General features: G+C 40.0%; 12 protein-coding genes and 1 long non-coding RNA gene across 25 annotated transcripts; 7 read left to right on the top strand and 6 right to left on the bottom strand.

Moving 5' to 3' along the window:
• The first annotated feature begins 3,416 nt into the window (after positions 1 to 3,416).
• On the top strand, positions 3,417 to 31,841 carry MRPL3 (mitochondrial ribosomal protein L3). The gene is made up of 10 exons (XM_085226462.1): positions 3,417 to 3,565; positions 3,930 to 4,108; positions 4,952 to 5,043; positions 6,064 to 6,162; positions 9,947 to 10,046; positions 11,372 to 11,432; positions 19,106 to 19,214; positions 20,738 to 20,815; positions 21,677 to 21,754; positions 31,218 to 31,841. Exons 1-10 carry the CDS (start codon positions 3,468 to 3,470, stop codon positions 31,365 to 31,367), a joined length of 1,044 nt encoding a protein of 347 aa, XP_085082588.1. The 5' UTR covers positions 3,417 to 3,467; the 3' UTR covers positions 31,368 to 31,841.
• A 24,401-nt stretch (positions 31,842 to 56,242) lies between these two features.
• NEK11 (NIMA related kinase 11) lies at positions 56,243 to 169,150 on the bottom strand. Of its 6 annotated transcripts, XM_085226454.1 has the most exons (17): positions 168,970 to 169,107; positions 167,786 to 168,041; positions 150,956 to 151,121; positions 145,784 to 145,902; positions 139,987 to 140,051; positions 138,303 to 138,429; positions 131,671 to 131,820; positions 131,510 to 131,588; positions 130,925 to 131,010; positions 126,970 to 127,089; positions 124,275 to 124,368; positions 123,315 to 123,438; positions 109,585 to 109,703; positions 104,966 to 105,023; positions 98,407 to 98,503; positions 56,651 to 56,823; positions 56,243 to 56,302 (listed from the first exon to the last, which is right to left on the bottom strand). In XM_085226454.1, the coding sequence occupies exons 2-17, from the start codon at positions 167,953 to 167,955 to the stop codon at positions 56,280 to 56,282; spliced, it is 1,770 nt and encodes a 589-aa protein (XP_085082580.1). In that variant the 5' UTR covers positions 167,956 to 168,041; positions 168,970 to 169,107; the 3' UTR covers positions 56,243 to 56,279. The 6 variants fall into 6 exon arrangements, with proteins under 6 accessions (XP_085082580.1, XP_003207276.2, XP_010711226.2 ...); XM_003207228.5 differs by lacking the exons at positions 56,243 to 56,302; positions 56,651 to 56,823 and adding an exon at positions 81,525 to 84,531 and having other exon boundaries at positions 169,012 to 169,150; XM_010712924.4 differs by lacking the exons at positions 56,243 to 56,302; positions 56,651 to 56,823 and adding an exon at positions 81,525 to 84,531.
• ASTE1 (asteroid structure-specific endonuclease 1) lies at positions 169,036 to 174,767 on the top strand. Of its 2 annotated transcripts, none has more exons than XM_085226451.1 (4): positions 169,036 to 170,388; positions 172,347 to 172,470; positions 172,966 to 173,161; positions 173,466 to 174,767. In XM_085226451.1, exons 1-4 carry the CDS (start codon positions 169,060 to 169,062, stop codon positions 173,755 to 173,757), a joined length of 1,941 nt encoding a protein of 646 aa, XP_085082577.1. In that variant the 5' UTR covers positions 169,036 to 169,059; the 3' UTR covers positions 173,758 to 174,767. The 2 variants fall into 2 exon arrangements, with proteins under 2 accessions (XP_085082577.1, XP_085082576.1); XM_085226450.1 differs by having other exon boundaries at positions 172,260 to 172,470.
• A 2,842-nt stretch (positions 174,768 to 177,609) lies between these two features.
• ATP2C1 (ATPase secretory pathway Ca2+ transporting 1) lies at positions 177,610 to 241,264 on the bottom strand. 4 transcript variants are annotated; one of them, XM_085226447.1, is made up of 28 exons: positions 222,916 to 223,048; positions 222,295 to 222,445; positions 207,444 to 207,554; positions 206,392 to 206,508; positions 204,917 to 205,006; positions 203,594 to 203,629; positions 202,685 to 202,746; positions 202,208 to 202,316; positions 198,574 to 198,729; positions 197,830 to 197,898; positions 195,965 to 196,040; positions 195,455 to 195,521; positions 194,270 to 194,394; positions 192,979 to 193,076; positions 191,390 to 191,485; positions 191,192 to 191,281; positions 189,811 to 189,915; positions 188,107 to 188,263; positions 186,672 to 186,842; positions 185,608 to 185,705; positions 184,025 to 184,075; positions 183,139 to 183,305; positions 182,505 to 182,573; positions 181,642 to 181,758; positions 180,834 to 180,981; positions 180,122 to 180,217; positions 179,196 to 179,337; positions 177,610 to 178,428 (listed from the first exon to the last, which is right to left on the bottom strand). In XM_085226447.1, the coding sequence occupies exons 2-28, from the start codon at positions 222,298 to 222,300 to the stop codon at positions 178,292 to 178,294; spliced, it is 2,766 nt and encodes a 921-aa protein (XP_085082573.1). In that variant the 5' UTR covers positions 222,301 to 222,445; positions 222,916 to 223,048; the 3' UTR covers positions 177,610 to 178,291. The 4 variants fall into 4 exon arrangements, with proteins under 4 accessions (XP_085082573.1, XP_085082574.1, XP_031409820.1 ...); XM_085226448.1 differs by lacking the exon at positions 222,916 to 223,048 and adding an exon at positions 222,844 to 222,858; XM_031553960.2 differs by lacking the exons at positions 222,295 to 222,445; positions 222,916 to 223,048 and adding an exon at positions 241,050 to 241,264.
• Positions 241,265 to 249,082: 7,818 nt separating this feature from the next.
• LOC109368421 (E3 ubiquitin-protein ligase Topors-like) lies at positions 249,083 to 250,264 on the top strand. The gene has a single exon (XM_019616797.2). It carries the CDS (start codon positions 249,083 to 249,085, stop codon positions 250,262 to 250,264), a length of 1,182 nt encoding a protein of 393 aa, XP_019472342.1.
• A 6,665-nt stretch (positions 250,265 to 256,929) lies between these two features.
• LOC109368288 (uncharacterized) lies at positions 256,930 to 277,889 on the bottom strand. The gene is made up of 3 exons (XR_014883975.1): positions 277,291 to 277,889; positions 265,696 to 265,801; positions 256,930 to 260,234 (listed from the first exon to the last, which is right to left on the bottom strand). It is a non-coding gene; the product is annotated as an uncharacterized LOC109368288 (long non-coding RNA).
• Position 277,890: 1 nt separating this feature from the next.
• On the top strand, positions 277,891 to 300,316 carry PIK3R4 (phosphoinositide-3-kinase regulatory subunit 4). The gene is given in 22 exon segments (XM_085226446.1): positions 277,891 to 278,023; positions 278,220 to 278,987; positions 280,241 to 280,374; positions 280,573 to 281,155; positions 282,628 to 282,762; positions 284,556 to 284,777; positions 286,506 to 286,679; positions 287,428 to 287,573; positions 289,499 to 289,702; positions 290,477 to 290,483; positions 290,486 to 290,677; positions 291,650 to 291,849; positions 292,187 to 292,397; positions 293,159 to 293,324; positions 294,078 to 294,242; positions 295,351 to 295,562; positions 295,824 to 295,955; positions 297,368 to 297,468; positions 298,453 to 298,465; positions 298,468 to 298,540; positions 298,988 to 299,096; positions 299,695 to 300,316. Coding segments are annotated over 21 exon segments (4,080 nt in total). The 5' UTR covers positions 277,891 to 278,023; positions 278,220 to 278,257; the 3' UTR covers positions 299,866 to 300,316.
• Positions 300,317 to 304,248: 3,932 nt separating this feature from the next.
• Positions 304,249 to 350,336, bottom strand: COL6A6 (collagen type VI alpha 6 chain). The gene is made up of 38 exons (XM_085226444.1): positions 350,216 to 350,336; positions 347,701 to 348,288; positions 345,625 to 346,221; positions 344,602 to 345,225; positions 343,002 to 343,553; positions 341,686 to 342,234; positions 340,721 to 341,305; positions 338,798 to 339,373; positions 336,045 to 336,394; positions 334,813 to 334,891; positions 333,290 to 333,435; positions 333,098 to 333,190; positions 331,690 to 331,743; positions 329,081 to 329,152; positions 328,620 to 328,646; positions 325,516 to 325,560; positions 325,222 to 325,275; positions 324,905 to 324,967; positions 323,805 to 323,870; positions 323,102 to 323,155; positions 322,173 to 322,208; positions 320,003 to 320,065; positions 319,193 to 319,255; positions 317,590 to 317,652; positions 316,557 to 316,619; positions 316,061 to 316,111; positions 314,631 to 314,666; positions 314,469 to 314,531; positions 314,096 to 314,158; positions 312,512 to 312,547; positions 311,631 to 311,667; positions 310,942 to 310,953; positions 310,346 to 310,854; positions 309,521 to 309,611; positions 308,216 to 308,887; positions 307,260 to 307,353; positions 306,764 to 307,032; positions 304,249 to 305,368 (listed from the first exon to the last, which is right to left on the bottom strand). Exons 1-38 carry the CDS (start codon positions 350,334 to 350,336, stop codon positions 305,196 to 305,198), a joined length of 7,689 nt encoding a protein of 2,562 aa, XP_085082570.1. The 3' UTR covers positions 304,249 to 305,195.
• A 31,621-nt stretch (positions 350,337 to 381,957) lies between these two features.
• CAPN7 (calpain 7) lies at positions 381,958 to 410,894 on the top strand. Of its 3 annotated transcripts, XR_014883974.1 has the most exons (22): positions 381,958 to 382,161; positions 385,831 to 385,939; positions 386,426 to 386,583; positions 388,746 to 388,813; positions 390,062 to 390,262; positions 391,088 to 391,174; positions 392,025 to 392,151; positions 392,640 to 392,725; positions 393,667 to 393,760; positions 394,184 to 394,330; positions 395,852 to 395,958; positions 397,444 to 397,564; positions 397,780 to 397,924; positions 398,952 to 399,051; positions 400,332 to 400,467; positions 400,866 to 400,941; positions 402,599 to 402,744; positions 403,211 to 403,273; positions 405,289 to 405,419; positions 406,741 to 406,833; positions 406,918 to 407,125; positions 407,741 to 410,894. XR_014883974.1 is itself a non-coding variant. In XM_010712919.4 (21 exons), the coding sequence occupies exons 1-21, from the start codon at positions 382,060 to 382,062 to the stop codon at positions 407,060 to 407,062; spliced, it is 2,442 nt and encodes an 813-aa protein (XP_010711221.1). In that variant the 5' UTR covers positions 381,958 to 382,059; the 3' UTR covers positions 407,063 to 410,894. The 3 variants fall into 3 exon arrangements, 2 of the variants coding, with proteins under 2 accessions (XP_010711221.1, XP_010711222.1); XM_010712919.4 differs by having other exon boundaries at positions 406,918 to 410,894; XM_010712920.4 differs by lacking the exons at positions 381,958 to 382,161; positions 385,831 to 385,939 and having other exon boundaries at positions 386,433 to 386,624; positions 406,918 to 410,894.
• A 1,023-nt stretch (positions 410,895 to 411,917) lies between these two features.
• On the bottom strand, positions 411,918 to 454,948 carry SH3BP5 (SH3 domain binding protein 5). 2 transcript variants are annotated; one of them, XM_085226442.1, is made up of 9 exons: positions 454,922 to 454,948; positions 452,408 to 452,470; positions 443,725 to 443,853; positions 427,790 to 427,954; positions 419,497 to 419,627; positions 417,043 to 417,085; positions 415,980 to 416,199; positions 413,946 to 414,206; positions 411,918 to 413,333 (listed from the first exon to the last, which is right to left on the bottom strand). In XM_085226442.1, exons 1-9 carry the CDS (start codon positions 454,931 to 454,933, stop codon positions 413,152 to 413,154), a joined length of 1,206 nt encoding a protein of 401 aa, XP_085082568.1. In that variant the 5' UTR covers positions 454,934 to 454,948; the 3' UTR covers positions 411,918 to 413,151. The 2 variants fall into 2 exon arrangements, with proteins under 2 accessions (XP_085082568.1, XP_085082567.1); XM_085226441.1 differs by lacking the exon at positions 454,922 to 454,948 and adding an exon at positions 453,451 to 453,634.
• A 24,413-nt stretch (positions 454,949 to 479,361) lies between these two features.
• METTL6 (methyltransferase 6, tRNA N3-cytidine) lies at positions 479,362 to 487,038 on the bottom strand. Its single transcript, XM_085226443.1, has 6 exons — positions 486,899 to 487,038; positions 485,182 to 485,570; positions 484,412 to 484,546; positions 483,918 to 484,088; positions 482,418 to 482,559; positions 479,362 to 479,827 (listed from the first exon to the last, which is right to left on the bottom strand). Exons 2-6 carry the CDS (start codon positions 485,461 to 485,463, stop codon positions 479,679 to 479,681), a joined length of 879 nt encoding a protein of 292 aa, XP_085082569.1. The 5' UTR covers positions 485,464 to 485,570; positions 486,899 to 487,038; the 3' UTR covers positions 479,362 to 479,678.
• EAF1 (ELL associated factor 1) lies at positions 486,995 to 509,205 on the top strand. Its single transcript, XM_003207216.5, has 6 exons — positions 486,995 to 487,130; positions 490,386 to 490,480; positions 493,020 to 493,156; positions 495,990 to 496,156; positions 503,971 to 504,201; positions 505,845 to 509,205. The coding sequence occupies exons 1-6, from the start codon at positions 487,028 to 487,030 to the stop codon at positions 505,889 to 505,891; spliced, it is 780 nt and encodes a 259-aa protein (XP_003207264.1). The 5' UTR covers positions 486,995 to 487,027; the 3' UTR covers positions 505,892 to 509,205.
• A 7,676-nt stretch (positions 509,206 to 516,881) lies between these two features.
• Positions 516,882 to 529,340, top strand: MTURN (maturin, neural progenitor differentiation regulator homolog). Its single transcript, XM_010712913.4, has 3 exons — positions 516,882 to 517,374; positions 521,697 to 521,819; positions 526,756 to 529,340. Exons 1-3 carry the CDS (start codon positions 517,213 to 517,215, stop codon positions 526,864 to 526,866), a joined length of 396 nt encoding a protein of 131 aa, XP_010711215.2. The 5' UTR covers positions 516,882 to 517,212; the 3' UTR covers positions 526,867 to 529,340.
• Positions 529,341 to 532,648: the final 3,308 nt, after the last annotated feature.

Here is a 532,648-nt window from a genome sequence, read left to right as displayed (position 1 = left end):
GAAATTAGATCAGTGTTATTCTTAGTGTTTGAATTTTGGCTTCTTCATTTGCTAGAAGACAAAAGAGAAATACGTAACTTGCTCAAAGTTAAGGATAATGTTTGGCCAAAAATAATTTTGAGTGGGATTGTCCAAAGGGCATAGCTTTGGATGAGTAGTACTCCCATTGAAGTGAATACATTTGTGTTGTGAGTTCCAGAAGAAGCCATTTGGGGCCAGTGTTGAATATTCTGGAAAATCTCACCTGTAAGCAGGCTTCTTTGGTTTAAACACACATATTTTCAATGAGTTTGCAGATAATGTAGAACTGTAATTCCTTTGTTCTCATTTAGAAGTAAAGTTCCATGAGATCGGCTTTTGACTGATGATTTTGTACCATAAAATGAAGGCCATAGGATAGCCAAGACGCATGAGGCTGTCTTCTCAGCACATTCAGTTCTGCGCCATCTGTAGCCCGCAGAGCAATCTTTCATGCTTCCTAGTAAAGTTTTCTTCAGGTGATCAGGTATTGAACAGCAGCCAGTTTTACTTGGTAAAATGTATAAACTGTGTCAAGATGACCCAACTGATAGATCTCAAATCAGAGCTGCTCCGACAAGTTATCTAAGACACCTGTAGCTTCAGATTCCTATTTCCCCCTTTTTCCTTTTCTTCCCAATTCTCAGAAGGAGTATTTCTCTATTGCTAAAGCACACGGCTGAAAAATCAATGGATCAATGTTCTTTGCTCCTCCATGATATTATTTTGTAATCTTGGGAACATTGTTTAACTTTTCTGTGCCTCAGATTCCTCATCTGCAAAATGAAGATCAGTGCTGTGAATTCACAAACATCTCATAATGGTACTGGGGGATTTTTGTATTTGAAATGTGTTTTGAGATCCTCAGAGCCATGATGATGCTCTTGTAACATAAAGAATATTACTCTATCTGGCCATGGACTCAGAAATGCAAAGGGCAGCTGAAGAGGGGCCAGCCCTTTTCTTTATTGTTTGCCAGACTGAAGGAAAGGGAAACAAAAGTATTCTGCAAGAAAATACAGAAATCAGATAAACAATTCTGGTACATACAATCCCTCACTAAATAATTTGTGGAGTGTTCACAGTTGCATGGAATCGAGGATTTACAGCTTGTCCTTAGCAAAGGTGTTACAACGAGCATCTATAATGCAGCATCACATGTGGTTTAGGTGGTTACTTTATGCTGAGCTATGTAACTCACCAGTCATCTTCATGTATGTAGATAGTCTACATAAGTGTCTGAAGACAATCATAGCTGCTACAGATCTTTCTGTTTACTTCACATGATCCAGATCAGAATGCTGTCTAGTTAAAACCAAACATCACCAGTGGGGACAGATCTGCAGTTGTGCACGAGCCCCCAAGGTATTTGAAAGAACACCTCCATGATATTGAAAGCTCAATTGGAAATCTCCCTCAATCTACTCGAATTCCAGCAAACAAGCATGCATAATAATGATAGAATCACAGAATGGTTTGGGTTAGAAGGGACCTTAAAGCTCACTCAGATCCAGCCCCCTGTTGTGGGCAGGGCTGCCACCCACTGGATCAGGCTGCCCAGGGCCCCATCCAACCTGGCCTTCAGAATCTCCAGGGATTTCTTGAAAAAGAAATGAAGAAATGAAAGAATTTTCAGTGTCCCAGCTGATGCAGTGCAATACGATGGTATTGGCTTTGTGCAGAGTAGTACCATGTTTGCTGACAAGACAAAACAGAGCTGCCTCCTTCAGCACAGCTCCCCAGCCACACAAAGCAGGACATGGTGTACACCGGAAGGAACCTGACTGGTTGTTCTGAGTGAACTTTCTCACCTGACATTATGAGACTTGCAGTCACACCTGCAAGATCCCCAAAACATACAAGTGAAAGCAAGCTGCCTTCTCCCTTGTGAAGATTGCAGGTTCAAAAGTACTGCCTTCATTCATAGAATCACTGAATCAATAAGGCTGGAAAAGATGTATAAGATCACCTAGTCCAACAGCCAGTCTACCCTCACCATGCCCACTGACCACGTCTCTCAGTGCCACATCCACATGGTTCTTGAACACCTCCAGGGACGGTGACTGCACCACCTCCCTGGGCAGCCTGTGCCACTGCCTCACTGCTCTTTTGGAAATTCTTCCTAATACCCAACCTGAACCTCTCCTGGCACAGCTTGAGGCCATTCTCTTTCATCTTATCACTGTTACCTGGGAGCAGAGGCTGACCCCCACCTCACCACAGGCTCCTTTCAGTCAGCTGTAGAGAGCGATCAGGTCTCCCCTGAGCCTCCTCTTCTCCAGACTGAACAATCCCAGCTCCCTCAGCTGCTCCCCATAAGACTTGTGCTCCAGACCCCTCACAGCCTTGTTGCCCTTGTTTTGTCACACTCCAGGGCCTCGATGTTCTTCTTGTGGTGAGGGACCTGAAATTGAACACAGAAGTGCGGCCTCACCAGTGCCGAATACAGGGGGATGATCACTTCCCGGCTCCTGCTGGCTGCACTTCTGATCCAAGCCAGGATGTCACTGGCATTCTTGTCTGCCTGTGCACATTGCTGGCTCATGTGCAGCTGGCTGTCCAACAACATCCCCAGATCCTCTTCCTCCATGCAGCTTTCCAGCCACTCTGTCCCAAGCCTGTAGCACTACATGGGATTGCTGTGCCCACAGTTCAGGACCCAGCACTTGGTCATGTTAAACCCTGATCATGCAGTTCTGTGAACTGCTCAAGGCAGCAGGCAGCAGGCAGTTATTTTGCAATAGGCCTTGTTTCTTTCCCTTCCTTCTCCAAAAAACTGCTAACCATTAATACAGCCATGCAAATACGTGAAACAGGCAGTTCTTGTCCCATGGATTCCTGGGTATACAGTTTGCAATCTGACCACTGCAGCCCCCCACCGAAGCACCAAGCTGCAGTAGCAAGGCTGGCTGGTGCCCAGAGAGCCCTCTTCTCTGGCTGTAGGCAGCCTCCATGATGGACACATCACTTCATCCTGCTGGGTGCCTTGGCTCCACATCTGTGAAATGGGGATAAATGGCATCGCACTGCTTCCTGCACGGTGACAGAGTTCAGAAGTTGGGAAGTACCATTGGTTGGGGTCCGTGCTTCCCCATGCACAGCAGGGACTCCGGGACACATTACCTCACAGAAGCGCGGGAGGTGAACGTGAGGCCGAGGCACGCGTGTAGAAGCTGCGTGCAGCTTTGTGAATCGCACCGACACACACCCATCTCACGGAGCGGCAAAGATAAATGGAGGAAAACAAAATGCAGGAGCAGAGAGTGACTTCGGCCGCCCGCATTGCTTTACTGCACCTTCCCGCTGCTCGCAGCCTCACACCGGCCCCGCGGGACCCCGCGGCGCCGCACGGATCGCCCCGCTAATCCCGGCGGAACGTTCTTCCCGCGCCGCACGGAACGGTTCCGCGTCGGACCGGGCGGTGCTGCGCTTCCGCCGGCGGTGGCGGCATGGCGGGCTGGGGGCTGCTTGCCCGGCTCGGGGCGCGGCTGCGGGCGGCGGCGGCGGCGCCGGGGAGGCCGCTGCGGGCGGCGGCGTCCGGCCATAGGTAGCGAGGGACAGGCTGCGGGGTCGCCGGGGGGGGAGGGCTGCGTTCCACCTCATCCCCAGCGCTGCCGCTCCGGCCCTGGAGGTGTTGAAGAACCGTGTGATTGTGGCACTGAGGGACGTGGGCAGTGGGCATGGTAGGGGCGGGATGGCCGTTGGACTAGATGATCTTAGATGTTTTTTCTGGCCTTAATGAGTCTATGATTCTAAGGGTCAGCTGTTTGATTGTGGTTGAGTAGCTTGCTGGCATAATGCCTTTGTTACTGCATGCTGTATTACGCAGCGATATAGTCTTGCATGTAGCGCATCACAGACGTACGTGTCAGGGGTCATTGACACCCAAACTGTTTCCTACTCCTGGAAAGCTGGCAGCTGGGCTTTGCAGCCAGGCCTGTGCATGATGTAACGTGGTGGCACGAGCATCTGTCTGAAGAAAACGAGCAGTTCCTCAGGAATGCGACAGCGGAGGAGTACAGAGCGCTGACAGCCAGCAAGCTGTGCCCACTGAAGGACGAGCCGTGGCCGCTGAATGAGTGGAAGCCAGGTGAGAAAACCTTCTGAAACACTGAAATGGAAGTGAAATTATCCCTGTTGCATTCAGTAATACCAAAGTTCTGCAGCCTTTTTGTCTGTGACCTGTTTTCGCTCTCTGCAAGGCAAAAAAAGCACTTTGTTCCAAATTCTGTTGTCATCCACGTGGGTCTTCTCACGGCTTCACAGACTGTGTTAAGCTGTTGTCTGATGTCAAATGATGTGGCCTTTCTGAAGGGTCAAGAACTTCATGTTGTGCTCTAGCCAGTGAGACACTAGAATCAGTGCAGAGAAGTGGGATGTATTATATTACAGTTCTTCTCATTGCAGCGGTATTTACAAGAACACTTTGAACTTTGCATGTTTTACATTCTGGGGGTTCTTTTTAGATTAATTCTTAGCTTATTATCTGAACATTGAGTGGCACTGGAACCAACCAGGTGCTGATTTGAACTGAAAGCTTCCCACAAGGATGTTAACACCTTGTGGTGTTTTAAATGGTTTTTAGAGAACTGATGCATTGCATTTACTTACAAAGAAATATATTGGATTTTTCAAGTGTCTATTCTCCATCAGAAGTGTTCTGTTTTTCAAGCTGAGGACTGTGGGAAGGCACACACTTGACAGGGTGCCTTCACCGTACAGTTACATTGTCAGAAACATGCAAAGAGTGGGGAGGGAATAAACTACTACAGGAGACTTGTTAATAGTTGGCTTGGTGCTAGGATTCTGCACAGGTGTTGTAATTTCACAGAAGAACAAATCTGAGACCTCACTGGCAGTTCTGTCAGTTCTGATATGACTTCTTTCAAATGTTAAGCATGGAGTTGCATCTGTGTTCTCTTCTGATCTGCAGATTCTGTCAGAGTTGGTGTTGTTGCGGTGAAACTGGGAATGATGCCAATATGGACCAAGTCAGGAAAGAAGCACGCTGTCACACTGCTTAAGGTGAAACAAGTCATGCTGAATTTCATCCCCTTTACTGTATTTGGATTAACCAGAAGTCTCAAAAGTGAAGTGTATCACTTTGCAGAGAAAGAAATTCCTTTAAAAAAAAATATTGTGGCTCTGCATAGCACACTGTGGCTATTCTCTACGTGGGAGAGCAATGCAAAGTTGGATTACCCTTCCTGTTTGCTTTTTTTTGCCACCTTTCTGCACTTTCAGATTAGTTTTACGTTGGTTGCTGAATCTTTGTAGCCATGAGGCTGCTTCTTGGTATTTTCTGGCAGAGACTGCTGTTTTGCATACCTGCTGCAAACCAGTGACAAATGGGGGCTGTGAAGGGCACAAGGGTTACAGGGTGAAGGAGCAGGAGGCCAAAACACAGGCTCTTATTGCATGCTTTGCAGCTGCTTCCAGTAGAGATTTCCATAGAATCGTTTGAATTGGAAGGGACCCTTAAAGGCCATCCAGGCCAACTGCCCTGCAATGAACAGGGACACCTACAGCTACATCTGGTGTTCAGAGCCCCATCCAGCCTGACCTTGAATGTCTCCAGGGATCGGGCATCCACCACTATTCTGGGTAACCTGTGCCAGTGCCTCACCACTCTCACTGTAAAAGATTTCTTCCTTATATCCAATCTAAGCCTCCCTTCTTTTAGTTTGAAACCATTTCCCCTTTTCCTGTCACAGAAAGAGCCTGTCCAGTTCTTTCTCATAGTCCCCCTTTAGATTATGCACATCTTGCTCACAGAAGATGGCAATGGGAGTTCACTAGAGCATTCACAAAAATGTAGGTATCATTTTACAAGTATCTCCTCTAAGATAAGCTTTTAATTAATTAGAAAAAGAATGTTTATGGTAAAAGGGCAACACATGGCCTTGTCTGTACGCTCTATCTCCTGTTACACAAATATGAATGTAGAAGAGATGTACTTTGACATGCCTTCATAACCTCTTACTCAAGTATCGAAGCGTGAACATCTGCTTATGCTTAAGTAATCACTATTTCTCTTTTGTTAAGGTGCAAGACTGCCATGTTTTGAAGTACATTTCAAAGGAAGATTCAGGTGGAAAAAGAGCGAAGCTGCTTGTTGGAGGGAAAAACGTATCACCTTTTTTTGTAAGTGAACGGCTTTGGGTGTTTTTGTTGGAGTTGTTTCTCTTCTGATGACAGTGCAACAATAACACAAACAATTTTTCTTAAAGATGAATTGACCAACTCGATGTGTTTGGAATCTGATCTTTGTCATGCTCATGCTTCCTTATTTCCCTACTGCTAATCTCAGTTCTTGGTTAAGAGGTGTTTAGTGGTAATGCCTGCATAGGTCTGTTGAGATTGGTATTTGGCAGCCAGTTTTACTGATGAAGAAGTGTGAGATGAATTTTCAGGAAAATGGCTTCATGAACAGCAGTGATACCAAAACCACGCACTTGTTTGGAAGCCCCGCGCACCTGGTGCGGAGTTCCCAGCCTCCTTCAGTGCTTCTGGCCGCCTCTCAGAGCTGTCATCATTGCTGATGAGGAAAATTGAATTATAGATCAAGGCAGGAACAGAGCTTTCCCTCAAAAGGTCTTTGTTTCTGTGATCCATTATTTCTACCAAGTATCACTTTTCACTTCTTGCAGTGTCCCAAGACTCATTTATTTGATTTAGGCAGGAAGGAACACAGAGCCTGTGATTACTAAGCAGATTGTCTCCCTTTGAGATTCTGGCTTTTTTTTTTTTTTTTTTTCATTTGGTATATCTCTTGGCTTTTTTCTTCCTTAAGCGTTCAGTGGGTTCATGCTGTATTTTATCATCATTGCTTCTACTTTTTGTGTGTTGCTTTGGTCCACTTCCACTTTCCAGCTGTGACATTTTTCCTGGAGAAATTGCAGCAGTGCTTTTTGTTTCCTATAACCTTGGTTTAAGACATTCGATAATTGTGAGAGTCAAACAGCTTTCAGTTTGTATTCTGCACGTTAGACTCCATACAATTGATCTCTTTGTGAAGGTAATGTTGGCTGTGATTTAGCATTGTCGGAGTCAAAATATGCAAGGGACAAAGAGGAACAGAGAAACACATATAGCAGAGCGACATAAAAAGCCAATTCAAGCTTTTCCAATGATTTGCATTACGTAAATGATTCTCTTGGAGATTACTTTTTTCTATTGGTTTGGTTAAGCTTATCCAGGCTGGATGTGGCTCTGGGCAGCCTGGTCTGGTGGTTGGCGACCCTGCACCTAGGAGGGGGGTTGAAACTAGATAATCATTGTGGTCCTTTTCAACCCAGGCCATTCTACGATTCTATAATTTTAACGAAGATATTGACTGAGTATCCTTGGACAGATAAATCTGTGGTGAGGACCTGGCCTAGATCTGAGCATGTGTAGTTACCATCATCGTCGTCATCCTTGTATGGACTCCAGAGATTCTAAGAGAATTTGGCCCGTGGTTTCTGACCAATTATACTGCTTAGGAACCCAAAAGTGATCTGTTTTTCTGGTTTAACTCAGATTTGAGTCATTGCCTCCTATGTTTATCTTTCAGCGTGGTTTTTTTTTTTCTCTCTGAAGTGTTTGAATGCAGGAATTAAAAGAAAGTGAAATGATTCTGTGTTGTGTGAGCATAAGCACTTTATTTTCTGTAAATTCCTCACAGGAACACCTGTCTTCCTTGGGTTCCTCACAACTGCTGATTTTTATTTTTTTTTAATTAATTTAACCCAGTGATTCCCTCAGTAATTTCATTGGCAAAGAGACTCATGTATTTCTTTTGAGTGTCAAATTCCTTAAAAAATAAGAAGTGTTTGTGTTTTGCATCAAGCTAGAAAGAAATTCTGGCTGGTGTGGCCCATTACAGCTTTTCCTCGTAGGGGAGATGCTCCAGACCCTTTGTTATTGCTTTGGCTCTCCGTTGGATTCCTTCTAGGAGTCCTTTTTGAACTGAGGAGCCCAGAACTGGACACAGTGTTCTGAATGTGGCCTCAGCAGGGCAGAGTAGAGGGGAAGAATCACCTCCCTCGACCTGCAGGCCGCACTCTTAATGCAACCCTGGGATATCATTGGACTTCTTGGCCACCAGGGCACACTGCTGGCTCATGGCTTGCTGACCATCAAGATACCCAGGTCCTTCTCCGCAGAGCTCATCTCTAGCAGGTCAGCCCCTAACCTGCACTGATGCATGCACTTATTCCGTCCCAGGTGCAGAACTTTATATTTACTCTTGTTAAATCTCGTCAGGTTCTTCCCTGCCCAGCTCTCCAATCTCAGTATAGTAACAGTTCTTCCAAAATATTTTTATGTTTCCCTGAAGTGAGGGCAGGTTCATTTTTTTCCTCTAACATCAGAAGACATTGTTGGTCTTTTTCAAGGAAGAACATTTGAGAATTCACTCAGTCTTCTCTTCTTGCCAGTGCTGCCTTTCAGAGGGCTTTGTAAAGGCCGAGGTGGCATGGCTGCTTGGAGACACCGTGCTAAGATAGAATAGAAAACAGAAAGGCTGGAGTGGGTTGTGATGGGAAAGCCATTTTCTCCCTTTGACTTTCAGGTACTTTTGTTCAACTGCAGTAGCTCCTTGCAGGACCTGTGCTGAGCACGTTGCTTCCCTCAATGCTCTCTGGGGAGGCGGTTGCACACAGCAGTGGAAAAGAAGGGTTGACACGCAGACATCTAGTGCAGGAGGGATTTGCTTTGTGCTTTTATCCTCCAGTGTGGTACTACACTTCCATACAGTTGTCGTCCATTAATGCTTTAGATGTTCGTGGTCTTTTGGGAGATTTTTTGATTTAATTGATGGCCTTTTTTAAAAAGATAGTATTATCTGAAGCATTTTGTACTGTGAAGTCCAGTTTAGAAATCACTTAGAAGTAATTAAAAGAAACATCAGCCTTCAAAGGCTGTAACCATGTTTCCTCCTCAGGTGAGGACAGATTCGTAAAGGTAGAGGTTGGGGTTTATGGCTCAGTCAGAGCTGCTCCATCCTCCTGCTCCTTCATTTTTCATTCTCTTCTCGTAACACCTCACAACTTTTTAAAAGCAAAAGGAAACACAGCGTGCAGATTTTAAAGGTAAACAAAATTGGTTCTAAAGTTTGGTCTGAAAAAAAAAAAGCTTTATTTTGCTTGAGAGATAATTGCACCAAGCTCTTGAGAAGAGAAAGTCAGTGCTGTGACTGCCCAAGTGTGGCAGCACTGTCAGATGCTTCAGTTCCTTTCTGGAATTCATTTCAAGCCGAATCAACTGCATCGCTTTTTCCTGCAGCCTCAGTTAAGCGTTTCTGGAAGTTCTTGCAATGCCTGACTCTGTTGGTCTGATTTTATTTGTTAATGGGATAAATGTAATTTGTGGTGACGTGGAACTGAATGATTAGCAGCACTGAAAAGGAGCAAATGGTTTTCATAAAATTATAAAATCACAGAATGGTTTGGGTTGGAAAGGGCCTTAAAGCTCACCCAGTTCCAACCCCCTGGCATGGCCAGGGCTGCCATCTACTGGATCATGCTACCCAAAGCCCCATGCAACCTGGCCTTGAGTGCTCCAGGGATGGAGCAAATTTGAATTATTATTTACAATTTAAATTATTATTTAAATTTTCAGAACATTTTGAAAGGAGTTGAAGTCGTGAAAAAGCACTGATACATTTGAATGCGTGTGTTGTAAATGATTGGTTTCCTCCTCATGATCTTACAAATCTTCATTTACCTCTTGTTCATGCAATGCAGCTCTGAGCTAACTACTCAGACAATGAAGTGCAGACACAGGAATTATAATTGTATTTTATAGAGGGTTAAAATATTACCCTCAAGATAAAAATGGAGTATGATGTCTGTCTGGGTGGTGTTGTCCGCCTCTAATCACTTTCTGTGCTCTGAGTATTTTAAGATTTTTTTTTTTCTTTTTTAATGGCTGCTGTTTGTTACAGAAATCAGAGGCTGAAATGGAAATTTTTAGAGAAGCTGGAGTACCAAGGAAGCAGAAAGTTACATCATTTGATGTGACAGATGATGCCATAATTAAACCAGGTAATCTTTTTGATCAGCTGACTTCGATGCAGTCATTTACTATCTGCCTTTTCTTGTAGATCTAATCCAAATCAAAAAGTGTGTTACATTTTTGTTTTCTATGGAATTTTGCCAACTACTGCAGAACTCTTATCTCTCTGTCACTGAGCACAAACAAAGTTGTTTTGTATCTTTATTTGCTTCTAAGGATGTTTTTTAGCAAGGGCTATTTGATACAGTGTTGTAACTGATAAAAATCAAGTCTGCCATGAAGAGAAAGTCTGGAGTAATTAATGGAAGCAAGTGCTTGATATATAACAGTATTTCAGGTTTTCAATGCACTGATTTTTATTGAAGTCAATAGGAGAGTGTATTTTTAATCTGTAACATCCTTCATGTACCTCATCTTACATCAGTTGCTTGCTAATGACAGACATGTTAGCCCAGGCTTGTATGGGTCATAAAATAACATTTTTTAATGCGAGGATTTTTGTTCTTGAGCTATAGGGAAAGTTAACATCATTAATACAGATTTGAAAACCACATGGCATTAGTTGTGGACATGATATGATTAAAATTTCATTTCTTTAATTGACTACAACAGAGTGCAAGCTCTGCTAAAACTGTAGCTCTGTGATTCAGATCTCAGATCTTCAGATTAAAATTCATTTGTAATAAACGAGGTTATCAATTGTGTTTATCTTTTAAATGGTGCTTATAAAAGAATATTGCATTTGGACAAAAAAAAATGCTGAAGGCAAATCTTTAATTAAAATTTTAACTTTGATCAAGTGAGAAATTAGACTTGATTGAGTGATGTCATTGACCTACAGTAGCACTGGTCCTACTAAAAGATCGTGCATAGGTAATTCCCAAGTGGATGTTCTTCTGTTGCAGTCTTTGGCTTAGAAACACCAAGTCCAGAAAAGAGGAGAAACTGCAAAGCTTTTTTTTCTTTTTTTTTTTTTTTTTTTTGACCCCCAACCCCCTCCACACTTTGTGAGGTGCTAATTGTTACAAGGGGAGCATATTCTGTTTTCTTGCCAAGTTTGTTTATTATAAGTGTCTTACTTAATTCTGTATTTGGGGCTTTTTTAATTTTTAAGTACAGCCCCAACCTCTCTTTCCTACTCATCTGAAATGGGGCTAGCAACTGAGAAAGGGGCTTAAGTTGCAATTAGAAAGCACCTATTTCAGTCACTGAGATTTATAAAGAACAAATAATACATGGATAAAAAAACAGAACTCTCTTTCCTGTGACTGTAGTCAAATGTGGATGGCAACGACCGATGCTGATTTGAGTGTTTTGGCACTTGGCTCAAAATGATCTTTCCTCTTCTTTGAAGGTACTCCTCTGTATGCTGCTCACTTCCGCCCAGGGCAGATTGTGGATGTTACAGCAAAAACGTACGTTCCCAGTGTTCTCATGTATGCTTTATCCTTCTGATGGCCTGGTTGAATTCTGCTGCTTTGGCTTGAATTTACAGCTCAGCAAAAGTTGAAATACAATTGCAGTGGAAATCAATTCTATCATTGGGTCAGAAATATCAGACTATTTTTCTCCTCTGAGGCTTTTGAATTTTGACATGGTTTGTAAACAGAAAAATCCTCAACCATTAGGGTTATGGTTCTGCATGTGCTATCTGTCACAAACATGGTGAGTGCTGAAGGGCTTGACACAGCCCAAGGAAGAGCTGCTCATGCTCAATACGGGCCTGGAGGTCAGCAGTGCAGCCTGTGTGATATGTGCAAGTGGGAGGGAGGAAGTGCCAAGAGGCCTCAACTCTCAGCAAAGCTGCCCAGTTTTGATTTGGTGAAGAGATGCAAAAAGATTAATGATGTTGACAGAAAGAAAAGCAAAATGATAGTGACTGCATTTAGCTGGACAACAGAACTGTCAAATTGCTGGATTGTTTTCTCTCATATTCCAGCTCATCTCTTCTGCCAGCAGCCACTAATGATCTTTTTGCTTTAACGTGGGAGGAATGATTTCCTCTCAGACCACAGTGAATGCCAAATTAGGATTGAAGTGGTAGGGGGTGTCAGAAGAGTATCTGGCATCTTGCCACAGGAACTAGTCATGCTTCATCTGTTACATACACGATTGCCATTGCTCAAGAAAAATGAGAACTATATCCATACATTAGCGAAGTGTTTTTGTTGCATTGTGCTACCAAGATAATATTTTCCATTTGATGTTTAATTTTTTGTGCAATGGAGATAACACCAAACTGGCTTTGTTTGAAGTGGCGTCCATTGTAATTGTCTCACACACATATTAGAAATGTCTAATACTACTCACAGGGCTTTGCATATATTGGGGGAAATGGACTGTTTCAACACGGCAGAATAGTCAGCTCTCATATGGCTCAACTGAATATACCTATAAGGGCACCTTATCAAGGAGTTCTCTGGAATTAGCATTTTTCTATGTCAGATTTGCTTATGCAAACTTGCACCTGGTGCATTATTAATTCAGCTTCTAAACTGTGTTCAGTGAGCAGCAGGTGGGAGGCAACGGCTTGTTTGTAAAGCAAAATACTTGCATAATCAGGAATACGAGCATTCCATGCATGCAGAGTGCATGTCACACTTGGTTAATGCAGAAGAGCTTTGTTTTTGTAGAGGTTATTTCCAAGTGCTTAGGAAGGCTTCTTGGCACCTTAAGAGATACTGGTAAGCATCCTCAGAATTCTGATTTCTATCTCACTGTGCAACATTTGAACCTACGAGCACATTTGAACCGTCGAGAACAGACAATGTTCCTGCCTGTGTTCAGTGAATCCATCTCCTCTTGTTAGACAGTATTTTCATCTATTTGTGTGATCCAGTTTTGGAAATTAACTATTTGTACCACTGATACTCGCAGCATGTCATCCTGATGTAGAGATGCCCGGTGTAAAGGGAGAAGAAAAAATTCTTAATCTGAAAGGAGAAATCAGGATTTTCTTTATCATGGTTTTTCTGTTGGTATGATTCCCTAATCGTTCCAGTCTTTGTATGTCTCATATTTTTTTTAAGCCTCCTTCTGTGCCATTCTCTCATTCTGACTGTTACTTTAATTAAATAATAGCCACTCTTCTGGAGCTCTGCATTATATTACCTTGATTGTTGGGACATAATTAAATTATTTGAGTACACTTCAGTTTTTCTTTAGGTATTTACCTATTATTATATTATTCCATATAATATCATCCAGTGTTTGTTAGTCCCATTCTTGGATGGGTTTTGTTTTTATTTTTCAGAATACTGTATTCATCATTCTTAGTTACTGTACATATAAGGAATACAGATTTCACAAAAATATCCAAGAAATGCTTTGATGAAGAATGAACAATTTATCTTGGGAATGATGACAGCATTGGTCTGTAGCATTAGGGCTGCACTTCTGGATAGAAATGAGAATATGTTTGTTGTTAGACTTGTGTCGGGACCACACTGAAGAGGATACATCTTCTCCTTTCTGTAGGAGGAGGGAATCTGTGAAGGTTTGGTCTGTAGGCTGAAATTAGCCTTTACTCTCTAGGGTTTCATTTGTAGAGATGATGTAGGCACTTGGAGGTCAGAAGCCATATTGGCATTTTGAGAAGTTATGTAAGAATATTGTGCTGAGTCACAGCAGGAGGCAACTTCTATTTCCCTGATTCAAACAGTTACGGATTTAAAAGCCAATAATTGCTACCACTGCTAGTATAGTTTTTAGAAATACTTATTACATTAACACGTACTTCACATTTTTGAGATTGTCAGGATTTCTTTTTTATTTGTGAAAAACAATGAAGTGTGCAATGCTGGAAGTCACATGGGTGATCATAGCAATGCTACTTTTCATAACATTATTAATTGCATTAAAAAAAAAAAAGAAAAAGAAAGAAAGTGTGCCACCCCTGTAAGGAGGGAGTATAGTGGGATATATGAATGATATTTAAATGTTTACCAACTGTTAATGATCCAGATGAGCACAGTATTCCTTTGTATGCTTCCTTCTGCCAAGGGGAAAATCAGAAATGTGATCCTTAAACACGATAAGTTTTTTTTTGTTGTTTGTTTGTTTGTTTGTTTTTGGTTTTTTTTTTGTTTTTTTTTTTAGTTCTCTATTGTATGTTAAACAAACTACTAGTATTATGTTTCAGAAAAGACTTGGTTGGTATCTTGGTTAGATTTGATTACCAAAATGTAGGGTAGGTTTTTTGTTTGTTTTCTTGGGGATATCTGCTTATAAACTTTCCTTGGAAATATCATCTTTTGAAATGTTTTGATTCATTTATATCTCTGAAGAAGAGCACTCACAGCAACAAGAAGACTCAGCTAGGGATAGAGAGAGTTTGTTTTTATATGAAGTCCCTTAATTTGCTCAGCACAGTGTGCGTAGCTTCTAAAACTCTGACAGTAGGCGGTGTGTCTGGGAGCTGTCAGTCTTGTTAGTGCTGAATTTTTTTCTTAGTACTAGTCAGCAATTTAAAATCCAGTCCTTAAATTTCATAGTAGTTTTTAAAGTAGGCTTGTCCTCTGTTTCAGAGGTATGTATCAAAAATGCATACTGTTGAGAACTGTGTTTGGCACAGGAGTAAACCTCACAATTCCTGTGGCCTGCTAGTCATTTTTAGCCCTAATATTCTTTAAAATATATAGCACAATCCAGAAATGATTCTGTTAAGGACTGTGCTTATTTGATGTGTTTGAGCTGGCATAGCTCGCCAAATAGGTGGTGGTGTTTCCTTCTACACAGCTCTTCTAGCTTGCTGCCACCATGAGGTACATGAAGGAGAAGTACTCTGTGTTGTATCTGTTCTTCACTGGTCAGGCTTTCAACTGGACCAGTCGCATGCCCCAGCTTGCTCCTCAGTGTGGTACAAAGATGTCCAAAACATGAGGTGGGAGGAGGTGGGACTGGGCCTTGAACTGGTAGCCTGAGTGCTGGATGGAGCATGAATTGGAATAGATTTTTTTTTCTGCCGCTTCTTTGCCTTTCACGTGAACATTTTTTCAAACTCATGAAACGTCAGAAATTTTGTCACTCCAAATAGCCGAACGTAATTATTTTTGAAATGTGCAAATGGTGACTTCTTGTGTGGTTAGTGGCTTTATTTGAGCTTCATGGCTAACAGCATCATCTGAATCCAAACGTATTCTCTGTAGTCATCTGAAATCATTTGACTGAATAGGTGGAGTCCTTTTCCTCTACAGTATCTAAATAATTTTTCTTTAAATCGTCTAAGTTCAGTAGTGTGCCTTAAAGTATGCCTTAATTACAGTGCTTTATTTTGGTACCTTTCAAATGAATGTTGGGTCATTAGTTACTGGCATTTTGCTTCTATCAGACCTAGAAATTGAGGTTTTGTAAGAACTGTGTGGTTGAATTGAATGGCTGCTTTACAGCAGGTGAGGTTAGAACAACTGTGTCTAATTAAACTCTATTTCTAGCTCTACAGAATGATTATTTTCATTTCATTTAACGTTCATGTTAGTTTTGCATATTGTTGCCTGTGGTTCCTTTATGGGATCCCAGCAGTCATGCTTCAGTGGAGCTAAGTAAAGTAAGTGACTAAATTTAGTGTATTACAAAAGAGTACATATTTGATATACTGTCAAGCCTAATGAAGATAGGTCTGATGCATACTTGTTCAGGTATTGTTTTAGTCCTTGATTCAAGCCAAGACAACAGGTAGTAAGTGTCTTATCAAGAAATCTTAACAATGCAAGTAGGATGAGAAATGTTGTATTTTAATGTAAGTTTTTGATAACCATCTCTCAGATACCACACATGCAACTTGATTCTTTCAGAGTAGAATCTAGATGTTAATTCTGTTTGAAATATGGGTCTAGATTAAGGTCCCACTATGCAAAATCACAGTGTTTTTGAAAATATTTTAAGTTAGCAGAACTATACTTAGTAAAAAATTTTGGAGGTGCACCTTTTCTTATACATGTTTGAGTTTGTTTGAAATTAGAATTGTATGTTTACATTTAAGGATTTCATAGAAAAAAAATCTGAGGCATTCCTAGATGAGGTGGTGATGTAGATCATCAAAAGAAAAGTAACTCTGGGAAAGATAACATGTTTCATTGGTATCTTTTACGGGTAGTCCTATTGTATTTCATATATGGTAACTATATGCTATGATCTTTTGATTTTGGACTAGCTCACACTAAGAAATACTTGGTGGAAATGAACTCACAAGACTTATTAACATAATGAGGATGTAGCATTCTCATACTGGAATTTTCTGTTTTGTTCACTTTTGGAAAATATCACTTTTGGTTTGATAATATTTTTTTGCACGTGACTGGTGATACTTGCTGTATTAATTCACACTTAGTAACTTTTAAAATGAGTGAAGAGAGCAGCAAAGCAATCTGCAATTAATTGGTGATAAGAGCTGACAGCTAGCATCTGTTCAGAAGCTGACAACAATGTATTACAAATAATTGTTCTTTTTAGGCAGAATTCAGAAAGTTAAATACAACTTTATACTGGTATAAATCTGATTTTTCAGCATTGTTTCTTGAACAGCATGCATCTTAAATTCTTTTCCTTGCTTATATAAGTTACTAGTTTCAAAACCACTTTGCATTTCATACAATTGAAAGAATGTAAGATCTTTGCACTCGAAGTAAATTTTAAGTGATGAAAAAATTATTCATAATATTTATTCTTTGCATATAATAGAGAAATTGCTACTTGAGAACAGATCACAGACTCATCAACATGGACTCAAGTAGCAAGTATGATATTCTTCTAGAGTGACCAAGGAAGTTTGGCTGAGCTAGTAAATGCCTGATTGAACAGTCCTCCTTTTTACTTGGGTTTAAATAGGTCCTAGCAGTTCCGTAGTGAATTTTAGACTTTGTTTGATTTACATAATCCTGTGGCTTTTATTCTGGCTCCAGCTTCATTTCAGAAAAAAAGACTGGAAAGACCTACATACTGTCTATATAATCGCTTTTCATCTTGACGTGTTTAAAGAATGTTATATACAGCTCCAGAGTGAAACAAAACTAGAGTTCCTTCTTACTAAATTATTTATTAAAAACTATTTTATTTCGTTTATGTAATTTATAAAATTTTGTTTTGAATCATAATGATGATTGAGGGTCATGTTGAGTGGAAAACTAAAGTTCAGAAAATGATAAGATCAAGTTCATTTGTAGGTAATTCAATGACCTTCAGCCAATTCTTAACATGGGAGAAATGAAACTATTCTAAAGAATGATTGAATAAATATGATGAAAGAGCGTTGGTAGTTAGTAAAGCTTTAAACATTAGGAAAAATTCTAATTTCACAATTGAGATCTCTTTCTTGACCTTTATCAGAATATTTCAGATATTGATGACTGTTTTCATATTCCAGATCAACAGATACCTGAGAAATGTAATGTTTACCAGTATACTCTTTTTTCCAGTCTGTACAAACTTTCTATATGTTTTCTTAAGGTTTTGATGTTATAAACTGAACGTGTGTTTAGCTGAAGAGAAGACTAATAGTAGATAAGCATGGTCTATTGCATCATTATATAAATCATTAAACTCTAAGAACTCTTGTGATATCTTCCTCCACTTGATGAAATATTTTCTCAAAAGTCACCTCTTGGATATATAAAAATGCAATCCTGCTAGAAATACTTAATATTTTACTGGAAGGTACAGTATACAGGGTTCAAAATTGTTGATTTCTTAGAAGTGATCTGAATGAAATGAAACATTGAAGTGGTTCATGACTTCAGGTATTTTGCTTCTTGGTTGAAGTTGACAGTAGCGTTTTCTTTTGAAATAGTGATTTAGATGGCTCTATGGTTTTCTATGAATTGCAAGAATATTTCTGCAGCTAAAGAATTAATCATGGCCCCTGGTGTGCTCTCTCTGCTAAGTGCACAGCTGTTGTGTGACGCACTTGCTCTTGGCTTTGGAGAGTTCGCTAATTCCATCTTCCAGTGGAGATGCCAGAAGCAGTCTACTTGGAAAACATGGCTGTAAGAGATAGTTTTAAAGGAAACAATTGCTGTAGGCAAGTAGACCACCAATCAGAGAAGTATTCAAGTGGAAGAGAAGAGAATCTCCTTTTGAAAATGTCGGTGTTTTCAGCAGCATTTGTCTATTTTTCTCTTCACTTTTGTGATCAGGAAAGATGACAAAGTGTTGTCCATAGGTACAACATGGAAGTATGCATGATTATTGCCAGTTTTATTTTCCTGTGTTGCGGTGGAAGGTTCTGATGCTGCAACTACCAGGACTGTGGCATTGGGAAGTGCATTAGCGGAGAAAGGTTCTCTGTAAATTGGATCATCTTGTTACAATAATTAAATGATCAGGGCAGCCACAAGCCCTCTGGACAGATTTTTCCTTTTGGAAACTGACTGTGGATTTAAGCACACACTGTAATCTGCTTTTCTTTCGTGTAACAGTGAGCCAGATTTTCCTGTTGAGTCTCTCCTTGCAGTAAACAGAACTCCAGAGCCAGTAGTTATATTTGCCTCAAATATTGAGGCATTGAAGATGCATTTATTTGATACTTTGTTTTAGAGCTTGTTTGTCAGATGAGTCCAGATCAAATGTGTTAAATGCTTTTACTACAGACTGTGTAGTGAAAACAAGCTGTGTTCAAGAGATGAACCTATTGTAGCTGGGAGAAGAAATGTTCCTTGGTTTATCTTGATGACAGTCCAAGCAGCCATACTCTCCCTTTCTTGACACTGCCTTTCATTAAGTTGTGGTATATTTTGTTATACAGCTGCTTTTGGTTTGGGGTTTTTGTTTTTATGTTGACATTGGTTAAAATTTTTTCATAATATCACATAAGTAACAGCAAGGAACATTGTATATCATTGCAGCATGACTCCTTCATCACACTTCTTACTCTCTAAAGCAACACTGAAGTATTGTACCAGAATATGTTCATTGTATAGATTATTTAAATTGTATAGATATATTTAAAATATTTTCTTGTATCTGATGAACTTTGCTAAAAGTAAAAAGTAAACATTTATAAAATGTTTATGAGTCTGACTTAAAGTATTGTTTATTGCTGGAAACTTTACTGTAAGTCTAACCCAGACTTATTTCTTTATTGTCTTCTTTACAGAATTGGTAAAGGCTTTCAAGGTGTTGTGAAAAGGTGGGGATTTAAAGGTCAGCCTGCCAGCCACGGCCAAACTAAAACTCACAGACGTCCTGGAGCAATATCTACCAATGTAAGGATTCTTATGCCTTCCCACTTTCTGTTGCAAACATTCTCCTGTGTATTTAGAACTACTAACTAGAAATGAATTATCTGCTCTGTGGTAGCAGAGAACCCCAGCTGTTCCAAATGAGATTCAGAAACCTGTATAATGAACAGTGCAGATAACTGTATGAGTATACTGTATTGCTGGTAAGTAGCTGAGCAAATTGTGGTATCTTGTACTGCAGCTGAGAGAAATAGTCTTAAAACTTCACAGAGAATTCTAAAAATCATTTCTGCATTAGAGAAGATTTACTTGTTGTTTTATGCTGCAGGTATTGTGCTGTTCTCTGCAGAAGTAGATGGCTGTACTGTGGAACCCCCAATTGCTTTTGTCACTTACACTGGTTTGCGGAGCTGCTTAATGAGTTCTTTCATCCCAGAAGTAGTTCCTTGGCTTCATAGGCTTTTTAAGCAGACTATGAAATATTTTCATGTTTTAAACTATAAGCAATATTACTTTAAAAAATTTTTGGAACAGATACATTTTAAATTCTGTCTCTGTAATGTTTGCACAACATTTAGGCTGAACTAAGAGGACTTTCTGCTATCTAGCTTTGCTGCAGAATTAAAACCAACAGAGTCACAGTACTGAGCCTGAATTGTCTGTAATTTTCCAGTCTAGTGCTGACCACCTCAGGTGTTTTTGTAATCCTGCCCTGTGCAGGACAGAATTGTGAGCTTTACTGCAGTTGATTTTCTGAAATAAAGGCTTTCCAAGAAGCTGAATAAATAAAGACAATTAATTATTAATACGATGCTATAGGAGACTGAGGCAAAACCCTGGAAAATACTATAGAACTGAAAATTATTTAACTTATTCAATTATTCTTGCCTTTTTTTTTTTTTTTGCTGCTTTTTATTCTCCAGGCTATTCCCAGCCAAGCAAAAATGTGATACAAAAATTAAGCAATAGCAAGAAGTGTCATTTTGGATTCTGAAGAAAATACATGCTTTAAAAAATCCATTGTACCTAAGTATAATGTATAAAACTCATGGGTTGGGTGAAGGGAGAAGTTAAAGTTTGTCTTAACTATGGCAATCTTCTAAGGCAGGACTGCTCTGGAGCTCTATTGGCACCCACAAGTATTTTAGGCATGTTTGCCAGTTGCTATTGGCTGCCATTTAGATGAGAGTGGTGTGATGACAGCGGTTTCAAAGAACTGCACCTTATCTTCTTTTTCACTAAATGAATATATGGGATGAGTGAATATTTTGTCTGAATCTATAACAATTACATATTAAGCAAAGCTAGAATCCCTTAGTGGTTACAGCAATGTTATTTATAGTGGCTTTATGGTTGAGGTCAATTATTTCAGAAAACACACAAAGTAATACTTAGCATCCAGCAAAGTAAGGATTAGCATTTTAAATGCTTATCAATATTACATGTTTTTAACATTGTAAATACCAGCATATTTTCCTTGCTGCTACTCTCAAGTTTTTAGGAATACCTTTTGCAAATATATAATTTTGAGGTCTGTTTTTATCTAGAAAGTTTCCAGAGTTTTCCCTGGAAAGAAAATGCCTGGTAAAATGGGTAACATCTATAGGACGTCTTTTGCATTAAAGGTAAGTCTGACTGTACTACAGTGTGAATAAGGTGGTTGCATCACCAAGCAGGTGGACTTAGCTGTATGTCATGGTGTACTGTCTGCTGTTTTTGCCAGCAGTAAGCTTATTTGAAAGACAGTAGCAGCAAACGTGTGTTCCTGTCTTTTTGTGTCTTACAAAGAAGATGTCTGAAGTTTGTTTACATGTACGTAGTCCAAGGGGACTGTGATTTCAGATGACTCTTCCACAGCTCTTGTTTTGCACTCTGTCCCTAGACCTCTGCCTCTGCAATAGAAAAAGCATGAGGCTTCTGGTGTCCTTCAGTGAATATTTTCATGCCATTCCGCCTGTTCAAAGCCTATTACATCTACTGTTCTGTCTCTGCCATCAACCTCTGCAGTTTGCACAAAAAGCATATTAGCCTCTAGGCTGCGACAAAGCGTGCTGCTGCCTTCTAACTAAAACTAATGATTCATAACTAGAAAACATGCTTGTTCAGTTGAGCACTTCATGGAACTTAGAAACTGACAAATGGTTGCAATAATGTTTGCATGAACATATTTGTCTTAATTTGTCACATAGGAGTTTTACAATGGCTCTTAGTTGTTAGGGGGGAAAAGAGACTTGGGAGTTTCAATTGGGCTGCCTTAACCTGCCTGACTTAAGCCCCTTAAAAGTGTTTAACAGACTCCTGAATTAGAAGGCTGTGCACTCCAAATAGCGTATGGCTGAATGTTGTGGCACATTAAGGTCTCTGCAGAACATTCTTCTTCCTCAGAATACCAGCTCCAGTTAATCAGTTTGTGCTTTGCTCAGCTGCCATTTGTAAAGCTGGAATAAAAATGAGCTCAGTAATGTTATGGTTTCTTTGTCTTCTAGGTGTGGAGGATCAACACAAAACATGATATTATTTATGTACATGGCTCTGTTCCAGGTCACACGAATTGTCTGGTGAAGGTATGTGGGCTAGTTTCAAGTTTCTAGTGTTAGTGGCTGCTAAGCTCTATTCTGTTCTGTTATTAAAACAGGGAAGAAAAAAAAAAAAAGAAACATGGTTGAATGCAATCATCATTTCTTTAGAGTTCAATCTTGTACTACTGAATTAAAAAGCAAGTAGGATCAGCTCTTTGAAACAGTGGTTAATAGGAGCAGTGGATCACTGCTTAAAAAGTTCATTCTTAGGTTTGCAGTAGGGTTGTGCATTTGTGTAGCATGTGATAAGCCAGCAATTACTGGAATTCAGGGTAAGTGTCTCAGGGCTAGGTGCATCCTCTTCTAATTTGAGTCAGTAGTATGTTGGTGAAATCTCCAGAATGTTATTTAAGGGCTGTTTTCATGAACAGAATACACAAACACAGCAAGCACTGCCTTAAAAGTTATTCCAGGCACTCACATACATGGCAGCACTTAGCTTTCTAAGAAGTAATTGAGACAGCTTGAGATCACAATAATGAGTTCCCTTTGCAATCAGTATAAATGTATCTATGACATTTGACAGAATTAATTGTTAATTGCTAATTTTATGGAGAGCATTTTAAGATTATTTAAGAGAAACTGAAACAGTGAGAAGTCTGTGTTTTTACAATGTAAATAATTTACATCAAAGCAAGGCAAATACTTTCGAAGATTTTTTTTTCCAGAATAGATTTTTCTTCCTATTAAGTATATTCTACACATTTGCAAATCAATTCCTTGTAAGTTGTTCCTTTTCTGACTTAACATGTTGATATAAAATATCTCTAGTAATGTTGATTATAAAGATCACCAGATATACAGGCATGTTTATAACAAATATAGTTTAAAATCCTCAAAAGTACTGTAAGGATTTAAATGATCTTCCTTTAAGTGATCTCTTGAGAAGCTACAGAGTTTAGGAAGTTCTGATGTTTTGAACAAGTCTATTATGTTCTTGGACTATTTTTACCATGAACGTTTCTGATATGTATTGTCTGGTTGTGGAGGAGAAGTCCACAGTGGCTGGGCATTAGGTAAAGTAGAGCTAGCTTCAGAATAGGTGTTTTACAGCAAAATGTTTCTTTTTGTGTTTCTCTCATTGGAAAGCAGGCCCTTTTTCTGAGCAAGACATGTATGAATTGCTTTGATTGTCATGTCTGCTCCAGGCCTGGATAATGACTTTACACACTTCTCTCCCAAGATTTTGAAGATCAAATGGGTAAACATGTTCAGGAGAAAAACTTTTCCAGGGGAGCTTTTCTGCAAAATCCCTGTGCACTACATAGGTGACATAAAATTAAGGCTATAGTTTTATTGGTTTTTCATTGGTCTATCAAAATGAATGACCTAGTCTTCAGCTTTGTTCTAAGTATCTTTGTTCAGCCTGAGACTTGAAACTGATGGATAGCTTTACATTAATTTGAGGTTTAATTAAGTGTGAATTTGTTGTCAATCGTATTTTTAAATCACGTATGTATACGAGCACTGTAATGTAGCTGAAAAAATGATTAACATTTGATGCCCTGTCCTTATTGTTTGATCTTAATAGTACTCTTAAGCAAGAACTAATTGTTGCAAAAGGTTGTGCATCTTTGTAATGCTGTTAAAATCCGTCCACACTTAAATGGTCCAGTGGCAAATGAATGTACCCATCTCAGATCTCCTTCCTGCAAAGATGTGTTTTATGAAACCGTTGAGACTTTGAATACAGTTCTTATTTGTACTAACTAAAGACTTTTATTCTAACTAGACTCAGTAGGTTCTTCGTTTTTCAGGTTTCTAAGTAAGTTAAGAGAAGAAACACTTATTGAACATCTATAATATAACCTGTTTTTATACATATTTATGTATGCCATGAATCAGTGCTACCTTGTTGATCAGACACTATACATTTCTGTTTGGAGAAGAACTTACTGGAAATGTGCTTTCTTTTATGATTAATCTCTTCCACCTTTTTATTTCAATTTCACCTTTTCTTTGCTAAGAAATTACTCTTGCTTTGTCTGGAACATATCCCCTTTGCCAGCTTGGCTTTTCTGTTTTTGTTCTGAAAGCAGTCCTGCTGTTAGCTTAAAAAAAAAATGCTTGAGGCAGCAGTACTGCCATTTTCAACAAACTTGTTGACAGGAGACTGCTGGGCCAAGCCATCTGAGCACATCCAGTAAACAACTGTGTTGACATCTGTAATGTGAAGAGGATAATGGACTTTGATTGTCGGGGCAGTCTACTGCATTAATAGCTAAGAGCTTGCCATTTCTAGTGGCCATTTCTGTTCAGTTCACTCACCACAGATAATGATTGGAACTTTATCCTAATATCAAAAGTAAAGATGGCTTCATAGCTTTTTTTCAAGTGATTTCCGCATTATTATTACTATAAAAGATGAGGAAGAGGCTGAGGTACTCAATGCCTAATTTGATCTGTCTTTAATGGTCAGAGCAGTTATTCTCAGGGTACTCAGCTCCCTGAGGGGATGGGGAATAGAATAATCCTGCCTGTAATTCAGGAGGAAACAGCAATCTCCTGCTCCAACGAGACTATCACAGAGCTATGGAGCTGGATGAGACCCACCCAAGGGTACTGAGGGAACTGTCAGAGGTGCTCACCAAGCTACTTTCTATCATTTATCAGCAATCCTGATCAACCAGGGAGGTTCCAAACAACTGGAGACTGGCCAGTGTGATGCCTATGTACAAGAAGGGTCAGAAGGTGGATCCAGGGAACTTCAGGCCTGTCAGCCTCAGTATTGAAAATCTTATAGAGCAGATCATCTTGAGTGCCATTACACAGCATCTACAGAACAGCCAGAGAATCTGGCCTAGACAGCACGTGTTGGTTCTTGGAAGGCAGGTTCTGCCTGACCAACCTCATCTCTTTCTATGACTGGGTGACCTACCTAGTGGCAGAGGGAAGGGCCGTTGATGTAATCTACCTAGAATTTAGTAAAGCCTCTGTCTTGCACTTCATCTGGAGAAGCTGACAGCGTGGAGAGGTGTACTCTTCACTGCATGAAAAACTGGATGCCAAGAAGGCCAGTGCCGTCCTGACTTGTATCAGAAGCAGTGTAGCTGGCAGAACTAGGGAAGTGATTGTTCCTCTGTACTTGACACTGATGAGGCCACACCTCAAGTACTGTGTTCAGTTTTGGGTCCCTTACTGCAAGAAGGACATCGAGGCCCTGGAGAGATCCAGAGATGGGCAATGAAGCTGTGAGGGGTCTGGAGCACAAGTCTTGTGGGGAGCAGCTGAGGGAGCTGGGATTGTTCAGTCTGGAGAAGAGGAGGCTCAGGGGAGACCAGATTGTTCTCTACAACTGCCTGAAAGGAGCCTGTGCTGAGGTAGGGGTCAGCCTCTGCTCCCAGGTAACAGTGATAAGATGAAAGGGAATGGCTTCAAGCTGTGCCAGGGGAGGTTCAAGTTGGGCATTAGGAAGAATTTCCAAAAGAGCAGTGAGGCAGTGGCACAGGATGCCCAGGGAGGTGGTGCAGTCACCGTCCCTGGAGGTGTTCAAGAACCGTGTGGATGTGGCACTGAGGGACGTGGTCAGTGGGCATGGTGGGGATGGGATGATCCTAGTGTACTTTTCCAGCCTTAATGATTCTGTGATTCAGAGTGACACAAAGCACTTTTCTGACTGCTTTGCTGTCTTTTAGTTTGATGATCAGAGTCTGTGTTAATTGTACTTGTAATATACCTATCTTTTTTCAAATATTTCAAGTCATAGTTATCTGAAATTTAAAAGTCCAGTGTCTTCAGATATGGTTTTTGGCATACATATTTCAGAGTTGCAGCTATTTGCATTATTAGAAATGAAGGTTGAGGTAGAATTAGGTATTTCATCCCTTAGGGCTGTCTGACTAACATAGTAGAATATGTGAAGGAGCTTGGCCAAATTGCTGCAAACTCAGACTTTCATGGATTTTTTATTTTAAAATCTGTTTTGAGATGAAGGTACAGTACTCATTTGTGGTGGTTTTTAGTTTGTTTTGAGTATTCCTTCCATGTTTGTTGTTTTGTTTTGTTTACATACAGACTTTGGCTTTCTTTACATTGATGTATAGCTATTTGTAGCTGAGGAGAGAAATCATAGGATATTAGCTTTCATTATAACTGTTAGTTGCACTAATACCTGTCTGTAAATAGGTAGGAGTAGTGTCTGGGGGATGTGAAACCATCTGTCTTTGAGCTCAAGAAGTGAAATATCACATAATACTCTTCTCTGTCTGCCTCTCAGAGGAAAGCATTTTTTGTTCAGTACCCACTCTTTGTTGCTTGGTAACCATTAAAATCACAGTGCACCTTAAAGCATATATTTATTTCATGTTACATATTTTTGGAAACTTAGTGCATCAGCAGATGGAGATGAAGCACTTAGATTTTTTTCAAGTTTCATTATCAGCACAAAAGGTGCAGAATATGGGGATCAGTGGATTCCTGGTTTAATTAGAACACAGTTTTCATTTGATATTGCATGCTGAACCATAAAGTTAAATAACTGACACAAGTAACGTTTCTAACCAACTGGAAAACCAATCAACAAAGCTTACTTTAGCATGGATTTCTTTCTCAATGACAAGGTCTAACAAAGTTAAGACAAACTATCAGCACTGTAGAATGTGTGGAATTTTTTGTTCGTAGTGTGGTGTTGCAGAATGAACATCAGTACATTACTGTGTTGTGCCTACTGATAACCTCCCTCAGGTAATACCTGTTACTCTTGCTGTATCTTTTTAGATTATAGAACCTAGAGTTAACTACTGTGGTACTGATTCTCTGGGGGAAATAAAGCTAATAGGTTTAGTTGGTTGGGTTTTTTGTTGGTTTTTCTTTTTTTTTTTTTTGGTTGGTTCATTGGTTGGGTTTGGTTGCTTGGTTTTGTTTTTCTGGAAGCTTATGGTGCTTGCTTTTTTTTATTTTTATTTTTTTCCCTCCCATATACATTATCAGAAAGTTGTCTATTCACTCATTCAAGAGAAAAGCATAAGACTAATCTCTTTTTTAAGTATCTCCTTTCTAACAGAGGGGATGTTGTAATATTGTATATTACACTACTGGATGCTATGGTTTAGGTTTTATAATGTTTTATACATTACCTATTTTTAAGACACTTAGTTTTCTTTGTATATTCAGTGCCAATCACTATGTTGATTTTTGCAAGGTAGAATTAAACTTGAAGCATATCATTGCTTTAGTGTAGTACTGTGTTTGAGCTAAGAAACAACTTCTCAGCCTCTTACTGCTTCTTACATTTTTCTCTTTACTAGAAGTTTGTAGAAGTTTGCATCCTACTTATTTTGTATCTCACTTGCCAATATTGCTGACACCTGAGTTGGGTGTGCTGTGCTCAAATTGAGGAATTGTCGGAACAGTGTCATTCCTTGATCTCTTTCACCTTCCCTGTCCTGGACCATGACAGATTGGTGCGGGGATTTTCTTTAAGGCCAAATAAGGCAGGTCAGAAGTGGTTGTAGTTCTTGAAATCTCTTTTTTCTCTAATTGCAAATAGCATAGAGCCTGAGCAAGGTAACATATGACACCTGAGAAGATTACTTCTAACATTCAGTATATTGAAATACATTTTCCTGTCTGGCAAACAGTTTGCATTCTTGGCTGTGGTGGCTAACACAGCCTGTTTAAACTGCCAGTGTGAGTTGTGACTTCAGCATCAAGTTTTAATGCCTGCTTAAGACCGTAATACTTCATGCTGATAGACTGCTGAATTTGTGTTTGTTTATACTACCCATATACTACCCATTTTGCTGACTCTATATGGGACATGCATATCTGCAGTTTATTAAGTGTCTGCAAGCTCCATGACTGTTTTAAAGATACAGTGACAAAATCATGACAAAGTCCAATTTCAACTTTCTCTAGAGCTTTTCTCAATAAAAAAAATAACTGGGAATATACTTGTATATTATGTATATATATATTACTATATATATTACCTACCTGTAGAATAGAATATACAGTAATATACAATAGAATATACAGTAATATTAGCAGTGTTTAAGCAAACCAAGTGGTTATGTTATTTTGAGTTATAGAGTGAATGCTGATATGGATTATAATAGCCAGTTGGGCACTGAGCACAGCTCCATCTGTGAGTAAAAGCTAGATCCACTCGATTTTAATAACAGGGCATTAACACTTACCCAGATATCATGGGATTCCCTGTTTTCCCCATTTTTTTCCCCTTATTTTTTCTTTCTCAGAGGAGGAGAACAGAAAGGGCTCAGTGCTATCAGTTGTGAATGCATTGGTTTTATATTGCCTGAAAGCCTGAGAAGAGTGTTTCTTAAAGGTTTAATGATGACACACCTAAGAATCGTAGATGTTATTTTGTAGGGCCTGCAGGCAGTTATGAGAGAGGTTTGTATGTTGATTATTTGTAAATAATTGCAAATCTATTAGAGCCTACTGCCTTTCTGTAAGAGATTACCAGAGCAATTGCTTATGTAGCAGTTTCAACACAGAATGTAAAAAATATTTTACGGTCTCTGGGAAGGAAGAAAGTGAAATATTACTTGATACAGTTTTGGAGTCTTTGCTGTAAAGCATTGTTTTGCAGTGGGATTGTGACTCTGAGGAATAAGGTGAAAGACATATCATTTTTCCCTTTATTAGGGCTGTTCTCAGAAGATTACTTGGATAACTGAAAGAGCTGTGCTGTGTCACATAAAAGACAGTATTTACAGAAACAGACATAACTGCTGATGCATTCTGTTTAGCTTCTTTATATTATTGTGAAATTATTGTGCAGAAATTTGAGCTATTACATATAGAAAATTTGGCATGCTGCATTATTCATAAACACAAAGCAAGGAATTCTGTAGAGAAAATAGTTAAAAATTGTACCATGTTTTAAGATGCTAATTGGAATTTTCACATGTAAAGTGAATTTGTATTACTCTTTTGACAGGATTAATAATACCTTCCTAAGAACTTTTGGAAGTTAGAAGAGAGAAAGAGGGAAATTCATTCAGTCTGATATTGATGCTTTAATATGATGCTTCAGGATGTTTCGCCTGACTCTCTACTTGCACTTGAAAGCAGAGAACATAGGAAAAGATGAAAAAAGAGCAGTATTTTTTGCCAGTCTAAAAACATGCTGTATCAATTACAGCAATCAAAATACAGAGTGTATAAGAAGAAAAGAATTTTATCACCAGCCATGGTTCATACTTCTGGGATCTGTCAAGAGTCTGATGAGTTTAGAAGGGGTAAAATGAAATGTTACTGTATGATGGTCTGTTGAAAATATCCCATAAGAATCTTAATACTTGAAGTATTCCCCTTATCACAAAAAAGCTACTATCTACCACCTGATGTTAATACGTAAAATACCACGTTGAGGTTGAACAGAAATCTTAGGTTCATTTAGATAAACTAAAGTAGGACAAAGATTTGAACATTGAGTTTGCCTTCAGTTAAGAACAGACATCTTACTCTAAGTCTTCAGATTTGCTTTAAGAAAAAAGAAAAAGAGTAGAAAACAAACATTTAAATTCCTTTTTAGGAATTTAAAACAGCCTCTAATGACCTCACCTGTGTCTAACACCATATGTCTATAATGAGAATAATCCAAAGTAGCAAAAAAATAGACATGAAAAGTACTCTATGCAAAAGAAATAAATAAGGTATCAGAAATAATTTATTTTTGTCTTCCTAATATACTGTAATCGTTGTAGAGATCGTGTATACTTTTGCTGTCTTCCAGGAGAGAGTTAGCAAAGAAGTCTTGTGATGTGCTGTGGGATTAGGGAGGAGGAGAGAAGAGGATAAGGGAATAATAGTAACTAGTGAAGTTATTAAAACATGTTTATCTAGTAAAAGAAATGATAGCAGCATACTGAATGGGAAAGATGACTTCTTGGCCACAGCAGTTTGGGTGTGTGTCTGGTTGTGTTGTGAACTCTCTGCAGTTGGAACTGCTGCAGCAAAGGTCTTTGGGCTTTGACCTCCACCTGGATTATTATGTGTGGATGTGAACTCCTGTCTGCCTCAGGTACTGGTACTTCAGTAGTCATGTGTGGCAGTTGACAACTAAATAGATGGTGTCTGGTAGAAGAGGAACAATCTAAGCCTTTCTCCCCCTTATTCTCAGCAAAATATTTTCTTCTGTTTATCAAACCTGCACTTATAAAACTGTTAGAACTTCTTTGGGCAAAAAAAATAAATAGCAGTTTTCCAGAAGCTGAAGTTTAAGTCAAACCTTTTGTGTACTTCGTCTGCAGGAATCCTCCTGGACTTTGGCTAAGGCTCAAGTAATAGCTGATATGAATCTGGTAAATACGGGGCTGTCAGAACAGAGCTGTCAGCAGGCATAAAATTGTTTTATTTAATTTCTGCTGTAAATCACAGTTCTCTTATTTGAGGCTTTTTCCAACCAAGTAAGAACAAGCTTCCTGCTCTCAAGTCCAACAAAAAAAAAAGAGATGGGGGTGAGCAGGAGAAAGAGAGCTTATCTTCACTATACTAAAATTTAATCTTGTTGTACCTTTCTTTAATCCAATTGAATTTAGTGCCTGAAAAGAGATTATTGCAGCTCCAGGAGGAAGAGCATATGTAATGATACAGAAGTGAAGCATTTTATTATAAATGAAATTTCATTATTTGAAAATTTGTAGCTCTTTTTTCTTTGGAGATACCGCTCCTCTATCTTCTGCCGCAGACAAACTGCCTTTTGCTGATAATTCTAGCTCCTAATTTTCTTCAGAGATGGGAGTTTGGGGGGTTAGGTTTTAAACCTTTTCGCCCTGTAGAGAGGTCAGTAAAGGAAAGTTATTTCTCTCTGGCACTGCAGTTCGTGAAAATTAACTTTCTTAAGGGCTCATGTTCCACAAACGTGGGCACTGATTCCTATGGGAAGAAGTCTACATAGTTAATCTGCAGTCATGGAGCAGCTCTGCAGTAGCCAGAGGGAGTACTTACAGCACATGTGTGTATCTTTACAAAATCAGTTGCCAGAACTGCATTGTAAATACAAAAGCATGTCTTGGCTGTTGAAGAGGACGATTACACTGCATAATATAACTTGGTATGTCATGCAGGAAAGCAGTGTGGGATATAACACAGTTAAACGAGTCCTGCTTACCTTCACTTAACATTAATAACATTTTAAAATACTGAGTAATGCATTCATAAGAGTAGGAATTGATTCTGTCAGTTTGGTACAAGTGATAATAAATTCTCCTTTGGTTCTTTTGGTTTTATTTGCTTCGGTGGTGAGTGGGGTGAGGCTGTGTTTTCTGTTTGTGCTTTTTTAACTCATCAGTGACTAGGTTACAAGCTGATATTAAAATAACTGATGATTGTATACAGAATCCTTCAGATAAGCAAGTATAATGTGAATGCTGTCGTTTTTGCTTACTCATGCTAGATGACTTCGTTAATTTCTTGTGCACTGCTGTCTGAAAGTCTTCTGTAAGATTTATTAACCTTCCATTTCCTGCCTTGCTTTTAGGTCAGAGATACAAAACTGCGTGTTTACAAAGACTGCAATAACAACCCTCCTTTCCCCACGTTTTTTGCTGATGGAGATGAAAAACTACCAGAAGACTTGTACGACCAGGACATGTTCCAGTTCACAGATCCATCGGTCACATACACATAATGTTATTGACATCTTTGAAAACGTGGAATTTTGTTATTTTTATGAACTTTGCAATGCTGTATAGAAGTAAACCATTGAATTGCAATCTAACCAACTGACCTGGACATTTCATATATTGCTGTTTTGGTCAGGTACAAATTTAAGATTATTGATAAATCAGCAGGTTAGTCTGAGGGACAGGTTGCAAAGCTTATCTCCAGTTTGTCTTCAGTGATCTTTTGTCCTGTGCCACAGATTGTAAAAACTTAGAGACTTCTGGAAACTATTGAAGATGGCTTTAATTTAGTTTGATCTTCTGAATATTACCAAACTCTGTTTGTCCTGTGTGGAAACTAATCTGGCCAATTCTGATCGGTCAAAAAAAACTTTCAGATATGCTTTTGCATCTGAGGGGGTGAATAAATCAGATACAAATCCAACTTAATAAAGAATAGCTCAGAATAAAAAGGAAAAATACACTGATTTGTAGCAACATGGGCTTGTTTCATTTCTTTTCAGCAGAGCTCTTTCCTTTCGCATTAATGTTGTTTGAGTTGAATTAGCAGATACCCAACAAACTTCCTATAAGAGGAATCATGTCAACCACTGTCTGTCTCTTCAGAGAGACTGTGTATGGCAAGGAGGAGTTCAGGTGGGAAATGCTCAGTAACAAAGAATCACCAAGACTGCAGTGGCCACCTGTTTGCCACCTTCACTGATACCTTCTTCACAGAGGCTCCCTTGCATGTTCTCGGGAGTCACATCACTGCATCTATGATTGTCTCTGCCTTGGATTCTTGTGGTGTTACAGGAGAGCTTTCATGAAACAGGCCAAATGCAAAGAATTTCTCTATGCTAATGATTAGCTTTCTCCTACTCTACCTTTTAATAGCGGGCTTCTCTACGCTCTTTATTCTTCATGTGATTTCCTGTTTATAAGTCTGGTCTTCTGGAAACTGTAAATCCTCTTGCACACAGAAGCAAATATCTGTGTAACTGTCAGGATGCCATCTGAACATTTATTTACAAGCCCTACAATAGTTAAAGAATTTACATCTCTTGAGCTACTATTGATATTTTATTAGTGCTGTCTGTTCATCTTTGCAGCTTCATTGCAAGTTGTCACATACCTTAAAAAAAACATCCTTACTGATACCAGTTTAAAAGTGATGTTCTTGTCTTTATGAAATCTCTGTCAGTCCCTGAGGTTATTTTGAATTTTTTGTAATAGCTTGAAGAAATCCCATACTATCTTAAAAGAGGCTATGTGATCAGGTAAATATCTACATTGTGGCATACTCTTAGTTGGATTCAGCCAACTGATTAAATCGATAACAGCACTCCCTTCTGCTTCCCCTTCTCTTCAGTAACATTGGCTCTGCAAGTGCAGGCATCTCACAGCACATGTGATTCAATAACCCATACACTGTAGCAAACAAGCAGTGGTATGCAGTGTTTTGGCTGCAGTACTAGCAGTGAGTGCAATCTGTCACACATACAGGATAGTTGCTGTTTCCCAAGATGTTTGATCTTCCATCTCCTGTTAATACAGCAGAGTTTAGAAATTGCAGCATTTCGATACTTGCTGTCAAACACATGTAGATCAGGAGATTTCCAACTGCCTAGTTTGTGTCCTGCTCTGGTTTATGAGATAATTCTGGTGGACACAAACTTTGCATGAGGAGATCAGTTCATGTGTGTATGGAAAAGCATAACAAGTACAGGAGAATTGTGAGTATTGTGCAGGAGCTGTTGAGCTGGACTTGTACTGCTGCTGCTAGGGGGAGGAGGGAGGTGGTGGGGAGCTGCTTGCCTGGAGCAGGAGGCAAAGCCCTGGAGCTGCTCCTGGGAGCTGCTTAGTAAGTCTCCAGGGTGTCATTGAGTTGGCTAGTAATTATTTTTTGTTTGCTTTTATTATAATGGCCCTGGACTATCAGTGAGGAGATCATGGCACAGAGATATGCATTCTCCTACTTAGTTTGTCAGCCAGAAGTTCCAGGACTGTGAGATTCTCTCCAGTACTTCGTTATACTTTGAATTATCTCTAGACTACTAAAGAAGGAGCAGAACATGTTACCAGGAAAAAATCCATGAGTTTTTAAGACCATGATTGTGAGTAGATCTACTGACTCCTATATTTTCTTGCCATCTTAGCAGGAAGCCTACTGTGCAGCAATTCTCAGATATTCTGGCAAAACAGTCCTATACCAGTATGCTCCTTAGGGATTCAGTTGTGCCCAGGCATGGGGACAAAGGCAGATTGCAAGCATTTCTTTCATTCTTAGCCTGTTTTCTGTATCCATTCGTGACTGAAAGGACTGTTGGTTTAGCACTGAGCCTCATGTCCAGGAGCACATTACTGCTGCTTTTTGGGGGGATGAAGGGAAGGGTGCTTTTAGCATCACTGACACTGCTTTGGAGGAGTCTGTAGGGTTAAGCATCAGCTGTATCCATGACTGCGTGGCGTGACTGCTTTGAAAAATAAATACTCTTGATTAATAACCCCTCTCAGTGGTTCTGTAACAGTACATGAATAAACAGTGGCAAGCATGCAGTATAAGTTGAAGGTAAAAAGACAGCAGGAAGAGGAAATCAAAACACTCATCTATCACTTGACAACATAATTGCAGCCATTGGTGATAAACAAGAAACATTTATTTCACTCAAATCCATACTTCTAAATACCATTGCTCTGTCATTATGTGAGACTGATAAACATTTTCCTTTGTTACCTTCACTTGATGTGGAAAACTGTGGTTTATTCTGCTAGCATTTAACAAATATTATGCTAGTAAGCTGAAGTGCTGACAGGAGTTTGTTTGCAGAATTTCACCTTTCTCCACCCTCCATGTGGATTTCACAGTCTGGGAAGGTCAGAGCTTTTCTTAAAATTACTGTTTCTTTACCAGCTTCCTACAATCTAGCTCACAAGCTGCGTTTGCTAATGTAGCATTTTAATAACTAGCTGCAGCTCTGAAATGTGAAGTGTGGTACAGTGAGATTAGATGTCAATGCAGTATGGTCATAGAATGAGAAGTGACGAAACCCCAGGAGGACTTGTGGCTGTGTAAAGCCTACCAGCGCAGAAAGGCAGTTGTGCTGGTAATACCCCGGGCAAATCTGACAACTGTGATCTTCCGAATTACACCTCCAGAGAAGACTGGAAGAAGATTCATTGCCATATAAACCACAGGTGAGCTGGCCTGTGTCCTCCAGCTGTCTCCACAACAGCCAGCAGTGGTGAGCCAAGGTGCTTCCTGGTCTGATAACCACACCTGAGGGGACTGGTGGTCTCATTCATTCCATCAGTGCCATGTTTGTAAGTACACTGCTTGGCTGGAATCAATCTCCTAGTTTACTCCATACCCACATTTCTTGAAATTTCACCTAGAAGCTTCTACACCCTGTGTCTTCTAATAATCAGCTCCTATGCCCTTCAGTGTGCAGCCATTGCTTATTAATTGCATTTTAACGAGCACCTCTCACCTGCAGGGAGATGCTCTGCACTATAGTATATAACGTAGCATGGTATTGTTTATTGTGTTTATACATCACACTTGGTGGCTCTTAGCACCTGTAAATATATACAAAAATGCTGGCCTTGGTCTTGAGTATTTATTTATTTATTCTGGAGAAAATGTGCAGTTTCTGGTGGAGGAATTTAAGTCAATTATATGTAACCTTTACATTATAAATCATAGAATCATAGAATGGTTTAGGTTGGAAGGGACCTTTAAGATCACCTAGTTCTAACTCTCCTGCTATAGGCAGGGACACATCCCTCTAGACCAGGCAGCTCAAAGCCCCGTCCAGCCTGGCCTTGAACGCTTCCTGGGAGGGGGCATCACAGCCTCTCTGGGCAACCTGTTCCAGTGTCTCACCACTCTCACAGTAAAGAATTTCTTCATGATATCTAGTCTAAATCTACCCTCTTCCAGTTTAAAGCCATTTCTCCTCATCCTTTGCTACCTGACCTTATAAAAAGTCCCTTCCTAGCTTTCCTGTAGGGGTCCCTGTAATAAATCACACCAGCAAGAGAATGCATTTCCATTTGTGCAGCTCTGCTGTGCTTGAAGCATGGCAACAAAACAAATCTGTATAAAGCTGGCAGTTGTTTCTGGGGGCTGTAGTGGCATATATGAAGACTGATGTTCTCTGAATTAATGCAGCCTTTTGACCTACTTCATGAAGCACCCAAGCAGGAACTGGAGAGGATAGCTGTGTAAATAACAAGGAACTGCCCCTCTGTGTAGCACCAGTTCAGTAACTAGCCCTTCTGTCATTAGGCTACTTGCGTCTCTCCCCTCAGTTTAGCTGTGTGTACGCATGATATGAGTATGTCGTGGGGATGAGCATCAGAAAAAGTTTTCCAGCAGCATTGATGCCCATGGTGAGATGAGGGCTACTTATGCCCAAATTCTCTCCCTTATTTGTTCTGCTTTCCTCATTCCTATACAATGCCATGTGTAGGTTCCCACCTATGTGGATTGCTGTTGACATTCCAGAGCAGAATCATTCTTGAGTCTCAATACTGAGGATTCAATATTCAGTGCTATGAGTGTGCTATGTTTGTGCTTAGTGATCTCAGTGGCCAATCAGTCATTAATGGAATTAGAGCACCCATGTATCTACTGCCTATGATGTATTGAAATTCACTGCTTGTGAATAATTTGATTTTTTGAAAAAATTAATCTCTACTTTCATGGCAGTAAATTTGGACATTAGAACAGAACCCAGAACATGGAATCAGCTAAGAAAGCAAATGTAGTTTCCAGTGTGAATGCAGACAATGGCTTAAGTTATTTTCTGTGATGTGAGTGTCTGCTGGAGATGGAACCTTCTGTGCTCTGGTGCATCTCAAATTCCAGGGTGTAAAACCTTCTGGCAAAAGCTGTACATATTGAAGTCAAACCATGGATACAGCCAGCTTTGGGGGATTTGGGAAGAATGGGCTTGAAAGGCAGATTTTTAGCAAAAAAAAAAAAAAAAAAAAATCTGTTTAAACCAATTTCATATTGTTTGGTTTGTGTTATATAATTTGCTTCACATTTCCCTGGGTGACAGAAGCTTGCAGTCAGCTAAGTTGAGTTTTCATCTGTCTATTTTCATCTCCTTTCTCATTTCCTTTCTAAGTAGTAGAAAGCCTTAAAAAAATGTGTTTTTTGCAGGTGCTCAAAACAATAACCTTGAAGAGGGTCCCCTGACAACCTGCAGCTCTACTGAAAAGCACTATGATTCATCTTTCACAGGCAAGACACAGTAATTTTGTAAACCTTTCTTTTTTTTTATTTCTAGAAGATCAAGATGGAAGACCAATGTTGCTGGAGCAGAGGCTTTTGTGCAAGTCGCCTCTTCAAAAGCAATTTTACACAGATTCTCACCAAATCCTGCAGTAATGTATTATTGCTCCATGCAGCAACAATGTGTTGTTGCTCACTCACAGTGTGAAGTGCAGATTTGGTGCCTCAGTTTTGTAAAGAATTTGAATGCATCTGCTTGGCATTGTACCAAAGATGCATGAGAGCATTTGGCAACAGGTGATAAGAGAATTAACTCATGCTGTGCAGCTCAAAAACACTCCGCCTTTCTCTTCCTTTATTTCATAGGCCTGAAAGTTTATCACTGCATATGGAGCAAGAGTTAGATAGACAAGAAGCAGATTTGATTTATCTTCCCTCATCTTTCATTTCTCTTGATCACAGGTCAACAGAAAACTTCTTTTCCTGGATGCTGCTTAAAGAGAAAAATCAGTCATTTTCTCTGAAATTGACAGTTGATATCTAAACTGCTATTTCACCCACCCCGCTGAGAAAGTGCTGAAAATGTCCTACAGCTCTTTCTCACCCAACCATGGCCACTGTGCCTGTGGGCTGACTGCATGGCTGCCAGGCCTGTGGGCCGATGGCACGACTGCTGGGCCTACCTGGTCTTGACTGCACCCAACCCTGTTGTGCATGCAGTCTGGAAGGAGTTTTGGGCAGGCTTTGTGCTTCTGTGCCATTGGAAAGCACCTGGTGCAGCAGCTCTTATAGCTGTGTATGTGTTTGTGTGCTGGTGTGGTGCTCAGTGAAGGCTTATTTATTTCACCAGCTCTGAGCCGGTAGCTCCATTGCTGTTTGCTTGCTTCTGATGAGGAGGCTCAGTGACAGGTTTTCAAGCATTGTCTGTTTACAGTTCAGTGAAACTGCTCCAGTTGGGAAAGCAGTCTGCTCCCATCATTCTTTGAAGAGAGAAAAAAAAGTCAACAGACTCCTGAAACTTCAGTGGAAACATGGCAGGAAAGCACTGGCCCTCTCCCCTACTGTGCAGCCCTCTCTGGCAGATGTTTACCAATGTACTTTGATGCAAACATAGCACTTGCTCTTGTCTGAAATACATCTATATCAGAAAAGTAATCAGGCACTGTCATCTGGCCTCATTGCAGGCAGTGTTCTGACTGGTCACCTTCTCCTAATCGCTTAATGAGCTTCATTGCAAATTATTAAAAGTAATTGCTGATTTGCAAGCATAGGGAGATGGCGACAAAACCATTTCATAGTTATCAAACATCAGTGTTAAAATAATTGCTGTTATATAAGTATGTAAGGACTTCGTCTATTAAGTCACATTTAGGAAACCTAATGAATTATTAGTACCCAGCTCTTTGTTTCTGAAGTATTTTTACAACCACAGCCTATGCTGTTATACACATCTAAGTTTAAGCTGGTAAGCAGAGGCTGCAAGAGAGTACAAGTACATCAACTCTTGGCAAACTGCAAGCCTGTGGGATCTGAGTGACACACCACAGAGGACAAGCACTTGGTGAGGTGCTGGACACAGAGACTGCTCAGAGAGGGGGTTTGGAGGAGAGCTGAGGGCTGGCAGATGAAGGGAGGGCAAGGCTGGAGGGAGATCTGGGAATGAAGGTGTCCCACCTCATGGTGAATGTGCTTTAACCCAGCTAATAAGATAAGCACCCCTTGAAAGGAGAAGTTCAGGCACACAATCTTTAGTAGAAGCATCTGAGTACTGAGTTATTTCCTGAGGAGCGTGCCTGCTGGCCACCTGCAGATAGATTCTGATTCCTGGTTAAGGGCAGGAATTGAAGTCAGGCCCTGTCTTCAGTGACTGCTCTCAGCTGTCCTGAGCCATCCGCTGCCTGCTGTAGCGGTGCTGTGCACCTGTGGGACTGGGATTACTTTGATCAGGGACCAGCAGGACACAAGGACCTGTCATTCTGAAGCCCAGGGCCTGTGCTGAGGTATCTGGCAGCCTCTATCCCACTACCCTCATCTCATTTGTCTCCATTTGCCTCCCTGTGGCAGTGGCTGTCACTCATTTAATGGCAAACTAAATTACCACCAGTGACCTGCCAGCTCTGTCAGGACCTCACCGCAGCAGACACAAAGACATGGAGAAAGAAGATGCCATGCACGGGGGAAGGGGAGGTGCACAGAAGAAGTTTGGAAGAGGAGAGACTTTGTTCTGCATCTCATGCATAGCCAAAGTTAGCTACAGTGGAATTGTTGATCAGGCCTGGATGATAATGATGTAATGATACCTCTGCTGCTTGGTGTCTGTGGTGCGACAGGACTGTAAAAGTCCCACTCCTGATCCTCTGACAGTTTGCTTGGAATTCAACATGTGTCTGACAGTGCCTGTGACTGATGACATCTGCGGCTCGCTGGCAGTTCGTACTCAGCACAGGGGACATTAACATCTTGAGAAAATCCTAAAGGGTGATAATATCCTAGTAACAACTAAGCTTTCTTCTTCTCTCCTCTTTTTCTTTTTTTTTTTTTCCATACCTTACTGTAACAGCCAGCCAGGGCTGGAGACCCAGACTATCTCAGCTTGTGGAAGTTTGCCAGTTCTGCAAAGAACAGATGTTTGGCTCCTTCATTGCAGAGACCTGGAGAATAGATTTAATTACATTTAGATTTAACCTGCTTTCCTCTCTGCTTCATTCCGTTTTCCTTTCCATTTAAATAGGGAATGACAGGGCAGGATCTGATCATTTTTGCCTTTTGTGGGTTAGGGTGGGAGTATTCAAAGGAAGATTTAAATCCCATGAGGTTATTTAGTTTACGGATTGGATCCTGTAATATCTAGCTCCAAATTTTACAGGTTCACGTATCAAGTAACCAAATTGTCTGAGTTAACTAAAATCTATCAGGTAGATATAATCCTAATCTCATGCCTTCTCACTGTGAAGTCATGCTTTTAAAAAAATTCCTAGGAATAGAAATGTACATTTTTGTATTTTCTGCTGCAAAGCCCAACCCAAGGGAAGTCCTGTGGGCTGAGAGTATCTGAGTGTGCTGACTTCAACAGTGACTACAGCTTAGAGGGAAGGGGAGGGCAAGATTTACTAAGAGGGCTCAAAGCTACATGTGGCTGTAGGGCATGGCATGTGCCAGACTGCGGGACCACGTGTGCTTCCCATTTGGGAACTCAACTAAGTTGATGCTGAGTGCCTTGGTGAAGTCTCTGCCCTAAATGATATTAATTATGTCCCAAGAAGTGCACGTGCAACAGGGAATTGGAGTTAGGCTGGAAAATAAGCAACTCTGAAAAAGTTTTGTTTGTACCCAGGAAAATTACCTAACTCTAATGTTAATTAATTCAGTGCTTTCCGACCTTCCTTCAGTAATTCCTGTCATGAGGTTGCATGCAGTAGCTGCAAAGTGCTGTAGGCTACGATATTAAATTGAGCTCAGGGCTCAGGTGCTAGGGTTTTCAGTGAGTTAATCCATCTGTAAACCAGCCAGCCCTTTATGAGAAAGAAAGAGAAAAAAAACAAAACTATCTTGCTGATCAGTTATCCCTAACAAAAGCACGGAGACCCTGTGTGCGTCCTTTGCATGGACAAATGCGGTTCGGCTCTCCTTTGTGTGCTGAGCAGCTGTAGCACAGGTTTCAGATGAGTTGCAATGGCACAGACTGCAAAGCAACAAAGCCAGGCAAGTCCTTGGGGACCTGCAATCAGCATTCAGAAAGGTAGAGCCAAGCTATTCTTCAGTGTGAAAAATTTCAGGTCATCTGATTACAGCGTGTGCACCACTAGCAGTGGTGGGAGGAAACTAAATGCTCGTTGGAAATTTTTCCTCACCTTCATCTTCCCCTTCAGGATTGGCTGTGTCTTGCCCAGTGCTAAAGCTTACGATGATGCAGGTGGGAAGTGAAGGAGTTGCTGTTGCCTGCGCTGTGCCTGCAGTGAAGCTGCTGCTGGGTATTGACTTCATGAGGAGCTCAGAACTATTTCCCACTCCAGACAGCCCGTGGAGGGCTTCCACTGCCCCACAGCTTGTCTCGAGGGCCACCAACAGGTTGCTAGAAGCCAATCACATTTACTGTATTCATTGAACAGGCAGAAGGCAACCAAGCCACTTCAGCTGGTCCAGGAGCAGCAGCTCCTGGTCTAACATGGAGGCCTAAGGCTCCCTGTGAGCAGGGAAAGACTCAATCTGCACTGCTGTGCTAAGGGTTTCATCAGTGGTCTGTGTTCATGCCTTGGACTGCACATTCCTTCAGCACAGCAGGCAGCAATACTGCCTCTTACAGAAAGAAGACCTAGTAGGTTTTTTCTGATACCTTAGCAAAACCACATCACTGGAGCTGTTAGAAACTCATAAGAAGAGATTTGAGCCTTGAAATGAACCAGAAAACCAAAAAATGTAAGTTAATTATTTTATGTTATTATAAAAGGAAACCGTTTGCTGCTTTTTGATGTCTTTCACTATAATTATTCTCATGTTCACACAGACCTTGTGAAATCCAGGCAGCAAAAGGAGGATCTTGTTAAACGCAAGCTGCATCCAACCCTAGTTCCCCATTCCCATAAGTGTTCATGCCAGGGAAATGAGAGAGGAGGAGACAAACTCCATTTACAGATTTTATTATCACAGTAAATTCACTCCTTTTCATTTTGGGTTGACCACAGTTTTTTCCTACAATGCTACAAGTGTCACTGTCTAATTAAGATGCACAGAGCAAGTTGGAGAAGGTGGGCCCATGCTTTCAAACATTTGCTTTACATATGGTTTTACAGGAGCTTCCCTTGCAGAAGAGATGATGCCTTCTGGAAGAGAATACTCTGAGGGATTTGAGCCATGCAGATGATGGGAAGGCAAGTTCTGTGCCTTGGCAGCTTGGTACTCAGCTTGCATTTGTGGGACTCAGTGGACACCGCCCTGAGTTGTCTATATTTCAAGTATATGCCAACAAGTTGATCTTCTTGGCTAGGAAATGACCAAAAAGAAATTGATAAAAGACTGTTCTGCTCTTTGTTCAGGAAGGATAAGGCCTTTTTTTTAATGAAACATGATATGCCTTGCTGTGCATTTCATACAGCCAGAACAGCTATCTCACACCTCCTGACTAAAAACTAAGCTATAGTTTAATCATGAGATGTGTTTCATGCTGGAGCAAGCCATGCAGCTATAATCATGTTTTCATACAAAAACTCCATCTGAGCTGTCTTTGCTTTTGCCAGAAATCCTTAGCTATGCTAGCGGACCTGATCATTTCAGTGGGCTCTCCTTGCAGTTTTTCACTGGCCCTCCCTGAGCCCAGCTCTGGTGGGCTGCGTGCCACCCATCAAGTGCCATCCTGTTGCACTGCACATGTGGGGCTGGACAACAAAGTCTGGGATCCAAGAATTGTCTTAGGACGTTGCAAATTGAATCCAGCCTTAGTCAATAAGCATTGTCCTAGCTCTAGTCACACCTCCAAGTGAAGATGCTCCATGCAACCATGAGTTTCTAGCCCCAGGCATTCTCTGAATCTCCAGTGAAGGGTAAGCTGGTTGTGTCACACCAGTCCCCTGCAACACCAGAAATATGATTTCACCCTCTCCTAATAGATGACTTTGATTTCAACATATGAAGGCTAGAGATTCAGCCCCTCTGATTTCCACCTGTGGTGGATAAAACTGGCTGTGAATTATTTATAGCATCAATCTGAGCCCTTTTTTTTTTCCTTTTAAATTCGTGAATTAAGCGGAGTTCAAATGAGTGTCTGAGAGAGAGGAGGTGGGAGGCTTTAAAGAGGTGAAAATAACAGGAAGACAGCTGCTGCGTGTTGGCTCGATCAGTGTGGTTCAGCACCCTGTGTAGATCTGGGGACGGACTGCCTCACATTAATCAGAATCTGGTTAATATTAAAAAAGCAGAGGAACTCTTCTGACTGGTGCTGGGTTTGCATTAATTCTGCCATTTAGCTTTCTCCTCAGGCTCGTCAAAAATAGAAAGAGCCATTGTTACGATGATTGCTGGGTTTCTTTTCAGAGCAGCGGAAGAGGGGAAACGAGACACAATTTAGGCTTTACAATTTGGAGATGGAGGGAGAGAAGTCCGAACAGTTGCTTTGCCTGCTATTACAGCGAACGCTTTCAACCTCTCTGCAGAAGCCCATCCTGCCAAGCGGGGGGGCCCTGGCAAGTGCTGAGCTCCCCTCCCCACAGCTCCTCTGCAGAATGAACACAGCCCCAGTGTGGGGCTGCAGCATCGCAGCAGGGCTCTGGATGAAAGGTCCCATGGCTAAACCAAGGACCATCACCCATCTGTCCCCCTGCAGCACACCAGATGGCTTTGGCCAGGGGGCACTTGTTCCTCCAGAAAACCTTTGCTGTACTCTGCAGACTGCAGGTTTCTTCCTGTCTGAGCTATAAACACTTAGAGGTAGATATGGTTTTATCCTAAGAAGCTTGTAAGAACCCTCTGTGATTTGGTTGCTCTGTGAGTAGCAGTAGCAGTTGGCTCACACTGAGAAGCTTGCATAGTACAAGGTCATGCAGGAAGATATGCCCCCTGCTGAGTGCAGGGGAAGGGTGTGGAGGGGGATCCTGGCTCTCAGACAAAGTTCTGGGGGACTGGGGAATTGCTCTGTGAGTGGGACCTATGAAGGACCATTTCAGGTGGCCTGCCACAGGCCCTTGATCACAGGAGCCTTTTCTATTACCACGCTTAATTTCTTTAACCAGAAGAAGCAAACACACTCTACATTTTCCCCTCTGATTTGGTTAGGTGAGTGATGTGTACACTTTCTCTTTTTTCTCATTATTCACTGAAGAACCTCACATCCTTTCTTTTTTTTTTTAAATGTAATAAGCAGTTAACAGGTAACTTCAGGTGTTCTGAGGACATAGCTGTGTCACACTGCAACAAAGCAGCTGTCTTGTACAATCTTGGTAAATGAACAGAAGCAAAGCTTTCAGCCTCTAAGCGCTTATGGAGAGATCCAGAATACATTCAGGTATTCAGATGATTAAGCTGGCAGTTTTTGTCTGCTCTACATTTTCAAACAACAGAAAAGCTGCTAATACTTTCAAGAAAGATAACTATTTAACTAACATCTAATATAATACCATAGCAGGTAATAAGTCTTATGTGCCCTTCTGATGCTGGGGACACAGGGATTTGGCGTGGGATTGGCCACAGTGCTGCACAGATCCCATCTGTGGTGAGGTCTGACAGCTCTGCATCCACTTGCACTCTTACAGAGCCTTGCTTGCCATGCAGATTTGTTGGTCAGGTTTGAGATGGAGAATCTGGAGGTTCCCTTGGGGAATATGTAATAATATTCTTCACATATTAATAAACCTATACTTCCTAGGAAGAGCATTCAAATACCTACTAGGACTAAGCAGCAGTTGCACAGTATTTATGATACAGAGGCATACACTTGGACTGGCTGTAGTGTGGATTTGTAGATAAGGTAGATTGCATGCAAACATCAATTCAACTTGCAGCATATTACAGCAGCTGCTTGTTTGGGACGAATGGTCTTCCCTGTAACTGTGGTGCATTTCAGCATTTTGGTCATGGACAACCAGCAGCTCCTGCCCAGACTCTGTAGAGGTGCTAGGCGAAGTGCTGGGCCCAGAGACCTGCAGCAAGCAGGAAACTTGTTTGCTCTGACCACATTGGCCTACAGTGCTGAGTCACTGTCCCTGGAGGTGTTCAAGAAAAGTGTAGGTGTGGCACTGAGGGACATGGAACATGAGGAACATTCCTTCCACTCTGAGGATGAACAAGAGGCTCATCAACACATAAGCCAAAAAAACAAATAATTTGTGCTTCTTCACCACGCTGGCATGGTGAATGAATGTTTTCCCTATGTACTATGTAACCCTACACTGAAAAACTGGTAATAAACTGGCTGTGTTCAACACGTAATACTGAAAACATTTTTACTGCATTAAACAGTAATTGCACTGCAGAGAACTTTCTTAGCAGGCTTTTTTTTTGTTTTGTTTTCTCAGTTACTTTTGTCATTGACAGTAAATGCTCTGCTTAATTATAGTTATTCCTTGTGCTTTCAAAGATTTTGTCCTTTCCCCTGCTTCCATCTCCTGTGGAGAAACATTTCAAGACAATTCCATCTCAGAACAGTGCCAAACACTCTGCGGGATCCTTGCAAGATTTTTGCCAGGCTCCTTCGGGCAAGAATAGGGTTTCAGAATCTATCTCAAAATAAGCAACTACCAGCCCCATGTACTACATATACCTTAAAACCATACATGACTTCAGTAGAGGATTCTGGGCACAGCTATGTCACGGGACGGAACATAGAGATTTCTCTGCTGTACTACAAAGTCTCTGCTCTATGTGGTGTTCCCTCGAGTTTCAGCTGTGCTGAACTGTTTGGTGTGGGAATTGATTCGACCACATCCTTCAATGGCAGCTCAAGCTAACTTGTGATCAAAGCTGAAATTAGAGGCATATTGTGACATTTGGAAAGGACATAGTGAAAACTCTAAATGTTATTGGGTCATGGAGAAAGGATGGGGTTGGTGTTGATGCAGACACAGCACATAAAGAGCTTGGGTGCTTCTAAATACACTTGTGCCCTCTTTTTTCTCTTTTCATGAACAGCGTTCAACCCCAGTATTGTATAGCCAGCTGGGGAAGTGTGGAGGAAGAAGAGCTATAAAGAGCCCTTTCCAACAGCCCTGTTCCAGGAATCCTCCCACTCAGGTCACAAGCTGAGAGAAACTTACTTTTCTGAAGAGGGTCAACTGAGGGGCACAAACCCATCCCAGCATGAAGGGCTGTCCTTAAGTAGCCTTGTTGCGTAGGGCTGTGCCTAAAGAGCCGTATTAACCCATAAGAATTTTCTGAAGATAACAGTATTAGTATTTTCATGCGTTTCTTAACCAAGTAATAGATTTTCATAGAGAGGATGTTCTTTTGCAGACTATTAAGCTTTCCCTCCCATGTACTTAAAAGACACTGTTTTTTCATTAAATGTGATTTATTTATTTTTTTCCCAAGGGCTTGAAATCAATATTTGTTTCTGGAAGTTTTTAACTCCACCTGGTTAGTTTTCCTCCACATCTTTTTTCATTATGACTGCCTTTAAAAACTCTGATCATTATATGTCTCTTTTATGCTCTTGGCTTTTATTAGTGTGACCAATAATGGAATTGGATCCAACCACAGTGACTCTGCTTTCACAGTCAGCCATATCAGTCAGTGGATGCCTTCCCCTCCCACAGAGAAAAGCTAATTATTGGTCTAAATTTACTGCAACAAATAAAAAAAAATTTATCTTACAGCCATTGATGCCTTTCTCTCAGTAAAGTCAGTAAAAACTCTTTCTCATGCCTTGGGCCTCTGGTTTGGACCATAAAAAAGAAAGGAGATTGTTAGAAAAAAATAAGTATTTTTGTGTTCTTATACTAACAGACTTGCTGGATATGATCTTTGGTGGTTACAAAACTAGTTCCAAGAATATCAGTTGAAAATGAATGCCAGTCCCCAAATTCACAGGACTGTGGTTGTTTGTCTCTATTTTATTTTTATTTTTTCTACGTTGCATTATACTGTGTTTATCAAGACAAGGCTTTTTTCACCTTAGAGTGCAATCACACTCCCACTTTAACTCTGCCAGGATCAGCAGCACTTCTTGTGGAAGTGACCCAGCTGCACAGACAGCCCCATAAAGATAGAAAGAGGCTGCAGGAAGAAAAAGTGACAGAGAAGGATGTTGTCCCCACCTGGTTGTTGTCCCCAGACAGCAGGGCAGCCAGCTGGTTGCACTCAGCCATATAATGTGGAAGAGTGATTTTGACCAGCTGATGATAACTATGGAGAAACAAAGCCCTCTTATTCCCCATATCTTTGTGCCTGTATTTGGTCTAGGATATCTGCATAATGATACAAGTCTGGTTGGTTTCATCATGCTCAAGGTTCAGTTGTATTCTGGCTTAATAAAGAAGCTCAATTCTCATCAAAAGGGGTAAAGCTATTCCAGCAGCATGTCCCAAAGACCCCAAACCATATGGAATAAATGAAGGCAAATTGGGGCAGAAATCTGCTGTGACTGCTAGGGCTGTAAGCCTGGGCAGCACTATTGGCAGCTCTGCTGTAGCCAGGCTTGGCCCAGGCAAGGCCAGGGAGATGCGTCTAGCATGAGCCCTTGTACTTATCAGGCAGGTGAGAGCATGGAGCCTGTACAAAATAACAGCGGGTTGGCATCACTCCCCAGCCTGGGACAGGGTGTTAACAAAAACAGAGACATTACAGGAAGAGCTCAAAAGTTTCCTGGGGAGTGCTGAGATTTAACCAATCCTTTCTAGGCAATCCTTTTCAGGAAACCCAGCTGGGAAGCTCACCTGCCTTATCTGGGCCATTGTGATAAGACAATGAACCACATTAGAGTGCCTCCCACCGTGGGCTGTGCTCAGTGGGGTCCTCTGTGAGCCCATTGATGTGCTGGGGAATCAAAGGGTGAGACACAAAGAATAAGCACAAGTCATGCATATGAATGTGCACAAGCATAGACAGTAACCTTTCCTCTTCTGATTGCCGGAGCAATAAGTGCTTGTGATATCAATACTTGATGAGAAAGAACCATGCACAATTTCCAAATCCTGCTTCAGAATTGCAGGTGGAGGAAGAGTTAATTACTTTAGCTGACATTAGTTTAAGTAAGTACAAAGCTCATAAACTCAAGTTTTAGGAAGTTACAGAAGCTGCAGTGAGCAAACAGCAGGATAAGCAATTACATCCGCAAAGTAGTTTCCAGGTATAAAACATACAATACATGAATTAGTTGCTTGGCCACTCTTCGTGCATATTCTGCTTCATTTAAAATAGCATAGAGATGAATATGTGTGTGTTTATATGTATACCTATGCATAAACATACATTTATGTCTACTTGTTTTATACACTTTACATACATGTGTATATAAGGACTGTTCCAAAAGTAATGCCCTCAATTTTATGATGTTGGCCTATGACATTAGAGGCAGATGTTGGTGGTATGGCAGTAGAGTTGAACCGTTTTTCCAGTATCCCATTACATTTTCTTGCCATGTGTATGGGAACTGCTAAATCATGGCCTGAACTTCTGATTGACCACCTGAGGTGTGCAATGAGTCAGCCCTGTGAGCACAGGTGAAGACAATTTTCCTGTGCTATCGGAAGGGGTGGAGCCTAGCTCCACCTCTCCTACACCCCATTTAAGAGCTGACTAGCAGTGGAGCAGGATTTCTTTTGGAGATTGCTCCTCTTGGAGTCTTCTTAGCGACCCAGGATAAGGGTAAGCATTCTATCCATTCTTCTTTAGAGTGATAATCTGTTTAGCCTAACTTCACTGTATATTTCTTAACTGTAACATCTGTACATTCGTTGATTATACACCATGTGGCAGATGGCAGCAGAGGGACAGTCTGACAAAAATGGTTTCTGACATGGGAGAGCATCTGAAGCAAAGCAAAGGTGTGTCATTGAATTCCTCTATGTGGAAAACAGCGTCCCCATTGACATTCAACAATGCTTGCTGAAGGTTTATGGAGACCAACAGGTAGATGTATGTGAGCATAGTGAGGCAGTGGGTGGTACAGCAGCAATGATGATGACAGTGGTTGGCCCCAACCGGTGCAGATTTTGGCGAGTGCAACATGCAGGTTCTTGTTCATTGCTGGCATAAATGCATAGCTAATGGTGGTGACTGTGTTGAAAAATAGGGTTTTGTAGCTGAAAACTTGCTCTATCAACTAGTTTTATTGTGCTCTCTGTATTTGTTGTAGTTTCCGTGGAAATAAATAGGCATCACTTTCGGAGTGACCTACAATAACGTTTATACACATATATCTAGATACTTTCACATATGCAAAAGTGATAGGCTGCTTTAACATTGAAAGCTGTTTTTAGCTGAGTAAATAAGAAGAGGAAATATTTCTAGAGTCTGAGCTTCTGCTAGCTGTTAATATCTAGCCAAAAATAAGAGGGGTTTGTGTGTGAGTTTTGAGACTAGATTAATTAACGTCATATTTCAACTTCCAAATGATGCCTGATTTAGGTTAATTTTTGCATTCCTCTATGTTCCAGGTGATACAGCAAGGTAAAGCTTTCAGGTGTTTTCAGCAGAGAGAGCAAAGCCTGGAGCACTTTGTGCAGCTCTGATTGCCATGTTAAAGATGCAGTTCAGAGGATGCAGATGCAAACAGGCCAAGAGGACAGGCAGAGGGATAGGGGGTGTGCCACTGAGGAGAAGAAAGGCTCTTTTACTAAGGAGGCTTGTTTTTGATGCCAGAAGGTGGGAAAATAAACACCATGAGATAAAAACGGTTTTAAGAGGGACAGAGATAAAGGTTACCCTGAAGCAGGTTTGAGCAATAAAGACTGAAGTAATTATTGAATTTCACACAGAATTTTGTCAGCCTATAAAGCTGGCCCAGATATGTGTCATGACTACCAGGCCTGTGCAGTCTCCTCACAGCCTGCTGTCCCAGCTACTCTCCTCTATTTGTGCTATATTCTGATGGGGATTTAGCATTTGAACACATTTAAAAAGCTGAGAGGGAGATGGCAGCATACAGAGAAGAAATCAAACTGCAGAGCCTGGCACTCATGAGGCTCTCCTGGGAATGAAAGCATCCTGAGATCATGTCAGCTCCGACTGACTGCATGGATGTGCATTATTTATCCAACCAAAGAGGATGTTTCCTTCTACAGCAGTGAGCTACATCTGCAGCCTCTGCATGGGAAGATCATGCTTGTTTAAAATGAGGCAATTGATTTGTTTAAATATGTCTGGACAAGGATCAAAAGTGCACATTGTGGGGAGGCCTCCCAGCTCTGACCTCCCAGAGAGGCCAAGGAGCTGAAAACACACGGGCAGTACTGCTCCTCGGGGTAGCACACCCAGCCACTGCCCCATGTCAGCCCCCGTTCAAACTGAGGAGCAGTGCCAGGATCTGCCCTGGTGGTTATCACAGCTGGAAACTGCTACCAGGCGCACACACAGGTGCTGAGTTTATATTAGAAATCATATTCTGCAATTAGCAGATCCTCTGGGATCCTTTTAGAAAGAATTTCAAAAATAAAATAAACACCTACCAATGAGGTGTTTTCCAATAAAATATTCAGCTAACAGCATTGTTCTTGAGTCATGTGCTGTGAAGAAGCAGATACAGAGCGAATACTTAGAGCAGCAAAGATGCAAGGCTCACTGTATTGTGCTATTGTATAGTTAAAGGATCTTAATGCTTGGGGAGGAAAGAGAGTGAGAACTTGAAGCAACAGTGATAAAACATTAAAGCTTTGAGAGACAGTGTTGTAGGCAGCAGTTTTTATAGTCATTGCTATCAGAAGATTGACTGCCAGCTCAGAAATAAAGGCCTGGTTGGCTGTGATGAAATGCTTGGTAACTCTCTGTCAGTTTTAGCTGAGGAAATTAGCAAATGACTCATGGGCTGCAAGCTGCAGGGAGCCTCATCCATCATCTTCAGAGCAGCCACCACTTTATGCACTCTGCTGTTGCTTAACTGAAGGACAATGTGAAATAAAATGCAAAAGGTCATAAATAAAATGTTTCAGGAACATGGAAGCTTAACTCAAACAGACACAACTAAGGGTGAGGTGTTTGGCTGTTGTTGTTGTTCTTGTGTTGTGTTCTTTTGTTTTGATTTTATGGTGGATGCTCAGAGGGGATTTCCTGAAAGCCTGGTCCCTGCCCTGAGCAGGAGTCAGGCAGGTGACATCAAACAGGACAGACCTCCAGGGAGCTCAAGGTTTGTCTCTCCTTTCAGATCAGTAAGAATTTGGTATGTGGCTAATTTAAATGGCTCTGTAGAAACAGTGGGAATTTTCTCCAATCTTTAGTGGAAAATATGAAGCCTGAACAACCCAACCAAGGCCTTCTTAATCGTGGAGTTCCATCAATGACCTGGTGCATTTCAGAAGAAAAGTGACCTATTGCTTTTGTTAAGATGCCAATCTCTATGCTTACTCAGAATAATATGGGGGTTGTCCTGGAGTGGAGGAAGACAAGGGGGGGATAAATAAGACACTAAAATAAAGAATTTTATTGGAAGGAAAAAAAAATGCATATAACTAGACTATAACAAGCAGTATTCCAGTGCCTCATGATGATTCAAGGCTAGGATGGCAGGGGCCATGGGCAGCCCGATGTAGTGGGCAAAAGCCCTACCCACGATAAGGGTACCAGCACTGTTGTAACTCCATTGACAAAACAGGGTGTAGGTGGACTGGTGATTCAAACCTTGAGTTTATTTATAAAAACAAATGAATGATAAAATGTTTTCCCTGGCAAAGTAACTACTGCAAATTCAATCTCTGAAATTGGACTCTGTGTACAGGAAACATATCAGCCACACGGAGCAAAGGCCCTTTTGAACCCTCATCCCCTATAAATCCAGAACAAGCCGCTGAGTTGAGCCTTATTCACTTTCTTAAAAAATAAGATTGGTATGAAATTGAAGGTATTTTCTACTAAAGAATTTTCCAAGAAATGGAAGCATGCAAGAAGTCAAGTAAATGTAATCTCGAGCAGCGTGGCAGAAAATCAGGCACTCCCACGTTGAATGGCAGAGTAGTCCAGCAATATTAAAAAGTGCAGTTGAAAAGAACTTTTCAATTAAATTCCCTCAAGGGAAAGAGCCAAAATGTGCTTTAAATTATCACCTTTCTTTACAAACCACCAATAATTATTCTGTTTCACACAGAGACTGATACACCTGGAGATGGGATAAAAAAAAAACCACTAAACAGCAATCAGAAAATGTGCTGAAGATAACTCCTTTGAAAGCAGACTACTTGACTATTTTTTCTGCTGTAAAGGATGGAAATGTTGTGTTGTCTTTTAAAGTGACTGCTAAATTACCAAGAAAATGGCTGCATGTCTGTGCTTTAGCTTTATAAGTGACCTAGATCTATATATTTTTTAATATTCTCTTTTATGTATTTCTTGTGTATATTCTTAAGTTAAAGTCATACTTCTCAATAAGAAGTTCATAGATCTCTGGTGGGGAAGGGAAAATGATTTTTTTTTTATTATAGTTATATATGATTATGGGAAAAACTGTTTCCTCTTGTTTGTCACAGATAATACCCTTCCTACCCTTTCCAGAGAGCACTGTTCTTACAGCAAATCCCCCAAACCAGAGGTAAAGATGAAAGTGTATTAGTAGTGGAGGTGACGCTCAAATGTTGCATGAACCCTATTGATCCAGGATATCTTTAATGTGCTCTTTCAATTCTCCACCCAGAACACAATCCAGAATTATTTGACAAAGCCTCAATGATTTTCCTCTGTTCTCAGAGGCAGGGAGAAAATCAGCTATGGAGTGGATGGTAGGAGGTCAAGGTTGCCTCGTTGCAGAGAGCATTGGGTGCTCCTACACTGATGCCTTGCCTGGTTCTCAGCACATGGGAGGAAAGGAGAGGCCCAGAGAAGTGGGGTTCAGCCCCCAGGGGAGCAAGTGGGGATTTGCTTAACATGGAGAACAGTCTGAGACTGGTTAATGGTACAAGATTGGCAAGACAATGTCAGGAGAAACAGTCCTCCCAGTGAGGTCAGACTCTCTTTTGGAGATTCCTAAGGTACCACCCTGAGGTGAGCAAAGAGGGGAAAAGCCACAGGCATAGGTAGGGCAAAAAGGTGACGGGGAGAGAGTAGCAGCACAGCCCTATTCAGAAGGACTGGAAGCACCTTCAGTGGAGGTATTTCCAGCAGCATAACACAAGGAATCTGGGCAATATTGCATCCCAAGGCCAAACTGGCTCTTGGATAGCTGCAAGCACATTTTGCTTAGCCAAGATTATGTCTCATTCCTGGCCAGATGCTTTCTTGGATATTTCAATGCCTTGCTCAAGCAGTAGGCAGGGTATAAGGGTGGGAATATAGGAACATGGGTAGGTGAGGTGCAGCCTATGGCACAGCTGTGGGCACTTGGCTGGGCTGTGCTCCCCTGTGACAGGCACCATTTCTTGTGAGCAGCAGGGTTGTTGCCTCATGGTTTTTCAGAGGCAGAATACAAGTCTTTGATTGTAAGAGTGGGCAGAGCAGCTGCCAACTTTAAAAAGGTGTTTGGAAATGGCTATAAGTAAGTGCAGAGTGGTGAATGAGAACAAAGTATGCTCTGGAGACTTTTGCAAGGAGTGAAGAATCTGCAGCCCACAGGGGTGGGAAATGAACAGTTTCTGAGTGGTGGGGCATAGAGCAGCCCCGGCAGAGGTACAAGCCTCCTTAACCTCTCTGTACTGCCCCTGGTTCCTCCTGCTGCTCAGAGACTTGTCCTTAAAGGCACTACTGCTGGGTATCACCTCGTTCTGAGTGAGACAAGTCACTCTGCAGTTGTGACAGAGCTTCTATGACTGCCAGAAATTCAGAGCAGGTACCCTAAGTCCACAAAATGCTAATTCCCAAAAGATTAATTAAACCAAGCAGAATGGCTGGATGAAATGTAACAGATGACTGCTGCAATTTACTCTGGCATCACAGTTAGCATTAGATTGCTCTCTGGTGCAGGGAAGCTCCTCAGATGACTTATTTTGGTATTTACTCTCTTGGGAGCTCCTGTATATATCAGTCATCTTGTTCATGCTAGCCTTTGTGTGATGAAAGTCAGTGCAACCCAATTCAATCACGTGGGGGAAAAATGCCATGCTGCTCTACAGCCCATCTGAACAGACACTCATGAACACTGACTGTTAAAGTACAAGTCTGAAGTCAGTTTTCTAATCATAGAATCATGGAATGGTTTGGGTTGGAAGGGATGCTTAAGATCATCTGATTCCAACCCCTCTGCTATAGGCAGAGATACATCCCTCTAGATCAGGTTGCTCAAAGCCCCATCCAGCCTGGCCTTGAAATCTGAATCTAATCTAAATGTAATATGTAAATAGTAGGTGTTACTTCACTCCTAAGTAAATCTGGAGGGAGAAGATTGAACTACAGTACTGTGGGCTTGGAAAAGAGTGGGTTTTGCAGTTGGTGGCAGGACACGCAAAGGAAGATCATGTATGGCTAGTTATTCCCAATGTGAATCTCTCAGGAAGCACGGATGGAGAGCCCCACATCTTCTTCACCCTCCTGGGGTCCCAGGAAAGTTTGGGTCCCAGGGTTCTATGAAAGAAGAACTGAGTGAAGCTAGCTGCAGGCTTTTGCTGGTGAGACCCTTGCTCCTGGTCCTGGCAAGAGGGACATTGTGTGCACATGCATGCTGCTTCCCAAGCTGACTCACCCAGCCTGTGGGACAGATGGAGCTGGCAAAGCTCATCTACCCACGCTCTGCTGTTGTCTGCACAGCAAGGAGATGGAGAACATAACTTCCCAGGTCCATGGCGTCTCCCACGGGTAGCCCTGAGCTCCCTATGGGAACTGTTGCCTCCAGATGAATAGCTATTGTTGTTGTCCCCAGGAGGCACCTGCTGCATAATAGCATTCAAGAAACTCTTCCAATTACTGCCTTTTATAGAAATATGAGGAATAATTACATAACAGCTGCATGCAATTATTACATCAGATGATATGACCTTTTCAAAACTGAGAAGGAATATAATGTTATAGGTAGAACAAGAAAAAAAGTTTTTTCTTTGAATGTGAAAAATAAAATCTTGGAGTTCAAAACAAAACCTTTTTTTTTTTTTTTTTGAAGGATTTCTTTTTAAAACAACGGTAATGGTGGTTTTTTCAACTGCATCGCATGCTACGGTCTCTGGACATCTGGAAAAAATTGAATGAAAGCAAATCACACAATAAGTAATTCTATGCATCACAAAAAACAGTGCAGGCTTCATAAGAGGTAAAGCCCTCTTTTCTCTAAGGCTGAGTTTAGCTTTCAGCCTGGAACATCCACTGGTGTTTTTTTGTACCTACCCACCGTTTGCTTGAAATAACTGGAAGAAACTTCCTCTCTCAAACTTCAGCCTGTCAAATACAATTAAAATTGAGTTATTTGTGGGCACCCAGACAGCACTTTTGCATTCAGACTGGGTGCTTAGGCCAACACACAGTGTAGTTTCCCAAGTAAAATTGTTAAAAAATGCTCTACCACTGGGTAATTGTGTAAATAAATAATATATAATGCATGTATTGAAAATAAGAGCTGTAGAGAATATATGTTTTTTCTCTTCCTCCTTAGTCACAAAAAAAACTTTTATATGTTTTATGGGCTTCCTTCTTCATCAACGATTTTTCCCTTTGCAGAAGATGATCTCTGTAATTTTGATGCATCCTTTCTCCTTCTCTGCCCTTCATCTCCATACAACTGGTTCGTCCTGAGTTGGCCCAGGTGTGCAGAGCAGGGATGATTGTCATCAGGTCAGGGAAATGAATGGCTGGAGCATGGGAGAAGGGTAAGAGCAGAGCTTTACTCAGTACCCATGGAAGACTAGGCTTGGGCTCCTACTCTGAATTTGCCCTGGACCAAAGGAAAGCCTTTTCCAGGATTATGCAGCCTAACAGCCCAGAAAGGGCAGCACAGGTTCTGAAGTCCTCAACTCCTGTTGCCTTTGATATCACCTCCATGTATGTGGATGAAATGACTTTTAACAGAGAGTAGTTCTTGCTTTGCTATTAATGCAAAAATTATGAAAATATTCAAGACCCATGCTTTGCTTCTGAACCTGGCCTATATCCTTCAGAGCAATGCAGAGACAGACCAGACCTCTCCAGGAACCCATGAAGCTCTTTCCTTGGACTGCAAAAGACATCTGACCACAGCACGAGACACCATGACAGCACGCCAGCCCATCTTGCTAATCTCCCTCCATTCAGCATAGCTAGACAGAGACATGAATATAAATGCAGGCTGCATGGGAATGTGGTCTGAGAGAGCAGGTCCAAGCTGTCAAAACTGTAAACTCTTTATATCCTGGTACATTCACTGGTTTGTTCTGCTCACCATAAAGGGCCCAATAAATAGCCTTCATGCTATGTTCTTAACAGCATATTTTCTTGCTTTAATCTGCTCTGTGATATCATATCCTTTGGATTACAAGCAAATCTTGTTCTGAAATAAAACTGGAATTACGCAACCTTATGTAGGGAGGAGCATGGACAGGGGCAGATATGGAATAGCATATAGACTTCACAAAATATTAAAAAATGGAACTATTCCGTGTATTTTTCCTAGAAGAAAAAGGTAACGTTAGGTTCCTAAATGGCCTCATAAAGACCAAATGCACACCTCATCCAATTCATATGAATATATCTTCCAATGGATGTGATCTGAGGTAGCTTATTAGCCAAGTGAATTCAGCTCCTATTTTCTGAAAGCTCTAATAAGTTAATAAATAATGCATTCTTTATTTTTAGATCTATCCGTTAACGCTCTACAGAGCTCAAATGGCATATGGATGCCCAGGACTACAAAACATTCAGAAGTCATTTTCCTCTGCTTTTTTATAATCCCTTTTCCTCCTGCTGAGAACATTTCCATCCTTGTGATTGCTTTTATTTGGTCCCATCCTCTTGCATGAAAGCAGATACCACAAATAATATCTGAGGAGGCTGAAGGACCAGCGATGTGAAAATTGTTTCAGTACTAATTCTGCTTTCTAATTATAGGCACATTTTTTCTTGAATACAAGGACAAGAACACACAAGGTGAATGGTGCTGATGCTTCTGTCCTTTGCAACAGCTTCTGCAGTGCATACCTGGGACTGTTGGGAGGACGCTTCATTTACAGGTATTTTACCTACAAGCCATTCCACCTGCTGAGGAAAGAAATAGACATTTGTATCTGTTTATGTGTGCTTACATGCATTTAAAGAAGAGAAAGAGAGATACACAGATATGCATTACAAAATGAGCTCTTTTTAATTGGGTCGAATTGACATCTGTCTATTCAGAAGAGAAGTTTGTTGTGTGCAAGGGGCACGATGTTTATTCTCATTGTTCTGTCACATGTTCATCATGTTCCAGCCCCCAGTGGAGTCTTTCTGAACTTGTTCTTAGAGTCAGGTCTCATCATTGGCTGGGCTTGTATTTCAGTACGTACAGGAATGATGTCAGTGATGTCATTTGCTACTGTTCTTTGATTTATTGGTTTATTGATACTATACCTGCTGATATGAGATCTTTCAGGCATCTGTTCCTGTCTGCTGAATGCTTCTTCTGATTCTCAGTTTTCCTTGCTGGGATACAAGATACATGTTGATAACATCTCCTTTGTATGCCATGGATCTGATTAATGGAGCAGTCTCTGCATTTTGATGTGGACAAGAAATAAATCCACCTAGGGAAAAAAAGGAACACAAATGAGAGCTCATAATGCAACACTGCTGACAAAATGCCAGCACTATTCCCTAGCATGCGTGCGTATGAATCATAAGTAGAATCAAAGGGTTGTCTTGTCACTTTCCATAGGCTTGTAGCAATCATTTTTGAAACCTGAACATCATTTTAAAGGAAACTTGTCTTACCATTTTCCGTCAAGAAACTTTGCAAAATCTATTTTGTCCGTAACACACACACAGAAGATTATAACTCAGTAAAAGCAGAGAGGGAGGTTGTCTTGGTAGCCGTGTAGCATTTGAATGGGTATCTCTCTGACAACTGGATCCCGATTTCCTGTGACTTTCAAGTGATTTCCTATAGCTCTCCTTTAACTTTCTCCACTTTAATGTTTAAAATAGAGATACTGATCTAGGATCTGAAGAAAACACTGTGGGCCACAAGATGTGCATCTTTTCCCACTAATCCAGTTGATTTCATAAAAAGACAGTACTTCTCTACTCATTTTCATTATTGTTTTCTGTCAGTATTCACTCACTTGTGAAAATTAATGCTGAGACTTCTTAACAGCTATCAAATCTGTTTGAAACTGAGACACACACAACCAAGTCATCCAGGGGGACAGACTAAACACAACTACAGCAAGATACCACAAGTCCTTCTTTAGAAGCCAAATTACACAGCATTTAAATCTGAGACAGAAGCTCTCAGAGCTTTCTGACCAAACAGATTTAGCATTAGAGAAAAAGAGTGGTTCCAGCTACAATACTTCAAAAATGTTTATGCAATGAGCTGGCTCTCAGTGTATGTAATCTTGGCTCCCTCAAGTGGCTGGTCCCAGAGACCGGACAGCTTTCCTTGTGTTTCAGATCTCTTAGAAGTGTTAAAGGTCTCTGTTTCAGGGATCACAGCTCCAAACTACTAAGATGTAATGTGCTTTTCTGTGCAGCCATAGTCTGTCAGAAACTGGTACACAGTAAATAAGATCCGTGCAGCTCTAAGGTCTCAGGTAAGGTAAGTGAGAGAGGAGTGAAAGAACTGGGACTGCCTTTATTTTTCACATCCTTTTTTCTTTTTCTTGCTGTTCTCTGGAGGATTTCCTTGCCATTAGTACTTTCCTCTAAATTCAGTGACAGATCCTAATGGATTTGCTGCGGTAGTCTTCATTAGCTTTTCTAGCTGAGGTCTGCTCTAAAAACAGCTGGCTTGGAACCCATGGGACCCCTGCAGCTTCCTGGAGTTCAGCAAAGATGAATGCAAAATCTTGTACTTGGGACAGCCCTGGGACTGGGGCTGACTGCGGTGGAGAAGCAGCTGAATGTGGGACATTGCTGCAGCCTTACAATATTTAGAGCAATGGGCACAGGCTGCAACTGGGACAATTTTTGATAGAATAGATTAGGAAAAAAAATCAGCATTGGAAAGTTCAAGTCCTGGAGTCTCCATTCCTTGAGATTCTCCAAAATTGGCTGGATGAGGCTTTGAGCAACCAGCTCTGGTTGGGGATTATTCCCACTGTGGGATTGGATGATCCCAAGCTCCTCTCTGACCTCTGTTATTGAATGAATCATAAAATCATGGAATCGTAGAATGGATTGGGTTGGAAGGGACCTTTAAGATCACCTAGTTCTAACCCCCCTGCTATAGGCAGGGACACCTCCCTCTAGACCAGGCAGCTCAAAGCCCTATCCAGCCTGGCCTTGAACACTTCCTGGGAGGGGGCATCACAGCCTCTCTGGGCAACCTGTTCCAGTGTCTCACCACCTCACAGTAAAGAATTTCTTCATGATATCTAGTCTAAATCTACCCTCTTCCAGTTTAAAGCCATTTCTCCTCATCCTTTGCTACCTGCCCTTATAAAAAGTCCCTCCCCAGCTTTCTTGTAGATCCCCTTCTGATACTACAAGGCCACTATAATGTCTCCAATTCTATGGGCCAAGAAAAAAAGGGTCTAGATTTATCTCTTGTCTACTGCAGGAATGCTCCAAAAATTCATGCAGACCCTGATGCAAACCCTGAAACCCAGCCATCCCGCAGCTATCTCAGCTTTGCTCTTGCCATCCCTTCTCCTCTCTGCCATGCAGTATGTCAAGGTTTACCGAGTGCTTTTGCCAGATTCTGACCAAAATACACCAAATACTGAGGCCACAAATCTGTACCACAGGTGGCTCATTTTTACATTCAGCTTCTGTTAACCCTGTGGAGCTTGGTGTGCACTGACCCCCTCAGCACTAATCCAGCTTTGCTGTGCTGCCCACATTGCACAAAAGACTCCTCCAGCACCTGGCAGCATCAACTCTGCAGGAGCTGCTACAGCCTCCCTTTGTTGCAAGAGATTGCAGTGCGAGAAGATGGAGACACACCAACAGGCAGGTTCTTTGAGTTTCCAGTACCTACACCTCTTGCAAGGCAAATCTTTGAGTTTATCTCCTTCAAAAGGAAAGCTTTTGCAAGTCACCTTTAATTTATTAGGTCTTTCTTCACAGAGAAGCCTCATTCTACAGCCTATTGTCAGACACAATTTATCTTCTCTGCTTTAACACTTTTTTATGTCCTTACAGGCAGACGATTTCCAGATTTCTTGAAGGACATCTAACGATTGGTATTTAATGTTCACCAGTACAGTATGTGCTGCTTCAGTCTCATGAAGCAGGGATATAACTTCACCTGTTCAGACTGGAGATCAGCTGGAGAGCAACAAGAATGGGAATTTAAAACCAAGGGGGAAATTTTATTATAAATGCAGAACCTAAAACCTAAATTGCAATTTTCATTTAGTAAAGTAAGACCTCCAGAGTATTTGCTGATTGGTCATTCAAAGCTGACTGACAAGTGTATGACTCCCCAGTACCTCTTGAAGTGAAGGCTTCCCACTTCATTTATGCATCAAAAAGCACAGTTGATGCTGCAACAGGTGCTGAACAAACTTGTGAATTTTCTCTTCCCTCTTTTTTTTAGTTTTCCTTTCTGGATGTGAGAACTGGGTGTGGAAGTATGTGTTCTTCTTGAATCGATGTGGGTTTTTTCCTTCATTGGTTCAAATCTTTGTTCAAATGAGGAGAGAGCTTTTAAAGCAAATCTCCTCTTCATTTCACTTCTCACACACGTTGCTTTGCAACACATCATGACTACCAAGTGCACAAACCAGATTTTCTTCCAATTAAACTAAACTGGGAGATGTGAGACATCCATACCTCATTGTTCCAATCTCTACTGGCCACTGACAGGTCTGGACTGGAATCTCTTAAAGGGAAGTATCTTAATTCGTGAATATCATGGAATGTGGATGCATGGATAGTCTGGGTTTGGACCTACATTTGCTCTACAGATCTATCCCTACTGGACTGCATAACCAGATCATGTAGACACAGCTTTTTCTGCACAAATGTTCTGCCTTTGTCTCCTTGTGCACAGGAACAGTTTGGATCTTACTCAGACAGTAAACATGAAAGATCACACATAATTATTTATCTCTCAACTCTCAGGATACACATATGCTGACAGCCCAGTAAGCTTAGAAATGAAGATATATAGAGGTCACGCACTTGGAAAAATAATAGAAGTCAGAACTCATAAATGATATTTTCAGATATAAATTTAAGCTCTTTTAATGCTAATAATATTGGCATGAGGTTAGCCAGTCTGCTCCTCATTCTAGCCATCACTTCAGTAACCTTTGTTAAGTTAAAAAACATACTTCTGCTCCTCCAGGTGTGAGACAATTTCTCCAGATGAGCACTTCTGTCTCTATGGAAAGACCACAGACAGACCTTAATGTTCCCAGCAACTTTGACCTAAATAAGAATTTAACATACATTGTAGAGAGGAAACTACCATGGATATTCTCTGCAAACTCTTTCCTGGATGAGGCACCTTCCCTGAAAGGCATCCTGAGAGTATAGTGCTGAACATTGTCACGCAGGACCTGCAATAAAGCTGAACTACAGTTATAACACAGCATAATATTACTTTTGTATTTGTCATGAGGTTAGATTCTTTTCAAGACATTTCTTGCCCCCATATATATCACTGTGGGGAGAACAAAGCAAAGATAAAAGATGGGTCCCAATGATGGGCAAGGGACAGCACCAGTTGCCTCTCTCAAATAATTCTTACAAGTCTTTGTGTGATAATATACCTCTGTATGTGTCTGTTTTAAATGCCATCTCAGTCATTTATTTCTTCTTTTTTATTACAAGCTCCCTATTTCAACATGAAAGGGTAGTTTACTTCTCCTGCTCATTCCTTCTTCCTATTGCTGAGACAGAAGGACTGCTGGTTATTAAATATTCTTCCTAATGCAGCTGGGCAGCCCATGTGTGCTCTGTATTGGTGGGCCGAGAGGAATTTTTATTGTCTAATAAGTAGTCAATAAAGATGCTAAGAAAAGTTACTCCAGAAATTATTCCAATACATAAAACCAACATGAATGTCAGTGATGCCATCCAGTCCAAACAAAGCAAGTGAACAGCAGTGGCTTTGGACAGTGGATGCAGAGCATACATTGAGCAAGTCGTAACACGTATGAGAGCAATGCCTCCATTTTTCACCCTGGAGACTCAGTCGAAGCTGATTTCTGAAATCATTTATCTGCCTTTAGCTTGAATGGACTCCTCAATACACATCTATAGGACTTAGGGCAGTTGCTGACAGCAGAAAAGGAGAGCTGCGATCATGAAAATGTGCACATCATAGGGAAGGAGAGAGAAGGGCTGGCAGCACTGGAGGTAATGCTGGAGGGGAGGTCAGACCTCCTTCAGGTGAAAGTTGCACCCTCCAGCAAATTTGGGTCCCCACTCTCTCCTGTCCCTTTCAAGAGACAGGGCAAAGGAAAAGGAGTGAGCTCAGAAGTCAGAAGCCCTCGTAGGAATGGGATGGAGAGAAGATGCCCCAAGGTCATCCCATAATGCTGAACAACTAAGAAATACCCTGTGGTCTGAGTTATTCCCACTGCCTTTCATTGTAACAAGAACATCAATATTTTGAATGAAAAGCAGAAGGAAAAATATAGTGGATCTTTGCATAGTACCAAGACAAATTTTTCTTCCATCATCTAAAGGTGTGTTTTTCTTTCCTGTGGAATTTCAGGGGACAGCATAGCCTGACCTGGGCCTGACAGATGTTATGAGGTACATCTCATTAAAATGCACACTGAGTACCATTAAACAACATCAAAGTTAATTAATATCAATGCAGCACCTGGGATTTTAGGCAAACTGTAGCTCCAGCTGAGGAGCGTGCCCCGAAGTCTCTGTGCACATCCATCAACTGGTGTTGGAAGAAAGAAACGTTGCTCTGCTGAAAAAGAAACACTGTTTACCATTCCTGTGCCCTACAGCATTGGTAGACGAAGGCAGAGGGATCACAAATACCCTCCTTCAACTATTACCAATTCTCAACAAAAGATGAACCAAGGAAAAATGAACAGTTTTTAGTGTATCAACACAAGTGTCCAGTGAGGCTACCCTCAAGGACTGAGAAAGGAAGAAATGTTCTTCAACAAAAATTAATCAGTGCATTTTTAGGAAAAGGGGGTCAAGGTTGACATGCACGTAAGGAGCCATGTGAAGGCAGAACTAGCCAAGCTTTTAGGTGGAGAAGAAGAGATAAATGTACTTTATTAAGTTGCTGCTAAAACTGGAGCAGATGAGATAAGCCTTGAAGAAGATACTCATTTAAGATTGATGTGGAGTAAGTGTGGAGAAAGAGCTCTCCCAGTTGTCATTCATAGACACTCCCCAGTGTTTTCTAATAAAAATAATCTGTTAAAATCAGACTCTGTAGACAGCTTGTCTTTGGCTGCTAGTGCCATTTCTCATCATTGTTTCATATAGCAAATGCTTTTGGAATAAGAGAGCTACTAAAGAAGAGAAAATTTTGATATGGATCCTTAAGTTACTCTTATTTATACTGGCAAAGCACTTTATACAGTTTTAAAAAATCATGTTTAAAAACAATACAAAAGATCAGGGAAGGTCCCCTTGTTTTAAAAAATTACAAGTACTAGGCTAGAACTAAAGTTCTAGAACTTAAGCTGATGACAGATTTTCCTTCTTTGTCCAGGTTTGCAGTGTCATACAGTTGCAGAGTGCCACAGCCCTATGCTAGGTGGTACTACAGAAGTGCTGGTGATAAGGAAATGCTGTAAGACCTCAGGATAAACCAATAACCAAGAACTGCAAAACACCATGGAACACTCATACTGCCATGCATCTAAAATGCTCTCCTACACAACTGCTACATGGTTGGTTATCAAAAGCAGGAGATTGCTTGGAGGGAAAAAAAAACCTCTTTCCCCATTTCATCATCTCGAAATTTTTTCACTATATTTCTTCAGCAAGCAAAAGCTCAGTGACACTGGATTCTCAAACTAGAGCTGAAGTGAGTCTGCAAAACCTTCAAGAATCCATTGTGTCCATTGCTTGTGAGTGCCATAAACTGGTTCTTGTTATTTGTCCATTAAGTTTGGGAAATGGATGGCAGAGTGTCTGTTCAGTAGTGATAACACTGTGCCAGGACAAGCCCCAGCTTCTCCATTGTGGCCAGGCCTGGAGGAGCAGTTAATGCTTATTGTTCTGAGATGACATTTGAAATTTCAAGCTGGCTTCATGATTAAGCCATGAAAGTCATCTTTAACTCTTCTGCATTAGTCATGATTTTGAAACTTTTAACATGCAAAGAACATCCCCCTGCCTCACATAGCCTTGATGTGCTTATCCACAGAGTTCCTCTGCAAAAAGATTTTCAACCATAGAGCTGTGTGACTCCACCACCTCCCCTGGCATCCTATGCCAATGCCTCATGACTCGGAAGAAATTCTTCCTCTGGTGCAGCATGAGGCCATTCCCTCTCATTCTACTGCTGTCACTTTGGAGCACAGGCCAACCCCCACCTCGCCACAGCCTCCTTTCAGGCAGTTGTAGAGAGCAATCAGGCCTCTCCTGAACCTTCCTCTTCTCCAGAATGAACAATCCCAAACTTAACAAATCCTTTGGGCTTCCTGTTGGAGAGAGAGAGAGCCTGTGTGAGTTAGCCAGCCAAAATCCATTTCTACAGTTTTCTAAGTGACTAGCAGTCTTATATCCAAGTGACCAGACCATGGACATTTGGGTATCTGCATTGAAATACGCACATCCCCAGTTTGCAGCTCAGTCTCTTCAGGACTCACTTCATCTCAGCTTGTCGTGAACACAACTTTCAAACAGCCCATGAGATGTTTGTAAGGTGCCTCACCACGGTGTGCGGATGAAAAGGAGCTATATAAATGCAAATTGAATGTATTCATTTATTCTATACTGAAGGTTGTACTGAAGGCCAGGTAAATTACACCCACGGCATCTGCCTGTCTGCTCTTAATGTCACCCACTTCAGCAACTGTAAGTTTCCATATAATTTGTTAAGCACAATTTTCTTTTGTTTGCCACTGCAGACCATTATTAATCAAATTAAACTTCTCAACGCAGTTTCCCCCGGCTGGGTCCACTAGCTACTGAAGGCTAGAGCCTGGTTCATTGCCACTGGTGTCACTGCCTGAGCTTGCCATGAGACAGCAGTGGGTGAGAGATATCTGTCCGTCCAGCATAGTCTCACTTTGCCTGGCTCAGTGCTGAGATACTTAAAGTATCTAAATGTAAGAAAGTAAGGGACAGATTATTTAGCAGGGTCAGTTGTGATAGGACAGGGGAAGTAGTGATCTCAAGCCAAAAGAGGGGAGATGCAGACTGAATGCAAGGAAGAAGTTTCTTATGATAAGGATAGTGATGCACTGGCAGAGGCTGCCCAGAGAGGTGGTGGATGCGCCATCCTTGGAGACATTCGAGGATAGGCTGGATAGGGCTCTGAGCACCTGATGGAGCTGTAGATGTCCCTGATCAATGCAGAAGAGTTGGATTGGACGGCCTTTGAAGGTCTCTTCCAATTCAAACGATTCTTTGATTTTTTGAGATCCTCACGACCCCGGGCTGAGTTCTGGCCCTGAGACATTCACCAGCAGCAAGAGAAAGCCCTTCACTACTCGCTGTGACACTACCTGGAGCCCACTCACTATTTCTTTTTCACCCCCACAAGTGTCTGCCTGTCACTGGCATTGCTCTCATTATTGCTCTCTGAGGGCTGGAAGAAAAGTATATTTATATTTCCTGAAACGCTCCATATTCCTGTCATTGCCATTTCCCTGTGACCGCCTTTGACCTCTGCAGTCACTTTTTGTACCAACTCTATTGCAAACACTTTTTCTTCTTTACTGCTGTTTCCTGTTCAATTTTGCCTTCATTTTTCCATCTCTATTTTTTACATTGCTTTCCTGCTTTGCTCTTTTGTGCCCTCCCACACATATCCCCGTCTGCAGCGATGACCCAGGGACCCTTTCAGGTATCGTTTCCTGCCCTCTCTGACATCCCTGCCATAAGTCTTGTTGCAAGCTGCAATGCTGCTAGATCCTGAACACAGGAAGATGAAAGTCAGTCACAAGTGAGACTCAGTGCTTGAAAGGAAGCTTTGCTTGTGTAACTTCAGAGAGCTCAGCTATTCTGCTACTGGTTTATGGGCAGCTGGCCTCCTGCAGAGACAGCGTGCCTAGAGAAAAACAAAGCTTGTAGCTCCTAGCATGGCTGCATTGGTGTTTTGGTACTCCAAGTTCATGAGATGGGAAAAAGCAGTTTCATTGAGGCACTCATGAGATTGGTTTTCCCAGCTCAAATTATGCAGGGAAACCTGAAGTCCTAGAGAAACAAAGGCTGGTTTCTATCACCCTAATGTGTGTGCGCTGGCTCCAGGCTTAGCCCTGAAATCTGTGGGATAGTTTGTGCTCGTGTAGACCTCTGATATTCTTTTAGGACACGTGTGTAGGTAGCTTCCGACTCATGAAACATATTGAACAACTTCTTGAATTTGCCTGTAGAGTCAGTAAAAGCCAGAACTTAAGCTGCCAGAAAGCAGAAGAAACTCAGTGAAGGCAGTGGGCTTGCACTGATTGGCTTTGGCAAAGCTTACAATCCACAAGAAGAACCCAGTTGATTTGATTCCAGAGACAGAAAGAAATAATATCTGGAAAGGAGACAGAAATGCTACTGTTGCTAACTAGGATGTCCTTATCAGCGTGATCCTTGAGTCATCAATCCTTGTTTACTGCAGTAAGATTGATGTGGTTCAAAACGGCACTTTGTTTTCATCATCTTATTTTCCTTTTAAAATCTTCCTTTCTTTTCCCTAGCAGGTGTTGTTTAACTGGCAGTGTGCTGGAAGAGACTGGAATGAGGTTTTGTTCTATCAGCTGATGAGTTCCTGGCAGATAAAAAAGGATGAATGCTGCTCCCGCAAAGGTCTATTCAAACCCTTACAAGAGGCACCCAATGGTCAACCTGCCCTTCTAGGAGGGCTTTGGTGAAGCAGCCTAAGAAAGGTAGATCCAGAGTAAACTGAACAGTAAAACTTTAGCAAAGGCTGTAACTTAGCCAGAGCTCAAAGCTGATGTGGTGTGAGGAGGATGGTGAGACAAGCTATTTCTGTCCCCTGAAAACAAACTAACTGCTTTAGGTTTCAGTTTGGTTTTGTAGTCAGTTCACGTCTGATTGATGTTATGGGAAATAGCTGGGGAGGAGGGGAAAGTAGCTGAGGAACACAAGGAATTTGTCAAATAGTTCTTTGGAAAATGGTAAACGGCTGCAACAAGCCAAATGGAGTTAATAGATCCACCTCTCTCTGGTTTAGGAGGGGATTCTCATGCTCCCAGCCATGTGCACAGGTCAGACACATAACACAGACATGGCTAGGTCAGATACCTTCAGCTTTCCCCACCAGCTCCAGCATTGCCTGGTGTCCCATCCTGGCAAAACCAGCAGTGATGACAAACCTCCTTTTCCAAAACTCATTTGGAAGAAACATGGAGAAGGGCCCTGCCGATATCTACTTCAGTAGAGAGCAAGGGTGAGGTGGACTAGCAGATAGGTTCAGACACATTCACTTTGCAGGTATCAGGGTGCTCATGGACAGGCCATGTAGAGCACGTAGCGAGGCAAGAAGCAGCTAAAACAACCAAATTGCATAGCTCAGTTGCATGTCTGGCAACTCAACAGAATTGATCTTAATTTCTTCATTTATGTTAGTGCAAGAAAACGGAGCACGCAATCATCTGCACTCATATATGGGAACTGCTGAGTCACGGCCTGAAACACTGATTGATCACCTGAGGCAAGCACTGAGTCAGACCTGGGAGCACAGGTGAAGGCGATTCAGCTGTGTGACCAGAAGGGGTGGAGCCTGGCTGCCCCTCTCCTAGACCCCATTTAAGGGCTGACTGCCACAGGGGAAGGGTTTCTTTCTGGAGATCTCTCTTTCTCTTTGGAGTTTTTTTCTGCAGACCCAGGTGAGCATTTCAATTATTTTTGATTATCTCTTTCTACTATGATAATCTTCTAGTTATATGACCTGTAAAATACCAGCCTAACCACACCACTCTGCTAATTGTATATTTGTTGATTATACAACTCACCAGAAGCAAACTGAGTAAAAACTGTTTAGTTATAGATACACTCCAGAAATTAGTTGTGATAGTAATCACTCCCCTATTCTATTAGAGATTTCTTGTCCCTTTTAACAAAAACAATTCTTCTGCTGTCGTTTCTCTGCAACTAGGGAAAACTAACTCAACAAGAACAACATTTTGGACAACTATTTTTTCTCTCAGGTTCACATTACTAAGCTTGAATGCAGCCTTTGCTGTTGCCAGTTGAGTTCTGGCAGATGGCTTTCTCTTGGAAATAGACTTCCAGGACTAAGCAGCTGCTGAGGAGAGAGCATGAATACTGAGACTGGGAATCAAGCACTGAATCTTTTGGAAGAAGTCACCCCTAAAGGCTGACTTGTTCTTTCTTGGAACAGAGAAAGAAAACTTCATACTGGGGACCAGACACAGAGCAAGTTCCTTACAAAGCCAGCCCAGTCCATGCTGCAGGTCATCCAGGCTTGCTAATGCTTCAATAGGGTTATCAGTCTGTGCAGCTGTTATCAGCTGCCCTTTCCAGTTACCCATTATGCAACTAGAAGTAGTTGTGGAGAGCCCAGCTGCTCAGCTACTGGATGCAGACTTTGTACAGCAGCACTTTAAACTACATCCTATAAAAAGAGCATGAGAACCAGAGTCATCTGTGAGAACCCTTCTTTGTTTTCTGGCTCAAAGCATGCTTCCTGAGGTATTTCTTGTGATAAGACTCTAACTCATTTATTGAGGAGGCAAGTAATGGGTGCTAACGTGTGACAATCAACATCACTTTGTGGACATCTGAAAGCACCTCCTCCAGAGCTGTTTGCTTCTAGAAGAGAGTGCTCAGGAATGTTTACTGGTGGAAGATCTGGCCTGTGACTAAATAGCTCCAGCTTAGTATGGGAAAACTGGGGAATGATACTATCTTGTCCTGTGAAAAACAGGATGCATGTGGGCATCCCTGCTCCCTCTTATCTGCTGGCAAGGCCCAGAAGATGGGAACAAAGGAGTTTCTGCTGAGATTCCCAGAGCCAGGAGCTGCCACTCCAAGAAGAGCTGACTCAACCACTTTGGACTTATTTATAAGTTGGTACTAACATTGAAAAGTTGTCATCATCAATGGAACAACAACGCCTGATGACCCACCACTACTGCAGATCAGTGACTGAACTACAAACCACGCTGGATACATGGTGATTTCCCTCTTGCTTCCTACAAAGGCTCCTTGCTTCTATTTCCTATCTTTTTCATCACCCTTCTCCCCTTCCCCGTCTTCCTGATTAAGATTTGTAATAAGCTGGTTGGACCACCATTCGAACCATTGCTTCTTAATCTCACATGAGGTATACATATATCAAAGAACCTCTTCTCCCTCCTATAAATTGGACAAGACATCATGTCAAGGCAGACTACTGAAAGAGCACTGGGGATCTGAAAACAATTATAGATTTTCACATTCTGGGTAGTCTAGGTTTTGGAAGACATTGCACAGTGAGACCTCTAAACCACAGAGCACATCAGCAGTAAAATCTGGCAAGGTATAGTGTTTTTTCCAGCACACCTGTGGCAAACACCTGCTGCATCTGTGCCTGTCCACATTAAACCTTGACAAATCCTTCAGTGCCTGTGCTGCAGTGCTCCCAGCCCTCCCTTCCCATAGGTGGGATCTGGAGCTGTAACCACATTTCTTTCCAGCAGTGGCTTATACTTTCCATGAAAATGAACATGAGAGGGATCAGCACTTCCCAACTCTGAAATGGGGGGAGAGTAGATAGTACAGTGGATGAGGCACTCACCTCCTTACACTGTTTTGTTTCATTCAGAGGACACTTTAAACATACTAACTCAAACCCCAAATATTGTGTGTTTAATACCACATAGAGCCTCTTTGTTTGGGTAGTCAGAGAAGGACAACTGTCACCTTTCTTCATGTTAGAGCTGTGGGGCTGAGAAGGAACCAAAATGCCACAATTTGGGGATGGACAGGCAGTGGGTAAACAGCTGGCTCTGGACTGCCATCAGCAGCCTGATGCACACATAGAGTACAGATAGCAAATCAGAATCATAGAATAGTTTGAGTTGGAAGTGATGTTAAAAATCATTGAGCTCAAATTCTTTGTAGTGGGAAGGGCTGCTGCTCACAGATCAGACTGCCTGGGGCCCATCCAACCTGGCTTTGAATGCCTCCAGGAACGGGGCACCACAGCTTCTCTGATCATATGTTTGATAAAGCTTATTTCTTGTGCTTAAGGTGTAATTTGCAGTTGCTGCTCACCTCTCACACATCTACTCTGTCCCTCTGAGCCAGTGCTCCTTACCCCCTGACTGTGGGAGATGCTCAACAACAGCTTCAGTTTCCAGAATCTAGGCAAGTCTCTGTCTCAAGGAATACACTGTGGTTTTAATCCATTTTTCTTTCTGCCCATGAGCAGTGGGCATATTCTGGCAGTCTAGAACTAAAAACTAGAAATAACAGCTTTGGACTTCACAGAACAAAGCCAGGGACAGTTATAGGTAGCAGCTGGTCTAAATCATTGGAACTAAGGTATCAGAAGAAGTGCTACCTTCATCTGAATAGGCTCAATCAAATCAATTAATGAAAATTAATTTAGGGAGATAATTATAACAAGTAGCAGGAAAGCAATGGGAACAACATACCAGGTCCAATCAGGGACTCTGAAATACTTCCCAGGCAAATCTATCTGTGGTGAGGTGCTCTGTGTGCTAAAGTGAAAAAGAATTTCTTGGACCACTTTTGTTTCAACTTTGAAAAGTTGTTCTGAGTCTTAGTCTCTGGGGAATTAAGCCAATTATGCTGCAATCTGTCACGCCTGTTAAGCATCTCCTCCTTTCAACAAAAGCCCTTTTCTGAGTGGCATCAGCTGAGTGAGGGAAGACTAACCAGGCAGAAGCAACAGCAAATCGTTCCTAACTGAATAATTGCTGCCCTCCATGTTCTGCTGCACTTCCAATGGGAGGTGACGATCTTTTCAGAAGCAAATGCAGCTAAAACTAGAGAAGACTGATTAAGGCTTTTGCAATCAGGTATAGCAACACTTCTGAAGATTTTTTTTCTTGATTAAATAAAAGATGCTGTAGTATAAGTGTGAAATTCACTGCATTATTTTTCTTGGAAAAGAAAACCAGCCATGGCTGACACTCCTAGTGTGATGTTCCTTAAGAAGAGAACACTTCTCCAATCAGCTAACATTCTCTCTAGCACTTTCAAACACAAAAAGGTCCTGCTGATGAAAATAACTGCTGCTTGCTTGCATCAATACATAAAAAGCATACCTGCAGAGCTGCCCAGGAAGGCAGAAAGGCCATCGCTCCCTGAATACCCCAGTCCTTTTGTTTCACCTACTGTCACCCACAGAACTCCACAGCGAGCTGAGGCCTGAACCTTGTAACTGTGCTGTTCAGACCTGCACAGGGTCTTCAGGTAGTGATTTGCAGGTCACTTGAGGCTGATGTTCTGCCTTTCCACCAGTCCTCACCAGTAAATGTGCCAACCTGAGCTCGGCTGGATTCCTTGCTCAGCTGCAGGCTTTGGGACGTATTTTGTCTTGAAGTACAAGCAAGCTTTATGTACTTGTTATTTTTCCCAACATGAAGAATCGATGAGTCATCTTCTAATCTTCTATCTTTGTTAAAATAAACTGCCTACATGACTCAGCAGAAGTGCTCAAACACTGTTGTGGGTGTTTTCTGCCCCTCTCCATTGTCTTCATATATGTTTTCAGACCAACAGAATGCCAGGTGATGCACAAAGGACTGTCTGTCATTATCTCCCACCCCCCTATTTATACTTCCCAGTCCTTCTTTTCTACACGTTAGTAATGTCCATCAGCAAAGATTTTGTCTTACAAATGCTCACTCAGGTGCTGGTTCTGCATAGGCCCAAGGAGCTCTCCAGGGGTGAGGTAATTCTCTGCTCTGCATCTGCTGACCATAGCCCAGGAACTGGCCTCTCTTGCATGCATTTTGCTTCCCACCACAACCAGATTACCCTGCATGGCTGCCCTGCCTTCTCTGTCATTTCCCCATTACAAATTGTTGTGCCATCACATTCTGTCAGCAAAGAAATTACGCTCCATTTCAGACCACTGATAGGAGCACAGAATGCTTTTGGCTCCATTCCAATACTTTCAAACTCCCCTGGGGAAAAAAACAAACAAAAAAAAAAAACACACAGTTGGATAACAGTTCCCCACTGACAGGTAGTTTTTGAGCTGTCAGTAAGGAATTCTGTGAGCCACTTAACGGGTGTCTCAGTGATACTGCAAACAGCTCATTTCTTTGTGCGGCTCATTGCTATCCCCTGTGATTTCTATAGGATCTCAGGAAATCAATAAAGTAGGGTCATCTCAGCAGGAGCAGAAATTAGAGTTGAGGTTTTGAGATAGGTGGTGAAAGGAGTGGGGCAGGGACTGTAAACCAGTTTCTAGCTTAGCATGGAGACATCTGCTTGTCCCCAGCCACTGCTTTGTCTGATTCGCCAGCCAGTACCTTTGAGTTTCTCTACTGCAAACATCTCTGACTCCCATCCCATCTTCATCCCTGTGCACAAAATGCTCTCATGTGAGCAAGTTGGTGCTTCTCTGGAGCTGTGTAGTGCACATGGGCTTACCTGTGCTGATGTGTCCCAATGGTTTGCTCTTTTGCCATTTCCCTTCTAATTCATTTGCCCCAGCTTGTTTTTTCACTTCTACATCCTCTGGAGCTGCCCTGCTTGCTGAGCAGGTATGCTGCTGGTGATCCAGCCTGGCTGCTGGATCCATAACACAAAGCTTATACAACAAGAATGACATTTCAGAGCACACTGTTGTCCATTACACTTCCTTAATTTCCCTTAACGAAGGAGTTCATATTTCAACAGCGACCATTTGCTGAAAGATGGAAGCTTTACCATCATATTAATAAATCTTAAAACAAGGGCATAATTCAAACAACGTCCACTCAGCCTGCTGGCAGATCAAGGGCTTTGTTCTGAATTGAGTTCAAATTCCTCATGGTGCCAATGCAATGAAAAGCACTCAGTCAGTTTATTAACATGAAAAGAATCATTCCTACTTAAGTATATCTTATTATCCCAGAAAGGAAATTCAGACAGTCTGCTCTATTATGTTTGATGGCTGATATTAAACTCATCAGACCCAGATGTAAACTCAGACACATTTAGCAGTGCTCCAGTATTGCAGAAGGCCGCACATTGTGCGATCTCTTCTTCACATTTGATTTGCTAGGTAGGAGGAGGAGCATTGCCTCCTCTCCAGTGCTCCCCAGTGCCCTGTTCTGGATAAAGTTGCAGGACTGATGGGATGTACCCCAGCAATTCCAGTTGTGGGAAACCTCAGCCCAGTCGTGCCAGTCCTATCTGACTCTGCAAAGGCTGGCATGTTTACAGTGCTGTTAGTGCTCACAGACAACAGTGGTGAACTGAGGAGTAACCAAGCTCTGGACAGTCAGAAACAACAGCAGTGCTTATGCAAGGAAGGAAAAGCAGAAAGTCATTACTCCAAGCAAGAGAGCTCTTTCAGAGAATAAATGCCTAAAGCTCATGTCACCACCAAATGAGTTTCTGTCCTGCTTCCACAACAGATATCAAAGTTTGTGGTTTTTAATGGGTGATTAAAGGCCAATGGGCAATGGTGTTTGAGGGCATGTACTTCTTTCAGGCCTCTGTCATTCATCAGTTATAGCCCCCTCCCTACAGGGAGCATACATCTACTCTGCAGGACTGCTCTACTAGTTCCTGAAACAGAAGCCAGGATATTAGCAAATCTGCTGCCGACACACAGAGCATAGTTGGAAATCCTCAGCCTAGCTGCTTGCTCATTAATAAAAACAGATTCATAATGTACCTGGCTCCTTCTGCCTGCTCCTGGGCTATAATTAGCTATTTGTGCGTAGGTGGCAGTAAATTGCTTCCAGTCTTCAGTGACAGTAACTCATAGCTGTGAGAACGATGTGACAAAGGCATAAGGAATAGGGATAAATGGTTACAATGATACAGAAAGCAATAGCCCTTTGCACCTCAGCCCCAACTCTATCATTTGGATGAGGCTATGCCTTGTTGGAATTATGGACAGATCATAGAATCATTAAGGTTGGAAAAGACCTCTAAGATCATCTGGTCCAACCATTACCTACCACCAGTATTGTCCACAGACCACGTCCCTCAGCGCCATATCCACACAGCTCTTGATCACCTCCAGCGATGGCGACTTCACAACATTCCGCACAGCAGTTCAGCTGTGCAGACTCCTTCCATACACGTAGCAGCAGCACTGAAGTTTTACCTGCTGTGTATGGCATTGCCCATGTGATGTCTCACATTCCTGTCCCACAGATCCAGGAAGAAGCCCAGAGTGGGACAGGAGAAGCCCTGACCCATGGCTTGTGCCAGGCTGTGGGCCCTGGGCAAGGCCTCACCTCTCCCATGTTGTTCTGTCTCTGCTGACTTACAGCACAATGAGCAGTGTGAGAAGGCTCCCTGGAGGTCACCGTTATTGGATGGATTGCTTTCTGAGCTCCAAATATAGCACACTGAACTACATCTGGAAAAGAGCTGATGCTGAGGTGAAGCAGATTTATGGGGAAAGTGCCATTCCAAGGGTTCAACTGCTTACTTCATGCAGATCACGGCTAAGGATTAACGCTCCTTTCCCTGGAAAGGTCCATTAGTTTTAAGTTACCTTTACACACCTCTATTTCAGAGGTTGTTTCTGAGACGAAGGTAGATGGAGCACCCATGGATGGCTCAAATGCACACTGTTCCTGGAGTTCCCACAGCCAGAAACAGATTCCCATTTTGGCCTGAAATTCTGTTAGTCATCCTTACCAAGCTCTACTACCATACACCAGAGGCATGATCTATACAAGGAGGTCTGTGGCTCTCAGGGAATATTTTCTTCTTGCTCTTGCACTGCTTTAATTGCATTGGTGCTTTACCATGGAGAAATATAAATTTTTGTGGATTTGAGAACACCACCCATTATAATTAATGGGAATCATTAGAATCATAGAATCACCAATGTTGAAAAAGACCTCCAAGATTATCCAGACCAACAGTCCACCCAGCACCAATATTTCCCCTCTAAACCATGTCCCTCAGTACAACATCTAAATGCTTCCCTTGAATACCTCCAAGGATGGTGACTCAACTACTTCCCTGGGCAGCCCATTCCAGTGCCTGATCATTCTTTTGGAGAATAAATTTGCCCTAACATCCAACCTGAATCTCCCCTGGCACAACTTGAGGCCATTGTTATACCATCTCAGATTTCACAAATCCTCGAATTTATTGCCAGAAAAAAAAAAAGAAAGAAAGAAAAGTCAAATCTGTCCAGCCTTTTTGATTGCAACCGAATACACTGAAAGTGCAAAATGTGTGTTATTCTCTTTGGGAAATCAAAGCTTGTTTGATTGAAGCTCATTTTCACAAAACCAGTTTATATAATTCATACTTCAGGCATTTTCAAATTCCTTTTACTTTCCTACAAAAAAAGACATCAATCCCGAAGATAAGCATCTTTCTCCACATTCACTCATCCAGGACATGTTACACTTTCGGCTGCCAAACTTTTGATTAATTAAAAAAAACGTATTTTTCTTAGATGACAATAATAGCACAACTTTTCTACCATCTCTTCTGATTACAAATCTAGCAATAAAATAAGTATTTGATGGCAAGGAATTAGATTCAGGTGCTGATGACACTAGAATACTGTCAGTTTATTTTCTAAGATTAAGCCTAAATAGCGCTTCTTTTTATTACAGCCTCTTAGGTATTTCTTTAAATGGAAGAATTCTGGAAATCTGCTTCTTTTTTTGGTAGCTGAAAATTTAGTTCTTTACTGAGTTGACTCTCTGATGTTTGGCTTTGTGGAGTCTCTTCAGCCAGAACATCATTCTTGTCTTGCTGTGATGTTTTCCTTGATGCTTTGCTTTCATCCCCAGGAAGAATCCTTGTTTGTAATTACTTCAAACATTCAGAACTAATTTAAAGTGGAGGCAGTGCTTGGAAAGCATAAAGGAAAATATCAACTCTTCAGAAAGGAAAATCAGAAGAATGGATGTGACACCAACACAGCTCTGCTGTCACTTAAAAGGTAGTTGTTTATAAACAGAGATTGCAACAATTGATCCAAAGTTTCTGAAAAGCTGTACCTGTAAGTTTTACTTCTATCATTGGGAACATGGAGGGAGACTTTTCTGAAATGCTTCAAGGACTTGGAAACAGCTGCGATGCACAGTACCCCGAACTCACTCATGAGAGAATTACAGAATCATTAAGGTTGGAAAAGACCTCTAAGATCATCTAATCCAACCATTAGCCCACCCCCACATCCGTCAATGCCACATCCACACGTTCTTGAACACCCCCAGGGATGGTGACTGCACCACTTCCCAGGGCAGTCTGTGCCACTGCCTCACTGCTCTTTCTGAGAAGAAGTCTGTCTTAATATCCAACCTGAACCAATCTGGCACAACTTGAGGTTATTCCTTCTCATCCTAGAGGGCTTCTTAGATCCAAACAAACAGAGACAGAAGAAAAAAAGTTTGTTCTCTTTTGATTATTTAAATTTACATTTATTTAGTTCAATTGAACTAATATTGTTAAATAGGTGAAAGAGTAGTCCATACAAAAAGCATACACAGTATGTGTTTTGAAGATAATTGGAACACGTCCCCTGACTGTCCAGGCTCAGCGCCTGCCTCAGGCACTATGAGCACATGGTGCCTCGTGTAACAGCCCTCAGCATTAAGCCATTGCTCTGCTTATGCTGGTGGCTTGCAAGGTCAGGAGGTTTAAAATGCACCAAAGTAAAACCTACCCATACAGTATCTTGGAAAAATCAGCATTTGCTCTTTGGATATAGAGGGTGCACAGCAATGAAGCTCCAGGGAGCAGAAAACTGCCTAATGGCCCATTTTATTTTTCTGCCTGCAAACACTTTTTGTTAGTAAAAAAATGCACCTCTAGTTTGCAGGTTAGTGGGAGCATGCAGTCAGTCACTGAGAGCAGGGGTCATGCTGGTTCTGACAGGGCTACCAGCAAAGGCAAACTGCCATGTCCTCTGGGAACTCCCTGCTGGTGGTTGAAGCCTTCAGGGGATGCTTTCTATTGAATCTTTGGCTGTTTCCAGAATGCTACCATATAGATCGCAGGTAATTTCAGCAGCTTCGCTGCATGCCATTTTGGATATTCACTTTTGTACTGATGTGTCCCAGGAGCATTTGAGAAAGTGCCTGTGGACACTAGGAAGGCTGCTGAAGGAGGAAACACAAAACAAACTTAATTTGTGTTGTCTTGTCTCTTCTCCTGTCCCATCCAGATTTAGTGTCTTGGTTCCTGATCTGGGTCTCTACAGTCTCCTTAACATAACTGAACATTTTCTTTACTTTGCAACAAGAGATAGCTCTCTGGCTCCGTGACTAACTAGACTGTAAGGGAATAATTCAGCTGTTTTTTAGGCTAGGACCTTTTCTGGGAAGGAGTTCCATTGCCAGGGATGTTGAGGATGATGGTGAGGATGAAGTGACACACAGCAGCTCTTTCTTCAGTGGCTTCCCCCACATTGTCTCAGTCAACTCCTTCATGCATTCCTGGTGTTAAATAATGCCTCCCTAGAACAACAGTGTCTTCTACATTGCTTTTTTCAGCTTATTATTGTCAGATAACTGAACTACATTAGCCTGAATTCAGCTCAGGAGCTAATGGTGTCATTAACACTATCCAGGGTGGATGTTTTGGACAACCTGTGAAGGGCTGGCAATGTCAAGAACACCAGTGATGGTGCTCATTGACTCAAAGCTGGGACCTGTAGATCTCAAGACCTTGCTGTGGAGCAAAAAGTCCCTGTCCTGTGCTTCTCTCAGTAGTACCCACCTGTGTTCCTGGCAGCACAACTGCTCACCTAGCAGCAGTGGGGCTGGTGCACAAAGCTAACTACATGCTTAAATGCTTTATGGATACAGATATAGGGCTCCCTTTGTCTCTTTTCGTTAACACCTTCCTGCTATCTACTGCTCAGTTATGCTTGCACATCTAATATGATGGAAAATAATCCAAGCAGACATCAGTAACAACACAACACCAAAGAGCAATCTTTAAAAAGCCCATCTGCACTGACCTGGTAATGTGGATTGGATTTTTTGTACATTAACAATTAACCCATATTTCATTCAGTGTAACTTTAATTGCCTCACAGATGCACATAAATCTATTATTCTACCAAATGATGCTGAAAATAACTTAAATTTTTAACAATTGTAAAAACACACTTTTTATCTAAAGAGGTGGCAAGCACACAGTAGTGTTGCTTTCTCTCATTGCATTATTATTGTGGTCTTATCCACACATGCCTGGCTGTCTCTTAGGTATTACTTTTTAATCATCTGCCCTCATTACATGTAGTGTTTTCTCCTTTTTCATTTTAAAGCACAAAGACAGAGAGAAGGCAATTAAAATTCAATAACAGTGCAATGCTTAGACACTCATTAAGTAGTCATTAGGTAGTCTGGAGACTCATTGTCTTCATGAGAGTTCTTTTTCTCACTCTCTGCAAATCTCCTCAGCACGCTATTAGCTCAAAACAGCTCTTGCATCATGAATATGAATCCGGACATGTTCGTGGAGGGATGCAGCAAAACCTGGGCTCCTCCCTCAGCACCCTGGAGATGGTGAGGCCTGGAGTTAGATCTGCAGGTGATTCAGTGCCCACTTCCACATCCTCACCCCAGCTTGGCTGAGCAGCACCCCTCTCACAAACCAGCCCTGGTTACCAAGAGAGTCCTATAGCAGGACGTGCCTCTCAGCATCAGTAATTGGCAAAATCAGGCCGGCCGGGATTCCAGAGCAGTCCCCATCAGCATTAGGAGCCAAGTTCTTCCCAAAAGAACACTCAAGATGACCAGACTCCAAAGTTCACTGGCAGGGGTAGGATGGTGGCAATATACAACCAAGCGCCAGACGCCCAAAGGCATCAAGAGAATAATGCTCACCCTCAAACGTGAGACAGCCTCTCTCCATAATAAGGATTGTTCCTGAGCACTCCAAGTTTCTGTTGCTTTCTGTCCTTGTGGTGTGGGTGGAGGAGAGGGGGACAAGACAGCGCACATTAGGAAGGCCCCACAGCAGCTTTATGGAGTTCACTGGAGCTCACAGAGAGCAGATGGCACAAACCCTATTATTTAAGACTACCCTCACATTGCTGACTCTTGCTAGATGTGAATCAATATAGCAGCCTCTGCCAGAAAAAGGGGGCTGAAGTATGGGGAAAAAAAAATTGAAATAAAAACTATACTAGAGATGCTGAGGGAACACAGTACGGCCCAAGGGAATACCTGTGGGCCATGGAACAATAAGCAGTCCCTGAGGGATCAGCAGGGATAATGAAGTTATCAAGGACAGAATTTGTCTCTTATTCTGTGATGAGATACGTGGAAGAAGGGAGGAAGGTAGGTGTTATATATCCTGATGTTACTAAGGCTTTTATTCTTTGCCAGTATGGTATATTTGGAAGTTCCAATGATAAGGAATGGATGAACATACACTTAACTGAGTTGAAAACTGCCCATCTCAACAGTGGCAGCCAATGAAGTACCTCAGGGCTGACCCAGGGGCCTGGACTGCTCACCATCTTGTCAGCAACTATGATGGGCACAGATGAACTCCGCACATCCGGGGATGTTACCAACGTAGAGGAGGTGGATGAGAAGACGTGCAGCAGGGCCTCACTGGCCCTGGTGAAGATAGAGGGCTGAGCCACCAGAAGTGTCACAAAGTTCAGGAGAAAAGTACAGAGTCCTGCACCTGGGCAGCACTAACCCCATCAGACTTTATAAGAAGGACTTACAGCTTGCAGTAGCTTCTAGGGTGAATATAATCTAGAAATTCATTCTATCATTCTGAGATGATATAAATTAGGAGGAACATTAGGCCAGCAGACAGTGAATTTAGTAGTCATAACAGCTTAGATAAAGCTGCACTGGAATAGGGTCCAGTTTTAGACCCCTTAACCTCTTTCTCCTGAATAACATAGTATTCAGAGGAGTCTATAGGGTTTTCAGTTTATGACATGATGCAAGCACATGAACAAAGCATGAAATCAAGTTTACATGCTTATTGTTCCTGAATCTCCTGCTTTTTTCTCTTATTCAGCAAATTCTTTCACTCTAGTGCACCAAAAGGTCAATCTTAGCGGTAACTGTAAGCATCCTTTGCTGTCTCCTACCTTTTTCTTGCCTGTGCGTTTGCTCAATGCTCCACCATCCTGGTTTGTGTGGACTTTGAGAGCGAGCAGTGGTCAGGGGAGATCTTTGGCCACGTCAGGGGGTAGGTTCATGCTCTGGCCCTGAGCGTACCTCAGAGCAAGTCATCACTGGGCAGCACCCACAGATCCAAGTCTTCTGGGAAGCGTGATCCTTTCCTGCTCTGGAAAGGATTTTCAGACACTGGGAACCTCTGACAATTCATCTTATAGAAAGATGCCTTCTGGTGCCTTCTGAGGGATTATCTGGCAAGCCGGTAACCTTTAAGAAAGGACTTCTTGTTTTCTGTAACAAATATAATTGATCTGCCTTCTAATCCACCTGTGGACAAGACATTGACAGCTCTATTTCTTATCAAAGAACTCAAACGTCCTTCTCCTCTTTATAGACCAAGCACTCTTTTAGTAAGCTCAAGGCCCCAAACCATTAAATAATTACTTGCCTCACTTTCTTTGTTTGCAATATCTCTGCATCAAGTAATACAGCTTGTAGAGTCTTTAGGAGAGTCAATAAAAAAGCAGCAAGGTTGCCTGATGCTTGTGAAGCTTTTGGTACAAGTATGTAGGTCAAATGGGACCTTTTATGAAGGCCTATACACAGCAATCTTGTATCTTTACATTTATTTTCTTACATTTATGTCCAGCTAATCCTCTATTGCTTTATTACTGAAGATCCACGATACTAATAATGGGATTTTGCTGGATGTGAACTTACTTCAGTGTATGAAATGCATTTCATATATAAAAGACAGGGACTCAATCTTTTCTTCATTGTAAGCCCTTTTCCCCAGCACAATAAACTTGAAAATGAAAACGTTTTATATAAGATCTGATCTTCTAAGGAAAAAAAATCTTCTTTTATGGTGATTCATTGTGTTTGTCTAGGTCTCAGTGCAATGCGATGATTTTATTTCTCCCATCCATCAATAGTTTACCAGGTTAGAAAAGGACTCTGCACATACCTGTAGACTGAGCTGTTTGCAGAGCAGTGAGGCCGGCTGACAGCCTGATGGGGGCACAACCATCCCTTCATGGAAGTCATGATGCAGTGACCATTCTGCCGTTTTCCCAAGCACCTGTTTTCTTGAAGTTTTTTTGCATTTCTTAGAAGTGACTGATCTCTAAGGATATCATTCCCTACCTTTTTTTTTTTTTTTTTTGGTGAGTTCAGAGTTCACTCCTCTTCTTTCAAGTGTGATTACAGAAAAATGATCAATCTGATAACCATATACAAGAGATCGTCAGCATGGCATCTCAATCAACACAGTTCCATCTAATCCTCATAGTACTGTATCAAGTGCAGCCTCACTAAGCTCACCAGAGTCTATCGACACTGAGGCACCAACCTCACTGCCCCAGGATGTACAAAACTGTTCTTTGTCACATGTTTGGACTTACATACCCATTTCTGCAGTGATGGGGATAACACACCAGATGCCCACTGATAGTTACTAACTACACAGTCAAGAGAAGGCTCAAAGGCTTTTATGTGAAGACAGCCTAAAATCCAGGTATGGAACAGGATTAATGAGCTGCAAAACAGAGCTGAACTGATGCATATCCTTCCCCAAGAGTTCAAGAGACAGAAGAAAACAATTTCAGTGAGTTGTATAAAGTTATAGCAGGGCTGGACCTGTCTCTGAGAGCTGGCCGTAATCTAGATGATGTAAATTCAACAGTTTGCTGAGAACTTTGGAATGGACGTGACCTGGAAAGGGCAGGGGTTTATTGGGAAACAGTCATTTTGTTGATTTTTTTTTTTTCCCATTTCTTGATTACCTTATTTAGGTATTTGGATTCAGAACGTTGCTAGTACTTGTGGGAGATTAGCACACTGCAAATGTTAGCTATTGTTTAAGTCTTCAGGTCTGAAAACTTGTGTTTTCAAGAGTTTAAAAAAAAAAAAAGCCTACAAAAACAACAACTTCAAACTGACTCCAAGACTGTTTTCAAGTGTACATATAATTATTACACGTGTTACAGTTGGTGTTACAACTGGAAAGATTATCATGGTGAAAACAGGAAAAGAAACAAACAGGGAAGGAAGGCTCACCTGAATCTGAAGAGCTAGGTTTGCAGGAAAGACTCCACAGATGAGGAAGCTCCAGAAAGAGATCCTTCCTCATGGCAGTCACCCCTTAAATGGGGTCTAGGAGAGGTGCAGCCAGGCTCCACCCCTTCAGTCACACAGCTGAATTGCCTTCACCTGTGCTCCATGGCTGACTCAGTGCTTGCCTCAGGTGATCAATCAGTGCTTCCGGCCGTGACTCAACAGTTCCCATACAGACATGACATTTTGCACAAACAGATATTAATAATTCTATTACAATGCAACACATTAGCAAGCATGGCATTCAAAACACTCCATGTATTAAGCAGAGATTTTGAGTGCTTTGTGAGTAATAAAGTATGAAAATTAATACAAATAAAACATGCCTAAAAGCAATTGATGGCTACAGAGTTCGGTTTTGAAGCTTTCATGAAAAAGCAGTCTGAATCACAGCCAGAGGTGGGTGTAGTAGTCAAGGTTGTATCTCTCTGCCACTATTCTCATGGTATGCTAATTGCTTACTCTTTGAACTTTTTCATTCCATCAACATCCAAGCACTCCTCTTATTTTGATATTTAAGTGGCCTTAATTGAAGTTGTGTATAAAACATGTGGAATCAAGGACACAGATATAGCACTGAGAAGAACGGGGACTGAAGTCTCGTTGAGAATCTGTGCTTCAAACTGTCTCTCTGCCTATGAGACTTGAAAGACCACAGACAAAAACAGTTTTGCAACCTCAGTGCATATCACTTCACACTCACATACTCCCAGCAGAAGCTGAAGTCAGACATACCAGGATCTCCTACTTTGGGCTGGCAGTATAAGGCCACATCTTCCTTAGACGGGCAGGCACTTTTCTTCTGCAGTTTGTGTTACTGCTGGGATGGATAAGGATGATCAATTGCTGTTCCCTTTGAATCTCTTCAAGCATGTCACAAAGATGAATCAGTTCTTCTCCTTACTTTACTGTCAATCCCAGTATCCTTAGTTGTAGTCCAAGTCAAGTAGCAACATTTTTTTGAAGTTCACATTATGAATTTACTTTCATTCATTTAATTCAGCTCTTGAGTAGTTGAAGAGTTATGGCAAAAAACAGAATACACAGGCTTTTGATAATGGCTAGATGGCTAAAACTAGACCGGTCCACAATTCACTTGAGATTCTTCTATAGATTGTATTACTTGTTATCTGTTACTGTTCCGCAGATAGGCAAAGGAGCTCAGAATGCACAAGTATATTATCAGAGCATAATATGCACTTCCAATCAGCAAAAGAGTGATGCATATGACAAGGGAAACATAAATGCTATGAAAAAAAAAATACCATTATCTGTGTGCAAGCAAAAGAAAACTGATTTATTATTTTGTGTACAGTGATAAAAAACTTTGAGAATCTGTAATAAGAATTCCTAGCTTTCATAGTCATCTACAGCTCTGGCCTCATCTGTCTCTGTAAACTTAAAGATGTACAACAATGTGGCCAAATGTTTTCCGTCTCTATGCATATACATACCTATTTCTATGTATCTGAGTAAGCGTGGATGAATATACACATGCTTGACATGAGACAATAGTGTGCACTTGCAGCCCAGAAGGCCGACAGTATCCTCAACTGTATCCAAAGAGGAGTGGCCAGCAGGGAGTGGGGGGGGATTGTCCCCTTCTGCTTTGCCCAAGTATTGCATCCAGGTCCGGGTTCCTCAGCACAAGAAGGATGCAGAGTTGTTGGAGTGTATCCAAAGGAGGGCAATGAAGATGATCAGAGGGCTGGAGCACCTCTCTTATGAAGAAAGGCTGAGGGAACTGGGCTTGTTCAGTCTGGAGAAGAGAAGACTGAGAGTATAACTCACTATGGCCTTCCAGTACTAAAAAAGACCTTATAAACAGGAGAGAGTCCAACTCTGTATGGTCAGATAGTGATAGGACAAGGGGGAATGGTTTTAAACTGAAAGAGGGGAGACTAAAATTAGATATTAGAAAGAAAACTTTCACTCAGAGGGCAGTGAGGCCCATCACAGGCTGCCCAAAAAAGCTGTGGATGCCCCATACCTGGAAACATTCAAGAATGGGTATAATGGGGCCCTGGGCAGCTTGGTCTGGTGGGAAGTGACTGTGCCATGCCCATGGCAGGGGTTGGAGCTTATGACCTTTAAGGTTCTTTCCAACCCAAGCCATTCCCTGATTCTATGATCTATATTTTCACAGTTCCTTTGAAAGACACACGGATTAAATAACGTTTTTTAGACAATGAATGGTAACAAGACAATTTGTGGCTGAATAGCCATACACATTTGTATTCTGCCATAGTACAAAACAGATGTGCTTAAATGCCACAAGGGCCAGTCAGTGCAGGAATAAACAACAGCTGGAGCCTAATCCTGCACCACTGCCTTCAGAGGCAGCTTTGCCAGTGACACTGACTAGTGTTATGCCCTAAGCAGTGAAGGGAACACCGATAATTATGAACTCTCCCCTCTACTCTCTAAGTTTTCCTTCCTACCCTTGTAATCTGTACTGTACTTACCCACTGCTCACTGCACAGACTGGACTCTCCAAGAGCTTGCCTACCTGTTTATGTTCTGAGTTACCCTCAGCAGTTTCCTCTAGACTCCTCCAGGATTTGCTGGCTGGCCTGAACAGGCAGCTCAGCACTGTCAGTCTTGTTCATTATTTCCTGTACTGTTACCAGCACATTTCACAGCTGAAGATATGACTCTGAATCTTGCAGCTGCTCCTCAAAGTAGAGGAGCTGATCCACCTCAAAGCAATCACTTGCTCTAGGAACCAGTTTCTCCAGGTGTCTCGTTATCTCCTCCTCACTGGCTTTCTGCTGTCTCGCCTGCTTCAGATAGGTGTATACCTTCTCAAATACCTCTCCTCCCAGCTTCTGGATGGCAGATCTAAAGATAAATAAAGGTCAAGTCAAATTTAACTTATATTATATATTAATACAAGCAATTGCAAATCCTGATTTTTCTTTTTTTTTTTTAATGTTCTATCTACCTTTGATTAAAATGTGATAATAACACACCTTATTTATCTGACAGCAAAAGGAACCAAAATTTTCCATGGAATTTCTCTATGGTTGTGTTAAACAAAAAGCCCAGGAGTAAACACATGGCCATAATAAAGTCATAGAAGACATGGCCATTCCACTGCTGCAGACCACCTATTCCTTTCCACACCAAATCTGACACACTGTTTTATCTTCAGCAAGTCCAGTATGCACACATAGATTATTGCCCCTGTGTTTCATCAAAACCAAGAGAAGCATGCCCAGACAGCCACCTATCAGTGGCATTATATGAGAATAAGCATTTAACAGAATGTGTTGCTTCATTTTAGCTTCTATCAAATAACAAGGAAATTGTTGTACCAGATCAGCATAAGCCAATTGGCAATTCTGTCTTTTTCTACAGCACTACTCTTTACCAGCTGACAGATCTGTAATTCAGTGACAAAGAGTACAGTCACAAAAACTTAATGTTGATTTATAAAGATCCAACTGAAAACTACAATACAATGAGCAAGATTTATTTTTCCAAAGACAAACATCTTTAAATTCATGTGCCACATGTCACAAGCAGTAGCATTCCCAACAGTGGAGGTTTCATAATATTTTGATGAAAATGTTAGTTTTTCTTCAGCATATCAGAAACTCTATCTGCCTGCTCCTTGTAAGTCTGCTGCAGGTATTGCATTCTCCTCACTGTTTAAACAAATCTGCTTAAGCTCAAACACCCCAACTTCCTTGATGGACCTCAATGGTGCCCATCCATACAGCACCCATGGCAGGACTGGGACCTGAATGGCATCAAACAGGAGAGTTTGCTGGCAGTTTGTGAAGTCATCAGCAATTTATATTGAAAAACATCTTATTTTGGTTAAGTGAAGTTGCGGCTAGCAGCCTTTCCTCCCATCAACATTTTGCTAGGATTTCAAGAGTATTCAGGTGGGACAATCATTTCTTTTTCAGGAAATCTCTGGAAGTTCTCAAGTCCAGGTTGCATGAGGCCCTGGGCAGTCTACTCTAGTGAGTGGCAGCAGGGAGTTGGAACTGGATGGTCTTTAAGGTCCCTTCCAACCTAAATCATTCAACGATTCTATGATTCTACAATTCTATAAAATCCTTTGTGGAGCTCTTCAATGAAGTTTCTTAGTATAGCAAAACAAAGTTTCTCTGAAAAATGTCTCCTACCTACTAAGCTAAACTAATGGTATCTGAAATTCTAATTCTGTAACACATTTCTCAAGCATTACACATATTTCGTCCCTAGCACATAAAAATATTTGATGCCTTAACTCTTTGCATGGTGGAAATTCTTTTAGACAAAGAGTAGTTAAAAGAAAGTGAACTGTGTTATTTCAGCTTGAATATCTGTTTCTATGCTCCTCCTCTTCTGACCTTCTGACGCACATTATAAATTCAAACAACGGCAAACTGGTAAGATGGATCCCAGAGCTGTGTCAGGATGGGAACCACTTCATTCATCTCTTAGCAGTGAACTATTTGTTTCAGATAAGCAATCAACAAAGCTCCTGAAAAATCCTAACATTACAGCGGCAGGATCTGCAGCTAATAAAATCAGCCAGTGATCACCTCACATGTCTTCTTGCCTGAAGAAGAGTCTTATGGCTGCTCTGATCTCACAAGGAAGAGACACCTCCTTACATCACCGCTTATTCTGCAGCTCGGTCATGACTGGCTGTGGCTCACCCTTTGCTGTACGCTACTTCTACATCCTGCTGGCTCTGACAGCTGGGAACTGGCAGCACAGGCAGCTGAGACCCAGTATACAAAGACAGGGTTGGCTGGATTCCCTGCAAGTCCAATGTGACTCAGTCCTGCTTCCCATAACTGGAAAATAGTTTTTTCCTCCCAACAGTGATGCTCAGTGGAAAATGAAAACTGCTGGAAGTGATCAAATGTCGGACTCTGGCAACCAAGGGATGAGATTAGCACAGAAAGCTAAATAGGGATTTGTTAGGCAAGTAATGGAAATTCCTTCAAATCTCAGCAGAATTCCTTCAAGTCTCAGTAGAAATAATCTATTTCTCTCCAATGGTTAAAAATCAATCAATAAGAAGCTATTTAGAAATCATGACTGCTTCATCAATGCCTCTAGAGATCCCTTCTTCCTTCTCTTGTCAACAAATTGTTTTTTTTTTTTTGTCATTCCTTTCTATTTAAAGATGAAAAATTAAGCAAACACACACCTCAGGAGTATTGTTTCTGCTAATAAATGTTACCTGCAGACTGGAATATTTTCAGTGTAGCTTGGCAGAGCATGCAAATTAGCTCCTCTGTATAAAACCTGATACAATAGAATTAGGGGAAAAGCGCTCATAGTTTGAAAATTAAGGGGTAGGTGACAAAAATTATAACCTCCTTTTACAAAAGAACACATTAGGCTCTATTTGGGCTTGAAAGCTGCATTAATACGAGTCTGCTACCACATAGAACATTTTCTGCCATGGGGACAGAAATTTGGGATCTCAGACAGTACGTGTCAAACACAGTGCCGAATCTTTTATTATACCAACAGAGTGGGGGAAGCAATTTCCCAGAAAGCAAAGTTGGCTCATTACACCCCTGATCTGCATCAGTGGATATTTTTCCATCCATATGAAGAGACCTTCAGAGGCATAATGATGGATTTCACACCACATTTCCATTTATAGGTACTATTTCACATGAAGTGTGGCACACCTGCATTTACAGCTTCGAAACAGCTAAAAGCCTAACTTCTGAATGTGCTGTGAGAACCAGCACAGAGCTCCCATTTACACTCCCATGTATTCTGATTATCAGCCATTTACTCTTGTAGCTCACTCACCTCCAAACACTATTTTGCCCCAGAAACGAGCCATCATCCCTTTCTTAACCAAGATCCACAAGCACTGGGGATACCTGACATAGAATCATAGAATGGCTTAGGTTGGAAGAGACATTAAAGAACACTGAACTCCAACTCCCTGCTGTGGGCAGGGCTGCCAGCCACTGGATCAGGCTGCCCTGGGCCCCATCCAACCTGGCCTTGAGCACCTGCAGGGATGGGGCACCACAGCTTCTCTGGGCAACTTCTTGAAGAGCCTTAACACCCTCTGAGTAAATAACTTTTTTCTAACATCTAACTTTCTCCTCTTTTAGTTCAAAGCCATTCCTCCTTTTTCTATCACGATCAGACTGTGTAGAAAGTTATCTGTTCTATGTCTTAGTTCCTGTTTTTTCACTTTCCACCATTCCACCTGGACTGGGGAAAACATTTCTGCTGTGACATCCTCAGTAGAGCTGGAAGCTCAGGCTGTGACAGAAGACACACAGGAGTCTTCATATCATCGTGCACTGCCTGCCTTTGTTAAGTCATACCCATTCCTTGCTGGGAAGACATCCCATTGCCTGGACACAGGTCAGCTCAAATTAAACTTCTCCTAATGCAGCCTAGTTACATAAAGTACATTTTATCAAAACTAATTGATACAATTTAAGCTTCAGGCCTTAAGCCTTTAGGCAGCCCCACTGGGAGACATTCAGTAGGGGAATTCCACAGTTCCTGGATAAACTAGTTCAAGCAGTTCTCCAAAGGACTGAAATCCAGGTTATCATATGTAAGTGAATGCTCAGAGTGTGTGCTTTCCCACTGCAAACTGGAAGAAATTCAATAATCGCTCCAGCCTCCTTCACTCCTTGTAGCTGCAGAGGACCACCCCAGTGATCCAGGCTAAGGGGAGACAGGGCTGGGGCCCCCCAGAGCCCCCAGCATGCTCTGACTACCAGCCTACTGGCTGAGAGCAGCTACTGCCAGTCCCTACACGGTCATCCTTGGCAGCTGTGGTTTGGAATAAAATGCCTCATGCTGCCAGTTTCTGTGCAGCACAGAATAAATGCCTAGAGAAAATTAACTGGAACAAGCCCCAAAAGCCACGGAGGCAGACAGATATCTGATTTGTGGCTAATGATAGGGTTTTGGCATGAGACAGAGAGTTGGTTCTGTTAAGGATAAGGTGCTTCTAAGCATCTGAGAAGCAGTATCAATATCAGCTAAATCACAGGCACTTAGTGCTTTGACTCACTGCCAGTGTCGGAGGGGAGCTAAATAGGAGCCTTCAGAATGGCAATTTTATACTCAGGGTGTCCAACTGTGCCTAAAAATGTGCCAAGTCATTCCATGGAGCTGGGTCCAAATGAATGCATCAGGATATCTGGTGATTTCAAATTGATTTCCTACGCATCAGTGCAAAATTACTAAAATTTGACAATATAATAATGTGTTCTCGGCTGGCTGAGGAAGCTGTAAATCTTTCCCTGGGTGAACAAAGAATTTCCTATTATCCTGCGGGCCTTTATTTTGACTGTAGTGCTACTAGCTATGTGTTAATATTTCTTTTCTGGTCTGGAGATCAACTACAACACACCTATCTTTATGCGGCACTGACAAAAGCCACAAAACAAGATTAATGCTGAGTTTGTGCTCCTCCATGGGTGTCAGTAGACGGGTTAATATCTCTCAAAAGCTTTTCATCACCTGTCTTGAAGGATGACCATGACACAAATCAGCAGCTGAGGGGGTTTACAGCTTGTCATTTGCAGATGTCATTTTGCATGATGGTAGCTATCATTTAAAACTATTCTGCCCTCTCTCCTCTGTCCCCAGGGGGAATCAGCCTTTCCCACACAGCATTTCCACAGTGCTTCGGGGAATTGTAGCATGGGTTATTCCACAGCCACCACTCTGCACAAGTCACAGCTGAGCACACCAGGACAGTACTCTGCAAACCTCCCCGAACTGGAGAGCAGCAGTAACATCTCACCTCTGCCACAGCAGACAGCGAACACGCAGCTCCTACGTTAACCACTGAAAATTTAGGGATTTAAAAATGCTAATCTTAAACATAATTACCTCAATGTCAACTTTGAAGGTTTTCTGATCACAGAATATCCATCTGAGTGGATGGAGACAAGTGGATCATGATTAGGGTGACAGGGCATAAAAGATATGGCTCAGCAGAGTGAGGGAGGTGACTGTCCCCTCAACTCCACACTCGTGAGGCCCCATATGGAGTACTTGCTTGTCCCCAAACAAGCTATTTCTAATCATTCACTTATTAATCTAATAATTCACTTATTAATTAAGCAAGCACTACATAACAGAGTGCTTGCTACTTGCAGCTAAACATTAGCAACATGTATCTTGTTGAAAATAATAGTTAAATTTTTCTCCCAAAATGGCTTTTCGAAAAAGAATCAGGAAATCACATATCTTTGATCTCATACAAAAAAATAGTTTCCTAACAGTACCAGGGAAATCCTAGAATATCTGCTACAGCATCTCGCAGTTCAGTGTACAGAAACATTTGTATAACACAAAAGGTTCCTTTTCCCTCCAGTTATCTTCCTGTCATTCAGGATGGTGACATTACTGATTTTGAATAATTGAACCTTCTCTAAAGTTTCAAAGAAACTGCTCCGGGTTTAAAACTGCATTAGAATCAAAGCTTGATGGTTCCTTTGTAAAGAGTCCTGGAAATCTACTAGGAGAGTTGCGTTATAAACTTATTGATTAACTTTTTAGGAACTTACTTCTCAAGGTAGGGCACTACCTTTCTAGTTCTGATGTCTGTTGGGTCTTGGGAACGTGGTAAGTATGGCAAAGTCTAAGAAAAGGGCATATTAAAAAACGAAGAAAAAGCGGGATGAATTATGGTACAAAAGCTAGTAAAATGAAATCTGAATTCTTAAGACTACCCCCTACAATCACCTTCAAGCATCAGTGGACTTTGACTTTCATTGTAATATCACTGAATGAAAATCTCTTCACTTGAAGACAGTGATAATTTTTATAACTCATACTTAATTACTTCATAACTCTTGAATTAAAGCACCTTCATTTCATTGCAAACAAAACTCTGACACCCTACTTCAAGGATCTGCAAAATTTAAAGCATATTTAGGACATGTTTTCCCTTGAGATAATAAGAATCTTATTAATTAAAGCTGTAGACAGCTGAGAAAATATCAATAATATTCTCTATGCATTTCATTTTTTAAGATAAATCGATAAGTAAAAGCTAATATCAGCTCTTGGAAGAACTGTGAATTCAGAGCTGTTGAATTCTGTCTACAGAAATCAGAGCAGAGTTTGTGAGAATGGGGAATGGTGGAGGGCTTTTTGTGCTTTATGAAAAATACCTGGCCCCAGAACTCCAAGCAACCTGTCCAGGGAGTTAATTTGCACTGAGCGCTAAAGTCTTCATTGAATATGAATGATTCAGCAAGTGGAATACTATCATAAATCAATCACTCAGGGATAAAATCTGTCTTCTGGGAGAAACTGATAGAAATCACAGGCCAAATACTCATTACTCTAAAATAGTCTTCATGGTCTCTAATGGGAGACAGCAGGAGTTTCAGCAGAGTATTTCCCTCCTTCTGGAGCTATGTGCCTAACCAATTTCCCATAATGTACAGAAAAAAAAAAAAGAAAAAAGAAAAAAAGCTCTGATTTTTCAGTGAAATAAGCGGGGAAAAAAAATATGATGAACAAAGAAGTTCTCTTTGAGTCTATTTTTATTATAGCAGCCTGCATTGCTAACCTCTTTCCAGAAGGGTTTGCTGAGTGCCATTTGAGTATTCACTACCATTATTACTTCCACATGCCTCAATAAACCTCCCAAGGTCACTATGCCGCATCTAGCAAACACTGTCAAGATTTTTTAAGTGTACCTATATTGAAAACAGACTATATAATTAATGGCATGTGAGAGCATTCTCACATTTGGAAATGATTGACAAAATTAAGGCACTACAAAACTGAATAGCTCAGTCTATGTATGATGTATACACAGCAAGACAAACTAGGGAAATTATGTGTTATGTGCAAAACAAAAAGATGTATTAGTCTAATTGTAATGTTTTGAGTGTTCGGGGCTATTTGACATTTTAAAATGGATGATTCTACATTAATAATTATGTGTTTTGTAGCTGGAATACAGTTTTCAGACTGGATGAAAATTCTCTACTGCTAAAGCAATTGTGACATTAGTATCCATTTTAAAAAATCCTTAAAAATTCAGGATAACAGAATGCAACACAGATCTATGAAATGCAGCCCAGTAAAGAAGGTGAAAAAGTCTGATTTTTTTTTAACATATTCAAGTAAATTCATAAAATCTTACAGTTCATTTTAAATGCTGGACCTGAGGCTCAACAATGTGTAAAATGAGCACCAGGATGAGCATCCCAAGAAATCACATCAAAGCTTAATTGTGCCATTTTGTATATTGGGTAATAGACCCACTACCAAGTTTGCTCCCTGTACTTATTCCAAGTGCATCATAACCCTACCCACGCGAGGGGTTTGGAGCTCAATGATCTTTAAGGTCCATTCCAACCTAAGTCATCCTATGATCCTATGATAACAATTCTTGTGGACATTTTTATACTGAGATATAGCAAATAAAACAGTATTGATTTAATTTAGGCTATATGGTTGAGGGCTTTGTACCAGAGTCAACACATGTCTTATTCTACAGACTGGGTAAAAATCCAAGGATATTTGGATTAGTGACCTGGGACTTCAAATCAGAATCCCATTTTCCAAAATCATAAAGGTGGAACAATATATATATATATATACACTAACTTCAAAGGAAAACAAAAAATCTGTGATTCTGTGAGAAAAAAATGGGGAAAAGCACACTGTTCTTGCCAAATACTTTTCAACAGCAGCTGGTAAATTCTGACCTTGCTCATAGCTGGCAGGGTGTACTTTGAGATCTATATAATCAGTACATCCCCACCTAACAACTAAATTATGAATCACTTGCAAGATTTGCTGAGCTCAGATATATTGGAGAACCAGCACAATTTCTGCTATAGTCCTCTCTCCCCTCCTACAGTACACATTGGGGTGAAGGCCTGTTGAAAAGAATAACAGGAAAAACTGAGCAGCCACTAAAATTGAAGGCAAATAGCTATAATACTCTCGACGTGCATCTTAACAATTTTAAAGATGCCATCATTTGCAACTCAATAGTACAGAAATTCTGTTATGTTACAGCACAAAACACATTCAACCTGAAGATGTGAAACATGAGCCTCACTAATTCCTTTGCCATTGCTCCCTGTGTGACTCTGCATGTACTCGGCAGAAAAGGAGTTATAGTTCTTGTTATAGTTCTTGTAATGAACTATTTCTTGAGAAAATTGGATCTACTCAAGTATTGTGATTTATTTCCTGCATGGAAGCTAGGTAAGGCCTAAATGAATACAACAGATTTTCCAAGATTTACACACTTTCACATCCCTCCTTACCTACCACTCTAATCTTGAAGATGTAAATTGATGAATCTAGATACCAAGGATCACACTGTTCTAGATAGAAGGACAAAATTCTATGTACACTCAGTTTGAATGAGAGGGATAGTACCCCAGAAGTATCAGAGCAAGTAATCCTGGAGATTAGGACACCAACATGCCCTTAACACTAAGAGATGGAGACTGGCCTTCGAAAATAAAGTGCAATAAAAATTTGACAAGGAGGATGGACATGCAGCTAATATTTTGGCTTAGACCATGCAAAATAAAAATCTACATTTATACTGTAAGCTGTTGTGTGATCACAACACTGAAATTACTACCAGAAAACAGAGTATTAAACAGAATAACTGAAGTATGTATAAGAGGAAATCTCATGCTCAAAAACATTACAGCACCAATATCCTCAAGAATAATGTCCTCTACCTGGCTGCAAAAATCAGTCACAGCTCAGGCAGTGGCAATACCAAATAGGTCTCTTGTCTGCAAGAAAATACTGTAGTCCTCAGGTACATTTACATCATAATACTTTCAACATGACATTTATTAGTAACCAAAGGCCTCTGAAATTTTTTTTTAAGTCTAAAACTCCAGTTGGATTTTCTATATTTCTTCCATTTGGCTTCACCTAAAGATGTCCTCCATGATGTCAATAACAAACTCATTTTCAGTAGGCTCAGAGTTGGTTCCGAAGAAGGCCCATCCAGCATCTAATAAATCACTAAATCAAATAGCCAGTCTCTTTACAACAAGAGTTTAAAAATGTGCAGAAATAAATGTACACAGAATCTTCTGCACTTCAGACATTTTTAGGACTACTAATGTTACAGAATATTCAGTGCCCATTCAATCACTTCAGTATGACCTTTCTTTATGAATTTTTAAGACGAACGATATATTTGATGCCAAGGTCACAAGCAAAAGAAGTATATATGCATACTGTTCATGAGTCTTAACCAATAGTGTTATGAGCATTCACAGGAATAGAAGAAAAATATCGCTATATGCCTTTTCTCCATGACTTCTGAAAGACAGCTTCACTTACACTCAGCAGGTGATGATGAAGTCTTTTGCCTGATCATGGCAGACTGCTGTGTGTAAGACTTCAGGGACTGACTAAGAGGTGCTTACTGCTGTGCTAAAGGATTTTAATTTATTTAAAATTTGGGGCATAAAAGCCTTTTCCTTTTACTGACATATATTTTATTGAATTCTAAATTGCATATTAAAGTTCACTGCTATTAAAATGACTCATTGTATGTATTCATGGATACCTCCACAAAGGAGCACAAAGTACTCTGTACTAACAGTTTTTTCCTCATTTTTTTCATTTTTATTTCTTTTTATATTTTAAGTGCAGAGAGTACAAAATACAACTTATATTCCATAGATATTATGAAAAAAAACAAAACAAAACAAAAAAACCAGCCTTACTCTGTAAAACACAAATTCTCATTTTTCAAAAAATGAATTTTCACTAAAGTGTTGAGAAGGTTTCAAAGGCAAACTTCCCCTTACTGGACAACTGGGATGCAAGTACTACATAATAAAGGGAGGTGCAATTGTGAATACAAGCACCAGCACCAAAGCCCCAAATAAGGCTTTTTCTTTTTCATAAATTTCTGTAAACACTTGCCTTATTTCTCACCTTTAGATCATGAAGCCCTGTAGTAACTTCAGATCTCAAGCATATTGTAAGACTTCCCATACAGTTGTGAAGAACCATCTGAGATAGTCAGCTACTATGGAAAGAAGGGCCTCATAGTAGGACACACCAAGATGAAAAGGAATATCAGAGAATCACAGAGATTGGAAGGGATTTTGAAAGATCATCTAGTCCAATCCCCCTGCTGGAGCAGGAGCACCAAGATCAGGTCACACAGGAATGTGTCCAGGTGGGTTTTGAGTATCTCCAGAGAAGGAGACCCCACAACCTCTCTGAGAAGTCTGTTCCAGTGTTCTGTTGCCCTCACCATGAAGAAGTTTTTTCTTGTATTTATGTGGAACCTCCTAAGTTCCAGCTTGCACCCATTGCCCCTTGTCCTATCATTGGATGTCACTGAGAAGAGCCTGGCTTCATTCTCCTTTATGTACTTATAAACATGAATGAGATCACTCCTCAGTCTCCTCTTCTCCAAACTAAAGTGACCCAGCTCCCTCATCCTTTCCTCACAAGGGAGATGCTACACTTCCTATATAAAATCCTTTTTCCAGTTACATATCTAAACATGATGGGCCTATCTCTTTTAAAATAGATTTTGACCTCCATAGCTTCTTAAGGGCTACAACAGCTATCAGTGCTGCTGAAGAAAGCCATCAGTTCATCAGTTCTACCTACCAAGCTTTTCAGAAGCAGAAAACAAGCATTTGCTACAATGACTATTCTGAAGTTTTCCCTAGGGACAATGTCAATCTTTCAGGTAATGAGTACTGACAAAGCTTCAGATATCTTGTAAAGGAGGCTTTGACAAGCTTTATGGACATCAATGGGGGGAAAAGAAAAAAACAACCTATACAGCTGGTATAACAATTTGATCAGATGGAAAAAAGTGCTTTAGCTTCAGGGATTTTCTGAAGAACAATGTGGCTCTCTTCTGAGATGCGTAACTGCAAAATCTCTATAGGGTAGCATCAGTGAAACTGCCATTCGTTTTTCTTCATTTCTCTCTCTGGTGAAGACAATTTGTCTCTAGAGAACATGTGAGAGTACAGCTTCTTAGACTGCAGCAGGAAGTACCATCTGGGATAGCAACAACCATGAGAATGAGAGTGTGGCCAGGTTAGAAAATACTTCTGTTTCCTACATCTAACAAGGCTCCTAAGCCTAAAAACTGTATGAGTCACAGAACTCTGTATACTTGGCTTACTTCCTACAGTTAGAATGCAAAGTTGGGAAGAAGCATAATGAGAAAAAGCTCAGATAACCTTTGCAGGAGCTAGTTCAAGAAATTGAGATTTCTTATAAACACCTCAGAAGATCCTAATATTAAATGTGTTAGCATTGAAGTAGAAATCTTGCAGACATAATGAACTCCAGTTGAAAGATAAAGCTAAATCTATGCTGCTACAAACTTTATAATGAGTCCTGATATCAAGTATAATAAACTAGATTGTTGTCACTGGATTGGGGGACTTTATCATGGCTTTTACTGAGAGGATAACAACTCAAAATGCTGAAACAGGGAATGCAGTGGGATTGGTAAGATGATGTTGGAGGAAACATTCAGGGACTATATTGAAGGAAGCTGGTGACTAAACCATAACAGAATCAAGCTGTCTATAGGTGAAGCTTTTTTTTAAAAAAAAAAGTTAAAATAGGAGACAAAGGACACCTACCTACAGTACTCCAGAACATCAATATCTTCCTCCTTCTACACTCCTGTAAAGGCTTTTAGCTTCATAATGCCCCCTCACATGAATATAAAGCCCTGCACAAGATTACAGCAGATGCTTCTGAAAGAAGTACAACACACCATGTGAAGTTTGCTGATGGATGAACAGAGCAGATGAGGCTTCACACATCATTTTGAATGAGTATACTTCTTCCCACTGAAAACTCTCTCACTGTGCTCTATGTGCATTCTCTCATGTATGTGAGAATTTGCAGGGATCTCCTTTTGCATGTGTATGCTGGGTACTGTGCTCACTTACTTGCTCCTTAACACCCAGATATTGAAGCAATGAACATATCTTTACATACTTTGATATCTAGATATTCAGATATCACCTGGTCATAGTATATTCAGGGGAAAGCACAGTAACATGAGTACATATTTAGGCAGACTTCTTTAAACTAACTATTACAGTTCACAACAGGGAATCTATACCCTTATTTTCCAAAAAACCACAACAAGCAAAACCAAAGCAATACTCCCCTCCAGTTTTTCTCTTAACGATTCTTACTTTAAAATGGCTTATGGTATGGCTCACAGATACAGTCTGTTGGTTATTCTCAAGACTCCAGCTGAGTGGGCAGCTGACCATTCTCATTCAGGAATTAGATGACAAGGAAAGCATTCCAAAACAATGAGGCCTAATGCACTGAATGTAAACACTGAAATTAATCAGGCTTTTCATTAGCATTTGACTGTTTTATAAACTACACTGTGATGTGCCATTTCCAAAGGACAATACAACTTCCAATTTTTTCAGCATTTAACCACCATTACAGGCTGATCCTATCAGAACCAACAAACTGTGAAAATAGAGAGACAGCACTAAAAAGCAGACTTTTCAAGAAGTGATTTAATTATACCTCAGCTCTAGAGATAATGACCATGAAGCTCAAATAGTTAAGGTTTATCCTGTAACTGTAAGAACACAAGGTGAAGGCTGGAAGACCAGTGAGTATTTTGACTAAACAACCCTACCTTGCAACTAGTGGGTGCAACATGATGCATTTTGGGTGGTTTTTTTAAAAGTACTTTCTATGAAAAGAGAATGGAAAGGAATCAGATACTGTGAAACCTGCTGATTAGTTTCATAATAAGGACTAAGCCGTGAAGTGAAACCCAAGGAACAGCTGTTTATCGGAATATCATAAAACGGAGAATCTGGAGTAAATCAGATTATTTCTCTTGAATGTACAGCACGTTGTACAAATGATGTGTTATAAACAGTGATTGGCATCAATGCAGTTACAGTTGCATTAATTTTCTTTAATGAAATCATTTAAGGGGAGCATTAACTGTCTGGACTCTGATAACACATGCCACATCACTGATACCGTCCACTCATACAAGATAGAAATGCCCTTTTTTTAAGGAGCTTAAAATCTGAAATCATTTGAATGTTGCAATACTGTAAAGAAAAACTGAGTTCAGAAATAATAAATAGTATAATGATTATCAGTTCAGTACCTAGATTAGGGAGCAATAAAACTTGGAAAGTCACAGATTACTGACATTTTGCTGGAAGAAATTCAAGATATGCCAACCAGTACACTTTAGAGTGGAAGCACAGATCTTTTTTTATAAAGACATTAAAATCTTTATTAATAAAGTTTAGGTGATGGTTAATGATGGTGAAAGCAATTGAGTTTCAAAGGGAGTTGTGTATGCTATTTCCCTTATCTCATTTGAAAACCCAAGGCAACAGCAATGACATTTAGTTTTAATCATCGTATCACTATAGGAAACAAATTTTAACCTTTTTTTCCATGCTAGAATGAAGTGCAGGTGAGGGAGCAAACATGGTGGGAACATGAAGATCTGCAGCTCAAACAAACTAGATCTTGGAAAAGATGATAGTGATAGTACAGATTACAAGAAAACAATCAGAACTGACTGTCAAACTTCAACTTCTGTGCAGGGAAATAGATATCCAGTCTGTAAAACATACCTTAGCATGTTAGGGATTTTTTGGGGTGGGGAGGCAACATGGTTTTGTTTATCTTCTGCCATTTTTCAAATGCATCTTCTTTGCCTAGATATTGGCAACACGCAAATATGTTACTTACTCCCTCATGCGGTTCAACTTGGTCTCAGCCATAGTGTTGTTGAGGGTTCTGAATCCCTGGAGTACCCCTGGAGCCATGCTGGTGACAGTTGCCGAACCTACAAATCAATGCACAGACATACAACCTCATTCATCTTCATCCCCTGAACACTATTTCAGAGTCAAGGGTAGTCAGGAGGAGGAAGACTTCTCCTGTTCCTCACAAGGTAGTGCCATATTAGGTAAAGATGAATTAGATTATTAAATACACATTAAGGGCAACTCCTTTTGCAGTGATGTGTAGATTTATATCTCAAAAGCACCAGAATTGTAAATGAATTTTCCTGCTGTGAAGGAATTATTCTATTACAATAGAAAGGACAGTTACTAAAAGAAATGCTGGGAGAGACAAATATTCAACAAAATGAAATTTACTTGGACAATATTTATTTTCTTACATTGTTCTTGCACTTAGTTGTAAGAAAGAGCAGAAACTCTCTTCCTAATAGGCAAGTCTCTCCTTTGGCTCAATCATTCTGTAAACTCATAGTGTTTTACCAATCAGACAGTAAACTGACTTATGGCATCGCTTTCCTCTTCAGATGAAAGTACTCCATGTAAGTATATCTGTGACTATATATATGCATATATACATATGCAAATGCTCACACACACACACTTCCTGTTCACATAGTTCATGTGCTGTTATATTTAATGACCTAAGACCAGAGCTGCTCAATCACAGAAGACTGCCAGAGTTGTCAGTTCAAATATCCCACAATTTTATGTTGCCACTGCATCACACAAAGCCCCTGCCCAACCTCTGACAAGCCCTCAGGTTCAAGTTAGTGATTTATTTACTTATTGCCTCTACTGCTCCTACTGGAAGACAATTCCAGAGCCACACTGTGACTAGCTGGCTAAAATCCCCCTTGATTTCCAGACAGAATTTCTTTATTTGCCAGTTTGTTCTCATTATTCTCCTGTGTTAGTCCCTCTTTTTGGCTTACTCAGTTCTTCCCTTTACTTTTGCATACTCCTCACATTTATTTGTAGCTGGGGGAGAAAAAAAAATATTTTGCTTTCACCCAAGCAAAGCAGATTATTTTAGTTCTTTCCTGCAAAAAAATATTTGGCATTAGGATTCCAATTCCCCAGAGAGAATGTATATCATGGTGGAACTTCTCTGTAAATCCATGGGCTGTGGCACACAGCACCTAAGTTCTGAACAGCCACAACAGGGTTCTACATGGGACATGAATAAGCCAAAAGTCACACAAAGAAGTTAATGTCATGCCTTGGCTACATAAACACAATCTCCTCTCCAAGCAGGTATTTTTAACTTGGACTTAGCTGGGTTTTAGCTTGGATTACATTAGCATTGATCATGTACAGCCAGAAGGAGCATGCAGCTACCCTTCTGCTCTGAGCAGTATAGACACACCCAGACAGTACAGAATGCTTCTCCTGAATGCATAATCATGACTTTCCCAAGAGTTAGGCTCCTATGTCTTACATGATTATAGATCCTGATCATGCAAATTTGAATATTGCGAGTAAGTTTTCTACCATGGAGGACTCAGCTGAATTGTTCACAGTGAGCATCTGAGCATCTCCCAGATTCAGGGTTTTGCAAGTGAACATAGGAAGTAGTCATGGAGACAGATGAAAGAAGAAACAGATCACTGACTTCATTCTCTGGCTGTGGACAAACCATTTGACTGCTTAGAAAAGATTTCAAACTTCTCTTGCCATTTAATGGCCAACACTTATCTGGTGCCTACGTATTAAAATTGAGATACAGTTAACACAGTTTATAAGATGAAAATTTACAAGCTCATTTCTCACTAGCAACCAATAACTTCATACACTGAAAAAAAAATCCCGATAATTTACTTTAACATTACACATGCATATCCATCTATTTAATCCTGTGTGTCATGTGATCTCTAAGCATTCAATTACTTCAGCAGCACCAAAGAATTCAGGTATTCAGAGTAGACCTGAGGATGATCCAAGTGCTGTGAAGCAATGCTTATGACTTACTGGGTGGCTCACTCCTTTCTGAGTTGGCAGGGAATTAGGGTCCAGATGTGAGGACTTGGGCTTTGCTATCATTGTCAGACTTCAAAAACAATTACTTTTTTTTCTGCCTTGAGCACGAGTGGTCTACAGAAAATGTAAACCTTGCATTCTTTCAAGACTGAGTACATTTAACCACAGGTCCCAGCTAAATTCTGATATTTTTATTATTACAGGATATATCATCGTGGTAAGAGCACAGCAAACTCTTTCTACTTAGTGGGTTCAGTCTATTTATTGCTACAATACTTTATCTCCCTTTCTTCTGACATTTCATTATTAAAGGCATCCTTCTTGTTTTTTTTTTTCCTAGGATTCCAGTCTAAATAATTCTTACTTTGCCTACTTTCAACATTGGCAGTTGGCCAACAAATGCTTCCTCTTTAAACACAAACTAATATCTATCTTCATCTCCATTAAATATGATCTTCTGGGAACTGTGAAGCAGCTGCGAGGACTACAGATTGTAGGATGCGTTACAGGTACAGCTACTCATGAAAAAAAGAGCTCTCAGTGAAATCCACTAACAGCTTTTCACACTGTTACTATGAAAAGCCTCAAAACTTTTCCTAGAGTGATTCATAACCCACACCAAATTCTAACTCACAGGGATTTTCTTAGAGGCAGTTACTTGATTAGTAATGTATTTTGCACCCAGCTTCCCACCTTGCAACAGTCTGCCTACCTATATATCTACAGAACAAATAACTATGCTTCTTCAAAATCTGGCCAAGTAACTATTTGCATTGTTAAGCAATTTACCATTGTTGATTAGTTAAACTAAATCAAATGAAAAAACAAAAACAGTGACTTTTCAAAGCCAAGTACTTTCACTTCCCATATATATTTTAAAGATGAGCAGTCTTCCAGCCTCTAGCAGAAAACAAGAGGCAAAATTGTCCTCTTGGGTCATGAAGTATCAGTTTTGTTGCACTCACTGCATCCTTCTCACTCTGTCAAAGGGAAAAAGGATGAAAGAAATACTCTGCTCACATTTACTCAAAGATACAGTAAAAAAAGATGATTATCATTAGCTGATGAGACGTCTGAACATTATGTTTTAAAGGAATTCATACCTACATTTCTGCTAACACCCCAAGTACTGGTGTTAGACATCTACTGCATCTCTTGATAATACATTATGTGTTAAGAAACAACTATCTCCACTGAATCATAGACTACTGGTTTGGATCTGCTTTTTCAGCTTTCATTTCTACACATGAGATCCTCCAATGCCTTTTTCTCTAAGACTGAAAAGCTCCTCACAATCACAGGTATTTTCCTGAGTTTACAATGTTTTAAAAATACAAACTGACCAAATTGCCTCTAACTTTCCCTTTGCTTAAGCTAAGAAGACAGTAAACTTTGGAGGTAGTTTTTCAAACTTCCTTTCATTTTGTAGCTCCTTTCTTGTATGTACTCCATTTTTCATGCTTTATATGCATGATTTTTTATCTCAAATCAACTACGCAGAGCTGCAAAGCCAATTCCAAGTGAAGGTTGCATAGTACTAAAGCACAGATATTCACAGTGATTTACTGGAAAACTCAGTTAATTCAAAAAGTCTCAGGATTTTACCCTTTACCTCTGAGTTTTTATACAAAAGAAACTCCATAAATGGAAAAACAATGCAATTTTACTCCATCATTTTCATCGTGGCCCTTGCTGACATTAAAAAAAAAAAAGTTCTAACTTTACTCAGATGTTCTCTAAGATATGCTTGAAATTGTACATATATTTTTTTTACGATTCCTTGAACAATGAAAAATGTTATGAGAAATTTGGACCAGTCAAACTTCTGCAGCCACCCTATTACTGCCATGAAATTCCTACTGTTTTAAGGAGCAGTCGTTGCAATAATGTTGCAGGTCCGCAGCCTAGCAACATGTGCCCACAGGCACAGCCCACAGACTTGGGTCTGGGTTTGCAAGACTTCAGCACTGAGGACTGTCGGGTTTTGCCCGGCTGGAGCTTCATTTTAATAGCTAAAGTTGTAACTGCAGTTCTTCTAAGGACCTTGGGGCTATTGGTTTTATTTCCACTTATCTTTGTATTCTTAGAATCACAGAACCATAGAATGGTTTGGGATGGAAGGGGTCTTTAAGATCATGTAGTTCCAAACCCCAGGGACACCTCCTACAGCAGAGGGTTGCTCAAACAGGTTGCTCAAAGCCAGGCTGGATGGGGTTTTGAGCCTGGCCTTGAACACCTCTGGGGAGGGAACATCTACAACCTAGCTGGGCAAAACAGACTTTTCTTTTCTACAACCAGACTTTTTAGATGGATAGTAGAAACCATTAGTTACTTATGTGGAATCTGCCTGATACAGAAACTTTGAGAAGTAGAGACATAAGATGAGGCTATGGGCAAGGAACTGTAAAAGGTGAGGCATAAGCTGGCACTGGGGACCCCATGTCTACTACAGCTTTCTACTTGTTAAAGAAATGCAGACCTGGAAATGGGCGAAACTAGCTTTAGCACTTAGGGTTAACAAAGAAAACATCCAAGCTATGTAAAACGCACATCTTTTTGATATGACAGGAATTTGTAGGCCACTGAAGGAAAAACAACGTTGGCAAACACAAGAAAACTCCCCCAAGTGGATCCTCGAGTGAGGAAGAAGCATTCCTGGTGAAGGACTGCATGTACTGAGGGCTCACCACATCACCCCTGTCACGCTAGGCTGAAGTTACTAGCATTAATACAAGTGGGAAGGTGAGCACAATACCAGGCAAAGCAGGAGTTACAAGATGCATGGATAAAAAAAATTAACTACATTACTACAGTGAGCGCTTTTTTTTTAACAGCTGCAATCATTTATTCATTTTCTCTTTCTTTTCTGTAATTACTAGACCTGGAGTAACAATACTTATTTAATTCAATTGTTAAGAAAATGGTCACCGTGCATTTTTAAGAGTTCCCTGTAACAACACAACTGAAATATCTTTCCATATCATAAATTGATTTTTTTTAATGAAAAATGATTAAATTGCAGTAAGAATGTTGAAAAAAAAAAAACAAAAACCAATACACCAACCAAACAATATGATACAAGCATTTCTGGTTAATAAGCACAATGCTTCTAGGTTTTACATCCTGACATAAAAAATAATAAACCTGGATCATAGAGTTCTGGCTAAGATGCACATTAACAAGATGAGATATAGATTAAGATTATTTTAAAGATAGTTTGCACTCTGTCCAGCTTTGTAGCTTGACATTGAAAGAACATAAAAGAGTAAATATTCAAAGCTCTTCAGCAATACTGAGCATACAAAGATAAAAGGAACCCTAGTAAATTTCTGTCATATTATCATCACAGGTATTTGTTTGGAACAGATGATGGAAACCTAATTGCTAGCTCAGCTTTGAGAAAGGCTTTAAGTTTCAGCACAGAGTGGTCAGATGATTTTTAATTATTAAATCATAATTTAATTCTTTAATATCATAATTTTAAAAGGCATCTTCTTTTTCTTCATATTGAAAGAAAAAGAGGAAGCCAAGAAACTCTTTAAAACTAAGATTTATTTTTCAAAGAATGTCATTGTTTGGCTTTGGGCAGTACTCTGGATTATTCCCAGAAGCCATTAGGGCAATTCCTCTCTTACATTAAGAAAACATTACTGAAGCATACAGCAACATTTTGTTCCCATTTCCACTTCTGTAAACCTCCTGCAGACAACAGGGCTGCAAATTTATAAATAAGTGCAAAATTTGAAAACCAAGGGGTCTGTTAGTATGAAGGCAAAACACATGATAACAGGCTTTCATTCAGTCATAAAGATCACCTTGACATGAACTCCAAAGGTGATCAGAAGGTGACAGTGAGTGTGATGCCCATACCTTTGACTACTCCCTTTTATCCTTTTTCTTCTTAACTTTTCTCTGCTATCATTTCATGCTCACGAGTTGGGATGAAACAGAGCTCAACAATGGAGGAATCACTGCAAGGAGGATATCCCAAGCTTCTCCTATCTTTTGCTTTCAAAGTCACAAGTTTATCACGACTGAGTGTAAATGAGGCACCAAATCAAGGCTACCCACCTACAGACTGCTACTGGCACAGCTTAATTTGTAGTCTTCCATGGCCACACCAGCTCCAGTAGATAGCCATCCTTCATTTATAACTTCTTTTTAGTTTTTAAGTAGAGTATGAAAAATAGAGTTTGAAACTCTTTATAGAGAGAATTTGCAGGAGACTTTAGGATTAAATTGCAAACTGAAATTCTCAGTGATTTTCCTATGCCTGTACTGAAATAATGTAAAGTAGAATATACATTATCCAAATTTCAATCATCTTTTTTTTGTTTAAAAACAACAATAACAAACTTCTAAAAATTCATTTTATCTCATTAGTAGTAGATTAAGAACGCAGTTTTCAGGAAGATCACTTTTTTGAGTTTTTTTTTTTTTTTGCAAAATGGAAATAATGGGAATGTGATGAATAAGAGTATTTAATAACTGCTGATATTACATTTAAAGAAGAAATATCATCTTACCCAATGAGCTATTTAGGATGCTCTCCAAATGCTTGACCACTGCTTCAATATCACTGTCCTGAGGATAAACAAAATAACAAACAGCATTAGTGTGACCAAAATCCTAATAAAAAAATACTGTATTGCAGGTATGATCCTACAAACATAAAGAATATTACTTACAGCAGAGAGTGTCAGTGCTAGACTAAAACAAGATGAATACATTTCTCACAACTTATAAATATTTTCTTCCTCTAAAACAGTAGGTTTGGGAATGGTGTTATGTAAAAGCAATTATTTAAGTCAAATGTCTAGCAGAACACAAGCATGCAGGACCGTTATGCATGTAGCTTAAAGAATATGTTTATTGCTGAGGTTGGTGTGCAATATTTGAAAATATACCAGCATTTTATCATTGGTTATCCTTGAAATATCTATAACAGGATTAGAAAAGGAAAGTATAGATTTTGTAACCATTCTAAAATTTCTTAAGACTTCTATTTACCACTACAAAGTAATACTTACATTTCATGTAATTGCACCTACTCACATATCTGCTAACAATGAATAATTAAAACTTTAATTAGGAAAAGATTTTAGCACTTTTCTATTCTAAGTTTTCTGTTACAAGACGGATAATTAACAGTTTTGCCATGATATCTTTCATGTGAAATGTCATTCCTGTACATTGATGAAATTTAAGATCTGACCATTAAGAAAATATTGTGCTCTAGGAAGCACATCACATTTCATTTGAATGTAGCAGAAAAACCTGAGTTTTTAAAAGCTGTTATCACACCTCATGTGACAAAAGGGTGACAACCTGGCATCCCTTCACTATTTAAAAATGAACGTTAAAAGTCTGACCTCACTGAAAAATCCACCAAAGATATTGAGAAGCCTGTGGTTTTAAAAAGCCTACAGAATAGGAAAGGGAATTTGACGGAAGCACAGAAGAGAAGCACTCATACACTTAAGAGCCAACATGGATGAATGCTTGGACGTTTCAAACTCAGAATGAATGAAATCATTTTTAATAGCAATGGGCGATAATAAAGATGCCATGTCAGGCACTAGGAACCTAGTGGAACAGCTTTGGGGTAATAATGCACAGACTGATCCACTGGATCTTAATTCACTGGAGATGTGATGATAATTTATACTATATCACTGGAGCTACGATAATTTATGCCAGTTGATTATCTGGCTTGATGATCTCAGAAGCAACCTGGAAACTGAAAATAGTGAGCTAATGTACTGTATTACTAGACTTTGTAATAATGAAGAGGGCTAATTTGCTACTAATATTATCACTAAAAGAAAACACAAAGATCAAAGTGATAAACTGCAGTAAAAAGCATCTCAGCTAAATCAAAGCAAATGTGAAACCTCCATGGTTTGCTAACTTCTCAAAATGAAACTCCTTCTATGTTTCATATATTCTAATTTATTTTTAGAAATAGTTTCTTATTCTCTTTCACGTTGTTTCCCATGCAATTAGAAACGTTCTTAAAAAAAAACCCAAATAATTAAAAAATGGAAAAGAGCCACTGGCTCAAGAAGCTAGAAATCTGGAAACATAACTGATAAATTTTTGCTTGAAATCTGGCAATCTGCATATAAACTGCAAAAGAGAAGGAAAAAGGACACTGAACTCCAATGTTACAACCAACACAACCAAGATGACACGTTCACATGTGTGAGGGCTTAACACTGGTGAAAATTCCACATCTACAAGCAGACAATGCAGTTGAGATCACACAAGCTGTATGGAAAGTTACCAATAAATACAAAGTAAATGTCCCAGCTCCCATCCTCAAACTTTCAATTATACCGATTGAGTGCCTGACTCCACCTTCCTATATGAAAGGTATCATTTCATAAGGCCGTTACTATGACTATCATGACGTCTGTGGGAGTCTAACATAGCAGGAATTAAGAGCTTCAACACCTTTCAACATTATGCATCCCGATGTGTTATTCAATTAGATTACTTGTCTGACCCCCTACTACTGCTTGAACTACTGCACAAATATCAGAGGTTTTTCTTTTAGTTTTTGGTTGAAGTAAGTAATGGGGTCACCATTAAGCACTGCCAGACATAGCATTTCTGTATTCCATCTGCACAAAATTAATCAGTAAAGCAATCTTGACATTGGATAATTGAGAGGTTTGCAATGATTAAGAAGGTAAATACCTTACAGGTCCTTGTCCTGTATTATAGTGGATTGACTTTCAAAAGCTTAATTTGGAGAGGTATTTTTGAAGAAAGAATTGAAGAGTATGAATCCTATCACAGAAATAGGAGTGGGAGTTTTGGTATTAAGTAGATGACTGCTGAAGCAATGCCCTGCTATATACCAGCAAGATCAAGTCTATTCTGGTAGGATTTTAAGCTTATTATTAAAGTTGAGCATGATACCACCTACCTTTGAGTGGGATTCATCTCATGTAACTGTTGACATCCAGAAAGAAGATGCCCCATGCATGCTAATAACTGCGGATCTCTTTACAATCACCAGAGAGAAAGAGGTACCTCTCAGCATAATCTATCTGACCCACACATTAGGTGTTTTTGCCAAGATAAAATTATTCCCTAAAAATGCGTATTTTTCCTAACTGTACAGAGTTTATATCCAGTTAGGTCAGGCATGGGCTTACAGCTAAGTCCAACCTGCTTTGTCTTTACACTTCCCGCATAACTTTTTACTCAAGAAAGGGAAAAGTGAAAATTCTTCTCAACTCCTAAGAAAAAGAAAAGGTGATTGTGTCAATACCCACAAAGACAGTTTTGCCTTATTTAAGGTGCTGGTCAATAGGAAGGATAATAAAGTCAGGCTATTTGCTTCTTTGATAAAAAAATCATGAGAGACAAATGCTTTGAGAGGGTGTGCTTTCCAACTCAGCCTCGGGAAGCCAATTTGCAGAGGACCAATGCATGGCATGCACACAGACTGCCGATAAAGCAAAGCCACACAGCCTGTAGGAGCTGGATCCTGACAAGAGACATCAGTGGGACAGCTCTTCCAACCTGGCATCAATTACTGTCACCACTAAATTCTGAATCACTACAAAATGACTGAATGACATTGCTCAAATCTGGCTGCCAGCATCCAATTTATTCTGCATTATTGAGAAATCTATTTTTATCTTCTGCCCTTTGTTAATTCTAAGCAGCAGTCTGCCTGTTCAAAAACAGTATTGATTGACACTTAATGATATTGTCAATGAAAGTTGAATGAAAATTTTGAAAGGCTTTCTAAAAGAGAAAAATGGAAAAAAACAACACTTAAGGTCTGATAAAAGTGAGCAATAATTTATTTTTAAAATTCCATTGTGATAGATTTTTCAAGCAACAGAGTTTTTTGTATTTTTGAGTGTTGTGAGTAAACATAGACACAGCAAATTGCAACAACAAAGCACTGACTCACATATTCCACTGGTTTCCAACTAGCTATTTCTTTAGATCACTATTGAATTCACTGTTAAAAATTGCTATGTGTTTAGTTTGAAAGCTAAGAGGACATTTCTAGATTGAATGAGGTGTTTAGGAGTAAACTTCAAGTTTAATTGGTTGAGAGAATTTCAGGATTCCTCGCCACTGTGGCAAAAGTAGCATTTGATTTCTCACACTGGTATTTAATTTCTGCCTTAAAAACTACATCTTAAAGAACCTATTAATTCAAAAATTTCAAAGAATATTAAAAGTTATTCATAATTTAATGAAGAGTTTTAGCAAACTTTGCTGGTTTCCTTGAATGTAAATGGCGTCATACTCTACTCTGTAGATTTTGCACATTAACTCCACATAACATTTGTCATCCTAAGCAAAACCAAACAGTACTGTTCAGAAGCACTGCAGCAAAATGTTTTAAGTTGATGGCCCAGGGTGGAAAATAATTGATCCTGAATACCTTAGGAAGATCCATTTTCAGAACTGACTTGGCCATTTAAGTTCATCGATTTCACTGAGACTTGATCACTGAAGACAGGATTCATTGCAGTTCCTTCTGATCAGACCTAAATTAGGTGCCTTTTCCAATAATCCTCAACCTTCAAACTGAGAGTTTCTTGTGGCAACCTTACCTGATAAAGCTACTTTAAGTCCTTCAATAATACATTTTCTTTTTATTGACACTTTCTAAGATTCTTGGGAAATTTTATAGATGTGCTGATCGAGACTTGCTGTTGTTAATGCTCACAGTTATCATACTACACTAGAATATGATTAATACAGACAAGACATCTAGAGGTGCCAATCTTTCCCCAGGAATTAGACCTGGAATTCAGATCCTTGCTTGAAGTATTCTTTCAGCTTTAAATTAATTTAATTATAACTAATATTATGTGAGAGAACCCCACTCTGTGTTTATGGCTACAAGAAAATTTACTAATAGCAATCCACTTTAAGGCATTCATGGAAGTATGATTCCTAATCTTGAAGAAATGCAAGAGTCTTCCTCAGCAACGCATATGTGTAACTGAGACATACTCCTATAACTAATTCATGATGCTGATATAGACACATATTCCTAACAAAAGCAAATTTCAGTAAAATTGAAAGGACAAAATCTTGGAAAGGGTTTCATTTTCCCTAAGAAAACATCAAATGTGTATGTTTCCCCAAAGGTCACACACACCTGATTTGTCTTAGATACAGTCTGTGACACTTCCACATCCTCTGTTTCGCTGTCTTCTGAATAGGATTCAAACTCTTCATTATAATATTCTTCTGCAATTTGCGGGTCTTCAGGGATCTCTAGAGGAAATTAAGAGTTTATAGTATTACATAGACAGACAACATTCATGATCTTAGAAAGATGCAATGGATTTTACATCACTCATGTCACTAACAACGCATTCTGAAGTTGAAAACTGTTGGATAAGTTATCATATTAAAATGTTCATCTTTGATGGTGTCATAAGTAGTGCTAAAGCTGCCTCTGTCAAAAGGTTGTGCCCTCATCACATAGAAATTAATAACCTCAGAGGATCTATACTGAGTTTTGGATGAAATCACTGAAGCATAGAATAATTCAGGCTGGAAGATACCTCAGGGGATCATCTAGTTAAGTCTCACTCAGAGCATGGTCAGCCTTCAATTGAATCCAATTTTTGTGAGCTGAAATTATGTCCCAGTTTGGTTTTCTCTAACATACATTACTTCCCTAGTCCTGCTCACCACATCATGGCATCCTGGCTTGGATCAGGAATGGTGTGCTGAGCAGGACTAGGGAAGGAATCCTGCTCCTGTACTCAGCACTGGTGAGGCCCCACTCGAATGCTTTGTACAGTTTTGGGCACCTCAATTCAGAAAGGACATTGAGGTGCTGGAGCAGGTCCAAAGAAGGGCAACAAGGCTGGTGAAGGTCTTGGAGAATATGCCCTATGAGGAGAGAATGAAGGAACTGTGGCTGTTTAGCCTGGGGAAGAGGAGGCTGAGCGGAGACTTTATTGCTCTCTTCCAATATCTGAAAGATGCTTACAGCGAGAGCAGGGCTGGTCTCTTCTCACTGCTGACAGCTACTCGGACGAGAGGAAATGGACTCAAGTTGCACCAGAGGAGTTCAGGTTGAATATCAGGAAAAAGTGCTATACAGAAAGGGTGGTTAAGCACTGGAAGTGCTGGTTAAGCACTCCTCAGGGAGTGGCTGAGTCACCATCCCTGGATGTGACTAAAAACCATTTGGATGTGGTGCTCAGGGACATGAATGAGCCAAGGGTTGTTAGAGTTAGGGTAGTATGGTTAGATTGCAGTTGGACTTGATGATCTTTAAGGTCTTTTCCAACCTGGGTAATCCTATGATTCCATGACACATATCCTGTGATGAATTTAATGGCTAGATTAATTTGGAAATAAGATATATCAGACTCTATAAGCAGTGAGTTAGTAAAATGACTTGAGGCCAGATTGCGCCTTCTTCAGCGAGCTGTCCTTTCTCAGCAAAAGCCCTTAACCACTTGTTCAATTTTAAGCAGAGGCTAGACTGTAGTGACTATCAAAACAGCAGGATCCCTGTTTTCCTAAACAGAAAGCTTCAATGCAAAGGGCAGTTCATTGGAAGCACAGGTCAACGACAGAGATGAAACCAGAGCAGAAGAAGACCAGCTCAGCCGCTTTCCCATCGATAGCCTTCAGCATTTGTGCAGGGAGGTGATCCAGGAGAGCTAACACCTCTATTTTATTCCATGCAGTGCTTACTGAGTTATTGTCAAGACAATTTTTGTGCAAGCCCAGGTATATTTTTATACTATCAGTTTTCAAATACAAAACGTTGGCTAGGCTTCCTTGGCTGCTATTATTATAAGAAATGTTAGCTGAAGATAAAAACAATCCAATATCAAGCTATTGTAAATCACTAGTCTTAACATCAGATAATGCTGACTTTTCCCATTCTCCCAATTAAGTCTACTTCTTTAAATCATAGAATCATAGAATCATAGAACGACTTGGGTTGGAAGGGACCCCAAGGATCATCAAGTTCCAATCCCCCTGTCACAGGCAGGGCCATCAAGAAACATAAACTGACTAATCTTCAATACTACTGCCTTGAAAGAAATTCAAACAATACTTCATATAAAATTAAAAATGCATAATAGATGTTGAAAAGATTATTTCACGTGGATAAAAATACCCAAAAGATTTAAATAAGTGAATACAATTAAAAGATGCCCTTGGATTTTGGGCAAAAGGAATCATTCTAATTTTCAAGGCATAAGAAACTCAGTGAAAAAAAAAAGAGTAGAAGTATTTATCGGCTGCACTAGGAGGTTGAAGTTTTTCTGTTGAGATTTAATCTCTGCTATTATCTACTGTCTCCAGAACACTTTCCAAAATTCTTCTTACTTTGTACATTTACTTCCAAGATCCAAATGTGTCAGTATTTGCTCTCAGGTTTCTCTTTTTTAAGACATTTATGTGAACTACACCGCCTCAATTTGTAATAAAAAAAAAAAGTTACTTGTGCTTCCAGAAGAACCTCCAACCACATAAAAAGCTTATTCCACAAAAGAAAGAATTTATCATTGCACCTAATTATTTGAGTTCTCCAAAATGCCATTTGACAGAAAAGTCTTCATCTTAAAAAAAAAAAGCTAAATCTCAAACTCGCAAACATCTTTCGTTTTTAGCATAGGAAGAACATTGCTGAACATGATACGTTCATGATATGTGTTCACTTTCAGACACAGTGAACAATTTGTCTTTCTTTCTATCAGGGAGGCTGTCATTCCTGTTATTACTCTAATTTTATTAGGTTCATCTGCATGCTATTTGTATGTCTATAAGCATTCACATAGCTATGAATCAGCCTATTATAATGCAAACATTGCACTACACTAGTGTTTTCTGACCCTCTCATGTTCATTTGTTTACTGCTGTACTGAAAAACACAATCCTCCCCTTACCAATTGAACAAGGTACAAAAATCACAATTTACATGCCCTAGCTATGATAGAGCTCTACACCTTATCAGTAGCTCACAACCAGGTCTCAACTGAGCCTCATACATCTAAACTATCCAAAGAAGCTGGCACTAGCTGAATCCTACTTTCACACCAGCTTTTGCATCCTTCCCACAATTTCTCACTTTACCACTTGTGACATTGTTTTGACAGCTATACAAAGATGGTCATTTAATCCGAGTTCAGTAACACAATTTTAAATGCTAGTTCAGACATGAAAGATATTCCAGAATACACATGTTTACTGTCTCCAACTCAGAACCTGTTCCAAGTGACATTTCTCCACAGAAAACAGGATGTCCAGTGGATAGGAGCCTGGGAGTTAAATACAACGAGGCTTTAGAACTACTTTTTGTTATGACAAAGATCTTTAACAAGACACTTTCAAAACAACAACAAAATCATTTAGAATGCATGGTTCATTGTAAGTTTCTACTAAATACAACCAACTCCCTATTGCCCATTTGCTACAGATGCAGAGGCACAACTCTAATTTTCTGCCGAATTAATCTGGGTACGGAAGTGCTTATTTAGTTGAGATCTTGGATCCCTCTAATCTCAAGAACACACAAGCTGGCTGTAGCAAAGCAGCCATAAGTCAGCATGGTGAGCTATGCCCATGCTGGCTGCCTCAGAATTTGTTTGGATGTTACACCACAGTGCTGAAGAGCTGTACAGAGTGAGACACTGAATAAACAGCTGGAACTGATTCACCTCTGCTAGAGCTGGAGTGAACAAACCTGGAGAAGTCCAAGTCTGCCTTTTCATAACTGCTTGCTGGTCTCAATCTCTCAGTGCAGCGCAGGTTAACTCGAGTGAGCTGGGTTTTTGGCTCAGGAAAGACACTGCTAGGAGAGGCTGGGCCCAATACGCTGCCATTTTTACATTTGCAGGCCATTCTCTAGGATGTCTGCTACCTGAGTTTTCCTATAAGCCTTGATATTTCATCTCTCCCCATCTACCCAGTGGAAAAGGTCTCATTACAGTCTCCTGAATGTTCTCAGTGCAGTTCCACATCTCAGCAACGTAGCACAGAAGGAAAATTCTGGTTTGTGTGTTCATAAAACTAGCTTTAATAATGATGTTGTTCTTTGGGCTAAGTCTGTTTGAATCACATATGAACCCTTGCAGAGCTTATCATGGACTCCAAGACCAGGGCTTTGATTCTGTCCTTTGCTCTGACACAAAATAGAAACTAAGTCTATTTATGCCTGGAAAGTATTTGTGGGGAAAAAAATTAAGAGTTGCTAGTGAGGTGAACACTAGCAACTTTTATTATGTCATGTTAAAAGAGGAAACAACTGCTGCTGCAGAGGCTGGGATACCCTGCTTCTGTGTTTCAGCGCTTAGACTGGGAGAAAATCAGCACTGCATTGCATTTCTAACACCACCTGCAGCCCACACAATGCCCCTGCTCATGAAGCCCTCCTGATCTGCCCAGGAAGAGAGGGATCAAAGCCCCCCAGTCTTGCACGCAACAAAGCCGCCGTGTGCAGGGTGCCACACATGGCAGAGATCCTGCCTTCTTCAGTGAGCCTTGGGAAACAAACATCACATCCAGTATAAAGTTCTTCTTGACCAGACATAGCTAGGAAAAACCCAGTATAACTAGACTTTATTTTAGCAGGTGATTGGAGACTGCCAGAGGTTTCTTCCAACCTGAATTATTATATGATTCCATGGTTATGCAATGCTCTTCCAACAAAATGTTTTGAATTATGACAGATGTATTTGTGTGTGCGGACATATTTAACATATACACTTATAAGGTGATCAGAAATGTGTTCATTTCCATATCCTTTGTTTTCTCAGAAAATCACTGGCAAAAGGAGATGGTCAATAGCACTGGCCAACACTTCAGAATCACTTATCTCAAAGCATCACTTATTTCAGAGCTTACTTCAAGAGAGAAAATAGAAAGAGCGGAGGGGCATTGCCTCTAGGAGGAAGGTTTGAAACTCTCAGATAAATGCCCCGAGTTACACAGTCCTGAATGAGAAAAAGGCTCTGTGACACTACATGGTCCAGGTCAATATTCATTCAATTAGAAAAAATAAGATAATTCCATTATTATAACTTCAGATAACACAGATTGTTTGTTTGTTTATTTGCTTTCCATGCAGGACAACATTAACAAGTCCATCAGACAGAATTGCCACCCATTGGCCAGCTATAAAGAAGATATGCAACTGTGCCCATGGTAGGGGGTTGAAACTGGATGATGTTTAAAATCCTTTTCAACACAAACCATTCTGTGATTAAGATCTGAGCTTTATTGCTCAGAAAGTCAATGGAAGCTTTTGTCCAACTTCTAAACTAGGCTGAAAAAGAGTCTTGGAAAGGGCATTGTTTAGGAAATGAACCAAGGGATGTAACAAGACTTCTGTGTCCAAAAATGACTTGTATGATCCTTTAGCCTAAATACAAAAGGACTGTGTCGTCATCAAAAGATCTACGTTCTGAAAGAATCATCTAAAGCATAGATGTAAAGAAAAATGATTTCTTCTAAATGAAAGCCAGAAATACAGCCAAAGTTAAACATTAATATTTGGTAATTCGGTTTTTAGCATCGTAAGAAAGAAAAAAACTTTGATTTACCTGTGGACTTCACTGAGTTAAATGATGCCATGTTGCCTTTCAAGCAGAGCTTAGATTTCATCAAAACTAAAAGTTTTCAAAATAATCAGAAATCCTTTTAGCGCTGACAGGTGAATGAAGAGAAAGAATGATATAGCAATATAGTCAATAACAGGGAGTACTATGTGAGTCCTGAAAGCCATTTCCTTTATGCACAAAGAAGCACTATTACTGTAAAAGTTGCCTACTATTTGCACAATGTCCAGCAGGAAGAGAGCATGAGCTGTACATTAGAGGGAAAATGACCATCTTACAACATCTATTTAAAACTACCTTATACATTGCTTTTTCTTAAAACTTTTTGATCAGTCAAAGTGTACTTTCAAAGAAAAAAAATCAGTTTTCCTGTTGAATCTGCCTGACACTTTCCCTATCATTGTGATAACAGAGCTGGGAAAGAAAGAGTCCATACATCAATAAAAAAAGAGCTGATCCTTAAGAAAGCCACTTCCTTATACCTGAGATTCAGAGTTCAAGAATGCCATTTTCAAGAGATAAAATGAAGCTATTTTCCTGAGAGTAAAAAACATGGAACAGTTCAGATCCAAACCTGATGTAAGCAGTGTGCACATGAGATTCTGGACATAGTAAAGATACATGTAAACTGTAATTAATTTGAGTTTAAGCAGTAATGTAAGTTATGTCAGACATGCACAAAACCAATGACTGCAGCCAAGCAAATCTACAAGTAAAATATTGAGAATCCAACATTTAGATGTAATTAACTTGTGAAAATAAATGCATTTTCTAGACTGCAGGACGCCATTTGCAGATTAAATAGCAGAACGTGAACTAAGCACCTTCATTGCTGTCACCCTCTCTTTTCCTCCAGCTAGCTGTCTGACAGCACAAGCACTGAATGCTAAGCTGGTAAAAACTTCAAACTAATTCAGTATTTACAGCTACTTTTCAGAGCAAATTCTCATTCCGTTGGAATTGGTTCCAGATTCTTGTGTCACCAGGTAATTTGGCCCTGCTCCCCAGAAATTCTGCTTGGTTTGTTAGATGAGCCAGAAAGCTCATCTGGGGACACACTGGGATATGCAGTGTTTTTCAGTACCATTCTGCTCATAGATGTTTTGTTTGCTACTAAATGCTTGTAAATGCTAAATTCATCTACACCAGTTTAACCTGGAATTTAAAGTGCAGTGTAAAGATACATGGACTGTTAAGTAAAACTATTTGGAATAAAAACTAGTATCTTTCTAGCAAATATTTACAATACTGAAATTGTACAAATATTCACCATAAGTTCTAATATACACAAGTTTTGTACATATGCAAGCTTGGTACATTGGCCTCAAACTGTTCCCAAAATTCATACAGTGTATTCTAAATGCTTTTTAACAGAAGACTTTGGAATGAGCAAAGGGGCCTACAGAAGGGGCTTTAACAAGACTTGGCCAGAATCACTTTAACTCTAGTCATTGACCAACGTATATTTTGAGGTATGATCTACTTATCAAAGCCAAACTAAATCAATGGGAAAAATTAATTAAAAAAAAAAAGTAGGAACTATAGAGTAACATGATTTTATCCCCCAAACTTTGAACATTCACAGTTTTTCACGAAACTACTTTTTTTAAGAACTACATTGATATCATTCTGATATCTTCCCTCAGAGAAGCTGCAGAAGGAAGACTACTTGGAAAAAGAAAGTAAATTTTTGTGAAGCAAATAGATCGGCAAACCAAACCAAACCAAAAGCGCATGGCTTTGGCAAGGGCTTCCTGGGGGGTTTATGAGTAGAATTCAGTTCCCAAAGGTCTTCAAAGATGCTAAAGCATTTTATTAAAAACTTGAAGATAAAGGACAATGATCTACATAAAAAGGACAATGCAATTCTACACAGGGGCTTTTAATCTACCATAAATGCTAGGTATTCTAAAACTCCATAAAATTTCTAAGAATATCTCCAAGAATATTCTGTGGCTGCCCCCATGGAAAAAGGATGAGCATGTTCACCCAACGCTCATATTGCTCTTCCATGGAAATGGGAGAGCAATAACCAAAGCAAGAAATCAGCTCTCCAATGGCTTCCAGGTAACAATGACTTAGTAAGAGCAACACTTCAGTCAATTAAAAAAAAATAAAAAATAGAAAACAATTTTCGTAATTGACTACTTTTTCACTTTGTGGCTAAAACCTCTACATTTTGTTAAATCTTACTCTTGATAGAATAAATCAGATTTAATATTTCTTTAATTGAATCTGGGACAAAATGTGCTTTCCATATGAAACTAAGTGAAAACAAGAGACAGCTGCACATACTCCCAACGTTCCCATGCCCTCAAACTGTGTGAGAGTGGCAGGAATTCTGGCACTCCATGTGCAAAGGACAAGTGAAGGACTTGGTAGGTGCCAAAACTAAATAGTCAAGTTTCTCTCAGCAAGCATCTCATAGTAAGATTTCAGCAAGTAGCAAACTGGGAATACACCTTATGATTTTGGAAATATTCCAGCTCATAACACAGACCTGCACTTTTACAGCTACTATGGCACTACTCTAGTGTGCTTTCATACTCGCTAGCAGTTGCAGTCCTCACCTTCCTACAAAATTAACAGCAATGTAAATCAGTGCTCAAGAATATTCCTCAAGAATAAAGACACACTTTTCTGTGACTCCAATAAACATGTGATATGTTTCAGGTTACTTTCTCCGAATATTTTTATTCTTCTTCTCCAGTCCCTAATTTGCATAGTTTAAATTGGACACGCAAAATTTAGCTTTCTGACCCACCTACTTCAACTATGGTTCTGAGAAAATGTTATATAAGGACTTGTCATCTTTCTTGACAGAGGTGATCCATGTCAGAAACTCATTCAAACTTTATTGCTTAGCTCAAGAAAAGCTCTTTTTTCTTCAAATAAGGAGGACTTACTGGTGTGACTGCCTGAGTGATGATATTTCAGAATTATCAGCTACCTCATCAGTATGCTTACACACTGTTTTACAGGCACCACGATAAACGTGCATGTGCAGATATGCATAACAATGCATAGAAAAATATAACAATACTTTATTGTGAGTGAACATTTACTATTTGAGAGTCAACTGAATTTTACTCGCTTAATATTCAAAGGAATATGCTTGTAACTTACAATTAGCAATGGAAATAGAGAAATAATGTATTCAACTACTGTAATGTACTTAGCTATTCTGGAATTGTAATGAAATCAGAGGTTTGACAGATGTAATTTACTGCAACATACTAAGCCCAGGAATTGAACACGATGATAATCTCTGGAGTATAAGGAAATAAAAACGAAGAGAATACAAACCAGAAAGATCATGTAATATGTCCCTTTAACTTATGTCTTAAGCTTTTACATTCTTCTTCTGTACAGATAGTTTAAATACAGCAAGTAGTTAGCTTAAGCTATTTTGCTCCTTTAACTTGACCGCTTCCCACATGCAAACAAGCCTAGTACAAGCAGAGGAGTAGGTTATGTAAAGCTAGTACTCTTGCAGGGAGAGAATGAAATGTATCAGAATGCAGGTGAAGCCCCAACATACAATGTACTGGCAAACAAAAAATGCAAGATACACTGTTCTTTTAGTGGCTTTTAGGTCCAATGTTGTTTTGCTGCATGGTCTTTTTCATCCTAGCCACTTAAGTGCAACAAGGACAAGCCCTCAGAAATTGTTATACATTTTTATATATAATTTATTGAAAACTTAAAAATATGTATCTTTCACAGTCTTGTTTACCATGTCTTATTATCTGTGGAGCTGATATGAATATAAACTGGCACATTTTGCCACAAATGCCAGTGTGCAACTTCAAGTTTTCATGACCATTAGACTGTAGCTTGTTGAATTTAATATTCCTTATAGCACCTGTTAAAAGTAAGGGATTTTGGTGGCTTTCAATCCAGTATCTTTCAGCTGCAAAAACTGGTCCAAATCAGAATGATCTAAGATTATGGTACGGAAATGGTCATTTTTTTCAAAACTGTAAGTAGTACTGAGCAGTCTGGAAGCATTTTTATATACAGTTCAAGGTTTTGCCACCAATTTCAAGGTAACTTCTACTATAGAAACTGAATCAGAAACCTTGAACGTTTAGCTATTACAGTTGTATAACAGGATTACACCTTGATCTTCATGCATTATACTACTGCAAAGACTGAGCTTCTCTACCTACAGCACTTTCTGTGTAGCAAAGTAGGAAAATTTGAATATTCCACACTAATATCCCATGGATAAGTACCTACGTACATTTCTCTGGGTTCATATAAATAAATCCCCATGGCTAGCCTTTCCTATTTATTAAATATATTTGCAACTGTAGAGCTAGTCAGTAGGAATTCAGTTGTATAGAGAGTTGGAAGAAATGCTGTACAGTCTGGCTGCATTAGATAATAACGTAACCAACGCAAAAGAAATTGCACAGAAATAATTAATGTGATGTAGAAACAGAGCTGCAATTTTCCATCCTAGCCCAGCATATGGTAGCCCACAGAGAAAAGCTACAGTGATCTACCAGTACAGCAGTAATCCATGGAAAAGATGAACATCGGCATCACAACTCTGATGCCAGCCTTTTCACAAATAAAGGGAACAATACATTACTCCAGATTGTATGTGTAAAGACAAAGAACTTCAGAAGACGATTATAGTAACTTAAGAAAAAAGAAATGTAAAGCGCAAACTGTGAGATGACAGCTTGGAAGCATCCTAAGGAAGGAAGGTTCAGGTATGCTGGGAGCAGCCAGTGCTATAACAGATAAAAAATACATAAGTATTTTATAGAAGTATTACACAGAAGAATATTACTGTTGCCTATAAAAACACAAGATTAGGAAAAGAGAAGAAAATAACTACTTAAGTTGCAAGGCAATAAGAAATACATCTTGAAAACACTGGCTTGAAACAGCCAGAAGAAAAACTAAGGCAGAAATAAAAAAGTTTACAAGCACTGCAGTATTTTGGCCCAGGAACAACTTTCTATACAGAGAAGTGGGAAGAACTTTTCAGAGCATACAGAACAGGCCGAATTCTTGAGGAGAGGTGCACTACAGGTGATGGTATGCCACAGTCTGGACTCAGAGATCAAACTGAAGTTGGTACTCTTGCCATGAAACAGAAGCAAATCGTGGGGAAGTAGTGCCACTGAGAGCAGCAATTCCTCTGTAGCAGAGACAGGAAGCTGCCAAGGTAACAGCACTGAAAATACGTGTTCTTAATGCATAGCTTCCTCTCCTGGGTCACTGAAGCAAAAATAGCGTAACTTGCTATTCACATAATTTTTCACTGTTGCCCACTCCCAAGATAAAACTAGATCCCTTTCTTCCCGAGTTCAAGTAATGCACAGATTTCTTTCAGCAAAAGCTTGTGTTTCTTTGATCTCACCCATACAAGTTCTTCATCTCAGGCTGGAGTATTCTGCAGATAGTGCAGAACAGGTGCCCAGAACCCCAAAAGTAAGCAGGGGGACAAAAGGCAACATGGTAGTGTGCAGTCTCCGTGAAAAAAGACTAAGTCTGCAAAATACAACTGAGTGGAATAATAGGGAACATACTTTAAAAGAACAAATAGAATTTTGATGCTTAAAAATAGCATTTTATACTGCCCACTGTATTTCTCTGCAAGTACTTCATGAACCAAATTATTTCTTTATGTTTCTGAAGATGGTGTACAATCTATGAACAATCTGAATGGGCCAGTTCTTTAATAGACTGAGTTCTTATCAACATCAAAAGCACAGGGTCTGCTTAGATGTCTTTCATACCTCAAAAAAGAAAACCCGCTTGATGAGTAACAGATTGATCAACTATTTGTGATTTCGTACAACTCTTTTAAATGTCTGTCAAGTGCACAGAGGTGCTAATTGGAATGAAAAATGTTTTTAAAAAATCATTACATAAAACAAACACGGAGAGAAGCTTAAACTTCCAAGGGAACTCTTCAGCAGTTAAAATTTTTTTACTTTGCTGAAGCTCATCCACCATGAAATCCAAAACTCCAAACTATTATCTTGATTTTCATTTATCTAACCTTACTTAATCTGCCTTGGTTTTCCATGCTTTCAAAAACTGTGTTTACTACTACTATAACTGGATAAAGATGCCATGGTTTCTAAATCTCCTTACTAAAACTAAACACTGAGCTCTGTATCTGACACCTTCCTCAAACACATACCACTATTTTTCATAATGTTATAGATAATTTTCAGTGAAAGCACAGTGTACAGCATTTTATTATCTATAGTGTTTTCTAACCCTTCAGGAGCCTTGTCTTTCAATCTTCCAAGCCCTTCCTTTCTTCCTTCTTCCTTTCTTCCCTTCTCCCTTCCGCAAACCCTTTGCTTCTCTTCTCATTCCCTTCCCTTCCATTTTCCTTCTCTCTTTGCTTCATGTTGCAAATTTTTCAAGGGCTTTAAGATATGAGCCAAACATAGCTTGAACATTCCTCCCTACCTCTTGAGATTGGATATTCTCCTTAGCTGTTCCCCACCAGCTTTTCCTATTTCTGAGAGGATTTTTTGGAGTAGCTTAAAAGCGGCTGCTGCTGAAACTCCTCAGTATCCATGAGCAGACTCCTTCACCTGCCTTTTTGCCCCTTCCTCACCTGCTATTTGTTACTAGTTCTAACTAAGGAGACTGGCATTCTTCTAACTTCTTCTGCTAACCTGATATAGGTTACTAAATTTATTGCATGTCAGTCAACTTTACAAAAGGTTTTTATAGCCTTGCCTCCAGTTTTACTGTTTTTCTATTGTATGGTACATTGATTGAGAACCAAATTCTACTGAACATCAATAGCTGGAATTGTTTTTACATTTTCAGGTACAAAGACTCCATTAATAACTTAATTAATAGCATGTAGAACATACATGGCTGCACTGAAATGCTTAATGAAAAGAATGAATACTGATTAGAGTTAGTAACAGCTTTGACATCAGCTTCAGGAATAACAAGGTATTCACAAAGCAAAGAAGAGAAATTATTTGCTTTGCTTATCCGTAAGTCCTTTTTCTCATGAACCCACCACCACTTCAGAGAATCTGACAAAAGCAGGGTCATTAAACAGACATCTTTGCACAGCTTCAGACTGAGCAAACTCTTGCAGCATAAACGCATTTAATTTCCATCATTATAGTTGAAAAACTTAATGATCTCTTAAGACAGAAACATCAATTTCTTTCCTTTCTTGCATGTTGTCCTGTTTCTATTTAGGTCTCTTTGTATGCCTATCCTTGTACATCTCCCTCCCACTCACATTTACTGCTTTCTCTTAGTCTCCTACTTATGAGCTGCTCCACCCCCCACCCCAGGATGTATTTCTAGCAGCTGAGTTCTCTCCTACACAGATCACCCCTCCTTGCACTGTGAAGTAGCAAGCCAACTGTGTGGATGTAAATGAGGCTACGTTGTAAGAAAAAAAAGCCATTTGCTATTAAAAAAACCACCTCCACCACATACAAGCTGATTTTGATACCTTTGAGTTAACGACATATCCCTTCATAGATGCGTATAAAACAACACAAAAAGGCAGAGCTATGAAAGTAGTTGCTATATTTTAAAGTCTATTAATACATGCTAACAAAATTCTAATCTGATTAAAAATCTTCCATCATAATAGTTAAATGTTGAAGAGTATTGACACTATTTCAGTACATAATAGAAGCAAAACTTAAATATGGGCTGTGAAAAATATTTTCTCATAAGTACATTTCCACTTGAATAAGTCTAGCCCTTATTCAAAAGTTTGGCTATTTGTTCTTTTATCTACAGTTAAGTGCAACATAGTACCTAACAATCTCTAGACAGTAGCTAAATATCCAAGGACAGTACAGGTAAGCACTTTTTAAAGAGCTTGTCTGCCTCTCTCATTGCTATGGGTAATGAATATGGTATCAAAATGTTCCAGAAGTGCAAATGCTCTCTATTCTTGTACTCATTTTTGCACTGGAGAGGTAATTTAGAAAGTGTTGTTCTAATGCAAGTCATTTTATATATCCAAAGGTTAAAGCTATTTTCTTTGAAGTCTGCACCTTTTTTGGAGGAGGTCTGTTCACCTTTGCCATTCATGTCACCCCAACTCTGAGAACCCAAGCTTCCTGCCACATAACTTGCTGCACATCTAGTCCACACACATCCATCTATAATATTTTCCTTTTTTTTTTTGCATTTCTTTTGTCAACTTTACAAACCTAACTGTTTTTCATACTACTAGTTCTTCACCACAGATTTAAGTACAAGGGGCAAAATCAAATCTTCTTTATAGGAAGTTTCAATTCAACATCAGATTTTTAAATCTTACCACGGTCCATAAATTGACTCAATCTCTCATTTCCATTTGGTTCATCACATCCTATGGACATGGAGTCACACATCATGACCCGCTGAGAATCAGTTAGAGGTTCTGAAATCTGGTCGTTGGATTCCTTTGTCAAACAAAGCAGCATGGAGAAACAGGGACAGTTAGAGCTTTCAATAGCATCACAATATGATGGTTGCCCTGATTCACACAACTTCTGGGACTCATTAAGCAAATATTAAGAAAAAAATTCCTAACTCTTCTGTAATTGACCTGCAATGGGTCAACCACAATAGATTAGACTACGACAGATTTAACATGGTTTTTAATTTTCCAAAGACAATGAGAAATGCTGAATAAAAACAAAGTACTAAAGCAAATCTTGTTATATCTGTGATGCTTCCACTGTTTCCAAACTGTTCCCTGTATTATAAGACAAAGTGCTGGTACTGAATAGGACTATTTTCTGTTGTTGATATTTTAAAAGCAAAGGACAGTTTATGCTGGGAGTCACTTCAAGACTTTACTGTTACTAGAGGATTCAGTTAAAATGTTGATATTTGTAACTAGTCAAATGAAAATAAACTGTAGCTATCTTGAATTAGAGTGTTTAAAAGATTACAATTCTAAATTTATCTTGAAATCAAATGTATATTGAACTCTGGTATCAAATAGACTATTGGGAAGTACATCTCAGAGAGAAGATTTAGATCCAAAAGTGTCTTAGTAAAAGAAAAAACTGTGAGTGACTAGAGAGTTTGTTGAACTATGTCTAAACAACTGAATGTACTGCCACTCATCACAGGTCCATAGGATTCAGCCAAGGGGTCCAGACTTTGAAGCACATCCAAATAATTAATCTTGGAACAGGACAGTTTGTCTCTAATGCTAAAGAGTGTGGCAAACAGAAAAGAAGTATACACTGAAAGTCCACAAATAAGGTGTCCAACACACTCTACTTACATGTAGGACATTGACATTCAGCTTCTGAAAATTATAGGATCTGAATTCTTGCATTCTTCTGACATTCTCTTGATATTTTTCTTCTGCCAGTTGTCTGTAAATACAGAATACTTGTGATTGAGATGTGATATTGGGGATTGCATAAAGGGATCTCCTAGCAGTAGATGTGGAAAAGCAAATTCCATTATCAGAGTACTGTGGTACCAAACACTCATAGCATCTATGCAAGATGAGGTTAGTTTTACATGAAAAGATCTGTGGCCTTTTCTTTCCAAACAGTTATTGTATTTATCTTTCACAGCCCGCATAACGCAATTGAGAAATAGAAAATGGTTAGTCCCAGTAGCTTTTGTCTCTTCCAGAGATCTTAAGCATGTCAGCCTTCATGCCACCATGTATTCCACAGACCTTTCAGGTCAAGACAGGCACACAACACTTGTTTATCACATGTTTTCTGTACAGGACTGCCTATGCCAGCTGCTACATTAAGTAAATCCTCCAGCTTCCATCACTAAAACCCCTTCCCATTTACGAGCAGATCTGCACTACTGAATGAAGATCTCTTGTGTGAGAAGGTACTATGTTACTGAAGTCAGTAGGCAACAACAGAGCTGAATATAGATCCATTTTAAAGATTTATGACTAAGATTTGCAAATATGCTGCCTTTATATTATAAAATAAATATATTTACTTCTGCTGCTGGGGAAAAAAAAAAAAACAACATGAAACTCTAAATAGAGAATGCTAAAATACAAGAAAGCAGAGAAAACAAAAGACAAACGAGAAATATTTTCCAATTAGTATTAATTCCTTACTTCCAGTCATTTAAAAAAATGAAAGAGACAGACTTCCTACTTACAAATTTCATATAAGAATGGGCCTACCATACTGTTGAAAACACCAAACACAAGAGGTGTTATATTTTATGTAATTGGTTCATTTCAAGTAGCTTTTTTAAAATGAGAATAAATTTACATACCAGCTTGAGTCTCAAATTTAGTGTTTGGTGTCAGACAGACATAAATACTGATCAGATTATTCCAAAAGGAAAGGAAGGCCGTTAGTTTTTATCTGTCTCTTTTAGGTACAGATGCCATGGGTTTCACAAATAACACTAGGATACAATTTTACAGAGCATTTTCCTTCAACTACCATCACTATTCATTTGCAGGCATATGTAACAGCTGTGAAGTTACTGAGGCCATAAATAGAGGCTTCATGTAACCTTGCATTATTTCTTTGCAATTAGATATCAATGCCTCACTGAATTGCTAGCGTGCTTTGGCATGGCAAGGTTAAGATACTGATTCTCTTAAGGCTGGAGAATCCGATGAGGTTCAACAAGGCCAAGTGCAAGGTGCTGCACTTGTGCCAGGGCAATCCCAGGTATTTATACAAACTGGGAGAAGAACCCCTGAGAGCAGCCCTACGGAGGAGGACTAGGGAGTCCTGCTGGACATGAGCCAACAGTGTGCATTTGCAGCCCAGAAGGTCAGCTATGTTCTGGGCTGCATTAAAAGAGGAGTGGCCAGCAGGAGACCTCATTGTGGCCTTCCAGTATTTGAAAGGAGTGAAGAAATAGGAGGGGGTGCATCTGTTTACGAGGGTGGTTAGTGATAGGATGAGGGGGAATGGTTTTAAACTGAGACATGGGAGGTCTAGGTTAGATATTAGGAGGAGGTTTTTCACACAGAGGGTGGTGAAGCACTGGAACAGGTTGCCCAAGGAGGTTGTGGATGCCCCATCCCTGGAGGCATTCAAGGCCAGGCTGGATGTGGCTCTGGGCAGCCTGGTCTGGTGGTTGGTGACCCTGCACATAGCAGGGGGTTGGAACTAGATGAGCATTGTGGTCCTTTTCAACCCAAGCCTTGGGTTGGCTATGATTCTATGATTCTATCCCTCAACTGCTGTCTATAAATAACTGAATAAACATTTTTAAATTTACACTGCACTTTGCAACATGCTTATAAAGAAAACATTAAAAATGAATATGGAGCTTTTTTGATTTTCATTCACATCACATGAAACACTGAACATTTTTAACTGGGAAAAAACTCAAGTGTGTTATCAAAACAGTATCTTCTTTCTATTTAAAAATGAGATCCGTGCATACAAACATAGCCTTCAAGCTGTTTTTCACATGCCATTCAGAAATGACACTTCAAATCCCCACTTTTATTATGTCTTTCTTTCTTAATAAAAAGCTATAAATTTTAAAGCCCTTACAATGTGTTGATTTCCCTGCTTTTTGATCACTTAACAAGACTATTTCCTCTGAACTGTTAGCTTTTATTGGCATATCTCTTAGGAAAAAACAATTGACAAAAGCAGTATTGTTGCTGAATATCTGACTCTTCAAAATGCGCAATTCTCAAAATGACAAATCATTAACAAAATTCCCAAATGTAATGAATCTGAATATCTCTCATACAGATATTTAATTAGAAATACTGTGCTCAAAGTATCAATCCGGGCTGATGCTCTGAATTCTTTTCCACATAAACAATTACCTTAATTTAAATCATCCAAAATTCCCATTCACTATGAGTAGCTAAAGGCAATTTCTATTTTTTAAATTTTTTTAACTTTTTTGTTTTTTTATTCTTACCTTGACTGTTCTAACTCCCTACACAGACCACTGAAAGGGGGAAACTGTATGGTTAGGGCACAATGACAATGTTATGCAAAACTTACTTCAACTTCTTGGCTTTCTCATCTGCAGCATTTAACTTCCTCAGCCTCATCCGTTCCCGTGGTGTCATTTTCTGTACTTCAGACAGTTGCTGTAGAGTTCGCAAATGAACTTTCCTCAGCCTGAAATTAAATACATGCAAGCTTATTTTCATACAGAAATGTAAATATCAGCATTTGGATTTGATATTGAAACATACTGACATTTCAAATGAATAATTAAAAAGTCACAGGTACTATAACGGACTAAATAGACCTTAGTCTGGAAAGTAAATGCCTCTTTTAAATTGAAATATTTAAACTTGGATTCAGATCTGTGAAGAAGATAAACCATTTCAGGCATTTCAGGTGAAAACAGAAAAAGGTAAACTCAGCTCCTTAAAAGAATAAATGTTGAAGCACAGTGAAATATTTACCCTGCCAGGATTCATTATTGAGCATATTACAAATCCAATTGCAGTTCTTAAATGAGAACCATAGACAAAAAAATAAATTACCAGATATACATTTTGAACTGATTGATAAGAGTTGGCTGCAATGAAAGAAAATATTAATGTGTCTGTAATGAAAGTCATAATTATCATGTTGTCCTTTTGAATTCCTGGTCCTAATCGATAACAATTTGCTTGCAAAATGGTCTCCATGGACCATCTTTGAAAGCTGAGCATGAGTTATTGACATTTATATTTCTGCTGTATTTACCAACACAGAAGAGCAACAGTACTTGTATATTAGAAAAAATAATATTTATCTCAGATTTTACCTCACATTGTAGAGTAATTACAAAAATTGAACCATAGCTTGCAAAGCCATGGCACTCACCTTTCACTCACACCAAAATTTTGCATTCTTTGTATTCATGATATCAAGTATTCATTTCAAATGTGTATCTCTCCTCTTATGAGATAAATTTACTTATCATTTAAAAGTCCAGTTTTATAAGAACATAAATTGCAACACTACCATTTTGAAATCAGAGACTTAGAAACTCAGAAGCTTTCATTATGCTTTTCAATTCTTGACTATAGAGGGAAATAGTGTAAAGATATGAAAATTACTGTGAAATATGAAACACTAAGGACAAAAAGACTTCAATTATTAATGAAAATAACTCTTCAACTATGAATAATGGAGACATATTTCTTGTCTCCCTCCCTCCCCCCCCGCAAAAAAACCCTTCAATTTAAATTGTAAGAGTCTCTTGGAAAAGGAAAAAAAAATCATTTTTCATCCAAGTTGAAACTCAACCTATACAACTTTTCCTTACTTAAATATTTAAAATTTATGACTTGCACAGAACTGGAATAAACTAAGCCATTAGAGCCTTTACTGTAAGAAATGAAACTCAAATAGAAATGACAAAAAATAGTTCTGCTGAGGAAAAAAGAAACAGAAATATAAGGTAGTATTGACATTGGAGGACACCATAGCAAGCAGCTCCTTGTACACACACACACACAGACTGCAACAGCTGTGGGTAAATCACTATGCCATTCCTCTTCTTCCTTTTTTTTTCTTCTTCTTTTTGAATGTCACCATTTTTCAGGTATTTTTATTTCACTTTACCTGCCTCGTTGAATATGTGATTGAAAAAGATATGTGGCATTTTGTTTACCAGTGCCAACGCAAGCAGCTAACTTTCTCATAAATGCAATAAAATTCATAATAGAATTATGATTTTGTACACATTCTAAACATTTAACTAAGAGAATCAGACACATCTGAAGGTAATTTACCCATAAGTTTTTCCTAGGACTTTTGATTTCAAATTGATGCTCTGAACTTGAAAAGTTCAAGGTAAATTTCCATGCTCTAACAAAGATAGTTGTTATCCATAGCTGCACAGTTTTCAGGACTCTGGAGCAAGGCCCAGAAGAAGCTTTAAATTGCTTTTCACAGAAGTATAAGAAGATGATGTTCGTAGTTACAACTTGCTCTTCATCTTAAACACTTGAGAATTACTTTTGAACAAGAATAGTTACAGATTCCAGGATATTACATCTGTGTCCCCCCTGAGTGCTAGCTCAGTTAATATGTAATGTCCTTTTGGAAAGGGATGAGACTTAACGATGACAATGGATTTGGTATGGAACATAGTATTTGGTATAGATAATAGAAAATGGTTTTAACAGCCTCTTCTAGAAACAATGTGATAATTGAAGTTTAGGTATGTACTTTGCAGGTAAAAATCTGCATCCCAAAAGATATATAATATTTTTATGCATACAGATAATTTGAAATCATGTACAGATTATAAGTGAAAAAAAAAATAAACCCACAGAGGCATGGATTAAAAGTTTTTTGAAGATTCTCATAGTATATATTTGAATAGGTTTTTAACACTCAATGTAACATACACAGAATTGGCATAACATTTGGGCAAGGTTTCGGTTCCTCAAAACTAGTTAAGGTACATCTCTGAGGAATATCTCTGTAGCTAACTACATTTCATTTGAATAGACAGGAATGCACACAGAGTTAATTAAGTCAATGCAAATACAGCAGCAATAGACAAAAGATATGTCTAATATTTTCTACATCAGCAAGTGTGATTCTTGGTTTCCAGCATATTTACAAACGGCTATTTCTAGCAGAATCAATAATAGTGGCATAGTAAGAAGGCCAAAAATTAGATTATATGGCATTATTTGTTACTGCCTTTAACACTTATGCTTGCAAAGTTCAATCATGTGTTTATACTGAAGTGGAAACCAAAACAGAGAACTCTGGTCTGATAAAATGACAGAAACTCATCTGACAACAAGAGAGAGCAGAAATGGAAAGGACAAAGTGGAAACTCAAACCACAATTTCTAGTGATGAGTTTACAGATACACTCCAAGCTCTCACACTGGGTAACAAAAGTGTATAGAAGATTCTGCTGAATCCCAGTGTCTTTATTCCACATTCTTCTTATCACTAATAGTAAACAATTCCTTGGTTTGCAAAGCTTAGCTGATCACTCCTCCTGAAGGAATTCTTGCAAGTAGAGGTGGTGGCACCAGCAAAGCGACCACAGCTGAAAAACTGCAGGCCCACACTGAAAAATGAGTCACAAAAAGGACAGAGGAAGAAGGCAGATTCCCTCACAGGTGTTGTCAGTTCTGGATCACAAAATCCTGATTTTGAATGTACTAGGGCTGCCCTGAAATTAATGCCTCCTATTTTATTATATTGACCCACAATATCAAAGGCAGATGTGGGTGGTATGGCAATAGAGGTTGAACCTTCCCACCAATATTCCTTTATGTTTTGTTGTTGTGTGACAGCAGAAAGGCAGCCTGGGTGTCTGACTTGGAAGTGCATCTGAAACAAAGGAGAGGAATTGAATTCCTCCACGTGGAAAATAGTGCCCCTATTGACATTCATCGATACTTGCTGAAGGTTTATGCAAACCGAACAGTGGATGTGAGCAGTGAGGTGGTGGGTTGTGCATTTCAGGAATGGTAACAATCATATGAAAGAATGCCACATTCCAGACAGCCAGGTACAGCTGTCACACTGCAAAATGAAGAGCATCTTGAACAGCTCATCCGTGCAAATTGGTTAATGGTGGTGACTATGTTGAAAATGAGTATTTTGTAGCTGAGAATTTGCACTGTCAAATAGTGTTACTGTGCTCTTTTTATCTGTTGTAGTTTCCCTGGAAATTAATAGGAAATATTTTTAGGAGATTATTCCATAACAGAGCAATCATAGCTCCCCTCAAGTATTGGAAAGCTGTAAGGAGGTCTCCCCTCTCTTCTCCAAGCTAAACAAGACAAGCTCCCTCAATCTTACTTCATAGGAAAGGTGCTCCAGCCCTCTGATCATCTTTGTGTCCTGTATTTCTGAGGAATGGTAAAATCTCTTTAAAAGCAAAGTGTTATGAAATTAACACAAATGTTCAGAGCAGGATAGCATTTGGCAACACTGTAATTTTTTATAGAGCTGCCCACAAAATATTTAAAAATACTTACACAGCATCAGAAATGGGAGCACCTCCTTTCTGCCAGTTAAGCCCCTTGTCTTTTGCAGTCATACATGTGAAATTGTACTGTATATTCTGTAAAGAAATAAAATAGACGTGATATTAATGCCTGAGGCCAAAGTGATCCAGACTCCAGCCTATTATTCAAAACAGTCCTAATGCAAAAAATGATTAAGCGGTTTCCTTCCTTACCTCCTTAGAAAGTAATATATTGCATACATTGAAGCAGGGACCAAAAAAGCAAGATGCACTGTCTTTTATTAAAACTGTGACTAACCAGAACAGTTTAAAGCTTACATGTTCCCAGGCCCAAATGATCTGCACTTGTTATGCATAAGTGCCCATTCCCCTTATTGTTCATGAGATTTTAAAGGGGGGAAACATTTAGCATGTCAAGTGAGAAGAGCTTAATTTCCCACAGCCTCCCTGCCTCAGTCAGGTTGTAATTTAGCTCAGAAAGTCTCTTGATTAACGTTCCTACAGGCTGCTAACTCATTTTTTCTCTACACATTTTCTCCATCTGCATTCTATTTTTGTGAAATACATATGTCTACCACTTTATCTTCTTGTTTACCTTTAGCTGCTCATCAATATAAGGGATTTTTAGGATCTCTCCTGCTGCTGGTCTCAGTGAAGGATTCTTATTTAACATGCTGAAACATTAAAAAACAGTAGTGATAATTCAGTCATTTTCTGAATTAACTTAAGAAGAAGCTAAACAAGAGAACAACACACCTGCTCAGCACAGCATTCAGATTGCTTGGATATCTATCAGGAAGAGAAGGTGTATCACCTTCTACAATTTTTAGCACAACAGACAAAAAATTGTGTCCAGAAAATGCATGGTTCATGCAGCACATCTCATATAAAATGCATCCCAGAGACCTTGAATAATAAAAGAAATAGCACACGTTATTTTTACAAGTAGCATGCATAGTGACATTACAGTAAGAAATATCCTATTATCCTCACTATTATGTTATCTTTTTCATCTGAAAAGATTACTAGTCATCAGTCAGATCACAAATAGGTATTGTTGCAGATAGGAGAGATCCTCGTTCCATTTGCATAAACGCAGGAAAAAAACCTACAATCTGTTTATAAAGTCTTATACGCATATACATAGATATGTACACATATGCACATACATACATATGTATGTAAACACTAAATTGGCCAAAATTGATTTGAGCTCAGAGAATTACCAGATTTTAGATGACTGCATTATATTGAAATATCTCAAATAAAAGTTCCTCAAAATTTTACTTGGAGAAGAAGAAAATGGAATACTTGGAGAAGAAGAAAATGGAAAATGGCTGCAGACCTAGTGGAGAACCAGTGTCAGTTTTAGATCTTTAAAAACCATAAGGAATGATGACATCCAAAGAATGGATGGGCTTCTGGTCTGTCATCACCTTCATCTCCAGCAGCACAGCAACATTATTCTTTATGTAATATTTGACTGCGGTCATTTACAGAAGCAGTATGAAAAAAAGCATACTGATGATATGTGGAAGTACACATAGGTGAATAGCATTGGTGAAAAGTGTATAAACGTTATCTTCGAAGTAAATAATGAATACAATTAAAATCATTTGTTTTGGTTAAAGAAGAGGAATGAGATCAGCTCATCTGGCAACAAAAGAAGAAAAGTAATAGTAAAGCTGAAATCCAGGCTCCACATACAATAAAATAAGGACAAGGGGAGAGGAGGGCTCTCTCACTGGTGCTTTTCAAAGCTGTATCTGAAAACAATTAGAACATTTTTGCTAACAATTGCGTAACTGTAGAGATACCTAAATAACTGTATGGTGTTTTAAATATTTAGTTGTCAATCCGCTTTCAAATTTCCAAAATCAGTAAATGGTAACACAGAGAGAAGATCTATATTTATGATATATGTTTAAACTCTAAAACAAGATAATCACTACCTAAGAAAATACTTTATAACAGAATCAAGCACAAGGCATATGAAAGCAATGAACAAAAATGGAAACCCACCAGAAGGAAAAAAGAAGAAAGGAAAATCCCAGCCTGATAGATCATACCAAAACTGTTTTTTGCAGAATCAATCTGTTTGGATTAATTCTGTCAGCCAAAAAGTGCTTAATGAGATATTAGGAGAACAGGATTTGCCACATCAGGGAAGCCCATTTATTCAGCTAGATGAGCCCTCAGACTACACCTGAGGCTTTGGAGAAAGATGAAAAAGAACACCCAAGGCATACTGGTAAAGCCAGGGCAGCAAATAGGCTACCCAGGGAAAAGCCCATCTGGTCCATCAAAGAAAAAAAAAATAACGAGAAAAAAAAATGAAAATAAAAAGAAGGGAAAAAAGAAAAGGGTTTTAACTGCAAGATACAACTCTTTGAAATGTAATAAATACTTCCTAGGCTGAGAAATGCCTTGGATCCTGGAGAAAGGCAACTTTTTTTCCCAGGACAACTACTAAGTTGTAATTGCCCAGGGGAATTACCAAACTTTAGCTTCCAGACTGCATTTCTCAGAGCAGTTCTTTCAACAACCTCAGCCAAAGCATATTGTAATGAGCACATTCAGCAAGAGAAAATTGCTTCCCAATTTGCCAATGACCCAGACACATAATTTAATTACTTTTATAACCTTAGCTCATTTAACTGCCATTGTTATGAAATTCTAAAATGGTTATTAAACTATCCAGCCAGAGTGCTTGGTTTGATAGCATCCTATGTTCATGAATACATTCGAAAAATGTGCTAAACAACACTTCATTTGAGCAAAACTGATGTATGGCCATTTCACCTTCATGCCATTTATTCTCAGTTACAGCACAAGTAGGAGCATCTGGACAGGTTTCAGTATATTATCTACAACATTGACTGAGAGACACCTAATTTCTTCTTCATACTTTTAATACATTCCAATATTTTGTAGAAATTTCTGAAATACTTTATATTCCTTTAAAGGCTGTAAGATGTACATTGGCTTTTTAATGAAACACTAAAAAACAGACAAACTAAATGCACATGCCTTTGTGGCTTGCGTATCTCAGTCTGATTGTAACAGCAGGTCTGAAGAATTTGCTGACTCCAGGGTCTTTAAGGAGTACATACATGTACACATGTAAGTTGCTCCAAAAGTAATGCCTCTTGTTTATTTCCTCAGAAACTACAATAAATGCAAAGAGCACAATAGCAGTATCTGATTGAGCAAATTCTCAGCTCTAGAACGTTATTTTTGTACATGCATACCATAATTACCTATGCATTTTTGCCATCAATGAAGAAGAGCTTGCACGTCACATCTGTAAAAACACGCTCCAGTGGAGGTTACTCACTCACTGTGACCACTGCTGAAAAGCACCACTGTGCTCACATCCACTGTTTGGTCTCCATAAATGTTCAGCAAGTGTTAATGAATGTCAGTGGCTGCAATTTTTCTGCATGGAAGAATTTAATTACACACTGTTGCTTCAGATGCACTTCCATGCCAGACACCGTGTGGTTGGATTGCCCCTGTGCTGCCATCAGTCACATGGCAACAAAATGTAACAATATTAGTGAGAAGGTTCAGCCTTTACTGCTGTACCACCACCATCTGTCTCTCACACAGCATACAAACATGAAAAAATAGGAGGCATTAGTTTTGGAGCAGCTTTTGTATGTACCATCATGACATTTTCTTGTATTTCTTTTCAGGTCTTTATGGCACGGCTTCTCCCTCTCTATATGAGCAGCAGCTACCATTAATTTTCCTGACAATTTCTGGGGGTTATTTGTTGCTGTGTCTTTCTAATGGAGACAAGTAGATCTGGGTCACATGGCTCAGTCTTTTAAAACCAACTGGAAAGAATAGCAGCACACTAATCCTCAAGGTAATTAAATTCTGTGAAGTCTTTCTGTGAGAAAGGATCCAGCCAATAAATACAATTTTATATTAAATGCTATAAAATAGAGTTAGCAGCAAACCTGTTATAATATAAATACACTTCCTTCCAATGTAAAAATCCCAATCCAAAGAGTTTCTCACCTCATGATCAATTCAAATAACAACCTCAAATGACGTGGAAACTATTGTTATCTAGACTGCATATTTTAGAAATAAGTTGGGATATTGCCCCACCTTTAGATTTGGGTGAACAGCCCACAGGCATCAGAAAGATTTCCAGATTTGGGTCACTGTAAAAAAACATGATCATAATCTTTTCAGTGTAGGTAAGGTTCCTCCTCTTTTTATCTCCTCATTCGTGGGGTGGGAAGGGCTTGATGACTTCTGGTACATGTATACAGTAGCAATTACAAGGTTTTCAGTTGGCCCAGACATTTAACAGTCATAATAGTCACTTGATAGGAAAAAGATCATTTAGACATATCTATTAATTTAAATTGAAATTTTATTTGTGCTTTGCTTGAAGACACATAGTTCGGAAAATCTGAGACAAAATGGTAATACTGTGTCTATAAAGACACAAATCAGCATGAAATTTTCTCGCATTAAAGTCACATAAAGGTAATTTCTTTCTGTTTTAAGTTCCATAAAATAAAATGCAAAGCATGCTAAGGAAAAAAAAAATTGTACTGAAAGTGAAGCTTACATTTCAGAAATCACACAGCTTTTAAGATGCTTTTGTTGCGCATTTATCTCAGAATTAAAGGCAGAGATCACTTCAGTGAAGCTTACTGATTCATAACAGTGAGGATCTGGCCCAAATATGATGTCTGCTCCAGTCCTAGCTTTCATAGGAAAGCTCTAGGTTTCATACAAAATTACTTTTAAAAAAGATCCACCAGTAAAATATTACTCAAAAGACCAATGTATGTATGAATTCTACTGCTATTTTTGGAACTTGTCTACTTAAATTTGGCACTAAAAAAAATAATCAATTTTTAGATTGTTAAAGATAAATTGGGGCAGAAGTATAGGTAGCAAGCACCATTAAAATGAAAGTCCTAAAATCTGTGGCATAGGGAGCCCAATTCATACAAACTCCACAGAAAAACCATCTGTCAAAATCTGACAGTACTTGGCAGCTTAGTCCAATGAATTCAAATGTGACATTACTTTTTCTCTGGAAGACAAAAAAGAAGCTATTTATACCTCTCTTGTAAAGAATTTGCTATGTTTCTAAGTGACAAATACGTTTGTTTTTCAACTAAATTATTTCTGCTACCATTTCACCTGAGAACATTTATAATATGTAGCATGCACAAACCTTTTGCAAAGTTCATGGATGGAGTTTGCCATAATATACTCATAACACTAAAAAGAATACAGTCTGCATACACTTTATGCTATCTACTCAGAAGCAAAGTAAGATAGCCATGGCAATAGAATGCAGACAAAATTTGCACTGGAGGATCTATACACGTATACCCTTGTCAGACTACAAGCCAGAACAGATTACAGTCTCATTTAAGCAGCCTCAAATTCTTTGGACTGGAAAAACCTGTAAGTGCAATACAGTGCTAATAACTTGTGGCTTGTTAATTTTATTGGGCATTTGAACACATAGACAGTTTCAGGTGAGATGGAAGAATGATGCTCAGCCTGCAAAATGAAAAAAGCAGGACCTAGACTGGCTGCAAGCTGTTGTGCCAAGGGAATCTCCAGTTCTCTGGAATAAAAGAGATCTCAGGGAAAGCTACAACAACCCATTTTAGCTTTAGAGACATTTGTAGGAGCTATCACTGACCTTCTTGGAAAATCTGGGCTTTCTAGGTTGCATGAAGACACTGGAAAGTACGAAGCTCTCTCTGATGTTCAAAAAACCTTATATTCCAGAGATGAAAAGCTGGTGCCTGCCAGAGATCAAGATGGGTCTTAAGAGAGAACGTCACCTCAGCTACTCATAGAAGACTTGAGTAACTTCTTCACAAGTCTATGAACATCCTGCAAAGCAGCACAAGGATTTCATCTCCCCTTTAGTCAAGGCAGAATCTGGGCTGATTAGCCACACACATGCTCTCCAGGCAAGGATGTCCAGGTTCTCCCCAAGGCTCCCTTTACACAAGGCCAGTAGCTACAGAAGAATGTGGTGGCCATTCTTTCCAGTGTGACTGTGCTCATGGACTGAGATGGATCTTTGGGCTGGCAGCAATGAGTGCTGCACTTCTGCCTTCCCCAGCTTACCTCCTGCAGAATCATTAAATGGGAACAAACAGTGACTCTGCTCCTCCTGCTAGAGGGTTCAGACAGGTAAATGCAATTACTCATGACAAAGCCCTTTATCTTGTTCTGTAAGACCTCTAAAGCCCTAACACTGAATACTCCTGAATTCTATCTCAAAGCTGAGCTCTAAAGCCTAGATGCTAAGTCTTCCTTTAGGTTTATGAAGTTCATATATGGAGTTCACCTTTACTAGGGCTTCTTATGTGTCACTGCATTAAAACTGTGCAAAACGGGAACAGACTGTTCACCAGCTCACCTGATCTTTTAGTCCTTTCCTCTTCTCTTATGTATGGATGCCATACAATAGGCCACAGAATATAGTGTGGTTTGAAGGTCACAAGACTAGCCTCATCAAATATAAGGTCAGTTAAAAAAATAAATAACCAGACATAGAATAACTTCTTTTTAACATTCCTACATTTCCTCTGCTGAAGTCAGAATTGAAAAAAAATATTGTTCCTCAAGTTGCAGAAATACTGTCATTTTATCCATTTTATCCATCTCCTGTGCTTTACATTATATAAAAGGAATGAATATTTTGTGCCATTATAAATGCCTTATGTATAGATATTACTATTAAAAGCAATGATGATGATATAATTAGGCATGGTGTAATAAAACTGGGATCATATAGATTCAAAGGCAAAATTCCTAACAAGTTTAATAAGACTGAGACTTTCTAGTCTTTGTAAAGAAAGAAGCTAAGAATGCTACCTTCCTCCCTAAGGTAGAGACTTGCTATCATTTTTTTAAGGAAACCAATTTATTTAATGAGTTGAAGCTACTGACTGAAAGAAAATGAGCTGTCACATTAAAAAAAAGCCCCTAAAAACCAAAGAGCCCAAAACAATTGCAGAACTTGACTTCTCGTATGTCAAGCAATAAAAAATGAGCTTTCATGAGCTTTATCAAAAGTATTTGTATCTAACAACTGGAGAGGCTTCTCAGTAGGAACAGACGTTCAAATTTACCAGACACTGTACTAACTTGATAACAAAAAGCAGCAGAGCGACTCAGCTAACTTCAGTTAATGGGTCATGATACGATAAAAATTGTTGAGAGGAAAGCAAAGGGAGAGGTAAAGGACAGGAGTTCCTAAAGACAGTTAAATGCTGACCTTGGCAACAGATGACATTTTACCTTTACATTGGATCCTTGAAATCAAATGGAATGAAATGAAATGAAATGAAATGAAATGAAATAACATGCTGATTACTCACCAAATATCAGATTTCATGTTATATCCTTGGTGTTTCAGTGCCTCTGGACTCATGTAGTATGGCGTCCCAGTAAATGTTGTTGCTAGATCACAGGAACCCATCAAAAGACAAGAAACTCCAAAGTCTCCTAAAAGTAACGACAGAAAAATCCACCTCCAAACAATTAAGCACAAGATTGAAATTCATACAAACTTAGAATTTACCACAGCTTTCATACACATCTCTGTTCACTTCTCACTTTTTATATTAAGAGCCATATCCTCACCTTGTATAAACTGACAAAACTTCAGAAGTCACAATGCAAAAACAGAGTCTGATAGAGAACTAAGAATATTGATACTGAGATAGAGATCTACTTAAATTCCTGATTATCACTTCAAATTCAACAGTAATTTCTTATCTGAGTTGCCATCTCACTTAAAATTGGAAAGGCTTGACCTATTTGTACCTATGATCCATTTAAAAGAAAGAAACTATCCTGTACCAACCATTCTTATATTTTGCAGGAAATAGGCCAAAGGATGTTTAAAAATACAAGTTTTTGTCCACATTATCTGATAACTTCTACAGATAAAAGTTAACAACACCACTGGGATACTATGAAAGATTTTTCCCTGTCAATGCATGTAGTGAATAGCTCTAGGCATCAGAGTTTGATACTTTGGCACCATGGTGATGAATACTGAAAAAAAAAAATCAGAAATAAATAACTTAAAACAAAGTTGTTGCAATAAATGCTTGGAACTCTTTACAAAAGTGAAATTAATATGCTGAGTTGATCCTGTAATTACTGCTTTTAGTAAACAAAGAGAGTAAACTAAGATATGGATCAGGACATCTATATTAGATCAGAAGCACAAATAAAAACAAAAATATACTAATACAATATTAACATTTCAAGAGTGTATGAAAACATTTATCTATTTGCATAAACTCTTTATGTTTATTGTTAGACACAACAAAATGACTGGACATTAAAAAATGACAGAACTTTAAGTGTGGGGAAAAAAAATGAGAACACAGATCTACAGAATGATGTAGGTGCAAGAGGCCTCAGGAGGTCACCTGATTATAAAATCAAAGAATCATAGATTCATTAAGGTTGGAAAAGACCTCTAAGATCATCTAGTCCAACCACCAATTTACCTACCACCAATACTGCCTGCTAAATGATGTCCCAAAGTAGCACATCCACATGTTTCTTGAACACTGCCACAGACAGTGACTTCATCACCTCCCTGGACAGCCTGTTCCGATTCCTTGCCACACTTTCAGAGGAGCAGTTTTTCCAAATATCCAACATGAATCCCCCCTGGCAGAACTTGAGGCCATTTCCTCTCAACCTATCGCTAGTTACCAGGAGAGGAAGCCAACCCCCACCTCACCACAACCTTCTTTCAGGGAGTTGTAGAGAGCTATAAAGTTTTTAAACCCGGCTCAAACCAGGAGCAGTTTAAAGTTACATGATGGTGCTCAGGTCCAGGTCTAATTGTTCTCTGAACACCCTCAAGCCTGGACATCACCGACTGTTTGGACCCTGTTCTATTGTCTGATAGGGAAATGTTTGACCACTAAACAAACATTACATCTAATATCACTTTATTTAAATCTCCTTATTCGCAGAATGTCTGCTGGATTGTTTTATCATAATAAAATGTGTCTTTAAAAAGTAAGGAAATCTCACCAATTTTAAGAAGATTATTTTTCAAAAATATGTTCTTGGTTTTCAAATCTCTGTGAAGTATACGCCTGTAATACAAATAAAATAAAATAAAATAAAATAAAATCTAACTTGAAGAATTCACAATCAATTATCAGCTTTCTCAAGTATTTATCTTCTTTCCTTGACAGGAAGGACAGCTCACCATGTTACAGTCTAACTCTGTTTAACAATGTACAGACAATGGCATTAAGGAGTTTCAAATAATCAGAGATGCATTCACAGACACCCACATCCAAGCTAAGAGCCTAAGTAGACAGGATAATAAAAATGAGCGCAGGAATCCCAGTTAGAGAATACAGATACAGGTTTAAAATGAGCTCCCGAGGAAAGGAGAAAAGCAAGTCTTCCTGTCTCACTCTTCTTAAAAGTATTACATACTATTTACAGCCAGAAGAATAAGATGTATCACAATAGAATAAGGGATGAGAAAAACAGCAATAAGCTCAGGGAATCCTCCTTCAGAGGAAATGTATTACTCGAAAGACAAATACGTATTCAGACTAGGCTAGCTGTACAATTTTTTAAAGTAATGGTCTGGAAGATAAAAGAACTTCACAAAGACAGAGATCAAAAGGAAAAGAAAGAGAGCAACCAGCTCTTACAGACTTAAGCTTCTATCAAAGATTGAACCAACATCACATGCTACACACCACACTGGGACAAACTGCATCTCCTTGTTTTTTTCAAGATCTTAATGCATGACAGGAATTCTCCACCCTATTAGGGAAAAATATGTATCTCTGAAGTACACAAAGCACAGTCTCAATGAATTCATTAATAACAATTCCAAAAGGGTTTCCTACAACCTCAGCTAAACTTGAACTCAGCCACTCTGAAGTTCCTTATAGCTTGGGTAATACACAGCATTTGTTTGGAACAGCATTCAGCACAGACTGGCTACTGAAACTGGTGCTATAAATGCATTCCTTGTATAGCCATTTAGAATAGATAACAAAAGCTGCAAAATTCTTGAGATGTGGGCAGAAAAATCCCATGCATAAGTAGATTTCAGTTGCTCTTGAGTTGTTCTCAAGGATTATGTTAAATTGTATTGAATTATGAAAGTCTTATACACTGAGACACTTAAATGATTTCCAAAATAGTTTGCACATTAAGACTATAAAATGCTTACTCTACACCACAATTTAAATAAGCTGTTTAGTCCACATCTCATTTGAAAATAATTTTTTGCAAGAAAACAAACATATTGATTTTTATTTTTTATACTCCGTTCATAAACAGGAAGGAAAAAAAGAGTAAAATAGCTACTAGAAGATATTGTAATGCACACACAGTCAAACAAGAAAACATTTGTATTTTTATGGGACATTAAAAGAGTTCTTTATACTTTTTATGATTTTTTTTCCTAATTTTTGTCATGAAAATAATACTTGTAGTGAGAAAAATGAATGCTTTATTCAGCATGCTTCCACTGATGTTTATACATAATTTATTCTTTACTTTCTTGAGCAGTATACGTACATTCATCATGCATTACAACAGTAAGGTAATTAAACTAACAGTATATTCCTTATTGGTTTATAAGCCCACATATATGCATAGTCATGTATAAATCTTGCTCTGTTAATTCAATTTCATAAATTGTTTCCTTACCATGCATCACACAGAGCCTTTGAAAGAAGTTGATTTCACTGAGCTAGATTTTTCTTGAGTTAGATTTTTGTTTGTTTCTGTTTGGTAGAAATATAACCATAGACTCCTTGAACAGAAAAACTGGGTAACTGTGATCTGAATAACAAGCATTTGAATAACAAGCATTTTGGCCACATTAGTTTGAAACAGAATATAATGTTAATAAATGCTTGCGATATATTGATTCAAATTTGATGCAAATTATTGGCATTAACAATAATTATGAGATCCCTTTATGTATTTATATGATTTAAAAAAAAAAATGGTGTTCCTCGATACTAACCACTTTATTCTGCCTGGATATGTCAGACAATAAACAAGTTACAAGCTGAAACCCTAACTGAAACAACTACTTTAATTCTGGCAAGAAATAAATATATGTTGCCCATAAAGCAACATGATCTAACTAAACCCCAGCAAAACTTAATCTAACTTGACAGTCAGCGAAGTGGTTATTGATATTTTGGGTAGAAATTAACACTTCAGGATGGTTTTAAATTTGGCCTATGAATATGCCTGTGCCTATCTTCTATCTTCTAGAGTACCTGCTTGCTGTCTCATAGTAATGAAAAAGCAGTGTGGATCACCGAGCAGCAGGCAGCCTCCTTGAATAAAGATTCTCTGCAACCTACTGGCAAGGGAAGCTGATTGAATCTGAAGCAGTTCTTGCTGTGAAACACTCAGAAATGTAATTTTCTTTGCTCTTCCTGAAGAACTATTTTGAGATCTAAGTGGTTCTGTACAACTGTGGATCCTGTACTAGAAAAGACAACGTGAAATCCAGATAAAGGACTTGGCCAAAGTCTGCTACCCTGTAGACTGAAAGTAACAGATTTGTTTGCATAAACAGTAACCTTGTCAAAATCTCAATAATGGTATATTATTCAATGAGATTAGGAAAGTGATGGATAACATAATGGTCATCTTTATTCAGGCAGAGGTTAAATGAATTAACAGTCTCATTGCCTGATTGCTGAGGGATCCATTCTGTGCCCTGGTGTGTGTTGGGCTACAAGCATGCTGGACACCAGATGACGGTTTCACACTAACTCTCTCTGTGCAGATAAGATCACTGAAATTATGTTGCCGTCTTTTACTTCTCTTCTAGGTTACACAAATGACAAATGAGGATTCAATCTATTTAATTCCAGATAATTTAGCTTTCAAATTTAAATTCAAAAATTCTTCCAATTATGTAAAATAGACAATAGATGGCAAAGTCACCAGGAGATATTCATTACTCCTTTGGGATTTATGAAGCATAAGTAAGAGTCATGAATGTCTAAACTGCAGTCTTTCTTATTACAGGGGGAGAAATGCAAAGTAGAAGAACAGTTCTTTTTAGAGATAAATCTCCAGCATGAGAGCTTTCAAAAAGTGTAGAAGTTCAACTAAAGCTGTAAAAGAAGCACAATCATATAATACTCTATGTTAATATAATACTCTTAATGTCTAAAACTAGAAAGAATTATGTTTTGCTGTTCTGCAAATAAAACTCCCATCTATAGCAGCTGGATTTTCTGAGAATTGGCTTGAGAAAGTCCAGCCCATAGAAAATGATACTTGAAGCTTCTAATTCTATGGCTAAGTTTTCTTTCCATTAGAACACAATTCAAATAAGTATTATACTTTTTTTCCCATATCAGTATAGAAGAAATAATGTATGACTCCTTTATATATAAACAGTGGACTGCTATTATATGTTTACATTTTTGTAATCCAAATGCATTTCTGTAAGTAGTTTTAAAGCCAACCCTTTCCCATCTAAGCTATTGTTTGGCTGTACACTAATAAGATAGAGAATAGGCTTTCTAGTGAATACAGTTAAAAACATAATAAAGTACAGGAAATGCAAATACAAATAAAACCGTCAAGACATTTGTATGTGTCTGGAGAGGTGCTATTAAACAGTTTTAATTCAAAGACAGAAAATGAAATGCTGTTTGGAAAATCAAATTGTTATTTTCACTGGAGAACCCAGTAATTTAACATACGTATGTATATATATATATATATATATATATATATATAAAATCCACAGGAGTTCTAAAAAGATTTTTTTGAGAACAAGTAGAAGATTAGAAAAATAATGCAGAGAGTAAAAGCAGGCAAAGGACGTTTGGAAAAAAAAAGAAGGTAACAGAGGCATAAGGAAATAAGCTCATGCAATCTATTAGTTTGCATTAGTCTATACAATGCACCATCTAAATGCATACATTAAAGAAAGGATTTCATTGCAAATAGACTTTTCAGATTACCAACTTTTAAATGATAAATTATTAAAGTGGATTTCAAGAACAGGGTGGAAAAAAAGCACTAACAGTTCAGTTAGACAACATGGATTTTTATTCCCATTTCCCTATGTCATTTCTACCTTAGGTAGAAACTAAAAAACACAGCATCCTGAGTTCTCTCCCTGCTGTGCTCCCATCATTGCAGCCTGTGGGGCTGGCATGGCACATTCTGTACAAATCCCATGTGTATTACCACAGCAGGGGAGCGGAAAATAGATGATCTTTTAGATCCCTTCCAACCAAAGCCATTCTATGATTCATTCTGTGGCACTGACAATTAGGAACCAAAATGTTCTGAGTCCTAGACAGCAATTTACTCTGTCCTCTTCCCTCTACAGCTTGACATTGTAGGTGCAAAAACTCATTAGGCATCTCTCTCCTCAAAGGTCAAAGGTATCCTACATACTTCAGTTCTACTCAACTAAGAAATACTTGTTCTTGGAGACAAGTGACTGTCTCCATCTACTGCCCTCTTGCAGCTCAAGAGAATTTGGCCTGCTACGAGATAGATTTGAAACAGTCATATCAATTTGGTGCTGCTTTCAGCTCCAATATAGTATGCATAGAATCTATTTTATATTCAGACTGAAAAAAAAAAACCTGGGGAAAAAAAAAAAGAATTCTCATCTCTAGATTCTAGGTGTAACCTAACCTTCAAACATCAACTTTTCTCTCTCTCCACTAGCTGTACTAATGATTTATGTCACTGTTCTAGGCAAATAGGCTCATTTCCCCAAAACAGGCACCTAAAATTGAGTGTGGCAGTGTGTAGATTAGTTATTTACAAGTGGCAAAGTAGATGCCATACAAGGTGATTGCAGATAAACATCCTTAGTCTCTAAGATAGTCCTTGCAGCAAGGACATTTTTAATTCTGAATGTTCAAAAAGAAGAATAATGGTGCAAATGATCTTGGCAGGATGAAGCATCTTGGACTCTTGGGCTACAGTGGTCTCCAGAAAGGACTCTGTCTTGTTCATTAACATGGTCAGAGCTGTTAACATACAAAAGCAACAGGGAAGAGACAAAGGAGAGGAGAAGATGCTGAAAGCTAGGCTGACTTCACCTGTCTCACTGCTCCTGAAAGGGGCCCCTGTATTCCTATCTGAGCAGCTGTTCCTCCAGCTCTCTGCGTACCAGCCTTCTCCTGCTTTGAGACCTTATTTCTGACCTTGGTTACCTACAGCAAGGGCATTTTTAAACCAATACTCTATGACACTCCATCAGATAACCAACTTGATGTCTGTGGTGGCATGGGATCTTGCACTATTGGTTAAAAAATGCGGTAATTAATCATATACTACTGTCTGAATGACCTGAATGATTGGGTTAATCTTTGATGTGCTGTTAAAAGTAATGTTAGTGCTTGAAGAATATATGCGTTTAACTTCACTGATTACAATGGGACCACACCAAGCATATAATTTGATTCTTTATATTAAACATTTGCAATAGTTATTTGCTGAATCCCCTTTAAAATGCTGTCTTTATTTTAAACCTGAACTGCAATTTATTCTAACAATATTGAACAAATTCTATCATCTTAGATTTTTCACTTGGCTATTAGGAACATTAACACTGAAAGACATCTACTACTGCACCTCTAGAAGATATAATATACAATGTTCTTGCATAGTAGCTAATTAATTACCCTTTAAATTTACTACGCACGCTCTAACAGCTTGGTAAATAGGATTTTATACAAACAGAAAATAATCAATAGGGTTTAATTTCTATTTGAACATGTACAAGAAAGTAAAAGTTTACTCACTTCCCTCCCAGCCAAATGTTTCCCTATTAAAATGACTGTACCTTTCATGCATATAGTTGACTCCAAGTAACAACTGTATAAACCACTCTATTATTTGTCTTTGTGTGAATAATTTCCCAGATTCTTTGTACTCTTGAATTTTATAGTCTAGATCTCCACCCTGAAAAACATCACAACAAATTTGTACATTTAAAGTAAGTTTTTAAAATGTCTTCTCCTTCGTCAAAATACAGGACTCCATTTTCTTACAGTTTCAGCACATAGTCAGTAAAATTAATGCTTGCACATGAATTTTGAACTCTCATAGCACCAAAAGCATACAGAACTGAGGACTCAAATGAGATCAAACAGACTGGCTGCCTAGGGAAAGTAGGTCAGTTCTCACTTAGTGTCACAAAATTACCAAACTTCTCTGTTGTTCTCACTTCACATCACCCAGTTTTAAACATGTCCATCTGAGCTGGTCACCCCAAACTCCCTTTATAGTTAATAGAAAGGAACAGGCAGTGGTAGTGTGCAATTATCTCTGCCATCTAAGTGTTTGCCTTAGGAAGACAGAGATTATGTAGTACAAGTGCTGTTTCTTTACAAAGGCTTACAAAGACACTGAGTGGCCCAAATGTAAACATCTAAGTAGGCAAAATGATTCTACCCTGACCTGTCTAACTAGTGGCTTGTAAATCTGGGGAAAACATTGCCACTTAAGTTGAGCAATTCACAGTCAAGAGGGACTCATTTATTATGTTGAAATAAGCATAATCAAATAAACTATGCAGTTCTCTTAAAATACAGTTCTCTTAAAATAATTATGATCTTGTCCTTCTTCCATACTCTTTTGCCAGAAACAAAGCAGAATTCAAGCACCTAGAAACCGTAGCATGTGTTATTAGGAATATTTCATTAAAAACTACAATTGAATTTTGATGTAACACTTGAAATGAAGCAATATGATGCATAGCATGCAATGCTAAATAAACTGTAAAATATGTAAAGAAAAAGACTACTTGAAAACTATAAATGTATACATGTGAAAAAGTCATTTGAACAACAGCATGATGAAAGAGGCTCTTGAGGAGAGTTAAATGAAAACTGTTTATTTTGCTAAAAAAGAGAGAGATGCTTGCCTGCTGGTTATTTATCCAGTTTATAAAATAAATGGATTTTGTTTACAAGAATGCACAGCAGTAGCAAGATCTGTGTTGAGGTAACTAATCCCAGAGCAAAGGGTCTGTGAGTCACATTGTACTCTAGTGATTAATTACCTTACACCAAGACAACTTATTCTACATAAATCATTACTTCTGCATTACACATTCTGCATAAAATCAAAATGTACATTTGTGTGTGTTTTCCACACACAAGAAAGCAGTTTAACCCGTACCACTGTGATGCATATAGAAAATAAACCACCAGTTATGTTGATATATGTCATTTCCCATCATCAATCTTTCTCCATACTGTTGACTCTTAAAATGTTGAAGTCTGCTCAATGGTTCCCAAAACCACTGGCTTACACTAAAAAATTAGTAGGTTCTGTCATTGCACATCCATACATTTCTAAGCGGACATGAGTTTACAATAATTCTTGTGGTTCTTGAGTCTCTAAGAATTGCAACATTCAAAAGTGACTGTTTAAAAAAAAAAAAAAGAGAGAGAGACAATCTGTTTTGTCACATATAAAAAATGTGTTCCCTAACAATGTCCTGCCATTTCAAAATTGAAATGTCTGATTCAGCACATTTATGGCTGCAACTCTCCATCTGCCTCCCTACTGTAGACCAGAGAGAAGCTCTTTTGGGAGCTTGGAGCTCTGAGCAGCTGCTCTCTCTTTGCAACTCCAAATGTTCAACAGCTTCCCCATGGCTGCTCACAGCAGAGCAGAAGAAGAGAAGAAAAGGTATTGCTGGGTACCCTGACGGATGGCAGCCAGATGGGCTGTGTCTAAGCCTGCATGCACCTCAAAAGCACTGACTCACCTACTCCAGATGGCTGCCCCAGACAACAGAGAGCCAATAGTAGCAGTAGTCCAAGACTCAGGGACTGCTCCAACCCATGGCAGCTGGCTACTATCCCCAGGGGACTAAACAGGTAAACAGCTGAAGTGGAGCAGCCTCCGATCACCATATCTCACTCTCCCAATGTATTCTCTTCCACAATCATGCACTGATGTGAAAAAATCAAAGAAACATAGGACCTGAAAAGTCCTTCAGATGATCTAAGAAGAGCAAAAGCAGTCAAATAAAGTACTACATGTGCCCTCAAGTAATTGTGTAGCTTTTGACAGGATTGGTCTCAATGTCCTGCAGTTAATTTAAGCTTAATGCTATGTCTAAAAAAGGAAAACAAAAATGCATTATTACAAATTTGCTGAAATGCTGCAGCCATGAAACTCTAAAAAAGTTTATTAACCCATTTTTGCATTTTGGAAACCAATATAATGAAGTCCATGAGGATGTTAATGAAGTAGAAACAAAATAGAAAGCTTCCATGCTGCAGTTTCTATTTAAATGTCAAGAGCATCAAACACACCAGTAACTTAAAACAGCTCAGTACCAGGGACTGATGATGTGAAAAGGCATTAATTGCTTTAATTATTACTTTTCCTTAAATTTCCTTAGTATATGTATGTTCACATCATAGTGAGAATGCAGTGAAGAGACAGAAATAATTATCTGAGGAAAAGTGTAACTAGTCCTGATTTTTGATGTATTAAAATGATACAACATTTAAAGGCACTGCTTTGTTTGCATTTGTAAAAACTGTATTTGATTGAAGTCCAATTTATGCCAGAAAATGAAACCCAAGTTTCACAAAAGCAGAAGCTCGTTTTTGTTTCAAATTTGAATTACATAATAATGTTCATCTTGTTTATATACCTAAGACATTGAATCAGGACAGTTGCCAAAAAAGCTCAAGAAAAAGACTGAAACAGAATACACATACTTCTTTTCTATAATTTTGAGAGAATTCAGTTATAATAAAAGATGTCAAGGTGAGCAATGAAGAGCAGAGATCTCTTTTGTTCATAGGATAGGTATAAGGCAGGGCAGCTGCATTGGAGGCTCACTACACAATTCAAACAAGAACGAACAAAGTATGGCAGCTAATGAATGAGTTACAGTTATTTGGAGAAAACAGAATAAGGCTGAGAGGGTAGTTCTGTTTCCATGCCAACTTGATGTTTATTCTTTATTTTGAGTCTGCCCAAGAGTACAAATTACTGCCAAAGAGGTAATTATTCTGTGCATGAGAAACTGAATGCACTAGATTTCCAAACAAGGATAGATCAGATGCACTTTTCTTATTCTCAATTTAAACACGCATCTTCTTCATAAAAAGATTCAATTTCCACCACATTAAAAGACAGGCTATGGATATGTAAACACGAAAGTATACCTTGTAGAAATACTCAAGCTAAAATAGAATAGCAGTACGCAAATATAACGGTATGCAAAACTGTGCTTTGTACTTTCTTTATCTGAACAACTGATTTAATACATCCTAATTGCTTAATTGCAATAATACAACATGTCTGCCCTTCTGGAAAAATCAGAAGCAAATCCTTGTGGATCCAGTGTCATTCTGGCCTGACCTAGTAGACTCAAAAATGAAAAGATTCAGCTGCACAGTCAACACATCAATTTCCTCATGCTTTATTTGCCCTTTCTAATGCTTTTGTGTGTATTTGAGTACATGTCCACTGGATTCTAGGGCTACTCTGTACTAAAACATTTCAATTCAGGGCGGTTGACTTTATCTGAATAAAAAAAAGATATCAAGATGTACTGCAACAGGTTTGGATTATTATTGTGATTACTATCGCACCCTTTTTATTCACCAATAACTTCCTTTCAGACAGAAGAATAAAAGTACAAAACAGTGGACCAAAGACACTAGTCTATTCCCATAATGCTGCTGAAAGAGATTCCTTCATTTCTACAGGATCAACCGATCTGGTTTTGGGCTGCATTCTACAGCTGGCAGAGAGACAGTGAATCACAGTGCACAGGAATATCTGGATAGTTAGGATAATCCTTCAGTTCTCAGCACTGAATTTCCAGTAAGAGTTGACAATATAAAAATTCCATTAAGCCCCAGCTGTCAGACATTCAGAGCGTGAAGCAAAGAATTTCTGCATGAATATAAGAAGAGTACATTAATAAATGTTCAGATTGCATAACACAATCAAACATTTCAGATATAATAAAAAAAAATCCCAGCTATAATGTTCATTTAACTGTCATCAAAGAAGGCTTCTAAGGTAGGAATGACTCGCAGAAATTTTACTTCTTTAATTATTCACATCAAAGTTGGATGCTTGGAGAAACGTGATTAGCTAATACAAGCCCGATGGTGGACAGATAACCCAGTGGTCCAACGTCATTAGATTTCAAAGCATTTCAAATGTCTAGCAGAGCACAATTGAACAGTCTGCTTCACAGATTGATAAAAAGAGCGCTGCGTGTATAACAGATGTTTTAAGAACAGCACATCTATATTTAACGCAAAAGTAGACATTTGTTTCATATAAACTCTTAAAAAGTTGGCTTAAATATGTTTAAATACTTACTTTACAGCCTTTAGACAGATTTTATCAATATGTTTTTAAACCAAATGCTGCAGTCAAAAAAAAAAAGTCAAACTGGTAATTATACTTTAGAATTAGTTGTATCCCTTACACTCTGCTCTGACTCATAAACTATTCTCCACTTTATAAAGTAAATACTGCTACCAAACTCATCACCTACATGATCAGGCTTAAGCTCTTTGTAATCAGCTCCAATTCACAAGAGAGTTTTCCCTTACTCATTTGCATCAAATTTCACAGTGCACCTCCAAATTCCCAACCTCATCCTCTCTTACCTGTCAGTAGAACATTTGTGGTACAATCTTTCTAAGTTCATCCAGAAATCTCATAATCTATCTGCCTTACACCTTTTACTACCAATTACAGTAAACAAAATGAGCTAGTATTTAAATAACCTATTTTCTCTTCCCTGGTTTGTTTTTAAGCTGTAGGTCTATGAGCACACACAAGCAGGTAATATTGTTTGTTTGAAAAATGTCTAACAAGTAGCAGGTGGTACCAAATTTAACAAATAAGAATAAAACACAAAAGTGAAACATTAAAAAAGTGGTCTAGGTTTCTTTTAAGACCCTATTTTAAAGCACACATTCCGTCAAATTTCTTCAAAGTAATCTAAATCTCTCACCTCACAGTACTCAGTGATAATGCAGAAACTATCTCGCTCCACAAAGCTTGCATAAAATTTGACAATGGCTGGATGGTCTAATTTGGAGAGTAGTTGTGCTTCCAGATTTGCTTCAACTGTTTCATTAGGCTTCAGGTCTCCAATAGAGATTTCCTTCAGAACCTTTCTAGAGGAAAAAATAAATATTCACATTAGCAAAAACAGAAAAACACAGAAAATCCCATAATGCTCATAATCCCACCATAGCTTCTTAAAATGTAAAACAGTAACATTAGCCAAGTATTTGGCAATATGAAACAAGACAAATGCAGGTAAACAAAGAGCATGCATTTATATGCCATAAAACCTCTAGTCACCATAGTGATCAAGCAACATTTTTAAAATGCTATTTTGAAGGATTTTTCACACTAATTCCCTGCTGTACTGTGTTTGGTTTTTTTTGTTTTTTTTTTTTTTAATGACATGTTTTCAGTGCTAGGGATTACTGCATAATAATAAATATAAATTAAAAAAAAAATCTCAGTGATTTCAAGCCCACTCAGAGCGTATGTTCAAGATTCATACATGGAATAAGGAGTAGCAAGAAACAGTCTGGTTTTGCTGCTTCTGCCAGAGCCTCTCTATGGAAGCATGAGATAAAAATTGCACAGAGGCCAATATTTTTATGACTGTTTTTCTGATTAAAAATCAGGACACTGATTTTTTTTTTAAGATCAATTTGCTCTTCATTTGAACACCTAAGTGGAAAGAGCAAATCTAGATTTGAGGCTGAAACCTAATCCTACTGTTCCAAAGAACTCTGAATGTCAATAATTAGTTAGCAGCAGCAGATAGGCCCTAAACATCCTAAGGTGGAAAAAATTAAAGGGACATTTTTTTTATGTTCTTCAACTTAAGCACATAAAAGTGCCATGATAGAATCCCTGATTCAGACTCAACTCTACACTTTACTTGGGAGATGTGCAGTCTACTGTCAAACTGTCCTGAAAAGAAAACTTGTGGTACAGAACACTCAGAGGAAGCATATTCTGCTGGGATCTTCCTATTGAAATATCATCCAAAAAGCATATATCATAAAAAAGCATACCATTTCCATTTATCTTACCAGGCACTCAGACATGGATCACTGATCTATACCTGAAGGAGCACTTTGAGACTAGTAGAGAATATCATGGTATTTTATTGAAAGAAAGTGATACATTTTCAGTAACTTGAAAGGTAAGTTCCACACCAAAGGGATATCCTCACAGTGCTTTTAATGATTTCCCATTCAATACTGTATGTTTGTAAAGACACACGAGTTAAACATGACAGCGATAAAACTATGGCAATTCAGTTTATTTAAGGAAAAAAAAAGGTGTATTCCTTCATAAGAAAATGTTTTCCTAAATCTCAACCATCAGTTACTAGCATAACAATACATGAATTTTTGCCTAAACTTGCCTAGTCCTCATGCAGCAGTAGGCTGTGCTCCTTGATTTGTCAGCATCTCTAGAGACAAGGCTCACTGTACAAAGACATGTAATACCTACTACAATATTCTCATCATCCGTTGACACAGGAACATTATACTTTCCTTCATACAGATCACATCACAAAACTGACAAACAAAATGAACCCTTGTTAAACATCACTTAATGCAACATTATTGTATGCCCAAGACATCAATGGAAGCCTGATGTGTTGATGTCTGGGGATAGCTTGTCATCTTAGTCCCTCAGAGATTCTGATGCTGTCATCAGCTGTCACACTACAAGACAGGTGTTTTTCTTATTAAAATTCATTGCTGGCAATACAAATCAGGAAAATGTGCTTCTGTAAATAAGAGATTGAGTTTCTACTACATAATGCTAATTCATAGCGAGAATTGGAAAACATTTGCATCTACAAAGAAAACTTTTGTCATATAACCAAGATGGTAGGCACACCGTTTCATAGACTCATAGAATGGTTTGGGTTGGAAGGGACCTTTAAGATCACCTAGTTCCAACTCCCTTGCTATAGGCAAGGATGCATCCCTTTAGACCAGGTTTCTCAAAGCCCCATCCAGCCTGGCCTTGAATGCTTCCAAGGAGGGGGTATCCACAAACTCTCTGTTCTAGTGTCTCACCACCCTCACAGTAAAGAATTTCTAACTAATATCTAGTCTAAATGTACCCTCTTCCAGTTTAAAGCCATTTCCCCTTGTCCTGTCACTATATGCACTTATGAAAAGTTCCTCCTCAGCTTTCCTGTAGGCCCCCTTCCGGTTCTCGAAGGCCGCTATAAGGTCCCATGCAGCCTCCTCCAGTCTGAAGAGCCCCAGCTCTCCCAGTCTTGTCCTCATAGGAAAGGTGCACCAGCCCTCTGATCATCTTCATGGCCCTTTTCTGGATCCACTCCAATAGCTCCATGTCCTTCTTGCTGGGGGCCTCAGAACTGGAGACACTACTCCAGGCCATCATATTTTAAATATAAATAAAACCTATCCTTGCAATTTAATGGCGCGAAGACACTGAACTTGATCTTGAACTGACTGCAACTGAAGGAGCCTTGTAGTGAATACACTCATGAATACACTCACAACTAAAGAGTGAAAAGCACCTGTCACTGTTTGCATCCACCCTAGAGGATGTGGTACTGATAACAGCAGTGTTATTCCCTGAGGTGGGGAAAAAACAACAGAGATGAGCCCACTCCCTACAATGCAGAAAGCAGCTTTCCCATCTCCACTGTCTCCAGGATCACAGGACATCCCCAGGAAGATCACCGGGCTCTTCTCAGCAAAACTTCCTGGCTTGCATTGTCACATTTTGAAATGCAGCCAGGCCAGCACACCATGTCTCCAGTGCAGTAATGGGCAGCAAATGGGGAGAAATAGAGCAAGATTTAAAACAAGAGAAAATAAACACGAAGTTGGAATCCTTGAGGATACGGACACCCAGTGAAAAACCTTTTTTGAGCTTTACTAGTGACTGACAATATGCCACAACAGTGTTTATTTCAGTCTATTTGCACCGACCTAAAATTAAATGTTTTACAGTCCATCTGGTATTTGTTTACATTGATGGCATGCTTTATTATTATATAATTTGGCTTATTGGATCAGACGCAATTTTTAAAAACAACAGCCTATCTCAAAAGGCACTTCATTTATTGAGGGAACTGCAACATGAATTATTGACTAGGTACATTTGCTTGCTGATAACGAAGTATGAGAAATACAGCTCTTTTAATGTTGAGAGTAAGAATGTTTAATAAACTACCACGGAGCGAGTGCGCTCTAGGAATAAATGATCCAAATTTGAAGGTTTTAATTAAATAGAAATTTCATTTCATGAAGGCAGTTGTTCAATTAATTGCACCCAGAGATTAGCAAGACCTGCTAGCACATAATCAGTGTGCAAAGCTGGGAATTCATTATTCCATATAGTTAATATTTCTAGAATCACCCTAACTTCAATACGGAGAGTTGTGGAACAACTCATATTTGTACAAAGCATTTCCATCCACTTTGATTTTTGTAAAACTACCTCTTCATGCTGATAACTCGACTGTGCAAGTCTATAAGAAAGTACTACCTTGTACTGGATCTGTAATTGGATATGAAGTTGGCCACAGATGTTAAAATTAAGAGACAGTCTATGCAATTAACAATTTCTTAAATATTGTTTATTAAATGGCAAATTGAGAAGGCGTGGTATTATGGTGACCAAAGCAGACAACAGGGCACAACCCTGTCTCGAGTCATGTCTGCACAATAGCTTCCACCTTGTTTTGGAAATTCATAGAATCATAGATTCATTAAAAGTGGAAAATACCACTAAGATCATCTAGTCCAATCATCCACCTACCATCAGTACTGCCTACTGAACCATACATCTAAGTTCTACATCTACACATTTCTTGAACACCTTGGTGAATCTACCGCCTCTCTGGGCAGACTGTACCAGTGTCTGACTACTATTAGTTCAGTAATAAGGATACCATCTGCATACACATAAAATGAAATCACCCCTCATTACAGCTTCTCAGTCTGTTGCTTTTTTAGAATAGTGTACAGTCAATGAGATTTACCCACTACAGCCATTAGTATAGTTCTGAAATTGTAATTTTAGATTTCTATTGATAACTCCCTCATTGAAAATATTGTATCACTGGAATGTAACTTTTGATACAATGTCCTGTCTCCAGCTTAAGCTCTCTTTTCTGTATATTTTACATCCAGATATCACAAGTTCCCTTTGGTTTGACACTGTCCTTTGCATTTAAGGAGCTCCACATGTAAAGTTGCTTGTCCACTGTCAGGTGTTCCAGTTCCCACATCTCCTTTCAGACCTCTCATTTTTGCACTTTAATACACCAAAGTTTTGCCTGCAATTAATGATTACTAATTTTATATGACATCCTATTATCTGGAATCTACTTCTTCACTTAGGTTGGTCTTCTACATCCACTATACATCATCTTATCCTTACACAGAATACATACGGCAATCTTTTTACTAACAGTCTTAACAGATTTCTCGCATGCTCTCAGTGACTGCATTTCTTGCAGTTTACAGCTCACTTTCAAAAATCAAAACAATCAATCTTTACATTTTTTATTAGTCATATTTGGAGCACCAGTATCTCTACAGTCAGATAACATAAAGACAGTCATTCTTCCACTGAGGAAAAAAGAAGCTGGTGAAATTATAAAATGCAAAAAGTCATATACAAATCAGTTCTACTTGGAAAGAACATTTGATTTTATTTAGGGAAAGAAACTCTTATTGGATGTTAACAGTACTTGGCATCTGGGAAAATCAAGAAGGTGCACAGTCACTGAAAAACAAATGAGGTGTGCTATTTGCTATTTCTACTTACATGTATATATACATGTCTACACATTAGTCAAAACATTTCAAACTTAAGTATTACTACACAGCTTTTTAATCAAATGCCAGGCTCCTTTTATTGTTCCCATGGCCATTACTGATATATTAGTCAAGCCACAAACCAATTTCAAACCTAAGCATTGCAGCACAACTTCATAAATCAAATGCTGGGCTTCTTTTGTCATGTCCATAACTGAGTTTATTAGTAAAGCCGTAAACCCACCATTTCATCAACAATTGTTTTTTTACTAGTCTCCAAAATAGCTTATTCTTGTTGTTCATGAGCATTCAAAGCAAGCAGCATGAAGAACTAATCCCTAAGTTAACTACTAAGAATTCAAACACTGTATGAGCACCATAATATCCCTAGATGGATTAAACATTATTTTGGTTTCTGAATACACACAGAAAAGACAGAATATCCCAAGTTGGAATGGACCATGGAGTCCAACCCCTGGCTCCATATAGCACCACCCAAAACACAAACCCAATGTCTGAGAGCGCAATCCAAACACTCCCTGAGCTCTGGCACTCAGGGCCGTGCCCACGGCCCTGGGCAGGCTGTTCCATGTCCACCACTCTCTGGTGCAGACCCTGTCCCTGACCCCCAGTTGCCCCTCCCCTGACACAGCTCCATTCACTTGTGTCTCATCGATGTCACACAGAGCAGAGCTCAGCGCTGCCCCTCCGCTCCCTGTGAGGAGCTGCAGCCACCATGAGGCCTCCCCTCAGCTCCTCTGCTCTGGGCTGAGCAAACACAGGGACCTCAGTTGCTCCCCTGCGTCTTGTCCCCAAGTCTGTATGTATATCCAGGGTTAACCCACCTCAGGTGCAGAATTCAACATTTGCTCTCATTAAACTTCACGTTAACTTCATTAACTTCATGTAAACTTGGTGACTGCCTGACTTATTTGTCAGGATCTCAAGATTTTAAAGAATTTAACAATGCTTAAGTATCTTCAGAAGCTGATGAAAGAGCTGGAGCACCTCTCTCATGAAGAAAGGCTGAGGGTGCTGGATTTACTCAGCTTGGAGAAGACTACAGCCTTTCAGTACTTGGAGGGAGCTTGAAAACAGGAGGGGGATCAACTTTTCACACAGGCAGATAGTGATAGGATAAGGAGGAATGGTTTTAAGCTAAAGGAGGGGAAATTTAGGTATTAGTGGGAAATTCTTACTCACTGAGTAGTGAGGCCCTGGCACAGCTGCCCAGAGAAGCTGTAGTGCCGCATCCCCGGAGGCACTCCAGGGCCAGTTTGGATGGGGCCCCAGGTGGGTAGCAGCCCTACCCACAGGGGATTGTGGCTGGGTGGTCTTTAAGGTCCCTTCCAACCCAAACCATTCTGTGATTGTATGGTGATGACATTTCACAAGTGAAGTAGATGATTCATTTTCCATTTCCATCAACAAATCACAATTATAGCACCTACAAATATTTCTCAAGATGTTTAATTTTTGAAAGCCCTAACGTATGCACTGATGCTGAACAGTTCAGCTCATGATGTATACAGTTTCTGGTTATTTGAAAATGAACAGTTCTTAATTAGTACCCTCCAAAAACATAGAATGTATTTCCTGGGACAAACTCATGTCAGAGAACAAGGTTAAAACAAATTAGTTGCAAGCATTTTTCTTCTGCACTAAGTACAATCTCACATATACAAAGGGGCGTGCTTCAGACTATTCTTGGTCAACCATATGTGCCGATGTTGAAAAAAAAATCTGTAACTATAAAGCAAAGCAGAGTCCTTGTGCCATTCTCTGCAGTGCTGACCCAGACATATTACTACTTAATAATGTTAATAATACTTTCTGCATAAAAGCATATAATATAAAGCATAAATAATACATTATGCAGTAAATATTATTAACATTATTATGATATTAAAACCTATTTATTTTTAATAAATCTGAGATATTTTGAGTTGGGACATCTCAGCTCTGAATCAAATACTGACAGACATCAATTACATGGAAGAGATTTCTGTATTCTCGGGAAAATTATTAGAGACATTATGGGGTATAAACTAAATACCTTGTTTCTAGGGTTGGTTTTTGTTGTGTTTTGTTTTTTTTAATTATTAAATGATTATGTATGTGTGTTGCGTTATCACCATCTACTGTTCCTTTTTTCTACAGCCTAGTGTTTAAGAACATAGTTAAATGTCATGCTGTTACTAATCTAGATGGATTTTTTGATCCTAGATGGAACAAGACAAGAACTAAATACTCTAGTTATCCTTATATCTTTTGCAGATTTAATTCCACCAAACACCAAATCATCTAGAGTAGGCACTTTTCTTTACACACACTTGATATATTTGACTTTTAACTGAGCTCTGCTAATTAATATCTCCTTCCAGAAAAGGCAGCTATTATTACCAAAATAAAGTTTGGATGCAGCATTTTGTGTATTCAAACATTATAATGGGATTAAACATCTCTCAGTTAACAAGTTACACGTATATTTCTTCAACTTGAAGTCTTCAGCTATAGCATAAGCCATAAAGAATTCTGATTATGCTGAAACTAGTGTGAATTCACATATCACCACGTATCACCCACATATCACCTCATCTATATGCATCAGTTTACAGAAAATAGACAATTTGGAAGAGAGGGAAGTGGCAAAGGAAAACCAGACACAGTGATAATCACTGTAAGAATTTATTCCATAGAAATTCAAACTAAAACATTTTCTAGTGTAAAACATAATTGGTTCTTTACTGAGCATAAACATATTTGTAAGCAGAATTATTTTCCCTTCAATGTTGCAAGGATATTTGTCAGCAGTATTGTTTCTTCTGTGAAACTAATTCCCATAAGTAATTTAAATACTAATTGCTTTAACTTTAATGAGAAAACTCATTCCTCCTACATGTCTCTTTCCAGCAGGCATCTCCTTCAATGTTTATTTCTGACATGCATTGAATTATCTACAGTACCAAAAAAAAAAAAAAAAAAAGCAGAGGAGGTGGGGTGGGGGGGAGTGAGTAGGGAGAGATAAAAGGACAGCTTACAGCTTTATAAAAGCTTATTACTGAGAAGTCTACAAGCATAGACAAAGCAGATCAAGCAATACTAACTGAAGAAATCAACTGTATATACATTTATTGTAAGATAAAAATCTTTTAATGCTTCTCAGAGTATCATATAGTAGTCTTAGAAATCCATGAATTACGTGCAAAACAAAAAGTAAATAACCATCAACACTGAAAAGATATTTCAGAACGCATGAAGGACACACCAAGCAGGCAAAGGAAACATTGAAGTAGGAATTATATTTACTAATGTGTCACATAAGCAGAACAACAGTAACAAAAAACAGGAAAAAAAATGAAAGAAAAATACACTAATTGTCCAATAAATCCAGATTTCATTTCACTCACGGCAGTTATTTTCTCATTACAATGTTCTGAATGCAACAAAGAGCTAGTTCTGCATGGAAGAAACACAATATCCTTGATGCACACTTCAGAGAAAATATCTTGTTGACAAGGGCTGCTCCAAAAATAGTGCCTCCTGTTTTATCATGTTGGGTGGTATGGCAGTCGAGAATGAACCTGTCAATCAATATTCTGTTACATGTTGCAGACATGTAGAGGGGCAGTCTGGCAGAATGGTGTCTAGCACAGAAGTGCAGATGAAGCAAAGATGCAAACTGAATTCCTTCATGCAGAAAAAATGGCTCATTAACATTCACCGATGCTTGCTGAAGGCTTATGGAAACCAAACAGTGGATGTGAGCACAGTGAGGTGGTGGGTGATGCATTACAGCAGTGGTGACAGAGGGTTGGTCACCTCTGCTGAGGTAGATTCTGGTAAGCACAGCATGCAGCCTCTCTTGTTCATCACAGGTGAAACTGCGTAGCTAATGGTAGTGACCATGTTGAAAAATAGTGTTTCATAGCTGAGAATTTCCTCTATCCAACAGTGTTACTGTACTCTTTTATCTGTTGTAGTTTCCGTGGAAATAAATTGAATGCATTACTTTTGGAAAGACCTACGTACAGAGAGCTACAATAGGCAGCTATATACAAATACTGCAAAACCACACAGAATCTTTGAGGCAGGTGGTCACAATTTGGCCTAAAGTAACATACTGTAACTCTCCATTTTCTTACTAAAATTAGCTTACAACAGCATAAAAATTGAACATTGGTTTCAATAAAATGAATCAGACAGTGATGACCTCAAGGCATTTGCTTAATTACAAAATCATTACATTCTGTCTCTGCTGTGCACCTCAAAGCACCAATAATTCACCAGCAATGCCTTAAGCACAACTCTGTGCTCAGTGCTGAAAATACTGCTTGTAAACATTACAAAAAAGAATTAAGTCAACCACCAGCCCTGCTTGCTGCCTGCACACAAGATGACAACCTAGTGAGTTGTGATCCCCTGTGGGAGCTCAGCTTTGTGGGGGTGGTAAATAGAGTAAACTCAATGTCCATTTGTAGGTACACTCTTAAACTAAAACTCAAGAGCAGAAGCTAACATTAGGAGGTTTCTGTAAGGACCCAGACATTTATTCAGGTCTTGACTCCCCTAGCATTCCTCACATAATATGAAAATCAGGTTTAGCCACTTGAGTGGAAAGCGTGTGGAGGGCAACTTCTTCAGCTACCGTAGCTAAATCAGCAAGAAGTCCCTGTCCATGTCATGGCGTTACCTTCATCTGGGGCTGAGGACGGTTTTGCAACTAAGCAGTGACACGTGGTGTCCCAAGCCTTACATCCAGAAGCAGAGGCACACCTGGCTAAAATAAGCAAAAGCAGCTCATTGAGAAAAGCTTACATAAAAATAAGCGATAACTGGGAAGGTCCTCTATGAACTGCACCTTTGCTCAGTTTCCAAGGAGATCACAAATATCTCTTCAAACACCTAAAATGACCTGAAGGATTTTAACTTTCTTTTTTTACTAAGTAAGGGAGTCAAGAAAAGGCCAACAGCACGATTAGATGAACAAGCACACAGTGACTGTGAGGGAGTCATTTGTTATTGTTTTAATCAATTTGGTTTCAAACGGGCGTTCCCTTGGAATGCCTTCAGAGAAGCAAAGGGGCAACAAACGGATTTAGCGACAAAGCAGTCTGCTGGCTGTTACTTGGATATTCATGAGTTACAAAACTCTTCCGCCTTTAGATTTTATTTCATTTGTAATAAGAATCCATAAATAATTGAAAGCCATGTGATAAATTATTCAGTTAAGTTTCCAAGGAATCCTAGTGTGAGCCTGGATTAATGGCATTATGCAAGGCAGGCGCAGAAGCCAGCTGACACCCCACAACTACCACCTGCAGGAGCAGTCCGGGGAGCTTGGCACATCCCAATGTGCTTTCCACCAAGGGCACCTGTAAGAACCTGATGAATATGGATGAGTCAGAAGTCCCCATCCGCCTACTGCTACTTCATCTGCTTGCCTATGCAGGGCTGTGAGCAAGTGAAACTTAACCCAGAGCTCCAATTCACGCAGTTGATCAGGAGATTCGCTATCTGTATGGACAGCACTGTCCTTCGGGCTATTGTAAATCTCTGTTACAAAAAGGGATTGTGTTTAATCCTAATTACCTGTTGTGAGTAACTACTCAGGGGGACAAGGATAAAAGTGACTGCAGGGATATCATTACCATGTTGGCCAGAAACAAAAGCAAGCACCTCAAAAAATTGAGAAGCACTTTTGCAAAAATCACATGCCAGTGAAGAAGCCACAAGAGAAACAAAATTCCATGTCCTGCACTTTGAAGTCGATTTGTAAATTTTAAGTAATTTTTTCTGAATATTCAAGAAAATTCAAAACCATACTGACTCTTTGTTTAAAAAAAACCCATGCAAACTCTTTCTTAAAAACAATATTGAAAAGCTTTTCTAATCTCTCAAGCTAAAGACTGTATTTGAGCAAAACAATGACATGGTAGGATTTTATACAATAGTACTGCCTTGATAACTTCTGAGCTGATAAATTTCACTTGTAACGTTGCCAATAAAATTGGTGTTGTAGTTGGACATACAAGTGACTTGAGCTTCGTAGCAAATTAGATCAAATATGCTTCAAAACATTTATCTATTATATACGCTGTCAAAGAACTGAACACAGAAAACAAAGATCAAGTAAACTGGCAAGTTGGAGATGAATTCAAAGTATGTAGGTTGCTCCAAAACTTTGTACTTATTATCATGGCAATTACAATAGATACAAAGAGCACAATAACACTATTTGATAGAGCAAATTCTCAGCTACAAAACAGCATTTTTCAATGTAGTCAACACCACTAACTATGCATTTTTGCCGGCAATGAACAAGAACCTGCATGCCTGGCTCATCAAAATCTGCTCATCAAAATCATCCACCCAAAATCTGCATTCATGTCACTGTAGCCGCTGGTGAGACACACCACTCAGCTCACTGTGCTCACATCCACTGGTTGATCTCCACAAATACTCAGCAAGTGTCAGTGAACGTCCATACCGTTTTCCATATGGAGGAATTCAGTTCCACATCTTTGCTTCATCTGCACTTCCATGTCAGATGCCATTTTGTCAGGCTGCCCCTCTGCTGCCATCTGTCATGTGGCTATAAGATGTAATGGAATATTTTTAACATTCTGTACAAAGGAGAGAATTGACCAACTACCAATCACTACTCCACTTGCAGACTTACTGTGCAGTTTCAATCAAACCTGTCAGAAGAGCAGCAATTTCAAGGATGGTATTACATAGTGATCTAAGTAGGAAGTGCAAGAACTGATGGATGGTCAATTAGTGACCCTTGGATGTCAGAAGTTCTACACTGTTTGAGCTGCCAAATGGCACTGTGCATAGCACAATCTCCTCAGCTGTGCAAGTCTTCACAGACAACCACACCTCAACTGGCTACTTCCTTAGCATCTAATTAGGTCATACAGAAAGAAAATACAAATATTAGAGGAATACTAGAGGGAAGGAAGAAATCTGAGCTGTGTTTAGAGGAAGAAAACGGAGGACATTCAAGGAAATTGAATGTAGTCATAACTGTGCTGTGAAAGAGTGGGGCTTCTTGTGATAGGACAAGGGGACATAGGATGCAAGACTGTAGGGAACCAGGCTTACTTTTTGCCACACACAGATTCCATCCAAACTGTAGAGCTGGCCGTCATTGTATTGAGCTCTTGACAAGTGTTATGCATCTACAGTGCAGTTAATCTTGCTAAATAGTAGCAGGATCTTCAAAACACCGACAGATTACACAGCAAGTAGGGCCCAGTCATTTCCCAGGCCTATCACCATCTCCCTGCATGAATGCATGCAAACTATTTAACCTCTCTGTTTCTTGCCCATCTACAAACTGGGTAAAAATATTTCACAGCTCTGAGAAGTGCTCTGAGGTCCCAGGATGGAAAAGGTGCCACATATATGCCAAAAATCATTCCTAATAGACAGGTTTACATAGGTCTGGAAAAGTGACTGGTAGCACTGTTTGTCCCTTGCTACCTAAACAAAGACATAGGTCCAACTTAACTCCTAATGCAACTTCTAGAAAATAAAAAAAGGAAAGAAAAAAAAAAAACATATACAGAAGTAATTTTTACCCTTAGCAAAGCTACCATTTTTTCTTCCTAGAAGAGTCAACACCAGAGCCTGTAAAAAAAATAAACTCCACTAATAGGCAACCACTCATCTGCATTCCCATCTACCATGCCTAAATTCAGTTCAAACCTTGGAAAAAGATTAAAAAACAAAGCAAATATTTGCAGGAGGATGCAATCCTTATCTGAACTTCAGTTACATATTACCTAAATCAGTTTGCAATTTGAAATACAGATTTATCAAAGCTCATTTTAGAGAGTAGTAGAACGGAAAGGTAGTGTCGATATTATTATCCTCACTTTTAATGAATGTACAGAAACTGCCTCAAAATCAAAAGATTTGCAAATATCTAGCGTTGAAAATATCAAATAATACAGAAAACAAGCCATTCCGTTTAAACTGGAACTAAGAAGCTTATTTCCTATAAATATCTCTTGTGCCTACCTGAATTTGTGGTCTAAGACGATAAAAACTCTAATCATAGCTTCTTCCCAAAGGCAAGGAAATCTATGATATCTCCCAGACACAAGTTGTCTAGTACAGAAGAAACACTCTTTCACAAAGAAGTCTTCTCCTGGTTAAGGCCTTTGTCTTTATGAGGCCATTATTTTATTCTCTTGTCTGCTGTTTAGTTTCCTAAGTTGCAGGAATTTCTGTCTTTGAGATGTGTAACCCTCTACAATAACTGGTGAGAATCATTCAACAGAATCAAAAGCTCTTGTAGGAGATGGAGAGCAGATGACCTGACTGTCTACACAAGCAAGGAGGACAAAAATCACATTCCCTAGCCAAATATCTAAATGCGAGAACCTGTATTTTTATGAGATTATTACCAAACTCAAGAAGGTTATTTGTCCTGTATTTACACAAAGCAGTTTTGACAAGAGGTAAGTGTAATCTCTAAAGCCAATGGCTAGTCTGAAATAACTCCATGGGGCACCATCTCAACTCAGAGTACTAATCACTAGCCTGGTTTCCTCCTTCATCCTAGATAACACAACTTGGGAAAGGACAAAAAACAAGTTATATAGGCAGAGAAGTTAAGTAAAATGAGAGCAATCCTGTGGCAGTATTTTTAAGATTATATGACAACTAGAAACGATTTACTGTCTAAAGGAAAATGGAGCTCATCAACACTAGAAAATGTGTTGTATGAGTAGAAATTTTACCTAGCCGAGACATTCAGGTGCTTAGCTATGTATGCAACTGACAGCTGTTTACAGTAACATATAATTTTCTAGTTTAAACAGGGCACGGCAAAATGAAAATGAAAAAGGTTTTCAGAGTCATCTAGTAAGAAAGAAAGCACACTGCACCATAAACATAAAAGGCTATAAAAAATTACAAGTTACAAACTATACAAATTAGGAGATTAAAGAGGAAAGGAATGAGGCATAAAAGGGAATGCTTAAGAGCAATGTGTAGTACGAGACCTACATACACCACCATAACAGCAGTACTTCCTATCCATGTCATCTGTGTAGGACACAGCTCAGATGTATCACGCAAGAGCTCAGCAAGTCAGCAGTGTGTACGTAAACACTTTTCTTGGTACATTCTGAACCATCTCTGAAACAATAAAAACAGAAATCTAGTTCTGTTGAGGTCACTTGGGACTTAAGTACCTCAATTCCCCTTTTTCTGTCAAAGTGCTTTCAGATCTCTAAGATATATACATATTATACTTTTTTTTTTTTTGCAGGTAATAAACATAATTCGGATCACACTCTGAAATGTATTACTCTGAAAGAGTATGAAACATGATGAAAAAACCCACAATTTTTCATCTGAAAACATATGTATTTCCCAAAGGAAAATCTAACAAGCAGTAAGCAGTATATTTTAATCACCTTAAACAATGGACAGGAGAGAGAAGAAAGTACCTAAACTCTAAAGCTCGAGCTTTCACATCACTGGGGCCTCTATTTTTGTCATCTTTTAGCATAGAAATGACAGAAAGTTGGGGCAATCTGCTTTTCAACTTACATTCGTGGTTCAGAGGAACAGAGAAAAACGGTGATACACGAGTCCCCCCTAGTGATAAAATGGTGAACTGCATTATAATATCAGCACCAGATAGTTAAATACTCATGCAGTCATAAAAACAGACTCACAACAGCAACAAAGAAAGTTTTCAAAGAAAAAAATCTGAAGGAAAAAAAGAAATAGAGGTAATAACTACTTAAAGGCAAAATACATATTCCTGGAGTTTCGAGGTATGGCAGTTTGTTCTGTAGCAGGAAGGGGGGAAAGGGAAGGGGGAAAAGGGAGGAAGAAACTGAGGACCCACAGCTCAATATCCTGTTAATATTCTGAATTCAACCATACTCAAATTTTGAATGGTGACACAAGCCGAGGGAGTCATCCTATCTGAATGGTAAAGGATGCTAACGGGAAAATAAAATTCATAAATTGTTTCTACTAATATTTTCAAAGTTTTCATCTAAAAAAAAAAAATATCAAACCACAGATTGAGCCAAGAGAGATCTAAAACCCAGCCAGAAAAGTCAAAGAACTTAGCGGCCTTCAACCCCGATCCAAGGAGCTGAGAATCTGCAAATTGATGTTGAAGGACAACAAGTGAAAGAACTGTGTCATTGATACACACTTATTAAAGCAGCATTGCCAAGAATGCCTTGTCATTATCAGCACAACTGAAGCATGAGCAAATAAAAAAAAACGTTCTCTTTATCATGCTAGTGCTCATTGACACATCCATCAGAAAAGATCAACAGACCCCCAGATTTAAAGGAAGAATGTATTTCTGGCTGTCAACTACACTGACTGGATTTTTCACACTTTGAGCAAAAAGCTTCACAAATTTACTGGATTAAAACAGAGATATTCACATTCTAATTTCATTTGTTGGAAGTCTCAAACCAATAGACAAACATTTCTATACAATGAAGACCAATGACATCCAGGCACCCAGCTTCCTGAAGAAGTTTATCTGTCTTTTATGGCTTCAGAATCCTAAGGGGATTATCAGTCAAACTGATGAGACCTGCCTATTTTCAGGCAGGTACAAAAACCAAGATTTGCTGGCAATTAAAAGAAATAATGCTATCAGTAAGGCATACAGCAAATGCAAATGCTGTTTACTGGAATTTCTATAACTATTCCTTCCGAAGTTTCATTTACACAACTGAGTTATAAAGAAAAAGATCAGTACTGTAGCGTTTCTCAGTAACAGTGTCAGTCCTTACAGTGGCATAAAATAATTCCTGAATTCCAATTGGGTGTTACCAAGCATTTGCTGAAAGTAAATAGGAAATCATCAGAAATAAAGAGGGAAGTCTGTTAAAATACGTTCAGAAATTCTGACATTTTCTTGCTCATGTTTAAAACGTCAGCGCTTTAGTGGGCGCTGAATGAACCATTACAGAGCTAGACACTGTAGTAGCCAGACTTAGTAGAATAAGGATTCTCATCCTCCACATTTTTACAAACAGAAGTTTCATCTTGATGAAGAAGGATGAGCAGGGAATGAAAGGCACATGTCCAGCATTTTCATAAGCATTTTGATTAACTTGCAGAACAGAATTTACTTATTAAGTGCAGGGCTTCCACATATAAACCACACACCTGCATTATACTCACACCAATTATACATGTTTACATAATTACTCAATCACAGTTTATAAATTACAATGCTTTAAGCCTTTAAAGAAAAAAAAATTGCTATAAAGAATGCAAATTTGTGAAAACTGACATCCATCCATGCCCTGCTTCGTGTTACGACAGTGAAGAAATCTACCTCGGTTCTGGATAAATACCAGGTCCTTTGCAGTGTGCATTCTACATTAGCAACTTGTCCAAGGTATGACATTGGGAATAAGTTATTTTCTTGTTTAAATCTGTAGTTGCACAGCTTTAGAAGTAAACATTACTATGGAGAGGAGGGTCAGAGATTTTCCACTCACCTCCCCTCTGTTTTAAGTAATAAATAGAAGTTAGATACAAGCACAATGACACAGACTTATCACACAGAATGGCCTGGCTTGGAAGGGACCTCAAGGATCACGTATCTCCAAACCCTCTCACCACATGCAAGGCCACCAACCTCCACATTTAATACCAGACCAGGCTGCCCAGGGCTCCATCCAGTCTGGCCTTGAACACCTCCAGAGAGAGGCATCCACAACCTCTCTGGGCAGCCTGTTCCAGCACCTCACCACTCTCATAGTAAAGAACTTCCCCCTGACATCCTCCTTATCTCAAAAACTATTTTAAACAAAGAGTCAGCATAAAGCCTGCTCTTCTGTCCTCACTACAGTTGAACAGTAAACACTGCAACATAACACCAAACTTAAGAGTAGAAACAAATCAATGTAAAGAAACATCTACAATGCAAGAATTATGGTCCAAACCGTTTTTTTTTTAAAGTATGTAAAGAGATTACTTACAATTCATCTCCTTGTTTTGCTTTCTTATCAGAAACCAGATACACGCTTCCAAAGCTCCCGTTGCCAAGTTTCCTCTGAATAGTGTATCTCCTCACGATAGCAGCATCTGAGCAAGCAGAATTAGAACTGGAAACGCTGACATGCTTAGCAGTTTCTTGAAATTTCAGCATTGCTCCGTGTAACAGAAACTACCCAAATTTCTCTAGAATGCAGTTTTCAAATCCTTTTACTCTTCTACAGATGTTCAGAGGAAATACTTAAAACAGAAAGAAAAAGACTTGTTAACACAGTATTCTTAACTAGAAAGCTGTTTACTCTTTCATTTGCCCTTCAACTTCCACCATCTTTCTGCCATCTGTCAGCACTTAAACGAGTGACTGCTACCAGCTTCTGCAAACCAGAGCTTCCCGGCTAACTACAAACCTACAGGATTTTTAACAGCTCTCACTTCTTCCAAAAGTTCTTCCTTTCTCTTTTGCTAGAATAATTTGATCCCAATCCACCTTTCCAAGAGTTTAGCTTTGCTTTGCAGTTCTTTTCTGACTGAGGCCCTAATTCTGCAAACACAGAGAGCGCAGAAGCAAACTTTTGCTGTTACTTTGGCTTACTGTGACTGAAAATGCTTTTGGACTGACTTTGTTTTCTTTTCCTTCCTCATTCCAAACGATAACAAGCAGATACTGCTCCTTACATACTAAAACAATATTGGTATTGTTACTTTGCTTTTTTATTTGCATTGCTTGTTTCAAAGGATCCTCAAATGCAAAGAAGCAGATGTCCTAATATCCGTTCATCAGCACAGCTATTACTGCTGTCTCATCAGCAATGCATATGAAAATGCTTCGCTTCTTTTGGAAAAGAGAAGAAAAAAAGCTTTATTTTACAAACCGCTTAACTTCTGGTGCCAAGGGATTGCCTTCCTACAAACAGGGAGCCTAAATAAAGATTATGAGATTGTAATTTATTTTTTTTTTTAAACGGTAACCAAATGCGCACCAACCTATTTCAACACCCACCTGCTGAGCTGTCTGCACGCTGCCCCAAGGAGCGCGACTTTGTGGCGAAACGCAGCCAAACTGTCTGTACTACAGACCACCTTAATAACGACACAAACCTCTTTTAGCTTAAAGCCATTCCCCCCCCTCGTCCTCTCGGCACCCTCCCGCGTCAAGCTGGGCGGTTACCTGCCAGCAACCCCGATGCCGCCCTCCGACCCCAGCCCGCACCTCAGCCCGCGGGGCCCGAGCGGCGCCGTTGTCAAGGCGACGCTGCGCATGCGTGCCGAGCCCGGCCGGAGGGCCGCTTCCGCCGCCGCCGCCATGGGCGTCCCGGGGCTGACGGCCTTCGTGGAGGAGTGCGGTTCGTTCTTCGCGGAGCTGCGGGTGCGGGACACCAAGCTGGTGATCGACGGCAGCAGCCTCTACTACCACCTCTTCTTCACCTCCGCCGCCGATTTCCGCCGCGGCGGCGATTACGGCCCGTTCGCGGCGGCCGCGGACGAGTTTTTCGCCGTCCTGCGCTCCTGCGGCGTGGCCGCCTTCGTGGTGCTGGACGGCGGGCGCGGGGAGGCCGACAGGAAGCTGGGCACGCTGCGGGAGCGCGCCGCCGAGCGCCTGCGCGCGGCCCACGGGCTGTCCCGCGGGGAGGGTGGCCGCGCGCTGCCGCTGCTGGCGCGGCACGCCTTCGTGCAGGCGCTGCGCCGGGCGGCGGTGCCCTTCGTGCAGTGCTGGGCCGAGGCCGACCGCGAGGTCGCGGCTCTGGCCAACCGCTGGGGCTGCCCCGTGCTGTCCCTCGACAGCGACTTCTTCATCTTCCAGCTGGCGGGCGGGTACTGCCCGCTGAGTGCCTTCCGCTGGCGGGACGTCCGCGCCGAGCGTTCGGGCCGCTACATCCCCGCGCGGCGCTTCGAGGCGGAGAGCTTCTGCCGGCACTTCGGGCGGCTGAGGAGCAGCGCGCTGCCGCTGTTCGCCGTCGTGAGCGGCAACGACTACGTGGACGCGGCGGCGTTCGAGGGGTTCTTCGGCAAGGTGCGGCTGCCCGGGAAGCACGGCCGCGCGCGGGGGCTGCTCGGCTGGCTGGCGGGCTTCGCCGGGCCCGAGGAGGCGGCCGACGCCGTGCTGAAGCACGTGGGCGGGCGGCGGAGGGACGCGGTGAGGGAGCTGCTGCGCCAAGCCCTGCGGGACTACGCGCCGTCCGACGTGAACCTCGAGGAGTTCTTCGCGGAGGGCCGCTACCGCTGCGAGGAGGCCGAGGCCTCGGGGCTGCCGCCGTGGCTGCTGGGCGCCTTGGCCAGAGGCGAAGTGGCCCCGCTCGTCGGAAACGTCTTGACTCTGAGGAGCACCTTCCTCCACGTCCAGGTGGAGGACATGCGGCGGCCCAGCGCGCACGGCGCCGCGCTGCCCATCCGACGCGTTCTGTACGGCCTGCTGCTGCTGCACGCGGCTCCCGGCGCCGACGCGCGGCGTGAGGCGCGGAGCGGCGCGCTGCCGGCCGTGTGCGAGTTCGACCGAGTCCAAAAGTCGATTAAAAAGACGTTTGTCCAAGCGGCGAGCCTCCCCGCGCCTTTTGGCGATGATGGCTTCTCTTTGGACAGGTTAGTGGAGGTAAGCGCTCGTCACAGCAGGTTAGCAGCGTGGCACGCGCTTAGGAGGTGCCGTGTTTGCCAGCAGGGCACTAAAGGTGATTGGTGAACCCAGCGACTTCAGTGAGCAAGTGCTCAGCACGCAGCTACACGCAGTCCTGCTTCTGAGGGCTGAGGAGCTGAGCTCGCTTCATCACTCCCCCCCACCAAGTGCACCAAGCCAAATTACATGACTGGCTGGCAGCGTGCGTATATAGTATTGCTAAATCATCCCGTGTAAGCCCTTCTCCCATCCTTTCTATAATATTTGCTTTTGTCGTTTTAGGAAAGGACTCGCAGTTCTGTGAAATGTAGAAAGGTGCAGTTCAATACTACTAAATTTAACTCGCATTTGATTAAGTTACGGATATTTTGGAGCAAAGTTAAATGCTTTTTTGCTAAAAATCAGCATTATTATTTCATCTGTAAACCTTGCAGCTATCCAGCAGTTCCTCCTGCTCAAAATACGCATCCTGCTATGCGTGCTTCCCTGCTCCTTGCCAAGCAGAACAGCACCTGAAAAATACAACTTGTAATCAAAGGAAGTTTGTACTAAGTTGGTTCTAGTCAGCATTAGCAATGTGGTATATCAGTTCTCATGGTTTCTTATGGTCGAGACTATTCCTTGGAATGGGAAACACCCAGGGTTCATACCTGTTTCTGAAACTTTTGGAAATACAATCAGTGCCTTTCCACACTACACATAGAATCATAGAATTGCTCAGGTTGCAGAAAAGACTTAAAGATCATCAAGTCCAACCACAACCTAACCATGCTACCCTAACTCTAACAACCCTCCTCTCAATCATGTCCCTGAGCACCACATCCTAATGGTTTTTAAACACACCCAAGGATGGTGACTCAACCACCTACCTGGGGAACCTATTCCACGTGCTTTGCCCACTGGCATCAGATCCACAGTGGCACATCTGTGTTGTCATCTGGTGGCTGTGAACCTTATCTGTCCCTGCTGTGGTTCAGGTTTATTGTTATTTTGAACGAGTAGCATGCAGACATCTGTGAAGTCTGTGGTTTGGGACTTTCAGAAAAGTTAATGACACCTAAATGTGGTCTTGCATTGTATGCCCACTGAATTTGAGTTTTGGTTATTATAACAACTCTCCTCGCTAAATGTATATGAATTACCAATTCAGCAAGTTACAAGAAGATGTGTTCCTCTGTATTCAGACCACTCTTGGCAAAATTGACTTCAGTTTACCTTCTACTTATGGGATTGCTGCTTTGCAGTAAGCACAACCATCCCAATCCAGATCTACAAAGCGCTCATGTTGCAGTTGAGCACCTTGCTCCAGTTCTGCAGTGAGCACTGCATCTAGACAATTTGTAGCGCTGTGTTTTAAATAGCACAGCAAAGAAGGAATGTGCTATAAGTTCATATCTTGCAAATGAGAAAGGTAAACTGTATGCTGAATGTTTCACTGTGATAACAGGTGTGTTCTTGCCATACCAAGAACAAGCATCACCATTACAGCTCACAAAAAAAGGGTCACTTTTTGAAGATATGAAGTTACACAGACATTTGCCATACCAAGGTAACTTTAATATGTTACACCTGCTGAATTTTCAAAGTTAACTTTTGCACAGGAATGTAATGTAAATCACCTAATTTGTAGGAGACTCTGGAGCCTATTAAAATCCAGCTGACCTCAGGCAATTGTGAAAATTGCCTTTTTAAGTGGTGTTTCAAAAATACTTCCTGTTCAGAGTATCTGTGACACTTTTAATTAAAACCACAAAGTATTAGCTAGTTTAAATGATCTTATCTGCATTCCAGAAATGACTCGCAACAAATAGTCTGTTTTTTTTCCTTCAAAATCTTTTGCTTATTTTCAGGTGCCAATGTCACGCCGTCAGCTACTTCTGCTGGAGACTTTAGGAGTGAAAATGAGTTTGCTAAAATCTGTCCCTGCCCACTTACAGCTCCCTGTTGCTGTAACCTGTTATTGGACGCGTTGTTCGGAACCTAAAGTGAACTTGCATCATTTAAAGGCTCTACTTCTCATGATAGTAGCTGGAGAACTGCACAGGATAACAAATGAGCCAGGTATGTCTCCAAAGAATGCAATTTCAAATGCAGAAGACACAGTTCCTGTGAGTACTTGGTACTTTCAGAAATATTTCTACCTGTTAAGAGTAAGGTGGCATTTTCTTAGGAAGAGTCCTTGATATGATGCCAAAGATGATGCACGCCAGGGTTATTCTGTTGATTTAGGCTCTGAACTACAAAAGCTGCTTGAAAATGACTGCCACCTGCTTCTTGAGTGGGGTGGAGTGAGATGGCAATCTTCTCAAATGGATTCACTCCCAGAATTGTGGAAAAGTACTTGACAGAATTACTATTTTCATCATTTCAGATTCATATGGATAATGATACTCACATTTTTTTTCTCCACTGTATGTCTTAATGTTGAGACATTTAGGTAGGCTTCTAGAAATACAACAAAACACTGGTAGTTTGTAGGCCTTATATATTGCAGATACTTTTCCTGTGTTCACAGAAGAATATTTATTTGTCTGTCATTTTCTATTCATAACCTAGATCTCACAGTTCTCCACCCAGAAGACAACAGAATTGCTTGTAATGAGTTTCTAAAATGGAAGGAAGAGAAACTGCAAAATAAAGACTTTGATTTAGATGCTGCACACGGCTTTTGCCAGTGGCAGTGCTGTCTTGAGATGGGATTGTATCTCAACCAGCTACTCTGCAGTCCTCTCCCCGAGCCAGACTTAGCTAGGTAAGGACATTTCAGAGATCTGCTTTCCACATAAGCTCCTGCTGAAGTGCTTTCACATGTTGCTTTAACGTCTGCGTCATAAACTGCTTTGGCCAATTTTAGCACACTTTGGACTCCTTTCTTTAAAGGGGAGAATATGGAGAAAAATCTAATGAGAATATTTCTTAGAGGCCCGCTGTTGAATATTGTATGTAGTTAAGACGTGGTTTGGGGTGTTTGGTTTGTTCTCCCCACTAAGCTGCATGTTTTTGTACTTCTGCTGAGGTATGATAGCAAATGAGAATTTTCTCCTTGCTTTGAGCAGGCTCTATAGTGGGACCCTCGTGCACGGACTGTATCAAGAGCTTAAGTCAACACCTTCAGTGGAAAATCTGTTCAGTTCTTCTCCAAAAATGACTGAGCTTTATCAGGTTCTGTTGAATATAGTCGTATCAACTGTATCTCCAGACTTCTTTCAGAAGAAAACAGAGGCCAAATCTGAGTCCTGCAGAAAGAAGAAAGCATCTAAAAAGACAAAGGCTGTCAGGCGTGCTGTATCTGAAACTCAGTGTTTACGTGATGTTAATAGGTTTGCATCACTCAGTGTGGATGACTGAGAGCATCATTCCTAAAATCATTTCCAATGCCACAGAGACAGAAGAAATGATATTTAAAATGTGACTGTATTGGAATTTGCTTGGCTGTTTCATACAAGCTCCTGATATTTTTGAATTTATTTTTTTTACCAATGAGCCTCGCTCCAGGATTTAGTATTTTTGTAACGAAAGCTCCTATAAAAGAGGTGCTGCATACAACATGTTTTGGTGTCTGAGTTTTGTGTAGGTGGAGAGTGGGGGTTGGCTGGTTGGATGATTAAAAGGTGTCTGTCAATTGAAAATGAGAGTAAAGAACTTCAGCAGTTCAGAGCATTTCTTTTTCTGAATACTTAAAGCAAGCTTACTATCTCTCCTTTTCCCTGACTGCTTCTAACTTTGAAAACATCCCATTTTCAAACTTGTGTCTGAGAAGCAGCTATCTATGCTGCTATATGATTATAGTCTTACAAATCAAATTAAAATTGAAATTGACAATTTAAAAAAAAAATACTGTTTTCACAGATGGTAGAATATCTGTAGTTTTAGGGAGAAGTAGCTGTCATCACTGAACTGGATGTTTAAGGGAAAGGTTCCCTCCACCCATCATGCTACTGATACCACATGGAGTAAGTGGATTGCATTGACACGCAGCGAGCTTGGATGGGGAACCTCAACCAGCCAGGAATCTTAGAGGTGATCATGGACTGACGTGAAGGTAAAAAGTTTGGAACTTCACCAGCAGAAGTAGTATTGCTTATTAAAGAGGCTCCACCATACAATGAACTACCAGAAAAAGAAGAGATATGCCTGTTCACAGATGGATCATGTTGTACTGCGGGGAAGGAAGCATTGCAGATGGAAAGCTGCTGTGTGGAGCCCCACACAAGTTGCAGAGGTCACTGAAGGCTGATCACCACATGCTGTCAGTCTCTTCTATGTGGAAAACCTAGACCTCAAGAACTACAGGAATAGTTTCTGATATTGTGCAGCTGAGTCTTGATGCTTTCATAATACATTCAATGAGAAATTGATACACTTATATCGTATATTTAACTCATAGAAAAACTATTTTTGGGACATAGACTGAAATAGCAGGTAGCTGAGATGGTAGTAATAAAGTTACAGTACAGAACTGCTACTTTCTCAATTAGCAGCAGATGGCACTCACACTCAACCACAGAGCAAGTTATTAGAACTGTGAACACCTTTCTGACTGTTTACAGCCATCTACAGCCACATTTCCATCAGATGACTTTAATAGTTGGAAGGTGATATATTTCATGATTTTAGAAATTAAGGATGTAAATTCTTATTTGTCCAAATCATTCCTTGAATCATTATCATCTCCTGTGTTTCGATTCCCAAGCTTATAATTCTTCATAGCTTTTATAATCATAATTCCATTTTAAGGTTAGTCTTTAAAACAAACAAAAAAAACATGGGCATGCTTGATTTCACTTCGTTGTTGCTGTAAGAAGAGAGATCTTAACCTACATCCCATGTTGGGAAAATGCCAGAGATCCAGTCATTCTTGAGCCTTGCTGAGAAGCACAATCTTGAATTAGTTCCAAAGATAGGATAAACTCGAGCGTTCTATTTTTTGGATTAAAACCTGCTATGAGCTCAAGGCATTCTGAGACTACCTTTGGGAGTGCTGACGTGGTGATTAAAAATTATTCTACTGGAAATGTGTTCTCAATGCAATCTGATTCTAGGATCACTACTCAGAGCCTGTTTTAGTTTTCTTTGGGTCATCATAGGCTTTTAGTCTTCTTTTGGGAGAAGAACAACCAGAAACAATAAAAGAATAAAAGGCTCTTTCTCAATTCTGTGCTTTAATAAGAGCAACTAAATTACTTAATTGCTGCCTATTTTCACACTACATGAAGTGCCTGTCAATTTTTGAGGACAGATCTTGCTGTTGATTCAATTGCTCTGAAGAAAATCTCAAACATGCTGCTAGGTGATATTGACCAAAAATGGAGCTTAAAAAAAAAAACAAACAAACAATGGAATTCAGACAGTCCAAGTGTTTCTTACAAATAATGAGCCTGAACTACCAGATAAATTACTTGTTACCGTTTCACCTTCCACTGGAATACAGCAGAAACGCCTCAGGCATAATCCAATATAATTCACTTTAAGTAAGTTCACCTTTTAAGAAGGTGGAATTAATAGTTCTTCAGGGACTAAATTTTGTTTCTTATCTACACTGACAGGTAAATTCAGAATGTGAGATTTAGGCTGGCAAATGAGTACTTTTATAATTTGTTTAAAGCCTAGCAAATAATAATTCCTCCCTAAGTCAATACATTTATGCTTATATGCACTTCTCTATGTACTTGGATTTCTAGGACTCCAAGAACAAATGCAGAGCATGAAGTAGTCAAATCCCATGGAGAAAATTATCAGCAAGAAGTCTTACTAGGTGAAAGACAGTTGCTGCATTTTCTCAAAATTCAGGCTGGTGCAAGTGATTCTTCATTAGCACGCATCATCACAGTTTTTACTACATCTTTACTGGGATTTGAAGAATTTAAAATACTTCACTAATGAAGTTTTAAAATGTTCTGAAGTTGCACTGAAACACTGAACACCCTGGTAATACAGACCCACTTGTCAAAGACAGCAATATTCCAACAGGAAGAAGACTGATAAATCTTTTCAACTTCTGAAAAGCAGAACTGCTGGAAATGAGAAATTTGTGCTAAAACAGATGGTTTCTAAGAGGTCACCTTGTTTGAGCCCCTATCAGCTCAGTGGTTCAGCTAACATCCTATAGAAAAGGTGAGTGCCATATACTAAAGTCTTTCCCCTTACACTATTAAACCTTCTGCACATTGGCATTGCAGGTAATAAGTGCACATTCAGCAGGCCCAGGGTAGGCCAGAGTAATAGTGCCATATACAGTTCCTGCATAGCATGTGAACTTCCTGACAAAGTCTGGAAATCTCTGGGAGGGTGTGTGTGAGGGAAAAGAATAAGTAGAATAACCTATCAGCAGGGTAATTCATACAACACCTTCCAATGTGCCTTATTTTCCATGAACTTTCCAGATTCTGAGGATGGCACTTGCAGCAAGCCACAAAGAAATGTAAAAAACGTCCCACTGCTCATTTAGAATTTCTCAGTAACCTTACTGACAGGATGACCATCTTGTGACAGCGTGCCTCTGAGCCAACACCAACACAAAATACAATTTTCAGGCTGCAGTGTGGAAGATGTGTATCCACATGCTTTCAGTCAAAAGATATCACATTCTGTCTTCGGCTCCCTCTCGAGTTCTTGCACATCATCTTTTCAAGATGCACTGGGTGACTGTTCCTTCCATTTCCTCAGGGCATAATTGGTCCATCTCTAACAGCAATGATGACAACAGCTGCAAGGCCACTTTGAGGAACACAGCTGTTTGTTTCTGAATCACTGAATATCTGAATATGCAGACATTATCATATATTAATAATTACTTTTAACATATCAAGACACCAATCTACCACAACACTTCTTGATCCACAAAAAGTCATTTTGAAGATTAAAATTTTAAGTTACTCTGACAGAAAGCTATTTATTTTAATGATGGGGGAAGAAAAAAAAAAAGAACAGGAGGGGTGCAGAAGGAAAAAATCAGCTTATTTCAAAGAAGGCTGGGATTTTTTGCCATTAGAATGAGAATTAGCATGTTTGCTTTCTAATTCAGTATACCACATAATTGTAAGTCAGATATTTCAATACTAGTACTGCCTTATTACTCAAGTAATCTAGCATTTGCAAGCTCAAGTAAATGTGGAACAAAGCAGGTATCCAAAACCATCACAAGCCTGACAATCTGGTGTAAATGCCAGTTCCTTCTAAAGCAAAGAGACACCACGCTCATAAGAAAAGCAAACATTTACTTCAAATTGCAGTATAGGCTTTTCAATCACAAAAAGAAAAGAACAAACAGTGATCCGACAGCGGTCACATCCTGTGCAAAAAGAAAAAACCTCCAGATACAAAAAAAAAAAACTGTAGCACAAGGTACTTGAGCCGCTTACACATTGCAGGATAAAGTAAATAAATACAGTAGCTAGAATATGGCACTCTTGTGACAGACTAAACCCAGTGGAATGCCTCTGAAATATTTTTTTAATCCTTGTATTAGTAGCAAAGTCCCACCACCGTAAAAGTAAAATAGTACAATGTTTTAAATAAAAACAAACTAAAATATTTATATCTAAGAGAAGAATTTTATACAATTATATCTCTAAGTGCAGAAAATGGGACTTGGGCTTAGATCTTTCTTTAAGTTAACCCCCCCCACACACAAAATCCCATTCGATCTCAAAAGTAAATTGGTTTGAGGAAAAATGTTACCAAAGTTGCATAATTTCAATTGTTACTCCCACAGCTGGAAGTTAAATTCTAAACAGTCTTGAAACAAGAATGTTCATCATTAGCCAGTGAAACAAAGGACTTGTCAAAAGCCCTCAGGACTTCTTAATCCTCCAAATATTGTTTTCTCCTACATCTTCAGACAGCAATCCCTAAGTTTGCAAACAAAAGAATGCAATATGCATCATACATCAAGAAAAGATGAAGTTGACGAAGAAGAACTTCCATGTTTCTGGATCTTTTCCTTGCTTCTCTCAAACTTCTTTATGATCTCAGTCACTATGCACACAGAGGAAGTGAGTCCCAGAAGAAACAGTAAATCTGGAAGAGATAATTAGCCTTTTTAAAGCTTGCTATTTAAGGTTGAGGGCAGACTGACAAAGGAATATATGACTTACAAGACCTTCAAATTGCCTGCCTATTACTGGGTAATTTGAGCAGAAATGAAGCAAGAAACATTTTGCAGAACCAGACAATTAGTGTGCACAGTTCATGCACAAATCACAAGGACACACATGCTATTTCTAACTCTTAAAGCATTTCATAACACTGCTTTTATTAATACCTAGAAAAGCAAAGAACACTAAACAACATAATTAGCTTTATACTGAAGCGATATTCTCAGAAATGACACCACTATAAAAAGACAAAGAATGATCTAAAAACACAGAATCATAGAATGGTTTGGGTTGGAAGGGACCTTTAAGATCATCTAGTCCCTTTTTGCCTGCATCAGTACTCATTAAAATTCCTAAAATATACAAGCGCTTCAGAAATCTAAGAATACACTGACTTGTCTGTTTTGTGTGCAGTATGCACTTAATTATGGTTTCCAAACAAAATATCTAGAAGTATTTTTTCCCCTCTTAGAAAGGATCAGCAGGATTGGTTTTCCCACTGTGTGCAAACAGAAAGCTCTTTCAGAATCATTGAACGTTTAAGTTGGAAAAGTACTTTAAGATCATCAACATAACACAACCAAATCCATCACTAACCCATGTCCCTAAGCACCATGTCCACTGCCATAACCCAGTGCTTTTACAAATTAATCCTTAATGTACTGTTCTTTGAAAAGGAACATTTCTTACCCAAGACACTCAGGCTCTCTGTTTGGAAAACTTTCTGAAGTGGAGGAAAGTAAATGACCAATAACTGCCCCATTATAGATCCAAGGACAGCATAGCAAAACATTTTGTTACTGCAAAGTCCAATCTCAAACACAGATTTTGTCTGTAAAACAAGCAATATATTACACTGTACGTGTAGTTTTTATTCTAGACAAGAAAATAATTCATAACTTTTTTCATTTCAACATTTATAAAAGTGTGAAAAAAACTATTGTTGAATTGTTGACCTTGAAGATAATCCAAAACACGTTCTTAAGAGGATAATTTAATGGTAAACTGAGTGCAAATCTTGCTTTCACAGTCAAGAACTTATTTATTGAGCTCACTTCCCTGCAAGTAACATGCATTAGAAAGTGCCCACTGTATGAGAAGGATGTGTTTTTGTCTACCCTGACATTCACATCAGAAAACAGACTGCAAATTAGATTAAATGTAGTAATGTGTAATTTATTCAACTAACACAAAATTTCAGACTTTCTCTTCCTTAGAACAAACATTTAAACAGAAAGAATTCTTAAAGCAATTTTTCTTACGCTTTCCTAGAGCTGCAAACTTTGAAAGGCCTTCAACAAGTTTCAGATTCTGAAAAAGTTACTGAACTGACAAGATTTCCAGGAAGGAAAAAACTAAGTGCATGCAGCAACAAGCAAGGGACCATCACACTTCCAGTTTTTATTAAGAGTTTCCTTGCCCCTCTCAGAACGCCAGCATTACTAACAAACATCATTTGCATCACAAATTGAGAACGTTAACCCTTTCACTTATTTATTTTTAAAACTCTGAAGCTTAATAGTACTTGTAAAGTGTACCTGCAAGAAAACACAGCAAATCTTCCTTAGATGATGTCTGATGTAAATACCATGTAAATGGCAATATTAATCACTCACCTGAGATCTAGAACTCAAAGCATTGAACATATCAAAAAATACAAAACAGGTGAAGGTCATGGTTGTATCTCGAGGTGTTATTACATTGTCTCTTAACTGCCAACAAAAAAATAAAAATTGGCTTTAGCATGCTTTAATTTAAAGCTTCAGCAACTAAATACAGTTGCTACAATAATGCAAGTTCTACTAACTAATACATAAAAGCAAAACCATCTGCTTGCTCCAAGCTCATTCAAGAAGCCATAACAGAAATGACAAACCCATAGTTTATAAGAACTTAAGTTCCAAGCTGTGAAGACTCTTGACAAACATTAATGCAAGCAGACAGAATACCAAGAATTCTATGATGCACCGCTAAAAGCTCAGCTTTTTTCTCTACTGGGAAAAGAAAGGCAAACAGCTGTTTCCTAACAATCTGGCTATAAGTTGGTTTTTTTTTGTTTTTTTTTTGTTTGTTTTTTTTAACAGTTACTTCGCATTGGCCAAAGTTTCCCAAATCCAATTGGGACCTGGAAAAGTCTGTAATAAAAATTCTGTTTCTCATTTCAACTGCTTTGAAATTCATCCTCTCTAATCTTAGTTATTATTAAATAAACATACATAAATCTTGCAACTAAGTTCACGCAAATTCAGAATTCCAAATTTCAATTGATGGTATCAAAATGACTTCAATATGCTTGCTACTGCTTTAAGTTTTGGGGTTTTGTCATACCTCTCTCCAGAAGACGAATAGTGTTCCACACACAATAATTATTGATGACACCAGTATTTTAACAATCAAGTTTTTGGTCAGAATGCTATCCTTCAAATTTCTTGGAGGCTTCTGAATAACATCTTTATCCACAGGCTCCACCCCAAGGCTTAAAATTAAAGAAGTATCTCAGATTTTTATCATCATAATTTGTTGCTTCTACACAAAGACTAGATTTCACAGGTGGGAAAAACAGATTTGAATCTTCTCTCTACAGCTTAATAATCACTTCATTTAAATAAGCATCTGTTATTTTCACCTTTAAAACACTGAGTTTTAAGTATCAGTAATGGGTTACATTCCAACACTGCAATTTCAGTGTCCAGAAGTATGTGGTATCTATCAGACAGTATCAGAATTAGTAAACAACAACCTGCAGTATTAGCAATGCCCACCCTTTCTGTTAGATTGATAACTAAGGAATTCTACTGCTAGTTCCCTTTCACTGATCCCTCCACCATCTATCCACAGTGAAGAAAGTCAGAGGAAGACTCTGGACAGAAGCCAGAATCTTGGATGCTGTGGATCTTTAGGTATCATGCTGCTCCCCAACCAACCACTGCTGGATACCAAAGCAAGCCAAATGAATGAACACAGAATTACATGGCAAACATTGTAATGAGAAGAAAAAAATTGCTCTGTTTCAGAAATATATCACTGAAGTTAAACACTTCACAGAGCTTCTTTTACAAGCAACCCTCTTCCTTGTTTAAGTAATTCAACCACAAACCTCTAACATAATTTAAAGTAAAGGTAAGCAATTACTTACCTTTGAGCTGGAGGCCCATCCATAATAATATTGATCCATAAGATCTGCATGGCATTGAGAGGATTAGGAAAGTTCATTAATGTAGCCAGTGAGATTAAAGTCAATGCTGCTATACTCCTGTTGAAAGAATTCATTTTTATAACTGTCAGCATGGAACATTTCTGAAGATCTACTGATAACTGCTTTGTAAGCAAAACTTCATGTATTTAAGAGTACATATAGATTTTGATGACTTCGATCACAACTACCATAACCCTAACTTTAAAAGGTCAGAATAGAATAGAATGAAACAATTGGAAGGGACTTTGAAAGACTATCCAAGTCCAACTCCTTGGTCACCATAGGGCCAACCAAAAGCTAAGGCATGTTATTGAGGGCATTGTCCAAATGCCTCTTGAGCATTGACAAGCATGAGGCATCAACCTCTTTGATGGGAAGTGCTTGACCACCCTCAGGGTAAAGAAATTTTTTCCCACGTCCAGTCTGAGCCTCCTCTGGCACAGCTCTGTGCTACCTCTCATTTAAAGAAGAACATTAAGGTAGTGCTATCCTGTTTCTTTGCATCCTGTCATTTACTGACTTTTCACTTTTTAACAGGAAAAACTGTAATAGAGGTCTGCTTACTGAACTATTTTCTGAACCTTTAAAAATGAAACAAACCACCAAGTACAAAATAATAAAAACTCAATCCTAGAATTATTTTGCCATTATGACCACTGATAGTACATTGTACTAGACTAGTACAGTCTATCAGCATGTGAAATCTAAAATGATCATAGGAGTTCATATATTTGCTTTATGAGGCTGTGATTCAATCACAATGAGGTTAGAACCTTCCAATATTGTCAACGTTTCAGACTTACGTGCTCAGTTGAAATCTAACAAAATTTTTTATGTTATTATAAATTCCTTTACCCTCTTCAATGGCAGACCTGCAATTAAAAACAAAGATCACACCACTAAAGGCTACTGCAACAAAGCTTAAAACAAATGAAAAAAGCGTGTTATTTCTGCTAATTTAAGCACAAACACAAATGTCAAGAAAAGAGTGGAGTTGAAGTTCTTTGACAGTCACTGTACTTTACTGTAAGATCAATTACAATGGCTCTTATTTTGGTGCTTTCAAAATGAAATGTCAATAGAAAAATTTTTTCCTTGTAAGACTTGCATCATCACTGATGCTGTCTCCAGAATCAAAGTAGATAATTAAAAAAAAAACAAAGAAACAAACGACACACACTTTCCAGAAATGACAAAAATAGAGACTGAGTTCAGAAGACCATGTATTCTTACTGCATCAGAATGAAATATGTACAGACTATTTTTTCATCCTCTAGTACATGCTGCACTTTGCCTAACACAATGACAACAGCAAGAAAGTGATTTTAATACCTAGGACAAGTATACTCTGCTGCAAAAAGCCTTCCTCCTTTCCTTACTCAGGCAATGTTTTGTTAAAACTACATAGCACAGTGCATCAATACAAATGTCACCTACATTATTGTCTGAAAATCATCATCCACGAGGATCATATCTGCTGCCTCTTTACAAACATCTGTTCCGGTTTGTCCCATTGCTACACCAATATCTGCAGCCTTCAGAGCAACAGCATCATTCACTCCATCTCCTGTCATAGCTACTACTGCACCATTATTTTGCAGGGACTAAAGAAAGGGAAAAAACATAAATCAGAGATTGAAATAGCCTATCCTATATAATTGTTCTAAATACAATGGATTGTGGTTTCCCAAAAGAATTATTTTAACATAAAATCCTGAAAAAGTACAACTGTTTGTATCTTAACTAATCTCTTATACAAGATTTTACATTACATTTTAGATCATATATTCAGTCCAGATTTGAAAGCTAGGATATATAGTATCTTAATGTAATGGCCCTTTCATAATTCTCAAAACATTCTAACTATCTTTTAATATTTGACTTCCTATTCTTTGTTGATAATTAATTTAAGAATTAGAACAATTGGAAAAGCACATCCCTCTTTTTGTTAGCTTTGTTTTTTAGCTACCAAATGGAAGCATTACCTCAGACATGACTTGAAATTCATGCCGTTTTATTGCTTTATTTCTGCTTCTCAGAAGTAGCAGAAATATGGCTCCCTCAAGTTCCCAGTCAATTCAACTGCAATGCGACAAAATCTCCAACTCCCAGCTCCCAACATATAACAAACTGATGCTGCCTACCAGCAGTTGCATAGCCCTTGTGGACATTACATATTTTTTTCAAGCTATATTTTCAGATATACTTCACTTTCATTTCTGGTTTCAACCAGATGCTCTGCAGCACGTTATGCTTTAAGTATGCGCACTACAAACAGTGCTCACAGCCACTGTCCAGCAACGCAGCCACCAGTGAGACGTACCTTTATGATTTTTAATTTATGTCGGGGACTGGCTCTGTAAAATACTGCAACCTGTTAGAAGCACAATGAAGGAGGAGAGAAATTGAGAAGAACTGTGTAGGATACAATAAAGCTAGAGGATAAGAGCATATTGTCTAAGGCCAGCTATGCCCTTGTTTATTTTGAGGTTGGAGCATCAGTGAAACGTGTTTTCGTTAGAGTGAAATCATTAACTCAAGGGAAGACTTAAAGGTAAACAAAGTTGGTGCTACTTACTTCAAGACAGAACATGCAATTTTATAACCCTTTGAAATAATGAAGCAACTGAGATATAATGGCTTGCTACTGGGCTTCTTGACTAAATTAACGAAGACAACAAAAGGGAAGCAGCTCAGGAAATTTTAATTTTACTATTTTATATAGCATAGCATTAACACATTGAAGTTTTGACTAATTATAATTCTGTGGGAAGAAATTATTATTTTTCAATGTTTTTTCTACCTCTCGTCTACTCTGTAAATTAATTTGACTAAGTTAATTCAGTTTTCAAACAAGTTCCGCACTGAAGTTAGACTTCTCAGCAGACTCATTAGACTGTACTTTATTGGTTGATTTTACTTAATCCTTACTAAGATTTTAAATACTGTAATAAATACTGTACATGCTGGAAATACAACTGGGTCTCTGGTCAAATGTGCACAAAGTAATTTTATTGCTTTTTCTTGTTATTTAATGTGAGCAGCCTGTAAGAAGTATTACCAAATAAACATGGGGTTTTTGGTGAGTCACCAAGACACAAAGCTTTCTAGTTAATGTGTTCAAATCATATATGTATTTCTTAATTGTATTGGCTTTCGGCTTAGTTGCATTGCTGAAGCACGCTGCGGTCTAATTTTGCAAACTAAGCAAAATTCTGAAAATTTCGATAAATTTTGCAACAGAGACAAGCACGAAGCTCAATTACATTTGATAATGACTATACATTTACGATGATGACATTGGTTAATGCATTTAGTTACTTAACAAGAAAAAGGTATTGAAGCAGTCAACATAAAAAATAGATCTCTCAAAATTCTTAACCAGTGGCTTCAGATCAATCAGAAATCATTTAAGATTCAGACAGCTATTCTTACGAATTCCAAAAAGACAGACTGACGGAACAGAAAATTGTAAAGTCATGTAAAAGTTACTCAAATAAATAAAATAGTATAACAATATAAAAATGAGATGATGCTCACTGAAAGGTGGCAAAATGGAAGTTCCACTACTGGTGCCAAAAGGTTTAAAAATATATATATCAAAAAGAGAAACCAACAATCTGAATCATTAAAGAGAAACGAAAGAAGTAAAGATTGAACTCACTAAAAAGATAATCCCATGAGTTGAAAGAAATGAATCTTGGTACAATCTTCTGTCAAACAAAGATTTGTCTGGCCTGGGACAGCTTCCATATTCAGTACTAAAAGCCTTTGGTAATTTACTGTAACCGTATTTCCATTACTGGAATCTCAAAAGTTACATTTCAGCTTTCCACAGATAAAAGCATTTCTCAATATAAAATATATCTTTTACTGCATTTCAGTGAATAGCATATTACTACAAACCTTGGGTGTTATTTGAGAAAGCTGCTGGATATCTAGATCATCTATTTCTTCTCCAGAGATTGCCTGTGAATTTTTTGAGTACAATCCTAGTCGACTAGCTGGAAACAGATAAAAGAAGAGTTATTATAATAACTAACACTTAAACATTAAGCAGCCAGTTACTTTTTTAAACTATTATTTTTTGCAGTATTTCAGATTTTAAATGCCCACAGCATAGCATCCTAACACTACTGAGTCAGTATACTGAGGTAAAAGTGAGCTTTTGGAAACATCTGCACTATGAAGTCTGTTCTAATCAGATATTTATTTCCTTTAAAATTTTCACGTCAAAGTCTGTATCTCATTGTGTCAGGCACAATCTAAACATAAGAGCCCACTCCTCCCCAGAGAATTTACAATTCAAAAGTAACAGGACAGAAAATGAGAAATAAGATGGAGATGTGCACAACTCTCAGGTGCAAAATCACAACTGATAAAGTATTGCTAACTTCAAGATGTACTTCTATGTGCACAATCAACTTTTTCCACCATTGTCCTATACAAAAAGGATCTATATTCTGGCTAGCATATTGTATTACAAAAATAAGTTTGTTCAAATATTCATTTAGTTTAAACATTTACTAGCAATACTTAAACTTCAAACTTAGTCACATGGACAAAACTGGATTGGGAAAGCACTGAAGCACCATATTCATCCTAAATATTGTCAGCAACTATTTTAGTTTCTCCCTGTTGCTATAAGACAGTCATTCAAAGCTGACAATAGGGAAGGTTGCTTTGGTGAGAATCAGAAATCAGGCATGTTACAACAGAATGCAGTAAGAAAAAACATATACATAGTTTAAAATAGCAAAACGTCACAAATTACCAAAAGAGGAAAACTGTATTTTAAGTGCCAGTGAAATGAAAGTGCCACATCAGACTAGTTCTATTTTAATTGCACTGTGTCATGTGTTAAGAACTCAAAAATACTAAAGACTTAATAACCATATTTCATACCTATTAGCTAGGCACTGTTAACACAGAAAACAAGTGAAAAATGAAAAGCAGACCACTGTTCATACCAATGGCAACTGCAGTCTCCTGTGAATCTCCAGTAATCATTTTTATTGCAACTCCCGACATAATAAGTGTAGTAACAGCTTCTTTTACACCAGTTCGTGGAGGATCAATTATACCCACAAGTCCCAAAAAGGTCATCTGCCCTAACTCAGGACCAGAAGCTAAAGCCAGAACTTTCAGGAAACAAAGAAAAAATAAGTTAGGATTTGAAAATAACATTTCCACCAACATCTAACACAACTGCTAATATTTGTTTTCCAAAATTAAAACTAAATAGCACGTAACTATATTAACCAAAGACCTCAGTACTGAAAACCTTTATGAGTGGCTTCATTCATCTGAGTATTCCACTTGAAATTAACCCAACAAAAGTAGACGTTCACAAATCAGACCTAATTGAATTTATAAGTTAGAATAAAGCAACAGATAGGGATTGCTACTACTACTTCTTCTTAAACATTGGTAGCAATGTATATAGCACAGAAGTCTTTATCAAAAACAGGTTTTTCATGTTTTCAAGAAATCTTTCCCATTTATTCACGGCTTAAAACATTTTTGCTTCCACTATGTGGAGAGGAAAAAGGCATCTAGCTTTGGTGGTTTCTCTGTACATAAACGGTCTTTTATACAAGATGACAAAGGGAAGATTGGTTAAAAACAAACAAAAAAACCCCAGAAAATAAACATACATTTTCTTTATTTAAATAGAGGCAGATTTTATTGACTACATGCCAAATATTTTCTGGAATGTCTTTTTTACCTGAAGAAAACAGGCACAAAGAGATACCACTACTCCTTGTAAAACCTCTATTTCTAATCATATGTATCATAGGGCTTTTCCCATGCCATAAAGTACCCATACTGCCACATTTAAAACATCTGAATGGAACTAACAACCTGCAAGTCTCTTTACAGAAATCAAAGACAGTTATGGCGTCCCGAATTATGGTTTGCCCACAACCACTTCCAATCATCTTCTGAAAAATACTTGCAGCTATATTTAAAAATCTAACAGTCTGCTAATATAGAATGTAATCTTAATGGCATCTTCTGACTTGCAATCAATCACTTATGCTAGCCTAACTCACAAAGGTGCCAGGAATCAAAGAGAAAAATGAACACACTCATATTAAAAATAAATTAAAAAAAAAAAATCTGTGAGATATGGAAGATGCCAAGTGACAGTGTGTTTTTCAGTTGTTATGGTTGCAACCAGCAGTTCCTTTTCTCACCTGCTGGAACTTAATCAATGTTGTTACGCAGACCATAAGTACATCACCTGCATTCCACTTCTCCATTTTAATGAAAAATTAACAAACACAGTGGCGCTTCTTGAACAACAACAAAAAAATTTTGTATCTGAATATTATTTTAATTTGAACAAGCAAGCAGTACCATTTAAAAAATAATTATCCCCAGACACTGAAACACTCTTACCCCTAAGTCCTGCAGAGCCCATAGATGTCTTCTCTTGCTGGTATTGCTCTCTCTGTTGCTGAACAAGAGGTAGGGTTTGCCCCTTACAGTTATATGATGTACAATACCTAATGACTTGTTCGTAAGCACCTTTCATGAAGCAAACCTCTGGTTTGTCCTAAAATAGAAAGGAATTATGTAAATGTGTGTGTATGCATATACAAATATACATATGCACATCTGTAAGAATGTTTTATCTATACTTTTCTGAAAAGTCTTCAGAACATGTAATGCAAATGAAAGTTACACTTCTGAACCCAAAAAAGTTTGAAGTATCTGTATAAAGTATATGTTTAAGAGTGTTAACGCCAAAATAGCTAAGCTAATAATCAATATCTTATTATTTCAGTAGGCATCACGCACATGAAATATTGTGGGGTCACAGTTTATAAACCAAAGAGGCCATTCAAAGGACAGCATTCAAACCTACACAGTACATTAGACCTGAAAGACCTCTAGCTCATCACCTGACCATCTGTCTTTCTCCACAGGTCATTAAGCATATCACCTACATCCCTGTACCACAAATAACAGCTCTAGCATTTTCCAGAAAGCAAGCTAGCCTCGGTGGTACAGAGGGACTGCAAATTCACTGTCTATCTTGAACACTTATTCCAACGTTAAATCAACTTATCGTTTCCCTTCCTCCCTTCTCGATTAAGAACTGCTGCCTCAGCTCAATTTCCAATCACTGATTCTCATCTTCTGTTCCCTGTTGTGCTATAAAGGCTCTTTTAATACACTTATTTTCTCCCCTTGAAGGTGTTTATGCTCAGTAGTCAAGACAGTTCAATTTTTCTGATAGGCTTAACTGACAGAGTTCTAATTCCACTGCATTTTCTTAGCCTTCAAATAATTTATGCTCCTTTTAAAATTGTTTCCAATTTTTCAACAGTCTTTTAAAAATGCTAATACTGAAACACATCAAACACAGTAAATCATATAGAAAAAAAAATCACCTAGCAATTCCTGCTCACTATTTTCTGTACAGAAATACTGTGAAATTTTCCATGAATCCAGAATAAGATCTGACACTGAGCATATTATCTAGAAGACTCCAGTTATCAGATTGGCAGTCATTATGTCAACATCGTTAACAAAACTATTCATATTTCATTTAGACCAATCTGAATGCAAATACATATGTATTTTTCAAAAGATGGAAAAATTGGTTAAAGAACAGCTTATATTGATAATCCACACTACTAAAATAAATAAAATTTGTGAGCACTGAGGAATGAATGTACTAGTGCCATTAAAACCAGAAGACCTGTGTTTTCAAGCAAAAGAAATTCTTGATTATTCAACACCTACACATTTCTTCTTGCTCTTAATTCTTTATGTAACTGAAACAGCAAGTTTAACAGACTTGTTTTAAATATTTGATGAGTACGGAGAAGGAAGAAAAGCCAGGTACATTCAAAGTCTCAGATATCAAAATACTTAGCATTATTTCTCAATATGCCTTTTATGGAAAGAATTTCTTGGCTTTCTTATTTTCCATTTCAGAGCTTGAAACTGAAATTAGATAATCAAAGCATATTCCCAGGACTGCACATTACCACCAGCTTGCCACAATCTCTCAAGTGAAAAATGAGGACATTAAATAGAGTACGTAATGGTTCTACAGAGTCAATGTGCAAAGAACCTGTGAATCCAGTTTACCTGCTGTGTTCTGTGAACACATTTAACTGCCATCCATTTCTGCTCTGAGCTGAAGGGATATTCAGCCTTCCTTATATAGTCCTCCTGGAGCCCATCTAAGCCCATCTATATAAGATAGAAAAAGCACCATAATGTAAGCACCTTTCTTTTCCAAATAGCTAAGCATTTTGTTTTGACTTGTCAGTTAATAAGAAAAAAAATCTCCAAAGTTTCTTATCAGCACACTGCTTTCATTAGACAAACTTCTGAAAAAACAAGCCCTCAATGAATCCAGTACCTTCCTTCAGGCTTCAGCATGAGTTAGAACACTCCTGTTTTCTTTGATTCAAGGACTTTGAAAAACCTTGTAGATTATGTGTTTGACAAAACACATTTAAAACAGCAATGCATTTTTTTAATATCTATATAATTTCTCTGCTAGAAGCATCTAGAATAGTATTATATAAGGCTGTAACAGAGTTGGGAGGAGGAAAGACAGTCGTTTAAAGTTCAGATGATCCAATCTGAAAGGATTTTTCAAAAATTATCATCAATATTCCCCAAACATTTAAAAGGAAACTAACCACAAAGACTTCAGACGAAATGCATTTCATTCTTCCCACAAAATGCAACTGGCAGAATTCCATGCTCTACCCTTAACCAAGTCTGGGTGCTGATTAAAGCGGCCACCTGCCATAAGCCATTCTCAGTATTTAGAGCCTCACAACTCTTTCACTACCACCCATTCCAGCAACAGATGTGAAACATCTCTCTTCTCTCTTTCTTTAGGGTCTTGCCATAACAACATCCCATTAGTCCTTTACAGTCAAAGACTGGAGAACTGGAATGAATCTCAACAAGGCGATAAATCTCAGTCCTCAGTTGCATGGGGAGAAAACAACTGGGACGTACTCAGCTTTGAAGGCTTCTGAGTTTATTCATCATCACAGAAAAAAAAAAAAAAAAAGAAGTACTAAAATGTCTTGCCATGCTTCTCAGAAGCTACAGCACGTCATAGCATAAAAATAACATTTAACCAGCATTCACAATTCAAACTGCTTGCTCCCAGCACTTAAAAGCACTGCAAATACTACAGAAACCAATGTGTCCATCATCAGGTTCTTACTGCTTCTGATGACACAACCAACACTCAACCAGAGGTAAATTAGCCTCTGGTGGGCAAAATGACAGCACTGCATGCAAAAAGATGACAGATTTTACTTCAGTTCCAAATAACTTCCTATTATCTTTCAGAATGCCCAAAGATTTCCAGCAGATAAGAAGCACAGGAGATAAGTGGCTGTAATGCAAATCTAGTAGTCAAAAATGAAGGGAAAATTGATGAAAAAAACCACATTATTTCTACACACCTGCCATAAATCAAAAATTACCAAACACCCACCTTCATTGCAAGTGCAATTAAAGCCCCTTCAGTTGGCTTCCCCATTAAGGTGTTGTTTCTTATCAGGGCATCATTGCAGACACAGCCAGCCTAAAAGATGATGAAGAAATGGGTAGAAAAGACAACACAGCATAAACGTTGTGTACAGCTCTTACTCCATCATCAACTAAAAGTCACCTCTTTGTGCCAGTATCTCACCTCAACAATTTTGCTAACAGATGGGTTGTTATAACCATGAATAATTTCACCATCAAGCATCACATCTCCAAACCTGTTATAACCTACCCCGGTAACCTGTAAGACATAGAGACAAAAGCAGTACATAAAACAGTTTGTGAACAGTTTGTGAATTACATTAATCCCAGATTTTCACTATGAAATACAGAAAATGAAAAGCAAAGCCATTCATTATGATGGATTTTACCCAATATGGAGTCTCCTATTAAATATCTAATGTAGCAGGCGCTAGATCAGGGGAAAAAAATCTGAGGGCAACTAAGTTCTTCCATGAAATATACCGGATATTAATTTTCAAAAATGTAGCAATTTTGTTCCTTAGCATAAATAAATGCAGTGTATGTTGTCTCCTTACTCAATTAGGACATGTTTTGTTTTTTTTTTTTCCCCCTCCTCCTCCTTCTTTCTTCTGCTTTCCAATTTTTTCCTTGCATTCTATTTTACCCTGGTTAATAATGCATACCCCTGCAGGGGAATGGAAGTACACAGCTGAGTCCTACTTTCATGATGCAGGAAGAAGAAAATCATACTTGAATGGCCTCTCAGCTGAGACTTGAGAAGTGTTAAACGCAGTAAAATCATATTTTTAATGCATAAAATGTGGGCATCCAGCTAGAATCCCAAAAAGTCTTCAGGTCTATAGCATTAACAGGTAGCATGTTTAACAGCTACTTCAAATTCTCTTTCCCTTAGGAAAAGGGAAATGATTTAATATCACTATAAACAAATTATGCTAGGAATAAAGAAAAAAATGTAATTACAGCATTCCTACAAAATTTTAAGAATGGAAACGAAGTACCAGGCAAATACAGGTAAGTAACACAAAGAATTAAAAATATCCAGTATTTATTCTCATAAAGTTAGTGACAAGGTCTCCCCATTAACTACAGTGTTAATAAAACCCTAAATATGAGGAATCGGAAAAGTTTAGAACTTGTTTGAAACATGCCTTCATGAAATCACATACAGTTGCATCCCTTTCTATTCCTGCTTTTGCTTCCCTTTTGGGAATTCATTTCAACCTTTGTAGTGACTGCTTCACTTCAGCCACTGTTTCATGTCCTCTTCCTACTTTAAGTTCCACTCATTATCAAAAAGCAATTCTGACAGTACACTACATTAACTTTTAGCCCAAATCTGGATACTCCTGCTATTTTAAATGTTCTTAATGTTTAAATTTCATTTTTATGCACCTGCAGCAGCAAAACATACTAAAGAAGAACATCAAACCTTTGCACTGCATCTCAGCATCTTTCATTATAACATATAGCCATCAAGAGATTAAGAATGTTATATATTACACAAGAAAGAAAACAAACCTAAACCCTTCTGTAACTACAGAATGCTTGGATAATACAGCTTCAAGTCTGAAATACTAAATGAACGAAAGAACAGAATTAGCCAGAAATCAAGGAACTAAGATTTGATACAACACATTTACACTACCCTAATTAATGCTTTACAAACAGTAAAATCAAGAGTATTTGAGCTGATAAATGCAGTAAATGCAAGTAAAAGCAATATTTAAGTCTAACAGTCTCACTACATACCTCAGCATGCTGCCCATCTGATGTAAAAATATGAGTAACCGTCATCTCATTCTTTGTCAGAGTCCCAGTTTTATCTGAACAAATTACATTGCAACATCCTAAAATAACCAAACAGCACTTGTAAGACAAGGTCTATTTAGAATAAGTGAGTAGCTAACAAGAACAAATTTCTAGAAATACTGCAGCTGTCTCTATGAAGAAAAAAAAAACAAGATGTGATTCAACAATGACAGGCAATTTTCAGCTATTTATGAATACCTGTACAAGGTTCCTTACAGGTTTGCCTGATAAATCAGAAAAGGTAGTCAAAATCCCAAATTCACAAGTTGCCTCAAGTGCTTCCATTCATTACCTCCTTAATTTTTCTCTGGTGCATCTCAAACTATTACTGAACTCTCAATTGATACTCCTAGCAGCATTCTTTCCCAGGTAAGGTGCGACTTGCTACTAAAGCAGCAATTTTTAATGAGACTGAAAATGATTACAGAAATATGGAAATATGTACATGCTGTTTTAACTCAGGAAAAGTATTTTGGAAGAGCGTTGCAGTGTTTTGGCATTCCTGGACCCAATAGCCAGAATTGCAAAAGCCACAAAAAACCCTGCGACACTCATGAAACTCTGCTAAGGCATTAGGAAAAAAAGTATTTCTAATCTTCAAAGGGAAAATTAAAATGCAGCAGAATTACCTAAAACACTATTTCTATTTTATTTCCACGTCCTATGCACAATGTTTCATGACTGAGGCCACACACACACAAAATGTTTCTGAAGTCATTTTAAAAGACGAAAGCTTAAGTTTTAGCATGAACACTGTAACAACCTTAAGGTGCATTATTATAACATTTTTTCTAATATTTAAACTTGGATTTGCTTCCAGCTGAAAATAACATTCCCGAATTCATGCCAAGAAGTTGGTTTAAAAATCATTTCCCAAGTCTGTTATTTGACAGGAACGTCTTTGAGCAAACTAAAAACACTTCCACTGAAATATTTTCACTGTTCTACCACGAACTAAGAGTTCTCCATACATCTAAGTACACATGCAGGTTTGAGTATTGAACGTCATTAGTTTGACACGCAATTAATCAACGTGCTGACAGCTGCAATTAAAACGCTGACTGGTTGTAGGGCACACAATTCATGTAAAAGGCATTCAGTTTAGAAATGATACCACCATACTGCCAGCAAATAAGAATATTTGCTTTTTTTTTTACCATTGCCATCAACATTCTAGTTGATTTCCTAAGATTTATGTCAAAATACCATCTCAGAGCTAGTCCTGTCATACCTAAAGTTTCAACAATAGGCAGTTTCTTTACAATAGCCCGTTTCTTCACCATTCTCATCACACCAAGGGCCAGCGTCACTGTTACTACAATTGGGAGTCCTTCAGGAATTGCAGCTACAGCCAAACTGAAACAAAAACAAATACACAAATATCTTGTCTTAGAACATCATAGATAAACACACAGTAATGATGTATTCACAGCTGAGAATGGTGCTTCTATAGCAATCTGTTAGTGGAACCTAAAAGCAAAAGGAACCAGCTGTCATTTGATTCTAACCATATACCACCCATTAAGGCACACTGAAGACAGTAACAACATGCAATGGCTTAGATACTTCGACTCAAGCAAACGTAGTTGGGGGGGGAAAAAATTGTACATCTGTTTTGGATATAGAAAACTAGTTTTCTGAAAAGCAGCCCAGGATGTGAAGAGTCAGGGTGGTCAGCACTGGAGGGAACTGGAAAAAGGTCATCGCTTCTAGTGCCCAGTGATTCACAGCTACCACTTGCAGATTGAACTATGGCAGCATGACATGTGTTGGAATAGCACAGAATTTTGTTAAAAAAATTAAAAATAATTGACAGTAGTGTAAATGAGATGGCAATATTTCATACAATGCTTGAAATTGCAGTTTTCATTGATCCTTTTTATTTAAAACAACAAAAAACCAAACAGTTAAATATCCATAGAACCTGTTATTTAAATAAAGGCTTTCTGTTATTTAAAGAAACTCTTCTGCCTTGTGCACCATCCAGATAACTAGCAACTCAGCAACTTTTCTGAGAGTAGAGAATTAGAGCATATAAACTGTGTTAATTCTCAGCAAACAGTATCCTAGGATGAAGCTTCCATAACGTGCTAAAAATTAACTGAAGATGTACATGACACAAGGCTGGCATTCACTTCATTACTTACAAAGCTATTTTATTTACTCAGTTATACAATTTGAATTTCTGTCCAATAACACTCAGAAATCACCACACATCTACACGGATACGAGGAGATGGACAAATACTTACTATATCACTAAAAATTATTAGCTTCCTTTTACTGCAGCACAAAGTCTATTACTTATCTAAACTTAAAAACAGAATCTTTGTGGACATACAGTATAATATACATCAAAAGCTTTCAAACAGTAACTGTAATGCATGACCTACACTGTTTAAAGACAAAAATCTTACCTCACGCCAATCGTGAACATATCAAGGATATGTTTTCCTTGCAACCAGCCAACCAGCATAATAACTCCTATAAAAAAAAATAGTTGTCATAATAAATACAAAGGCATCATGTACCATAGCCTAACAGGAAAAAGAACTCTTAAAAAAAAATCTGTCATTTCCTTCACTGTTGAACATGACTCCATTATTATGACAAAGATGAAGAAAGTTTTTTGCCAGTCAAGTAGCCCAATCATTCCTGCAGTGAGGTGCTCACTTCTGCACACCTTGAATTAGAATATAACACATGCTGCAATTTGAAAGGTAGCATTTAGAAGATAGAAAACCATGTTTGTGTGAAGAAACAAGGAAACACCCTTATGATGAAATTTACATTATTAATCTTCAGACGATTACTTGCATGAACTCATTAAAAAGTGGAGAATACAAAAAAGATCAAGTCCCTCAGTCTTACCAGGCCCATAGGTCAGTCACAAAGTAAACTGTAGGTGTTTGCATAGATTTTCTTACCTATTATACAAAAGGAATACAAAGAAAGCTGTTTTCCTAAGAGATCCATGCTCTTCTGCAACGGTGTCTTTGGAGCCTTGGTGAACAACAAACATCCAACAGTTAACAAGTTAAAAAGTATAATCTATATCAAATATTTCTTCAGGTGTGCAAATTTCAAGACTTTGTCTTGGAAACTACTTGACTAAGATGCAGCTATATAGCATTTTTCCACACATTCAGTGAATGAAAACACACAGGCCTTGTTCCCTCATCATGTAGAATTCAATAAATTTGAAGAACACTTCAAGGAAACTAAGTGAAATTTAGAAATATCCTTTAGGAGTTTTGTGATGTTCACAGCAAATCTAATATAAAAATTCATATCAAAGACTTTACAAAAAAGCAAGGTTAACCAAAATCAACCACATTTCTTCCAGACATAAAAGTCCTTGATAACAAGAACAAAACAGACTTTTGGAGGCAGAAACATTAAAGCCCTGAAAGACCAATTCTACCTCAGGAAGAATTTGCTAACTAGCTGCAAAAATAGACAAATAGGAAACTATAGCAGTATCTAGTACCAAAAATACAGTAAAATACAGTAAACAGGATACAAAAAAAAAAAAAATATATATATATATATAGATATAGATATATATATATATCAGAAAGGAGATTTTTACACTGGATGCCATTTAGTTTGTTTTGTGGTTTTTCTTTGTTACTCTTTTTTTTTTTAAAATACTAATATATGCTGGATTACAGTATGGAAAGTGTGGCAATAGGAAGAAAACAGGATAATTGTAAAAATCTCTGCTGCATGAGTCAAGGCAAAACAGCGCCCACACTATGTGGGGAAGCTGACTTAAGAATTTAATTCACTATTACCATCAAAATTTGCTTTTAAAGTAAGATTATTATGAAATAAATATCAAAAATAACCCCAAAGTACTCTGATGTTTCAGAATGTTGATGGCGCAGAATGCTCACGTACTTTTTTTTCTCATTAATAATTGCAGATGTTACAATACAAACTAAAATCCATGCAATGGATCATATTTTCTTTGCATGTGTAATGAAGTGGATTCCATTTTGGGTGACTGGACAGCAGTATTTCTTTGAAAGGCATAGTAAGGCACTGCAGCTAACACCACAAAGTCAGTGGTGCACTCCTGGCTGACACATCTAATGCCCCACCTAATAGCCTCAGAAGCTCTGTTTTGACACATTTCAGAAATGTAATTCAGGAGAAAAAAAAGTGCTGCCTATACTATGCCTGATTGTGTCCTGACAGCTGGAGACAGGCTGTCACCTTCCGATCCTGTGCTGGTCAGGCAGCCAGAGAAGAGGTTAGAAGGCCACAGGAACACAAAGCACTCAAGAGACTGACTTCTGTGTGGATCAGAGTTCTGCAATAAACTTACTACAGGAATTTGGTATACTGAAGTCAAAGCGAGCTTCATAACTTTAGGTGGAGAAGCTAGAGATTATGAAGCAGCAGAAAACACACACAACCCTAAAGTACATGGTACAAACTTTGAGGGGAAACATAGTCCTGTGCACAAATATACCATACAAATCCCTTCTGTAAAAACTCAGTTCCACTTGAAAAACACACTTGTGCTAAATGCAGTAAAAGTTGTTCCATTCTTGAAAAGCTTTCAAATATTATTTTCAAAGATAACATATTTAGGTCACTTAGGGATTCAATTATTGCTTTCATTTTCAAAAGCTAAGATTTGTTTTAACTAGAGAAAAGAAAAACATGAAAAGCACTGTAATTAAATCTAACAAAGTTCCTATAAACTCCAAAAGTATAATTTTAATGGACAAAATGTACATCTCTAATATACACGCCTATGTTTCTAGATATTCACTCTTACCTCTTCTGCTTGCATCATTTTGAAAACCTCCCCAAATTCAGAGTTTTCTCCTGTTCCAATAACAATGCCCTAAAAAACCCAAATAAATGAAGAAGACAACTCAGATCTAAGGTTTCATTTTAACATTAGTGATTGTTCTTGATAGCTTTGACTCAAACACTGGGCAAATGCCATTTAGTCTGCTATGAGTTTGTTAACTGTGTTTGTAATTTTAACTACTGATACAAATGAGAAGAATTTTTGTTAAAAAAAAAAAATATATTTCAACTCTCAGAAACGAAAGTGCTATTCTGTGTATTGCTGAACTATTAAGGTTTTGTTACAGATAGTTACCAAACAGTGCAACAGTCAGCTAACACCAACCACAACCACAGGTCTTCACGCTCTAACACACGAATGCAGTTCTACAAGTTTGGGAATACCACATCCTAGATAGAACAGTTTCACATCTGCTTCTTCCCAGTTTGATTACTCTTGACTATAGGTTTACTTTCAGTGTCTGAAAAAGCAGCATTGAGAACAGCTCTGCACTACTGCACTGCGTTACAGTAAAGTCACCCATATTTCCAGTAAACATTTCTATTTCTACTTCATTTAATTCCTGTTGTTTTAGAAAAATGAAAATACATGCAGCCAGTAAAGAACAGTTATCAACTGGTATAAGTGAACATTAAAAACAAGAACTGGGGTTATTCAAATAGTTAAAACCTGGAAGTTGTTCTTCCCTATCACTCATAATTTTACCTTTGCTTTTCCACATCTGACCAATGTTCCCATGAAAGCAATGTTGCTCCTTGTAGTGAGGTCTCCATTGGTAGCTGCTGGCTGAGGAGCTGTAGATTTAGCACAGGGAGCTGTCTCACCTGTGAGGCTGGATTCATCGATAGAAAGGTCCGCAGCCTTTGGAAACAAAATATACAGATGCTAAGAGCTATGGCAATCAACTTTTATAAGTAGGTAGAAACGGTAATAAAAACTTCCCAACTCTGACCATTAAAAATATATCCAATTTATTCACATGGAAAAAAAAATCATATGTAATATCCACTCTATTTTACAGCCAACAAAAGCCAACAAAGCAATAAGCATTCCTACAGAACGATGCTCTCACTTTGCAAAGTCAAAGTTTAGTTCTCATTTTATGTTCTGGATTTTTTCTATAGAACAGTTAAGAGCTTGTAACAGATGCATTCCATTGGCAAACGAAATAATTAACTGAGAATGCAAATACGTAGACATATTATATCCCTCTCAATTCTTCCTCTGTCCAGTTCCTCTTAGCGTGGCCAATTAGGGACACACTAACAAAAAAATATATCTTATAAAGGGATTTTTTTGTCCACAAAGTCCCTACAGGGAAAATGCTATTCAGGCAAGAGTCACAATAAACTGGAGAAATGTTAAAAATGCCCTTCCTTCAGGTTTCCCACTTTTGTGGGATTTTTGGCAGCAAGTGTGAGCAGTTAGAGAAGGAAAAGAGAAAAAGGAATTATTCCATTAAAACTACACAGCTGTCTGATAGGAACAAAACAAGTGTTCTATACATAGAATGTAAAATGAAAAATATCTTATAAAAATAAGAATTTAAATGTTTTTTCCCAATTGACAGCAATTCTAAAATCATCTATTGATTTTAAACAGTACTGAATAGAGCCAAAGCTTAAATCATAGAATTCTATTGACGCATTCCAAGTAACACAATTCTGTGTTATTAAGAAGCATAAAGCTCTTATTTGTGACTAAATCACAAGATTTTAATACAATCTTCTTGAGAAAAGCTTGATAAAATTAAGTTACCAAATCTCTTTGAAAGGATATCTTTTGTAAAGAGTAAATAAGAATCAGTCACACCATACTTGGTACCACCACAGGTAAGTCATCATTCTGAGCTTAAAGAGTATTTTCGGTTTGTTTTTTTTTTGGGGGGAAGGGGCTTTATTTTGAGTTAACTTGGAAGCTCTCCATGTCTAGCTGGACAACAAAATGCTGCTACAGCCAAAATAATTTGGTCAATGTAAAGAAGAGAACTGTACTTTTACTAAAGTGCTTTATGAAGAGTCAAATTCTCCTAGTTTCTGCTATACTCTCAAGTAGTTACAAGGACAGTACCCTTTTTTAAAAGACGGATGCTGAATCAATAAAGGAAAGTGGCACTTGTCAAGAACTGCAGTGAATCTTTCAATCAAAGCCATAAAGAACAATTAGAAGCAGTCCTATAGTAATGCTTTATTCGCATTGTATTCCTCAGGCTGCAAGATTAAACAAGATGAAGTTACCACAGTGCTACCGTTCAGATTTATCCATGAGCTCTGAATTATTTGTCATCTCCACCAAATTTAATTTTGTTCAAAGCCGAAGATGTTACAGTCACGTTAGTTCTTGCTAGAAAACTTGATGGATGTCTCATTAACCCGCAGAAAACCTAGGCCAGAAGTGGTCTTCAAATTACATTTTGAAAAATAAGATAGCCCCACAAGATTAGCCCAGCAAAGAAATTTCTTTGCAAAGTAAACAGCAACTAAATAGCACTTCTACAAATTTCTAGGACAGTACCCATGAGAACATGCTGTAGTGATCACATTCTTTATCTGAAAAGACAACTTCCCTTTAGAGTCATCCATCCCCTAGCAATACCCTCTGGGACAAGATGATTCTTCCAAAACAAGTGACATTAAGGAATAGCTAATTCCATTAGTCACCATAATCAGGAGGGAAAAAAAAAAAAAAAAGCTTTAGCAAAAGAAAATGTAAAAAGTCTCAATCATTGACCCATCAAAGACACCACAGTTTGTTCTACAGTCATTAAGTTCAGCTCAGGGTTATGAGTCGTTATTTTGAAGACTTAATTCCTGTACTTCTACAAAGTTTTACTTGCCATTGTTTACTTTATTGATGTGACACCAGCTTCCAACACAAGGACAATCAAAATGTTAGATACCATCCAAGCACTTGCATCTTTGAGGCAATTTCTCTAGGATATTTTCATGGAAGAACTTAACATTCCATTAACACAGTAAAACAATAATCCTGCAGTAACTCTAATACAGTTAACAGTAAAACTACATTCTTACTTTCTTTGTCCAAATACCTTATTTTCATGTAACAACTTCTGGCTTGCAGGTCCTTAAATAAGAAATGTAGAAAGCAGAACTTACCATTACAGTAAGACTGTGAAGATGTTTTTTTTACAATTTTATAAAAATAGGTGCACATGACAGTACTTCCTTTACAAAAAAAAAAAATTAATACCTCTTCCAGTTAATCCTTATTTGGATCACTTTCTACCCAACTCCAGCCACTAAATATTCAGAAAGGGGTCTTAAATAGTAAGCAAGTGATTTGCAAGGCCATATTCATCAAAATAGAAATGCCAAAATATTTTATTTTATGATTATATATATTATTTATACTTCCTTGTATCAAGGACTTGAAACTGATCTAGGCTCTAAAATAAAGTAATGCTCACATTCTACTGATCATTCATCTTTTTTCAGCAATGAAGAGGAGCTTTACAACTGAAGGGAAAGAAGAAACTAGGCCACATACAAGAGAGACTGGCAAGATGTTATATTTTTGCGAGTAACCTGCCTAGGCTTTTTCTCCACCTACAGACAGGTTAGGCACAGGAGAGACCAGGAAATAGGCACAAGGTTAAAGGTGGGTGAAATCTCATTTACTGATTAAACTGCGCACAATGAATGGAGAAAAAAAAAAAAAAAAAAAAAAAAAAAGACATAACGGCATAAATTAAGGCCTTAATTTATAATAAGTTACAGTAAGTTGTGTAAATTGTACAGACTTGATATGTGTTGCTGTGGCCAAAAGTTTTTGTCATTCTCTAGTAGTTTGGTGCACATCTATCTTGATTTGGGCTAATCCCCTTTTCTACAAACAGCATCCAAGCCAAAGATCTCTTAGAGAAAGCACAAAGTATGTTCAAACACATCACCTTCACTTTCAGTGCTATAAACAGAGCATTGAAATTAGCACAGTGTGTAGTGAACACCAAAATTATATCCTAAAGACCAATGCAAATAAAGACAAAAAAATCAGTAGCTAACAGCTGCCAAAATATCTTATAATTCAGACTGAAAACAACTCTTTGGCTTTCTTAGTTGAATACTTTTTCTGAATGCTAAAGTTTTCAAGAATGGATTACATACATGAAGTCAGAAAATCCTATTTTCTACAACCAAAAAGAATATATACTATCAATGCACAACGGCATTTGCGAGCTTAATTATTTCACAATTCAATCCAACTAGCTGTGAATTCCAAATAGAAATACTTACTGCAGCTCAGTATTCAGTGCATATCTTCTCTTACACTCTGTCTCACAAAAAGAAATGCTATTAAATATAAATGCAATATTACATACCTCAAATAAACGTAGATCAGCCGGGACTCTGTCTCCAACAGACAGGCAGACTGTATCACCTGGGACTAAGTCTCTTGCAAGCGTGTGTTCCACTCTACCTTCTCGCACACTGTAGGTGTAAATACAAGGTCAAATTGCATAATAACATCTCCTCTGGCATTTTATCTGGGAAAATCAAAGTGCTGACCACGCACTGAAGTGTTCCTAGTTTCAGCAAAATACAATTTCGAATTCGCTGTTCATTTCTTCAGAAGGTTCGTATCACTTAACATCATCTGAAGTATCCAATGGGCAAAAATGCAGAGTATTATTTTAGAACCATACAACAATCCTTAAAACGAGTCAAAGCAAATTGTGTTCTTTAAAATCATAATGGCTTGCTATAAAGGTGTTTTAAGTAGAGCACTTTTATTCTACTCATTTCACATCAAACTCAACATGACTTAATTTGAGAGAGAGGATGTAATGATTCCATACCAATGGCATTCTGGAGGCACAAGTTTACTAAGCTCTTCAAGAGATTTTTCTGATCGGTACTCCTGCAGAGGCAAGATAGACATTTCATCAGATGTGGACATACCTCATTTTAAAAGTTGTATTAGGACAATTTTACAAAGACTTAGTTAAGATACGCCCTCCAGCAGGTCCTTGTTAGATAGATTTTAAAAAGCAAATATGGTCCAAATGCTAAAATTTCACAGATGTGCCTACATGCAATTTTTCTGAAAGACTGAAAGAGGCCCTTTGCATTCTCCTTTATACTTTCAGGGCTTTGTAATACTTAATGGTCATGTTTCTAGACTCAGGGATCACACACAATCAAGTTCTACAGGTTAGTAAAGTTGTACCAAAAATACTGTGTTCACATTCTTAACCCCTGGAGAACTAAGGTAATACAACTCACCTCTAACTCAATTCACAGATTAGAAAATAAACAATGATACGAAGTACAAAAAGAAAGCTATTTTGCCTTAGGCACACACTAAGTAAAGCTGGGTATTTAAAGAATGAAGTTGGTTTTTTTTTATTACTTAGGAAACAATTTAAAAGAGTTGGGGGGTAAAATTCCACACAAAATTGCAGCCAGAGTGATACGTTTAAAATACATTTTCTATGAAATTTAATATTTTAAAGTACTTCAACATTGTTTAATTTGAATGTTTCTTTACACGCATTCTTTTGTTGCTGATTACATTACCCATATAGATGCATAAAATGTTAAAGTAGAACAAATCAAGCACTTCAGAGAAGGCAAAAGACTTGGATGAAAGCACAGAGCTCTTTAATCAAGCACTGTGCAGCTGCACATTGCATCAGGACAACTACTTATTAAGTATAAGAGCATACATAAAAGCAATAATCTCATTTGTACAACAGATGTCGTACCTGAACAAAGGCAACTGTAACAACGATCAGTATTGCCTGTAAGAAAACAAAAGTAGATAAGAGAATTCCAAACAGCAATGAAAGTAAATGATATTTGCTTCTGCCCAGCCATAGTTATTACTACACGTTAGCAATATGGTTTGGAAACAGACTCTCTTGCTCAAAATGACTGGCTAACCTTCAGGCCTGCTAAAAAAAAAGCAACACCATTGTCTATTTGTGCCTATTCAGTGACATTCATGTGCCTTGGTAAGCTGATATTACTAAAAATAACACTGATAACTAGATGGTGATTTTGAAGTAAAACTTCCAGTGCTTGGAAAGTAAACTGTTCTGTGTTTCTAAAAGGTGAGCAAGAGGTAGTAGTGGAGGGAGTTCCATAACACAAAGAGTACAAAAATGTCTGACTGAAGTATTCACTACCATGTTAATTGTCATAAAGCATCAGATCTGGTTTAAATCAAGTAACTAGATCACAGACTAAGAATAAGTTGAAGACTAGAATTAAAGTAGTGAGCTACTTTTTAAATCCCAACAAACAAAATTTCCCTGTAGGAATCATCCAAGAAGAGTAGAAAGGCATCAGTAGTAAGCCTTCCCCCATATCACACACAGCTCTGGTCACAACACTTCAACATAAACATCACGGGGCCTGTACGCATGCAGGGTGAAAATGAGTCAATGAATGGGGTCTATTAGATAATGAGAAGGATCAATTTTGTTTAAAGTATGACCTCCTCCCTCAATACAGTCTCTAATTGAGCTTTGTTATACTAATTGAATTTGTTACTCAAAATTGAGTTGTTACAGTCATTTCTTATTGGCTGGCCTGTACCTTTGAAGATACAATCATATCTTAAAAGTACACCCTTTGTAATTACTAAAAAACTAAATATGACCATTTTGAAAGAGAAAGACTCTTCTAGAACTCTTAACTAAATCAAAGATAAACCCAGCAACTCTCTCTGCCTTACCAATGGAATACTAGTAAATAACTATATTATATACACACACACACAAATATTTTCCCTCTTTCCATTGAATATTGCTACCTGAGTTACACATGCTTCTTTTGGAGGCAGTATCACCTTCTACAGTTCATGCTACCTGCGACAGTTTGGCTCCCCTAGGTTCACATCAACATTTCACAGTTTGTGTCTGTGCGCATCAAGATGCCAGTATCCTCCAAAAGTAAAAATAGATACATCACCTTAATTAATTACAGTTAAATCCCGCCCCATATTGGCATTCAAGTGATATTCAAAGTAAAAGTGGTCACCATTCTGAAGCATTTTTTCAGAAGATAAGATTTGAGTTCCTTACCACAGTGATACTGACAGCATCATCAAACTGATGCATTAAAACACTGATGACCGCAGATGCCAGGAGAAGCATAATAAGGGGATTTTTAAACTGAAATAAAACAGAAGAGTAATTCAGCAATATTCCATATAGAAAGACTATTTTATCTACACCTTAAAAAACATCGAAAAAGAATTGACTCTGTACAGTTCAGATTTTATTTGAGGGTTAGTTGTTTTCAATATCAAAGCTGTTGACCAGACCATATTCAATGGCAACAGAAAAACAGTTTTTGATCCACATTTTCAAAGTCAAAATATCTCCTTATTTGTTTATACTGCATTTAAACACATACAAAAAAGCCTGAAACGTATTCAAAACATTCTTAAGGTAACAACAGGCAGATCCTGTTCCCAGCAATTTATTATTATCAAGGCAATTTCAGAATTTCCAATTCATGACTTCTTGCTTTCCAAGATACAAACTTTCATTTTAGATCACATGCTTTCTTCAGATTTCTAAGGCTAAATTAATAAAGGATCTTGTGTCTACATGACAGCTTGTTCCTAACGCTGTCAACAAGAGAACTCTTACAAAAGAAGTGAATCTTACAATAGAAGCAGAGGACATTCAAGAGCATATATGACAAGCGCATCCAAAGCAAATACATACATAAATGCTACCTAAAACAGGCTTTAATAGTATGCTTCAGAAGCATTCTGATGCATCTACTTGAAGCTATGGGTGGAAAAGTGAAGCATTAGTGCCAGAGGACAGCCAGTATGTAAAGATGCTCCCACTAGCACCAATCCCATAATTAATTATCTATTACTTTAGAACTTAAATGTACTGCTGCTTAGACAAGTTGTAGGAAACATCAACCAAAATGTTTAACATAAATTCCTTAGAAAACTGTTGTTTGAGAAACTGCTTTAAATAACTTTGCCATAATAAGGGAAGCAAAATATTGGCAAAGTAGTGGCACTTTCACACCATTCAGAGATGCTGGATGGGCTCATATTTATAGTAAGTCAATAGGCTGACTCCATTCACACCTCCAATTCATAGGCAATGTTTTTTGCTTTTTCAAATTTTCCTTTGCCTAGCTAGTTATTCACACTTCATATTCCATTTAAGCATTTACCAGTCATACGCATTTGTGCCTGATTTCAGAGCAATTCATGCTCAAGCCACTGCCTATAAGGAACTTTTACTTCTCCAGCCCTTAAGCTAGTTACTGTTAGCAGCCTTCTGCTAGGTGCGAACACTTATTCATGAACAAACCATGTAATCTAAACACTCATTTCTACACCCAAATGAAAGCTTTTTCAATAGGTAAATTAGATGCAAGCTATGGAAGACAATTTCTAACCTAACTTCAGTTTACCCACTTTTATCAGAATGTATTCGTTCTGTAACATGAAAGTTACAGAATAAAGCATAGAATTACTGACCAAATATTAAAACAGAAAAGCAGAAAAGACAAAAATCTCAACCTGGGAAATATATTTTTTCCAGAGAGGTTCATCTTCACTAATATCAAATTCATTCCATCCATGGAATGCCCGTCTGTGACACACTTCACAGTTTTTCAAGCCATTCTGAAGATTAGCCTATTAAAATACACAAAGAATAACACAGTAAGCAATTACACTATAAAGACAGACTTCAAAATAAATCCCAACACTTAAATAAAGGGCCTTAGATTATGAAAGTTTGGCCATCAGATTAGCCATCAGGAAGACAAGTCTGGTGCTACTGTTTGTATGCTGATAAAAGCTAACTACTGTTTTAAAATAATATTTGACAGAAAAAATATTCAAAACAAAATTGACCAAACTAAAGCAGCATCTGCAGTTACACATCTCTAAAAGACTGCTGATCTTCCCTGCAGTAAACTCATCAGCGATCCAAACTGTAGGCGCAGCTCAGACTCTTGAGAATTATGTCAGGAATTTGGCTACTTGGCCAAATGACAGCAATAGCTTCAAAATCTTGAGTTGTCTGTGGGCAATATCTATTATGGTGTACTCCTCAAGCAGTCTAGCATACAGAAGATGAAAGATCATCTATCAAGAAAATTAACCCAAATTCAATGGTTCATAAATCTGTCAATGGGTAGCTTTCTCAACCCCGTTCCTCCTCTTAAAATGGAAGCTGCCAGATCATATTAAGGACATTGAGAATTCCATAAAGAAACAGAAGTGATAGCTATGAAAAACAGGACAGAGTTTTACAGGAAGAAAAAATAAATAAATAAAAATCAAACTCTAGGAGTTTTCTTAACAAAAACGCAATCTCCAAAGTACTGAGAAGCCCAAACATTTTTGAGTTCCCACCCCACTTCAATAACCAATTTTCCTCAAAAACATTAGAGATTAAAGCATTTCAAGCAACAATGCAAAGATCAACATACTTTTAGAAACTGACAATAATTAATATCAATCTGCTTGATAACACATAGGCTTTCAGTGGCAAGATCTGTCCTTAAGAAATGCCAAATGTTTTGTAACATCAGCGCAGCTTTAAGAGATGCAGAATTACTCACCTGCAGAATGCTTGCAACTTCATCAACTGGCAATTCACTTGCTTTTTTTGAGGACAGTACCGGAATCATTGTCTCATTGTCACCATCAGGGATTTGTTCAAGACGTGCAACCTAGAAACAAAACCGAAGTCTGAAGGATGAGGGGCACGTAACATATCAACAGCACATGCCAGAGCAATGCAGTATTAATGCCACTGAAAAAGCATTTTCAATAACCATTTGCACTAAAAAAAAAACAAGGATCTTCAGATTCACTTTATTTTCATGCAGTACCATATGTGTAATTCTAAAACAAAACACTGGATGCTCAACTGAGAGAATTGTATCTGTAATTTGGTGTTAAGCCACAGCAAAGGTCCTTACAGTTACATATATTCATGCTCCTTTAGCTCCCTATCATCCATAACTGGGCAGAAGATTAAATTTCACTCCAGGTTAAATTTCACTCCTTGCTCCTACTTTCTACCCACTGATGAAGTCAGTGTAAGCAGGCATATTTGTGTGTTACTGCAGACAAAGAAAGGAGAAACAACATCAAGAACTCCACAAATAAGGGCACAGATGCATGCGAAGTCACAGAACTTAACTGACTACAGTACAAGAACTTCAAGTCAATGCTATTACAAGAAAACACTGCTTTTTAAGAAATGCAAACATTTTTCTAGTGCAGAATAGTGCTTTAGCAATGCTGACAGCTCAGCTTAGCACTGCATTTAAAGAAACTGAAGAGTTTCAGAATTCTTGTTTATTCCATATTTGAAGCTCAAGCAATGCTCTCGTTCCACTCCTTCATTACCCTCACTCTATCCTGCTGCACCCACAGTCAATTCAGATCTCTTTCACCTCGCTGCTGCCACTCCATTCTCTGGAGCACACCTACCACCTAAGCATGCACACCACAGAAAATGTTTTTTGCATAGAATTTGAATGCGCCATTTAATGCCTTCGTACAGTAAAGGCTTTGAATTTCCTCTGCGGATGCTGTAATACAAATACTTGGTATGAAAATGCATTAGAAGATTACAGCATTCTTATCCCCTAAAAGGCTATGACAGCCTTTATTTTCTATACCACACACAGTTCTGCCGAGTACTCAAATATGATAGCTGCGATTAATTCAACTCCATTCTTGTTCTTCCAGTTGCTTACCTAAGTAAGATTACACCAAGCCTTCATCCCATGGGCCTGAGGGAAGAATGAATGAGGGTAAAAGCACCACAGGTGGAGCACACATGCCACATTGCCACCGAGCTCCTAAACTTTAGCACTGGGTAGGTACTTATTGAATCCTATGTAGACACACTCATGGAGGCCTTCTTAAAAAGTGATGATGAATTCACATTGCATGGTATAAATACAGACCTTTGCCAAAGTTAACTAGAAAGTTACCATTTCCAAACACTTATGTGTTTCAACTGAGACAGATTGAGTTAAAATGTCTCGGGAAAAAAAAAAAAAAAAAAAAAATCACATTACTTTGTGCCGTATCTTCCTCTCAACATTTGTTGAGGTTCTTTTAAAAATACTTGAAGTATACACCAACTGCTCTTGACATCAGGGAGAGAAAAAAAAAAAAAAAAAAAGTATAATTCTGTTCCTAGCAAGGGATATCTTTATGAGATGTAAAGACACAGTAATTCAATGCTTTCCAAAACCACAAGTGGTAACAAGAACTTGCACCAGGCAGGTTACATTATTCTGCACCAGTGGGACAAACATTTGTCACAGCCAAAGTTTTCTCCCACAATACAGCATCCCTCTGCAAAACTGAGCTATATTAGAGCACCTTATACTAGAGCAGCAGAATGACACGTACCTCAGCTAGGAAGAATGCAGACATTATGACTCTCAGCCTTACAAAATACTCTTTGGTACATAAATATTCTCCAGGACTTCACCACTGGAAGTGATGCAACACCACGGTCACCCAGTCTGCCAAGCAGGCATCCAGCCTTTGCTTAGCCATAGCACTACCTGTACTGGTGTCCACAAAGCGCTTGATGCTTGTGAGACTCAGTCCATAGAAAGAAACAGTCACTCAAATCTCCCTTGCAGAATCTTCAGTATATATTGCACCCATGTGCAGGCTGCAAAGACTGAGTCAGGCTCAATGATCCTTGCGGGACTCTGCCACCTTGGGATATTCTATGATTATGTGACCTATTCTGAAATAGGAACATACTCAATTAAGGCTGCTGAGCCTACAGATGGGAACCAATACTTCGTTGAAACACTTCAATTCTCAGGAAATTGGCACTGGAGATGAGGCCTTTTCATTCTTCAGAAGTTTACACTCAATTTACTTTTGCTTCTGCTCCACTTTTCTAGGATCACATGCTCTTTGAACCCAACATGTACCCAGAATTTTGCCACAATCTCCCCTCTTTGATACTACACACTACTGAACTACCAGCTCGTGTTCTTTTCTTTACAGTTTCCACTTTAAATATGAGCATTTGATTTTTGTTGAAAGGAACGCCATAGCTGTGGTATCTGGTTACCAAACTCCACAATTTAAGGCTGAAAACAATTAAGCCTAAGTACTATTTCAAAACAAATCCACAAACCCATGATTTTGACCAAGATGACGACATGCTCAACTAAAACTGAGCAACCAAGCTTTCCCAGTAAGAGCAAGCAGAAACGTGAGCCAACAGCCATTACAAATTTTAATGCTGAGAAATCTTTTTTCTGCCTGTAGTAACGGATATGGCTAAGAGGCTGTCAAGAAATGTGTGGATGTGGCACTGAGAGATGTGGTTAGTGGTATGGAGGTGATAAGGTTGATGGTTAAATCGTATGGATGGTCTTAGTGGTCTTTTCCAAAACTAATGATTCTACGGCCATAGACTCAAACATCACTTTCAAGAAGGCATGCATTTACCTGGTCATTTCTCTAATATTATCAATAGGACTTCAAAAAAGACTACTCACAAGCTCTGTATGGATATCTTTCAAAGTTGACTATCTTTAAACACAAGTGTTAAAATGATGAGGCTTTTCCAAATAAAGCTTCGTTAGCATGGTAGAATTGTGCTACACCAAAGCCTATTTTGACAACTTTTTCATGTCAGATTCAAACAAACAAACAAACAAAAAAACCACAAAGAACAAAAAAACAAACAAACAAAAAAACCCCACACACTGATTTTGAATTCACTGTATTCAAACCACCTCTCACTTTTAAGAAGAACGTTATAAAAACTTTAAGCCATAAATCTAGCAAAGGATGGGAAAAATAAAGGCTCAGAACATCTTTTTACAGCCAGTTTCCTTCACTAGAGCAATATTAGTTATTTTAAGACAATTCTGGATGGATCTCTCAGTTAATTTCTCAAAAAGTTCTACAATCTCTGTGTAGATCAAGCTCTACTTACTGTTCAGAAAAGAACAATTTTACATCCAACACTTTGCCACCAATTACTGAGCCAGTAAGAAACTGATAGTTGTTCCCTTTATCACCATCTTCCAAGATACTAAGTGGGTTAACACTGACAGATTTAAGGCCAAAAAAACAAGGTTGGAAAATCACTTCCCATCTGTTTGTACATAATAATCACATGCAAACAAATAATTTTGCCTTTATTATGCACTACTTCTACACTGCAAAAGAAAGACTTCTTATGATAGGAGTTATTGACATTGGAAAGACCACTGAGATGATCTATCTAGTCCAACCTATCACCACCATACCACTAAACCATGTTATTCAATGTGACATCTATCCTTTTCTTGAAGTCACCTCCATACACAGTGACTCCTCCACCTCCCTGGGTGGCATCAATACTGTCTGCAGCATCTGTTATTGTACCCAACAGAAGCTATCCCCAAACCCACATATCACAGGAGTCAAGCCACATACGGTAAAATCTCTTCCCATCCTGTGATGCAACTCTTTTTCAAACATTTATCTGCTGGTATCTTAGAATGCTTCGTATTTCACCACAGGCAAAGATCCTGTACGGATAAAGGAGCTAAGAAATGGTGCTAGCCAATGCAGCTGTATCAGTTGGGCAGCACAGCTGAAGCTTCTGGAGCAATGATTACAGCTTTCCACTCCTCATTCACAGTTAAACCTACCAGAGAACAAAGAAGCAGGATGCTAGCTAACAAAAATATGCAGTTGCCCCAGGAGGGACTTTTCCTGGACCAATTCCAACATACACACCACTATTTCTATGGCAAGAAACACACATCAGTCTTATGACCACGGAACTGTGACTAAAGCATGTTTATCAAAATTAATGTAAGTTTGTCTGGAAGGTTTGCATTACTGGAAATTGAGAGTTCCTTCCTATTCTTTTCTGAAGAAAAACATGTAATTTGTGTACCAACTAACAGTAATGCAAAGAAATTCTTCCTTCTCATACACTACAAGATTCTGTCTGCCTTCTTTCTACCACCACTGGAGACTGAGTATCAACATCATACCTTTGATGTGTGCAGCAGCAGCTTAGCAGGGATACTCCATAGTCCATTATCAATCAGCAGGGCTCACTGATATAGAGATACTTTACAAAAAAATGTAAAAGGAAAATTTTAGCTCTGCATGCTCAGAGAATGCAAATGGCAGGACCTACATTAACTGGGTGGTCTGAAAATTTTTCAGAGCACTCTCACAACAAAACCTATTTTTAGATAATCTTGTGAGCAAAACACTTTGGCTAATTAGCTAATGCAAAGTACTTCAAATGTTGCACGTGGTTACTCAATTGACCTACAAGTGCAAAATGCAAAGGCCATGTGAAGCAGAACTACTCAGAACAGCAAAGAGAAAGAAGAAACAAAACCAAGATGTTTAAAAAAATACAAAGGCATTTCAGTCACAGAAATTAAAAAGAAATATGGATCCTTTCCTTGAAAAGTTCCACTAGAAAGGCAAGAGAAAGAAACAGCTGAGTTTGGGGACTCTGCTCCTGGCAAGGACTGCTTATCCAACCGCATGAGAAGTCACAGTGGCAAGCTGCAGGTTGGTACAGCCAGCTCTTGGGAACGACTGCAGCACAACTGGAAATGCAAAAGGATGAGAGGAAGCACTGCCTCAACAAGCTTTCCAGTATTTGCCTGCTAACCGTACCAATCACCTGAATCTTTCCATCCCTCTCATCAGCTCCTTCTGCATCCGGCCCATCAGTCCCTGTAAAACTGAATCCCTTTCAATTATTACAAAGCAACAGTGAGTTGCCCACAGATTCTTCAAAGCTACATTCACATTCTGGACATGATTGCTACCAGTGCCTGATGAATGAGCAAAACCTCACTAGAGTACAAATGAACTCAGGCCAGACAAATTCTGTACTGTGCCATGCCCTGGCCAGAGGTCTGACCAATGCCATATCATACTGCATTCCCCATATCAGAAAGGACATATGCTTTTACACCTTACTATCACCTTTTCTGGGTTATTAATTAGTGATTTGCCTTGCAAATGCTTGTGCTTTTCTCACTAGGTTGCAGAAAGAGTCAGCACCTCTTCAGTGTACAACACCATTCCTCCCAGCCCACCCTGCCTCATGAATCCCTTTTCTATTTACCTTTCCCTCTTCACTGAGCAATAGTCAATCTTTAACAACATGATAAAAAGGTCTTTCACTGAAACAAAAGCTTCCATTTTCTTGAATATTCTATACGACCAAACTCTTAAGTAATATATACCTATAGTAATATAGTAATATATTTCTAAAGTAATATATTTCTAAAGTGATATAGAAAACTAGGATCCTATTAAGCAAGTTCTTCTCCTGTCATATGCAATGCAGAGCAAAGTGCTGGAGATGACAATGACAGATCAGTATTGTGACAAAGAGCAGAATTCAGGGTCCAAAACACCTGGTGGAAGACAGCATCAGGAACAAGAGCAGTTTTAAGCAGACACCTGCGTATGTAATGTAATTAAATAACAAGTGCTTACCTCTTTTACACTGTCTGGCAACCTGAAAGCTCACAAGGACAGAGAACTACCAGCCATCAATGAGCAGAGGAGCCCAAGTGCTGGTGCAGAGACTTTGGGAACAGCACCTGGTGGGCAAGGGCTCCACAGCTGTGAAGCATAAGGAAAGGCACTCCATCCAGAATGGATATAACCTTTTCTCTGTCAGTTCCATCAGGTATGAAGCACTCATGCAAGGTCTTGTGCTATCCATCAGCATACAGTAGTCAGAGGTTTTGGAGGTCCAGACCTCTGACCATCTTATTATTCACCTTCAAACTCCCAGTTTGAACAGTTATGACTACGATCCCAGAGAGCTACATTTTAGCAATGACATTAAAAATCTTTTTCACTGGACATTTCTGCAGCTCTTTTCTAGTAAACAAGGTGCTCCTAAAACCTTGAAAGACGTCCCAGTCCAATGGCCACATGACAGCAAGACACAGCAAAAACCCAATTAAAAAAAAAAAAAAAATGCACTAGGCATGATTAATAGTTACAGCAAATCCTAGACTGACTGCATGCCCAGAAGCAAACCTCAGATGCACAGCAGGGCTCCAAAGTGGGAGGCTGGATGCAGAGGAACACAGAAAGAGTTCTCAGACTGCTTTGGAAAAAGCAATACAAAATGTGGTTGTGACTGTGATGCAATTTCCTCTGAAATTCCTCCACATCTCAGCAGGAATTAAGTCTCCAGAGGAATTCAGTAGTTCTATTAATGTAAGGAGTAGGTGGAAATAGTTGAGAGTGATACATACAGAGTTAATAAATTAATAAGTATTGGTAAAAACCAAGCTCACAAACCATAACTACAGATAAACTACAAGTGCACTTTGATGAAGTAAATTTCATTTCTAACACCTTATTATTGGTTTTTGAACTAATTTATCCATATTTTATTGATGGATGTAAAACTGGAAGTTATATTCAAGGAGATTTCATCCATGCAGGCTGCACTGATAGAGCTGGTTGTACCTCATACATGATTAAATCATGAAGATCAGTACTTTCCTGTATTCTCAGCCAGCAATTTCTCTAATGATGGCTCAGAAACCTGCAAATTTAGCTATGAAAAGAGCTCAAATACTGATCAATAAACACTTATAATGGAAGAAGAAGCAGTGGAGATGGGCAAGGGTGATGTGCCCATGAAGCTCAGGAAATAATATAGGGTGTAACTGACCACAGCTGTTGCAAAACAAGCCGACTTCATCAGTAACAAAGGGAACCGAGTGCGGCCTTTGTTTCAGATAAACAGCTTCATCAGTTGAGCAGATCAACTGACTATCGTTGCTGAGCGGATCAACTGGCAGCACCAAATGTTTTCTCCCTCTGTTCGTTAGAAGTGTGAAATTCACCTGCATTACACGGTCCTCATGTGGAATACCTAGAAGAACCTGGTCAGAGAGTACTGGACTCAAATACCTTCACTGGAAAGAGTGCTGCTTTCTGAGAGCAACAGCTGAAGTGCCAACGCTCCTTCGACACAGAAACATTCGCAACCAATTTGCAAGAAGCGTACTTTGTACTGCAAAGAGCTGTCCCTTCCCACCCCCAAAAGGTGGAATTCTGTAGACTAATGAGCCGTTTATTTTCTACCAGGCTCTGTTTGCTCAGGATACCAGCATTACTTTTTGAAGGCTTTGAAGTTACTGTGCACTATCTTCATTTGAGTTGAATCTTTTCCGAAAGTGTGATGATTTTTCACTTCTGGGAAACAGCTGCAGCAGCCCTGTATTCTAATATTCAAAGAAATTTGTTCCTTTTCAACAGCATTTTAGTTTAAACGTCTTACCAGGAGTCTCCACATCAAAGGAAACATACGCAGAAAAGTTGTCTCTAAAAAAGCTAGAAGGAAAGAGACACGCTAATTTGCATTAATGAGTCCTCCCTGCAGAGCAGATTTCTGTCCTGGGAGGTCACATGCTTTCAGCCCATCGCTATTGTGTTACTTCATGGGACTTTACAGAAAAAGGGTGGTATTCAACCTGGCGCAGAGACCACCCATTAACAGAAGGAATACAAATACCCAAATGAGAACAACCTGCTAAGCAGCTCCACAGCCTGAAAAAGCCTGTGCTGCAGTCCAGCGCTACTTCAGCAGCACTTAAGGCCCTCCTGAGGCCAACATCAGAAACGTACCTCTTGGTACATGTTACTTCCGGAATTCTCATCAATTAAGCAACAGAAACCTGAATTCTAAAGCTGACAGGCTAAATCTAGGCTTGCACAACTGAAAAAGTCATAAAATATTTGCTATCTGCTTCAGTCAGTCTAAAGAATACCACAATGCTCCACATAGCATCCAACTGATTTGGGCAATTGACAGGGTGGTGCCCCATTCCTGAAGGCACTCAAGGCCAGGTTGGATGGGCAGCATGACATGGTGGGTGGCAGCCCTGCCCATGGCAGGGGGTTGGAATTGGATGGGCTTTAAGGTCCCTTCCAACCCAAATCATTCTGTGATTCACCCGATAAAAGCTCAATAACTATGTACTAAAAATACTGAAAAATTACTAAAAATATTTAAGTAACAAAACTATATTATTAAAAAATAACTTGTCCAAGAAATATATCTTCAACTGAAATGCATCTTACTCTCAGGACATTACATCTTTTCTTTAAGAAACAGAAAGGAAAGTAGGGCATTAGTTCAACTGAGGATACCAACACAACACCAAAATTGGGCAATTTTCTGTAGTTGCAGTACATACTCCATGGGGTTATCTTGCAAGCCTTGTGAATGATGACTGCCTGCTCTCTCACAGGCAGAAAACATTCCACAGATATTTCACAACAATAACGACACCTTAAGCTGACTGCAATGCTGCAGATTCCATAAGGAAAACTGGCCACAAAACTTCAGACTAAAGCACTCCATCTCTGAGCAAACTGCCTTACCTTCCTTTAGCCCATTTGTGTACTATACATTTGAATCTTTTAAGAAAATCAAATATTCAACCTTTGAATACAGATGAAAAAGACATGCTAGCTAGACTACTTTTGGACACTCTGGTGGCTGTACAGCAGTGAATTCAAATTCTCATTGCCCCAGTCAATGAGCTGCCAGCAGAGTTAGCCAAAATGCAGTGACAAACACCAGAACAATTTGACGACCAAGATATTTGGCCAAAACATTCCATTTTGATTCTTCCTGTTTGAAAAATTCCTTGAACACTGAAAAAAATCTCCTTGAACATTTCATTCGTTTCTCATTACTTATTAATCAGAAGAAGAAAAAATGCAGTATCCTAAGCATTCACTGAAATTCATCAAAACAACCCCTGTAGAATCACAGAATCCTTAAAGTTGGGAGGGACCTGTGAAGACCATCTAGTCCATCTGCCCTGCAGCAAACAGGGACACCATAGCTACATCAAAGTGCCCAGGGTCTGATCCAACCTCACCTTGAAAGCCTCCAGGGACAGGGCATCAACCACATCTCTAGGCAACCTGTTCCAGTGCCTCACCACCCTCACTGTAGAAGACTTAGGCTAGATGTAAAGAAAAAACCTTCCCTCTTTGAAACCATTTCCCCTTTTCCTATCACCACAGATCCTGCTATAGAGCCTGTCCCCTTCTTTCCTGTAGCTCCCCTTGATACTGAAAGGCCACTCTCAGGTCACCTCACAGCCTCCTCCAGGCTGAAGAGCCCCAGCTCTCTCATCTTCTGCTGAGACCAAAGTCTCTGTAAGACAGGACTTGGTCAGCCCAGAAACTCATTACCCAAGAGCTCAGCTGCCACACCTCACTTGGCTCCAAACAGCACAAGCCTCCACTGAAATCCTGATTCACATGAGGCATTCTAGAAATTCAAGGCCAGAAGATTTTGGGCAGAAATACCGGTCATCAATCTTGCCACACTTGCTAACTTTCTACAAGAGAACATTTCAGCTTAGAAATAAGATCACATGGCTCCCCTCCAACAGCCTGCCTCCATCTCTCATAGCTGAACTTCTCAAAATGAAGGATGGCACTGGAACAGCAAACACCAGAACATTTTAGTACCCTGTGGGATACTACCAACATCCCCACAGCATGTGCGGACTTAGCAGCCATGGAATTGTAACTAAACGAAGTCTCAAACAGACACGTTTACTCAGTATTTACAGTTCAGATCTGTTTAAAATAATGAGTGAAACTCCAGGACCTGACTGCTGGTTATACACCTGGCAGCTATGGAATTACTTCATAATGTGACAAAATAATATCCTAACAAAAATCAAATCAATTCCAACTTACAGTTTAAAAGAAGTAAGACCAAGCTGCTGCCAATGCCTTTTAAAAGGCAAACGTAATTCACTGCGTTGATACTCACAATAAGGTTTCTTACAATCAGTATCAAGAAAGCAGCAACATTGTATTCAGGATTTGCTGGTGAATTATGTACGCAGAGGAAAAAAGCGCTGCAGAAAACCTATGACAAAACATTTTAAAAGCCTTTGTAGATTCTGCAACCTGCATCTGCCAACCCATTATCCACTCTATCCCTTCTAATTACTTAGACTAGAATATTTACAAAAACAAATAACTAGAAACAGATGCTTGGCCCATATTTATGCCTTGATTAGTGTATTTTATTTTCCTTCTCTTCCCTGCATGGCAGCTCTGTCATTCTTTCTAGCTGATACTCACCCCACTGCAAATGTCAGTTACTTATCACCTGAACTTCTTCACCAACTCAAAGGCACAACGAATGAAATCTACTCATCTTTATCTTATTCCACACAGACAGCCTCAGCCTCAACCAAAGCCACGGCTACAGAAGAACAGAGTCAATCAAACATCCCGCTTGCACTAAGCAGTGGGAGCTCTCACCCTTTATGCTCTCCAGAGATCCATATGCTCGTTATTTCTGACATGAACTGGATTCTCCACGAGCCCATGCAGCTCCCTAACTCAGCAGAGTGCTATCCAGCATGGGGCTGGGGGGAAGAATGGCTGGGCAACAGTCATAGTGGCCTATGGAACCAAGATCAACACTCATTTGTCAGATTGGACATCAGAAAGAAAGAAAAATGCTCACTTCTCTGTTAAATTGAGTATCCTAATTTTCCTTACACTACTGCATTTTGTAACTCTAAGAGCCCGATGCTATAGATCCCAATGTAAAAGGGCTACGAAGCCAACAAAATAACTAATCACACATTCCACAGCGTCTGATCTCAAACAGATCCCATGACAAACCACTTCCAGATTATCACAGGTTAGTACTGGTATATCTGCACAGAAAAATCAGGGAGAGATGAAAACTATGTCATGATCTATCAATGAAACACACAACAGAGTCAGAAATGACACCAATTGCAATTCAAAAAAGAAGCCTGTATTCCTAATGCAAGGCAAGTGCTACACTGGCAGTGCTATGATAACTAAATACATAACAGGTAGGAAATTATCCACTAGAGTTGGCCTTCAGTGAAGACTTCAAATACCATGGTTTGAAAAAATAAAAAAAAAAAACAACTCCTTCCTCTCACTTTGTCCTCCAAGTTAAATGGAACAGATATCATTTATGCCAACATCAATGTAAAGTACTGCATTCTAATTTTCTCATAGCGAGCCATAGATTGAAACAAACTGCAATCAATGAATACAAAAATTCTTGTTTCACCTACACAGATGATTTATAAAACAAGTAATGCCAAAAGATACGTGAACTGCTGTGATAAGTCCAGTTCCATTTCAGAATTTGGAGCACTTTCCATCACAAAATTCATACTCGTTATTTTGGATGTTACGTTCAAGTATAATTGATGATGCCACTCTGGAACAGTGTGGATTGTTTTCGAGTCCCTGCTGCTCCAGGCATCCTTCCTGGCCTCCACCCCTCCACCAGCCCTTACAGATGCACAGTCCACGGGCATCTGGTCCACAATGTGACCACACTGCCCCCAAAAAACAGAAGCTGCCCGCTGATCTGAAATTGGTCACTTTTCCAAAGCAGCCTACATAAGGAATATGGACAAAACTCACTAGGAAAGCCAACCGTACTCCAAGCATGAGTTAAAAACAACAAAAGTGCGTGTTGCACCTGCTTCAGAGAAAGAAATTGACTCATCTCAGTACTTATCCATTTATCGAAACTCTCCAGAAATTGCCATTGACAGCGTATAGATTGAACTAGCAGTCTGTGACGATCAGCTAAAGCTAACTAGGCCTTACAACTATGAAGACTACAGGTCTCAAAACCACCATGCAACGTTTTTATTATTTACAGTAAATCTGTGCATGTGCCAATTGTTCTGTGTGACTTTAGGAAAACCTACAGGTGGGAAAACGCAGTCCTGACCTCTTCCAATAGGCACAGAGCGATCTGAAAATGAATGCTACAGAAGGCTTGGTAACAAAACAGCACCACTATCTCACAACTGCTATCAGAGCTGTTTTCTCTAAGCAGCTGCAAGTCCTCTCGCCTGTCGACAAATTAAGAAAGAGCTCCAATTCTGAAGCCACAAAACTCCAAACAAAAACACAAAACTTCAATCCTCTAAGTCACAGCCTCACTGAAAAAAGCAAAAACCTTCCTATGACGGGAAATTCATTTCCCCATTATTGCAAGATACATGAATTTTGGTGGAAGTTTAATTAGCTAATTCATTCCAATACAAGAGACAGAAACCACAAAGTCTTGGGACAAAACATTAGCTAGCTTACAGTGACTGTGCCATACTGCTTACGAAAAATGAATTATGGGATGAAAACATCAGTTTTCCAAATGGCATTATCAATTCTGTCCTTGGATATTGCTCCAAATGTAGAAGAAAAATCTGCCATTTCTTGCTCAATATTCAAACTTTCAAACATAGACTTGGAAAAAAAAAATAATAACACATTCTATCTTCCTCAATCCTTATTCTATAGTTCAAACTCTCACCTGGAGAAAATACATTAATGATTCTGTCAGGGGTGCTGAAATGATCTAGATGAAAGCTGCTAGCATCTAGCTGGCTCAAAATGTCAAACGGATAGAAAAAGAAGAGCTCAAAAACACCGAGAGGACAAAACAGACAGTAGACAGTTGTAAATATGTCTGCCCAGAAGCTCAATTATGAGCTGGTGGAGGTGGGGGGGAAAGAGTGGAGAGAAAACAATGCAAATGTTAAGAGAATCAACTCTATTTTTCAATTTGTGCTGAAATTTAGCTTTCATACAATACCCAGGAAACTATCCCATTTTGCAAACTTTCAGTGAACCACAGCAACTATTTCATCCTTTGAAATACACGTCTGATCATCTTATGATATATTTTTCCCCTGGACTTAGCTGTATTTTTATGTCACTCCTATCATACAAATCTTACTCCTCATTTTGAAATATAACTGATTTCTTCCAAAAGAAACATAAGAAATGCCATCTCTGTGCTACCAGCCTTCAGCAGAATTAGAATGGACCACACTGTACCACACAAAACTTGATTATATGTAATGTCATATTTACTTGCTAATAGAACTAAAAAGGCATTAGAAGTCTTCCTGCTTTCAGTTTAGGCACACAAACATCAGATAAATACTTTCTCCCTACATGTATTTCTTTTCAATTGTATTAGATTCATTGTTCACCTCCTACCCTGAGATTCAGTCATTCAAAAGCCTTATTTAAAATGCAGCAACTTTAATGCAAAGGCACTGACACTGCTTCTGTCAGCTAACTGAGCTCCCAAAGCCAAAATCAGTCTTCTAGAGATGTCCCCCCTACACAGACATCACAACTTCTAGCTGACAAGTTTTGTGTTCTTTATGACAAATACTCTCTTAGAAGATGTGATCAATAGCACTGATAAAATTCTAGCATTTTTCAAGTTATAAAAATGTCTGAGATGCAGAACTATAACAACCTATGGCATTTTCAACCTACGTTGGATTTTACAACAGCTTTCCAGTCACCGGAAACAGAATGATATCCAAGCATGGAAACCCACCAGTCTACCCCAAGAAGTCCAATCTAGGCTACCTGAGTTGGACCCTTAAGGAAGCATCCCTGTGCTTTAAGCTCCTCAGGTTCACATGCATCCACAACAAAGGAAAAACGGTGGCCACCAAGAAATTCCATCCAGTATCTCCGAGGAATAATGACAACAGAGATCAGAGAAGTTGTGGATGCCCCTTCCCTGGAGGTGTTCAAGACCAGGTTGGATGAGGCAGCCTGGTCTAGTATTAAATGTGGAGGTTGGTGGCCGTGCCTGTGGCAGGGGAGTTGGAGATTCATGATCCTTAAGGTTCCTTCCAGCCCAGACCATTCTGTGATCTGTGATAAGGGGACTGCTATTTCATAGAATCATGGCATGTCTTGGGACCTTACAGATCACTGAGCTCCAACCGAACCACAGGCAGCGCTGCCACCACTGGACGTGGCTGCCCAGGGCTCCATCCAACTCGACCTCGAGCACCTCCAGCTTACATCCATAATAAAGAAAACTGTAATTTCAAGAGATTTTACAACATCCCCAGTCAACTCAGAAGGAAAGCAGCGAAGCTCACAGTCAGCATCACCAGTGCAAACTGGCCTTCAAAGCTCCCAGAGTACACACGGAAACCCAGCATGGATAACATGAAATAACTCCCCAGACTACACCAGTCCCAAACCAGACGAGAACACATATCACAGCAGTCCAAAGGAGTGACTTCCCACATCGCATAGAGACGGCAGCTTTACACAAGCTCGTCCAAATGGCAGCACATTAAGCTTCAGTTATGCTTTTAATGAAAAAAATAACTGCAAAGAGGGCAAGATTAAGTGCGCAGAAAAATATTTCAATGCCAAATACGATTAACGCTCCTCGATTTAACCACGAAAGACGAATTTCTTCCCATCATCTAAACAGCACCGAGCCCAGAGGCCCCTACGGAGGTGAAACGAGGCACGCTCCCAGCACAGAGATCCTCTCGGCTCCGAGGCCAGCGGCTCCGGGGAGAGCTTTACCTTCATTTTCCATCGAAATCGTACGTGAGTCGAGAGTTACAAAAGTCTTTAGCAACAGCGGCGCCGGAGCGGGAGCTGAGAGCTGAAGAGAGAGCCGCCCCGAGATCCCCGGCAATCACACCGCTCCCTCTGCCCCCACCTGCAGCAACATCTGCAAGAGAAACCAGCGCTGGAGAAGGGCAATCAAATAAAATAATCGAGAAAAAAAAAAAAAAAAAGAAAGCCGGACCCCGCAGAACCCCTCACGCCGGGGAGCGCGGAGGCTGCAGAGCGCCGCGGCACGCAGCACAGAGCGCAGCACAAGGCGCAGCGCGGCTCAGAGCGCAGCGCAGCACAAGGCGCAGCGCGGCACGCAGCACAGCGCGCAGCCGCCGCACCGCGGCCGCTCCCGCCAGCGCCTCCCGCAGCCCGGGGAGCTAAAAATAGCCCAGCGCCCGCCCCGAGCTCCCTCAGCGCCGGTCGGGAGGGAGAGGAGAGAGGGAAGAGAGACGCGAGCAGAGGGAAGGGAGCGTCCCCTCGCGGCTCGCTCGGCCGGCCCCGCCCGCTCACCCCACGGCGCGGGGGCCGACGGTGAGGGGAAGCCGAGGGGAGCGGGCGGCAGCCCCCGGCCGCGCCTCTCACCTCCGCGCCTCGGGGCGGCAGCGCGGCCGCATCCCCGCTCCGCTCACTTCCGCGGGCGGCGGACGAGGCGGGGCGCGCGGCGGAAGGGCGGGCGGTCGCCTCCGGTCCTCCTTCCGTGCGCCTGCGCCCCGGAGGCTGCCGGGCTGGATGAGGTCGGTGCTTCGCAGCCTTCCGCCGCGGTGGCCGGGGGAAAAGTGGTCCCGGCGTGGGCTTCGTGTGAGGCCCACGCTGCCTGGGGTCGTGCCCGGGCTGCTGGTGGAAGCTCAGCGCTTGCTTTTTGCAGCCAATCACACAAGCACCAGCCCTCGTTAGCAAGTACCACGGAAAAGCTTGGCTGATTAATTTAAATGTCGCTAAGAAACTCTTCAGTCAGAGGGCAGTGAGGCCCTGGCACAGCTGCCCAGAGAAGCTGTGGTGCCCCATCCCTGGCGGCATGCAAGGCATGGCTGGATGGGGCCCTGGCAGCCTGATCAGTGAGTGGCAGCCCTGCCCAGCACAGGGGTTGGGGTTGGGTGGGCTTTGAGATCCCTTCCAACCCAAACCATTTCATGATTCTGATTCAACTCACTTTACCAAGACCTGCAGAGGAACGTTACTTGAAGCCGCAATTCCAACACTCAGCACCAAAGCACTGGAAAGGGTAAAATCATCCCTGCTCAGATCAATTTATATTTAAGGGTAATGAATGTAAGGTAGGATGCACAGTGCTAGTAACAATGCTTGTAACAACAAAATGCATTCAGACTCTCAAGGTCATAAATCGAATGGAGACACGCTAATTGTAGGCTTTACATTGCTTCTAAAGGAGTGCAACAACATGGATGGAGAGGCACAATCCCATTGACAGCTGATGATTAACGACCTGTCGCCTCTGCTTTGTTTTTCTTAAGCAGCAGAAAAAACCAAAATCCATCTCTGTCAGTTCATGAGGAGCATTTAACAGAAGATTATAATTTCAAACATTTTAATTAAGCCTTCTGGACCGTAACAGCATGTTTCTCAAATCCCTCAGCCAAACATGGTCAAGTTAAATAGCTTATTTCCTCTTTTCAAGATCTTAAAGCTCAGTTTTTGGGTGTTAAAATAATTTGTCTGCATACAGATAGGTAAATAAGAATCAGAGCTGCTGATTGTAGCATGGGCCCTAAATACTTGCTTTTAGGAAAACAAGGAGGCAACAAGCAGGTCAGCTGAGATTGCTTAATGCCTAATTTTAGACTTGTCCCATTTATTTGTCATGTTACTCAAATATCTCCGTGGTTACTCCACAAAATAGCCCATTACAATTAAATAGCACTGTCACTGTAAGTTAGGCTCCAAAAGCACTGTTTCCACTGACTTGTGATGCCACTTGTTAGCTCTACCTGTGACAGTGGTACCATTGGCATGTACAGTAAATTTGGACTTCTTAGCACTATGCTAGAAGTTTTGGGGAGAGGACTGGAAGGGAGATCTTGGATCTTGGTTAGTGAGCTTATCCAGAACTGAAGCTATTGAGATGTAAATAACTAGAACAAAATCTGACAAGTAAGAAATATCCTTCTTTCACATGTGAAAGAAAGGAAGGAAAGGAAGGAAAGGAAGAAAGAAAGGAAGAAAGGAAGGAAGAAAGGAAGAAAGAAAGAGAGAAAGAGAGAAAGAAAGGAAGAAAAGAGAGAAAGAGAGAGAAGAAAGAAGAGAAGAAAGAAAGAAAGAAAGAAAGAAAAGAAAGAACAAAAGAAAGAAAAGAAGAAAGAAAGAAGAAAGAAGAAAGAAGAAAGAAAGAAAGAAAGAAAGAAAGAAAGAAAGAAAGAAAGAAAGAAAAAGAAAGAAAGAAAGAAAGAAAGAAAGAAGAAAGAAAGAAGAGAAAGAAAGAAAGAAAGAAAGAAGAGAAAAAAAAGAAAGAAGAAGGAAGAAAGAAAGAAAGAAGAAAGAAAGAAAGAGAAAGAAAGAAAGAAAAAGAAAGAAAGAAAGAAAAGAAAGAAAGAAGAAAGAAAGAAGAAAGAAAGAAAGAAAGAAGAAAGAAAGAAAGAAAGAAAGAAAGAAAGAAAGAAAGAAAAAGAAAGAAAAAGAAAGAAAGAAAGAAAGAAAGAGAAAGAAAGAAAGAAAGAAGAACGAACAAAATTTAAAAAAGGAGAAAAAAGTCAAAAGCAAGCACTATGGTATAGTAACAACTGAAAAAAAAAACTTCATCTCTGGGACTTAGTCTCTTTCATATTAGTGTAAATCTGCCAATCATGCGTTCCTGACTGCAGCCACTTCTGCATTATCCTAGGACTGTTTCCATCCTTGGGAGCTGTATTACTTTTTCTACCGTACTGTGCTCCTAAGTGGCTGTTTAATAAACAGTACTTGTATTTTATCTCCATCTGCTGCTGAATAAAAAGAAAAACCTGACCTTAAGGTGAGCTTGATACACAAGAGTATTAGGAGAGCCTTAACGTCCTCCAAGGAGATGGCAAAGTCGTTATTTAGCAAACCAAAACATTGTTATTATAATGCAATTGTAGAGATAAAAGTAAAAAATAATAATAATAAAGGCTTTGATTACAGTAACCAGCTGTTGGCCATATTCAAACTGCAAGAATGTGTGTTAGATTTTTTTAATCTCATGTAAAAAAAAAAAAAAACCTGCAATAAAATGCTAGCGTGAATTATCCAATGAGCAAATGTGTCTCTATCAACCCAAAATATAAATAATTCAAACGAAAATACAGAAGAATATATTAAAATATTAAAGGCCAGAATACCTCTAACCATCACTTTTGAAATCTCTTTTAAAAGAAAGGTAGTACTTGAAAGGATACACAGTACTGATGGGTTAGGGGAAAAACAGACTGCTCACCTCAATGGTGATTGTGTCAGCATCGGCCTCTCTCTTGGCTGCAGACCTGAAAATGCTTTCTAACAAGTGAACCTGCTGACAATAGGTTTGCATTTATGAAATTGGTTGCATGAGTGTTCAATGCCAGCTTAAGCAGCCAAGTGCTCTCCTTGCCGTGCCATTGCGGGGTTTCCATGCCATCCAGTTCCGCCTAAGTGTTTTGTGTCACAAAGAAAAGAAGAGTTCTGTCATTCTGCCACACACACATACCCCTCTTCATCTTTTTACCCCCAAAATCTTACCATTTACCTGCTGTTGATGCCAAAGTCAGAACTTTGCTTCTGCAAGCGGCTGTCAGCGGCAAGGAGCCACCAGATAATCTCAGAATGACAAACGTAGGTGTTAATCAGAGTGAGGTTATGTGAGGACTGATTCCTGTCGGAAATAGCCCAGCAAATCAGTAAGCAGAGGCGTCTCTAACTGAATCAGAAGTGGTTTTGCTGGCACAGTCAAGAGGGTGGTGGCACTGCCACGGCAAGCATACATAGGTACTTTTTATGTTCCTGTCGGCCTTCGGAGATGAAAATTTGATAGAATGAAATAGGATATAGGTTTTTTTTAGTGTAGCTAGACAAAAAAAAAAAAAAAGCATCCTTTTTTCCCTGCTGAATGAATCTAAAGGTAAACCAAAAAGTTTCAACTGCTTTTCTATTTATTCAGAAGAAATTAAGAGCCTCTGAAAGTCTTGGAAAAATTAATAAGTGACATTCCAGATAGTATCATTCATCATCTGGATGGGAAGAAAGGAAAGTTCTGTCTAATGTCATTCAACGGATAGGCCCTCATCTGCAGAAGTTCATATGCAAGCTTAACTTAGCGTTTGAGTCTTCAGGATCACAGTCAATTCATCTTGGCAATGCCCTTGTGCTACATATAGCACTATCAGAGGTAGTAAAATATATTTTAAAACACAGTAAGGATAGCTACAATGGCATATTTCACAGTTTGGAGATCTGCTAAATTCTTTTAAGGCGTAACTTTTCTGCTCTGAAGTGAGCTTCCAGATCTCTTAAAAGATTCTTTTAAGATACATTTGTTTAAATGCTGTCAGAGTTGAGTAATGCTAATGAGGTCTACTACAGATTTTGTTAATCTTATGGAAAGTTTCTTTATAAATTGTCATAAGAGATAAGCATTTTTCTGAGTTAATTAATATGTGAACCTTCTGTCAAAACACCTACTTGCTTACTTTGCTTTAGGCATAATTCAACCTGTGCTCAACAGAGCAGAAATTAGCTTCTCTGGAAGAAAAATTACTTTCTGGTAAAATTGACTTTCCTTTGATTTAACCTTACTATTTGTCTTCTTTCATCTATCTGTTAAAAACTCAGCAGCGTTTTTACAGTTTTCTGCATAGTACCTGCGTGACTACAGTCAGACAGGGGGAGGATGAGACCACGTCTTCCCATTTCCATACCCTAAAAATCATTTGTCACTTGTAAAGCCTACATTGCATATTTCCTCCCCACATCCTTTCCATGTGCACTGTCCAAATGATAGCTAATTGGAAGTAATCATCTTTTCTCCGAATAGAATTCTCTGGGGGAAAATCCATGCCAACTCCAGCTAAAGTTTGAATGCTTCATATGTGTTTATGTATAGAATAATTGAATCATAGAATCACCAAGTTTGGAAAAGACCTCCAAGATCATCCAGTCCAACCATCCACCTATCACCAGTATTTCCCATGTCCTTCAGTAAAACATTTAAACATTTCTTGAACACCTCCAGGCTCAGTGACCCCACCACCTCAGTAGGCAACCCATTCCAGCACCTGACCACACTTTCAGAGAGGTATTTCCATTAGGAAATACGTTAGTCCAGCCTGAGTCTCCTCTGACGCAATTTGAGGCCATTCCCTCTCTTCCTGTCACTAGTTACACAGAAGAAAAGGCCATGGGAGAAGAAGTATGTGTACATATTTTCAACAACAACAACAAAATTAATGTTACCAAATCTAAAAACAATGAAAAAAAATTATATCATTCTTTTAGAGGAAATAAATACTCATTTTATAAATCTGAGCATGTTGAGATGTAAGAAAGGTAGTTGTATTTTCAAATTACCTTAACTCAGCCTTATCTTGACACCACGCAATTATGATAATTAAAGAACTTTGGTTTATGGCATTCTTAAATTAGTTTTCACTGACTTTTAAAGCATCATAAGATTTAATCCTCTCATCCCATCCTTAAATCATGTCCCTGCTGGTGTCCCACATTCAGGGTGGGGGTGCGGCCACACCGCAGTTTAAGTTGGCATTAAATCAGGCTTTTGGGATTCTCCTTTTGCTGACTCTTAGTTCTGTGCTTCTTCTGTGCTGGCTTTGTTGATTACCTGGTTCAGAGAGAACCATCTAGCTCATAGGAAGCCACCCTCAAAGGAGGCATTACTGCTGAACTCCCAGAACTGATGCAGGAAGGCAAAGTGCGGCAGAGGCAGGACAATAGGAGCTCCAACCTTAAATCCAGTTACACTGTAGTGAACATACACTGTAAGTCAGAGAATCTAAGAAAATGTGGTTTAATTATCCTGCTCAGAAAGACTAAGTTATTCCTTTTCTCACTATAGGGCTTAACTGCTGTCTCTCAAGCCTGTATTTTGTCTTCTGTATTTTTCTTGATACATTCAATTTATCCCACATGCTCTGTACTCACCTGCCAGTCTCTTCCTTCAGTCACACTCTTTCAAAATAGTTAAAATACTGATTGTGTATCGTTCACAGAGGTTTTCCCTCCTTCATTTAAGGCTCTTCAGCCGTTTCTGTTTTACTCTGTTTTCAGAGTTGACTACTCCAATAACAGCTTCACTGCCAAAGTGTGAGCTTTCAGGAGGTGTGCTTCCATCCTATCTATTTTGGCTTCAGATTTCTTAAGATGATCCTACTCATTTTGTGAAGAGTAGTTTTCTCTTGCCTGCCAAAGGCAACCAAGAAATTCATCTAAAGAGACTGTGCTCTGCAATTGGAATATGCCGTGAAGTTACTACTGCTGGAAATGTTAGCTGAGACAGGCTACGTTGGATGCCTGCTATGGGACACTTGCAGCACAGCTCTCAATATCAGCTGCAGCTACAGTCACATTACAGCCCACGTACAGCAGAGGATGGATACATCTGCTCCCTGATAACATAAAGCTCACATGTCTTTATGATGGATTATTGCAATCCATTAAAGGGGAAAGAAAAACACCCCATCTACTCATGAAAGATGTCAGTTCCACTATAGTAAGATGCCTGTGGCAGAGAGTAAAGACAATTCAACAATGCAATAGTAAAGAGTCAAACGATCAGTGGAAGTGAGGTGGTTTAGCCTGAATTGATTCAAAGCTAATGTGCCAAGAAGTTCAGGAATGCTGCATATATTACAAGTCTTTCAGCACTTGTAAATTCTTTTTCAAGATTATCAGTGAGGTAAAATGGGGTGAAGGTAATAGCAAGGAGCTGGCAGTTAGTAAACAGATGTTTACCTATTCAGAAGATTTCAGCTCCAGGCAAGAACGAGATAATTGGTTTGATTACTGTTAAGAGTAATGTGTCAGGCTGTGTAATTTTATTCAGACTTGGAGCCAAAAGTTTTATTAAATGGGAGCATCAGACAGCATTTCAGATTGGGAGAAATTCGTTATAAGCTTTTGCTGTACAGGATAGCTTACATTCTATTTTCCTTTTTGCTTTGAGAAGTACTATGTGTATGTAAATGAAAGTCTAGTCTTCAGAAGCTTTCTTTCACACCCTTATCTTGAAAAACCACGGTCTGAGGTCACATTTTTAATCTGGTAGTGGTTACTGATAAAAGCTATTAATGTAGCATGCCTCTAGTGCAGCTATGTGCTCTAGCATAACCCCCTAGCCTTAAGGTAACCCCTAAGACTCATTCTGTATTCAAACGCGTTCTCAAACTCGAGCAATTAGCTTTGTGAGGTGACAAGTAAAAAGCTGTATGCACGGGGTGTGCAGCACTTACAAACTGAGTAAAGTACACTTGGTGAAACATTGGAGTTTAACCAGATTGTGCAGATCTGGTACTCTATGCAGGGACACAAGTTTGTGCCAGGATGGACCAAGGTGGGAGTAAGTGCTCAGAAGTGCTTCTCTCCCACTGCTGATGGATACTGAACTTCAGCACAAGGAGTACAAAGATAGAATTTAAAAAAATTAACCCTCATTTCAGAGCAGCACAAAAAAAGGGCTTGGAAATATTGTGCTGGAATATCTTCAACACTACCACCATTAAGTGAAATGACATTGAATAATAGATCACTGAGAGTTGGATACAGCCCCTAGTGAAGTGGGACCTGAGAGGGATAAATCCCACAGCTATATCACTTAAAGTGGGAGCATATATGTACCAGCCTGTTACAGTGGGAGGGTTAAAAGGGCCCTGAGGTGCCCCTCTCCTCTCCAGTAAATCAGTGAACTGACGTCAGCTGCATTCTGTGCATCTGCAACAAGCCAAGAAGCACCAGAGGGGGATTTAATTTTAAAAGAGTTGAAACCGTTACCATATGCCCTCCTCCCTACCATCTGGCTGGGGGGACATTTTGTACAAATTCAGCATGCCAGCTGCCTGTTCGGGAGGAAAAAAAAGAAGTTTCTCTTTTGGTAAAAATATTTGGCAGTTCCCTTTCCATCTTTAGTGGCCTCCAACGTAATCCAGATCTATGGAGGAGTTCTACAGATGCAGCCCTATTTATGGGCCTCAGAAATAGGCAGTGATAGATAGTGAAAAGCTTGTTTCACTGTTTTCAATTCTTCAGCCCAAAGTAAACTGTGATCCTAAAGTTGATATATGATGTTTGTAAACTGCCCAGAGTCTGTTTGTGTCTAAACAGAGACATCGTTTCTATTGTACATCTTATATATTTTCTATCACACTTAAGGTCATAAAATGATACAAGGTGGCATTAATTCATTATGATTATGAGATCACATTAATCATAACACACCAGGTAGAAATAATTTAAATATATGATGTCAGATATGGTATTTTGTCATATAGATTTACGATTAGGCAAATCAAATGTATGTTTATACCATTAGCTTATCTTTAGTTTGTCTAATCAAGTATACATCTGTTCATATATCTATGGCTTATCTTAGGTGCCAAATTAAAATAAATAAATACATCACGTTATAATCATTTCTGATTCATTACTCCCTGACCTGTGAAAAATCATCCATTAAGGGAGAATAATACCCCTCACATCCTGAAATAGTAGGAGTAACATGCTAATTAGAAATTGACGTGAAGTATGCAGCAGGCATCAAGATCTTGCTGCTCTTTAAATTGCAGAACAGAGCTCCCAGAGAATTTTCTTCAAGAAGTAAAGATTCCAGAAGGTTATTTTAAGGGTTACTTTGATCATTTGTCTTTGATAGCTCACATCATTTTCACTTGAAACCGTTTTCTGTTTCTCACAAGTTATCTTCGTCTGTTCACAGCATCACATCTTCAATATGTGCACACCCTGATGCTGCTGTTTTTTTCATTTTCTGGGACAGATTACAAAGGATTGTAAGTAAGCTAACCTCGGTGTTTCTGCTTTTCCTATTGATAGATTTTGTTATATACGAAGGCATACTCTCACAAACACATGAAGAGACAACTAGGTTTGAAGAAACTAAGCTTTGTGGTAATTGAGCTATTACATCCTACGTAGTCTGATCAAAATACTGCTACAGGGTTGCAGCTCAATGAGTGCAGAACTGTAACCAAAGAAACTGAAAATCAGTCAGAAAATAAAGAAGGTTCCTTTTTAGACTGGTCAAAACCCTTGAAATCACATTTTCTTGCGCAATATACGTAGTGTTGGTGACAAAAGCAAAAATATTATATATAAATATATGTATACACACATCACACACACACTTCCCCCTAAGTCCCAGGCTGCTTCATTAAAGAAAAGAGCACATTTTGAAGGAAAGACTTCATGTATTTCCACATTCAATGGCTTCTGATCCCAAGCAGAACTTTTTAGCATACGTTTGCTAATGAATTCCACGTCTACTGCAGATGTACAAGCTTTTAAAAGCACTTCTCCTTAAGCACAATTTGTTTTTATCAAGTCTACATGATTCTGAGCCAGTCTAGTCATTTGTGGCAGTTAATTCCATTCAACCTTCCCAGTTAGATGTGGCACAACACCCTGCCCTTGCCTGTAGAATTAGCCCTCCACAAACAGGATCTCCTTGGCACACTGTAATTGCTCCAAGTTACTTCATGAAATAATAACTATGTGAAATTTAGTCAGGTTTAAATGTTTCTAGCACCAATACCAGCACCTCTGAGTTCTAAAAACAGTTGCAGCAGTTCTATATATAGATGTTGCCTTCCCTGCAAATACCACTCGTTACTACTAAAGACAACTAATAGCACTGAGTCAGGTTCCTCCCTTTGTTCTAAGGACTGAGATCAGCCCGTGGTGGACTATAACAAGCTTCCTGTGGATGCAAAGCAGTGATCAAAAAGAAAGAAGTGTGGTGCAGCATTAGTACCAGAGAGAGGGTACAACCAGAAGGCCAATTCCTGTAATACTGCTGTATTAATAACATTTTCAGTTCCTGGGCTTTAATATTATACTCTTTAATATTATGTGCTGGTTTCTGGAACTGTTCTCGTGAGCTGAAAGGTGTCCTTGTAGCTGCATAGAAAAAGCTTGAAAGCATCAACCTTAAAACCTAAAGAACAGAAAAGCTAAATGAAATTCCTCTGAAATCAGAATTTGAAAGGCTGTCATTTTTGTAATTGTTGTGATTGACAGCACTGAAATTTCTACTATTCAAAAGCATTTTCATCTAGCTTGTTTTTTATTATTATTTTTTAATGTCTCTTGAGCATTCTGTGCTCTTATTTGTTTAAATTTTGGTTAAAAAAAAAAAAAAAAAAAGGACTGCTATCATTCTGTCTGATCTCCTGGAGGGAAGTTAACATATACTTGTGCTACTGTGTGCCATACATCTTTGTAGCAGATGCTCAATACATCTGATGGTGCTCTATAGGACAGGCTGCACACATTTTATAATTGATCTCTGCACTTAAATTGGGCACATGCTGAGCTTTTTAAACTCTAAAAATTCAACAGGAAGGCATTTCTTGGAGATTAAGCATATAGTAAAAATAGATGCAGGGTCTGAGATGTAATTGCCTCATTCTAAGCCATAGGCTAACTCCTGTAAAGGCCACAGTTTCTCATTAAAGCCACATGTAAGAAATATCATATATAGGTCACTCTGAAAATAACGCCTCCTGTTTGTTCCCACAGAAACTACAATGGATACAAAGAGCAAAATAATACTGCTTGGTAGAGCAAGTCCTCAGCTACAAAACTCTAATGTTGTCACCACCATTAGCTGTGTGTTACGCCAGAGATGAACAAGAATCTGCATGCCATGCTTGTAAAAATCTGCACCAACTGAAGTGACCCAAGAGTAGCCACTGCTGAAACACACCACCCACCCACCATATCGCTGTGCTCACATCTGCTGGTTTGTCTCTATAAACATTCAGCAAGCTTCAGTGAATATCAATGGCTGACATTTTATCAGTATGGAGGAATTCCATTCCACCCTTTCGCTTCATTTGCACTTCCATGACAGACACCATTCTGTCAGACTGCCCCTCTGCTGCATCTGTCACATGGCAACAACATGTAATGGAACACTGGTGGGAAGGTTCAACTTCTGCTGTATCACCAACATCTGCCTCTGATGTCATGAGCAAACATAATAAAATAGGAGGCATTATTTTAGAAGCACTATAATAATTCTAAGGGGAAAAAAGCAATTGTGATAGGCTAGTTTGGAAGGACACAGCTGAAGAAATTCACTTAAGAAAACAGGAACTACAAGCATTTGTTTTGATTAACTGCTTCAGGACTTCATATGCTACCTACATTTTGACTGTTTTCTTGTCTGCATGGCAGTAGAAGTGCTAACATCAAGGTCCCTTAAATTAAAATCTGATTTATCTTTATTTGTCAGACTCATTCACAGTATGAAAACGGAGGAAGCAGTGGGATGAGACCAAAGGAATTTTTTAATTAAAAACAAATTATTTATTTCTTACATAAATACAACACTAGCAACGCAGTTTTTTAGTTTTAAAACTTTTTTCCTTCTAGCCTTGTCATACTTTTGTTTACACACACTGCTGCACCAGTTACTCAAATAATGCTGTGAAAGTCCAGCTTAGTACCTGTTTACTCATTGGGCTTGGTACTGCACAGCTTATCCTGGAAGGGTTTTTCATTGCACCGGATTTCAGAAGTGGCAGCCAACCTGCTGCATGCCCTCTTGAACCCAAATCATTAGCTGTATTTAAGAGCCATTCAGTCGCAATGCTGACTTAAATCACAGAACGTCCCAGGTTGGAAGGGACTTCAAGGATCATGAATCTCCAACCCCCTGACCTAAACTGAAGAACCTGACAATATGATTTAGATAGTATCTGACAATGTCACTAAAAAAGTGCCTAGATAAGAAATAATATTTCAGAATGTTTACTATCGTTCCATTTTAAGTATCAGTGATGCAACAAATCTTCAGCAGTCCACCTCAGATAGCCATAAGGTTTGGCTTAAAAATAAAGTAAAATCAAAATACCTACAAGCACTGAACATTTAGGTTCATATGCTTTCTCTACTTCTTAAAATAAAAATTTGAATGGGGTGAACTATTAGTAAAAAGCTGCTGCAGTCCATAAAGAGATAGATACAGTCTTCAAGATGGTAAGGAACAAATTCTCTTTGCTTTTCTCAGAAAGGCAGAAACTCGACATCTTGAGAATAAGGTTATTATAAGCTTATTCAGCTTACTGCTCCCTTCAAGTGGTTTGTATTAGTTGCTGTTTCCTTATGGCAATAACATTAAAAGTTTGTGTGTATCCACACGATGGAGAGACACACGATGTGCTTGAAAAATTGAGTATTCATGTTTCAACTTTTCATACTCAAGATGGTAATGCAGCAGATTTTTACTTGAAGAAAAAACATTCAGACTTCAATTTCAGTAAGCATAATTCAAGAATAAGATCTACTTCAGGGAAAAAAGAGGAATTTGCACATTCCTGGAAGCCTTCAGTCCTGCTGGAAATTTCCCTCTGGCTATAGCAGCAAGTGCAGCACATAGAAATCCATGTTTGCTCTCATTTGATTCCTGTTGTAGGGCTCTCAAGCACTGATCCAAATGAGCTCAGAAGAAGGTAATGTGACTATGAAGACCTGTGCTCTCCATCTCTATTAGAAGATACAAAGACTTTTCAAAATAAATTTGTGAAATGCAGTGAGCTATTAGAACACAGGAATCATTTCAATATTTCATGCTGAACACCATCACATCAAGCAACACCCATTAACCCCAGAGAATCGCAAAACATTTCAGATCTGGATGTACAACCCTAGGGATTCACAGCAGTCAATTCACACGTTTTGAGCTTCAAAACAATAAAGAACAAAAGCTAGAGAAAATGTTTCATTAGGAAACAAGTCAACCTGCTATTTAGCTACTTATCAGCACCTTAGTCATCCAGACAGCAGCACTTTGATGATCTAAAATTTAACATACAGGTAGCTTTTACATACCAATATGTATACCACTGCTCATTAGATTTAACTTGATGTGTCTAAAGCCATAATAGCACAGCTTTCATTAATAGCTATATAGGTTTCTTTGCTGTCATTTGTAATACCTGCTTATGTCAGAGAGAGCTTCTACTGGAAACCTGAAGCAGCTACACTAAATATATCATAAAAATCATTAGAAAGGAAAGAAAACCAGACTACAGCTGACCCATAGAGAACTTTATTTTTTTTTTTAGTAAAAAAAAAACTGCCTACCACAGCCAGCACTACTAAAATACAAGTATTGCTACAGTTAGAACACTGTTGAGAATATATCTCCTATACACATTAGAAGTGTAAGTGAAATCGAACTTTAAGCCACATCACTTCCAGCTAGAGGTTAACTTGTGTGATGGGATGTAGTTAATCTCAGAGCAGAGATCAAGTGACAGCTCTATCAGCACAAGTTGCTACAAGATCCGTACACTGGGTAATGTGTCCTATTCAGGCCTTTGAGCTGCATCTGCAGTATCCCATCCCCAGGCTGAATACACGTCTGAAACATTTCCCATTTGGAAAGCTGATCCTTGCAAAAGTCTTGGTTTGTCACTTCAGGGCATTAAACTTGTCTTTTAAAATGCCTGTAGTTCTATAGTTTCCATAGCTGTGTCAAATACATATGCCAGATTCAGTTACACTAATGTTGCTTGGCATATAACAACTACATTTAGAGACTAAGTTCAACAGGCCCATTTTGATTTAATTAATGTAGACTTTAAAGTTGCAAGGAATAATTTCTGTTAACCAGGCTGATTGTACACATAACTTCTACCTGTAAACTGTGCACTATAACCTCTATTTAACCTATACAAGAGGTATAGGAACCTGTAACCACACTTTCATGGTAAGATCTGGCAGCAGGTAAATTACTCCAAGTGTTAACCGTTGGAAATGTACACTTCAATTCCTATTTACACACAGACTGCATGCTTTTTTTTCTATTTGACTAACAGCCCTCTGTGAGCATTCTCTTCAATTACTTGTAGATAAAAATTTGATCTATGACTGGAAAGAGCTATCCTTTTTGAAGAAAACAAAGGTAAGTGAAAGAACAGTGAAGTTGACAAGCAAACATCTGACAAGCTCTGTTACAAGAAGGTCCTCACAGGAGGAACTGTACTTCATTAATGCTTAGACCTTAAGGCAACTTACAAACCTGCACAGATAGGTAGAACATGGATTTAAGAGAAGAGTGATACAAACCAGCATAACTGGTATTATCCAGCAGTGATAGAACCAAAAGCAGTGAATTTGAGAAAGACAAGTATGTTTTCATAGAAGGGATTGGCTCTCCAATAAGAGTTAAGGAATCCCTTGGCTCCAGCAGTCTAGTGGCCACTTGCTGACTGACTTCTTCAGTTACTATGCTGCATTATGTTTGAGACATCCTTGTCTCAGATATGACTTCTCCAAGGGTAGATTTCTGTGGTGTGGTGTGATTTTTTTCTTTTGCTGTTATATATCTGTTATATCTATTCTTTTGCTGTTAATATCTGATAAGGTGCCAACACTTACTGGAGGTTTTTGCATGAAAAGTACTCATGATCATTTTTCACTGTATGGTCTTTTTGATGAAATGCTACTATTAGTGGCTATTTCAGTAGGACACATCCTATCATATTGATCTCACTTTCATGAGGCGTGTAGCATTTCACATCTTTGAGGATCTTCTGTCCATGTGTTCCATGGTTACTGGAAGAGAGAGGCAGATAGAACTCACTTCCTTCAGAAAGGATTCTGCCAAAGCAACTGCTGTGGTTAATTGCCGAAGACATACATACTCTTAGTGCCAAGCACAATGTACAAATTATCCAATGCTACTTCAGTTCTGGACTCTCAGAACTCATTCCGTGTTTTCCCTCAAGGATCAAACCCATCTGTTAAAGCTCATGTAAAAAAGAAACAGCTCACTGATTATATCCCCCGGTGCATGAACTATTAGCTAGAGAAATTTTAGCTTAGTGTCTGGTGTGTAGCTCAAAAATAATTCCAAAGAAGAGCTGATTGGTGAGGCTGTAAGAAATGCCTATCTGCTACTAAGCTTCAGCAGGAAAGTTAGTGGTTTCTCAAAACAAAATGGTGGTTCTTTTATTTATTTAATGCTAGTCAGAAGCCCTTTGGAAGCTGATTACAAAGAGGAAAAAGGTCCTGTGGTTTCTGTCACAAAAATGGTTGGTCTGGGTCCAACTGGCACTTTCAACAGGAAGTATGAGTTTACTGCCACAGTTTGGAAAGAGGTAACCTTAGAATACTCTTGAAAAGTCATTTCCTCAGATGCTAATTCACATATATTCAAACTAGTGTCAAAGGCAAAGTTTATTTTTTGCTTTGCTAAATAAAATGAAAAATGGATTTCCTCAAGGAAAGCATGTAAGCCTCCCAGCAAATGCACAGTTAAACAAGCCACATATACACTTCCCACTCTATTTGATGTAAGCAGAGAGAGCTCCTAAACACCTTGTCTTTTGTTTGACAAGAAAATAATGGGCATGTTTATAGCTATTCTACTGCTTTATCAGTGGGAGTGAACAACTGCCAGGAATGGGGTTGACTGGGATTAGTCTGCTGTGTCATTAAAACCACAAATCCATTACATAGTCACTAAGGAAAATTCATTTCCAGGGCTATTCAGTTGCTGTTTAGGGATTGCCTGCAGTCACAAGGCTAAAATTCACAGGGCTTTGGAATTCTTTTTTTCCACCCCCTGAAAGTAGTAACCATATCAAAACATGCAGTACAATTCAGCCTTCTCTCTAGTGTCTCCCTTTCTGTATCTTCAAAGTTCCTTCATTATCATCAGTATTTAAAGCTTATTTTTCCAGGAAAAACAAGTCTATTTCAACTGTCAGTGGCAGTTTCACATGCTAGTACATTGTTTTGTTTATTTCCTTACTCAGGCTGAATTAATATTAAATACCTCATACCTTCTAAGGATTTAACCATAACTTTTTAATAGAAAAAGTCAATGTACAAAATTAGATAAGAATCTTTTAAAAATACATATATTCCCATAAGAAATAACTGCACAGGTAAAGATAAAAGCCTCATTTAACTAGAATTGCCTCCTGAACTCAACTAAGCTTTTAAGATGTCATCTGCTCCAAAAGAAACAAGTAAATAACCATAAAACACATCTCCATACCATTTCTATAAAACCTGTCAAGAAGATTTCAGGTCTTTATGCTCTACAAGATTCAAGACTGAGTTATAGTAGAATGCAAAATGTTGAAGATCACAAATGAAGTACATTATTGCATCATACCAACACTCCATGAAGTCCATGCTTCTGGGCCTGATATGGTCAGTGATGAATGATTGAAGAAAGTGATCTCAGAAGACAATGCTTTAATACACCGCCAGTATGGGAATTGTCTCCCTACAGATTAGTGTATATCCTGGAGCAAGCGAGTTTATCCTTCTTAGTATAAATCTGGATGTTCTTACCTATGTACACGTCCTTCCTATAACCTGTTTCTCTCTTGAACTTTATAAAATTCTGTGGTATTTTCCAGAATCTATCAGTTCTGAACAACATGCATGTTTCAAAGCTTTAGGTTTTTTAAAATAGCTGTTGGCCAATGATCTTACTGATGAAGAATCAGTTTCCATACAGTTTAGAAGAAATCAGTAAACAGAACTTTTATTTCTGTCTAGTTTCTGGCATAAAATGCAACTGAAAGCAAGCATGCAAAGCTGACCTGGGACTGAAGCTGCTGCATATGTTTTAACACTGCTTCATTTTAAAAAGTGTGATTGGTGGATAAGTCCCCTAGGATGCATATCTTTTCTGGAAATCACAGGGAACAGCAGTCATCCAACAAGCCTCATTACAGTCACTGCATAATATCAGTGAATGTAAGAGAAATGAATAGAAGTATCACATTCAATCCATTTTATATTGATGCAACTTTGTGCTTTGGAATGAACAGTCTAATAACTACATGAATGCTTCATTTGATTAAATTGACTCCCTCTAGCAGCTTGGAGCTGCTGTACCAGAAGCACTGGAGACGCTCCATCCTAAATGGACATACTACATTTAGTGTCAAGTTACTGGCAGCTCTATAAACCATTTGACCCCACCAGTTGATGATCAAGTTGTAACTGACCTATGCATCCTCCAGAGATCAGCTGAACCTTTAAAGAACTCAAAGCTATTAGCCAACTAATCCCACACACATCCTCCACTTGTGAATTTAACTCTATGACTGTCTAAGCAGTGCAATGAGCATCACACAGGACTATCAGAACAGTGCACAAAAACAGCACAGTTAACATGGACACATTAAATCTCTTGAGCTTTACCTTTGCACCTATCATGATCAATAATGGGTGAATATCAAGAATAACAGCAACAAAACCTCAAATAGAAAGCAGTTAGTCATCCACTGATAATATTTATTACAAGGCACTGGGCAAGTATTGAGCAAACAATCTAAAGGACTTATCCCGCTAGATAAAAGAATGGGATCCTCAGTAATAAAAGCTCATTCTGAACACCACACAGGGCAACCTGCTGAGTCCAACTGTGCTTCCCACCCCATAAATGTTTGTAGAGTCAAAGAAGCAAATGTTAGTATTTGGTGAGCATCACCCCTGCCAACATGGGCCAAACCCAAGGGGAACACATTTGAGCTGTTAACCATTGTAAAAACATTAGGAGTAAAGAAGAAAATAATGAGCACTGATGTAACAAAACAAAGAAAAAAGATTCCAAAATCTATCATGTTAAAGGAATGTGCCTTTTTTGTCTGCTGACCTCTCATTCAGGGAAATACGCTGTTCAATATGATTCAGTGCAAAAAAAACCCAACCATTTCAAGGGAACGCAGAATTCCAACTCTGTTATAGGTGTCTTACAAATGTTAATCAATAGCTTAATGCTAAGCACACAGAGATGGCCCTATTCTAGCTTTATTCTTTCTCCCACATGCAAGAATCACCTCTACTTCACTGTGTAACTGCAGCAACTTCATATAATTCAGTTCTCCTCATGATATTCATTTTGCCTTTGAGTCAAGAAATCTATTTATCTAAAACATTTAAGAAACCAAAATACAGGTGCAACTGCCAAGAATTCAATCTTTTATTTAACAGATGTATATAGCAGAGAGCCCAAATGCTGACCAGTCCCTGCACCCCATCTCAGGCAAATCAGTGTTGCCTGAAACAAAGTTCTCACAGCACTGAGAGAACAGAAGAACACAATGCTTAAGAGAAAAGCTATAAGAAAGGAAATCTGCTGTAGTTCATAGGCATATTTAGGGATTCATTTTCTTAGATGTAGCTCCCTTAGTGTAACAAACAGATTCAAGACTACTAGAAGTAAAAGCAAGTCCAACAAGGGTGCAGATAGATCATTCAAAATGAAACGGCATCGCCCTGAAAATGGCTCATGACAACAGCAAAAATATGGATTTTTCTGATCCTTAGTAGGACAGGTAATGGCCACTTAAAGCTTTATGGTTTCATACCCCAACTGTTCTGTGTCAAATCATTTCCTAAGAGTCAAAAATTATTTGCTCTCAGGGCCAGTTTTCCACTAAGAGCCATTATAAAAACTTAAACATAGCCATTATTTCAAGATACTGACATTTATTTTACGATATAGGTAAGTCACCCACAGGGTTACAATTTAAAATAAATAAATTTACCTTTTCTTGAATCCTCTTGACTTTCACTCTCAATGCAAGTTTCCAAATTACATGGATAGGAAGCTTTATGAAATAGAAAGACAACTTATGCAGGAGATTATCCATAGTTTAAGCAACATCCGTTTCTGCACAATTAAAGAAGGATCCACATCAGGAATTTGAGACTTGGATGCATGTTTTCTGTCTCTTTCAAAAGAGCAGCAGTTTTCAGATGTTGCATAGTCCTTTTCTGCAGAGCAACTGGTGGAAGCCAGAACATCAAATGCAGAGCCTACAACAAATGACCAGTGTTATAAGGACAGTGTGATCTGGGAGGATTGAGGGAAGTGCTATCAAATGCAAATCATTTTGCTGACAGCATGCTCTAACAGTCTTACTTCTGGCAAGACTGTTCAGCTGCAAAAATAGAATAACAGTAACTAGGTGCTGATTTTTCCTACTCATCCTGCTACAAAGATGAAATCCGAGTGTATCTTAAAGCTTCTTCAGCTGCAGTAAAACTGTTAGGAAACCCGTTTCTCCCATACTTCTCCCCACCACTTCAGCTGTATTTAACCAACAGCACAGTCTGACTTCACTTTTGTTTTGCTCACAATCCTGTTATGTGGATTTCAGCCAGATTAATGCACTCTTTCATCCTCCGCTTCTTAAACTGGAATTGAAAGGCACTAGTTACAGGGCATAACAATGTAAGCTTATACAAAGCTCAGCTTGTAATAGGAGCCTTTGCCTTAAATCACACCTGCAAGCTCATTTCCTTTCAACTCATTACAGTTTTCTTTCTGTGAACCCTTCTCTACTTTGCACCTTTAATCAGAAGACAACACATTCGCCTGATTTTATAGTGAATGTAAAAGCAGCAAAGCATATTTCCACCAGTTATCATCCTAAATTCTTGAGCTTCAAAGCTATGGAAGATTTCTTTTCCTTGGGGAACTGGGCTTAACTTCAAGAAGAGAAGGCTTTGAGGAGACCTCGTTGTAGCCTTCCAGTACTTGAAGGGGGAATGACTATTTACATGGGTTGACAGTGATAGGACAAAGGGGAATGGTTTTAAACTAAGACAGGGGAGGTTTAGGTTAGATATTAGGAGGAAGTTTTTCCACACAGCGGGTGATGATGCACTGGAACAGGTTGCCCAAGGAGGTTGTGGATGGCCCATCCCTGGAGGCTGGATATGGCTCTGGGCAGCCTGGTCTGGTGGTTGGAGACCCTGCACATAGCAGGGGGTTGAAACTAGGTGATCTTTGAAGTCCTTTTCAACCCAGGCCATTCCCCCCCTCTTTCCTCACACCCCCCCCCCCCCACCCCATCATTGTTGATCTTTAAAGCAGAGAAGTCCCTGAGAGGAGCTGGGTTCTCATTACACCTGGGCAATTCCATCCTTGCTGGAACTCCACAGCCATAAGATATCATCTCAAAGTCTTTTAAAACTTTACTAAGGTTATTTCTGTCCATAATGCATTATTTAGAGTTTGGCTAATGCTAAAGAACTTATCCCGAAGCTATTGAATACAGACACCAAAGACTAACCAGTCAGAGCTCTGTTCTGTGCCTTCTGCACATCAGCATCTACAGGAGGTGAAAGAAACAATTTTTTCACTTTCCCAGCATAATTTCTGGAAAGTGATCCATCTGGTAGGGAAATATTGCTTTGCAGGATTCCTCTCCCACTCATCCCTTCTAGTTTAGCACAGTTAAGAAAAAAAAAATCTCTCAATGGATCCAGGAAAGGATCCAAAACAGATTTTCATGTTTGTTTTCAGCATTAGCTCATCCCACAATACTAGCACATTTCCTTCCCTTTAGGTTTGGAGGCTTAACACAAGCAACCATTCTGACATTTCACACTTGGAAACCTGCCTTCAGCAAATCCATTTCATGCTCCTAAATTACTGTTTGGCTGCTTGTACTTCAGTCCATCTGTTTGGATGGCACAAAGCCTGCTTACAAGGTGATCTTCCAGTCACACAACTGCTCCCATCGAGAAGCAAACCAATTTTAAACACTCTGCACAACTCTTCTCCTGCCCTCACACTGGTATGAGTCCTTGCTGCATAAGAACACTGCTTCTGTGCTTTATTGAATTTGTTGTCATTCGTGTGGCTCCGAGCACCTGAGAGAAAATCTGTAGTTGTCAGCACTGGAAAGTGCCAAGTACACTTGTTGCTGTGAAGCCAAGGGAATGTTACGAAGCTCAGTGACACATCAGTGTGAGAATTTTAATTGCACATACTCTGCAAAGCCAGGATCACCAGAAGGACAAGGGTAGTAAAACTGAAGACACAAACCACAAACACTGGAGCCAAGCAGGTGAAAGCATAAAGCTGTGCTTTGCTTTAAGAATTCTTTTAAGACGGGCAAGTGCTAGGACATAATGGTTCTGCATTGCATCCAACTTTTGTCAAAGATCAGTTTTACATTCTATGCCATTCATTAAAAAAACCATACAAGGCAGAAGACATCTGTGAAGTACTGCAATACGCAGCCAAGCTCTTCCAGAGTAATGGACCGCTTGTCAGTAGGCTTGTTTTGGGCACTGCTAATGTCTGTGTTTCAGCACCCACATGTACACCTACCTCTCATGTGCTGCATGTGGGTACTTGCTGTGCACAGAAGGAGACATTTGCAGCACCCAGATGACTGGAGTCTTGGAAGTGAAGGAGGACATCTGGTTGATACTTTGCCTTGGTCAATACCAGAATTCTATATTTTCTTTAACAGCCCTCTAAATCCCGTACTGGAACAAGGAGATGAAATAAGAAAGCCAGTATAATACTTCAATAACTAGAAAAACTTTCATGAACAAGAGCAGTGATATGGTTTTCCACTTTCCTTCAAGGAAGGCAATAGCAAGCCAAGAAAAGCAAAGACAGCTTTCAACATACTGTATCAGCTGTCAGAATGCTTTAGTGTAAAAGTTTAAGTGAAAAAATTCTCATTTCTGCAGTTCAAAATAATGTGGCAATAAAATTCCAAGTGAGCATTCTGATGCCTGAAAGAACAGTTTCTTCCTGTTGTACACTGTGTTTTTATTAAAACTGGCTCCTTGTGCCACAATACACTAAAAAAGAAAAGAGAAACATCAAGGAATTAACTGACTTTAGATTAAAACAGTGATCCATTAGGTACTCAACAAACAACAGAATAAGCTCCTGAGGCCTGGCATGGCATCTGTACAATATCAAGAAGAATAGCATTCACCTGTTTGTTCAACAAAAGCATATGATATCAGTCAAGGTGAATTTAGCAGCTCACATAGCACTTCAACAACATCTGCTCTGTATTACAACAACCTTTAATAATAGTAATAAAAATAACAGCTAAGGCCCTCAAATAGCACTCAGATTCTGTTATACAAGAGGCAAATAATTCTTTTTTGGGTGCAAACTCTGTATGTAGATGGATATAGATCTGTATGTACATGTATAACTGTAGTGTGCATACACACGTACTCATATATAGACAGAAGACACACATGATATTTTAGCTCCACATCCAGTTGTGGACTCCTCAGTGCAAGAAAGATACGGAGATAGTGAGCAAGCCCAGCAGAGACAAAGATAATTAAGTGACAGGAACATCTGTAATGGGAAAAAAAGCTGAGAGAACTGGGACGATTCAACCTGATGTGCTTAAATACCTGATGGGTTTGGAGGTGAGAGTGGGAAGGGCAGTGAAGAAGACTGACTTCCCAGCAGCACACTGTGCATATTTAAAAGGTGACAGACACAAAGCAAAATACATGAATTTCTATTTTTTTTTTTCCTCCTTTAAACTCTGATGATGTCACCACCTGTTGACTCCTTTAAACAGTGATGAAACTTTCTGAGTTTCAACTTTGGACATACACAAAACCTGACTGGAAACAACTCTGAGTAGCGTTTCTAACTCAGCTTTGAGCAAGGGGGTTGCACTAGACAATTTCCAGGAATTTCTTCCAACCTCAGCTATTCAACAATTTTGTGAAATCATAGGCTACTACTATTAAGCCCTAAGCATATGCTAATGATAGCGTTGATTCTGTATAAGAAGATGATCTTGTTTAAAAATGGGAGAAAGACAACTTTAAAATGTACCAATGAACTGTGATTCTCATATGCATAGATCTGTCACTAGTGTAGTGCCAACACATGACATATCTCAGTTTTCATAATGCTTAAGTATAATACAACATCTTTGTGTGCAGGCATTTGTGCAGACACACAAATAGCTTTATGCAGAACATTCTTTGTTGCAAGTAGTTGCTTGGCACTGTTAGACCAGATGGTTGGTCTGTAATTCCTAAACACTGAAGCATTTTGAGATTTTTTTTACCTCTGACCTCTTCCACGCATGCAAAGAGCAATTTGCTTTTCCTCTTTCTTCCAAGAGGCAGCTCATTCCTCAAGAACACCAAGCTGTGATAACCAACAGACTGTGATGGCAGTCGAACCTGAATGAAATCGCTCTTAGAACAATGTCCACAGCTCTAAAAAGAAACTCAACAGCAACGCTCATTTCTCAGAACTTCTTCTGTTGGTAAAGTAACACGCATGTTTACCACCTTCCCCACCAAACAAAAGATACAATCAACAAATATACAATTAGCAGAGCAGCATGTTAGGCCATACAACTAGAAGGATTGCCACAGTGGAAAGAGATAATTAAAAAAAATAAATGCTCACCCATGTCCTAGGCTCACAAAAAAAAACTCCAAAGAGAAGGATCCCCAAAAACAGACCCATCCCTATGGCAGTCAGCCCTTAAATGAGGTCTTGGCAGCCAGGCTCCACCCCTTCCATCACACAGCTGAATCGCCTTCACCTGTGCTCCATGGCTGACTCAGTGCTTGCCTCAGGTGAGCAATCAGTGGTTCAGGACCTGACTCAACAGTTCCCATACACAGAGGTATGGAACTTTTTATGTAGATATTGTTTCTTTGGTTGGTTGGTTGTTATTTTTACCGTGAACAAGAGTTTGAAGACTTGCACTTGCACTGCGACACTGAAAACACAGAACACCGATTTTCATGGCTACTGTCCTACAAACAACCTCTCTTTTCACTCTTTATACAGGCAGGAAAACTACTTGTCTTTTTAAAGCTCTATGGTACTGGGATTTGTTCCCCATTTGTTACCCACTCTTCTAAGTTCTTTGCATTACCAATCTTTAAATAGCAGCTTTCCATTTTACAAAGTGTCACCCTCTTGTGTATTATTTAACATTTATCTAAATTAAAATCTCACTCCATTTAAAAGTTGCCTCTTACTCTAAAATCTCTTGATCAATCATTATGTAGCTAGTTGGCCTCTATAAATTTGAACAATGCATGCTTCATTTTATCTTCCAGATTTTTTAATAGAAACCTTAATTGATGTTTTCACTAATTAATACCAGACCAAATACTGATCCAGTGATACCCTACTTGATACCTCTCTCCCCACTGGTGCTTCATTGCTAATTACTCCTACATTGTAGCCCAGGAAACTCTGTATTCATCTTAAAGGATTATGAAAGGCTTTTTCCTCCTGAATTCTTCCTCAAGGAAATTCCCACACACAGCAGCAAGAAGCCACACTAGAGTTAGATAACAAAAATCCACTGTGTTTTCTTTGTCTATTAAACACAAAATATTCTGGGGACTATTAACTGTCTGAACAGAAAAGATCAACTAATTACACACATGTCTCAGAGGAGAGTGAAAGCAGCTTCCCTGCTGTACACTGGGCTGTGCGTTAGTTGTAGCTGCTTGACAGGAGAGTAGGTTAGAAAGGACAGGCTGAAATTCACTGCTTGTGAACCTGGCAGCCAGCTCATCTTGTCTGTGCCTCTAGCTTTCATCCAGGGTGAATGTGAATATTTTCCATTTCTCGCTCACAAGAGTCCAATGTGAAGTCATTTTCAGAGTAAATTTGCCTCAGGTGGAGAACACTTACAAATAGAACACAGTCCTGATCTGTAATGACCTGGTTTATTTAAGACACAGAGACTTATAAGGTCAAATTGTCTAGAAAACCCAATCTTAATGAAAGTAGAAGCTTTATAAAAGCAACGTACTGGGCAACAAGGACTATATCTGTAGATGTATTTGGGGACAAGAGACTCATCACAGAATTGGAGAATCATAGGGGTTGGAGGGGACTTCTAAGGATCACGTAGTCAAACCTCCTGCTATGCAGGTTCCCCGCAGTAGATCATACAGGGTAGTGTCAAGGAGAGTTTTGAATTTCTCCAGGGATGGAGAGTCCACAGTCTCCTTAGGCAGCCTGTTTCACGGCTCTGTCACATGCAAAGAATTTTTCCTCATGTTCATATGGAGCTTCCTGATACCAGTTTCTGTCTGTTGCCCCTTGTTCTGTCGCTGCACACCACTGAAAAGAGCCTGGCCACATCCACTGACTACCATCCATCAGATATTCATAAGCACTGATAAGATCCTCCGATCCTCCCTCAGCCCTCTCATGTTGAACAGCCCCAGGTCTCCCAGCCCTTCCTTACAAGGAAGATGCCCCAGGACCCTCATCATCAACTTTGAGGCTCTCCACTGGACTCGCTCTAGAAGTTCCCTGTCTTTCTTGAACTGAGAAACCCAGAACTGGACGCCATACTCCAGTTGTGGCCGCACGTAAAGGAGAGTGGAACCATCACCTCCCTTGACCTGACAGCCATGCACTTTTTAATGCACCGCAGGATTCCACTGGCCGCCTTGGCAACAGGGGCACACTGCTGGCTCATGGCCAACCCGTTGTCCTCCAGGTCACCATGTTCCTTCTCTGCAGAGAAGGTCAGAACCTAACCCGTACTGATGCATGCGATTTTTCCTCCCCAAGACTGTATGAATGGCAGCACAGTCTTCTGGTGTGACAGAAACTCCCCCCAGCTTCATATCATAAGCAGACTTGCGGAGGGTGCATTCTACCCCTTCATCCAGATCACTGATGAAGATGTGCACCAAGACCGGACCGAGTGCCAAGCCCTGGGCAACACTGATAGCTACAGGCTTCCAACTGGACTCTGCCACTGATCACAGCCCTGTGAGTCACATGAGCTTGCTGAGGAGAGGTACTAAATACATTAATGACAAACACCCTTCTCTACAAGAACAAGGAAAAGAAGCAAATTTCAGAAGCTGTGGATCTTGAAGGTAAGTTTAAAATGCAAAAAAAATAGAACCCACACAAAACAACAACAGGGAAGAAATGAGTGGCATTTATTGAAACTTTGGAAATTGCACTGGACATAATAGAGGGAGGTATAAGGGCACCTGGTGGGCCTCTGGGAATATACAGCCCAGGGCTTGGAGTCTGCTGGGAAGCAGCAGTACCCAGGAGAAGACAAAAGGCGAGGGCTGGAAGTGGAAGTGGGTGGAAATGGCACTGAGGGGACTCCAAGCACACATGAAGACACACGAATGCAAGGGGTTGCTGGTGAGAAAGCTGTGTGAGCAGATGGAAGGCAGGGACATCACAGAGCAACAGGTGGTGACATCATCAAGCGAAGGACTGTGACCACACCACCCTCGCTGAGTACCTTTGGGTGTGGGCAGAGCCTGGTCCAGTTTGTTCGTCCTGGACTCCTGCTGAGCGTGTGCGCGAGGCTTGGAGGTGGAACGAGCGTTTGGCTTGAGTGTTGGGTTGTGCTTTGGGGACTGTGGGCAGCAGCTCACAGTGCCCATCTGTACAGCCATCACCTGCATTTCCCTGGCCTGCTTGGCTCAGGCAGCCAGGGTCCTACGAGGCGCACATACATCAGCTGAGGTGAACTGAGTGGGGACACATCTCCCAGGGTGGCAATGGGGTGAGCGCTGGGACATGGGGAGCTGCCAGGGCCAGAGTCTGACCCTCTGGGAGTATGGGGAATGGGGCGGCCCAGGCTTGGGGCCAAGAGGGGCTCCTGATGAGAGACTGGGATGTTTCTTCTGCCTCCCCCTGGGACAGCAACTGACAGTGGCCTCTCTCCCTCCTGCAGTGCGCAACTTTCATCACCGTGGTGCTGGTGAGGGGGGAGCAGATCCTCATCTTCAGACCCCAGCAGGCCACAGTGTGAACATCATGGCAGCAGAGCAGGCATGGCTGTGTCCGATCTGCCGTGATGAGCGAAGGGATGTGGCTTACGCGGTACCTTGCTGCCACGAGTTTTGTCTGGGCTGCATCCTGCGGTGGGCCAAGCAGAACAACAGCTGCCCGCTCTGTAGGACAGTCATGACTGTCATCAGGGTTGCTGAGTGGGACAACGATGAAGACCTGGATTTCATGATCTGGCCCCCAGCACAGCCTGTACCCGCCTGCTTCCAGGCAGGCATCGCTCCTGGCTACAGCCCCCGCAGCTCTTCGCCATCTCCTTCACTGTCCCCTTTACCATCCCCGCTGCCCTTTCTGCTGTTGCAAGAGGAGTGGGAGAATGAGGAGGCAGAAGAGCAGGATGCTCAGGAGGCAGATGAAGAGGGGGCTGAGGAAGCACAGGAGCAATGGGCTGAGGAGGCAGAAGAGCAGCAGGCCAAGGAGGAGGATGAAGAGGAGGCTGAGGAAGTAGAGGAGCTGCAGGCTGAGGAGGCAGAAGATGAGCCTACAGTGGGCGGTCTCCTGCCTGAGATCTGGGCAGCTCTGTTCAGGCAGCACCAGCAGATCCTGGACCCTGTGCTGCCCTGGCTGCGACAAGAGCTGAGAGTCATCTTTGGGGGACAGTGGTGGCCAGCACTGTCAACAGAGAGCATCATCCTGAATGCTCTGTGCAACGCTGGGCTGGATAGCGAGGCCCTGGTCCAGGAGGTGTGGCCTGTCCTGGAGAACAGAGCAGAGGCACTCATCCAGGGACTCATTGACACCATTGTGTGCCAGTGCGGTGAGGAGGCCCTCAGGCAGCTGGACCTCCAGGATGCTGATGTGTCCAGGGAGCAGCAGGACGGCCCTGTGGCCGCTCCTAGCCCCGCAGCCTCCCCACAAGTGACCCTCACCTCACGGCCCGCAAGTCCCAACACACAGGACCGGCCCAGCACACCAGAGGCTGTCCATGGCTGCCCCAGTCACTGCCCCGTTGTGCGCATCCTGAGGGAACCGGAGAAGCCCAATGAGGAGATGGAGCAGGGCACAGCAGCAGGTCCTTCTGCTCAGGGCAGTGGCTCCTCAGCTCCTGGCCGCTCACCTGGGGGGGCTCGGCATCCCCCCAAGAGAAGGGCCGACAGTGACTGTGATCCAGACCAGCCCTGCAAGAGGCTGCGCCGTCGGCGGCACTAGCAGCCACTTTAATTAAAAATAAAAATAGAAAAGATTGTTCCACAAAGTCTCAGTTTTACTCAAAACAGAGCTGGTGATCCATGCGCGCAGTGCTGCTTTCTCCCCCTCCGCCAACCATTGCCACCAAACCATCACGTTTATACAATTTATTCTATTTTGTCCTCACAGATCACAGAGTGCCTAAATAATTTGTTTTTTTCTGGGGAGAGATGATGAATACGTTAATGATCAACACTCTCCTCTACATAAATAAGAAAAAGAGGCAGATTTCAGAAGCCCTCCAAGAGATAACCGTAATGACCAATGTCATCACAGTGGCTATATTTGGGCTGCACACTGGGTGGTGAGACATTGTTCAAAACACACAAGAAACACTTGTGAGTATCCATTCATCCTGAGACCCTTTCATAGTGTCACCTCACAGCTTTAAATCAATGACAGTGAACAGTCCAACAACAATTAAAAAAGAAGCATGCAGACTTCTGACACAGAACAGCACTCAAAGTTGGTGTCACTGCTGAAAAGAGCCTGGCCACATCCACTGACTACCATCCATCAGATATTCATAAGCATTGATAAAATCCTCCCTCAGCACTCTCCATGATGAACAGCCCCAGGTCTCCCAGCCCTTCCTTACAAGGAAGATGCCCCAGGACCCTCATCATCAACTTTGAGGCTCTCCACTGGACTCGCTCTAGAAGTTCCCTGTCTTTCTTGAACTGAGAAGCCCAGAACTGGACGCCATACTCCAGTTGTGGCCGCACGTAAAGGAGAGTGGAACCATCACCTCCCTTGACCTGACAGCCATGCACTTTTTAATGCACCGCAGGATTCCACTGGCCTTCTGGGCAACATGTGGGCATACTCCATGGCCAATCTGAATATCAAGGTTCTTCTCTGCAGAGCTCATAATGCTAATAATATGGTATCAAAATGCAGAAAGCCACATACTAATATCATGTTTCTAAAAAAATCATATTCCACGCTATGGAACAGGATATGCAAAATCCAAAGCCAAATGTGAACAACAGAAGGAGACATTCCAGGGCTAAGCGAACTGAAAGAAATCTACTGGTGACAGAGTGCTTCATGAATGTGTAGTGTACAGAACATATATAACTCACTGGGAGAGCTGCAGGGAAATCTTCCCCAAAGTTCTCAAGCAAGGCTAGTATTTAACAAACATATTTTTGGCATACAATGGCAATGAGGCAGTGATTATTTCATTCTTTACTCTCTAACAGTCAATACATAGGTGGTACACAGCATGTGCTTAGATATCTATCATTTAAAATTCTCCTCCTACTACCATTTTTCTTCACCAAATAAAAGGGAAGGTATTTCTCTAATTGAGTCTGATCCCAGCAATTTACTCTCCTTTAAATTAAGAAAGCATAAATATACTTCACTGAAATTGAAGTAGCTTCTTCTCATAACACAGCTCTCCTACTTAAACCTGTTGTGCAGTATGTCCTGCTATATTTCCTTACAGCTTTATACATATGGAAATATTTTTTTCTTTTTTAAACACACTTATCCTTCCCAAGACAATTCAGGCATTTGAATTGAACCAAAAATAATTGACCTTTTCTCCTGTCTTCTCACAGTCTAAAATGAACCTTTTCCTTCCTTCCCTGAAGCCCTTCTAAACATCCCAAAGGAACCCCTGGTAGCCACAGCAGAAAGAAAGGGAACTTTGACATGGGCCTTGTAAGGGGGCAGCCTGGGAACACCTCTTCTTTCTTTAGAAGATCTAAACTGTCTTGTGGTTTATGGATAGTATCCTAGAAAATTCTATCTTTTTTTTTCTTCTCATCTTTGTGAAGATCTCAGGTTTGAAGTTGGTGAAGCAAGCAAGCAAATATAGGGTATTATGTAAGGGTATTATGTGACTTATCCTAGAGCAGTCAGTGTGAATCTTAATAGTGACAGGCAATACAGGATCTAATTGAAAGCATATACATACATGATTTGAAAGCTGGTGGAGAGTAAGGATCAAGAAGTACTGAGCACCTGAAATTCCAGGTACAATTAACAGTTCATCTGCTTAGCATCTACTGAAAAAAATGTATTCTACTTCATAAGAAGCTCAATTCCTAAAGGCCTAGGTCCTAGGCTGGTTTGTTTCTGTACTGATCAGATAAAAAGAAGAATGTGTTGGAAACCTACATATAGCAGAAGGAAGAACCAGCACAATAGTTTGGAGTTTAGAATAAAAGCTTGGCCAACAGGCTTCTAAATTTCACGTTGTAAGTTGGCAAATGTCTGACTTGAATGATATTTGAAAGTGAAAAGACACTCAGAAAATGGATTCTGGAAAATTATTCTTGGTTTAGGCTTTCTCTGCTTATATATCAAAGGATACTCTTCCTAGCAGCTGCATATCAATCTGTTCTTTCTGCTTTTTACATGCCCTAAGAAATATTTTAGGATTGAATTATCTGTCAGTTTTGGGTAGCCTGGATCTCTAGTGCAGATGATATGCAGCCACTTTAAAGACATCAAGCAGAGAAGATTGCACACATTATGAATGGATGATCAAAAAAGTGTGCCTAGAGAATGAGACAGAGCAGTATTTGCAGTCTTATTTTTTATTTCAGAACCTGAGGATGTGTCTAACCAGGAGTGCCCATAGCCAGATGTATCATCATCTCACAAAAAAGAGCTGAAGAAACACAAAAAATATGAGACAGACAATGTTCACGAATACAAAAGCTTTTGTATGAAGTTCTTACTTGAAAAGTTGTGAACTGTTTAGAGTAGACAGAAGAGAGACACAAGGAAATAAAAGACAGTACAAAACAGCAAAGAAAGGGTGAGCCTTCCTTGCTTTTACTCCATGCAGGGGAAAAACCAAGTCACAAGATATCTGAAAGACAGGAAAGAAGTAATTTTTAAAGTTTTCTTTTGAATAAAATAGGAAGTAATTAAAATGTGGAATTTTTTGCCACAGGTCATCTCAGAGATCAAATGCTAATCAGATTCACAAGAAGATTGGACACACAAGCATATAATGGGGACATTCATGAGAAATGGTACAGGCTGGGATACAACAGTGTATGCTGCAGGGCATAAGTCCTTAATCAACTCTAAGGAATTAGAAGCCAGGCTATTATAAGCAGTTATCCTGGCAGACAGAGAAATAATGATAATTTATTTATAGTGCTTTTGACGAAAATATAGGGGGAGGATATAAACACAACAGAAAATATGAATAGAACTAGTAAAAATACAAATGAATCAAATATGATGACCTAAGAATACAAAAACTGAACTTTCTTTTTAAGGAAAGAAAAGAGCTGAAATAACAGTTCATTGGCCAGAAAGAGTGACTTTGAGGTTAAGCCCAGGAAGGTGCATATATGAGGCGGCAGAAAAAATGTTCCAAATTTGCAAGTGGAATAGAAAAAGCTTTGTAATTATAGAGAGGGTGTAAACAGAACTGCAGCATATTGAATAAATGAATTATGTTTTTTATTAAAACAAAAATTACAAGTGAACCAAATTATGGGCCAGATGCAATATTGATACTTAAAAGTTTTATTAACATAAGATCTTCTCTGAGGGATTCAGTTTGCCTCATTCATTTGCTATTTGTACTTTCTCATTCTGAGCCTTGATGTGGTTCAATTCTTGCACAGGCAGAAGGTAACAGAGAAACAATCCTTTCCCAGCAGCACTGAAACTTATTGATAGGAAAGGCTGATGAAACTTGAATTATGTTTTTGTGCACAGAAACGATCACTCCACAGGGTTGTTAACATTATACCTTTTAACCTTATCCACTAAATTCTCAAAGAGCGAAGTCAAGAAGAGAAAACGACACAGATTTTCTTTCTCACAAGGAAAATGTGATGAACAGATTCCAATTGCAAAGTATGCAGTGTTATTAACTATCCCTAATTTGAATTCTGCATATACTGATGGACAATCTGTTGATTGCTGTTGTGCACTTCTTCATTATCCCAGCATGACTTCAGATGTGTCCATTAGCAGGGTCCACAGCCAAGCATGGTTACAGCTGTCATGCAGCTACAATATAGGTTTTGTTGGGGCCCTAAGAGCCAGAGCCTAAGCTTAAAACCCGATCCTGGGTGAACAGGGCAAGAGGACTCACTGAGTCTATGGCCATCATAAGGAACTGACTGAGCAGAACAGGCACAGTGTCTCCCAACTTCCATCAGCTTCCAACAGTTTGCAGGTCAATAATATCCTGCACCAGAAATGGTACCATAGATGTAACAGCCCAGATTATTTTTCCTTGCATAAATTGATGTAATTCCTCTAGAAGTCCTTATAAACACCTGACACCCACAACATGTGCAATGAATTACACTACTTAGCTTCCTCCATATCATCTGAGTTCCTTGAAAAAGCAAATATACACGTACATTTGTGTAGATAAATGACTGCTGAATTCTTATGAGCAATTGAGAACAGGCCTTGATCTGCTACTGCTATAGAGTATCAGCTGATTTGAACACTTTGCTACTACCACACATGCAAATATCACATTTCAGGCTCAGAGATAGAAATAAAAGGATTCTTGGAAAGAAATGATACAATTCCCTTTGTTTTCGTAAAATCTGGCAGCCAAAATGCTGAGCAGATAAAAGCAAAAGTAAAGGGCATAATGTAAGTAGAAATGTTATTGTGAACACCAGGGACTAAACAAGCAAGGCAGTCATAGAGTCAGCACCATTTATCACCACAAAAAGACTCAGCACTCCCGTTTCTATGGAAAAGTTATTCTGTTAGCTTTCTACCCATTATGATAAATATGACACAATGATTATGCACAAATACCCTTTCCAAACATAATTATGCTCTCATGATAAAGAAACACAATTTGTCAGTCAGAAAATATTTAAGGTATGGTTGGAACAGAATTATCCTATTGATAATGCACATAACTGGGAAATGCTCAGTCACTCTGTGGATTATACAGAAAATTTGAGAAGTAATACTGCAGTACTGGGACAGATAGCCATATCAAGAGAGTATCATTTACTGCTGGTACCAAAATGCAGGCACATTTTTCCCCGTTTCTGTGCAATGGGAATGTACTCATGTGGGATTACAATACTGTGCCCTTACACCTCTGTCACATTGCCTTTTGAAGAGCAGGAAAACTTGCCCCATCCTAGAATATTTTTTCTTTGGACAGAATGCATAGATTGAGAGAGTGGTTTTCAGACTCAGCTTTCTGGTGAGCTTGCTGCCAAAGCTAGCTCAGCATATGTGCTGTAGGACCCAGCTTAAGGCTTAGCTTGCAGCATACTTCCAGTCCATTCTTTAGTTTCTCCAAGCAACTTCAAGGTAATGTAGTCCCCAGTGTCTTGGAAGTGAAGTCACTCTTTTCCCCAATTGCTATCTGCCCACACCAGTGGTGCTCTACTGGCTTTGAAATGGTATGATAATGTAATAAGGAAACTTCAATTCTCCTCATGCCTCCATGTTCTTTTGTTTTCCTTTTTTTTTTTTTAATTGAAATATCTATTTAAAAACTACCTGTGTGTGGAACAGTCAGCTTATTGAATACACTTGAGCTGCTGTGATTATTTGGATGGGGTATAAAGAGGTATGTTCCATGCTTTCAGGAGAACACTGATTAAGCAGGTTTCTCATGGAGTTAATGTCCTAACCGTAGTTAAAAAGGCATCTCACCTTCCCATGTTTTTTTCTGTTTAGAGCCCATCTTCAGCAGCTGGATCACTCCATCGTACCATGGATGCTTACAGTGCATGTGTAAGGCATAACATTACTCTCCTTCTGTTCATTTTTCCAGGGCATCCCATGAAATAACATGATGACATTACCCTGTGATTTACGACTGTTCCCTTTTGCTTCTCATATCTCTCCACTGCAGAGTGCAGTAAGCTAACCTTCTGCTCTGTTGTCTCAATGCAATTTCCCTTATCACCTCATGGGAGCTAAGTCCATATCTTCTTCATAAGCCTTTGATTCTGCTTTAAATAACAATCTTCAGATTGACTTTACAAAAAGTGCACTGTGCTCCCTGCTGTCAATACAATTTGGTTCTGTAAATAGATGTATTATGATACACTTAGTAGAAAATTGTTAACAGTGCAAGAAAACATTTGCCTAAACTGTCAATTGTCCACCTGAAGGGAGCCTGAAAATAAGAGACATCTGTATTTATTTTTGTACTGTATCACAATTTGAGTCAAAAGTACTGTTATTTCTTTCTCTTGATTAAATGGGCTCACAGAGTGCCTGTTAATGGAAATTAAATAATGTACTGTATGAGAGAGGAGAAGGTTGCTGAGATAGAAATAAGTACTTCTGGTGAAAAAAAAAAAAGTCCTTAATATCCATGTCTGTATGCCAAATAAAGTATTCATGTGAAATTTGCCTGATGCATTTGCAAGGAGTTCTCACAAGACAAGGCAGTTGGAAACACAGACCAAATCTCAGCTAAGGGTGAGGGGTTCTTTAAGGCCCAGTACCCAGTCAGTCTGTTACAGCCACTACGAAGCAGTGCACACTGGTAAATAACCACACCGTAATCACAAAATGGCTGCATTATCATATAAAACTGCAGTGTTCTAATGCTCTAATAAATAGTTATAAGTCACATCCATTATCAAAATTTTAAATACATCATTCAAAATACCTGATATTAAATTATAGGATGTGCTTAATTCCATCTTTTGGCTACTTGCTCTCAATGTAAAATTATCTCGTGTATTTTGTCCGGTGATGAATGTATATGTAGAGGTAACACATATGAAATACATTTATATGAATAAGTTTTACTGTATGCGTTTTCCACAAAAAAGACCAAAAACAAAGTCTTGCCTCCATTCTTAGATTCATCTGTGATGGATGTGAAGGAACACTAGAAGGCAAAATAGGCATTTCGCAAAAGCACTGCATATGCTGCATCTTTTCTGCTTCTACAGCTGACATTACAGCACCATTGTATAACCATGGTACTGAATCTAAAAAATATCATGAAAGTTCAAACAAGGGATATCAGAGGACAATTTCCAGTGAAAATGTTTTGATACGAATCCAGAGTACCTTCAATGAGGTCATGCCAGGGTTCACACTGGGATACTATAAAATGCCATTTATTAATGGGGTCACATGTTCAAAAAAGACACTGTTAACACTGTGTTACCACTGTCAAGGTCACAAAATACTCATAAAATCATCACTTGTAATGCTACGCTTTTTTCCAGTCAAGCAGCAGTGCTCCAAACTGAAGTGTTGCTCTCCTTAGTTCTAAAACGGCTGCAGTGAACAAAAACTGGTAATGCTCACATACTCTTTCATAGAATCATAGAATCATAGAACAACAGAAGGGCTTGTGTTGGAAAGGACCTCAAGGATCACCAAGTTCCAACATCCTTGCCAAAGGCAGGGTTGCCTGCCACTTGATCAAGTACTCAGTGAGATTGCCCATGGCCCCATCCAATCTGGCCTTGACAGCCAGGGATGGAGCATTCACAGCCTCTCTGGGCAGCCTGTTCCAGCATCTCACCACTCTCCCAGTAAAAACCTTTCTCTTGACATCTAATCTAAATCTCCCCTCCTTTCATTTAAAACCATTCCCCCTTGTCCCATCACTATCTCCCCATATAAAAGTTGTTTTCCACATATTTATAAGCTGTCCTTACATATTGGAGGGCCTCAATGATGACTCCCCACTGCCTTCTCTTTTCCAGGCTGAACAAGCCCAGTTCCTTCAGCCTGTCTTCACAGGAGAGGTGCTCCAGCCCTCCCATCATCTCTGTGGTCCTCCTCTGGGCCCTCTCCAAAAGCTCAACATCTTTCCCCAGACTTAGATGCAGTACTCCAGGTGGGGCCTCACAAGGGCAGAACAGAGGGGATGATCACCTCCTTTTCAGCCAAAGGACAATTCGAATTCTAAATTTTCTGACTAGTTTAAAGCCTTAAACTTCTGCTAGATAACACAAGTGACAGGTTGGGCAAATCAGTTTTAGTATGCATCACAGCAAGTTCTACTGAAAGCTTTATCAGCTACTTATAAGTGCCTGAGGAGAAGGTTGATAAAAACAGCTACGCAGAAAGATTAGATATATTCCCCACGCTGACATTCATATTGACTCAGAGCTCACAAAAACCTCACGAAGTATTAGCTGCAAAGCAGTATCCATCCAGTCTGCTCTTTAAACAGATTACGTGTCATTCTGTCAATCAGGACCTTTCATCAGAAATAAAACAGGTAGAAGTGAGAACGTACAGAAAATTCCCTTGCCTCAAAATTTGCTGCTTTTACAATCACTACAAACAACTACTACATGAAAGGTCACAGAAAGAATGATATTTGGATGAATGGGCTGTAGACTGCAGCAATGAACATTTGTGTTTGTCCTGGTAGCTTACGATACTGTGTGCCAAAGGAGCAGAGGAACACAGAAGGTCTCATATTCCTACTCTTACTAGTTGGCAGTAAATGGTGCAAGTAGGATGCCTGGTAACATCTATTTGCAAACACGTACATATCAGCCAAAAAGTAAATGGATATAAAGGCTCTGTAGAAGTTACCCACTTCAGTGCTTCTCAGGATTTTTTTTACCACTTGCTCATCGCATCTTAGATGACACATTTGCTGAACAATTAAAAAAAAAACAACAAACCAGTTAGCAGAACATGGAGCAAAATATAAGTAAAGAAGTGAATAAAAATAATGGTCAGTGAATATAAACAGGTTGTCTCCATATATGAGAAAAAGGTATGGCAAAATCTATTTTTCTCTGCTTAAAGTTTGGCTTTTTCTTCCAATAAAAAAAGTCTGAGAAGCAATGGCATAGCCTATTGTTCTGACCTAAACTTTATGTTGGTCTTATTTGCTCTGATCTCAAAGGGTTCCACTGATGGACATTCTGCAACTTCCACAAGCAAAGCTCAAAGCAAGCTAGTGCTCTGCTGGCAAGTAATCTGTTGGTCAGAGTGTGGCTCCTGTGATTCACTCATTTAGCAGATTCATAAGAAAATGAAATAAAATAATGTAAAAACCATGTATGTTTCACACACTCAATCTTCTCTGCAGAACTTTAATTTGTAGAGAGGAATTAACAAAGAATAATTAAAATCTAAACATAAAAGAATGAAACATTGAAAATCATTGGTCCTTAAGACAATATCAGTGACCTTACTCAACCCTGCCCTGAAAGTCTACAGAAAGGTGGTACTAGAAAGCTAAATCACTCAAGGACTAGCATTTTCTTATACTGTGGCATTATGAGATACTATGATACAATCCTTTCACATTTGCAACTTTTGAATCAGATCTTTATTTATCCACAAGGAAGTGAAAGGAATTTTTGCAGTATTATTCTAGTATCTATCTGTAGATAGCAGAGAAAAATGACTGTTACAGCTGCACAGCTGGCTAAACCTGTTCAGAAAAGGCTTGGCATGGGAGGAGGAGTAACGCTGTACCTCAGGAATTAGGGATCACATGCTCCTGTTATTGGCACATGAAAACGTGAAGAAAAATATTACAAAATCTTCCTTCAACTCTTAAGAGTGAGCCAACATGTCCATCTGGTATGCCAGGCTCACATAAGGATACGTGTGCTGCAGTTTAGGCGCTGCCATGAAGTGCAAACAAAGGTGTGGTATGTAGGCGGTAGGCACTGTCAGCAAAAAAGCAATTTGCTCCATGGTAGTACTGTTCCTTGGGAAATCTCTAACGAGGTAGCAAAAGCAGCATAAATAGTCATCTCTGGAACAAATTTTGTGCTATGAAACCAAGTCCCTTACAATCCAGAGAATACAGCCAATCCTGTCTGATTACCTGAGAGCGTCCATCACCTTTTTTTTACTGACTTGTAAAATCAGCAATGACTTTCTTGTATAGAGCCTGGGGAGGGACAAGATGAATGGGCTGCAGATTCCTCTGTGGAATTCCTTATCCTGGAGTTTCATTTTTCCTTCCTGTCCAACACAGTCCTGGTGCTTTGACTGGAGCAGTCTGTGAAAGACAGATTATATCAGCATGGTTTCAAAATACATTTGCTTATTGTGTGCACATGAATATGAATTAATAATACTTAAAAGTGCTTCAGTGCTAGTGGAATCTAAAACTGGTGGAAGCAAATGTTGGACATGCAATGATTCTCTGCAGGGAGCTAAAGACATTCTTTTATATCAAAAACACGATAATTTTCTATCAGTTTAGCTTGCTGGACATGAGATAAAAGATAACAAAACAGCTAGTAATTAAATATGGTTGGGAGGCAAATTATTAAATATAAAAAATATATTTTTTAATAATCCTCTGAAACAAGGCTTGTCACGTTTAACTAAAGGCTGACCTTCATGCTGCATAACCTTCGTTTGTGAACCTCAAGTAATAAAAAAAAATTCCTTCTTAAGCAAACATGCTAATGTCCTCAGATGCTGATTAATTACAGAGAAAATTCTCTCAAGCATCAGATTATTTTGTTATCTGAAGTTGTTCTTTGGCATATTTCTGTGTAAAGGTAACCAAGAGCACAATACAGTGCAGATGCCTCCTTGTTACCTTACCTAGTAACTCCAGAAACTAGCACTACCTTGTAAGGAAGACTAGCACAATTACCTATGTTATGGACAAAATGAAAATAATTTCAATTTTCAAAATCATGCAGCTTCTAATGACCATTTTAAATTATTCCTTATTCCACATGAGAAATGTCTAGCCTACAGAATTATCATATTAGCCTTACACTGTGGGATAATTAGAAGCTAAATGCAACAGCCCCAAAAAGAAAAGAACTTCTTCCAGCATATATTCTTCAGAGGATCGTTTGAAGAATTTGTATGGCAAACTGACCTTGTGCAATGCATTGATATTTTTCAAATACACTGGTATTTTTTCAGTCTGATGTAGTCAGTGTGTAACCCTCATACCCTTGAAAAATGTCTTACCTAAAATCAAAGTAACTATTCAGAGCAATGTCATAAAATCCAAACCATGTGTCAATTCAAACAACTACTGCTACAGTACAAACCTTTTAACCAGGATTTTTTTTTATCCAGGGCATCTCCCTGGATGCTAATTTAGAGCAATTATACTTAATGATAGTGAGACTACTTAGCAGAGATGCATTCATTCAGTGACACAGGGAGATTAGTATTAGCAAGCTTTTAAATCAGCATGAAATGCCAAACTTCACTTCCATCATGTACAGAGATCCCAGCATTAATAAGGAAATAAATGCCAAAGAAAAATTAAATGCTGTGAGTAATCTCCTTACTGCCATATTTTTTCTTTGTTGGTACTTTATGCCACAGTGATTCTTTTCAGAAACTTTTTTGCCTCTCCTTATCAGGATAGCTGTTTAATTGCCTTGGCTGTCTACCAGTACAGAGCATTCTGCTGAATTAATGTTGAGATTTGCTGAGCTTTACCCACACAGATGAGCAGATGTGGCATTCCTGCAGGACTTTCAGTAAGAAAAACAAAGCTCATGCATTGAAGAGTATCAGTTAAAGCACTGAAGGAGATGCCTTGCAGATATTATTAATTCCTTAGTGTACCAGACTATCTGTCTTTTCAATTTTAAATCACTGCTACAAATCACTGTTGGAAGAAATTTCTGTCTCATTTATGTGAAGTGATTATCTCTGTATAAGATGGATGTGAGAATTAAGGTATAGAAAATAAGAAAATAATTTAAAAATAATTTAGAAGTCCAAAATAAACAAGAAGAAATGGCTAAGTCATCATTAAAAATGCCCAGAAAGTAGGCTAGTTTTTTTTTTTTTTGTCTTTTTTTTTTTCAACCATCAATATAACATCAATTCAAATTACTCTAGGAATAAGGGCACAAACTCAATTTCCGTTTATCCCTGCAGGTTATCTTTGTGCCACATAAACAGAGGAAGAGATGTCTACTGGAAGAAAAAAAATATAAAAGAAAGAAGAATAAATTACTTCTAGAAAAGAACTAATGAACAGTTAATTAGTATCCTTTCTTTCAGCAACCTATGCATAATTTCAAGACCTAAAGCAAAGCCTGGCTGTTCCTTTAGAGATTTCTGGGGTGTGCAAGAACAGGATGGTCCTCTTTGCAAGGTCTGTGCCTAAACACAATCCCTTTTCTGCTGAGTTTTGCACCTGCTGCAGCAATCCCCTTTATTCCCCACTTGCCTGTTTTCAAATCAGAGGGCTGTGCTGCTCACTCTTGACTTGGATATACTCAGCTGGCCCAGGACAACATTTCACAAAAGGGAACTTAGTAGTAAGGCTTTCTTGCAGAAAAATCATTACTAGTGACATTTCCAATTTGGTTTATTTCAGATAATGTGAAGGAATGGAAGGAAGAGGTACAGCATCTAGGTTTTGTTTTGTGCTTCATGAACCCCAGAGTTTTCCTCTGTTGTGCTATGTTTTTCATGTTGCTTTTCTTGCTGACTAAACTCTTCCAGTGACAATATGGAATTTCCTTCCTCTACAGAGAAAACTTCCTGTCTTTTGGCATATTTTGGAGCAAACATGTAGGCCTATTTCTCAATTGTTCAATGCAGCTCTTACAGGACCACTTCCTTGCTCAGATAATGGCCTCAGCTTGCTGGCTAAATCATAGCAAGAAGTTTTTAAATTAAGTTGAGGATAGAAACAAGCTTTTGCTATAAAGACAGATTTCTGTGTGATACTTTCTTCAGTGGATGAGTGGGATTATTCTCTACCCCGCTCCCCAATCTCTGAGAAGCCAGCTGTATGCACCTAAGCCGTTTGTTATATTCCCTTGTTTCTTCACAGCTTCTTTTAGGACCTGTGTTCTGCTGGTATGCTCCCAAGAAGAAATATACACCTTGGCACATCAGTTCCAGAAGCTGTAAAAGTGTAATGAACTGAACAGAAAACAGTACTTGAGTAAAAACACAAATTCCAGCCTTCTTTCCTCTCCCTTTCCACGCCAGATCTAAATTCCCTGCAAAGCACACACAGATCTTATTTCTGGAAAAGAGTCCTGAAGACTGAAATATTACACAGCTTCCCCACTTGTCTGTACCATCTTCCTTTCACTGCATAGTCAGTGTTCTGCTGCCCTCCTCACCACTCCCTCCACAAACATCAGTGTCTCCTTCTATGAAGAAGCAAGAGTCTCCCTGCACACGGCTTCTGAACTAGCAGATGCTCCAATCACAAATTTCTAAACCTGTTTTTATATATACATAACCTGCCCTTGCTAGTTTTGACAGGCAAAAAAAACTAAACTGAAAACAATACTGAAAACTTGGCCACACTCAATGTGTGTAATGTAGTGACTTACAAAAACGGTGTGTGTTACTCAAATTGTATTTCAGAATAGTTACGGCATCCAAATGCCCCAGAGAAGTTCCCAGACTTTCCTCCCTCCTACGAATTATGCAAAATATCTTGTAAAGTAGGAAGGCAGGTATACAAAAGACAAGTATGAAATCTGAATATAAACTATGTAGGATCTCCCGAGTATTTTCTTCATCTCAGCTTCTAAAATTCCTAACAAGCTGTTAATAATGTAAAGAATTTCAAACGATGAACAAAGTGCATGTTGCTTGCAAAAAGAAAAAGTGATTTATTATTCATAAGAAGATCTAGCACATAAGTACTAGATGTCAACTCCCTGCTAGCTCGGGCCATACTGACAGGTTGCTGGGAGTACACATCATTTTTCTCCCTAGTCTGATTTGGTTTGATTTCATTCATCTTGGTTTGATTTCATTCATAATTGACAAATCCATTTACTTTTTCTATTTGCAATAAAATACTGTGCAAACAAAATTTGGGAATACATACATGCAGAAAATCCTATATCAACATGGACTGGCTGCCAGATTTGGAACTGATTCACTGATTAGTTTGAGAGTGATTAATTTAAATCCCTGATTTAAAAACAGCTTTGTGAAAAGAGAACTGGCAGTATAAATAGCACTTCAGACTCTTTGCTGTAAAGTACAATAGTGAAATATAAGGTGATGATGTTGAGGTGATAAATTTTTTAGCCCTTCTCACAATGAAAAATGATGATTGTTAACATATTTTCTGAGGAAAAAGTGACCAAAGCCCAGTGTTTTAATTCAGAGGAACAGAAAGAGATGGACAAATAGGATATAACAGATATATTTTTTACATACCTACATTTGGAAGTTCAGCATGCTGCATGTACACTATTTCTAGTCAGGACACAACAAGCTAAATTGCATTTTGGGTTCAGAAAATAAAATAACTTCCTGTGGAGAATTCAGTGGTTTGTGGGTTTCAGTGGTTTGTGGGTTTCAGTGTATCTTGACTAGAGGCTTCTCCCAGCATTGCAGTGTCACACCTGGCACTTACCCTCTCCATACACCTCTGTTCAGTATGCATGCAAAACTCGTAGGAAATCTGTAGTCCAGGCCCTGCCATGGCTTCCCAGGCCAGTACACTGCTCTGATTGCTTTGCAATTCTCCAGTATAGGAGGGAGCCTACATAATGAACACACTAGTAACAAAATATCAGGACTAAAACTAGTAAACTTCTTCATACTATGGTTTGTTTTGAATGAAATTATGAAGAAAAGAGGTCACAGCATTTTAAAATGTTCTTTTGAATAGATTTAGAAGAAAACAACCCTAGGAGATCTTTTTTCTTTATTTTTTTTTTTTAAATTAGGATTACAGCTGCATATTTCCCCTTGAACAGAATAAATACACATCCTCTTGCATCTTTGAACTGTTCCAATGTTGATTGTTTGCCTTGGGATACTGCCCTCTGATTCTGCTAAGTAAAATCCTTATTGCTTCCTTTCTCAAAGTAAAAATCATAGGAGTAAATTAATGGAAGCTCTCCTTGTTTTAATTTATGTACATATATAATATGTAATGTACATATATGTATATATGGCCATTATCTAGTTGGCACTTTCATCCATTTACATCTGGCCAGACATGATGGAAGCTGCCAGTTTTTCATAGAAAATGATAAACAGCCAACTGCAAAATACGTGTTTGGGTTTTTTCCATTCTCCTTTTCTTTTCAGAAAAAAAAACTGTAGGTGAAATTCAACACGCATGTAACTGTCCACTAAGACCAAGGATCCTGTGTTGCCCAGGCAAATTGCTCAGATATTTGGAAGGTGCACAGTTGGTGATTGATGTTCTCCTTGGTGAACTTATTTTGTGAAGTACTCTTGCAGCCCCTAGAAAATTCCACTCTAGTATTTCTTAGGGACATACGCAACATGAATAACAGTACAAGTTTGTAGCATTGCTCTGTCTTTCTAAGTACGAAAAGAAAATTGCCTCTTTTTCTTATTCAGTATTACAGGCTGCCTACAAAAGTGAAAAATGTAGCAATAACTCATCAGGATTTAGACGAGATTTCTCTTGTTTTACAGAAGTCAGGTGACACAGAGCTGACCTAAAGTGATTAACACTGTCTTAGATTATAATCAAATTAACAACTGAAGGGAGAAATCCTACAGACCTCATAATTAGTCCCTCCTCAGCAACTCCACCTTGATTTGGAGTGAGTTGAACCCTGCTGGTGTAGAATCAGAGAGAATGGCTTCTGACTCCTTACTGCTTTCTGCCTAGGAAAAAAAAAATATTATGATGTTAATACTTGACTAACAGGCACATATAATGGTCCAGTTTTGCAGGGCTTATTCACTGCTCTTCAAAGACATAAAAAGCACAATTTTTTGTTTCTTAAAAAAAAAAAAAAAAAAGAGAGAGAGAGAGAGAGAAAAGAACAAGAAATTGTTTTGCAAAAACAACTTCTTCATTTTTTGAAATAAGCTCATGGCAATCTGTCTTCATTTTAAACTGTAAGGGAACTGGCTTGGGTCCTGGAATAGACTCTGGTTCCTTTTAAAACAGGGAAATAGTTCCTAAACACATTGAGCTGCTTTTTGGAGTTTATGAAGCAGAACACAAAACTAAAAGCTGGCAACACTTGATGGTTATGAGGCAGTTCTTACATGAGACTCCATTACAGGATCAGCTAACAATGTTTTCCAGCAGCTGGAAAATGGAATCATCTCCAGCCTGGGAATGAAAAATCTGTCTTTAAAATTATCTGCTTTGTACTCCAATGTACAATTAGTTTAAAATGGAAGCATAGCAGAACTGTGCTTTTTATTGAAGAAAGAAAATATGTTTTCTTTGTACAACGCTGCTGTGCCAGCTGAGCTGTAGCACATGGTGGAAAATGGGTCTAATCTGTGCTTTGCTCCATGTTTTGAAATAGCCAATTCTGCTCTTGTACATGGCGAAAACTGTCCTTGTATTTAAAGAGCACAAGGACAGAGATTGTGCTTCACTTTCTGGTGCAAAGAAGACGCTTTTCTTTTGCCTTCTGACTCGTGCTGGGCCCTCCCTGCCCTTACAGACACCGTTCCATTTCCCTCTTGCTCTTGCATGACTGGCTCTGTGGTATTTCCTTACAAAGGCACATTTGTTATCTGATGTAAATCCCCAAATGGTACTTCCTACTGTAATTTTGCCATCAGTTGGTTTCACAACTAAAGCATGGCCTATGAGGAGCTGTAAGACTTTTTCCCATCTCAGAGTTGGAGCCAACACTAAGCCATTTGCTGCATATTAGAGCTGCGATTCCTACCCTCCAGCTCACTCTTGCTCTTCTTTCACTACTCACTACTTCCGACCAAAGTCAGCTGTGATAATACTGTTTTTCACAGTCAGTGTATTGGTCAGTCAGTGGATACATATATTATCAGAATGTCTAGATGATTCAGGGCTGCCTTATGCAAACACCATCACCCCAGAAAGTGCAAGTCCTGTAGGAAGCATTTTCTTCCTAGGTTGCTTTCTGTTGCTCTTCAAAGAATTATTATCTAAAGATGTTACGAGAACTATTTCACTTCACTTGCTAACCCCAAATTTAAAAGAGACATAGATCAATTAAAAGCAACCAATTGAGAGTGAAACAGATTAGTATCCTACATGGCCTTTTTAAAGAATACAGAGGGCCACTGACCACAACCCTCTGCCTGTGATCATCCAACCAATTCTTTATCCACCAAATAGTCCTCCTTTCAAATCCACATCATGTAGACATAAGGATGTGTTGTGGACCTGTGCCAAATACCTTGCACAGGTCTAAGTAGCTGACATCAGTTGCCCATTCTTTGTTGACCAACACCATCAGTCCATTGTAGAAGAGCACCAGATTGGTCAGAAATGATTTGCCCTTGCTGAAGTCAGGCTGGCTGTCATAGATTACCTTCTCAACTTGTATGTATCTTAACATAACTTCCAGGAGGAACTGTTCCATGATCTTCTCAGATATATGGATGAGTCTTCCAAACCCTTAGTTCCCCACGTCTTCCTTTCTCCTTTTTTCAGGCACCTTTTTTCATGACCTTTTAAATATGATGGAGAGTAGCTTGGCAACCACATCAACCAGTTCCTTCAGGACCCTGGGTTACATGTCATCCAGCTCTATAGACTTGTACATGTTCAGCCTCAGAAGGCCTCAGAGTTGCTCTTTTCTTACAGTGGGAAGGATTTTCTGCCCCAAAACCCTGCCTAGAGGTTCATGAACTGACTGTCAGTGAAGATTGAGGTAAAGAATCTACTGGGTACTTCAACCTTCTCTGTGTCTGTTGAAGCCAGTTCTTTCTCATTTATGAGAAGGGGTATACTCTTATTTGCCTGTCTCTGCTGACCAATGTACTTGTAGAATCCCTTCCGGATATTTTTCACATCTCTTTTCAAGTTCAATTGCATCTGCACCTTGTCTTTTCTGATCTCATCTCTGCACAGATGGACAGCATCCCTGTATTCTTCCCAGGCCAACCATTCACCATTCCTACTTCCACTGCCTGTACACTTCCTTCTTCTCCCCTTGTTTAACCAGAAGGTCCTTGTTCCTGATGGTTTCCTGCCTTCTCTGCTTGATTTCTTGTCTGGGGGATGGAGAGCTCTTGTGCTATCAGACTGGAAGATCTGCCAGTTCTTTTCCATTCCTGTGTCCCTAAGGACGGTTTCCCAGGGGATCTCATCCAGTAATTCCTTAAACGTCTGTAAGTTCACTCTCCTAAAATTAAGGATCCTGACTGCTCTTTGACAGATCCTTATTTCTCGAGATCACAAACTCAGTCCGAGCATAGTTGCTACAGCTCAGAGCGCCATCTACAGGCTCCCCTTGATCTGGTGGCCTATAGCAGACCTTGACCACCAGGTGTCCCTTTTTGGTCTGGTTCTTAATTTTAACCCACAAACTCTCAACCTGTTCATGGCTGTTTTTTTTTAAAGGCAGCTCTTCACAATCTAACCACTTCATACTATAGAGGACAACACCCCCGCCTCTGCTGTCCTGCCCATCTCTTCTAAAAAGTTTGTAAACCTCAATCATAATATTCCAGTTGTGTGATTCATCCTGCCATGTTTCTGTGATAGCAATTAGGTCATAGTTTTCTAATTACACCATGGTTTCCATCTCCTCCTGCTTATTTTTCATGCTGCATGCATTGGTGTAGAGGCACTTCAGCTGGATTATGAGCTGTGATACCTTCTAAGAGCAGTGCTCCCAAATTCCTCTGGGACAAATCTGAGGTTTCTCCCTGCTGCTTCCCAAAGTGATGGTGTTCCTTAGCTGTTCTCTGTCACTCAGAAGTACATCTCCCTCCCCCACTGAATCTAGTTTAAATCTCTGCTAATCAGTCCAGCCAACTTGCTGCCCAGAACATTCCTGCCCATCCAGATCATTTGCATCCCATCCAACATTAACATGCCTGGTTTATCAAAAGTGCATCCAGGATCATAGAAGCCAAAACTCTGAGTGCGACACCATTCACACAGCCATTCCTTCAACTGATCTCTCCTTCTACCCAGGTCCCAGTCACCAACTGGGAGGATCAAAGAGAACACTATCTGTACTCCTGGTCCCTTCAGCATCCTGCCAAGGGACACAGTCTCTTTTAATATTTTTTAATTTCCTCATTGCAGCCTCCTGTGACCTAACTTGAAAAAGTAGGAGTGGATAGTAGTCCTCTGGCTTTATCAGAACTGGTTATCTCTTATTGATTTCTCTCCTCTCCAGTTATGCCTTATGCAGGGCGCAAATAGGAGTGAGGCTACAGAAAACAGGAAATCATGAGCGGTGTGGGGAGAGCAGAGGTGAACTGCAGCCAGCAAGGATTTTTAAAAGAATCTCTTTAAGATGGAGCTGCATGTACTTTCTTGCTGAGGTTAGGGAATACTAGCGGCCTTACTGAAGTCAATAGATAAGCAAGCTGGGCAAAGCAACCAGTGAGTCAAAGCCAGCAATGTTGTCATACTCTTACTCGCCATTTTAAAAACACAAGTTAGGAATTTCTAATGCTAGAGTACTCTGTGAGTTAGACAATAAGCATGCTTTCTTAAAGCAGGTGGGTTAGGAAGGCAGAGGTCAAAGAAACTTGAAAATACTTGACTGGAAATAGTGTTGAGGAATCATAAAGCTGGTAGACTGCTGAACCAAGATATGTTTTGCTTCAGCTGGAAAATATAAAATGCTGGCAGGAAAAGAAGCAGGTATGTCAGCTGCAAAGGCCAATCTGAGAGCAAGAAACAGATTGCTGAAGGAAGATACCCAAGTAAGTCAGCCAACTATTTATTATGGTTTATAGTAAAGCTTGGCCCAAAGCCCCAAACACTTTAAAATATACTAGGTGAACACTAAAAGTGTGAATGAAAATGCAGCTGTAGCTTCAGAATAATTTTATAGCAATTTAAAATTATTGTACCTTAAAGAGTGACTAGCAATTTGAATTTCAGAGACAAGCAAAGTAAGAGGCAGTAAGCTCTGAATGAGAAAACAAAGAAAGAAATCTCTTCCAACAAACCAATACCTGTAACTTTCTTGGTGATTGCACAAATGTTTTTGTTCTTGAGATACAGAGGCTGCAGTTCTTGGTCCATGTGTCGACCACAATGTATTGGGTTTGCAGCAAGCTGCTGGCTGAATTTTAGCTCCCATCTACTAGAATTCAAACAGCTGTTAGTAGCCATTTCATATCATGTTGTCATGGCTCAGAGAGAAGAAAAGAAAAAAAAAAGACTTTTTCTGGTGTTTGCAAATAGAGTGATATGGCTGAAAGACTGGGTATGCTTTTCTGTACTGGAGAAGATCTTATTTAACACTCTTGGACCCAATTTTACCTTCATTATAGCCAACTGACAACTTGCCAGAGAATTCGGTGAGCAGAAATCAGATCTCTTACTGTGAGCAGACAGAAAAAGAATAAGCTGCTACATGTGAGAATATGATTTACCCAGCATGTTAAAAATAAGTGAATTTCCAGCAGTTCTATTATACAAGGTGTTCTTTAAAAACAGAGAGAGAAGAAAACAGAGAGTGGAGAATTAGGATGCACACATGACAATGCATCAATACAAGTAAAGCTAAGTGCTCAGGAAAGTTGCAAAATCTTTGGTGAACAGCCTCACACTAGTGGATGTAGTAGAGGTGATTTTCTTGAACCAGCGGAGAGAAAAGAACAAGAGAAAAGAGCCTGAAAATGGAAGAAGGCAAGTAGGAAAATAAAAATTTCCAAAAATGAATGCGCTATTATTTTAAGATCCCGTTATCACTAGCTTAATTATAACTGGATTTATTAGAGAGGGTTCTCTCAAGAGCAGTAGCACTTTGCCTCACTCTTTCTTATTCTCTGGCTGCTCTCAGAAGTGGCAGCTATGTTGCAGTTCTTGAAGTACCTGCTCATAAGAGCAAAGCCTGCAGGGAAGCCTGGTGTGTTTCTTTTCACCTGCTTTGTGTGCAAGGAGCGAAGCCTTGGTTTATTACCTGCCTCCTGCCACTCCTTAAAAGTGGAAGAGCTTCTCTTTGTATTTGTATAGTTACAGTAGCTATGGCAGCTGCACATTTATTAGGTGCAGCATACACTAAAAATCAGGCTGGGTAACTACATTGAGTGGAAGGTGAAGATATGCACAAATGTCTATCCAAAAAAGCCAACAACCTGTTTACTGAGAGCAGGTAATGGAGAAGCTAATAAAAAATAGAAACTGCCTGGTATTTTACCTGAAAGCAAGATGATAGACTAACAACTCTGATATTGCACCTGTGAACATAGTTTATGCATACATCTAACTGATATTTCTAGCTATCCCAGGCATCTGGTTATATATCGTTCACCACAGACAGGCCCAACAATTCAACAGTTTTCTCCTCAAAACTGAATAACCACAAGCTTTGGCAATATTAGTTGTCATATGCAGGCTGGAATTTAGAGCTAAATATAATGGCTGATGCAGGGAAAGTTCAAACAAAAAACTCTAGGACTGGATTTCCCCAAACTTCCAGTGTTTTGGTGAGGAAGGGTAAGAGTGGAGGAAAAAGGGCACTGTTTGATGTCACAGTATAAACATCACTGCTTCTATCTGCATCAGGAGATTGACATTAAAAGAATAAGATGCAATAATTTTTAAGTGAACTAAACTCACAACCCAGGATCATCTCCAGAGCAGACTGTATGTTCTTGCTCTCACTCCTTCCTCATGAAGACACATCCAGTATCACAGCGGTTGCTCTGGCACGTGTTTCTGGAGATAGTTAACTCAGAGGTGGGACTGGCCATAACAAATGTATCTGCCCTTTTTTCTGGTTATATTTTACTACATATAATTCATATATAACCAATAAAACTATTATAATACCCTCATAACTAATACCACAGGTCAAGCAGATGTTCCTAGCCCTGCATCACCTTCCCAGATGTTACTATTCCAAATCTTCTGCCAGTTGCACGCTGGGCAGGCTGAATGCTTAACAACTGACTTACTTTGGTATATTTTCTTCAGACTACCTGCTCTCAAAGAGCTCACACTCATGTAATCTCCCTTAGAAGGAAATCTTTTTAATTTGATCCAGATTTCACAGCAATCAGGACATGTTTGTTGTTTCTTTTTTTTTTTCTTGGAAATGTGTTCGTCCCGCCATTTTGTTCTGTTCTTTGCCTCTAAAATTCCAGCAAAGGGTAATGCATATGCATTTACAACAATCAACCTTATGGTACCTGAAGCTTGAACAAACCCTTCTGTTGTCTTGTAAAATTATTATCTGCTGAGACATAAACCTGTGGGCTATGGGAAGCCAAACTCCTAGAAATAGTGAGCTACAGATTTTTATGGTAGGTCTTTGTTTTCCATAAAATCTATCTATAAAAACAAACTTCCAAAACTGCTGAATTAGATCTTCCCCAATTCGAATCACTTCAAAAAAAAAAAAAAAAAAAAAAAAAAAAAGAAACTCAGCTTTCAGCCCTGCTTGCTGCCCTGCTTGCTGCACGAGTCCTGGAAATACTTAATGTTTTAGACAGCTCTTTGCTAGATGGGAACGCCTGAGCCATGGGGCACCGTGAGGCGCTGGCATTTCAGTAAGAGCAGCAAGGCAGAGGAAGCACTGCCACCCAGTGACTGCCGAAGGCAAATCGCTGGTGGACCGACCTGCAGACTTCACTTTTTTGAGATTTGCGGTACAAAGCTTAGGCAAAGTTTCATGACTGAACCTGCAGATTCGAATCGTACTGAGCTCAGCTCATTTGGCAAAGCATTGATATTTTCAGTGAAAATCAAGTTAAATAGGTATTCAGGGAACACATCCCAAGAGCCTTGTTTTGGTTTTGTACACAGAATTCCTAAGTGAAACTAGACATATTCTAAAAGAAACAAAAGTATAAGGTGTGGCCTTGAACACCTCCAGGGATGGGGCATCCACAGCTTCTCTGTTCTAGTGTCTCACCATCTTCACAGTAAAGAATTTCTTCCTAATATCCACTGTAAATCTACTCTCCTCCAGTTTAAAGCCATTTCCCCTTGTCCTGTCACTATATGTGCTTATAAAAAGTCCCTCTCTAGTTTTCCTGTAGGCCCCCTTCAGGTACTGGTAAGCCACCAAAACATCTCTCCAGAGCCTTCTCCAGGTTGAAGAGCCACAGCTCTCTCAGCCTGTCCCTGTAGAGGAGGTGCTCCAGCCCTCTGATCATATTTGTGGCCCTCCTCTGGACCTGCTCCAACAGCTCCATGTCCTTCTTGTGTTGAGGGCCCCAGAATTGGATGCAGTACTCCAGGTGGGATCTCACGAGCGCAGAGTAGTGGGGCAGAATCACCTCCTTCGACCTGCTGGTCACACTTCTCTTGATGTGGCCCAGGATAAGGTTGGCCTTCTGGGCTGTAAGCACACATAGCTGGCTCATGTTGAGTCTTCCATCAAATCTTTCTCTTCAGGGCCGCTCTCAAGCCATTCAATTTAATTTAATGGTGGAGATGTAAGTTATCACAACTTAACTGGCTGCGTGGCTTGTAAAGATTTGTATCAGAAATACTAAGCTTTGTTTGAAGGAAACATAAACAGCAGTGTATGTCAGGAAGCATCAGAAGAAATACCAGAGCAAGACTTAGAGGAACAGGGTGCACTGACAATCAATGACACAGCCAACAGCAACGATACAGGCAAATGTTGAAGGACAAGGCTGTCCACAGCAGGACCAGAAAGCCTACACTCTGGTAACAGGAGAAGGGCAAAAAGATTGCAGCACACCACATGCTCAGTCCTCTTCCTTGTTATTTTGACAAGAGAACAGACTGTACCCAGATCCTGGAAACACAAGGAATGGACATCAACAATTACCTATGCTGCAGTAATCAATATTGTGGAGAAAAAGTAAAACTGCTTGAATTGTACAGGATATGCAAGAGCTACATCCACAAAACAGCTCATCATTGAAAAACACAGGGGACTGCAGAGATGCAGTGAGCACATGCTAGCCAGCACCATGTTCTTAGTGTTGCATGTAGGGGTACTGGCTGGGTTACTCACACATCCACCTTGATGTTTCTGAGTACACGGGGTGGGAGTGCATCTACTGGAGCTAGAACAGAATGTGTAGGTGACTGAAATCAATTTTGTTTAAAATAAATATAACTTTCTTCTTCCATACTGATTCACACTGCATTTTGTGAAAGTAATTTTGTACACGCTGTTTTGAAAGAAGTATCCAGGTGCAAGTGATTCTCATTCAGAAACAATCACCACAAGACTACACAACAAATATCCCCCATAGCCTGGGGATTTCAAGCAATCCTGCTTTAGGTGCTCATAAAGAAAGTACACTATAAAGCATTTCTCAGCTCAGACTTTCTCCCATTTAAATCCCTGGGATCACTGTTACATTGCGGGCAGCGAAGTTAGGCTAAATCACAGAACAGGCTGTCAGAAGATTTGATAGAGCAGAAGGGTGTTGCAGAAGGTTTAAAAATGTTTATACAAATAATCAGGGGTGAGATGCACAAATCTTGAGTCACTCCCAAATTAATAATAAGAAAAATGCCATTCAGATAACGTCAATTGATAAATTAACAAACCTACTATCCAAAGGCAAATACACATATATCCAAAACACTCACATAAAGAACCAGTTCAGTGAAAATCTCCCAGGCCATTTGCAGGAAAACATGTGAATTTGAGTTTCAAAGCTTTGTTTTGACTCCAAGATGCTTGAGTGGAATGTTGCTGAATCTGTTTTTTCTTCCAGAGAAGTTTTGGTTTCATACAACATAAATGCCTCAAGCTGTGGAATTTATTAACTTGAGCCTTGTATCCATAGGAAAATTAGGATAATAAGCATTACATTAGGCATTCCCTAATGTAATACATTAGGCCAGTTCAATGCTGGCCATGAAAATTTTAAGCTTGCCAAATTAACACCCCCTATTTATTTATTTATTGTTTTTTCCCTTGTTGCATAATCTTGCATTCAGCACTTTTCTTGGTTCACAGACAACTGTTTCCACAGACAGCCTGCTATTTCTTTTAATTGCATTTTGACCCTTTCCCACTCATTTCCAAGCATGGGGTGAACGACTATCCTCATGGGGTAGTAGTTTTAGAGGTCCATAGGAAACAATCCAGAGAACAGTGAGTTTCCAGGCTATTTATGATCCCCATCGATAATCTAAATGAGATTACTGGTACCACAGTGGTTTTGCTTTTCTGCCTCATGCAGTCAGAAAATGCCATTCAGAAAGGCAGAATGATTTTGCATGGCTACCCACAGATGTGTTCTTCAAAAGGACAGCAGATTTGGGTGCTGGAGAAAAACATGCTGATATATTTGGCAGCTAATTTAATTTTTCTTACCCTCTTATGAAATTTCCATTCTGTGCTAATGTAGGTTTGAGAAGTCCTTCTAACTGAGTGCTACTGTGTCCACAGAAAGAATACATCACACCTACAAGACAGTAAGTGCTCAGCTGGGAGCAAACTCTGCCTACAGTAGCTACAGCTAGTCCTCAGTGTTAGACAGCCCTACTCTCATAGCCTGGGGACTAAATTAAGTTCATAGCCTGGGGACTAAATTTCAAAGTTAATGAACTTAACTCCTGCAGGCAAAGGGGTGAGCACAGCTGGACAGCAATTTGACAGATGTTCTTCTCTGGTGTCTGAGGCTTTGACCACACTGCCTCTGGCATCTCTTCACAATACAGATGGGTGCTCAGCAATGGGGAGAAGCACAAGCACTCATGCACTCTGTTTAGGGAGGTGTAGGCTCTTAGATTGTTAGCAGCAAGGTGTTTCCTGTCCAAACAGCATGTGAGGTGCATCAGCAGGAGAGGCTGCCAATGGAGATTTTCTGATTATCCAGTCACTAGCTTTTAAGAAAATGTCCAGCTTGCCAGTAGCCTGAAAATGGGACTTCTAAGGGCCATTTGGAGGGCAAATGGGCAAGCTACAGCTCTAGAAGGGAACTGTGGCTGAGTACTGATCTGATACTGCAGGTTTTGTTCTTCTCACTCCCCTAACACTAGTCCTAGCTCTACCACAGCCCTGGACCTGAACTGAGATTTCTGCTGAGCTCCAGCAGCAGCCTGCAGGTGGGATTCCTCCCAGCAGGAAGCCTTCCTACCACAATCCCGTGCACTCTGGAGACAACCTGATTAAGTGACTTCACACATGGCTGGTGGAAATCACGTATTTGAGTAAGTTACTATCATACTTTTACCAATGTAGGGAACCAAATTTCATTTCTCTAGTAATGTGAATGTTAGAGAGCAATGAAACAACACAGAATCATAGAATATCACAACTTGGGAGGGCCCCCCAATGAGGACCATAGAGTCCAGCCTCCAGCTCCACACAGGACCACCTCTAATAGTTTATGTCCTTTCTGTACTGAGGCACTCAAAATTGCACACAATATTCAAGGTGAGGCTGCACCAGTGTGATGTAGAGTAAGATAGTCCCTTTTCTTTCCCAGCTGGCAGCCAATGCATGGGAAGTCCAGAGACCAAGGGAAGTAGGGCAATATTCTGCTAAGGGCTTCTCCTTGTTCTCAAGCATTTTCAGATTAAACAATAGAAAGATGCCTTTTTTTTTTTTTTCCCCCCACTCTAACTTGCTTTGAAAGACCTTCTTCTAATACCACAGGTACACAAAATCCCACTAGAACATACCAAGTAGGGAAGTCATCTAGTCAGGCTCCTCACAGGTACCCAATCCTGAGCATGGGGAGAATGCAGCACGGCTGCCATGCTGCCCTTCACACAGCCAAGAGAATGTTCTGGCTGACACATCTAAAGCCAGTTCTACTGACACATCTGATCTCCCATTAGCATTTCTTGACCCTAGCAGTTTACACTTCCTCGGTACTGAGTCCATAGAAACAGATATCCAATGCCTTCCACCAATGCTAAGCACAAAGAAGGTCTGCTGTGCCTGTTGCAGACACACAATGTCAGTATTGGGGCCTGCCCTGCTTAATGTTTTTATTGATCTGGACAAGAGGATTGAGTGTACCCTCAGTAAGTTTGCAGACAACACCAGTTAAGAAGAAGTGTTGATCTGCCTGAGGGTAGAAAGGTCCAATGGGATGAAATTCAACAACACAAAGTGCTGTGTGCTGCACACTGGTCACAGCAACCCCAGGCAACGCTCCAGGCTTGGGGCAGAGTGGCTGGAAAGCATTAGGATCTGGGGTGTTAGTGGACAGATAGCTGCACATGAGCCATCAGTGTGCACAGGTGGCCAAGAAGGCCAACGGCATCCTGGCTTACTTACCAGAAATAGTGCAGCCAGCAGGAGCAGGGAAGTGATCATCCCTCTGTTGTCCACACTGCTTGCTGAGTGCTGTGTTCAGTTTTGGGCCCTCATTGCAAGAAAGACATCGAGGCCCTGGAGTGCATTCAGAGAGGGGTAGCAAAGCTGTGAGGGGTCTGAAGCACGAGTTTTATGGGGAGCAGCAGAGGGAGCTGGGATTGTTCAGTCTGGAGGAGGTTCAGGGGAGACCTGATCGCTCTCTACAGCTGCCTGAAGAGAGGCTGTGGTGAGGTGGGGATCAGCCTCTGCTCCCAGGTAACAGTGTTGGGATAGGAGTTAAATTGCATCAGGGGATGTTCACGTTGGATATTAGGAAGAATTTCTTCTGAGAAAGAGCAGTGAGGCAGTGGCACAGGCTGCCCAGGGAGGTGGTGCACTCACCGTCCCTGGAGGTGTTTAAGAACCGTGTGGATGTAGCACTGAGGGACGTGGTCAGCGGACATGGTGAGGGGGGTTTGGTGGGGGAGTCTTTGATAAGGGGAATAAAAAAAAGCTACCCCCAAGACACTGCCGAGAAGCTCCCCGACCCCAGGCCGTCATGCCGGCGCAGGATGTGAGCTCACGGCACCGCCCTTTCCCCGCCCCGCTCATGGTGCCGGTTCCGCCGCCTTCAGTCCCACCTCGCTGCATCCCGCGGCCGGGGGTGTCCCGGCTCTGCCAGGCCGGGCGGGCTGCGCCGGGCCGGGCCTGGCCGGTGAGCGCCGCGAAGGGCCGCGAGGCCGCCCGGAGCCGGGGCCGGTGGGGGAGCCCGGGAAAGGGGCGGGAGTGGCGGCGACGAGGCCCGCGCGAGACCGCGGCCTGGGGGAAGCGGAGGCTGCGCGGGAAAGGGGGTAGATCCGCGGTCGGGCCGAGCCTATCCGGGTTGAAATGTTCGTTGTCTTTTTCCCGAGGTGGACGAGTGCCGCCCGCCGCTGCAGGAGGGGCCGCCATGGGGAACCAGCTGGCTGGCATCGCCCCGTCGCAGATCCTCTCGGTGGACAGCTATTTCTCTGACATCCACGACTTCGAGTATGACAAAAGCCTGGGGAGCACCCGCTTCTTCAAGGTGGCCCGAGCCAAGCACCGGGAGGGGCTGGTGGTGGTGAAGGTGTTTGCCATCCAGGACCCGACTCTGCCCCTGACGAGCTACAAGCAGGAGCTGGAGGAGCTGAAGATCCGGCTGCACTCGGCGCAGAACTGCCTCCCCTTCCAGAAAGCAACCTTGTCCGAGAAGGCTGCCATGCTCTTCAGGCAGTACGTGCGGGACAACCTGTACGATCGGATCAGCACGAGGCCGTTCCTCAATAACATCGAGAAGAGGTGGATCGCTTTCCAGATCCTGACGGCGGTGGACCAAGCGCACAAATCTGGAGTCCGCCATGGGGACATTAAGACTGAAAACATCATGGTGACCAGCTGGAACTGGGTTCTTCTGACGGATTTTGCCAGTTTTAAACCAACTTATCTTCCTGAAGACAACCCTGCTGACTTCAACTATTTCTTCGACACATCACGGAGGAGGACGTGCTACATCGCTCCCGAGCGCTTTGTCGATGGCAGCATGTTTGCCACGGAGCTGGAAAACATGCGAGATCCTTCCACTCCTCTGGTAGACCTGGCCAACAGCAACCAGCGAACAAGGGGGGAGTTAAAACGTGCAATGGACATCTTTTCTGCAGGTACTGAGAGAGATCTATGTGGCCTTCTTGGTTGCTTGTCTGAGCAGAGGCAATAGCAGAGGCTTGCTATTTTTTTTGTTTGTTTGTTCTTTTTACTTTTTATCTTTTGCTTTTTTATTATAGCAGGCCTGGAGAACACCTTAAGCATTAGGACTGGTCTCTAAATCTTTCAGTCACAGAAAAAGTACAGACACAATAGAGTAAGCTACCTGACTTAAATGCATCCCCATGTTATCTGAGGAGCACAGTTAGACACCGTTCTGTTACAGCTTATCTCTGCCCTGAAGAAGAGGTGGTTCTACAGGTCACAGACTGTGATCTTCAGGTGGTTGAGGTCCTGGGGATGCAGTGTATGCTTCATGGGACTGTGAGGAGGAACCAGTCAGTGACACACGTAAGATCTGACTGCCTGGGAACAGAGCTGCTTTCCAGCACAATTTGGCAATATTGGCTTCAGAATCTTCTTGTCATTATATTTTTCCCAAAAGCAGGAAGTTGGATAACTCAGTAAGCTCCTGTCATGGTTCCACTCAAAAATTCTTGATAGAGTCCTGCTGTGGGAGCCTGTCCTGAGTCACAGGCTTGTTTTGAGTCATATGTTTGGCCTATTAGAAAAAAAAAAAAAAAAATCTGAACGTTGAAGTAATGGTTACTTCACTTTCACCAGCCAAATTTCCAGGCTGCTCCACTTACAGGACAAGATCCTAACCATGGAAAGCAAACTGCAGGAACGGGACACAAGCCTTTGAAGAGGACATGCATCATATACACAACAGGGTGCCGTGCCTGGCAATCTTCTTATTTCTCACTGTTCTTAGGAGCTCGTTTGAGTGAATGTATGCTGTCCCTTAGCATTACTGTTCTTCTTGCTTTGTTTGACCTCTTGCTTGGTCCATCTTTGATTTACTGGCACTCTTTCATGTAACAGTGATGTGGGTTCATTTTCTGATATATTTTCCATTTGGCAGGTGGTTGAAATCAATACCTCATGTTTCCTAATTGCAAAATTCTCTGCTGTTAGCATGTTTGAAACAGAATACCTGGGAGGCATTTCAGAGGCAAAATACCTGGGAGGCAAAAGCCAGTTTTTGGAGATGGAGATGCTGTCCCCTTTCCACAAGTTAATTAGTTAGCTCATTAGCCTTGTTTTTAATCAAGCTAAGGTTCACATAGGATCCGTTTTTATCTGTGTACAGAAAACAAAATTTCTGTTTGCAGTTCCCTCACATCTTTGACTTCTTTTTTCCCCCCAGGCTGTGTAATAGCAGAGCTGTTCACAGAAGGCGTCCCCTTGTTTGATTTATCTCAGCTTCTGGCTTACAGAAATGGCCTCTTTTCCCCTGATCAAGTCCTAAACAAAATTGAAGACCGCAGTATCAGAGAGCTGGTAAGGGTGGGCTGCAGCATCAGAACCATTTCTGTGGTCTGTATGTAGTTTATTTCACCTCCTTTTGTGACAAATTGCTTGTCAATTTTGACTGTGAGTTTGGGATCTTTTTTTTTTTTTTTTTTTTTTTTTTGCATTATGAACATCTAAACCTTTAATCTTTCTCTCTTGCTCCCTCCTTCTTCTGCCTTTTTCAAGGTCACTCAGATGGTCCATCGGGAGCCAGATAAACGTTTAGCAGCTGAAGATTACTTGAAGCAGCAACGTAACAATGCGTTTCCTGAAATATTTTACACTTTCCTTCAGCCTTATATGGCCCAGTTTGCCAAGGAAACATTTGTATCAGCAGATGAGCGTATACTGGTCATACGTAAAGATCTGGACAACATCATTCACAATCTCTGTGGCCATGACCGCACAGAGAAAGCCGAGGGAGAGACCAAAGAGAATGGGCTGGTTATTCTAGTGTCAGTGATAACTTCCTGTTTACAGACTCTCAAATACTGTGATTCAAAACTGGCTGCTTTGGAGCTGATTCTTCATTTAGCACCGAGATTAAGTGTTGAGATTCTTCTGGATCGTATTACTCCTTATCTGTTACATTTCAGCAATGACTCTGTGCCCAGAGTGAGGGCAGAATCTGTGAGGACACTAACTAAAGTTCTTGCTCTTGTCAAAGAGGTGCCACGCAATGACATTAACATTTACCCAGAGTATATCCTGCCAGGCATTGCACACTTGGCCCAGGATGAAGCCACTATCGTCAGACTTGCATATGCTGGTAAGCAGAAATCCATCAAAACTCCAAATCCTCTTTTTTAATGTTCTTCTTTCAATGTTTTGTGTGCTCACAGCCAAGGTAAGGGGTTAGAGCCTGGTGTTCAGGGAAGTAGCCCTGCTTCTGTTCCCTAGATAAACAAGGACATAACAAGTAAAAGTACTTCTCCTATCAACCATGTATTGATATATGCATGTGAACAGGGCTTTCAGAGCCTGCCCACTCTCTGCAGATTTAATTAATTTACCTTAGCATTTTGCTAGCTCAGATTGATTGCTTAGAGTGGCCCAACTGAAATTAGTAAATATGAAACATATGTAAAGCATCAATTTGTTGTTATACTTCAGTTGCTTTCCCACAGAACGAAATTTGGTGTTTAGGGCTGAGATTATCTGCTATGTAATAGTCTGGCTTATACTTTCAGAAATGTTTTCTTCATATGTTTATTCAGATATTTGAATCGTGGTGGTTCAGGAAGCAATTTTGTAAAGACACCTTTATTTACTATTTACCTCCTGTTATTTGCTTTGACCATTTTGTTTACAAACGCACAATTCAGTTGACAATGTCCCAGGTGATGTGTTTGTGTGTGTTTTTTTTTTAAACTAAATATACTGATAAAGCTCATTATCAAAGGCATTGTATGGGTGGTGAGTCGAACCAGATAGCTAAGTCTGGTTAGGTTGCCTTCAATTCAGACAGTTTTCTTTTAAGAAAGCAATTGAATTTCAATAAGTTAGTAAGTAAATAAGAATATTAGGCTAACTTTAAAAATATATACGTGAGTTCAATTATGTTACCACACCTTTTGGAAGCAGTGTGACTGGTGACTTACAGGATTTAATCCAGGCTGTGTGCAGTTTCCATTGGCATGCTGATGTTGTCTTGGCCGAGACTCAGAATGGCTGCTTAAGTGGGACATAAGCCCTGGCAGGGTTATTCCTGTGCCAGCCATTGCCTGACCCGTATAGCCCGAGTTACTTCAGCAGCTTCCAAACACTTCAGGATGGTGCCAAATGGCGTGGATAGATACAGGGACAAATGTCTTCAAATTGGAACCCAGCCCTCAAGGGTAACCCCAAGGATACAAATCCTGGCATGGTGGCATGTTGTTGTTTGGGGTTGTTATTAATTGCCCTTTCAGTTCTATCAAGCTATGTAGTCATCTACCTGAGATAAGGTGGTATTTTGGGCTACTTTAGAAGACTAAAATTAGTTGCAGTTACATTTGATATCCTTACAACTTTTCCACCCATTTACACAGCCTTACCGTGATAGGATGTGTCCCTAAGCACAGCAGAGCTACCAGGTACAAGTCCCTGAAGTGGGTTTGCAGAGCATACTGTGTCATTTCAGTGCTATTTGCCCATCCTGACTGGTATTCTGAGTGGTTTTAATATCTCATAAGGGAATCATCAGAAGTCTGTAAATTGGCAAAGTAGAACAATTCTAAACCAAAATGTTTTCCTTTGCAGAAAACATAGCATTGTTGGCAGAAACAGCTCTAAGATTTCTGGAGTTAGTCCAGCTGAAAAATCTAAATATGGAAAATGAACCAAATGGTGAAGAAATGGATGAAACGTCTCACCCTAGTGATAACTATGATACAGGTAATGTCGCTTCCACTTACCTTGCCTCTTTATAATAGCAAATTGTAGACCAGAGCTCTTAGGTAGCACTGGTTTTTGTTGTCACTTAGCCTTCCTATAAATGAGAAAAAATGCCTTACCTCAGCTAGTATCTGTCACAAACTGGTACCTCTGTTGTGAACACTATGAAAGACAAAAAGAAAGAAAGAAATGAGCACAGTTCTCCAGAAGTTCTCAAGGTATTTGAGGCTGGCTCACTGTATATCCAATTTTGTGGTCCCTTCAACAAGTCAGCTCTGTTCCAAATACCACTTCCACTGATGTGCTTGGCAGAGTTAACTTTTGAAAAATCTGACAAGCTCTGGCATAGTCACAATACTGTATTTTTCAGTCGTTCTCTTCCCCAAATGTTCATGTGCCTGGCTATTCTTGTTTATTGTCTGCAGATGCCAAAAATGTGGGTGTCTCTGACAATAATATGGTCATCTATGCTATTGTAACTGTTGTACAGAGTTGCTTGGTGTTCTTTTTTCCTTCCCTTGGCAAGGAGGGGTGAGTAATAAGTGGACTATGTGTCAGCTTCAATCCCTTTAGTAATACATATGTTTCTTGAATAATACTGAGCAAGTTTTCTGAACTGAGAAGTTTGTGGTTAAAAACACACACGTCTATTTTGGGGCAAGTACATGAATCTACAACTGATTATAATTGGTGAATTTCTCACGCATACACCATTTGGTAGCGAAAAAGACATGCTTCAATTATACTTCAAAAAATACTGTAAAAAATACTTAAAAAAAATCCCCTTTTAGTTCCTTCATGTAAGCCATTGGACGTTCACAGTTGCTGAGGTGTGAGAGAAAGGAAGGCCCATCTTACAGGCTCTGCTCCTAAGAAACACTGTCCTATATTACCCATCTAGCTGGGACATGAAAGTAGTAATGCAAGGAAGAAAAAAATTTGAATGGTTCTATTATTTTCATGCTTTCAAAAACTAAGGCTGAGAAATTTGAACCCAGAAGGCAACTTCTCCACATGACTGACAAAGTGTTTTGGAAAGTAAATTAGCTGACTGCCTGTGGGCAAATGGCAGTTACTCCTGCAAAGTCGGAATAGCAATATCTGAATTTTGTGCTGTTTGCTTGAGAATCTCCATTGTAGGCTTTCAGTATTAGCTTATGCATCAGCAATACTGTTATTTCTACTTAATGATTTTTTTTTCTCAGTTGCATCACAGAATAGAAGCAAGGGGTGAGATCACTTTCAAATTTTTGCCACTGTTGTTAGGGTAACTGCTAGGAATTTGTAACATTGGAAGTGCTCATGTTTTCAAGTATTGTTTATTTCTCACTGACCTTAATTAAGCCAGTCTACCTCCCTAAGTAAAAATATGCTCTTGTCGATTTACAGATTTTACAACTGATGGTCAAACGGACATGTAAAACCAGGGTTGTCTTGAAGTACCTTGTTTAACACAGTAATATTGCTGCTGACTGATTTGATGCTTTTTCACATCTGCATTTCATTTTTAAACAAAATGAGTTGGATCATAGTTGAAATTAAGACAAATGAGAATTGCATTTCTCTGGTAATGTTGTCTCACATTTCTGTAGTCTGACTTTGCCACTACCCTCATGCTTAGTCTGAAGTCTTTCATAAGCCAGTCCTTGGAATTGCTGAGATTCTGTTGCACTGTTTATCTTAGCAAGTTTTTCTATGGTGTTTTTCAGGATATCAGTTTAATAGCAATATGCAGTATATGTGCACGTACTGTTTCTCACCAGTCTAATTGTTCACTCTTTTGTCTCCTGCAGAGCTGCAAGCCTTGCACGAAATGGTCCAGCAGAAGGTTGTCACTTTGCTGAGCGACCCAGAAAATATTGTGAAACAAACACTAATGGAAAATGGAATAACACGTCTCTGTGTATTTTTTGGACGTCAAAAAGCCAACGATGTTCTTCTATCTCATATGATCACTTTCTTAAATGATAAGAATGACTGGCATCTTCGAGGAGCTTTCTTTGACAGCATTGTGGGTAAGGGTTTGGTTTCAGCCAAACGGAATGATTTTTTCGTATCTTGGAAACTGCTAAGCCATTTCTTCTAGAGGTGTATGTAATTTTTAGGAAGTGACATGCTGAATTATTGTGTAAATTGTGTTTCTCTATGGAGTAAAGAAGAAACAATGTAAATATAAGTAGCTTTTTTTTCTCTCTAAATGTTTCTTACAAATGAGGCTGATAGATCTAAGATCAATTTAGATTAACATCAAAAATAAAATTTTAATTCTGTTTATTTTTACTTTTTATTTTTTTTTAATCTTTCCTGAAGCTGCTAATTGAAAAATCTGAATTATGACAAATAGTTGCTAAAATTTCTGCAAGCCATCTAAAAGATGCATCACTTTACATGTGTGCGTGGTCTCATTCCTCAATAAACCTGTTTGTGTGATAAAAACTTTGTGCTGATTACCATATTAAAGTAGAAGTGAAGAAGTTATTTAATGTGTAAACTTGATTACGATGGGAAGACATCTAATTGTGTGATATTTGTCAATCCCCAGTAACTGGTTTAGAAGCAGATACAGTTATCTGTCTGTGCTGTGTATTGTGTATGACAACAGCAACGATAAGCCTGAGTTATTTGATGAAAAAAACAACTTTTCTCTCTTGAGAATGACCAGAGGACTTGCCCGGTTGCTTGCAGGAAAGAATGTCAGCTTGATGGACGTAAAACAAGAGGAAAGATCAGAATTTCAGCAAGGTCTATCTCCCTGACAGTTGCCAGAGATTAATTATAGTAGATGGGTTACTAATCAAAGGAAGCCATCCCAGATGACAGTTTCATCCATTTCCAGTGGACACTGGCTGGTTGTTGTGTGGGGAAGGAGAAGAAAGCAGTTTCTTTCTAATGGGATGTGACTGTTAAGTTTTGGTCCATCAGCTTCAAAGGGATTGCATTTATTTTACTTTTAATCTTGGCTTTTTTCAGCGATTTTTGAATTATATTTTAAAATTATTTTTGAAACTAGGGGCTAGGTAGCTTCATGGTGATAAATAATTAGAGAGTAGCAAACTAACTAAATCTTGAGGCCGTGTCAGACTGAAAGAGTTTTAAAAGATTGTTATAAAAGATTCTTTTCAACTGTTGGCAATTATTGTAGTAGATAAATGAATGTATTTTAAAGACATTATTTACTGATAACTAGTCTAGTTATCCAGTTCAGCCTTTCAGGAAGCTGAATGCTCTTCAAATTACCATTGCTGCTAAATTAAAAGACAAAAGTCCTGCTAACGTTCTTTCATCAGTGCTCATTTACCCTTTCCATGTACAAATGCAGGCACTGCGTCCCCACCCTTAGGAGCACTGCTGTTTTTGCCTCACTGTTTCAGACTCGTGCTGGCCAGCTGTGCATTTACATCCATGCCTGACCTCTGGGAGGACTTCAGCAGGCACAGAGATCGGTTTTAGTCAAACAGCTTTCATAATATTTGTCTAACTTTGTTTTCCCATCAATTTTAACAAAGATTGTGTCTTCCACATTTACTTTTGTGTGAGTACTGGGTAGGACTGAGGCCCTGAGATTTGCTTCCTGCATCGCTGTCTCGGTATATGCGCGTATTTCTTGTTTTGATAACTTTCTTGGAAAATGCTCACTGAATCTCTGTGTCCTGTAGGACTGACATTTTTAACTTCGGAGAGGAAAAGCAAAGAATTGTTACTTTGGATTTTTATGTCTTTGTTGTTTGTTCTAACATTTTCAGGTGTTGCTGCTTATGTTGGCTGGCAAAGCTCCTCAATACTGAAGCCTCTGCTTCAGCAAGGACTCAGTGATGCAGAAGAATTTGTCATTTATAAGGCCCTCAATGCTCTTACTTGTATGTGCCAGTTAGGGCTCTTGCAAAAGCCTCATATTTATGAATTTGCTTGTGATATTGGTAAGTTGGAATGCAGATGGTTACCTTGTTTTCCTACTACAGAAAGCTTCATGGCCAGCTAAATAAAATTTCATAGCCTAACTGTTCGGTATGCAAGCCTATAGTGCTCTTTTAGGGTTTACTCGAATTAGACATGCCCAGAATTTGATAGCTGTTTATCAAACAGCTAGTCTTCTGAGACTATCTTTTTATGGCTTTCCAAAAGCATTTAGAATCTGGGGCAGGTGATCTGTGGTTTTATATCTCATGACTGGATGCTGTCCCTTGATTACAAATTCATAAAACCTGTGTAAGTGAGATGGACTTCTGAATCCAACAGGAAAACATTAGTTATCTCACAGTATAAATAATGACCGTTCAAGAAAGAGAAGGGAAGAAGGAATGAATAAACTATTTACTTAAAAACAAAAACAAAACTTCAATTCTCTTTAACTGCCCAAATTAAAGTTAGCATTTATTTTTGGGTTAGTCTCCTCATTGTCAACTCCAGATTTGCAAAGAAGTGAAATGAATAGATAGGAAAAATATTCTTTCTGGCAACAGCAGGGAAGCTCCGCACCGTTGGCCCAGTAAAGTTGATAAAAGAATTTTCTCATTTCAGGTGTCAATTGTAGTGCTCTGCTGGATGAAAGGCTGATGCTGGGGGTAGTTCTAGGGGGAGGAAGTGACATTGCAGGTTGCCTTTTATAAGATGGTCCTCTCTTTAATTTGAATTCAGTAATTACTGAAAACAGTAATTTTCTTTCAGCACCTTTCCTGTGCCATCCTAATCTTTGGATACGTTATGGTGCAGTGGGATTTATCACTGTGGTTGCACAGTATTTAAATATTGCTGATGTCTACTGCAAGCTAATGCCATACCTCCATCCTTTTATCACACAACCAATAATACAGGTAATGCTTCAAATATTAATGTGAATATACCCTGACCAGTCATAATTCTGTGGTCTGTTGTTGCCATGGTGCTGGCTGTAAGAACATTTAATTGTTTTGTCATTCTTTCTGGTTTTTTTTTTTGTTTTTTTTTTTTCCAAGTAAGGGCAGAGTTGTTTGCATTTTTTTTTTTTTTTTTTTTTTTTTAATCTCTGCTGGCAAACATGAATGGCCATTGCCATTTGTGACTTATCAATTCAAGACTTTCATTGCTTTGCCAAGACGAAGGGCAGAGTGCTTAGCTTGTGTCAAGGAATGGCCTGCATGATGCTGACAATATTTGCATGGACATCTTTGCATACAGCTTTAGGACCTGTAGAATTCATCTCTTAAGTGTTTAAGTAGATAAGAAGCAGCTGTAGTACTTGCATTGAAGTGTGCAACGTGTATTTAATGTTTGGGTTTTTTTAATCACACAGTTGGTAGTCTAATTAAAATAATATTTTTCTTTCTCTTCCTAAATAGCTTTTGCAGTAGTCTAGGCACTGGTTGATAAATGTCTATCTTGTTCATTTATTACTTTATTTTCTCACTCTAGTGTATAAATCTTTGCTTTCCTTTGCAACACTACACGGAATACACAAGTCATATTGAGTTGGATCAGACTAATTTTGAACATATTTTTCATGTAAATAGTCTGCTTTGAGGAGCAAGTTATAGTAATGAGATCTTATGGCATTGTTTTGAAGGAACAACCCCAACCCACTCCATTATTTTTAGTATTCCAACTTTTATACAAATATTTATATCATAATTTTGGGCCAAATTAGGTTTGGCCATTTAACAAGGACAGTAACTAGGTGGTCTGTTTTATCAGTATTGCCCAATTACTTGCTACCACCATCTTAAAACCTAATCTTGAAACAGGAAAGATCAAGAACTAAAACAAATGTATAAACTCAAAGGAGTGTTAGGTCTGCCAGTACGCTGAATTGTGTACAAGAATTTTTGTCCAGATGTTCTCTGCACATAAACAGACACTGAATCACCACCTGTGAGAACAGAAAGTTGTTTTCTGTTACAGTAATGAACAAACTTCCCCAAACTTAATGGTTCTAACTTATGCCTGAACTCACTAGTTTCTTGTGACTGTTTGCTATTCTCTAAATATGCTTTTGAGGATTACTTAATTACATGGTTGTATAGATACCATTGTATATGTAGAAGAAAAGCCAGAAATCTGATACTGGGAAAGAGCTTTTCTATTAAGTATTTTTACAAGGTAAATGTAAGACAGTTTGAAATACTATTGTATTTGTAGTAGAATTTTTAATTCCATTTAGCTCAGTCAAGTTCATGTTCTGAGACTGCTGGGGGAACAGAAAGAAAATGGAGAAAATTTGATATGACAAACATAAGGAAAGATCTAGAAGTTGTATGTACGTTATTGGCATGGTCATGTATAATTTGATGTCATAGTGTGATTGATTATTTATTTATTGTTACTGTAAGCTTGAAAGCATGTCCTCAGGATCATAGAATCGTAGAATCATTAAGGCTGGAAAAGATCATGTAGGTCAAGCATCAATGCCTCACCATGCCCACCAAACCATGTCCCTCAATGCCACATCTACCCTTTTCCTGGAAACCTTCAGGAATGGTGACTCCAGCACTTCTCTGGGCAGCCTCTTACAGTAATAGGACAGAGCTAGAAAGTAGCTTTTAAATAAGCCTTCAGAGCAAGAGCTGGTTTGGGTTGGTTGTTGTTGTCATTTTTTTCATTTGTTTTTGCTTGTTTTTATATTAGTATTCATTGTTGTCTAATTACCAACCTGTAGGCTAGGGAAAAAAGTAGACATGATACCTACAGCACTTTACTGTTAGATTTCCCCATGTTTAATGGATATCGTTCTTCCCATTGACTGATTTCTCTTTTTGAATTGCAGATAGATAAAGAAATAGTCCTGCTAAGTGTGCTTAAAGAGCCTGTCAGTCGTTCCATATTTGATTATGTCTTAAGATCAAAGGATATCACAAGCCTTTTCCGACACCTTCAGATGCGTCAGAAGAAAAGAAATGGTGTTCTCCCAGACTGTCCACCCCCAGAGGACCCTGCCATTGCACAGCTGCTGAAGAAGCTACTTTCACAAGTGATTGTTTTTCATTTGTACTTTGGAAGTCAGGGTTGAGACTCTTAGGCTCTGTATGTCTCTACAGCAACCCTGTGGTTGCTGCTTTTAGAGGATCCCCATCTGAGGGTCAGTAGAGGTTTGTTGGACAAAGAGTTCAGAACCAATGAAAGATTCTTAAAAGATCTGCCAGAAATAGGGCAGCTTTATGTCTGAAATCACCAAATATATTTTCTTTTTGAAGATTTCAGTCGTGTCTGTCAGATTTCAGACACGATTTGTCAGAAGATAGGCTACATAATGTGCTGGAAAGAATAGCGTGCATTTGTTGAAGTGACAGACATGCAAATAACAGTGTAAAAATCAGAGGAAGGTGAAAAGTTTTGAAGCTTATATGTGAAAAGGGGAACAGTAAGAATCACCCACATGAAGTAGTGAGAACCAGGAAGAGGAAGGACTGCAGCCAAGTGTGTGTGGTGTTCTTTTATTGCAGTGTTTGTGGGCTGTAGGTATAGCCTAGGTGGCAGTTAAGCAGATTGCACCAGGTGGTGATCCAGTATTAAATGCAGCTCTTCTCTCACCATTCTTCCTCACCTGAGGAAGAAAGATAAAACTACATGAACTTACCCAAAATTTCAAATAAGTAATAGACTGGTGTCTTGTGTTTTGAGGACGTGCTCCATCTTTTCGCTTCTGAGCCAGTCACTTAATTTTGCCCCTTCTTGCATCTGCATGCCTTGATGCATTTTCTTTTTCAAAAAAATAAATAATAATATATTTTCTCTTACTCTGTAGGGGATGACTGAGAAGAAGAAGACAAACTGTTAGCACTGAAAGACTTCATGTTAAAATCAAATAAAGCTAAAGCCAATGTTGTGGATCAGAGCCACCTGCATGACAGCACTCAGAAAGGAGTGATTGATTTGTCAGTTCTGGGAATAATCAGGAGACAAGTGGATCTGGTTAAAACAAAGCAGGAGCCTGATGACAAACGTGGTTGGTATATTTTGCAGTCTATCTAGTTGGAACTAAGAATTAATTTACTCAGCAGTTCATCCTACATAATTATTGCCACCCTCACCGAATTAGCAATAAGAAAACTAGCATGGTTTCTCAATAGCATGCTGCTATATGAAACGTGAGGTTTGGTGATGCTCTCAGCAACAGTGAAAGATGAAATATTTTGCTTGTGAGAGTACTTGAGATACATGGCTTGCAGATATTTCTGTAACTATTGCCATCTTATTTCCAGAATTCAGATGCTTGTTTGCAAGTTGTTTGCATCTAATTTTAAAGGAAAGTGTACAGAAGAACAGGATTTTTCATTTTTGTGCATCGTGTGGAGTCAGGAGTGGACAGGATTTAAAAGTTAGTGTGTAGAATCAGTGTTTGGACTGATTTCTTTCACCTACAACTCCTGCCTATAAAGCCTTCATGTCTTTAACTTTTCTTCACTAATTTCATCCAAGTTTAATTAGTCTCATGTCTGTTTTTTACAGTTTTAAGTGACTCCAAAGGAATGGTGAAAATAATTATTTCCTCTTTATAGATAGCATTCTTTAATCTACAGTTGATCATTTGCAATGATTTATCTACTGTTCCATTACCAACTTACCTCTGACTTAAGCCAGTAAATGAGTAACTCTCACAAGGAAAAAATTTTCATGTGGATTCTTGCAGCTTTCTGCAAGAAAGATGGAAAAAAATCATGATATTGGAATTAATTACAACACGAGTCAGCTGTAAGATTAATAAGTGTAAACAGAACACTTGCCACATGTTCCGCCCTGTCAGCTGACGTAAACAACCTAGCAGTAGTTTTTCTCCATTAACTACATACAGATAATAAATTGGCACGTATACATTGGTCTCACATGTAGTCTGAAAGTAATGAGTGAGGGCTGCCATGACTGCATTTCTTTTTTTTTTTTTGCTCCCTTCCCTCCCTTCCCTCCCAACTCCTTATAGCTAGAAAACATGTAAAGCAAGACTCAAATGTAAATGAAGAATGGAAAAGCATGTTTGGGTCTCTGGAACCACCCAACATCTCCCAGCCAATACCCAAAGGACACGGGCAAACTGCTGATTTGGAAGCTATCCAGGCTGGGAAACCACTTCGTTCAGAGTCCTCAGCTGGCATTTGCACCACCTTGTCATCCTCCCCACAGGTACTGCTGAAAAACACTGTCTTTGCATAGAATCATTTGAGTTGGGAGAGACCTTTAGAAGCCATCTAGTCTAACTCCTGTGAATGAACGGGGACATCTACAGCTACATCAGGTTGCTCAGAGTCCAGTCCGTACTCTTATATGAATACTTTCACGTATTTATTGTTTCCAAATTAGGTGTTTTTGATTGAATTTTTGTCATGATGGCTCTAAAATACTAAGTTAATTGTCACGAGTATTGTTGCCATTGGATATTTGATTAAAACTAATCACTTCTGCAAGCCTTTACCTTTGTAATATATAAGGCATGTATTTGTAAGTACTCATTTTCTTACAGGCAACTGATGGAACAGTTGTTCAACCCAGGAAACAAACGATACAGGTGCTGAGCAGTACAGTTTCTCCATCTGCATACCAGTTACGCATCACCACTTGCAAAACTGAACTCCAGCAGCTGATTCAGCAAAAGCGAGAGCAGTGTAATGCAGAAAGAATTGCCAAACAGATGATGGAGAACGCTGAGTGGGAGAGCAAGCCTCCACCTCCAGGTAAATCACAGGCCACCAAGGCCAATAGACAGATGCACAGAAGAAAAATGTTTTGAGTTAAAACTTAATTATCTCAAGGAAAAAATGCAAAGCGTTAGGAAAACAGGAAATTTTAGGAAATGTGCTCTCTGTCCACTGACGCACTTAGAAAAATATCTGTCTGTCTATGAAAGATCTGGAATCTAGATCTTTACCTTTGTGGTAATGGACCCAAGTGACTGGTCTAAAGCTCAGTGTGTGCTCTCTGCTCCAGTGAGTTTTCTGAAGCAGGATGTTTACAGTCTGTGGCAGATTATTTGCCTGATTACAGGTGATCCCTGCACTAGCTTATCTACAATGTCCACGTGCTTTAAAGGGCTCTTTGTAATTTCACTGAATGCACATGGAACTAATCTAAAAGGAAATACTTAACTGGTTCTGCCAATAAGGTTTAGTGTAGAGTTGAGCAAATAGCCTTTCTAAAAATGCATCACCTGTGCCCCATCCCTGGAGACACTCAAGGTCAGGCTGGAGAGGGCTCTGAGCACTGTGATGTAGCTGTAGGTGCCCTATTCACTGGAGGAGTTGGACTAGATGACCTTTAAAGGTCCTTTCCAACTCAAACAATTCTATGATTCTATGTTTTCAGTGCCTTCTATGCTTTGAAGCTATAATGGCTATTTCCCAATGTGCCTGTTGGTGGGTGAGATCAGGGGAATCTTCATCTTCCCATTAGGTTACGAAATCAATGCCAAGCTTTGTGATTTGGTTTTTCCCTGTAGGGTGGCGTCCCAAAGGATTGTTGGTAGCTCACCTTCATGAACACAAATCTGCAGTGAACCGCATTCGGGTCTCTGATGAACATTCCATTTTTGCCACTTGCTCTAACGATGGCACAGTGAAAATCTGGAACAGCCAAAAAATGGAAGGAAAAACCACTACAACCAGGTAGCTTTAAAACTCGCGAAGCTGCTATTTTAGTCTGTTTTTTATTGTAGAGCTTGGAGAAAACTATGAATCATTTGTGGCTATGTTGGAGATTTCTGTAGTGATATAGACTGGTGTTTTTCTTGGCATACAAACTCAAGATAGTAGAAATAGACAGTATTTGCAAGCAAATCTTGATCTTTCCTTAACTAATTGAAACAGCAAAAGGATTGCTTCAGAATAGTAATTACAGGCTTTTTGATTTCATTTCTATAAGTAATATTCTGGTGCTATTGCTTAAAGCTGAGGTTTTTTTGGAGCAGATTGGCTTTATGATTAACTGTCTCATGCACTGATAGTTGGTGCAGGAAAGCTGTGTTGTTGCTTGAAACACAGATGGGTGGTTTTGGGGAGAAGAGGATGTATCTCAAAATACAGGTGCAGTGAACTGCAGTGTCAGTTAAATAACAGAAACTACAGTATGCTGCTTTGATAGAGATCTGGGGTAGACTGATGTTCTCTTTGTCTGGTAGACAGATGTGTTCTTTTGCACTTGGAGACTGTCACAACCCATAGGCTCAAAAATAGATGGTAAAACTTGCAGAAGCAACTCAGGCTTTGTTGCTTTCTAATTTTAAAACTCTTAAAAAGCATTGTTTTCAGAGGTCTCTTGAGCGATTGGTTTTAAATAGATGTCTGAGAGAAGTCACTTTTATTTAAATTGCCACAAAATACATTTCCTCTTTTTCTGCCGCCTCTCCTTTTACCATTCAGGTCAATTCTGACATACTCACGGATTGGAGGACATGTCAAGACTCTTACATTCTGCCAGGGCTCACATTACTTGGCCATAGCTTCAGACAACGGTGCTATCCAGCTTCTTAGTATTGAAGCTTCAAAGCTCCCTAAATCTCCTAAGATTCAACCAATTCAAAGCAGGTATGGGTATGTACTTACAGCAGTTAAATCTCTCTGCAGAACTCAAGCTGCTAGCGTATCCCTTGCTTAGCGTGTGTTTGCTCCAAGCTCCTGCTGGCTGATCCCCGGCTGTACAGGAAGGCTATAATCTTATCTGCTTCATAAAGAAGTGCTGAAAGGCAGCAGTGCAGGAATGAGGATTTAGAGCTCTTGGTTATCACTATCTGCTGTGTCACTGGATTCATTATGAATTTGAAACAGTCAGTAAATTTAAATACTTCTAAATTCTTTTATGTGCTGGGTTTACTTATTTCTTACCTCCCCTTTTACAGTGTTAATCTCCAAAATAACTTGATAAATACTCTTTAAGAAGTCATTAATGGACATTCACAAACATATAATGCATAATTTGGCTCCAGGCCTGCAAATTTGTCTCCCAGGCTCTTAATACGAGTAATGTGGCAAAGATATGAGGGATGGGATACTATTTAGAGGAACATTTGGATGTTTTAATGTTTTTTGGGGTTTCTTTAGCCTTTCCATATAAACAGTTTTGAATATTTGGCACCAATTCAACTACTTAATCATCCAGCTTGAATGTCCAACAGCTGTCTCAGAGACTTTTTTCAGCTCTAAATAAAAGTAACTTTTTTGTTTTAGATATCCTCTCTGGTTTGGGATTAAGTTCATAAATGAAGTAAGCTTAATCTAAGGGAGGTGGAAACTACAAACCAGAGATGTATTTTCCTTTTGACTTATACTCGGTCACACACAATGAGTGACTGAGCACAGTTCTCTCAGTACAGCAGTGGAGAGGAAAAAAGAGATGTGTGTCCCTGCCAGTAGGCTATGGGTAGGTGAATATCTGAGAAACACAGAACACGAGTCTGAGGGAAATATATGAAACAGAGACACAGAGCACTGCAAAGAGCTGTTAACAGAAGGCCTGCAGGTGCTATAGACAGAGGTTGATAGAGTGTAAGCATGTGCTGGACTAAGATTGGAGAATTGTTTCTAGCCCTTGAGTAGTAACATGAAGAAGACAATGCTGTTAGTCATTAGCTATTGAAAAGAGTGTTAAACTTGAAAGTACTATCTATTTCTAAATCAGTGTATTCTTTTAACCCAGATCCTTGGATTTGAAGGATGATGGCTGTGTGGTAGATATGCATCACTTCAATTCAGGAGCCCAGTCAGTGCTGGCTTATGCTACGGTTAATGGATCTCTGGTTGGATGGGATTTGCGATCTAACAGCAATGCTTGGACACTGAAACATGATTTGAAGTTAGGCCTCATAACTTCGTTTGCTGTGGACATACACCAGTGCTGGCTGTGTATTGGTAAGTCTGTATTCCTTATTAGCTGATTTTTGTTTCCCCACTTTGATTTTCCTTTACAATAACTATGGCTCAAGCTTTTGCTTCATCTGATTGACTAGAATATGCCATTTTTCAAACAAGGGGAGAAAGTAACCTCCTGATACATTTGTGGGAAGCAATCTGTCCTGTAATTACTTGAAGTCCCATCTCCTAGAAATAGAGAACAAGGATAAAAGACCCATGTAATTGTCCGTCTGACTGTGGACAGCTATCTCTCACCAGGCACAAGCAATGGAACCATGGCATGCTGGGACATGAGATTTCAGTTACCAATCTCCAGCCATTCTCATCCTTCCAAGGCCCGAATCAGACGCCTGCTCATGCATCCTGTCTATCAGTCTTGGGTTATTGCAGGTAAAACATCTTAAACTTACCTCACTGTTGACAGAACCTGTGATTAAAGAAGCTTCTGTTTCAATTTCTGCTTCAAGCCCTGCTTTATGATTGTTTTTTTTTGTTTGTTTGTTTTTGTTTATATTTTCTTCCATTGTAGTTTTTCTTGTGCTTTGCTTGGGGAAAGGAAAAAGGGAAAGCTCATGCTTGTATTCTACCACTGTGCCCTTCTTGGCTTTCTAAATGTAAAAAAGGAAAGAGGTAAAAAAAAAAAATAAAAAATCTAGTAATAAGCCATTATGAAAACGACAGCTTTTGCAGTTCTTATTTTCTGGAGCATCACTCTCATGATCGTTCCTCCCTATGTGCTAACACATCACTTTTTGTAGACAAAATGTTATGTAAGACAAAACCCAGAATTATGACACACGTTGAAGTTGATGGGAATTCTGCCACTGCATTCAGTGCCCTTGTAGAGCAGAGACTAAAAGGTTGTTCCATGTCCAGTCCCCACTTAATTCTGATCCAGCTGTGCCTTGGGTTGAGTTTTCAAAATCCTACAAGAGTCCTCATTTGGTGTGCTCACAGCTGCTTCATCATCACTGCATATACCACTGTCATATGCTGTGCTCATACTGGAAAGTACTTCTACGTGTTCATGTCAGGAAGACATTCTAAAAAGGACAAGTTGTATAAATTAATACTGCAATAATTAAGTTTGCTATAGAATGAATTCATAAATAAGTTTCCTATTTTACTTAAACTTACTTCTTAGGTTTGACTCATTCTTTCAGTAATGAACCACCCTGGGACCAAATCAAATTTATTTAAAAGTCATGCAAATGAAAGAACGTTCTCTGTGCTTCCTAGTTTTTCTTCCCTGATAAAGAATAAATTAGTGGCAAAGTTCATTATTTTAAAATTGTATTGAAAAATTCTTGCCTACGAGGTTGATGCCAAACATGTAAACATTCCCTTTAACAGAATTCTTTGCCCATCTACCTTAAATATGGGTGTGAAATGTCATTGTAGCTACTGAATTTGATAACTTTGGATTTGCTGTCTTAGCTGCCCATGAATAATCTTCAAAGTCACTGATGACAGTGCCAAACAGGCAGACCATCCATTGTTCCTAAAGAGGCATGAGAAGTTATCTAGGGAGGAAATTGTGAGGTTTTAATTCTTCTTAAAGAGGGTGGAAGATTAAAGCAGGATTTTGAATTCTCATGAGTGAGATACTTTACTGGAGCTGCTATCAAGGGATAAAAACAGCAAAACACATGCATGGCTGATAAAGCAAGACTAACAGCTGCTTCAGAGAGCAAGTAAAGAGTGTCTCTATGTCATACCCTCTATGTCATGTCATTAGAGTGACAAATGAGAACTAAAGCCGCACATTTTATTTGTATGCATTGGCATTATCTTTCCTGTAGCTGTTCAAGGCAATAATGAAGTCTCCATGTGGGATATGGAAACTGGTGATCGACGCTTCACTTTATGGGCCAGCAGCGCACCGCCTCTTTCAGAACTGCAGGTCTGGTTTTTTTCTCTTCCTGCTTCTGTTCTGTAGCTGGTCCAGAACAATCTCAGCCTCCATGCTGTGAATCAATACAGTTACATGTCTCTGTGGCCTTGCCAGTTTGCCACCAGGAACATGCCCTGGTATTTATTTTGGCACTGTAATTGTTTTGCTGTCAAAACTAAATTCCTTTTGTAAAACAGCAGTGCAACCTAAATCTTCATTGGTATCTTCCACTGCACGTGGAATGTGTCCAGTCATATTCTCACAAAACCTGTCAGCCAGTCAAGCCTGGAAAGGTTTTAGTGAAGCTAAAATTCATGGTATGGCATCTTGTACTTACTTTTACTTGCAGCGTCTGGGAATGTGGGTACTTCATAAGCATCTGTTCTTTCACACGTTCCTTTTGTAATACAATGCCATTGCTACACTTAACTGTTAGCTTAAAGAATGGAACTCCAGTCCCAGGAGTTAACTGGGAAAGGAACAAGCTGGGATATAATAACAAATAACTGCATCTTCTATAAATGTTGCAAATGCAGATCTGGAATCTACCTAAACTTGAATTTGTATGTGCTACAAGTTTGTCGTGTTCAGTTTATTTGATCACTTACTTTGCAAAGTCGAATAGGAAACTTTGTGATTTGTTTTCTGCTGTAAGTCCCTTCCTTAATGCCATAAAAAAGAGTTCACGTGCTTCTCAACAAATGTCACCTGCTTGATTCTCTGATGAATAAACTCTCTTATTTACCATCATTGAGAATTGTTTGGGATCTTGGAGAGTTTAATCAGTAGTGTTGTTCTGTGAGCCATAAGAAACAAAAGGAAGCACTTTACCTTAATATTCTAAGACGTGGCCTATTAATAAAGTAACTCATTTTTAGTTACAAGCATTTGGAAATGGAATGTATAAATGTGAATAAGAACGCACTCTCTTTGTCAAGCATGGACAACAGCTTCTGATAGTATTTCTTAATAAATACCTCTTTTTCCTACTAGCCTTCTCCTAACAGCATCATGGAATATACTGCAGTCCAGCATCTGGTAACCCCATATTATTGACAGCAGGCTCAGACATGAAAATAAGGTAATAAATCCAACAACATTGTTTGATGCTCTCCCTTCTACCCTTGTCTGTGCATTAAGTTTTGCCAACCATTGCAAGAGTAAGCTCTAAGAAGTCTAAACAATAATGCTGAAGATGTGTTCACTAAAAAGCATCAGTGAGCAGAAGGAATTGTTCTCACCAAAATTAGTGCAAACCTCTGTTTTTCTGAAATGCAGTGTGTACCATTTTGTACAGTTCTTGGTAGGCAGCATAGCAGAAATAAACCCCCAAACAATGACTTGTGTAAGCTTGCTATATTATTTCTCTGCTTCTTTTGTCCACTAAGTGCACAAAGCATGCAGTAGTTATACTCATTTATTTTCACCACAAGAGCAAGATACTTTTTAAGCAGCCATGTTCAGCTGATTAAAAAAAAAAAACAAAAAACAACAAAACAATAGTTTTATTGTGTTTCTTTGTGTTTAGGTTTTGGGATCTAGCCTACCCTGAGAGATCTTACATTGTTGCAGGAAGTTCTAATTGCCCGTCTGTGTCGTACTACAGGAAGATAATTGAGGGCACGGAGGTGGTTCAGGTATTTTGCTTTGTTTGATAACTTGTTCAACTTGCTTTTATGATGGCCCTGTGGGTTACATTAACTGCACAACAGCTTTCATTGCAACTGTCTCACTTACTTCTTACAGATGGTGTCAGCACAGTGTTTTGACATAGCTAGAAAGAAGTCACTTTAAAAGAAAAAAATGTCAGTTATTTTTGACAGAATTAGACTTACCAGATAATACTTGATGCAGAAGCCATGGCTTTGAACCAGTTTTTATAAAACCCTTGGAATGTTAAGGTGTGTGTGTTACTGTAGCTTCTTTTTCCCTGCGAGAATATTAAATCTTACTAGTTTGTATGTCATTGAAATAAATATGGGGAACAACGGTGATTTTCCTAATCAGCTGCTATGTCAGTTCAAAGCAAGAGAGAGGTTTTGTGTGATGAAAAGAAATGAACCAAGAAATAAGTATAAGCCAACCATCAAAGGGTGGGAGTTTTTGTTTGTTTGTCTGAAGGTAACTTTTTTTGGTCTTCACAGCTTGGAAAACTGTCATGTGGGACAGCGCTCACCTTTCTGTAAATATATTATTTTCACTTTTTTCTTTTTTCTTCATTTTTGTTTTGCATAGGAAATTCAAAACAAGCAAAAAATGGGGCCCACTGATGAGACCCCTCGGAAGGGTCCAGAGTCTCTCCCAGTTGGACATCACGATATTATCACAGATATTGCAACTTTCCAGACCACTCAAGGGTTTATAGTAACTGCATCAAGGGATGGAATAGTTAAAGTATGGAAATAAAAGTTGCACTAATATATAGTATGTAAATATTTGTAATAAATAAATGATGCTATAATGAAGTTTTCAAGGACTGTTTCCAGATCATGGAATAGAATGGACTTTAAAGACTATAAAGGGGATGATAAAATCAGTGTCCTACCACTCTGTTAAAAGCACTTCTTAATCACTTCTTTTATTAAAATGTTTGGTATCAATGGCATTTCCTTGAAAGGCTGAGCAGTTTATGAAGAAATTGTTTAGCTTGGCCTATCCTACATTGTTCTCGAGATCTTTCAGAAGTTGATGGAAGGAATTCCCACCTTACACATTGTAAATGTATACAAAGGAGAGGGCTGCTACAAGTATGTCAACATCTGACTGCTGCTGCATTGAATATGAGAAATTAAATATGAACCAGTGCACTAATGTCCCTGCATATTCTAATAACTGTAATAAAGTCCACTTGAGCTTCTCTGTTTGGTACCTGAGTCTGTTCACTTCCATTTTTCTAACATGGTGACTCTGTTGTATGGTGGATACAGTATAAAAACAATTGGCAGGGAAAATGAGCATTGGCTCAGCATTTAGGAATGACAGTATTGTCAGGCAACAAAATTGTTACAGTTTCAGAGGTCATCTTTTGTAGATGCTATAACACTTCTAAAGACATTGATTCTTCCTTTTTACTTTTTTTTTGGGGGGGAGGGGGAATTTTAGAAGCTTTGGATTGGAAGATAGCAGTCTGTTCATGATCCTTTGATCAAATACGATGGGTTTTCTTGTGTGTGTGCTTCTGCTTTTTGGTTTTAGATGAATGTAGAGGTCAACTTGAATATCTATTTTTACATGTGCTTTGCTATCTGCAAAGTGGTTGGGAGATGTTGCATCAACAGGGTTAACAGCTGCTCCTAACACCCTGACAGCCTTGTTAGTGCTGGGTAAATGGGAAAAATCAGCAGCTAGGTCTAACACAACACAGCCTATGTTATCTGGGGAGACTATTAAGAGTCACCTTATGATGCCACTTCCCTCATTACTTATGGGTGCATGCCCATCAGGGCTTACGGACTTTATGTATGTCCAGTTTGCTTAAATATTTCACGGTCTATCCTATTCCACCAAGGGTGCTTCTTTTTTACTCCTGATTATCCCCTTAGTCTCCTCTGACACTGCTTCAGTCCCAGTATTGACTCCTTATGCATTAATACTGCCATTGCTTTTAAAACTCAGAAAGTGTATTGCATCTGGCCAAGGCATGATGACATGCACCTTGGGTATTTTCCCAAAAATATACTTTAGATCTTTCATCTCTCTCTAACACTGTCTGGTCCCTTTAAAGTAATTAAGGCATAGAATCATAAGGTTGGAAAGGACCTACAAGACCATCTAGTCCAACCATCCTCCCATTACCCCTGCTACCACAAACCTCTAAACCACATCTCAGAGCTCCTCATCCAGACGCCTCTTCAACACTGCCAGGGATGGTGACTCCACCACCTTCCTGGGCAGCCATTCCAGTGCCTGACCACTCTGAGAGAAAAAGATTTTCCTGTCTAACCTAAACCTCCTCTGGTAAAACTTGTGGCCATTTCCTCGGGTCCTCTTTGTTGCCTGGGAAGAGAGGCCAAACCCCTCCTCATCACAACCTCCCTTCAAGAAGCTGTAGAGTGCAATGAGGTCTCCTCTGAGCCTCCTCCAGACTGAACAATCCCAGCTCCCTCAGGCGCTCCCCATAAGGCTTGCGCTCCAGACCCCTCACCAAATGTATGTACCCCTCGAGACCCCTCACACATATCTCTACCTCTAATTAATCCAAGATATAATCTGAAAACTTTGAGAAATTAATGCTAAATTATGATCAGTTTCATACTGTTATAAAACAAAAACTAATAAAAAAGTACTAAATTTACTCACATTTACTCATTCAGCAGAAATTGTAGGCAGTAGTTTGGTCCCAAGAACAGCTGTTCTTTGTTGGAAGCCTGAATTAGGTCTCAGAATTCAGCTATTTTGGATTACAAAACATAGATGAAATATGTGAATTTGGGTTGACATATGACAGTAGTAGCATACCTACACTCTTGCACTTTTAAACTACAGTTTATCTTAACTAACACTCTCAACAGCACAAACATAACACACTGCTCCCTAGGTAGATTTCTAAGTGCGTGGCCTGACTCTAAAGATGATCCATGACAGTATCCAGAAGCTACTCCTGAGAGGTTCGTGTATTTTGTTTTATACTTTGGGTGGAACATGGGATTGAGCAGGGAGAGGCTGTCCTTAATTAATGCAGCTGAGCAGTAAGTATGTCTTCAGAAGATGTTTCTCATTAGAGAACACAGGATGTTATCTCAGGTTGGACAGCCACATGCCCATTTAAACAGTCACACCTCAGTTTCTATTCACTTAGTGGACAGTTATTCCTGTTTTAATTAATCCATCTTTATAAAGCCGGGCTTACTAGCATGCACAGAAAGGCCTTCAGCTGCAGTATTCAAACTGCTTTCAAATTGGAGCTGAGTGTGTGTGCAAACATGTGGTTTACATGTGCAAGCACAGTGCAGAAAGGCACATGGGGAACTAGATGGGAGGAAGGGCTCCTGCTGACGTGAGACCCATACAGCAACCACAAAGATTCTTTCATGTTTCCGCCATTTGTTTACACCAGAGCCATTCAAAAAAAATGTCAAGTTTCAAAAAAGTAGATGCTAGGTGCTCCATAACCTAGAGAAATGCTTTTGAAGCTTGAGCACCCCAAATACCTAAAGGGCAGTATAAACTCAGACAGTGTATGACATTCAGCACCTAGACTGCTTACAGAAGTCTGTTAAGTGCCAAGAAGCAACAGCACCAGAATGTTTTTCTGGCATTAGAACTTAGAGTATTTTACAAAAACATTTTACTATCTGCTGAGCACTCATGTTCCTCACTGAAAGGCAGTAGCAGCAGAAGTCTAATCAGTTGCCTACAAAATAATCCTTTTAATATATTACCTTGTGTAACTGCTCAAAATTCATATAGTATTTCATGTGTCTGAAAAGGGGGAGAAAAATCCAATGTTGCAAAATGCTACTTGCTGGACAATTTGATACAACCTGTAGGATGAGACAGGGATTAGACAACAAACAAGCATCCTGTGGTAGCTAGCATATTTCTTCATTCAGGGAAAAGCCCGAAGGATTTATGCCAGGGATGGAAGAATTAAAATAAATGTGTTTGGAGGTTTTGAGGTTGTTCTTCAAGGAGGGACAGCTGATTGGTCTTATCTCAAATAGCTACAGGAGGATCATCAAGCAGCGTGTCTGAGGTAATAAGATGGAGGATATATATGTGGAAAACACACAAATTACTTATTAAGCACCAAGGATCCAATGTATTAAGACCCTCCCCTCACTGAAAAACAAGAAATTTGAGCCAGCAGCAAGACTAAGTAACCTCAGAAGACAAGCAAGAGCCAACTGAAAGGAAGAGACGGATTGCAGGCCACCCAGGGGACTCTGTGTCTCTTTAACCAAAGAACATAAGCTAACAGATTCACCTTCGCTAGATGAGTAGAGATGAATAGATACACCTGATTTTTGACCTCTCTCTTTCAAGAGAAAGATTTACTTACCTGAACAAAATGAGAACAAAGTTCTAAGGAGATCAGATTGCCAAGTGGTCCTGTCATAGAGGTAGAATTTCTGAGTCTCTACTAAAAATCAAAACATGTTTCTTCCAGAAGAGGCGAACTCACTTTCTCATGTACTGCTTATGATTTAAGGAGAGGGAGTAATTCGTTTTAAAAGAGGAGAGGAACTGCTGCCAGCTGGCAGCATACATAAACAGATATTACAGAGAATTAGCAATTTTGATGTTTAGATAGTAAACACTTGAGAATTATAACATCATACATATTTTGGCAGAAAGCAAACCATGGTTCAATTCATTCTTCAGATTAGGTAGACAAGCAATAGGCTCCCAAAAGATATCTAAGGCATCCTCCTTAAGTACTAGCCACAAATGTAGAAGAACAGAAACAAAGAGTAGAATATCTTTGATTCCCTGGCAGTAGTTTTAGCGGTCTCATTCTGACATTTGCAAGATAAAGGACAACAGGTTTGATCAGTTTACCTCTCTCCACTCAGTTTGGTTCAATAGAGTAACCCATGAGATGTTTTGCAGGCTTTTTAACCAAGGTGCACTCTTTCTCAACTGGGCTAAGAGTGACAGAGAGTTAACAGTAAGTTGTTCAGCATTATCACCACCCTGGGCTAGCAGAGCTTTAGAGAAGCCCATTCTCTTCAAAGTCAAGAGTTCACAAAATACCCCCTCTAACTGAGGGCAAAAGGCACCAGGCTCTGGAAATCCAAGTTCATCTGTGTTCCCTAGAAGTTTGTTGAGGAATTCTTGGTCAGTAGCCCAAGCAAATTAGAGATATTTTTATTGACATTATTGTAGACAAATACAGAACATTATTCCAGGCGAGTTCATCCACCTCTACAAAGAATGGACTAAGGTGGTAAGAGTGAAATGTACCATGACTTATACAGATGAAAAATAGGCAACAGCAGAGTTCAGGTAAGCCAGCAGAGTGTGAAAGCTCAGTTAAACATCACCTTGTTGTGGAGCATTGCAATTTTTGTTTTCGTAAGAATGTGTGTTTTTTTTCTCTTCAAGATCAACCATGAAAATCCATGGGAAATAAATGCATTTATCTAACTTTTAGTGACAAGGGAAAGAACAACACTTGCTTACATATAAAAAGGCACACTATGAGAATATGCTTCCATCTGTTTCAATAACTAATGGCATAACTAATGGCAGAAGAGAAATATCTGAAAGAGAATGATTTTATTCACATACTGAAATATTTGTAAGTGAAGTGACTATAGTAGAAAAACCTCCACATAAAACTGAAGTTCTAGTAAGTGCATGACCTTTGAGAGCTGAATGCTTTTTTTTTCCCTCTATACATAAGACAAATGCAAGTGATGAATCAATATTTTGACATTACTATTTCATATCTAACATCATTTCATGAAAACGTTTGAGGGGTTATTTTACTCTATTTAGTACATTTTTAAAATGTGCACTTCAGTGCCTTTGGAAGATAACCGTTTCAATGCTTTTATCCCTTTTAAATAACAGTGTTAGCTAATAAAATTTTCTCATTTTTCGAAAATCTTAGATCATCTGAGCAGTAGTTTTAGTTTTCTTTTCACTTATAAGAATAATAGATAATAACATCACTAACAAGTATTTCTTTAAGCTGAGATCTGGGAGGTAAGATGTGTAAGATTTTCCATCTCTTCTGCCCATCATCTTGATAGTGTAACAAAGGACAAACTAGCTTAAGTGTCTCTGCACTAGAAAGACTTCATACACAAGAATCCACATTCTTCCTGTGTTTCAAATCTGTTTTTGTTCCCTCCACAGCCCCCGTACCAGAACTGACCACACATTTTCTGCTCTTTGTTGTAGTACCACTTCAGAACGTAATTCTGACATTCTCCACTATCTTGAACCAGGTCACACACATCTGGAAAAGGCAAAGAAGAGAGAGAGAGATAATGAAAAAATCCATCTTTCTTGGCATTAGAATTTCAAGGGAAGTAACATTCAGTACAAATTAGCAATTACGAAAGCTAGGCACTGTTCAATGTCTTACAAAGATTCACCAAATATCCACACACAAACAAAAAGCATCAGAGTGGCCAAAGAGGGTAAAACAATAGATCAGTACAAGCCACATCTCTCAGTAGGCAAATTCTCAAATTGTGCTATATATTTTTGGAAGTTAAATTGTTGGCTTGCTAACTATGAGTGCAACTAGAACTGGGAACTGCAGTTCACACCTCTCCTGTAAATAAATGGTTTGTGTCACTGCTCACATGAATGCAATCAGCTTGTTTGCATCTTCACAGGAAACATTTACTTGCAAAGAATAAACAATAACATATCTTCATGGTTAATGGAAAGCACTGATTCAAAAATGTACGCATAATTAGGCCATTAGACCATTCTGTCTGTGCAGAGTACATCAGTTATGCACTGTGGATGCCTAGGATTCCAGATTTACATTTGCTCTTAAGTTCAATTCAAACAGTTTTGCAGCATTGGCTCTCTCATCTGGAAAGGGGCTACCAGACATCCAGTAGAATCCTTTTTGACTAGAAAGAGGGATGGAAGATGTAGCAATGAGCAACAGCACGCAAAGTCATGGAGACACTATTGCATTTTTGCAATGAAATTATCACAGAATCAGAATTACAGGATGACAGGGGTTGGAAGGGACCTCTGGAAATCATCCAGTCCAACCCACCTGCTAAAGCAGGTTTCCTAGAGTAGGTTGCAGTCAAAAGTTATCTCCAATTGCAGTCCACAAAATAGAAACACTCAATTCTTTAAAAGGGATGTTGGTGAGAAAACTGATCTCACAATGAGATTAAGATATCTATATCAAAAGGCAAATCTGGAAAGAAATGTGTAAGAAGGAGGCAAAGTAAAAAACATGAATAATACATGTCTTGACAGGATATCCCTGCTGGAGAATCCTGTTCTTCCCAGGAACAGGTTGTAACAGACACTTAGTTTTTCCATGTTGAGCTAAGTTAGAAGCAGGAATAACGCAGTAATTATAGTGCAACTTGAGGATTTAATATGATCAGCTGTTTTAGTAAAGAGGATAACAATCTATATTATTGTTATTTCACAAAGTTATAAATCAAAACTAAAGTCTAAATGACACCAGCAGTTCACACTGTAGTTACAAACTCGTACAAATTTGGACTGTATTCAGGTATACGGCAAAAAAAAGTTTTGGAAAATATAATGAAAGGAAATGACTCACAATGAGCAAGTATTCAACTAATTCCTTCGCAATTTAGAGATTTTCTACTGAATTCAGAGAAATTTTCATACTCTAAAATCGTACCATAATCACTATTGTCAGGTCCAGTTTCTACTATTGTTGCTAGACTTTCCTTTTTCCCCTGAGCTTCTCCATACTCTCGTGGCTTTTCTCCAGTTGTGTCTTCCTCTGTGAAGTACTCATTCTCCTCCAAATCATATCCCATTCCTGGTATTGTGTATACAGGTCCTGTGGTAGTCAATTTAACTTTTTTCAGGGCTCTATTTTCAGTTGTTTCAATGTCTTTCAAATCACCACTGTAACCAATTTCATCAGTTCCAGGTAAAGGCATCCTTCAAAAGAGAGAGGGGGAAAAAATTATTTAAGTACCAGGATGGCCTTTTCATTCCTTCTGAATCCCATGAAAAAAAATTGATCCTGATCATGCTTCTGCCAAAGCTAATCTGAATATATAATGACTAATCTAAAGGGAAAAATCTTATGTTTGGAGATAACTGTAAATATATAGCTTTATCCCTTACATGCTCATGTGTGTAAGATTTAATAGGCAGTTGCAAACCTTTCAGTCACAGACACCTGGTCTCGTGTGTCACCCCGATCTAAGTTTTCACACTCTTCTTGAAGTTCAGGAGAAGGATAACTGTTCATTTCTTCTGTGGAGAAAGCAAACATACCATGAATGAGTTTTAAATTCCTCCAAACCCCAACACATTTAACAAAAAGCAGAAAAGATTTATTTTCTTGTTAACTGAGTTTGTGTCTTTTACTATCTAGAGAGATGTCCAGAAAAATGAAAACAACAGAGATCGTCTAGAGGAAACCAACTCTTGAAAAAAATGCCTTAGACTTTTGTCTTCCTCTGTAATACACTACAGCAAATTTGTTTTACCTAAACATGTTTCTGATGGGAATTTCAACTCAGTGACTTCCTTCTCGACACCCTCTTGAATATATTTCAAAGCATCTAAAAACTGTTAATCTACAATAACGGGTCTTAAAAACTATAGAAGTTCTTTCTCTGACCTACAGAGGGAGAGAAAAACCTTCAGTAAAGAGAGGTTAAGGCCAGATCTGCTGTTGTTTAAACTTCTGCCCAAAAGCAAAAATAAGCATTAACAGCTCAGTAAATCTGGGCCTGCCAAGGGTCGGAAAAGAAATGTAGGTGCCAATGGCCAGAGAAGAAATGTAGGCATAAATCAGGAGAACAACTATTTTGTGTCTGAAGAATAGTCTTTCCTTCATAAAAGTGAAGTCAGCATAGCCATATATTGAATACAAACTTAATGAGAAAAAAAACTTCAAGATTTTGGCCTAAAACGACATTACATTGAATGTAATATTGTTTTGTATTTACTAGCAATTCCACTAGTGTCCAGCATCTGCTACAAACTATAGATGAAATATCAAGTAGTTATATTATGTCTAGAAACTGAAAAGTAGTACTGACTGCCTTTTCCTACAGAGCATTTCTCATTCTTCCCATAACTTAAGTGAATAGCATTGCATGCCACTTACGTTGTAGCAGATTTAGAAATGTCCGGGCAAATCTCTGAGCATATACCATCTCAGATGTTGAAATCCTACCCAATGTCAATAAGTGCTGATCTGTGGGGGAGCTCGATAGTTCTATCAGCTCACTGTCACTCAGGTCATTGCCAAGTGCAAGAGTGAACATGGTAAATCCTCGACACTTGACTCCAAGTGAAATCTCTCTTAGCTTCTCTCTGTCTTGTATGCTTGTTTTGCTTCCAACTATTGCAAATATGACCCTGTGTTTTCTTTGTCTGGGAGCTTTAAAAAATACATTTTCAACTGTCCATTGTAATGCAGAAGCAATGGCTGATGGCCCTTCCAGTTGGCGAACAGACTCTTGGATATGCTTCTTCATCAAATCTTTATTGTTGTATGTTTCTAGATCAAATTCCAAGGCTACAGGAGTTTTGTTTCTGTCAGGTAGGAAGCCCCTGGGAGCTTGCTGTACCAATGCCACTCTGGTACCTCCAAAAGATTCACTTGGCTGTTCAGCAATGACAAACTGATCTAGCATGTTGCTCACAAAGTCCTTGGCTCTCTGAAAATCTTCACTACTGATGCTTCGAGAGCTGTCCAAGACATAAGTAATATCCATATCCATCAGAAGAGGTGGAGAAACGGGCACTTCACAGATGGTACTGGGCTTGCATTTATCTAGAGACAAAGAGCCAATAAACAGAAAACTATTTAGCAAAACAACAAGAACAATGGTTTGGGAGTCCTGTTCATTTATTTCTTCTTAAATTTGATTAAAAACTACCAATTCAGTGACAAGAAATCTTATTTTTTCTTACAAGCAACAAGGGGTGAATCCTGCGAACGAGATTCTATGGGAAATTAGTTGGATATGAGATCAAAAACTGGTGTGTTATGTTTTACCTTACGAACAGAATTCCCCTTAGAATTTTTCTTCTATCAAAATCTAAACATGGCAAAGGACACTGAAGCAAGTTCTGCTGTTTTTTTTTTTCATCTCAGACCACACATGTTAAGCATTCTGAAACAGTTATCATTATCAGTTTTTCTATACCTCAAAATTCAAAATTCATAATAAATGAGCATGATATCCCAGAAACATGATATTAGAGTTTGCTTCTGTTACAAAATAAATGCCAAATAGAAAAATTTGTTTCACATAGCTGAGACAGGAATTAAACAGCTTTGTTTTTAAAACTCTAATTCTTACTATCTATTTTGCCTAGAATAATTATTTTATTGAAAAAAATGTAAGATTGATGCTGAAAGAATAAGAGTAATACAACAGCTGAAATAAGTAAAATGCCTCACCAAAGCAAAGTGTACAATGTATGATGCTCTCCAAATTTTCATCCTGTTGCCTTTCCCAAATAAATAATCGAAATCTTCCAGTATCATCAATCTAGGTTTTAAAGAAACAGAAAAGTAACGTTAAAGCAAAATGTAGATCATGTTTACTCTTTGTTCTTAATACCATTACTACTTATCTACTGATGTTAGGTGTTGTCCCTAATTTCGTGGTTTAGTTTTTGTTGTAATACTGAACAAGTATCGAGAAGACTTGTTCAGTTGCCAGGAGCATTCTATCTGCCCTCATGATTACAAGATCACCATTTTTTTCTAACTCCACACTATACAGAGATTGTTAAACCAGCGCAACTAATAACAATTGGTGTTAGCAGCTTACTAGTCAATTTAAGATAGTCAGAATATATTGTTCAAAGCTAATAATAAATCATCCAAACCTAGCCCAAGAATTTCTGAATGATGTTGATCTTGAGACCTCTGTGCATGCTTATTTCATACTTTGTCTTTCAGCTCTTTGTAGAATCTAGATTAGAGAAACAGCATGGGTAACCAAGTGAAATTAATAAAATGCCATTGAAATCCTACGATTTGGCCTAAAACCATGAGTCAGAAATAATTTGTGTGCAATAAGAGCTCAAATAGTGACCATTATAGTGAAGAGAATCAGTGTTTCTTTGTTAAAATAGCAACCTTTAACATAACACTTCTTAATAGGAGATAAGTGTATAGGGGATGTCCAGTCTTGCTATCAGGAGATCGTTCTTTACTCAAATAATAGTAGCTACTGAGCAAGTGGACAACTAACTCAATTTTTCATAGTCTACTTACTGAGAAGGCACGTCTGACATTTGGCAATTCAGTGAAGGCAATAACCACTGGAGTAATATCCCAGGCACTCAACTCAAGTACAGCTGTGCTGATGACCACATCCTCCTGAGATGGACCGTTGGCAAAAAATATGGCAACTTTTCTTGTGAGGATGCCCTGACGAACCCGTTTGAAGACATTTCTTGCAACAAATCTCATTGCTGCCCCAATACTACGTTTTCCAGTAGATCTTTCCAGTGGTATTCTCTGGACTGCCTGTAGAAGCAAACTGTGTTTTTGGAATTCTGAGAAACGAATGAGATAGCGTGTGTTGGTATTGAAAGAAACGATGGAAACACGAGCGCCTGTTGGGCAATTGCTTTCACTGATCTTAATGGTCTTCAGCAATGACATAACAATGTTTCTCATTCGTTCAAATGCAGCTGGAGTAACACCTTCAGACATATCAAGGGCAAACACCACCTCCGTCGGATAAACCGGACACGTGTCTGTATTTTGAAACAAAACATCTATGTGAGAACATTTCAGCAATTTAAACACTGTTTGTTTTCTTCAAGTCTATGAAGAATGGGCATGCAGAAGCTTGATGGGCTTACCTGATGAACAAGCTGGAATGAAGAAATGGAAAGGAAACAGATTATTTTGGATTCATATTCATAAAAATAGAGACATGTTCACTCACGTTCATTAAGGAGCCTGACTCAAAGTTCATACAAGCATCAGAAATGGTCACAAGAAACAATACTCCTTTTCCACAATCGAATAATCAAAACAGTGAAATTTGGATGAGATTTAAAGAAATAACTCTAGATTCTGCTGAGCAGAGAAAGTTGAGAAAGAACAAACACTGCAAAGCTAGAGAATAAGTGATATATAAATATTCTTTGAGAATTCCCTAAAGGGGGATTGACACAATGCCAAATAATTAAATTAATTTTAAATGAGAACAAGAGAAATGTGCTACAGTTTTTGTAAGTAACAGATAAGAAATATGAGCAGAAAGACTAAGCCTGTTTTTTCACATGTGCTAAAAACTTTCACAGTTACAGTCTACAGTCGACATCAACCTGAACCTTAACAGGGTTTCCAATGGAGGATTATTCTTTGAAGGATTCCAGGCTGGATGTGGGTCTGGGCAGCCTGGTCTAGTGGTTGGCCAACCTGCCTGTGGCAGAGAGGTTAAATCTAGATGATCATTCTGGTCCTTTTCAACCCAGGCCGTTCTATGATTCTATGAGGGATGACTATGTGGATTCTGAGGTAGAAGATCATGCTCCCTACTTACGGCAGTTTTTTCGTGTAAAATTCACAAGTTCACAAGGCTGCAGAAGAAAAATTAAAAAGCAATTAATAAATCACAGACCACCTCAAACTGTGAATCTTTCTGTTGGTTTGAGTTGAACATCAGATCTAAGCTACTGAACATTCACAAATCCCAGTTCATCTCTATTTCAACTTGACAGTGGTTCTCCCCCTTATGCAGAAGCTAAGTTATTTCAGACAAGCTCTATTGGCATTTTGCCATGCCCTGGAATACAAATTAACTATTTAGCCTTTTTTTTTTTTTTTTTTTGTAATAATCTTACCTCAGATGTCACTGTGCAATGCCACTGCCAGAGGAGAAAGGGAATTTCAGAACCAACTTACATAGCAAGAGGGAGCTCTGCAAAGGAAGACTAGACCCCTTCTACAGAATATAGAAATACCTACAGTATTGCCTGCAGGTATTGCCTGTGGGTACGGTCTATGCAAGATGTAGATGGAGCCTTTATTTAAGAATGTTAATCGTATATTGGTTAGGATTCTGAAGAAATCCTGCCCTAATATTCACAACAAAAATAGCTACTTCTGAGGGAATGTTTTCCTTTGCAAGTGGGCGCGAGACATAGCCCTGAATAGTATCTGATGTTTAAATTGATATGAATGAGGTAACAAGTAAAGGAATATTGATGTTTGTAGATTGTACGTGGTGTGATATCATATCTTTCCTCATTTCTTGATTACTTGCCAAACAGAATGACCCACTGTCAGAATACAGTGACTAAGTATTTGAAAAGGATACTGTTTTCTAACAATTAAATGTCTTACTGCGTTAAGTGATTATAAACAGATGATGGCTAAAACAGTCCCAAGTAGCACACAGCTATATGTAAGCTAGTTACTTACTTCCATTAAAACAGTGCCTCTTGGTCCCTTGGCACCCTGAAACAAATTAAATACAGATCCAGAGCATTAGACTCTGATAATGTATTTTCATCTATGACTCTGTAGTCCAAAGAAAATGTAGGCATGCAGTGTTAATTACCCTGACAACCGTTTGCAAATTTAAGATATGAGGAGGTAGCACTGCTCAGTATGGATTTTTGTGACCCTGAAAGGCTTGCAGACTAATAGCCCATCCTGTTTCTCTGTATGTTTCTCTCCTTGTTCTTATAAATTCTCAATACCTATCACTCGTATTATACATCATAATCTTTGCTCTAGACTCTCTCTTTCACGACATTAAAGTTTACCAAAATCACATACCTCCTTGCACTCCCAAATAAGAATCCCATCTCATTTGTTACTTCCTCCTCAAATTAACCTTCCATTCCTCCATCTCTTTTCTGAGCTATTCCCTCATCACCCCTTCGCTTTCCTGCTGCTAGCATAATCACAGATATTCCACATATTTATCTTCATCATTTCCTCAGCTAGCTGTACAAACTTGACCAAAGAGATAACCCCACCGACAAGAAAGATGGGAAAACAGCCCTTTTTTGGATGGCTCTACCTACTACTAATATCCATTCTGCAACTCCCTCTCTTCCACTTGCTGCAAAATTTCCCACTTATTTTATCCACGCACTGCTACCACAATAATCCCACCAAACCCCTACATTCTGTACTCCCTTCTCACTCCTGCATCTGAAGAGGAGATCTTGAACTTGTAATCTGTCTGAAGATTTCTTGGACAATAGGTTGGCAAGGCCAATAACTATGTGTTTCATTAGGTCATAAGGTCTGTCTGTCCATAACACAGGCATTACAGATGACAGCCAAACAGCATAAAATATAGTGATCTAGATGTATTCATTGGCCAGAACAACGCAATGATCAAAAATTATGTTGCATGCATTCTCTAGGCCATATCAAACTGAAAAAATAGTGTTATCAAAAGTTATATTTTAAAACTAAAAATGTACATTTAAAAAAAGTTTTAAAGGAAAAAATGAACGCCTACAACGTTAGTCCTAGTTACTACTGAAATTCATTATCCTTTCACCTGCTTTGATAAAGAACATAACCTTTTCTTGTATAAAATACAGATCAAAAGCACTAGAAAATACAGCAATTCATCTAGTTGTATACAAGGAGTAACAGGGTACGGTCAGCTTAAGTTTTAAATGGGTGCCTGTAATTGCAAATCTAATTTTATATGGCTTTTCTTTTTAAATGAAAATGTACTTTGGATTTCAACGGAACAACCTTGTTCTACATTTTAAGTTTTCTCATCTTTTTAGATTAGATTTTTTAACCATTGGAGAGACAGCATCAAATATTGTGGAAGAAAATCTGCCCTGCATTGTATTATTGTAGTTTCATTTCCAGCAGCGGGTGCTCATATGAACACATCCACCTGCAAGATGCTGTTTCATATGGCTGGCAGATGGATTAAGTACTGTATATTTTAAGAAACACTGTTAAATAGTCTATTAATCTAATAGAAATTCAAGACAAATCTAGGAAGATCTTTTAAAAAAACATTACCATAGGTCCTGATGGTCCTTGGTCTCCTGGATCTCCCAGGGAACCTGGGGTGCCAGCATTACCCTAAAAATACAAATACAAGTTTTATTCTTTATAACTGCACACACAGGCAGAATTTCAGCAGAGAATTTATAACTACGTGAGCCAGTTCCTGCATTTGAACAACGATAGACTACTACCTCTAAGAATTACTAGCAACAAGCAATTCTAAAGTCTTTGGCCTTCATTCTCTCCAAGACCTCTTCCCCAGGTTATGAAGTTATTGCAATAAAAAATTGGAGTAGGAATTTTGTTTGTTGTGAGGAAACACTAGAGATCTTTGGGGCTTTGCTTACTGAATTCTTCAAGAAGTTAACAGATTTATCATTCTTACCCTTCTACCCCTAATTCCTTTGGGTCCTTTAGCTCCTGAAACACCTGGGTCTCCATCTTCTCCCTGAAAAATCCAGAACTTTGTAGGAAAGAATACAAAGACATACAACCCCTTCCAAACAAGAACAGTGTAAAAACAATAAATAAGCTCATTTAATTATACCTCTGGACCAGGATACCCTATGAATCCAGATTCCCCCTGCCAAAAGAAAGAGAAAGGATTTCGTAAGAATCTAGAAGTTTCTGATCTCCTTAGTATTTGGTATCTTTAAATCAAAACAAATTTCAAAATTATTCTAGGCATGTCAGGCTACTCAAGTAACAGCGAGTCTGAAATGAGCCCATAGGCCTGGGCCTGCCATTTTAATAGGCAAATCACTCCAAGTGCAATTATGAAGTTATTCCTTTCTTAGCCTTTTTTTTTTTTTCCTTGTCTTTTGTTTGTTTGTTGTTTTGTTGATTGGCTTTTTCTGTGCTGGCTGTATTATTTAGTTTTTCAAGACTTACGTAAAAGAGACGAATACATTGGCTTTCATTCTGAAACTGAAATATTCTTCCAGGACTGACACTAAATTGCTTTTGATGTGCAATTATACTTATCCAGCACTTTATAGATGTTATTTCTCTGTCTGACTTACCATAAGCAATCAATTTGTCAAAGCTTTCACAAAAAGAATTCATATACCTTTGCTTTGCTTTCAGAGTCTGCATTTCTTTTCCAGATTTAGTAGCAATGAGGATTAGGAAAAATATCACTGAAATTTTATGTTTTATATATTAATCCTAAATAAAATGATGTGGGATTTTTTCCCTCAACAACACTTATTACCAAACCTAGTTTTTTTTTTTTTTGCTATGTTTTATATATTAATTTAAAAATCAACAGCAACAATGATGTAAAAAAAACCTTCAAACTATGATACAAATTCCATTTTATTTAAATTCTGTTTCCCAAACCTAAAATTAATAATCAGTATTTTGACAGAGGTTTAAATAGACAAATGATCAATCTACTGTGGATTACTTACTATCTCATTTAAGTCATGTATCCATTGAGGTATAATTATTTTGATCTCATTCTTTTCTGTATACCTTTTATTTTAGCCAGATTATTGTATGTTTTTAAAGAAGTAGACATTTTACTGCTAGCTCATCAAGCCTTGCCAATAGGAGTGGCTAGTCAGGCATACTGGAGTGCACTTTGTCCTGCAAAAAGTACAACTTACAAATCCATATCCAAAAACATATACACTAAGGAAAAATGAAGAGCATAGTTCTCAAAAGAGTAGCTCCCTCCCACTCATTCTCATGTGTTATCATGTGTCACCATTTATTCAAAATGGAAGCATAATTCTCAGTCTAGTTTTCAATATCAGCAGAGACAAAGAACTATGTTTACATCAAACCGCGTTCTTAAGCTCTCATGAAAAAGAACTAGAGATCACAGCCACATTTGTTTCATTGCATAACCTCTTACAAGCTGTGGGAAGTCTGAACCTCTTGCTGAACATGAGGAACATGCTATGGCCACATCTTAAATTTCTCTTAAATCAATATCGACTGTCCCATTAATGGAGGCTGAGACATTCTTACCTTTGCTCCTTTGTTTCCTTCAGGACCATAGATGTCTCTGCCATCCACACCCTGCACAGGTTGAGTATACCATCAGTTAGCTTTTAATAGAAGATGAGATTTATTTCTAGTTCCATTTTGGAAAAGAGACCTCCCATTATACCACTGAGTCCAGGCTTTTGATACTGATGAAGAAGGGCAATCTATCATCACACAGTCTAAAAGCAGTAGCAAATGGTAGAAAAAGCTGCAGAATGTAAACAGCAATTAAGGCCGCAGCACCTCTCCACTGTGTGACCTACTTCCAATACAGTCTCTTTTAGCAGATACAGAGAATATGAATGAAAAGATTATCTCTAGCCCACAGGGAAACTGGTTTCCATAAAGACTGAGAACCAAATCTGAAATCATTTTATTTGTACCAAGTAGTGAAAATAGAAAAAGGGAATTAACTGTACTGATTCAGTTGAATGAGAGTTTAACTACAGGGGCACTGAACTAGGGCAGAAAAACTCACTGGTATGCCTCTCGGTCCAGGTGGTCCCACAGGGCCTCTCTCTCCAGGGTCACCAGGTTCACCCTGTCATAATTGAAATATAACAACTATTAGTTTGGCTAAGTGTTCAGGAGAACACTTATTTTGGAAATATAGATTTGTCTGCTAGACTGAAGATTGCTTATACTTTTTTACAGAGTACTTGATGCACATGAAAAGCACTGCGTTACTGATTGTGTTTGAGAGAACACACCTTGGAGCAGAACTGGAAAGTACTGTGCAAAACAGTGAACGCTGAGTATTCATGCAGCTAAACACCATAGGCCTTCTTTCAAAAAAAAAAAAAAAAAAACCCTCCCATTTTTATATAGAATTCCCAGTGGCAAGGGTGTTTTTTGGGAGAAGCTGTATTAACACAAGTAGGACATAACTAGGAGTTCTACCAGCATGAAGCATCTGTTGATAGCGGAGGATATTTCTCAGTCAAGCTGTCTAGCCTGTGTACTTAGTACTTCTGCAAGTTTTCTTTTCTTTGCTTTAACCTTTATTAAAGAAACTTTTTTTCTATCAAGAATCCCAATATAAACAGCAAAGACTGAGCACGTGGAACATATAATGGAGTACTTCACGTATTCTGACTGATTCCTGTAAGTAAAGCAAAAATTTATATGGTGGAATCTTTTGAACAGAAAGGTTGAAATGAATAACAGCATCTCATTAACCAAAACTTATTTCCAATGCATAGGAATCAAAACACTTGACATCACTGCCATATTCCTACTGCACTTCACAAAAAGCCAGGTCCCATTGAAGGCTATGATGACAACAATCAGAAGAGCAGCCATCGTGACTAATAACTTCTTAGCATAGCTCTGACACCTGTGTGTGACTTTGCATCCATCACTTGCATTACCATGCAATCAAAAATTCATATAAAATTTATCAACCCTCACATGTTCCACAAGAACACCACAATATTAGTTCATGGCTCTTCAGTCAGATTCTTGAATGATGCTGAATGATTGCTGTAATCATGTACTTCAAAAATGTTTACCTTTGCTCCTCTTGCACCAAGCTTTCCATTTGAGCCAGGTGGACCTGGGAGACCCCGACTAGCCTATAATCAGAAATATCAGTAAAGAAGTGAATGGTGAAAAACTCAAGGACTCACTACACTCAAGGATTCACTGCCACTTGAAGTAATTGTACAATCAGTGTAGATATTAGCACACAAACAGACTTCACCAAACATCTTCAGGGATCACAGTCAGTTATGTATCACACTGTCATTCGAGTTATTTCCTGTTGTTGGTGTGACTACAGTAAAATTCTCAAAATGTTATTTACTGTGAAATAAATATTATTTTCTATCTACATAGATATTTAAGTATGACAAAAAATGCACAAAGTGAATATATATATACACACATATATACATAGGATCAGTGTTTAATCATGAGCATCTTTATATGACTAAAGCAGATACACAAGGCTGATAGAGTCAGATATTCCAATCTGGAGTTATACCAGTGTAATTCCAGAATAAGAATCCTGAAGCCAACAGCATCATGCACAAGTGAGGAAGACCAGTGGTCAGGGCTCAGTAGTTATAACTTAGCATTAGATATGTTCTGGTTTCAGTTTAGATGGAGTTGATTTTTTTCCTTCATGGCATCTGGTTTGATGCTGCTGTTCGGCTTTGAGAGAAAAACAATGTTGATAACACATTGATGCTCTAGTTCTTGCAGAGCAGTGCTATATCATAGAATCACAAGGTTGGAAACTACCTATAAGATCATCTAGTCCAAATGAGCCAAGGGCACTGTAGCTTCTCAGCTTCTTGTACTGTCCTTCCAGTGGGGGGAGCTGAGGGGGCATAAGGAGCTGGGAGGGGACAGAACCAGAACAGCTGATCTAAACTGGCTGAAGGGATATATTGTATGACATCATGTGAGGAAAAGAACGAACAACAGTGGGGAGGCTGTCCAGGCAGCTTGCTGCTGCTTGAAGACTGGCTGGGCCTCCTTTGGCAAATGACAAGAAATTGTTATTGTATCTCTTGTTTTGTTCTGCTTTTAAACGCTTTTCTCAAAACAATTACCCATTGAAAATACAAACTTATCCCTCTGAATTCTCTGATTGCAAACAGCAACAAGATCTTACTGGGGAGTAGAATTATTTGGATTTTTTTTCCCCCCCAGAATACTAAGATCAACAATAATAAAAAAAAAAAGCAGCTATAACTACACTCTGATAACTTAACTTCTCTACCACCAATGACAAGCTGATTACTTAACTTTGTCTTCAACTGCTCCACTGTATATACCACCTATTGGTGCTGCAAGCCATAGTGCTACTCCTGATTCTATGGAACTGAGAGACGAATATAGAACTAAGCCTTTTCATTGCAACCATGCAAAAGACCGATAATACTGTAGTTCACTTCATATTCACCCATCTAAACTTATTTTCAAGGTTGTGATTTCAGTATAATCAAAATTTGCAGCCTCATTCAACCAACAGTTTCCTTAACAACTATACTGGAAATTGTTCAGTTTCTTCTTTCTGTAAGTCTTTAAAAAACTCACTGTAAAAATAATACCACCTCTGAGAAATCAAAAGCCTAAGCTGTGAAGCAAGAATTATTTAAAGCTAACCTGAGAGCCTGGCATGCCTTGTGGTCCTGGAGGTCCTCTGATCCCTCGTGGTCCTCTTGGGCCCTGACACACAAAAGAAAGAAAAGTCAGTTCAGTATTGATAGATTTTCAATGAAGATTAGATTGTTCTGCAAGCCTTAATGCACAGGTGAAACTTCTAGCTCTTTAACTATAGGAGTTAACCTCTGTGAAGCACCTGAGATGGTCATCACCTGAAGGCCACATTCAGAGAGCCACTATGGTGTCTATGATACCAATGAGACATTAAGCAACACCCTACTGGGCATATTTTCTCCAGATGTCTATATAGTGAGTGGATGGAACACGTTAAAACTGAAAGCTACCATAAGCCTTCTACTACCCTAATTCTCTTCAAAGTAACTCCATCAAGCACATTTTTAAATCACAAAACATTTCTCTTTGGTTTGGTCAATTAGCATATAGTTTTCACAGTGCCATAGCAACCTGGAAAGACAATACATTCAAAATTCAACAGGTTATACTTATTACTAGCAATTTCTAATGAATACATTTTGAAGGTACCTGCTTGAAAATATTCTGTAAACTAGAAATACATCGACTAGATTATTCACTTTCCTTTTGATTTTACTGCAAGCTGCACATGCATAAATGTAAAGAGAAACTTCGTACATTTAGTCCCTCAGGGTCACAGAAGATATTTGCCAAGAAATTTTCCTCATAATATTCATTAGTTGAAGTAAACAAATCATTCCAAAAGAAAAAAGATCAAGACTGACAACTTATTTCTCCACTACTAACATAAATCAAATCCAAAGTACTCTTAGCTACCTGTGGACCTGGAAGACCAGGGTCTCCTGGGTAACCCATTTCCCCTCGCTCTCCTTGCTCACCCTGCCAGAATAAAAGAAAACACATGAAAATAAAAGATTTGCTAAGAAATTAGGAACTGCCATATTGGTACATGCCAATCAGATAATCAGTTTGTGTTTGCATAGAGTAATAGCTGATAGAATGCTTATTTCAGTTCATCCAAGTAACTTTCAAGCAGCTTCAACTTCCTGAAGAAGAAAACTCAATTAAAAAGCAAAAAAAAATTAAGTAGCTTTTTTTTATTGGTATACAACCTGTGATGAATGCATAAGGTACAGAACAAGAGGTCAGTTTTATTTTACTTGCATTTTACAGCATGGTCTCAGCAATACTCCTGCATTACCTTTGTCTTATCAACTGGCAAAGCCAGGGTCACAAGAACAGAGCACCTCCATCACCTATAGAAGTAGAATCATCACAATTCATCCTACAACTAAATGTTATCTACCTCACCTTTCACACTGGTCATTTGGTGAGATAAGTCCAGTCTTTCCAGAAGATGGAAAAAAAAATTGCTTCCATCTCACATCTACATAAAGTTGCCATTTAAAGCTAAGTCAGTTTAGCAGGCATCCATAATAAATATCTTCTGTCTCTGCTGGATTGAGTAAAACTGTGATGTGCATCAAAATGTTACAGACTTACAGAAAATCTCCTTTCACTAGGGAGATGATAAAAACACCTCTGAAGATTCTTGGGAAACAGGTAGTTACGGATAGAATCTCCAGAGCAAAAATATATTCAAAAGGCCATACTCTTATCTTCCACAGAAATAGAATAAAAAAATATCAATATAAAGAAAAAAAAAACATTATATTTGAATAAGCTTATTCATAGCTAGAGTAAAAACATTGTCACACAGAACATTAGTTACAGACTTATGCTAGGCTTCTGCCATCTGCAAAATAAATAAATAAAACAGAAACAGATTTCCACCAAAATCAGCAATAATAACAAATAACACTGACTACAGTGAAAATGGATAAGTAGAAGAAAATTTTTTTTAGGCACACCATATAAGGATACAAGACCAACAGAATGTTTCTAAATAATTTGAACCAGTTTCAGAAGACAATCTTTTGTGCTTTCCCCCTTATGTCACCCTCTACTTTACCTCTCCCTTCTTCACTGTTTGGTTTTGTTTTGAGAATAAAGTACAAAGACTGCAGTGACAAGCATATCTATAAGGCTATACCACCACTTCTGTTCCTTCTGTCTGCTGACTACTTGTCTTCAGAATAGTTAGCTTTTCTTCTTTAAGAACTGTTTATTTCTTATTCTTACTGAAAGTATCCTTTCAATCCTCTTTTTTTTTTTTTTTTAAACTACAAAAAGCAACAGCTTAATGGATCTATAAGACCTGGAAAACTGTCCTTTTCAGGGTACGGTGAAAAGTTTACAATTTTGTTGATGGAGCATTAGTTCAGCATATTTTACTAACAAACAAAAATAATCTGAGTCATTATGCAGTAACTGAGATTCTTCTGGCTGATTCTCTCTGATGATATTTGACATGATATATATTGACATGATGATATATGACATGATAATTTGACCCTGAGCATGTTACTAGATGGCATAGCAAAGGACCACCAATATCTATCTTCATCTGAAAGACAGGTTGATTTGTACTCCAGCACAAAACCTTCCTTTTCTAAAAGGACTATCCACACCACATTTCCTTATACAGTCAGATCCTGCTGCTCAAAGGAAGATAATTCTTTGCTACATTAAGTCATTCTCTACAGGAGTGAGTTTTAGAGTGTGTGGAAGTATCATGCAGACATGTATGCATGTAGCAAAGGAAGAGAAAACTGTTAGCCATTTACTGCACCATCTCCACTCATTCCTGTCACCTTTAGTAAGTCTCTCCTCTATTTATGTTCCCAAATTTGCCTTAATAATAAAATTAATTGCCCTTTTATTTCAGTGAAAGCTGCCCATCTTCTTTCCAGTTCTAGATCCTTCAAACCAGGAATGCCTCTTGTAAATCATCCATGGAAGGCTGACTTAATTGCTGAAAACTTGTGTCTTAGATCACATGGAAATTTCTCCTTTAAGAGGAACAAAAGCTCAGGCTGCACCCATAGATGCATTTAGATAAACAGCAGTAGTGTTAGCCACTCACCTTTATACCTGGAGGGCCTCTTCGACCTTCTGCACCCTAGAAAGGAGTGGAATGAGAGATTACATCCAGAATACCGAGAAATACATGAAATAGCAATTTATTATTAAATATGTTCAACTTATATAAAGCAGAGATCATTTACAAACAAAGAAAAATCCCATTTGTTTAAGGTATAAATGAGAAAAGAATGGACTTAGGTCAAAAAGCCCTACATGAGTATTACATTTACCAGGGAAAAAGCCTTTAGTGAGAGCAGAGGGAAGACATCTCAACAGAATTCTGTAAAATACCTTCCCAGTCAACTGCCCCTCAGCAAAATAGAAAGAGCCCACTGCTCTCCTAAGGCAAAGGGCCTACACCACTTTCCTCTGCACACTGCTCAGCTGCACTAGTGAATGTTATTATCAAACTTCACATCACTAGAGGACTTCAGAATGTTCTGCACTTCTTAGAAGTGATAGTGATTCCATGCATTACCACTAGGGACCATTTTGATGAACTAGAAGGGGTGTCTTCATAGATTCCAGTCCCCAGCGGATTAAGAAGAGCCTCAGACATGGAATTTACAGTCACAGGAAGGAAGAAGGGATAAAGGGATAAATTCATTTGTGATGAAATTAAAAAACAATTAAGCTACATAGAAAAGGCTGCACTGAATTTAAGGCTTATAATTTCACATGAATAAGACCTGAAATTAATTTTATAGCAAATTTCTGATTTAATTAAAAAACAAACAAACAAACAAACACATTAGCTACTAAATTTGAAGCCAAGTATGCTTCACTGTTAGAATTATAGATTTTTTGTTGCCTTTCACTGCAGGAATTTTTTAATCCCACAAAGAAAACAAGATTTGTTCATCCTCTCAGTGGGAACACCACTGTATCTTGGCTCAATTATTCCCACTCTGTATTGATCGCTATTCTTACATCAGGACCAGCATGGCCCTGCTCTCCTTGGAGTCCAGGTGATCCTGGGTCTCCCTGCAAAACAAAACAATGAACAAGACCTTTAAATACAGTTTCTTCTTGTTGTAATTATACTTTCTTCCCTTTATGATCCTTCTTAGGTTCTTCTCCTAAGCAATTTTATTCCAACCAGTTACATTATGCTAAATGCTGCTTCATTATCTGCAAATCATTTATAGTAAGGAAGTACAAAGTACAGTGATCATGCTTGCTTTGAATTTCCAATCAAGCAGTTACTAATCGTTGACATTTCGTCAAAGCTTTGTGAAACCATTTTTATTGACTATGGTCTTTCAGCTGTACTTCTTAAGATGAGAAAGGAGTAAGGTTTGTTACCAAAAGAGTCATCAAAACACAATTATTCTCTGAGGAATGACCTTCATTGTTCTTCTACTACTTTCAGCAAATTTTGCAAAAACATACATACACACACAGCTACTTAAGTAGAATCAAACCATTAAAAACAGTGGATTTTTCTTGCATACTGCTAGAAAGTTTTAGTGGCTTTTTTAAAAAATCAACATCATACTAATTTTAAAGCTTTATGCGTTGCAGATATACACTAAAGGTAAATTTAAAAGAGCTGCTTGGTCACTAGATAGGAAGTACAACTAAGCAATTATCCAAATCCTCATTCTTCTTTGACACACATTTACTTGCTTACCTGCCATGCTGGGTTTCCTTTTTCACCCTTAGGACCAGCAATATTATTGTCAATCCCAGGATCTCCCTGGAAAATTTAAGTAGAAAACGAAACATTTTCAGTGATCACACCTCTATTACTCTACCTACAGATGCAGAATATGGAAATAGGATTAATGAGATTAATCATTGAGGCCAAAAAGAAATGCATAAAGGCTATTTAAAATATATATATATGCTTGCAAGAACACTTTATAGGCACTTCTGCAAAGTCCATAGTTTTCTTCTGCAAAAAGGTGAAAACATATTACCAATGGGAAACAAATTAAACCCTTAAAATGTGAAGTTTTCTAGTTGTCTGAGTATAATAAATTGAACTAAGATTGTGCCTAATTACCGATTCTCAGATGAAGTTGTAATTAGGATAGTTATATTTAGCCACCTGATGCTAGACATACATGAAATCCTCATTCTTCAAAGAAGCCAAGTTACCATGACATCTGATCTCTTTTACAAGCTTTAGAAGACAGGAGTAATCACTTTATTCTTAACTGTTCAGGAAAACAAAGATCTTTGAAATATGGATGAGAAGACAAGGTTGTGATACAATAAATACAATGTCTCCAGTGAAGTTTTAGTGACTTATATAGGGAGCTCTGGAGCATACAAAGAAGATACAGTGGCACGAAGAAGTGAATTACCTTTGCATCATTATAAATTTCTAACCAAGAGTCAGTTAAAAGGGATTTTAAATGATTGAGAAATTCCTCTTCTAATGAAAACCACAAGGGAGGAATAAATACCTCCAAAAGGAGCTACATTGTTCATAGTAAAAACAGAAATAAATAAATTACACATTCCTTGCAGAAATGCAAGGGACAACCAGAAGATCTAAGGCTTAAACATCTGCTTCCAAGCAATATATTAAAACAAATCAGTCCATCAGCAACTAAAGAATACAGAACTCCTGAATCATACCATACTTTTTGGACACTGTACTGTAACATCTAGAAATGTGATAAACTCTTCAAATTATGTATCACATCATATCTCAGGCAGCTCCATCATGAAAACCAGGCACAAAATTGGTTCAGCAGAACAAAAATGAAGAAATATACTTACATAATCTCCTCTTAGACCAGGTTCTCCTCGTTCACCTGGTTCTCCTCTGGGGCCTTTTCTGCCCTGAAGTCATAAAAGGAATATAAGAAATTCTGGTATAGGTAGAGAACAGTATCCATGGCAGAGGAAGGCCAGATAAGAGATCTAAGTCAGTGGAGCTACACAGGTTTGCAACAGGACCCATCATAGTAGAGAATGGGTAGCTATATGTACTAGATACTGTAACATATTAGAGAACAAGTCATGGGCATTACAGATAGTGCTACACTTCAGACAGATGTTTTCATAAAATCTCATTCTTATAAAGGATACTTCACCCGTTTTCCAGGGCTGCCTTTCTCTCCAGGAAATCCAGGAGATCCATGTTCTCCCTAAACTCGCAAAGAAGAAAGAAAGAGGAAATTAAAAAAATAACAGATGTTCTTTCCAATAAACATGCTTCTCAAATTCTGCCTGGAAGGATTCAACTTCTATTAGGCATGCAACTTCAAACAACTAAATTTCTCTCTAAACAACTGAATTTCTGTTCAGCTTTAAAACCCATTCAGAGGCACAGAAACCTGTACTTTTGAACCCTGAAATAGGTTTCTCTAATTACGCTTCATGATTACCTGCTCTCCATCGATGCCATCAAATCCACTCTCACCATGCTCACCCTACAACAATAAACAAACCCCCATCATATTAGCATATTAGCTTTCAAAGGAATTAATATTTAAGAACAGTTAGTAAGAATAATTGATAAAATTATAGATCTTTTCCAGGATTTAAGTTGTACTTTGTTATACAGTTTTGCACAAATTCAGTACCTTCAAAATCTATCTATATTCCAAAATACAACTAGCTTACAGGTTCACACTGTGGGTTTATGAAAATCATTTTATAACTATGAATGGTATATTGAAAAGCTAAAAAAAAAACAAAAAACAAAAAAAAAGCCAACCACAATAATTACAGGAGGAAGCCATGTGTTGGACTTGATGATTCTTACAAGTCCTTCCAACTTGGGACATTCTATGATTCTGAGATTTGTCTAAGGGTTTGGGACAGGTTAAAAGACTTCATAACTGTTTTGGCAATGTGATGCTAGCTTCTATTAGGATAGCTCTAATACCTGCAATCTAAAACAGTATTATTCAAAAGATTAACATCACCCAAACTTCTGAGGGCACTATTTGCCAAGGCATTCATGGAATCAGTGTAGCAACTGTACAATCAGCACAAAACTAATTGTAGTCTAGTATTCTAAACCTTAGAAGAGAAAACTATAAAAAGGAGGGTTGGTCCTGACTGATCTTAGAAAATAGTTTAAAGAAAACGTCATCTTATTCTGCTTTTTGTGCAACAAAAAGAGCAACCTTGTCCCCATGCAAATGCACACTGCCCTTCTCTTTCAGAAGTGATTCACCACATTGCAACCACCTATGGAAGTCAATTTCTCACTGAACACCCATCCAATCCTGAAGTAGTTCGTGATGTTAACTTGATGCATAAATGAAGAACAAGGCTTCTAAATAGAGTGATAGCTATGAGAACATAATTTCTTTTATGTCTCTTCCACAGCATTTCAGATCTGGACAAGTAACATACTCATTTTTTAAGAATAATTTGAAGTGTTTCTTTGCTCTTTCACAGCACTTGCACAGTGCTAACCACTGGTCAACATTTGTCTATGTTATGGACAGAGTTTCTACTTATTTTCAGTAAAAACATTAATACTTTGGAAATAAAACTGGCCAGATGTAAATCTTTTAAGAACAGCGATTTAGTTTAGGACAGAAGTAACAGGAATGTGGAAAAAGCAGTCATTTCAGGTCAGACAGGGAGCCTGGGTCTAATCTACACCCACTGCATGGTCCCCTCCATGAAGTTTTCACTCTGACTTCGACTTGGATATTAGGAAAAATTTCTTCTCAGAAAGAGAGGTAAGGCATTGGAGCAGGTTGCCTAGGGAAATGGTAAATCCCTGTCCCTGGAGATGCCTGAGAAACACGTACAGGTACTGAGGGAGATGGTCAGTGGGCATGGTGGGGATGGATCGATGGTTGGACTAAGCAGTCTTAGAGGCCTTTTCCAACCTTGATGATTCTATGATTACTGGATATAAAGAAAAAGATAAACTGTTCTTATTTTTAACAATAAATGAAATTAGCTGAGACCACAGTCATTTTACTACCCTGGAAGCTGGCAAGGTATTCAACAGATCACTTAATATGGCACAAGAGGATATTTTAAGTGCTAGTTAAGCCAGCAGGAGTCTCAGTCTGACAGAGCCTATAGATACAATTGTTTTGTAGGTTATATGTTGAACTGAGTTACTATAACCAGTTAAAAGTCCCTGAGGAAAAACTGTATTGATATATAACAGATTTGTATACAGTACAAGAAAAATTAGAGGACTGTACATTTTGGAAAAATTGATATGTAATAAACAAGAATGTTGTGAATAAGTATTCTAAGCAGAAATAAGCAATCACAACTCTTATTCAAGTCTTAATTTTTCCCCACTTTTTCTACCTCAGGAAGACTTCTCCAAACTTTATTGTATTAGTTATTCTGTATTCCATTTTTTCCCCAAGTAGCTGTACTGAAATGCCTTGCAGACTTAAACTGCCTCAGCTTTACTAAGTTAACAATTCTATGTTCCCTTCCTTTAATATTCTGAAAGTTTAATATTTTTTAGTTAAAATTGGTGGATATAATAGTACAGTAAAATGAAATGCACACATTTTCACTGGATTTCAGAAGGGTTTGTATTCCTGATTAGTCAAGTTCAACTATACAATTCAACTTCAATGAAACAAAATCATCAGCAAGTACTCTGCCTTCTCTACAGTAATATGTTTCAGATACTTAAAGGAGAACAAATTATTTCAAGGAAACAAGCAGAAAATGGTATATGGATGAAAAATACATGGAAGGATTAAAAAAAATAAAATAAAAAAAATCAGTAGAGAACAGTACTTCAAGTAGAGTTGTGATATCAAAAAACACTCTCAGAATTTTCTCATGTGCAGTTTCTCAGGTTTGAAAGTAAATGTTCTCTGAATTTTCAAGGCTCCTAAATCTTCATAGGAGTGCTCTGTTTTGTCTTATTTTCATTAAAACAAACAATACAATTTAAATTCCATTTTAATTGCTCTTGCTTGGAACATAATATTACCATTCTAATACCTCCAGAATGCACATTTTATTAATGAATTAGTGATGATCTTTTTTTGATGATCACACCCATTTGAAAGGCTAAGTAGAGTTATGAGATCAGTAGTGACATTTGATAAGAAGTCTGAATATTGAAAAAGTAATAGTAATGACTGTGAAAAACAGGCTAAAACCACAATAAATGTCAGTCAAAATCTTTCCTTCCTCTTCTTTTCTGCTTCCTCAACATTCCTCATTCACATCGACAAAAGGAATATGATATTTGTCTAACCTGAATTATTGCCTTGATAGATGACTAAACTTACAAGTGAATAAATTCCTTTCCTGTAAATTAAACTTAGATTATGACTGCAACCTAAATTCTCAGTGCGAAGATGACTAACAGCTCACACTTAAATTAATTCTTATACAAACATATTAATAGCACTTCAAATACTTTGATGCTTTTAACCTGCTCCTTCTTATTTTTTAATCTTACAAGGTAGCGTGAATTAAAATGAATCAGAACACTCTTCTCCTCAAAGAAAAATCGATTACACATGGAAACACATACCTGACTTCCCTGATAACCCCGGGGTCCCTAAAAATGAAAAGAAACATCAATTACATTTGGTGACAATCCTCAGAAGCATGATAAACCAGCCTGATTGTGAAAAGGCACTCTGGGCTCAGTATTTGTAACACTTACTGGAAAGTCCCCTACTGCCACTTTGGGGATTGACCCCTTTCCTTTATGAAGATGGTCCAGCCTTCATTATTACTTCCATCCTATAATGATTTGTATTTTTACCTTAGACCAATCTGGAGCTGGTGATGGAAAAGCCACTGGCAACAACTGAGTCAGCAAGCTCCCTTGATTCATTTTGCTTACAAAGTACCTCCCAAACGAAGAGAAAAAATTGTATGTTTTTACAACTGGAGGTCTTGCTCTCCCCATCCATGTCTCAGGAAAGCAGCAGCACAGAACAGTTCCGCAGAAAACAAGATTAAGAAACACTTCAGTGACATACTTGCCTTATAACCTCTGGCACCTGCACATCCCCTATCTCCTCGAGTCCCATTGAAACCAACTGGACCTCTGCCTCCCTAAGAAGCAAAAAAGTAATGTTAAAACTCATCCTTATAAAGATGTTTACTTGTTAAATAATTAAGTAAGATTAAAGCAAGACAGAATAACATCACCAGCAGGTGTGCTGATAGGGCACATGGAGATGATTGTGGACAGAAGCAGGACAGCTGATCTAATCTGAGTATAATCCTTACCATATGACATCATGCAAAAAAAAAAAAAAAAAAAAAAAGAGTGGAGAGAGCTGACTGGGGGCAGTGCCACCGCTCAAGAGACTGGCTGAACATCAGTGAGCTGGTGGTGAGCAATTGTATTATGCACCAACTGTCTTGGAAAAAAAAAATATATATATAATTATTACCATAATTTATATATAATAAATAATCATTATTTCTTTTTTTCCTTTTCTGCTTAGTAAATAGCTTTCATCTCAAACCACAAGTTCTACTTTGATTTTTCCCAGTTCTCTTCCTCTTCCCATAGAGATGGGGAAACTGTATGGTGCTTTATTGCTTGCCAGGTTAAACCACAACAATACATAAAATTAGAAAAAAAAATAGAGTAAACAAGAGCTCTAGTACTATCAGGCAAAAGAAATACCTTGGATATCCAAACATCAGAAAAACAGAGATGACTCTCTGCTTTCCTTACTCATTAAACACCTCTCTCTCTGGACTAGCAAAGTGCACTGTGGATCGCATTCTAACTTAAGTTAGCCAGAGGTACCACAGAGTTACTATAGAATATGAATAAACAGACTATGACTAACATCTGAGCTGGATGATACAAGATTATAATCCAACACTGTCCAGCATTACCTCTGCAAACTCTCTTCTGCGTGGCATCTCTTGTATGTAGCCTATTACCCACTTCCTGCTATGCTTTTATTACCTTCAAATGTTTTGGATGCTTAAAATAGTTATATTATGGCTGAAAGAAAAAAAAGTTTAACCTTTACTAGGGAAAATTTACAATGTGAAATTCACTTTTGGGCTTCATATGCAGAAGACGGACAGCTTCTGAGATCCTTCCATAGTACAGAAAAACAAACAAAAAAAGGCATTGGGAAATTTAGAAGGAAGACTTACGTAATTTAACTCTTCTATCGGATCACTCTAGATTCTCAGACAGTTTAAGAAAATGTAGAATTTTAATTTTGTAAAATCACAGAGTAATAGAAACTTTTTGGATGGAAGGGATCTTAAAGAACAGCTAGTTTCCAGCCCCTGACATGGATGGGATCACCTTCCACTAGATCAGTCTGCCAAAAGCTCCATCCACTTTGGTCTTGTACACTTCCAGGGACGGGATATCCACAACTTCTCTGGGTAGCCTTTATCAGTACCTTACCATCCTCATGGTAAATAATTTACTCTTAATGTCTAACATAAATCTATCCTCTTTTGGGTTTTAAACTCCTTATCCTATTGTGCATCTGTTCGTACACAAAGAAAAAAACTGTTTTGACCCCTTCACAACTTCAAAAGAGACAAGACATTGAATTTTTCAAATCAAAATACTGTGGCAGAAAAAAAAAATCAGATATTTCCTATTTCAAAGTATTTGGAATATTTTCACTTTAAAAAACAACCTCAGGGCTTGAATTTTAATTTTAATTCTGGAAATTGCTCACATGGAATTTTATTCTATCATTAGAAAATCAGGCTACATGAAAAATAAATAAATAGATAAACAGATAAATAAATAAATGTGGATACTGCTCAAATAGCTACAACCAGTGATTTCTAAAGAAATCATTAAACCACCATCCTGATGCAGTTTTCTGATAATCCTAGAAGACAGCTCTTCCTTTCCATCACCACTTTCCTCTCAAGAGAGGGTTGGCTTCCTGCAGGCAATCTAAGCAAGGGCAAATTTAGGCTGAGTAACCTACTGTTAAAATTGGAAGTCCACTGCAGACTTTACAATTAAATACAGAAAGAGATCCTTGTCTGGGTCTTGGTTTGGATTTCTCACTTGTTACTAGGAGTGATATTCAAGCTGTGTGCAGTATTGTAAACACAGCAGTTTGATTTTAGCACTAAGAAAATGATCACTTACACTTTGCAAGATTTATTTTGTTTCCAGACCGCAAAAGCAGCAATATTCCCAGGGGATTGAATTTTGGCATATGTACATTATGCAGAACTCTTTGACAGGAACAGCACAATGCAAAGGATTTAGAAAGTCACCAAAACACTGCTGAATTTAATTTTGTTAGACAGTCATAAGATATTCAGTTATGCTAAGAAGGGATGGGATGGCCTTTTCTGCTAGAATTATCTGCACAATCTGCCATGAAAAATAAGAATATGACTTACAATTATGCCACATATGATCCTATTCTGTGATTCTAACTGACTGTTTCTACATTAGAAGCTATTATTTGTTATGGTGAAGTGCAGATGCACGTAGAATCAAGTCCATGTATTTGCCTTCAGATGCTGCTTAAACACATTTTAGGTTAGGATTGATAAGACTGAGTGAATGAGTAACTGCAGGTAGTTTCAGGCATCAATAAACATTGTCTTAGAAGGAAAGAATGTTTACTTACAATCCCACCTTCCTCACCAGGGTGGCCAGGAGATCCTCTGTAACCTGTACTTCCCTGAAAGACAGGAGCAAAAGAACACTTCTCCAAGCACACTGAGTTTATTTGCATCAAATTACTCTGCCCATGCAGACAGAAAAATTTTCTTGAAAATCAGATCCAGTTAAGCTAGGGAGAGCAGATTCTACCAACTGTGCTAATACAACCTCTCTGCACAGAGTTCTGCATACTTGACATCGTTGTGGAAGAAAAAAAATTGGTAAAATAAAGTTCAATATAAGGTTCAAAACATTATTTCAGGAAACTGCCTAACAGATTAACAAAGCTTAGTAGGTTATCTGGTCAAAGTATCTTTCCTTATGATTTTGAGGAGGAAACTATAAGGAAATTTTAAGGTGAAATGAAACATAAAGGAGACAAAGATTTTGCAATAGATTAAGACAACTTTGTGAATACTAAAACTTTGTATTTCAACTGACCCAAACCTCATAGCCTCAGGTTGAATATATATAAATATATTTAGTATGCATACATACACATCTATTGCACAGAAACTAGTACAGAATTTTTAGAAATGTGACAAATTTGTGATGCAAAAAAATGTTTTTAAAACTGTAAGCTGTACAATCCAACACATCATGTCCATCCACCTGCAGTACAACTACATCTACATTCTGAACACTATTTCATCTGAGCATTATAGTTCAGATTAATAAAGCAGGTGTAAGAATACTAACAAGTGTAATGGAAGAAACCAGTGTTACAAGACTACACCTTTGCTAAGTGATAAGTAAAAATGGATTTAACTGCAGCGAGACAACTGAAGAGTGTAAAATACAAAGACAAATTATTTAGAGTATTCCCAAAACAAGAAGAAATAATGGAATTAATGTAATATATAGTCTCCGTTTGTATATTATACTAAAAACCTTAATAATGAGGTCCATTAGCATGCTGTAGAGGTGATGAAGTCTGCTATATTTGAAACAGATAGTAAAAGAGAATATAAAAGCCTGAAGGAAATATTGTAAATTAGTGCTGCATTGATCAGGCACAAGTCTCACATCTTGTGAAGAGGGATTTTTATTTTCTACTCTCAGCTTGGCAGTTGCCCATTTCTTATTCACAGTTAGATAAAATGCTGAATCATCTTATCAGAAATCATTTTGAAACCCCTCTCTATTTACTACTGAATTCTGTGAAGAAGAGCACTTAAATATATTTATGGATAGACTTCCATTACAAAAATACCTTTGTAATAGCAACATGGAGAAGAGAAACAATTATATTACAGCTTTTATCTTCATCTGTCCTAACGGCAAAGGTTACGGGCATCTGAATGCGTGCTTTGTATTACTATAAAATAGAGACACATTGAAAAAATAATTTTTGTTGACCACAGCTCTCCTACCTTTCTCCCAGGATTTCCCCAGCGCCCACGATCACCAATTTCTCCAAGGCATTTACAAACAACATTACAGCATTTTCTTTCCGCAACAGTATCCTGAAAAAAAAAAAAAAAAACAAGTATAATAGCATTTATGTACAATAAATTACAAAACACAGACTTCTTCCCTTTCGTTTATATCACAAAAGCACTTACAAGATTCCTCTGTAAGATGCTTGCAATCTCTGGAAATCCAACACTCAGAGGTTCATTGTATCCAAAACCTCTGCCAAACTCTATTTCACGAAGTGTAGTCAGGTCCTGACTAGTGTCCAATCCAACTAAGAGAAGGGCATCAAGACCTTCAAAATAAGCGTAGATAGAAGTTTGTGAATGCCTGAACTACATTATTTAATCAGCAACGTGATTGTGAATAAAAGCAGTTCTCTAAAACTTAAATTTTTCATTGTGTTAAATGAAATAGAGCCACTGAGAGCAACATACGAGACAAAAATTAAGACTAGTAATTTTCCAATTAACTTCCCTTCTTCAGAAGGTATTGCTATATCAGCTCAAGAGCTAACCTCAGTACCTGAACAGAAACATATGCATGTTTTCTCCTGCAGATGCTAGAGTTGGACTTAACATCCTGTACATTTGTCAGTAAAAATAGCTACTCCTGCTGCAGGAGTTGCACTCCAGAAATCAGGAGCGTCTTAGGTTCCCTGCACTCTAGAAATTTTTCAATCATCACCTATCAGTCAAAATGTGTAAGAGTGGAAAGGGGAAGTCAAAGCTTGTCCAAGCCACTTTCTCAGCTGGGAGTCAATCTCAAATGATCTCTCTGCACTTACCTACTAAATTACATATTGACACAAGTAGATTTCAGGATTTCTCCAGTTTCCATTTATCTGACCTTTCCTGTTGACAGGAATGGCCCACGGATAAAATCAGGATTTCTCTCTAGATCACAAAGGAATTGTATCATATTGTATATCACATATTTTAATCATTCATTACGATTTTCTTCTTACTGTAGATACAACTTAGGCCTTTCTATCATACAGTAGTATGAAGTAAAGTCAGTTTTTCCCTTGACCAAATGCAGTTTTCTCTGAGGAAACCTCTGCTACCCTCTTCCTCTTAGATGGAAAACTTTTTTCTTTGCTTTTTACTTTTTCTACAACTTGCATTTAAGGTAGAGAGAATCTTGTAACCCACAGAGGTGTGACAGAAAGGGTTCTAATCAACAGCCTCTGATGGCATAACTAAAGAAAGGTACAAGCCAAAGGAACATAATACAAGGAAGGTGTCTTATACAGAAAGAGTCATATTTTTTTCGGAGGAGTTAATCCTTAGGTACTTTCAGAAACTAAGTATTTGCCCTATGCATAAAGCCAGTCTCTTTAAGTCAAGATCAAACTTGGAAAATAATAGCCCACAGAATAAAAATAATTTTTAAAAGATCAGCTTATCAGTCTTCATTTAATACATTAAAACAATTGTCTGAAGAATACAACTAAAGATGAAAAACTCTTGTGAATGCCCTGGCACATACAATTATTCTGAACATCATGAACATGGATGGTTCACATGGGGAAGCACACACTCTCCCAGTGACTTCTTAGTAACTCAGTGAGTGCAATGAGTCATATTATTTAGAAAATTTATATTAGCAGAAAAATACATTGGGTTTCAGGGCAGTAGGAGGCCAGAGTACCAATGCAGTGATGTAATACCTTTGAGACGAAAGGCAGTGGCTGCTTTTCTGAGATCTTCCAGTGAATCATCCAGCCCGTCTGAAAATACTAACAGAACCTGTCAGTACAGAGAGCAACACTGAATCCTTGAAAAGAAATATTAAAAGCCATATCATTGTAAAAAAAAAAAAAAAAAAAAAAAAAAAAAAAAAAAAAAAAAGTAGTTCGCATTGAAAACTGTCTATAAGGTAGTTCAAATTCCACTAGATTGTATAGACCTGGAACATACACAATAGCAAAAGAGCAAGAATACAAAACCCTCTCTTACCTGAAAACATTCCTACTTGAAAGATCTGTCTCGCCTGTCAGTTCTTAGCATTGCTATTAATTGTATTATATCTACCATATAGTTTGCTAACCTGAAGATCAATTCTGCTGTATCTTATCTCCTGAAGAGCTTTGCTTGTGGAAGTTGTTCACCTGTATGTGAACACGGAAAATAAATCTGAAGAAGCAAAATTTTCTCTTTCTGCCAGACCATCTTCAGCTGGATGCCATTTGAGCTGCACCGAGTGCATCTCTGGGTGCCATCTTGCCTTTCCACTGATGTTTATGTCCCCTTGCTCTTTCCCACATAACATCGTACCACCCAGCTTGACTCTCTCTCTGATAAGGCTTAAGATACGGTTTAACTCACATAAGGATGAAAATTCTAGCCCTTACCATTGGCTATATTCTCATCTTTTCAGGCCAAAGAGTTATTGTCAAGCCTCTCTCAGGGCTTAAGGACTTCTTACAGTTCCCTCAAAGCTACCAGTCTTTTCCTATTTCTCTCCTCATCTTTCCCCTCCAAATAAAAAAAAAAATCTTCTCAGGCCTAACTCATCCAGTGGATTTCATTTCCCAGAAAGAGGCTACATTAGTAAACCATTTCCTACTCCCAATAGTAATGACTTTAAGTCCTCCTAAACTCTGATCAACATTTTACATTTCCTACATTTGCTTTACTGCAAACTCCAGAGAACTACTTTGGTTAAGGGAAATTTTCCTTATTAAAAATAAAGGCAATGATCCTGAAACACTCCACTGTGTTCTTTCACTTAATTGAAAGTAATCCTTTCATTTCAGAAGAGATTAAGTCAAGCCTTCAAGTTCACCAATTCCTGATTCACCGATTTTTGAGCTACCTTCTGTTTCCATGAAATAATCAGAGTCAGCAAACGTTAAACCATGTGTTTTTTCAAGCGTATGTATTCACACCATTAAGTTACCTTCACTTTAGCAGAGGTTGTACTAAAAAGCTTCTCCTGAATTGCCTGTAAGAAGTCTACGTTCAGGTAAGTATCCACCACTGTTTGTGCATCTAAGAACTTCTGTATGATCTCTTCATTATAGTCCTCAAAATCCGAGTTGAAGAGGAATTCCTTGGTCTGTGACAATACTTGGAATTTGAACCTAACATTGACTGGAAAGCCAGCACTACAGCTGATATTTGGAAGAGATTTCATCTGGAATAAAAGCCTGGGGAGGAACGTTTGCAATTTCTGTTTCAGAAGCAGTGAAGACGCTGACTGCATATGTCTTGAAATATCAACTGCTATAGCAAGGTCTATATTGCAATCTGTGAAGAAATTAGAAGAAACAGGAGACTGTAAGCATACACAATTTATGCTATTTACCTTCGTTATAGTACTGTGGTTTAACCCGGCAGGTAGCTATGCAGTACACAGCCATTTGCTCACTCCTCCCTTTTCCAGTGGAATGGGGGAGAAAATCAGAAAGAAAAAAAAAAAGTAGAACTCATGGATTGAGATTAAAAACTAAGATAAAGAAAAGGAAAAGCAAAAAAAGAAAGGATAGTAGTTATCACTATATATATAGTATGTGATGCACAAGCAGTTTCTAACCATACACTGACCAATGTCCAGCTAGTTCCCAAGCACCAGCAGGCCATCATGGTACAGAATACCTCTTTGGCCAGTTTAGATCAGATGTCCTAATCTAAACTTGCCCCCTCCTAGCTCTAGTTTCTTCTAGAAACATTGGTGTGTTATCAACATTTTTTTCTACTAAAACCAAAACATAGCATCATACCACACACTATGAAGAAAAAAAACTGTCCCAGTGGAAGCTAAGACACAGAATCATGGGAGTGGAACAAAATTCAACATGGTAGATTTAGAAGTAGAAGTCAGAATCAGTGAGATGGCATTTCATATTTTCAGATAATCATATTTTCAGAAAACCTAGTAGTCTATCAGTTTCATTGGGCTACGTGAACTAGCAGCTACAAAGGACTGATCTTATTCACTAGATGTACGTATGTATTCAAATGCAAAACAGCTCACTGTTCTCATTCTTCTGCTGTCAAGTAGCTTAGATGTCTTAAAGGGCTTAGACTTACAAATATTTCCACAAACTTTGCTAAAAACTGAGAATATGTAACACGTATTCCAGTTGCAATATGAAGCTTGATAGCTGGCTGTGATTTATCATTTTGTCACAAGATCAGATAGCATGTACAAATACAGAACAGTAGATCAAAGAAACAAAAATAATAGTGGGACAATCCCTTACGTATATCGTATGATATCGTACTGTACTGTAAGGTGAGGGCTATCTCAGTTGCAGAATTGATTATAGAGCTTGTGATAACAACAGCAAACATTGCAACGTGATTAATTCCTCCAGCACAACCTACCAAGCCAGCTTATTTCTCCTGTACATTGATTCTTGATTTGCCATGCTGGATTTTATTCTGTGGCCCTACATGCACTGTCACCTGTCATCAAACAACTGCAAGGAAGTCTGAGGCATGTAATTTTTTGTGGAAAAGAGTACATTCCTTAATTTTGCTCCCTTTTCGCCCACTAGCTCTTTAGCATTTAGCAAATACAAAGTTGTTTTTTATGTTTGCTAGTTTGGGCTAATTCTTATGGATAAGTTTGCCATATAAGTTTCATTGCAGTTTTGTTATTCATAGCTCTGCTTGTAGGGGGAATCAAGGGTATGTAATAAAAGAATATAATGCAGACTGTAAACGTACAGAGCTCACAACTGAAATTAAGAGTAAAATTTGGTTTGGTCACTACAAAAACAGGGAGAGAAACCCCAGGAAAGATGAACGTGTTTCAGCAGTTTAACCAAATAAATCCAGAAACAATTTCACCATTGTTATGTTTCAGTACTTGCAGTACAAATGTGCCCTTTGAAGGGTATGATCTACTTCTAAGCAGTACCAAAAACTTTCAACGTGCAAGGTCACAGACAATGCACTTTTACAGCCACAAAATCTGACCGACTTTTAGGTCTCAGAGTAGAGTTTCTGCTTAGTCCATGGCAAGAAAGTATTTCTCTTAAACGGTTATATACATATATGTCTCTACATATATCTACACACACATCTATACAAACACACCTCATTCAGAGGTGTGAAGTTGCCCATTAGCCAGAGCTTGTGAGATTGCCCATCTGATTTCAAGATTCAGAGAACAGCAGAGTTATAAAGGCGATCAAAATTTCAGGAAAAAGTGATTTTTTTCTAGTTGCGTATGGATTTTCCCCTCACAACCTCTCCACAGTACCTCTGTAGCACTTCATTTTTGTCAACAGTTGCTATTAACAGTTCCATTAGAACAGGATGGCCATACTTAGCTATAGACAGCACAGGTTTTTTGAAAGGCTCTTTTTCAAATATCAGTGAATTGTCCTTTTTCTCTCTTATGATTAGGATATCAAAGGCACGTTTTCTGTCTCTTTTCAGACAACAAGGAATGATGAATGTGAATGCTAGATTTGAAGCACTCTCACCTCAGAAACCATTTACTATTGCTAAAAGCATAATGGTTCTCGCCTGAAAAAAGGTGTATATCTAGAAATTTACAAAACTGAGTAACCTACACAGAGCTATTAGGTAAAACAGTTGCACTGCTTCCCAGCATACTTGGGTACTTTTGCTAAGGATTGCATGTAGCCACGTAGATATTCTCCATTACATATCCAACAATAGATTTACGCTGCTTACCCTGGTCAGCAGAGTCTTCAGGTTCACAAATCTCACTGGTAATAGTGCTCTTGATTGTTTTCAGCGCATCAAAGTTCTCCACTGTGAACACTCTCCTTGCATCACCAGCTATTCGGAGCAGCTCAAAAGAATTTACAACCCCTACACCAACTGCAAAGACGTGTATCCCATTGCTTCTCAAAGCCATAGCTGCATCATCCACTCCGTCAGTAGAGTATCCATCTGTAATCACAACAAGGTTCTGCGAAACTCCTTGGTACTTGCGGCCTCCATTGGCAGGCTCAAAAAGTCTCTGGGCAAACTTCAGTCCTTTGCCAGTGAATGTAGAAGATTTCAGTTGCTTGATTCTGTGTATCTGTTCCTTTATAACGGTGTCACTATAGAACTCATTAAGATAAAATTCCTTCTGGGGTTCGTGACTATATTGGACTACCCCAACGCGTACTTTGTCCCTAGCAATAACAAAATTGTCTACAACATTCTTCATGAAGGTCTTCATGATGGAAAAACTCTCTTCTGATATACTTCCTGATCCATCTATCAAAAATATCAGGTCTGCCACACGATTGCTGCAAACTTAGGGAAAAAGCAAGGACAGGACACAACACAACAACAACAAAACAATTAGCGAGGAATAATCGTGGCATTGTTTAACTTCTTACTTATTCTCTTCAGTGTAAGCCACTTGTCAGAAAAGCTGTTCACAGAGAGGCTATGTAAGGACAATCTACCTGTCACCTATCCTGCATCAATCTTGAAACCTTCCTTGCATAGATAAAACTCATTCTTTTCTAGAATTAACTTGCAGAATAAATCATAGTTCTTTACATATCAACTAAAAGACTGTCTGAGGAGAGCAATAAGAAAAGACAACTTATAAACAAAGTCAGTCTGGCAGCTGAGGAAAGTCAGATTTTACCTACCAATGATGTGAAGTCAGAATAACTGCCACAAACACTCACCCTCTTTGTACTTGAAAGGCCACTGTGAGGAGAAAACTCTTGAACTACATGACTGCTAAGGAGAAAGACAGATTCTGCCTGGAGAAAATTCTTGCCTGCCATTTTTATTTCTTAAATAGAGTTCTTTCACGTGTTTATGGGCAGTTTCTATTCAGGGTATCAGAGGTGCACTTCCCTGGATCTAATTTTTGGTAGAAAGAACCTGACTCTGTATGTTGTGCAGCAAGAAAAAAGAGTGGTCAAGAAGCCAATGCAAAATGATACCTGTAGAAAGACTTTTCCTCAGTGGTTCATGTGTGTTTTGATAAACGGTATCTCCTAATACTGGGTCCTTCTCTAACCACAAAGCATACTTTGAGAAGGGATGTACTAGGAAGTGATGAGCTGTTCTGTGCAGGGCAGATGGAATCAGCCACCATATACATTTGTGAGCAAGGGCCACATTTACACTAAGTGCAGGTTCATTGGATTTTTAACAAAAATTGTGTCTACATTTGTTATACTCTTCACACTCTTATCCCAGTTTCACATATGCGATGATATTTGAACTACTTAAGTGCATTGCAGTATGGTGACATTTGTTTTAACACACATGAACCTCTATGTCTTTAAAATTTAATACTCTTCTTTAGGATGGGCTTTGCATAGCGGGACAGAACTGCCTAAGTCTAAAGTTCTAGCATGTGTGAATAAAAAAAAAAATAGTTCCTAGGAGTTAAAAGACATCTGCCTCCATCAGTGTAAGGAATCCCTTGGAAACAACTGACAGAAGACCACTGGTAGAAAGTAACTTTTGTGATTGAATCTTCATGTGTGCTGTATTTTAAGCATAGAACTCTCTCCAGGCTTTTCCACTTATCCTCCTATTGTGTCCATGAAAATATTTAACATCAATCTTTGCTTTGGACACTCTGCAGTTGTAGAAAAAGACCTAGTGGATTTGTTCAAAAGTCTTCTTTACCTGGCTTAGATTTCTCACACACTATCTGAGTCAGGTTTTCGTGTATGTTTTCTAGTGCATCATAGTTTTGTGCGAAGAATAATCTTTCTTGATCTTCAGTAATCTCTTCAAGTTCTTCTCTGCTTGCTTTGTTCACACCAACAGTAATTAAGACGATTTTATCTTCTTTCAAAGCCCTTACGGCCATTGGAAGGTTGTCTCTATCTGATGGTACTGTTGGTTCATCAGTAATGAGAACAACGATCCTAGTGACAGCAAGAGACGATGCACGTCCACCATAGTTCACATCAAATCTCTGCCTGGCAAAGCTCAAAGCTCTTGCTGTGAAGGGTTGGCCTGACAGAGGCTTCAAGCTGAATACTGCTTCTCTAATCTGAGACTTGGAAGCATATGAGTTCAGTGAGAACTGTACCTCTGGATTGGAGCTATAGACCAAAACACCAAACTGAACTTTGTCCTTCCCAACCACTGAGTTGTTAACTACTGCTTCTACAAGCCGAAGCATGTTTTTGAACTGCAGGTCTGTAACACCAGATGATCCGTGCACTACAAACATGATATCAGCAGCTTCTGCTCTCTTGCATGCTGTCAGTGGAAAGAAGAAAAAAAGAGAATTATAACCCCTTAATGTTCTTCAAAACTTTGTATAGAGATTTCTGTTCCCATGTTTCAGCTGTAACCACAAAGTGCAGAGTATTTTACAGAAGAGAAGAAATACTTATTTACTTGTTTATGAGGAAAAGAATGAGATTAAAACCTGCAAAAAGAACAAGTTATTTTGGTAAAAGAACATAGGTTCTTATACCACATTTCACTCCAGTGACACTGTATCATATGGGAGCGACAGATGTAAACTCCACTATGAACACAGAAAGCAAAGTCTTTCTTTATAAAGAGTCAACAGGAAAAAAAAAGAAAAAAGTACCTAAAGAGAATAAACAGAGAGGGTTATCATCATTACTTACACTTCTGTAGATTACAAATTTCAAAGAGAATCTGCTTTTCTGAGAAGTTCATTTCACTCTCAAAGAACACTTTGTCTTGAGTGCCAGTAATCTCCACAAGTTGTGAATTGTTTGCCTGGAGCAAGTCAATAGCGTATATAGTGACACCTTTGTCTCGGATGGCTCTGGCTGGGTTTTTTACTGAATCTTGGGCTTCTCCATCAGTGATCACAATCAAGTACTGTTTTAATTCAGGACGCCCTCCTCTAGGAGGATCAAAGTAAGAGGCAGCAAAGGTCAGTGCTTTCCCAGTCAGTGTTCCCAATTTTATCTGCTTTATTTCTTGAATGGCTCTCCGCACTTCAGCTACAGTACTGTATCTGTCCAGCTGGAATTCTTCTCTTATTTCAGAGCTGAACTGAATCAAGCCAACTCGAACATTATCAAGCCCAACATCTACCTTCATGACAAATGACTGCATGAAATCTTTTATCTTCTGAAACTCAGCTGGTCGAATACTGTTCGAGCTGTCCACGAGGAAAACAATATCAGCTCTCACATTTTTACAGACTAAGAAATAAAGAAAAAAAAAAGGAATGGGTTAAAATCACAGATTTCACCTGCGCTTTTAACACCTTAACTATATCAAACTCCCCCAAAAAATCTGTAAATGATGGAATGAGAAGACAGATGTCCTCCACAGGTGAGGATGGATGAGAGTGAACAGGAGATTTAAGGGCTAATAAGTAAAAGAAGGCTGGAGAGTCCTTCTTCATCTCCCAGTTTTAAGAGAAAGAATTCTGTGATTTCATATGGTTGGCTTCCTCCAAGTTGGTATGTTGTACAGTAAGATCTGTTAATCCTGGGTAAGAATGGTCTGCACATGTCAGAAAACCACCTCGACTTATGTGTTGAATAACATGAATTTATCTCTTCATAAAAGACAGCATTCTGCAATGCTCAGACTGTTCACTTGTTCAGAACAGCAAGTATCCTGATGTTAGACTGCAGGTAATTATCACTGGTTCTGCGTCTGTTCTCATGAAATAGGGTCAGGACATGCCAGTATGCAAATACTTAAGTTTTTACTCTAGGACGCTTCATTACTTCATGGATTTTGACTTCTGGTATTTAGCCTCATTTTATTTTGCTTGGTGACTGGTACAATTGGTATCTTGAGATGTTATCTAGTTTTGACATGGCAAAGTCTGAGATCACCCACATACAAATCTGTACTTCTGGCACATAGCAATATCATTTTCTGAATAACCCAAACTGTTTGAATACATTCTAACACTAGTTGCTTGGAAGAGATTAGGCATAAGAGATCCTCTTACCATTTGTTGAGCAGACTTCTTGCACAATTTCACGTTTAATATGTTTCAGAGAATCAAAGTCACTTACAAAAAACATTCTATTTTTTGTCTCCGCTATTTCCTCCAACTCTCGTTGAACAGCATTCTTGATGCCAATGGCATAGATAATGATTCCTTGTTGTCTCAAATCTCTTGCTGCCTGATTCACCCCATCTTCAGATTTACCATCTGTAATCACTATCAGAATCTGTGGAACTTTTTCCCGATAAGCCATTTTGAACAGAGTTTTCATAGACCTTAAGGCACTTCCAGTTCTGGTACCTCCACCAATTTGATCAATATTCTCAATTGCCTCTGTTAACCTCATCCTTTGGTTATGCTGGCCAATTATGATTTCTGTCCTTGACTCAGATGCATACTGAACCACACCAAAGCGAACATTGTTAGCTCCAAGTTGGAATATTCTGATAACCTCATTCATGAATGTTTTCATGTCCTTGAAGTCAGATGGATAAATGCTTCCAGAGCCATCAATCAAGAAATAAATGTCAGCTTCCTCCATGTCCACACAACCTAATAATAAGAAAAAAAAAAGATTACAGAAGTTTTGACACTTCCAGGTGTAAGAAAATCACTTTACTGTAACACAATCTCAGAAAATAGGTAGCTAAAGACTACTAATAATTTTATTTGGAAAGTCCTTCAGTTTAAAACCTTGTAAAATCTTGAGTGTTGAATAAATTGAATAAGAAATTACCAGACTTCTCTGCAATAATGAAATACATCAAAGCAATATAATAGAATAACAAAAGCGACTTTTGTTACTGGCACTCAGTAATAAAAAGGACAGTAAGCATGATGGGATAGAAGTTAAGACTGGAACAGCTATTAGAGTAAGAAAAATAGAATAAAAGATAGATACAGTGGGGTACAATAATAGTGTGGCAGCCTGCAAAGACAAAAGAATGAAGAAATGCAGCTAGAACTAAAGCTAATTTGAAACAGAATGTTAAGAGAAGCTTTTTTGTGACAGACTGGGTAGAATTTAGGTATGAAGATAAAAATATAACCAGGGTTTGTATTATGAGAGGCTAGCTTCCTGAACTGGTAGTAACAGCATGGCCTAGCTATTTAGCCTAGCTATTATATGTAGGTGAAAGAGAACATTTTACTTCAGTGTCAGAATTCAGAATCACTGAACACCTACAAATGATTTTAACAGTTGGAGCTCTTATATAACCTGGATTCACATAACAGAGAATTGACTCAATCTATTTGTAGATATTGTTAAGCTGTGCAAACTATAACAGACAATTAACCTGGAGAATCCTGAGAAGAATCACATTCACTTTAGCATGAGGAAGATTTGAAATTTGCTCAAGGGGAAGCAGAAAAATCTTCCTGTCACATAGTTCCCCAGAAGGGCAGGAATATGTAGGGGAGGGTTCCAAGCAGGGCAGACCTTGGCTGGAGGATATGTGAGTCCATCATCACCAGAGCTTTACAAACATCTCAAAAATATTTCAGAATTTTAATTTCCCCTTGCAGTAAGTGCAGATTTTGTACACATCAGCAACAAGACCAGCAACGTGGAAATGACAATTTTATGCATACTTCTTACCTTTCTTCAGACTTTGTGATTGTAACGGGACTACAAATGTTTTTGTCACAATCTCATTACAAAGCTGTTTCTTTATTTTCCATGCAATATTCAACAGCTGTAGAAAATACTTCAAGGTGGTAACATAATTCCTTGGGGGATACGTTGCAATTTTATCAAATTTGCTACCCTCTGTGATATTCTTGATGCCCACAGCATAGACTGTAATACTCTCCTGTCTTAGTTTTGATGCTGGTTCAGTGTAATCATCCAAGGATTGTCCATCAGTGATAACCACAGCAATCTGTTGCACTCCTTGTTTTTTTCTACTGCCTGCCTCTTGAGTGAAAACCTTATTCCTCAGGAATTCAATTGCTATTCCAGTATATGCTTGCCCACCTCGATATGGTAAATTCTTCAGATAGTTCAGTATTTCCAGTTTATCTTTGAATGTGTCAAGAGTGAACTCTAGTCTTGGTTCATTACTGTACAATACTAGCCCAACTCTTACATTGCTTGGAGCAATATCTAGGGCATTAACAACTTTTAACAGAAAAGCTCTAATCAGCTGGAAGTTTTTTGACCCAATTTTGCTGGATTCATCCACAAGAAACACAATATCTGCCACTGTTGCACTGGAACACACTAAAAGCAAAGTAAATAAAAGAAGATAACATTACCGTAGGTCACACTGTGGAACTATGGTTAAATATAAAATCCCATATGGCCATTTCCTAGAAACAAAATCCAAGCAAATTGTCCCCTCATTCAGAACAGACAATTTCACTGCAGCCAACCCCTCAAGACCACTGTCCTGTTCCCCTTAGTTAATACAGATTTATAACAAATTATGCACAGTCAAACATTGCAACTGTGTGACTAAAGGTGGTGAATATATGTATTTTTTCAATAGAACATCTCTGTAAAGGTGAAGCTATCAGTCATTTGCACTGTTTTTCCCTCCCAGCCACCTGAGAAGTTGCTCTGGATTACCAGTGAGTTAGCTACTCAGCCTGCCAGTTTTGCTCTTCTGATACACCGTACCTGCTGGCACACTTGAATCAAGGTCGTAAAGCTTCTGAAGGGAAGTTTCTATGTTACTGACAATGTTTTGTTGCACAAGGTCAATGCTCTCCACTTCATAAATCTGATCAACCTTGCTAGAGACTTCTCTCATCACTTCTGTCATATCAAAATGTTCAACATCAACTGAGATAACTTTCACCCCCATCTCTTCTAACATCCAGGCTTCTTCCATGATACTGTTTCTAGATCCAGAAGATGTGAAGATCACAACAATCTGTGGAGTGCCTTCACTGAGCCGACTTCCTGCACCATTCATTAAAAAGGTTTTCTTCAAAAATTCCATGACACTTTCATGCTGCAATGAGCCTCCAGTGAATGCAATGCTGCGCTGAATGTGCTCAAGCACCTCTTCTTTGTTTTCGTATGTGTTCAGTAAAAACTCTACCTTTCCTACGCCACTAAACTGGGCTAGGCCAACTCCATGCTTGTTAAGCCCAACATCTAGCTGCCTTACTATTTGGGAGATGAAGTGTTTTACCCTCTCAGACGTTGAAGGCTTCATGTTCTCAGTGGAATCAATAAGGAAAATAACATCAGCATATTGTTTTGCAAATGCTGCAGAGAGGGGAAAAAAACAATGAAAGAGCTGCTGAGACACTTGTATCCAGACCTAGTTTTGAATGTAAGCTAAAGAAGAACTGCAAACTTGTCATTGATGTTCACAATTTTAAGTTTGAACATGAGCTATAAGTCTACAACATACCATTTAAACATGCTACATTATAGCTGTAATATTATCTTTCAGCAAGTTAAGCAAAGAATTCTAATAAAAACAATCTTAATTTAAAAGAGCATTAAAAATGTCTTGAGAATCTTCTATATATGAAAGTATTTATACAGAAGAATTTTCACCTTTCTCCCATCAAATATATTCTACTTACGACTTTGAGGGGGTGAGATTGCATGCCTTATTTCATTACAGTAATATTCTACTTATCAAGGTCTTCTACATCCCTGCTATGATCTAGGTTGCATTTAAGAACTGAACCCATCTGAACACTTCAGAATAAACTCATCTTAACAATCCCATGAGGACTTGCTCCTAAGGGCAGAAAGTCCTTTCAAATATCAGAGGAAGCCCCAGAACGTAAATAAAGTTATCTTAACTTCACTTAAAGTTAATGGAAAGAGATGCACATTCTGCAAGGGGAAGTCAGATGCAAGAAAAATGAAACAAATGAAGACCTAAGTGTGTCTTTCACTGTAACAGTTTATGATGGAAAACGAGATTAGAGACAGTTGCCTAAGTACCAACATTAGTGTCTAATCCCTAACTTTTTCTCAACAAGAAAAGTATTAAAGTTATCCTTACTGACCTCTACAAAACTAGAAACCAGCATAATGTAGTTAAAATTTACATCTAGTATTTTTAATAGTTGTTACTGATTTAAACTCAATTTTCTTTGTTTTGATGTTTTGTTACCATGAGGTTTTTTTTTTAATCCCATCCTTTTCCATGGTTCAAACAACGACAAAGTCTTTTACAAAACAGAAAACTCATTTTCTGTGAATTTTGTTGTTCAGAAAATATATTGAAAGGATTGGAAAATATGGCTTCTCTTCATTTTCCTCACTCCTAGAATGTTCAATCTGAACTGAGTTTTTAGAAGTATTAAGTGTCCAAAAGCATAGCTTCATAAATAATTCTGTGAAGCTGTTCAGAGACATAAGAAATATTCTATTAATGGCTCCACCAGTACTAATGAGGTTGAATTGAATGTATTTCATTAAATCAGCAAATCCAACTCTGATTTTCTTTGCAGTCCATTAAGGTTCTCCTTACAGAGAGAACTGTGCATAAACTTATCTTTGTTTTTAACAATTAAACCCCATTGAATTCAACATAGACACTGAATTGTGCTTAAAAGAACAGGAACATCACCCTGAACTATGAATTAACTCAGATTTAGCCGCATTATTTTCAATGGAGCTACATGACAGCAACAGTTGTATAAAATAACATCAAAATCAAGACATTTCTACAGTCTGTTTTCATAATTATGAAATGGCACAAGAATAAGGACAATTCCTTACCTTGCATCTGATTTTCAATTGCAATGCAGAAATCTTGCAGAAGTCTTGTGGAGAGATCTGGAAGGTCATCAAAACTAACAGTGCTATACAGATATTTACGGAAAGGTCTGCTGGCTATTTGCTGAAGCTCAGTTGTATTCTGGATACCAGTTCCAACAACGTAAATGGAAATGCCTCTGTACCTCAGTTTCTTGGCAGGCTGTTCTACTTCATCACTGGATTCTCCACTGGTGATGAGAATGGCTAACTGAGGGACATAACTCTTTACTCTACTACCAGCAGATTCCGTGAAATACTTTGTGTTGACAAAATCCAGAGCTCTCCCTGTGTAAGTTTCTCCACCTCTGTATGGCAAATTCCCAATCTGCTCCAAAACATCATTTTTCAATAAATACTGATTCAGTAAGAATACTTGGTAAGCTTTGTCACTGTATTGGACCAGTCCAACTCGGACCGCGTCAAGACCAATGTCAAGCCTTGAAACCAAAGAAGAAAGGAAGTTCTTCACTTTCTGAAAGTTTTCCTGGGTAATACTTGTTGAAGTATCCACTATAAAGACAACATCTGCCATCGTGGCTTTAGTGCAAGCTGCTCAAGAAAGATGACATAGAAAAACAAATTACTATCATCTCTTCTCTAAAATTGTTCATGAATAAGGGAGAACAGAAAGTACATTTTATTGATCATGAAAAGTTATAACTGTTGTATGTTTCTGCCTTTCTTCCTCTCACCTTTCCCCACTTCATTTTGAATATTATAAAGGTAGATTTCTATTCAAAATTGGCAACACTTAAAAGTTAATAGTACTGTCAACATATGAAAGATATTAGAAGAAAGCTATATTTTGGCAACACACTGCAATTATATAATTTATCTACAAATAGAAAAAGCTGAGGAGAAATACCTTTTCAGGACATATCACGGGCAAACTGTGCAACCAGTCCAGTTAACTGTTCCACAAAACTTTTATAGAACATTGTGAGAGCGTCACTACTAAGCAACAAAATCTTTCACTTTATAGCTTATCTGATGGCTCACTCACTATTTCTTGAGGTTCATGCAGAGCAAAATCTTTAATGCCTATAGCATACAGCACGATGCCTGCATCCTTGGCTGCTGTGGCTGTTTTGAGTATTATCTTCAGCTTGCCCACTTCTTATCTCAGCAGCTGTTTGAGGAACCTCTTTATTTATTTATTTTGCCACCAGCACTTTTAATGAAGTGACTCTCATAAACTAAAGGATACGCCCAGTTTTGGTACCTCCTCTCATGTAATGCAGTTTCTCTATCTTCAATGGGATTCCATCCTTGTTATAGTAGGGGCTGAGCAAGAATTCAGTGCTTGGTATATTAAGCTTCTTTTTTTCCCCTTGTTCTTCACACAGTGGGTCTGATGTCACATCCTTCCATACCATTGTTAGGCAAAGAAGAGATGCTGAAATTCACACCAATATGACTTCCATACACAGCTTGCACACATGAAGTCATAAGCAGCGAATGCATATGATAACTGCTGTACTTTTTTTCTGTATATGAACCACAATCACAAAAATGCACAGACTTGCTGTCAAGTGAGCTACAAAAAAAAGTTACTCATACACTTTGAACTCCAGACTGCAAGCATGCATTACTAACAAGTCACGCTGACTTAAAGAGGACTAAATATATCTACTTATAAGAAATACTGAACTCATGCATTTCCACACTTTTCAGGGCATGAATGAAATTGTAACAATTTCTTTACACCAAGAAACACTAGGAAGGCATTCAGCAACTGAATGGTATGCTTCCTCAAGCAGTAGTCAGTTATTCTGGAAGATTTAAGATAATAATGCTGAGCCCTGGATTTACCTTACATTTTGCTAATTGCAAGAATGCAAATACATATCCAGGCTGCCAAGTTTTTAGCTAGGACACAACATAATCTCTACCGTAAAACTTCTTCCTTACTTTTGAAAATACATAACCTCAGCATGCACAATCAAAAATGAATTGTAATAAGCTGTTGCATTTCGTTTTACTATTTTTAAGAAAATTCTCTTACCATAGTTTAAGTGCATGCATTATGAAAATATACCACATCCTACTTGTTACAGTTGGTGTTACAGCTAGAAAAAAATACGAGGTGAAAATGGGAAAAAAAAACAAACAGGGAAGGAAGGCTCACCTGTACCCAAAGATCTAGGTTTGCAGGAAAGGCTCTACAGAGGAGGGATCTCCAGAAAGAGAACCATCCTTAGTGGCAGTCAGCCCTTAAATGGGGGTCTAGGAGAGGTGCAGCCAGGCTCCACCCCTTCCATCACACAGCTGAATCGCCTTCACCTGTGCTCCATGGCTGACTCAGTGCTTGCCTCAGGTGATCAATCAGTGCTTCAGGCCCTGACTCAACAGTTCCCATGCACTACTTAAACAAAAATTAAACTATCACTAATTCATTGTCTCTCACTGGCACTGAATATGCATAGGAAAAGAAAAACTATTAATTTGAAAATTAGATATTTCTTTAATGTATTACCAGTCTGTTGTGCATCTAGAGTGCCAAAGCTGGATACAAAGAGAAGAACAAGGAGTGATATCCAATCATCCATTTTGAAAATCTCCCTAGAAAAACAAACAAAGTAAGAAATACAGAGCATAATTTCTCAGGAGTTTGATAGCTGTGAGTGAAGTGGCTTTGTGTACATTTTATTAACATCACAGAGGCTTTCTAGTCCTATACAATTTAAAGTAGCATTTTAAATTCCAAGTTTCTTTCCTTATGTTCAACATATACATTTTGAACATAGAACTGTTAATGCCTGACTTTTGGTGGGTGTCTCTATATAAAATAGACATGGATAAGGATAAGCAATTATTTACAAGTTAAATATGCTAGTTAGTCAGCAATGAAGATGCCATATGAAAGAGCCACAACTCAACGCTGGGGGAAAAGGGAATGAAAATCTCAACAACAAAGTACAAAATTAAGCTACATTAAGCTTGAGCACACTAAACAATGAAGAACAATACAGTTTTGAAAAACTTTCAGTTGTAGAACATAAATATATTAAATAGTTCATAGAACACAAATACAATAAATAGTTTTAAGAATAAAAATAAATGGTAAGCCAGGTCATAATCATTGCCTTTGTTTCATTCCCTACTCCTTTTTTAATGATAGCTAGCAATTACCTATATTTTTTGAATGTTACTGAGCTGATACATTCATGGAAATACCTGTCTTAATCCCAAGATTTTCTTTCTGGGAAGAGGTATTACATTCTACCTGCCAACTGACATAACTCAGATATTATGATAAACACAGAGTAACTGAAAAAGACATTCCACTGGGGTCACCCTGAGAATTTCATACTTAATACACAGCTACTGATAGAGATGTATTAGTCTGGAAGATATATGGCTATTGAACTTTATCTTTTACCAGCTCTGTACAGCCAAAATTTTATACAAAGCATTGTTAAGCTACCAAAAGTATGGAATAAGCGAAATGTTGCTCTGTACCAGGTAATTGTTTGAACCTGTTGGTTCGTCCTGGCAGACACACGGATCAAAATAAAGAGGTAGGTTAAAGCACTTATATTCCAGGCTTGGTTCAAAACAGAGTACAATTTCGGTAGAATCTACACTGTTACTTTTGAAATAAACAAATAAATAAAATATTATTGCAGGGCTTCTGGAACTCTGATGAGAATAATTTACCTAGAATTCAGTTTTGGAGCTGACTTGCACAGAAATTTCCCAAGCATCTGTGCCTCTGACAATGCTTAATGCCTAATATTATGCTGGCTTGAATATGGCCTAGACTTATTAGTAGTAGAGAGGGAAATATATGTGAAGAGATATAAAAGCAAACAGACAGCAAGCGAAAACAAGCCACTTCACCCTCCCAGCTACTGGAGGAATTCCTAGGCATGCTCACTGGAATTCAGAATCATTGTTGTCAGAAGAAAACATTCTCAGACACAGGAAAAATCCCCTTGAATGGGTATGGAACTGAATCTAAAAAGAGGAAGAGAAGATTCAAGCTCTGGCTACAGCATAACAAGTTACACACATTAGGCTGGGCTGTGTAGGGATGGGGTCAGGAAAGCCAAGGCCTGGCTTGAACTGAACTTGGCAAGGGATGCCAAAAAGAACAAGAAAGGCTTCTACAGGTACCTCAACCAGAAAATGAAAGTCCAGGAGGGCGTACCCCACCTAGTGAGTGACAAAGGCAGATTGGTAACAACATACAAGGAGAAGGCTGAGGTACTTAACAGCATTTTTGCCTCAGTGTTCTCTGATTACTGCTCGCCACACAGCCCTCAAATGTTTGTTTTGGTAGGAGGAGATTGGGAAAGCAACGTCACTCCCACAGTAACGAAAGATCAAGTTCATGACCTCCTGAGAAACCTGAGCATCCACAAGTCCGTGGGTCCCAATGAGATGCATTGCAGTGTCCTAGGGGAACTGACTGATGTAGTTGCCAAGCCACTCTGGCAATCAGGTGAAGTCTGTGGTGACTGCAAAAAAGGTAACATCATATTCATTTTTAAAAAGGATAAGAAGGGTGACCCCAGGAACTACCAACCAATCAGTTCTACCTTTCTGGGGAAGATCATGGAACAGATCCTTCTGGAAGCTATGCTAAGGCACATGGAAGGCAGGGAGATAATATGGGAGAACCAGCATGGCTTCAGCAAGGGCAAATCCTGCTTGACCAACCTAAGTGGCCTTCTATGATAGTGTCACTGCATCAATGGACAAGGGATGAGCCACTGATGTCATCTATCTCGACTTCAGTAGGGCCTTTGACACGGTACCCCGCAGCATCTTTCTCTCCAAATTGGAAAGATATGGATTTGATGGTGGGCTGTTCAATGGATGAACAACTAGTTGCAGGATTGAGTACAGAGAGTGGTGGTCAATGGCTCAGTGTCTGGATGGAGACTGGTGATGAGTGGTGTCCTCCAGGGTTTGGTGCTGGGGCCAGTACTCTTCAATATCTTCATCAATGACATTGGCATTTTGATGACACAAAGCTGTGGGGTGCAGCCATTCAGAGGGACCTAGACAGGCTTGAGCAGTGGACCCAGGTGAAGCTCATGAGGTTCAACAAATCCAAATGTAAGAACTTGCACCTACATTGAGGCAATTCCCCTTACCAATACAAGCTGAGGGATGAAGGGATTGAGTTCAGCCCTGCCAAAAAAGACCTGGGGGTACTGGTGGATGGGAAACTGGATATAAGGCAGCAATGTGCCCTTGCAGCCTAGAAAGCCAACTGTATCCTGGGCTGCATCAAAAGAAGTGCGGCCTGCAGGGTGAGAGAGGTGATCCTGCCCCTCTGCTCTGTGCTGGTGAGACATCAACTGGAGTACTGCATCCAGATGTGGAGTCCTCAGTACAGGAGAGACACAGACCTGTTGGAACACATCCAGAGAAGGGCCACAAAAATGATCCATTGAACGGAACACATTTCTTATGAGGACAGGCTGAGAGAGCTAAGGCTGTTCAGCCTGGAAAAGAGAAGGCTGCGAGGTGATCTGAGAGTGGCCTTTCAGTATCTAAAGGAGAGCTACAGAAAATAAGGGGACAGCAAGGTCTGTGGTAATAGAACAAGGGGAAATGGCTTCAAGCTCAAAGAGGGTAGATTTAGGTTACATATAAGGAAAAAGTCTTTTACAGTGAGGGCAGTGAAGCACTGGAACAGGTTGCCCAGTGATGTGGTGGATGCCCTGTCCCTGGAGACATTCAAGGCGAGGATGAATAAGGCCCTGGGCACCCTGATGTGCCCATGGATGTCTCTGTTCATTGCAGGGGAGTTGGACTAGATGGCTTTCAGAGGTCCCTTCAACTCTAAGGATTCTATGATTAGACTTTTAAGTATCTTCAGAGTATGTGCTGAAGGCAGGATATATTCACATACATGCATATTCTCTTTATTTCTATCACTTTTGCTTGATGAACACCTGCTTGCCACCAGTGGACAAAAAAGTCCCAGTGATCAGAACAGAGGTTCACCTTGCCCAATCCCTTATCTTTGTCAATAGCTCTTAGATTAAGGAAAGAGCATAAAAAGAAAGTTAAGAAATGTAGGAATGTTCTATCTTTCTCATGGACTGCTTTAAAGGTTTCTGACCTCTTTTGAAACCAGCTGTAGATTTATAACAAGATCACAAGCCAAACAGATTGTTTATCACATTCTAAACATCATTCATGTTCTACCAGAAAAGCAAGCCAATTATCTGTGAAAACAAAGTTAATGACCAAATGCTGCTGTTAGCACTTTGCTATACCAGGTTTTAAATTATATCTTGGATCTGCGAATACCACTTAGTGGAAAGGCTGCAGCTAGTCTAACATCATAGCACAGGGTTAAGTTCCAACATCCTATAGTAATGACATTTAATATTATCCTAGGTTTTTCAAATAACAAAAAGCAATGAATAAAAATCATCCATTCAAGAACATATTCTACCCTCAAGCAACAGTAAAATATCATTTCCAGGCATCACTACAGCAAGCTCTGTTCTAGCTCTTAAGGGTTCTTTGGAATGTCTTTGGGGAGAAAAAAAAAACAACACATCTGCTCTATTTCAAGAAACCTATACTTAGAGACACTACCTATTACGAATGCTGCAGTGACACAGAGATGCCAGAAGTAACTAATGTCCCAATGCACCAGAAGGAATTCCAGGTACAATATTGTGGTTAAAAAGGAAAAGGGCCAAGAAACACTGGGTTGCTTTGTGGAAACCTTCAATTCCTCTGTGTTTTTCAGTTCCCCTTAAAAAACACTTCTAATACAAGCAAAAGCTTGATGTCATATATGAAACCATACAAAATACAGTTTTCCAACATCTTAAATGACATCTTCAGATTTAAATTGTATTGATTATTAAATTTTCTGTACATAGCCCTGATAGCTAGTGAACCTCTTCAGCATTCTCTCTGATCCCTTTGATAATTACCAATTCTCACTACTATGTTTCATTACAGCCTCTTTTTTAGACTTTAATCAGCAAAAAGCTTTGATACCATTAAATATTATAATAACATCCAAAATAAAAATATCAGTATAACTTTCATTAGTGTATGATGTGTAATACCAGTGTCAGAGGAACAGTAAGCATCTTAAACAGGATGATCTTGTGAGAGTAACAGAACACTGGAACAGGCTGCCCAGAAAGATTGGAAGTCTCCTTTTCAAGACCTACCTGGATGCCCACCTGTACTGTAGGGAACCTGCTTTAGCAGGGGGTTGAACTAGATGATCTCCAGAGGTCCCTTCCTACCCCTACAATTCTGTGACCTTAATAAGTTCATGTACATCTCTCAAAGCAGCTAGAAAAGTATGCATTCAAGGGCAGTAAATTAAAATGTTACCAGTGTTTTCCTTGAAAAATTCCCTCCAGTCAGAAAATACCTCTATGCAAATTTACATCTTGCTGCCAGGTTTTATTTTGGTTCTAAGACTTCTGAACTCATACACTTACTGCCTCTAAAAATGAAAATACCTCCACTTATTTCTTCACTTGAATCATCAACCTGTTTCTTTCTGATAAATAGATAGAATATTCCCTGCAATGCAGCATCTCTCAAACATATTCTGATGGTTACAAGGGGCAGAAGGTTTGATTAATGGATTTAAGAAAAGAGAATGTAAAAGATATTTTTCAGAAGATATTTATCTGACATTGTATGAAATGCTGGAAACAGCATACAGAAAGATGGTTGTACAGGATACATGTATAGAAGGATGACATCACTCCTTGGAATTTTTGAAAGAGTTAACTATTTAACATCATCTAAAACACTGTAAAAGCAGAAAGCAATTTGCTCTCTGAAATATTTTCTTTCACAGTCTTTTCCCAGGAAGCTTTAGCTATGTCAATATGGCAGTGCATTAATTCAGTCCAGCAAGACGCCTGATAACTCTCCTACATTCTCTCTCTTTTGGAGCAAACAGAACACAAACGTCTTCTGCAAGAAAATGAGCTGATCCAGAACCTACCAATAATTTTCTGCCAATTTCATAATTTGGGCAGGTCAGCAACTTCAAAGACTATCTGCTGTGGTTTAACCCCACTAGGCAGCACCATACAGCAGCTCCATAGTGGGACAGCAGAGGGTGAGTCAGAAAGTTACAAGTGGGAGAGCTCACAAGCTGAGGTAAAGATGGTCTACTCAGTGAAGCAAAGGCCACATGTGTATACAAAGTGTTGCCCTGACAAATAGCATTAAACACCTCACACTGCTACTAACATAATGAGGGAATATTTTTACTATTCTGCATCACCACGTGAAGATTTCAAAGAATAAAAGGCTAAGACAGTGTCCCATGCATGGAGGTCTGAAGCAAAGGATTTCCTGAAGACTGAAATCAAAAAGGAGATCCAGAGCGTGCTTCACAGCTGTTATGTGCACAAACAATTTATGTTGAAGAAAGTCTTTCTGGCAGTAAATCATAGAAATTTACAAAGGCTTAGGTTGGAAGGAATCTTAAAGATCATCTGGTTACAACCTCCCTGCCATTAAATTCTGGCGAGTTTCACTTTCCTCTAACTATAATGGCAAAAGATTTCAGAGCAAAACAGTAACTTTGTGAAAAACCCAAGGGAGTTAGTAACACTGTGCTTCTGGGCAGTCACTGTTTTAGCAAGGAGCTTGATTTTCCTCTGTGAAGCAACCATTACAGTTTTGTACCACAGTCTGTCTTACTGTTGCACAGTAAGATGCACAGTAGCCAGTGGCTGTTGAGCTACGTAACTATTTCCATGCTTCCTAATGGCTGTGGGATCTATTTTCTCCCTTCGTCTTCTCCCAGCCTTAGGGTTCATGATGTTCTCTGTTCATAGGGTCAGATACTCCATGCCTAAAAAGCTTCTCCCACTCTACCAAAAAACTGAGAGCAGAAGGGAACCAATTTCCCACTTGCCCTTTATTTTCCCCTCCAATAGCCCATAATGCCATCGCACTTTGGGTAGATTCTTTAAATGCAGAGACACTGCAATTTTAAAACACATACAGATTAATTTCCCTACTTGTACCATTTATTTTGCTTAATTTTTATGAAACCACATGAACTTCCAGTCATACACTGCTTACAGTATTAACAGAAGTACTTTATGCCTCCTTTATGCATTCTTCGACATTTGCTAAACAAGTGATGAAGTATTAAAGCTCAGATACTACAGATCAAATCTTAGGTTACTCAGATACAGTGTCATGGAACATTATCAGTTCTGCATATTAAGCTAGCAACGTTAATATGGAAATTTAATTAATAGTGCATATATGAAGTCCCATTACAGGATACCTAATACACATATCAGTAGTTAATTACATAAAGACATACACATATAGATATAATCTATGTAAATGCTAAGACAGCAATTTCAAAGGGAAAAAAAAAAACACTTTTAACTCCTAACTTTTATTTTATTTTATGCTATTTTATGAAAATAAATTGAAAAATATTAAAGTTCTTAGAAACCACTATAAAAATACACATACTTTGCAGCACATCTCACTGTCAGTATTTTTTCTTCTTGTTTGTTCCCAGAGACCCACTCTTATATATACAAGAAATCTCAAATGAAGAAGCAGATCAATAGCACTCCTGAATTCTTTAAATTCTTCATAGAGATTACTTGCAATTATATTTTGGTTTTCATTTTAATGAGCTACTGTCCCGGTTTTATGTACTTTAATGTTTTATGTAGTAAGGAAAGTCATTCAGTAGATGCTTGCTGCCAGAGAGAAATCCAAAATTAAATGTCAATACTTCTGAAGTGCATTATAAAAAGCATAGGTATTTTGACACAACACCTGTTTTGCACCTATCTTTTATAACCGTGATGCATGCAGAACTTCTCTTCACACCTCGGGGTGGAAACATTATCCTGCTACTTTGTCCATGTATTAAGAGAAGGAACACAATCTTTTTCGTGGCAACTTCAAATCCCATCTCTAACAGTGCAAAGTATGTGATCATGTAGCTTTTTCTTACCTAATGAAGTACCTCTGTTAGATTTCTTCAGCTTTTACATCCTGATTTCAGTTCTTCTGAAGTCTTTTGAGAAAAAAAGAATAAAAGAAAAAATAGAAAAAGCCCACAAAACTGAGTCTTGGAGTACAGCAAACAGAAATGCTCGCCTCACATGCCCTAGTTAGTTACTCCTTCCTCCCCATTCCTTTTCTCTCTCTAAGGAGAATTTAAAGCCTAGATTCCATCTGTGCAGGTTCCCAGTTTCACCAAACAGTAAAGCTAGAATCAACCCATTCCGCCCCCGCACAAAACTACTATCCTCATATGTTCAGACGCTGAACTTTCACCACTGAGATAGCAATGCCAAAAAAAGGATAAATGTGGCTGTAGAAGTTATGCAAAATATTTACAGTGAGCTGACATTTGGAAAACAGAGAAGTCCTTTTATCAATCATCTCCTCTCTACAGACTTTTTTTTTCTTCAATTAGCACATTGTCTTTCGGTTATCCCTGAAATGTCTCAGGAAGAAAGCTGCAGCTTCACCTTCTTCAGGTTTCTCAAAAGGAAGCAGACTCTTCTAATGACTGCAGGCATAATCACATGGCTAGACACTGAATCAAGCAAGGATACCCTTGGTGACTTACCTGACTTTGGAGGTCATTGTAATCAACACAATATTCCAGATGTTCCAAAGGGTGCTTTCATTCCAAAGGACTTAAAAGCCTCAGCTGGAAAGAGCATGGCTAAAAGGATTGGAACACTTCCCATGTACAAGCACACACACCACCACATTAGGTGTCTGTACACAGTCTTAAATGAAAAATTGACTGAAATTAAAAGTAATGTTCATTTACTGTCAGAACTGTTGTCTGCCTGTCTGTCAGCTAGTGGAATGAATGCTTACCTGTTGACTTGATTCTAAGAAATGGAGAGGGTCGTGATTTTCCATTTCAGTATTTGATGCACCTTTTGTAAGCTTATTGTCCATTTTTCTGTTTCAGAATAAAGCTTAATAATTAGTAAGTTATTGTTTAGTAAGTATTAAACATTATCACTGATATCTATATGCTTCCTGCTGGTTTCAACAGCACCAGTTGTATATAATTAAAGCTACGAACCTTTGTATCCTAACCAACTGTTTTAACATACCATGAAAAGACAAGCTAAATTACAGTTTGTCTCTTCAATCAAGAGGATCTTGAGCCAAGCCAAAGCATCTATAAGAAAGTCCAGCTAGTTAAAATATCCCCATATCTGATGCAATCAAATCCATATAGTCCTTTCTGAAATCAATGTTTTGAATGTATTAGTTGCATTAATTCTCTCATGACCAGGTTGTATCTCCCTATCACCCCACTGGCTCAGCATGACCTGCCTGCACTTCCCACAGTGCAATTGCAGCCTCTCCTCTTTGAGGAAGAGATGAAGCAGGTGGAGAAGCAGAGCTGTTTGTTAATGCTGCATGCCAGATATGAGGAATTAAAAATTATGTAAGATTTATATTTTAAAAATTCTGAAATTATTCCACTGTCCTCCTGCCCCCATTATTTTGCTTTTGAGATACATTATATGTATTTCACAGTAAGGTGTGGATTTGCATTCTATCAAGGGATTTGTTAAAAGGGAGTATAGGAGGTCTGAAGAACTCCTTACCATGAGGAGCACTTCTCACTTATTTTGGAAAGACCTAAGGGATCAGGGAACACACTTGTTATCGTGTTTCGTCTCTCTTCTCACTTTATCCTGTCTTTAGACCTACTTTTCATAAGATACACAGTAACATGGTAATACCAAGAGTCAAGCTTTCTTGCCAGGAAGAATATAAAGGTGACTGATAAAAAGCAATAAAGCAGAAAACAAAACCCATTTTACAGGTATTGCAAGATGGAGCAGCTAAACTCTGAGGATGACACAAATAACTTGTAATATCCTCACCAGTTCCTTTGAATGGAAATCAGACAAAAGTAAACAGCATAAATGCTGAAAATATCAATTTATTTATTTATTTTTTTACCAACACATGCTTCGCTGACTCATTTAGTAAAGGATATTAAGCACACTAACCACAAACACTTCATTCACGAAAGCAGCTTTTCAATGCCAAGAGCACTGAAGAGAACTAGCAGATGTGATTCTCCTGTTCCTAGGAATACTGAGTGAGAAAGCATCTTGTACTCAGAACTAAGGATTCAAATCCAGATTCAGCTGAAAACAAACAACAAATCTGCTTTTTAAAAAATATATTTCTTCAGAATAGCAATAGTTCAAGTCATCAGGAAGCCAGTCCAGGAAGCCTGGATGCTCCTCAAGACAGAAATCTTAAAGGCACAAGAACAGGCTGTCCCTGAGTACCATAAGGCAAGCTGTAGGGGAAGACGACCGAGGTGGATGAGCCGGGGACTATTGTTGAGACTCAGGGAGAAAAAGAGAGTCTGTGTCCTCTGGAAGAAGGGGTAGGCTACTTGGGGGGATTACAAGGGAGTAGCTTGGTAGCTAAGGTGTGCAGGGAGGAAGTTAAGAAGGCAAAAGCCCAACTTGAACTCAGATTGGCCACTGCAGTAAAAGACAATAAAAAATCCTTTTATAAATATACCAATGGCAAAAGAAGAACCAAGGATATTTCTCATCCTATACTTGATGCAGCAGAGAACAAGGAGAAGGCTGAGCTTCTCAATGCCTTCTTTACAACTGCCTTTAATAGCCAGACCAGTCATCCACTGGGCTTTTTATGCCCTGATCTGGAAGACTGGGACCCTACTCAGAATATACCCCCGGCGATTCAGGTGGAGACAGTCAGAGAGCTTCTCCTCCATCTGGACTGTCACAAGTCCATGGGACTGGATGGGCTACACCGCTGCGGTGCTGAGGGAGCTGGCAGGGGTGATTGCCAAGCCCCTCTTGGCCATCTGTCAGCGCACCTGGTTAATTGGAGAGGTCCCAGAGGATTGGAGGCTTGCTGATACGACTCCCATCTTCAAGAAGGGCCGTAAGGAGGATCTGGGGAACTATAGGCCTGTTAGCCTGACCTCGATACCAGGGAAAGTAATGGAGCAAATCATCTCGAGTGAGATCGCACAGCACATGCGTGGTGTCCAGGGGATCAGGCCCAGCCAGCACGGGTTCATGAAGGGCAGGTTGTGCTTGACCAACCTCATCTCCTCCTATAACTGGGTGACCAGTCTGGTAGATGAGAGAAGGGCTGTTGATGTAGTCTACCTAGACTTCAGCAAAGCCTTTGACATGGTCTCTCACAGGCTTCTGCTGGGGAAACTGGCTGCCCATGGTCTGGACAGATATATACTTCTTTGGGTAAGGAACTGGCTAGAGGATCGTGCCCAATGGGTAGTGGTTAATGGAGTTAAGTCCAGCTGGCGACCCATTATGAGTGGTGTCCCCCAGGGGTCGGTACTGGGGCCCATCTTGTTTAGTATATTTATTGACGACCTAGATGAGGGGATTGAGTGCAGCTTCAGTAAGTTTGCAGATGACACCAAGCTGGGAGGTGGTGTGGATCTGCCTGAGGGTAGGGAGCCCTACAGAGGGATCTAGATAAGCTGGATTGCTGGGCTGAGGTGAATGGGATGAGGTTCAACAAGGCCAAGTGTCGGGTCCTGCACTTTGGCCGCAATAACCCCAAGCAGCATTATAAGCTTGGGGCTGAGTGGCTGGATGACTGTAAAGAGGAAAGGGACCTGGGGGTGTTGGTTGATGCTCAGCTGAATGTGAGCCAACAGTGTGCCCAGGTGGCCAAGAGGGCCAATGCCATCCTGGCCTGATTTAGAAATAGCGTGGCCAGCAGGTGCAGGGAGGTGATCATCCCCCTGTACTCAGCACTGGTGAGGCCACACCTCAAGTATTGTGTTCGGTTTGGGGCCCCTCACTACAGGAAAGATGCTGAGGCTCTGGAGCGTGTCCAGAGATGGGCAATGAAACTGGTGAGGGGTCTGGAGCACAAGTCTTATGAGGAGCGGCTGAGGGAGTTAGGATTGTTTAGTCTGGAGAAGAGGAGGCTCAGGGGGACCTCATTGCACTCTACAACTTCCTGAAGGGAGGTTGGGGTGAAGAGGGGTTTTGGCCTCTTCTCCCTGGCAACAAACAGGACCCGAGAAATGGCCGCAAGTTGTATCAGAGGAGGTTTAGGTTAGACACGAGGAAAAACTTTTTCTCTCAGAGAGTGGTCAGGCACTGGAATGGCTGCCCAGAGAGGTCGTGGAGTCACCATCCCTGGAAGCGTTCAAGAGGCGTCTGGACGAGGAGCTGCAAGATATGCTTTAGTAGCTTGTGGTAGCAGGGGTAATGAGAAGACAGTTGGACTAGATGGTCTTGTAGGTCTTTTCCAACCTTGTGATTCTATGATTCTATGACCTCACACTGAGCTATCACAAAGTGGGAAGGTCACTAGCTCAGTTTGTAATTAACAGTACAGAAGACTTTGAACCCCTAGTATATTATCTGCTGGCATACATACCTTTGAAGTAGGGCTCTAGCAGTCAGAACTTCCTAGTGGTGGCAAGATAAAGGTTTTCATTTTCATTCATTAAAAACTTAAAGCAAGAAAATTGTGACCTTGCAATATTCACACATGTAAAACTTCTGCTATGTTGCTTGGCTAAAAGAACCTAATTATTCTTTCATTTCTAATGCTGGAAATCATGCAGTTTTACCAAACTGTTTGACTGAATGATAACATATTTGAATGCCTAGAAGATCGTGATTGTATGCAGGCAAATCAGAGCTGAACAAGCTTTATGGCCATCATTTTTACAACTACAGTGGTCATAAAAGCAATGAAAATTAGGTAGCATTATGTATATATTGCAATATCTTGAGTGAGAAAAAAAGTAAATGCATGAAGTGCGAAAATCTGACACTTTCTGAGATGTCTAGAGGACTTATGCAGGTAATTAAAGAAATGCTTTTTATGGCAATTAGCATATCATGCAATAGAATGTAAGGTAACGCATACATAAACGTTCATGAATCATTCTCAGAAACAGCATCACTATACTAGAGGTCTTATGAAACAGGAGCAAGGAGCTTTAACATACAGCTTCAAATTGAACCAAAATAAGAACCATAAGATTCATTTGAAAATAATTGGGTGCACTCTTTTTTTTTTTTTTAAAGCACTCTCCACTGATATACTGATATATATACATATATATATATATATACATATATATATATACATACATACCGTAATACAATTATTTAAACACTGATATGGGCTAAAAAAAATCTAATTTTAAAGTGATAAAAATAGAACATTTCAACCTTCTCCCTAAAAAATCTTGTAAACTCAAAGGAAAAGAAATGAACATAATTTCTTGAAGTATTCTTATTTCAAAGGAAATAAAGTTCTGCCTAGTTTTCCCCACTCAGGTCTATTTATATTATCTCAGTACTAAATAGATATCTCTGATGCTGTGCAAGCTCATCTCTAGGAGTAATATAACAAAGACAATACAGTATTAAATCACTCTTTCTTAAAAATCATACAGCGAGTCAGGGAAAAAGAGAAAGCTCATGCGCTGTCAAAGATTCAAAAGGGATGAGTCATTCTGCCTAGAAGTGAAAATTCTTGGGAAAGAGCACACCCCATCATTTTCTTCTGGAGATACAACCTCTGCACTTCTCTCTGCATGACCTCACACAGACTCACAGCTGTCATATTTAGAAAATCAAAGTAAGAACAGACCCTGCCACACACCTTATGAGTAAAGACATGCTCTGTTCAAGTTTGTTCCATCGACATATGCTTGGCAGACTGACTGTAACATAGGATCTGACCCCAAAAGCTTGTAAACAAGGAGGAAAAGTAGAGTAAGTCAAAGCCAAGAAGCTGCTGGTAGGCCTCAGGAGAAGGTCAGGGTCAGTAGGAGTCAGAGTGCAATTTAAAGCAAAGATGCACACCACATTTGGGTTCCTTGGAACTCCCTCTGCCTTCCTTTCAAAGTTCATCAGAATTTTAAAACTGGCTTCCAGGAAACAGGGCTCAGGCAAACTCAGGCCTTCTGGCCCCAGTCTGCTGGGGTATGGGACTGATTTGGGAAATGGTCTCAAGTAGTGCCAGGGGAGGTTGAGAATGATTATCAGAAAAAACAATTTTCCAGAAAGGATGGTTAAGCACTGGAATAGGCTCCGCAGGCAGGTGGTTGAGTCACGATTCTTGGATATGACTAAAAACCATTTGGATGTGGTATTCAGGGACATAACTGAGCCATGTCTGAGGGTTGTTAGAGTTAGGGTTGTATGGTTAGGTTGCAGTTAGACTTGATGATCTTTAAGGTCTTTTCCAACCTGAGCAATTCTATGATTCTATGATTTCCATGACAGCATTTCCTTGATGATGCAGTACTCTATTAATGATATGCACTTAACTGGGGATTAGTTAAACAACACTCTTGCTGTAGGCTTGCTATAAATGCTAATACAGAAATAATACAGCACTAATGTAACTGAGTTTTGTCATGGTTGGAAATTTCCACTGGCTGTAAGGGTTTGAATAGCAAATTGTAAAATTATTCTAATGACTGAACACTACATAAGGAAGCTTACTTGAAGAAACACATTATGTAGCCTGCTAGGGTAATTTATGCGCTGTTCTAATCTGTTGTAGTTTCACAGTGCCTGATTACTTAACGTTGAAAACTTAATTCAGTATCTCTCCACTATTTTGTTTAGAATCCAATGACTCTGTACTAAACATTTTCATTATAATATTTATGCTTCCATTTGACAGAGCTCTTCATTGCTTAGGACTACCTAAACAGCTCACATGCAATAGATCTCCTTATTTGCATGTTACAAACTACATTCCAGAACCTTGAACACAGTTTTCCTTGCAGTGTAGTTCAGATGCAGACTCCTCTAAGGTCAAAGCCTTTGGACATGCAATTGCAAGACTGTCATAGAGTTCTGTTAACTACAAACCATATATCTAGATACTTCTGTACTTGCTGTGCTCAAGAAGGATTCTTCTACATTGCTTAGACATAAAGCATATGCTGTAAAATGTAACATGAACACAGCATTTGCCAGACTGTGTAATACTTTTTGCAGAGGTTATTACGCAGAGGCCTATACAGGATGTCTCCTAGTTGGAAGGTAATAAATAATATAGGACAGATGCAAAATCTTTTCTTGCAAGTAATTTACAATACACATTTGAACTACCAAGACTGCATCATCTTATGCAGACAGCAACTGAACATAGCAACTAAGTTCCAAACACTTTTCAAGGAATAAACATTTTCTTTGTGTCAGCCCCATTTTATTTCAATTGCCAAAAAGCCCAATTTCATTTTTTCCAATAGCATTTTGCCACTGATGTGAACATAAAGTATCACTTAATGTGTATTTTCTAGGAATGGAAAGAACCTGCAGCAGTGCCTCTCAAAAGCAGTATTTACATTTACCCTAGAAATGAAATTCCTGGAAATTTGCCCCAAGATGTAAGTAATAGCTGTGAAACATTATATTTCTTTTCTCCGAGGAAAGACAAAGTGTGCTATGCTAAGATTGTGAAATTATCCAGTTTCAACAGTAGCAAATAAATACAACTCAAAGCCTACAACTTCCTGGTCCTCCTAGTCCTTCTCTTGGATAATACAGGCTTTTTTTGTTTTGTTTTGTAATTTAACCTGTTATCTGTTGCACATAGTTTCAAAGCTTCATTCTGTGAATAATGCAGGTATAAGTGCCTTTTTGAATCATTAATTTGTAAAAATTACAAAATTTCAACCTTCAGTCAGGGACAATGGAGCTGCTGTAAGGGCATTCACTTTTGTTCTAAGAACTCTTCACAGTTTAGGTTAGAGAATACTTACATCTAGGATAGAGAAGGACCACAGGTACAGAAGCCCTATGTGTGAGAGTAGAGGAAAGCCTATTCAAAAATCTTAATATATATATATCTTAATGTAAATTCATGTAAGAACAAAAAAAGAGCCTTGAGCTTTTCAAAAAATTTGAGCAAAGTTGTGTCTACTTAAACGGAATGATCAGATGAGGTTACTTCAGTTGACTGTGGAGGGAAAAGTTATTAATTAGTATTTGTTACAGAATAATGCTCATGAAGAAGTATTTTCTCTTCACAGCACTTATTTAATTCAAGAAAGCTCGCATAGCTTATGCAGAATTGTCCAGCATGAAATTTACATTTATGCATCATTTCCATCTATGCTAGTTTTGAACCTTTCCTGTACAGTGCTTCCAAGTGTTTTTCTTTAAAACTACACTGTGTATAAGGGATCATACCTACCACAGCAATACATCAATTTCCAGTATGATTATCTGTAGGAAGTGATATTCTTTTTATTGAAGGCTGGCAGAAGAACAAGAAACTATGCTAACGCAATCAGAACTGCAGCTAGGTCACACAGTGGTGTCTCATATCTCCAAAGAGGTTGATTTGACTAGAATTAATATTACATACAACATATTGGTTATAAACATGTATGCGTTTGTATTGTAGGGAATAAGGGGGAGGAAGGGATTTGCATTCTGCAGTATTTAATAGTCAGCAATGATGGCATTTTCTCTGCATGCCTTCCTGCTTCTAGTCATTAGTGTCATTAATGAAACCAATATGAGTACATTCTTAATCCAATAGTTTTAATTAGAAATTCATGGCAGTATAAAAGTACCTGAAGGTGATTACGTCTGTAGCCAGTTTCAAATGCTTATCTAGGAAGCATTAAATAGATTAATCTCTTGTGCTCTCTCCTTCTCTCATTTAGTCTTACCGAAGTCTTTAAACTGACAATTGGATAAAAGCTTGGGTGATAAACTTGCCAAGTACCTCTCCTACCATTGTTAGTTATTGCATTAGTAACATTCATAATTTTAGTACCTTCAGAAGTTTGGGGTTTTGATACAGTCCTTCAGAAGTATCTTAATTCAATTATGACATCAACTGGTGACAGAATTTCTCGTCAATAATTTTTAAATTCCCCACTTTTGAACTTAACAGAATGTGCTGCTACATTACTGCTACAGGGTAGTAATTTCCATTATCACTACTTACCTTCCTCAGACAACTTAGTTTCTAGATCTTTCATTGTTTTCCACCCTATTCACTTCTTTCAACTCTCAGCATCTCCTCACTGAAAATTTCCCTTCATCTTTACCAAACCTTTCCCTGATGCTTTTATATTACTTAATGATTACATGCCAAAGAATTGACTAAGGCTTTTAATGAGAACAAGGCGTATTTCTAGATAATGAAAAAGGAAAAGAGAATGATCTAAAAGTAATGCTTACTGCTGAGCAAAGCAAAATAATTAGTGAAGTTGAAAAGGTAACAAAGGAACAGGAAAGTTGTTACTTTTAAACTGGATTGATCTCTGATCAGACAGAATCGAATGAATACTTTAAGGAAGGTGAGGGGAAATGGACTAAATGTAGGCCATGTCAGCTGTTCCATATCAGCAAAACTCTTTTGTAATGCAGAGAAACTGGTTGTTTACATCAGCTAAAGTTATATGTAAACACTGACTCACCTCCTCTGCAGCATGATCAGGAGGTCACTACTTTAATGTGATACAGGAAAATCACATCTACTGGAGGTAGAAATGTTTATGTCAAAAATCACAGCCTAAAATGTCAAGATTTCATTAGTTCTGCACTATATTGACTACTTGGTATCTGTCCTTTCCAGCAATACAGTTTTGATATGTAATAGTTCTTTCATGGAATATACATGCTGCCACGATGGTGAAAACAGTGGAGATGGAGTGGAGAAGCCTCTCCTAGTTTGCTCTGCACGGACCTCTGCCTGAATTTGTGAAGTTAATTTGTTATAGTCTCTTTAATGACTTCATCACTAATTCTGCAAGATCCTTATCTCTCCGTGTACTTACAAAAGGCAAAGCCAGATTTTTCAGAAGTTTTCAAAATTTTACCTTCATTCTCCAGTGAGTGAGTGGCTTTAGGCCCCTTTCATCAAACAATAATTAAACTCTGCCCAGAATACTACATTATTTACACTCCCACACACTTTTCTGTAGAAATGCTTTATAATGGCAATTCACTGCCATCATTCTATCTCACTTGCAGAATGGCTGGTTTTTGCTTCATTTTACTGATAGAAGCCAAGGAACTAAGTTGCTATAACCAACAATACTTGATGATTCGGTGCATCCAGTTTCAGATGTGACATTTCAGAACACCTAGCCCCCAAAGCACAGCTCTTACTGATCTCAGTTACAAGAGGTCAGACTCCAGCATAAGAAATTAAGTATGCAAAGAGGAAAAACAAAACAAAAAATGATACCTAGAGCACTACCTGTGAAATCTGTCATATGATTTGTCAGTGTTTCACAGGAATAACTTGGCGGACAGAATAATATTGCTTTAGTCTCCAAATTAGCATCCAAGATGCCGAATTCTGCTTTGCAGCCCTGTCTCTATGAGCAAAATAAATGCAGCAAGAATGGGCACATAAGCCCTTTTTACTACATTTTTCTGTACATCCACAAAGAAAAATGTTTATGCACAGTGAAATTCCTATGTATGAAAAATACTTTGACATAGTGCACAGTTAAACACTGCATTTGCAATTCATACTGCATATGCACAGGGAGTCAGTCATGGAATTTGGCCTCTACAGCACCACCTAAAAAAGAACAAACTCTTTTTTCCTTAGGACCACACAAAAGAGGACAATAAATTTAGCATCACTATTTTTCCCCTGAGCACTATTAAGATTTTCTGGTGAATATTTCAGTTTAGGTTTACCATTTTCTTTACTAATTAGATCTCTCAAATTTTTAGCACCACTGTGAGTGTGCTTCTTCTAGAGTCAAAGAAACCCTGGCTTGAAGCATTCATTCCAAGGAACAATCTGGGGAAAATCTGTTCCTTTTGCTCCTGGGATAAGAGAAAGCAGTACTGGAAAGGCAGCAAGGGAGAAATTGTCTCTATACCATCTCTCATTCATAAACATACACAGTACTTTTGAAAGTACTTACTGAAAGCAAAGAACAGCTAAATCTCATTACAGTCCTTTCCTTCATACTCCCAGACTGCTCTGTACCATAAAATCTAAAAATACAAGTTCACAGCTTTCATATTAGCTGAAGAAAACTCTTGCAAAGGGAATGTTCTCCAATACTCCTTTTCTACACTTTACAGTTCCAAGAACACAAAGAACATTTTGCACAGCTAAGGAACAATCCAATTCTGGCAGCCACGCTATTGCTCGTAATTTTCCTGAGCATTTAAGATTCCACTAACCCATGATTAATCATAAGTCTGATTATCAGGGCCAAAGTTACACAAAGATTTGTGTTCATTCACAGTCCTGAGTCTCAGACTACCATGTCAGTATCCACTGGAACCCAGGATTTGGCTCAGTATTGGAAACTGCAATGCTAGAATGATTCAGGAGTGAACTTGCAGCCTCAAATCTACATTTCCTAAGCTGTAAAAAATGAGTTTTAATCTAACACTGTCATATATAATGATCTAGTAGATTTTTATGAATGGAATGCATTTTCTATGCCACAATGACACAGTGATATGTTTATTATAATAACTATGCAAATATTCACACTATTTACTTGTAAAATAAATTGTCAAAATACAGTGAAGATAACAAACATGCAATGCTAAGACAACCAAGCCTTTCCATATAGTTTTCCAGTGCAGTTCACCTTCGTGTTATCCCTGGTATCTATGAAGATGAGCAAGACTAGGGACAGCTTTAACCTTCAGCTCTCTTGAAATATTCACAGACTGGCAGAATCATAAGGGTTAGAAGGGACTTCAACCTCTGTGCTAAAGCAGGTTTCCTAGAGCATGTTACAAAGGAAAGCATCCAGTCAGGTTTTGGGTATCTCCAGAGGAGACTCCACAACCTCTCTGGGTAGCCCATAACATTTCAGAGGATTACAAATTGTACAAGATTATCAATGAAATCATGGGTTCAGGGAAGCATCATTTCAAGAATATCAGAGTTTCCCCGGCCTCTGACTTCAGTGATGCTCTCGTTTCAGCTAACTAAAAAGAGCAAACTTTTCACAGTGCCCCACAGTACTGCCCGACTTTATACTCATCAACTTTGACTTGAAAAGGTGGGAGTGTAGAGCTGTATCATAGTAATCTTGCAATCAAAGATCACCTGGTTTCTTTTCTTGTGCAAGTATTTCTCAGCTTGATTTCTTCTTTAAGACAGTTCATCACTGGGCTGAAAAATGTATTTGTATCTGTTAGGGACAACCTACAAAACAAAAGCAGACTGTCAAAAGCAAACAGGCTTGGTGGAAAGAGGATGCTAAAAGCAGCATAAAAAGAAAACACATGATGCTAATAAAGCACAGCCCCTGGAGGATAAAAAAAAAGAAAAAAGAAAAAGAAGAAAAAGAAAGGAAGGAAAAGAAGGAAAGGTCTGAAGGATGGAAGGAAGAGAAAAAGCAGCTTTCCACTATTTTATTGAGTAAAATAGCAAACAGAAGTTTCTGACAAAGGCTAGAACCAATATGAGAGGAAAAAAAAAGAAATAGGAGTTTGTGGTCTGAAGAGGAAAAAGGTACAGACAGAGGAGGAAGTGGGATATGCAGCAAGTAGTTGGGATGTTAACTGGAGGAGACAAAAAAAATCCTTAGAGATACCCCCATCTTCTGTAGAAATACATTTTCCTCCTTTGTCACTAGTTTTAGTACAAAAGAAAGGAAATTAGAACATCTGGAAGAATGACCTTTGTAACATTCCGAAGAATAGAAGATTTACCGAGCTTTCTTACATAAATAGAGTACTTCCCACTTGATTGCCACATAATGATGAGATAAGACCAAGTTAATATAACATCCAGAATTCCATATCCTTACTTCTATTTTTTTATTTCTGTTAATGTTTCATAACCCAACTCAATCCCATTTATTGATTTATTTATAACTCTTCCATGTGACCAAATCCCCACATCTCCAGTGAAGTAAAGTAGGAGTCGTTCAGTAGTACAGCAATAATTCAGCAGATCCATTCATTCATTCAAGCACAGATCTAGGCTAACCAAAAAAAAAGATTCAGTGACTGTTCAACTCACTGGTAAAAAGCTCATAAGGCTGTGAGCAACTTACAGACAACGCATTGTCCGAACAAAGAATAGGAATTCAGTAAAACTAGATGCAGCAGATTGGCAGCAACCAGAATAGATAAGTACCAGGTACTTAAGTTATGGAATACTTTGCACCATGATGTTGTGACTGCTAAAAGTTCAAACCGGCACAAAGGAAGAAAAATTAAAAGTAAAATGTATCAGAGGTCATTAAATACAAAGATGCCACCTTTTAGCTCTAGCAGTCCCTGGTTCTTGAGCTGTTGGAAGATGGGAAAAATCTGAAAGGGTTTTACTACACTTCTCCTTTGTCCCTGTACTATTTATACAGCTGCATTTGTGCCATTATCAGGCAACACAGTAGCCCAGAGGGACATTGGTCTGATCAACTGTTGCCATTCATACTTCAGTGGCTAATTAGCCAAATGCTAAAAGTAAAGCGTCGTAAATAAAAGCAAGCCATCCAGCTCTACAGATGAGATTGTGCACATTAAAGAGCAACTCTAACTTTTAACCAAACAGTGGTTATATTTGCCTAAGGACAAGAGCTCTTCTAGCAGCTTTTATCCCACACTGACTTCCAGGGAAAGGGAAAAATAATTTTTAAAAGTTTTTGCTCAGCCAAGGATCTGACAAATTTGTCATCATATAGAACAGATGGAGTCCTACTAAAACTCAGGCTAAAGAAGATCATTACAAAGTGACTGAAGTTAAGCTCCACCCAGCAGTAGGATCCACTTTAGAACAGTACATGCACACAAGTCACTTACAAGAAGAACAGAGAGAATTTCCTGTAATGAACACTGGGGCATTTTGTCCTAAACAGTTATGATTTCCAGACTGTTCCTGTTCCAGCTCTAAATTGATCCTTTGTTTCTAAGCAGAAAGAACAGGCAAAGAAATGTTCATCTACCAATGCTGGAGATTCCAGTTCTGGTTTTCCATTCCACAGTTTTCAGTCCACCCTTTTGCCTGCTGTGCAAAAAACCCCAAAATTTAAGAATTGTCTTAACTTAAAAGGGCATTTTCAGATCACTGTTTTGTTCATTCAGTCTTCCAAGGAAGACTTACTCCTCTGAAAATAAAACAGATGTCCTGTTGGGTTCAAACTTTAAAACACTCAATGCATAAAGGATGAGACTGTCATTTGCAAAGCTAATTCCAGGTAGAAAGCTTGTAAGGCGATGACAGCCTGACTGGAAATAACATTTCTGGGAAATATTTTTCTATCACTGACTCCTTCAGAGAGTATTCATCCATTTCACATTAGAGACAAAATATCTGTAACTCAAGAGTCAGTGTGAAAATTTTTTTGGTAAGCCATAGTAGAAAACTTGTAATGACAAAGAAGATAAAACCCACTCCATACCTAGATTCTACCTAGAGTTACTTTATCACACAGCTAAATACTGCACAATGGTCCCACAGGACTAAAGGGAGATTCTGGTTACTTACTTCTGGGAAGAATAATAACAAGCTTTTCATTTGAAGTAAGGAGGGTGTTGAGTGGGATTTTTTTCATGCTTGTTTTAGTAATAGCTGGAAAATTAAGGGACTCAAACATAGTGCACAAATAATTTCTTTCATTCCAGCTGTGTAAACACTTATGCACATGAACAACTTTATCCTTGAAAACATCAGTGACAGGACTAGAGGGAATGGCCTCAAGCTGTGCCAGAGGAGATTCAGGTTGGATGTTAGGAAAAACTTCTTCGAAAGAGCGGTCAGGTGCTGGAATGGGCTGCCCACGGGGGTGATGGACTCACTGCCCCTGGAGGTTATCACAAAACACTTAGATGTTGTACTGAAGGACACAGCTCAGTGCGAAGTATTGGTAACAGAGGGTGGTTGGACTGGGTGATCTTGGAGATCTTTTCCAACCTTGGTGATTCTATGATTCCATGATCATCAGGATTAAGTAAAAATGTAGTATATGCAACAAATATCTGCACCACAAGCAGCTGACTGACCTTATCTTCTCTGCTGCAAACTTACACAGTGCAAGTGGCTTTTTAGCACACCATGTCAGGTCCATTTACTGCCTATCTACTTGCTAACAAAAATGCACTTGGCCTTATAAAAAATAATAATTACAAAAAGATAATCATGTCACTTTCTGATACTGAAAAGCAGATAACCTATACAAAAAATTGTTAGACCAAGCACAAGTGTTTTGTACACAACAGTAATGACAGGGGAACTTCAAGATGCAAGCTAAATGCTTACTTAGAAAACTATGAAATGAGTTTTCTGTGTTGATTTATGAAGACAAACTTTCTCAGTAGAGTGACATTTACCAAGATCAGTAAAAATGGTCTTGGACAGTTACTCAATGTATTTCCATTATAGGTATTCTGAGCAGTTTCTTTCCTCGTTCCCTCACATACATTTGTTCTTCCCACTCAGATCTTATAGCATAAGGAAGTGAAAGCATTTTTACCCCAAAGGTATCTTCTAAATGAATAAACAAAGTCCAACGTGAAAAAGATCTCTGACTACACAAAGTCTTACTGGCCCCAAATTACAGTAATAAAGAATACAGATGTTTGATGGAATCCTGCAAAAATAGACATTATTGAAGAAGTACTCTTTTAATTAAATAGAGATTTGCCTGTTAATGAGAAATATACCAAACACACCAATCAGGCTGTTTACAAGGGAAAGCTTATGGATCACTCAGGAGTGACAGGAGGATAAATTATCCAATCCAATTGTCAGGCTAGCTTAATTATGCAATACCAAGGAACATGCAAAAAACCAGTTTCTTCACAGTCTTTTAATGAAAAGGTAATCTTTTCATTAAATCCAAATGTTCTGAAATTTCTTCAGGCCTTCCACACCATAGGGCATTTCCATGCTTAAATGACAGATAAAGTTTAACCCATTTTGATAGATTTGTAATTGATTAGAAGCACTAATGATGCTACCAAATCACACTAATCAAAGCTCAAGCACAAAGTGAGATTGGGTCTTTTACTAAGGGGACACAATACTAGTCTTGCCACTGGATGTATATAGGCAGAACACTGTATTCCACCTGCCCAGATTCAGCTGTAACAATAGGAAGTACTGAGCAGTAATCAACACTTACCTTGGATGTAAGAGCTTTTCTATGACCAACTAAAGATGCAGTTCAGAAATGGATGCTCAATAGAATTTCTTTGGATCACAGTGCTTACAGAAAGCAGAAATTCTGAAACTATCTATGCCAAACATTATAGTACACTGCACCCTGATCTCCTACCTAAAGGAGGAGCCTCAGATGTCATATTCTACAGGAAAGACTACTTTTGCCAAGTAGTTTGGAAATGGTAAACTGAGATCAACTCTGATGAACCTAGCAAATAGCAAGACATATGCCAGAAGAATCCAAGAAAAAGGGGTCAGAAAGATCTGCCATACATCTGAAGGATTTCCAGTTAACAGTACGATACGCAAACAAAATTACTGTTTGGGAAGGTCTACTGTAAACTCAGTTAGCAGCTGCCTCAACCGCATTACATTCCTGGAGACAGTATACACAAAACAATTTTTCCTTCTCACTAATCTCACTATTTAGTATTGTGGAGCAAAAGCATTTACATGGTACTTGGAACAGAACAGCAGATACTCATTAAGCTCACATCACAGCTTTGCTGGTGAAAATGCTTTCTAACAGGAACACACTTCCAACAGCAGAAGTCAACATTTGCAATATCAAAACCTTCACAGAAGAACAGGAGCATGCCACCTCTATTGGAGGAACAAAGAACTGGAGGGATCCAGCGGTTCTAACTTATGTCCTCTTGATAAAAAATAGGTTTCAACTGGGTCTTCTACAAGGGCCATCTATATGTGATTAAGCAACATCAGGTTGTGCAGATTCTGTTGTGTAAATTCTTTCAGTAGCTATGGATTTATTTATTTAATTTAATCTACAAACTTCATTTTGAGGTGTGGCTGTTGATAATAGTATAAAATAACCCCAGGCTAGGAACCTGATGTCCACGTACCATGATTACCCTCCAAGGAGTAGCTCATCTTCAGTCATGCCTTAAGTGCACAAGATATTCTGGGATACAAAATCCTGAGATTGCTTAGTTTGGAGAAAAGGAGGCTCAGGGGGAGATCTTATCACTCTCTACATCTACCTGAATGGAGGCTGTAGTCAGCTTCTTCTCCCAAGTAACAGCAATGGGGCGAGAGGAAATGGCCTCAAGTAGCACCAGGGGAGGTTGAGGTTGGGTATTAGAAAACATTTCTCCTCTGAAAGAGAGGTGAGGCACTGGAACAAGCTGCCCAAGGAGGTGGTGGAGCCACTGTCCCTGAAGATGTTTAAGGAAAGTGTGGATATAGTACTTAAGGACATGGTTAGTGGGCAGTATTGGTGGTAGGTGCATAGTTGGACTAGATAACTTTAGAGGTCTTTTCCAACCTTAATTATTCTACAATTCAAAGAGCAACTAAACTAAATGACTACTACAGCAGAAGTGTCTCTTATTCTTTAAAGAAAATTACATAGGACTGATGCACATGATTGATTTATATACATGCAGAAAGATCACACGTGATTAATGCAATTCATTTGTGCCTTCCATTCTAACATTAATTTCATGTGAAGTTTCATTTTGTAAAACTTCCTTTCACTGTTAGGTCATCTTCCTAGTTAACAGTCAGAAGGAAGAGCCTACAGACACAGTTCTCAAAAGAAGTGCTCTTACAAAGGTAACCAACACTGTTCCTAACAAAACACATTTTTCTATTTCCTTCCCTTATTCTATTGTTAAGATCACAATCTCCCTCATCACAACCATTTGCTTCCAAACAGATGCCACAAATTACAATCCCTAGTAAAGCCAAGAAGGTGCTTTAACTTATAAAGAATTCTTTACTTTTCGAGCATACATTTTTCTAATAAGTTAATTTTAAAATTTAAAAAATGAAGCTGATAATTTCTGGTGAAACAGTGCTATTTAATCAAAACTTATCTACAGAACAAGAGTAATGTGATTTTATAATTTGTATTACTATTTCTCTGTTCTTCGGAGGATGGAGGGCAGTGACAGGGCAAATGCTAAAACTTCCTGTCAGTCTGGATACTGAATGTTTGATCATGAAATCCAAGTCTAAATCTCCTTAAGCCCAACAAAATATCAAAATCAAAATGAGCCAAAATAACACACATCTGTATTTGTAAAATCCGTTGCAGATGTGTCTTAAGTTTTTTTGGCCGCTTTTTTAATCATGCAAAAACTTCTAACTCCAATCTAATAGTAGATGGACATCTAGTGGTGCAATGTAGCTGATTTCTTTATCAAATAGTTTGGTATATTCAAAGCTCTATCAATACTAGTGATTTCTAGCAGTGCTTTCTAGCATACTGGTAATTATAATATCACATGTTCACATAAGGGTTTTGTTCAATTATGTTTTACTTGGCTTCTTAATTTCATAAGGGTACCAGTAAGTAAAAATAGAAGGTTTAGGTTCTGATTCTGAAGCTTCCAATGAAAAAAAAAATTCCTTTTAAAGTGGAAAGAGTTTGGTGAAACAGGTAAGGCTTCAGCCCTTACAATACAGTACTCAGGCCTACATACCAGTAATTTGGTGGTTACTCACAATAAAAATAAGTCAACAGATAATCTACTTAAGATGACAATTAATACATACAAAAAATATAAACAAACTCCAACCAGTCCAACAAAAGCAAATCCACAAATAAAGATAAAATGAGTTGCTGCTACATACCTGATGAAAATTATTGCCAAATCCATTTAACCATTGATTACACAGGTTCAACACCTTACTGTTGAAACAGGTATTCATCATTAAACAGTGTTCTGAACAACAACAAAAAAAAAGCAGGCAAATGTCTGTCTAGGTCTTCTCCAGGCTGAACAGTTCTATGTGCCTCAGCCCTTCCTTGTACAGGAGACACCCCAGGCCCTCAGTCATCTCTGTGGCCCTCCACTGGACCCTCTCTAGAAGTTCTCTGTCTCTCTTCAACTGAGGAGCCCAGAATTGAACACAGTACTCCAGACATGGCCTCATCATGGGATACCATTTGCCTTTTTGGCCTTACGAGCACACTGAAGATATTGAAGATTTTGAAAGCACCTTGTGTAGTCTCTCCTCTCTCTCAAAACAGAGAGAAATTAGAAGGCAGTTCAGTACAAGGACACTTAAAGGTTCCCACATAGAGCCTTTTTTAAAAAAAATAAAAGATGGAGGAAAATCATCAGTAAGACATATGGGATGCCATTTCTCACAGTGGCAATAGAGGGTAGGCCTCTAGGGTACTTGGACATAGCATATCCAGCTTCTGCTTCTAAACAAAGTGGTAAAAAAAAAAAAAGCCCTTCAAAATTATCTGGAAATGACAAGAAATAAGATGTTGAAGTGCACTACTGATACAAAAATATTCTGATTTGTCAAAGCCTACAGAAAGATGTGTAAGGATTTCATACCACTGTGCATGTGAAATTCAACGTGTGTGAAACATCAGGGAGAAACACCACATTAAATACATAATGGCAAAAGCTAAATTACCTAATCTTCTCAGGAAAGATGAGTCATTTGGAGAGTTCTTCAAATTTCAGTCAGTGCTCAGCAGTTGTTAAAAAGGCAAGTACAGGATTTGCAGTGATTATGGAAGAAACAGAGAATAGTACAGAAAACAGCACTATGCCAGCATACAAAAATGAGAGCTGCATTTACTGCTTCAATATTGCACACCACTCTGCTCACACCATCTCAAAGAAAACATGGGAGAAATACAAAATCATGTCCACAAAGATAAGTCAAAGATATTAAGAGGATTCTGTTCAAGCAGAGATTAAATGTATGAAGAAATATCAAAGAATACCAAGTTGGGTAAGAGCCATCACCAACATGCAAATGTCTGTCCCATAAGTGTGTGCATGGAAGAAGAGGAAGAGGCAGAGAGAAAGAATTTAAATCAGGAGGCCAGAAGAAGAGCTGGGGGACAGCGAATCATAGCATTATGAAGATGAAAGAAAAGAGGGATGAAAGCATCTCATAGAGCAAGGACATATGAGAATTATCTGGTTCTGTCTAACTAGCAGCAAAGGAGGATGAAAGAAAAAATGATACCTTAATTCCTTCGTGTGATGTTGCCTCTGCAAAAGGACAAGAACCAGAGGGAATAAGATCAAGAAAATACATACAGCTATGATCTTCTCAGTGCACATAAACAGTAAAAAAAAGAAAAAAAAAAAAAAAAAAAGACAGTAAGTAGAGATAAAGCATCAAATAGGATATAGCAAGAAAGGTGCCAGAAGGCCTACAAAGGTGTCAGAGCAGCAATTGTAACAACAGGGAAATGGAATAAATGGGTGTGGTAGACACTATCCTGCAGAAATGCAGTTTTGAGAAGGATTAGCAAGTTTAAATGCATGCAAACTCAATGAAACACAGTGTTCCCCACTACTTGCACAGCAAACCCTGTTGGGTAACTGGAATACAACTCCTGAAGAAATGAAGGAGAGCAGTAAGCATCACTGGCAATTAGCACATTTTCCTTCTCCAGAGGGTTACTTTTAGAGAATATTGCTCCTATTTATGGCTTGAATCTTACCACGGATGCATGACCTTAACACTTCTCCCAGCCACATTTTATGTGACCAAAGTTATGCTGCTTCTGCCCATTATCAGCCCTAGCAATGTCTGCTTATTTCCTATTACCACATAGCAGCATTTGGCAATAAAAATATAATCAGATATGTCTAACGATGTTGGTAATCAAAAAACTTAACCACAGATATAAAAATAGAAATGTTTGGGATGTGCCAAAAAAAACCTATGGCAAGAGCTGTTGCTTCTTCAGCTGAAAAGAAAAAGGAGCCAATTTCAATATCTGGCTTCAAAATTAAAATGCTGATACAAACAAAAGGCAAAAATCAATACCTTTGAAGTCTTAACTACAGTCAAGACATCGCTATCTTACTCTACTTTTTTATACATATAACAGTTTCTTATTTAATTTTACAGTAGATCAAAATTAAACAAACACACAGACCATCTATTATTTAAAGAAAAGGGCTAATCATCAGTGACTGGTAATCAGTGAAAAACTCTCCCAAGTGACATTTCCGAATCCAATTTAGGTAGAGGAGATCTCACCTTCCATTAAAGAGTAAAGGCCTTTGACTTCCTATTTAAATAAGGAGTAACATTATACCTTAGTGGAGAGTATGAAGTACCACATACAGCAACATGAAGATGATTGATGTTACAACTAATAGCAATGCAAACTTATTCTGTATACTTCAGTCTCCTCTTCATCATGTCTGTCACTCTAATAGTTCAGATTTTCATTTGGTCTGTAAATAGTTGAGTCTGAAGTAATGATACACAAATTCATTTTACGCTATACGTATTATACCACTATGTCTAAACATCAAATTGAGGTAAACTGAAATTCTTTGTTCATTTTCATGGTGTCATTAAGTAAATATTGAACGTATCTTTATTTTAAAAAGACCTTTAGCATAATCTGGATCTTTCTTGTGTCCAGTTAAGTAGCATAAAACTAACTTCAAAAGAAAAAAAGTTCTTATCAGAAAGACAATCAAAAGTAAAGCCATGAAAACTACAAGAATGGCCCTTACATCACAGATATAAGAGTTAAATTGGAGGGAACCAACAAAGACCATCCAGTCCAACTGCCTGATCATTTCAGGGATAACCAAAAGTCAAAGCATGTCCAAATGCCTCTTCAACACTGGCAGGCATGGGGTAACAGTTACCTCTCTCAGCTACATGTTCCAATGTCTGACCATCCTCACAGTACAGAAGTGTTTCCTAATGCAAAGTGTGACCTGCTGGCACAGCTCTGCTTTATCAGTTTCCAGGAGCAAAACTGAGCACCTAGCTCTTCTTCCCCCATTATGTAGCTGCAGAGAGCACCTCTTGGCCTCCTCCAGACTGGGCAACTCATGTGTTCTCAGCCTCTCCTCAAAGGACATGCTTTCCAGCCCTGCTACCAGACTTCATTGCCCTCCTCTGGATGCTTTCAAAGACCTTAACATCCTTTTTGTATTGCAAAGCCCTGAACTGTACACAATATTTAAGGCAAGGCTGAACCAATGCTAAATATAGGAGGAGAACCACCACTTTGCCAGATGGGTATGTTTAATGCTCCCCAAAGTGCAGTTTACACCTCTGGCTCATGCTGATCCAGCTATCACCAGCACCCTCAGATACCTTGCTATTGAGCTGCATTCCAGCCACTCATCTCCCAGACTCTATCTGTGTCTGGCATTGCTCCATCCCAGGTGCAGAACCCAGCATTTTCCTTTGTTGAACTTCGAGCAGTTGATGATTGCTCAGTAGTTCACTCTATCTAGATCCCTCTACACAGCTCCTTGTCCTTTCAGGGTGCCAGCAGCACCTTCCAGTTTAGTATGATTGGCAAATTTGCTGAGGATGTAAATCCACTTCTGCATCCAGATCACTGATAAAAGTGTTGAACAAGACTGGCCCTAGAACTAAGCCCTGGAGAACACCGCTAGTGATGCAACCAACTAAACGTAGCCCCACTCGCTCCAATCCTTTAAGCTCTACCATTAAGTTAGTACAGCCACAATATGAATGTGTTTGTCTCAGAGTTTCTACACATTTTGTCAAGAAATATTCTGTGAGGGACAATATCAGAGGTCTCACCACAATTCAAAAAGATTACATCCACTGTCTTCACTCCAAATGGGTGATTTTATCATAGAAGGCGACGAAGGCAGGGCTTTCCCTTCATGATCTCATGTTAACTACATCTGACAACAGCTTTGTTCTTTAACTGCCTTCTGCTACTCTCCAGAATAATTTTCACCATGTTTCAAGGGCTTTAGGTTAGACTTGCAAGTCTGTAGTTCTGTATGCCTTCTCTCATGCCCCTTTTTGTAGATGAGCATAACACAGGCCAGCTTCCAGTCAGCGGGAACCTGCCAGACTCCCATGGTCTTTGGCAAATTGTTGGGAGGGATGCAGCCATAACATCCACGAACTCCCTCAGTTCCCTGAGGTGAATCCCATCAGGCCCCATAGACTTACACATGGTCAACTGATACAACAGTGACTGCTACAAGAAAGGCACTAAGGCCTGAGAGTGCGTCCAGAGAAGAGCAATGAAGCTGTGGGGGTTCTGGAGCACAAGTCTGATGAGGAGGAAGCTAGGATTGTTTCGTCTGAAGAAGAGGTTTAGGGGAGACCTGATCACTCTCTACAGCTGCCTGAAAGGAGGCTGCGTTGAGGTGGAGGTCAGCCTCTTCTCCCAGGTAACAACAATGGAATAGCCTCAAGTGGCTCCAGGGGAGGGTCGGGTTGGATATTAGGAAGACTTTATTCTGAGAAAGGGCAGTGAGGCAGTAGCACAGGCTGCCCAGGGAGGTGGTGGAATCACCGTCCCTGGAGATACTGGAGATATCTGAGAATTATGTGGATGTGGCACTGAGGGATGTGATCAGTGGGCATGGTGAGGGAAAGACTAGGTGATCTTAGAGGATGTACAATTAATAAATATACAGAGTGATGTGGTTAGACTAGTATTTACAGGTTGTATAACTAGAAAGATTATCACAACAGAAAGAATTAATCAAAAATAGATGAAAAAATACTCACCTCTGTCCCAGACTCACAAAAAAAAAAAAACTTGATAAGGAGCAGTCTCCAGAAAGAGATCCCTCCCTAGTGGCAGTCAGCCCTTAAATGGGGTCTAGGAGAGGGGCAGCCAGGCTCCACCCCTTCTGGTCACACAGCTGAATCACATCACCCTCACCCGTGCTCCCCACGGCTGACTCAGTGCTTGCCTCAGGTGATCAATCAGTGGTTCAGGCCCTGACTCAGCAGTTCTCATACAGAGGGCATTTCCAACCTTAATGATTCTGTGATTCTGTACTGGAAAGTCACCGCTATTTTGAGCGCTTCTCTTAAATAAAGACAAGACAAAAGAAACCACACCACCGCTTTAAAAGTAACAACGCCCTCGAGGCACAGCTCTCCTCAGCGCAGCCTGACAGCACAACCGAACATCAGTAGAACGCTTCCCGCCCTGCGCGCGCCCCCTGCCGCCACAGGCAGTACAGTCCAGTCCCGCTTCCGAACAGCACTAAACTCAACCCCTCCGAGCACGCGCGGTGCTCTTCCTCTATGAAGCGAAGTGAGCGCCCACTCCTCCGTTGCGCATGCGCAGCCCGCCCCCATGGCCGAGGGTGGAGTGCCGGTGGGTGGGGCCCTCAGGGATGGGGCGGAGTCGGGCGGGACCGGGACGGCAGGCGGGCAGGGAGGCTGGTGGCGCGCAGCCGGTGGCGGGGGGGTGGCAGGAAGGGGTCGGTCATGGATGCCAGCGCGTTGGAGTTGGACGCGGTGAAGTTCGCGCAGTTGGCGGTGCAGCGGGACCAGAGCGGGCGCTACCAGGAGGCCGTCTTCTATTACAAGGTGTGCGGTGGGGGAAGGCCCGGGGGCGGGCGTTTACGGCGGGGAAGGCGGAAGGCCGCGCGGAAAGTTTGTCTGTCCCCGGAGCGAGCGGCGCAGCCCGGCGCTGTGAGGGTGGAGCCGGGCTGTGTGGCGATCGTTGGCATTCGTCGGTGTTTGCTGAGCGTTTCTGCGGAGCAGGCGGTGGCTGTGAGCGCAGCGAGGCGGTGGGCGGGGCGTCTTAGTGGCGGTGGCGGCGGGTCGGCTGTGCTGGTGCAGGTTGGTGTGAGGGCAGCGTGCGGGCTGCTGTTCGCGACCGCCGAAAATGAGCGGCTAACGGTGGTGACAGCGCTGAAAAATTGTGTTTTGTAGCTGAGAATTCGTTCTGTCGAGTCGCGTTTATGCTCTCTGTATCAATTGTCATTTTCATGGAGATAAATAGGAGGCGTTACTTTTGGAGTGACCTGTGTAAACAGACCATACTTTTCTTAGATTTCTGTGTGAAGGAATAGACTCATAGAACAGCTTGGATTGAAAGGGACCCCAAAGATGATCCGTTTCCAACCCCCTGCCATGGGCAGAGCTGCCACTCACCAGCTCAGCTGCCCAGGGCCCTATCCAACCTGCCTTGAGCGCCTCCAGGGATGGGGCACCACAGCTTCTCTGGGCAGCTGTGCCAGGGCCTCACTGCCCTCTCTGTGGAAAAATCTCCCCCTGACATCTAATCTAAATTTCCCCTCCTCTGGGAGAGATTCCTACACAGGAAGAGGAATACCTGCATTTAATTTACAATGGTAACTTAGGGTGAGTTAAGTTTACAATGGGAAGTGTGTGTACGTACAAAAGTTACAATCATCAGTAATGATGGTGATAAGGTCTGTGCCTCTCTGCAGCACGTGCATGGTATCTGTTAGCTGTGCACACACGTGACAGCACGTTTCTGACACATCTGCAAGAACATGTCAGCTGCTCCTCAGAAGAAAACCATTATTTTTTTTTTGGTGAAAATAATCACTCTTCTGCTTTTCCTTATAGCACACAAAAAATTATTTTCCTGTGCTGCATTTAGGTGATACTTCTAAAAGCAGAAAGGCATCCCTCGCATCTCAGGCTAAACGCAACAAGGAGAGTAAGGCAGAAAATGCTTTGTGGTTTGCACCTGTGAGGGCACAGGGCAACATGAGTGTGGGCACTGCTCTGCACAAGGAAAGCTTTGGATCACAGCTCTGCAGATACAGGTTTGGTGCTCAGACAGGAGGTTCCTCGCAGCACAAGGTCAGGTGTTGATTCTTGTGTCAGGCTCTGTCTGAAGGTATCTGACTTGTTACCAACTTTCTTATTATCTACTTGTGCGTTTGCTAAGCAAATGGGTGACAAATTGGATTCTGCGAGAACTTGACCTGAGCATGAAGCATGGGAAATGTCACTTCTTGTTGCTGATAAACAACAAACAGAATGTCTGAATGGTTTTGCTGTGTCTGTTCACTTGTGATGGATCAGAAATACCAGCTCTGAACCACACCTACATCCTGTGACAGCTGGCATGCTGGCACAGCTGCAGCTTACTGCATAAGGGTCCGTTTGCACCTTGAAATCAGGTAGAACAGTTGTGGTCCAAATCAGGGAAATACCACTTATGCATGGATTTGTAAGCACCAGTTTGAAGATTTGTTTTTTACATCATGCTCACCATTGCAATACGGCATCTCTACTTTTGGTGTGCCACAGATGTGCGTGTGCTCCTGGAGCAGATGTCTGTAATGTGTTTTTCTCAAAACTAGTTGTATGCTAGACCTTAACGGTACTTAATTGCTTACGTATAAATGAAATCTGACCCACCTTTGCCTTTCTGTCGCTGTGAGCACTTCATGTGGTGTAATACTTGAAAGGAGCTTACAAGCAGGAGGGGAACAGACTTCATGCAGGTTGATAGTGATAGGACAAGGGGGAGTGGGTTTAAACTGAAAGAGGGGAGGTTTAGGTTAGATGCTAGGAAGAAACTCTTCACTCAGAGGGCAGTGAGGACGTGGCACAGCTGCCCAGAGAAGCTGTGGTGCCCCGTCCCTGGAGGCACTTAAGACCAGGTCGGATGGAGCCCTGGGCAGCCTGATCTGGTGGGTGGCAGCTCTGCCCATGGCAGGGGGTTGGGCTGGGTGGGCTTTGGGGTCCCTTTCAACCCAAATCATTCTGTGATCCTGTGAATATGACGATGGATGTTGACAGGTTGTATGCAGTGCTTGCTTCTGTGATGCTTGGCAGTAAAATATTTACCCTGATGAATAAAGATTGTATTAGGATTGGTTCTAAGCTTGTGCAGACAAGGTTGAGTGCGTGTGGGAGTAAACAGACAGCTTTGGCAAAATCATAGCCACAAAGTAAGCGAGAGCCCCTCTGGCCCCAGCTCTGTGCTTGCCCTGCATAGAGCCATCTTCCTGAGGACCATCGCTGGGGAGCAGCACTGACAGTTGTTGTTCTGCTTCCTACATACGTGCCTGCTACGTGACTGCCTCCTTCCCTCACCCGCTGCTGCTGGGAAGGAGAGCACTGCTGCACGAATGTGGGTTGTTGGGTTTTTTCCCCCGTGCCAATAATGAGGTCAGAGTAAGGTTTTTATCTTTGTTTTTAAAACTGACAAATCTCGATTTTATTTATTTGTTTATTTATTTATTTCATATTCTTCTGAGACTGTGTCAGCTCTGGCTGTTGATTTCAACCCTACCAAACCTTACTGTGGCTTTTTTTTTTTTTTTTTTTTAATAAATTTAGTGAGTGGATAGACAGCTGATTGCAACTGAGGGCATTTTTTTTCCTAATAGATTTGTGCATTATAGAAAAAGTCTTCATGTGGATAACATACTGTGCTTCTGAGCTGGAGACCTTCTTATGCTCCCTCCTGGAAATGGACTTCAATCAATATCCAGTGTTTTCTGCACATAGAAACATTTAAAGACAAAAATTTGAGGAGCTGGGAAATCTTAATTCTGTAGAATTTCAAGATCTGATCACTTTTTCTATCCGTGTTACTCATACAAAACTCCGTAATTCTATGAATTTGTTTTTTAAAGGTTTTTTATATTGGTTTTATCAGATTAAGTGCAAATAATTTGTGAGTGATATGTTAATTATTTTTTTTTAAGGTTTTTATTTTCTTCCCCAACCATAAATCTGTACCTTTAAAAGTAAAAGACAGTTTGTCCTGAGTTTTACTTAGCTGATTTCAGTGCATGACTGAATAAATTCATTTAAAATTTCTGGTTTTGTGCGTGTGACTGCACACACTGACCTAAGATGTGGCCTTAGGCCTCTACTCTGCAGGTGTTCAAGCCCAGGTTGAATGGGGCCAAGGGCAGCCTGGTCGAGTATAAAATGTGGAGGTTGGTGGCCCTGCCTGTGGTGGAGAGGGTTGGAGCTTCATGATCCTTGAGGTCCTTTCCAACCCCGGCCATTCTGTGATTATAATAAATCTTCTGAGGTTCTGCAGTTTTATAGGTTGTTCTGTGTGAAATTGAACTTAGGAAATTGGATTTCATCTGTAACTTTTCTCTGGCAGATTCTCCCTGCACCACTGAACCCTGATAAGGGTGTAGGAGCCAGCTTTCGTGCAGACTCGTTGTTGCTGTAGTTTTCTGTTCATGGAAAGTAATTTTCCAGTCACCAACCGTTAACTTTTGTTTCAAATTCCTTTCCCTGCAGGAAGCCGCGCAAGCCTTGATTTATGCTGGCATGGCAGGGTCAAGCTTGGAAAATATTCAAGAAAAAATAAATGAGTATTTGGAGAGAGTTCAAGCTCTCCATTCAGCAGGTGGGTAAGGAGCTTTCTAATCAAACCTCTGCATAAATTCAGTAGAAAGCGAAAGTCTAACAGTGCTGTGAAATATCTGTGATGTTTGCTCTGCTTCTCATGTTTCTTATTTTTTGTGAGTCACTGTTTTGAATTCTTTAGTGAATCAAAATGTAGCGCAGTGCAGAAGACTTATTTCTAAGGACTTGGGTGTGCATATTCTTCCACTTTAAATATTCTTAGGAACCACATCTGCATAATATGCAAGAGATCTTATGTACGTTACTTGACATGTGACATATCCTGAGACATATCAGCCTTGGGGGAAGAGTGTATGTTTCTTTTTCCTTGTGAAGATGTCTTCAGCAAAGTTTGCCAACTTCCTCTTTGCAGCCAAAGAGTAGATGTTTCTCATCTGATAAAACCACCAGTGTTTCAGTGCTATGGGAAGGATGCTTTTGCATGTCTGCTGCTGTAGAAAGCTGAACGCTTTTATTTTTCTTTTAGTTCAGTCTCAGAACACAGACCCTCTGAAGTCAAAACAGCAGCTGGACTTGGAGCGTGCTCACTTCCTAGTTACACAGGCTTTTGATGAAGATGATAAAGGCAATGCAGAAGAAGCTATAGAGTTGTACACGGAAGCGGTGGAGCTCTGTTTGAAAACAGTATGTTAAGCTACAAGTTAACTTGGTGGAATTACGTGATGGTAAGGAATTCTTCCACTTACACAAGCAGCTGACTCCTAAAGGCTGGCTTAAAAATGGAGTACCTGTATTTCTAAAAGCTGTTCTTGAATGTTTTTTTTTTTTCCATTAGTTGTTTCTGTAATGTTTCTTCCAGTTGTTACATTATTTAATGCTGTAAATTCATGGGGACTGGTCATTTGTGTGTTTTCACTGAGCCAGATTATACTAAGAGATATAAATATGCTGAACGTTTTGTCCTGTTAACTTTTACGCTAGAATGAATGCAATATTAAAAGAGAAATCAAAAACTGTTAAAATTGAAGATAGCTTTCTAATGTGTCAGCTATTTTATTTTCTGACTATATTAAAGGAAATAATTATTGGCAGTTTTTTGTGTAGCATTTTCTGAAAGCGTAACAGTCTCCTGCTGCCAAAACTGGTAAAAAATACTATTTGATTACTCAGTAGCTAACATTAAAGATATTATGAGTGAATCCAATTCACGCTGCAGTTAATGGTAGAGTTAAATTGGCCATTATGTGAATGATGACAAACATAATTACAGGTACTGCTTTTTTTCTCTAAAGTCCAGTTGTCATAACTAACTCATTATAGGAAGAGTTCACCATCATAATGTAACTCCACCAAGTCTGTTTTTCTTTTCTCCTCTTTCTTTTTTGTAGTGTGAATATATGTGGGTTGTTGGGAGGGAAATACTACTATTGCTACATACTAGAGTAAAACCTTTGCTTGGAATTCTTCTAAACAGTTCTAGGTAGATTTAAAAACCTTAGTGATACAAGGTAACCAGATCAAGAGCTAGTAGAACTGCTCTAGTTTTTCTGCTTCAGCTGTTGAATCAAAACTGCTTTTGTCTATTATATAAACCACTGCATCAGCACACTGCTTTTGACTCTGCTGTTTCTCCTTCTGTTGCGTTAGTACATGCACTTACATGTAATTTCTGTATCTCATTAACAGTTGCTGTTACCTGATCTTTTATTAGGTGCATATACAGCTAACGTTTCTTTTAATATTGACAACATGTTGTTTTGTTAAAATGGCTTTACCCCTCAAGGGGATCAAAAGGTTCCTTCTTCTCCCCAGGATGAAAGATGGAAGGAACTCTGTCTTGAATCACTACTTCTGTCTGGCTTTCTGCTTTCTATATTAGATGAAGAGATCTGCTTTTTTCTTACCTTGAAGCAGTAGGCGAGCAGCTGTGTCTATTCCTCAGTGTCCCATAGATAGGTCTTCTGGTGTATCACATCCACTGCTTCCCTTCATGCATCTTTCAAAGTCTTTTCCAACAAGGCACTCCTATGTGTAACTTACTAACTGGTGGAAAAATGGTTAGAGTATTTCTAGTTTCATTTCTTAGGGTGAAAGTAGCTTGCCTTTTGTTTCCTCCATTTACATAGATGACCCAGGAGAATCAGTCAAGGTACAGAGCTCAAACCTGAAACCTGCTATTGGTTGTGACAAGAGAAGCCACAGCTCATGTTGTGTTTCCTCCAGGTTACCTGTTCACCTGTAAAGTAGAAAATATAAACTAGTTATATGAGTGAATTGTCGTGACCTACTTCCCAACTGGAAATAGAAGTTAGCACTCCTGATAATAGTTTTGGTGCCCATTGTAGATAATTTTATGCTTCACATGTGGAAAAACAAGAGTTTTAACTTGCATTGTTTATCAGTGAGAGTGAACATTCAAATGTACCTTTTCCTAAGTTACCGTGATTATTTTTGACATACTTGTGAAGAAAAAAATGGCATACATTTTAGTTCGGTAGTGTACATAACATTTGTTGTTTTTCTCTGGCCATAGTTTTAATAGTTTTCTGAGTAGTTTTTGGTGTGTATGCAGTATTTCCCATGCTGAAAAATGTTGAATAATACTTTCATTCTATGAATGTTTACTAAAATAGTAAAATAATATTCACTTAGCATCCTTTTTATATTGACATTAAAAAAAAAAAAAAACCCACCACATACATATCTGTTCATTTCAAAGGAGGATTGGGGAAAAAAAAAATAGGTGGGAACTGTAATTTAAAAGCATGGAATTTCACAAACAGCTTAACATCTGGACTTTCTTTGGATGTGTAGCTTTCTTGCTGTTTATGTGTTTTGAATTTAAGGCTACCGAAACTTCAGAAGCAGGCCTGCAGGCAAAACTGAAACAACTGGCTCGGCAAGCATTAGATAGGTGAGTATTGCCACTGTTAGTACAGGTAATAGCTGCTGAGTGTCAGTGCACTCTCTGAGTTGAACTCTCAATCTGTTATATCTGTTCTGTTCTGCAAAGCACAGAGATTCTGACCAGACCTAACTCTATTAGAGTTTTCCTGGTAGACAGCTGCCAGCTGTTATACAGGTAGATGAGATATCTCTTGTGCCAATTCTCTGGAAATGTCATGCAGAGTTAAGGAAGAGCTATGCATTTGTTAGTACCACGCACTGTTTCAGTCTTCAGACAGATAAATCAGAGTACTACTACTGTTTTGGCTTTTATTAAAACATTGAATTCAGTTGAGTGCCAAGCCTGGGTGTCAGCATCTCTTCACTATGAAGACAGCTTAAAAACTGGGAAGTCCTTGGTTTGAGGCAGCAATTTAATCATGTGGGTAAATCCAGTGGATGAGAATCTGTATCTAAAACAAGTGGCATGAGTGTAAGTCCAATGTAACTCCTTTTTAAGTCAGCAGTATGACAGAGAATAACAAACTGTGCTGGGCTGCTTCAATATTAGCAGATTTCCAGTGCTTTTCAGTCTGCATTAAAAAGTCCCACCCTGATGTGTGACTATCTCACAGTTTAATGCAGTAACAACAACAAAAAAAGATGGCTCCTGAATATAGTCTTCAAGCAGCTGAAATGCTGGATTTTAAGTTGTTTTTTTTTCTGCTGCAATAATTGCTAGTCAAATTCTAAAGTCTAAGAGAAAGCAAGGTGGTAGGTGATGCTGAAACAAACACTGATGAGTTACCACTGAGATCCTGCCTCATAGGGGAAGCAGTTAGGAAGTTATGTCCTGTCAGTAAATCACTCTAAAAGGGATTTTCTCTCTCTGGGTTTGTGGTCTTTTCCTGAGGTTCCAGATAATGAATGCTTACGTAAATGCTGCTATTACTGTAGTCTTAAAGGTGACAAAAAGCTAATGAATTCTGCTGAAAATATCTTTGAATTGAATTGCAAATGCTATTTTTTAATTGATTGTAGAACAGGAAAATAAAGAAATACTGGCATCGGTACTGGATGATTTCTGATGCTTATCTTCTATTGATATCACTCATGAATTGATTTTTTTTCATAGGAAAAATGATATTGGATATTAGCTTGAGCATCTGTTCATCCCTTTTAACAAATGTGAGAGCATGAACAAGGAAATAAATGACTGACCCATAGCCATATTTTCATTATGATTGTACACAGAATGCATTTTTCTTTCCTTTAGAGCAGAAGCATTGAAAGTATCGATGTCAAAGTCATCTCACAAGGAGAAGTCAACTGCTGCTAAACCAAATCAGCCTGTCAGAACATTCTTTCCACTGGGTCCTGATTTTTCTTTGAATGATAAACCACAGACAATCAGAGCAGTACAAGCTAGTGAGTCTCAAGGTCAGAGGTACACTGCAGAGGAGATTGAAGTACTCAGGTGAGCAGAGGCCAAGTTTTTACAAAGTTTTATCATTTGTGCACACATCCTTTGTGCATCTTGGACAGTAAACTGTTGTACACCTAAGCTTATAGGTATATAAGGTGTATATAAGCAGAGGCTTGGAAAACGACCACTTACAGACACATTTGTTGCCATTACCCACACTGGTATTCTCTACAGTAATATAATCAGTGGTTTTTATTCACAGAGCATGTTTTCTAGAGCATGTTTAGAAGACAACTGGTAGTTAGCTGCCAGGAGTATTTTTCATAGCCATATTTTTTTTTGTATGCTTGTACCTGATTGAGTTCATGAAAAATCTCACTCTGAGGTGCCCAGGTATAAGAATGGTTTTATGTATGATACAACTACTGTTTCACAGGAAATTGAGGAAGCATGGTATGCTTCAGGATTATGCATTCTGTTATATTCAGTTCCTTTTGCATTTGTTTTTATTATAGCTGCCAGAATAGACATATTTTAACAAATCCATAAAACCTTCAGGCAAGGTTGTAAATTTTGGAAACTATTAAGTATATGCAAAAAAAAAAAAAAAAAAAAGGCATTGTCTGCTAAGGATTACAACCTTCTTCTTTTTCCCTCCGCAGTAAATAAGATTGTGACAGGTGAAGTTAAGTGCTGTCCAGGATTTGATCTTATTCCATTTAATCTATTTACTTACTGCAGGCACTTAAATGGACTGAAGATGTGGTCCTGAAGATAGAAATGTGAGTGAGTTTGAAAAGTTGGAGACTTTTCAGACTCCTCCTCTGAAGGATGATAAATAAGTTTGTAACTATATCTTTCTCTTGCAACCTGCAGAAAGACTTCAAAAATTAATGGCATTGAATATGTCCCTTTCATGAGCGTTGATCTGAGGGAACGTTTTGCCTTCCCTATGCCATTTTCGTAAGTGCTGTTTGATTACTGATGTTTCTTTGCTGTTACTTTGAATTCTTTCTAATAATCACTATTGTTGTGTTTTCTCTTAACATTGTTTAAGCAGATTTTTAAGCATAATTTTGGCTGAGATACTTAAATACTGCAACCTCGTTTCTCCAGTCTGATCTTGGGACTGTTTAACGTAAGCTGATCCTGCTCTGCAGTGCCTTTACAGTTGTCCCTGCAAGCCTTCAAGAATATTCCAATTGGACTTTTTGGAGTATTGGGCTATGCTGGCAACTTGGCTCCATTTCCTGACTGTTGCCTACTGTTTTTAGTGCTCTCTGTCTCAGTTATCCCACCTGCAGAATGAAGGTGATAGCTGTCTCCTTGTAAAGGGCTATTCAGAAGAAGAGTGACAGAAAGCTGTTAGATGTTTATGTGTGAGCAGTGATATAGGCTCACCTTGCATAGCCATAATAGGCAAGTCAGCTGGTTGATGTTTTTTCTTTGGTTTTCTACTAAAGGCATGACAGTCAGGTATACCTCAATATTTTCTGAACTGAAGAAGCCTTTTATTAGATCATCATGTTGAATTAAAGGCAAGAATTTGGGTTTCTGTTGGGGCAGTTGGCATTCTGGAATTCCTTTCTTCTGTTCAGTCCTATGAAGGAGACTCTTGAGTTTTATTTCACGTTTTTAATATTTTCTGTTTTTCCCCACCAAATTATCAACTCTGTTCTCTGAATTTCTTTTCCAGCTGTGTAATTGTTCTATACACATTTTGCACCATCTGTCAGATATATGTATGACTTGAGATGTCATTAAAAGCTTTTCTATCTAAACTGCTATTTCTGCCTTTCTCTCTTAAATCTAGTGATAAATGTGGGAAGTTGCCATTATCCCCCAAACAGAAAGCAATGTTTGCCAAGTGGGTACGGCCAGATGACATAACAAATAACCCTACCATGATTTACACTGTATCAAGTTTCAGCATAAAGCAGGTAAGTTGTTCCCAAAGAGGAACATTAGCTGCTAGAGCTCATTGCAGGGTATGAGACTTCCCAAAAAGGGAGAGGATTTCTTTTTCAAAAAGAAACCCCTAAATGTGAGAGAGCTTTTCGAGGCTCTCTTGATGTTAATTTAATGACAGTACTACCTCAAATTCCACATGTTTTTTAGCCATGAGAATGAACAAGTGCGTTATCAGTGGAAACGCTGCATGTTTTGGGAAGAAAGAGGTTAAGTGTGAGTGAATGACAAGATAGCTGCATTTACCTCTCATTGCCTTCAATAAATCTTTTAGCTTACAGAGCAAGCGATGTTTCCTGCCTTTTTTTTTTTTTTAGTAACTTGGCTTCTTTCCATTTAAATCCTTTCACTATTGAAAGGGAATCACTAACTGACAATTTTCCCTTCTTTCCCACTCAAGCCATTTTTCTTTAGCATCTAAATATTAGTAAATATCCTCATTGTCATCTTTTCTTTACAGACAATAGTGTCAGATTGTTCCTTTGTGGCATCGCTTGCTATCAGTGCTGCGTATGAAAGAAGATATAACAAAAAGTTGATTACAAGGTAAATAGCTGTTATTTTCTAAGGTCATCAGGCTTAACACAGCTAAGCAGTATGTTCTGTTTAAATTGCTGTCTGTTAAGCTTATTCATGAGTAATATGTGAAAAATATTTAGATGAGTATGCTCTACTTCTATCAGTTTTATTTGAGGTTCTCTATCGTACATTTGGGTACAGTAAAAGTTAGTGTTTGTTTCACCTTTATCTCCCTAGAAATCTTGTGGCTTTATCACTTCTAAAAGTGAAACTACTTTAAATGTACTTTGAGAAGAGCAAATAGTCTGGAAGGCTTTGTTTTTAATAGCAATTTTACTTAGAATGCTTTGTAGGTTTGTTTCTTTCTTTGTTATGTCAACTGCTGTACAACAAATAGTTGATTTTAAATCTTGCTGCAGAATGGTAACAACACTGTCTCAATCCAACTTAACAAGCATTCAGTGATAAATTTAGCATGCATTTGGCAGACTGTCTGCCAGGGCCTATTGCCAGATGAGTGTGTGAATGTTATTTCTAGAATTTTGTTTTAACCTATACTTGCTAGAAGGGAATGTGTATCCTTCATGAGCAGAGAATTCTGTACCACCATAGTCTTGAAACCTTTGACTGTCATTCAGGCTAATACTGTATTTAAGTAGAACTTGCATAACTTTGATACATTTAAAAGAAAGGCAAATCTGCTTGTGTTTCAGTTAGAGAAATTACTGTATTACTCGTGGGTTTTCTTACTCCAATTAGGAGAGAACTGCATCAGGAATAAGGTCTGAAAAATAAAATCTATTTAAACATCATTGCCGTTTTTATTAAATTTGAGTGGCTTTTTTGTGTACAATTCTGTATAGTATAGTTCTTAGTATATATTCTAGAAATCCCACTTTTCATGTTATCACTGTATTGACAGCAGAGTCACTCATGTCACTATTTGTGTGTTGTATTTTTTTTAACAGTATCATTTACCCTCAGAATAAGAAAGGAGAACCAGAGTATAATCCATGTGGCAAATACATGGTGAAACTTCATATCAATGGTGTACCTAGAAAGGTAAATGACTGCAATTCCTCCACTGCATACTGAGCACAATCTATGTTCTTTTTCCTAATCAGGAGAGGGATATTGTTAGGCCTTTTTCTACTTTTTCTAATATTGACAGTCATACTGAACTTTTCCAGCTGGTGTTAAATACTTGACGAGCAAGTTGTGTCATAACCTCCACTTCCTAAAGAGCAAACCAAGGCAGATGCTCACAGGTCACCCAGTGATGGTGTAAGAGACAGCTAGCAACAGAACAACTTGTTCACTATAGGGCAAGCCTCTGATTGATACAGGTGTCCTCATCTGAAAAAGTGATCAGATCTGTGTCTTGGAAGCCATGTATTCCTAAGAGTTAGGTTTTGTTATCTTATTTTAAAATACTTTCGGGGTACTTCATTAGCTGTAAGATAATTTTTTATTTATTTTGCACAGGTGATCATAGATGACCAATTACCTGTTGATCATAATGGGGAACTTCTCTGCTCTTATTCTAATAATAAGAATGAATTGTGGGTATCGCTAATAGAAAAGGCTTACATGAAGGTCATGGGAGGATATGATTTTCCTGGATCAAATTCTGTAAGTACTAGATTATTTCTAATAAGAAAAAAAATAGATAATCTCTGTCAAGTTTCCTCATTTCTTCTAGTGAAATCAGAATGAAATGCTTGGGAGGTAAGCATTGGATTTCTTCTGTTTTGTTTAAATTTTTCTTCCTGTCATAGACTTAACTGTGCTTAAGTATGTCAAACTTCATGGGCAGTTAAACTTGCTGTACTAACTGTAGGACTGAGGCTTATGGTTGGAAAGTATATGCTTTATATTGACCCTAGATGAAAGTTTGGAGCAAACTCATACATTTGTTGCCTCTACCTGTACCAGTAATGCAGATTTTTGGTTTCTGTCATTCTATGAACAGCATGATTCTCCCTTGTTAGGTTGAGCAGCAAGCTAAGAAAGGAGCAGGCTGAAGTACTCCATGTTTGTGGAGGGAACAAGTACTTTGATATCAAAGCTTATCTGATTGTTCCACTCATTTATATGTATCAGGTTCCTATAGTGTGGTTACTTAATAGGCTGTCATAACGCTGCAGCCAGGTTGTTGATAGGGAAACTATTCTTTCAAAGAGTCTGGACTATTCCAGACAAATAATCTTCATTCATTACTTAGAAAGGATTTCTGATGTTTCATTCAGACTTATTAAATATAAGTCTGTCTTTATTCCATTCTAGTTGATGTCTTGATAATTGTATTCTTTGTGGATGTGATAGGTAGTTATCACCTTCAGAAATGTGATTATTGAGACAAATGTGGCCTTGTATTAGGGCAAAACGTAGCATACATTTTTATGTATGTTTATGTCAGGGCTGCTTTGTTCTGCAGAACAGTGCTGAAGAAACAGAATAGTGTTCTACTTGCATTGTCCTCCTCTAACTTGCTGTCTGGAAAAACGGCTTGACATTTGACATTTAATCTCTACCCCCTCTGTTCTCCACTATATCACAGCTTTGTTGTCTAATCAGGGTTACCTACTGTCTGTGTTGTATTTGCAGTTTGCAAAATTCCCACCCACCAGTGCTGTTTACAGACTCTTCAAGCCTTTATAGTCTCTGCTTTTCCTTTGAGGAGCTCAAAGCTGGGGGGATATTTCAAGGAGATAAAATAAAGAGATTAAAGCCTTTTTTTTAATGAAAAGCATGACAGTGTCAGCCTTACAAAAAAAAATAATAATAAAAATAAAAATAAAAAAATATATATATATATATTAAAACCCCCTGAAACCCTGAGCCTTAGAAGTAAAACATAAATAATTTAAAATGCATATATAATAGCAAGATTCCAAGTAGTTCTTCTGAAGTTGTACTTTAAAATTCTGTGAATCAAAGAAATAAATAGAACGCATCATAAAACTGATGCAACTTTTCTAATGCTTTCATACCTCTCAAGTCTCAGTTCTTCATCAGCTCAGTTTCATCAAATTTGATATTGTCTTACTCTTTAGTCTTCATATGTAGAGCTATTGTTAACAAGTATCTTTAGTTTCTTTCAAGGTGCTTTTATGGTTACCTACTGTTTTCTTCTGAACGCTTGTATTTCAGAACATCGATCTCCATGCGCTGACTGGTTGGATACCTGAAAGAATTGCTATGCACTCTGACAATCAAGCTTTTGATAGAGATAGCACTTTCAGAATGCTCTATCAGAGGTAATAGTTTGTTCTTTCTTAACTAATTAAAATGCTTGCTCTGTAGTAGTTGGATTACCAATTTATAGTCACTACAGACCCCTCAGTAGAATCTCGGTACTACTACAAGTTGTGGTTTGTATAACTTCCATATGCTTTCTGGAAGAAGAAAAACTGATGTATTTGTGACTATAATCGAAGAGTAAGATACTATGGAATATTTTTCCTTCCTATTTGATGGGGAAAAAAAAACCAGCCAATTTCTTGATGAAGAAAATAAACTGCAGAATCAGAGAAGAGAAGATGAGAACCACTGTACAATTGAAGTCTTTTAAAAAGTAGAAGGAAATATAGGAAGAGTATCCCCCAGAACTTGACTTGCTGTCCCTAGCAAGCAGTATGGTATTCTTTATCATATCACAAAATCTTGGTTATTATGCTCCAGTTGTAAATCTGCAGGAGTGGCAGAAAACCTGTATTGAAACTGTGATCCTCATCTTTAGACCTGTTGTAATACAATTCTACTTATGGTGAAAGATTCAGTGTAAAGTAAACGTCAGCTAGCAAGCACTTAGATTTATTTCACAACTGTTCTGTGCAACCAGTTCCTTTTGTATTTCAAGGCAGTAGAAGGGGGATATTCTGTTGACTGAAAGGGCCCCATTCATGATGGGAGAGTGGGATTATTTCTATAGTGCTTCTTCAGTAGTTTAGGAACTCCCACTTGATTGTCAACAGCTTTTCAGATAGATGTTCTGACATTGCAGTTTGTAGGTGTGGCTGCAGTTAGTGAGATCTAGTCATTATAGCTTCACTGTTCTTGTTTATCTGTGCTAGATTGACAATCTGTAGTCCAGTGACCCTGTAAACTGTGCAGGGTTATACAGTACCTTGAGAGTGTACTTAGATTGTATCATGTTCTAGGAAACATTAGCAGATCTTCATAACACTGATCACTGTGAACAACTGCAATTCAGAACAGTTGCAGAACTCAGCTGTCGTTTGACAGTTCAAACCCTGTAGGAATAACATGGAGTGACATAAAAGCTGGATTGTGGGCACATGCAGAAATCTAGAAGGATTTATTTATTTTTTCAAGTTTGTGAAGCCCCATCAAAACCCTGGGGTCAATAGAGTTAACTCACTGTATGCAGTGGTTTACAGTGATGTAAACATTTCTGTTTACAGCTGAAGATCTGTGAGTATTTTTAACAAATGACACAGATTGAATTTTAGAATGACAAATGGTTATTTTTATGTTACAATGATAATAGCCATTTATTTCACATGCAGCCTGTTCTTCCATATTGGAAGAAAATAGTTCTGTTTTCTGAAGCATCTTCAAGTGTGATTTCTGCTTACAAGTATTCCTATGAAGTATTCCTGTATTTCTATGAAGTAGGAGCATACTAACAGTGTGCAAACACGCCATTACAGTATCTGTCAAATGTTAGTTTGCAGCTGTTAATGATAGCTTAATTAAAATGTTCTCTGTTTTTTAAATAGGTTTCATAAAGGAGATGTCCTTATCACAACAGCAACAGGCGTGATGTCTGAAGAGGAAGGAGAAAAATGGGGTTTAGTTCCAACCCATGCCTATGCAGTCTTGGATATAAGAGAACATAAGGTACCAAGTAAAACTGAACACTTTTTTCAGCTTGAAACCTTTGTCCAAGATGAATTGCTACTGATTTTTAGTTTATTTTGTCTTAAGCTTTCCAGGATTTCCCAATAAAGCTCAATGATGCTGTATTTCCTTAAGATGCTGGTCCCTATTCTCTTACAAATAGGAAAATAACTTTGATAAGGTGAATCCAGCAGTTTTATTCTGTATTTCCTCAGGGGCTTAGATTCCTCCAGCTGAAAAATCCATGGAGCCACTTACGTTGGAAGGGACGATACAGTGAAAACGATACAAGAAGTTGGACCCCAGATTTACAAAAATACTTGAACTTTGATCCAAGAACAGCTCAGAAAATAGACAATGGTAATAAGGCATAAAAAGTCGCTGTATGTTCAAATAATGCAGACCTTGGTGGTTTATCCCTGCAGAAGGGTGGAAAGAAACACTTAAGCACAAGAAACAGGTGGAGTAAGTGAGGAAACCCTTTTGTTTAATGCCACTTCATTTTGACAACAGTATGCATCCAAGTCCATTAGATTTTAGCATTTCATTATGAACTTCATGCAGTGTGTAAGAATAACAATCCTGGCTTTTGGTAGTTAGGAGAGATTAGCTCATTATAGATCCATTCAGTAAGGAATTAGTGCATCTGTAGAGTCTAGGAGTTAAAATTTATATGAAGTTACATTAACAGTTTTAAGGAAGTTATTTTTCTGACTGGATTTACCTACTGATTTTCTAGTCTAGCTATGTAGCTGTTCTGACTGTATATTTTTCTAACGCTGCAAGACCTGTGAGTGCCAGTTTCAGAGAGCTATTTGAGAGTCAATTTGTAGGTGGTGGTGTTGGTTGGAGATGCAATTAAATGAGCTATAGAGCGTTAAAATTACACAAGAATTATAAAGATGAAGCAGATGTGAGGTGCTAAAGAAGTACCTGAAATTTCAGGACACTCACATTAATTGAATAGTTCATTGTGTTGCTAAACTGGTTTGTTGAACTGGGATAACCTATCTTATTTTATTTTTTTTCAGAAACTTAGAAAAGAATAAGGCAGCTCAGTATCAATTAGTGCTGTCTTTATCAGATAGCATAGAGGTTCTCTCGTGCCCTCTGATTAGTGCTTGAGAAAGGAAATGTCTTGGAAGCTTCAGAAAGAACCCAATGTTAAAGATAAGCAGAGATTCTAACTAACTTGTCTATCTTGGTTTAACTTGTTTGCTTTGTGAGTTAAGTTTAACGTTAGGAATGTAGGTTTGCAGATGTTACTACTCTGTTTCATAGAAATGTGGGGTTTATATCAACTGGTTTTTTTGCCTGAAGAGACTTTTGAAAAATGAGTAAATTAAACATTTCTGATTAGCAAACAATAACAGCAATTCTTTTTTAGGGATTTTCTGGATTGCCTGGGAGGACTTGTGCCAGTACTATGATGTTATTTATTTGAGTTGGAACCCAGGTCTTTTTAAAGAATCTACATGTATTCACAGGTTGGTCCAAGAGAAGAACTTCTGTGTCAATATAATGCTGAATGTCTTGATGAGGTGTTTCCTTTCTTCCCTTTTTTTCTCACAACTGGGCTCAAGAGCATGGTTGGAGTCCAGCTTTACTATTTTAAATTCTGAACCCAGGCTTTTGTTTTGAGGTTTTCTATAACACTGTTGAAACTCCTGTGATCTTTGTGATGATACTGTAGACCTAAGGTGTAAGGTATAAGTGGATGCTGATCTCAGTACCACATTTCTGTATTAGAATAGAAATCAGATTTTTGCACAGTTAGTGTTAGTTTACACAGTCACTAGCAGTGCTTCAGTGACCTAACTTTTATTTGGAATTCATTTTACTGGGCAGTTGCAAGCCATTTGTGCAGTGCATGTTGGCTTTACAAGGTGTATTTGCTCATGTCATAATCAAAGTCCATTTCTCACCAATTGTAATTGTATGTTACCTTCTTTAGCCATCAATTTATTTGAACATGATACTTGTTCTCTCATTTCATTCAATCTTTTTCTAACCCAGTTAGAAGACAAGTGCCTCTGTTTCTGGAAGTGAGGGTTTATTTGTTTCTCTGCTGCAGTATAGCACGCTTCACCTCTGCTTCCACATGGCTTATGTATGTGTTAGCTCTGCATGAGCTCCACTGTCAATAGTACAACTTCTCAATTTCTCTGTAAAGATTCCTTCCACCTTTGTGTTCAGACTAGTTCCAAAAAGTGCTGTCCTGTAGCACTTTTGAGCTCTAAGATGAACATGCACATTCAGTCATCTTCTACTCTGTATTTCCTTGTATTATTAATGATTGTCATACCTCTGCATAGGGCAGTGCCTAGCACAGTGACATCTGCTATAAATAGTGGCATAACAACAGAGATAAATTGAAGCTTAGTTAATAATGCAGCCATTCACAAATGCTGCTCTAAGGGGTGGGAAGGGTCAATGACACAAATAGCTTTATCCGTTTCTGTTCCCAGTGTGTCACACTTTGTGTTGTCATCAGTACTTTTTTTTTTCTCCCATGTTTTTCTTGTCCAAACAGTTCCTGAGGCAGGTTTTGTAGTAGGGTACCTCGAGATACGAGGCACCTTTCCAAACATTAAGCAGATTAATTGTTATTCAAAAATTTACCTGAATATAGAAGTCTGTAGAGGAGGGGGAAAAAGAAAAGCAAGCTTTTGGACATAAAAGCTCATATGAAGCATCCTGCAATTAGAGAAGTGTAAGTCTCTTTGTTTTCAAAACTGATCTGATGAAATGTCTGCATTGCTCCTAGTACTTGGGATGCAAAGCAAGGCCCAGTGAAGGATGCCTACAGCCTGGCCAACAACCCGCAGTACAAGCTGGAGGTGCAGTGCCCACAGGGTGGAGCTGTGGTATGGGTGCTGCTGAGTAGACACATCACAGATAAGGTGGGAGTTCTCGTGCTTTCCATATTCTGAGCTCTGTAGTATCTTCTGTGATATTATGCTCATGTTTACATGTTCCAGGTATGTGTATATGTACAAACTTTAGATTCAGCAGTACGGATACCTGCTTTCAAGATGGTTGAGATAGACTTAGTGTAGAAATGGAGTGAGGTGATTACGTTCCACCACTAGAGTACCAAAGGAATTCTGACTCCCAGGGGCCTGAACTTTTGTCAGTTAAATTAGTGGTAGTTGGTTTAATTCAGACATCTTAAAAAGATGAACACAACTATCGGGCCATAGCGTGTGGTGATCAAAGGGATGGGAGACTGTGTTTGATTTAGATTTAATGTCAGTTATATTCCACAGAAGCTTATAACTCCATTTGTGTTTTTTTATAGGATGACTTTGCACATAATAGGGAATTTATTACTATGGTTGTATACAAGACTGATGGCAAAAAAGTTTACTATCCAGGTTAGTATACCATAACTGTCAAAAAAGGTGATGCTTAACAATAAATGAACACTTGCAGAGTTCTCTGGGAAAGAAAGGCGCAGTGTGTTTTCATGCTGCAAAGCTCATTCTATGAGGTCAGTCTTCTGATGCAGTTATTCAGCTCTTTGACCACTTTAACAGACTGCATGGAAGGAATAAACCAAGCTGTATGTGCTTAAGATCTTAACCCTACTTGATTTTTTGGAGCTTTATTGCAGCTACATAAAGGCTATGTATGTTTTATTCCAAGATAGTAGATCTGAGATACAGGAAGTAAAGGTAATGCTCATGTGACAGGTAATAGGAGCTTTTAAAGTTCTTCTGAACAAAGTGGAACTTGTGCTTTTTTTTTCCTCATTTGGGTTTGCTTGTTTTTCTACTGGAATAGCTGATAGTGGTTGTGGAGTTCATCTCTGGTCTTGTTCAGTGTACTATGCCAAAAAGTTTGCCTACAATCCAAGCCATCTTTCTGTAGAAAACATCCACCGAGACCTTCCCAAAACATCAGGTTTTGCATGAGCTGATCTTGTTAAAGAATTTGTTTGTCTTTACTGCCCTAAACATGCTTGTGATGCTGGTAGTTGTAGCAGTGCTTATTTTGTGTGTTATACTGAAAACATTCAGGTCAGCTACCAATGCACTTCTGTACACTGGAGGGAACTGTTCTGCTGTGCTTGAAAAAGACAGTTTTCCAGCAGGACCATTAAGGAGAGCTGGATGATTTGTCTGTTTTTTCTTGATAACCAAACTCTTTCATAAACTTTTAATCTCACGAGCTCAAACTCATTTGAAACCTTTTTCCATGGAAATAGATTTGTCAAGCTGCAGTATTATTTTTACCATCTGTTAAAATGAGATCAGAACAAAACAGGTTAATCTTTGGCACTAAGACAGTGATTTCCCATTCCTAAGCTTCTTGTTTTATTTTAATCCTTCCCCTTTTGCCATGTTGCTTTGTGGAAGAAAACAAAGGACCTGATCCTGGATCTATTGAAGTAATTGGCTAGACTTGTCTCTGCTTCACTAAAACTAAAAGAATTCTGGAAATAACAAATTAGAGCCCAGATAACAAATTGCATTGTGTAATTGTGAAAGAAAAATGCTTGGGATGCTTATAATAAATACTGCGTTTGTATTGTAAGGTGATCCTAGGAGAATGGAGATGTGGTTTTGTTTCTCAAAGGCATGAACATATTGCAGAGTCCTGTCTACCAACTGCAGCTGCCCTGTCAACAGAGAAGGGAGCTTCTCTAGCAGACTTCTCATAGGTTTTTGTAGAGTGCTCAAACATTCCTTATCTTTTTCTTTACATTTCAACATAATCACAGTAGAACTCCTTTGAACAGAGACGTTGGTGAGAGCTGGACAAGTAGTTCTCTCAAGTCATTTAAGCTGTACTTTCAGGTGCAGAATTTGTCCTGTCATGTGTGATGTACATCTTCAGAAAATGATAGTTGCTCTTATCTGTCCTTGCTTTCTGTGAGCAAATCTTGAGGCTCCTTTCTTCTGAAAGCACTTAAGTCTGCTTATAGTCTAAACACAGTAGCAAGTCTGACTTTCTGGGCAGAATTCATTGATTATAAATGGCTGAGGGGTTTCTTTGACTGGGAGAAGCGTTCATTCTTTTCTTTTTCAGCTGATCCTCTTCCATATATTGATGGCATTCGGATCAACAGTCCTCATTATCTGACCAAGATAAAGCTGACCTCTCCAGGGACCCATACGTTTACGTTAGTGGTGTCTCAGTATGAGAAACAAAACACTATCCATTACACCATCAGGGTACGTACTGCTGGTTTCATAATAAATGTGAATAATTATACTGTAAAGTGTCCTCTATTTGTAAATGTGATGAGTGAGTACACTTCTGGGTCCATGTTTTTACTTTGAGGAGGGAGGCTATGAACAATGGAGTGGAATCACTGGATGATGTGTTTGATAATGTTCTCCATTGTAGCTGAGACAATATAGGGTGTCAATACAATACGCTGGTGGTGGGGAACTCCTTTTGCCATCAGCCACTACCTTTCCTTTTCCTCTGAAATGCCTTCTGATAAGAGATAGGTAAGACAGAAAGAGGTCACTGGAGCCCAAGTACTAAAGCTGCATTTCCTTTGTGGTTGTTTTTAAAGCATGTAAATAGAGCAAGTATCTAAAAAATATTTGTAGGCAGTTCTGTTTTGGTTTTTTTTTTTTTAATGTCATGAGAAATGCCAGATGGGTGACCACCTCCTGCTTTTCCACACAGGTGTATTCCTTGTGCAAGTTTACCTTTTCCAAGATTCCTACACCTTACACCACTTCCAAACGGGTAAGGAATTTTTTTTTTGAGTTACTAAGTAACGATTCTAGTTTAGGTTTTCCATGTTTGAGATGTACAGGGTTCCTAAATATAATTTTCCACTAATGTCCAGAAATGCCAGCTTAGACTGTCTTCTCAAAAACAAACTTCTTAATTAAGGAGGTCACCTAGAGCTTAATCTAAGCATACCTAGTGCAAGACCAACCAAGTACTTAAGTTGCATCTAACTTGCCAAACAATTAGCTGCTTTAAGTGTTGTTCATTACAACAAAAAAGCCTTTGGTAGCTGGCTGACTCTTTATATAATAAGGATAGTGGCTTAAATTTTATCAGCAAGAGACTCTTATCCAGTATATAAGCTTTATCTTCATCACAGAGAGTGTTAGAGCTGTACTGGTGCAGATACAAAATCAATCCTTTGTAGAACAGAATGACCTTTGGAGTGACAACCCATGCCCTAATATGTAATGAGCGTACAGAGTGTTGTGCACTTTATCAAAAGAAAGTGAGCAATTTTCTTCCAAAATTCGTGGCACGATGGGGCATAAGCAGCAGAGGCAAAGCAGAGGCACCACTACTGAGACTGGGACCATCCTATTAAGTCCATTTGTCTTACAGGCCTTAAATTTTGCTAAGTTATCTCAAAGGTCTGTAATAACTAGGATAAGCACTTAAATTGTCAAATAGGAATGAGACAGCATACAGATGGTGTATTTCATACAGAAATGCTCCCTGAGAGGGGAGCAGCAGTAGTGGCAAGAGCAAATACTTGGCTAGAATAAGTGAGAAGTCTACGTGGTCTGGCAGCCACATGCTGCTGTTATTATTGTCCTTGAATCTCACCAGTTCAGGAGCACAGTAGGTAGCTAGAGAGATTCCTGGGAGCAATGTGACCATATTGTCAGTTGTTTAAGAAACCACTGTCACTTGTAGCTCTAAAAAAACTGAGCTTAGTTTGAAAAAATGATTTAAGAAGAGAAAAATGCACCAAAGACGATATGCCTGCTTAAGACATGTCATCTGTTTTATGCTGTGATAGTTTCAAAAGAGAATTAAGTACATGGAAGTCTCCTGTTAACTATCTGAAGATAATATCTGTCTGCTATTCACATGAAAGGCACGTTTTATCTGGCTACGACTGGCTCTGTCTGAATGATTAAATACAGAAGGCTGTTTAATGCTTATTTGGTAACTGTATTGCAGTCATTGTATTTAAAGACAAGCAGATAACTAATTCACAATTTACCAATTGGCCTGTTTCACAATTTACCAGTCAAAGAAAGCACTATTGAGATGGCTTGTACCAAAGTTGGATGGTCATCTGCTGTGCTAGCCCAGCTGTGGTGGGATTCCACAATTGAAGTAGAAAAGGCCTGGAAATTTACAGCAGCCTCAGGTTGTGTGATGTGGGAAGAAATCCCCCTTGCTTTCCTGACTTGTCACCTTTGAGGGTTTTGGACACTGAGTAGAGAAACTAAATCACAGGAAAAATTGTTGATCCCTGATGGTTTGACAGAGAGGGGAGGGAAGTAACATACAGGGACTGCAGCTCAGCTATAACTGTGCGAATGCTTGGCATGTCTTAGAACTTTCATTTAATGACTAGCAGGAGGAACTTGCAAACAGATGGCCTGTTTCTTAAAATCTGAGCTACATTCTGTCTCTTGTATTTCTTTGTCCTTTTGGAGTCTGTCCTTATAGATATCTTTGTCTCAGTAGCGCTGCTTATCAGAGTGCATGGTGGTGAATGGGCAGTGCTGGATGGAGAGATTTTCCAAGCAAAGGCTACAACACCTGGTCTTTATGAGCTGAATCTTATTACCTTTATAAGAGATCTAAGGCTTTGAGTCAGGAAGTTAAACTTTCTGAATCTGATCAAATTCTGGTTTTCACTTACTCTTTAAAGATTCCAAGATTACTATAGTCAGGGACAAATGGAGTGAGAGGCACTTCATGTCTTGTATCACTTATCTATACACAAATTCTCAGGATACAAAACATTTTCTGTATTTTTGACTTTTTAGGTTAATGGACAGTGGAAAGGTCACAGTGCTGGAGGATGTGGAAACTTCAGAGACAGCTACAAAAATAACCCTATCTATCAATTCCAGCTGGACAAGAGTGGACCATTACTAATTGAGCTGCGTGGACCAAGGTTTGTCACATGCTTCTCTACACAGTGAGAGTATCATGCACTAAGGATAAGTTATCAGAGTCCTCCAAGGAGTGGATGAGAAGATCCTGGAAAAGCCAGAGATAATATAGGGGAAGCAGCTATATTAAGCTTTTTATTAAGCTTTTTATTAAGCAAGTATAGCACTGTTTGTTTCTAACCTTGCCATCAACGCTAAATGCTAAACACAGGTTCTTAAATAACAGCCTGTGCAGAGTTTCAGCTCTGTCAATGCATCTACTCTGTGACTGGCAGATCAGGAGGAAGAATTGGATGTCTGTGCCCTATGAAGAGTCTTTCATAGTGAAAGCTTCTTCCCAGAGTTGCAAATAATACTTACAGGCTCTCAAGTGTTGCTGTTGTAGAGTGGACCTTTATTCAATTCCTGCATCTCAGCTCTGGAGAGGGCTCAGGAGGGCCAGGTTTTGGAGGGGATATTCAAGAAAGTAGAATATAAAATAGGTCTAACTTAAAATGTGGTTCAAGTGGTATGATCCTCTCAAACCCTTTGCAGTACTTGTCAGTATGCCTCATGATATCTAATAAAGGGTAAGGGGAAGCACTTTCTCACTTCTTGTAGTCCTATACTAAAGTCATGTAGGTCAGATTCCTTCAGCAAAATTTATCTGCCTCAAGATATCAGTATACAGCACTTCTAAATAGCAGCAGCTCCTGCCATGCAGTCATCACATGATCAGTTTTTTCACAAAGCTGCACAGTGTCACCATAAATTGGTAGCATGTTTCTCTCCACCTTCTCTTTGAGGAAACTCTCTCATGAAATGCACGTGAGCGAGTTTCCTTGTAGGTGTAGCTCTCCCACTCCACTAATTAAGCATTTCTTTTTCTGCTTGCATTTGCTGCATTTGTAGATCATGCTTGAGTAGTTTGACTGACAGAGCCAGCAGTGCCTGTCACATTTACAAAGAGGTAGTAGACAAATTGTCCCAGGTTGCAGTGAAACATGAGAATTGTGCTGAGATCACCAACGTTCACGTTCCTGTGATGGTGATCAGATCGCAGCCCAAAACCTGTATGCACGTCACTGCAAGTCTAACCACTTGGGCTCTGCTTTGGCGTAGAGGCAAAAAGCTAGCAGAGATTTTTCCAGATAGAGTTCTGAAACTAAAATGCCTTCCTCCAAGTTGTACACTCATGTCATGGTAAGCTTCACTCACGTTTCTGTCACCAATGTGACAAAACTTAAATGTATTCCAGCTATACAGTCTTCAAAAACTTACTCTCTTTCTGCTAGCTCTGATTCCCCAAATAATTGCAGTAATGGTCTGTCACTTGGCTTGCAGGCAGTACAGTGTTGGGTTTGAAATTGTCACTGTGTCAACAGTAGGAGATCCTGGTTCCTATGGCTTTCAGAAGAAGAGCAGCGGGGACTACAGGTAATAAATAGTTGATTCAATGAAATCTTTACTGCTTGAAACGTTTCAGACCTTGGTTGTAAGAAATCACTTCTTTTATCATAGGTGTGGATTTTGCTACCTGGAAGTGGAGAACATCCTTGCTGGAGTCTACAACATTATCCCCACCACATTCCTGCCTCAACAAGAGGGTCCTTTTTTCTTAGATTTTAATAGCACTTCTCCACTGAGGGTATCGCAGCTTCAGTGAGGAGACAGACCCAGACATAGCTGCTTAAGGACTATTTTTGAATTGCCCTACAGTCTCAGAAAGGTGAATAACTTATTGCAGATATGCATAAAATAAAATTGCATCCTAAGTTATAGCCAAGAACACAATTACCAATTTGGCAATTGATTGTGACAAAAAATTAGATGTGGTTTTTGCTGCTATAGTATTGGTGTAAGCACTGTTCAGCAGGCTTGTGAACAAGCTGAAGTGTTACATCCAGACAAACTGGAAGAACATAATGTAATTTGTTGCAGTTTTTCTACAATTCAAATCAAAATCTAGTGAGTTCAGAGAAAAACTAACACTGAAATTCTCTTCTCCTAAAGTACAAAGTCTATGGGTTGAAGATTTTATTCTGAAATGTAAAAATGTAAGAAAAATATTCTTGTGTATTCTGCTTATTCATTCTCAGGCCCAAATATGTAGTAAATACCATTTATATTGCTGCCTTGAATGTTTACAGCATTGAAGCACTTCTCACATTTGAGTTCACTACTGCTGAGCACATATTCCAGACTGCCACTATCACGTTCAGCTTATCTCAAGTATGTACATAGGAGTAAAAGATAAGGAAGACCCCAGCTTTAGCTACTTCTAAAAATGCAAAAGATTAGCAAAAGATTCACCCTTATTACCTGTTATTTTGTATTACTTTAGTGCACATCACAGCACAAGGTAGATATGGCTTTCTTACTACAAGCTGCCAGACCCTGCCTGCTGGGAATCAGCATTGAGAGGGGGAAGGTAACCAACAGCAGTGAGCAGAGCACGCCCTTCACATGGCAGGGGGAAAGATTTTCATCCAGAGGTGAGCTGTGAGATTCTCTGCACCTACCAAAGTAGCCTCATTTGCTGGTGCTGCTGGAGAGTGAACTACCCACCATCAGCACTCTAGCAAGGAGATGTTTTATCCTTGTTACTTTTACAAGTATGGGGCTCATAGGAGAAGGATCATTTAATCCTCCTCCCTTCCTGAACTACATCTGCTAGGTGGGGATTTACTGCTCCTATTATAGAAGATCTCTCTTCTGGAAGGCACCTTTTGCTTCTAAATTGAAACTGATTTAAAACAGCGTACAGTTGGCCAGTGGCAGCAGAAACAGGGTTAAAATTCTTAAGAAAGCATTGGAATTAGGATTACTCCAGGAAAAAAAAATTTAGCCTATCAGATATACACACATACAATATCCAAAGAGGATTAAAGGTAACTGTATTTTCCTTCTTAATTCAAATACTAAATGATCTTAATTATGTGAGTTTTTTTCCTTGAACAACAGACAGAACTGCATGTGACAGTTGTGGAAAAGGGTGCTTTTAAAGCTACCACAGGAAGCTCTTAGCTCTTCCACTTTGGCAAGTTTTCAAGCAACAAGGTGGTATTTTCAGAACATAAGTGCCACTTGTTTGTTAGGAAACTGAGCATGTGCTACAGGAGAACTAGAAATACCTGGGGGTAAAATTACTCCCTCAGAAGTCTCTTTGCCCTCCCCAGAAAGTCTGAGCTCCTTCTTTCTTCATCTCTATCGTGACACAGCTGCTTAACAAACGTCTGGCTTTCAAAGGACAGTGAGTTCACATGCCTTCTTGGACTGCAGTTTCTCAGAGACCATCTGGGCCTTGTGCTGAGCTTGTCACTAGTGACTTACCTTCTTTTGCAGCATATCAACACAGGGAACAGCATGGGCATAAGCTGAGCAAAAACCCATTAGGTTCTTTGTAGTTATCCTGGACTTCCGGGTGCAGTCGGTTGTGCCAAGGGCTGTTCCTCCCTACAAAATTTAAACTTTGTTTGCTTACGTGTTCCCTGTAAACATGTGCTATTTGTTTAGCTCAGGTTAAACCAAAGCTGTGGTCCTGCAGTATTTTATCACCTGTGACATCTAAACTTTCAAAATTACAAAAGGCAGAGGCCAGAACTGCCAACCTTCAGCACTAAGCTGTTGCCTCTCCCCACCTGTTGAGATCAAGCTGATAGACCACAGTAAAAGCCAGTTCTTTTCTGTACTAGGGTTCTGTTCTATAGAAAGGGTTTTTTTCTATTTATTTCTTCCTCCTCCAAGCACATGCTTGGAGCAAAGCTTATGTTGGAAGAAACAAGCATATAAGGCTCAGCGAGAAAAGCTGTATCTACCAGACAGCAATGCTTCTTACACACAATACAATCAGTGGATGGGGCTTATGCCTCTAAGGGGACAGGATTGAAGTTTGGTATTGCTGTCCTTTTAATGCAAGTCTTATTCAAACACTGCACCAACATGGTTAGTGGAATATCACTGTTTACAAAATGCTCAAGTGCAGTGTTTCAAAGGAAATAGAAAATATTCTTGTAACACTCTACAGTGTCTGCCATTTCTGCTTGTAACAAATTCCTCTTATGGTATTTTCTTGTCTCTTTTTTTCTTACAGAAATTGCTCACATAAGTACTTCTGTTTTCCTTTGATCTGTCATACATAGTTCTATTATTTTTTTTTCCCAAATCTGGAAAAATGAGTGGAGAATGAACTGCTCCTTCAATTACAGCACAGCCTCAGCTGAAGACATAGGTTATTCTATTCTTTCCCTAACCTTGTTGCTATGATTACACCACAGCATATTTTTATTTTTTTTTTTATCTCTAATGACAGAATATTAGATACTGAGTTAAGATTGGAAAGGTTGTCCAGTTAAGACTTCCAGAAAGGAGCATGGACTGTAGGGAGGGGGGAACTGAAAGAGCTGCACAGCCACAGCTTATGTTGTGGGTAGGGGGCAAGGTACATTGCCCACATCACTTTCAGCTTGATATGTATAACCCTCAACTCTTCTCTGCTTTTTAAACATGAAAATACAAAATTCACCAATAAGCATACTTCACTCTATGAGTGCACAATACGTGACAACTGAAAACTGACCAAGCTGCAAAACAAGGCAGCCAAATACCAATGAAAGCTGGTTGTTGTGAGGAGCTCTAAGAGGATTTGCACTTTCTTTGATTCACTGAGGAAAGATTACAGCAAATAGATGATTTTAAGTTCTCTGTCACTGGTGCTAAGGGACAACTGGAGAACCTTCTTCAGAAGTTTTAACATTCTCCACGCTTATACACTGAGAAGGCTTTTCAGTATTTTGGTTTGGGGTTTTTGTTTTAAATCTTACCTTAGAGCTCCATACAAGACCCTATGTGCTGCTGTTGATATCTCAGGGTGAGTCACCCCCCTTCCAGCACAGGCATCTCTGATTGTTGTGTTGGGAATGCATGGGTCTGATTCTGAAGGACTCATCCCATCAATTTTCCAAGGCTTTCTGCAATTCAGTACATGGATGAATGGTAACAACACTTCCTATTGCATCTGCCTCACGAGTCTGAGTTTCAGTCCTACTTTCCTCATGCAAGTTTCACTGAACTGTTTTGTACAGTAATTACACAGTTGACCATGCAAACTATGAAGTGTTGGAACAACCAGCTGCTTAGAATTAAATCTATGTACAGAACCATAGAAGTTTTCATCACTTAGTCAAACAAGAACATATTAAATTGTGTGATAATGCCAAAGAGTAGAAGAATTCCTACATTAACTTGCTTTATACATTCTTACTGCTCACAAATACTTTGATACACCAGAGGCTTATTTTTTATACCCATGAAGGCAGCTACTATCACATTACATATCAGGATACTGTAAAGCTGTAAAGATTCCAACAGAAAAGTAACTGGAAGAAGCTCATTGATTTGCCTGTACTCCCCAGTGATGTCTGTTCATTTAAGTCTGTCATATTTATAATTACAGCTTTTACAGAGTTTAAAATAAAATGAGTTTTCCATTAATTTAATAGACACATGTTTGTGCCTGTTTGCTTGTACATCTGAAGTGTGGTTTACCTGCCAAGCATCGGCGTCGCCAAAGGAAGAATGCTGCAGTGAGATCCTCGCACTGACCCTGGAGCCGCGCTGTGGCTGTATGGGCACGCTGGTTCTGCACCCTCCCACGCCTCCAGAGCAATGGCTTCAAGCTGTTGGGAGCTGAATCCAACAATCCCAGCATGCACAAGGCAGCACACGCAACTTTCTCTGATCCTGCTGAACGTAACATTATCCATACACAGCTGCACAAGTCTCTGGTCAGAACCAGCACTATGAGAGCAAAGCTGATAGCAAAATGTTTAAAAAGCAACAAAAACCAGAAAAGAGCAATAGGTACTGATTAACAGAAAGCCTGAAGCTCCTCTGTTGCTTTTCCTAACGCAACAGACAGTGGCTCAATGACAAAAGGATAAGTAAAACACTTAATATAACGTGACACTGTGGCACTGCTTTTCATATTTAATACTGACAGTGCCAGCTTTTCCCTTAGTAATGGCTGCAGCAGAAGCTGGAAGCATGCATTGGGTGGGAAAATCCTGCAAATAGAAAAGCTCGGCCTTCAGATCACATAAATGCACATATTCAACACCAGTAGAGGTGAACAGCTGCACTGTGTTGAAAGTGATTTTTATGGAAACAGTTTTCTTGACCTCCAGTTGCATGTGACCTTAAAGCAAATTTCAGCAGCATTAAGTACAGAGGTGTTTGTTGTACAACGTTGAGTACCTTCCTCCTTCCTTTGCATACCAAGAGCCTTCAGAAGATTTAACTACATCTCCATTCTCACGTAGTGCAGAGTAAGAAGTTAATCACAGGCATGAGGAATCAGAAAGCTGGCAGGAGACTGCAGTTGTACGTGCTGCAAAGGTTTCTAAGTACCAAGCTGAGAGATTCCAGGCTGTGGTCTTCAGCTGAAAGTGGTTATTTAAAGCCTCACATTGCCTCTGGTTCTCAGTACTTGAGACACGCTGAGCTCAAACAGACTCAGAATGTGGAAAACAAAAAGGTTTACTGTAGTGTGAAGAATTTTACATTAACTTTGAGAATAGATACACAAGCTGTGGCAAGGACGAAATACAACAGGACTGCAAAAACATATAATAGAAAATACTTTGGGCAATACTAAAATTCCCATGAAATTAACAATATAAACTGACATTTTAGATAAAATGGTGCTTTCAGAAATGCTTAGCCACCAAAACTGAAGAGTCCTAGGATTTTTACTACCACTTATAATGACCAGACACTACTACTGCCTAACAGCGGCCAGCAAACATGCCCGTGCCCTTTCTAGTTCTATCGAACACTTCTCTAGGGCATCCTAAACCTCAATCCCTTTTACAGTTATAAAATCCCACACAGTACAACCTACGGAGAAATTTAAGAACACATTGTCAATCTACACTGGCAGTTCCTTTTATTCATGCATATTTTAAGGGCGATCCCCTAATTGTAACTGTCCTGAAAACATCACTCACTCCCATTTTTGAGCAATAACACTTTAAAGTGCTGAAAATAATACTTCACTTCTCAGGGGAGGGCAAGGGCCAATCAACTCTTTTTGGTCACTGGAATCACCCTTAGAGTTCCAGCCAGACTCAGGAAGGGGGCAAAAAAGGGCCCGTGGCTGCTGAACGGTACCATCCCACTCCTGTCTGTCTCAGGCCGGTTCTTAGAGGCACAACTCATCTTCATTCTTTCTGTGAGCACCAAGGGAAGAGTGAAGGCTTTTAGCCCCCCACATGCAGCTTTCCTGTATACAAAATATTTCTACAGTTTCAGCATAATACAGACAAATACAGATGTTTAAAGAATATGCCACTTATACTCAAGAGATCCAATGTATCTAAAGAGCATTTCATTCTACAAAACCAAAGCCAAACTGCACTCTGCAAATGTCTGGCTTGAATTTCAGACCCCCCACTGCCATGAATTTGCACAGGAACATTACTGGTTATTGCTTCAGCCAGGCTGCTACAAAACGATTTACAAAGTCTGTGACATGGGAGCACAGCTTACCAGCTGATAACTTGTCTGACCTACAAAGGGTTTACTGAATAAAAATTTCAGCCCTCAACATCAATTAGACTTCTTAGTGCAGTTTTAAATTCTTAGAGTAAACGCGTAAGATTTGGCATATATTATTGGCACAACGTTCTTCAAACACTTAGAAGTTCATGTATAAATATTTATATTCCTATTAATCACGACGGGCACAAGGAGGACTCAGCCAATCTGGGCAGCCTTTCTGCCCGCACATATTCCCTCTTTGATTTTCATGCACTGAAGGGAGAGCTGCTTCATCCGGTTATCCAAAGCCAGCCCCTCGCTGGAGCCGCTTCTGTTGCTGCTCCTGTTCTTGTTCACTCGGTCACTTGCCTTGTTCTCAGCCCCTTCTGCCCTATCCCCTGCAAAGAAAAGATAAAACTCGATGTTAAACCCAGATATCATTATGTAGCTTATGGTTCAAGTGAATCCCTCTGAAACTTCCTCTGCCAAAGCACAAAATACATGAGCAGGAGCAGGACGCTTTAACTAAAGCAAAGCTGGCCTTCCCAGCTGTTCTCATCTTGTGTGCTGCATCAGTATCTTACAGCATTACAGATTTAGGCTGCAGTACACAAGAACAGTGGTAATTCTCCTGTCTGAATTTGTCAGCAAGGGCTGGCAGAGGCTTCTTTTGGCACATTATTTTTTTTCTGGAAAGCAAGACAGCAACTAAAAAACAAACTCAAAATTTTCCTTCAATTAAGTGTAATATCAGAATCCCACCAATTGCTGAGGAACCTCGAACCCCACTGCTGCACTGAGACCAAACCAGGCAAGCTGCACAGCCAGCAGAGCAGTGAAAGCATGTAAGATGTCATAGGTAGCTGTGGGCACTTCACAGACTGCCTTTCCCAAGGAAGCAGCAGCAGCTCAGCGAGCCTGTGATACACCTAGGGGAGCCGAGAAGGTTTTCCTGCTCCCTTTCATAAAACTTAACAGCATTGGCCCAGGGTGTATCCAGCTGCACATACCTCTTTCAGCTTCACATTCAGGAGACGAAGCCCCGCTGCATTCACTTCGTGGGCCAAGGATGGGGAAGATCGCTCCAAACTCAGAGAGGGACACAGGGCTGGGCAGATCCAGGGTGCCAGGGCGCGTCGCAGGGGGAAATGGAGTGGGCACCTCGCTGGGGCTGGTAGGCCCTGAGCTGAAGCTGGACACTGACTGAGTTTCTGAGTCTTCCTCGGACACAAAGCTGCTGCCGTTGTCATCCTCAAACACTTCAGAAGCCACTACAGTGTTTAAAGATACATTCTCATTAGCAAACCTACCCCATCGTCACCTTTCTGGGCAACTGTAGTCGCTCAGTTTTGCACCTCTTGTCCATATACACACTGGTAACCCACAGGCTGTGGTTTCTCATCATCTGCCCCCTCTGCAAAGCTTTACCCAGCATTTCACACATGGATCAGCCCCGTTTCCAGAGAAAAACTCTGAAAGCAGCACACCTGCCAGCAACACCCTGGCCCTTATGGATTTTTACCATTCTCTGCTGACCTTGTCTGCTTTGGGTCTTCTGCACATAGCTTAGGGCAGGGCCTGCTCCACTGCACCTGTCTTGGCCAGCAGCATCCCAACACCCACACAGACTTGTGAATATTTAGGATATTAATTAGACAGCAGACAGTTTTAGGGGCAGACTGCCTCTGCATTCTCTCCCCATTAATGCAGTTACAATCCAACAGAACTCCCAAGACTTCTCTCTGCATGGATCACTGACATTTTAAAAAGCTCCACTCACACACATTGCTCTCCCTGCTCATGGTTGCTCCTGCCTGAATTCTAACACAGCAACCCAACACCAGATTAAGTGTTGCCAACAGCTTTTCATTAATGAAGCTCAATTTTGTACTAAACATAGAGAGTAGATCTGGCTAAAAATGAGCATGTCTACAAGATGGGACCGTGTCCCAAATACCTTCTGTACTCAAGTCCCACAGGGCTCAGAAGGTTTCTTGTGTGCCAGCATCACAACAGTCTGAAGAAGCCCCCTAAACAGCAAAACATTTACAGAGGTCTGAGGTCATTTGCAGTTCTGCTTCTTCACCATTCCTCCTGCTGTCAGAGTGGCTCAGAATCAACATGAAAGAGCAGCAGGGGCAAAGCAGCAGCACTAACAAAATGATTCAAAGGAAAGACTTTAAAGTGGTTCTGCTGCCAGTCCAGCAGCCAGGGGCTATACTGCACCACTCGGACATGAAGGGTGCGAATGGAGGCAGCTGTCAGCACGGTTATTTCAGAGATGGTCAGCCTCCTTCTGTTGCATTTTCAGATCACGGGTCTGTATTCATTCAGTTAGAAAAACATTCAAAAGCTCAAAATTGATAACTGTTACTTAACTTTTAAAACCCCCTCCAGGGTGCTTCATGCTCAGAGAGAGTTTGTGGTGGTTTGGATTTTGCTGGTTTTTTTTTTGAGGTCAAATCTGAGACTGCAAAGTGGCCTTTCTTTTGACCTGCTGTGTTTTGTCAATACATAGGAACCTAAACAGGTAACTGTAGAGGGTAAAAGCAAGTAGGGCTGGGCAAGAGATGATTCCCATTAAAGGATTCCTGTCCTTGGCAAGCATTACTGACAGCATGAAGTTACAGCAAGCATAGCTTTAACTAAAGCTTATTTATTGCCATCTGAGCTTCCATACCACAGCAGCAACATGTGCTGGGGACATAACACTCCTGGCTGATGGTGTTTTATCAAACTCCAAAGACTGAAAAGGGCCTCGGTGCAAGATCCCCACATTACAACATTTTTCCCCCCCCCATACAGCACTACACAAAGAAGAGGAGGGAACAGCTGATGCATTTTAACTCATATCCCCTCCCCTTGAGGATACATTGATGGATATAAAAACTCCTGCAATAAACAGAAACATAACAAGCTAACCAGTCCCACAACAGCCACTGAACTTCAAGCTGCATAATATACAGATTATCTTCATCTCAGTATTTCCTCTCTCATCCACAGCCCACGGGATACTGTCAGGCAAAGGAAGGCTCTGCACTCACTCGAGACAGCATCCAGCTCTGGTTTGCTGGTAGACAGGTCTTCCACAGAGATGTTGCTCCCTTCAGCACCCACACCGCACCCCCGGGGCCCCATGGCAGTGGACCGTCTCCTCTCATGAATCTCATCTGAGATCATCTCCAGGTTTTTCAAGGCAGTCTTATACTCTCCCTTCGCCAGGGAGAGTTTTGCCTGCAGGTCATCCACTGTTTTCTTCAGTTGCTAACAAGGAAGACAGATGTTAGAGGTGCTTTCACTACAAACATCATGGACACACAGCATGCAGTTCATTGCGTGCCCCCCTGCAGGCCCTGCTGAGCCGTCACCCCACTGAAGCCATGGCTGATGGCACAGAACACCGCACCCCACACCCTCCAGCACCAGCCTCTGTACTGAGCTCAGGAGCACCCAGCTCCCCATTTCCTTCTTCTATTGTAACTGAGTACAGACCATGCGCAGCAGAACTGTCTCAAATAGAAATTGTATGAGGTAACCCACACTGATCTTTGCATTTGAAATTTCACCTTTGGCAGCTCCAAGACTTAGGGCTGCATTAGAATCACCATCCCACGCACAACTGCTGTGTCCAGACCTGGGCCACCGTGCTCCACCACACCAAAGCACAGCTACACACCACTGCAGCACAGAGATGCCAAAAAAAGCTCTGGCAGCATATCCAGCTGCATGACAGCCCCATTCTCCCAAAACCTAAATTCACATCTGAATGATGTTCGAGTACTAAAAGCAGCCTGATGCAGAAAACACGGGGGGAAAAAAAAATCCAGAGACTTCAGACTACGAGAAGCACAGACATACAAACTATTAGCTTGGTCCTCAAAACTAGGAGCAGGGTTCAAGCAGGTTTGAACTTACTGCTCACGAGGAAACAAGGCCTCTTCATCTTTTATCTTTAAAGTGTGCCTAGCAAATTGCTCATGATAAGAGGTTTGGAACAAAATTGGCTTTGTAAACAGTCAACAGTTAGTCTGATAGCACGTTCCACGTAATTTCGATATTTACCACAAGCAGTGAAGAGTCTCAGGGCAATGTGAACTCTGCACTTACCTCTAGCTGGACATAGTACTTTGCTTTGAGTTCAAAATAAGGTCTGTGGAAAAAACAAAGAACAACTGTTTACAGCCACCAGGACTAAATGCAGAGAACTGGAGTGGGAGTTGCTCTCTTCATAGAATTAACAGAACCACTTTGTGTCTCAGCATAATCCTGAGAGACCTCTATCTAGATGACAGAACACCTACAGGTGCTCTCCACTTCTCTTTTTCCTCCTATAACCCATTTATTTCTCTTGGGCCTTTTGACCTAAATACAAATTGCAACATTCCAGTTGTTGGAGTTGTACAATTCCCTCAGGCCTACATTCTGCAAGATATTAAAACAATGTCCAGCCTACTGCACAGGCAGTACCCAGAAGCCAAGAGCAGCTTCCCCTGCTTCAAGTCCTTCTTGCAGCTGCATTTTGGACCATGAACTAGAATACAACTGTGTGAATCTATAGCTTTCCTATCCCGTATAGTTTTATGGGTTGAATTCTATTCACAGTCACAGACAAAGTGACCAATTCCCATTTCTCTGTGGTTAGGATACTTTGCAGCTCCTACTTTTAATCCAACCAGGAGGGAAAACCAGGCTTGGACTCTGACCTCCCACCAGCTTCCATACATCTGGGGGAAAGATCTCTTTCGTAGCAGCAATTAGCACACGTGGCATTGCAGAGTTGCTCAAAGCTTTCTCAGCAGATGACAGAAGAGGGAAGGCACTCTGCCCAAGTCACCAGAGCAGAAAGTGAGTTCCAAAAGCTTGCTAACACAGGCGAGTTCATTATCCTGCTGCTCGGTGGCACTGAGCCATGAGATCGGGCGTATGTTAAGAACATGCAGCCATATGTACATCTCTAGCTTGCAAGCAAGGACCCAGAAACAAAATTAAAAGCAAAACCAAAGCAAAACAATCCTGTAATCATCCACTTGTCAGTCTTACAAGGCAAATCACCCAAATGACTTTCCTTTGGGCAGTCCCAGTCTTACTTTAGAACAGTAATGCCTTAAGCATCTTAATCTGGCCTGAAGTACGCAGCAAACACAAATCAGTTTGCATGGAAAGCAACACTTCCAGCACATGTGCCAACCTAGGGGGCTGAGGGAAGGAGACTGGACAACGTGGTCCTGCAATGCCCCAGAGTTACAGCCAACCTCCAGCAGCAGCCAGGGAAGGGGCAGAGCAGCCTGCTGTTACCAGCTCCCTTCTGCAAAGCAGCTGCATGCTAGCTACAACACAAGCAGCAGCAAATTCAATGTCCTCAATTCCCAGTTTGCATAGGCCCTAACTAAGGAACCTAAACACCTTCTCAGATACTGCTCTCAGCTACAGAAATCAAGCTCAAAGATTTAGATTACATATAAGGAAAAACTCTTTCAAGGTGAGGGTGGTGAGACACTGGCATAGGTTGCCCAGAGATGTGCTTGATGCCCTGACCCTGGAGACTTCCAAGATGTGGCTGGATCAGGCCCTGGGACCCTGATCTAGCTGTGGTGTCCCTGCTCACGGCAGGGGACTTGGATTAGATGGCCTTCAGAGGCCCATATTCCAACTCTAAGGGTTCGATGATCCTATCAATCTATCATTTAGCAATCTGACAGTGTTTTTGCTCAGGCCCTGAGCAGTGCCAGACAAACAGTACACAGCTCATTCTAGGAAGCCACGCTGCTATACTGTTTTAGCAAACATGCCTGCATCTTCCTTGAGAAGTGCTAAACCTTTCCCAAACTGAGCAAACGCCAATCAAAACAGGCTCTTAGTTGACCAATTTCCCGATAAAATCATTTTTAGATGGTGGGATTAAAAGCTAAACACAGCAAGCAGATTGTTTAGACAAGCTCCAGTCTGGAAATACAAGGAAAGGCTGTGAAATAGAAAGAGGATTAAGAATTGGTTGTAAACGGGGCCAAAATTTTAAATAGGTTCTGAGAAAAAGCTGCTCTATTTCTCTGCAACCGAGCAAAACTGCTCATCAAATGCACACACATTTATTAGTGATGCTGCTCAGCCATGCTCTCCAAAGCATTTCTTCTCCCAAGAACAGCTCTTGCACAGCTTTGCTAAAGCAGTGTTAGGAAGTAAACAAGTCTGATGTACAGCATACTGCCCTGATGCAGTCTCACACCTTTCAGGTTTCTGTCACTTGCTTTGTAGTTTTCCTAACTAAATATAAAAATTAAATGGAAAAAAAAAAAATCCTAAGCTGCAAAACTACCACACACACGGAGCTTTGCAGCTCTGTAGGCAGCATCTCTGTGAAATCCCATATGCCTGGTTCTCAAGTCACACATCATGAAAGGTTTCAGTGCACTGAAAACACAACTAAGAGTATGCCCAGGAAACTTTTCTAGTACAATCTGTGCTGTAAAGACAACGTCTTTTCACAAGTTTCCAAAATCCCACACAATCCTATGTCCTACAAAGAAACTGACCATTTCACTCATCTCCAAGTATGAAACCTACTTGGATTTATTGATGGCTCTTTTCAACTTCTTCTCCAGCTGCTTCATCCTTCCCATGGCAGCGTTGTATTTGGCTGCCGTCTCCTTGTGAACCAACTCACTTCTCGTTTTGGTTTGTTCTGCTTCCATGACCTGTAAGAAGGAAAATACAGCTTGAAGGGCAAGAACCAAGCATCCATTTCTTACCATTTTTGTTAACAGTGTATCAATAATTTCTCAAATTGGGAGAGGACTGAAGACCAACCAGAGGGATAAGAGCACTGCACACAGTGCAGCCTGTCCCCTCTACCTGAAGCACCAGCCACCAGAAAGCAACCCATCCAATGAGACAGTCTTTGTCACAGAATCCATGAAGGCTGGAAAGATCACTGAGATCCACTAGTCCAACCATCAACCTATCACCACCATACCACTAAACCACGCTACTCAATGCCATATCTACCCTCTTCTTTATCACCTACAGGGGCAGTGACTCCACCACCTTCCCAGGCAGCCTGTTTTGCACGAGAATAGGAAGCTGCCTTTCCTCTTGGAAGAGCTGACCAGCCTCAAATCATGACTTCAACATCAAAAAAGGATTGGGCCACCAACTGGCCCCCTATAATGCAGGTGGGTAGTGATATGCTGATGATCAGCCCCTAACTAGGGCAGGCAGATGCCTAAGGCACAGCAGTTCCATCAGCTGCCCTGCTGACATCCTACAGTCATGTTTTTCAATAATTCTGCCCAGGGTACTTTCATTTTGCAGATTTGAGCTCCCTGAGGCATCAGAAATTCTGTTTTCTTTAATGCACTGGCAGCAAGGATCTAGCAAGAAACAGAATTGATTTGTTTAAAGGAATAGAAGCGGTGACACCTCTCCATTGTCTGACAGTAAGCAGAAAGCAGGCAGTTTTCAGGCATCCCTTCCTTCAACCCTGAAAGTATTCACAGAAAAAAAAAAAAAAAAAGGAAGGCAAGATTTATTTTCCCCAAGTAGTGAGTTTTTCAGTATTTCAGCTGTGAAAACACTTCAAGCACATTTCCTCCAGCTGGCTTCCAACACTAGCACCATCATCTCTCTCAGATACACAGAGAGGTAAAAAAAAAATAAAAATAAAAATAATAATAATAATAATAATAATAAAACAACAAGGTACATTTAGATTGAATAACCTCACCAATAAATCTCTCAGTTCTGTAAGTACCAGCCCTCAGGCTGAACTAACCAGGGAAAAAAAGCACAATCAGCTTTTGCTTGCATGGTATGCCACTCCACTCAGAAAAAGTGTTCACAGTCCTTTCTGATACCTAAATTCAAATGTGAAACTGCTGTGGGCCAAAGCTGCACTGCATATGCTGGAATGTCCTGCTGCCACAACTGGGGGCCACAACTGCTCCCCTGCATTCACCACTTGTTATTACATCAAAGTTGCTATCTGTGATGAACTAAAAGAATGAAGTTTCCAAGGGCTCTTCTGATTAATATACTTCAACAACCTTCAACTGCTTCACATACGAATAAGACATCCACACTTGAAGTTAAAAAATAAGAAATAAATCAAATTGATGGCAGACTGTCCCCTGCATCCCAAAAACAAGCTACATTCTCTCATCTTGAAGTCTCAGAACGCAATGTTGATGCAAAGACTTTCCCTGGTGTAATATGTCAGCCAGGCTAGTTTTAGCATGAAATTGTTGTAAATTAAAATGCAGCCTCCAAAGACTGCACAGAACCTGGTTTGCTCCTTTGTAGTGCAGCAAGGCAACTGCAATTTAAAAATGCTGGAAGCTACAAAATAATAGAGCAGCTGAAATCTGCTGATTTTTAATTAAATGCCAATCCTTGCCATCTATTCTTGGGGTGAAATTAGCATGGGATCAACCACTTCAGCACTATCAGTACCAGGGTCTTCTAACAGGTTAGGTGTTCTGTTTCTTGTTGACTTTGCACATCTGATATCAAACATCATAAAAATGCTTCATCCTGCAAGACAGATTTGGGGATGACAGATTGTAACCACCTCAAACTATGTGACAAAATACAGAATGTGAAGCCAGATATCTACACCCACACTTGTTACCCTTTTTGGAAAGGAAAAAATACTTCATCCCCCTGGGAAATCAGCAATGGGAAGCAAGTTTCTCCTCCTGCTGTGTGGTTCTTCTTCAATGGGCACGCTACCATGCTGCTCACATTACCCAAGTGCTCTGCTTGAGGGAGTACAGCTCAAGATGCGTTCGCCAGGCTGAGGACATGGACACAGTTCTGCACTACCTGGAAGGCTGTTCCACATCACTATCACCACACAGAGCTGCCTGCTGTCAGGATGTATTCAAACCTTTCATCCAGACAAGAAGAAACAAAAAGATCATCTGTCTCTTCACAGAAGCCAAACAACCCCTAAACATAGAGCCTGCCTGCCAGGACACGTGGATAGAAACAGACCTGCAGACCCTGCACTTTACATCCTGGAGATTCTATGCAAGGCAAGCCAATGAAAACCCTCAGCTTTTAAAAAGGTCTTAGTAGAGGATAGATAAAGTTTGGGTGGGGGGGAAAGATCTTTTATTAGACCCAGTAATATCTTTGGGAGGGGGGGGCGGAAAAAAAAGTATTCTTACGTTGAATCAAACAAGCTTTTGGTCACACTGTCTGAATAAGCTTCTTTCTAATGTAAGACACAGTGCTTCTACCAACAAACCTTGCCAAGGCCATCACAGATGTGAGAGCATCACTTACAAAAAACCAGAGACAAAAGTGAGGATGACAACTGAGACTTCTCTTGACACCTCTCTCCTCTCAGCATCCTAGCTGCCATTCATACTTGGAAGAGGGGAAGCACACTCTTACGTAAAAACACACAGAGCCAATGAACTTCCAGCATGCTCACAGATCCACCAGACACTTTAAGTGGCCGTGTGTGCAGCCAGGAGTTGGACTTCACGATCCTTATGGGTCCCTTCCAGCTTGGAATATTCTATGATTCATCACTGAATGGCCACACCAAGCAGGAGTCATCCTCCCAGGTAGCCCAGACAGCAAGATGCAGCTATTCAAAACAAAATAAAAAAAATACCTACACAGGTATCAATCAATTCCTCTTTCCTCATCTACTCTCTGTTTCCAATCCAGATGCCAGGGAAAGGAAGGTCAGTACAAAATATATACGTTTAGCAAATAGGTCTGCACAAGTGGCCTTGTCCCTCTCAGCCAAGAAATCTTCATGAGCTGAAGTCAAAGATGGACTTCAGGAACATTTCAGCAATAGCAACTGCAAAAGAAACGCTTATCGGTGAAATTTAGCAAACCTGATCATCTGAGCCAGAGAATTACTCTGGACATCTGTTTCTTTCTCTAAAAATTAAATGGGTGACTCTTCTAGAAGAAATAGAAATAAAAGAGATAAGACAGACAATGCAACACCAGCAAACCAGAAGGACAGAATCAACAACACAAGGGATAAAGATAGTAGAGGGAAGAATATAAATACTGCATTTAACTTCCACAGTGAAAGGATGGAGAGAATAGGACAGAGATGGTTGTGAGTATTCCTGTCGTTTATTTCATAGCTTTCTTCCCCCTTTTTTCCTCCAAGTGATTCTATCTGCAGGAAGTCTCTCTTCTCTCCACATCACGAAAGTACCCACGCATTTTACACCAACAGATGGTACTTCACGGTGTAATATCAAAGGGAGCTTTGCAAGCCAAATTAAAGCAAGAGGGAGCATGCCTTCTCCTCCTTGCTCCCCCTCACCCTTTCCTTTTAAAATGTCTCATGATCAAGAGCCAAAACATGTCTTCTCCCTGCCAGAATTTTTGAACTGAACATACCTCAGGAAAAACTGTAAAAGCAGAGTCTTTTAAAGACTGCAGATTGCACTGGCAATTAGAAAAATAGCAATTTCTCTCACAGGATCTTCCTTTTTGCTCCAATTTGTCTCAAATTTCAGGTAACATTCTGTCAGCGCTTTTCTTTTGGACACATTTATATACAAGGATGATTTCCTACAGAATTATAAATGCAAAGATCTCTGCCTCTCATCCCTCCTTTCACTGGCCCTCCTGTAGCCCCATGCCAGCAACTACAGCATCATAACTCCAGGTACCAACGGACAGGGAAGACTTCCATATCCAAAACATTTTCTCCAAATTTTAAAGATAAACTGAAATTGACTAAAACACTGGTAAGCTATGTCTAACAATGAACTTGTCTTATCCAGGAAGTTTAAAAGCTCATCAAGCTGGGGAGCTGGGGCTGTTCAATCTTGAGATGTCTCCCAGGGAGACCTCATAGTGGCTTTCCAGTACTTGAGGCAAGCTTGTAAGTAGGATGGGGACTGACTTTTTACACAGGCAGATAGGACAAGCAGGAATGGTTTTAAACTAAATGAGGGGGGATTTAGGTTAGAACTTAGGAAAAAATTATTTGTTCAGAGGGAGGTGAAGCATTGGGAGAGGCTGCACAGAGAAGCTGTGGTGCCCCATCCCTGGAGCACCCAAGGCCAGGTTGGATGGGGCCCTGGGCAGCCGGATCCGTGGATGGCAGCCCTGCCCATGGCAGGGATTGGCATTAGGTGGGCTTTAAGGACCCTTCCAATCCAAACCATTCTGTGATTTTATGATCAAACCTGCCTACATGCAAGGCAGGCGATTACTGTAACCAACAGAGAATTTGTTTCACAACAAACACCCTCATTTGGTCATGTGAATTGTTCTCAAGACACCATCAACACGCTGATCAGACAAGTGGAAGTTCAGTGGGAGGTTAGGCAACTAACTCGGAGTACAAAGTAAGATTCTAGACAGCTAAACTGACATCCCAGCCTAAGCATCACTATATCCATCCCAGATCTTTTGAGAAATTGACTTCTAGGGAAGAAAAAAAAAAAAAAAAAAACCCACAGGAATTTACCCACAAACATACACCAGGTTAAGGACTGAGGGGGGTAAAGAAGCTGTCTGACTTGCAGGATCGTTTCACACCTTTATGCTGCTCTATGCTCAGCACACATCTCAAGCACAGACATTTAAAGGGATTATAGCTGCATCTTCCCAGGCAAGTTGGCATCTTCCTCCTATTTAAACAGTAGGCACCTTTTGCTTCTTTTGGAAACCTAGCTCAAAATGCAAGGTGCAAAAAAAACTACTGACTGACACCCTTTACTCCCTGTACCTGCTCATGCTGGTAGTCTGCTCCACAAGTAGACACATCTTCCACATGCTGTGCTTCTGACCCATCTAGGAGAGGAAGATCTTCAGTAACACTTGCATTTCTAATCAGTTTACACAGACCATTTTTCTACTTCAGTGGCAACAAAAGGCTTGTTTACATTATCCCGTTATACCAGTACTGCTTATTTTTAACGTGACAGTATCTTTTCAAACCATGAAGAAATCAAAAGGCAGTTACACCATGCAGCTCCATTTCCTCTCAACCAGGATCTACAAACAACATTTTCTGGTAGGTACTTTGCAGTCCAAGTCTTTGTCTGTATCCATTAGGGTAAGTGCAAAAGCAACCAGGATGTATTTCCACACAAGCCTATACAAATAGAGATGCATCTGATTTGTTCTCTTGCCTACCCCTTTTCCTTATGTTCACTGCACTGTCTGTCAGCTACCAAGCTGCTTTAGGGCTCGGATTTGTTCCAAATTTTGGATTAATTCAATAGAGCCTGCTACTGCTGCCTAAGAATAGCAAATAAAAACACACTACTCTTGCCTGTCATTTCTACCAATATAGAAACAAACGAATTAGTAACTCACTTCTGACATTTGGCCCAGAGATGCTTTTCAGCACTTGATTCATTGCTGTACAAGTCACAGTACAAGACTGTGATCTGTCCAATAGATGTAATTTACAGGTATAGGCAAAAAAAAAAAAAAAAAAAAGCAAACCTAAAAAGGAACAGTGCAACCAGATTGCAAAAAGCTTCTCCAGGAGCGATTTTCTACATAGAAACAGAGTGATGGGTAGATGGATAGACTAAATGATCTTAGTGGTCTTTTCCAACCTTAATGATTCTACGATTCACTGAATTCTGAATATATTCTTTTTTTAACCTAAGTCTTCACCTCTTAGTAAACATAATTACATTAGAAAATGCTAGTGGTGAATTAACAGTTAGTGATATGAGTTAGGAACAACAGGCAAGAAGAATCTTTGTCCTATTAGACCTCATCTGCCAACCTCTTTTTCATTCATAGCTTGGTAGAGAATGATGGTATTTTCTGTTCCTCAAGCTCCCCCCAGTTATTTTGTGTACCTCACCCTAAGAACCTCACTAATTGCATGCACTGAAATGAAGAACATATTCACTCTGATCTTAAAGAAGACAAACTCAGTCAGTATTCCAAACTAATGCCAGGTCTTTTCAGTCAAGATTTTTTTTTTTTCTCCTTACCTTTGTTGGCTCTGACTCTAGCCTCAAGATCCCCAGAAGAGCTAATGAAAATCAGAAGACAAACTTCCATGTACTTCTTTCAAAATGTGATGCATCTTGGAAAGGCAAAGATGCATGCTTTCTGGGATCTGAGTTTACCCAGACTACTTTCAGTACCAGAAAAAATATTTCCATCTAGTAAGTCCTCAGCTACTCTATACAAATCAATCTGTGCCTAGGAGATTTTACATCAAAATAAACACAAAGCTCCTATGTACTGTTCAGCTGCAACCATAGAGATGTCACAGATGCCCCTGACAAGGAGATCTCTTGCACTCAGTGACAATACATGCAAACACCATCAGCTCCAAACACTGTGACAAGTCCTCTTCTGCTCTAAGTCACCAAGTCTGGAAATCTCAAACGTACTCCTCTTGGCTGCAGGCAATCTGAGAACAATTAAGGCTGCAGAAGGACACAGGGATTCCTTAAGAATATCCAAGGAAAGGAGGAATCCATTTGAACTCTGAAAATTCCCAGCATTTCTTTCTCCACGCCTGCTAGAGGGAGGCAACTGATCCACAGTTGCTCTCAATCTCCATCACATCTCAGCTACTTCTTAGAGAAGCTCTAAGAAAGTCCTTAGAAGCTTCTATTTCTTTCTCATCTATCTGCTCTAAGAATAAAAAAAATAGTGTATGCATTTCCAGACTTCGCTCACATCAAACAAGAATAACAGCCAACGAAAAAATGACAGCTGTTGGTGTCTTAGCACACGCACTGTAAAAATCAGGTTTCACTCCAGAAAAGCAGAGGTTACCAGATCTGCAAAAACTTAAAGACAGGGACAGTAACAGCAAATACCCTGGAGGATTTCTATGCATTTCTTGGTTATTCATATTTTACTATATATTGAGTTTTTTCTTCATCTCTCTCCCTGCTATAGCCAACATCCTTTTGTTCTCTGTTTCATCGTCTGGCAGCTGGTTACAGAATTCAGTCTGAAATAGAGGTTTTCTTATAACCAAAAAGCTTCTGCAACAGAACAAAGCTACTGTATTGAGGACTGCAAGACAATGCCAGCGTTGTACGGCGTGCTCCCCACGCTTGGAATAGCAAGTTCAGCTTCACTGACATATTAAGGAGAACTTTGACAGAACAAAGGTTTTTAACTTAGATTTTTGGTTCTTTCATGTTTAAAAAAAAAAAAAAGCCACCTTTCTGCATTTTTAACAGATAAGGAAAAAGAGAGACAAGGCAAACAACAGGAAAATTCTTGACAGCTGCTAAAACAAATACTGCCTTTCACTATTAGTGCATCTTTTCTGTAGATTCAAAAAGACCTTACCAAGAAGGTAAGATCCTGTCTAAATTTGAAAGTAAATTTACAACAGAAGTGTGCAAGCTTAAAATGCAACACACATTTAATAATTCTCCACACAGATAGACTCCAGACAAAAATGCCTTCCTGAAACTAATGTAATGTTGAAAACAGGTTACACTAAATTGGAACATGTCCCTGGTACTCCATGGTCAGAGTTTCCACAACACATGCACTCAGGAATAGCCATCCCTATGCAATTAAGCCTTCCCAATGCAATTATTTTTGTATAGCTTTAAATGCAGATATTCCCAAGGATGTTGTTTACTCCCATTACACAAATGGTGATTTTATTTATTTATTTATTTAAAGCTAGAGACACTCCTCTAGCTACTAGCAAAGTTAGATAGAGAGCTATAGTTCATCCCATGGCCCAAATCATCTAACCTCAGGCTTCATAATTTTCTGCAGATTCGTTTCCTACAGGTCATATGCTTGGACCAATACAAAAAATGTGGTACTTCACAAACTTGCATCATATCTCAAAGAAGAAAACTGAACATGGAAAAGACAGGTGACGGGGCAAGCTGATTTGTGTTTCTATTACCCTCTGTGTAGCATGGTTGAGCATCTCTTGCCAGGCAGAGTCAAACTGACGTTTGTCATCCTCCAGCAGCCTCTGCTCAGCAAGTGAAATAGTCTCCTTTGCAGCACGCAGCACTTCGGTTGCCCTCTGAAAATCCTGAGTCGCTCTCTGGGCTTCCAGCTGTGCCTAAAAATTGAGAAATCAGGATTAGAGACAAAGGAATGCTCAGTCATGTTTAGGAGATCCAGCAGGCTAATCCCGGGACTTTAAAAACACCTACTCCAGCATTACTGTTTCCCAACTGTTTGCTTAGAACTGACACACATTTCCTCATTGTGGTAAATACTGCTAAGACGTGGCAGTTTCCACCCAAGCAGGTAATTTGCAAGGAACTGTCTCATGATGTTCGTGGTCAAAACTGCAGAGCTGATGGCCTACAAATAAGCACTCAGCTGAGAGATTAATACCTGATGCTATAGATTTAATCACTGAGAAACAAAGGAAAAAAAAAATGCAGTAGCAAACTTGTAGCACGTCACGAATGCATTGAGAATGGCACTCCCTCAGTTTAGTCAGGGTAGATTTTTATCTGGTACACCATTAATCATACTGAGGAAATGTTTTGGAATTACTACAGTGCTGTAAAGCATACACAACTTTTCCAAGAAGGTGGCAGTTAGTTCTCTGCATGTTCTTCTCCTTTGCTACTGCTAGGACACAGCTGGTACAGCAATCCCCCACCGCAGAGACCAGGGCAACCCAGGGAATTTGTAACAACCATAAAACACTGATGCAGGTTTTGTTGTGTCCTCTGGAAAGTGTTGTTTTGTTTCAGGAAAATAACCCCAAGTTTGAGCTTGAAGGAAGTGCTTTAAAGTGGCTGCATAAAAGCAGGGAAGAACAGCACCTTCTGGTGAAGAAGTGCTCTTGCTGTGAGAGCAAAGAGTCCTCCAAAACAACACACAACATACCCAATGAAGCAAGCTTAGAAGCCACCCAATGAACAAGCTGTGATTCTCTCACTCTGGACCAAGAAAATCGAATCATAGAATAGTTTGGAAGGGACCTTTAAGATCAAATAGTTTCAATCCCCCTGCTATAGGCAGGGACATCTCCCTCTAGACCAGTGGCAGACCATCAGCATCATGCCCTAAATGTTTGAAAGGGGAGACTCTACAATGAGCAAACAAAAGAATCTCTGTAAACAAGTTACCAGTGTAACATCTTTTTTGTTTTTGTTCCATACATTTACAAGTAGTGGGTTAGTTCTGTTTTGCAGGGACATAAAGCCCTTCAAATGTAAGCTTCACATTCAATTAGTTGAATGCCGAGCTTGGTGAAGACAGTTATCATTTACACTTCAACGATTTTATTTTTTTTTTTAAACCAAGTGGGAATTACCAAGTTCATACCTATGGGAAACATCTCTGACCAGACACCAGTGACAGAACAAAATGACCAAACCTTATTATGCCATGATACAGAGAAGGAAGCTGGAGCTGAAACAGAGGAAAGGACTATTGCATGAAGAATACAAACTTGAAGGAGGTGAAGTCTTTCATGAACAAAGGAAGAGGTTTCATTGTGAAGAAATGGTGTTCGCTTGGGAAATAGCCAAATTCCCTGTGACAAAAAGGGAAATGAGTAGAACAACACACTTCTCCAAACTAACAGCAGGCTACACATCCTCAACACCAATTGCATTAAACACCTTCGCATGAGAGACACCACAATTACTCGTAAAGGTAACTGAAAAAGCCTTCCTTCCCTCCCTGATCTCATGGCAGGGTGGAGACGGACACCAAATTTAAACACAAGTCGCAAAAGGAAATAAAGCACGCCATTTCCCCCACAGTGCCCTGAAATAACAGCAAGCTCTTCCTATGTCCTTCCCTTTACCACAGAGAGAGCTATTTCGCCCCACAGCCACCGTAGAAAAATATGAGTTATGCATCAGAGGTCCTTCGGCTATCAGGTGTGGAGGGAAATCCGAGTTGTTACAGACAGAGAAGGGATTTCCTTCTGACCAAGGTCCTTGCTGCATTTCCTCCTGAAGTGGTTGCTGCTCTTTTCCACAGACAAGTAATTCCTCCAGTTGTGCCCTCTGCTGATTCACCACCTTATCTAATGCTTTCACTAAGAGACAGAACATAAAAGCTTTCAGTTCCAAGCAGCTCTACACATCCCAAAGTGGAATGGTACTTTGTACCAATTAACGTCACCCTAGTGCAAATTTGCTAAACCAACCATACATGACATTTCCTCAACACTCCAGTCACCTGCTTTGTATCAAATGTATTAATGCATTTAATCAACTGAGTACACTAGGTTAAAGAATGTATCGTTTAGCCATTAACCTGAACCATGGTACCCAATGAGCACAGAAAAGCCTTCTGAAGATCTTTAAATGAGGCTCAACCAAAGCTTTCAACAAAAGGCACAGACCAAACCTAAGCCCCCAAAATATCCTCTACTGAATACTCTGAAGATGCACAGTGAAGTGCAAACAGTAGTTTGAGGTAGGACAAGAAGTGAAATAAAACACAGGATTCCAGGAATAACCTGACCCAAATGTGACAGAACAGTGCTGAGGACACAGGGAAGAAGTGTGCCAAAATAGGGCTGATTTTCATGACAGATCACCCAGGAGAGAGCCAGGACCCAGTGCCTCCTATGCAATGAGGCCACCGAAGCCCAGTCCCAGCTCAGGCCTCAGCTCTGTAGCTTTCCCCCACAGGAGAGGGCCTGCCCGCTCTAAGAATTCCCAGCAAACACAGGAAAACAGATGGGTGACCCATTCCCAGCTCAGGCAGAACCACACAAAGTCTGCTTTCGAAACTCCACTAAAAGCAGATCCCAGGGGCATTCGGAAGTACAGTTTTCTCACCGTAACTGCATCAGCACTTGGATGTTTCTGTTGGCACAGATAGCCAGGTCAGGGATCAACACATCTAAGCCAGCAAAGACTGAGCTGAGCATTAGGAGCTGAGTTTCTAAATCCTTCAAGGAAAATGGCACTTAATGGAAACTTGTGCTACCGGTAGTTTTCTTGATGAAGCCTCTAGAGTGCAACTGGCTACAGAGCAACAAAATGTTCTTTGTGATAAGAAAACCAGATACCGTGTTCACAGATCAGCTGGACTTCCAGTTGCTTGCTATCTCCAGTACCTGGATTTGTAGGGCACTGAAGAGACAACGATGGAAACAGGCAGGACCATTCTAGCCACCACTCTTGCAAGCCCCAGAACTGCATGGGTAAATGGAAAGCTCAGATAAAAACAGATATCAACACTTTCAGCTGTATTTGTTGAATGCTAATCAGCAAGGGCAGTTTGAAAAACACTGTTCTGTAAGGCAAAATGGTTTTTGACTTGAGCAAAAGAGTCCAAATAATTTAGCTTCACCCATCTACTAGTCTTGTTTTAAAGAACATATTGAGAACCTGGCAAAGAAAAAACCTAAATGCTAGGGTAAAGAAAGATCCATTAGTCATTAGAGACAACGGGTCTGTGGTTTTGCCAATGTGAAAAAGGATACCCAAGTAATTTTAAGTTAGCATGTTACTCAATAATTAGCCTCCAGTTAGAACTCCCTCCAGCAGGTACAAGTTGTTCTGCAATATTACTGGCAGATTCTTCTCATGCTCTCAGCCTCAAGCTGACGGGTCACTTGGTTTGATTGAAGAGGTCACAGCCATGATCTTCCTTGGCTTTTAAAACTACAGACAAAAGGAGTCACACCTCCATCCAGCTTTCTAACACTGTGACTAAAACCCCAAAAGGGTTCATAATTACAAGCTATCAATGTATTGCTGTAATAAGCTCCCACAGGGGAGTCAGAAGCTGTGTCCTCATGGGAAATTCCCCACCTCTCCTGCATAGGGCCCTACCCAGGGAAGAGCCAGGCTCAACAGTAGTTCTTGTTTTAGCTGAAGATAGTGATGGAAACAAAAAAGCAAGGCTGTGGCATGGATGCCAAAGAAGAACATCACCTTTTAAAATATAGTCATTCTTCTGGAATTGGCAGCAACACACAGATATTTTGAGCTAGCACTGGCACATCAGCTTGTCCACTTCCAAAGCAGCGAACCCTGCACTTTTCTCTTGAATTACAAAATATAGTTTTCTGTTCAGCCCAAATAGCCTTTATTTCCCCAAACCCCACTTGCAGTCAGAGCCCTTGCTCAATCCTACAACACACAGCTCGACTTTTCTGTTTCAACACTCACACACACACACACACACACAAACACAACACAAACAAAAAACCAACAAACAAAAAAACCCACATATATATTATATATATATATGGTTATACACACACCTTCCTCACTCCATCTAACTTTGCAGTTTCTGTTGCTGCCTGCGTGGTTACACAGGACTGACTGCTATCAGTCAGCTTCCAAAGGACCAGATCACAAGTAAAACGAAAATGCATGAGAAGAGCACCACCAACACGACTGGCAAATTTCCCATTTGAAAGAGTACTCAAAGAATGGCTGATGTAACCCAGCGATGGTGACAGTCCTGCTTTGAGGAGGAAGCTGGATCAGATGACCTCCACAAGTTTTGTACAACAGCACTTCTAGCAAATACTAGAATTTTTCCAACAGTTTGTCACATGCACAGAAAAGAAAGCAGGAAAGCCAACAACACCACAAAGAATACATTTACAAAAATTTACACCAATGTTGAATGTTCTCCTAAATTCTCAAGCCCACACATACTTTTTTTTTTTTTTTTAATAACTGGAATAGCAATGGAGCTGGGGGGCTCTTATGTAAGACCATGACTTCCATTCCCCTCTCCCCACAAAAAACTCTGAGCCAAATCAGAACAGAGTTAGTAAAGACAGAAACCCCTTCTTGCTATGAGCTACGTGCAGATGCTTATAAACAACTTACAAAATTCAATGCCTCTGGAGTGACCTCATTTTGGCAGATGAGGCATTTTGCGAACTATTTATTAATCTGTGGTGACTGCCTGCATTACTGACAGAAAATGCAGTCTCTCAAGAGTCTGAAACTCCCTTGTATTCTTTAAGCCGTTTACTGAAAAAGCTATAAAACTACATGGGTTAGAAACTGCTTTTTCAAGAGTAGATTTGAAGAATTTTACTTGGGTGGAAGAAGGCAAGTGGTAAGGGAAGGGAGGAAATGAGTCTTGCTAAAGCTTTCTGAAGCAAAACTCATTTTCTCCCTGCTGCATAACTAATGAAATGGCTGTGGAATATGATGACCAGATGTCACTTAGTCTCTGCTGTCAATCAGGTATCTTGTTCTTGCGCTGGGCTTTCTGGTCCCACTTACGCATCCACTCCTCCTCTTCTAACAGCCTAATAACAGCTCAGTTACAGAACTGACCTGACTTCTGGCTCTGGTTGTTTTCCTGGTAAACGTGTAGACTATAAAAAGGCCCAGGAAATCAGAGTAGACCTATAAAGCACGTTCTGAGATATCTAACTCTGTGCTAAAGTTAGGTGATATATTTGGCATCTGTAAGACAGGATCACAAGCTATATTCCATGAAATAAGAGGTTCAGGGCACAACCAGCCACTCACTTCATTAGCAGTTCTGTTAGCAGCTTATACACAGTTGGTCTTAAAGACAGAATCCTACTTCCTTTGGAACTACGGAAAGAAAGAAAAAAGGAAATACCCAAGCACACAATATCAAGCCTTTTTCAAGAGCTTGTTCCAAGAACTTGGCCTGCCTGGAGTTACTTACCCTACTTAACGAGTCTACGGCACCAGAATAAGCCAAATTGTTCATGCCAATACCATCCCGACACAGCTTTCTTGGGCACTCATCGCCATCTGCTTGTTAGCTGCGCAAAATTTAAAGCTGCCTTCTGGAAGATGGGATCATAGAACACGTCCAGGTTTTTATCTCCAATGCAAATCATTTGATTAAGAGGAAAAAAACAAACACGGCAGCCCTCCTCCCAGCATTCACCTGCACAGAGGGCTTAGGCAATGACTCAGTGAACCCAGGGCTTATGTCTGGTTTCTAGGTTTAGAGACAGATGCTCTGCATGCTCATCTGCACCAGGCAGCAGCCTTCTTTGCTGAAATTAAATATAGAAACAAGGGATAAAGTCCCACAAATACACGCTGCTAGATTTACACAGCCTGCCTTCATGGATTTCGCAAGATAACCCATGTTCAACAGATAGAACAGATTTACAAAGGAGAAACACCGGATTGTTATCCCACCCAATTGCCACCAAAGCAGTACATGTTTGTTTGTAGAAGTTTCCAGGGAGTTGGTAAAAGACTGGCAGCTTGCTTATAGTAGCACACCTCGTGCACACACAGCTCCCAGTGTAAGCAAGGAGAAGACACAGGGGCAAGAGTTTCACTGGGGCAAGGAGCTGCTCTGGACTTGTTCTCCCCCTCCTTAGAAAGCATTAGGCAACCCAGCAACAGCCCAGCCTCTGTAACAGAGATGTTACTGGGAGGCCCAGACTGAGCATGTACATCTTCAGCAGAGTACAAGGTGCTTAGAAAACTCCTGAGAGGTCCATGGAACATTCCTAAGTGTCCTGTTGAAGACAATTAATCTACTGACCCTTCAAAATTTCTCCTAGTGGAATTAGATACATCACCATAGCACATATGAATAACAGGCCTACCTGGCTTTAGGGGAAAAGTTGTGGATGGTGACCTGGACACATGAAGGGCTAAGACCATTCCTCGAAGGAAGAAAACTAGGTAGCAGCAGGGACAGAATTTCAATTCCCCCTTCACAGTGCTAAAACCCTCCTGGTAAGAACAAACCCTCAGCACCTTCTCTAACTGAACAACAAGCACGTTCAGCTGCGTCTCCTTCTCAAGACAGACACTGCTTCCAAACCTTCCAATGACATTTGTCTTCTAACATAAGGGTTGCAAGTTGGCTGCAATTAAGAGATGTTTCTTACAGAAACTGGGACAATACAGAGCCATTCTCACACAGGCTACTGAGCAATTAAGCTTTATAGATAATATTTTTCAGCAAGCTCAAACTCATACTGGTTTACTAGAAGTCCTAATGAAACACATCCAGAAGGCAATAGCCATATTAGATTTGTTTTGGCAGCAACTCCTAGCATAAGCATTTACGATTTCATAATAAACTCCCACCTACTTAAGCCACTGTATACAATAAAGATTGGGGCAACTGAACAACTTCCCAAAGCTGGGAGACTTTTGCTGCCTTCCAGCAGTCATTGCTGAGCAGTTAACGTGCAAAACAGGTATGAAGGATAACAACCTGACCTCACATCATCCATCTCAAATGCTGGCTACTATTTTTAATAGATGAGCACATCTGTGGCTTGCAATCTCTTGAAACAGCCATCAATAATGGCCATAAAGGACTGACAGGGAAGAAGGGGAGTGAAAACAAAGCAGGGGAATCTTTCCTTTAAATTATCATCAGGATCTGACACAGAAGCAAAACTTTCTTGCCCTAGGCCTCTCTCTGCTACTTCAAAGAGAGAACACTTCTACAGTAACTTACCCACCCCAGTATTTCATTACTCCAGACCTACTTGCACAAGGCTTACATTTCACAACAGAAAAAGCACAAGAAAAGCCATTCTTGAAGAGTAGGAAAATAATTATCTCACTGTATCGTTGGCAACTACTGGAGAGGAGGTTGAACAGCCAGCTGGCTTTGTATTGCTGCCATCCAGAATAGCTAAGGACTCTTGGATGCTTTGGAGAAAACGGAATAAAAGACACACATACAAATAATTTTTTTCATTTCGTCTATGGAGAAACTCATCAAAACACTTTGCTGGAAGAGCAGCATTTTCTTCTGCTTCTGGAAGGAAGCACAGAAGAGAAAAGAATCTTTAATTTACAGCCCTCCAAAGCACACCTTCTAACAACAACAATAAAACCAACCACAGTTTTTCCATCAGCAGCTAATACAAATATTTATCCATCAACAGAAGAGAACGATCAAATAAAACAAAGATGCAGGATGTATAATATCAACCCAGAACAACCTCTTCAATGAGGCGTAGGAATGACAGACAGATGCAGGAGGTCTAACTTCTAGAGAGAACATGTGCACAGAATTTATCAATACAGGTATTTCAGCACTGGAGTGGCTATAAATTAGTCCCTACATCCCAAAGATGACAAGAACGTGGCACCAGCAGTAAAACCACCTGCAAATGCTATCTAGCCTCCAGGAAACATAAGTAACAGAGCACTAAATATGAATCAGGTAAGGATTTATGGAAGTTTTTTTTTAGTTAGTGTGAAGTAGCAGCTGCTCATGTTCCCAAACACGAGGTAGACTTGCAGCTGCCTGGGATTGAAATGGCAGAAACCTGCCTGTCACTCTGACCTACTGCCCTGCATTAGAAGGGCTGACAGGAAGGCAAATGCTTTTGCGAACTTTCCTTCACAGACCTCATCTTCAGAATAAGCTTCCAAAACCCACCAGGCAGCATCTGTTACCACCTTGGCAGTTTGAAGGCACCGTTTGAGACTCTCGAATGCCACACTGCTCAACCAGAACACAACCCTAAGGCTGAGGACTTAAAAGTAAACAAATAACAGCACTGATACGTCAGCTGGGCAAACTCCAACTGGCTGACCCAAGTTAAATGTTTCTGATCTCATTTCCCTGCTTCCTAGGCATATTCACATTTTTGGCCTGAAGGAAAACACAACAGAGCTATAAATGCAGTTTGCAGGTTTTTAGCCTTGAGGTGGACACACCAAGCACAATGCCATCCAGCAGCAGTGAAACACTGATCCATACATACCCAAATACAGGGCAGCTACTCACAGGGCTCCAGTCACAACTGTGCAAACACAGCAGGAGTGCACAAAGCACCCCCACAAATCTGGAGCGTGGCAAAATATTTTCTTTGTTTAACCCAAAGTACATCCTGCTTTAGTAATACAGTTGACAAAATTCAGTGGGTTCTGTGCTTCAAGTCCAGGAAATGACTTCTCTCTCCCAACAATAACAACAGTAATAAAATGACTGATATCTGATCCCCTTGCATGGCTTATTTCCTCCTCAGATGGGCACCTAGTCCCACAGCCAGCCACATGCCCGTGAGAAGATGAATATACTGTGAAAATGCCCTAGGGATCAAAGCAATGGGAACTACATGTTTCATAGGAGGGCTAATTTCATGACGTTTCATTAAAAAAAAAAAAAACATATGTGGAAGTATATGTGGGATAAAGGGGGGTTCAGGTCTAGAGCAGGTCCATGGGGAACAGAAAAGGAAAAAGGAAACATAAAAGCTTCTTGGACCACTAAGTACAACTCACAGTCTTCACGCTTCATCTCTTAAGGTCTTACCTCTTACATAAGATTTTTTTCTCCTTACTACTTATCTACCATGCTGAGATCCTTGACTACCCATACAGCAAGTTCTGTGTCTCCTCCTCTGCAGCATCCCAGCCATAGCAATCCCCCACAGGTCAACAAGGTCCGGTTGGATGGAACTTTGGGTTACCTGGTCTACTGGGAGAAGTTCTTGCCAATGGCAAGGGGTTTGGGACTAGGTGGTCTTTAGAGTCCCTTCGACCCAAACCATGCTATGGTTCTGTTCTATCAGCTTAAAACACAATACTGCAACTGTCCAAAGAAATAACATTCAGAGTACCTCCTGCTGGCTACAACAGCAGGCAATACAGCTGGAAATGCTCTTAGAAACCTTTACAGTTACTGACTCTGTGTTAACAGTGACATTCTCTTTGATGAAAAAGGCACTTCTGCACACACACCACTTTCTCTTACTGTTTGTTCGTCCTCAAACAGGGAGAGACCAGAACTGGAGGTCCATTAGCAGTAGTGCTGCACAGAGCAGCAATAATGCAGTGCTACAGTCATACAAAGCAGCCATGTGCTTTGAATGTTCTTTTATTCCGCCCCCCCCCCCACAACTTGAAAGGATTTGTGGAAGGTTTGTCACAGTCCCTTTTCAAGTCTTTGTATCCTTGCTTTGAAAATTTGAATCCGATGCACAGATTTTTGGTTTCTAAACAGTTAACCAGAAATACTCCTTCAGCCAGGAAGGGTCAGTTGCTTGTCTCACTGTAACTGGGCCAATAATTTTCCTTTTTACAACTACTCCATGGCAAGCTGCCAAACAGAAATCCAAGTTTGTCACAGTTCTGCTGACATTTTAATTTTTGCTTCTCAAATTCCCCTTCTCTCCATCTATTTTTTTGGCCAAGATAAGCTTACTAGATAACACAAACCAATCTTAACTCCTTGTTGTCTTAAATACAAGCAACAGGTCTTTAGCTCAAAAAGTAGCCATAAGGAATTTCTTCTCAACACCACCTCCAACATACCAGTGGATAGCATATATAGGAATCAGAGGGGATGACCAGCACTGGTGAGGGATTTGGAACTGGGAGCTGTCACTTACACCCAGAGCTACCCCCTTGTTCACAGCCAAGCATGCTGGTACTGTGATCCAATTAGCTCTCTTTCATTGAGCAGATTTGGATGGGAAACTTGAATGCTGCAAGAAACACTATAAAGTCAACACTTTCCAATTTCTAATTAATTTTAAGGGTGTGATTGGCAGTTTTGAAGCTCCAAGCTATGTTTACATAAAAAGCCTTCATCTCCAGAGATAAACGAGTTACCATCTGTAGAACCATACTGCTTTCAGACATCTCCAGCTGAACATCTAGAAACCAAGATGCAATTGTCACTTTAGAAAGATTTGGTCATTTATAGGCACTGCAATCTTCTGCACAGAACAGTATCAGTATCATCAGCTGAGGAAGTCTTCCAGCAAGGTAAGTGTGCTCTTACCTGCTTACACCCTTCCCACCTTCACCATCAAATGGCTAAGTTACTCCTCAGTCCCTGTTCTTCAAGATTACAGCTGCTACTTTTCATCCTAATTCACTTTGGATTTAAGATTTGTACAGTCGCTCACTGCAGGATTCTGCTGATGACTGTTCAGAGGCCAAGCAGCCAAAGATGAGATGCCTACACTCCCTCTGCATCCAAGGAAGAGGGACGTATTTTAGAAGGCTTTTCAAATGCAGCCGTCTTCACCTCTGACTACAGCCAGTAAGGGCCCAAGTGATTACCTTAGACAAGACTCTAAACCCTTCAGTAGGTACAGCTGATCAAGGTGACTCCTATGTCCCCACCTTGGTCTACTGGTGCCCACTATGAACTTTTGATCCCATCAGTCAAATCCAGCCAAAATCATATTTGAAAGAGGAAATGATTGCTCAGTGGTAACTAGGTTCCCCAAGGTTTGGTGAAGACAGGTTGAATAGAGACTCGAGATATGAGTATCTGAAAGCTCACTCTTAATTACTAACCCTGCCAGTTGACTTCTTCAAACTGATGTAATATTTTATATTGGACTTAAACAAGTCAGAAAGGTTACTTCTGTCCCTTTCTAAAAGGTAGTAGAAGTGAGGAGAAGACGCTGGACTACATACAAAGAGCTGCAGAGAGGAAGAAATCTGTCCCTGCTGTGCACAGTCCATTTATCCATCCAAACTATTTAATCTTTGGTACACCCAGCCTGCAGCAGGGAAGACAACATTGTACATGCTGATTCCAGCACATTTTTCCAAGCTTTCTGTGATAGAAAAGTTTTGTTTTGTTTTTGTTAAGGAAGCACACCAATAACATGAAAAGCAGAACTAGCTGCAAAGCAGAATCAATGCAGGTAACCCAAAAGGGATGAACATACGTATATCCTTCAGTGTATTACTGCTCTCTGAACACTTGTTAGAGATGGATCCTTGGGTGAGAGAAACTTACAGATACAACCTACCATTGATACTTCACCTCCTTTTGTCTGAATTGGGTTTTCCAATGCCCTTTTTATAAAAGCTAAACAGAGAAGGAAGCATAGGAAATATCACTAAGCATAACCACAACCCTCCCAAACAGATTCAGTACTAAAGCTGAGCAAAGCATCCACACCTACTCCCATGTGAGCCAGTACTGGGGACTAAAACATAACTTCTCACTTCACAGACAGAGCTCAGTAAGAGCAGATAAAGTCTTACTTAAAAGCAACACTCCCAAGGCTTTCATTCTGATTAGGGTCACTACAAACACATGGATTTCCATACTTATGGGGGTGAGGGAATACGTTTTTATCAGATCTTTTTTTCCCCCCATTAGAAGCAAAGCAGAAAAGTTCTCCTGTTTGGTTTGTCTTTGAGTTCACCAGCGATGACGTACTAACAGCAGTGTTTTAAAGGCACCTTTTACCCTGTGACTCCAGAGTGCTTTCACTTCCCTTAATGAACTCAGCTTCATAGCAGCCTGACAGCTCCGTTTCACATGGGATCTAAGGGAAAGATGAAGTAATTTCTCTAAGCCATGCAGCAGTACTAAATTGACTCTGAATAGCCCAATGATTTATGCAATAGACCACTTGCTTTTGCACAGCATCCTGTCCCAGAGCACGCTGCCACTGATGAGGTAACACTTCTCAAACTCTCACTGCCTTCTCGGATACTATTGCATAGGAGTTTTGCAGTCCCAACCCCTCAAAATGCTAAGTCAACAGTGGCGTAGGACACTCCTTACCTCAGAGGCTCAGGACCTATGCTCTTGTTTATATTACTAATGTTTCCTGGTAATGCCCTCCTTCTTTCCCATTACCGTTGGGCAAACGAGTAGTATTTTCAGACTAGTCACAGAGAAAAGCAGATTGCCAAGCAAAAAAAAAAAAAAAAAAAAGAAAAAGTAATAAAGACATGGGGAAGAAAAAAAGTTAAAAAAAAAAATCAGTCTTCTCAACACCTTCTGGATTAGGGGAACTTCAGATTGCTGCAATGTGATCATTGCTTGCACACGTACACAGGGCCCAGTTATATGCCAAGGTTCTTCCACTGAACGTGAGCATTATGGTGTACGTCAAAGACAACAACATGAAAAAAGAGAATATGCCAACTGCAAAAAAAAAAAAATCCATGCAAAGACATATTAAAATTCAATTAAGCAATATAATACGAATCAAAATGCTAATATGAACCAAAAGGTCCACAGCAATACCAAATAAGGAACCACAACAAAGTTGTCTTTGCACAAGTGGCACAAAACCTGCAGGGTCAAGAGCATTATCTTGCTTTTGCTTACAGTAAAAGCTGAAAATCAATGCTTTGATGCCAATGGGCAGCTCTGCGATTCCCTGTGCCACCACTTTGAAGACAGAGCTCTCAAACACTAAGGCACCATTGTTCTGTTTTAGAGCAAAGTTTTGCTCCAAAATAGACCAAGCTGAAATTCTCTTGGCATATGTTACAGAAACAAGATGCTACAGGACTCTTGCATAGGAGGATTCATTTGTTTTGAATTCACCATCTTCTGCCAACACCGGATTGCACAAGATGAGGATAAGGGTGAGGAGACAAAAGGATTCACGGTCCTAAAGCCTCTCCACAGTGTACTTGAATCGGGGACCTGTTGTTTGCTGACCCTACATCAATGCCCTTGTTCCATTTTATTGCATTTTATCTTAATAAGAATTATCTCCACAAGAGAATCATGCTGGTGCAATGTGGAAGCACACTCTTTTGTATGATTAAATACAGCTTTTATAAGCTAACTTGCCCTACACAATTGTCATCTTAAATGACACTGGACAACTCCTGCACTTCTTGCAAGCTACGTTTCTTTAATCACTCAGCTCCTTGTTTCCAGCAGACTTCAATTTATAGGTCATATTTTTACTTCCCTTTGTAGAGAACAAGAATTTACACTTCCCTTTCTCTTATGCACAGTCATGCACTGTTTAATTAAGCTCTTTCAACCAGTGAGAACCATGTACCTATGTTTTCAGTAGTGTACTGGCTCCAGAATAACTGAAAAGACAGAAGGTAGAAAAACTTCATAAGCTCAATGTTTTTTCTAAATTGAAATGGAAAGAGAAAGCTATTCCCATAGTGATTTCTAAAGTTTTAAAGAAAAAGTGTAAAAGAAAGATGTTGGGCTGGCACCTATACACATTAATATTCTGGTACTTTCCTTTAGTTTCATACCCTACCCTGCTTTATATAGGAAATTTGTTCCCAATTAAACTGAAGTTTCCCAGACTAAACGAAGACTAGAAAAACTCTTTGGGCAGATGCCTTTCTGACATTGACTTCAATCTTTTCTATCTCCCATTTTCCAGACACATGCTCTGTTCACAACACTAACATTCCTCTTTCCCTTAATATTTCATATTTCAGTACTGATGCTAGACAAGGAGCCAAAAAGATAACCAGAGACAACCTTCCAGCTTCTCCTGAGCAGACACAGAGAGGAAGCTCTGTTTCATGACTCAGTACTTAACACAAAGAGGAGAAAAGTCAAATGAATGGTAAGAAGGGGAATCTCCACTAAAAAAAAAAAGAAAAAAAAAGGGTTATGCTGTCAAGTATTAAGGAATTAAAAGATTTGTGTAGCCAATTATCGGATCTGGGATAAGTAGCATTTAAACCCTGTTAATGATAAAATGAATCTGGAGAAAAATATGGTATTTCCCAACAAGCCCAATACAAGAGAAGCAATTTTGCAAATCTCAGGACTTCAAGCAGTTTGGAATTCTTTTTTATTTTTTTTTTATTTTTTTTTTAAGAGTTCTCACAGAGTACCTTTGAACAATTACAACTGAATGGATTTTGGTTGCAGCAAAGACATAGGATAAAGAAAGTCCATTTCAGGACATAATCTGCTGTCAGCTTCAGGACAGAGGACGCAGTTCACTGCTCTCAGTGCATGATGTTACAAACCTCAAAGTCATCTGAGTTTTTGGTACTGCAAAAGTACATGTTTTCATCACTGACTTGTCCAAGTGTAACTCCTGAAATCCTATGCACTCTGCAGTTATTCTGTAACTGTTTATAGTAAGAGAAGTATGGGATTGCATTTGAGGCAAGGCCTTTTCATTTATTTATTAATATTAGGCACAACTATTAACATTAATTAGCACAAGATCAAGGAGTTGACTGTTCATGTTATTATATTTCTAACTTCCTCTCTTGCTCTAGGTCACAACTGGCTTACCTCTACCACACACCACAGTCCCTGTGATTGGACTACTTTCAGAGCAGCAGACACCACACTTACTGTGTTTAGAAGTGGAGTTTACTTATTTACTATGCTGTTTCCACTCTCAACGATTAAGTTTAATAATCCCCACACACCTCCACTCACTGAGACAGTGGCTCAGTACCAACAGAACCCACCACAGACACTAAGCAGAAGCACTCCCTAAGACACCACATGCTCCACTCACTGCTGATTCTCCTGTTTTCTTGTTTTTCTTGCAGCCAGTGGATCACATCCTTACCTTCACTCCTCATCCTTTCCCATCTCAGCCACACATGGCCTTTTTAACAAAGAAAAAAACAACACCAACAACAATTTCTGGAGCTTATCTATAATAAAGTCAGCTTTGGCACTTGGAGCGAGGCTGGTAAGGTCCACATGATCATACAAAAAGCAAAGCTCAATTTCTACCAATACCAACAAATTTTAGACCTGCACTGAGCATGATTCAGCACAACCTCATCAGCACCAAACCCTGCAGGCCTCTCCAGGTTTGCCCACTTGAGCCTTCTCATCAGCAGCCTCGATTTCCAGCCTTTTATCTGCTCATGATTTTGCTTTAAGATGAAAAAGCAGACACACAAAGCATACACTGTGTTTTCAAACAATTACAACTGTCGAGAGGAAGGCTCTGAAAGTCCATTGGTAATGAGAAGAGAACAGCTCTGGTCCTTTTGCTATTCATAGTTCTTGTCTGTTGTAGCTGCTGCTGGACTGAAGAACATGTGCAGCTGTGGCTATGAAGAAGCAGCACTTTGCCATCGCTTCACATGGCTGACATGCAACCCCAGACAAAAACCAGTGTCAGCCGAGAGCGTACACTTGCAATGTTATTAATAGCAGGGAAGTGATGCAGTCACTATGTGCTTTCTAGCATAAGCTTATAAGGCAGAAAGTTCTTACCTGCCTGGCCACCCTCCGAGCTTCCCAGTAAGGTTTAGAATCTTCTACAGCTTTCCCAATCTTCTTTAACAGTTCATCCAATTTTACCGTTGCTTCAACCAGCACAGAGCGGAACTTCTGGCGTGCATCCTTCAAAATGTTGCAAAGGGGGAAAAAGGGAAGAAAAAAGAACAAAGATTAGAGCTTTAAAATTTAATTTCTGGTTTCCTACCTTCAGGTCGCTCTTCAGACCCTCACACAAGCCAACACATTCAAAACAGTTTTGACATTTGGAGTAAGAAGAATTACTCAGTAGAGGTAACAACAAGAACACAGTACTGGAACAACAAGAACCACAGCTGGGATCCTGGACAGCAAATGTTTGTCTTGCAGAGGCAGCTTTATACAAAGCTTGCAATAGCCTATGCCACTTGCTGCCACAGGATTTCTCAGAGAGGAAGATCTAGGAGAATATTCAGGGGGAGGCAAACGGCAACGTAACCACTTCTGAGAAACAGCTAGGTGGCAAACATCTCATCTGCTCCACTGCCTTATTGTTCACAGTGGTTCAGGAGCACACGTAGAGTTACAAAAATTCAAGTTTGTCCTCTGTAATGCTATAACGCAATGGAAAGCACAGCAATGATAATAGGGTAGAAAAGCCCCAGGCTGCAGCAAGTGAGGATTTGCTCAAATACAGCAGCTGTGGACACAGAAACACAGGGAAAAATCTGCTTACCCTTGTAAAGCCTCAAGTAGGCAGGGATCTCCAGTAAGATACCCTCACCTCTACTGCCAACCCTTAAATGAGGTCTGGGAAGGGGTGGATCCTGGCTCCACACCTTCTGGTCACACAGCTATGTATGTATTGCATACACCTGAGCTCCCCTGGGCTGGTCCTGCCTTCCCACCAGGTGCTCAGTCACTGGTTCAAGCCATGACTTCGCATTTCCATTGACTCCTCCAGCTTTCCAAAGGACTCTTGCCAGAAGGCTCCTTGGTCTTGCTTCACCAATTTTGATAGCTGGATATTTACTAGAGATTTTCGACACAAAGTCTAGCATCCTACTCACTGCATGTGCCTCTCCTTTCACTAACCAAGCTGGGCCTAATCCCACAGCAAGCTGGCACTCAAACAGGACCGGCATCTCCTACACTTCAGCACACGTCCCACCCCAATAAGCATCATCAGTAGAGGCACCATTTCATAGTGCAGCTGAGGACAGACAGGATTTGCTTTCTGTAGGAGGGAGAATCAGACTCTTCCCACATGGCAGTGGTATATTTTCAAGTCAGCTCCTCTTTCCGTTTTATAAACACTTCAAGAGAGACAAAAAACTTTCAGGTCATTGAAGAAAGATCATCCAACATTAAAACCTGTTTTTTCAGACAAGGTTTGTACCTCCTGATATAGGCTTAACTTTCCATTTGATCGTTATTTGTTTATTTAAGAACCATAAATTCCAACTTCTTCCATGTGAGAAGAGTTGCCCTCTATGTGATTAGCTGTAGAGGTTACATTTTCTTTTCTGCTCCACCGAAGCTTCCACACCATTAAGCAGAGCAATCCTGATTTCAATCTCAGTATCCAACTCAGACTGTAAATCAATGGCACTGTTGCAGAGAGATGCAAATATAGGCTGAGACCTGGCCCAGGGTTTAAAGAGACTGAGAGGAAGGGCCATATGAGCTACTGACAAACCTTGTAATTCTAATTAGAGACCAGGATTTAGGGAGACTGCTTGAGGGACATGGTGATAAATCAGGAAGCAGCTGGCTTGAAGATGTACTCTAATTCAGGAGATTTTCATCAGTACTGCTGAGGATTTCTAGAATGCACAACTGTTTATTCATTGAAAGAATTAATATACTTTGGAGCCTACGACTACGCTCACAGAAGTGGAAAAACCTGCACCAGCATATTAGTTTCACAAAAAAGGAAACATACTTCAGTAAAAGCTGATTTGGTTCCTTTTCAAGGTTATTTAAAACCTTAAACAGTATCAGTAGTATATTTTCCAGTGCAAAAAAGCTTTCTTTTTTAGGGTGCTCCAATCTATTCTAAGAAAATACTTATATGAGTAGCAGAGCCAAAACAGAGATTTATTATGGTAAAAACTTGAATCCAGTCAGTAATCCAAGGATGAAGTGATGAAGTGAAAGGATGAAGCGTATCATTTGAACAATATGAACCGAGTCAATGGATTCCTCAGTGAGAAGAGGTTGAGTGCTTCCAATTAAAGTACTGGGCAATACATGGTTTGCTGTTTCAAATGAATTTTGCAAGAAACCATGAGACAGCAAGCATGATGATTATATTGTGAGAAAAACACTAAGTACTGCAGTACATTGAACAAAAAGTCATTTTCCTATAAATGAAACAATAAAATAAAAAAAATCATTTCTAAATGAGTGCACCTGAAGGTTTGGTTTTCAACTTGTGCAAGCTGTGTATCTGGATAGCAGGTGTGGAAAACGAATAAAGGAAAAACAAACACAAATGTATCAAGTTAAAAAAAAATAAGCAGCCCCTATGCAGCACATCATCAAAAAATTCAGTTCCCACGTCGGTAAGATAAGCACTTGGAACAAAGAAATCTGACAACAGCAATTTTGTATTATCACTAGCAAATCTGTGCTTAGGGACCCCAAATACACTTCTGTAACTATTACATATATGCTTATCCAAGAGGAAAAGAGCAAAACCAAACCAAAAAATGCCAAGGACAGTGCAGCTTCTGGATCCACGAACCTCCCACCACTATACAAATTACTATACTGTAACTCATCCTCTAAGTGGCACCTGAGGCACCCAGGACTTGTAAACCTTTAAGCACTCCTGCACCAGGCACCCTGCTTTTATTGTCCTGAAGCTCTAGCTACGCTATCAAGAGCAAATGGGTGCCATGTTACACACCCACACCGCCACATGAGCCCCTCACATCTCAGTGCATTCACCCTTGCCAGCCTACCTAGTCCCCACCAGTTCAACTCTCATGGTCTTGATAACTGCAGGCTCCCGCTGGGTACCATGGCTCCATCTCCTACGAGCAAGGCACAGCTCCCCTGAAACACATGACTACACACAGTATGCTGTCAGGACATCTGTAGATGTCAGCAGCCCCAGGACAGCAGAAAACTTCCATGGCAGGCACCCCAGAGAAGTTTAAATAAGAAATACAGCCATAGCAGCTGGTTTTACTCTTCATGCAAAGGGTCATAAGAACCCCAGACAGAGAAGCTGTGGTGCCCCATCCCTGGAGGCACTCAAGGCCAGGTTGGATGGGGCACTGGGCAGCCTGATCGTGTGGGTGGCAGCCCTGCCCACAGCAGGGGATTGGCAATGCATGGGCTTTAAGGTCCCTTCCAACCTAAGCCATTCCGTAATTCTATAAACACTCACTTCAAAAACGTAAAAGCTTACCACCAGCATAGTGATGCGGTTTCCCCACGGTTCCAAGCACTGGTGGAACCTTCCAGCCATGCTAGGCAGACACCACCCCATCCTCATGCTGCTCATCAACTCCCGCAGGGTGATGAACACCCTGTGAGTGTTACTGCTGAACTGCCAGACTCGCTATGCTCAGACCTTCGCCCAGCACCACAGATATTGGAGAAAGAAAAAGACGACAACTCCTGCAATTCCCTGCTGTTAGCAGCACCAAGACGGCACAGCGTATGTTGTGCAGCTTTTCTAGCACAATCCTCAGCTTCCAGCTTCTGTACTTCAGTTCCTTGACAGGGATGGCTTCCCAGCACAAAGGCTAGCTGGCACAGGAAGCAAGAGCACAGCTTAGGTACAAATCTTGCGAATCAGAAATGGTGAATCAACCACCATTTCTGGGCATTCTTGGAAAAAAAAAAAACAACAAAGAATCATGGGTTTGTTTTTCTCACCATTGTATGGGATACAAACCATGTAAAGTGTAACCAAAGCAATACAGCTGACAAAAGGCATCTCAAACACCAAGCAATATTTCAAAAGCCCATTTTACTCCTCTTTTTTCTCAGAATCTTCTGTGGTCACTTTTACAAAAAACATGGCACCAACTTAGCACATAGGCAGTATTAAAAGCAACTGGCAAACTAATGCTTCCAACAATTTTTCCTTCATAGTTGTTTCCATGAGACAAAGAGAAACCTTTCCAAAGCTGGCACAAGCTGATTAAGACACTTTACCCTCCACACCTGTTGCAAAATGCAAAAAAAGCAGTCCTCAAACCTTCCATTAAAGTTACAGCCTTCCTAACTGGACTCTCACTCCACAGATGGTTGCCACGCACACTCCAGTGGGTGCAGCACTCGGTGCATCAGGTTAAGAGCAGCAAATTACTTTTCAGCATCTTCTTCTAGGTCTGTTGAAGCTCCCTTTCTACCAGCTTTCCTCCTGGAAATCCTTAGCACTTTTCTCTCACATGATAGATTTTCCAAGCCAGGCTTTAGGGGGCATGCCAAATCCCTACACCCATAAATGCTTTTGTTGCAAAATGTGGAAAGACATGAAGTTTTGCACTTAACCTGCACCTGCTGGAGAATACAGCACGCTCATTTTTCCTTTCTGATGAGCATCACTGACGATTAGAAGCCAGATGACAGACAAATCACTTTTTCAGCCCATCAAAAGAAGCATGTCTTCTCAAACAATTTTCTTCTTAAAATGAACCTAGCACATCGACTGTGTGTGAAGCATCTCAGTACCAAGCACATCTTTATTTGATTTACAAAGGCTGCCCTATGCCCATCCTGACAATTTGGTGTGCAGAACCTCTGACAACCCATTAAACCAGCCTGGAGGTGCATGGGCAATGAAGATTCTCCAGAGACAAGCTTCCTGCTTCCAGGAGGGAGGCAGCATTCCTCCCTGCTTTCCTCTGTTACAGTTACAGTGGGGTCAGGACCAGCAATGTGCAGGGGTGGGAGCAGGTATGCTGTCCCACTACACACACAGCAAATGCAGGCAGGCAGGCAGGCATTTACTCCTACCACTAGGAGTAAAGGAAGAAGCCCTTCCTTACTCATCCACAGACAAAAGCAGAAGGCAAAATAACTACTGTAACACCAATCCCCATGTAGAAACCATTTCCTACGGAAACAAGCAGATAATACAGACAGGGAAAGAGCTCTTAATGCTGGACAAATCCATCACACATGTACATCCTGCTCCCAAAGACAGCAGGAAGAAGGGCTGCTGAGCTGCTCCTCCTTCTGCTGAACACTCTTTGCCGGGATGCTGGAAAACACTGCACAGGGTGGCTGATGGCCCTGATAAATTTCCCCAGCCCACTCAGGCATGCACAGAATGAGATTCCTGATGCTGACAGGCCATTTTTCTAAAACCTGGGGGTGGATCTTTAAAAAAAAAAAAACAAAAAAGCAATAAAATTCTTTCATGGGACACGGTCAAAATATGAAGCTTCAGCCCCATAAACCAAGTATATTAAGGGGAAGGTGGAAGGGACAGCCCTTCCCCTTCTGCAAGGGGTTCCCATGCTGACCGGGCTCACAAGCGAGAGCACCACGGCAGACACAGCCCTTTCCTGTAACTCTGTTCAACACCAACCCAGAGTAACCTTTAGGACAAATGCAGGACTAAAAGCAGCACGAAGCCTTGCAGATTGGGACTAGAGGATCTAGACGACATACAAGAAGGAACCTAAACAAGTCCCACTTAAACAAGCATGGCTGAAAGCAGCACTGCTTAGCTCTACTTTTTGTGTGCAATCATTGTCCCTTAACAAACACTAGCAGGCTTGAAGCTCCAACAACACAAAAGCTTTAACGAAAACCACATTGGGATTGCTGGGATTCCACTGGTAATTTTAATGGTATGTGCTGCACTTTTCCCCCTTGCAATGCTGCCAGAGGTTGCCTCGATGGATCTGCTGCGGCTGAATTGCACTTCTAGGAGCTGGTCAACAGTATGTAGGGATTAGATGGATGGGCACATCGTGCACATTTGGTAAGTGCATTTCCAGCTCCTGATGGGAGTTCCCATGCAGATGTATTTCCAGTAAACAGGAAAAATTCTGAAATAGCAAGGTACTACTCTAACTTGCATTTGGTCAAAACCTGCTTCTATCTCCACTGCAAGATGTTTCTGACACCTCTTCAGAGAGGCTTCCAACACAAGCAGGGACACAGGGAAAGACAAGTGTTCAATCCTCTGGAGGGCCTTTATCATCCCTTTGTTGTGTCAGTAACGCTCAGTGCTGCACTTAGTAAGAGTGGCTTGACGGGTTTCAAATGAAGCCAATCAAAGACTCATTAACAGGCAATACATTAAGGGAACACAACCACCAGCCACTCAGTGCCCTTTATCAGCTCTGCAGGTCCTGGACAGGCTGTGAGCACACTAAGGTCAGGATATTCCTTCAGGTTTTACTGGGATAGGCCAAAAGAGCAAAAATGAGTGCTCATACCTAAAAGAATAGATTTAGCCAACTTCAACATTTCTCCATGAGTCATGCCACGCATATAAAATCACACCTCTCATGGGGTGGTTTGGGTGCAGGTTTTGGTTTTTCTTTTTAATTTTTATTTGTTTTAAGAAGGTAGGCTGATCAACTTTAAACAAGATCTTTCATTTTGTCACCTCTGTGAGCAGCCAACTTCAATATCTTTGATATCATTAAAACGCTGACATGCCTGTCGCTGCACTGGGAGAGTGCAATGTCACAATCTTAGAAGCATTTACTGATGTTAGCCCCAGAACATTTCTATTGGGTAAACATGACCATTTTGCAGATGCAGACCTGAGGCACAGTGAGAACGAAAGCATGGGATTTACAAACACATCACGCCTACAGCATTTTTCCTGTTACTGGGATCTGGAAAGAGCCGGCACGCACAGCAATCCAGCTGGAGAGGCTGTGCAAAGCTGCAGGAAGTCCAAAGCAGACTCAGAATTTAGATGCCACAAGGTTACTTTTCCTGCTTATTAGAGAGCACTTAAAGTCACGAAAACATGAGGGTTTTTTTCCCTGAACTTCCTTCAAAGAAATGTACCTTCCCTTCAAACCCTCCATTTGCTTTTTCAGATCATCCAAGAAATATTCAACAGTGGGAACGAAGGGACCACAAAGCAATACCATGAGATGTTCTGTATCAGCTTCCTCTAATGTAAATAGCCTAATGATACTGTGTTCCCATTAACGTCAACTATTATAAAGTCAACGACTACATTAGTCGCTCTGTATTTTCAATAACGGAAGAACAGGATAAATATAACTCCATTGTTGGAAGGAAAAAAAAAGCACATAATCTAATGAACCATCTTGCAATAGCAGCAACAACACAAACAAGAAATGGGCAACACGAGAGGCTGCAGCTATGACCAGTCAAAACTTCAAAGGCAAATTCAGCATGGCTCTCCCAAAAGCCCATGTTCTTCAGTAGCATTCAAGGATTTTAGAACTGGGATCACTGTTTCAAAGTCTCAGCTCCTCCTTCCCAACTGTGGATTTCTCCTGTAAGAGAGCTCTGCCAAGGAGCCTTTTCTGTCTGCAATGTAAGAGCAAGGACTTATATTTTGCAAAAAAAAAAAAATAAAACCAGAAATAACATTCCTCTAGAAATGTTTTAAATCCATTTAAATTGCATCTACCAACAGCTACATATATATATATATATATATATATACACATATACTACTATATATTACTGCTCCTGAGGGGAGTTGGAATGCATTTAATTAGTACTGTTGCACCTAAACAGATCGACTAGCATACTGCTTTTTTAAGCTCGGTCTTAAAATTCAAATGAAGCCAGTGACACAGAGTGCTTTTCACAGCTGAAATACAGTTTAATTTTGCATAACAAATAGTTCTCAGTTCCACCAAACTTATTTGCCAATAAATTCATGATCTACGTGCCAGAAACAAAAAAAGAGAGTAAAGAGAAGAAAACTGCCACACAACAAGCTCAGGGATTGCTGCATCTTGTCCAGCTGAACAGAACAGCTGAATATAGTATTCAAAATACTGCAATGTTATCAAAACTATTTAGGATCTAAAGTAGAACATTGTGCCAGCTTTCGTCTAACAATATTTTCACCCCACACTTCCACAGGTTTTGCAGATGACAAAAGAAAACTTAGATGCACAAGTGGGCCAATTAATTCTGAGTCAGTATTAGATCCACGGTGCTGAGCCTTCCAGAAGAATGGCTGAAAAGCTAAAACCCAAATCAACCACTCCAGAACATACTACTGTTTTTTCAAACAACCTAGAAAATCCTTTTTTTTCCCCCTGAGTAGGAAGTCTTTTCTTTCAGTTCTTCAACTTTCCATCCTTACTTTCTGAGTAAGGGAAATAATGGCAAAAACAAAATGACCAGCTTAAAAAATTAAATACAAACGAGAAAATCTTAGTAGGCGTTTTTATACCAAAAATCTTTTAATCAAACAAACTTTTATTGCCGATAATCACATGAACCCAAACCCAAGGGAGGAACTTGAGAAAACAGAACTTGTCTTAGTTTACTTCAAAAACTTAAAAATAGGGTTTTGGTAGGGGGGGAGGCTAGTGTTCCACTTAGGGCTTTCACACCGTCAGCATCACACACACTTTTCAAAATTATCATCAGTTCCTTGCTGCCAAATAACCACTTGGGATAACCGTTCAGGAGAAAACTGCTCAAAAACCTCTTTCTGTTGCTAACAAAAGCCAACACGCACAGAAGGAAAACACAAGGACAAATTCCCTACCTCCAGTTCCGTCTCCCTCCGATTGATTACATCAGTAGATTGATTGAGCTTTTCCAGCTCCCCCTGAAAAGAAAGAAAGAAAATGTTGAATGTGTTTGAAGAAATCTAGGGAAAATGTTTCTGAGAACGGTCATTTAGCATCCCTAAAGAAAGCTCACAAGAGCCATGGCTAACATATTTAATGAAAACAGGAAAACCTGAGATACTTCGAACAACTTTGCCACTGGTCCTCCATTCCGCATCCTACAAGAAAAATAATCAGAGCAACTCTACCACTTTATTCCAAGGCAGTACATTTCCTGTTCTGGCCTATTCCTCGCAATCAAAAATAAACGTCAAGTACAATAATTTCTGTCCTGTTCGTCAAGGTAGCCAGCCTCTGCTACTTTGCACAGACACCCCCAAATATATTAGCATCACATTGGTCCGATCACAGGAGATAGAAGAAATATACGGAAAGCATTCTGCTCTAGATTTTGGCAAGCCTCTCTATAACACAACCAGTCAGTGGGACAGATGACGATGTTTATTAAGCCTGCCTTCGAGCCAACACTCTGATCTCTAACAGCAAAAGCAAAGGTATCAAATCGTCTGAATAAACACGCACTGGTTGTAAAACTAGAGGAGCCCCCCCCCCCCACTCCGCAGGCTCCTCACGGCCAGCGGCGACGAACCGCGGAGCCGGACCCAAAAATACCCGCCATACTCGCGGCAGGCAGCAGGTCGCGGCTTGCTTCGGGGGAGAAAAAAATTAATCTATAAAAACGCGACAGAATAAAAAACCTCCCGAACGGCACTGACACAGGGGAAACGCCAGCTGCCATTACAGCTTCTCCTAAACAAAAATTAAAACAACACGCCATCTCCTCCCACACCCCGTTCCCATCCCCGCGTTTCGGGGTGCCGGCCCCGCTCCGCAGCCAAGGTCACGGCCGACGGCAGTCGGGCAGGGGGCCACACGCCGACAAAGAGCGGCCCCGAGCCGCTCGCGAATAGCGCCGTCCGTCCCGCGCGCGGGAAGGGCGCGGCCGGGGGTCCCTCACCTGGATGCGGGGGTCCACCTCCTCCTCCTCAGGCCGCGGGGCCTCCTCGGCGGCACGGCCGCGCCTGCCCCCCGGCTCCATGGTGGATCCCACCCGCCGCTGCCCGCTCCGCTCCGGCTGCCGCTCAGCGGCCACCTCGGTGCGGCTCCGCCTCCGGGAAAACCCCTCCCTGCCCGCGGCCCCCCCGGCCCTTTGTGCCTGGAGAAGGATGTGAAAGGGATATTTCCCCATTCTTTCCTTCCCCTTTATTTTTATGCCCTTTATTATTTTTTTTTTTTTCTTTTGTCGTTCCTCCCTGACCCGCCGGGCACAGCAGGCCCACGCACGTTCACTGCGCGGAGCCGAGATGAACGATTTCAGGTGCTGGGGAAAGCCAACCACACCTTGCACCGCTCCTTTTGCCCCCTTCTTTTATTTCTCTCCTCTTTCTGCAGGCTTTGCTGGTGAGCTTGCAGGAAAGAAAAGGAAAGGAAAATTGTGTGCTTCCAACAAACGACAACCAGATTCCTACTGCGTGGCAGCTGAGCAAGCAACGGTTGTACCGACTGGGTGCTGCAGGACAGGCGTCCTGAAGGCACGTCCTTGTGTTTCCCACACGAAGCAGCCCCTTGCAGAAGCACTGGGCCCCAGCAGCTCCTCCTCAAGCTTTCCTCAGGCCCGGCTGGGATCCCTTCTGGGGGAAATGCCATTTTAAACAAGAGGCTTCTCTTCCCTTCTCAAAGTAAAACCCGTACAGAGATTAACAGTCCTCCCTCCCTTTGGGTGGATGACAGCTCATTTCAGATCAGTGGAGAATGCCTCTGCCTTGAAAGTATCACTTCTTAATTTAACCCAATTTCTTTTACTCTCAGATATACGGTCAGATTTGGGAGTGGTTCTCTGCAGAGCTAGGAGTTGGATTAGATGACCCTTATGGGCCCTTTCCAACTTGGGATAGTCTATGATTATGTGATTTTAGAAGATCCCCCAAAGACAACCAAAAAAAAAATTTTAATAAACAAATAAATACTTCTTATTCTTGGTGACAGTGCTTCCTTTGAGAGATGGAAAATTTAAGAAAAATAAAAATCAGCAAAGCACAAGAGAAGAAAAATTCATGTTCCTAAGGTGACAAAGGAGGGGAAAAAAGTATTCAAGCTCTTCCAAATAAACTAAAGCCTGAGATGTCTGCTACCCAGACTGGTTTGAGCAGTGGGCCCAGGTGAACTCCATGAGGTTCAACAAATCTAAGTCTTGCACCTGGGTCGTGGCAACCCCCACTATCAATGCAAGCTGAGGGACGTAAGGATGGAGCACAGTCCTCCCAGGAAGGACCTGGGGGTACTGGTGGGTAGGAAGCTGGACATGAGGCAGCAAATGTGCCCGCACAGCCCAGAAAGCCAACCGTGTACTAAACTGCATCAAAAGAAGCATGGACAGCAGGGTGAGGGTGGTGATCCTGCCCCTCTGCTCTGCGGTGGTGAGGCCTCACCTGGAGCACCATGTCCAGATGTAGAATGCATCATACAAGAGAGACATGAATCTGTTGGAGCACATCCAGAGGAGGTCCACAGAGATGATCCTGGGGATGGAACAACTCCTTGTGAGGACAGGCTGAGAGATCTGGGGCTGTTCAGCCGGAAGAAGAGAAGGCTCTGGGGAGACCTGAGAGCGGCCATTTCATATCTAAAGGGGCCTGTAAGAAGGAAGGGGACAGGCTCTTTAACACAGTCTGTTGTGATAGGACAAAGGGGAAATGATTTCAAACTAAAAGAATGGAGATTTAGATTGGATGTAAGGAAGTTTTTCACAATAAGGGCAGGGAGGCACTGGCACAGGTTGCCCAGAGATGTAGTTGATGTGCCATCCCTGATGACATTCAAGTTTGGGCTGGACAGGGCTCTGAGCACCTGATGGAGTTGTAGGTATCTCTGCTCATTGCAGGAGAGTTGGACTAGATGACCTCCAGGATCCCTTCCAGCTCAAACAATTATTTGATTGTGTGCTTCTATGAAAGCAACTGGGGGGAAAAAAACAAACAAACAAACAAAAAAAAACAATGTGGAGAGGAAGAAGAGAGTGGCACAAACATTTGAAAAGTTTATAAACATACAACGCCATCAAACCAAAATAATCAAGGAAAAGAGGAGGTGTTGCAAAAACGCAGATGAGCTGTTCACATCTTCATTTCTCACAGCAAAAGAAACCACATAAAGAAAAAGGAAACATCACCAGACCCAAGTGGCTTGTTTTTACTGATTGCCATTGAGGGAATTCTGCAAAGAATGCAGAGCTCCAGAGTCCCAGGGTCACTCGTGTGGTTCACGTGGCTCGACATCCAAAGCTCTAGTCATCCTAGAAACCACAAAGAAGCTTATGGAAGGGTTAATGCTGGCAATCCTACTGTAGAGAACACAGCCATGTAGAAGAACTAGGGTAGCTTTGTCCCATTTCTCCAAGACCCGGGTGGTCTGAGCCATCATACAAAAAGCACTGCTTGCTACTTGGGGTACCAAAATGTTCCTACATGAACTGTGCTCTTCCTAAGGGATTTATCATGTCTGAGCAAGGACCCCATTCTTCCACTGCCACTGTGACAGCCCCAGAAATTATCAGAACTCAAATAAAATCAAGCCAAATTCATTAATCTGCTACCATCGTGTCAGAGCAAGCTGTTTCTCCCCTCTTTTGTGCTTGGAGTCAGTGTACTGGGAGAGCTGCCCGCACAGCTTGGCTTTATGCAAGAGATGGTACAAATGCAGAGACCCTTTCCCTGTGGCTCCAAAAGCTCACACACAGCCCCAAGGCTGCTGAGATTAGTTTGTATCAAGCCAATGCACCAATGCATCAAGGAGATTTTAAAAAAATTGCTGAAGAATGCACAGATCACAGGTTTGACATCACTAAGGCATAAACAGAAAAATGGCCTTGAGGGAGGAACATGAAGAGAAAGGGAGACCATTCAGAATGCATGAATAACAATAAAAGACTCAAGAATATTATTTACATTGTTGGTTTTCTCCGTTCTCCATGAATTAGCTTTGACTGAAACCACTGTCTCATGCAATGGGCATAGAGCCTCAGGAGCGTGCAAGCAGCTCTCCTGCACAGCATATAGGCAGGGCCCATGCTCCACTTAAGCCAATACAGCACAAGACATCAACTGCAGATAATGGCATTTGAGTATTGCTTTCATAAAGTCATGAGTCATCTCATCCCAGCAAATCTTCTACATGATGTGTCAAAAGTAAGAAACTTTCCCCCAAAAAAGACAGCCAGTCATGCTGACCTTTTCACTTCCCTCACCGGCCCACATGCACAAAGGCAGCTGAGTAAAGCCTGCATGGGGTTTGACCAAGGCAGCCTGCGCACTTTCTCATCAATATTTCAAGCCCTAGTCTGAAGCACTCAGTGTTTGACTATCAAGCAAGGTTCAGGCAGGAAGGAACAGGACTCTCTTTCACTGATGGATTCCAGAGCAGCCACAGCGGGAGTCAGCACCGAATGATGAGACCAAGCTGTGGCTCAACACAAGTTACTCTGGAGGTGGTACAGCTCATCTGAAAAGCACCAGTACAGGGAGAGTCACGGTCCAACTCACTTTAACGACTGCTTTAATCACACCAGGCAATGCTTCTGTGTTGGGCAATGCAACAGCTGCTGTTTGGGGTACAATCTTTAATATTAATGCCAGATGTGCAGCACAGAAACCTTTTGGCAAGAGCCACGCTCTGGCCAAACAGCAGTCTGACTTTCAGGGGAAGCTGCTAGATAACCCCGTTTTTTGGTCCCACAGAAATCCTCAGCGTAAAGGCAGCAGTTGGCAGGGAAGAGCAGGAAACTTCAGCAAGGGAGGAGTATAGAGAATTTTCTCCCTTGTTCTGAAGGATGTTTCGTAGACTAGGTATTACATCGTCTGATTAGACATTGGGGAAACAGAAGTTGCATTTTAAATAAAATCAGCTGGGAAGAAGTATGTGTCAGTGAGGTACCACTTGGGGAAACATACTAATGACTGTAGTTAATTTAGCAGGGAAATAAATATCCAAGTGAAGGGATAGTGCAATTCTACATACATCTGATGATGGTATGTTTCAAACAGATTTCAAGGAAGGGTTGGGTTGGGCTGTTTTGTTGTTTTGATGTGTAGTGTTTTTCTAGCCTATCTTACATTCAAATTCATGTTTATACTGTCCTCAAAGCTTGCTTCTGCCCAAGCACTAGAGTGAAGAGCTTAAAACACAAATCAAAGCTGCATTTCCTTCCTCAGAAACAAGTTTTACTATCTCCTTTTTCAACACAGATAACATATTGAGCAGAGTTCAGGACTAATTGGCACATATTTGATTACTGAAGACACATTTGTGGTTCCTGGAAAACCCTATGTAGAAAATTGACTGAGACACTGCCTTGCTTACAGAATATTGCCTCTCCTTTCTCAAGGGGATTGGAAAAATGGTTCTGCTCTGATAATTCTTCAGCTTCTGTTGATTATTATGCCAGAGGCTAATTTCCCACTGGTCTCAAATATTGAAGCATCATTGCAGTTTAAGTAAACTACGATCAAATAAACACAGAAGTATAAACAGTCCAATTCTAACAAAGTACATCAAACTTGGCTCTCAAAATACACTTATGGGCATAAAATCCTCTAAGTAACTGCTACAACTGAACTAATCCTGAAGACTGCTTTACTAATTTTACACACTAACTTTGACAACATTACACCATGTATTAGTTTAGCTCAGAGAGTTCTCATGTAAAACAAAGTCACCATCTCTCTCTTCTAAACTGCAGCGAAGACACTGCTCTACCAGCTTTCAAGCCCCATATGCTTTGCTACTTCTCAGAAGTATATTGCACACATTAGAAACATTTTTTAAGCACTAAGTAGGATCTCGCCCACAATCCCAGTACATTTAAAGATCTGGTCCTCCAAGACATAAATCTTACTGATAAGAGGCTAAGCCCATGCTTTATACTTGAAGATACAGGCTGCATTTACTAAAGGTTTTAATACTCTGTGTATCCAAAGAATTTAAACACTTCAGAAGTGGTCTGGCTTTTTCTCAATCAAATTATCACAGTTCTATATTTCCAATGTTTGCAGCATGATCTCACTCTGCATTTTAGGAAGCACTAAAAATCAAGCATTCTTTTTTTTTTTACAGCAGCATGTTATGATGGTATCACCTTATGAACTTGCACACAAACAGCGAACACAAAGATACATTAATGGGGCTTGAGCATCTATGGCACACACAAAAAAAGTGCTATTCCACCTACAAGGAATGTATTTAAAGAAAATGCTACATCCCAAAACACCATTTAGTTCACTTCTTTTTAACAAGCATCGCTTAAGGATGAATAAAAATACCCTCTAGTCATTCAAGGCTACAAAGAAGTGAGGCTTATTTAAAGAGTCTACTTTCTAGCCATGCTTAGCCTAGAAACTTTAAAAAAAAAAAAAAAAAGCTAAATATATGTTAGCACAATTATCTTCTTAGCCAATTTATACTGGATATACCTTTGTATCCCATTAGCTACTTTTCTAATTATCATGAAACCTGATCTGGGTGATGCTTCATACAGAGTGTGAGTAAATATATATTTATATAAAATTTGCATAAGCGTTACTAAATATACATTACATGACTAATAGCTTGATAGATGCTTGCTGCTGTTTCATAGAGAATCACCTCCACCACAGGACTTTCTTCTCACCCAGTCTGTCCATGGCAAGGTGGGTGGTGGGGAATTTCCCACTGGAAACCACCATCACAACAACACTGTGTCTCCAGAGAAGAAAAGGAGAGGAGGTGTCTTGTGAGAGCCAAGATGAGATGCAAGAGCCATTCTCCTCCAGCCCAATAACCTGATAATGCTTCTTCAGTGAGGCAGATACAATATTGCTATATGGTACAAAAGCACCCATCTCATCTTTTATTCTTTGTTCTTAGACATACATGCAAACCACTGATTTAAAGAATGACCTATATTGCCCAAACAACATTAGCCACATTCAAGAACGTATTTCATTTTTCCAGACCTTTGCTCAGTGTTGAGACTGATTACGCATTTGTGCCTACTGAACTATATTAGTAGGCACATCACTGGTAGATTTAAAGGATAATATTCCTTCACTGGAATTGCCACCAGCTCACACTGCTCACAATACTGAATGTAACACCAATAGATTAATACAGAAATCCCTGCAAAGTGGCAATATGAAAATGCAAGGGCAAACATAAAATGCTAAGTAGGAAAGATCAGCAGGTCAGGTTCTGCATATTCACATGGCTAGTGTATGACAGTGAGACGCACAAACGGTTGCTGACAGTTTTGTCAACCCAGCCCTTACATGGGATGGCTGCTCCATGCACTCAGCACAGAGTAGTCTTCCAGCTCAGCAGTAAGCAGTCATTCAAATATCAGCTATCCAGAGAAGCTTTTTCTTTGTTTTTCCTTTACAAATTCCACATCTCTGTGGTGCTAATTGTTTAAAAAATAAGGAAGCAGCAGAGATATTTCAAGTACAAGTCAGCCCAGATAACCACAGAAATATTGAAAATAAACTTTCAAACAGAGAGCCAAGTAGCCCAGATAGCTACAGAAAGAGAGAGAGATTTGGTACCTTGTTATTGTCACAGCCAACTGATAAGCAAAAAGAGAAGGGAAAAAACAGGGTTATCACCCTCAGCAAGTTTGCTGATGATATGAAGTTGGGAGGATTGGCTGACACGCCTGAAGGCTGTGCGGCCATTCAGCGAGACCTGGACAGGCTGGAGAGCTGGGCAGTAAGAAACCGGATGAGGTTCAACAAAAGCAAGTGTAGGGTCTTACACCTAGGGAGGAATAATTGCGTGCACCAATACAGGCTGGGGGATGAGCTGCTGGAGAGGAGCTCTGAAGAGAGGGACCTGGGCGTCCTGGTGGACGACAGGTTGGCCATGAGCCAGCAGTGTGCCCTCGTGGCCAAAAAGGCCAATGGCATTCTGGGGTGCATTAAGAAGAGCGTGGCCAGCAGGTCGAGGGAGGTGATCCTCCCCCTCTACTCTGCCCTGGTAAGGCCTCATCTGGAGTATTGTGTCCAGTTCTGGGCTCCCCAGTACAAAAAAGACAGGGGTCTCTTGGAAAGAGTCCAGCGGAGGGCCACAAAGATGGTGAAGGGCCTGGAGCATCTCCCCTATGAAGAAAGGCTAAGTGATCTGGGTTTGTTTAGCCTTGAGAAAAGAAGACTGAGAGGGGACCTGATCCAGGTTTATAAATATCTGAGGTGTGGCAGCCATAGTGGTGAGGCCAGTCTCTTTTCAGTGGTACGTGGAGACAGGACGAGGGGAAACGGACATCAGCTGCAGCATAGGAAGTTTCGCACGAATGTGCGTAAGAACTTCTTCACGGTGAGGGTGACGGAGCACTGGAACAGGCTGCCCAGGGAGGTTGTGGAGTCTCCTTCTCTGGAGATATTCAAGTCTCGCCTGGACGCCTGGTGTAGGGAACCTGCTTTGGCAGGGGGGTTGGTCTCGATGATCTCTAGAGGTCCCTTCCAACCCCTACAATTCTGTGATTCTGTGATCTATAGAAATAAAAGTCAGGGACTGGTAACCAAACAGGAGAACTCCTACTTCTGAGTTGTGGGGAAGGGTTGGCAGCCAAGAGAAAAGCAACTGGGCAGCCCAAGGATGAGCGCAGCCCTTCCACAGCCAAACCCAATTAACAAGATATCAAGAGGTCTTTGCACAGTCTCTTTGCTTCCTAACCCAATTGGGTTGACCCATAAGCAGCGACAGGAGAAATAAGAAACGTTTTTCCTACCATCCTCTTTAGTATTCTTCATAGGCTCATTATAGCCTTATCTTATGAAGTATCTAGATACAGAAACACTTGTCAGTGAAAATTTGATTTTCAGGTCTGCAAGATTCCAGGGTCCACCCTTCAAGTGTCTCCTTCCTTCCAGATACATATAGAAATCCAAAAGCCACTAAAATACTCGGATACAACAATCCCTATCAGCTTCATAACAGTAAACTGCTTCATGTGTACAAAGAACATTTGCCTTCTCTCCATCATTAACAGTGAGGTTTCTGCCCTCAACCTACCACCTGACAGAATCACAGTCTTCAGTGCTTCTTGTTACATAAAAATCAAGCAATTGAGCACATTGTGTGTAGGAGTGAAGCAGATTCTGTTTTAGCACCTAATGCTATACTTCAGGGTAAGAGGCAATGACGATCTGCATTATCTCTTACAGAACATCCCAAGTTGGAAGGGACCAACAAGAATCCACAGGTCCAACCCCTGGCTCCACACAGGACCACCAAAACTTAAACCCAGTGTCTGAGAGCATTGTCCAAATGTTCTTTGAACTCTAACAGCTTGGGACGGTCCCCACTCTTCTCTTGTGAAGAACATTTTCGTAACACTCACTGACCCTGCCTTGAAGCAGTTCCATGAGGTTACCACTTTCCCTTGTTCCCACCACCTCAACTGTCATCAAAATGTTTTCCTTTATTTGTCCTTGTCCTTCCATCCTCTTTTCTCCCTCTTCTGACCTCCTCAACTTTACATCTTGGTAACCCCTCTCTTAGAGGCAGAATTTTCTATTCGCTCTTCCCAGTTGAGATTTTTCCAGCCATATCTCCCCCATCTCTTGTTCACTTCCTCACACTTTAACCTTCCACCATAACATGATCTCAGCAGTGCTCTATGAGCATGGCAACCCAGTCTTCAAACTGACTTTCCTCCATCAGACACAGATCTCTCCACTGCCTCCCAGGAGGACAGCCTTAAACCAGAGGCTGTTGGATGCCCCAGCCACCCACAAGGAAAGGGAGGCAGCAGAGAAAAGACATAGCATAAGCTCTGCCAAAATGAAAGCAAAACTGCCCGCTGCTTTGCGAACTTCTGAAGACTACTGCCTCTGCAACTTGACATTATGTCTGGAAAGCACAGCATGGATACACAGGAGCCAGGAGCAATGAGGGTTTCAAAGCTTTGTGTCAGAGCATGGGTCAGATCTCCACCACATGAGGAGTCCTATAATCAGGATAAAAGACACTTAAAGTTATCAGATTACAGACAACTGTACCATATGTTTCTGGTCTCACTATTTCAGTGCAGTTTCAGTGCAGACCAGTTCCAGACCTAGGTTTAAGAATATTTCTTTAATTCTTGCTTAGCCTTTCCTCTAGACTGTCTTTTTTGAAGTGCTTCATCCTGGCTTCAGGAAGAAGCCAAAAAAATGCAGATAAGAAGGAAAGTAATTGAAGGTTTTTGCATTGGACACATGTGTGAGCATCATCTAGTCCTTGTTTGCAGAAGGATTCTCATATCACAAAATATTCTGAGAATATAATTGACATGCAGCTATTCTCACGAGCAAGTCAACCAGAAAGATTGATCTCCCTCCCGGGGCACAATCCCAGGAGAGAGTTCAGTGTACTGAGCACCCTTGAGACCCAGAAGGCTTATCTCTGAGATATCTGAGGCAGAACTGCTGTCAAGAGTGTAAATGCAGTCCTGATGCAAGGGGATGAAAGTTATTCTAATCCAGTCTGCTATCTGTGCTGCTGCTCAGCAAGCAGAATGGAGTGGAGCCCCTATAACAGCAACTGCAGCAGTGCATCAGTGTTCAGTTGTCAGTGCAGAGCACCCTCTCCAAACAGCAGGAGATGCAATTGATTGTCAGATGCAGGCATTCTGCAGAGAGAGCAAAAGGAACAAAGCCAATGACGGCCACTCTGCAGCACAGTTCTCCCCTCACAATTGCCCTTTTGGAGCAGTAATTCCTTCAAGAGAGCAGGGGAGAAAAAACAGATACCCAGCAGTGTACTAATCTTCACATACAGAGCAGTTTCAATGCAGCGTAATCTTACAGAAGGAGGAAACAGCATTTCCCTTGTGCCAGAAGTATCAAAATGGTCAAAGATGGCAGCTCCACTGACGTTAACTTTATTAAAGGAGGGGTGTTCACACAAGCCCTGAGGAGGCTTGGCAGGAGCCAAGAGACAGAGAAGCATCCACTTGTAATGACAGAAAGTGACGGACAGCTGGGACCTCTTGAAAGGATGTATAGGCAAATGTACACACAAACTGGAAATTGCAAATCACAGCAACAAATTTACAGTTATCAAACAATAGCACAGCAGCAGCAATGTGTGCAGCTAAATAATTGCCTCTGATTCTTCTTGAATTTGGCACCTGTATTATTTTGCAGCAGCTATATAATTAACCAAAGGGGGAAGTGGTGCCCTGGGGTTATTACAAGAGCGCCAAACCTTCTCCAGTCAGTTCCTCAGCAGAGAAACATTTTTCCATATATATTGGATTGAGAAGTGAAAGAAAAGAGACTGGCATTCTTTGTAAAATTCTGAGCAAGAGGAGCCTATTTTTAATTAAACCTTACTTTAAATAACAGTAGGATTCATTTCTATTCAGAGATGCTCTCTTGCATCTAAATATCAAAAAACAGTCAATGCATAATGGTGCTGAATGTAAAATCAGTTCCTGAACACTTTAAGTTAACACACAGAAAACATTCTCTTGATTGCATGTCAGTACATCTCATCCAGCCTTGCCTAAAACACCTTAGAAATAGCAGCTTGCACTACATAGCACTGCTCAGACATTCAGAATCTCCTAGCAGAAGTCAGCAAAGATCTATGTTGTTTGTTAAGATGAGATACTTTTGTTATGTATATTTGATTCTACAGAATCTTTGAAGCATTGAAAACAATTGAGAGCCTTGCCTCCTCATCGTGCAAAATGGGAAGTGAAATCAAGGATCTGAAACACAAAGTTGTAGTACTGTAGCAGAAGCAGAAAATACCAATGCATTCACCTCCCCTTCCCTGCAAACAGTTCAATTATCATCATGTCCCCAGCAGATTCCACGCAATCACTGTGACATCTGTTATGGAAATGAACACAAATCTATATCTGCAAGGAGCAAACACACTGGCAAGGTTGCAGCAGGGGGAGGAAGATTAGGTGTTACTTATCACACAAACTAGAAAACGACAGCTCATCACATCCATGACTAAGTACCAGCAGAAGCAAGAGGAGGCAAGATGCTGCTTCACCTTTTTACCCCAGCACAGCGTTACAGAGATACAGATTAAGGACAGTTTCCTATCCCCTGTCTCCAGTAATAGCATCTGGATGCCCATCACCCCCCTGGGAGCACTAACAGTAATGGATTATATCCGCCACTCATGCATGTCAGCAGAGCTGACTGAGTTGGAGGGAGCTGAGCCCCTTCCCAGCTGGAGCCAGAAGGGCTGTAGAGGGTGAGCGTGCAGTGACCTCTTTGAGTCACTCTTGGATGGCAAGGAACTGCCCACAGCCTTGTCAGCAGCAGGACAGCGTCGTGGTACAGAAGCAAGGGGCTTAGCCAAGACATGCCAACCTGTGAAAATCATGATATCACATGGTGCAATCCTCTTTGCACAGACACACACACCTTAAAGAAGGGAAAAGTGAGCTCAAATTCCTGTGTTTCCCCAAGTACAGGTGTGTACCCTTGGACAGCTGCTGCAGAGCCCTCACACACTGTCTGAGCCCACAGGCATGAGGCTGAAGGCATCTTAGAACCACAGGATCACTGAAGATGGACAAGATCTCTAAGATTATCCATTCCAACTGTCCACCTACCACCAATATTATCCACTAAATCATGTCCCTAAGTATCACACCTACACATTTCTTGAAAACCTCCAGGAACAGTGATTCCCTGGGCAGCCTATGCCAGTGCCCAACCACTCTTTCAGAGAAGTTCTTCCAATCTGAGAGCCATATTGGCAAGCCTCCAGTCATCTGGGACCTCTCCCATTGACCAGGACTGCTAATAGATGGTGGAAAGCAGCTTGGCAATTGCAGCCACCAGCTTCCTGAACAGCCTTGGGTGGATTTTCCACCACCTTGCAGTTCAGCATGCAGGACTTCAGTGGCTGCATCATGCAGCTAGGCACAAGGCTGCTCCTAGCTGCAAGATGGAGGAAGGGCTGTGGAACAAAGCTACTGATTTAAAAAGTAATAATAATAAAAAAATTAAAAAAAAAAAAAATCACTATCAAACAAGAGTTCCAATAGCTCCAAAAACTATCCCCAGGGCCTCTCACCTCTACCTTCAGGCAACACAACAGAGTGTGCTTGAGACATATTACATCTCCATCTGCAAGAAATACATTGCACTAACAGTTAATGGTATCTCATAGTGGTGTAAAGCCATTTCATTGATGATGAGTTCTTCTCAGGGGCATTTTCCCCACACCCAGAAGCCTGCATTCAAGTCACTGTACATTCTGATTCATATGGTGAGAACACAACTGTGAAAAAGATATTATTCCAGCTCCCTTCTACCTTTAAAGACACAGCCTCCCACCCCCTCTTCATTGTGCTTTTACAGTGAGAGTTTGTCCCTAATTGGTACCCAAGTGCTCATAATCAGATTAACTCCTCCACAGAAAGAGTGCTGCTTTTTATCTTGATGAGAACAGATAACTCAGAATTCACTTACATAATCTGATTTTTAAAAAAAAAATCACCATAATCAGGCTTTGGTGGAATGACTGTTTTAACAGATGTGTGGCTGATGTGTTTCCTAGTTTTATGACAACTTGACTGCAGGCAAAGCAAATAATTGGCTTGAAAATAAGCAAAACTTTAGGATCTTGGACAGTGAAGATGAATGCCAAAATCAGAGCTCAGAATTCTCCTTGAGACTTTTATTGGTTCATACACTGCTTCTCCACATCCTAACCAGAAGCTTTAAATATAAACACACATAGAGAAAACTTTGGCAATTGGACTCCTGACCTGAATTTGTTTTCTCATGCAAGAGATAAACTTTAAGCTTTCAGGAGTTACTTATTTACAGTTTGATTTCGCAACAAAGAACACTGATTCTTCTACTCAGTAGAAAAACAGTAACACTTTCTGTAAGAAAGCTTTATTCAATGGTTAACAGTGAGAAACTATTTGAAAAAAAAAAAAAAAAAAAAAAAAAAAAAAAAGTAGAACAGGAACAGGAAGGGGTCTTAAGCTATCTAAAGAAAGGCTATTTTAGGAACTATAAGAATACTTTACATCAGAATCATTTAGTAAGCACACTGAAATAGTTCCCTATTAATCACATTTTCAGCCAGGCATTTTAAATTCATATTTTCACAAATCCACATGGTTTGAATAGGGGCTGCTGGCTGCAGCAACCCCAATACCTGCTTCAAAGCAGAGGTGAGATGCCTGTGCTGGTGCTTGCTGCAGCCTGACCCAAAGCCATGCCGCTGCTGCACCCCTGCCTCAAGCACTGAAATGGAAGGTTGCAATGGGAGTGTGCACAGGGATACCACAGAAACACCTGCAAAGGGGAAATATAAATGCAGAGACAGTAACAAAAATCTGATTTTTTAAACTTTTTCTTCCAAAAGATGCAGTTAAGAGGTTTCATCACTGCTTTACATGCAGTAAAAATAAAAGGGATGTTCAAAAGATTCTGCTTTTATGTGCCACACAGTTTGCTTTCAAGTTTGCAGCACTGTGTGGTTTCTGAGATGAGCAGATATCTCTTCTGGGTGTTTCTAACGCACCTACTGACTTAGATCCCTATCCTGCAAATGCTAATGCACACGCTCTTGTCTGCAGTATCCAAGATAAGCTTTATGTGCATTATATCTAGGACAGCTTCAAAACTATGAGTGCCAAAGACAGCCACTCAACGTGGCACAGTTTGGTGGAATATCAGTGTTATAGTATTAAAAAAAAAAAAAAAAAAAAAAAAAAAAGGAGCCCAGAAATCTTAAATCAAGAAATCCTGGCCAGCTTTAAGGCAGTTAGGCAAGAGCAAACCGGCTCAGAACACACCCAGTAGCAGCACTGATGCTGTCATGTACTGCTGTTGCCTTCTGTCTGTATTCATGTCATAATACAAACCTCCACCTGAAGCAACTTTGCAGGTAATAATTAGTTTACCCACAATTTTCTGGCAGTCACAAGTTTCCACAATTTATGTCTTTTGGAACCAGCAGAGCTCCAAAAGCAGAAGCCCATCAGCTCATGCACCTATTCTCTGATTTGCAAGAGCCACAGATTCAGACAGGATCCTCCTCTGCTCTCCCTGGTGAGAAGGCAGTTCTCTCAGTTCCTTCCTTCAGCTGGGCTGCTCCTCTTTTCACCCATACTTTCTAAAGGGAGCATGACCCAAAACTGAGAAGTGATCACTCCCCCTACAGAGAGCTGTGCTTTTCTTTGCACAGATGTCTGCAAGCACCTGTTAGCTGAAAGGAATTAGAACATCAGCATATATTTAATGAGGTGTTTTCTATTCCTGTGCAGGCTGGGTAGGCAAAGCAGGCTGCGTTACATGCACATTCACACATCAGTTAATGCAATTTGTGATCTCTAGTAGCTTGCTGAGGTGGGAACAAACAGCTGAAGAGGCTGGGTGCCATAGTCTGCATCTCCACACATGAAGAGTGATATGAGCCTGTGTGAACTCACTGGTCAGAGGAACAAGGAGCCAGAGAAAGATTCTCCCAAAAAGCGCAGTTCACTCCTTTCCCTGCTGTGCATAGCCAGTGCTCATCAGCATCCCCACACCACGTAGGTCTGATCACTCAGAGATAAATGTCAGTTAATAAAATATAAATCCCACAATAGTCTGTGATGGACAGAGCCATCCCAAGTAGTCATCTTGGTGTATAAAGGATAAACCTTTGCTACTCTTAACATTTGTTGTCCTTTGTATTTTCCAACGACATTGGTCAAAAGCAAGGAAATCACAGATGATAAATTGAGGCTATCAGAACTAGGATATTCTGTAACAGTCACTTGGAAACACCTATAGGTGTCCTTCTGCCTTCACTCCCTGCCCATGCAGCTACGTTCCTTTCCAGGCAACACCAGGACTTTAAGAGTAGAAAACAGTGCATAATGAGCTCATCCCAACATTTTGGAACCAGCATTGAATCATAGAATTGTTTGAGTTGGAACGGATCCCAAAGGCCATCTCTCCAACTTCCCTGCAACGAACAGGGACATGGACACCTACAGAGTAATCAAGCTGCTTAGAGCCCCATGCAGTCTGATCTTAAACGTCTCCAAGGACAGGGCACCCACCACCTTTCTTAGCAACCTGTTCCAGTGCTTCACTGTCAGGTAGGAGCCCCAGAGCGTACCTACAAGCTGAGATAGCATTGCCACAAGAATGCAGAAGGATTGGATACACACATCCACCATTCTGTAAGGCGTGCCTTACAGAACTTTGCTGAGGCAACAAAGCAAAGAAATATTTGATGTCTTAAGGTCTTCTAGGGCATAGAAAAATGCTCCCTTTAAAATTCTTAAGTTTCTCTGGGTCCCTACCCAGACTTCAGCACTAGGTTGAGGAGATCTTTACTGATTCTAATTTTTTTTTTTTTTTTTTTTTTTTTTTTTTTTTAACAGACTGATCCTATGAAGGCACTCTCAAATTCTTTTATCATCATTTTTTGCCCCATCTCTCTAGCAGGCATACCCATTTGAGGAGGTCAACTATTAGGTGAGTCCCAGACTCATTAGCAATTACTGCCCTCCTCCCTCTCATCCCCTAGAAAACTGTAACAGTGCCAAATCACAGTTTATCTAGATACTCCTTTCATATGTCTTACCATTATCACTAAGGCTTTATCTGTTTCTCTTCTGGCTTATCAACACTCTCAATGTTGATATTCCTGTTTATGATGTTATACTGGTCTGTGTCTCACAGGCTAACTCTCTGTTAACACATCCTATTTCACAGAATCGGAGGGGTTGGAAGGAACCTCCAGAGATCATTGAGTCCATCTCCCTGCCAAAGCAGGTTCCCTACAGCAGGTCACACAACTAGGTGTTCAGGTGGGTCTTGAATATCTCCAGAGAAGGAAACTCCACAACCTCCCTGGGCAGCCTGTTCCAATGTTCCATTTGTTTTAGAAAGGTGAGTCTGCACAGCTTTGGCTGAAGCATTATTTACTTCTTCCTTTCTGAAGCTCCCCACTCTGCAGTCCATGCTGCACGCACTGTTGGCACTAGCAAGTGATACAACCCACCAACATACTTGTATTCTCTTAAAGGCTGCACTATCTTGGCTTGCAATGTTCACCACATTTTGTTTCATGAGAATCCAGTTTTGAGTTCTGGCACACCTGTCTGCATTAGATCAATATTTGTAATTTTGTACTGTATTCAGTGTTGAAGATTGTTCATCCTTCATATATTTTGTAATTTGGTCTGGGCACTTCACTCCACCTTGCAAATTACAACTGATCTACATAATTGTTTGGTTTTGCGATCTCGTAATCTTTCTCAGGTTGATTTGTTTCAGATGCCAATCGATGTATCAGGGACTATACCAACTACCTCAGTTGGAAAAACTGGTTTCTCTGTTTCTATTTTTATTTTGTGTTCCCATACTACTTCTAGCACTTGAAGGGAGCTTATAAGCAGAAGGGGAACCAACTTTTTACACTATCTGATAGTGCTAGGACAAGGGGGAATGGCTTTAAGATAAAAGAGGGGAGACGTAGATTTAGGTTAGAAGTTTTGAAGAAATTATTTACTCAGATGGTGATGAAGCCCTGGCACAGCTGGCCAGAGAAGCCATGGTGCCCCATCCCTGGAGCACTCAAGGCCAGGTTAGATGGGGCTCCAGGCAGCCTGAGCTGGTGGGCAGCAGCCCTGCCCATGGCAGGGTTGGAGCCAGGAGGGCTTTTAGGTCCCTTCCAACCTAAGACACTCTATGGTTCCACACTAAAAATACAAAAATCCTTCCCTCTCATCTTCATTTGGTTTCTACCTTGGAACCAATCTTGGAGAGTGAAGCATGCCTCAAAATTGAGACATGTCAAATGATTCAGGACTATTGCCAGAAAAAAAAAAAGATTGTCTTTGTTTTGGCCATACCCACAGCCTGCATATAAGACCCTGTCAGTTGGCCTCTTTTCTTCCACAAAACGTCAACTGCAGTTGCATTTTTAACTGTGCCGTTTTTCCCACTCAGAACATTTTCTTAATCCATTATACTCCAGGTACCATCTGCTGAACAAGTCACACATGGCCAAGAAGCCTGGCCACATTCACCTTTACCAAGTGAATGAACCCAAATTTCTCAGCCTGGAACAATGTGAGCCACTGCACTGCATCCAACTCCAACTGCTTTTGCCAGTTTCTCAAGGGTACAATACCCCAGCACAGTCTCAGAGGCAGCTGCAAACACAGAACAGTCATGCTTCCATCCAACTTCTGTGAAAAGAGGAGAGAGCAACCACTCCGTAGGCCTCCAGTTAGTTGCCTTTTGTTCCCAGTTTCACACTAGGAACACGACCGTAATGCTGGAATCTGAGCAAAGCACTATCAGAAAAAGGACATCTGGGGTACAAATTGTCATCCATTCCACTGCCCTGCCTGGTGCCAGGGAGTATCCCAGGATGGCTGGGATACCAGTGCTGACCATAACTGTTTTGGATGCAGCCTCAGTGAGTATATGCCAGGATGGTACAACCTGTTAATTAAAGGGCAGAGGACAGCTTTAGAATCACTCTTGCAGGGCTGTATGGCTGTTGGCTCTTAGTAGCTAGCATGGTGCAAGCACGGGGGAAAGCAGGTTTCATCCTTCAGTCTTGCAGGTTGGCTACTCCAAGATGTAGGCAATGACAAGAGCAATCTGCCAACAGGAACACCGCAGTCCAGATCCAACTCAGCATCCCTTCTCTGGTACTGCTTCACAGCCTACCAGAAGAGATGCCAAGGCTGAACACAAGCCTGATCCAAACAAGGAAGCTCCGTAGTATTACAGCTCTGTAACACTCCAGCAGCTTGAGTTAACCTGAACATGAATACCTTAAGACCAGCCCAACTACACCAGCACCCTGGTTTTAAAGCTGGCTTTACCTCTTGGTCTGCTGCTCTCTCAGTCTGTACATATAATGAACATGCATAGAATCATAGAATGGATCGAGTTGGAAGGGAACTCGAAAATTATGTAGTTCCAGCCCTCTGGCGTGGGCAGGATTGCCAACCACTTAATCAGTCAGTGCATCAGGCTGCCCAGGGCCCCATTCAACCCAGCCTTGAGAACCTCCAGGGATGGGGCCCACAGCTTCTATGGGCAGTTGTGCCACTGCCTCACCACCCTCTCAGTGAAAAAATTTCCCCTGACATCTAACCTAAATATTCCCCTTTTTAGTTTAAAACCATTCACCCTTGTCTTATTACTGTCTACCCATGAATGTTCCAAGAAAGGCATAGAGAGAATCTGCTTCTCTCTTTTTTTTGTTTTTAAACCAATTAGGTTTCTGCAGTGACAGATGATTAGCGTTTACAATAATTCAGATATTAAATATCCAGAAGAATTACTGTTGCATAAAATGTAGGTTAGGCAGCATTAGCTTATTTGTGCTGCCTAGTAGCAATTACACTGAACACAGTGTTTAAAATGAGATGTAAAGCCAGGAAGAGGTAAATGAAATTTTATTCTGTGCTTCCTTTTAAGTGAGAAGGTTTGCTGGAGACAAAAATAGGGATTACTACAGTAGCAGAAACTGCAAAATGGCAAGTAACACTATAGCGGAGTTCAACACAGTAAATAATGGAAGAGACACAACCTCTCTGGTCCCCTGCACCTTACTCAGCTCTGGTGGCTGTAGGAAGAAAACAGGAACAATTCATACAGAGATTTGTCCAATATCTTTGAGAAGTTGATAAAATATCTCATTAAGGCACTGCGCTTCAAAGCTTTGAAAGCTGTTATCTTAAATTGCTGCAGTTTCTACGGCAACAGTTTAGCAGGAATCAGATTCTACAGGAACAACCTGCAAATTGTCAATGCAACAAATCACTGCCTCGTAGGTAGAGATAATTAGAATCCCAGCTGCTATTACCAGCTGATAGTATTTCACTTTAGCCTCCCTCACATTCTAAGAACATTCTTTCTCAATAACAAGCATTGCTAAAATACTATGTTTTCTTTAAATACCTTTTGCTTTCCTTCCTGAAGATCCAGGAGCTATTTAATTAGAGAAAAAGATGACTTAACCACATAAAAGACTCAGGCTGTCTAGTCCATATATAACCATTACCAGCTCTTCCTACACTGCATTAAATGCCAAGACAACAGCTGAGCACGAGGGTTAAAAGTAAGGTAGTGCTGTGGTTAGTGGCTACTGCCATCTTGCGAACAAAATTCTAAATGCCACTCCTTTGCTCAGTCAAACTGTATCTGACTGAGCAGAGCAGGGGAAAAAAAAATATCTGCGTATCCTCTGCATATTCACCTTACAGTAAGCATTTAACATTCATCTAGACAAGAGGTGACAAACCAGGACAAGTCCTAATGGATATAATAGAGCATTCCAGACTGCTGAGTGCCAATTGAGCATTTAGATACTGAAGTCAGCTGGTCACTGAATCATAGGGGTTGGAAGGGTCCTCTGGGGATCATCCAGTCCAAGCCCCTGCTGAAGCAGGTTCCCTGTAGCAGGTCACACAAAAAAAAGATTTTGTGTGGGTCTTGAATATCTCCAGAGAAGGAGACTCCACAACCCCACACTGTTCCAGTGTTCTGTTACCCTCATGTGAAGAAGTCCTTCCTCACATTTGTATGGAACTTCCTGTGTTCTAGTTTTAGGCCATCACTCCTTATCCTATCATTACACATTAACGAGAAGAGGCTGGCTCCATCCACATGACTCACACCATTTAGTGATTTATAGCAGCTGATCCCTTCTCATCTACTGTTCTCCAGGATAAACAGGTTTCAGAATAATCTTTCTGAAGGTAGTTCAGAAAAGGACAGCTGCAAAAGTTTTGTATATTCTTCAAACTGTTTTGTTACTAAGTTTGCTGCCCCCTACCCCGTGCCATCATGGTGGTGGCTCTGCCCCACCAAGTGGCCTGGCTCAAGAGCAACCACACAGCAGTGTGTGATCAACACTGCCTGGGCTGACACTGGGACATGGGGAGGGCACAGGACAGTGCTGACACAAGTTTTGCCAAATAATGGTGTGCTTTTTGATATGCTGACTGAACACAGTCCTGTAACTAGTGGAAGATATGCAGCTGTGCTGTCTGTTTTCAAAAAGGAATCTGAGAATAAGTTTCAAGAACACTGAAAAAAAATTGTCAATTTTTTGCCAGAGTTGTGATTCCTTGCCCAGTTGACATGAATACATTACTTACTAATTTTCAAATGGAATGTGTAAAGCTGCAATCAACTCAACTCAACAATCTGATCATGTTTCTTTACCAGACCTTTATAAGCCTCATTTGACCAGAGGGAATACACTCCTTGCTTTGCTATCACACCTTATGCATGGCATTACTTTTTGGCTGTACATACATTTGTAAATGACTGTTTTCAAGGATGAATCAAAGGAAGAGTAAAACACCACCAAAAAAATCTCTGATAAACACCTTAGGAACTCACTGAAAGTTGCAGCCAGAGCCACCAAACCAGACTGATACATTAGTGTCACAAAAACTATGTCAAATAACCCACTGTTTTGTTTTTGTTGCTCTTTATTTTAATAAAAAAAAATATTCTAAAACAAAGTTTTGTTAGTTACATACTTTAACTACATGGTATATTTTATATGCAGCTCACGACAATTCTTCCTCACTCAGAGCAGCCTGGACAAACCCAAAGGTTGGATGCTCATGTACTGAGCCATGTCCCCAAGTGGCACATGAACACATCTATTAAATCCCTCCATGGAGGGACAGTTGCACATGGCAGCACCAGCTCCATGTTGGATAAGAATGAGACTCTGTCTGCAGAGCAGTCTTTTTTTCAAGTTTAATTTATCAAAAAGGAGTACAAGCTGTGCTAATGGTGCTGGGAAGGGGGGGAAGGGGAGGGCAGCCTCTTGAAGGGCTGACTCTGCCTTTCAGCACCACCACCACACACACACACCCCCCATCAAATCCAAACCCACATGTATTGCACATTACATGTGTAGTGCCAGTTGGCAAGTAGCATAGTGATTGCCAATAATATTTCAACCCACCTACACTGTGCATGTCTGTGAAGATAATTGTATTTTGTTATGAAGCAGATACTCAGGTTTTTGTATTTAATTATTAAACCTGGGCTTGTGTTATTTTATAAAGCAATTTAATAAGCCAACATGTTCACGGTGGAAGAAATATCCAGAATACTTGCACAGTACTGACAAATTTTGTAATTTTCAACATCTTCAAGGTGAGAATCATTTGTGCCATGTTTCAAATCATAGCAGCATTCAAAATGAATCTTAAATTGTGGCAAGCTCAAGCTACGACAAGTGATTTCATGCGTTTTGATATGCTGACTAACAGCAGCCATGAAGGTGTGATTGCGAAGAGTGTTTCTCTCTGGTCAGAAAAGCATGACTAGAATTTTCTTTGAATCTAATATTTAATTGCAACTCTGTACATTCCATTTCAAAATTTGCAGGTGATGTATTTATGTTGACTGAAAATTGAGTCCCTATTCTTCATAATATGGGTTATTCTTCAATAACCCATGAAGCACACAGCCATAGGGAACCCAGGAATCCTGGAGTTTCCCCCAAGAGCTCCCTCTTTGGGGTACTAGGATCCCAGAAACCAACCAATGCATTATGCTTTCAAGATAATCCATACTAAATTCATGCACCGCTGTCACATCTACCTCAGTCACCAAGCGTAACATGATGGAAAGTACAACAGTGATAGCAGAGCAGCAAAATCCTAGGCCACAGTAAGTGAGGATTCACTCAAATGCAACAGCAATAGACACAAAAATAATAAATAAATAAATAAATAAATAAAAGCTACTTACCTTCAAAAGGCCTCAGATACGCAGAAGTCTCTTTTGCCTACACTGCCAACCCTTAAATGAGGTTTAGGAAGGGGTGAATCCTGGCTCCACCTGTTCTGGTCATTCATGTGCATTGCTGGCACCTGAGCTCCTCTGGGTTGGCCCTGCCTTTCCACCAGGTGCTCAATCACAGGTCCAAGCCATGACAGCATTTTTGCTTCAAGGGCCCAAGACAATTCCTGTTCACTCAGTGTGGCCCAGGCAAGCCAAAGGGTTGGACAACCATGCTCTATTGTATTAGCACAGGAAACAGCTCTCTTTTCTCCTTCCTTTGAATAATATGGTTCTAACATAACAGCATCAGAATCTGGTATATTTAAAAGGCCTGTGTTAGATGACAGAAATTTCACCTTTCACATAGAAACCTGAAGCTAAAGCTAGAAAAAAAAATTAAAAACAATTTTTTAAAAGTAGCAACAAAATCCTTAAGTGTCAGCTGTACAACAATCCCACAGGCATGTAGTATATGAAATCTACTACAGATAGTTGGGGGTCAAAAGAAGGTGATTGTAGAAAAACACCAAATGGAGCCTAGATGGTAGGCTTGTCTGTTCTGTGAATTTTCCTTTGAGTACCCTCCACTATTTCAGATGCAAGTTCACTAGGTAGTACAGATGTTGTAAACTTGAGCTGGTGTTGATAGGGCACACTTAGCTTGACAAAGGATAACACAGCACAGAATGGCAGGAACTCTGAAAAAGCACTGAAATGACTGTGAAGTATTAAGCACCTTAGAAGTCAAACCAGAAGAATAAACCTGGATATATTTTTTCAGTCACACAGCTGCTTTTCTAAATCTTTCAACATATTCAGCTTTACCTGTGTCTTTGGCAAAGACCTTCAAAATCAAATCAAATTTTCTTAAGATGAGACTTATGACTTACAGAAGGGTAGATGTTCCTAACCTAGGATCATTTATGTAGAGGCGCACAAGATCAAGAGTCTTTTCAAAAAAATCACATGCACTTTCCTCATGCCCTTACGTTCCTCAATTTCACAGCAGTAGCGTATTCTCCTCAGTGCAAACACAATGAATGTTGGAAGTAGGAAAAGAGTTCTCTAATGAATCATCTTACCTGGCTAGTAGCTTTTATCTGTGCAAGCAATGTATCTGTGTGCCTCCCCACAGTAAAAGCTCACCATCTGCCTTTGTTCTAATAAATTCTCTTAACACATGCTGTTCAATTCCAGTAGAGGACTGGAGAATCCCACAGAGGAGAGTGATGTTTAGGATTCCATAACTGCAGGAAAATTTTGAGACTATTCCAGGTACATCTGTCCTTATTGACTGTCTCTGGTGAGCTTGCATAGGCTTGGTAAAGGCTGAAGGGGTCAGTGCATAGTGCTTTTTTCAGCACAACAGCAGACACATGCATCCCATCAGTTATCACATCTCATGTGATGACTTCTTAAAGCTCCCTCAACTTCCTCAAACTTTACCACAGTTAAAAATGCTTGCAATGATTTGGAGTGCACTGAAGCAGAGGTATAGAGACCAGTCATCTCAAAACCACCTCTGTGTTATGACCATTATAGCTGAAAGCTTTTCCAGCAGGGTAGCATGGTAGAGTAATAAAAATTTCATTTTCAAGGTCTGACTGGAATTGAGACTAAATGAGAACAAAAAAATACTACTACTACTTTCCTTTGAATGTGTCCTATACAAAAAGTGACAACAGTTCCTTCAGAAGAATTGTACTAAAGTACTGAAGCTACAGCCACTAAATGGTACACTGCTGTTCAGGAAATGCTTAGTTAGTTCATAGTGAAAAAGGAAGTTAATTGCTATCTGCAGCTAAGTCTATTGAGTTGACTCAAACTTGAAAACTTCTGACTAATATTTTTTTAATACTTGCCTATTTTGAGGAATGCTGAAGTGATGAGAAACCATGATAGGCAATCCTTCAGCCTCATTTATGTGTCATCTCTCTGAAAGGACCAAGCATCCAGCCCTGTAGGACACCTGGAGTTGCAGAGTCCAAACTGCTCTAAAGCCAACAGAGCTACATCCAATCAGAGCAAAGCTGCTGTAGCAAAGATTAACATTTGCTGAGGGAAGCTACAAAACGATGATTGCTTAGATTATAATAATGCTATCAAAATGTTATATCCCTTTCTAATATTTTTTCCATTTATTGTAAATGTTACTAGACATTTATTACTTGTATAGCAGAAAGTGCTAATGGATTGCACAGCAGGGAATCAGTAATACATAAATCCCAGGATGATACTCTCCGTAAAATAAGGAGATGTCATATTATAACCATCCTCAAAGAGTCGTAAGAATTGTGTTGCTTAATCTCTTTTTCCACTGAGGCCCAAGTTTGATTGTACAATAAATCCAGCTTTGGGGCTTATGCTAGCAGATAACAAAAAAAAAAAAAAAAAAAAAAAAAAAAGAAGAAAAAGAAACCAAAACAAACAAAAAAAAGCTGTAAAGCCCTGAAACAAAGCAATGATCTCCTGAAAATCTATTTACAATCATCTCAACTGTATAAGACCTCTGACCAGCTCACATTTGTTCAAAAAATCTGACTGGTTAACTTTGTAACAGCAATAGGCCTTACACTGAAAAAGATATCACTTCTTTTCCTCCATGCCTACAGAGTCAGTGTAAGTGCTGAAAAAAAAAATTCAGTATCACACATTGCATAGTTGTCAAAGATAAACAAACACCTTTGATCTGTATCAGATGCATGTGTCATCTAATAACACATGAGTTGAGTGGAGCAACAACCTGAGTAATTTATGCCACAAGAGATCAAATCCCTGCTTAGAGCCATTCTCAAGCAGGTTGCTCAAGGCCTTGCCCAGTCAACTTCTGTGTATTCCCAAGTAAGGAGGCTCCACGCCTCTCTGGCCCTGTCCCAACATCTGCCTGCACACATCTTCCCCACTCCTCCCAGCAAAAAAAAAAAAAACAAAAAAAAAAACAACAAAACAAACCACCCGAAAAGATAGTATCTCTCTGAAATTTCCCTTCTTGCAACTTGTGTGCATTACATTACCACTGCTGCCAATTGCACAAGTCACCAGATACTTCCCCTGCTGCAGAGTAGCTGGTCAAAATGCAGATTAAAGATGCAGACATGTTTTTCAGATATCATCCAAGAACAAGTGGCTCTGCATTACAAGGAGCCAGGGCCATCAAAGGGAAAAGAAAAATTCCCTTCAAGCAGTCAGGACTCTGACAGACTGAGGCATAACATCAGCATCCCTGTTAGTGACAGAAAAAGCAAAGACCAACACTTTTCTGAGAGTGACAGAGAAGAGTTAAGACCTCTGCTCAGGAAAGGAGAAGCGGAATATACTTAATGTAAAATAAAGTACTTCTAGCTTACAAATTTTCGTTCCAAAGGGGAAACTGAATTGCAAAACCTTGACTGCTTTGGCTCAGCAAAGGAAGAACATATGAAATTAATTAGGGATAAAGAAAAATTGTTTCTTTAACAATTTCCTTCAAGTATAAAATTAGGAACATATGTTTACATACGTTCATATAAAATAGCAAAATGCTGAGTACATTAAAAAGATTAAAATACTGAAGCAACTTAAAAGTATCCCTCACTGAGTCCATTTCATTCTTGCACCTGAGAAATCATACTCAGAAGCCCTACAAATGCTGAAAGAAGATCATGAATGACCTGGGTTGAAAAGGACCATAAAGATCATCTAGTTTCAACTGCCTTGGTGGTCAATCACTAGACCAAGCTGCCCAGAGCCACATCCAACCTTGAATGCCTCCAGGGATGGGGCATCCACAACCTCCTTGGGCAACCTGTTCCAGTGCATCACCACCCTGAGTGAAAAACTTCCTCCTAATACCTAACCTAAACCTCCCATCTCAGTTTAAAACCATTCCCCCTTTTCCTATCACTATCCACCCTTGTAAACAGCTGTTCCCTCTCCTGTTTATACTCTCCCTTCAAGTATTGGAAGGCTACAATGAGGTCCCCCCAGAGCCTTCTCTTCTCCAAGCTAAACAATTCCAGTTCCCTCAACCTTACTTCATAGGAGAAATGGAAAGATGAAATACTGTAATATTAAGACGTCATCATAAACAAGTGATAGAAAAAGAATGCTTATTTAAAAATAATTTTTAATAAAATTGGAAATAGTGATTGCGCCAGTTAATAAGAAAAACTAGAACAAACATTTTTAAAATCAGTTTCACCTGGCAGTGCTGCAGAGGATTTACTTTAAAAACAGGAATACAGGTACTCATCAAGTTTCCTGCTTTGCAAAACCATCTTAAAGTTTTAATTAGAATTAACATTCATATTTCATATCTGAGGATGAAAACCAAGCGGATGCAGCCATTTATGGATTACCAAACAGATGAACACCCACAAGGAAACACTATGTGCTATCACTGATACTATTGCTAATCAGAAAGAACTTATGTCTTACTGAAAGGCTTTTGAAATTTGCTTTGAAGAAAAACTCTTGGAACACGCAAATCTTCTTTTCTATTCACAGTTTCTCGGTGCACGTATTCATTGACCACTTCCTCATATCCCTCTGCCCTGAAGAGCTGAGACAAGAACTCTAGAAGTGGAAAAAAAAAAAAAAAACATTAGACGAAAAATTACGTTTCTGCTATTTTTAAAGCACTAGCCAGTGTTTTTATAAGCTTACATTCTAATGTGTTAGAGTATGGAAAAACCACGTGTGCCTTTAGATTTCAAGCTGTTCTGTGCAAGCAGACTGCTGCACTTGCACTGAATAAAATCAATACAGGACACCTTTGGAAACATCAACTTAAGCAAAACAGCCTGAAAACTGAGACTTAAGCTAGTTACTGTTTAGTTTCCAAAACATGCCACATCTCTTATTTTTATTGAGCTTTCTAATTCTCCCTATGATTGACACCAATGCATTTTCAAGTTGTACAGCTGGCTTCACGAGGTGAATACAGCACTTACTTCAAATATTTCAGAAGTGATCCAGTCTTGAAAATGCATCTCTGCTTGAGAAAAAACCTAGGTTACTTGACCTTCACAAACCATTGCTCAGTAGAAAAAGGAAAAAAACAGCAAAGTGGTTATTGTGGTACCAAGTCTGCATTAAGTCAAACTGAAGACATTTCTCAAACACAAAAGACCACAATTCAAAGCTTATCTCCCTTTGGGATGGCAGAAGTGCCTCACAGACAAGGTGATCTATGCAACAGAGAGGGCTGCCCACACTATTGACTTGTCATATTAGCTACAACTCAATATCCTTCTTTTCCCACCCTTGCTTCAGGTGTGATTCCTCTGGAAATTTAAGCCATACTGAACTTTTGCTCATGTGGCTTAGGAGCACCAGAACTAGAAGAGGTAGAAGAGGTGATATGTTGAGAAGGGTAAAAGGGACCACAAATTTCAGCAGTAAGGCAGGCTTATGTCATCATAAACCCAACAGGAAACACATGGACTGGCCATAAACAGTGTGTGTTCAATTAAAATGGAGAATCCTCATTAATGAAATACTAATAAATAGCACTTGTGCATCAACTGAAATTTCATATGAGTAAATTGAACAAAATCAGAATTAGAAATATTTACTCCTCCCCAAATTTAAGATTATTTCTAAGAGTGGAAGAATGGATTCATTGCCATGGAGCATCAGTGTCATTATCTGAGGACAGATACACTACATGGGCACTGTTCAAATCATTCTATGCAGTAATGACTTGATGTAGCAGAATAGTGCCTCTGCTAAATTAAAAAAATAGGACTGGTTGCCAACTGTACAAGAATGATGGAGTCACATTTCTAGTAACAAAGGAATTCTCAAGTATTAACCAATATTTACATTCAAATTAGTAAGATGAATGCAATCAGAATTAATAAGAAGCTGGAGCAGAGGCGGTCTGTGAGACAGTCACAGATAGTCTCAAGGCACAACAACAGCTACATAACCAATGTAAGATCAGTTCACTTTTTTCCTTCCTCCTTCTTCACTCTCCCTATCACAATTATTCCCCCAGAGCACACATTCACACTAGCACAAAATTTCTCATTCAGAAACAATTCTAACACACAATAAAAATGGGATTTAAATTTACATAGATAGGCCAGTTTCTTATTTGGTCCCTTTAGCACTCATTCTCTTTTTTAGAGCTAATTTGTTAAAGTGGAACTAAAAATCACTCAGTAAATAACAGCTCTGGAAATGCTTTAATGAAGCTGTAGAATAGCCTGCATTATCTAGGATTTCATCATAGTCCTGTGAAAAACAGAAAAATCTCAGACATGATTAATGTTTTTTATATATCAGAAGCAATTAGGTAATACATTATGTCATAAAATTTGAACATTTGCTTGGCTTTAAATTGGCCTCTTCAGTGGCTATATTTTGCTTCATACTAGGAACAAAGAGCCCACAGAAATAAACACAGAGCTTTCATTTCACAATGCCTACATTTGATAGGGAGAAGAAACGGTCCACTAAAGTTTAGCATGAAGAATTGGGAGTTAAGAGATGAGCTATAAACCCAGTTCATATTGAGAGTCTTAACAAATTCCTTCATGTCTCTGTGCTTCGATTTAGCAGCCAATAACCTGCAGTAATTACCATCCTTCATAAAGCATTCAGAGCACTGAATGAAAAGCTGTTAAAATACTATATCACATGGAAACATTATTTTGCCTCATCTTCATGAAGGAAGAGAGGACAGTGACCACAGATACTTCCATAGGATCTGGGTACAAGCTTCTCAGCCCTTCGGTCATGTTTCTGCTCTACAAACTGTACACTTTATTGGCAGACTTCATCTTCCACACCAAGAATAACCTCACAAATAACCAGAAATAACTTCAACAAAACTGTGTCACAAATATTTTTTATTGAACTTTTACTGAACTTTGTTCTTTTTCATTTATACAGCATATCTGAATGAAATCTAGCAAATTTAGAAACTTCTGCTCTTGTTGCATGATAGAATACACATGAAGCTTGTAAAGAAGTAACAGCTCCATAAAGTCCTGTCGATCCAATAAACAGCCTCCCATAAATAGTAACAAAAAGAGAAGACAAATGAAGTACACGACCATTTGACAGTCACCTGTGCAAAAACAAAACTCCTGTGGGCATGTTACCAATTCTCTGAATCAAACTTAAGTTGAAGATCACAGAAAAGAAAGCATCTTACCTGTAGTAAAAAAATATGATCTTGTCCCATCTTGTCTAACATAGAAGTTTTCTCCAAGTTTGCTGCCAGATTTAAACCTGAGCATCGCATGATCATACAGTCCATAGTCTCTGAACAAGACACACTTGCCTGGTTTTAATATCTGTCATGTAAAACATATATGCTTTAATAAGGTAGATGGATTTGTGTGTACATGCTTAGACACACGTTATTAAGACATATGCTAACACACTCCATACACAAGCAATATATATTCTGAATTCATTCCTCATGCAACAAAAGTGTTGTATACAAATTGAATTGCTAGCTTTTAAAAGAATTCCTTCCCATGAACACTACAATATGAATTGCCTTAAGATATCTGAACAATTAAATAAGCTTTCTGCAACACTCTTCAAACACAGAGGAAAGAAAAATGTATACACTGTAACAATAAAAATGAAGTCCTAACATGGCGCTTTGTTTGCTGGCTAGGTACCATCTAGCACACAATTCTGCTAAATAAAATATAGAAAACCACAACTTTTTTAATGCAAGAAGGAAAAAAAGTGCAATATAAGGAAAAAAAAAAGAACAATTTTAGGAAAATGGGTTGCAGGTTAGGTGTTCGTTTTTTTTTTTGTTTTGTTTAAATTGCTCTTTGATAAAAGAATCAAGCAATAAAGAGTTTAGAAATGTACATTCACTACCCTTTCTGACTTGTGATATTTGATACATGCAACCTTTCTACCTCAGCAATACCAGCTGTATTTGTTGGAGGAGAAAGTGAATATTTGCAACTTGCAAATTCATACAGAAACCTACAAGTGAGTTAAATGAGCCAGACATTTCCATACAGAAAACAGTAATTAGCCTTTTCAGGTGCACGAGCTACGAACCAATCTCAACTTTAGAAAATAGCGGGAGGTACATAGAAAGAAAATCAAACATTCCTTTTTCTAACTGATAACAAAAGGAGCAGGATATCTGATAATGTAAAAGCCCAAAGGCAGACATACATTCATATTAAAAAAAATACACATGTTGACTATGAAACTCCACAGTCAATGTATGACTTGAGATCATCTTAGGAACATAAAACCATTTGAATTGTGATTGTTTAGAACTGCCCTCTGGATGGGTCTATCTTTACCTATCAGCCCACACAGGCAGCCCAGGGTGCTGAGTTTCTCTACATTAATGTTAATCTCCAAGCACTCCATTTCTAAATCATTGCAGGTCAAGCGGGTTTAGTAATAACAATAACATCCTAACTGCAAGTTTTACCACATTCTGGAAGTCAGTTAGTTTGCTATCATCTATACCTCATCACCAAACATTTCAGCAACCCATGAACATTACTTGTATCAGACAACATCAAACCCAAACTCACAGCTGCAAGATACCATTTTCTTGTGTTCATAACATACACTAGACCAGGATTCAGAATAAAATTGTACTTTCAAGCTAAGGAGAATACAAGTGCTTTAAAGACTGTAAAATAAAGTGTTAAAGGACTACCTTGTAAATGTTCTTCAAGACAAGATGCATTTTGTCAGGATGAATGGCAGAAAGCACAAATATAAGGGTGACGACATCCACAGAATCTGCTGGTATATTTTCTAGAAGATCATCTTTGGTAAGATCACACTGGAACACTTTGCACCTTTCAGTACTATATAAGGCATTTTTCTGCAGGAACAAAAAGAGCACGCTTTCACTGAAAATTAGCAGCACTACATCAAAAAAGTAAATAACAAAAAGCAAGGGAAGCTTCCATCCCTGGGAAATTTTGCTGGTACCATACAGCCAGAAACATAGTACTGCTCCCAAGAAACAGAGTCTTCAGCACATTCATTTATATATATGACCGTAATACTACAGGTCAACATGGAAAAACGTAGGTCAAACAATTCTGTTCTACTCTTCATATAAACAGGCAAGGGAAGCCCATAACTTGTAATTGTGTAAGTTTCTAAGAATACACTAAAAGAAGTTCCAAATATCACACCAACCTTCACATATTCAACAGCTCTAGGAGAGAAATCACAGGCATATGCAAAAATATTCAGATCCTCTTCTAAGAGTGGAAATAAGCAGTTTCCAACCCCACAGCCCGCTTCCAAAATGGTCAGTTTCTGGTCTGCAAACTGAGGTGGAAGAAAGCCAAGAAAAAACACATCATTTTTGTTTTCCTCGTGATATCAGCAGAAACACTGTTCAATCAGTATATAAAAAGCAATAATCAAGCTTAATTACTATTGATTCAGAAATTAAAGTAGCTATCCATTGAATAACCTTGACACTACAGAAGAAGAATCTTGATTTTTGTCAAAGTACACATCTTTTTAGAATGCATTAATATTTCTCAATTACTTGAGGAGTAGATGACTAAACAGATTGTTGTACCATTTCTGTCTTATCTCATTCAGATATAAGGAACAACAGATGCAAATAACTATTCCTCTCATCGATGTTCTGCAATTAGCCTGTAATTCTGGGTGCTTTTCCTTAAAGCTGTGTTTTGAAGTGCTCCAACTTCAAACATCACAGTCTATTTAGGACACAGAAAAAAATGTTCTAGATTTCATTCTCAGTATCCAATTTTAAATTGACCTGATGCACCTGTTTCTGAGGTGGTATCTTTGGTATTGAGAGGGACTGCACAGAGCACTGGACACATAACATGTTAGTGCTCCCAAATTCATGGTTTAATTAGAAGTAGTATTAAATCATTTGAAAACAATCAATCCCATCAGTTACAGAGGAAGTGCATAGAACTCACCTCCCGACATGCTTTTAATTCTTGAAACTCTCTGGTTGTCCAGTGTCTGTCTTTGAAGAAGTTGGTGCTGTTTCTCTTGTAAAAAAGATCCCAGTTCTTCTGTGCCTCTTTTTCCAGTTTCAGCTGTTTGAAGTCAGACACCAAAACCCGATCTTTTGCCAGTCTCTCTGCTTCTTCTGGGCTAAGGAGTCTTGTATTACGGCCTTTTGTTTGGAAAGCACCATCTTCAGTAGATGTTGTTACTGTAGTTAAGCAATCTGCTGATGTGTTTTCATGGAACATCCTAGAATCTTTCACACAGATATAAACACTGAAGACCTGAGGGTGATTTTCTTTTCTTCAGTGTACATTTCTTAACTTAGGTAAAATTCCTAAATACCTAAAAGCAACTGGGGAAAAAAAAAAAAAGAAAAAAAAAAACAGGAAAAGTCACAATGCATATTGATTAGGGCTTTATGGTAATCTATCGTACCTGACAAACTGCAAAGCCATCTGACTTCTCTTAATTTCAGAACTCTTCCACGCAAGCTAACACTGAGTATGAAATCCCATTGATGTAAGAACTAAAGAAGACACTTAAAAGATTCTACTGGTCTTCTTTTTGCATTGTAGAAACCCACCTTCCAGGAGAAAGATGGCATAGCTATAAACTTCTTGCACTAAAACTGACTTAAAAGGAAAGCTTTGGTTCTTGAGAACTCCAGTTAGCAACACCTAAGACAAATGTAGTCATAAACAGGTGACAGTCTCATTCAAGATGGTAAAACAATTTGTGCTTGCGTTAGCATTTCTCCTTCCTCTTCTCACCTCAGTGAGAGAAACATCAGCATTTATAGCACCAAGTCACGTGGGCAACAGAGCAAAACCAGTATGGTGATGAGAATGCCTGCAGCCAGCCTGTGTGAGCACTCCTTCCCTGCTTCTTCCCAAGTATTCATAACCCTTTTAACCATCACAATTTGTTTTTTGTTTTGTTTTGTTTTCCCCCCAGGATTTAAGAAAAATGGAGCAATGAAGAGGGCTCTGTGGAGGCTGAGGAGGGATCCAGACCCTACCCCTGATCACAGAATATCCCGAGTTGGAAGGACTCATAAGGATCACTGCGTCCAACTCCTGGCTCCACACAGCTCCACCCAAGAATCCAAAATCCAATCCCAAAAAAGTTAATCTAGTTCTGCAAACATCCAGACCCAGGTCGGCACACTGAATTAAATCCAGCATGGCCAGGGAAGTGCAGGCGACACAAGCGTGTCAGATATGAATGCAAGCAACCCTAGGCAGGAACGAGCATCCATGTTCCAAAATGGAAGTGAGAACGAAGCAGCGGTGCCTAACTTAAAGCAAAATAAATACATAAATAAATAAAGGAACGCTTCATTTAGACATTTTATCATCTGTGATACGAACAGAACCACACAAACACAAGCACGAACTACAAACACGGGCAAAGGAAACAAAGAGCCGTCAGAACCCTGTCCAGTCTCACAGCACTCAGACGCCCAGCCTTCCTCCAGCAGCCTCGCGCGCACCCAGCCCACACCCGCACAGCGCTGCCCGGCGCGGCCCAGGCTGGCGGCAGCTCCTGAGGCGCGTTACCCCGCGCCCCGCTCCGCCCTGCCCTCCCGAGGGCGGAGAGCGCGGCGGACCCTCCCCCGGTCCCTCTCCCCCTCCCCGGGGGCCCGCAGCCCCGCTCGGCCCCGGGCCCCTCGCTCCGCACCCGCCGCCGCCGGCCCCGGAGCGCTTTCCCGGCTGCACTCGGCGCCCGGAAGGGCGCGGGGCGGCAGCGCACACGGCGGGCGGAGGAAAGGAAGGGACCGGCCGGGACGGGACGGGCGGGTGCGGGGCCATGAACGGCTCGGCGAACCCGCTGCTGGACAAGGAGGATCATCCGCTGCAGCTGGGCGAGAGCTTCGAGCGGCGGCCCAAGGCCTCCTTCCACACCATCCGCTGTGAGCACCGCCCTCCTTTCTCCTCCCGCTTAGCCCGGCCGCGTCTTTCCTCCCGCCCCTCCCGCGGACGTGCCCCCTGCCCTCAGCCCCTTCCCGCCGGGTTGCGCTGGGCTGTGGGCAGCGCGGTGCCCCGCCGCTCTCCTGGGATCCCTCCCCGCTGTCGCTCCTCGCTCGCTGCGGCTCTGCCTCCCGCCGGCTCGTCCTTCTCCCTTCTCTCCGCGCCCATTTCCCCCGTCAGCGTCCACCCCGTCCCACCCGGGGTCTCAGCAGGCAGTGGGGTGAAGCTGGCGTGATTGAATGCTCTCTGAAGTTTTCCTTGGATCCACCGTGAGTGGACGGCTTGCTCTTGTGTTCCTTTATTCTTCTCCCTAATGGCACCGCGGGCCCGGCTCAAGGAGCCGCAGTTTGAATTTAAAGTTTGAATGGAGGTGGTTGCTGTCGTGACCCCACGACCCCTCCTCTAATGATCTAGGTAGTAAGTCACTTTCCGGGGAAGTGGGGAGAAGTGACTCAGGCTCACACGGTGTTGCCACATATGTGGTAACTCTGAAGAGTAAGAGAAATGTTGAGGCATAGTCTCCAGCATTAACAGTTTTAGAATAACTGGAACAATCTGCCATTTTTGAAGTCGATAGAGATCACTCCAACTGTTCTCCCATAACATTGGGAGCGTTTTGTTTCATGTTAAGGAGATGGTTTTGGAGAGGAAAGAGTTCACTGCATTCCTCTGATGGAATTATGTTGGCAAGAAATTGCTATTTCATCTCTTAATCATCCCCAGGGAACTGCTACTTCATCCTTGCAGCCTACTGTGGGGAAACCTGCTTTAGCAGGGAGTTGGGCTTGGTCATCTCCAGAGGTCCCTTCTGACCCATATGATTCTGTAATTCTGTAAACAGGCCCAGGGCTTAAAATGAGTAGTTAATCACCAGCAGTAAATGAGAATAATGTTGAAGTTGTATTTTGGTCACTTTGTGATTGAGTGGGGAATTTGTACGCTTAATAATAGAGATTTTTGTTACGTGATGTGTAGTTCTGGGAGTGCAGTCTCGTGGCTGTGAGTGTGTAATTTGGTGAGGTCTGAGCGAGAACTGAGGGAACAACTTTCTAGGTTGAGCTGTTCCTCAAGAAGATGATCAGCGCTTGAAGCAAAGCCATTTCCCCAAACAAAAGCCTGTGTCTGCTTAAATTTTGTGTGGTTCCCCCTTCTGATCATACATAATTCCACCATGTTGAAGAATGCCGTACCATACGTTTAGTGTATTTAACTGTTTACACATAGCACTGGATGCTTCTAGCCAGCTCTGCTGCACCAGCAAATCCCCATTTATAAATCAAAGATTTAAAATAGCCCGACCATCAAAGGAATGAGGATGCCGTCTGATAGTGGGTGAATTAAACCCAAGCTGTATCCAGATAGCAATGCAGTGTATTTCTAGAATGTAAAGTGCTTTCATAATCAAGTTCTCTAGGGGTTGCAGAGCCAAAGCACTTCAGGCTACAATTGAAAGAGTGTGTTTTTTATTTGAGAAGAGCTTTTAATGTGCTGTATTTTTAGTTGGTGACATTCAAGTGAGATCTCTTTTGAGTTTCTTTTTCCTAATGGTTGATCTTGAGTGATCTGTCTGGGAACTGAGCATTATATCATCCCTGTAATCCTCTTCATGCAAACTGCAGTAAGAGGATTTTGCAGGCTGGATTTGTCTCTGCCTCCTTAAAATACTTTACTGTTTTCTGTGATGTTTATGAAATTCTGTACTGAAAAACTGGGTTTGGAGACACATCTAAAAATATTTGACTTTTGGAAAAAGGATTGGGTTTTACAGCTGAAAAGGCATATGTGCACTCCATCTACAGCAAAACTAGCCGAGCATGCATGCCTAATGAGCTTTCTGAATGAAAGCAATTTGTTGTGTGCTTGCTTAGAGTAAGTGTATTTTACTGATACCTAAGAAAGGAGCATGATAGTGCTGTGTTTTTTCATTTAGCGACTGTGCCATTGAAACTCTTGATCCCTTTTTGGCAAAGACGCCAGCTCATCTACAGCTGTTTTGTTTTATTTAGCAAGCTTGCACATAAAGTAGGTGGGAAACAATAGCTAGAAATAGATTGTGCAGATGAAAATGAAAGATGTGATTTGGTCTGGCAGTTAAGGCATGAGGATTAAGTCAAGTGTGCCTGATTCTGCTTGTTGTGCTGTCAAAGTAAAACTCAATTAGACATTAACGTCCCCTTAATGAGAATTTATTACAAGCTGTTTTCTTTCCCAGGCAAATGTGCTTTTCATAGTGGAATTGAAATTTAGTTTTTCTAAGATATTAATGTCTTAACTAATGCAATAATTAAAAGTCTTGGTTGCAAATGTAGCTGCACCTCTTCATATCCAGAGATGCTAGAATCGAATGGATGCCTTTTTAAAAGAAATACTTAGCTGTCTGATCTTATTTCATTTTGTCTAAATCCTCTGTCACAATGTTACAGGTTTTCATGGCTCATCAGCATGACAGAATTACAGAGGGGGAAATACTTTGAAGTTAAAATGTTCTTAGTTCAAATAAATATGCTAAACACAAATGCATTACTTGGGGGAGAAAGCATTCCATACAATGCTGCAGAAATTATTTAAAGTGGGGCTTTGTTTAGAGCAGCAGCAGTGTCTGACCTCACTTATGCTCTCTGTTCTCCATCTACAGCAGCTTTGGCCTTGTGTGGAGCCTGGTGAAATAACACCAGCACCTCCTTTTTTCCCCATAGATGGGAGCCAAGGTGTCCTCTCAAGTAGGTGTTGCAAAGGCAAGATGTCTGTTAGTAGTCAGAAACATCAGTGAGGTTAAATGAGCTGGTCTCACTCAATTAGCCTTTGATATAGATGAAGTCCTCAGGTTTGGAGGTGGCAGGAGTCACAGAGTCCCGGATCTGGGACCTGATATTCCTGTAGGACACGTGATACAGTTTTACAGCTGTATGCAACATCAAACATCAGGAGGAGCCTGCTTTTGGTCTTTCAGATACAGTCTGGTAATTTACTTCCATTTTAAAAGGAGAATTTTACATCTGTTGTCATCAGGTGGCAGGGGCTATGATTATGAACAAGGTTGTACCAGTGTACTGTTCCACCCTTGGTGCAAGCCATTATGTATTTTAGCATTTCCTGTAGCCACAATGACTGTGTGGTGCCTTTTTGCAGAGGAGAATTCTAAAGGCTCCAATTCTGAAGATTCCCAGAGTCATAATCACAATTGTTTTCCTCCCTAGATGATTTTAAGCCGGCATCGATTGATACGTCTTGTGAAGGGGAGATCCAAGTGGGTAAAGGAGATGATGTAACAATCACTTTGCCACATATTCCGGTAAGAATGCTGACTGTGGTATTGAACGTGAATGTAATTGCAAATTTGCAATGTAATTCCATTCTGCCCTGTATGTTATTTTTTACTTCAGTCTCTTGTAGGAAGAGGTGGGCTCAGTGTTTGAGCAGCCTGAGTTGCAGCATGTTATGCGAAGAGAGGACCGTGCAATTGAGTCTGTGTTAAGAGTCTTATTTGTAGGGCTTCGGCTGGTTCTTTTGATTCCTTCCTTCTTACTGTTACTTGTATAAAGGGACAACGACTTCTTTTAGCTAAAGCTCTCTACCTGATTTCCCTCCATTTTTAGTGCTACAACGTAAGGAATAGAAGCAGAATAACTGTGGGTCTAGTCAGGATGTGCTGTTCAGAAGCTGAAGCTGGGCCTGTAGGCTTGTTTATTTCCAACACACACAGATAGCACAGATGGTACCCTGCCTTTAGCTTTATCAATGAGAACAGGGGGGAGTTTTCTAGTGAGCAACAATAAAGCAGTTTCCCTTCACTTCCTCCTTAAATTATGCCATAAATATCTACTTGATGAGGATGATGGTCAAACAGTAATAAAACAAGTGTTAAAACTGTTTAGAGATGCAGCTGTTTTGTAGTTGAAAGTTCTGTGGTTGCCTTACCAAAACAAAACAAAAACAAAAGAAACACTTGCATGCTGGAACTGGATTTGTTTATTAGCTGAAAATAATGCTACGTGTCAAGCTAATAAACAAAATTCACAGATACAGATAAGTTCAGTGATTGCAGGGCAGCAGCAGTCACTTTGGAAGCCACATCTCGGACTCTTGTGGGACTGTTAATTCTAGCACCTTGGTATTTTTAATCAGTAGCTGTTGGTATTGTGATAATTATTCTTGCTGAATAAGGCTTTAGCCTGCTTTTTATCTGGCTTTGGTCACGTTATGAAGTTTGCCTGCTTTCGTTTGTCTACAGAAGTGGTGAGCGCAGTAGTGCTGCTTGGGAGCAGGCAACGATGTGATTAATAGCTATGGTATTTATCTTTGATTGTCTGGCAACTGTGCTGTTCATTCAGATTTTGTATTGAACAACATCACTTGTAATGCCCCTTTCCAAATCTTTGTTCTGATGAGTTTGATTTGATTGTATTCCCATGTGTGTGAGGCTTTCAGCTCACTGTGTGCTCCAGAGGGACGGGACCTAACTGCAGCCACTGTGTGTCTGTTGTTCCCCAGAAGCATTGCTTATGCTCCTTAGAAACATGGAATATAATGAGGAGGAGTAAAAAATTGAGGTCATTTCACTCTTACAAACTTTATAGAATTTCTTGGTTACTGCTTTGCTTCTGAGATGCGTGCCAGCTGGATGCAGATTCTAGCTTGTTTTTCGAAATTGCCTGATCCCTGAGGATATCTCTGTTTGTTGATTTGTTCAGTGGAGTTGGTTTTGTATCCCTTGACTGCTTGGGTAACTTGAAACACTATTTCTACTTGTGGATTTAGCAGCTTTCATGTTTGATAAACAGTCGTGGTTGGAGAAATGAAGAATCTCTGTTCTCAAGCATGAGAGTTTAGCAAACAGCTCTGGTTATTTTACCTGTTTCATCTATCATCTTCTGTGCTGTAATCAGCAGGATCTGGAAACCCCATGTTAGGGATTACTTAGGTAGGGCTTCCATCTCTGCTCATTTTTCAACCCAAATCAGAGTCTTTTGTGAGCTTAGAGGTCCCTGGTTCGTAGAGTGGTGGCCAGCAAACTTTGATCAGCTGTTGTTAAATTTGTTCTTTGTTTCCTGATTTATTTATCAACAGGGAACAGGCTTTGACTTCCAACTTGCTTTTTATTCCCTTAAATATTATTTTCCTCGCTTAAATGTAGGAGTGATAAAAATGTAAAATGCCTTTGAAGATGAGACTGTCATGAGACTTTGATGTTTTTTGAATCGTACCTGTACATCTTACAGTACCTTTGTTGGAAATTCTCATTTTTCACCCTCACTGTTCTGAAGCCATTTTAGATGGAAGCATGTTCTATTTATTAGCAATGTTGGGAACAGGAATTTCATTCTGAATTGATAACATTTGATTGATTTGCTTTGCTATTTGGAATAAAATTTATTCCTGATTTTATTTGCTTTCCTGCCATTAATGTGCAAAGATGTATATGAATAAACATTTGTAACATTTCTCTTGTGTTGAATAGCTAGGTGTACATTACACAGAAATCTGAGGACTCGCAGCTGAGAACTTATTTCTGTATGTCTTGTAATGTCCTATTGTGATGCACATTAATGGCAGGAAAGCAAACAAATGTAAATAATGGCAACTATGGAGAAGGTGTTTCATCACTGTTTGGGCACATAGAATGATGAAAGGCATAATGTTGCTATGAGGAAGCTGGTTCTACTGCAGTAACTGTATTTTTCCCTTTTCAAGAACGGGTATTTTCAATAGGAACTAACTATTATCTGCTTAGCCCCCTAGTCAGAAGAAATACATTCATTTGCCTTAGTGTTTATAAACTTTTAGATAGGGGAATGTAACTAAACAAAAATGTGCTCTTTCTTTGATACCAGGGTTCAACTCCTCCAATGACTGTTTTTAAAGGAAATAAAAGGCCATATCAGAAGGACTGTGTGCTTATTATCAATCATGACACTGGGGAGTATCTTCTGGAAAAACTCAGTTGCAACATTCAAGTTAAGAAAACAAGGTAAAGCTGGTGACTGGGCTGAGTTAATAGGATGAATTCTTGCTGAAGTTTCCTGCTCAGATGGTGTCTTTCAAACCTGAACTCGATTATCTTTTATTTTGGAGTAATGTTTGCTTACTAAACCTTATCAGCTTTACACAGCCAATTATCTTGCCTAAAAACACAAGTAACTGTTGGGAGCATAAATCCAAGAGTAAAGGATTCGTAAATTTTCCACCGCTGAAAGGATATAATTATAGTTTGCAGTGAAGCATCTCTGATGATTTGAAGTTTTGGAAGCTGGCTGAAAGATGGAATGTGTTTCAGGAATCTCTGGTTAGTTGAAACAGATGATGAAAATACTAGGCTGTCAAAAGGATTGTTGGGCTTTATGGGCTTGTTCCCTACAGCTTCTGTGGGAGTCATGATACTTTAATAACATACGATTAAGGAACAAGAAATGCTTATCATTGTATTGGATCAGTGGCACACTGAGCGGAGCAAAAGTCCAAAGCTTCAACTTGAAAGAGAAGAAAAAAAAAAAAAGAAAACTGAAGAAGTAATGGTTATGAGGTTTTGCCTGGAATTGCCAAGGCCAGAAATCTCTCTGACCCAATATTCAGACTTGCTGTGCAAATGCTACAAAGTGAACAGCTGGAACGTTTTTAGTAGTCTTGCTGTTCTGAAGTGCCTGAAACCTTTGGATTCTGTTCTTTCAGAGCCAATGGAACACAGGATATTAAGATCTAAAAGCCGTTTCCTGAAGAAGCAGATCTTAAACAATTCTACAAGTATGTTGCCTTTTTTTTAAAGAAAGAAAACCACTTTACTGCACTGTAGGGCTCTTAGCTGCTACAAGTAATAGGAACGTGGGTTGCAGCCTATTAGGAATTGGATGGAAGTTTGCCAAAAACCACCTTGTGTTAAAAGTAAATGGATTGTAATGCTCCTCTGTGTCAGTAATGGTAACTCATCCAAGTGTCACTCAAAGGCAAGACATCTTGTCCACTGGATAGGAGTGCTTACAGATGAGATTTAGATTCCCAGCAATTTAAATTCTGCTGATAATTCCAGATGAAGCTTAAGGCAGAAAGGAGCCAAAGGAGTACCAGGAGGGCTTGTGTTCAGTATGCTGTCTAGGATAGACTGAGTTTTGGCTCTGTCAAGGTTTAAACATTTCAGCTTTTCTTAAGCAGAGGCAGGCAGGAAAAAAAAAATCGGGAACGTATGTTTTGAGGAATGGTGATTTTTTTTTTCTTTTTTTTAAGTCCTTCAGTAGTCCATCTCAGAAGTGGCTTTTTCTTTTTTTTTTTTTTTTCCATTGCTGCTTTGGTTTTAACAACCTGTGGACAGTGTAGGAGCAGAGATTTTAGTGTGAACATCGTAATTACATTCCTAGAGGAGAAACTGCATTTTGTCTACGTATGTTCTTCTGTAGTTCTAAGAGCATAATTAATACTGGAAATGGTCTTTTGCTTTTACCTTTCACGTGAGGTAGAGAGCATGTCCCCACATCTCCACTTCTACTCTAAATCACAGACTCATAGAATGCATCACTGAATCATAGAATGGTTTGGGTTGGAAGGGACCTTAAAGCCCACCTGCTGTGGGCAGGACTGCCAGCCATCAGACCAGATTGCCCAGGGCCCCATCCAACCTGACCTTGAGAACCTTCAGGGATGGGGCACCACAGCTTCTCGGACAGCTGTGCCGGGGCCTCACTGCCCTCTGAGGAAAAATTTCTCATAAATGTCTATGTCAAATGTATTGCTGTCATATGTAAAGGCTGTATTTCAGTGAGAAAGAGGTGGCTCTGTGCCTAGTTTTTGTGGTTTCATTGGTGATTCACTGTAGCACACACATTCTTTAATTAGTGCTAAAGGCAGTGGGTCAGATACCAGAAGATGTTTAGGTGAAGTCCCAGGAAGTCCCATATGGGCTAGTTTAACTTGTTTCTGTGTGGGAAGAGCTTACAGGCACAAAGTGTCACATTACGGAGCTGGGACCCTCTTGAACTAAAACTGAGCTCTTATTGTACACGTAAACTGTTTCCATGCTATGCTACATAGAGACATATTCCCAAAGGCTTTGTTGCTGTGTGATAAATACACTCCATACTTTAACCTCATTATAGAATGTCACAGAGGGACCTGATATGTTTTTTCTTCCAAGGATATTGACTGTTCTACAGTCCAAATAACGTCATTGATTCAGAAAAGGAAGTAACACCTGATTGGGATTGAACAGCTAAGCATGGCATTATCCTGTAGACAATTTCCCAGTAATTTAAACATATTAAACTGTTTTTTTGTTTTATTTTTTTTAAGGGATAATAGTAAATGAGTGAAAAATGGGAAATAAATGCTTACATGCTGTATTCATCAGCAAAACAGATTGCTCCAGTCAGGTTGACCTCTGAGAGAGTTCAGTTTGAGAATGTAGAATTGCAAGTGAGAAGAACATTTATTTTGCTATGGTAATGTTAAGCAGGATTTTGTTATGAGTGATTTTTTTTTTTTAATTATGTAGTTGATTTAAATTAGTGTGGTTGCTAATGCTTTTCTAAAATTACAAATATTGATTGCTAAATGAAAACCTTTGTTATTCTTCAGCTAGTGAATTTGGCACTGCTGAAACACATCTGGGTTTGAAAATGCATTTTTTAAGGATGTTGCAGTAGGCATATTTGCTGCCAAAACCATGTGTTACGTACAGAAACCTGTCACTCACTGCTCAGCTTAACGAAACAACAGAGTGCTGTTCAAAGGAAGTCACACATGCATTAGCACAAGGATATTGAAAAAGCTGAACACAGATGCACAGTAGTGCTCAATGTCTCTGGTTGTTGTTTCAGAGCAGAGGGCAGCAGTAAGATCCAAGCCCGAATGGAACAACAATCTGCCCGAGCATCTCAACCTCCTCCACAGTTCAGAGCCCCAACCAAGCCAACAACTGGACCTAAAACTTCTCCTTTGAAAGATAATCCTTCACCTGAGCCTCAACTGGATGACATTAAGAGAGGTAAAGAAGGGTGTGTAACTTCTGGGTTTGGATTATTTTTCTTCTTTTTAATAAAAACTATGACTTACGATGTATAAAAACGTGTTAGAATGTTCAGGGATTAGAAGGTGGTTCTTTACAATTGGTTTGTTGTCTTATATCTCATCTTAAAGGTGAATTATCTATTCTCTTCTGCCAACGTATAGATATTTATACTGCACTATTTTCTAGTATGAGAGATCTTCCTCCTTGTAAATAACTTTCTTTCTTCCAAACTATTTCTCTGATATGGAAAGACAACAAAAGAAGTGTGAATTCAGAAGATAGAAGTTACTGCAGCTGAATGCTAGATAGGCTGAATGGGTGTCTTAGACAACAGCGACAACAACTGCTGAACCAAGATCTAGTGAGGCACTCAAGTAGCTTGGGGTTATCCCTGTGTAGAGCAAGGTCGGAACCATTTACCAGGGGGATGGAAAGGCTCAGTGACTGTGTCCTCATTACAGGAACTGGAGTCTGTGCCATGTCAAGTAGTGCTATAAGGATGAGGGAGAGAACAAGCCAACTGCTTCCAATACCATGGCTCCTCTGTAGCTTTTATCACACCTGCCATATAGTACTGTACTTACCCTTCTAGTACCTTGAAGCACTTCAAGGGATCGTTGCCTCAACTGTGTCTCCTTCTTAGGCAATGTATTGTCTCAGTGTTTCACTGTGGGCAGGGCTCGCTTTCTTTGCCCAAGTCCTTCCTTTCATGCTGGCGTTATTTTGCTGCAGTTAATACTGTCAGAATGAGGAAGATCTTAAATTTAGATTTTTATTTGATTCTCTTGGGTTACTTATCTGGCACCAGACACAATTATATTCTTTTAAGGCTATTCTTTCTACTAGTGTTTTCTTTCTAGATCTCTTCCCTTGTCCCATATAGCTACTTTTGCCTTTAGACTTAGCCTATGTTAATTTCCCAGTCTATGTTGATTATTGGGGCTTTTTTTTTGTCTTTTCAGTTCTTGATAATCACTAAGTGACACTTTTACAGCTAAGCTGTCTGTGTGTCTGTATAGGTGCTGACTGGTTTCACTCTTTCACAGCAGTAATATTTTCAATACCTGGATGCTGGTCAGCAGACAGAATCGAAGTCTGAGAGTTTATTAGCTACAGTTCCCTTAGCTGCATTGCCATTTTTATTTCCCGTGTAATAGGTAAGGAGAAAGCTATCAGGTTGTATATCAATTTAAAAACTGAATCAGTTGTAAATTTTAAGTGTCTTTATTTATAATGTATAATAAGATACTTAACATGGGGGCACTCTTCTGCATATATGTGGCAATTTGTAAAGGTCACGTTCTTACAGCAGAATAATTATATTTGTCTGTTGTGACATCTGTACTGCAAATACTATTTTCTAGCAGTCTAAAAATATGTCACATAATTTAGAACTGTTACAGTTTCGGGGGTTTTTTTGCCACATGATTGTCTTCTATTGGAAAGTATCTCTAAACAAATGATCTATTGAGTTTGGTTTCCAAAATCAAGCTAAAGAACACCTGACTTGTACTAAAAATAGAGTGTTGAATTGGTATTTCATAGAGAGAATCTTTAAAGGCTGAAAAGAAAGAGGGAAAATTCCTGGGCAGTTTGCTTTCCGCTTCCAGTATGTGCTCTTTCTATTTTTCTAAGCATTTCTCAGTCTTTCAGCACTTATTATCACTTCCACCATTATCTAGAGCATGGCTATCCAACCTTTCAGCTTGCCTGGGCCGCATTGTGTGAAGAGGAATTCTCTTGGACTGCATATAAAATACACATATAACACAGTTAAAATTAAATAAGTGAAAAACTTCTTTTATTTTTATATATTTGTATTAAAGCTAAAAAGGGCAATAAAAACAAACTAGTGGATTTTATAAAACTACCTTGGTTTTGTGAAACTAATGCATTCAGTGTCTGGTTTGATGACAGTGAATGCAATTCTCAGTGAGTTCTCCATGTGTCCATCACAGATTTTTGATCTAATTTTACTCTTCCCGTGCTTCATCCTTGAAAATATTTGTTCACACACAAATGTACACACAGCCAAAAAGCGATGATGTGAACAAAATGTAATTGTGAAGCAAGGGGTATTTCTCTCTGGTCAGATAGAGCTTATAAAGGTTTAGAAAAGAGACATGATCAAATTTTGTCTTCAAGTTGAACGTCTGATTGTAATTCTATATATTTCTTTTGAAAATTCACAAGTTATATATTTATGTTGGTTGAAAATGGAGACACAAATACACACATACACACAACAGTGATTTTTTTGGCAATCTTGAAACCTATTTTCAAACCTTTATCAAAACAGAAACCACAGCTGCATATTTTTCAGTGTTCACAGAACTGTATTTAGCCAATATATCAAAATGCATAAAATTATTTGCCATTACTTGAGCCTCCCATTGTTTAAGTCTCATTTGGAATGCTACTGTGCTTTGAAACGTAGAACAGATAAGCTGATTTTCACCTTGAAGACACATGTTTAAGTCATTAAAATGAGCGGCCAAATCCACACACACAAAAAAACAAATCACCGTTTCATACTTTTTGTGAACTTTTTGAAACGTTGAAAATTACAAAACTTGTCAACACTGCATGAGTATTGTGAGTATTTCTTCCAAAGAGAACATGTTAACTTATTAAATAACTTTACAAAATAACAGAAGCCCAACTTTAATAATAAAATAAGAAAACTTACATGTCTGCTTAATAAAACACACGTCTTCACAGGCACACACAGGTGGAGGTGGGTTGAAATATTGTTATGGCCAATGACTGCATTATGCCAAGGGGCACAACACGTCTCATGTGCAATACATGCAGGTTTCAGTTCAATTGTGTGTGTGGTGTTGCAAAAGGCAGTCCAGCCCTGCGCTGTGCCCTCTGCAGTGTTCCACTGTTGCCTGCTCAGTTTGTGTTTGAGCCTCGTGCAATCGACTCATGAGAAGTATCTCTAAAAATCAAATAATAACATTAGAATTTTACAATCTTATGGAGGCTCATTACTGCCTGCCCCAGGCCGTGTGCAGCCTGCAGGTTGGACACACCTGATCTAGAGCATCAGCATTACTAAACCATCTACGTAATGAGAAAGTATACTTGGCAAAGGTAGGGCAAAGTGGCACCATTGTATAATGAAAACAATTAAGAGAACTTAAATGCAGAAGCTGTAAGATAGTCTCCAGTCCTTTGATGTGTATCTTTATGGTTAAAGACTTTTAAGCTGTGAAGAGAGTGTGTTCTTTCCATTCAAGCAGTGGCTTTTCCTGTGGTTGAATTAACTCCATACACACCGGTGTATGAAACAACAACCATAAAGATGAAATTCTATGTTTCTTCTTTAATGGACACAGCACAGAACTTAAAATCCTCACAGGAGGTTGTTGAAAACATCACTGTGGCACTATGACTCTCCCTGCTCCCAGTATGCCCTATTCAAGGGTGTAGTGAGACACAGCCCTTGTGATGTTTAACAGTAGTTTTAAGCCAACTTCAGTGTAGGTTTTTGCTTGCCTCCACTACCCTCAGCTCCCCATACAAATGAGCTGGGAAATGGACTTCCAGGTCAGTCAGTCCTTGCATCCATCCTTTTTTTTACGGCTGTCCAAATAGCAGTGCTTGAGGACAGAGGCAGAACACATGGGAGTTAAACCAGTCCTTTATGCAGGCAGAGAGGCCTTTGAGAGGCTGTCTTGTAGGGTCCTGCACTAGAAGAGTCTTTTGCTGTACAAGCTTTTATCTTGTCCTCCTGCATGAAAGGAGGAACAGAGAGGGTAAGAGCTTATTCTTTTGAATATGTGGCTACTTATGATCAAAAATCATTAAGCAGTGAACATTTGCAGAGGTGCAACATGATAACCACTTATGCACATGAAATTACTGGCATTCATGAGACGTATTTGACCATGATAGGAATGTTTTTAATAATATTGACATAATTAAAGCACGCATTAACTAAAAAAAGCACATAAACGTATATCTGGTTTGGAAACTATAGATTCAGTGCTTAAAAATCTGAGCAGGTATTATTTATTTAAAAGGCAGCTGTAGTCTTGTAAGTATTATGCCACAGAACAGTATTTGTCTCTCAAGGACTTCTCCACCAAAATTGTTGCACTTCATTGTGAAGTACTGCCTCTTCTAGCTGCCATCTCTGCATATTCAAAATGCCAAAATCGAGTTGATTTCTCTCCAGCTTGCATACCATTATTAACAGTGAGTATTCTGCTATGAACATACAGCCTTATTCTCCCTAGTGCTGAATGACATTATTTCCAAAAGCCTGTGGTATTCTTGCAGCCCAAGGTTAGGGCTTTAGTTAAAAATCCTGCCTATTGGTGGCCTATTGGTTTTGAATGAAGAGGCAAGAACCCTTAGCCACAATTACTTTGAGAGTAATTGTAGAGATTACACTAAGAGATTAGGGCATTTGGTATAAAATACACACAGAAAAGAGCCCTGCTGAGAAAGGCTGTTGAATTATTATTATTTTTTTATTTTAAAAACTGCATGGACTGTCAGTATAAAACAGTAAGCCATTTTCTTTTCCTGAAAGTAAACCTACAGCTGTAATATTAGAGATGCAAAAGATTCCCCTGGCTCAATCTCTGCCTTTTCAGATGATGTAGACTCAATTAAGGCAAATGTTCAAAAATGCACTGCGTGAAAAGCTTTCTTAAAGCTAGCTGCTGCACATCCTGACTCTTGTCGTCTTTTAAGCCTTAAAGGCTCATCAATATGAGGAGGTTGATCTTGAGGAGCAAAAAGTGGTCTAGGAAAGGTCTGATTTTTTTTCATTGTTCAGCTTAGTGTATAGGTACAGGTATATACATGCATAGCTATTTTAATTGGAGGCACTGCAAGGAAGCATTTAGCTGAGGCTTCCATGCCTGTAATTGCACTAAGCATGACAGGCAAATTGAAAAATGCAAAATCTGACATTTTTAAAGCAGGCCATTTTTTTCCTGCAAGGTTTTGGAGTCATCATTGGCTCAGCCACATTAGTGTAAACAATTATTTTTTTCTCCTCTTCCCAGAGAAAAGACATTTAGAATTCTAGACTCAAGGAGCTAAGAGACAAGGCACCCGGAAGGAAGTAGAACAGCCTCTCTGAGGCAAATGTTGATTAGAAAATGGCTTTGAGCTGAGTTTCCATCCCTAACCACTGTCACTGATAACACACATACCTTTGCAGTCCTTGCCCTTCATGGTGTTGGTGGTGTTACGATTTATCTGCGTGCTTTCCTTTCCAGCAGAAACCCCTCACTACTGCTACTCATCTGTGTGTTAGCTAGGTTAATCTTATTTTCCCAACCATCAGCTTGCATCACTTCCCTCCTTCGTTTCTCTCCTCACCTACCATACTGAGTTCAAACTTCTTTTTAAGACCTTTTGTTTTCCTTCTTTAGTCTCTGGAGTGACTTCCTATTGCATCCTTTCCCTTTCAACACCCATGTCTCTTGGATTGCTTCACCATCTTTTTCTGATTCTTATTTTCCCACTATTTTGTAAGTTGCTTTCTGGATTGGCATGTTCTTTCCACTTTTACATACCAAGACACTCCTTTTTGACCATAGACTCTACCTCAGTAAGTGTATGTGTAATTCTCACTCATCCTTCTACAGATCTATTTATTCAATCTTCTTGCTTTGTGGACTGCCGTCTGTATGTGATTGTGCTTGCTACAATCCAGAATATTCTAGCAATGTATTAGCAACACTGTAACTTACAGCTAACAATTCTTATCCCTATTAAAAGTATGTGGAAATTTCATATTGTGAAGCTAGGAAAAAAATATTTAAAAGGAAAGTGCTTTTATTCCTATTTATTTCTCCCCTATAACTTTTTTAGCCTTGAACACAGAGAACATTTATCATTTTAAATATTAAATAAGGGTAGGTAAGAACAGTAACTTAACAGCACTAATTTTTACATGTAGCAGACTTCAGCCATGAAATGGATTTGTAAAGCTTGTAAGACTGTTGGGAAGGACGGAGAGGGAAAGTCATTACAGTACAAAATAATAGCTTCTGTTGGCCTAATTGCATATTTTTCCACCCTCTTCCAATGGTCTCTCATGCTATGTCTTAATGATGAAAAGGTAAATTTTGCCTGGCATACTAATAAAGCACAAAACCCACAGTTGATCTAGTTGGGAATCTAGCTTCAGGAAGAAGATTTGAATAACAACCCCATTATCACTAAATACCCAGCTGGAGTTAGTAATACAGTTGTTCTCTTTCAATATGCCTTCCTTGTCTCTAATTCAATATAGCTATAGCACTTGAAATTGAGCTCTGAACTTTGAAATTGAAAAGTAGCAGCTTCAGAACGGTCAACGGAAAAGTTAATTTCTGAAACCAATACCTGCTGAGCTAGGGGAACTCCTGCCAGCAAATTATGTCGAGGCTGAAAACTTAGCTGTTCCACTGAAGTGTTAAGCAGCCCAAGGAAAACTGATCTCATTAAAAAACAGAGGAGTTCCAGTTGCTGACATTTACTCGCGCATGGTCTGAAGACAGTAAGAATTAAAACCATGCCATTTTTACACGAGAAGGGACTCGCTTTGTATGCTCTGGGTATGCCATATCAGGAAGGATGTCCCTAGCTCAGGAGCTGTGCTTCATCTCAGTCTGAGTAACTCTCAAGACTGATCTAAGGTAAATTACTCCTAGTGCCAGTTCTCCATTTGTTGGGTAGGCACAACTGTATTTGTGTTGTCTCTTCTTTCATCCTTTTTTCTTTAGCCCTGGAGTTCTTACCTTGTGGGTGTAGAACTGCTAGCACAATGAGAACCTAAATTTTGATGGTATCTTATACTTTGCGTGTGAATACTGTTCCTTCCTGGAAACCTTCCTACATGAAGTGAGTAGTTAGATACTCAGCTTTGTGCATAGGTACAAAAAAAAAAATTCCTCTAACAGGGTTTGTAATTACAACAAATTTAACAATGTGGAATGGTTTGTGACTTACCTCAGTGTCTGCTTAGTAACTGGCTGTTCAGCCAGCACCAACTTTTGCTGATGAGGCTGTCACGGTTCCACTATTTTATGCTGGTAACCATAAAGTGAGGTGTGACTGACTTGAATAACTTCCCAGTTTCAGAGCAGTCCATTTTCCATGGCTACTCGTTAGTTCTATGGCACCATTGTCACCACTCTCCAGTGTGTGAAGGTTCTCATCTGTTCTTGCCTGTCCCACTGCTAAGTTACCTGATGTCATTTATCTGTTTCATGAGTTTCTTTAAAATGAGCTGTGTGACTTTGTGCTGAAGCAGTTTCATACACTCTTAAGTTAAGGCAGCTTCTGTTGTGGTCATATGCCTATGCTTTCTCTCTCTCTTTGCATTTACCAGAAGCCTAAATGTCATTGACTTCTACCAGAATTTAGAATCCTGCATGTTTAATTAAATGCTTTAAAAAAAAAAAAAAAAAGGGCTTACTTTTGGCCTGTAATGCTCAGTGAGAAAATGTGTTTAGTTTGTATTTAAAGCGTAAAAATTTGAGGGAAAATAATGAAGCAGGAAGTGCTTTTGTAAGTGTAAAGTTTATAAGTAATAATAACAGAGATGAAGGTTTTGTGGCACTAAACTTTGCTGTTCTTCTAATTCAGCTGCAACAACTGGGTTGAAAAAATGTTGGGACAATTTGTTTTTTCTTTCCTGACTCTCTCTTTTTCATATGAGCTATTCTGATGTTATAAATTGTACTTGACAAAACTATTGCATTTTCATATTCTTTTCCCAAATTCCATGAGGCCTTATTCATAGTTCCAACCAGATCAATGTCCTTTTATTTCAGAGCTGAGAGCAGAGGTTGAAATTATTGAGCAGATGAGTAGCAGCAGTGGAAGCAGCTCATCAGACTCAGAAAGCTCATCTGGAAGCGAAGATGAAAGCTCCAGCAGTGAGGGGGAAGAGCTAGCACATGTTTCCCCCTCCCAGCCACCTCACCAGCAATATAACAATAGGAATGCTGTTGCTAACGGCACCAGCAGGCCACAAGGAAGCAATCAGCTCATGAGCACGCTCCGTAAGTAAAGGCTTCTGTCTTATTACTCTGGGAAACTGCTTGAGACCACTTATCTAGTGTGTTACGCTACCTCCATGAAGTACGCTTTGTCCAGCAGTAATCCCAGGGAGGGGCATTGACTGAAGTATGTGGACAGGTGTTCTTTCTTTAAGAGAAGGCTGAGACATATCTGAAGCTGTGGAGATTGCTTCAGACTGGTCTAAAACCTGTGGGCATTGGCATGGTGACCCCTGTTGACCTGTTGAGTCTCGATTGAGGCCTCCAAGAAGAAAGAGTGGACAGCAGAACATTAGTGCAGGTGGATATGGTGTACTGGAGGGTAAGAATTATTTTAATGTGAAAACACAGATTAGGCTTTGTGCTGGATCAGGTTCAGTGGAGTTAAAATACTACATTTATAAGAAACCATAACTTATTTATCATAATTTATTTTAAATTTCTCCTGAGGCATGTTTGAGTACATCTCTTGCAATCCACAAAAAGGGAACTGGTAAAGTTCAAATGCAGATAAATGTAGGGTTTCCAGCTTCAGGACAAGTTCAGGTATTATACAGATGATACTGAAATGGCTTGCTGGTAAACTGGCAAAGCCAGACAGTGTTCCTGACAATAGTGAATGCCTGAGGTAACACTTGGGTGAAATCCAAAGTTCAGCAAAGTCAGCAGGGCTCCTTCCATGTCCCTGTTTCTGGTGGTGAGCTGCCTCTTCCCTGCTTCTTTTGGGCCAAGGCTGCAATACTGCATAGGTTATTCCAGAAGTCTCTGACCTATGTAGGATCTGGTAGCTATTGAGGTAGCTCCTTTTTTTCATGCAGTGATTTCTGCCCTGATTAATACTGAGTGTTCAAGTCACTGGTGACCGTAACTCAAATTTCCCCAAAAGAAGGAAAGAGATGAAGAAATCCAGGGTGTAGCTGTTGCGAGGCTGCTGTGCAGAGAACTTGTGTTTGGGACATCATCTTGGAAGAGCACCTAAAGGGCTGGGTTCAGTAACCAGAACTCAAGCGTGATTATTGCACGCTTTTACCCTATCCACCTTCCCAGATTACAAGTGCTCCGCAAGACAGGCTCTAAGACTGTACGTTTGATCCACTTCCAGTCCTTCCTGTGTTGGATCTCTGCACTTTGGAGGGCCGCCCTTGGCCTTCCTTAACCTTCAGTCTTATATCAGCTGATATCAGCCAGTAGCTTTGAGTTGCGATGGCTCAAACATTATTTCTGGCTTACTGACATGTGGAAACCTTACATTGGCTACCCAATCTGCCTTAAAACAAAGAAGTCTATTTTAATAAGGTCAAGAAAGCCAGTGAGTTCCTCAGTGACTGGTCCCAGAGCTGTATACAGGAGCTTGGTGGGTGGACGCCGTGGAATGCCTTCTGCAGCTGCTAGCAAAGGGTGTGCTGTCCTCCCACTGGGGAGCAGATTACGTGGCTGTGTTGGACCTGGATCAGGATGTGTATGAGCCCTGTGCAGTTCTTAATGCTCTTGGGCATGTGGAACATTTTCCTTAAACAGAGATGACGTTTGCATTCAGTTCTTGAGCTTATTTATATCTTGTAGTGTACATGTGGCTGTACTTTGGTTTGATTGCAATTAAATGTGCCTACCCACTTCTTGTATTTTGTTGTTTTTGTTTCCCATAGGAAATGACTTGCAGTTGAGTGAATCTGGGAGTGACAGTGATGACTAGAAGCTGAGCTTTTCCTGCTTTTCTTACATATACATGAAGAACTAAATTACCTTGAAGTGATCATATTGCTTACAAGGAGGATCTGGCACAGGAATACTTCCACGGAATTTTAATAGAAGGAATGTGTAACTCTGTAAAAAAGATGTTGAGGGCTGTTTTACTTTGCAAATTGAGTGTATATTTTGTGTATATTCTTATTCTTTAAAAGCTTTACATAGGAGTGTACAGTGGGGAAGCCAGTATACACCCCTATGTTCTTATCTGTTCATTATTTGTAAGCTTAACATGTAACTTCATCATGTCATCTGAAAATTTCTTATTTGTAGGAGATATTCAGTCCATAGTGGAAGATATTCAGCCCATTGTGTCTTACTGGGGGGCTTTTGTAATATAGGGTGAGTGTGTGCCAACAATGAGTTTAAAAAAAACCAACCATGCAGAACCTAGAGCGTGCACTGAATTGGGACTGTTATAAATTAAGCGTCAACACTAAGTTGATTTATTTGATTTGGGACTTTTCTAATGTGTTTTTATTGCTATTTATGATTGATTTAATGGACATACTTTTCAATAGTTGGAAAGGATAAATCATAAAACCATGTTTGTCACAAACCTTGCTGCACCAGTGCCTTATAAGCAGGTCTTTAAATGGAGCTTCCTGCCACCTCTTATATGGGGGGCAATACTGTAACCTCTTAGATTGCTTTTACAAACAAGAGCTATATTTCACATACAGGTCAGCTGTGCTCTGAGGGCAGCTACTCTAGCAAGATATAGGATATACGTCAGTCACCTGAGCATATCCAAGTAAGAACCTGATCAGCATTTTCTCATGCAACTGAAGCACCTAATTTAATTCAGACATTTAGTCCTAGAAATACATAGGAGCATGATTGCCAATGAAATTGCAGTGTCACAAATAGGAGATAATGAACTTGCTGAAATGGTAAGACCCAGAGCCTTGTTTGCAGTTTCCTAAAAGATGCAGAAAGAGGAGATGACGAAGCAACTGTGAAACAGCACGAGTCTCTCTCCCACCACAGCTTCCAGGTAGACTTTAGTCCATACTATTTGTTGTATGTAATCTCGTGCCTGGCAGAATTACACAGAGCAAGAAATGTTTGCTTACCATGAAATTCACCCCTGTTTAAGGGGGCTTAAAGGGTGCTCAGCTAGATTATCATTAACTTTTTGCTCTGATGGAAATGAATTCCAGGGCAGCCTCTTAATCTTGAGCACAAGGCTAATTTTTTAAACCCCAAATTCATGTGATGTAGGCTGAGTGACACTGCAGTTGTGGTGTAATCCAGTTGGAACTTAAACTGGATTGGATGTCTCTCCATTCTTTAATGTCTGCTTTGCACTGCTTTTGTCTGATAGTTTGTGTTGTAACTCCTGTTTATTTACCAAGCTCTTTCCTTTTTTTTTAAGGTATCGAAGAGCAGGGTGTCAATGGAAGGGAGATTTTATTAAATGGTTTATTTTTTTGCATTCGATACATATTTAGGCATATTTTTGCATTATTGTACATAACGTTTAAAAATAATTGTTTTTTTAAAGTGTTTTATGATGTAGGTACATATTTTAACATGCAATTATGAAATATACTTGATGTAAAGCCACAGCTGATGTGATTTGTTTGGTGGGGTATTTTTTTTTCCTATTCTTCTGTGAGTAAATGTACTCACAGTACTATTACTTGTGCTTAAAAGAAAAGCAGCAGTGAGACATTTTCATTGCCTCATTCATTGGCTGCACATACACTCTAAAATCCAGGACACGTCATAGGAAGTTTACTAATTATGTATGAATAAAATACATGGACCTTAAGAGGATAAGACAACAGTGGGCTACACTGATTTAAATCACCACTTCAACTGTGGTTTAAATCAGCAAGCAGGAAAGCTTCATTCGCACAGTCAGTTTCTGCCTTGCTTTGTGTTTGTACTCAAGGTCATGGTTTACCGTTACCTCCCATTTCCTCCCCTCCAACCTGTGGTTGCATATTTCCACACAGATGCCGATGACTGTTATATCTCAGCCACCCTTTGTGTCCCCTGGAGGTGTGTTGTGTCAGGATTGCAGCTTGTGAGCATTTCAGCCGTGTGTCGCACACCCAGTCTGTGACAAACGGCTGCCCATTGGGGCTGGTGAGAAACGTGGCGGCCCACAGCTTGGTCATGGCTGTAAGCCAGTCCCTACATGTGTGGGACCTGCCTGTCCCCTCCCTCCCGCTATCACAAGTGGCTCCAGGCATCTCCTCCCTCAGAAACTTTCTGGAATCTACCCTGCCCACACCCATGTGGTGTGTCTGATGGAGGTGGAAATACTGGTGGGCAGAAAAGCCAGCTGCCCCCTCGTTATGTGTCCTTTAATGAATGTCTGTGTTAAATCTTGCCAGCCTGATGTTTTGATTGGGGCTCCCAAAGTTTGATGTCTTGTATGCTGAGGAACCCTAAATGTTACCTATCTGTTGTTGGCGATTTGCAGCAAGTTCTATTCAGATGGAAATGGGAATTGAAGTAACTTGCAGAAAAGCAATTATTTAGAATTCTTTTAGTTGGTTGACTGGGGATATATTTAGCATGTTCGAGAAATAAATGGGCTAAAATACGTTTTGATGAAACCTCTTAATGGAGCAAAGTGTTCCAGACGGTTCTATCTTAGCACTAGCAGGTCTTAGCACCTTAGGCTAATTTTTCACTCGTAAACACTTTTATATGACAATTAGTTTCAATGTGAATAAACAATGCATATGGAATGCAATTACCAGAATGAATTGAATCGAAATAAATACTTCTTCACGTTCATGGGAGAGCTGCCCACTGGCTTTGGTGAGGTCAGCATTAGTCTCTGATGATTTCTTCTGTTCAGTGTCTTCCTCCAGTGCAGTGCTTTGACTTGCCTTAAGACTTCACCAGCAAACAGGGCCTGCTCATGACTTTTCCCTTAACTAGAATTGCTTTAGTACTGATAGTCAATAATGATTTATACTGTAATTTATGACAATCTCATTGAATCCATACAGTCTGTTACTTTTTCATTTCTTTAATGTAAATATAAAAGATTGGCTTGTTGAGAAGAACTAATAGAGGAATCATAGTATTCTTGAGTGTTGCTCAGAATAACTCAAAGGGGTGATGCTCCAATTTTGAGGCATTTTGCCTAGACTGGTTTTCACAATTTGCATTTTTACAGACTAGCCATATGCCTGCTTGTGGTTATGTATAAAATTAGTTTGCTGGGCAAAGCTTTATAGTCTTCTTTCCACCTTCAAAGTCTATTTACGTGAATAAAAATGAAGTTCAACAATCCATGCATGTATTTCTTTATTTTTTTAATTTGCAAACTAAGAGAAACAAGGCCTGGAATTGCATGTAATGGAGAATACTTATTTTCAGTAATTGCCTGATTTTTTCAGGTTCAGCTGGTAACAATGAGTGATGATGTGTTGAATTCACCTGGTTATTCAGAGGTTTTTATTACCCTTGTATCCCCAAGTACATAGATAGGAAAGGAAAATAAAAGTAGTGTTGAAACACAAGCTGAGATGTTGGGGAATCATTGGGACAAACGAGTAAATTTAAAGTTGAATGTCAGCGTACTTTGTACACCCAAATCTTGTCCTCAGAAGATAAGTGACTGAACCCAGCTCTAGCTTATGTGAGAAGGGCAGATATAAGGACGTAGGTTTTTACAGTAAGGCTGATGATGCACTGGCACAGGTTGCCCAGAGAGGAGGTGGGTGCCCCGTCCCTGGAGACACTCAAGGTCAGTCTGGATGGGGCTCTGAGCACCTGATGGAGCTGTAGGTGTCCCTGTTCAGCTGGTCTTTAAGGACCATCCAATACAAATGATTCCACGTGAGGGGAAAGGCCCTTGAGCTACTATTGCTTACTGTGCAGGTGTTCTCTCACTGAGCCTTGGTCTGCTCTAGCTGAATGCATTTAGCATCACTATTATAAATAAAATTCACCATAAGTATTTGAGACCACTTAAAAACGTCTTGCTAAAGGGATGTGCCCAAGAGTTTTCGTGAGACATTTGATGCTTCTGTTTCATTTAGTATTGCCAGTGGGTTTCTGTGTGCCCACACGTGACATTTCAGCCATTTGTGGGTGGGAGCAGGGGCTGGAACAAGGCTGAGTTCTTTTTTTCTGTGTGCTTTTGGATTGCAGTTGGACCATGTTTTAAAAACATCGCTGACTAAATAAATTAGACAAATTATGGGATTTCTTGGCAGGAATCCTGTATATTTGGCTTGAAATCTGATCGATTCTGTAAATTCTGGTACATCTTCTGATGTCATACAGCAAAATGCACCCGATGGACTGTACTTTTTGCACTTAAGGTCTTTGGCCAAAGTACTGCCAAATCAGTGCATTGCTGTACCATAAACACCAAGGGCAATGGCTGAAACTTCCTTAAACACAGCAAAAAAGATGCACTCTTCCAGTTTAGTCTGGGGGTTAGAAGTGTTCAGATTTTCTTTTGTATAAACAAGGCTGTGAGTCCAGATACTTCAACAAGACTTGAAACCTCAATAACTGCTGAAAACTGGCTTTCTAAGTCACAGATGTGCAATATTTTCAAAAGTAACCATGTCTAACTTCCAAGGAGACTGTACTGACAACCTGGAGCAAATACATTTGCAACTGACTTGCAGCCTGCCAGCAGGAAAAGGGCCTTACCGCTTGGTATCAGCTTTGGGATTAGCTCTCAGAAGCCTGAATCTTCTGGCCTCAGGCTCCATTTGTGAGTCCATGGGTGTCATCTGAAGAGAGCAGGTTAGGAACATGTTGACACTCAGAGAAACACGGGCTCCTAATTCATTTGGGAACCCTTAGACATCTCTCTCTGTTTCTCTTGAGTAGCATTTCCATTCAGAAGATTAATTTGCATGCATTTTTGAATCCTCATCATTCCCTGATTTTAATTCTCTTGAACTTTTGTGAAAACAGTTCTTTCCATAGGTGCCCATGTGAAAGCCACCCTATATGAGGCACAGTTTTGCATGGCCTGATCTGTAGGAAAGCTTTCCCTGCATGTTGCAAATAAGAAGTAATTTTTCACTGCCGTGCAACCACAGCCAAACTCTGAACTCTACCGTGACCCCTTTGTAACTTGGGGGTTGGCTTTTTCTTCTGCAGCTCTGACCCCTCCTTAGCATTTTCCTACTGCTACCCTTCATAACCCTTGACAGAAACAACCAAGCACATGTTCAGTCGTGGTCTTAAGACAAAGGAGATCACCACATCCCACTGGGGGATACTGGCTGAACCTGGCCTGCAGAGCAATCACTTCCAAAAACAGTTCTATAGTAACCCTGGTTTACTGCACATTAGTTTCTTCAGGTTAATGCAAAAGCATGGCTGTCCAACCTGCTGGCTTGCTTGCACTGCACTGAGTGAGGAGGAATTGTTTTGGGCCGCATATACGTAGGGTTCTCCAAAAGTAATGCCTCCTATATATTTCCATGGAAACTACAACAGATGTAAGAAGTATAATAACTCTACTTGTGTCTTGGTATCAGTCAGCACAGTGTTAATAGCGCACTGCTGTGTAGTTGTTGTTGGGCCAAGCCACTGCCATGATGGCAAGGGGCAGAGGGCATCTGCAGGGTGGGCTGGGCTAGGCTGCACTTGGGACATGGCTGGGATAAAGTTTAAAGTGCTTTATACATTGGGAACAGCACCCAATTTCTTTCTGTGCTACTGAGGCTGAAGGCAGTATCACAAAAAAGCAGGTGTCAAGAAAATAAAGTCTCTAATTAGATATTAGCTAGTCAAGAGACTGGGTTTTGCAGTTAAGTAATCCAGCCCGTCCACTCACTTTCCAAATGCCATCAGGATACTCTGAGGTGCAGTAAATACACTACGGCTGTGCCTATGCTGGTGAGCAGTACAGCCTGGGAATGGGTCCATAATGCAGGAGGCTGCTGAGTTTGCACTATTCACACCATGTGCCTTTCATACGAGAGGAATCCACTCTGTGAGCCCTTTTCGTGATGCAAACCAGAGCACGGTAAGTGGAGATGACTGGGGCATTCACTGTGTAAGTGCTCTCTAACACTGAGCCAGCCTTTCTGTGAAAATACCAGGAGAAGAAGCACATTAAGAAATGCTTGATCCCAGGAGCACAACATTAAACTTTATAGCCATGGTATTAGTATATGAATCATGCTGAATAATAACACACGATTAAATAGCTGAGAAACTCCTATTTTCACAAATGTTAAAGCATGAACAACATTCCTGTGGAATGCACACGAATCTCCATCTGACTGTTATGTGAGATGTAAAGTGACTGCACCAAATCCAAAGGAAGGATCCAGAGACAGAGCTACAGCCAGGCTGGCCACATTTTCTCACCCCATCCTGACCTTGCATGTTTGACATTAGCCTACGGCTTGCCATTGCAGGGATTGCAGATAAATGCTGGATGCTTTGTGCTTTCAGCAGCTCTGGCTGCATTACGTGGGAACACAGATCCCTTTTCTAAGGGGTGTCTGCCTTAGAACCATGGAATTACAGAATATTTTGAGCTGGAAGGGACCCACAAGAACCATCGAGTCCGATCCTGGCTCCACACAGCACTACCCAAAATCCAAACCCAATGTCTGAGAGCACAGTCCAAATGCACCTTGAGCTCCGGCACTCCGGGCCCTGCCCACAGCCCTGGGCAGGCTGTTCCATGCCCATCGCCCTCTGGCACAGACCCTGTCTCTAACCCCCAGCTGCCCCTTCCCTGACAGCTCCATGCCGTTCCCTCGGGCCCTGTCGCTGTCACACAGAGCAGAGCTCAGCGCTGCCCCTCCGCCCCCTGTGAGGAACTGCAGCCGCCATCAGGCCTCCCCTCAGCTCCTCTGCTCTGCGCCGAGCAAACACAGGGAGCTCAGCTGCTCCTCACACATCTTGTCCTCCAGACCTTTCTCCATATTTATAGCCTCCTTTGGATGCTGTCCATTAGTTGTATGCCCTTTGTATCTTCACCCATCCAGTGTGACAGCAGTGACTGCTAGCACTCCATCATTTCCTATGACTGTGTCCCACTGCTGCTGTGACAGAAGCCCACCCTGCTGTTGTCAGTGTGGGCCTTACTGCCAGAGCAGCTGCAAGAGGAGCTTGGCCACCTCTGGGCCAGTGTCTGTGCCTGGTATAAAGTCCTCATGGTACAACATACCAGATACAGCCATAGCTGTGTCAGTTTACACCAGTGCTCGTATTGATAGGTTTTCTTCTCTGTAGATAATACAGTCAATTTTCCTTTACTTCTGCCTTTAGAAAGAATGTAAATCACCGCAGTTAAAATCATTGGGCCTTGTAAAAACCTGCCTGTGCCCAGAAAACCAAGCGTCGGAGCTTGCCTGGAGCTGAGGAAGAAGTGGCATCTTTTTCAATAAATTTACATCTCTAAATAGATGATAAGTGTTGAATCAATTTCCATATGTTTAAAATAGCAGAGCATTAAGTATTCTGGCACTTCAAGCAATCAGCTAATTTGGGACTATTATGAGAGTATCTTTTACACCAGCGGAGCAATTCATCTGAAAATCAGGAACAGTCTGCATCTCTGTGCCCTTTCAGTACCATAAAGGACAGCAAATTGTCAAGAAATTCTATTTGTTTGCCTGAAGAGTCTATGGTGTCTTATGACATTCAGGTCTTCACAAAATCAAACATTTCTTCTCTTAATAAAGCAAGTGATAACACACCCCCATTTGCCAATGCAGGCTGCACAGGTCCATTGATAAGCAATAATCAAAGCGTAGCCAATGATATGCGAGAGCAATGCAGGTATATGCTTCCTGATGAAAGCAGCAGGAGCTGAGCCATGCCAACCTCTTTGCACAAGGCAATGTGTGAAGGCAGATGCTGCCTGTTTCTCCACCCTTAACCCCAGGCTGGCCACATCAAGCTGGTTGGCTCCGAGCACAGCTCACAGTTCTCCACTCCTGTCAGCACATCTATAGCTGAGATGAAAGAAATATTGTTTTCCAAAGGTCACTGAGCATTAAAGGTGTATGCAGCCTGTGCTTCAGAAAGCCTCAAGGAAAGTGAACATCTTTTAGAATCAGCCAGTGTTTTTGACCTGGATGAAGTAGGATGCAGATCTCATGATGGACTTCAAAGGCCAGATTAAAGGGGAGATGGATGGAAATATCTTCAGAATTTCCAGTGAAGTGATCCACAGTTTCACCCACAGTTTGCTGAGTAACTAAATATTTCCACATTGCATTCCAGCATGCTGCTCACAAATGCAGTGTGCCATGCATTTCATAAATGCACAGCACCATGCAGCCTGGAGACATAGCAATGACCTTGCACCGCATTGCATCAGCGTGGTACAACTGCATTGTTGTATTCCCCCTCACATATAGCACACCATTCTCCAAAATGCAGGGACTTGGAGGAGGACTGATTTGGGGTGATTTTATGATTTTTTTTTAAGTGTATGTCCTGGAGAAGGCAGCACCACTGGGGAAAGGTGCTCACTAGCGAGTGGATTTTCCATAGCTCAGATTTTCACTGTTCATTTGTTGACTTCTTACTGCCAAAACAGTAAGTTCAGCCAATGAATTCAAAGGAGGGCATCAGGATTTGGAGGAGCAGTGGAGTCACTTTCTACAGATTTCTCACTCTTCTTTGGTCATTTAGAGCTTGCGAAACTACATATTTCTATCCTTAAAGATGAGAAAAACATCGAATGAGTCTGTGGGAAGCTGAGTGTCCTCAGAAGCAGGGCAGGCAGGTGGAGAATAATCTGTGAGATATCAGCCAGCTGTGAGAATGGTTCAGCATGGCATAGCCATTAAGGGTGCATCTCCAGCAATTCGCTGGAGCTCACCCCGCTGCCCTTTCTGCATTTAGACCACAGCAGAAGGGTGAATAATGAGGGCCACAGGAGGACAAGCGGGTTACTACAGCTGGTCAGGCAAATTAATGCAAATTACTTGGCAGTTTACCAAAAGTAGGCCAAAGAGAGCTCTTCATAAGAAAAATAAAGGAAAAATAATCTTGGAGGTGGCCAGTCCACAAGCTGAATGTGTTGGATTCCAGATCTGTGGGAGGCCTCTGTTTCTTCAGCTTGTACAGATTTCTACCCATCTCCTGGATCTTTCCCCCAGATCACCTGATGTCTTCATGTCCTGGCAAGAGCAAACCCCTCACAGTGTTCTTCCCCCACACTAAGGGCTGCAGGCTGCCAGCCTTCTGGCCTGTGCCCATCACCGAGGGAAGGGCTGAGGGTCTAGGTACTGAATCCTTTCCAAGTCTCCCTTCTTCAGCTCCTCCAGTGTGTGCAAACTGCAGAAAATTGGTTTATCCATTCACCATTGCTGCTGTCTTGTACCTTTGATCTGATATTTTGGGAACCATACTCTATAGTATTGGGATTGACACTCTTTAATATCTTCATATTGTGTCCAGTTCTGGCCACCCCAGTTCAGAAACAACAGGGATATCCTAGAAGGAGTCCAGCAGAGAGCCACAAAGATGATAAAGGGCCTGGAGTGTCTCCCTTATGAGGAAAGTCTGAGTAATCTGGGTCTGTGCAGCCTAGGGAAGACAGAGGGGGGATGTGATTAATGTTTATAAATATCTAAAGGGAAGTGGGAGACAAATGGATGAGGCCAGGCTCTTCTCAGTGGTGCATAACAATAGGACAAGGAATAATGGCTTAAAACTTGAACATAAGAAGCTCTGTGATGGAGGACTTGGAACAGCTACCCTGAGAGGTTATGGAGTCTCCTTCCATGGAGATATTCAAGACCCTACCTGTGTGACCTGTTGTAGGGTACCTGCTTTAGCAGGGGGTTGGACTCAATATTTGAGGTCTCCTCCAACTGCTGCTATTCTGTGACTCTGAGATTCATCAATGACATCAAACTAATGAGGTTCAAAAAAACCAAAGTATAAGATTTTTTGCTCTGGTCGAGGTAACCCCAGATATGCACACAAACTGGGAGAAGAACTTGAGAGTAGCCCTGCTGAGAAGGACTTAGGGGGCCCTGGTTGATAAAAAATTTAACATGAGAAAAGAGCGTGCCCTCGCAGCCCAGAAAGCCAACCATATCCTGGGCTGCATCAAAAGAAGCGTGGTCAACAGATTGAGGGAGGTGATCCTGCCCCTCTACTCAGTGTTGGTGAGGCCTCACCTGGAGTACAGTGTCCAAATATGGAGTCCTCAGTGAAGGAGAGACATGGACCTGTTGGAGCGTGTCCAGAGAATGGCCACAAAACTGATCCATGGAATGGAACACGTCTCCTGTGAGGACAGGCTGAGAGAGCTAAGGCTGTTCAGCCTGGAGAAGAGAAGGCTGTGGGGAGACCTGAGAGCAGCCTTTCAGTATCTAAAGGGGGGCTGTAAGAAAGGAGACATTTTCATAGCCTGCTGCAAGGACACTGGTGTGAAGGGCAACAGAAGCTGGCACAAACACATAAAGAAATAAGCAAGGCCACTGCATATGAATGCCTACGCTGTCAGATATGACAAAGGCTTTGCAGAACATGCTGCATTAAGGTGTTGAACATCTCAGTAAAACCTGCCAGCTTCCCTATCCCATGGAAGGGAGATAACAAGCACAGTACAGATCAAAGTGGTGTTTTAAGGGATAAAAAGGCGTTCACGTGGGGCTTTGAAGATGCACAGAAGCCATAGGCACGGGCACTGTGTGGGATACGATCCGTTTGAAATTGCCATTGCAGATGGATGCCAAAACGCTGCATCCTACCTGGGTTTGGGAGGGTTGTGTGCACACAAGTCCCAGCCCTACCAGCACCATGTTGCTGTGCTCATATCGGGGTTTTCTGCTGGGTGACCGTCCCCTTGGGCAACGGCAGCGGGATGGGGGTTCCTTTTGCGTGTCGCACTCCGAGAGCCCCAAACCCTGCTCGCCCGCCCAGCGGGGTGCGACGGGCCCAGGCCAAGCGCCTAGAGGAGCACCACAGACTCTGGGAGCTGACGAAGACGGGGTATCACGTCAGACTTCCCGGCGTCACGGGACGGACGGCGCACCGCGCCCGGTGCCCGCCGCCGACCGGAGCCACGCGCACCGCTCGGCTCGGCGCGCCTCGCGTCCTCCCGAAAGCCGCACATCTTGGGTCGGCGCCGGCAAGACAGAAGCAAGCCCAAAGAGCGGGCTCTGGGGGGCGGCGTGCTCCGAGGAACCCCCTCCCTCGCAGCCCGCCGGGGGGCGGCCAGGCCCGGCCCACAGCCCGCCGCCTCCCTCCCCCCCTTCCCCGCGGGCCACCCCGGCACCTCAGCGGGGCGGGGGCGGGCGCGGAGCGAGGAGCGCGGCGGCGGCGGCGGCGGCGGCGGCGATGGCTTTCGAGGCGCTGGCGGAGGCTGCGGAGCGGTGGTGCGCCCGCACGCCCTTCCAGCTCATCGCCGCCGAGGAGACGGAGCGCCGCATGGACTTCTACGCCGAGCCCGGCGTCTCCTTCTACGTGCTGTGCCCGGAGGCCGCCTGCGGCGACAATTTCGTGAGTGACCGCGGGATAGTGGGGGGGGGGGGAGGAAGGAGGTGTTAGAGCCGTGCCCGGGGGGCTCCGGCCTCGGGGGAAGGTCCGGGGGGCTGCGGGCCGGGGGAGCCCTCCGTGCGAGCGCCGAAAGCTGCAAGATGGAGTCGTTGGCCGGTGCGGGGCGGGCAGGGCACGGACAGCCCCCACGGCTCCCCTCGGCCCCCGGGGGCACGGCGCGCGATGCCCCCCCACGAACACCGCTCCTCAGCCCCCCTTCTCCGAAAGCTTCCGCCGCGCCGCCCGGGTTTGACTGGGGGCTCGCGGGGCCGTGTGGCAAATGGAGAATGGGCAGGGATAAAATGGAGTCGGGATGACAGCAGGGCCGTCCCTGCTGCGCCCCGGGCAGGTGCGGCCCCTCCTGCCGGGCCCCGCCGAGTTGGGCAGCGAGTTGTGGTGCCGGGGTGTCCGATCCCGGCCCCCGACCCCGTGGGGAGATTCTCCTCGTCGCTGAGGGTGTCACGCGGTCGTAGAATATCCCGAGTTGTGAAGGGAACCTTAAGGAACGTCGGGTCCGACTCCGGCTCCTCGCTCGCTGGTGTGGAGCGCCCGTTGGGTGCAGTTGAAGGGCTGCGGATCCGATAGCTCCCGGTACGGCGTTGGAGCTGCAGCTCGTGCTCTTTCTGCAGCAACTTCCACCTCTTGTCGTGCTTGGGAAATACTGACAAATTCCCAACCCGGCAGGTGAGCGGAGAGGGATTTGAGGCCGGGTCAATGAGACAAAGAGCAACCAAGCAACACCCCTGGGAGTGCAGGTCCCGGTGAGCAGGATGTGTGCTGGCCACGTTGTGCTGGATCCTGAGGGAAGCGACCCAGGATGAGCTCTGCTTCTGCCCAGAGACATGCGGGACCCCTGTGCCAGGGCAGCACAAGTGTGACCAGTGCCCACCTGCAGTAGGGGCAGTGCTGGGCCATCACTGAATCACAGAATAGCCAGGGTTGGAAGGGACCTCAAGGATCATGAATCTCCAACCTCCTTGCCACATGCAGGGCCTCCAACATCCCCATTTAATACTAGACCAGGCTGCACAGGGCCCCATCCAATCTGGCCTTGAAAACCTCCAGGGACGGAGCATCCACAACCTCTCTGGGCAGCCTGTTCCAGCACCTCACCATTCTCTTGGTAAAGAACTTGAGGCTTTGCATGAGTCTGGCAGCAGGACTGGGCTGGTTGGGAAGGACTCCCCATCTGAAGCCAAAACCAAGCAGAAGGGCTACATTTCTGTTTTATGGCATTACCACTCAAGGTACTTTTCCTACTAACAAGACTTTCCAGGTAGGCAGATAGATAGAATGCTTAATTCTTTTCCTGTTGATGATGTCTCCTTAATGCAATTAAGAACTGCTGATGAGGTGGTTCACCAGCATCGTTCACCAGTGCCATCATTTCTGCTTTGAGAGCACTGTGGGCCTTCAGTTATGCTCCCAGCTCAGCTGTCTTGGTTTGCTGCCTTTCTGCAGCTCTGTCCTACCCTACCCTTTCCTATCCTATCCTATTTTTCATGCTTCAAAATATGTTTGCTTTCTACATGCAATTAGAAGCTGAGCTTTATTTTAAGGAGATTTAATGTGGGCCATGGGACTGATTCTTACTTGCACCTGAGCCCCTTGAGTTGCATGGCTCTGGTAAGATGGAAGAGCATCACAGAGAAAGGAAATAGAACCAGTGGTAGACTTTGTGATGTTTTAGTCTTACAGGTCTGACAAAGGAGCCTTACATTTAATCAGCATCTGGTGCCTGGTATTCTTGTTCTCTTTCTTTATGTCCTCATTTCATAATAATGTGACTTAAAAAACTACGTAGGAGGTGCCAGTGAAGTCCATGATAACTCACTTGCGAGGAGGAAATTATGAGCATGCTGAGTTTAAAAGAGAGGAGGAAAAAGACAGGGAAAGGTTGCCAAGAAGCAATCTGGGAGATAAAAACGGGGTCTTGTATAAAATCTGAGATCACGAGGATCGTATGATTTTAATATCCTTGAAAAGGTGTCTCTGGGCTGGATCTTTCAGCATGCTAGGGTGCAGGTGACCCGTTTAGGAGTTCACAGGCTCTGTCAGCGCCTCCTGGATGCTAAAACTCACCAAATCAGCCTTTTGGACAGCTGAACTATGAACAGTTTAGCTCCTGAGGTTCATGGTTTTCTCAGAAAATTAATTGGACTTGCATTGCCATAACCAATGTGAGTGAGGGTTGAGGAGCTATTCCTTACACTCTTGACATTTGTTTTGCCACCTTGTTATTGCTGATATTCAAAGTAACCAATCAAGCAAATAAAAAATTAAGCCACTTCGTTGCAAGATTTCCTGTGAATGTTTTAGAGCAGAGGTCACGAATCTCAATATTTTCCGTAATTTTCCATATTTTCCATCTCACCTGATGGTAGGTGAGAGGTTTCAGTGTATCTGTGTTGCCAGAGCCACAGTTTTAAGTCTGCTGGCATGGAAATTGGTGGAAGCCTTACTTGCTTGTTGCCTTGTGATATCATACGTATGTCTCTTCAAAGGCTGAATGATGGATTGCTTAGGTTTTCACCTCGTGCTCCATCATCTTTTTCTCTGCTGCTGCTGGCACATTCCTGCTGGAGACTGAAATGTGGAGGCTACAAAGTGAAAAAGATTTGTAAAAAAACATGGTAGGATGACATGTGATCAGCTTTCCCTGGGAAGCAAACTAGCTATTAGTTATAAAAGGGCAAAGCCTGATTTTTGTGGATATGGAAGTCCCTCTGCGTAGATCTCATAGCTGAAAGAAGCCACAATTTAAACAAGAACCAGGATGCTAAAAGTCATGATCATTAAATACAAATAAACAATTACAGCAGTTTAGCACAAGACACAAACTGCTGACCTGTAACATTCAGGCCTTACATTTGGCACAAAGATTAGAAGTAATAAAAAGGTTACTGCTTGAACATTAAAAACTGTGAGCCAGACCTCCAAAATCTCCAGGCTGTTGTTACAGTGTTGTGATTTGGAAAAGAGCTCATTGGTATTTTTAAAAGGGTTCATTTGAGTCCATTTAGTGTACTTCCTGCCTTTTTAGGCCATAACAATCCCAAAGCCAGACTTTTTTTTTGAAACAGGAGCTGCTGTATGCTTGTAGGACCGCAAAGCCCGTGGCTGTGAAATGGCATGGGGTATGGTGAGACCTGTGCTATGTGTTTCTGAGGGCTGCCAGACTGCCAAGAGATAACTCTGGGTGCCTGGAACAAGTGGAACCTACTCTGTAAGACAGGGATTTTTCTTAGCATACCATTTCGCTGCGGCTATGCAGGTTGAGTGAGGTCAGTAGTGAGGCAATTGCTGCTTGTGCCTTAAAGACACAACTTCAGTGATGTTAAGCAGTGTTTTCGTTAGGCAAATGGAAAACTGCATCCCTGGCTCACTGCTGAGCAGGGAGGCAGCACGCATGCCCTGCATTGTGGATGAATGTGTGTGGTTCTTGCCCTTTCTCTGAGCATTAGTTAAGCTTCAGAGAAACCCTCTCCTGTCCCCACTGAAGCATAACCTGCTGTTTATAGCACAGTAAAATGCTGCATAGCACTTTGGGGAAAAGAATTGCCATGCAGAAATAGAGGTCTAAGTGTCTCCAACAATTCTTGCAGTATTACACTTCTCTTTGTAAGATAGTCCTGTGCACCAAGACTTCAGAGTAAAGGTCTTTAAGAGCGCACATTAAATTGTGCTGTGAGCCACACTCGTGCGCAAAGAGCAGCGTTGTCAGAGTGCTTCCATCCTTCAGCTCTCCATTTCAAACAGCCTCAGAGCAGCAGAAGCAGCAGCATTTTTTAGGAGAGGCTTCACAAAGCCAGGCTGGGGAGCTGGCCCCTCTCAAGCAGGAGCAAGAGGAGAGGAATATCCCAAATGGTTTAAATGTGGCTCCCAAGGCCTAGGGGGAACAGATTTCTAAGAGAAGATTCAGCAGCAGGTTATGCATGAGAAGAGAACACCCAATGTGACTTCTAGGTCTAAAGAGGGTTAGTACCAAAGAAAAAAACTCTGCTTGTAAAATGCGTGTGCATGCAAGGGATGTACCCTTTGCTGCCAACACAGTCATAAGGGATTTTCTCTCCCAGGTGGATTTCCCTGCCTTCCATTTCTTGCTGTTAATAAAATCAAAGTTCCTCCCCAGAAGCCTGGCTTCTGATCCAGCCCCCAGTGCAGGTCTGAACTTGGGGGCTAGGTGTACTTTGGCTATTTATGATCCATCACCTTTTAAAAACCTGTGGAGAAGCCAGTGTGGGCCCTTGTTAATGCCTCTTTCTTGTGTTGCTGTTGGCTTTTAGCACGTCTGGAGTGAGAGTGAGGACTGCTTACCTTTTCTGCAGCTCGCGCAGGATTACATCTCTTCCTGTGGGAAAAAGACACTCCATGAAATACTGGAAAAAGTCTTCAAATCCTTCAGACCTGTAAGTGCCTCTGTTTTACTGCCAAGTGTTGTCAGTTTGTCTGTGACTGTCAATAGGCTGCACTGGATGGAGCAAAGACACTTCCCTCCTGCAGCAGCTTACTTCTCTCAGGCGCTGGGGTGTTAGCATGTCAGCCTCTATCAGACAGTTGCAGATCTTAGCATGAGAGGGAATGGCCTTAAGTCATGCCGGAGAGGTTCAGGTTGGACATTAGGAAAGATTTCTTCTGAGAAAGAGTGGTGATGCAGTGGCACAGGCTGCCCAGGGAGGTGGTGGAGTTGCCATTCTTGGAGGTGTTCAAGAACCGTGTGGATGTGGCACTGAGGGATGTGGTTTAGTGATATGGTAGTGATGGGCCGATGGTTGAACTAGATGACCTTAGAGGTCTTCTCCAGCCTTAATGACTCCATGATTCTGTTCTGTGCTTGGGAAGAAGCTGAAGCAGAAGCTGGGTTTTGTGGGAAGGAGGCTTATGTTTGGCTGGTTTGCTGCTACTCAGCCTTCTCTGTCCTTTTCTAACGCCAGGATTTGGGTAGATGCCTGGATTTTGTCAGGGTGAGGTGACTGTTGGGCTGGCCACTGTGCTTCATTTTTTTTCCCCAAACCCTCCTCTTGCATAGCCTCTCTTTTGGAAAGGGTTGCTTAGATACAATAATTACAGTAAATTTAATAATTAAATACAATAATTGAAACTTGACTGCTGGTAACTCACTGATTTTGACGTGATTTGGGATGAGCATCTGGGCTGGTGCAAAGGAGGGTGGAGCTTCGTTGCCAGGCCCATGTTTCACTTGATGTCCATGGCAAAGCTGATCAGAAACTCAACATGCTGACAGCTTTCCCTCCTTGGTTTTTCTGACTGGCTAATCACAAAGACTGAAAATTTACCCTTAGTGTTTAGAGCGAGAGGGAGTGGTGTTAGGAAGACATGGGACCTCCCCATGTTACACCCTTGTATTGTCATGGAAAGCCACAGCTGGTTGACATGAAAGCATGATTTTAATCCTTGAGAGACTGGAAATAAATAGAACAGATGCACACTTTTCTTAGAAAGGACTGGAAATCTGAACCTTCAGTACAGCTGTTTGTAATTGTGAAAACATAGAAAAATATAAATATTCTTCCCAGGACAATATTTAGCTCTTGGTTATTTTCATGGTTGTTTTCTTCCACTCAGGAAAGCTGTGTCTTTGAGGAGATACTTGCATCATTTTAACTAAAGAGGACTTCAAGAGGACTTAATTAAATTGGTACAGATCAGTTACTTCATTTTAAACCACATTTATTTCAGTGTAGCTTAAGCTGCTGAGAAATTGGCTTCAGTCAAACTGCATTAAGCTGCACTTTGGGATAAAAAGGTTCAAAGCTGAGGGAACCACGATGCTTGTTTAGTCTGGGTGCTTCGTTAGCTTTTACTCAGTGATTCCTATAGCCAAGCTCACAAGCAGTAGGAACACATCTTTACCAAGACATCCAGTCTTGATGTGAAGACTTCTGGTGACTTAGTGAGTGTAACGCTAGTGGGCAGTTTTCCTTCTGATGATTAGTTATACTTTTGTCCAAAAACTCTTTTAGTTATAATTTGATTTTTTTCTAGCATTGCTTGCTGTCTGTTGAATTTCACTGTGCTTTCATCTACTCAAGAACACCCTCCATTACCAGAGCCCTCTAGCAGACTGCAGCCAAGTACCTCTTCATTATCTCTGGGATGTACCACAAAGATGTTTATGAGATTCTCCTTTCACTGAGTTACTGAGAGGTTTGCATCAGTGTAACGGAACTGGTTTTACCATTCAGTGTATGGCTGTGTGTTGACAAGTCTAATGAGAAACTGATGTTTTTCCCTTACTGTAATTATTAAAAATAGCAGACACACACAACCACGATTCACTTAAAAAGTGAAGTGTGGTATTATAGATATATGGAAACAGCTATTGTACACCTTCATGCCTTTATCAGAATGAAACCAATCAGTACTGGGAAATGATATCCTTGGCACTCCTTCCCTCCATCCTCTGTCCTTTCTATGCCAGATCTGTTTTGTTAATGAAATAGCCTTGCTGTGAGCATGGAGGTAATGGTGCATTTACAGGATGTTTCTTCCCCAGTATCCAAGCAAAGCTCACTGTAAGAGGAAAGTCTGGTCGATTTCAGTTTAAAAAAACAGCAGTGTAGAGAAAGCTGAAAATCAGATCATGCTTTTCTGAAGCACCCCATGATTTTGGGTACTCAGTCTGAGAGGCTGAGATGGGAGCAGATTTGTGGAGTTTGGAGTTTGAGAGGCTCCTCAGTGTGTTTCCAGATAGACATCCAAGACGATCAGGCAGTTTTTAAAAGTCTTAAGCAGGAAGTCAAAGGATCAGACAGAGGTGTCCATGTTTCTAAATATCTCCACGTGGAATCCCATCACACTGAGCTACAACTGAAGCACATCACCTCTATACAGCATCACGTGGTGTGCTAAAGCTCTGTCATCTACCTGGGTTGTTTTACAATGTGTTTGCATGTCAGCTTCTGGTAGGAAGTATTGCTTGTTTCATGAGTCTGAGATGTAAAAGCTACTAGGTTATTTGTATTAGGGCACTTTGAAAGAGTTAAGAAGGACATAGAAATAAAAAAATGCCTGAGGGAAACGGCACCAACTTCAAGAGTTTGCAGAGGACCAAAATGTGAGTCATAAAACTTAGCAGCAAATTGCTGGACTCCTGGATTGTGCTTACCTTTGATCTAAAAGCCTGAGTCCAAGGTGAGGAGTCTGCTGTGTAAAAGCCACTTAGCCTGAGTTCTTGAGTTCACACGTCCTGCTTACTTCCCCTTTACTTCCAAAAAGTACCCAGCAAGTGGGTAGTTCAGCCAGTAGGAATAAGTAGCTGTAGTTCATGCTGTGCTGCTGCTGGCTGTTGTTCTCCTTCTCTCCTCACCACCCTCCCTGTCCTCCTCCCCACGCATTCCCCTACCTGCCAGCTTTGTTCCTTTTGCCTACCTCTTTCCTCCTTGTTTTTGCTCTCCATTGAAGTCCTTTCCAGACTGCCATGTAGCAAATACAGACCAGAAGCAAATCACAGCTCACACCACGTTTCTCATCTTCCTTTGTAAAACCTGCTTAAGGTGGGTGATATCACCCTTGATGTTTGCCACGCCAGGGAGAGGAGAGCTGTATGTCCCAAAAGCTGAAGGAGGGGGGATGCCTGACAAACAGACCTGGAGGCTTATGCATGTCCTTTTGGTTCTCCTTATGTATGCTGGGGGGTTTTGTGCTAATTTTGCATACCTGAAAGGCTTCCATAACATCAAGATGAGGCTCTCACTCCTGTGCTCATTTCCCTGCAAATCAGGGAGGAATTATAACTGGAGCTGGGCAAAAAATGTGATCAAAGCTCTTTCTGCTGGCTGATGTAAACAGAGCAGTGCCACACACAAATCTAATTTGAATGCACCAAATCAGTTGAGCGAAAATAATTCTGACAGATTAAAAAAAAAAGTGTAGAGGCCTCGCTTTTCCATTTGAAAAAGTGTTTTAATTTTAGCTTCAAAATGAAAGAAAAACCCCCACATCCTGAAAATGAACCACATAGTTTCACATTCACGTTATGCAGCTAACATAAGATGTGAAAAATAGGTGTGCATAGGAGTATTTACTGTTTGTTCTGCTCAGAAAGCAAGAACACTGGGGTATCTCTGCAGGCATTTTTAAAATGCGAAGGAGGGGGGGTTAGTCAGCAAATTCTCCTTCCATTTCAATGCCAAGAAGCCCTGCAACTGAAAAAATGGCTTTCTCACAGTGACGTTGAAGAATGGATGGACCCAGAGGCTAATTCTGTGTGTTGGCTTTGTATCCTCCGAATAATTTAGAATGATGATCGTGGACTAAATCTAAATCAGAATTAAGCTAAACATCTGCCTCGTCCACCACCTTCTCATTTTCATATTACCACCAAGCAAGCATCACTGTCTTGATTTTTCCAGGTTTTGTCTCTTTTGAGAGACAACAGCTGTGTCACACTCCAAACAGGGTGTTGCACGTGTCTGTGCTGCTCTTCCAGCCCTGGCAAGCTGAATACGTACTATTCCAAATAATGCCTGGCACACGATTTTGCTTTGAGGTTTTTAACAGCTGGTAGTGTAGGATTCCAATATGAGATTTCCAGAACAGATACATTAGTTTGCTTATTATTTGGTTCATCTGTCTTCCTGACTTCTGTTGGCTTGGCAGCCTTTTGGAGGGGAGGGGAAAAGTTCAAGCACTTCTATTTGCTCCTTTTCCTGTGGCAAATAAATGCCATTGCAGAAATGCGAGCCGTCAGATGGAGGCATCCAGACACTGAAAATTAAATTTGAGCTAGCTGATCTTCCCTGGTCAAAATATAAAGGGATTTGGGCAACTTTGAGTTGAATACACAGTATTTCTTACGGAGATTGCTTCACCCAGCATGCAAGTCTTCGTCTGCTGTAATGGAATGAAGAGTTTAAGAGAAGCACTTAACGTGGCGGGATCCTCAGGGTTTAGGGACACTGCCAGTTCTGCACGTGGGTTCTTTTCTTTTTTGGCATTTGGATGGCTACTGAACACAATCTTAAATCAAATTAATACTGTTACAGTATGATCATAGTTTGTTCTGAATTTAAGCCACTGCCAAGTCTAAACACTCAAAAATTGTGATATGACCACAGGGAAAAAGGCAGAGCTCTTTGAATGAGCTTTGCTTTGGTTTTATTTATCTTCTGGTCTCTGTGCACTTAATTTGCTATAAGGATGCATTTTTAAATCTTTCTCTGTCGTCGCATGAGGGAGAAAAAGAGAGTCGAGATAGTTACGTAACGCTGTTATTCTAGGATTTGAGATTTCTAAGAAGTGGCATCTAGGTATTGTGGGAAGATGTGCAGTGAAACATGAGTGGGTAATTGACTATTACACCGTATTTTCTCTTCTTTGCAGCTACTTGGGCTTCCAGATGTTGATGATGATGCGTTTGAAGAATATAATGCAGATATGGAAGAAGAGGAACCAGAAGCGGATCACCAACAAATGGGTGTCAGTCAGCAGTAATTTTCAGAGGAGCTGTAAAATTGGGAATCCCGTGGCACCAGGTGGGGTCAGATAGTCCCACGTTAGCCTGTTCGATTTAGCGCATCACATGGGGATATCTGGCTCCCAGGATACAAGTTTTATGAAATGTTTATTTAAAAAAAATAATAACAATCTGTGATGGGCTTTGCTAAGAAGTGACCTGAATTTTGCTCCTGCTTCAGTGGAGTTTTTATGGAGTTGTCTTGGTAGTATTCTGCCATTACCAGTCTAGAAGTAGTTTTGTTGCTGACTGTCTCCTTGATTTGTGTTTGAGAGTAACGTTCACTGACATGAATGTAGGGTTGCCTTGAATGTAGGGACTGCAGGGCCGGCGTGCTGAGCACTCCTTGCGCGTCACCTCTCGGGGAAATTGGTGCAGAGAGTAGATGCAACCAGCACTTTTCTCTTTAGTTCAAAGGCTGTGGTTTGTGGCTCTCTACCAGACAGAGCACCATACTTTGAGAAGTTTCTCCTGAAAAACACTAGTTTAATAGTGATCAGTGTTGCAGAAATGCACGTGGTGGCTCAGCTAAAACGATGGAGAGTGAGAAGTCCAGGAGGTATTTGAGTCGGACCTGTTAATGTCATTTTACTGACACCTGAGTTTACAAGTGATTGGATTCATAACCGGAAGCAATTAGAGCTCTGGTATTGACAGTACATATCAAAACGAACCTGGGTACTCTCACACCATTTAACCCAAGCCAAATACTGTTTTTGTACAAATTCAATCAATTACAGACAGCCATTGCATATCCCATGTCTGCATGAAAACTGACTGTAAGCTTCACTATTTTTAAAACGTCGATAAATTACTACACAAATCTTGCAGTGTCGCCAACTGAAGTGCAACTTAACTAGGAAGCCATAAGTGTATAAACCAGCTTGTAACATTATGCTGGACCTTTTCCTCCCTCTGGGCCTTTGAGTTAATCTGGGCATTTCCACCTCTGACAAGAGGAGCTAAAATACTACCCAAGCAGGAGGCCCCCTTGTATCTTATACCTACTTTGCATAGGTTTAAGTGGCTCCAATGAGTGCCAGACTGTGAAGATGCAGGGTCTCTTTATTTACATGCCTTTTGTACTGAAAATATAAGAAGCAGAGTGATGCTGTTGTAAGACATCTGTTTTCTGTGGCTGAACGTAGTGTTTCTGAATTTATTCCTTTCTTCCAGTTTCTTTTTAAATGGCAAAATGAAGGTCACACACTTCGAAAGCCCTTTTATAAGAATTAGCTTTATACAAACAAAAAGTGAGCAAAGAGAATGATAGGACAATTCCCAGAAACAGCTCTCACCATTTTGAAAACCCCGTTGGTAGCAACATCTCCTTTTCCATAGACTTTTAAAAGACTTTTATTTTTCAAGATTACTTAAGAGAGGAAGTTTTCTTGGGGATTTACATTTCTGATGATGGGTTCAGAGGTGCAGAGCACCTTGTTTTTTCCAGCCTGAGGCAAAGATCTTCCATAACCAGGATGGTGTGCGGTACCCGATTACGTACAGAAGTGTCTGCAATGCTTTCAAAGTTCAGGTTTAAGAATATAAAAAAGAATGGAAGAGAAACAGAGCTTAATGAAACCTTGTACATTCTTCTGGCATGCAGGCATAAACATGGTAGTTGCAACACATTTTCTATGGACTAGTGACGTGAGAACTGTGGCAGTTCATTGTTTAACACTGTGCAGCAGCAATAGGCTTTTTGCTTACAGTTATAAAGTGTAAGAACAGTGGGTTCCATCCCTGCTTTAGGTCCCTAAGTTTTTGTTCCTCCCCATGAAAAAAGATGTCATAACCTTGCTTCAGGAGAAGCTTTCTCTTTGTAGCATCCATTGCTTTGGTTACGGCTCGTACAAATGGATCTTTTGGGGCTGGCTTCCCTCTGCTGCAGTGCCAAGCAAGATGTAATTTACAGTAGCACAAACTATTGATTGAATTGTTAATGAGCGGTTGAACATTAATATGGATGTATGCAAACATAAAGCTGTAAATCATGTAGATATATTATTTTCAGCATTCACTAACTCACTTTTTCTGGAATGCCATGTGCCATTGGAGTGATCTCTCCACCAGAGTGCAAGTGCTTGGTAGATGGGGGCTGTTCTGCAAGGCTCTCACTACGGCCAGCAAGATTGTGTTCAAATGCAACTCTGGAGGCTGCATGAGCTCAGCCCTGCAGAGAGCTGCACACTTGTGTCTCCCCTCATGCTGCTGGGAGCAGAGTGTGCAGCCTCACTGCTGTACTGAAGCACTGCCAGGCAACACTAACAATAAACTGGAATTTTATACACAGAAAACTTAAGTGACGTGTGTATTAAATGTGAATGAGCATTAATATAGAATGTATTTTATCAAAAAATATTGATTGCTTCCTTTGACCAAATACATTTCTGTATGAACATGTTACGTGTTCCATACTTACCTAATGCTTCATTGTATCACAAAGTATTTACATGTTTTATTTGTGTTTTATTTGTTCTTCAGTCCTCTACATTTTGGGGTTGGTAGCCATTCAGTAACTCACCGAAGACAGCATGGCCCTGGCTGGGCTGCCAGAGTGAGAGGCTGCACCTGTGAATACATGTGCAAACGCTTGCAGGTGTGGGGACTCAGTAAGAAAATGTGGGCTTAGGGCTCTGCTACTGCCCTGAGCTTTGGGTGAATTTCAGCAGTTGGGCCTCTGTGAAATTCAGTGAGAGGAGGAAAAGGACCCTTTGGGGAGATGCCAGGATTTGGAGACCACCTCAACCACCTGCAAGGTATCTGCTTATTGAACCTCTGCAGTGCATGTAAAAACTGCTCTGGGCATTTCTGAGCACAGACATTTGTTTCTGCTAGCATCCTGCCCAATTGAGTCAACGAGGGAAGAAGGAGTGGATAAAAGGCAAACTAAAAGGCCTTCTTCTGTAGCTTTATAATTTGTGGTGTTGTGTGAGTAGGTCAGAGCAATGGGCAGGAAGCTGCTTTATGAAGTATGCAATAAAAAACTCTTAACAGGATTTGCTAATGATGCATTGAGAAAAAACACTGGCAAACTATCTCTTCACAGAGATGTGGGGAGTAACACACACCTGAACATGATGGCCTTATGGTAGGCTTCTTCAGCTCTGCTGCCCTGGGCTGGTTCCTCTGTTTAGTGCCTTTCAATGGTGCCTGCTCGTAAAAATGCTCCTTGGGAGGTGAGCAGCCTGAGCTGGTTCTGCATTGGCAACCTGACCATATGACTGCTGCTGCTTTTTGGTGCAGAGTCATGTGTAAGGTATGCTGGGTGAGATGGTGGCTGGGGGCAGCAGATGTTCCTGCAAGGCTGCTTAGCAAGTGACTGGCCTTTTCTCCACTGGAAGCTGGGACATGAGACTGTGACAGGAATATTGACTGCAATGACAGTATGGGTGTTGCCCTGGAAAGATGCCATATGGGACAAGTCACCAGCCTTTTTGAGCTTGTCTTTTGATCTTTCACAGGGACCCAGCTCGTGATCAGCGTCAGTTGGGGAAGGCAAGGTTAACACTTGATCCATCCTTCCCTCATGTACATCCTTTCCTCATGTCCATCATTACCCCACATCACTACCGCTCAATCATCAGAATTTCCCACATCCACAAAAGACAAAGCAGCCAAAGAGGGTGAAGAAGACCCCTTTCACAAGGATGTGAGACTGATGCCTACCTAACTAATCTACCTTTTGAAAATCAGGCCCCCTTAAAGCTGTCCTGGCTGGGCGTCCAGAAAGTGAGGTCTCTCTGGCTGCAGTCTGTATCTCTGACAGGAAATGTTTGAAGGCCGGAATCTCTCACCTCAGGATTTTTCTGAAATTCTGAGTCTTGGTTGCATTGTTGGTATGTGATGTCTGTGGCAGGAGCACACTGTTGCAGAATGAAACCTGCTCACTTAACTTCAGTCACTCCTTCAGTGTGCCAAATTATCATTTACAAGCTCTGGGCATGGCTTTTTTTTCCCTCAGAGCTAAGGGCTTTTTTTAAGGAAGAAAATACCTGAAGACACATCTGTGTTACCACAAACCCCGATTTCTGCAAAGCTATGTAACAGAGTGCTGTCCATCCCAGCCTGGTCACAAATGCTCAGATTAACAAAGAGGGTATTCCTTTGTCTGAAGAAACAGTCTTCAAATGAGCTACTACTGACTACAACAGAGCTGTCTTGTTTCATGTAAAATACATCCAACTCTGAAAATTTTTTTTTTGCACTGACATGCTGCTGCTCCTGTAGGCAGAGATCTGCAGTAGCACTGTGTATAAAGGATGTCTGCTTTGATCTTTGGGGTGGCAGTGGAAATGACAGCCCCAGATTTTAGTCATTAATATCTTTTTGTTGTTGAGTTTTCCTATAATGATGTGGGGATCAATCAGAGCTCAACATGTTAAGCAGAAATAATGTTAGACCACACCATGCAAAGACTGTCGTTGGTGTGCTTGCCACCATTTGTTTTTCTGACTGGAAGATCTCTGTCTCTTTGGGACTTCAAAGCTGTCAAATGCATTGCCAAAGAGTGTTGCCCTTTTGTTCAATGCTTTATCAGGTGTGAGCCTCCAGTGGAGCCCTGTCTATTCTTCACTTCCTCCTTCCTCTCCCACCACCAAGGTGTCAAATCCAACAGTGTAGTTACACCATAGGCTTGCCATTAAAGAGCTTACCAAATGCTAGTGACTGATGGATTCTTTTCTCTGTGAGCAAAATAAACTAAACAGGGGTCCTGGTGGGGTAAAGTGTAGCTAAAATGTGTGTGGAGAAGAGGAGGAGAGGCTTGTTTCTCGGGATACACCTGGTGTTTGCAGGTATAAGGAGGAGAAAATGATTGCATCTGAGCTTTGGGTATTGCAGAGTAAGCACTGCTCTGCAAGACAGGATCCTAAACTACCAGGTCCTTCCATTTAGTGCAAAAGATTTGCTGTCAGAACATGGGAATTAGTGGTAATATTTGCAGATGAGCGAGTGTTTCAGATTTCCCAGGTCCTCTTTTGTTTTGCACAGATTAGGGAGACATCTGTTCTAATTAACAGACATGTAACGACATTGAAATGAAAATAGGAAGTTATGTTCAACTCATTTGCCTCTTTTTTTTTTAAACACTGCCATTTTAATTGTCACTTTGACATCTTCTCACTCTGATTTAGTGGAAGGAATGCTGCCAGTTGTTTCCTTTTGTCACGAGTCTCTTGTCTGTGGGTTGAAGAGCATTTTCAGCCGAAGAGCAAGTGCTTTAACTTAGCACTTTGCCTTGCATTCTTGGCCCTTTACGTGGTGTGAGTGCTCTGTGGGAGGACTGTGGCCATGATCTGTCCTGTGGTACATCCAGAGCCCTTATTGGTAGCTCCAAGGCCCCTGCTGGTAGAGTGCCTACTGGCCGGCTCCCTTCTCATGGTGAACAATCCTGGCAGCACGGGACTCACAGCCTCTTGAGGGACACCTTAGTGTGGCTGAGGCAGTGGTTGGGCTCTGCTACTCTTCTTACATATAAAGCTGCTCCTATGGAAGAGGTGATGAACCCAGCCTGTCCGCAGCTGCTGGGAACCCACCACCTGATCAGGTCGGCTGGATAGACTTCTCACTTTTCAGAAGCTGCAGTCACCTTTATGAGTTTGGATGGCAGCACCCTGCTCATGTAGTCCTCAGCTGTGGGACAATGGGCCCTTCTCTGAGGCCAGGGACCCCACACAAGATGGCGGCTGAGCCGGGGCATGCTGCTCCATACACAGGTCTGTCCGTGCTCCAGATCTCCTTCCTCAGTTAAGAAAGCAG

This window comes from Meleagris gallopavo, chromosome 6 (assembly GCF_905368555.1).
Source record: "Meleagris gallopavo chromosome 6, MGAL_WU_HG_1.1, whole genome shotgun sequence".
Classification (NCBI taxonomy): Eukaryota; Metazoa; Chordata; class Aves; order Galliformes; family Phasianidae; genus Meleagris; species Meleagris gallopavo.
This window is presented reverse-complemented; position numbering and strand designations above follow the sequence as displayed.

Bases quoted from the DNA above. Each gene is read 5' to 3' on its own strand.
- MRPL3 (XM_085226462.1), top strand. From the start codon at position 3,468: ATGGCGGGCTGGGGGCTGCTTGCCCGGCTCGGGGCGCGGCTGCGGGCG. The intron at 10,047-11,371 runs GTAATCTTTTTG...TCTTCTTTGAAG, and splicing joins TGATGCCATAATTAAACCAG to GTACTCCTCTGTATGCTGCT. The intron at 11,433-19,105 runs GTACGTTCCCAG...TCTTCTTTACAG, and splicing joins GTGGATGTTACAGCAAAAAC to AATTGGTAAAGGCTTTCAAG.
- NEK11 (XM_003207228.5), bottom strand. From the start codon at position 167,955: ATGCTGAAATTTCAAGAAACTGCTAAGCATGTCAGCGTTTCCAGTTCT. The intron at 131,589-131,670 runs GTGTGTTGTTCT...TTAATGTTTCAG, and splicing joins CTGAATGCTGTGCTGAGCAG to CATGTTAAATAAGAATCCTT. The intron at 131,011-131,509 runs GTAAACAAGAAG...ATTTCTTTACAG, and splicing joins ATATTGATGAGCAGCTAAAG to AATATACAGTACAATTTCAC.
- ASTE1 (XM_085226450.1), top strand. From the start codon at position 169,060: ATGCGTGCCGAGCCCGGCCGGAGGGCCGCTTCCGCCGCCGCCGCCATG. The intron at 170,389-172,259 runs GTAAGCGCTCGT...GCTTATTTTCAG, and splicing joins CTTTGGACAGGTTAGTGGAG to GTGCCAATGTCACGCCGTCA. The intron at 173,162-173,465 runs GTAAGGACATTT...TGCTTTGAGCAG, and splicing joins CCCGAGCCAGACTTAGCTAG to GCTCTATAGTGGGACCCTCG.
- ATP2C1 (XM_031553960.2), bottom strand. From the start codon at position 241,154: ATGGATAATCTCCTGCATAAGTTGTCTTTCTATTTCATAAAGCTTCCT. The intron at 198,730-202,207 runs GTATGTAATATT...TTGTTTCCAAAG, and splicing joins CTGATCTACGTTTATTTGAG to GCTGCGGACCTTTCTATCGA. The intron at 195,522-195,964 runs GTAAGAAAATCT...TTTTTTTTATAG, and splicing joins GTATTCCTTTTGTATAATAG to GAGTTATTATGCTGGTTGGC.
- LOC109368421 (XM_019616797.2), top strand. From the start codon at position 249,083: ATGGCAGCAGAGCAGGCATGGCTGTGTCCGATCTGCCGTGATGAGCGA.
- COL6A6 (XM_085226444.1), bottom strand. From the start codon at position 350,336: ATGCTCTGTATTTCTTACTTTGTTTGTTTTTCTAGGGAGATTTTCAAA. The intron at 311,668-312,511 runs GTAAGTAACTAG...TTTCTTCTGCAG, and splicing joins GAGGCACTGTTTTAATGGAA to CCTTGTGAACTTGTGAATTT. The intron at 305,369-306,763 runs GTACGATTTTAG...TGCCTTTTCCAG, and splicing joins ACCTGACAATAGTGATTATG to ATGTGTGTGACCTGGTTCAA.
- CAPN7 (XM_010712919.4), top strand. From the start codon at position 382,060: ATGGATGCCAGCGCGTTGGAGTTGGACGCGGTGAAGTTCGCGCAGTTG. The intron at 393,761-394,183 runs GTAAATGACTGC...TATTTTGCACAG, and splicing joins TCAATGGTGTACCTAGAAAG to GTGATCATAGATGACCAATT. The intron at 406,834-406,917 runs GTAATAAATAGT...CTTTTATCATAG, and splicing joins AAGAGCAGCGGGGACTACAG to GTGTGGATTTTGCTACCTGG.
- SH3BP5 (XM_085226441.1), bottom strand. From the start codon at position 453,531: ATGGAGCCGGGGGGCAGGCGCGGCCGTGCCGCCGAGGAGGCCCCGCGG. The intron at 419,628-427,789 runs GTAATAGAAACA...TCCTTCTTACAG, and splicing joins TCAACCATGCTACACAGAGG to GTCATGGAAGCAGAACAAAC. The intron at 414,207-415,979 runs GTGAGTGCAGAG...TAAACACTGTAG, and splicing joins AGAGCTGGATGCTGTCTCGA to TGGCTTCTGAAGTGTTTGAG.
- METTL6 (XM_085226443.1), bottom strand. From the start codon at position 485,463: ATGTTCCATGAAAACACATCAGCAGATTGCTTAACTACAGTAACAACA. The intron at 484,547-485,181 runs GTGAGTTCTATG...CTTCCACCTCAG, and splicing joins AATTAAAAGCATGTCGGGAG to TTTGCAGACCAGAAACTGAC. The intron at 484,089-484,411 runs GTTGGTGTGATA...TTGTTCCTGCAG, and splicing joins GAGCTGTTGAATATGTGAAG to AAAAATGCCTTATATAGTAC.
- EAF1 (XM_003207216.5), top strand. From the start codon at position 487,028: ATGAACGGCTCGGCGAACCCGCTGCTGGACAAGGAGGATCATCCGCTG. The intron at 487,131-490,385 runs GTGAGCACCGCC...TTTCCTCCCTAG, and splicing joins CTCCTTCCACACCATCCGCT to ATGATTTTAAGCCGGCATCG. The intron at 504,202-505,844 runs GTAAGTAAAGGC...TGTTTCCCATAG, and splicing joins TCAGCTCATGAGCACGCTCC to GAAATGACTTGCAGTTGAGT.
- MTURN (XM_010712913.4), top strand. From the start codon at position 517,213: ATGGCTTTCGAGGCGCTGGCGGAGGCTGCGGAGCGGTGGTGCGCCCGC. The intron at 517,375-521,696 runs GTGAGTGACCGC...GTTGGCTTTTAG, and splicing joins CCGCCTGCGGCGACAATTTC to CACGTCTGGAGTGAGAGTGA. The intron at 521,820-526,755 runs GTAAGTGCCTCT...TCTTCTTTGCAG, and splicing joins TCTTCAAATCCTTCAGACCT to CTACTTGGGCTTCCAGATGT.